Source organism: Astatotilapia calliptera, chromosome 22 (genome assembly GCF_964374335.1).
Source record: "Astatotilapia calliptera chromosome 22, fAstCal68.1, whole genome shotgun sequence".
Lineage (NCBI taxonomy): Eukaryota > Metazoa > Chordata > Actinopteri > Cichliformes > Cichlidae > Astatotilapia > Astatotilapia calliptera.
The window spans coordinates 6,330,794-6,865,218 of record NC_137442.1 but is presented as its reverse complement, the minus strand read 5'-3'; the positions used below and the strand labels follow the sequence as shown (position 1 = coordinate 6,865,218).

The window sequence follows — 534,425 nt, the reverse complement described above, 5'->3', positions numbered from 1 at the left end:
AAACGAGTTGGTTGAATTAAATTCTCCCTCATCAATAACAAGGGGGGGCCCAATCAATACCAGCTTACAATTATATCACCACCAAACCCTCCGCTACTGCTGTAACCACACACACACACACACACACACACACACACACACACACACACACACACACACACACACACACAAGTCACACTGACCCTTATAAACCAAGGTAGCCCTTCTCTGTTCACCGACATTATTTTTAGCTTTCGGCATTTTATCCATATTCAGCATCTCTCTCTCTTAATGCCTCTCATTCTCTGTCTATGTCTCTCTCCTTGTTCTCTCGTAGCCTGACTAAGTAATCAATGCTGACAGGTTGTCAATAGGCCAGTCCGGGCCCTGCCAATAACCGTCCTACATATCCATTATTCCTCTTAGGCTGCGGAGGACAAACAGAAAAAAGTACAACACAAAGCTGTCGATACGCCACCTTGATACGATCGTTGAGACAGATCAATGCTCTTGCTTACAGCTCATCAGCTCGTCTCGACCTCGAGCGCACTGGAAATCACAGTTAGCGTGAAACTCAGTTTGTGAATACACATTTTCTCTCACTCGAAGCGTTTCCGTGGTCTTATCTCTATAGGCTGTTTTTTTCCCCCCCCATGTATATTCTTCTTTATTTCACGCATAATTTCATTTTGACTTTGAGGATATTTTCCCTCCTGTGAATCTGCCGGTGTTCATATTTCACACATGTTCTGCATCGTGTTTCATCCCAAACTGGTTGTAATGGATTTAAGATGTAAACCCAAGACCAGACTGAAGTAAAGGATGGAGCGAGGGGTGGGGAAGGGGCCGCAGTATCGACTTTGTGCTGTCATTCTTTATCAGGTTCCCAGACGATCCTGTATTCCACACACACAAACACACACAGGCACATTTTCTAACGTGCTGTTGTACACATAGAACAAACATATCCATATGCAAACTCACCATAACATGCAACAAAGCACACAACGGATATTCACATAAATGGAAACACACTGTAACGTGCACAAAATGCACACAGACACACACACACCTCTGGTTCTTGTGCTCAAACAGCTTAGCTTAGCACAAATGCAGCATCAAGGCTTGAGGTAATGCCAATGACATGGATGGAGCTTTCGGGCCCTTGCAGCCTGCAATGTGTGTGTGTGTGTGTGTGTGTGTGTGTGTGTGTGTGTGTGTGTGTGTGTGTGTGTGTGTGGTGTTTATGGGTGTCTACGTGTGCCTGTTGGAGAAGCGGGGAGGGGGGTTGATAGCCTTAAACACTGAGAGGATCAGACCCAGCTCTCGTGGACACCATCGAATACGATCAAGAGGAAAAAGGGTGTGTGTGTACATAAATGATAACAAGACTTGCTTTAAAAAAAAAGAAGAAGACAAAACTAAAAATAAGCAGTGAAAGGTGTTTAAACACAATCCTTCAAAGCATCGTACTGCTGAAATAACATCCTACGCAACATCCGCTGTTATGATGCATTTTTAAAGCTAAATATTTTCAAAATTCCAGTAAAAACGCAAGCCGCACAAATTCACAAAAAGTCGTTTTACAATTTTGTATTTCTCGTGGCCTCACAAAAACACCCACACTCCACAGGTTTCCTCCGAGATGTGCATTTTATTCGCACAAACCTGATAATCCTTTTTCTTGTACTACATAAACACCATTGACTAAACTTGAATCCCCTTTCTCTGCGCCTTTTTACTCGCAGTTATTCTCTACATGCCTCGGTCTCTCTCTCTTCCACACACACACACGTTCAGTCATACACAGATACACAGACATGTTCATGCTCGGCCTGTGCGGTGTTCATGGAGAGAAAGAGAGACAGACACCGAGAGTGTGTGGATGTGTGTGGGTAGATTTAGAAGTGGGGATCAATGAGAAATGTAGAAATCAATGCACTTAGCAGTGGGAAATCAATGGGGCCTAATCGGGATGCCAATGGCACAAGTCAAAACAATTAAGAAGGAAGAAAAATGTTTAACAACCCCTCAGCCCCGCCCCACCCCGATGCTTACACAGAGGCTGAGGAGAGATGGAGGGAGCGGAGGGAAGAGAGAAGAAGAAAGGGCTGAAGCAATACAAGGGATGTTGAGAATGTCAAGAGGAGGATCACAGCGATGTTTGGATGTGCTCGTGGATCAACAGAATTAAATGTGTTTACCTTGTGAACTGCGGGGAAAAGTTGCAGGTTTGATTTTACATCGCTTCATCTTTCAGCTCACTTTAAAGCCTTTTCTGCTTACAATGAAGATCAACGAGGCGAAAAAGAACCAAAATAAAGACATAATTAGAAGAATTTTGTCTTATTTTTAATTATGGAAAAAAAAACATTCAGCTAAGTGTACCAACAGGAATTAAATCTTTTGTTTTTATTCAGGAGAATCGAGCCATCATCAATCTGTTTGTAACAAACTGTGGTGGGAGCAGCTAAGCAACATAACCCAGACGCTGTTCTCGTCAGGCATTTACGGCTCTTTCAGGAGGATATTTGGATATCTCAGGACCAGATGGGAGAATGCATCTCATTCATAAATTAACCCAAACTCACGAATGAGACCGTAATATACTTTGAAGAGGAACTCACTTTCCTGTTCTGCAGAAGTTCATCATGTACAAAATAAGAGACATTTAAATAGTTGGAGAACATTTTTCTCTGATATTTCCTGTACCTGCCCGGTTATTGAAGTCACTGCAATGAGCAAAACACTAAACCTCCTTATTAAGCCTTTCAAAAATGCAACTGTGGGCTCTTTTACAAAAGCTACTGTCAGTCGAGCTACAATTAAACCTGGATAAGGAGAGGCGAACCCTTATCAAAAACAGGAGGTGCTGCCAGGTATAGTTTGTTATTGTGTAGTTGACAGTACTCCACCTTCGGTCCCTAAATGCCAGCTTTCATGACCAGGGTTCAATCCACTAAAAGCACAGTTTTCACTTGCAATGCACTGCCCTCTTAACATCCGGCTGTGCTAGCTGTGGACAGAGTGTTGCACCGTGTCGCTTCACAGAGCTGAGCCTAATGCGGCCCAATGGATGCAAAACCATCCATCTCGTGCTATTTTGTGTGAACCTTTCCAAGTCCGTGATGTAGGAAAAGCCCTGTTTGCTGAGCCTCTGTCTGTGCCAGGAAATGTTTAAATGTTGAAGGAGGCCCATTTAGAAAAGTCCATGTCTGTCTATTATTGAGCTGAGGTGTATCTGCTGATGATATTACCACAAATTAAATAGAAAAATGAACAAATTAAAGTTTCACTTTAACCTTACTCCTTGTGCACGGTCCTTCCAACCACAGCACCTGCATTACTTTTTAAACTGGGAATTGGCTGAATGGCAACACGCTAATGAAAATGTAGGAGGTTCAAGGTCATAATTTGTTTAAACCAGGACACAATTTCTCTAGTTTTCTGTGGTTTTACACCACCACATTATATTGATACTCAAATCAAACAATTAACCTATGATTGAAGTGCAGGCGTTCAGCTTTATTCATCAGGTTTTCCACAAATTTGGCACCAAATGTTTAGGAACTGCAGCCATTTTTATACATAGCTTCCTATTTTTAGAGGCTCAAATTTAAGTGAACAAACTCACATGATTTCAAATGTAAACACTGTTTCACGCCACAGTCTACTGTAACATTCATGATTTTAAATGGATTACAACCATCTTCTCTGTAAAAACGTAACCCGACAAAAGCTTTACAGTCACTTTTCAAGTCTTTGAGACGTGAAAGATTTTGGGAGAAGTATCACTTGAATGCACAGATACAGATGAAAGGATGTGAAAGTATTGGCAAACACAGAGCAGGTAGAGAGGGGTGAGATGACTCCTACAACTTGTGAAGTCTATCAATAAAAAAATATTTCAGTCTTCACAAAAAATAAATAAAAAAAATTGATTGATGGAGATGATACCACAACATGACACAAATACACCCAGTAGCACACTGAAAAAGAGAGCAAAAGAGTGTGGATAGGTGGAAGAACCAGAGCCACAGAGAGACTCTATCTGAAGGCATGGTAAGGCTGCATGCTGTAGGACTGCAGCTGCATTGGTTTGGCGTGCACGGTATGTGGAGGTGGTAGTGGGGTTGATCTGGGGCCAATCAATAACGGCAGGCTCTCTTACGACCCCCGAGTTCCTCCTGGCTTGGCTGGCAGGCTGGAAATCAATGGGCCGGGCCAATAACTCAGGATGGTGTGTGGATTAGTGAACTGTCAACTAATCAGAGAGTTACTGAATCTGACACCACAGCTATTAACCTATCGATATGACACTTGGCACTGACACACACTCGCACACATGGAGATATATGTATTGATGAACACGCAGAGAAACACGTATGTGAATGCCCGAAGGTGGCTTGCACGCGTCTGTACACCAGCACATACGTGGAACACACTATCATACGCATTTTCTTGTAGATTTACAGTAAACAACATGTACGCTCATGGATTCTGGGACACTGCGAGTGCTCATGTGTGTGTTCTTAGCGGTTACTTTGCTGCACAAATAAACATGAATGAAGATGTATTAGCCTTTGCCTATAGCACCCCTCTAAAGCTTTACATCATGCAACAGGCAATAAATATTTTACAAGAAGCAATGTTGCTATAACACATATAAATGCTTATCAATAATACTAGTGTAAACAATTCATCATGCAGGCATCCATATGGACATATGTAATAAATAAATAAAGGACAGTATAATTATTTTTCCTTAGTTTCTCTTGAAATAGTAAGAAAGTTTTCTCTGACAGTTTATAACTGTTAACAGATATTTTAGGCTTTCATTATTTTCTACCACACACAGTGTCAAAGACAGTTTTTTCTACTCTTGGATAGAAACAGTAGAAAAAACTCTGAATATCCTAATATGGTCACCCGAGGAACCCAAACTCAGTAATATAAGTCTAGGAACAGCGGTACCAGCACATGCTATTCTACCATTGTGTCTATGAGGAGCAGCCAATCAGAAGAAAGTTGGCTTTAAAACATAAACAAAAACTCTGGAAATGATCATGCAAGGCCCCATTTAAGCACTTACATTGCACAAAAGTGCCAAAAAAGGGGGACAGCAATAAAGTGTTATCAAAAAATCTCTAAAAAGAAGCGATTACTTTTATCCATTTTGACTTAAATGTGCTAAATGCACATTTTCAAACTTTAAACAGCGTGTCATCACCCTGAACCATCTGAATCAAAAGCTATTTTTTTCAAAGTAATGGGCACTTAAATTTTAAAATATATGACTGAATGCAAACTTTTACATAAAAAAAAAAAAAAACGTAGGTCTTCACAGGTGCTCAGTGTATGCACATTTAGACGAGTCCATATGTCCATACATAGTTAAACTCATCCCAAACTTTTGCGAGCAGGTCTGGAGTCACTGTTGTTGTTGTGCTACCTACAGACAACCACATGAAGCTCACAAATCCCCTCTTTCTAACAGTATATGTTTCAATCATTACCGGTGAGAACATCTGGATTTTAAGCACTAACTGGATTTTGATACAACCAATATTTTTAAACTTGAAATAGTAATATTTACAATTCAAAAACTCTGCAGCTTCCAGAAAGTTCATCTTAAGAGACGTCTGCTGGCTCTAGAAGCAAATAAAAATAAACCAAATAAAATTAACTTCTAAGGTAATAACAAAATATATCCATCTACCTCTAAATTGGACCCTTTTTTGCTTTCAGAATGACCTTAACTATTCCTGACACGAATTCAACAAAGTGCTACAAACATTCTTCTGAGATTCTGCTCCATGCTGACATGATAGCATCACACAGCTGCTGCAGATTTAAAGAACACATTCATGGTGCGAATCTCCAATTCCACCAAATCCCAAAGGTGCTCTCTTACATTGAGATCTGGTGTCTATGGAGGCCATTTAAGAACAGCAAACTCACTGTCGTGTTCATGAAAATATGGGGTTATCCTGGCAGGTTATGCTGCTAGAAACAGCCATCAGAAGATGGGTAGATACACTGGGTACACTGCGGTCATAAAGAGATGAACATGGACTGCAACAATACTGAGGTGTTTAAATGATAATTACAGTTGGTACTAAGGGGTGAGGGGACCAAAGTATCCCAATAAAATATCTCTTATATCATTAAACCACCAGCAGCCTGAACTGTTGATACGAGGCTGGATGGATTGATGCTATGCTAAATTCTAACCCTACTGTCTGAATGCTGCAGCAGAAATCAAGACCCATTAGACCCATCCTGTTCTTTGCTGACACGGCAGCCAGTGTGGCTTTCTGCTTCTGTACTCCATCTGCGTCATCGTTTAATGTGGTGTGCATTCAGAGATGCTTTTGTGCATACCTTGGTTGTAACAAAATGAAAAAGTGTGTTACTGTTGCCTTCCTATGTGCTCTGACCTCTAACACCAACAAGGCATTTCCCCCCCAGAGACCTAATGCTCACTGGATATTTTCTCTTTTTCAGACTGCAAGCCATAAAGATGGCCATGTGGACATATCCCAGTAGATCATCAGCTTCTGAAATACTCGGAGCAGCCCATCTGGCACCCTAACGCCCAGGACAGGTCACTGATCTATCGCAGGGTAACAAGGACGGACAAATAACCATTCACACTCACAGTCACACCTATGGGCAAATTAGAATCACCAGTTTACCTATCCACCGAATCACTTAATTCATAAAAAGAAAATAAATCAAATACAACTGATCTCTTTTTCAGGAACTCTCTTGGAACATACATATAAAATACACACAATAAAAATCCTACAGTCATGGTTAATTTAAGGCTAATTTAAAAACAGCCATCATTCAGTTTTATTACATGTACTGTGTGGGCGCTGAGGCTTTGACCCTTGACCTCCAGGGAAGTGACGCTATGAATGTTGCTGAACCAGAAATTTGACACATGTGTTACATCCACTGCACCTCTGGATATCTCTTTGGCGTGTCTAAGGTCTGCTTCCTGCATACTAAATTGTTTATTAAGATCAATTTACCCCAACCTGCAGGAAAAAAAATTCTCAGAAAGTGTCCCTGTGTGTGGGTCCTTTTAAAGACCTCTTTCAACTTACACTTCCACAGACCAAAGACCTAAATCCTAAAAACCTCTGTCAGTGTATAAAGGTGAGTAATCTCCATTATTCAAGTAAAAATAACAGGAAAAAACAGGGTAAGCTGGCTTTGCTGAGGGAGAACTCTCCTTTTATCCACAATTTTTATCCAAATTCCTCTGTGCATCTTTTAATATGCACACTCTGATCTTTTCATATTCTCATGTCCCTCTCGTGTGGAAGTAAAGGCTTATTTTGTGTCAAGGGTGCTGGTTCATTTTACATTATTCCCTTCTTTTCTTCCGCCCTTTCTTACTTTTTTGTGGAAAGGGGGGAGCAAAAGGAGATTATTTTGGGGGGTAATTCCATTGAAATCGCTCTGAAATAACTTGACTTGGCATGTGCCTATACAAGGCTCCACAAAAGGCTCCGGGAACACTATTCAGTAATGGGCTAAAGCAAGAGAAGAACCAGGACAAAAAGCCTGTGTGTGTGTGTGTGTGTGTGTGTGTGTGTGTGTGTGTGTGTGTGTGTGTGTGTGTGTGTGTGTGTGTGTTACAAGAGCAGCTGAAATGAGGGAGAAGAGAGAGAACAAAATCACCTGAGAAAAAAATAAGACAGCTTGCAAGAGGGAAAAAGTGCTGAACAGAAAGAAGAAGAGGCAACAGCAGTTTTAATATCCTTGAAAATTATTTGATAAATGTAAAAATTTAAATCCCAAATTAATATTAAAAATTGTCCAGGTTACACATTAGATTAATTATAATAGGGTTCTGGTTTAATTTAAGGGTTTTAGTTTCTGCGTAAAGACCCTGCTCCAGTTAAACCATATATTGAGCAATTTTTCATGTTTAAGCATGGCAAGTGTATTTCCCAGGAGATCTGGATAAAACCGAGAAAACAAAACAGACGCAATAACCACACAAGTAACAAGGAGGGGGGAAAAAGCAAGAAATGAACAAAAAAAAGAAAAAAAGGAGTGGTTGAAGGGCTCCGAAATCAGAGGATTGGTTGGGGGCAGGCTGGAACCGCACTGCTGTCTAACGATAAGAGCCGCAGAAAGAAAGAGAGAGCGAGTCTGGGGCTAAAAGAAAGAGGAATAGAGGCAGGTTACAGCATTACAGCCACCAAGAGAAAGGCAAGGGCGGAGGTGGATGAGGAGGGGGCACGGGGAGGGGTGAGAGTGGGCCTCCCACACACTCCGGATTAGGAAACATATGCAGTGGAGTAGCGAGGGATTAAAGGGTGAATGAGAGCTGGAAGAAGGGAAAGAATGCTTTTTGGGGAGGAAAGGAGGGGTGAAGGGGAGGGATGGAAACACAAGTGCTCGGCCAGGCGTATTTCCACCCTGCTTTTATCCTACATCCCCTCGTCTACCACCCCCCCTCCGCCTCCTCCCACCTACTCACCTTCATCTTTGAACCTCTGGGATGACGAGATTGGTGTGCAAGAACTTGGAGAGAGACATGGAAGGAGGCAGCTTACTGGCACCATCCTTTGGGTGTAGTTATTCTCTGCAAATACCATGAGCACTTTAGATGTCATTAATTTATAAAAACTTTATTCCATTTATTAATCTCAAAAGATTAATAAAAAGGTCCAAACACTTGATCAAGAGATCTGCCGTTCTTTTTGCATTTAAGATTTCAAGTTTAGAAACACACTTGAAAAGCACATTTCCTCAAAATTATTTTGGTTTCCCAGTTTTGGGCATTTCGGCTGTAGAGAGATGTGGGCCCGCTCTTGATTATAATGGACCTAGATGACACTCACTTTGTGCTGTTCAAATCATCGAAAAACGCATTTGAAAATCTCAGAGTCCCCTAACCAGGTAACTCAAAGAAAAAAAAAATCCACAAATCTTATTGCGAGAGGAGTTTCATGCTGGAATTATTACTTTTTCTACTGAACTACACCCACCCAGGCAGAGTGGAAATAGGTAACATTACAGCTGTGCTGAGGGGGGTGCAATACACGTTTAGATGCTGCCACAATGTCATGAACACAAGCCTCTCGCGGTGCGTATTCACACTTCCTCCAGTGCAGTGACACAGTGAGCAGGTGCACAAAAAACTGCCCAAAAGGGTGTTGGATTACTTTGAGTAACCAGGTCATCGTTTCAGGAAGGGGACACCTATCCTCAGTTTTTTTACGGTGTATTTTTTGGTACTTTGAGTACCACATGGAAGATGCCATGAAGCCCCACTACACTGAAGAGAAAGCATTCGACTCTGCAGCCAGCATCTTCAAAACAGCGCAGCTCGAACCTATACAGTGTAGATGGATAAGTAACACTACGTAACTATTAACTAAAATATGTATTATTGTGGGGTGAACTTTCCCTCCGCAGACTGTTTTCCTACCATATTAAATATTTGATTTTTGTAGAAAATAACACAAAAACATGTTAAAAAATGTATGCACCAGACTCAAGGTAAATAAGGATAAATTATTTACATTACTCTTACTATAGTGACATATTCAATCTGTTTGTGCAGCATGTTAGAAGAAACATGATGTAAAATGGACACAGCGCACTTCTAAAAGAAAGATAAGTTTTAAATTTACTTTTAGAGATGACTAAAACGTAAATTCTAGGAATTTATTGACATCTCTGTAAATTTGACCATGTACTCGACTATGTGCAACTTGCTGCAAGTGCAGTATCTACAAGCCTGTGTGTGCTGTATTTGTGTGTGTGTGTGTTCATTTGGGGGGGGGGGGGGGGGGGGTCACATGAGTCAAGGTCAGGTGATAATTTGCCAGAAAGCTGCAGTGAGATGCGGGGATGGAGGGACGGTGGAGCAGAAGGACAGGAGGAGAAAGTAAAAGAAAAATGAAATGATGGTGAAGGAAGAGGAAAAGCTGCAGCTGCAACTATCCACCAATCTGTCATTGTTTTTCTTTAACCAGCTTCCCTCTACTTGTCCTTTGCTTTGTCTCTAATTTGTCATCCTTTCTCAGTTCATCTACTTCTTGTCTCAATATCACGCCTCTCGGCTCCGAATGAGAAAATCCAAGTTTAAGATGCGGACAGGATTTCGTACTCGGACACAAACTAACACGAAATAACATTTTTCTCATCTTCAAATCACAAATATCTTCAAATTTGTTAACCTCTCATCCACGGCCATCTGCGACAATCACACACAGACGCAGACACACTTCAATTTTTATGTTCACCATTTGGCAATAATTCACATGTTTCTCTCCTTATCGTCCACCCTCCCTTTCTACTCTCACACTTACACCCATACACACACAGACACACACACTCCTGATCCAGGGAGGTCAACCTTTGGTGGATGAGGTCAGGTGTCTGGGATGAAGTTGACCTTTGACCTTCAGGGTGCAATCGCCTGCTTCCATCCTAACCAGCTGGACAAAGAGCCAGCCATATAATTCTGTTATGTGTGTGTGTGTGTAGTGCTGTATGCTGTATCTATATTTTTTCTATGTGATTGGATTATTTGTCTGCGCTTTAATGCTTCCTCTCATGTTTCCGTGCATCCATTACTGAAGAATTGGATTTACCTCCTGAGTTTCAAGCGACCGGGGTCTCACCGGTTGTTACCGTCGCTGAATAACAAAACAATATTGATCGGGTCGGGGTCGTCCATTGACGAAGCCCGACTGAAGCGTTTTCCACAAACACTCATCACTTCCTGTCTTCGTCCCTATTTGGGGTTAATATCTCATTAACGGCTATTATCTCCACGCCAGTCGCCAAGGAAACAGGCATCAGGACAGGAGCTGACATTTCCCCGCAGGATCACACAGGCAGCGACCAGATTATTGGAAATCAATCCGAGGGAGTTACTGTTTCCCTGACCTCCCATGCTTCAGTTGCAGTATTTATTGAGGAACACTGATCAAATGACGACTATTATGAGGTTCACACAGATGTCAATAAACACAATGATGAGAGTCAATATGCAATGACTGTGATGATGGCTGAGGTTCATAAATCAGACATTACCCAGAATACTGTGTGACATCAGGAGAAAGCAGCTTGTTATCTGGATTTTAGATTTAACTGTTTACTTCAAGCTGATTGCAAGAATTTCTCATACAGTATAAGAGACACAAATATTTATTGATGTTATCAGTCAATATGAAATTAATTAATTTTAAACCTTCCACAGAGATGACAGGGAAACCAGAGGGTGGAAGAAGAGGGGGCGTCTGTATGTGAGGGGCTTTTCTTTCTTATCAGTCACTGGGCAGTCCTGATCCTTATTTTCCACGGAGCAATGAGGAAATATTATTTAACAGCCTGCAGTCACAGCTCAGCGACACTTCACTGCCACCATATTTTCATACTTTCTCAGTTCCTTCACAAATATTTCACGTGTTTATCTGCATTTAACCATCAGTAGACCTACATTATGTACAATACAGTCACAATATGAAATTCCTCATAGGGACATTAGACAATTTGCTTTTTCTTTTTTTTTTGGAGCATGCCTTCTTAATAATTTGACTTATTTGATAATTGTTGTGTTTAAACCTGCTACTGGCATGGTTCAGTATGGCTGGAACCACCATGTTTTTCACAAGTGAACATAAAAATACGATTTGGCTTTTAAAAAAGCTTTAAAAGGCCTCGTGAAGCCTTAACATCAGGCTATTAGCCACAATAAAACCGGGACTATTTCAAGTGCCGTGAGGCTAAAGGAAGGATTTAGCCTGCACCAATAAACCACCTAATTATGCCAAGTCTTCTCCTCACACCGAGTGTGTTTGGGCAGGTAGGTAACAGAGAGACTGACACTAATGTTTTGGTGTAAACTTTAAAATTTCGGGGAAATTTTCCAGTAAATTTACCTGATAAACAGGTGGCTGGAAAGCTAAGGGCTAATTTAAATATCAATGCGCAGAATACTCACCTGTGTGTCCGCGACGCTGTTCCTACAGGCGGAGGGATATCTTCTAAGCGTTGCAACTCCACGTCTCCCAGTTCGTTTGTATACCTCTTCATAATTTACTGTATTTTCTAAAGGAAAAACAGTCGCTTAAACCTCCACGTGACACTTGTCTATATTTTAAAACGAGCCGGCTCCTCTGGTGCTGGCAGCGGCTGATGAGCTGCAGTAACGGTGGAGTGGCTAGCTGACCTTTGACCCGGGGGTCAGAGCGGCTGCGGCTCTGGGGCCCGCAGTGACAGACGCTCCCTGCAAATTGATGAAAAAGGCAATAGCTTTTATAATAAAAATAAAGAACCGCCAGCACCACATAATCACATAATGGCTCCTGCGCCCTTATTGATGTTTTAAACAGGTTTCCTGTAAGTAAGAGTTTATCAAGAGTCTCTCAGGATGTCTTGGATTTCCAGATTTGTCTGCACAATTTATGCAAACAGCTGTTTTACGATTCAAGCGCGGTTACTTTTTTTTTCTTCCATAAATAAAATCTATAAACACCAAATAAATAATATTCTTTTTCTCCAGTTTGTCAATATAGCCCAATTAAGGCCTTCACTTATCAGGAACCAGACAACCGAATGTCGAGTTTAAATGTTTATTTCGATATTATTCTTTATTAAAAAAATAAAAATAATAGTAAATGTTCAGAATTTGGAGTGGGAATTATAAAGGTTGTGTTTGGTGCCAGGGGGATGTGTGGCCCTCCAGATATAAAATTGTTATTATTCATCAATTTAAATGAAAGTGTCGCAGTGTAGATGGAAAATCGATCGATGACAAATGGACATTAAAAAAGTCTGGGCGATTTCAAAGAGGATTAAAAACAACAATCAGATCAGTTACTATATATCTTTAACTTTGTTTGCAAAGCCATATCCAAATGCATAATATTTGAATACATTTCAATTAAGCAAAGAAAAAATGACGATCATAAAATGAGACACGCCTGTCTGGTTGTTTTGTAGAACGACATTTGATTTATTTTTAAAATCATTTAGTCAAGATTTTAATTTCGTTTTCTTACACTTATCTGCTTTAAATAAAAAATTATTTATTCTAAAAATATTTCTCTAATTTAGACTTTTTGTTTTTCAGTGAGAAATATTTAACCTCGCTTCCGTTCTTCCGGTGAACCTGGCAGGCCATTTACATCCAATGCATAAAACAGACTTTAGCGAAATCTAAGGAAATAAGTGCAGACTAAATAAATATTGTGTGCAGCATTAATATCCTGGATTTATCGTCACAGATTATGGCCTTCTTCTCTTTTTCTGTTGAGTGAAGCTTATTTGCATATAAGCAAATACTTCGGAATTTTGCGCACAAGATTGAGCGTCTTCTTTTCGTTTCAACTCGACAAAGTAGCGCACAAATTGCCCCAAACAAACATAATAGCTATTTTAAATTTCCATTTTTAGGTAAATTTGAATAAAAATAGGCCTTTTTTAAAAAAAGAAAACGAAATGGTTGAACGTCATTTTTTGTTTAATATATCAAAAGACAGCAACACGTGCAATAATTACACTAAAAGTGCAGCTTCTGTTTTCCATCAGGTCACAATCACATTTGTCACATTTATTGTTAAAAAGAGACTCCAGCAGATATTCAATAATCAGCTGTCTGTGTTGGAAACATCAAATTAAAAATGTGACTGTGTGATAACCCAGTTATGCCGTTTTTGTAGGTTATTATATTTACTTTTTATTAAAAATATACCTTAAGTGATCTGGGTGTGGGTAAAATACGAATAAGTTAAAGTGGGGCTTTAAAAAAGTTTTATATCACATTATATCTGAGGTAACTACTCATACAATCAAGTAGCAACTGATATAATAATTTGGATTTGGACTGAAATTAATTTTGAGGCATAGTTTAAAAATATGTTTTTTTGGGGAAAAGTTTTTTGGTGAAGTGTGTGTGCAGACGTGCAAACGTGCATGGCGATGAAATAATTACAGCCTGGGCAATATATTGATCGGCGTTTGTGGCTGTATTAGCGGGACCAGCGTTGCATGCAGCGCGCGTCCTCGTGCAAGGGTTTTAAATGCAGCAGATTTTTGGGAGTGTGCGTATGTGTTTGGGTGGGTGGGTGGGTGGGTGGGGGGGGACGGGACGTGTGTGTTTACAATGCGACTCGAGATCAGGGTGAAAATCCCACTGACCTCTGTGTGTGTGTGTGTGTGTGTGTGTGTGTGTGTGTGTGTGTGTGTGTGTGTGTGTGTGTGTGTGTGTGTGTGTGTGTGTCACACCCCTGACCGATAGGATTTCCATTAATTTATCTGCAGCCTCGGAGTTTTTAGAGGAAAGCCAAACGCGTGTCAGGGAGTCTGTCAGGATGAGCCAGAGGAGAGTGAGGAGGGAGAAAACGGGCTTTTGTTTGGTGTCAATTGCTGCCACGTGTGGGCACGTGTGCGTGGGTGTGTTTGAAAGAGATAGAGAAAGAAAAGTCTGGATCATAAAACACACTGATATGGGAGCTCATAGCCTATAGAAAACACACCATAAAGCGCTTCCTCTTTATTCTAGAGCCACCAAAGAAAGGGGACGTCAGTTTCCTCTTCTTGTGACCCTTCTCGTGTCTCTGGCCTGGTGGGGTGTTTGCTCTCAGAGCACCCTCCCCCTCTTTTTAATTGATTTACCGTAATTAACTCAGTGTGTTTATCGATTTCCCGAACACAGCCTCGAGATGGTCAACCTCATTATTTCCACGTTAACCCCGAATAATCCCGAATAAATACTCAGCGCATTCAATAACAATTAGACTCAGGCAGCACTAAATAATCCAGTTTCCTCTGGGTGACCCGTTTACCTTTCAGGCCGGGTGCTGAGACGAGGACAGAATACTTTACTCTGGAGCTGTAAGTTGGTAGAATCGAGAACCACCTTCAAAAAAATTCTTTCCTTTTGAAAGATCAACAGAGTGAAAAATGTTGGAAAAAGAAAAACCAGAAAATGCGTTCTGACATCACCTGAAGCCTCGAGGTGACCCGCACCTGCTTATACTGCAATGTCCTTCTCCTTTACCATTTGAGCAATTAACCAGATTTAATCCCGTTTCACAGCAGCTCAGCCAATTAAAAGGCATGCGGTGCACATCAGTCACTTTGACTCTGGGCAGTGTGTGAAATGTCTAGCTGTAACATCCCTCTGTCAGGTTCAGTGGCTTTGTAAGAGGGGAGGAGGAGGAGGTCAAACTAGCCTGCGGGTAGCAGTTCAACCGGCACTCAGCATCGACTTCTGCCTCCCTCCACCTCCTTAATGTTTCATCCTATAACCAGCAGATATATATTTTATGGATAATGTTGAAGGCTTCACCATCATGCCATCATTTTCTTTATACATTGGAAGTATTAAGTTCTACGTCTGGAAGCAAAGTGACTGAATATGAGCATGCGCTTTTTCATGCATGTTTGCAGGACTTGCTCTTTAAATATATTAAAATTAAAGCAACCTCAGAAATCAAGTGTTATATGTCCTACAGATTGTATTTATGTGTGTCTCATATATTAATTAAATATATTGAGTTAAAAATCAGCATTTACTGGGAAATGTTGCTTCAGGTGAATAAACATATAAACAGTGTATTTCATTTATAAGTTTGATTATAAGACTTCAGTTATTTTACATATTGTTTTGGCCAGTGGTGTCAGAAGAAAAAAGAAAAAAGTGGAGAATGAAACGGTCTAAATTGGAGGCACGTGGATAGTGAACAGTGAATACCAATTCTGTGTAAAACATTTTTAAGAACAGACAAAGCAGCATTAAACAGAAAACATAAGGTCTTGGGGGGGCAGAAAGAGAAAGGAGGCAAAAACTTGACAAAAACAGTACAAAACAGAGCAGGACAGAAGAGAAAAGAGTGTAAGTGAAGAGGAGATAATAGAGTAGAATAGAAGGGGCTGGGAAGGACAGGAAACAGAAAGAGAGTTGGGGAGGGAAGGAGGGAGGTGGGTGATGGTGTTGGTCACAGGGGGTTAAAAGAAGGAGGCGTCTAAAGCTTGTGAATTAAACGCTGTGAGGCCCAGTGTCCTCGGCACGTGCACCAGGCCTCGAGAATAAAAAGAGCTCTGGCCCATCTGGCTTTTCTGGGAGGCGAAGAAAGGGGAAAGAGGGAGAGGCCGAGAGACATAGAAAGAAAGCAGGTAAGAGAGAGAGAATGATAGAGATAGAGAAGGGGCTTCTGCGCTGCTCAATACACAGGATAGTGTGTTAATAGTTTTAAGTCACTAATGGCATAAATGTTAAACGCAATGAGATGTCAGGTGCTTTGAAGTTAAAGGGTTGATGTTGGTGTCAGAGGCGAGCAGGTGAGGAAAACAAGAGAGCAAATGGGCGTCGAGGAGAGCAAAAATGTTCAGAAAGAAAAGAAAAAAACATATAAGAGTAAAAAAAATTGAGTAAAAGATTTCTATTTGTGGAAACCATTCAGGCATATTTTTACTGTGGTGTCAAACTAAGTGTGTGTGTATTCAGAAACTGTCGATAAGACATACTCACCTTTAATCCATACGTGTCCTTCAGAGGGTTTTTCTATAACTTCACAGTCTCTCTCTCTGTCTCTCTCTCTCTCTGACACACACACACACACCAACCAACACACACATCCTGTACCTCTCCTTCACTCAGCATCTTAGCTGTTTCCATGGCGACTGGAGTTGAGACTGCAACCAGCAAAGGGTGGGGCGGGGGGCACGTGCGTTTTTATGTGTGCTCTTGAGTGTGTGTTTGTGTGTGTGTGTACAGCAGCAGCAGGTGATGAGGCTCAGCTCATGGCAGACAGTGCTTCAGCATCTGGGAAAGTGATTTCTCTCCCATCTAATAAAAGTTATATTAAGGTCATAGAGAAAGAAAAAGAAACACACATTGTAACCATCATTAAAGCAGAAAACAGACCTCACAGCTGGAAAAAAAAGAAATAAAGAAATGACCTGGACAGAAGGTAGAGGCAAAGTCAGCAAAGGTGAAACAAGCTACTTTCCCCCTCTCATCCTGCTTTTCCAACACTCAAGGCAAATCCTAAATTTTACTCATTTTAATTGAAACTATTTAAGATACAAAATAAACATGTCCTGTAAATGTTAAGTTGTGCACTGACTCAATGAAATTATGAAAGAAGTCATCCAAAGGCCCCTGACAAAGTTTTGTGATATGGGGCATTATAAATGAAACCGACTTGAGTAGAAGGATCATACATGGGCAAATGTTACAGTTCAGCCTGCGATGTCCTAAAAAGAAAACAACAAAACACCAAAAATCAACAACAGGCAGAATCAAGCTGAGGAATCTCAAGCCAGGTCACTACAGTGAGTCTGTGCTGCTGTTTAATGCACTGTTCACCACTGACCTATACAGCAAACTGCTGCATGCTGGGGTGTTTCCTAATTTAAGTGTTGACTTGTTATACTAATAATACTTTCACTGTAATCACGTTCATGATTCAGTGTGGCCCTATAAGTCACTGTGGCCCTCCCCCTTGTACACATTCTGTGAAGGGGACCCTGTGTAAATATGTCCCAATTTCTTTGTGGTGGAATTATTTTGAGAGAATGTTGTAATTCTTAGTGGGTCTTGTACTTTTCTTAAATAATTCCTGGGTGGTTTTAATGCGTTTGCAAGATCCAGCAGCTCAGTAGGAAGTGAAGTGAGAGGAGTAACGTGAGGCAGAGGGCCACAGCTGCAGAGCTACGTTACAGCCCTGACCCCTCTGCCATCAGGGTTCACCCAACGCTGAAAAGGCCTTTATCACTGCAGACGTTTAACCTAACAGCTAGAAAAATAGAACTGTTACTAATAATATTAACAGTGTCCTTTAGATTGTGCAACAAGAAATTCAGCCACCACTAATTTACTCTTAATAGCTCCACTTACGGTGTTATTTAAAATATCATTGTAAAATAGGCCCAAGTGCAACAAACACTTTCTGCCGGTGACCTTGGGGAACACAGCACGAGAGCAGCCAAGCAGTGTTTAAATTAAATCGTAATGATCTGTGAATACAGCGATAATTAACAAGGGTACAGTGATGGAAATAAGGACGCACAAACCAGTTCATATTCTCATGCAGTAGTAACCAGTGTCACAAGTTTATTTATGTCGCTTAAGACAAATGAACTAAAGAATATTTACACATTCATCCTGCTAACATCAAGGCTAGTGCTCGTTTTCATTAGACAGCAGCAATTAAAATCCAGCAAATTATATCTAAGGTGGATCAATGTACACTGAAAATGTGACTAAATAAAGAAACATTTTGCAGACTCGATGCTTGGAGGCTTGTCAGCATCTTTTGGGGCTGAGGGTTAAGTACCTGAGGGTTAAGTACCTTAACCCTCAGCCTAGACCTCAACGCAGTCAAAATATGTGATTTTTGGCTTTTGAAATTTCTTCTACCAAGTCCTGGAAGTCAGGAGTCACATAAAATAATTTTCATTATCAATATAAAATACATCAAAACTATTTTTCCCCAGCATGTATGTTTTTGGTTAAAATTCGGGAACTGTCTGTTGTAACACAAGAAATTTCCAAAACTGCAAGTCTGCATAAAGATTACTTAAGTCACATCAAATGTGAGACCATTTCTGCCTTCTGCCCCGAGGCCATCAAAGTTTCAAAACGTTCACTCTCTCCTCCCACTACCCTTTCACTGGGCAGAAACTTCCCGTCATGAGCGCTTCGACACCAACAAGGAAGTATTGTTCGAGAAAACTTAACAAAACACGAAACTTCAACAAGTCTCAACAGAAACTTCACAGAAACAAACAAACAAAAAACTGCGTTAAAAGATCTAGAGTCGAAAATAATCGGACCACATGGAGGACGCGGAGATCTTAGTCAGGGAGGAAGGAGCTCCAAGGTTCGCCCAGCTTTGCAACCTGAGGTCTGTAAACACGTTTATGCGGGTTGTCTGTCGGTTCGTTTGAAGAGATTTGTTTAGAGCTACTTGGTGAGCTTACCTCCAGATAAACTGTGGCTCCACATAATCACTGGCTTTTGACAAAAACGCAACATTTTCTTAAAAACTTTTGGAAATTGTTTCATGTGCAGTCCTTCAAAATTAAAAGCACCACGACCAATAATAATACGAATACTCAGAATCAGAATACTTTATTAATCCCGAAGGAAATTATAGGTTACAGCAGGCAGCACGCTAATGGCGCATGCGCACTTACAAAGGAACGTATGACCAAACTTAAACAACACTAATACTACTACTACTATACTACTAATAATAATCAGATTGCGCTGATTGTGTTCAAAAATCAGTGGTGAAAGCTGATTGTTTTTTTTCCATCTACCTGTAGGCCGTTGTTTAGACGGCTGGAGGGCTTCGAGCGCCACCGTGTGCTCAGATGGCTGAACTGCTGCCCTCCTCCACCTGACTTCAGAGTTCCCAACGCCGCCAGATCGCCTGACGACTCATTCAACTGGTTCTTGCGGATCTTCTTCCTTCTCGTACTCAGCTTGAGTTTAATAAAGTAAATTGATTTTGTAACTATTCACTAGGGCAGGGAGACACGAGGGCCTCACAAAAAACCCCAAAACAACAACAACAACAGAAAAACAAACAAACAAACAAACATATATTTTCCAAAATTATTTGGAGGGTAGACTAAAATGAAAGGAAATTATGAAAGAAACAGATACACATCCTCCAGATCAGTGATCAGTCAGTCTGACATATTATAAATGAATCAACTAGTTATTTTGTGACATATTTGCAGAACTGAACAATAGTTGATCAAATTGATACACATTCTTTGGAACTACTCTCATCAGTTAAGTCACTGATCATTCAGTTTGCTTATTTTAATCTACAGTAAAGTATAATTTCACAGAATAAATCACTCACAGAGGGAAACTTAATTTGCAGGATGTAGTCAATCTTGAATTATGATGTGTTATACTTACCTGTACTTGCCTATATTTACCTACTAAGTGTATCTGATTTCTTTCTGCCTTCTGCCCTAAACAGGATATTATATGAATATTCCATGATACATAACCTGTTTTATCTGCTTTACTGGAGTGGAGTCACGGTGCCAGTGATGCTCGGTGAGTAATGGTTAAACCTGGATTCATATTCATTCCTTGCCTCGAAGTTTTCTTACATGCACACATGGCAAACATCAGCAGTGGCGCTGAAATGTGCTGGAAATCAGTCACACATGTAGTCGTCCAAGCTGCACGGGGACTGTTTGATAACCCTGCAGTGGTAGTGCAGGGTATGGGAGGAGAAGGGGCTGAGGGTCCGCAGTGCTGAGAGATTGGCTTTGCACGGACGCCTTGTGACTTTAAGATCCTATTTGGTCCACTGGCTTAAAATCTAAAAAAAGGAAATCTCACTACTAAGGTGCTTTTGACCAGATAAGTCAAGCTGGATCTGAATTTGTATTCTGAACCACAGCTTGGCAACATTGTCACTCGAGCATCCGTCGTTGTATTTAACTGACTTTAGGGCCGAGAAGTGGCACGCACACAGCTTGGACACAGTATCATAAAACCAGGTGTATGATCTTATCAAATGCAAGATTTCAAAAATGAATTCAGCCTTCTGTTCTTGTTGAAAATCTGAGACGACTAGTGTGACGTTTGTTGTTCTGTGCCACCATTCTGCATAATATGTTTATATAAAAATTATGAAGTGCAGCTTGAAAATTTCCTCAATAATTATGGAAAAATGTAGGAATTTATTTAGGAATGAATTCCAAAGTTTTTTGTTTTAATGCAGAGGTTTTGTATTTGATTTCATGGCTCTGTATGGACACAGTTTGGCTCAGTTTTACGTTTGCTGGCGTGCTGATGTCTGATTCTGTCTTTTTGTGTACACTGTAGTTGCTGTGGCTCCTTGCATCGTGAAAAATAAAATGAAGAAGACAGAATTCACGCCGCCGAGGAAGGAGGAAGTGAAAACAATCTCTGGTCTCATCCAGCAGGTGTAATTAAAGACTGAGTAACTCTAAACACGAGGCTCGCTAGGTCATGAAAACAGGACTAGAGCGGGTTAATATGTGACAGTGCTAAAAGCTGTCGCACTTCTTCTTTTAGGGAATGGCAGAAACATAAACTCAAAACTGATAACAGCTTGGAATGTGCACTTCCAGATTCACAGGGTAGGAACATGAGCTGTTAAAAAATAAAAAATCCACCCAAAATAATTGTCTAACCTTTTTTAATATAATGGATTTAAGGAGAATTGTTAAAGTGTTAAACTTGAATGAAATGAAGATGATGCATGCATAAGAAAAAAAAACTTTGAACAACACCAGATAAAAAGTGCAAAGATAACAATTAAATAACTCTCCAAACGTGGTGATTAAATTCCCTCTGCAGCAGCATTTTAACGTGAGCCAAAGGAGCCGTGAACGTACGAGGAGAAACGTGATGAAAATAAAAATCTCACGTCAGGCCTGTATTTCTGTTTTATTGAGAAATTTCGATTTTTAATGTAAAGCTGCTTATGTTGTTCTTAATGTACGCTGAGCCACATCAGCTATATCAGTTTAAACAACATATGTGTGTTGGCTGATTTATGGGTGTGCTGTTACACTAAAAAAAAAAGGTGTGTGTGGGGGTTATTTTAATCTAGATTCACACTCCTGCTGGACTGAGCCAATCTTTTTCATTTAAGTTGATTTTTCTAAAAAAAATAAAGTGCACCTGAACCGAGCCGATGTGCTACAGCTTCATATATTGTTGCGGCGACAAAACAAGCGCGCGCGGGCCGAGGAAGAAGACAGACACCGATGGAGGGGGAGAGAAAGAGACAGCGACCGCATACAACACCATTCATTATTAACACACCCAATATAGCTGGACTGGACACCTCCGTCTCCCCCTCCCTTCCTATTAACACAAACACACATACATACAACCGCAGAACGTGAGCCCTCCAGGACCCACACCCTGACCCTGCGACCTAGGCGCCATGGCAACCCTCTGACCCATCCCTCTGTTGCTGTGGTAACAACCTTGGAGCATGTCTGACCATTGCCTCCCCTCCACCCCAAAACATCCAACACACACACATATATACTCGCACACACGCTCTCCCTATAGCCCTACAGCCGCCCCCTCCTCCTGCTCCACGCCGAGCCGAGGCAAACCGATCGATATTCTATCACACAGAACAGTGGAGCGAGAGAGAGGAGGCCACGGGCCAGCCAGATTACTGGGAGGAGGGAGAGGGACGGGGGGAGGATGGAGGGGTTAGTGGTTGACAAAAAGAGAGCCCTGTGTGTATGTGTGTCAGAGTCAGAGGAAACGAAAAAGGGTTTTAGGGAAGGTAGGAGATGTGTGTATTGGGGACGTGTGCAAAAAGGGATTTTAGCGTGTGGGTGTAATCGGGTAGGAGATTGAGAGATGGTGTGTGCGTGTGTGGTTTGGAAGAAAGAGGTAGAGAGAGAGAGTGTGTGTGTGTGCGCGTGTGTTGGGTTGAGAGAATAAGTGGGTAGAAGATTGAGAGAGGGTGTGTGTGTATGCCAGAGGAAAGGCGTTTCAGTGTGGCTGTTATGGGGGATAAGAAAGGGATGTGTGTGTGTGTGTGTGTGTCGTAATGAGTGGAGCTGCACTGCTATAAGGCATCTCCTCTCTTTTATATTCTAACAGATGTTTGTTAGTGTATTCCTGGTTGTGTGTGTGTCTGTATGAATAGAATACTTTCATTCAAGTGTCACACACCTGAGGGTGCTCAGCCCTCATGGGTTTCTAAGACTTTACTCACATAAAGAGGCAGGAGGAGATAAAGAGAAAGCAAACACAACGCACAATATCCATACCCATGTTTTAAATTTTACTACATGGCACTTTTATATTTGAGTATTTTACAAAATCTGAGCTGAAGTCAAATGCCGTGTGTGGAAAGAATTAATCGCCGTGCATCTGTTATCGGTTTAATATGAATATTTGAAAATGGGTGGTGCAGCGTTTGGCATTGTTGCCACACAGCAAGACGGTTTGGCTCCAAAACCTCCTGGTCAGCTTGGTGTTCTGGTGTCTCTGTGTGTTTTTCATCCACAGTGGTGAATCTAGACTGGCTGTAGGCGTGAATGTCAGAGTGTATGGCCATCTATCTCTCTCTGGTCACCTGTCCAGGGTGCTTCATGCCTTTTGCTCTTTGTCACCTTGGAGAGGGTCCAGCCTCCCTAAAACCTAAAGTTAGATAAACCATTAAAAAACGGGTGGATATCTGTGCGTTGTGTTGCATTGGTATATATTCAAGAGAGCAAACTAACCAGCTAGAATGTAGCCTTTAGGAATATTGGGCTACTTTGTACATCAGTAGGAGAATGATTCACCAGCCCAGTACTCACACATTTCCAGGATGCCAAATATCATCATCTTGTTTCAGTACAGATGTTATAAATGTCCATCGGATGGTATCACAGACGGTTTTGACTGATGACATGTTGGTTTTTTCCATCACTTTTCTAGACATAACTATATTTGCATTAAAACATGAGGTGCTAAGTTATCAGCTAACCCTAACAATCTGGTTAATAATCTGATCTCCATAACAATATCAACTGATTAGTGTCAACTGCTAGAAAAACAAAAATAAATAATACTTACCAAAACTGAAGCACAAGCATCTTAGATGCTCTGAATCACACAATAGGCAATAATTCTGTTTTTTTAGATGCTAAAAAATGTCCAAAAAACACTGATAGCACAAATATGGTGACGAGGTTCAGTTCAGTGACTCAAGTTAGGGGAACTTATGCCTAGCCGACACAGAGTGGTTCCAGCTTACTGAATGGTGAGACTGTTAATGCCCCTAACTCGAGTATTATTTATACGTTTAAAAAAATATCGCTGTTTTTGGGTTTTTTTATGGCTGTAAAGTTGGGCTTTTTAACATGGAAGTATAGGGACCGGTGCTTTTGGAGTGAGCCTCAAGTGGCCACTACAGGAACTGCAGTTTTTGGACCTGACATACTGGCTTCATTTTCTGTGCTGGAAGTTTCTGTTTGGCTACAGAACCCCCCTGTTGCAAGGTTAAATTACAAAAAAAGGGGCATCTGAAATGATGGATGAGTATGCACTGTGTCGCAAAGATATCTACTGAAGTTAGCATGCTATGCAGCTAGCACCAACCCCTACCCTTGTGTGTAGAACAGTTCCATTTCTAAGAAACTAACTACCGCTGTTTTGTCAAAGCTGCTTGAGTCACACAGATACATGCAAGGCATCTTTCCTTTTTTGCTCCATGACAACTATGCAATTGGTATTACACCCTCACCTACACAGCTCTCCACAGGACAGAGATGGGACTGACACTTTTCTGGATTTATAAGAGTTTGGAAACTCAGGAAGAATTTTGAGCAAAGGCTTGAGTACAGTAATGATCATGATAGAGACACTTCAGATCAAAGATGGGATTTTTATTTCTTCACTGTATATATAATCTTTTTTCATTATCTACACCGGGTAACTTTAAAGGTTTGCAGAGCTGGCAGTGAAACGTGATGCAGTGTACAGTATTGATTTGATCAGTCCTTTATTGCAAAACAGGAAACTTTATGTCAGTATTATCTAGGATGAAGACCAGCTGCTTAGCAGAGACAAAACTTATTACATGTTAATATCACTCATATGTCGGTGATAAATCATAAAAATTGTATCATTTCAAGGAGTAAACAGGTGATAAACTGTAGCTAGAGAGCATCAGGGCTATAACGTATCAGGTTGGATGAAAATCCTCAGAGGAAGAAGCAGAAAACAAACTAACAAAAGAGGTGACCTATATCCTTGGGTTACAAGAGGGTGTGTGTCAAGTGGGCAGGAGCACTCATTTGCTCTGTGAGCCTTGTAATAATATTCATGAAACACGAACACCATTGCACTCAGTCACTGTGTGTGTGTGTGTGTGTGTACAGACACAGATATATATACACACACACATAAGAGACTCATCTGTTCACAAGTACACAAGCAGCATAACACGCAGTCAGAAGCTGTTTTCTGTGCTCTCTAAATAACCACTGCTGCAATCAGTGTACAAATCAACCTATTTCAATGGGACAGACGAAGAAAGGCTCATTAAAGAGGTAGATGACGACCAAACCTTTAACCTAAACAGTGTGGTTATTTAAAAAAAATTATAATAAAGTGTAAATAAGTGCAAATAAAAAACCAAAAAGGATGTTCAAGTGTTCATTACTTAAAGGTGTTTATTCCTGAGTAAGAATTAACAACCTGATTGTTTTTCGTAGTTATCCTTGTTATATAAATGAACATATTAAGAATCTCCTGCATTACAATATTTAGATTCTCAGTGAAAGGTAAAACTAGTGTGTGCCATTATTTGGCATTTCCCTGCTAACAGCTGATTTTCCTGCTACTCAGCCCCAAGCTAAATTAAATTACTGCCAGATTAGACATTGCTAAGCTCCTGGTATTATGCATATTAAACGTTTTGACTTGTGGTTCTGTTGAGTTTTACTGCAAAGATTTCTTTAGGTCTTCATTCCTGTAGCAGCATGTCTTTGTGGAAGGTATTCCTTCAGCTGAGATATCTGAAGGATATTATAAAATTAGCCTCTACAAAAGCTAAAACTTCCAGGGTCAGCATTTTAGCGCTGCGTGTGCTTCTGTTAACGTTTGATACTTATTTTTAACTCACTGCAGCACCAAATTAGTTCAACTTTAATTCCTATCTTTTCCAAATATTGTGTCATGGTAGTATTTTTTCAAGAATTGTGTTGATAGATTTAGTTAATTTAGAAGGTTTTAAAGTATTTTTAAACCCAGGACTTAGCTTTTAATCCTACTTAATTGAAGACCACATTAATTTATTTATACATTTATGTATATATATATTTGACCTTTTAGCTGTTATTGGATAGAGAAAGTGTAGATAGACAGGAAAGTGGGGAAGACATGCAGCAAAGGGCCATGATTCAGAACTACTGGGCCTACTGCTCTCTGGCCATAAGGCATATGGTCGACTGCTCACCCACTGAGGTGACCTGGGGATAATATTTTAAGGAACAGCAATCTTAAACTGGGTCTCTGGGTCATGCACCTACAATTTTGATGTCAGAAATAACCAGTAATTTTATAGAAGTTTACAACTGGCTAACATTTTCACTTATTTAAACAGTTCTGTGTATATTAAAAACAAGACGATATTAGGAAAATAATTTGTTTATGCAACAGATACTATCAGCAGTATATTACATCTAACTTCCATTCGCCAGTTCTGACATCTTTTGTTAGTTTTAATGTTACTTAAACAGGCAATATTAAACCACTGACACATAATAACATTACCTCATTGCAGTGAGTAAAGCTGTTATGTTGAAAGCTGGAGTAATGTCCAGCATTTGGATATAAGCTATCATACCTTTTTTCTGCTTTAATAATATGATGATGTGACTGTTAGATGATCGGGTCAGTGCTTCTCCAAAGTAGGACGCATTGTAGGGTGTTTTCAATGTGCAACAGTAGTACCCACCAAGTTATCCAAGGAAGTGCAACAGGTGAGCTGAAGACAGGGTCACGTGTCGCCTCGCTGGCTGTCCTTTGTGGTCTGAAGTGTTTGCAAACACTGCTGAAAAAGCTTCAGACCGACTACAAGAAGAGGCTGTCTGAACACAGCGCAGCTTCGTGTGTGCAGTGAACAACCAAACATACAGCTAGTATGATATTTGCATTAAAATTTAAACGTTCTTAACAGACTGAATTATCAGGAATGTTGTGGCTGCTAGGATATAACCAAGTTATCAGATTACTGCAATGCTATGTAAAATCATCCATGTATTTATCACTTTAGCTGATGAATATGAAACATACTTGTTGAATCTGTAAATAGCACTTTGAAGCATTTAAAAGAAAGATTCAATTAGTTTCTCTTATGGAGCTTTTTGGTCATCTAACACAATCTTCATCGCCCATGTTGAGCCAATATGACAGCAAGTCATTCTCACCACTGGCAGCTGTCTTGAAATGTCTCTGTTATCAAAATTATTTTTAATTTCAGCAGCCACGTGGACATAAAACCTTTCTTGACTATGAAGTTTCTTCAGCTCCTTCAGTCCTGCATTCTTCATTGTCTACAAACTGCATTCATAACATTTTTCCCAAATTCTGTGCACTAAACAGCATGCAGTATACAGATATGCAATTTCCCATGAGCCAGTGAGAAGCTAAAGTTCAAACAGATTACTTGACACTCCCGCCAAAAGTAAGTTGGTCACAGCATTTATTTCCATTTTCTGACAAGACTCCACACAAAAACAAAGTCGAGGCCAAGCTGAAAAAAGAGAGATCCTTCGGTTTTATTTCATTTCCTTTTTTTTTGCTGCTGTTTCGCAGTGTAAGGTACAGTGCCTTATTCCAGAATTCCACTGATTTAAGAATGAAACTTGAGAGAAATCTCTTTTTCCGAGGACACAGAAAGATTGTAATTTTTTTTCAACGGGGGTAGGGCTGGGAGGTTGTAGGTCGGTCACGGGTGGGAGAATAAGAGGAGGCAGGCGGTGAAAGTGGGTGGAAGTTTACAAGGACGGAGGGTTTGCACGGTGTTCACAAACAGACAGACAAACAGGGACAGATAGACAGGCAGGAGGGGGGTGAGATTGGTGGTGGAGGGCACACGTGTTAAAGGAAAAGATGAAGATGAGATGAAGAGGGAGAGAAAGTGTGCTTTGTCATGTCTGAATGAAAACAAGCAGCTCTCAGACTCACTCCGAACTTTAAAAAAAACAAAAACACGTAAAACTTTTACGAACAACTTTGTTTTGTTTAAAAAAAAAAAAAAAAAAAAAAAAAAACACACCCAGCTGTCTATTAGAAAACAACAATAACACAAACAGAAAACAACACTGGGAAGGGAGGATGGACAGGGGAGTCGGAGGAAGTGAACTTTTTTCCACCCTGCTGTGGGCGTGAGTGAGACAGTGGGTTGGTTTTATGGTGACACCGATTCTTTATTGATAGGAAAGGAGGCGAGGAGGAGAAAGAGAGAACGGCAGTGAAAGACTGGCAGTGAGTAAATAGAAATAGAGAGAGAAAAAAAGGCAAGGAAAGTCGCGGTAGGCGAATGGCAGGAAATGGCAGTGATTACTGAGCTGGATCTGGGCAGCTTTTCTCTGGCAGGGAAAATAAATAAATAAATAAATACAAATAAAAATAAAAAACTAAACAAAAATGATGCCACCCACCCGCTCAAATTGCCAGGTCGTAGTCTAGACCGGAGCTGCCGTTTTGTTGTGCTGCTTGGCCCGAGAGATTGCAGTGGAGCAGTCAGATTTTCTGCTTTATTCTCAAGATGTTTTCTTTATTTGGTTCCACACAGCGATGTAATTTGAGTACATGTACGAAGAGTTGCTGTAGCTAACAGTGTAGTAAGCATCGGCACAAACAGTGTTACTGGCAGACTACTGCCGTGTAGGCTTTGGATACAAAAAAGGGGGACAGAGGGACCGAAAGGACAGAGAAGATTTACAAATGCACCCTCTTCCCCATCCTCTCCTCCTCTGTCATTGGTCCTCTTGTCGTCTTGGCATTTTGATTTTTTGTTTCTTTAGGAAATGAAGATGGAGGAACAAAGATGAGGAGTAAACATTTTTTTCTTGTACATTTCGAGTATGCCGAGAGGAGAGATGGATGGAGGCAAGGAAGGAGGAAAGAGAAAGTCAGAGGGAGATAGAGAAGAAGGGATGAATTCAGGGAAAAATGGGACAAGAAGTAAATGATGCTTTGATAATTTAATAGTATGTCTCTTTTTCCACCCAGCCTGCATGGAGACAAAGAGGGAAAGAAGCACAAGAAAGAGAGAAATGTTAACCGTCAATGGACTGAAGGAAAATATTTTATAGATACACCTCTAGTTTATCAAGTTATATTACTGTTCACAACCCACACTATGCCTCCTCCGTTTCTCCTATAAAATATATCACCACTTTCCAGTTCACTGACACCACCCTACCCCTAAACAAGTAAATATATATGGTTGTGTGCGAGCTCACCTCCGGGGTTTCGGCGCAGGATGAGTTTTCGGATCTCATCGTAAACAAAGATGAGGAAACTGTATGGGAACGCACAGAACCACCAACTGGGCCTGTGAGGGAACGAGTGGGAACAAAGGACAGAGTGAGAATATTTGAATGAATAGGGTGTCATGGCAGGACGGGACAAAAGAGACAGTGGTAAATTTAAGTCCGCTGAGATTCAGGACAAAGAAACTGTTTTCGCAATTCCTTACCTGAAAATATACATTTTATGGACTGAACATCCATAGTTACTATGATGATGTTTTGTTCTGCTGTTTGATGATTCTCTTTATTAATTAAATGCCACTTACTTGAGTGGGTACATCCGTAGTGCCAAGTCCATACCAGGGCAGTAGGACAGGAAAGCAGCCAGAGCCGTTTCCTCAAACAGGCCAAAGATCAAAATCTTATTCCTGAAAGAAAACAAATGCAAAACAAGAGAGGCTATTACAACACTCACATGTATGGATAAAAAAAAAATGCAAAAACAGATGCGAAGAGCCAAAAAACACACAAGTAGATGAAGAGTCACCAAGCAAAGAAGTATCCCGTTACTCAAAAATCTCGGACATTCGTCAGTGATGCTCTTCAGAAAACAGATCACTACACTGTCTGTTTTCTGAACAGTTGGCAGCCGTTTTTTTGCTGGCATCAACCTACTTCTGAATAAAAAAAAAAAGCTTCAAGGGCAACTCCCTGCAGGCCGACAGTTATAGTAACATTATATTAGTTTGTGTGCCTGACCTACAAATGCTGCCTGCAGAACACAGCATCATGGGCAGAGGACACACAGCTTAAGACCAAACAAGATGGACGGAAGAAAAAGAGCAACATATGTGACAGCGCACATGGGTAAATGTGGTTATCTAGTGACACCTAGTGGATGCTATGGGGAAAATAAATACAAAAACCAAATCAAATCTTATTGATGAATCATGGTCGTGATCCATTCATCCATTCTCTCATGTTCAGTATCAATTTTCTGTTTTTCCAAAACAACAACCAGAAAGCAATCAAACAAGAAACTGATGCCTTTTCTTTAGATACGAGACCTGTATACTTCTGAAAGTACTCAGATTGTTGTGTTCTCCAAGTACTAATACAGCAATGCAGAACTGATCCATCAAAAATAAGTACTATGCCTAGATATATTTACTTTGTAGACTGTATATTGTAATGGTGTCTACTGAGCTACAGTTTTCCTACATGTTTCCCTTTAAAATAAACCTAAAATTGGTTCAGCATGGCTGCCTTTGCAATAGATGTCTGTCGTCACTGTGTTTTGTCATTTCATTCATACAAACTGACTGTAAGAAGAAGGTAGAATTGCATACCTTACAAAATTCAACACACAATCAAAAAGTTCACTATTAATATCTAATGTGGTTTATCAGAATTGCTTAGGTTTTTAAAGCCTGAGATCAATTCGATTATTTTTGCCCACCATTTTTAAAAGGAATTGTTTTTATCGTACGCTCTCTTCAATAACCTGTACTTACCTCATGCCCTGCTGGAACACAGAGTTACGCCTGGTCTTGCAGATGATCACATCTGCCCACTGCACCACCACAATACTGACAAAGAAGGCTGTGTGGCAAGTAAACTCCACAATCTTACGTTGTTCATAGGTCTGCACAGGAAATGAGAAAGAGAATATCTCCTGTCTGCTTTCTACAATAGATTTGTTTATAAATAGCTTTTATTACATCAGTATTAAATTAAGACTTACATTAATCATTCAAAGATTATGGCACAAAAACAAAAGGTTTGTTTGAATGTCACAAATTCAAGTCACTCAGTGGCTCCACTACATAAGTGAACATATCTGAAACAAGAGACACTGACATTATAACATTTCACTCATACCCATTGCTGTCCATAGCTGTCCTCCAGGTCATTGTTGGAGCGATCGTCCCAGTTGAGTCGAATGCCGACAAGCAGAGATGGCAGGAAACCATTTTCAGCCATGATGACAAAATAGGCAAAGAAGCCCCCAAGAGCCTGGATCATACCTACAGAGACAAACAGAGAGTCCCTTAATCAAATGATACATTTTATTTGACACAGTAAAATCCTGTAGACTCGACATGGTCAGTAAAGACTGATTTTCCATCTGTCGTTTTAGACAGATGGAAAAGAACAGTGATATTTAAATTAAATGAGCACTAATAGATATTTACTAAAGGATATTTTGATTTGTTGCCTGTTGAGTGCAGTGGACTCATCCTCATCAGACTGTTAATACCTTTATGTTGACAGTTTCTAAGACACTTACCTGCTGTAGAGTGCAAACCATTTCCATGTAGCTGCCTGAACACTGTTTACACTAAATGCCACAAACTGTAAAGAATAAATGTACCTACCAATCTGTCCATAGGCAATACTGATGAGTCTCTCATTGACCAGTTTGTCCCTCAGTGGGTTCCTGGGCTGTCGCTTCATGATGTCGCTCTCTGCTGCTTCATAAGCAAGAGAGATGGCTGGTACCTGGAAGAGGGGAAAGGAAAAAGAGACACTTCTGTCTTATTTGAGATACTCCTTGGTAACTTTACTTATATATTCTTGATGTGTGTTTTTATAACGTTTATGAAAATTTGGTCTTTCTGTATCTAGGGTTTGGTATTAATACATTCTGTTCTTTGAGAGGGTGGAAAATGTGAGAGCTGCTTCTTATAAATAGTGGTTCAACACTGCCACCTAGTGTTCTCTAAAGGTCCCATTTAAAATGACCTTGAATTCCACCTCTGTTCCATGTTTAATATTTTACTCTTCACAGCGATGCTGATCATAAGGGACCACACTGAATAGCTGTTCTCGTGGCTGCTATAATAAATAAAAGGCATTAATCAGGTATGCATCTGACATGAGCGCATGCAGTTAACAGCTTCAAGTGTCCAGCATGGTTTTACTGGTTTACTGTGTGTACGTTAAAATGTTTTGAGTGATGAATGCACTGAGACAATCTGTTCAGAAAGGTTATTTCACACAGTGCTTTCTTATTTTATAGCCTGAACAGCACGTCTCGTCTTTGAGTCTTTGTCCTGAGATTTTTTCTCACCATGTCAGTTCCCAGGTCGATGCAGAGGATTGTGATGGTACCCAGAGGCAGGGGGATGTTGACCAAGATGAAAAAGAGGAAGGGGGTGATTTCTGGGATGTTGCTGGTCAGAGTGTACGCAATAGATTTCTTCAGGTTGTCAAAGATCAGACGTCCTGGAAAGACAAAGGTGGTGTATAAATACAACAAACAAAATGCCACATGCTCGAACAAAGCTTGAGTGAACTGTGCTTTGCCCATCTAAGTAGTTGTTGAACTTCTTTTCATGAAAATCACTACAGTCCTTTAACCATTACACTGGTCCTTGAGGAGCTGCAGTTTTCTCGTGCAGGGCCGGTGGTGACAATGAGAAATAAAAAGTGACTAGAAGATGTTGAAACAGGAAGCAAAGTTTTCTCCAAAATCTCTCACTTTTAAAGCTGTTGCAACATCGGCCTCTCTCCTGTGTTGATATAAAACTGAAATTGCAGTAAAGACAAAACTGTTTGTACACTTGTGTCTCCAATATGAATCTCAGTCCACTAGTCCTGCTGTGAGCATCAAATATTGAGAGGTGCACAACAGGCAGAAATGATGACTGCGTGTGCTAGCAGTTGTGGCGTCACTTTTGCTGAGTTCCTGTTGCAAACATGACAACCGCGAACAAATAGGATACTTTTTTAAAACTCAGCTGAACCTTTTCCTACACCTTTTATGTCTGTTTTGTCATTTGTAGCCCTGATTCCTCGCCACACTCCACCTTTCCACCTTTTGTTTTTCCCTCACCTTCTTCCACTCCAGTGACGATGGAGGCAAAGTTGTCATCTAACAGGATCATATCTGCAGCTTGTTTGGATACGTCTGAGCCAGAGATTCCCATGGCAACACCAATGTCAGCCTTCTTCAGGGCAGGAGAGTCATTCACGCCATCACCGGTCACAGCCACGATAGCACCCTGACAGAGGAAGAGGCCACATAAACTCACTTTACAGCCCCAGAGATAAAAACTAATTACACTTTTGTTTATCTCTGTTCACCTGTAAATCAGTGGCGGTGCAGTAACCGTACCTGTCTCTGGCAACCTTCAACAATGATGAGCTTCTGCTGTGGGGAGGTTCTGGCAAAGACAATCTCTGTGTGATTCCTCAAAATGTCATCCATCTGGTCCTGTGTGAGGTCTTTTAGATCCGTACCATGGATGACACAGGCCTTTGCATCCCTGCATTCCAAAAAGAAAGAAATATAATTATAAATACATATATATATGTATATTTTTTTCTTTTCTTCAGTATCATGTATTATGGCTCAAAACAGCTTTAGCAGTGATGATGCAGCCACAGGAGTAAATGTTACCTGGGGTTCACTTGGCTGACAGGAATGTTGAGGCGTGCAGCAATGTCTTCCACTGTCTCGTTTCCCTCAGAGATGATACCCACACCCTTAGCAATGGCCTTGGCTGTGATTGGGTGGTCACCAGTCACCATAATAACCTAAAGGAAGAAAAGAAGAAATAAGATTAGAAGATCATAAACAGAAGACACATATTTTTAGAGAATGAGAGACAAATAACAGACTGTCAGAACAGAAAGGTGTCCACCTTGATGCCAGCTGAGCGGCATTTGCCCACAGCATCAGGCACGGCAGCGCGGGGAGGGTCAATCATGGACATGAGGCCAACGAAGCAAAGGTTGTCAGTTTGGAAGTTGACGTCATCGGTGTCGAAGGCAAAACCTTTTGGGTACTTGTCCTCAGGCAGAAACAGGTGGCAGAACCCTGAAGGAAGAGGGATGTTAAATTCTCACACAATTAATTTATTTTATTTAGTACAGTTTGAGCACAGAGAGCAAGAAAAGTCAAAATTGTATTTCACTAATTGTTTTCCATGGCATTTGAAATAATTAGTTTTCCGATCATCCTTACCCAGCACTCTCTCTCCCAGCCCTCCCAATTCCAGATAGGCATTCTGGAAAGCCTCCTTCATCTCATCGTCCATCGGCTGCTCCTTGCCCTGCACCATGATGGTGGAGCAGCGGTCAAGGATCCTCTCTGGGGCTCCCTTCATCACCAGCAGGTAATGCTTGTCATTTTCCTCCTCAGTTTCATGAATTGAGAGCTGATGGGAATGGATTGAACTATTAGTATGAATAAATATTTGGTATGCAGTTCTTTGCATGTTTAAGCCGGTTTACTACAAATTGCCTGATTCAGCTCATGTTAAAATGAACTGGGAATGTGTGTAATTGCTTATTATATTTTCTTTCTGCACAAACAAGTACTTGGTACTCACCTGGTACTTGTTAGTGGAGTTGAACGGGATCTCTGCAACTTTCTTATTCTTGTCCCTCATGGCCTTGACGGCGCCACAGGACAGTTCGATACACTTCAGTAGAGCTGACTCTGAGGCGTCACCGGCTACGTCTCGTTTCAGAATGGGCAAAGACTCCTGACCTGCTTTGAACACAGCGCGGTTGCACAGGGCAGCAATGCGAGCCAGAGACACCCATGTTGTTGAGCTCTTGTCGAAGGAGGAGCCTACAAGAAGCAAAAAAGAAGTCATTGAACCTCATCCAAGCATCCAGCTGCTGATACAGCGAAGGGTTACGGTTAAATCTTGCCATTTTATCTTTAGCTTTACTTCAGTGCTTTGTTTCCATGCATTATGTGGCATGTAAATAGACATTACTTAGAACAGAATGTAGTTCCAGTCTCACATTTTGCTTTTAGCAATGAAACAGCTAATCTGTTTGTTGCACTTTTTCAAAGCACAAAAACAGATTAAAAACTACTGAATACAAGGTGTGATTAAAATGTTCAGACATGTCCAAGTTCAGGTTCACCATTTTAAGAGTTTCTAAGATTCAGTATGAACTGCAGATGGTGCTCAATCAGCTTACAAAACGGTAGTACAAGCATGGCAGGAGCACTGGAGGCAGTGTATCTGCACACGGTGACTGGTTTGCTATATTTAAGGGAAGCTTTTTTGTTTGCGCCCTTTAAAATCCACACATTTCACAATCCTGTTTATTTGCACTTTACTTAATATATACTGCATGGAGGCACACATTTAATGCTTACTAAATAAAAAGAGAACAAAATCTCACCAGACTGATCCTCAGTCGTGTCAGCTTCATGAATCTGATTGTCAAACCACATGTGGGCCACGGTCATCCTGTTCTGGGTCAGGGTGCCTGTCTTATCAGAGCAGATGGTGGAGGTGGAGCCCAGAGTTTCCACAGCCTCCAAGTTCTTTACCAGACAGTTCTTGCGAGCCATTCGCTTGGCAGTCAGTGTCAGACACACCTGGAGGAGAGTGATGAAGCAGGAGACAAAAACAAGGAGGAAATGGGAGTGGCAGAGGAAAGGCATCAAAGGCAAAGAGAGAGGGAGAGAAAGAAAGAAAACAAGTGGGAAAGAGTTGTTGATGATCGTCACAAACAAATGGATAAAATCAATGAGAAAGAGAGAGAAAAATACAATTAGTATCTATGTTGTAAACTAAAAGAACAGATGAGCATCTCCAGACACTTAACTAATTTCTGCCAACAACCTGAAACACATAACCCCAACTAGGAACTTACAACCACCCAGATGCCTGGAAACGTTCATTCTGCTCACCAACATAGCACTCTATACATAACAATGCAGTAAGAACAGAAAAGTCCTTTCAGGATATAAAAACACAGCCCAACAAGCAGTGCAGAGAGAACATGAAGCATGAAAGAGCGATGCTGTGAAGCAGAGCAGCAGTGCATTATGGTACCATGCCAAGTATGGCAAGACCAGTGGGTCAAACTAGCCAAGGCCAAGCACAGGAGGCCTAAATTCAGTTCATGGTGCTGAGAAACATTTGCCTAATGTCATTACATTAGCTAGTCCTTGTCATTGCAGACAGCACCGCCACTGGCCTGGAAAAGAGAGAGACACACGAAAAGGAAGATGGAGAGAGAGACACACAAACGCATATGGGACTGCCTTTAATAGAAAGAGAGAGGAAGTGGGAGATGAAAGGACAAATACACAGAGGCGACACAACATTTCACCACAGAAACAAACTGAGAATGTTAAAGCACGAAATATAACAATCACAATATCAAACCACACAGAGAGCACACAAGCAAACAGACATGATCAGACCACACACAACACAACACCAGCCAAAAACCACAGAAACAACACAAAATAAAACAGAAACTAATGTAAATAACACACATTCAGATGTGGGTTAAACCGCTAACAGCCCAAGGAGTGTGATTGGTGACACCACCTTTAGTCTGTTACCTTCTCTCTGTGAGAAAATCGATATTAGAGTGACTTACTAACACACTAAAAATGAGAAATGTTACTATTTTTAATACCAGTGAGTGTTGGTATAAAATTTTTGAAAAAACAGGTTTCATGATACAAAAAGTTTTCAAAGATTCATCTAATTTCTTTGTATTTTATATTATGTGAAGCTACAGTTTGACCCAAGTCTGGACAAATCAATGTCAGACACACATACTACCAATCCTAACATTTCAGCCTTATTGACAAATTTAAAAAAACAAAAAAACAAAAAACAAAAACCTGAACCACACCTAAGGATCTTGGACACACACAGACACTCCATATTGCACCATCCACTACTTTCACATCTCTCTGCCAACTCACAGTGACTGTGGCCAGCAGTCCCTCGGGCACATTAGCCACAATGATACCAATGAGGAAGATTACAGCCTCTAGCCAGGAGTAACCCAGGATGATTGAGAGGATGAAGAAGGTCACGCCAAGGAAAACAGCCACGCCTGTGATGATGTGGATGAAGTGCTCAATCTCCTTGGCAATGGGTGTCTGAGGATAAAAAAAGAAGATGTTTAATTGACTGCAAAGAGATTTAATTTCTGATAAGGAGACACAACTAAGACAATATATAGGCTTTAAATAATATTACAAGAGTTTTAGTGAATGAGTGTATAGTTACATGGTTTTAGTTTCTTGCTGTAATGGATGTGAGCAGTTATTATATATAATATATTTACCTTCCCAGTCTCCAGACCTGAGGTGAGGGTGGCAATGCGTCCCATCACTGTGCGATCACCAGTACACACAACAATACCACGTGCAGTTCCTGGAAAAACAGAGGGAACGGTTTTAAAATATATGCACTTCAACACTGGCTGCAGGGGAAAAAATAGAGAATGAAAAAATAAATAAATAGAGTGTGATAATATAGATGAACAAGCGGACAGAGTGATGATGATTGGAGACGTAGTGAAGAATGTAATGTGTCCACCAGAGGGCACCACATCTTACTATTTTCCAATTAATACACTGTGAGATTCATAATGCGTTTTGCTGCAATGCTGATAATACAATGGCTACAACAGGATCCACTAGAAAGGAACTGGTACAAGGTTAAATAGGATCACATTTCTAGATCTACTTTTGATGACCAGAGAAGTCACTCATTCCATATCTAACTCACTGTCACCGTGGGAAAATGAAGAAATGCAATGAAATCCTGGGTCATATCTTGTTAAAATAACACAACACAACCCCCGCCAAAACCAACAACAGGTACAATATTATGTATGTTTCTGTTATCAAACTGTTCTCCCACTAGGAGCTCAGTCTGAGTGGAATTTTTTTTCTCCTCCTCTTACCTCATGTTATGTATTTTCGTTGTTTTTTTCCTATCAGCCTACCTTTCTGACATGTCTCCCCAATGTGATGTTTGTGTAAAGTTGGTCAGAAGGTTCCTTTGTAAGTGCGCATGCGCCATTAGCGTGCTGCCTGCTGTGACCCTAATTTCCTTCGGGATTAATAAAGTATTCTGATTCTGATGTACATTATCATATTAGAATAAAGGTGTATTTGACTGTTGGAAAATGGTGATGATGATAATGGTGATAAACTTACCCTCAACACAGTTGGTAGAGAAGAAGGCAATGTTTCGGGTTTCCAGGGGGTTGTCATGGGTACAGTCAGGTGACCTGGTCTGGGGCTCTGATTCACCAGTCAGGGATGAGTTGTCCACCTGGACAGAGCAGGATTGACAAAAAAACAAAACAAAACAAAGTCAAAGAAAAAGAGAAAGACAAGAGAGAAACTTGTTGAGGGCTACATACAAATCCAGAGAGAGAGATACAGACACAGATTTTCCAGCAGAATCCATACAGGAAGCGTTTCACTTGCCACAAATGTTTATGTTGCTGATGGTTTGCTCTTACTGGACATTCCAGAGTCCAGTTGCCTAGGTAACCCTCTAATGCACTTACCACCATGTCAATAAACAGTGTATTGCACTGTTAATGGTGGTACTCTAATTGGTTTCCTTGATTTTGAGAAAAGTTTCACTTGGGACCCACTTATGCTTTTCAGTGATTATTTTTCTTGCTATTGCTTGAAGTTGCCGAATGCCATTGACTTTCTGAGGTCTCCTTTATCCACACTGTTGTGAATCGCTTGCCCTGTGGATCTGTCTCTAGATCCTTGATTTCTACTATTTCTGAATGTCTGTCATCATGAATCTGTCTGTGCCTGTAGCTCACCTTGCAGCCATGTGAGGAGATGATGCGGAGGTCGGCAGGGATCCGGTCTCCTCCTTTCACCTCCACCAGATCTCCTGCAACCACCTGCTCAGCGTTGATCTGCATCTTTTCTCCCTCGCGGATCACCAAGGCTTGCTGGATCGCAGAGTGACAAAGAAAGACGGAAACATGCTATTTGGAGGATCACTTCATATAATACGTAACCACAGAACTTGACAAGCGATACACTCATTAATTTTCAGCACCCTTTGGTCTTTGAATTCTAAATGTTTAGTCACTCCACAAACTGCAGCATAATTTATTTCAAACCTCCTTCAAGCAAATTCATTTGGAAAACTGGATTTCATCAAGCAATACATTTTGTGAAATCCCCTTCTGGCACAACAATCACCACAAAAACATCCCGGCATGATGACTAGGAAGTCTCTGGTACCTGAGGGACCATGTTCTTAAATGATTCCATGATCTTGGAGCTCTTAGCTTCCTGGAAGTAAGAGAAGCAGCCGGTGATGATGACAACAGCTGACAGCACGATACCCAGATACAACTGTAGAGAAAGACAGAAAGGGGAAAAAAGGTGTCAGACTGTCATATTTATAAAGAAAATAACCAAAAGACTCAACTCTTATCTAAAACTTGATTACATGAGAGGAAAGGAAGGGAAAAAAAAGACAGACTAGCAGAGATACAAAGTCAGACGCTAACTTCGTGTCAATAAATGCTGGACTTCAGAGGCATGTAAGAGATAAAGACCAAAGCTTTTTCAGGAACTCAAGGCTTCTGTAAAGTCTGAAATCTAGAAATAACATAAATCATCTTTCATTTAAGTCTCGTATCCTGGAGCTGACAGCAGCACGTGGTTTGATTTGGACTCAATGAACTGAACGCTGTCCATCTGTTTGCAGTGTACTTTATTAGTGGTTTTATGACTATGTTGGTTTGCTGTCATATGTTTTACCATCTTAAGCTCTAAATCTGAATCTTGTCTTTCATATCTTGCGTTCAGCATCTGACAGTGTGTGAAAATACAGTTTGTTGACACACTCTTGGCCACTCGTAACTCATGACTCAAAACTGGTGATGTTTCACCCCGAGACCTCCCTGTGCTCTGAACAAAGCATGTTGTCCTTTAATGCTGTGTGTGTCAGAGTCATTTAGCCTCAGTCCTTTGCTCTACTCAGTGCTCTGACCTGGCATGAAACAGTGCTGACCTGTAAATGCCCTACTCTTACCCTGCAATTACCAATGCCAGGAGTCATATGCTCCCTGTGGCGAGTCCAGAGTGGATACAGACAAGACGGTGTCTGTCACTCCAGAGATGGGTCAGCTGACATGGTTTCTACAAGCAGCTGACACATATTTTATCATAGGGATGAGATGCAGCCTCATCCCTAAAGAGTAGTGAGTCAGCAAATTGCTTTGTAAAGTGATATGCTACAGGACAGAGCACACACACACTACAAACAATGTGTTCATCCTTATTTTGTGTATAACTTCTCATAGGTGCTGATGTTTGTATTTTAAGCAACAAACCCTGCCTACTTAAAATGAATGAGGATTAATAATCTATTCTATCATCTATCCACCCATCCTGGGAAACCACTTACATTATCCCCAGCAGGTTCATCCTCTGTGGCAGCCTGGATGGCATAGGCCAGGAAGCAGAGGATGGCACCAATCCACAGCAAGATGGAGAAGCCACCGAACAGCTGACGACAGAACTTCACCCATTCTGGGGTGGTAGGGGGTGGAGTCAAAGCGTTGGGGCCATCCCTGGCCAGATACTCTGCAGCCCTGGCATTGGTCAAACCCTAGAAATTATAAAAGCAATGGACAGAAAACGATGGAATGATGCGATGTGAGTGGAAGAAAAATAGAATAGAGGTGAAAAAACAGGAAAGGAAAAAAAGGTAGTACAGTAGGTATGGCCTATTTATGTATAACATCCATTTGCACTTTAAAAAGTCTTCATAAGCGGTGCAACATACACCAACTTGTACGCCAGACAGAAATATCAAAAAGTGCAAAAGTGTAATTTTGATTTGAAATAAAGTACTTACTTGAACGATATCGGTGTTGTACTTCCGGCAAACCTCCTCAACAGACATTTTGTGTTCAGTCTACAAAGAATAAAGATTTATCATGAAATCAATCAAAACCTCAGTCACAATGTATTTATTTATTTTGATAACACTACAAATTAACTTCAAGAAGCAAATAAACGCAAATCACCACTTACACGAAGCAGTCACTGAGTTTTAAATATTGGAGATTTCTGGTTGCCAGCATAAAATTTCATCAATGTTTTCAGTATTTTACAAATGTTTCAAATAATTGTAAATAAGATTAGAGACTGATAACATTTATTTATGATTTTATTATCTGAACATCTGATGCAGTTTTGTATCACTGGGATTTCCTGTGGGTTTGGCTTCCTACCTCACACAAAAGAATATCCTTCCACAGGAGGATTAAATTGCTCTGGCATGTTATGTCAAACCACACTGTAACATTACTATGCACCAGCTGCTACGGAACACCTCATCTCTGCCATCTCCTTTTTAACCAGGGAGATTAGATTACAGTTGGATCACAGCTCTTTGAATGCTGGACACAGGCCAGGAAGCTTAACAAACTTCTCAGTACTCAGCTGGGATTTCAAGGTTTTTGTTTACTCTGTCTATGAAGAAGCCTACTCATACTTTGTATGTGTCTTTCTGCATTTTCATTTCTCAAACCTCAGTAAGAGTTCCATTTTATACATCAGCACCTGGCCAAAACCTGCAGGCAAAAGCAGTGGGCTAAGATGAAGTGGTTTTAAAAAGGGTACATACTATGGGAACTTCCTTCTTCAGGTCATCGAGATCCTTGCCTCCCTTCTTCTTGGGCGACTCCTTCTCATCCTTGTCCTGCGTGGTAGCCACGCGGTAGCTGTCCGACCGTCCATACTGTAACGCAGAAAGAAAACATGTACATCATTGTTTAATTTATCAATGCAGCACAGGAATCTTTAAATACAACAAACAACTTCACAACAAAAAAAATCCAAATAACAACACTGCTTTATTGAGCCATCAAGGGAGAAAGAAAAAGATTTGACTGCCAGAGTTGTAGCTGTTATAATCTATAGTTTTTACCTGTAATCACAAAATAACACAACAATGACTACAGAGAACTGTTTGGCTGGACCATAAACGTGTTAATAAACTTTGTGGCTTGTGTGATTCCGTCTCTACCTCTTCCATATTAAGCCCCAGACAAAACATTAAGGTTGAGATCTAAACTTGGCTATAATCCCCTGGTGTGTCAAGACTTCCTGATTAAATCTGGCATCATTAGAGAACAGGCTTGAATCAAGAGCTCCTCTTAAACTGCTGTTTACACAAGTCTCTATTTAGGCTTCTGCTGTTTAAACTGTTGTTGTGGCTGAGAGGAGGATCAAGGGAAATTAATATGTCATAAGACAGAAACAACAAAATCTGAAGCCGTTTCCTAATGTGCAAATTATTGCACATAATGTGTGTATGCTACATTTATTTAGATGAATGCACCAGCAAGGTCTCACAATTTTTTTCCATTGTGCATTCATTTTCTAAATTATGTCGTTCTATTATAAACACTCTCATCCATCTTATTTGTCAGAAATCTATGGATTTTCTTGTTAGATCTAATTACTCCTTTGTCTTTTGCACACAGTCCTACATGTAAATTTGTCCATATTGAAAAAGAAATAAAATAATCTGCAATACAAAGATACCAGAGTTGACTATTTTTGCCAGTGGTACATTCCTAGCCAGTCACTATTTATGCTGTGGTTACTTGCCAAATGAAACGCATCACCAGAGAACATCAGTGCATGTCTCACTGGTAAACCGAGGCTAAGCTTACAGTAGAAGCTGTGACACTAGATTTACAACACTTGATTTGCATGACACGTTCATGATTTACAAGTTATGATTTACAAAGCCACGCCACGTGATTTACATTTCAGGCACAGTGTTATATAAATGCTTTACTGTAAAAGTAAAGAGACCAAACAGCAAAAAAAAAATATTTCCCACTGTTTTTAAACATAATTAGATAAAGTTTGCTGTATGAAAAGACAGGTGCTTTTTTCCATTTTTATTTTCTTGCTTGATCCTCTGCTGTAATAGTCAAGGCAGTCTTTACATATACTTTATACATACAAACTTATTTCTCAGAGACAAAATTATAAGTGACTTATTCAGGTCTGCTGCTGTGCTGCTTCTTTCACTGGCAGAGGTTAATCAAAAGTTAATCACTTAACTTTTATGTGTTATTAGGGTGACATTGATACAACCTAATGCTTAGTATCATTAGGAACAAATGTGAGAGGTACACTGAGGCAATTTATGACATATTGATTTGGTTCATGAAGCTGGGTCAATAAAGTGATGCATTTATAAAAACATGGAAAGGAAATCTCTTTCCCTGATTGTGAACATTAAACAGTCTAATCAGATCTATGAAGTTTAAATCTAAATTTAAAATATAGTTTGGGTATAAAGTCAGTCCACATTTCCTGAAAGGGTTTTGACCCTGAAAAACGTGTGACTATTTTGTGTGCAACACTACACAGATGTTTGCTACCATCCAAATGTGACAATGTACTCTGTGAACAGCCACACACTGGCAATCAGATTCTGTTTAACCTTGCATGATAAGATGAGAGAAGTGACTTATTTTGGGAAAGCTCTCATGTGGATTAGTCTGGGCCGAGAGGTTTCACACTGATTTGATGGTTGCTTCATACTGTTTACCATCTGTTTTTTCCTAACTGCAATGAAAGCTGATAGGGTGATGGCTTGTTGACAGCCAATGACATTTTGCTTTGCACATCTGCCTATGTGCAGTCTTAGAGTTTGTGCATATGCCAAATAGTTCCATGTCAAAATTGCATCAGCATCTTTTACTGTGGAGAAAACCCTGTCTAAATGCTACTTTACACAACAAAGTGGTGTATTAGGATAGGTGCTACAATATAACTTGCAAATAGCTCTTATCCAGCCTAGTAGTACTCCTGTTCAATGTGGTGCAACAGACAAAAAGTTATGGCTGGACGTTTGGTTCTATTCTCTCTTTACGTTCATTTGGAATGAATGACTTTTAAAACAATAAAACTTATTGACTACCTCACATATTAACTTGTGTGTTTATAATTCAAATGTGTTAGTGACTGCACATCATGATACTGGCAAATAAACAACTGTTTAGCCACTCTATAGAGACAATACATCACTGCTGACCTTTTTATTGCGTGACAGGCAATGAATTACTTTAAAAAAAAAAACAGGAAGTAATATTAAAACTGGAAATTTTAAAATGTATATATGTGTGCAGTAGTGATTTAATCAGTGCACGTGTTTATTTTCTGCTTAGCTACAAGTTTGTGGTTTCTGTGTGTGCACATAGATTTCTATTTGTCTGTGTGTATGAGAGTATCTATTTTTTTGCCATCTGTCAGGAGGTGAAGTGTTCCCTGGACACTGATCCAGCAGGCCATCAGATTACGGCTGTTTACTACACTAACAGATTAACCCAGTGAACAACAATAATCCCTTTTCATCACTCTCTCTCTCTTTACTATCTTCCCAATACTACTCTCTCATTCATCCTTACTCATTCGCTTTGTTACAACACTGAAATGTCTGAAGAAAAGAAAACACTGATTTAAAAACTTGCACATATAGAGTCATCAGCTAAAATATATATCATTAAATGGCTCATAAAGTTTGGCACCAAATATAAGATTTTAGAAAGCAGAAGTTATACCTCTCAAACAATCTTTGCTGTTGGAGAATCGTGTAAATTTTATAGATTTCTTCGCAGAAATCTTTGCGTGGCACGTCTTTCTTATCAAGTCTCTGGCAAAAATGCAGTGAATATGTTTAAATGTGAGAATTACCACTGACTGAAACAATGAAGGAAAATGATACTGCTATCCTTTTTTCTATCTTTACTGTACATTAAAAATGCCAAATTGTTAATTAAATATCAATAGTGTTAGGCAAAAACTTGCCAATGTAAGTCTGATTCTTTATCTTGATTATGCTTTTCTTTACTGTGTGGTAAAAAGTTGCGTTTTTCAGTATAATAACAGTCTAAGGACTGCACGAGATTCAGGTTTACAAAAGCACCACTGCCATGATTTAGCACTGCTAAAATTAAATGGCAGACTCATGTCTTTTAAAACGTTTAAATACTTTAGCCTGACTGTTTAACTCTGAGAAACTTCTACACAGAGATTTTGCAACGTTTCTAATATGAATAAGTATGACACACACATCACTAAACTTTTAAAAAATGTTTGTGCTTTGTGCCTCAATATAAATTTAACCAAATGAAGGGTTTTCACCAGCTTTCAACTGTGGGTCAGATTACTGTGATGATGGTTATTCATGATCACATAAGATGAAAAGTACGTCAGAAAACTTCACAGTGTACACTGATAAAAAGATTTCTGTGAATAGACACTGCTCTCATATAAAAAACCATCTGTACTACACAGTCGGACAGAAATCAGGCAATCAGTAATGCATCCACACTTTCTGTCTCAGAGTTAAGTCAGTTTGTTCTCCTTCAGTACAAGTAGGATTCAGAAATCCTGCAGGTGAGCACTGCACTTGCTGCTCTAACGTTGGCCTGTGCATATTCATTCCCAGTCATGTTTTTCCTAACATTTACTCAGCTGGAGGAGACATACTTGATGACTTTTTAAAGATTTTCAAAAGATTCACAAAATGCAAAACAACAATAGACTTATTGAACAGTGTCAAAAGACAACAAAGAACACCTAATTACCAGTCAATGTGACATTTAAAGGTATTCCTGAACCAAACTAGAGCCAGGATAGGTTCTTAAATTCCCAAAAAAGGTGTCAACCTTTTGAGAAAGTATTTTCTATATACTCACAATTTTAAACAGGAAAACCTGATTTACTTCACATTTCATAAGTCAAAGTGTTGGGATGGATGAAATTGGAGAGAGACAGCAGTGCCACAGTAAGCAACACGAATAGAAAAAAAACGCCTGGTGCTGGTGCTTTACTGTGACATTTGGGTACCGAGGACATAAGCATATAAACTATAACAACTGGAAACCCTACAAAAGAAACCCTGACATCCAACTGTGAAAATACTGTGAAAAAGGAAGAAAACCACAGAAGACCACACATGAACTCACTGCGTCACATTAGGGTAATTTAGAGCTGGTACAAGTCCTATTATAAGCAATAAGTAGAATATGCACCAAACAACAGTCGATTTCTCTCAGCACCACCTGTCAAACTGATCTAGTTCAATTCTACTTCATATTGATGATTTTATCTTTCTCTGCTAAAATACACACTTCCTAGTCTCTGTCTAGTTACAGGCGGTAAAACCTGAGGAGGTCTGAGCAGCAGATGTTGTAAGCTGAGGTAGGGGACAGATTGTACATGCTGAACATTTGTAGTCTGCTCAATCTGTTGGTGTATGGCCCCTGGCTCATGACACCACAGCAAGGAAAGGCGCTGGATAAGCAACTTCTTAATCTGCTCAAATCACTGCTTGCTCAAATCTCAGACAGACAGGGACATTTATGGAGGCATCCTAATTAAAATAATGTAAGGAGAATTAAAACAAAACAACAACACTAAGATTCTGATACAACAAATCAAAGTCAGCAACCTGGTGGGCAACCATCAAATGAGATATATACAAATCTTCAAATGTCACCAAATGTCTAAACTTTTATTTTTGGGTTACTATGACAACTAACATATAACACTGCCACATCTTTGCAGGACAAATATTTTTTTGTTTATTTACTGCCAGTAATTATCAGAATCATTATCAACTGAACTTCAGGCCAGATGTGAAGCAATTTTTACATGATGCAATTAGATTCAAAATTTATGCAAAGACAAAATACTTGTACAGCTGCTGTTATTGTGTATATATTTATTTATATTTAGATTTCTTCATACATTCTTATATAGTTCTATATTGTGTATTGTGTATTTTGTTGTACAGTTATTTTATTTTCAACTTTAATTTATATATTTATCTTTATCTTATTCTTCCCAGTTAAATTTACCCTTCATTCTAATTTGTGTTGTACAGTTATTTCATTTTTAACCTTAATTTATATTTTATTCCTTCCTAGTTAAATTTACCCTTTTTAATTTTTCATATTTATTTCCTATCTTATTCATAGCCTTTTCCTTTTTTGTTTTCTTTAGGTCACGAGCAGTTGTCCAAGCATTTCACTACATATCGTACTGTGTATGACTGTGTACGTGACAAATAAAATTTGAATTTGAATTTGAAACTTTAGGCCAGGTGATGTGAACAGAGGCAAATGAATGTATGCTAAACCAGCGGTCCCCAACCTTTTTTGCGCCACGGACCGGTTTATGCCCGACAATATTTTCATGGACCGGCCTTTAAGCTGTCGCGGATAAATACAACAAAATAAAACTAGTACCGGTACCGAAAAAAAGAAAATTTATTCATAACACACGTGAAAAGACCCAGGAAAACCGAGTAAACGATAAAAACGATAACAAAATAACACTGAAAATCGATAAAAACCCTGAAAACTAGACATTTCACACCTGAGCCTCAACTCTCGCAGCCCGGTACCAAACAACTCACGGACCGGTACCGGTCCGAGGCCCGGGGGTTGGGGACCGCTGTGCTAAACTATAACATTTTACTGAAAAGCTTTGCGTTTTAAGTCTGTCAGCTGATATCGTCCTACAGACTTGAGCTTATATAACTAAAGCCAAGCTTATAATCAACATTTGGTGTCAATAAGACATGTTTTATCTCATCAAAATCATGTCTTATTGGCATCATTTAACCTGTTTTTATAGAGGCTGAACAAAAAAAAAGCAGGGAGCAAGCAAATTATGCTGCTGTTACCCAAGCCTAGCTACTGATTCTATTTTGGAAATACATCAACTATAATGATTGGTAATGATTTATGGTTTGCAAAATGGCCCACAAACACTCATAAAGCAGCCTCTATACTGGGGATATCAAACCCACTTTAGTTAAAAGGCCACATATAGCCCAATTAAATTCCAAGCGGGCTAGACTACAGACTGAAATTGTAACCAATAAAAGTTCAAATTCAATGATACATCCATTTTTAAAACGGATGAACAGCCTGAGCCATCTTCAATGATGTCTTACCATGTGCATTACACATTATATGAAATACGAAACCATTAAATGTTCACATGTACAGTTTTTGGAATGAGACATCTGACTGTAAATGTAAAGAAATTAAAGATTTTGCTGCAATTTCACACTTTGCAAAGCAAGACTGGGACATGACCTTGGCAACAAAAAAAAAAACAAAACAAAAAAAAACAACCCACCAGCTGGCACTAAATTGTCTAGTATTTAACCATGTTCAGTATGTAGTATTTAGCCTATTTTCAGCTAAATCTGAAGATGCTCCAGTGAACAGAACATCATAGTCTCAGCTCAGATTTTTGAATGAAGGATGCTGCTGCTGGTGTACTGCATTCACTGGAGTTCAGTAGCTCTGATGGGGACACAGTGGCTCAACATAACCACATACACAAAGAAATGGATTATCACACAGATCAGTGGACTGACCGACCTGGAAAACACAGATGAACTGCCTGTCACTCACACACACCGACTAAGAGGGCACTGCCCCCCTTCACCCTCTCCTCCCACTTTGTTTACATTCTCCTCCCTCCAGGCTGTCCATCTGTCTCTGTGCTGTCTACTACTCTTATCTGCTCATTCGAGCAAAGATTTAATCAAAAGGAGACAGTTTGAACCATTACCATGATGCAGGCTATGTAATGATAATGTCTTAGAATATGTATTTACAGTGATGAACATCGAACACTGAGTAAAGCCATTGTGATTTGGTCAAAGGCACAGTTTAGACTTGGTTATCACTGGCCGTACATTCCTAATAACACAAAGTGCATTTTGCAGCATTCTCCACCATTAGGCTGTGTGCCACCCCCTGCAGTGCATTAGATCTATGAGTATGACAGAAAACAGCAGTTGCTGAAAGGCTCAGAGTGATGGCATCAACTTTTCAGTGGGTAATGTGAGGTTTCCTGTGACTGATAGGAGGGTGTAGGTGCAACTAAAATGTTTTAATAATGTAATGTTTAATGTGATGGTATGTTATGTAACAATACTGCTCTGCATGCAGTGTGTCTGTATGGTAGTGCAGGAATGCATTGAGTGGTTCACCTTCATTATCCTCCTTAATTTCAGACTAATTTCTAACTCAGACCAGAGACGTCATACAGATAGTTAGTGATGTCAAGGTAACATCACTCCACATTCCAGGAGGTTTATGTTACACTGACCAGAGAGCACAAACTGTGATATCGGAAAACCCTGATCACTGATTTGCTGGAGTGTGGATCAATGCTATTTGCACGCTCACACACACAGATGGAAACTAGTTAGACACAGGAAGCTACAACTAAGTATTAATGAAATGAAATGTAGATAGACTGGAACAATTACACAACATGACCATGAGAACAGACTATGTTGTAACTGCTATTACATATATAATAACAAACTGTGGCAGCACCGACTATTTGTACTAAAGAACAGAAAAAAAAGAATTACACACAATTTTATAAAATTCGTCGTCTGCTACTGGGACAATATATTTAATTAAAAAAAATAAAAAATAAATCACACTTATCATCTATGCACAGTTATTGTCAGGCGTTTAGGTAGGAATTGGCATGCGGGGATACCAAGGTTTGGTATAGCGACACAAAATAATTTATTTCATGAGGTCCAGTAGATTTTTATTTGTGTAACCTGTGCAACTATTTGTGGATTTAGCCAAAAATAATCAGCAAAACATCAAGCATAGATACAGTATCTCATTTAAAGACTTTAAAATGAATTTTTAGTCTGAAATTTTATGTCAGACTTAAATTTCAAGTTTATAACATGTCAATTGCTATGCTTACCTTTGAAAATAATCTCTCATTTTCCTATCCTATCCTTTTTTCGTCTTTTTCCATTTATCAGAGTGGCACATTAATGTTTTATTCTTTCCTGAGGAAATACATCAGCTGTACTTTTAGGTCACAGAAGTATTTTGTGAAAACTGTGCAGAATGTATTGAAGATGTAAAAAGTCCACAGGATGTTTATCATTAGTGAGCAGGTATTTTCATGCTGTCACTAAGCAAGCACATGAAAATGAAACTAATTTGATAGTAATATGCACTAAGATGCTTATAAGATTGAATCATTCATTAACTGGAGGTCATTCATGATCATTCATTAACTGGAGGTCCTGGAATGATGTTCCAGATCATTCCAGCCCACTTTTTAACCCCCAATTATGAAGTTACCTGTGACTAATATCGGGCCTTTAACCCCACAACTTAAAGCCTTGGCTCAGTATATGGTTTATAGCTAAAACTATACTCTGCAGCCATTAAACCCATAGATGTTTTTGTTTTTTTGTGGTTCTACAGTAAAGTCCAATACACCTCTGGACATCAGAATGGCTCAAGCTGCTTTATTTTGGTTTAGCTTGGTCGCAAATTTAATAATGAGAACGTATTTAAAATTCAGTATCTTAATCTTACCCAGAACCTTCTTGTTGTGAGGGGAGAATGCTAAACACTGCATCACTGTGTCACCACCCATTTTACATCATCATCTATGACACATTACAAATTGGCTTCTACAATCAGACCATGCGAAAAGTCTGGCCAAAACCTTAATAATAATAATAATAACACTTTAGTCTGAATAAGTGACTTGAATTGAGTAATTCACTTTAGCACGATGAGCTCAGGACTGACTGTCATCATGTTAATGAATGTTTAAGACACGAGACTGATAGCAATGACTAAAACAACAGTTTGACATATTTTTATAGGTTATAGAGCGAGACAACACTTAATGCTTTCATCTGCTATTTTTTGACATGAGTGTTTCAACCACGAATGACTGTACACTAACATTAACTGGTGTACGAGAATATGAGCTCACTCAGTTAGCTTCAGTGCAGCCACTACAGTGAAGAGGTCTGACAGTGTCGAGAGCTTCATCTGTATGAATTACACATCGTCAGTGAGAGCGTGTTTATTCATGAGAGCTGCCTGCCTCACACATGCTTACACTCACACAGCCACACCATTCTCCACTGTGATTGGCTCTTCTCCTGAAGCTTCCGCACCAAGTGCATTATGGGATATGAGCAGATGCTTTCAGCCTTGTACATTTTTCTTCTCTTTCTGAATCTCAGCATTTATTTCTCCATTTTTTCTGCTGGGGCTCCATCATTGTTCCCTCCTCTGTGTCATCGCTGCACAGGAGCAGCATCCCACCAGCTCTTTTTACATTTCTGCCTCCTCCATCTTTTTCAGTGTTCACCCTTCTCAAGGTGACTCACCACACAGCCGTCTCTTTCTCACCCTCTCTCTCTACCTCCATCAGCTAGTGTCAGTCACAGTATCTTGGTCACTCTACCAATTACAAGGACCTCCGTGCGAAGCCTGTGGCTGCTGACCTCCATCCTTTCACACCACCAATCCAATTGCTGCCTTCTGCAGCATCCATCTCTATCGATTGATTGGCCTGGATCAAATGACCCTGTAGTTGCCTTGTCAACTAAGCCTCCCTCTGGTGTTTCCCACCCCCACCACAGTGCATTTCACTCAAATCCGCTTTATCTATCTGTCCAGTCTTCAGGCAAACCACAGCTTGAAAATGGGAATTTCCACTCCCCCCACATGCACTGACACACCCTCCTCCTCAGCTCCTCTTCCTCCTCCTCCTCTCTTTCACGCAGTGGTCAAAGATGTGTATGGTTTCCCCCTTCGGCAATCTAGTGGAAAGCATTACAACCATTTGTATTTCCACAACTCAGCCTCCACTCTCATCCCATCCAAACTGGGATGTAGAACAGAAGAGAAAGCGACTACATTGCACAGGGAGGGAAAGGCACTAAAGAAGAGCAGCTACAGTTTTCTAACATACATGTTAACCAGATTTTATCAACTCAATATATTTATGTATATATTAAAAAAAAAACCCCACTAAGATGCAAAATAGGGTTTTTCCTGTTGTAAAATGAGCCTTGGGTACATGACTATGCAAAGAAATACAAATCATTACTTAAGCACAGACTCTGTGTTTCCTTACTGAACAGAAGTCAGTGTTTTTTCCTGTCATCTCGGGCCATTTGATAAAGCAAAATGTTTTATTCTTTAATTATAAGCACTTACAAGCTGCTTTTATTACAATAAAAGTGACAATAAAAGTGATTTGATTTGATTTGAATATGGTGGCTTTGATTAGAGCATCATTTTTTGTATGCAGGAGAAACTCAGTATTTAGTGAAAGTAACTTTGGAAGATTAAAAAAACTGTAATAAAAATACAGGCTGTAATACTACATTAATGAATATGGACACTGAGTCATTATAGTAATTAACCCGTTATAATCAAAGTAATAATATATGACTGAAGCTGTGACATCGAAATGTTGTTGCTGGAACAGGATGTATTATGAACTGACAGATCACTGACGTTTTATGAGTCTAATGGGGTAAAACAGGTAGATTTAAGCCCATTTTCCTTTGAGTTCTAAGCAGTTGATATTTTTGTGTGTGGGATGTGAAAAATTGGGGGTGGGGGTCGACCACTGCTGAGGAACCATTTTGACGCATTTGCCTCCGTGCCCATTTGGTACCCAGACCTAAGATGCCTCCACATCCACCGAGCCCGTATCCTCAATGACAGCAGCACGACGCATCGTCGCATTATGTAATGTTTGAATGAAAACGCAGCAAATGGCGGGTGGGGAAATTTTAGGGGGGGGGGGGGGGGGGGGGGTCGTAGCCTTTATGGTTCAGAGTCCCAGACACCACCCTCTCTGTGCATCTGGACGTTTAACATTATGACTTTCAAATTATCAAATGAATTCAGGACATCGTGATCGCTCTTTTTCTTTTAATAATAACTGAGGAGACGCACATTTGCGCTGAGAGTTACCGCAGTCAGACTTGGAGGGATGAGATGATATTCCGCAGTCCGGACTGCGGGTTTACCGGCAAAAGGTTACACGTATCCCACGCGTATTATTCACGAAAGATTTCATTTCGGACCGGGCGTATCCGTGTCGTTACGCTGTCTGAATAATTGTGCATTTTGGATTTGTGAATTTCCTCAATCGTCTGCAGCAGGTCCAACGCCAGATGTGCGGTCCGTGTAATCCCGTTTTTTGGAACCGGCGCATGAAGCAGCACATTTTTCTGTCACTTCATCACCAATTCTTGCTAAAACCAGAGAGAGAAGATACTTATTTCTACACTGGGCCTGCTTGGGGTCATCGTTAGATTACTGAAAGCATTACAGCACCATTCTGGGAGAAAGCTCCTATGACATCTTTAAAAATCGGGATTAATCTCAGTGCGTTTGCAGTGCAGGGTCAGTGAGCTAAACGCCCCTTTTGTCTGCTGAATGATTAAACATGAAGGCGTGACAGCACTTTTCACCCACTGGGGAAAATGAATCAGATTTCGCAGGTCAAGCAGCAACACTAAGGGGCTTGTCGTATGGTTGGGAGCTGCACATATGCTACTTGAACTCAAACACTAAATGGCCAACGTTACTGTGGCGGGTTTCCACCCTGCACCGGCTCCGTCGCACCGGCTGGAGTCTGGATGTGGCGGACTGACTCACAAATCTGGCGCATGATCCGAAGGAAAAAGAAGACCTGGTGTGCAGGCAACAGGAATCACCTCCATTACCCATTAATTACAAGTGCGCTGATTTGGTGTGGTAAATGGCGTCAGTGACAGGCACATAATGGGCGATCGCATCCATTTGGGAGACTGAAAAATTAACGTAGCACAGCCAAAATAACTCTAACCACTTGATTAGGCAAGTCATACATATCCCAGCACGTTCAATGTCATTGTAACATCATGCATGTGCCTCCATGTACAGTTAACCCTTACGTCGATGGCCACAGACCGTTAACATTACTAACTCACACTTTAGCCGACATATATATAATTTATAGCATGTTAGCTAAGAAAGACGCAAGAAATTCGTCTCTTACCCCCATTTTGGCGCTTTCAGTCGGCTCTCCTCAGACGAGTTGCTTTTTTAGGCTCGATTCAACCAGAAAAACTGGCTCTATAAGGCGAGGAGACAGGGAAGAGGACAGAAGAAAAAATGCCCCTTCGGCTGATTACGTTAGCTATTGTTCAAACGACAAAAAAAATCAATTAAGTAGCTATCATAATACCCTAAAATATTATTTCTTATGAGGAACGGGACTAAGGTTACCCTGACAAAGCGACGGCTCATAAAACACTTAATCAAATCTTCATCCCGTTCAGATGAACATCAAAAAGATGTGTTCTGTTGAGTAAAATGTTAAATTAAACGCAGCCGCTGGTGATACTTCACCAGCCGTGTCCCTGCGAGGCTCAACTGATGCCGGGGGAAAGAAGAGCCGGGCGGCAGGCTTCTTCTTCGGATGCTGTCTCCCTCCGCGGCTGTGAGCAGGCTGCCGTGGCACCCAGGGTTCCCCAGTTATCACTCCGCGAATGAACAGATAGGTCCTAAGCAAAGTGGGGCTGAGTTCAGACTGTGATTGAAAAAGTATCTGTACTTGTCACCAGACATTCCGCACAATTAGAAGTAAAATAGAGGAAAAGATATTTTCAAATAATCTATGTAAAATACAATAGACAAGTTGGATGAGTGATATAAGACAAACAAACAAATAAATGCGAAATCATTTCAGTTTGTTCTGAATACTGTTATTGGAATGTCTGGAATAAAAAAAAATGTTAGGTAAATTTGACCTAATTTGATATTGGAATAACGTTTTGTCTTAATTTGCAGTAATATGGTAAAAATACAAACACTTATCTTCTTTATTTTCGCTGTATTATTTAAAATTCCTGCTACATTTACAGTGCCCTGAAACAATATTTCCTGATTTTCTTTTTCCTTTTGCATATTTATCACATTTTTCAGATCATCAAGATCATCAGTATCATTTTGATATTAGACAAAGATAAGTAGAGTAAATGCAATTAGTTTTTAAACAATGATTTCATTTTTTAATGGAAAACAGCTGTCCCAATGTCCTATGTAAAAACGTTAAATCATGAACTAATTGTGATTAACCACATTGTTTTGGAAAACTGACTTCAGTTTAACTACTCACACCCTGCCAGTAAGCTGAAATGAGAAATCAATTAAGTAAAAACTTGTCTGAAAAGTGAAGTATAGCCTACTTCACTTCAATGTAGGATCCGTCTAAAATGAATAAAACTTGGAAGAGTGGTGAGCCTTTAAGGAATGGCCAGACTACTAAAATTACTCCAAGATCACATCAAAATCCAAGAGGTCACAAAAACACTCAGAACAACATCTAAAGAACTACAGGCGTCACCTGTCTCAGTTAAAGTCATTGTTCATGGGCAAAACTGCCACTCATGGGAGAGTTCAGAGGAGAAAAACACAGCTGACCAAAAAGAGCAGAAAACCATGTCGCAAATGTACCAAAAACATCTTGGTGAGCCCAAAGGCCCAAAGACTTTTGGGAAAATGTTCTGTGGACTGATGACAAAATTTGAACTTTTTGGAAGGTTTGTGTCCCGTTACATCTGCAGTAAATCAAACACAACATTTTATAAAAAGAAAATCCTACCAGCAATTAAACATGGTGGTGATAGTGCAGGGATGGGCAACTCCAGGCCTCGAGGGCCGGTGTCCTGCAGGGTTTAGATCTCACCTTGGGTCAGCACACCTGAATCAAATGATTAGTTCATTACCAGGCCTCTGGAGAACTACAAGACATGTTGAGGAGGTCATTTAGCCACTTGAATCAGCTGTGTTGGATCAAGGACACATCTAAAACCTGCAGGACATCAGCCCTTGAGGCCTGGAGTTGCGCACCCCTGTGATAGTGTGATGTTGTGGGGCTAATGCAAAACACACCAGCAAGTCCACCTCTCAAAGTCTAAAAAAGAAAAAAAAAAGGTCCTGGATGGCTGAATTAGAATAATTCTGCAAACAACAGTGGGCCAAAATTCCTCCACAGTGATGGAGTTATCGCAAATACTTTATTGCAGTTCTTGCTGCCAAGGGTGGCGCTATCGGTTATCAGTTATTATGTTTCCATGGTTCTAGGGTGGATTGGATAATTCTTTCCCTTCGTAAATTCAATCATCTTTTAAAAAATTGCTTTTGCATTTACTCAGGTTATCTTTGTCTAATATTAAAATTAGCTTGACAAGGAAAATGTAAGCGTGATAAATATGACCCCTTCAAGAAGGGGGCCAAATATTCATTCACACCACTTATATTTATAAGTGCTTTTCACAGACAAGACTCACGAAAAGCCAGTCAATCAATCAATACTTTACACTTATTCCTTTTATACAATTAATGCAATGCAAAGTTTTGTACACATTAAAAGCAGAAAATAAACAAAAATACAAACACATGCATACCTTTCACCAAACCCTCCCGTCACACCTCCGTCCCGACACCCAAACGAGCCCACTAATGTTGTCTGCACTGTACTAGGAAAACAAAAAAAATCGTATAATACCAATCATAATCATATTGCATCAATTTAGTCATAAAGATATCATTTTAATCACCTGTGGCATAGAAAACCTTTTTAAAAATTTTGTTTTGTTTTGTTGCTGGCTGGCATCAGCTGTTCAGCGTGCAGCTGTTCTGCTGTTGTGAAAAAGACGGATCCGTCATGGACAAAGTGAACATCTGCATCATCAGTATCGTCAGGGGAAAGGCCAGACACATACAGAGTATTCTCCAAACGCAGAATCTAGCCTGCATCATAATGAAGCAGATGTGAGCAGCAGTGCGCTGCACAAAACATGATATTGTTGTAAGAACAACAATAACAAAACGACAATTCATAGAAGCAAGGAAGAAAAATAAGAAAAATGGAGAAAGCAAAGAGAAGACGAGAATCATGGCACACAGTGTAAGCAGCACATTATGAAAACAGACACCACAAGGAAACAACATGTTATCAATGGTGGGCAGAGTACATGCTTTATTTCTGTATGCACCACCTGCTGTGGCAGATTAGAAAATTATATCACTGTTTTTAGAACCTTGGAGCAAGAGGCTATGAATACTGTGCAGCTGCTATATGCACAAACACGCATGTGCACATCCTGGCTGAGGCGATGCAATCGCACACAGTAAGCAATCGAATGAAAGGAAAAACATATGTTGCATAACACATGTATAAACGTGATTATGCATCTGCGTGCGTATGTGTGTGAATGTCACTGCATGGGCATGTATGCGTTGCTATGTAAATCTCTGTCTGCAGGCTCTGTGCATTACTGCGGCCAGATGTGATCAATACGCTCCTCTATCATAGGTCAAGTGTGGCCTGGTTTGTACCCTGCTTTGTCATCAGTAATTCGTGACAGCGGGAGCGGGTAAAGATAAAGTTCTCAGTGCAAGCACGCTGTAACAACCTTTAAACAACAAGTAAAAAAAATAACAACTGTACATTTATTTTAGCCACAGTTCATGGCATATGATATTTTAGCTTTACATAACAAGACCAAGGAAGCATTTCTTTTTAGTTCTTCTCATAATAACAAGTTAAATCTTGCTAATACAGAAAAAATACAGCAGGACTGTAAAAGCCCCTCATAATGTATAAGAAAGGCAAAAACCATCAGAAAAATAACCATTGTCCTACAAGAAGACACATTACAAACACTGACTAACAGGGTGTGATGTGTACATGTTTCTTGTGAAGGCATCAATCATCTGCTGGTAATTTAAATTGGCATTTGGTCCCTTAAACTCTGAAAACCCCTGGCTTAGACTATGCAGCAGCCATAGTACTTAATAATTTGTGTCTGGCATATGGGATGAAGTATGTAAATATATTCATAGACTGAGCTGTGCCAATCTATGCAGCTGCAAATAAACAAATAACAGCTGCTTTAATTTGAGGTCCTTCCCAATGCTTGAGCTCTTCCAACCTATATTTAAGGGCGAGGAAAGGCCCCCGTCAGAGGATGCCAATTTCTGTTTCTTGTATCTGCAGTCTTCTTTTTCAGTAACTATCCACAGCTACCAGCTACAGATGAGGATGGGAACAGATCAATTAGGAGAATCCACAGTGGTGCTAACACTCCGGGGTACTTGAACTCCTCTGCTTGAGACAACTGCTAATACCCAAGTCAGAAAGGGCAATTAATCACTTATTTCACTTGCAAATTTGTTTCTCCAAATGAAATTACTGCTGTGGACGAACACAACAGTTCCAGATTTTGGAGATTAATTTGGCAAACAGCCAAACAGAATTTTGGGCTCAGATTTCAGGTCTTTTCTGACTTCATATTACGGTTTTTTATATCAGCTGAAGTGAACAACATATTATTGCATTACAAAGCATCAACTTGGCTCTTGTTTTAAACTAGTTGTTCACTTTTTTTTACAATCTGAACTCTTTCTAAGCACGACAGACCAACCCATTCAGAAAACAACTTAACTGTGTGGAGACATCAGTGGTGTTGGAGTTTTTTTTTTTTTTTGAGTTGGCACTTCTATTTGGGGACTTTTTGCTATGAGGCTCAAAGGAATCATTTTGGTGCACAGTGACCTCACTGTCTTATGTTTGGCGCCTTTTGTTCTGCCTCTGCCAAAAGCCTCAAGTCAGCCTGGCTGTTCAGTGTTATCCCTTATCTGGGGCCAAGCTACACCAAGCCAACTTTATTTATAATGCACTTTAAAAAACAGCTAGCACTGACCAAAGTGCTATACATAAAATGACAAAAAAATATGGAGCAACGCATAAAGAAAGCTCCCGGTGGAAGGATAAACTTCAGAATGGAATGAGCACTCCTGCAGTAACGTGTGCTCATCTTTCTTTTTATTGATCTAGAACATTTCCATAACAGATTTATCTCTTCATTTATACTTTACATTTCCAAAAGGGTTATTTCTGCTTGAGGAAAACCTGGTCTCACCAGTTTTTCCATTAGAGTTGGAAGTGATGGATGGTTTCTTTGACCACAAGGCTTTGTTATTGAAATGACCCACTGCAAAGTCATGAATCTTTCTTCTCCACAAGACAAAAGATCAATTCTTTTCACTGACCATTACCCATCTCCCCCTTTCTTCTTCTTTCTTTCTGTCTTTATTTCTTTCGTACAGTCTGGATATTCTGTGCAACTCCCAGGTGCACAGCAGAGTTTAAGCAGCATGCAGCTGAAAATAACCAGAGAAAAAGAGCATCTGAAATGCTCACTGCATCGTTTCATAAAGGTTAGACAACAAAGAGTGTATTTTAAGGTCTAAGAGAAAAGCTGAGATGCCAGGCAGAGCGAAAAGAACAGAAGAAAAACATTTCAGAGACCTGGTAACCATAGCAACAACTGCCAGGTACAGTGGCTTCCTAATCATCTAGCTGATGCAAAACAAAATCAGGGAAATTGGATGAGATGAAGGAAAGGACAGAGATGAAAGCAGATGCAGTGGAAAACAAGTGTATGGTAAAAAAAAACACCCTGTAATTTGTTTTTGTTTTTTAATTATCTGTAAAAGAACAAACTAAGCAAATAGGTGTAAAATGTAGATCCTGTGGTGAAAAAAGCTTTGTCACTGTTATTACTGCAGACAAATGGGAGCTAGTTTTCTCTCATAATCACAAAGCGGATGACAGCAGGAGACAACTGCTGTCACATACACACACACACACACACACACACACACACACACACACACACACACACACACACACACACACACACACACACACACACACACACACACACACACACACACAGCTGAAGGACCTAGAACAATTTCTTTACCCGAACCTTCGATTTGCTTTGCTTGTGAAAGAAATGAGAAAGTTCTAATTTTGTATCGTTTTGAGTAGATAACATACTAGATAAGTTGGGAATGCCTTTTAGTCACAGCTGCTTTTCCACATACAAGAAGAACCAAAATCATTTTCCAGAGACTGAGAAATATCATAAAACAGGTAGAAACGAGGTGCAAAAAACTCAATAGTAAAATCATGAATCTCTTGAGGAAAAAAGTGAAAATTCTGATCTTTGAAAATGTGAGTAGTGTCTTTGGGCTGTACATGTAATGTGACTTATCCTGACCTGGTGAGGCAAGATGGAAAAATCAAGGGATCATTAAATACACTAGGATCAATCCTCTGGGAATCATGACTATTTATAGGCTACTAATTGCCAATTCATCCGTTTGCAGCTGGAAAATTTCAGTTTGGACTAGAATGGTTCACTGATCAAAGCTGCTATTAATAGAATCTGTTATATACTAACAGCATTTACTATTTACAAACTATATTTTTATATTCACTTAAGAGCTTTCACATCTGGGGGCTTCTGAAAAGAAGTCCTTGAAGCCACTCTGTGAACAGCTGCAGGGTTAAGTGCCTTGCTCAGGGGAACTCTGTGCTATTCATTCATTCAGTGGAGGTTGTTACTCTCTCATTTCCTTTGCCAAGACATTCCCAGCTTCTCTGAGGATTCAGGTCAGCAGCTTTAACCTTTAGCTCAGAGACTCTGTAAATGCCACAGTATCTGTCCTGCTTATTCCCTTACTAAAGCTGGTGCTGGATCACCTCTCACCAATTTTAGCTTATTATTGAAATAGTAATTAAAGGAAAACCAAACCTCTTTATCGAGCATTTCAAACAAAATACAGAACAAAATAAAAGGGATATAAACAATATTCACAAGCTCTAATTATCAAAGTACATAATTAAATACATATAATAAATATACATACTGTGCATTGTGGGTGTGTCTTTATCCATAGTACCTTACAATTCCTATTACATATAAAAAAATTCCCATTTAAATTCATAAATAAAAGAAAAAACATGTTATTTGCATACAGTACAGAATAAAAAAAAACCCAATACCAAAGTATTGATATGTTTCTCTCAAGTGTATGTGTGTGTAAATGTATCCACGTGTGTGAGTCAGTACCTGGAAATGGGCAGGATGCCATGCTTGCTCTGATGAACATTATCACTGCCTCACTAAGCACAGACATACCCTGCAGATATAAACAGAAACATACAGAGAAAAATGCACCCAAGTACATGCTTCTGAGAGGCCAATGAGTGGACACACAGCCATACTAAGATGACAGGTGTTTACAGCATGGTTCAGCTGTAATGATGGCACAGTCCAAGAGATACAGGTAATTGCAGGATCCACACACACAAAGATACACACTCAATTGTGTGTTGTGTAATGTCCTGACAACTTAGAACAAGGGGCTCTTCTGGGCCCCTTAGGCCTGAAGTGGATGGTGAGTGTCATAAAATTAAGGTAAAAAAAAGGGGAAATTAAAGTGGACAAAATCTCATCCTCATGATGGGCATGTTTTGAAATTATAGAAAACACCCGAAGGTAGCGAGAAACTCTTATAAGCAGCTATACAACAATATGCATACCTGGAAACAGACATGAGTGAGTCGTTCAGCTGGAACCAGAGAAAAGAGGATTTGAAACATATATTAGAAAATAGATGTAGTATCTTCCAAACACTGTATCTAAATGCCATAAAGGTTACTGATGTCAGTCACTGTGGTATATAATGGCAAATATCCTGCCCAGCTCAAGGTTCAGCACTCTGGACAGCGCTCATCACACATCTGCCTCAAGGAACTATTCTGTAAGTCTCTATCTAAATAGACAACTCGGTGGAAGAGGATTGTGGAGGTTGTTTGAGAATGAACAGTCAATATGTATGATAATTTATGAGCACATAACCCAGAGACATTTACAGCAACTATGACTGTGCGTTCTAATTAATTGGCCTCTTTCTCTCCACTTCAATTCCTTTCTGCCTTTCTTCTTTTCCTCTGTTGCACCTAATCTGCCTCCAGCTGTTTGATCTCGCTCTTCACTGTCTTCCCACGACTTGCAACCTCCCTCTGCCTCTCTTTGCCTTCTCCTGTCATCCTGTTGTTTCAGAACAACGACAGTAGCAGCTGACTGACTTTGTTTGAACAATTAGAGATATAAATACCCTCTATCTGCCTTTCTGTCTCCATCATTTCCCATCATGGGCCCCTTTGGAGTGATATGGTAGTTTCATTTATCTCTCCAGAGGTCACATTATCAGCAGAGTCACCAGCCCATTTCTTCTCCAATACCAGTGACACATACACTGTATGAAGGAGACGAGCTCTCAAGGACAATATTCTTTTTAGAGTTGGATAACTTTTTAAAGGTGTTAGAGCTTAGAATGTATACATAATATTTATCATTGGACATTATACAGCAAGATGTAATTTTGACCATTTTCTGATGTCTCTATTTCTCTTACCTTAGCCAAGAAGAATGTGCTGGGACTTCATCTAATGTCAGCTTTTTAGGCACCTGGTTGGTTGATTTTTTTTGCAATCTCCCATATTTCGCCTTAAAACTCCCTCAAACATTCCCCTCCCTTTTCTTTTTGGAATTGCTGCACTGCCAAATGAATATTTCATCAACATATGGAAGTTCTTGTTTGTGGTTTTGTATGTGTGGACGTGTATATCCGTGTGTGAGCACCACTGGCTAAGCATCCTTCTCCCCCACCTACGCTTAGTGCACTTTCTGCTCCAGTCAGTTTTCTGATCTTTTTATAGAAACACTGGGAAAGATACTGCAACGATCTGGATTTACAACAGGAATGCTTTTTCTTGTAAAGACAAATGGCAAATGCATAAAGGAAGTGCTGGTTGTTATGGTCTCCTCTTTCCTCTATCTTTTCTTCCTTGTTTCCTGTCCCTCCTCTCTATTTGTATAAGTATGCCCTTTGTGTTTGAGTTCTGCTGATTTCTGCCTGGGCATGTCTATCTATTACAGTTTAAAGCCCAGGTGAAGTGTTCCATCTATTCAGATTCAGATAACTTTATCAATCCCACAGAAGGGCAGTTTATTTTCAGCTGACCCACAAAACCTACTCACACAACTTACAGTCTTTAAACAATAATCACAAATACTTTTGCATAAATGTAAGAAACAAAACCAAAGACGTAAAATAACATGGGCATGTTAATATTCACATGATCATCAGTCAAGTGACCTAATAACTAAAGATTTTAAATATCTATTTGTTCTACATCAGTGTACAAGGTAGTTTAGAGCAACTTTCTGAACAAAACATGGTCATGATGGTTAACAATGTATTCTTCACTACCCGATGTTCCGAGATTGAACACAGATCTCTGTCTGATCCAATGACTTCTAACCTTAGATAAAGCACTATTGCCAAATCATACATGCCACTATGATTGGTAGTCACTTGGCGATTTAAAAAAACATACATAGGGGATCACTTGTGATTTTGATTCTTTAGCATTTGCACTTACCTGGCCTCTTTTCCTGCTCTCAGGAATCACTTGCTGGTGTACCAGCCAGCTTGTCTGTCCTGAACACCTGCCTGCCGACTCTCTGAAACAAGTCTTCCTCCTTGCTACTGATGCATTGCTTTTGTAGTCATTAAAGGCTATAAAGCAGCGGTCCCCAACCCCCGGGCCTCGGACCGGTACCGGTCCGTGAGTCGTTTGGTACCGGGCCGTGAGAGTTGAGGCTCAGGTGTGAAATGTATAGTTTTCAGGGTTTTCATCGGTTTTCAGCGTTATTTTGTTATCGTTTTTATCGTTTACTCGGTTTTCCTGGGTCTTTTCATGTGTGTTATGAATAAATCTTTTTTTTTGGTACGGGTACTAGTTTTATTTTGTTGTATTTATCCGCGACACCTTAAAGGCCGGTCCATGAAAATATTGTCGGGCATAAACCGGTCCGTGGCGCAAAAAAGGTTGGAGACAGCTGCTATAAAGTACTTAATGTACATTTAAAAAAAAAAAATTATCAGTTAGATAACCCAAAATTAGCTTCTATATCTGGACTTTTCTTTTTATTGGCCATTTGTTGGCAGTGGATTCATAACTTTCTTTAGTGAGTATTCATGATTCTTCTCAGGTCAAAAAGAGCCTTTTTGTGCTTCTCCGAATAGATTTTGTAATGTTCTTGTCACTCTTTGGTCTGAAGAATGAGACAACCATTAGTCTCCAAAAAAGCTGGCAGGTATAATTTCAACCTCGCCCTTTCAGGTGTTGTGTGCTGAAAGCAAAGTCTGCAATCTATTACAGCTGTTCCATGTTTCCCCCTCCTTTAGTACTAACACAGACACTGACATGGTGCGAGAAATAAATAAACATTCATATGAAGAATATCTGATACAATTTTAAATTCACTTTTTCAGCTGCTCTGCATTCAAACATGGAACTTGTCAGCCCTCACGGTTTAGACACCAGAGTCTTCCTGGTTTCAGACAGCGTGTGGCTGCAGAGTTATATGTTAATGTGTTGTAACTATAAATACGCAGTGAGTCTAAAACAATCAATAACTACTGAAGGGCAGGAAATTACTCTGACCTTAATTGTTTGGAGGTGCAACAAAAGTTAACTGTCTGCTCTAAAAGCTATTTTAACTGTTCATAATTAATATTTCAGGAGGAGGAAAAAGAGCATTTTGGGAAAATCCGTGACTGTGAGGCAGGAGCGGTCAAATGCAGTCACGCCTCCCCCAGCTGGTGCCTTTACTGTGGTAAAGATGGCTGCTGTCGAGGTGAAAAGCCCCACTATGCTGCTGTCTCTTTAAGGCCCGGCTCTGCTGCAAAAACCAATCACAAGCCAGAAAATGTGGTTAGACTGTCCTTGTCAACGACCTTGATAAGAAGCGGAACGAAGGAATGGAAGATGTGTGAGAGCAGATGTGAATGAATGAAAGAGAAAGATTGAGACGAAGGTTTATAAATGAGGATGAGTCGCTCATTGTTATTCTTTTATTTTCCCTCATATATACTCTCTTTCTCCATCCCTCTCCGACGTCACTCTATCACACTCACATATACGCACAGTGCTCCCTTCAATCCTCTCTCCTGTCAGCCCTGCAGAGTGTTGCATAATTCCCAGCGTGGGGGAGGGAGGACAGGACGGATGGAGGGAGGGAGGGATGGAGGTGAGGAAGGGCGAGAGAGGCAGCAGGGAGAATGACTCACGATGCAACATGCACCACAACGCCACACTCAGCTCAACTATTGAAATCATCCAGTGTCACAGAGTTTATCACAATCAGGGAGCAATTTTCCACTTATCCTTGCATTGCTTATTGTCTTTTGGATGAATGTTCTTTGCAGGTTTTCAGTGCGGCAACAATTCACATTGACTAATTAAGCTTTGTTCTCAGCTCAGCAAGTGATGCTTGAATTTTAATGTGTTGCATGCCTGCTTCGTTAGAAATCCAATAAGGAGTGAAAGATTGTTTCTCAGCAGAGCCATAACACGGATCATGAATAAGAGATGAGACGTCTGATGTCACGTGGTGTGAAAACAGATTATTCTCACTTTAGAAATATTACACAAAAGGTGACTTATTGTATGTGTTGCAGCTATTATTCAAGAAAGTGTAAATGTTTAATATGCAGCTACAATTTTAGACAAGAAATATGTGCGTTGGCTCCAAGTGTCCACTGAGAACAAGGATGTGAAAAATAGATTTTTCAGGAATAAGTACTAGTGTATTTCTAATAATAACAGAAGTGGTAAAAAGATAAAAAATAAAAGGGAAGAAATGGTAAATTCAAGCAAATAACTGAACTAGTACCTTGAACGTCTGAACCATCAGGCTTTGGAAAGGACCAGAGGGTATTTTATCATCAAGGACTTTGTGTTCGTCTACACTATGCATGCAGAAAAGTTAAGATGTGACATAAACTTGTAATTTTACATTAAAAGAAAATGATGTTGTTTTATGTAACAATTTTACTAGTCCAGTCCTCTTGGCATGTGGCCTATAAACTACACTAGTACAGGGAGTGCAGAATTATTAGGCAAATGAGTATTTTGTCCACATCATCGTCTTCATGCATGTTGTCTTACTCCAAGCTGTATAGGCTGGAAAGCCTACTACCAATTAAGCATATTAGGTGATGTGCATCTCTGTAATGAGAAGGGGTGTGGTCTAATGACATCAACACCCTATATCAGGTGTGCATAATTATTAGGCAACGTCCTTTCCTTTGGCAAAATGGGTCAAAAGAAGGACTTGACAGGCTCAGAAAAGTCAAAAATAGTGAGATATCTTGCAGAGGGATGCAGCAGTCTCAAAATTGCAAAGCTTCTGAAGCGTGATCATTGAACAATCAAGCGTTTCATTCAAAATAGTCAACAGGGTCGCAAGAAGCGTGTGGAAAAACCAAGGCGCAAAATAACTGCCCATGAACTGAGAAAAGTCAAGCGTGCAGCTGCCAAGATGCCACTTGCCACCAGTTTGGCCATATTTCAGAGCTGCAACATCACTGGAGTGCCCAAAAGCACAAGGTGTGCAATACTCAGAGACATGGCCAAGGTAAGAAAGGCTGAAAGACGACCACCACTGAACAAGACACACAAGCTGAAACGTCAAGACTGGGCCAAGAAATATCTCAAGACTGGTTTTTCTAAGGTTTTATGGACTGATGAAATGAGAGTGAGTCTTGATGGGCCAGATGGATAGGCCCGTGGCTGGATTGGTAAAGGGCAGAGAGCTCCAGTCCGACTCAGACGCTAGCAAGGTGGAGGTGGAGTACTGGTTTGGGCTGGTATCATCAAAGATGAGCTTGTGGGGCCTTTTCGGGTTGAGGATGGAGTCAAGCTCAACTCCCAGTCCTACTGCCAGTTTCTGGAAGACACCTTCTTCAAGCAGTGGTACAGGAAGAAGTCTGCATCCTTCAAGAAAAACATGATTTTCATGCAGGACAATGCTCCATCACACGCGTCCAAGTACTCCAGTGTGGCTGGCAAGAAAGGGTATAAAAGAAGAAAAACTAATGACATGGCCTCCTTGTTCACCTGATCTGAACCCCATCGAGAACCTGTGGTCCATCATCAAATGTGAGATTTACAAGGAGGGAAAACAGTACACCTCTCTGAACAGTGTCTGGGAGGCTGTGGTTGCTGCTGCACGCAATGTTGATGGTGAACAGATCAAAACACTGACAGAATCCATGGATGGCAGGCTTTTGAGTGTCCTTGCAAAGAAAGGTGGCTATATTGGTCGCTGATTTGTTTTTGTTTTGTTTTTGAATGTCAGAAATGTATATTTGTGAATGTGGAGATGTTATATTGGTTTCACTGGTAAAAATAAATAATTGAAATGGGTATATATTTGTTTTTTGTTAAGTTGCCTAATAATTATGCACAGTAATAGTCACCTGCACACACAGATATCCCCCTAAAATAGCTAAAACTAAAAACAAACTAAAAACTACTTCCAAAAACATTCAGCTTTGATATTAATGAGTTTTTTGGGTTCATTGAGAACATGGTTGTTGTTCAATAATAAAATTATTCCTCAAAAATACAACTTGCCTAATAATTCTGCACTCCCTATATTATTAGCCTTGTATCATATGGACTGTAGCTTTTGCAACTGCACTTTTGCAGAGAAGTAACATACTGTCAGTCACAGCTGAGCTCTCAAAAGGGATCCACTGTAAAAGTCTTGCGGTTTTTACCACAAGGAGAAAAAAAGTCCTCCCTCATAATTGAATTATAAACAGATTTACTTGTGTTTGGTTTCTCTGGGTTTCATTTTTTTCCTTTTTTTTACTACTACAGTACATAAATCTCTTCTGTTTCTCCTCATCTTCTATGATGCTGCTCTTTCATTACACCTCTAAAACAAATGCCATCTCTGTCTCCCTGGGAATCACACATACTGACATCGACACCCACACACGGATATTCAGAGGTGTCAGGATGACCTTGCAGAGGAAATCACTGGTCATTTATCATGTTATGGCTCCAGTGGTGCATGGAGCAGGAGATTTGATAAGACCTTGAGATAAATTTGGTCAATTTATGTCTGCAAGGCCACTTGGGGATCGGAGAGGGTGGCAGACATTAAGCTAGTTATAGCCCACTGTGTGTTACATAAGAGGTTTATGAGCATTTTTCTATAGAGTGCTGCCATTTGATATTTTACAACATCACATAAAACAAGATTTTACTTTTGCTGACCTGAAAAATAAAGGTTTTCCATCAGTGTGTTGAGAAAACCCTCTGGACTGTGAAAGGCATAGGCTACATTTTGAATCATGACCAACTGTCAGGTACAGATAATAAGAAATCGAAAATAACAGCTTTTGTTTAGGCCGGTGGATTTAAAGATGTTTGTGTATAAATGTGTTCAGTGAATATGAAAGTCAAGCCATTTAAAGGACAGAATTTCTATGCACTGAAGCTCAGCAATATTAGTGTAACACATGCAATGGCATGAGTAATGTATTCCTCTGAGAGCATTAAAAACGTACGTTTGGTCCTGCAGTAGTTGTTTATCACCTGACGACAGCATGCTATGTATTATTGAATATCAGAGGGTACTGAGTTCAATGCTTTTGAAAAGAAACTAGCAGGTTTAGGGTTAGGGAGTTAGGGAAGGGTTAGTAATGAAGTATTTTTGGGCCGGCTGCTGAAAATGCTTCGCTATCTTCCAGTGGGCACGTGCCAGAAGAATCAAGTGCAAAACCACATCTTGAATAAATCATCTCCTCAAAGATTGCATCCACCTGTCAGTCTGCACTCTTCCTGTGCAGGCTGATAAACACCAACGCCTCTCACTCACTGGCCTTTCCTCCAAAGTAATGAGGAGAAGCAGCTCTGGGACGAGCCCTGAAATGTCTTCGCATTTGTCTTGTGTGACATGTTTGGGGAAACAAAAACAAAAAAAGCCGCCAGTGGACACAATAATAACTTAAAGTTAAATGCATCACGGTGTAACAGCATCTCAAATTATTGATGGCATATGAGCACTCTCTCACAGCAGACAGTATGTGAGCCCTTTTCTGCACGTTCGAATTTGAAGGACAATTAATGGAAATCAGCCATCGTTAGTTATTTTCTACACCAACTATTTGTTGGTGTTTTTTTGCATGCTGAAATGTTGGACTGCATCAAACTGTACAGGTGTTACTCCATACATATGCATGTACAGCTCATTTTTAGAGTCTTAATGAAGGTGACAAAAAGACAGATGAGAGACCGCAAGACGGACCACAGGAAAAACAAGCTGTGATGCTGTTGCTTTTGAAACCGACTGCTATTTTGGCTTTAAAGTACATTTTCAAAGTACAAACGAGTGCAGTGACTCAGTGAAAAGCTTCACGAATCAGCCTAGAATGAGCCCAGCTGTGAAACAACAGTCACGACAAACATTTGTCACCACAAACCTGCAAAGAAAAACAGCAACCTTCAGTCCTCATTAAGGGGCCGTATCAGAACTTATTCACATTTCAGTCAATTTGTTTCAAACATGCGGGCTGTAGCTCCTCTAAACTCACTAACTGTTACAACTCTCCATTGCTCATTTTGTTCAAACATTTTCACACTGGCACAAACTCAAAAAACTGCTAGGTTCAAAATCAGAAATCCAGAAGTCACATAATTTGGGAGGAACTTCATCCCAGCTTAAGTGACATAAGGAGTCTAGAAAGATCGTATCAAACAGCACACAGCAACATGTAACAACATGCCTTTTTCTGCTGTATATATAACCCGTACATAAAAGATGGATGTAAACACCTGGACGTCACCTATGGTTTCTTAAGTCCTGTTTTGAAGCCTTGACTTGAGAATTTTTGCCACTCATTCTGACCATAGACTGTACATAAATGATGGACATTACCCAGTGGTTTGCAAAATCCTGCTTGTCAACATCATAAGAGATTGTCATTCAAAAGGCAGGCCTGACCTAAAGCTTTATCATGTTTCTGGACACTAATGAGGATTTTAATATACAAAACAAACATGTCGTATTTATTGACCATACACTTATTTACTTTTATCTTTTAATCTTTGCATTGGCTTCAGTTTTAAGATCCAGACGCTAAATCTTTCATCTACAGTGCATTTATCAGACTGATAACTCAAGGTTGAATTCATGAGACAGACAAGTTCTCTACTTTTAAGATTAGGCTTAAAATTTCTCTTTTTGAAAAAGTTTATGGATCAGGTGACCCTGAACTCTTCCTTAGTTACACCGGAGTAGGCCTTGAGTGCCGGGGGCTTCCCATGATGCACTGAGTGTTTCATCTTCACTCAACTCTTTTCACTCTATGTGTGTTTATACATCACTCTGCATTAAATAATAAGTTATTATTCATCTCTGGCTCTCTTCTATAGTTTATCTGTTATGCTTATCTCCCTCCTCTCACCCCCCATCTGGTCGCAGTAGATCTGCCCCTCCCTGAGCCTGGTTCTGCCAGAGGATTCTTTTTGTTAGGGAGTTCTTCCTTCCCACAGTCACCAAGGATTTAGTAATAGGTCATCTGATTGCTAGGACTTTTTTTCACTATTATTGCAGGGTCTTTACTTTACAATATACACTTATCAGCCATAACCTTTATTTTGTGTAATTTTAAAAAGTATCTCACATTTATATTATTTAATGAGGAAGAAGCACAATTATCTGAACTATGTTATGTGCACTTTTGGCCCTCGTGTTTTCCTGCCGTCATCTTTCAGTCAATCTTTTTCTGTGTATCTGTTTCCATCCTGTTTTTTTTTTTTACACATCTATTAGTTACTCTCTTCTGCTGTCTCCTCACATCTTTTACTCCACCTACTACCCTGTCATCCTGTCATCTTGCAGATCCCATCCATCCATTACACATGCAGCTGTGGCTACACTGTGATGGGCACTCCATTTTAACACCAGCTCCCAAACAGCACCGTCTAAAATGGTTCCCCTGCGCAGGACTCGTGGGATGTGGAAGCTGCAGGGTGATTTAACTCACTATGACAGGAACGTTAATGGGAAAATCTATGATTTAGTGTTTTAGGGTTTGTGTTTTAGAAGCTTTGTTGGCAGGCAGGAAATCTGTGTCGCTGTGTGATTTACAGTTGGAGGATTACAGCATGACTAGTATGTTAATGAGAAGCACTTTAACATGCAAATATTTACATATTTTATGTAAATGTAAAGAGGTGCTTTTGTTTTTAGATGATTGCTGTTATCTAAAGTGATTTATCTGTACTGACCGAATCGTATTTTACAACTAGTTCTTCTGAATTCTCACTCCCACAATTGTCATACATCCTTGTCATCTTATCTTACACCCTTCTCCTTACTGCATCTATGAATGAATCAGCCAAGAAGAGTGAGTGAGTGAAATGTAGATAGAAGAGAGAGTGAGGGAGAGAAGGGGAAATGGCAAGTTTAATTTTAGACACGACACGTAATTCCCCCTCTTTTGCATGGCTTCTATAAATAAACTCCGCTCACTCCCCCCGCTCAACCCCCCACTTGCCCACGCAATCATTGTTTGATGGACAAAAAGGGAGGGTGGGGGTGTTGCTTAGCAACTGTATCCTGACTTGGCAAGTCATGTGACTGGGAAATGACTGGCACCGTATGTGGTAGTAGCACAATTGTGCCTCAGAGCAGGACACATGCATAGTGACACACAGACACACACACATACACTTAAACATGGAGACATAAAAGTAAAGGATTAGAAATATACACAGTAAGATCTTCTCTCTCATTCAGCCAGGCTCAGTTTACAGAGTGAATTGATGTCGTTAACCATTAATGCATTGATGGCATTGTCACAATAGTACCTTAACTGTACATGTTGATTATATATTGAACTGAATATGTTGATAAATCAGTCAGATTGAGCAGTGACACATGACTGACAGAGAAACGTCTGCGACCGCCTGATGCTTCCAGATTGGTTTAACTGCAATGTTATGTAACAGGGAGTCTCAAGGCTTTTAGGAGGAGGGATAATGGGTGTGTGGCTCCTTTAATGGACCACTAAGAGAACTGAATGTACTGTACATGAGCCTATTAGCACAACACTTTGCCTAAAACAACATTATAGTGAAATTGATGTGATGAGCGCCATTACAAATGGGGAGAAAGGGGGAATGTCCATTTTCCTAATGAATCACTGGCATCAGGACTTGTAGCGTCACAGTGATGTAAAGCATTGCTGTCAGAGTCAGGATTTTTACCCACTGACTGTTGATGGCAATTAAGATGTTTGTTTCTTTACAGGAGTATTTTTTTACCTAACACCTTTAAACTGAGATAATTACATTAGAAAATTAGAAAAATGTGGCAGATAATATGTGCTTTACAGTTTGAATTTAATTTAATTTTTTTAAAAACAGGCTGCATTTACGAAGAGTGTAATTTTTCCACATTTCATGAGTCCTGAAAAAATATTCAGTCTCAGCAGAGCCTCTAGGAGTGCAATGACCTGACTGTGGACTGTATATGAGACATGAATATGGCTACTCAGGTATTTAATGAGGCCATAAGAGGAATTGCAGCTTTGCAGCTCCCATGTTGGCTTAATTTTTTAGAGCTTGTCACATGTTATATGCTGATGGTGCTAGTTGCTTTATCACCTCAGTGGGCTACATTACTGTTGATGTCTCTTTCCTGTGTAAAAGTTTTAGCATCATTGCACTGTGTAAATGTCACTTAGTGGATCACTTCAGAGTGAAGCTTCAAAGTGCTATTTATATATGCTACCCTAGAGAAACGTCAGGGGATTTTTGGACTTTTGCACTACCCACAAGGGTTGGCTAAGTCATATTTATCATGTTTGATATAAAACAAATTAAACGTTTTCTGGTATTACTTGCATTTTGAAAACAACATTGTGGCGGAGGTGTGGTCCTGGGCGCGGCTGCAGGGGAGGAGTGGTGCAGTGGGCTCAACGGGGCGGTGCTGGAGATGCCGGTGAGAACAGCTGATGGCGATTTGGACTGATAATGGTTTCCTTCCCTTTCTATAGTGAGACGGAGAGGAGCGGAGGGAGAGGGAAATCAGCTGGGACTGACAGCTGTCAGACTGTTTTCAGTCATAACCTGGGAAAACTGTAAATAAATGTGGAACCTGGTGATAAAGACCTGTGTGTGTGTGTGTACCTGTGTATAGTTCATTTCACAAACATCTTGCTTTACATGTATGTGTTCTGGTTGTAATGAATGATCGGTCCAGTTAGAAGTCACAGTTGTTTTGGCAATTTGTACTGGCACACTGACTAAGTGCTGATTCACTGTTTGCATTTTAAATCCTTTTAACAAGGCACTTTCAGGGAAGTCTGGAGGCTGTTTAAATATATGCAAGTAAGAGAGCTGCAGCACTGTGCCTCTAAATCACAAACATGAATTATAAATCAGCTACAGTGATTTCAAATTCATGCATAGGTTATGTATTCACTGTTTTTAGAACTTCTTGCTGAATCTGTAGTATCTGTCTCCGCTACAGTAAAAAACTGCTGGAAGTGAAAAAACTCTAATAAAGCATGAACCATGTATGCCGAATGAATGCGGACCCCCCAGCCGAGCAGCCCGATCTTTAACAGGTAACAAAGGTAGTGATGAGCTGTCAGGCCTGCAGCAATGTAGCCTCGTTTAGGATAAGGACTCCTTGTGTGTAGAACCGTAGCCTTATGTTTGTTAAATGGCAATTATGTGACAGTGCTTTCAGGTCAGTTTAATGGAGTGTAGTTAACAGTTTACTTTCTCTGCTGAGCAATTAAATGTAATGCTTTTTTTGAGTAATGACCCTAACATTGCATAGAAGTACTTAGATCTTATCACAGATAAATGCTTACTGTGTTGTAGGTGGAATTATTGAGCTTTAAGTGGAGATCGCAGCTGTGTGGGTAGAATAAGAACTTACTTCAGGTTCAGGCACCTTCTTCAGAGACCAGCATAACTGTTGGTAGGAAATGGGAACCAAACAGTTAACTCGTGTGTGCTTGAATTACTTTACATTGACATCCCTGCCAAACCACCCGGCCAACAGTGATAAATACTTTTTCATGGAAGAACATTCTCAAACTGCCAAAGCATGATTGTAGTACGACATAAAAATGATAACACAAATGGTGGGTAAGCACTGCAATTCTTCTTTTATTACTGGGTTTATAAAAATCACTTCAGAGAAGGTAAATGCACAAAATTAACAGTTTGAAAATTATATCTCCCTTTACCGTGTACAGTCAAAATGACATTTTCAGTTCGCCACAGGATGTTAGATTCTTTAAAAATCAACTGCGGTCATTTTGGAACAAAAAATAAAAAGATACTTTTAAATGTACATGCTTTGCACAAGTAAAGTTGCACTGTACAAATTGAGTTTAGTATCAAACCATGGGTCATTGGTTGCTACATGTCCCATAATCCTTTGCAGAAGGCCTCCCCATTACTTGATCAGCGTCCTGGCAGATTGGCTGGGATTCAATGAGCCTGGCAAGAATAAGATCTGAGCAGCTCTAATGTGCACAATCCATTTTGTTAGCTGGCAGGTGGTGTAACTGTTTCCCACTAGTCCTGCATAATTGCTGAAAAGTAAATTTATTTTCAATTCAAACTGAATTAACTAAGCTGATTACTTCTATAAACAACTGGAAAATTGCCTCTCCTCAACTCTGAGATGCCGATGTTCTCAGACCAACCAGGAAGTGTTCACACCTCCCCGAATATTCACCTTGACAACCCACAACTCCCCCCTGCACACCCTCCTCCTCTGCCCTTCTCATTGGATGAGAGACTGTGCCAAAGCATACTCTGATTGGTTGCCAGGACCAAGCCTGTTGCTGGGCTGTTTCCATGGAGATCACTATCGCCTCTTCCCCTCGCCTCATCCAGACAGAGAGAGAGCGAGGGAACGATGGCGACAAATGATGACAATGAAAAGAGAGTAATTAGATTTGGGAATAAGGGTGAGACAGAGATGGAAGGGTCTGTCTGTGTGTCAGTGAAGCAGTAAGGAGAAAAATTTGTTAAAAATGAGTGGAGGTGGACATATATGTTGAGGAATTCTGTATAATTTCTTGTATCATGATGTTTCTTTTTGCAGACATGCAGTCAACATTTTGACAGCAGCTGCAGGCATGTCCTCATACGCCATGTACCTTTATCCTGGACCTTCCCTCCCATTTCTGCTTGTTCTACTCTCTAAGGCAAATTAAGAGCATCCAAAGAATCAGACCTATAAGAAAACAAGATTGTAATACTCTCTGAAATCATGCCAGCATACTCACTATAGAGGTGAATTCAATGGTATACTCACACAGATTAATACGAATCTAATGTGCTATTATTAGATAACAGAAGAGCCAAGTCCAAATATCAATTTGCCTGAACATAAAAACGTCTGAATATAGAAAATTAGTGCCCTGAGTACATCTGAGAGAGATGTTAGTGAATTAGTGCTTACAATGAAACTGTGACGAATTATAACAGCAAGCTTTCAGTCTATTGAACAGCATCATCATGTGGCGTAATTACACATCAGCATCTTTCATTTTTACCAGTATGTTCTCCTTCAGAGCTCTTTTGCTGTAGCTAATCTCACTGAATCCCTAATGGCGTCTAGTCGATTCATCTGAACCCACGGCACAGCACAGCCTGAAGAAACCAGCAGCTTTTTTTGGCGATCCAAAAACAATATCAGATCCAGTGATGTAGCCCAGCTGACATGTCTGCTTAGAGATATTTGAAGCATTAAAAAAAAAAAGAGAAAAAAAGAGAAGATGTGTGAATACATGACCAGAAGGCAGGAGGCAGTGATAGATGTTACAGTACGGGAAGGTGAGGGGGCTGACAAAGAAAAGGAACTGTGCATATTTAATTAGCTGCAGAATAACAGCACTGCACAGTTTAAGCCCCACAAAGACACGCACTCAGTTTTTATAATTTACAGCTGAGTTCTGATTTATGGGCTTGAAATATTGCACATGTTGCATATGAATGCTATAGATGAGATTCCTCTCTAATGTTGGATGAAACTGTTTTCCCACAGCAGAGAATATTTGTATTAGTTTGTCTGGTAGCCTGCAGTGCAGACATTCATCAGATCTGCCAGATTCTGTTTGTTAGAATAAAGGTGTAAACCAGGCTGGTGAGACATCCGTCAGCTCTCCTGCAGAGCCTTGATCACAGGGATCATGTTGGTGAAGAGAGCACTGCTTATTCTTTTTTTCTTAGTGTCAGAATTTGTTATAGAAGCAAACTGAAGCGATACTAGTGGAAATTCAAGACTAATGTTTACAAAAAAATACAACTGGTATTCTAATCCACTTCCAGTTAAGAGAAAAAAAAAGTAACACTTGGCCTGAGTTTGGGGCAAATTAATATGCATAAGGAAAGGAAATAGTCGGGGTATTCGAGGATACCACGCTGACAACATGTGTGGTTAAACTCTGGGTCATTGTAAGCTGCATTTTTCCAGCAGGCAGATTTTGTATGTGTGTTTGAAATACCAAAGCTATTATGCTAGCAAGCAAAACTGAGACTGGGATTTAAAGGCAAATCAATCTTGGGTTTTAAATATGAATGAATAATAATCCACTTGCCATATTTGCCGTCTGCCAAATTCTCATGTGATATTGCAAGCAGTTACTTATTGATCCTGCAATTAAGGGGCAACATTAGTATTCATTTCACTACCATTTCTCATGACATGAGGAGTTTAAGTCTATATCTTAAGTCCAATATTTGCTCTGCTAGCTTCACTCCTGAGGGAAATATCTGGCTTTTTAGATATTAAACGCTTCACTCACAGCTATAAGGCAATTTGTATGTGCAGAGCAGGTAGATCAAGTTTTATTTTATAAAACAGCTGCATGATTTCATTGAAGCAATACTGATGAGAATGGTTGGAATGTAAAGTGCAGTTAAAGGTGCAGATCTGGAAATCTAAAGAATTAACTGAAAGTGTCGAGGTTGTGGAAGATCTGGACGCAAAATGCAGACTTGGAAGGACAGATTTAATAAACAAAAACAAACCTTTATTATGTGAGCTGGCATAGCCACATAGCTGAAGGCCACAAGGTTAAAAAAAACGATCAAAAGCTGGTAATACATGAAGTAAACTGAGGGCTTAAATACACACAAGGTGATCAGGGAAAGAGACACAGCTGGGAAAACAAGGCACAGGTGAACAGAATCAAGTAACGAGTCAGAGGGAAGGAAAACTGAACACACGGGAAACTTAGGCTACGTTCACACTGCAGGTGAAAGCGCATCAAATCCGATTTTTTTGACCCTATGCGACCCATATCCGATCATGGTATGACAGTGTGAACGACACATTACGATATTTCCAAATCCGATCTGGGTCACTTTCGTATGTGGTACTGAATCCGATACATATCCGATGTTTTAGAAAGCGACTGCTGTTTGAACAGTCAGGTCGCATTAAACCTGTCTTTTACGTCACTGACACAAGACAGACGCCAATTATCAGCTCCCGAGAAGACATCGTGAACGCTTCCTGGCCATCCCGTGTAGATGTCAGTGAAACTGTTGGGAAGACAACGTTGGAGAAACGTGAACATTTTATTTGTACTGTATAATCTGCAGATTCTGACAGAAATCTGCAACTATCCTTTGAAGCACCGCTCCTCTAAAACAGCAATAAGGATAATTATTAGGTTATTCACATTATTATGTAAATAACAAAATAACTTAAAGCAAAAATTGGGAAACGTAAAGTCCGAAGTCTTTATATTAAGGGCCATCAGTCAAACAATATTGTTTGCTCTAGGTCTAAACAGAGCGCGTTGTGTGGAAACATCACAGAAACACAGACTAGGCTTGAGGAAACTAGGAGGACAGGAAAACCTTAATAACTAACAAGATCAGAATGAAAGCATAATGTATGCAAATGTAATATCAAAACGAGGTACAGAACCCAGGACAGCAAGACTTTAAATGCACCTTAGAAGCCATGTTGTTCATTTTTAAACAATATACAAACATTTATCGTTATCATATTCAGCTGCTAGTCCAGTTTTATTTGTTTTTGTTTTAGCTGTTTGGGTGGCTAAAGGTCAGGAGGTGCAGCAGGTCATCTACTAATTGGAACGTTGGTGGCTCGATCTCTGGCTGCTCCCGTCTGCATGCCAAATATACAAGATGATAACCCCAAGTTGCTCACACATCAGAGTGTGACTGTTAGACAGAAAGCACTTAAGCAAAGAAAATAGTGCTTGGGTGAATGAGGCATGTTGTACAAACCGCTTTGAGTGCTCAGGTAGATTAGAAAAGCGCTATCCAAGAACCAGTCCATTTGCCAAATAAATAAAAACAGAGAGGCTGAGTGTTATAGGTCCTTACTTGTACAGAAACAGATGTCTTGTTAATTTTTTTCAAATCACTGTAGGCCTCATAGTATCTGACAAGTATACAAAAAGAAACTGTTTAAGATGAGTTCATGGTCCTGCTTTTGATTTAAAGGTATGTTTGGATGGGTAAAGGTGAGGCTTTCAAACATTAAACACATATCGTACCAGCGATTAAGCATGGCGGGAGTAGCATCACACTCAAATATCCAGGCAGAATTTTGCCAGATGGTCAAAATCCATCAGGTGCAAAACCAGCAGACTAAAGAACAGCTTCTTCCCGTGGGCTGTCAGAACTCTTAATGCAAACTAAGAGTGTGTAAAGACTTCCCCAACACATCCACCCTGACACTGCTGTTGATCATCTATGTGCAATATCTCAGTCTTTCCATGTTCTGTGCAATATTTTTGGCTCATGTGCAATTATTTTGGTCCCAGTCTGTTTCAATGTTTCCTACACATACACCATGTATATAGTTCCACTCACATATGTATACACTGTTTTTTATTTTATTCTATTTATTTAATTATTTATTTATTTTCCGCCTTCGTTGTATATTGGTTTCTCTTCTTCTTACTTTAGCACCTTTGTGGTTCAGCTACCCAATTTTACTGTGCAAGAAACTGCACAATGACAATAAAAAGCTCCAAGTCTCTAAGTCTAAGTCTAAAAGCATCGGGTCAAGATGTAACTAGCTAGGGAACATTTAATAGATATTAGTGAGGATGTCTGTATATATGCGAGCCTATGTATAATTTTAACCCTGCATGGATTTCAGAAAATCCCAAATACATTCAAACTACACTGAAGCCTAAAGTATACGTGACATTTATGCCCACAATGAGTGTATTTAAACTTCTGACCTCAACTGTAACTCCAGTTCTGTGAGTATGTCTGTGGTCTTCTTAGAAGCTTGCTGGTGGTCATGGCTGCTCCAGTACACCAACTCTGTCGCTTGTATGAATACACAGTTCTCAAGTGAATGTCATTTGGTTTGAGTCTAACAAGCTATTTATCCATCAAGCACTTATCTGCACAATCTCATACGTCAAGCTTCTTTTTGCACAATGCTCAGTCTTTTGCACAACCCAGTGTCACTGATGCACTTTTCTATCGCACTGTTGTGTCTGTATCGTTCTGTTCTGTTTGGTTTGTTTTTTTTTAGCTATTTTTGCACACTTGCACTTTATGTAGTCCTTTGTTGATTACCTGTTATATGTTATATGTAGCACCGTGGTCTTAGAGGTACATTGTCTCCCTTCATTGTGTACTCTACCACTGCAAATGGTTGAAATGACAATAAAGCCACTTGACTAGACTTGACTTTATCTACTGGAACTTACCTGAAACTGAGTCTTAATGGAAATATATCTGGAGAAAAACAAGGGTCAACATATTGTTTTTGTCGGCTCATGTCTAGATACAGTTTTTATATTTTATTTCTTGTAGTGCAGACTGCTGCTTTAAATTCTTTGATTAAATAGCATGATAATTAAAGGGCATTTTTAAAGGCCAGCCAGAGACACTTAGTATGCATCAGCAAGCATAAGAGCATAAATTCCCAAATGTGCCATATGCTTGCAACAATATGAGTTTAATGGGTTGCATAATGTCTTGCATCATGAGGTGGGGACATCACTTTGCTGCTCTGCAGAAAGATGTTGGGAAGGAAATTTCCTTTTATAGCCCAGGTTAGATTGCTCTCTGTAATGTTGAGACTCTAGCGGTGAATAGTTAATACAGACTGCTAGTATCTGTCAAATGATAGCAGGGACAAAAGCAAGGAGATGGAGAATCCCCCTATTCTTCCTGTTTATCTGTCTGTGACCTTCAACCATAACTGAAGGGGCATTTGTATTTGGTGGGGTGTGAATGAGCTCTCCCCATTTCTTCCTGACCTTTATCCTCCCTCTCCTCTATCTCTCTGCAACACACTCTCTCTCCTTCTGTCTCCTTTTTCACAATTCCTCCTTTCTTCATCTCTCTTATGGCATCCACTCTGTAGCTAACTGCTCTCTCTGCTGGAGGACTGCTGAAACAGCATCTTGGACCTCTAAAATGAAGAGATAGTTCGCCCCCAAATCAAATATACATTGCATGGTTTGCAGAGTTTTGAAAATATCAAGTTTAGACTTTCCATGTTTTTAGAAAATTCTCATTCCTAGGTTGCCATTTGCTGCTTTTTTGTTGAATCTGCAGTGTCTTCCTGTCGGCCACAAGGTGACCTTTGCATCAGTGTGTGACCTGTCATAACTTCTTAATTACAGGAGATATCTATTTGGGTCTTTTCCCGTGTGTTATGAATGATTTTTTTTTTGAGTACCAGTACTGGTTTTATATGTTGTATTTATCCGCGACACCTTAAAGGCCGGTCCATGAAAATATTGTCGGACATAAACCGGCCCATGGCACAAAAAAGGTTGGGGACCGCTGCTTTGTAGCATAAATGAACACTAGTGAATGTAGCTTAACGCTGTGAAATGTTGAAACAAAGCCAGTGTTCAAATGTTCTATACAATAGTTTGGACATATCATATTGATCAAAGAACATTTGGGGCTGTATATGTGCTCCAAAATTTTGCAATTTAGCTTCATACAAAAGGGCCTCAATCCCAGAGAATCGTTGCAGCTTCAGGCTTCATTGCCTGTTTAGCATAGACCCCTTTTCTTTTTGGCATAATATGAAACGTCCATTTAAAAAATTGAACGTGCCTTTTACTCACTTTGCTAAACTTTGAAAGGGAACATCCAAATGCCGCGGCAATTGAGTTTAACGCAGGGTTCCCAACTCAATCAAACCATCCATCTCCATTTTCACCACCATCCATTTTTCCTGTACCTACATAATTATGAGAGCTGGAATGTGCTGGAAACAAGAAGGTGACCTAAAAGGTGACGGATTTCAACTCACTCCTACAATTTTCATTGCATTAATGCAACTTTTCTATGGCTACATTAAATATACTTATTACAGACATTCACCTGTCTTACAAACACGGAAGTCAGAAAATGTAAACAATAAAAGCGAAACTTAGATTTAGATTCTAGATTTTCATAATTATACCTGACACCATAACATATGCAAACATGCTAAATTTACCTTGTGTCACACTAATAGGATTAATTTCATAACTTCAGGCCAGACATGAGTAAGTTTTTTTTAAAATAGTAAATAATATGTTCAACTATTCTGATACAATGATTTGTTAATGCTGAGGGAGGATGGCTGTTATCCAGCTGCAATTCATTTCATTTTCCGCTTCAACTTTTAAAAGGCATTTTTTGATTAAATGATGAAGATCTTTCCCGGCTTCCCAAACCAGATTTAAAATGAAAGCAACTCACAGTGTGTGTGTGTGTGCGCGTGTATGTGTGTGTCATCTCTCACCCAATGTTGTTACTAAGAAACTGCCTGCATACATTAGTTGTAATCTAAATTACTTTTTCACAATATGATTACTTCATTCAAGGCTGGATTAACTAATATAAATGTTCTTCTAACCTTGACATAGATTGCGAATTATTCCCCCCCGCCACCAACTCCTTGCTCAAGAGAGTCATTAAAGCAACTGTTTCAGGCAGAAAATCTAATTCATGAAATATACAGTCATTTTCCCCTCTCATTTAAATACAGCTGACTGATTGGTTTACAGCTGAGTAAAGGCTCAAGCAAGCAGACAGAATGTGAATTACTGTCGCCATGTTAATGATTCAAACTTTGAGCTATGGAGAAGAAGCAAAGGGAGCAATTAACCCAGTGAAATTAGCATCAAGAGACTGCAATGGCTCTTCGGTGGCAGAAATGACTGTGTAGAAAGACCTCCGCGATGAGAAACTTCCAAGTGTGCAAATGTGTGTAGGCCTGTTGTTGTTGTTTGCTCTAAAACGAATGCTAAATGCAGTAGACAGAAAATTAATTTATAGATGAAATTACAGTTTAATTGCAGGATATTATGGCATAATTATAAGCTGTCAATTATTTTACTAAATGATTTTCAGGAAACCTAATGAAAGCGATTCACAGAGAATATCTGACGGAACGTCATAATTAATGTTTCACAAGAATGTCGCTATGAAAAATCAACAGCTGGGCCTCTAAAGTTAATATAGTCTAAACTTGGGCAACTTTTTAAAAAACTGTACCTCATGACACATTTGTTAAAAGTATTTCTAAGTTACAAATTGTCTCTCTAACCTAATAAATGTTGTTAATGCACTGTTATACAGATTATATATGATTTTAGGACTATCTTGTTGTCCTATTAGAACACAGAAAGATGAAATTTGGAGTCAAGAGAGTTACAATTGAGGGAAGCGGCTGTACTACTATGTGACTATGCATTCACTGCAAATGCTATCAGTACACTGGTGGCCATCATCCCATACAGTCCCATACATGTCTGCTGTAGGCGGCTTACCCACAAAACAGCAGGTAGTAAAATGTTTTGTTATTGCTTAATTTAGTGGGAGTGATTTTGGCATAATGAAAGCTACAGTTGTCTTTTTTGTTGTCCCCCATCAGGAGGCTGAAGAGGTAGTAGAGCTGTAACAGAATCAACTATGAACCCTGAGACATGAATCTTTTGTTTTGACATACATTTTACTTGCTGCTTACTTTATTTTCATGCACAGCTTAGTTTTGTTAAGCTAAAAAAACTCCTTGCTCCTTGTTTGGAGAACAAAATCACATGATTAGGATTAGGAAAAGAAAGAAAGAGAAAAAAATAGGTCACCTGCACTTCATGTAGCTTGTACATGTCAAAGTATCCTTCTGCAAGAAACTGAACCCTGAGTTACTCCCGATGCATCCATGTGAGTGTGAGATAAAGCACAGAGGAATACTTGACTGCCTTATCAATATCGGTACAAGTGCTGCATCAATATGTGTCTGAATGGGTGAATAAGACTTGTAGGAAAAAAAAATACAGCAAGTCAGAGTCAACAAGTAAGATAAAAGAAAACACAAAATCCAGGTTATGAATAGCATCTGCATTCTCTAGGAGACATGCTATAGCAGCCATCCCCAACCCCCGGGCCATGGACCGGTACCGGGCCGCGAGAGTTGAGGCTCGGGTGTGAAATTTATGGTTGCCAGGGTTTTTATTGTTATTTTTTTATGGGTTCCATCATTAACTCGGTTTCCCCGGGTCTTTTCCCGTGTGTTATGAATAATTCTTTTTTTTTTTGGTACTGGTGCTGGTTTTATTTTGTTATATTTATCCGCGACACCTTAAAGGCTGGTCTGTGAAAATATTGTCTAACAAAAACCGGTCCGTGGCACCACTGTGCTAGAGAATAACTTTTTATCTAACTTGCTGTCTAACAGAAATTACTGCCCTGCCTCGAAGCTACAACAGTGGCTCTCAAACGATGTGCAGAGCCAAACTGGAGGAAAGTCCGGATGTGCACTGGGATTTTATGTAAACCTTACCAAACTGACAATACACCAACCAGCTAAAGACAACAAGAAATTAATACAGCAAAAACTACCTGTCTTATTGAACGGGACATCAACAGCGCTATGTATGAGTACTTGGTAGAAGCTGGTGAATGCTAACATTGTGCTGAGCTATCTAAAAAGGCATTTGGAGACCAAATAATCCTTCTGAACAGTCAGTCTACTACAGTGCTGAATGTGAACCAGAGACAGAAAGATTGTTTGTTGGACTGAGAGCAAAACTGTTGCTAGTGTCATGCTAGGTGCTTTCATTCAACAGTACAATCAAAAGAAAACTGGGCAATCGCACAGAGAGTATTTTCTACAAGTATGAATACAGGTGTGCCTCTTGTTCTTTGAGCAAAATATTTGAAAACCATAACTCTACCGACAGCTCTGCCAGCATCTGTGTGACTAGTAACAACTACTAACTACTGATCAATCGGGTGTTGACATCCAGATCTCACGGCATATAAAAGTCAGGGATCACCAGAGTTACTAGGAGTCATTTTTGAGTGCCATGAATGTCAGTTCTCGACAGCTGATCAAATAATAATATTAGATCTCAGCTGACTGCAGTTGACAACCACGCTGCTAATTTAGCTAAATCTCATGTTTGTGAAGCACAGCATTATCAATGCATGAACTGGCGCTGGAGGAATGAGCCTGCAATTTTAATACTACACATGTATTTCACAGCTTGTTCTTTAATTAAATCTCCCAAGGAAGTGAAGTATATTATAATGAATGCCTGGAAGGTGGGTGCAACCATTGAATAGCTACATCACCTCCACTTGGAATTTTTCCACATTAGTTTTTCACACAAAATCAAACTCCAGTGTTATAGGTCCTTTAATTTTGTGCAGGTCTAACCCATTTTCAGTGGCAAAAACATAATATAATATTTTATGTATATTGTATAAGAACCTGCTGAAACTAACAATAACTTTTCTGTCATTTAAAAACAATCTCTGCATAGACAGGCTCTCCTGTGTTAGGTTTCAGATATGTCATCAGAGCTTGACGCACCTAAATCTGATCTGTGACATTTTACTCCAGTCATTTTTAATTGCAACCCTTTGAATTCTATTGCTCTTGACAGTTTTATTCATGTTTTCATTTCCCCATTTCACCTTTTGTTATTGTTATTGTTCCCATTGTTTGTACATTATGAGACCTGAGTGTAATATTAACTTTAAACAAATTTGATTCGACAGCATAATTAGATATGAAGTGCCTCAGGCTGGGGACTGCTCTACGCTGCAGTTCCTCAACTTAGACACAAGGGGGCAGTGTTACCACAGATGGCTGTTGAGAGGAATGAAGGGCGGTTACACACTTCTGCACACACTCACAGTCAAGCACACACACATGCTTGCGCGCCAGCACATACACAGTAAATAATGTCTATTGTATGTGGGACTGTAATGGTGCCTGACAGCGTGTCGGTCTTGTTCTCCTTTCTTTACTCAAATTGCTCCCGCAGAAGATGAAAAAAGCCAGAACCAGAGGTGTTTGTCAATTCTGCAATATGGGATGATTATATGTGGGTGTTTGGAGATCCATGGAATAGTTTCTGTAATGTGAATAAGTGTGCTTTATGTGTATGGGTGACTGCTGTGGGTAGATGGAGTACATGTTTGTATGTTAAACATGAGAGTGCATGAACAAGGATGTGTAGAGGTGGGCAGAAGGTGCATTTTGCGGTTTTTATCCGAGAGTCTAAATGTCAGCATGGCGCCTTTTCTCATTTGTGTGTGTGTGTGTGTGTGTGTGTTGTGGCATCTAAAACAGGTTCCTGTGCCTTAACTGTTTCACATTGTTCCTGCTGAGACATACAGAACTAATCTACCTGGATTTGTCAGAGAGGAAAAAGAACAGCAGCCGCGGAGTTCACGATTATCATGTACACACATGCACATGCAATTTAAAATGCTTGGCACCCACTGAATTAAATTATAATTTACAAGAGCCTCTTTGTTTGGGTTGTCTGAATTCAATTTGAGTTTAACTGTTTTCCTGATTCTTACATACGTGCAGGCGCACGCAGACACAGACACTACAGAACAGTTGTTCTGTGTCAAATAGCTGTAATTAGATGAGGTTCAAAGAAAAGGAAAACAAATACACCTGAGATGAGCACGGATGTCGGTACATGCCAGATGTAATCCTGGTTGTGTTGTGAAATGGAAATTTAAAAAGCACAAAGACAGGCGCTGGCTGCTTTCCCCCTATAAAATAGACCAAACCAAGAAATCCCAGTAAAGTCCACCATCCATCATTGATGTTACCTGGTAAATCATGATGAGGTGGTGTAAAGGCAGGAAGAGACAGCTATGGGGAGGACTTTTAAACTTTCAGATAAAGACGGCGTCCCCTTCCGCCTGGAGACTTCTCTGATGCAGCCTGCGGCGATAGCATCTCTGCTGAGGAGCGGCTGTTGTGCAGACAGCAGGATTTTCTTCCTCGTTCACCTCCTCAGTACTGAGAAAGACAAAATGTCAGACAGCAAGAGGGAATGTTGCAGCTGATATAATTTCTAATTCGGTTATGAGGACTGTGAGGACAGAGCTTGGAAAATAAACAGCTTTTTACAAATCCAACGAACTGTCGAGGCTTTTAAGACTTGCCATTGTCGTTATAGCTGCATCCTCCTTGAAGTTCACCACAGGTGGAGACTGGAACTCATGAACAACATCAACTAATCTTCTGAACAGTATATTTTTTTTAATAATGATAGAGTGTGGCAGCAAACCACAAAGGAACAGTCGATTCTTTCATGACTGTAATCTCAGTCAAGCGTATTTATAATAAGCGACTTTAGGGGTCGCTACAGCGGATCATCTACCTTCATCTCACTCTATCCCTGCTCCTCTGTCACACCAACCCTCTGCATGTCCTCCTTCACTACACTCATGAACTTCATCCATCATCTACACCAGCAGTCAAGCTCTATAGTCTTGCTAACGACCTACTAATTTTATTCAGGTGTGCTGCAACAGGGACACATGGAAACATTTCAGGACAGCGGCCCTCGAGGACTACAGTTCGAGACCCCTGGTCTACACTATCCCTCCTGCAGATCTTTCCAAACCATCTCTAACTTTATCTCCAAACTGTTCAACCTGAGCTTTTCTCCTTTCTAATCACGTCCCTCCTGCTCACTCCCAGTGAAAATCTTTACCTCTTCAGCTCTGCCTTCTCGTTTTTTAGTCAGTGCCATAATCTCCGAACTATACATCATAGCAGCTCTCACTACCATCCCCTTCACTCTTGTTCTTATCCTTCTGTCAAATCACACCTACAAATCATACCTTATACTCGTCTCCACCGACTTCATGCTGCCTGCACTCTCTTCTTCACCTCTCTTATACACTGCCTGTTGCTTTGGGTGGTTGACCACAGGTACTTAAACCTTCACCAGCTTCACTCTTTGCATTTTCACCTTTCCACTTGTTGCCCTCTCAGTCACTCTTTCTTTCTTACTTCTACTGACTTTCATTCCTCTTCTTCTTCCGCTGGTGCGGTTGGTCCATGTTGGTCAGGACTAAAGAAAATACTGGATGGATTCTCATCAAATTTGTAAAAAGAATTACGATTAACAGATAAATTATCAGAAATTCCAACATCTGACTTTCTGTCTCTGTCATCTGATCAAATTTGTATTTGGTATTTTATTCGGCTGTACACTTCTGTTTGATAATAAGTTAAAAAAGGAAACTAAAAGCAAATCATAATAATCTAATCTAAAAGTTACACATGGATGCCTTGGGTAATATCATAAGAGAACATTGTTTATGTTTTCATTTGTGTGCAGATCACACCCAGTTGTATTCCTCTATGAAGCCAGATGACACAAATCGATCAGTTAGACATAAAAGCCTGGATGACTTGTAACTTTCTCCTTTTAAAATCAGATGAATTTAGAAGTTATTGTACTTGGCCTTAAAGAAATCTCAGAAATGGTGTCTAACCAGATATTTATGCTGGTTGGCATTACTTTGGCCTCTGTGAGAAATCTTATTTTTGATTACATTATGTTGAATAAATGTGTCGGACTGTGTTCTGTCAGTATTGCTAAAATATGAAACATCCTGTCTCAGAGTGATGCTGAAAAACCAGGACTCACATTTGTTACATCTAGACTGTACTACTGTAATTATTTATTATCAGGTGGTTCTCAGTAATGGTGTTTAAACCAGACAAACTCCATTATTAAGACCGATAAATTACTGGAAATCCTGTCAGAGCCATGTTTGAATTCTATGAACACCAGAGAATTAAAAGTACCCACAGGATTCTCCGAGATCCTTCACACATCTTACACTCTGCGTTTGATTGGCTCCCATCAAGACGTAGACTACGCTGTCCAGGATGTAAGGCCTGCCGTGCCTCAGCATCTTAACTCTGACCCTTTTCTGCCCAATATTCTGCTCTTTCTTGTCCCCTTTTATCACAGTTAGTGTGAATGGTGATTGGTCATTGTAGATCTTATTTATATTGATGCTTTGTGTTTATGCATGTTTGATATTCTGTCTGTGTCTTATGTGGTGCTCTCTGTGCTTCTTGGGCATAAATAAAGTGATTTGAATTGAATTCTAAAAGCTTCCTGCAAAGGGACCTTTGGTTGACCCAAAATGCTGAAGTGCAAATAAGTAACAGGGGTGATTATAACCAGTCACAGCTGATAGCTGCCGTTCACTGAGCCTGGTTCTGCTAGAGGTCACTTCCTGTTAAAATGTGGGTCTTCTTTACTACCATTACCAAGTGCTGCTCAAAGCAGCTCGTCTGATTGTTGCAATACTGAAGGCTCTTTGCCTTATCATAGGCAGCAGTTGTTGTGAGTTGGAACTATATAAATAAAACTGAATTACATTGACTGGTGTACCTAACTAATAATGATGTCCATAGACTTGTTATTGCTGTTTATAGATAATAAGCATTACAGATTTGAGTGCTACGATGGTTATGGAAGTAACAATACAGCCTTCATCTAACAAATTATTTTTTTTTAAACTACATGACAGAGAAAAACATTAGCACCACTGTGCCAAAACCTTTCGAATAAAATGTACTCTTCTGGTTTTGACCTCTGCACTCTGCAGATTTTCATTCATTCAATCCTGTGTTGCTTATATAATGCCATCTCCCTGCAACAGCCATCTCCAGGCACTTTATAATGCAAGATAAGAACCACATCTTTGCATTTTTAGAGAGAGAACCCCAACAATCAGACAATCCCTTGTTGTCTGTGTGGTACTGTAATGGTACTTGACAGCGCGACGTTCCTCCTTCTTTTCTTACTCATATTGCTCCTGCAGAAGATGTAAAAGCTTCTTAGTATGCAGATCTTGGCTCACAGCCTCACAGGGCTGCTAGCACTGGTGTAGACCTAAGCACTTTTTCACATTACAGATTAGATTAGATTTGTGTGCTGCTGTTGACATGCAAACCAACAACAAAAGGGCTCGCGGCAAATGTTGCTTTTCCACATTTCATGACAAAGAATAGCACTCGCTTACCAAAACCTTTCAAAGAATGTTTGGGTTTCTCCGGCTTTCCTTACTGCAGTCTACAGATTTAAGTCGATTTTGTATTATTTCTACAATGGCAGTTCATATCAACAGTCACCTCAAGGCATGCTTTATTTGGAGGAAAAGGCCCTACGCTATGAACAAGCATCTGGTGACAGTGAGAAGGAAAAACGTCCTTTCAACAGGAAGACAAGCCAGGAAAAAAAGGGCAGCCATCTGCTGTGATCGATTGGGGGTTAAGAAATAACAGTGGAACACGATGCCTGGGTAGACTGACAGCATTTTGCGCTTAAAGTTTTAGGTCATTTTTTTAAACATAGTTATTCCTGAGCTGAGTAACATGAATACCACAGAACATATTTTCAACAGCAGCTTTTTGATATGTGAGCTTGTAAAAACATTCCTTTTAGAAACATTTCAAAAATGACTTTTAAAATGTCAGACCATCATAACAACTGGTTTTCTTACAGCCCATACTTGTGGTGTTCAAAATGCTGCTGAACAAAAAGTCTCTTTCAGGCAAAATTATTTTCAAGCACATACCACAAGTCATTCCCTCTTTGATTCTCCAATGATGCTGCTTGTTTAAAGTGTCCAGTAATAACAATCTCATGCGTTCCTCCTCACAGCTATACTATTACATTCCTTCTATTTAGACCTCAATCACGATGGCTGTCTATCATCCTAAGCACAGTAATTAATCTCCCACTGATATTAAGTATTTATTTTATATAGCGCTCTGTAATTTACCAAATCAAACACGAAGCTTCTGTTGCCTTATTATTTTTCCTGTGGATTCCTGGGAGAATAACTGTCACCATATTATCCTGAATCTGTACCTGTTCACCACGATAAGGCAAAATAAAACAGGCTTTTTCAATCACTTCTGGAGTGCCGTAGATTCTCATTTTCTCTGGTGCCATTTTTCTCGGCGGGACTTTGACACAACAGGGGGCCCTTTCTTCCTCCTACTCCATGCCATTTTTCTCTCTCATCACATCTCTCCCTCTCGCTATTGACTACCTCATTGATTCACAGTCCCTTTGTCTATCTGACTCTCTTAATCTCTTTGAGTCTACCTCTCTACCTGCTTACACTAATCCCTCTATCTTGCAATTTCGTTACTTTCCCATTCTCACGTCTCGACTCTGAATCACAGACCTTTTCTCTCTCTTCATCTCAGCAATCATTTCTCTTCCTCCACCTTTTTCTTAAATCTACTCCTCACTCACGGTATTGGGAAACTCAGCAGTAAGTGGTTTCATTACTGTGAATAATTGCAGGCTGAAGTTGCTTGCTATAGAACACAGACTGCATTTAGCACAAGCGGATCTAGCATAAAAATAAGCCTAATTGAAGTTTAATCAAAATTATAAACCGAAATGAATTAAAGGACAGCAAATCTATTGAGGCGCTTATCACATTATTTTAAGACAACTCGCATTATTTAGAAAAATCACATTAGTGGCAACAATCTTTCAAATCGGACATAAAAATGTAAATCTGAAGGTTTCTCTTAATTGTCATTCATAGCAGGAAGACAAAACTCCAGACTATCAAATCTCAAAATATGCAAGCGCCACACAATTTAGCTGTGTAGAACTGAATGCAACACGTCTTTGTTTAGCGATCATTAACGCCTTAATTTGTTAGATAAGATGTGGCTGCATACAACATGAAATAAAGACTTCAATGGAAATCTAATGTTAGTTAATGAGCTTATGAAGGGAAGGATTGCTGCTTTTATATTCATGAAATAAGCCTGATGTAATCAAAAAGAATGAAAGAAATAAGACTCTAGGAAAAGACTGGTAAATTCTGAGATTAGCCAGATGATTAGCTGCTGTACAAATGTGTACTTTAACACACACTTCTCCTCCTAGCATCACACACATAAAACACAGTGGGATGGCACAAGGACAATGGATCACAAGACGCCTCCAGGTTGCTTAGGCCACCTTCCCAATAACTCCTCCCATTCTCCTTGTCTCACTTTAAAGCCACCAAAGGTACCAACCTTTCTCTGGTGTTCCCCCCAGTGCTACTTACATACCTGTCCAAGAGTTAACATTTTAAAAAAAGACCTATTTTCACTTACTTTTTGTCATGTCTCATGGTTTTTTGTCAAGTTCAGAGTTCACTGGGTTGGGAATGGTTTCTGATATCATCATCCTTAGATGGGGTAGAAAATGGAGCGCGTTTAAGGTGTCCAGAGCTGTAAAAAGACCCAACAATTTCTTAACCCTAGCAAATAGATTTTTCACAAGGTGGTGAAAATAAAAATCAAGTGACAAAAACAAAGTAAATTAAAAAAAAGAGTACAAGATGAGACGTGCCTTGAAAATAAAAACACTGGTACTTGTACTGAAAAGAAAACTGAAATGCAGACCCCAGACTAAGTGTGAGCGCTCCCATATGAGCTGTAGTCGTTAAACCAAAGGCCAAGTATATGAAGGTAAATAAACAAATCAAACAAAAAAATGACACTGAAAACAAACTGAAGTGTAATTACATTTGCACAAGGCAAAACTAAGCGAGTGACTAATTACTGAAGCTAAAGATACAAAGATTGAGAAAGATTTGATGCACTGAACAAAGGGATGCAGATTATTCTACATGGGGAGAGCATAAATCAGGGAAGCCACAAAATGTTGGTGGAGCGACACACCAGTGAAACCAGTCTCTTTCTTTGGTTGTTCAGAACTCCAATACAGATGGGGAAACTATTGGAAGAAGCAGATATAAATGGATACCAGACAGTGCTTCATTTACACCTTCACATTTTCATAGATTATAATCTAACTGCTATTGGAAGAAATGTGTCAGTTCCTAACAACAGAGAGTAAGCTCACATGAGCCGTGAACCTGCTGTGCCGTTTTGTCTACACAGCCTCAGACTACGAAATCAAATAAGGCTGATGTACCTGCCTTAAACTTCCTGTTGCTCCCCAGTATAACATCCAGTCTAATTTATCAGGACACAGACAAATTGTGAAGATGCATCATCCATCAAAGGTTTGTCAGAATCAAACTTCAGATGCCAGAGATGTCAGCTTTGACTGATTTCCTGATTTCACTGGATGGGAAACGTAAATCAAGTCAATGGCAAGCCTCTCTACAGTAGCTCTGGCCTCGCGGTTTCATCATCCATGCTCTTAAAAATTTATTACGACCGTCCATCACATGACAGCATGCGTCTCGGTCTGATTTGAACGAAACAACATCTGATGCCTGACCCTCTCCTCGTTCACTTTATATCTTTGTCAAAAGCAGAGCCCAGCAGGGACCAGGATGAACTTAAGATACGGTTAATTAGCTACAAAAGTGAACAAATGCTCGCTGACAATGAATGTGTCTCATCTCATTTGATCTGACAGGGCACAGCGGAAGCCACACTATAAGCTTAAAATAAAGTGCAGACCTGCTGCCAGGGAACAGGAATATAGGATCTTATGAACAGAGGAGAATAAGAGTTAAAGAGCCATATTTTACATCCTGTGTTAGTTTACTTGATGATGGAGCTGCAGGACACGATTACTTACAGCTTATCAGTTTTCCGTAAATAAAAGTCCTTCCAATAGACAGAGCACCCTGCAGATTTAATAAATATCTTTCTGTTTATGACTTTTAAGTTGGTGCAGAGCTCACAGCGGCTTCAGATCAGCTCCACTCAATGACAACTGTTAATAAAAAAGTGAAATACAAACACTGACATAAATTGTTGGAAAGTGAGCACTGAAATACAGATTGTTACTATATTACAATACATCAGGTCTAGTAACAATAAGCAGTTGTTATTGATGATTCATTTTGTGTTAAAAGTCTAATGTTTTGATCCGTTTTTTTAAAGGCATAAATACTTAAACAGGATTTTTCTAATCCTAAATCACTTTTTACTACTCGCCCCATTCACACACAATAATGCAGGGCTTTATTCTTTGCCTTTAAACACTATTGCCTGTGATGCACACACTCACACACCGATGGATGCCTCAAGGTGTACTTTGAGGTTCGATATCTTGCCTAAGGACACTGTGATGTGCAAATGTTTGATGCTTACTTTTAACAGACATTGCAGCAGATTTTCACCTTGGTTAGAGTTAATTGTTAAATTGGACATATTACAGTTTGTTTTCTCTCATATATACATTTTTAAAGTAGTGAAAGCTGCTGTTAAACATAACCAGGGATTCAAACAATAAGATTGGTGTATGTACAGCTAATCCCCAAACTTCAGTTCTTCTGCTTGATGTTATCAGTGAGCAGTGTTGGTCAAGTTACTTGAAAAAAGTAATCAGTAACTAATTACCGATTACTTCCCCAAAAAAGTAATCCTGTTACTTTTCTGATTACTTATTTTCAAAAGTAATTAATTACTTAGTTACTTTTTTAAAACACGATTTACAACCTGAATAGGTGATAAAGCGATAGATCTTTCAGCCCAATTCTACTTTTTCTACAATCCATCATACAAAATGTAATCAAATGGAAAAGTCCCTTTTTAAAACTTGTTTTATTAGTTTTAATCTTTTAACTTTATGCATCAAGCAAAAATGTAATTATATGCAACATTCTCTGACTGGAAGAAATTAGTTTAACATTTAAACTTATTTTCTACACATTCCAGCACATAAAATATGTATATATATATTTTGTGTTTACACTCACTCTTTCAAATAGATGCAAGTAAAACACAGCAGAAAATAAATAACATCAAAGACTAGCGGTCCTTTTACTCTATTTTCACCTGTAAAGCAGGAGTGGGGTAGGCGGAGGTTTGCCCTGGTGCAGGTGTGCCGAAGCGGTCAGTTGAAGAATCCGCGAGTTTCTCTGTGAGTTTCCCATTACGTCGTAGCTACTCGGTGCTTGCTCGGAAGTTTAGGGGTTTTTTTCGCTGTAAAAATAAGTTTTCTTCCCACGCACGATGGACGCTAATGTTTTTGTCACTTTTTATGGAATCAAACTCAAAGTAAGGTCAGTACTTCCACGCTTTAAACGCTGCATGCTCATACTCTCTCCCGCACTCATATATGATCCATTGTTGATCTGCACACAGCTGTTGTCACAAACGTCGCACTCGCTTACGTCACTGTCATGAGACATTCTTGCAAAAAAATCACGGTTTTAGTAACGCAGTAACGCAGCGTTCCTACGGGAAAGTAACGGTAATCTAATTACCGTTTTTGCAATAGTAATCACTTACTTTACTCGTTACCTGAAAAAAGTAATCAGTTTACAGTACTGTTTACTGCCCATCTCTGTCAGTGAGACGGGATATCATCTTCCATATGGTCAATTCAGATGCACAGTTGTCCCATGAGCACAGAAATCCACTTTCAGTCTAAAATTACTCTTTATGATTGACACTTAATCAGAAGAACATTTGCTTCAAGTGAGAATTAAAACAGGAGAAGCTACAACTTCCTGTTTAGCTTCTCCAAACAGAAGATGAACTGAGGTGTGCTTTAAGGTGCAGCATGAGACACCTAAGGATTATTTGTGATTATTGTTCTACGCTTCTGCAAGAACAGAAATAATACAAATATGGAGCTGGAAATAAATAAGTGTAATAAGTGTTCTTTTGGAGTGCCAATACTTTTATAAGGAAAGGTTGCAGAAGAGAGTTTACCCAGATATAACTACAAAAATCATTTAAAAGTCGATGTTTTCTTTCCAAAATAGATCGCTTTTTATTTGAACCTAATCTTCCACATCTTCTTTTAAACAAGGTGGTTTCAAACTAGTTTTCAAGGCAAACAGAACAACACAGTGAACAAGGAATCAATAAAAACATTTCAAGAAGGATAATAATAAAAAAAAAGATGCCAAAAATCTGTGAACTCCAACTGGAATGCACGTTTCTATTTTGAGAGGAGTTTGCTGTTAATTCCATTTGAAAGGTTGCAAGGCTTCAAACCGGATAGTATGATATGTTGTATGAAATATGTTGTTATAAAGGTGTTATCTCTTTTGCGACAAACAAGATGTTATTGTTCACCTTGTACAGGGTCCTGGTTGGTTTCCTAGCAACACCAATTTGACGTGTAAAGAGGAAAGACCTTGCCGGATTTTTGTTGACTGAAGCTTCATCGCTCGTCACCTGTAACAACTGGTTGCTGGTTTATCCTCCTGAGACCCAGGGAAAAAAAGTATTTTGATGTAGCCACTAACTACAAGTAAGGCTTGTAGTTAGTGGCTACTTTGAGTTTTTGTTTCCCAGCAAAGGCGTCTGTAACCAGTTATGGGTGGCTAGGCTACACCAACTAATTGGAGGCACTGAAGTAAACGTCTCCACTGCCCTTTTTTTTAAGAGAGACTAGTTTGTGCTTCAGGTTTGGGCAGAGAAATTCTAATATATTTTATTTTGTTACTTAGGGTTGGGTAGCTTTTTAGACACCACACCAGCTACCAGGGTCATATCATACCATTTGCATTATACAATATTAAATAGTAATCTTTCACTACCATTGGTAATGGCTACATACAAAGGTTTCAGATGTACGATTGCTGTGTTCCACTGCGTCCTGCGTTTTTAGTGGGTCACAAGGATACAACACTACAGATTAAATGCTTTACAGTTTTTGTACCATTTACGTTCACAGCCGCCATTTTTCCAGTTGGAAATCCAACTTGAAGTATTCCAGTCTGGGAAATTCTGACTTCCCTTCAGCTGGACTGCAGCTAGTGTAAAAGGAAGTGCTAAATTAAAACATCAAACAAAACAGTGAAAAGAGCCCCATTTCTCTGCCAACTTATCTAACTACCTAATTAATTACCTGAAGAAGATGTCAATGAAGCTGTTGATGCCTCATTAAAAGTTTTATCATCATGGGTTCAACTTCTTGTACACTGACAACAGGCGTGCTAACGTTAATTGCTCGTCCTTTGTTGAGGTTGGCTTTCAGGCTTTCAAGTAGGTACACTCTTCAGCTTTTAGACATATTTTGCATTTGACCAGTCGCTTCCTCAGCTTAGATGTGTTATCATGGCTACCACAAATGTTGCAGAGAGAATTACATCACATTTTGAAAAGTAAAGCCACACATGATACTGCTTGCTGCCTGCCACAACCAATACAGCCATGTGCATTTGTTTTTTAGCGTGTTGCAGGAGTGACGTCACACATTCAGGGTCTCTTTCTTCCTCTAAATTTGAAAACAAGCCTAGATGTTATAAGTCAGTATGCTAAAAGTTTACATTAGTACAGTAATTAGCAGATGTGTATCTCAAGTTGCAACTTTAGCATTTGTTAGCCAAACTTGCTAGTAATAGCTGGTAACTTTAACCTGTCATCCACATATGATCCCCTTTGACTTAGCCAAAATGCTAACATTTGTGAGGTTTCAAAACTCCTGGTGATGTCATGATGATTGTCACTGCCACCTTTTAATAAACTGAATACAAGAATATAAAATAATTGCTAACAATCATTAGCAAAAGTTGTCTTTTCACAAGTAAATTTTGCAAAATGACAAATTCGAAGCTCAAACATTGCCAGATGTTCGACAAACATTACCTGAAGATATTAATCACAATCTTTGGGCTCGCCACATCTTTAACCGTTCAGATTAATTCTGGCTCCTGGGAAGATGTTAGAGGTAATAATGACACAGGCTTCTTGTCTTTTGGGTTTACATTTTATTTGACAAGACAATGAGTTGTAAAACATGTACAATAGGATTCCCAAAAAGCATACAAAATGATAATTGATCTGTGATACACAAAATAAAAGAAAGAAAACCCAATAAACACTCACATAAGATGATTTGATCTCCAGTGTTTTTGTTGTTTTTTCTGTTTTAGCACTGTCACTATCAATGTCAAATACATCCCGTGTTTGTGTATTTCCCAGTTTCGTCATCTGTTCTACTGTCAGAGAAGAAATGTGAGAATTGAAAAGCTAAAAATAACATAAAGAAGGCACGTCTGGCTCCGTGATAAAAAGCTGTGATGACAATGAATGAACGAGAGATCGGAGAAGAAAAACAAAACAAAGAGGGTGGATGAGAGACTGAATACAGACTGAACAATATTACCACTGGCATTCACAGCTTGTGTTTCTGGAGCTGAACTAATAACAGAGGAAGTGGGGAGACTGAGCAAAGCACCTGGGCCAAAAGGCAACACTGCACCTCTCACAGAGGGAGGAAGCCGGAGCCTTTATCTGACAGATAATCCATGTAAAATCACTGCACTTACCTCCGATAACCATCTTGTAACTGTGGACCCATGCTGTTTGGCAGCCTGTAGTGTAAACCGAATTATGTTTTTGCAGTTTGCATTTTATGAGTCAGCTTCATATCTATTCCTGGAAATGGCAACAATCTAATTCCAGATACCTCACAATGAAGCAACTCTATTAAACGCAAGGCTCTGGGAAAAACCGAATGATCCTTAAATGAGACGGCAGAGTCGAAACTCAGAACTGAATGGTTTGCTGAGTCATTGGTCTCTGATATAATGGGTCCCAATGATTGTCTTTTCCCTCTTGCTCAATCTCTCAAGAACAGCCTCCTGGCTAACGCATTAAACACAATAAATCCACAGGAAACTAAATATTCATTCATTTTGTGAAAATAATTTAGCAACAAAAAAGCAAAACCATTACACTGACTTCCCTTTATGACAGTTTTGTTCTGTGTCGGGGCTATAAAATACATCATATACGATTGTCTGACACTGCACCATATAAGCGAGTCAAAAGGCCGTATACTTGTTAATGTGGGGCGACTCTTCTTATAAAATATGGAAATAGGCCCATGCAGCATGCAGACATTTCCTCTAATGAGAATAAACATCTTAGTGGGACAAAGTAGGTATGCAACAAAAACTTTTAACACTATTTGCTGCTTTAGAAGTCCTCTTTTATCCTCCATCTGGCCGGATTTAGCTATACATTAGCTAGCAAATCAGCTAATTTCAGCTAATTGTCGCATTATGAAAACTGTAAACATAATTTGGAAAACACGCATGCCTCTTTTGGGGACAAATGATAATGTAGCAGCATAAAGTGGGACTATTATAATGACTAAGCATAGTGCATATGAAGAAAACAAATGATTGTCATACTGTATGTCGGCAAAACAAATATCATCTGGCGTCTACTGTGCAGAGTGAAAGCTGTGATCAGAATTTTTCTACTTTGTTGTTTTAATTTCCCATAAGTCTTCCAGTTTTTCCTTAATCTTATGTTATTATTCTATCAATCTACGTTCACCATGCACCACTGTATCCCTGTCTCTCTCTTTTGTTTCCATCTATGTCTACGTGACACCTCCATTAACTTTTATACCTGCTGACAAATCTGCAGTTTATCAGCCGCCCGCCTTTCTCTGCCCTCTGACAGTAAACACGATGGCTCTGAAAGATTTGTGCGGCTCAAAGTCTGAAGCAAGAACCCAAGATTAAGAAAAAAAAGTTGGCGTATTTTTGTGTGAGCTGGGCTCAGTGGCCGTAAGAGACGATGATTCCATGCTGACTGCATTTTAAGATTAGTGCTCGAGACTAAAACAGGCAGCTCGCGGAGCCGTCGTGAGACGGAAAAAAAAGGAAAAAATAAAAACAAAAAAATATCCCGCTCTCTCAACTTAAATTGGACTCGTGGTGTGCATGAGTATGACAGATGCATTTAGACAGAAATGAAAAACAGCTTTCTTTTCTGACATTCAGAAATGTTTTTACAAATGAAGATTATTCCGCAAACAGCCTTGGGAAAATGTTTCAACAAGCCACCGATCATGCCATGCAGAGTAATATGAACACGGAGTAAAATCCACATCATTTTTTTATATACTCAAAAACATTTTAGTATTAAGTGACAACCTTGATGCACCCGTGAAAAGCAAAATAGTAATATACACTTTGTTTTGTCTTTTTTTAGTCGCTCGTTTGACATTTAACAAACTTCCATCCCCTGTACAGAGGCACTGATGACACTTACACTTGTTTATTTTTTCATGTGTACACATTTCACCAACAATATATTATTCATCAATATTATCAATACTATTTACACTGTCCATGATTTGGTACCATCATCTGACATCTGTAAAGACCAATTCTTGATTCAGCCTGAAGGCAAAGTTGTCGCTCGCCTTTTTTTTCGCGTTTTTTTTCCCTTTCAAGTCGACTCTTGGATAAAATGCAGACTGCATATTTTCGACATGTGCGAAATGATCTGCATATATCGGATTTTGTGACCATTCTAATCTGTTAAAATGGCTGTAATGGCAGTATCCTTCTAATATATGCCGAGCATTTACACATTTTGTAATACATTCCTTATGATGTTTTCCTCAACTCTGTGTGATTTGTTAGAGGACTGAAAGCAAAAATTGGTGGAGGCTTTTTGTTTGTGTGTGTGCACTCCTGCGTGTGTGCTTTTCTTTAGTCTCCTTCACTCCCCAGCCCACACTCTTACCGACTCTTGCAATTAACAAGAACAAATATGAATCGTGGACTTTAAATGATGTGATGTTGCCAGGTTACAGAGCTTGAAAACGATGTCACTTCCCCTTCGTTAGCGCTAACGAGCAGCCCCGTCGCTCTGACAGTTGCAGGGACAGATGAGGCTCTTTGACAACATAATAAAGTGGAATGTTTCTCTATTGGACCGTAATCTGGGCAAGGATGAGTTGGGGGGTTTTTTACAGTTATTTTGGGACTTGACAAATAACTGAAATGTGTTTTCAAATGTCTTGAGCGATTAATGAAGCTGCCTGGAGAGCCAGATGATCAGGCTTTGGACTTCCTGGGGTTGAATTCAGCCTCGTCTAAACTCAAGCAGCGGCAAAAGAGGAGTGCTTTGAAAGGACTTCAGATGTGGTTGTTTTACTTCCCCTGTAGTACTCGGCTCCCTGGTGTTTCATCTTGACTTAGAGGGGAACTTACTTTCCACAGATGTGAACTGAAGAGCTCAGGACTGGCAGCCTCACATACAACAAGAATTTTTTGACCGTGTGGTCATCGCACGAGATGTTGCATATTGCGTCTGATAGCAAATCAAACAATTTGCTAACACTACACAGAAGTAGGGCACTGTGTAGTCCAGTTCACGTGCATTACACAAGCTCTTGACCATCTAATTAACTTTTTTAATTATTGTAAATTGTGATTTCACTGGCTCTCTGGTTTTCTAATATCATGGATTACTATGTGCGTGTGTCTGTCATGATGCTTTGTATTGTAGCTCTAGGTTGTCTGAAAGCTAATGGCAAGATGTTCCAGTTGGCTCCAGTTGGCAGAGGTTAAAAAATAAAATTAATAAATAAAAAGCTGTTTTTACTTTAACTGACCGAATTCTTTGTCTCAAGTACCATTACGACAGATTAAAAAAAAAAACTATTTATATTAAGTGAGAAAATATTTAAACCCATAACACCCACTAAATAAGAAAGGTAAATAAAAATAAATTGAAAACATTCATCATGTGTGGACTAAAACTTTTTAAACATTTGTAAATGTTTACAAGAAAAATGGCGGAAACGTGTGCTTGCCTTTACTTTTCATGCTAAATAACGTGACCTGGAATTTGCCCATATGCCTGTGACGTGGTGTTCCGGTTGCCAAAACTAGACGTACATGGCAGGAGAAACAAAGCTTTCGCCACGAGAAATGTTGGCAGCCGGCACCTCGTGATTAGAAGAATCCAAATCATTGCTATGGTGACCGTCTGCTGCATGATCTTTGCGCTCTTTGTCGTATTTGACTGGAGGGGCTCTGCCGTTCAGGGCTCCGGTGGTCTCATCGTCCAGGTTCTGCAAAGTGGACACATAAACAGGCTTACTATCCCATACTTTATCAGTTACTATTATAATTGTTATAAGGTGATATTATGTAAAGAGTGGATTCAGAAAAGCATTCAGCTTTTGCACACTTTACTGTATTGTAAATTTTGTTTTTTTACCACAGCTTGCTCTGGGCAGTACTGTACCTACTTTTAAAACATAATTTAAGTCTATAGTGCAGTAAAAATCAATTATAAGGTTTTTTGTCAACTTTAATCCAATAAGCCACATTTTCTTGTTAACATCACCCCAATCTGAAATCCTACAAAGCTTTATCAGAATTCATTCAAAATTTTTGAGCTATCGAGTTTGCAGACAGAAAAGAAAGCAGCCTCCTTAGTGGAGGTAATAATCTGTGACATCAAAGAATTCAGACCCTCACTGTCGTCTAATGCAAACTGCGCTCAGGTGAAATGATGTTTGTTTAAGAGTGTTGCTACATAGCTAAACAACAACTGTTAAAATGGTAAAAGATGAAAAGCTGTCCTGTCAGGTTTTGTCTATGAAGGTTCTCAATCATCCAGGTCATCGAAGTCTAAGGAGCTTGGAAAGAAAAGTGTCTGGACTTCTTTGAGTTGCTTGAAGACGTTTCACCTCTCATCCGAGAAGCTTCTTCAGTTCTAAGGTCAAATGGTGAAGAGTCCCAGATTTAAACCCTGTGGGAGTGTCCCCCCAAGAGGGACAAAGGACCCCCTAATGATCCTCTACCAAAGTCCTTTCAGATTGTTAGCAGGACATCAAGAAAACTTTTTAGAATTATTTCTAATGTGCAATAAAGACAACTTTTTACGTGCAACTTTGCAATCAAACTCAGCATAAAGTGACATCTATTTAAAGGCTGAACTGACCAGATTTACCCCCCAAAACACCATCGTGGACGTCCGGCACTTGGTGGGATCCTGAAGGCTGTAATTAGTGTTTGTTGTAATTAATTTTTGCTGTAATTAATCCTTAAAAACCTGATTGGATTCCACATGCGGTAAATAGAATTGAATGGATATAGTTTAGGTACAATTCTTGAATGTGAAATCGCACAAGTAAAGTTGCAAAAACCAACATGTGAGGAAGTATTCACAGACGAACGTGTTGGTGTAGAGCTGTTACTGTGCTATCAGTGATCCCAAAGTTGCATCCACTGATGTCATTGGCTGTGGCCATGCTAAAAAAATGTACAACGTTTCCCTGCCTCCCATAAAGATGTTAATGGAACTGGCCCCGTCTTTTAAAATAGAAAACACTATGTAACCTTTGGCTCCGCAATTGCTCTGCAGATGCAGGAGAACATGCTGGAAAGCAGTTCATTAATTAGGCCTTAGAGGTGGAACAGCTAGACAGAAGCCACTCTGGACTAAAAGGCACATGGCGGCCTCCTCAGAGTTTGCCAAATGGCATTTAATGCACTCTGAAAGCATCTGATGAGGCAAATATTGAACTTTTTGGGCAGAAATAGAGGGTTGAAGAGAGAAGGATGAATGGAGCCAAACACAGAAAAGTCCTTGAAGAAAACATTTTAAAGCGTGCGCTTGTCCTGAGACTGGGGTGATTTTTCACCCCAACAATCACGCCAGTACCTTGTAAGTTTTGCTACACATGTGAATCTCTAACTTTCATTAAGTGGCCCAAATTTAACCCCTCCTGCCCCCAAACTGTGGAAGGACTGAAGATGTTTAACATCTGCTTTCATTCAGTCTGGAAATGGATCCGCCACGATGAACCGCCTAAATCCATGTGTGCAAGCATCTACAGTTACAGGAAAACTCAAAGCTTCTGCCAAAGGGGCTTCTACACTGAATTAAAGGTATGAGTACTTTACATAAATGCATGTTTTTACTTGATTATTATTATATTAAGCGTAGACTAAAGGGTAAAAGCACAATTTTTATCCATTTAAAATTAAACCTACAGTCCAGTAAAGTGCGCAGAAAGCAAAGAGGTCTCAATACTTTTGGAATTAACTGTATGTGATTGTCAATAATATATGTAAATCAGTTGACCTGAAGACTACAGAATGTCTCTTAAGTAATTATCACAACTCATTTACATACCAGAGGGATTATGGAATAACACAGGAAGTTGTGAAGACTTTCATTTTTACATTTAATTAGAATACCATTTTATGAAGTTCAAGTAATTATTCACAGCTTAATATTAATAACAGTTGATTGATTGGTACAAAGTGAAAACACCATGAGCTCCCCACAACAGTGTGTAGCTGTCCAAACAGATATGGAGCCCCTGTGGCTGAAGTGTGGCTCATGTGTCAGTGAGCAAAACATGCTTTTGTATCTGCGAGCGTGTTTGTGTGCGTGTGTGTGTGTGTGCATATTTATGTGTGTTATAGTTACAGTGACAGGCTCTCTCCCTGTGGGCTCGTAGTAAACCTCTCCTGGGCTGAGAGGCGCCGTCTCTGTGGCTGTGGGAGGCTCTGATGGCTTGTTGAGCTGCATGTACAGAAACCACATCAACACACAGGGAAGAGAGCAAAGTGGAAACAGTGCAATAAAATAGGATCTTAGAGTGAGAATATGTAACCTGTGAGAGAATAACACACTCTTACACGTGTGTGTATTTGATGTACACACACGCACAATGATTCATAGTGGTTTCATTTACAAGCATGAAAAGATGTTTTCAGCACACGACCTTTGCCGTTTTGTTACTACGGCCAATAATCAGAATTTTCACAGAAATAAGTTAAAATTGAAAAAAATAATTGGGTTCCACATGTCAGTAATTCAATTGTCGAGAGAGCTTTCGCTTGATTTTAACATAACATTATTTTGAATAATGAAAGGGGCAGGGAAGGAAAATTCAGGAGGCTTAACCTAAAATTTTGGAGCTTACCTTTTTTAAAGGCAATCACTGCAATCAAGCCTTTCTTGTATTTTTTTCTCTCGGTAACTTGTAATGGGGTTACACTTTGAAGTCCAGTTTAACTTTGCTTGACCAAACTTCACGTCTTCCAGTTTTCATGCATGCTTTGTTCTTTGTGCTTTGCCAGTTTCACCGCTTTCCATACATGCTAAATCAACCTAGTGCATCGAAATACTGCTGTTGTCTCAGAAACGGCTGGCTTCAGAGAAACATGCACAATATATCCTTTGATGTTGATTCTTGAGTGACACATACGTCCACATAAGAAGAAAGCATGACTGGTTCAGTTGGTTTTAGCTCACTGTTTGGTTACATTTAGTCACCAAAACTCCTCGTTTTGTTTAGGAAACTATCATAGATTGAGGTTAAAATGTACTAACTGTCCGTAAATAATAGTGTTTTAAGGCACTGTAAACAAGCGTTCACATGTGATGAATTTGAAGTGAGATCGGCTTCAGTTTTGCCACGACTAGTGTATTGTCGTGCATTAACGCCAAAGAACAACTTGCGTACATCTTCAAGACATCAGCAACTTTCAAGCAAGAGCAGTTACACTGCTTTAAAATAGGGACTCATAAAACTTCAGAAAGATTCAGGGTTTCCTTCATGTCCATCCTTTGGTGCTTTAAGAAGTACATTTTGGGACATTAGCTTGTTGGACAATCAATGAACTGTGATTTAGGCAGCCTCAGATGCTTTTTCAACAAATACTCGTCTTTTTTATGATTTCTCTCTGCCTTGCACAGACTGAAGCACCCCTGCGACCGGCACAGCAAAGCAACCTTCTAACATGAGTAAGCCTCTTCCATATTTCATAGGGAGGATTTCCTTTGATCTTTCTTTGAAAATTTTCTTTTGTGGACATGAAGCTGATGCGACTTACCAAAAAGCTCTAATTTTGTTTTTTTTTCTGTCCAAAGAATATTCTCCCAGAAGCAATGTGGCCTGTCAGCATGCATTTGAACAAACAGCTGAGCTTTTTTTATCTTTCTCTTTCAAAAGTGGGGTCTTGTTCCATGGAGCCCATTTTCATTCAGAAAGCCATGGGAGGTGTGTCTGCACTGTTGTACCTTTATCCTGGAGGTTATCGTGTATCTGTTTTGAAGTCTCCCTTGGTTCTTTTTACACCAGCTGAACAGTACTTGTAGTCAAGCTGTGGTAGGTTAGGGAGGGTTACCATGATATCATGAACCCGAAACTCAGAGAAGATTATTTGGCTACTACGTCATGGTGTCTTTACCTTACTTTTGTCTTTATTTTTTCATTCTGTTGTTATCTCCTCAGAAACCTCAGCTGACTACTTTATGTTTCATTTGAAAAACTTAGTGACGGATTGTAAAAACATCTGTAATATTAATGTAGGACGAAAGTCTGCCTGAATTATCACCGCAGTCTACTTAGTTATCTCCATGGCTGAGCCATTTCAGATGATTTTTATAGAAAATGCATGCTGCTCTTTTTAGTCGGCTGCATTGTTCTATAACAAACCAAATGCATGTGAATGGAACAAAAGGGCTATTGACTGAAAAACTGAACATCGTCTGAGGTGTAAATGTGTCGGCACGTTGACCGTACTGGGCTTATCCTACTGACTGCTGGCGACCATAACCCTACAGTCATGTGAAAAAGAATTTTCACAGGACTTTGTGCGGCCCTGTGAACAACACCCACATGTTTCTATAGCAATTAAGAGGGTAAATAACAGCTAAGTGAGGTTTTGGCAGCTTGCTGGTCTGGACCATTCAGGTGTGTGTTAACAAAATGCCACAATATTCTCGGGATTGGATGGCCCAGCAGATAAAAATCTGAATGTTAGACGATGCAGTGCTCAAAGTAATTGCAAAACATCTCAGAGCTACATCTTAATCTATTTGATTTTTGACTTTATGTCAGTACAATTAAAAAAGACTGAACAAGTATGGCTTTTTTTCCAAAGGGTTGCTAGGAGAAAGCCTCTTCTCTCTATATAGAACACGACAGGACAGCTTAGGTTTGCAAAGTTTATCTAAACAAACCACAAGATTTTTTGAGCAATGTTGTTTGGACAGAAGAGGCTAAGTAGAGATGTTTAGGCATAATGGGTAGTGCCACACAGCGTTTAAGCTCATGCACCTTTTACCAGCTATACCAAGTGTGAAGCACGATGATGAAGGGGTGATGATTTGGGATTGTTTTGCAGCCAGATGAACGTGCAGTGTTTGAATTGACCATGAACTGCTCTGTATGTAAGTATACACAGTATACAGAGTCAAATGTGAGGCCACCTGTCCTATTGCTAATTGCAACCCTACGCAACATGCATTTTTAGTTTCTATTAGATTGTTCTCAGATGTCTTAGCAATCAGGGAACAAATAAAAAACAATCTTTAAAACCAACTCATATCAAAAACTGGATGACTTAGAGGGTTAACAGGCAAGTGTCCTCACCTAATGGCTCAAGTCTACTTGTGTTTCTGCACAACTTAATTTGATGTTTGGAAAGTGATGAAACTTGAGCTGATGAAGGCCAGTTTTTAGGTGCAGCCATGATATCCAGATTATGATTGAAAGACATCCAGTTCAAGACCTCAATAATTTCATTTGCTGGTAATTTGTTATGAATCTAAATGAATGAAAAGGCCAATAAAATTCAATTTCTATTCCTTTCTTTGCTTTTCACGTGGGAAGTTTAGCTCTCTGCTGCCCATGCTAGCTCACATATGATCCTAGCACTATGAAACTTGCTCACAGTTTTTGCATTCAGATGCTTAAAGAGCACTCCACTTTTAAAAGAGATCTAAGATTATTACAGCGATTCAGCTGTTGTTTTAAAGCCTTATCAGTTGTTTTTATTGATTATAATAACGTCAAAGTAACTGCTGTAATCTAGATTGTGATTAGACTGTGGAGAAGGCAAACGAACTTAACAACTTCTTCAACAGGTTTGACCAGCCCACAACCCCCCCACCCTCACCTTCACTACAGAGTCCAATCCCCACTCTTCTACCTCCCTCGCTTCCCCCCCTTCCTGACACCATGACACCCCCCTCCTCCAATCCCTCTCTCAGCAGCAAGACATCTCCCCCCCTCCCCTCCTCCCAAACATCTCCCAGTGTCACAGTGGATCAGGTCAGGAGACAACTGAGGAAGCTTCGCCCCAGAAAGGCAGCAGGCCCAGACAAGGTGTGTCCTAGGATGCTAAAGGCGTGTGCTGCTGAACTTGGGGAGCCGCTACAACGAGTCTTCAACCTCAGTCTGCGACTGGGGAGAGTGCCCGCCCTATGGAAGACATCCTGCATCGTCCCGGTCCCCAAAAAGAACCGGCCCAATGAGCTGAATGACTTCCGACCGGTGGCACTGACGTCACATCTTATGAAGACTCTAGAGCGGCTCTTCCTCAACCTCCTCCGACCACAGGTACAACATGCCCAGGACCCACTACAGTTTGCATACAAGGCGGGTGTCGGAGTGGAGGATGCCATCCTGTACCTCCTACACAGAGCCCACTCACACCTGGATGGGGGAAAAGGCACGGTCAGGATCCTGTTTCTTGACTTTTCCAGTGCCTTTAATACCATCCGGCCCTGTATGCTTCAAGAAAAACTGAACAGGATGGAGGTGGACCCCTGCCTGGTGGCTTGGATCTCCGACTACCACAGTACGTCAGGCTGAAGGACATCACGTCTGACACAGTGGTCAGCAGCACAGGAGCACCACAGGGAACTGTGCTGTCCCCTCTTCTCTTCACCCTGTACACCTCTGACTTCTGCTACAACTCTGAATTATGCCACATTCAGAAGTTTGCAGACGACACAGCCATCATGGGGTGTATCTGGGATGATCAGGAAGAGGAGTACAGAAGTCTGGTGAGGAACTTTGTCGCATGGAGTCACACAAACCACCTGCAACTCAACACCTCAAAGACTAAGGAACTGGTTGTGGACTTCGGGAGGTCTAGAGCAGGTCCACTGCCGGTTCAGATAGAGGGGGAGGGGGAGGAGGTGGAGGTGGTCAACAAGTACAAGTACCTCGGGCTGTGGGTGGACAATAAACTGGACTGGTCATGCAACACAGAGCACCTGTATAAAAAAGCCCAAAGCCGACTGTACTTCCTCAGGAGGCTGAGGTCTTTTAACATCTGCAGGAAGCTCCTGAGGATGTTTTACCAGTCGGTGGTTGCTGGAGTACTTTTCTATGCTGTGGTGTGCTGGGGGAGCAGCACAGCAAAGAAGGACTCATCCAGGCTGGAGAAACTGATCAGGAAGGCTAGCTCTGTGGTCGGCATGAAGCTGGACACTCTGGTGACAGTGGCAGAGAAAAGGACATTAAAGAAACTGATGGACATTATGGACAATGCCAGGCATCCTCTGCACACGGCCATTAACAACCAGAAGAGTCTGTTCAGTGACAGGTTGCTTCTCCCAAAGACAAGAACTAACAGACTTAAAAACTCCTTTGTCCCACACGCCATCAAACTGTTTAACTCCTCTCTGGAGGGGAGAGGGAGGGGAAACAGGAGGACAAAGGAGGGGGGAACAACTAAGCTGTAGTGCCTCTTCACCTCACTGTGCAATACCTTTTGTGCAATACTTTTGTAAATAGTCAACGGTGCAATAGACTCAATACTTGAAATGTGCAATTCACTTGTATTTTTATTTTTATTCCTATTTATTCTATTTATCCCCTTCGTATATTTTATTTATATTGTCTCTGTATTTATATATGTGTGTGTGTATAACTCTGTAACTTCTGTCGGTGCTGTGCTTTTTTGGAAATCGAATTTCCCAGAGGAACCCACCCGAGGGATTAATAAAGTTCTATCTAATCTAATCTAATCTAGACCACTAAATATTGCACTGACAAGTTTGGCGTATTTTATTTGCAAAAGGAAATGAAGGTCTGTTCAAAAAATGACTGATGCTGTTGAGAACATTTATCACATTTTATAGCAAAATTCTACTAAAATGGAGCTTTCACCACTTTCCTGTTTAATTAGGCATTACAAAACTCCCTGAAGTTTTTTCTTCCAAAGGAAGCTGACTTCTTACGTTCTCTATAAACACCCAGCGGTAGCAGTCTTGTCCCAAGATTTCAATTACAGGACACTGGCGAGCACAGGGTTATCATAATTGATAGGAATGCTGGTTCTAACTATAAAAAGTTAAAAGTTTGAATACATTTATCTTTATTTAACAAGATAACAGATGTGGCTCCCTCAAAATTTGCATTTGCACGATCATACGGCTGGAATATTCAATCATTAGGCATCAAAAGAACACCATCTAAGATATGTAAAAAAAACTCCCACTGATAGCAACTTTGAAAGAAAAATGTTAAAAGAAAAGCCTTGCGACTTGGCCGAGACTTGCCCTCAAAGAGTTATGCATAAATATAGAGCTACAGAGATAATGCTGTCATTTGGTCATGTTCTACAGTCGGCGCTTTGTAGAAAATCCTGTAAATGCCTAATAAACCTCCACTGTTGAACCCTGTGAACCTTCCTTTCAGCCAAGGCATTTATAGCCTTTTAGACATCTTTTATACAATCTAATCAACATAAAATTATAGAGTTTTAGTCACATTACATAACGTGGCTCAAGCGTATCAAAATGTGAGTGATGGAGTAAAGTAACAGACATGGCGAGGAGAGGAGTGCTCTAATGGACCTCTTTACGAAAATCCAAGCTAATTATTTCGGCACACGTAAGCCAACTCGGATCTCCGATCAATAGCCATTAGCCCCATCATGAGTGTCCAAATGGACTGTGTGTGTATTTGTGTGTGTGAGTGGAATATAATTGTGGTGACAATAAGGATTGATCTGAAACCGCGCCGACCACTCACCATTTCTGTTGAGCTGCCTGCCTTCACTGGGGGAGGGGGCTTGTGCTTGGGTGGGCCCCTGATTGGACAAAAGACAAAGTGGTAATGTGGTATTGATCTCTGTTTCGTTAAGACAGATTTCTTTGTATTCAACGGAGAAACAACTTGGGCCACTGAGAGATCACAGAAATATAAAGTCATTTAATCTAGATTCTTTTCTTACAAAATTCAGCACTATGAGGGAAAAAAAACCCCAAACATTTTGAGTTAAAGAAAAACAAGCACTGATGGTTAAGAAATCAACTTTAGAAAGCGTTTTTAAAAATGCGTGCTACCGTAGATGGACTTGGAGAACCCGTCAACACGTAGGATTTGAAAATAAGATCCACAGCTTCATTTAAGAAACCTTTAAAAGCCTCTACGAAACCACAGACACAGTAAAGCCTCTCCTAACAAGTCAAAAATAACAACAATAACCTTATCACCCAGCAGAAATAATGCAGTACCAGCATTCATTCACGTGGAGTTGTGTTTCTGGGCTCCAATATTCACCCTAGTTTCATCCAAGCATCATGCTTAGAGCTGAAAAATGAAGCCAATGCTAAACTGCCAAAAACTGAAGTTTTTGGAGTGGCCACTTGAAGCTGGTTACAAAAGAGCATCTACCACCATAGCCTGTGATGTTAAAATGTCTAATTTTACTACAGAAATAAACATGTGGACCTGTGTGGCTAACAAACAAAAAAAGGTTTTGGTCTCTTTACCTAATTTCCTTTTATAACTTATCTTTTCTTTCTGGCTGTGGCTGCTTTGACTGACAAATGCCAGCAGCTCTCGGGCTTGGGTAATAACATGAGTCATAGTACTCGACCTCTTGACCATGTTTTTGGTGCTTTTTGAGCCTTTTTAATAGCAAATTATGCTATTTGATATGCAGTCCAAAACATTTGTTCTTCAGGTTTGAAGAGTGAAATTATAGCATTACTAAGTAATAACTACAGGTATCCGTGTCTGTACATAGCAACCATAGTACAATCAACCAATATAGATGCTAATCACAGATGGTAGCCTTAGGCCTCCATCACACCAGCCTAGAGGCCAGTTTGTTGGTCACAATAGAAAAACATGTTCCCCAACTGGTTGCAGAGACCTCTGGCTGCTTGGGAAAATGCTTTCTGTGACCATGTTGGTGAGTAATTGTAGAGAAAGAGGTGTGCAGTACTGGACTGAAAATCTTCGTGTGATCACTTTGGCTGTGAGCCGGTTGCTGTGGTCACCAGAGACAACAATTTGTCTGCAAACAGCCAAACTACTCACCAAGTGTTAGAGAAACTGTGAAAAATGTGATGCAAAGCCAAAATGGAGACTGCTCACCTTGTTGCTCCTTTTGAAAGCTGCTGCTGACACCGGTAAGACACAACTTTTATTTTTATTTTTTAGTAACCCGGTCTGTCTGGCAGCTTTGACAAGCAGAACCATGGTCTGAGTGCATCGTTGTACCAAACACATCTGAGGAGAGGAGATCTATGAACTTTATAGGCTTCTCTTGTTCACCTGTTTTTTATTTATTTTTAATTATTTTATATATGTGGAGTGTAAGAATGCAGAGCTGTCAGGCGTAAGAAAAGAGAAGAGAAAAGAGAAAGAATAAGAAAAAAGAGAAAAATAGGGAATAAACATAACAATAAAGGACCAAGTACAAATAAAACATGACAGGTCATCAGTTGCTGCATTCGTAACAAAACACAATCAAGACAAACCAACTGACAGAGAAATAACAACAAAAACAAACAAAGTGTGTGTGCATTTGTCATGAAAGTACTTGATAAAGAGGATTAGACGCCGCAACACGGCCCCTGGGAGCCAGAACCAGACAGAGGAAGGCCCAGGAGACCCGGGCCGTCCGCAGCCCACCAAGAGCACTGAAGAGGCTGCACGTCACAATAATAACTGCATGCCCAGCGAAGCAGAAGGAAGACAGATCCCCCATGGCCGCAGGGCAAGAGCTCCAAAGGAGCAATGAGCTCCTTGGGAGCAATGGGCAGCTGACCATCCACCAGACACGAGCCAAGGACCGGGCCCAGAGGCCTTGTGCCCCAGGATCCTGATAACAGCCCAACACCCCCCAGAGACCCCCACCACAACAAGGCCTGAGCCACCCTGAAACACAACCTCCAAGGAAGCAGGTCAGTGAACACGCCAGATCATCTGACCATGTGCACCGAACCACCAACTACTGACATCCACAAAGAGGCAGTAACGATCAAATGGGAGCAGTAAGAGGAGCAACCCTCCGCCATGTCCCACAGGGGTTAAGGCGCAACAAGTCCCAAACTCAGGCCCAGTCATACACACACATACCTCCGCCCCAACAGATGTGTAAGAAGACGCACTAGCTACCCCCAGAGGTGATATGTGTGGTGAATAGAGCGGACAGATGTGACATGAACATCTGACTGCTGGGCAACAGCGCACATCCACACCTCCTCCCCAAAACTCTTGATTTCTGAGGAGCAGATAAAACTAAGGGGCAGTTAGCCGTGAAGAGGTGAGTGGGGCCCTCTACTCCCTTGCGGCACAGGGAGGAGAGGGCGGGGCGGCGGGGGATTCTCTGGCTGGCTGGAGCAGCATCTAATAACCAACTCGCAAAATAAAACAAAATAAAAACAAAACAACAAACACAAAAACACCAGACATTATGATACAGACTTATAATTTGCACCGATGGTTTTTCGAAATTCTATACGTGAAAAGTGAGCGCGAGAGCCCTCGGTGCGCCTGCTCGCTGCTGAAGTCAAAGTAAACTTTATTGTCATCTCCGCTACATACAGTCCAGTTTATAGAGAGACGAGACGATGAGACTCCAGTTACAGCAGTGCAAGTAAACAAACAATAAATATAAGAAGAGTAAGAAAATAAATATATGCTTTAGGACTCGGGGTAAAGGGATCAATAACAATTAAAAATTTATAATTTACAGTTTGATGATTTAAAGTCTCACACACAACCCGTCGAAAGGGGAGGGGGGCGGCTGCTTCCAAGTAGAGCACATTTCATTCATAATGTTGTAAATTATGTATTCATGATTTGAATCCTGGGTTGTGTGAAATCCCAGAAATACACCCTAGACAAAGTGAATCTGTGAACTAAGGTGTAGGTCTGTTAGGTTATGTTGTGGTGATCCTCGGGTTGGGGAATGGGTGTTCATACTGGAGTGCAAAATTAAAACCAATGGAAGATGGACAAGAAAAGTTCAAAGCCATCAGGTCCTCAGTTTAGAAAAAAGGGAAAAGAAGAGGAGGAGAAACGAGTAAAAGATACAGGAAGGAAATTATGTGCGTTACAGTTGCTCCAAGAAGAAATGGTAAAAATAGTAACAGTAACAGACTAAACTCCAAACAATACATTATGTTACAGATTTTAATATTAATTAGTCATTGTCAGTTGTTGATTTGTCCTGTTCTCATTGTATGACGAATTATGATGGCTGTTTGGTAGCCGTTTGCATACTATGCACACTCTCTCTCTCTTCATATGTGTGTGTGTGTGTTTCTCTGGTGAATTTTGACAACAGTTTTATGTTAATGTACAATCCATAATATGATTTGTGTGTGTGTGTGTGTGTGTGTGTGTGTGTGTGTGTGTGTGGGGGGGGGGGGGGGGGGGGGCGCCAGAGGGAGTGTTAGCCCGGAGCGCCAAACAGGCTAGGACCGCCACTGGACAGAGGTTCTTTTCCTATCCTTAATCAGAATTATTAATCACTCAGTAGATGTTTACTCTGACCCTGACTCTGCAAGCATTATTTATGGTTAATCATTTATGCTTAGTAATCACCATAAATTCCATCTTTTTTGTTGCATCAGTTTACTGGAAGTAGCTGCACGGCATCAGCAAGGCATCTCCAACGAAATCTAATTAACCCCTGACTCAGCAAACAGGCGGTAAACAATAGCTGCATGTTTGTTAATTTACTGGAGGCCTCTACAAGAAGCCTCAGATTGGAAAACCCCTCCTTCAAACTGGAGTTTAATAAATCTCCATTTACAGCTGAAGCCCAGGAGGGGAACTGCAGGAGCTGAAATGGGAGCTCAGAGCAGAACATTTTGGGAATAAAATCTCCCAGCAGCCTCATGCTATAAACTTCAGGTCAGGATTTATCACAGAGCTTCCTCTGGTGGGTTCCCTCATGACATGTAACAAGTCTTAATGAGCCTTAGTCCTCGAGGGGGGATTAGTTTTGCTCAGGAGGTTAAATAAACGATTAAGTAGATACAGGATTGCTAATGAAGACTTACTCTGCGTCCTCCTGCCGGTTGCGGATGAAGAAGATGGTGCCGATGATGACTATGCAGATGAAGATGAGAGCACCGAGGATCGCTCCTATTACGGCACCTGTTGATGGACCTTGGATGAGTTGCCGTTCCTCTTCTTGCAGGGGACACAGAGAAGAGACGCGAATGAAAAACAGAGAGAAAAGAGGGAGAAGATTATCAGCAGTTCATTTAAATTTCATGGGGCTGCTACTGGCACTTTAATGTTGCTCACTTGCAAAAATTTGTTCTTTTATGTGTTTTTTCCTTTTTTTGCAGAAGCAAGAAGATAGAATGAAAGAAGATAATTTGTAGCTGTGAGAAACATAAAACTGAAACTGAGGAAAACATGTTAAACAAACAGCAAACACGCAGACGCAAAAATGGCACGTGAGTAAAATGAGCCATCACAAGAAGCTGTACACGACTAAGAAAATCAAAGCCAACTTTCTATTCGGTGTCAGCAATGTATGCACCAATAAAAGGTGACACGGAAACACAGATACAAAGAAGGAGAGACATAAAGAATTCATAGAAATTCTAGTAAATGAAAGCACTTCTAAGGTCTCTGTTATACGCCAACACTCATGAATGCTGTAAATCTTCAGCTGAGCCTCATGCTGACCTCGACATTTCCCTTCAATTAAGAGCCTGTTTATGATTTCCAGAGGGCAGTGAGGCATCTGAATTGACTGTAAAAGCCTCTCATTACCGTTCGCTCTTATTTAAAAGAAAAAAAAAAACGAGAGAGAGGGAGAAGAACAGGCTGACAGCAGCTGCAAACGGCACACAATATCCAGCAAGGATCGTTCTGCTCAACTGCTGACTATCACAGGGAGTTTGGCAGAAACAACAAAAGGGAGGGTTGAGCTGTTTTTCACAGGTTTTTGTTCTCCCCTTATGAAGACCTATTTCATCAGTAACACTGAAGTAAACACACACTACTGCATTTGATAAGGGGATGATAAAAGGATAATAGCCCACACAATTTCCACTCGTTTAGCATTATGTTTAGCTGATGTTTGAGTGTTTATCTAAAAAAATATATAAATAAAAAAAACAACCTTTGTTGCTGCTGCAGCAAGAAAAAACGGCGCTGTAAATACAGCACACAGAACTGCTTGACTCTTCTCTTTAATCGTAGCTTTTGAGACTGAAAACATATTTGCAACAATCACACAAATGTGTTTCCTGGGTTTAAAGCCATTAGCCTCGAGTACATTGATGCAAATGATAAGGCAAAAACAACATCAATACGACACTTTTCAATGAAAAAACAAAAAATGGAACACAATAATAGATATTTTTTGATCATTCATTAAGGTGATTATTCTATTAAAATGGCTGTAGAGGTTTCAGAGGCATGAAATAATTGTAAAAATAAAAAGGTAAAGATAAACTATATTATTGCTAATTATATAAGCAAACCCCTTAATTGTAAGTTGTTCATATGATCAACCAGTGTTTGATTTTACCCATGAATAAAATAAGGATCCATTTGCTCTTCCTGGCCAGCAGGTGGCACTCTGTTCCAACCTTATAGATATATAGATAAATAGATAGATATGGCAAGTATTTTATATTAATTGGATAAATCCAGGCCTGTGTGTGTGTTTGTGTGTGTCTTCACAGTTACCATGTCTGCCATATTGGTCACAGACAGAAGAGGTAGCAAGTCTAAGTTATGCATGATCACATACACAGTCTGAGGGAAAAGGCGAGGAATAGAATGAGAAGGGGAAAGAGGGGTAAACATGAAGAAGAAATAAAGCTAGATGGGAGATGTGGGAAGGAATGAGGAAAATGAGGGGAGGCAGATGGAGGGAGGGGGAGGAGAGGGTAACACCAGCCTTTCCTCATTGCTCGAACTGTAAAACCACACAAACATAAATGCAACTTCCTCTTTTCTCTTTGCATGCTCGTTTGATGTGTTCCACGGTGTTATCAGAGTTTACACTGCGGATGTTTGCCATTGATTTTTTTTTTGTGGTCAATAACAGACTGCTTTTCAATAAACAATGAGTCACGGTGGCGCACAACAGAAGCTGCGTGGAAAATATGGAAGTGGTGGGTGGGGGAATGGGCTTATTTTATTTTTTTTCCCACCCGGGAGAGGCACAGAAACCTGATTGGTCAGAGATGGAGGATGTGAAACAGAGTACAGCCCTGGAGGGAAGGGAAGATGGATGGAAGAGGAAAGCAGTTTGTTTCTAGCAGGGCAGATGCAAAACTGGTCTTAATAATCTCTCAGGAAATCCACTTCTGAACAGGCAAAAAGCATCAGGCAATATCCTCGTCAAACCCACCTGTTGTTCTGACTGCAGGCGGAGCAGAGATGTTGAATTGCACATTGCCACAGTAAACTTGTGTCTATCCACCTGCCTTTATGTGCAACTTCAATAGAGGCAGATAAACTGAATGCAATTTCTTCTAGTTTCTTTGAGCAGCTGAATATTCAACAAAGTTTTCACGTTTAACTCTTGAAAATGTCACTGACGAGGGCAATATTCTATTTTTAGATAAATAGGGTAATAACAGGACCAATCGCTAACCGTTCTTTTCATTTTTGACAGCCGTCCATCTTTACATGGCCACAAGAGAGGCCCTGAAGTAAAGGGTCCCAAAAATAAAAGGTCAGGAAATGCCAGGCAGTATGTGTGGACACAAGAGAGAAATTAATTTACATAAGTATGGAAAGAGATAGAAAACCAGAGCTCTTATCAATTTGCAAGCCATGACTATGAGAGCACAGGGTCAGAATATGAAGAGCAGAGCAAACTATGACAGCTCAATTATGGATGTTTGATTTTGCATTCTGCGTTTGGGATTTTATCTGGTTGTTTGGTTAGATTTAAAGCAACTAGAATATTAAATTGGCTCATGCCAGCTGGTTTTAAAAAAATATATAGTCGTCTGGAAAACTTGGAAGCGAGCTATTTGCCAGCTTGGTGCTATTAAAAAGGTCGGGTTTTGCAGGATAGTGCTTTACTTTCACGTTAAACTGCCTTGCTGAGTTTTTTTTTTGCATGTTTGTCACAGTTACATATTCCAGATTTTAACCTTAGAGAAAGAGCAACCTGAGAACATACATAATGCAGTTTTCAAATGATGATTCCATCCATCCATCCATCTTCTTCCTCCAGCTTGTCTGGGGGAACACCAAGGTGTTCCCAGGCCAGCCGAGAGATATAATTTCTCCAGCATGTCCTGTGTCTGCCTTGAGGCCTCTTCCTTCGTATTAAGGGGGAAAAGCTATTCAAATCTACCCCTGTTGGCAGCACGAACAAGCTCTTGGGATAACTTTCAATAAGTCTTTGACATTGTTGGAATTTTAACTCTTTTTTTTTTTTGCAGAACTGATTTAATTAAGGCAGACTGGAAGGTTTTTGAGCGTGAACAGTGTGTTCAAGGCCTTGCCAAAGCATTTCAATCAGATTTTATTTTGGACATTTGACTTGGTCAAAACCAAACCTCCAAAACTTTCATTTGGTTTTTGCTTTTTAGCTTTCAGAGTTGGACCTGCTGCTGTATTTCGGATCATTGCTTTGCTGCATATCCGAAATGTGATTTAGCTTTAGGGCATGAACTGATGTTCAGACCATCACGCTAACACTTGTTGACTGTTGCTGTGTTAGTTTTGTGCCAAATGTAACAAGACTCAAACCTTCCAAAGTTAAACTTTTGTCTTATCAGTCCAAAGAATATTTTCCCAAAAGTATCGGGGATCATCAAGATGACGAGTCTTTGTGTTTTTTTTGGTCAGCAGTTGTTTTCTCCTTGGAACGCTCCTATGATTGCAATTTTTGTCCAGCCTCTTATGTTATTATAGTTCTTATTGTTGTATCACGATCTCTGACCATAACTGAAACAAGTGAGGCCTGCGGTTCGATGTTGTTCTTAGTTCTTTTGTTTCCCCCTGTATGAGTTGTCATTGCGCTCTGTGAATCATTTTGGTAGGCCAGCCACTCCAGCTTCTCCATTTTCCATTTTCTAGCTGCAGTCCCCAAACCTTAGAAATACCCTATATATAACCCTTTCCAAAATCTTTCACTTCTACATCCAAGACAGGTCACCAGTCTATCAAAGGGTTATCACAGAGAGGCAGACAACCTTCTCACAGTCACATTTATTGCCAATTTAGGATCACCAGTGTACCTAATAGCATTACTTTGGACTGTAGGAGGAAGCTCTGGGAGTGCCTGGAGAGAACCAATGCAGGCAGAGGGAAAATCCACAAACTCAACAAGGAGAGCCAACAGCCGGCCAGTGGATTCAAACCCAGGACCTTCTTGCCTCATTCCCACTGTGTTGCAGTGGTTCCTGGACATCATAGGGAATGCTTTTTCTCAAAATTTGCACCATATATGGATGGAAACATGCCTTAACATAACAATATACATTTATTTCCAGCTCCTAGTTCAAGCCGAAAGTTCAACATAAACAGAAAAAAACAGAACCAAAAAGTTTTAAAATCACTTATTTATGACCCGCAGGGCCAAGTCCATTTGATTCTGTTTATTTACTTCAACTTTTTAAATCCCCACATGGATGTTTCACCTGTGGTGAGTCAACACAAATTCTGCTCTATTTCTTTGGTTCAAACAAACCGTAGAAAACCTCTCCTTTCACGTTCACTCACCTCATCCATTACATTCAATGTTTATCTAACAGAGCGGCCGATTTCCTCATCAGCGCTGCTATTGGAGTTGTAGAATATTTATCTGAATTATCAAACATTTATACTCTTAAATCAATAGCCTAGGCTTCGCACTGTAGGAACACTTTTTAAATGTAAAAAACGAGTGGGTGAGAATTCACTGGTGTGCACAAGCGCACCACAGCAGACCTTCACTCCTTTAGCTCCGTCTATTTCTGTCCGTTTTTCACTCCATCGCCTGGCAGCTGAGCACCCCAAATCTGCAGATATAATGCTATTATCTAAGTGACACTCAAGTGGTGAGAAATTGCTACTGTATCACATGGAGTTTAAATGAAACTGAAATAACAATCCCTGTGTAAAGTGCTCCATTTCTCTCCCATGCGAAAGGCTCCAGTGTGTGGGCTGTATTAGCCAACAGAGAAACACATTGCGCCCAAGGCCCGCTCTTAACTCTCTCTGATACACAACATGAATAAAAAAAATAAAAATTTAACAAAAAAAACAGCACACAGCAAAACAAGTGCTCAACTAAAAGTCTGCTTATAATGTTCAGGAATTCCAGGTCAGCATCAACAGTCGATAACATCAGCGATGGCATTATGTTTAAACCATGTGCTTTGGTTAATCAGCAGTCCTGAGGGATTTATGACAGCTGTGGTACCTCAAAGGCTTACCCTTTACTGTTATGTTAACGTATATACAGCATAGTAACTGTAACCTTTTTGAGCCTCAACTGTAGCATTTTGGCTTTTGCAGTCTTGATTTCTTGACACCAGACATTACACATCTGACTGACAGCCCAAGGACACTGCCAGCTGATACACTGGGGACGTGTCAGTCACAAGGAAGCCCCCCCATGAAGCATACCCTCCTTCATCTTCTTCATCATGCTGCATGGGAGTCTGAATGGGACCCTGAGCTAGAAAATTAGCATCACTTTGTATATTCAAAAAGTCTTTAGATTATTATTGATGTAACTGATCAAGCGAGCAGTAGTAGTTGCTGGCAGGTTTAAGAAAGAAAGCGGGTTTAACACACGTTAGCATCGGCGTCACTTGTCTCAATAAAAGGCTATATGCCTTTTCTTATATACAGTCCATGGGCTCTGCAGACTTTGTTGACTGTGAGCGAAAGACAGCGTTCAAAATGTGTGTGAAGCAACACACACCAGCAGTAAAGCCTATTTTTTTGTAATTTCAAGTCAAACAATGTCTGTCTTGCAGAAGTCGCACAGATTCACAGTCCTGTAGAAAATGGGGAGTTGTAACAATAACCAGTGAAATGATGTTATACTCAGAACTGAAGGCTGGTGCTGCTGTTCACTCATCCATAAAAGGCCATTTCAAGAAGTGAACGCTAAACTCACAGTTGATTGAATAGCTGCCTCACACTTTTTAAAGCTGTGTTAACCAAATGTTTTGAGAAAAATTGCTCAAGACCTCCGAGAACTTTAAAAGAAACAGGTTTTTCTACAAACTGCCGCGGCTGCATGCCTGAAATGTAACATGACGCGATGCAGCGTGACAGGATATGAACGACTGTTACAGATTCAGCAGCTGAAGTTTGTTGCACAGCTTTGTTTTTGCACACCAGCACGAAACAATTCGCGCACTTCCTTTCATTCTGCCTGCCTCTCTCCCCGAACGCCACGCTCACGTACAGTTAGTCAATTTATAAATAGCGGCTTCAGTGTCGGAGGAAAGGTGGGAAGCAGGAGGGGAGTCGAGAAAAGAATACGAAGATCTGAGAGTCGGCGGGAACAAAAGAGGAGCGACGGGAGAGGAAAACAGAGGAAGGAACAGAAGGAAGGAAGGAAAACAGAGAGCAGAATGAAAGTGGGGCGGGGATGGAGGAGAGAAAACTCAGCAGTGCTGGAGTTCAAGCAGGAGGGCGATGGAGAGATGTGTAGCAGTGAAACGATGGAGGGAAGAGGAGGGGTAAAGGGTGATAGGAGTGTTAGCGGCCTCTGGAAAAGAGGAGGTTTTAAAGGTCTAAACACTCCCGAGGGAGGCCGTGAGTGACACTGGAAAAACAACTGCCGCTCATAGTTCCTCTCCCCTTTCACCTCCTCTCTGTATCTTCTCATTCTTTCCGATGCCATGTTTTAACGACTTTTTCTCTTTTAACACTTATCGTCCTTCAGTCCTTCATCAGATTACTGCACTGTGCTTCTTTATGCCTCCAATTAAGCCACACTCACTCACTTTGTTTCCTTCTGTTTCACAGCCTCTCCGTCGCTTTATATCTCAGTCTGTTGCTCACTTGCTCTCTGCTGGAGTGCCAACATGAAGAAATGCCTGTGTTTCTTTATCCTTCCTTTAGAAAAACACCTATTTTTCCCAAGGCTCCCCACTCCCACCATCACCAACAACAACTCTGACTCACAAAAAGCGACATTAGTGCGCCCTCTTGTATTTACCAGCTCTGAAAAGACAAACTGACTCACAGTCACACACACACGCATGCACACACGGACAGGATAAACATAAATCTATAAATATGGCATGCTGCATACGGCCACCAAGCACTAAAAAGACTTCTAAAATTATAAGTGTAGAGAAATTACTGCAATCAGCAAGCAATTATGATGAATAAAAACGAAATGATTATAATCTTAGAACCTAAAAATGTCTTTCCTTTTTGCTAGGCACTTCAGAAAAGAGGTCCAAGAGATGGTGAGTGAGGGAGAGAGAGAGCGGGGAAGAGAAAGGAAAAGGTGAGTGGGAGAGAAAGAAGCAGAACGAGAGAAAGAGCTCTGCGAAGATCAGCATAATTAAATGGTGTGTTGCACATTAAAGCGGATTTTATGTATAACTGCAGCTGTTTTACATTGAGAAACCTCTCCTCTGGCACACCTCCCCCTGCAGCGAGTGTAGTATCAGAGGTTAAACATGCAATTATTGTTGACTTCAAATCCACAGACACAGCCAATTGATTAGAAAAGGCAAACAGTATTTTCATGTTTTGGGAGTAGTCTGTCTATATATGCAACTGAATACAGGTGGATTCATTCGTTGTTGCTCCAAAACACACTATGTGCTTAAAATAAAGGTGACACAGCCTGCCAATTATGAATTACTCTATCAACGTTTCTGGTACTTGTAAATTAAAATCACTTCACTACTCTAATGTTAGCGTTAGATGATTATTTGGTATGTTAACGTTTCATTTTGATTACCCTGATGCTAAATTGATGTCACGGTGGTTAGCAAGAAGGTCCTGAGTTCAAGTCCAGGGTCTTTCTGTGTGGAATTTGCATGTTCTCCCCGTGTTTGCGTGGGTTCTCCGGCTTCGTCCAACAGTCCAAAGACATGCACTGAGTGGGGTTAGGTTAACTGGAAACACTAACACTAAACTAAAACCATAGGTGTGAATGCGGGAGTAAATGTGAGTGCGAATGGTTGTCTTTGTTAGCCTGTCCAGGGTGTACCCTGCCTCTCGTCCTAAGACAGCCGGGATAGGCTCCAGCCCCCCGCGACCCTGAAAAGGATAAGCAGAAGCGAATGGATGGATGATGCTAAATCAAGCAAAGTTTTCTACCTGTGTTTGTACAAAAGATCCTACCTAATTTTAACCCACTTAGATAATAAATTAAATATATGGTTTCATTTTTTTTTAAGTAATAGAAGAAATGGATTTCAGTTGAAATTAGACTAAAACAAATAAAGAGCAAATAAAACACACTGGTAAGCCAGCAGCCTTGGCAGTGAAAGTAAACAAATCTTTCCATATTCATATTAATTTAATTTGATATCAATATCAAAAGGAGCTGCTGGAAATGGACAAGAGCGTCACATGTGGTTCTGGAGCAGCAGGTTCAAGACCCTCGGCCTGCATATATAGTCCTCCACATAGCCACCGTGGTGTCATCCCATCTGTCCAGAGGTAAAGTTTTAGCCACTGAGTACAGTCGCCTCCTACTGGCGACTGTCCTCAGAATACATAGGCTGATTGTTCAAACTGTAAAGTTACCACTTTTCTTCCTTTTATGTCACCAGATTTTCTAAGCTAAATGAGCACCATTTTCATCACTCTTTTGATTTAAGCTGAGTGTTTGCTGGAGATTTGGGCTTGAAGTGAATATTAGAAATACTAACGCAGGAGTTTTTCAAATCATTACATTTTTTTTATTGAGCAAAAATGTGTTTTTTGGTTGAATTATTCAAAGAACTGGAGCTTTATCATGGTAATGATGTGAACAAGCGTGTGCTTTATTTGAAGATATTTGCACTAATTACTTGAGGATTTCTATGAGACAAACCAGCCTAAAAAGAAGTGCTGCTGCTCAGGCTACAGTGGGGCTGCTTTCTTCTGCTCCTAAGATTCTGTAATTCAAATTCAGGTGCCTGTTTTATCTCTGATATGTTGAAAACAAATGCATACAGTTCTGAAAGGCTGATAGTTGCACTGATAATGTTTCAGGGTCCTTTTTTGTTGGAGTTCTCCCTGAGGAGGAAACCAGGAAAAAGCTAGAGGTTGAGAGATTGTATTGAGTGCAGCTGTGGTACGAGAGAGTTTTATAGCTGAAATTGTTTTAATGATGTAAAACATCAATTTTAAATGTCAGGTTTTTGGAATCAGCCTTTCCCAAAGCTAGCAAAGCTCCAATACAGACAAACTCTTCTTGGCTGCTTGAAGATATTTGTGTGTGCGAGGTGGCTGCACTGTAATTGCTGGAGAAAACAAAAGAAAATGAGGACAACGGAAGGATGAGGATCAGAAATTATTTGCCAATTGAGGACACATCAGATGATGACTTGGCTGATAAGAACAAGTGGGACAACGGAAGAATCATAAATAATTTCAAGGCAGCTCCATCACTGTGCACTCAGTGTAATTAGCCTTCTGAGACTAGATGAGAGCCGTCCAACCCACGGCTTCTCTCTTACAGTACGGCAGCTTCGGCAGCCTGCAGAGAAACAAAGCACACACGCAGAAACACACATGCGCACCTACACGTTTCTCTAATAGGGAAGCAGATCTGATGGGATCTTTAAAATCCCATTGCATATTGAAGCTCATACAAACGCACTATAGCACGCAGACAAGCGCAAGCGCAGCATGACCTTTTTGAATAAATCTGCCTATCAGTGCTCTGTGTTTGTGAGACAGATATCTTTGGATATGCAACACTTCACAACCTTATCTGAAGCCAGAGATCCCCTTTCATTTTCTGACAGCTCTGTGTGTGAGCTTTTTCTGTCCTTTCTCCCCATATGTCTCCCCGCACTTAACAGATTAAAGAACACACACATATGCACACACGCACACCCAGACACGTTCGACGCATTCTGTTGCTCGCAACCCCAAATAACATCGAGGGTAGAGGAGAGCGGGGGTAGCGTGTGGTGGGGGGTAGGGGGAGCGAAATGGCATTGCTCTCCAAATGATCCAGAGCAAATGAGTTTATCTCAGAGACAGACAGCCCCAAACCATTCAGGATCAAACTAGGTCACACTCAGAGAGAGAGGGAGAAATCGGCTGGAGGAAGAAAGGGGGAGAAAACGCAAATGAAGAGGGAGAAACAGATGTGAAGTAGGAGAGAAAAGGAGTGAAACGTTTACTGACTTGCCTCCTTGGTACCTCTGCCTCTTCTCCTTTCTTTGTGTAAACACACTGAAGCTGACATTTCAAGTTGTCCCCTCTCTTAAAAGAGATGTCACCTACCTAGTCAAATTACATCAAACCACTTGGAGGAGGGGGTGGGGGGGCTGGGGGGGAGGCGTGCAAAGGAAGGTGCATCAAAGGAGATTTTTCAGAGGGACCAAGAACTGAGGACATGCTCAGTATGGAGTGGAAAATCGGCTGTTTAAACCAACAACAGAGTGAATTGTTTCTTTGTGGAGGCACTTCAGAGGTGCAGTGGAATTGGGCCACAGTAGGGTGAACAGTACGCTATCAGAACTTTGTTATTCCCAGTACAAGTACAACAAAGTCACAAAGCGTTTCATGTGATGCAACTTACAACACTCTATCGTGGGTAAGGCCTGGGGCACAAATGAGTCGGAGGGTCCCTTCATCCTCACTGCATACAGTAAAATACACAGGGCAGGGGCCCCAGAGAGCTACCAGTCAGCTGGCTTGGGTTGGTCCCTATAGCTGTGTTTCAGATTTGGGATAGCTAGCATTCAGATGAAGGTCGGGTTCAGTGATATTTAAGTGTATTCTGTTTACTCTTACATTGTAACAAGTATGCATTACTTTTATTAAGCTATTGCATTTCAATTACTTAGTTATTTAGTAACTTTTGTTAACTAGTTTTGGAATGGAAACCCTGATCAAATGGACTTTGCTGAAAAGACGGGACATTATCTGTATATTTTCATGTATATTTAAAATACAACAAAAAAGCAGAAGAGCATACGCTGCAAGCTGTGACGAATGTTCACACAAAGGCAGGTAACACTGTGGAGATTTTTTTACCATCGGAAGCAGTGCCAGCATTTAAAGTGTGAGACTTTACACGTTCTCCCATACTGCACTTTTTACAAAGAAGAAGAAGATGAAGATACACAGTGATATCATGAATGCAACAATCCACTTTATTTTAAAAGACACGACGCCATTAAGCAAAGTGTCAGATTAAAGTAACTGACCCTCGTTACCAGCTCACATACAGTGTAATGACAGGATTTGAGGTCAAGTCACACCATATATGAGTGTCACTGTCCACTTCATTGAGACATGACTGTGATTAGAGGCAGTTTTTGAGATTATATATAAACAGTATAAAATTAAAAACAATTATAATAATTTTCTATAGTACTTTTAGCATATTCTTCTTGTCTTCTGACAGAGAATAAATATTGTTTAATATATTATATTATTATACTTGAGACAAGTAATGATATGGTATAATATCATGATATATATTGACATCAACAAATATGAAAAATTATATTACAAGGGAAGAGCTGGATGGATGGATACTGTGAGAATTGTTTATCCTATATTGCGCAGCCTTAGCTGCAAAACATGAGTGATGACGCCAGCTGAAGTGAACGATGACGGTGCAGCTCTGAAAATACAAGCTTTTTAGTTTGGTGGCCACTCAGTGAATATTTTACTAGTTATTATTAAGGTTGTTGCTGGTTATGTGGTGGAGGAGATAACAAAATGACTGAACCCAAGCAATTTGGGCCCAACGAACTTTAGCCAGTCACTTGTAATTGAGTGATTATTAATGTATCAATAGATAAATAATAAAAAATCTGAGGCTGCTTTTATGTATTTATTATTTATGTATGAATTCCCTGCATGCATTTTAGTGTATTATTACAAAGAACTTGATTAATAATGGCTAAAAAGCCATGTATTTGAATAAAGAGGGTTCAATGACTGACCTTGTAAGATTATGTATTCTGTCCAATGCACTGTAATATTTTTTTAATGTTTTTTTCATGATCCTGTGTTTTAAGCAGGTTGGGAGTGAGAGTGTTAAACACTGAAAGAGCACCAGCAGGTTCTGTTCATAATACCAAATCTTATCTAAGCAAGTTTTAATAGATTTTTAGGAGAGAGTTGGGAAATATTGATAGAAGCAAGAGCACAAAGGCAAAAAAGTACAAAGCTTCATGCCATTAAAGAAATGAGAATTAGGGCTGATTTTCAATCTTGGCTGTTGAAAAGATGCATTGCTATTAATATCAGCCGACTCGCACAGGTATTGAACGATTCATCCATACGAGAGGGTTTAAATGTGTTAAAGGCTTATTATCTTCACTGCTGGATTAAATCTGTGTGTATTTCTACAAATTGTGCCCACTTTTTCTTCATTGCAACGCACAATATTACCCCCTTTGGTACTTATGGTGCCCCAGGCTGACAGAGGCGATCGCTGAATTTTCCGTACCAACTTTTTTACTATTTTACCCTCGTGTGTCCCAAGGATGTTTGTCTTTGTTTGCTTTGAGAGCTCAGACATGGTCCGAAGCTTTTTCCATTTTGTGTGTCCAAAGCCCATTTTAGAGAATGTGTGTAAAAAATTGGTATTAACTAGGCAATAAAAAAAGTCAGACACATTTGAACCATGTATTGTTTAATCACCTGTTTTTGTTTTCCTTTCCAGAAGCACTTTTTAAACTTTCCCAACTTGCTGCAGAGGTCTTAGTTTTGTGTCAAACACCTTATTTCTACTTATGTAAACCAAACAAACTCTTGGTACAAGAAATGATCAGTTCTTTCTGATCATGTGTGTTATGAAAATGTGCTTTTTTCCCCCTGAGAAAAGTCCCTAACACTTGAAAAACAAACAGGTCTACACACGTTCTTTCATATATTTAGAATCTGAACTTCTTCACGAACCATTCGTAGTTTGAAGTTGCTGTCAAAGCTAACCTGCTCAGTTTGGTTCAGTCCAGATGAACAGGTTGCTTTTGTTCCATTTTAGCGCTTGCAGTGAAAGCTGTCAATAAAACATGGCACGGCTCCAAATAACTGGGCCAACGTTTGTGAAGAGCTGGGTCATGGTCTTACACCAAGATAGCTCTGGCATGGCGATTTGTAGCATGAAAACAAAGCGCACAAACCATGGGATTTTGTGTGATGCGGGATAGATTGAAGTAAAAATGTCAACACTTGATGTCAACGTGAGGCGGTGTGTTTGGGAATTTGTGTGTAGCTGTCCTCTCAGACGAAAGGCCAACTACTAAATCAATAAAAAGCCGCTCTGAATAATCAACTTTATTCAAAGATAAAGCACTTCTATCCTCACAGGAGTTGTCTCTTCCAGGATGACAGTCCCCTGGTTCATAGAGCAGGAAGGGTAATGAGCATTATAATAATGGGAATCATATGCTTTGACTTTCACAGTCACCTATGGGAGGTAGCAGACTGATGTGTTAGACAGAGCGCTTCACCATCATCATCTAAACACCTAATTAAGTCACATCATTTAAAGAATGGTGTAACAACCCTCTAGCAGACTTCTGGAGTCTTGGAAAATCAATGGACTGAAGCTGTTCTGGCAGCATGTGCTGGCTCAATATCTTACCAAGTCACTTTATGTTGATTTTGCCTTTAATTTATTCCCCTTGTGTATGCATCAATTTAAAACCTTTTTATCATCCCTCCTGCCAGCTGAATGTAAAGTTATCACTGACAATTAAAAATACAGGTATGCACAAACTTTGTTAGTAGTTGTAGCACGCATTTTTTTATGCCCTGAAACAAACAAACGCAAAGCAAGTGTGCGTGAGCCATAAAGCACTAATGTGGCATAAAGGAAACTGTTTAAAATGACAAGATTACTTCAAATTATTTTAACTACTGTAATCTCAGGGACCCAGACCATTTTTCATTCTGCGCGCTAAGCTGATAATTAAGAGATCATAGCAGTGTTACACTATAGCTGACATTTGGCTGCCATGCCAACTGCGCACTCATCCACTCTTCTTCAGCTTTTTACCCTGGCAGGAGTGAGAAGGAACTCCAGGAGTGAATTTGGCACTTAATACCAGCTGCCTGAGCAGTACAGTTTAGAGGTTAAGCTAGTGGGGTAATACCTGCTCAAAAATGGAAGAATGCAAAAGTGGGTTGTAATATTTGAAGGACTTGGGGTGCGTTCAATTTCAGCCTTGGCAGAAACTTGAAATGACCTCAAGTGTGGAAGAGAGACCAGTTATATCAAGCACTCCCTGGGTTATTTCAAGCTTTTTGAATATATTCAAGTGCTATTTTGCCCAGGTCTAGAGCCAAGGGAGCACTTTTAATATTCAGCCTACTTTCTGTTCACTCACTCCTGCAGACACACACACACACACACACACACACACACACACACACACACACACACACACACACACACACACACACACCACATGTCACTTCAAGCCACTTCAAACACACTTCACGCTACAACTTCAAGTCCCACAGGCCCAAATTGGGGTCATTTCTCCTGACAGCCAATCATGACACCCCCAAGTATGAAGATGTGACTGTGTGTGTGTGTGTGTGTGCTCAAGCTTGTTTGTGCGTGCTTGACCTCCTGTTACTTAGACTCATGTTTATTTACGCTTGTGTGTGTGCGTGTGTGTGTGTGTGTGTGTGTGTGTGTGTGTGTGTGTGTGTGTGTGTGTGTGTGTGAGGAAGAGAAAGTGAGATCCAATCACTGACAATCAATCATCCATCATTCAAACAAATTTGGACACCTGAGTGGCCCCATAACGTCATGGCAACAGCAGCTGTCTGTTACCAGGTAACTGTAGCTAACCAGTGAGCTTGGGGTTTACGCTGAAACAGAGGCACTGTGGGAGAAGCACAGGTCAAGAGAGGTGCGTATGCAGCCACACATCAAAGGGTGGAAAGGTCAAACGTGTCGACAGGTGGCGTGTGACGATCTGAAAATTCAAACGTGCGCCGTGGAAGCACACAAACACACATTTCGGGCATTCTGCTCTTGCTCTAACAAACAAAACACAGATCTGTGCAGAGGCACAGGCACAAAAAGGTGAAAGCACATTATAAAGTACACACAATACACTGGATAAACTTGAGAGCAGTTAAAATAGTAAAACTGCAGCCACACATAGCTGTGCTGATACAGTTAATATAGTGTCCGACTACATGCCTAGATACTGACATAACTACACTCAAACAGATCCACACCCACTCTGACTAATCTCCTCACCCTTTTACTGTAGATGGTCTGTCGCATTCAGAGCGTCAAGGGACCGGGTATTACAATAATGGCTCCAGTATGTGTGTGTGTGTGTGTAACTATCGGACTAAATCTGTTATTTTTGGATAAATTACTTTTTCTTAATAAATGTGAACAGATTAAGAGACACACTCTTAATGCTCTCAGAAGCAGGAATAGGGATTCATATATTCTGATGGATCCAGGGATGCATTTCATTCATAAGGTGAAGGGATCTTTCAGCCATGATGGAGGAGTCTTGTAGTGCTTTTCCGACTATTGTGATTGTTGGCCATGGACACATCTATTTTGAAAGCCAGGTTCAAGTTCAAGTCCTGCTCAGCTGAATGTGTTGTTTAGTGTCCTAAGCTCGGAGCTTAAATGCTTCCTTAACAACTATTGTTCCCGTTCCAAATCAACTACTATTGTTTGGGGTAAACGGGGGATAAAACATGATGAGTTAACAAACCAAACCAAACTTTGTTTTTTTTAACTCTAGGCCTGGTTAATTAAGGTCAATGTGAGGTCACTGGGCTTGCTAATCATTCACGAGCATGCACGAAACCTGGCAAGCTTAGATAGTCCATAGGAAACTGTTTTGTTAAGCACTGGAATAACAATGTCAGTCAAAGCCAACAAATATATTTAAATAAAAGACATGTTGTATTGTAGCAGTAGAAGAAGATATATCATTATTGTTATTTCAGGCTTCTTATAGTGCAACTCAGCTGCAAAGAGTTAGGTTGAGGCACTGCAGGAGGAGCGGTAAAATCCTGAAATTAGTTAGTCTTAAAGTCACTGTGTTTTATGGACAGGTCTCAACATAATCTATCGATTAAATGCCTGGATTAAGTTTTCTTGTAACTAACAAGTTTAGATATTTTCCTGTTGTCTTAGTTAAGTGTAAAACTTAAATAAATACTACACAAGTGTGCTAAGATGTGACTGAAGCCTTGTTCACAAAGGCTAAGAAACTGGTAAATATTTCTCAAGCAACCACCAGTTGCTAGGAAGATATTGCCTGACCAGTTGTAAAGTGGCTGCTGTTTGTCGGCAGGTTAAATGGGTTGCAAAGAGGATGCTGTGCCAAAAACCTCCACACTTGCACGACATTCACAATTTCACTACTATTTGGTGAGTATTTGCAGAAAAGTTGGGGTCTTCCATGCAGACTATCAGCTAATGCTGCAGTCTACTGGAAACCAAAGCAAATGCATGGAGGTTTTCATGGTGCTATTTGGGAATTCACATATTTCGCCCTTGCTGTGGGAGTGTGGTGTCACTACCAGGTCTCTAGGCTGTGTGGCTGAGGGCATATAAGTAAGACTACATAAGCAGTTGTTGGGGACGAAAAAGGTGCTTAGTGGTGATGTTGCTGAATGCTAGCATTTTATTTTTTGGTGAGTGCAGTTACGCTTCAAGATCATCTTGCTGAACTAAATATGCTTCATATCCACACTAACCCAAAAGCTTGTTGAAAGTCTTATTAGCTTTGTGCTGAGCAAACCAGGGTAAAGCTGAAGTCCAGGTTGGCTCTGCAGATAAACACCATCCCTGCTACTTTATGCAGCCTTGACTTGGAAGGATCCAAGCAGCTTAACATCATATCCTGAATATGATCAAAAGCAGGAGAGCGGTGCATATATGAACACTCACTGATGAAAATCTCCATATGCTTGCATTAAAAATTTACACATATATGGTAATTAAAATCTACTTTTAAACTGACACAGATACAGTCAAATTAAGTATTGATTAGAGTTTTCTTTCTGATCCGATATCAGTGGGACACTCTTCAATTGCCTTGAAAAACATCATAATATATTGATGTGTTTTATACTTTTGCATGTCCTATTCACTTATGTAATAATGAAAGGCCTGCAGCTGTAAATTGATGTGTGATTTCAACCATATAAATACAGAATGCCACATGAAAGTCATTGCAGAATATTATAAAAAGGTGGTTGCAGCTGCTTCTATCCGATCTAAAGTAAACTCGATCCCAAACACAAAACATTAATAAAGAATAAAAAAACTACTACTTCCTGAAGGCTGTGCTGACAGTTTAGGTTAATTTCCCTTCCCACCTTTCTCTGCTAAATGAGCGTTAATATGTGTGCGGAAAAGGAAGAGCATGTTTGTTTGCCACAGGAGCACTGGGAAGGTCTCTGTTTGTCTAGCGTGCACTTGAGTGCATTTTTCAGCTTTCTGTCCTTGTAAATGAATATGTTTGAATGATGGTTCACACCTCCGTCTGTGTGTAAACCTTTGTCTGTGTTTGTCTAGTTTTTTGTGGCCTCTTTGTCTCCCTGAGTAAAGTCTGTGTGTTTTTCTGTGTCTGTCAGCGTTTAAATATATGTGTGTGTGTGTGTGTGTGTGTGTGTGTGTGTGTGTGTCTGTGTGTGTATTAGCTCCACTCACTGTGACACTGTTCTCTGCTAGCGGGGAACCGTATGCTTCCTGCCATCCACTGCCACACCGAATCATTCACACACGCACTCCCAAACACTCACACACATAGACAAAAACACGCATAAACCCCAAGGCCCTCATGGCCTCGCTGTCCTTGGAACCCTATCGGTCATCTGTCCCCTCACTGCTGACCTACACACACACACACACACACACACACACACATACACAAAACAAATCCACGCATGCATACAACAGCAAAGTGAATGAACTCATAGCCACAACCCCAAAATAGCGCACATCATAATATCACACATACACAAAACTGCACACAAAGGGCACAGGGATAACCAGAAATAACATAAAAAAGCACAGAAAGAACACAAACATCACAAAACTGCACACAGCATTTCACATTAAAGCCCTACAGTATAAGCTTTGGCCTGCTGTAAGCCTCCATATTATAATTAATACTAATAATTAATGCTAATAAGCATTATACCTTTAATGTAGAGGATATCAGTGTGAGATACAAACACCTACATTAAGCCGTTTAGGAGCAATATGCAAAGTGAGGGCAGTAAATGATACTGCAGAGGGAAATGTACTGTTTTCATTAAATATTTAATAATAAATTATTAACTATACCTAAACTGAGCTTCATGGCCTTTGGATTGTTTTTCCCTTATAATGACTCATAATAGTCATATGGACAAATTACCAGCTTACATTTTTATTTTAGATATAAAATTTTTTTTGATAGGTATGAGTGTTAATGCCCTATAATAATAACCTTTAAAACAAAGTGAAACATCTTGACAAAAGTCACAAGCTGGGCCCCCCCAAAAATCATTAGGTTACCATAACAACAGCACCTCCGTTTACCAGTCAACGCCACTGGTGAAACAGACCTGCTGTAATCAGAAAATTTTACAGCAGGGGCAGAATGACTATGTGATTATTTAATAAGCTTCATTGTGGTTTCTCTTCCTCTTTCAGGACAGGAAACATTTAATCAGGCTCTCAGGGCTACTTTTACAAAGTCTTATGTAACCATTACCTGTTCCTTAGGAGTTTAACTAAGCGTTTCCTCTTTAGACACACTCACTTCCCAAAGATCCCAAGAGCAACTTTTAGTAGGAAATCAAACCTGAGAAGAGAAGCTTGGTGCCTCTGGTGGCAGCAGGTGACCTGTTTGATAAATGAACTTAAGTACAGTTATGTGGCAAAGGATTAATCACCATCAACGATGAGTTATTATTGGCTTGTTAGAGTTAGGATTAGGGTTGTACCCAGAGATGTAAGAGTACTTTTAGTATAAAAAGTTATTAAATGCAGAACACAAGATTGTACTCATTTACTACTACATTTACCAACACAAAAGCTCAATCTAATATCCAATAAGGACAACCTGAACTAAAGCAAACTCAGGAACAATCTGAGAAAGAGGAAAGGATGGATGAGGACTGATTCTTATATAGCACTTTTCTACTCTCCGGGAGCACTTAAAGTGCTTTACACAACATGCCACATTCACCCAATCACACAAGCACTACTTTCTATGCTTTTAAGTGCTCACTAACTGACATTCACACTCATTCATACTCCAATGGACACATCGGAGAGCAACTTAGGGTTAGTATTTTGCCAAGGATAATTGGCATGCAGACTGGGGGAGCCAGGGATCGAACCACTAACCTTCCAATCAGTATGACCTGCTCGACCTCCTGAGCTACAGCCACAAAAGAGTACTATATAGTTCGGTGACCACGCAAATACGCTCCGATACTGTATGATTACAGCACCAACAGTTTTAAAGAACCAAACCACTGCTCTTGTGACTACAACTGTTTTTCTTTTGAAAAAGCAAAGTCTGATTTATGACCAAGAGTTAACCAGAGTTGTTGTATTTAAATAAACAATATCCAGAGAATTTGAATTTGTCTTGTAACCTCTTGTATAAGGCAATATATGTAATATAACTTCTGTTTTCTTTTACTTAAACATTTTGATTTTACACTCCGCTGCATTTTTCTGACAGCTCTTGTTAATGACTTCTTTCCAAATTAAGATATACACGGAAAACAATTTACAAAGTGTCTCACAGAGGCTGCGTTACAACGTGATGTACCAGTCTTTGGTACTTCAATGCATAATAACAATACTGCTCTCTGAAAGGACTGTATAATGAATATGTTTACTTTTCTATAGCTGAAGGACACTTTGCTGATAACAGTTTATATTTAAGTCTCACTTTGAATGCAGGACTTGTTGTTCTTCAGGGGAATGTATGAACATTTCCTCTGCAGATGTAAAGTGAAGTTGTCACAGCCTCATATCAGCACCCCCCCCCCCAGTGTATTACTGCTTCGATAAAATGTGCTGTACCAGTAATGTGGGTATCTTAGAATACAAAACTCACCAGGTGCCTCCGCTGACAGTGAAGATAAGTTAAAAAAAACATCCCATAGGTTGTTTGTACATGACAGCTATGGAGGTCTTTACACCCTAAACTCCCACAATCTTGAGAGCTGCTTTAGTGTGTGTATGTCTGGAAGTGATTAGTTGCAGTGCCAACAGCTAGGAATGAAACTTTTAACCTCAGACAATATCCTCCGTTGACTTAACATCCTGGGTGAAGACCGACACACTCAAAAACGCACACCGCAGGGCTAACAGCTGATTTTTCTTCACTGGCTTTTGGCACCAAAGCAGCTGTTTTCTCATTCTGTACACTTCCCACAAACTCATCCATCATCCCGTGCCACCTTTAAAGACTCCTCATCTTAAGTCTTTTTCTTCTTTCACACTCTTCCTGACATCATTCCCTCCTTTTATCCCTCCCCTCCTCCTCCTCCTCCTCTCTAGCCTTCCTTCTATTTAAAGTAAAATCTTTCTTGTTTTCCCTTTTTCTTCCTCCTTCCACAATCCTTTGTTCTATCTTATCTCCATCCTGTAACTACCTTCTTAAATCTTCCCTTGCATAAATTCTTCTCAAAGCTCTGTCCCATCCACTAAAGTATTACCCATCAACAGCCGTGTCAGGAACATTTTTGTTTTTGATAACAAATTATGTGTTGAAGAGTGATTGCAACACATTTCTGTGATAAACAGCCTGGGCCCTGTTGTGCTGATGAACAGCTCAGCATCAGCTGAAAATTGGCTTCGGACATCATTAAAATGTCATCAGTAACATATCCTTTCATCACTGTGTCTTAGAAATGCATCTACCTGCTGCCTTTCTATCCCATCTAGTGTGTTTTTATGACTCTTTCCTGTTTTATAGCCAAGCTCATTTATTTGTTTTTCTGTTCTGATAAAAGCATGAAATATGTCCAACATTAGCTGACATTAAGGAACAATAACAACACGAATGTCGCTAATCTTTTTGAAAGCGTTCCAGTTTCAGGTGGAAGTGATTTTAAATTTATGTTTTGCCCAACATTTGCATGTTATCTGGCTGGAAGCATCTCTCCTTCCTTGAAGAAGATCCAACTCCACTGAGAAGAAGTATAGAGACATGAAGAAGAAAGCAGAAAGTGATTACTAAAACAGGGATCAAGAGACAAGAGAGGGGCAGAGAAGCCTTTACGCCTCAATACTTGAAAGTAAGAAAAGTATTAAGTGCGAGCTGTGAAGGAAGGAAGCAAAGAGGAGGGGGAATAGAAAGCAGATAAAAACAAGTGAGGGTGAGAGAGAGAGACAAAATGAAAGAAAAGAGAGAAGCAGAGGGAGATGAACTCTTCCCTGAAAGCTCTTAAGCTCTTGTTGTGTACTGTGATGAGCGATAGTGTTTGCAGGGTTAACAGCCCAAAGCTCTAAGACGGAGGGAAAACACTACACAAACCACACTACTACACAAACATAAAGGCAGAAATACGAGGGTATAGGGATTGCATGCACACACACAAACACACGTACACACAAAAACACACACAGGAGAACGATGAGGGCATCAGACAAGGCCAGGACCCCGGAGGATACAACTGAAGACCGTCTAATAGGGAAAGTGTTGTCTAAAAATGGAGAGAAAGCGAAGGAACAAGGATGCCGAGAGACCTGAGAGTTACAGGAGGGAGAACGGGTGGCCAAGAAATGGAAGGTTAGGTGAAAACTAACACATGAACAGCCTCCTCAGGCTCACTACAGCAAAAGTGGGTTTTATTTCAGTCAGCTCGCCTCAGTTCCTCAACCGAGGAACGCCAGAGGTGCAGAGAGCAGCTGCAAGACCCCCCCCATAAAGACTGAGCTGGGGTCGAGGTGGATTGCAAAGCGGCTTTTACACATACAGCAACTGTATGCGTTGTTAAAACAACTTCAATAGCAGGTCACATATTAAATTTGCTAATTTGAAAGGGTGTCACCTGAGCCACAGGGCGATGGGGGCAAAGGCGCCTGCTGATCTTGACCATGTGGCCGCCTGAAACGATGTGTTGCACAATTTGTAATCAGAACGTGATTACAGCACGTGTAATTATCACCCAACTCTGACGTCCACACAGGCACTCCAGAACTTTAGAGCTAGGCCCTTTTATTTCAGTCTCATCACTTCATCAGCATCGTTTCAGCGAGCAGCAGGCAGCTGCTTTCAGTGATAAACAACTGCACATCGCCAAAGCACCAAACGGCAGACAATCACGACAAATAAGCAGGCAGATATGTTCCCCACAGGACACAGCAGAAACAATAAACAAGCTAAAAAAATAATATGTGAATATTGGATTTTAATTTGTTGGGTGCTATAGTATATCTAATGACTTGCTCTATGTTTAAACACTAGCTGGATGCAGTAAATATCTTACAAAATCTAGAACTTCTCCAAAAAAATGAAGATTAAATGTTTTTATTTGCAAAACTGAAAGCATTAAAACTTTAAATGTGATTTAGCACTCTCATGCTTGACTTGGGGTGAGAATGGGGTGTGAGTACAAGTACTGAAGTTTGATCATATACTTCTGTAGTGAAACTCAACTCCATTTAGTTGTATTTATATAGAGCCACAACAACAAATGTCACCTTAAGGACCTTTACAGTGTAAGGAAAACACCCTACAACAAAACAGAGAAAACCCCAACAATCAAAACCGTACCCTGAGTAAGCACTTAGCAATAGTGGGAAGGAAAAACTCCCTTTTAACAAAAAGAAACCTTCAACAGAACCAGGCTCAGGGTGAAGCAGCCATTTGTCGTGTCCAGTTTGGGATGAGGGGAGGAAGATGGGACACAAGTAATGTGTAATATTTCAACATGTAGAGTAGGTTGATGGAGTCAATAGGAGCTAAATGTGCTAAATGCCATAGACTGTACATAAAAGATGGATGTGGACACCGCGATATTCCCCATTAATTTGTCCATTTTGAAAGTAGCCATCTTAACCTGATTGTAAAAACTGAGGGACACCACATATACATATGGAAGCTACTTGTCGACCTTCTTGACATTAATATGAACTGTAAGTCTGAAAATAAGATTCATGAGGTATTTATTACCCAACCTGCACAATAATCTGTAGTGTTGTTAGCTATTTGCCCTTTTCATGCTGATAAATGGCCTTACATGGGGGATTTCCCAGTGCTAAAATATGACAAAAAAGAGGTTAAAAACGAAGTGTGTGTGTGTACCTGTTTAGATGTCTTTGTGGGGACCAAAAATTGGAATGTTACTATACTTGTGGGGACCAACAGTCACTTATGAGGACATTTGTGCCTGTCCTCATGAGTTTGAAAGCATTTTTGAGACTAAAAATGTGGTTTTAGTATCAGGGTTACAATTAGGTTATGGTTAGGTTTAGGCTAAGGTTTAAGGTTAGGGTCAGAGGCTAGGGAAAGCATTATGTCAATTAGATGTCCTCACTAAGATATTAAAATGAGAATGTGTGTGTGTGTTTGTGTGTTTAAATAGTGGAAATGAAAGAGAAAACCTTCATTTACCATTAAACAATAGCTTCAGGAAGCATCGGACATGCTGAGAGCCACATCTAATAAACATGAAAATAGACAAGGAAATTGATTTGAGGGAATTGTATATTCTCAGTGAACTGGGGGTGCATTTATGGCCAGAATGAAAAACACACTGATGCAAATCCAAAATCAATCCTGAGACTGAAAAAGCTGGCCGGGAAGATTTGGGCAAAAAGCCCAAAATAACCTAGTAGAAGCGGGAAGAACGAGATCAGCTGCTGGTTTGTCTCCAAAATATGTTTACTCTTACAAGGAATTTAACTTGGTGGTTTACCTCCTTCTAGATTTCCACTCTTTTGAAATCAATACAAAATTACAGCCCGCAGTAGGATCCTAAAAAAAAAAAGAACTAACAGGAAGCTTTCAAAGAGAAGGTGGAGAAAATTAATAATACTAAAGGCAATAGAAAAAGTCGTTCAACTGATTAAAACAAGTGCCAAATATACTGTCTCTCAACAAAGTGAATTGAGAAATACAATAGAATCAATATTTTTGCTCAATTCCTACTAGCTATTACTTGGATTCTTTTTTCGGTAGTTTATTTGATTTCCTGCATTGATTCTCCTTCACGTGAGAGAGTGCATCTGTCTGTTTGACACTAAACTCTACTGTTCTGAAGCATGACAACCTCCCTGCAGTAATGCAGCCACCCACCAGCCGTAGCTAAACACTGACCTTGAAAAGATGTTATTCCAGTCAACAACTGGATCAACGTTCATGTTTTAAATACGGCTTATAGTACAGATGTGCCCTGAAATGTAAATTTTTGAATACACGAGAACACAGAGGTGTGAAAGTCTGTAAATGCTGTAAGCTGTTTGGGAGGTTCAGAAGGTGGCTTAAACAGGCTTTTCCATAAAGGCTCAGGTGTCTATTTGCCACAAGGGACCGGTACAGTGTCCCATAACAATGCTTGATGCAGACCAATCAGTCTGTCATTTCCTGCTCCCTTGCTCTTCACCCATGAAGAAGACTGTGACATGCTTAAACCCCTCTGCCTGGGGCCTGACTCCTCCATGACCCAAAGTGGGCATCCACCCTTTTCCGTCTGATAACCATTGTCTCAAACTTGGAGGTGCGGCCGCTTCACACTTGGCTGCTAATCACTCTACTGCAAGCTGGAGGTCACAGCCTGATGAGGCCAAAAGAACCACATCATCTGTGAAGAGAGGAGGGCACCAAAGCGGAAACCGTCCACCGCTTCACTACACCTAGAAAATCTGTCCATAAAATTCTGAACAGAATAGGTGACAAAGGGCAGCTCTGGCTATGATCACACTAAAGGCTATAAAATATCACATTAATACCAGTAGCTCTCTTCCAAGATCAGTTTCTTTACAGTGTCTATCTGGCTTTACCTTCCTGGAAAGATGAACAGCTTACATCAACTAGCCATCTATGTTAGATGCTATGGTAATTATACTAAGGGTCAGCCATGCTTACTATCAAAAGAACAATTTTTGAGCAATTATTACCTGCTAATTATAAATTACTCTATCAATATTTACAAGCAGGTGTAAAACGCAGGCAGTTCTTTGTTCTCAACCCATGTTTGTGCAAAGGAAATACATTCAAATAAGCCTAAAGTACTTGTAATACATTAATGACACTGTCCAATAGTTAAAAAATAATAATAAATGGAAAAATAGACTAGTTTTAGCACGGATTTTAAGATTTCTCAGTTCCTACTGAGACCTGCTATGATGTATGCTTTGGAGACAGTAGCACAGCTGGAAGTGGCAGAGCTGAAGATGTTAGGATTTAAAGAGTGAGGGACCAGGATGGACAGGATTAGAAATTAGTACATCAGAGGGACAGCTCAAGTTGAACAATTTAGAAACAAAGTTAGAGGGGAAAGGCTGTAATGGTTTGGACATGTGCAGAGGAGGGATGGAGGAAGGCGGAGCGGCCAGGTAGAAGGGAAAGAGGAAAAGTCCACACAGATGATTCATGGATGTCGTAAAGGAGGACATGCAGGATTGGTGTGACAACAGAGAATGGTAGAAGATAGGGTGAGATGGAGGCGACCTTAAAGGGAGCAGCTGAAAGAAGGAGAAGAAGGAGGAGGAGCTGAGGTGAAGTTGCACAATGTGCTCAGTTTTATGCACATTTACATATCGCAAATAGCAAAGCTATGAATGGAAAAACTAATCCAAGATATGCAAATACACACCTAGATCCAGCTTACATGTGAACAGAGAACCACACAACTGTCAGGCACAAAAGAATTGTTTTTAAAATAGAAACTCAACAAAGGATAGTTACACTAATAACTTCCCTGGGGAAAAAGCACACACACATTCACATGCACGCAGTCACATACTAAGGTATTGATAACACCCAAACACAAACCCAATCCCTGGATAATCAACATGTTTCTGAGGAGGGATAACCAAGAAGCCACTAATGAATACCCGAAGAAAAAGAAATTTAACGGTTGGTGGGAGCCAGCAAAAAAAAAAAAAAAAAAGCAAATAAATAAATAAATTTGCTGGGACTCCAGAAAAAGGATCTTTGTGTAATTGAGATTAAAAATGCTCCATTTTCCCAATTGATGACCATGTAATTATCACATTACGACGTATTAGTAATGGCTTCGTTTGGTCACGGAACATTTCGTCCACATGGGAAATAATTTCCATTGTTAATTACAGCGAAAAGGGGGCAAAAGCAAAAGCCAGAGACAGAGCACTGAATCTCTGCACTCACAGGATATATTAGGACAAATGCACTCCAGTGTGGTGAGGCCATCCCCGTGCTGTTGTACCTGACCTTTTCTTTCAATCTCTCATGCTTCAGGAGCCACTTTACCAAAGGGTGCAACATTGATTTGGAGCTCTGCTGTGGTTTTAAATATTGAATTACATGTACAATGTTGAGCTCAAAGACATTTTTTAATATAACTTATTTCACAATGCAAAATACTTTTGGACTACCTTGTCCTAGAAATTTCATAAAGTTGTCGCAGTGTTATTATCTTCTTTTCTGCAACACAAAATGAGTTTGATCGAAGCAATTTGCACAAACTTTATTGTTACTCACTGTCACAAAATAAATGAAGGACTTGCAAACACGATCACTGTATCTTTGCAAATAATTTACAGATCGTTTTAGTCTTTCTGTGTATTAAGTGATAAGACAAGCAAAATCGATTTTAAAGTTTGTATATGAAATGTCTATTTCTAAACACACTTTAGGCCACCTCTTGGAAAATAACACCTGAAAGCCTTCACAACACTGGCATACTGTGTGTAGTACTGAATTGTGAAGATGGATTGCTTGACTGTTTGTCATCAGAATACTCAGTGTGAACAGAATTTACCATGGGTACTACATTAGCCATGGCAATACATTGGAGTAGAGTACATACTGTACTGCCAGACTGCAGGTTTCTACAATTACATACACATGCATTCTCTCTGCACCCAAACAGCTTACTCTGCCTATTCATTAGGGTTGGGCGATATGTAAAAATGTTCCAACTGACAATCGTCAGTCCAATAATGGACAATGGGTGATACATTCCCACATGTGCAGACTTTTTGATGGGCTGAGCAATGTAATCATGCACAGAGTGATTTGCGTATTTACAACAGAGAAGAAGTCCAAACATGGACGCACTAATTTCTCCCCAAAAATTAGGGCTGTCAGTGTTAGCATGCTAACATCATGATTAACACGATTAAAATTTTTAACATGCTCCACCCATCTGGAGCGCAGAATGGACAAACTGCCCGAAATGCGTTTACAGAGACATTTCAGGGATTTTGACTCAGTCTGCGCTCCAGATGGGTTAATTGTTAATCGCGTTAGTTGATGACGGCGTGTTAATGCTGACAGCACTAAAAAAATATAAAGTTCCCAATTTGGGATTTCTTTGGCTTTAAACCAATAGAAAGAGACCTAAGGATGTAATCAAAGCAGCGTGCCGCTTGTGCAGACGTATAGTGCGAGCAAAGTACTCAAACATGACTAACTTGCATGAACATCTATGTGTCCACCATCCGGCTGAGCCCATATGGAAAAGAAATAGTAAAAACTTTGATGATTTACTCATGAAAGTGTCCACTTTCTCATTACTTTCATATATTGTTTTAGTAAGTATCCAAAACATACAAGTTTCATTTATATAATTTTTCAAGGGATCTTATGTCTGTTTTCACTCTTGTATGCTTGTCATACAAGTTTCACACAAGACAGATACAAACTTTATAAGATTTATATATATCTTTTCCATATGGGAGTATGCTAGGCTATCACCAGCTTCTGCAGCTCCATCAACAAGCATTTGGGCGCACTCTGAGGAGGGTGCATTTGCTCGCAGATGAAAGAGGGTGCTGTTAAAACAGCACTACTATTATTGCAATTTTTCTGTTGACTGCTTCTATTAGCTTCATCATTATTAGCAAACATATTCATTGGAAAACAAAAACATAAATCCCCCTTGTGAAAATGATCGCCGATGAGCTCAGACTATTGTCGATGGTCGATATATTCGTCCAATCGCCAAACCCTACTATTCATCCATTTCCTTAAATGCTTATCAAAGTAGAATCCATCAGAGAATCAACCAACCACTCAGTAAAGGAACAATTTAGCTTAACATACAGCTGTGGTGAGAAGTTTACATGCACTCATGGCCACGTCCACAGCTTTGTCTGTAACTGTAAATCTCTATGGTTGTGAAAATTGTGAAAAAAGGAAGAAAAATGCAAACTAGAAACAAACACACAGAAAGACATGTGCCAACCAGAGCTGCACTGCTGCGCGCCAGTAGCTTAAAGGTAAAGAACAGGTTGATTTTTTTTGAAGGGCCAACACAACAGTGACTATTTTACACCAGTACGTTTTTACAAACTTTACAATAATTAGAAATAACAGCTAATCAGTGGTTACCACTGAATTTGGTTTAGGCATGTTTTTCTGCATGTTGTTTTACGATCATTGGCAGAGTATTGCCACTAAGGAGAGCAGCTCACCATCTATTCCAGTTTTATGACAAATCAAATTATTTCACAGAAACCTTTACTACATTATCTAGAATGTGCAACCTCAGACAGGCGATGCAGCATCATTCACTTTCTTGCCTTTCTGCCTTTTTGGGCAAACCAAAGTGCTTTTCTCTCCATAACTAATAGCCCAGTGTTTGACATTTAAGAATGAGCATTTATTGCATACTGTCCTTGCTCATTGTTCCATTTCAAGAGGAAATACATCACATTAAGGTGGTAATATGGGACCTTTAAAAGAAAGCAAAGTTGGTGTTAATTTAAGAGACAGAGTGTGAACCTTCATGCATTATACACTCATCCATCATCCCCCCTAGGACTTCTTACAGCAGCATGGAAATGTCAGGCCATTTCCTGCTCTGCCACTGAATGTAAACACTGTAAACATAGTATCACTGGAAAAATAAGGAAATAAAGGACATACAGGAAAAAAGACCTCTCAGGACAGAAAAATGTAGAGATGGCTGTTTTTAGGCGATGGGAAACAAAAATCGGTTCTTCTTCTACTGCAGGTTTTTTTCCCTCATTTTCTCTCTCTGCAACACAACCCTATCACATTTATCTCCTCTGTAGCTTTCTATTTTTCTCTTCCTCTCTTTTTATCATGCAGGGGACACAAGCTCCTTGGTAATGTCTGCATTCTCTTACTTCTGTTTTTCATATTACTCTCTGCATCAATGTCCCTGCTAAAATGCCAGAAGTGGTGCTTACCAACAAGCTTCATTATATCTGAATGAAAATCAGCACAGGGGTGCTAAACATGCTTTACACACACACACGCACACACACTCACGCACGCACGCACGCACGCACGCATGCACGCACGCACGCACGCACGCACGCGCACACACACACACACACACATCGTGGCTCAAGAGTTGGGAGTTCGCCTTGTAATCGGAAGGTTGCCGGTTCGAGCCCCGGCTTGGACAGTCTCGGTTGTTGTGTCCTTGGGCAAGACACTTCACCCGTTGCCTACTGGTGGTGGTCAGAGGGCCCGGTGGCGCCAGTGTCCGGCAGCCTCGCCTCTGTCAGTGCGCCCCAGGGTGGCTGTGGCTACAATGTAGCTTGCCATCACCAGTGTGTGAATGTGTGCGTGAATGGGTGGATGACTGGATATGTAAAGCGCTTTGGGGTCCTTAGGGACTAGTAAAGCGCTATATAAATACAGTCCATTTACACATACACACACACACACACACGTTATTGTGTGTTTGAAAAAAGAAACTGTAGCAGTTCATTAGTCCCACTCAGACCACATTAGAAGGCGTATCACTCATGAAGCAGGAACATACTGTATGCAGTCTATGAAAGGAAACAAGGAATATATTCACTGTAAATAAACAGATTACATTTGACACCATAACTATTATATATTTAGTTTTTAAATGTCTTTTATTCAGGTATATTTACTGTTTGCTTGCATGTTTTGGAATAAAGTTGCCATTGATTGTCGTGTTTCTGTTAAAAACGTGTACATTGAAAGTGACGCAATCACTGTTTTGTTATACTGACTTTAGTTTTGTGGATGTGCGATGTGGTTTCTGGTATCTGTGTGGCTGAAACATGTGTAAAGGTTTAGCTTTGACAGGCCACCTAAGACACCTGTGGGGATTAGTTTGTCACAGAATGAACAAGCCAAGTACTGAAGCATGCTGTTATAAAAAGTGACCGAGGTGCATTACAACTGTTTAACATGTAGCAAAAGTCCACATATCCAATATATGGTAGACAAAGCTAAAGCCGGAAAATTCCTATTGCAGCATAAAAATTAATTATAGTCCAAAATTTTAAATTTAGCTTGAAAAAAAAAAGAAACAAGATAACTATTACCAAATAACAGTTGTCTAGACTTGTATTTGCAGTTAGTTGAGTTATTTAGATGGTGTTAAAGCAAAAAAACAAACAAAACCCAAGTACTTTTTAAAATGTTTTTGCTGAGGGGTATTGTAAACTGCTCCCTGGAGTGACAACAGTAGTCTTTCCAATTTCTTTTTAATGTGCTATGATTTTAATAATGTTTTTTATACTCTGGAAGCAGATGTTCTGGGTATCTGTCTTTAAGCAGTACTAGAGGGACTCTAGATGGTTTGTCTATGGGGTGGAAGTGCTTCTCACTTCGGCTTTGTACAACATTTAAAATAAAGATGTTAGGAGTCTGTCGCTTCTGTCTCTACTTCCTACTCTGTTTTTCCTACCGTTATCATTTAAACTATGCAGTTTGAAACACAATAGCTGTGTAAATCTTGCAGAGTAAAATGCATGATACCAGTGGCTGCAAGTGGCTTACTGCTGTGGTTTGTGTGGTTATGATATTATACAGTGGAAAACAACAGGCTCAGGAGCAAAGAATTTGATGTCACCCAGAGGTTTTTGCTGCTGTAGAATAGAGATCGGGGATGTGCAGTTTATGTTTACTTAGAGAAAAAAGTGCTAATGATTGCACAGAAGTGGCAACCCTGAACTCAGCTTGGAATACAACATGAACATATAATACAGCATCTGAACAGAGAGCTTAAAGAGAAGATTCAAAGAGGCATTGAAAGAGTGGAAGCACAAAAAGCAATAAATACAAAATGGAAACCTAGCACAGAAGCATATACTGCACATCCTGCAGCACCACATTACGACATAATACGAGTGGAACCACAGGGAAGGCAAGACAAATGAAGAACTGGACTCTCTCCCAAAATGTACTGCCAAGATTTCTCTAAAGCTTTTTAACACCCATGAGAAGCTCTTTTTACTTGCTTAGGTAACATCACAGAAGGCGGTTCGACACAGCGAAAGGAGAGCAGGTCCTGCCTCGAGCCCTTGGCAGCTCAAATCTCATGTTGCAGGAGGCAGACAGTAATTAGCTCTTCAACTTCAGAAGACAAACACTTAGCTAGCCAGACAGCCTCGGCCTGCTTAAAGGACTGGAAAAGAGTGGTGCCTTGACATGACTGAAATATATTCAGACTCAGACAATTGGCACACATGCAAACACCTGCATACAAGCGTGCACACCACAAATGACACACGTCGACCCAATGGAAAAAGAAGCTTTGGTAATGTGTCGGTAGTTTATGTCCGCTCTCTAAATGGAGCTACCAGCTTGTTTGATGTTTCTTTGACCATTTGCATTCATGCAAAGTTGTTACTAATGAAGGATTAGACGAGCTCTTATCAGCCCAGTGCCACAGTGTACGTGTGCGTATCATCAAGGCCTGTATGATGTTAATAAGGGGTAATGATACGGATAGTAACTGTTGTGGTGACTAACTTAGCATGAAGGGAGGCATCTTCTCTAAAGTATACCCCCCCCCCCCTTCCCACCACATGCACACACACCAAAACAGAGATACTCCCTCCAGCACCACAGCACAGTCACACTGTAAAATCATGTGTTTAACACCACTGCGCACCATTGATCAAGAGATTTTGAACAAAAAGATAATCCAACTGAATCTTCTGGCTGCTCCGTAAAAGTCTCGATTTGGATCTGTGTTTTTAATGGTCGATAAAAGAGGAATAACAAGCCAAATGTCGAGCCAGCTACAAAATAGTGAGTCGGTGCTTATAAAAATTGACATAAAAAATAAAATGTGTTCACTTTTATCAAAGTTCTTCAATCTTATCATTCCCCCGTGCACTTATTTGGGCAGTTATTTTCAAGTATTATCTCAATAAACTGAACTTTCAGTGGTCGGCCGGACATAAAAAAATGATTTCATAAGAATCTGCAAGTCTAATCAAATTTTACCCCAAAACAGGGTTTTTAAAAGCCACCATCTGTTACAGAATTCTCCCAAAGATTTCAGTTCACAATTCTTTGAATGCCTTCTCGGTCTTTGTGCATATTTATTCAAAATTGAGGAGAAACAGACACTTTGTAGATTCTGCACCACATTAACAATCAATTCGGTTTCAGCGCTCACATGAAATTATGCACATGCACAATATTTCCAAAAGATTCTCTGTTAAGAACTGCATTCACTATATTTCTTATAGCCTCTAAAGCAGTTTATTTTACATAAACCAAAAATGTGAAGCATAAGTTTTGAACTACTCAATAACGCAATCACTTTCAAAGCAATGCTTAAGCATGCTAGCACATAATGTAATGCTAACATGGTGTAATCGTGAGGTTGATCTGATATCCTCGTGTTGGTGTTGTTCCCAGATCATCATACTAAATGTTGTTCCAGGATCAACATTGCAAGTGACCAATCAGAATGTTGTGACGTCATACTTTTGCGACTTCGGGAAAAACCGGCGTAAAACAAAAAACTGTACTTAAGCTGCGTGAAACCACCTCTGTCCGCCGATCAACAGACCCTGACCCTAACCCTAACCCTAACCCTTTAATAAACAGTAAGCAGAATTGATATTGTCCTTGCAACATTGGAATTTCATAAATGCACGAATGGCTTGGCGCGCAAAGGAATAACGTCACAACAATGTGATTGGTCACTTGCAATGTTGAACCTGGAACAACATTTTCATGATGGTCTGGGAACAACACCAACACGAGGATATCAGATCATCCTAATCGTGAAGGGTTATAAAAAAGAGTAAACTTAGAGACCCATAATACAGTGATACATAATATTAAAGCTAATATTAAAGCTAAGCTCTGCTACTGCAAACCTAGAACTTCCCAGAGATGCAAGAAATAACAATATTAATGGGCAACTGCAGACTACAAGAGAAAATTTACATTTTGGCAGTATGGAAGTATGAAAAATATTCCCAGATCTCCTCACACTTCTTATACAAAGTGAAACAGGGGAACATAAACAGGATACTGCGGCTCATTCACTTATGTGTCTGGAAATGTGCTTACCTTGCTTATAGAATGAGGACGAATACAAAACCACAGCTGGATTAATGAAACATTTGCACTGACTGTTTTCTTCTCAGTACTGTGCATATATAAGTCAATCAGAAACATTTTAAACTGATATGCCAGCAAGGTATTTGCAATCAGCATACTGCCACATCCCCATTTTTCTGCATAAGGAAATTGGTTCACCACAGTGACACACAGTAACTGCAACACTAACTCTGTGCCTTCAGAATTTGTATTTTTGTTTTTGTTAAAAGTTTGCACCTAAGTCTGGGCAATCACGGGACGTCTCCTGAATCCTTAATGATGAGTTTTGATGATGGTTTGACATCTATTTGTATAGTTTACAGGTTATTCTAAGGGTATCCCTAAGAAGCTGATCCCCCACACTAACTTCTGATCCATACTGTTACGGCCCTAGCAGGGCCTCTCTCCTCCTGAAGGTGCCTGTGTGGGCGTGTCACACTACCTCTTCTGCCTGAGGTGCCACCTTTCTCTTTTACACAGCTGACTGACGTCAATAATTAAGGAGATTTAAGCCCAGGGAAAGGTGAGCTCTGGGCCAGAGTGCCAGTGGTGTGGTTACAGCTTGTGAGCTGAGTGGTTGTTGTGTTTGCAGCTAGTGAGCTGTATTTTTTGGTGGTTTTCAGCTAGTGAGCTGTGTGCGTTTTTGGTGATTTTCAGCTAGTGAGCTGCTCTTTCTTTTTGACTTACGTTTTACTTTATTGACCAACGCCCGAGTTTTGTTTGTTTCTTAAATGGTGATAGCGGCTTGTCCGTCTCTTTTAGTTAGTATAAATTTAAACTTTAATAGAACTCTTTAATTTAACCCTTTTGTCTCCTTGACTCCTTTTTCTGAACCGGTCCCTTTTGTTACTTCCCCCCCACCCTGCCTAGACCACTCAGGGGAACGTAACAATACCCAATCACTTTGTTCTGGAAGCAACCCTAGAAAGACTCCAAGAGAGAAAGAGTCAAGTACAAATTTTGAATTCCTGCATGGTCAAAGGTCAAGGTCAAATTTATTTGACCTTTATTTATAAAAATAAAAGAACAATCAGAGAATTAAAACATCAACTAAGACTATAAAATAAGACCAAAATGCTTGGGTCACAATGTGTTAAAAGCCAGGGCATAAAAATATGTCTTTAGAAGCGATTTAAATTGATCAAGTGTTTGTGCAGATCTAATATTTAGGGCAAGACTGTTCCAAAGTCTGGGAGCTGCCACAGAGACGGCTCTATTGTCTCTCGCCGTGAGATTTGAGTTTAGTCTGAGGGAGGGATAGCAACAATTTTGAACTGGACCTCATTGTTTTTTCTGAAGCATAAACAGAAAGGAGCTCAGACAGGTAAGAAGAGGCTTGGGCATTGTGTGACTTAAAAACAAAAAGTAAAAGTCTGAATTGGATCCTGTAGGAGACAGGAAGCCAAGGCAGAGAAGCTAAAACTGGGGTTATATGCTCTCTCCGTTTGGTGCTGGTAAGCAGACGAGCAGCTCGATTTTGGACCATCTGAAGACGATAAATGGAGGCCTGGTCGAGACCAAAATATAATGAGTTGCAGTAGTTTTACCAGGACTTCCTGGAACTGAAAAAGATCATTTCAAACCAGTGCATATGACTAATTCAATTTTGCAACATTTATATTTTTTTCAGTGGGGGTACTCTCAATGTATTCCAGTTACTACTAAAGGAATTACCTTTTTATATTGACACAGCACTGCTCACAGCACACATCTCTGAAAACATGTTTCCAGTATGTTTAATAAAAAAAAGAAAATATTTTAAAATTGATTGGTAGGTTGTTATGTGACCATGCTTCACAGTGAGCCCACAGTGAAATAAATAACATAACAGGGATTTACAACTGCAACCTTAATGATGCCGTATTACACCAGTTAGAGCTGCTAAGTATAACATTTTAACATCAATAAATCATTGCCACTTCCACTGAGACATTAGTGCTATTGCAATGCACAAACAAGACCTCCACTGACAAGATCAGCAACCTCATTGACTGCGTTTTCCCAACCATATGTTGCCAATAGCAAAGAGGTATATAGGAAATGTGGCTCCAATTTTCAGGAGCACACACACTGATAAGACAGAAGTGCCCAATTTTCTCTGTCAGGGTCTTTTATGTTTACAATAATTATATCAACAGCTCACAGCTCATTTGACAATGATGTATGGCTGTTTCCAGAGCAGCCTTTATCACCTTTAATGCGAAATGAACCGCAGCTGGATCAAACCAATACCAATATGCCAGAGTCACTGCTTGCCTGATCTGCATGTTTAATAATGTATTTGCATTGACAAGCGACCGGTTTGTTTACACATGCAATGAACAAAACAAAGCAGAAGGTAAACATACTCTGAGCCCAAATGTAGAGGTGATAATGATAAAAATACAACCAGAAATCTAAGCAGAAGCATCTACAGGTTCATCTGTATGAAGACCAGCAGGTCTGCATTAGTGGAGAGGTTCAGCTGACACAGAAGGGGACAGGCGCACACTGCATCTTCCTCATGCTAATCAGGGGGCTTATTAACGTAATAAAAGGATGGTGTCAATTGCACTAATGTATGCTGACTTATCCTCTGGTCACCTTGTCACCTTGCTGACAGAAGCCGTCCACGAAGGTTAGCAGTGTGTGTGTGTGAATATCTATGAGTGTCAAAGAGAGAAGGAGACACACAGAGAGAAAGCAAAGGGAAAAAAAATCAACTACAAGGTTACTTAGGTGGCACAATGGTGCCGTCGTTAGCACCATCACTTCACAGCAACAAGGTTCTGAGTTCAAACCTGCAGGCCAGCTGGGGCCTCTCTGTGTGGTGCTTGTGTGTTTCCCCGTGTCTGTGTGGGTTCTCTCCAGGTACTCTGGCTTCCTCCCAAAGTCATGCATGTTAGGTTAATTGGTGACTCTAAACTGGTCATAGGTGTGAATGATCGTCTGGTTTGTTATGCTAACCCAGTAGACTGGTGACCGGTTCAGGGTGCATTATTGCTTTTGCTCTGTGACAGCTAGGATAGGCCAGCCACCCCAGAAATACTGAAATGTATAAGTGGTTAAAGAACTGCCGGGATTGTTTTTTATGTGGTAGAAAAAGTTAGAGAGATTGAGAGTGATAAAGAGCTAATGCACTACAGAGGACTCGGCTGTTTTCCTTTAAGTCCTGTGACATTTACTTTCCAGCTGGTGTTTGTGTGCAGCTGTTGGGGCAAATGTAGCTGTGTGTATTTATGTGTGTGTATATGTGAGTTCAGGTTAGTATGCAGGTGTGTGGGCACAAGTTTCACTGCACTACCTTTAGGGTGAAAGCTGTTCAAACTGCCAGCTTGCATAGGCTGTAATCACAACTCTGAATCTGCGTGAAAACAGGCAACGTATATACTGTCATTCATACTTATGTGCACTTATGTGTAGCTTTATGAACAGTGAAGAAAAACAGCCGATATGCATAGGCTGATTATTCAAACAAATAAATTAATGAGAAGAAATCCAGAGTGCTGCATTGACAAGCCCCCAAGAGTTGGCTGTTTTCTGGAAAGCCTGTCAAACTGTCTTCACCTGTGGTCTCTGTAGGCGCGGGGTGCGATAACACAAAATGACATGCACAGAGAAACAGGAGGGTACACAGCAGACAAGCAGAGACAAAACAGAGAATCCTTGGAAAATCAACAATATAAAATGCAGTGAAAACGTGTACTGTGCAGGTACACACTTGTCAGCTAGGAGCACGGAAGTTTGAGACTGCAAGAGAAAGGTATAGCAAAGCAGGTATGAGATCTCTGCCTCTTTAATGCACACACACACACACATCTATGTTAGCTGGTATGCTGAAGCTGATCTCACACACACACACAAACACACACACAAACACACACACACAGGCGCACAGACAGAAAGACAGATGGGGACCTCAGGCTTCACAGGGAGCAGCTGCATTTCAAGCAGGTACCGCTGCCAATGGCCATAGCACAAAACAACAACAAAAAAACAACAAAGTGAAACAAAACAAAATCAAAACACAAGTTAAAGTGTCACACGGAAACATCACCCATCACTTTCCATGTTTCTTTTGCAGGATAATGTTTTCTTCCCCCGTCAGACCATACAGCGCCCGAGGTGCACCACATACCACATTCCCACCACACAAACATATGGTATACGCATATAAACCCATCCACAACGGTGCACTCGCAATTACTTCAGGTACACAAATACAACCATCTGTCATAGTTACCCTCATGTCGACAACAGGCAGTTTTGTTTTCCTGCCGGCAAAATGTTTGATTCATGAGAAGAGATCTTTCAGATCCTCTCCTGAATTTTTAAACCTTTTACTTGTAGCACTTTGACATCAATAAATCATTACAACACTAATATTTGTATAATTACTGTAAAACAACTATATTGCCACTGAAGAGATCAGCAGTCTGTCTGCCAACACAGGTTTTGTTTGTATTCCTTTTGAAGAATATGATGAATGCATTTTTTCCTTTTCCTGGCGTTTACTGTCGTTTGACCATCACATTAACTTTTTCTATTTGGGGAAGAGCGTTGGCCATAAAGAAAAAGCTGGAGAACCAAAATGTTTCATTTATGTGTAGAGTGCATTATTTACTCATGACAGTTTCACATTTTTCTCATGCAGGAATTATGTATGAATCAAATAAATGAAGCTGTATGAGAAAAATGTAAAGGAGACGTCTTAGTGCGACAAATATAAATCTCACAGGACTGATATCTAAAACATACATTTTCCCCACTGGATGGAATAAGAAGGTATTCTCTGCTTGTCTTACTGCTTAGAGCAACTACACGATGAAGCTCCTCCTTCTCCTGTTCACGTAATCAAAGATCCTGAGTTAAAACAGTTCATGAATTAGTCCAAAAACTAGTTTCACAGCTAATTCAATATGGGATTATGTTGTAAACTATGGTCTGCTCCAGAATAATATATATGATGAAGCAGAATATATTTTAGTTAAGTTGCTACTTGTTGTTTTTCAGTTTTTTGCTCATGAAGGCCAAAAACGACCCAAAGTGAGACATAACAGTGGCTACATCCATCTTATAAATACAGTCTCACCTTGGGCAGAAAAGCAGCAGGCAGGGTGGGAAAGGTAGTTTTTAATGTCCTCAAAGAGAAAATGCACTAGGATACATACAACATAAAAACTTCCAGTAGTTCTACACTTAATTGGCTTTTGTTTCTCCTTTTTTTCACAGGCTATAAATCCTAATGGAGCCGCATGAAACTTTCAGATGCTTCAGATGCAAAAAAATAATCACTTGTTTGATTGCCATCAAAGTTTAAGATAATAATGTCAAACCTCTGAATGCTAGTGACTCTGGAGATTGCTTCCAGAGTCACTAGTATTCAGTCCAATAGAGCACCTTTGGGATGTGATAGATTTGTAGATTTGCATCATAAATGTGCAGCTGACAAATCTCCAGTAACTATTTGCTGCTATCATGTCAGTATGGCCTAAAATCTCTGAGGAATGTTTCCAGCACCTAGCTGACTCAATGCCATGAATGATTAAAGCAGTTCTAAAGGCAAAAGGGATCCCGACCAAGTAGAAAGTGCCTAATAAAGTGTCCAGTGAGTGTATAATTTAGCTTTAAAGAAGCTTTGAAGAGAGCCCGGCCAGCTCCTTCCCCACGTTTTAGGTCTTTAGGCTAGCTGCTATGTAGAACCTTAGAGCTGTGACAGTGTTATCAATGTTCTTCTTTAACAGTCTGCAAAAAGACCAATAAATCACATCTGCCAGAGTACATTCATCTAATCTGATGCATCGTAATAACATTGTTACCGATGACCCAACCTGTGCTTCATTTTTCATTTATCCTCTCAGTGATTCAAAGAGAAGCTTCACCCAGCATGCATTAGTCAGAAGGTGAGGGACTACGTTGAAAAGGCTGTCATTCAATAAAAGAACATTTGGTACTTGATTTGCAGCTTAATGACAAATAAAATCTGTCAGGTGAGTTTCATGCATCTCTGACATGAACTGCACTTCTGTCCGACAGTGCTGTGATTTTTTTTTTTAAAGTTACCTACAAACGGCCTGCTTAGTGCCGCGCCATGCGCCGCATTTAAATTCAACACGAGTTTTCAGCCCGACAGATGGTTGGTGTGTTATGTGTGCAGCATATGAACTGTTGATTGCAACATTTGCATGGATTATTTGACTTCCCATTCTGCCAGGAAAAATGTTGTTTTTTTTTCAAGACACAATCTGCTGCATTCTAGTTCTACTTGGCAGTAAAAGTAATAATAAAAAAATATCCAAATTCCACTTTGTTTGTTTCTGCTGTTTGTTTGGTTTTTTAAAATTATTATAGAAATAGACAATAGATAGACCAAGACAGCTCCAATTCCAAAGTTACATTATTAATTTGTACTTTCATTTATTTTAATTGGCTGCTCAGTTTAGTTACAATCTAGTTTTCAAGAGTGGCTTTTAATTTGTTGTTGAATCTGCCTGTCTGTCTATGCATGCATGCATATACATCAGTGGAGACCAACACACTATTAGATAGCTGGTCATAATATAATCCTTTATCAGTGTGCTTAGTGAACACCTCAGGCAGCAGAAACCCGAGAAAAAGGAGGAGCAAGATGAAAAACCATCATGGAAGGACAGGCCCCTGCATGGTATGTACCACCGGCAGATATAGAGGAGGTTGACATCCAGAAATCCTATGAGTGGCTGGACAAAGCTGGACTGAAAGACAACACAGAGGCACTAATCATGGCAGCACAGGAACAAGCTCTCAGTACGAGATCCATAGAGGCTGGGGTCTATCACACCAGGCACGACCCCAGGTGCAGGCTGTATAAAGATGCCCCTGAGACAATCCAGCATATAACAGCAGGGTGCAAGATGCTAGCAGGCAGGGCATACATGGAACACCGTAATCAAGTGACTGGCGTAGTATACAGAAACATCTGTGCCGAGTATGGACTAGAAGTCCAGAGGTCAATATGGGAAATGCCTCCTAGGGTGGTGGAGAATGACCGAGCTAAGATCCTGTGGGACTTGCAGATACAGGCAGACAAAGATGATGGCTAACCAACAGGACGTGGTATTGGTGGACAAGCAGAGGAAGACAGCTGTAGCGATAGATGTAGCCATACCGAGTGATATAAACATCAGGATCAAGGAACACGAGAACTTGGAGAAATACCAAAGACTGACTGAAGAACTCAAGAAGCTCTCAGTGCAATGACCCCCAAGCTAGGCTGAGTTGTGGTTTCACTTTGCAATAATATCACGTACAGTTGATTGTGCAGGAATTTCAGAAACTGACTTGTTGCTAGGATTCAGTGAAATCTTTAGAACGACCCATTCAATCCCAAGTGATAGTAAGAGCAGAGAGCATGGGTATGTTCTTGATTTTTATTATATATTTGTGGCAATGGGACTGAAAACACCTGAATTCAATATTTCTGTTCATATAACGTATTCAAGGCCTGTCATGTAGACATCTGAGTCGCTCCCAGTAACTCTGTAACAAACACGCTGGATTTGTTGAGCTTCTCTGAAGACCATGTAAACCCCTGTTTGTGCGTGTACATGTGCAAATACATGTGGCTGTATTCTGGACTACTTTAATTCTTTGTCCAAAGAGAGAAAATAGAGATTTTTGTATATTTTATATAAATATTTTTACATTTTTTATCTTTAGTTTTTATTTCAGAAAACTAAATAATTTTTTATAGTTTACATTTGATCATAGAATCCATTCAGCATAGCTCACACAGACACATGCTGCTTTCTGCCTCAATTACATCTGAAGCAATTTCTCTCAATTCATTGTGAGAGGTTGAGGTCGCCAGAAAACAAAGCTTTCAGCAAGAGGAAAAACACTGAAAACTACATGTGTGTTTTTAGAGGAATGGGTCTCTGTGTCACAAATGTGCTCTGTGCAAGTATGTGGGTGTTATTTCATTTGTATGTGCGTATTTCTGTGTGTGGTTGGATTTTTGTTCTTTGCTTGTGTGATCCCAGTTTAAAGGACTCAAAAAAGCTCAGAAGTTTAATACCTTGATGGTACAAAGTGTCAAATGCCCACAAAGGAGGGGAAGATATTGAGTGGGAGGCGAATGTGTGTATTTGCTGACAAAGCCTAGTAGTATAAGTTGTTGCAGAGGGAGGGCTGAAGGATGAAGGCAGGACGAGGAGGAGTGCGAGGCGGAGAGGTGGGGCAGGTGAAAGCATCCGACATCAAACAGAGAGGATTTCAGTCTCCCTGTGGCCCTGCCTACTGAACAGCTTACTATGGCTGAAATTCAAGGATATGTTCTATTTAGCTATTGAGCAGCAACACCCAAGGGTCCCCTATTTCTGTGTGTGTGCCTGTGTGTGTGCATGGTCATCTGGTGTGTTGGTAAGGGTAATGTGGAAGCAGCAAAGGTTAAAGTTGAATAGCAGAAAATATATATCTGGAGATTTGGTAATCTTTCAAAGTTGTATATGGACTATAACAGTTTCAGTTTTGGATTTATAGTCAGAGGTGGGGGGATCTGGAGTGGGTGGTGTGGGGGTTAGTAAAGGAGCAGCAATGAGGTTGGAAAGGAGAAGAGGAAAAGACAAAGTAAGAAGAAGAAGAAAGGAGAAATTCAGGAGAAGGAACAGTGAAGTTAGAGTAGATAAGAGATAAAAGAAGGAGGAAGAATAAAGAAGGAGAGGGGCGGTGAAAGGACGAGAGGATGAGGGAGTTGGTGGAGGAAACGAGGTGATGAACCAGGAGTTGATGAGAGAAGTGCAGATGAAAGAGGCAAAGCTGAAAAAAAGAACAGAGAGGATGAGAGGAGAAGGAGATGAAATGAATAGTAATTGGGGCTTTAACACCGCCAAGGATCGGTTTCCCATACCCACTCTGGCTGCACATACTAACAACCCACACAGTCCAAGCCCCGTAAAGTGGATAAATGCTTCCGCCAAACAGTAAAATTTTTAAGGGGCACAAACGTGTAAAGATACGCGATAAGAAGCTGCAGCGCCCAAACCCATATCTTGTTCGTCTTTGTCACGTTATGCAGATAAAACGACACCACGCCGTGACCGCGGGCTGCAGTGACGTCTCTGTGGATGACAGATGCCCTCTCCTGCAGCTTCCTTTCTAGGCCAGTGTCTTTCAGTGTGTTCAAATCCTGCTGCCTCACAGTCTCTCAGCACACCTGTTTCCCATTTTTATCACCTCAGACAGAGAGACAAAATGTTGAACATCCCACACATTTTTTAATGTCAGTATTGAGTCGAAGGCGACAATATTTTCCTTTTTGACAAAGGGGTTAAAAAGATACCAACATAACAGACTTGATCGTTTATCCTTCCGTCTATTTATCCATCTTCTGCTACTCTAAAGCTTGGTCACCACGGCAGCAGCTAAACAGGGTTATCCAGATGTCCTGTTCTTATTCTCTCTGACAGATCCAGAGGCGGTAGCTGCAGACCAGATCTCGGGAGCTGGACTTGCTTGGGAAGGACCCATCCTTATTAGCGTCTAAAGCAGCGGTCTCCAACCCCGCGCCACGGTCGTTTGGTACCGGACCGCAAGAGTTGAGTCTTGGGTGTGAAATTTATGGTTTTTAGGGATTTTATCCTTAACTTTCCCTGGGTCTTTCCCATGTTGAAGTTGGTTGTCTTATTTTGAAAGAAATATTTACGCGTTACCGTAGCAACCAGAGAGCATTAAGGGGCAGAGAGGAGGATGTTACTCTCAGTGTTGTCGGCGCATTTCAGGAGGACACTGCTAATAAAGTTACACAATTACACAGTGAATTTGCATTTATTATTATATTTACAAAATACCACAGTTTGTGTCTCGGTCATATCATTTTATTTTGTTGTATTTATCCGCAACACCTTAAAGGCCGGACTGTGAAAATATTGTCCGACATTATAAAAAAGTTAGGGGACCGCTGGTCTAAAACACCTCAGCTGGCTCCTTGAACTTGAGCTCTTCACCCTATCGCGAAGGTAAAACAGCCATTCTATGGAGCCAACTCATTTTTGTTATTTGTAACTGCTACCTCAATCTTTTTGTCATTACCAAAAGCTTATAACTATAAGTAAGGGCTTAAACGTAGATCCGTTAGTACATCAAAAGCTTTGTCTCCATCTGAGTTCTCTCTTTAGTGCAAAGGTCTGGAAAAACATCCACATTATGACCACTCCTGAGTAAAATGCCAGAACTCTCCCCAGCTGTAAGAAAGCGATCCATTTTTTGGCAGATGTCTTTATTGTTAGTAAAATAAGATGTGAGGACGAGGCCTGTTATTTTCCATTTACAAGGACACCTGCTAACATACATTTTACGTATATTAAAGACATAAAATGTTTTAACAGCTGTCATTTTAACTGTCCCCAGCACTTAGTAGCTGCTAGTTTAATGTCTGTGCAGTGTTGAAATGAAGCTCCAAAACCAGTTATATCCTATGAATCATGTCTGTGGTGAATACTCTTTCTTATATGGATAGAAATTATTCAGAGTTCACAGCATACTGAAGGTTTATGCTTCTTTTGTCTTTTGGTCCCCCTGCAGTTGATACACATATTTCTTAAGACTCTAGAGAGAGATCTGTGCAGATGTGGAATTGATGTTGCAGGAAGAATGGAGGCTCAGCAGCACTGGCGTGTCTCCCTTCTTGTTTCCTCACTATGTACCCTGTCTGCACATCAGCAGGAGCTTGATAAATGAATGATGCTGTATGGATAGTCAAACTGCTGCCAGACTTATATTCAGGAATAACTGAAAAAGGAATGTAAATCTGTGCCAGGAATTCCAGATAAATTTTAGGATTTTGGGATTCATGTGCCAAAATAATGGACCTTTGTTATTCCCCAGAATCTCTATGACCCACAGCTCACTGTAAAGTATCACCTCGTGCACCCTCAGATGTCAAAGGGAGCTGAACTGCCTTTGTACTCCCCATCTTTACACCTCCATATGGCTTTTCCTCCTTCGTCCTCCTCTTCTCCTTCATGTTCTCCTGCTCTTTGCCATTCTCATCGTCCTCACCATCTGCCTCGTATACTGTATATATGTGAATTTATGTCGCTGGCTGTTATTGTTTCTACATTTCACATGTAATGCAATGTCAGCATGAATTTGCCATGTGTTTGTGCCCTCAGGCAAGTGCACATGTCACAGCACCACTAATGAAATTGGTGTTTTGTCCTCGTTCTGCTCATTTCTCTTTTTCCACTCATGGAAATAACATTAAATGAAGGGCAAAGCACACTTGACATGGACTTCACTGGGAGGAAAAGTTACTGGAAATAGTTGCGGATTAACAGCCACAATAAAAAACAAAACAAAAAATATGCCTCTGGTTTTTGTTGCCTAATAGAATTATACATTTCATAGGCAGTCTTGGTCGACTGTATTATTCATGGGTGGGGAAAGGGGAGAGGCACAAAGAGCAAGAAATATGAGAGAAGGGGGGAAAAAAAGAAAGAAAGAAAGAACTAACACTGCTGAGTTACAAAGCTACACCCTTGCTGATTATGGCGCTCCTGCTCTAAATCAATCACACACATGCTTTGAAATACAAACCTGAGTAAACATGATCTGCTCTCCGTTGGATAGATCCACCCAACACATAAATATACAGAACACACAGGTGCATTCAGCGGCATAGAGTTAAAAAAAATAATAAATAAACACATTTAATTTGAATTAACTCACATCAACACCTTAGATGGATATTCAGCTGCAGCTGACTTTTAGTCCACAGCCGTAACTGGAGAGTGAGTTGTGTGCACATGAATGAATGTTACAATACTGATAAGAAGTGCTTACACACAGATCCACATCAACAACCTTGGCTCCAGTCAGGGCTGACACAGAGAGATTTGCTACACAGCTGCTTCATTCACACATACTGTACATTGCATGCACTACACACCTATAAGAGACACGCACTCGTAAGTTAGACAATAGACTCTGACAAGGAGAGCCAAGCAGCAAGGTGAAAACACCGAACCAGTGACTTAAACATAAAATGATGTAAATAATAAATAAACATATGCAACGATTTCTCTTAATACTGCTGCTTATGCTAAAAATCCCTTTGTCAAACCAGAGATGCACACAGCCTGCACACAAACACATGCACACACTTCAGATTGAAATAAATAACACTGGGCACCAATAGTAATAATCTCAGTATCGCTATGAGTGAGAGGCCCGGGCAGAATGCCAGTGACCTAAAGGTAAAGCCAGAGTGAGACAAGATAGAGACTGACAGAAACACACACAGACACCCTCACACACACACATAAACACAAAAAGGTCAATGGTGTAATTCTTTGCTGACAGACTGAGTGCAACTGTTCTGTTTGCTGTAGACAGAGGCAAGCTGACCACTTGTAATTTGTAGTGACCTTTACAGTGCTGGCTAACTCAATGAAAAGCCTGTAGGGTGGCATCTGCTCTCACTAATATGTCTGCGTGTTTGAGTTGAACATATGTGTTCTCAACAGTTTACAAGCAACAAACAATAAAGATTTCATAAAGTTGCAGAAGTTTCTGGAAACAAAAAGACTAGCAACACTCACTGACATGAGTCACGTGTTGGTTTGTTTTCTGGTATTGATTGATTGAGCGATGCCTCGGTGCGAGGTTTTATTTCCACTATTGTCAACTATGACTGGAAGTGTGTTCTCTCATATAGCAAGGCATTATGGGTGAAGGTCTTAATTTTTGATGCTTTTTAGGTTTTTGGTCTTTGAGTGACCTTTTGATCTGTTCCATAACTGTATCGGTATAAGCTGAATATGACGTCAGGTAAGACATGAATACAAACAGTAATGCAAATGATGAATCAACTGATATTTATATAGTGCTTTTCTAGGCTTTCTGACCGCTGAAAGTCAAACCTAAAAATTCACAAAGTACTCTGCACTTTAAATGTTTTACCCATCACACACACTCACACACTATACATCGGAATAAAGGATACTTTGACGCGCAGAAGGAACAAGCCAGTCTCTTACGCAAGTTCGTGTCATTCTAAGTAAATTACAAGTCAAAATGCAAAGTATTGTTCTTTTTCTCACTGAAACAAAGAACAGTAAATGTCAATTATTATTAATTATACTTACGATTTTTTTTTTTAAATTACTGCCACGAGAACCTACACACTAATAAAAAAACTGAACAGTTGCTTCCACTTCTACTTTCTGGCGTATATCTTAAATAGCTACCACTAACAACGGTCATGTAGATGTAGTTTTGTAACATTAGCTTCAAGTTGTGAAAAGGAGTAGTTTAAACAAAACTGCAGTGTGTTTTTAACCATAACTGAGTGGTTATCTTTAAAGAAACAGAGAATGTAAGGAAGTGAAAAACATGTCAAAGGTGAAATTAAACTCATGTGCTGAGGTTTGACAGTCACATTGGCTGCTTGTGCTGGAAACATGATGACCATTATATACTTTTGCTTAACAAGGTGGACCACTAATAACTATATTAAAGTGAAACCAAGTCAGCCCTGTGATCCAGTTGCTTGTAGAATGACCTTTAGCAGCAGTAATTTTCTCCATGACTCTATCAGCCTCTGGTATTGCTGTTTGTTTATGCACAGCTCTTTAAAGATCCCACAACAGCAGCATTTCAGTTTGGGGTCTGACCTTTGGCTGGACAATTATGGTACCTTGATTATTTTCTTTTTCAGCCATTCTGTGGTAGTTTTGCTCATTACTTTGATACATGAAAGGCTGTCACACAAACATGAATCTTGAATACCTCGGTACACAGAGGAGTTCATGGTCAACACATTGACTTTGGTCTTGTCTGTCCAAAGGACATTTTTCCACATGTCTTGTGGTTTGGTCAGATGCGACTTTACAAACCTAAGACATACTACCACTTTCTTTTAGACACACTTTCTCTTGGAAACCCTTCCAAACAAATGTAGTCATGAAGTACATTTAGCATGCTAACTGAGGTCTGCAGAGTCTGACATGGAGGTCATGGATGTTTTACAATTCCTTTGAGTGTTGCATGGTTTGACCTTGGGGTGAATTTGCCGGGACTTCCTCTCCTGGGACTATTGTAGCATTGTGCCAACACACGTCTGAATGCTTCAGACCATCAAACTACCAAAACATCTGCTCACAGAGGTGCTCACTGTCGCTGATAATCAGGTGCTTTTTAAAAAAAAATACCTGGCTGTTACTTATCCTCTAAACTTTTGTTTAGAGGATTAAGCTGACTTTTTAACGACAGGGGAAGGAGACCACCTACGGACTATATGTATGAGACTAATAACATTTAATAACAGTCATCTTATGGGTGATATAAATGTCCAAAAACCATAATTCAGATTTAAAAAATGAGTGAACATATGACCCGAATGATCCTCTGACACTGATGACAAGGAACCAGGGACACAGGAGACTGATGTCACGTCACATTTGACACACTTCAGGTGGCACACATAGCACGAACTGTACTAGCATGCATCATAGAAACAGAATATATAGCAAAGGACAAGCACGTGCCACTCTGAGTAGAAACATTTCTTCTTTCCCAGCGAGATGATGAATGTTGGAGCTTGAAAGTGGGACACTGAGACATCCCGAGGAGAAGATCCTGCAGGTGTGCGGGCTTTCACAGGTAAAATGGATGAGGGCATAGCGACACCTGAGCCTCCCAGCACCAGCATCACTTAAATAAGACAGAAGGGTTGAAATACAAAGAACAGAACACCAACTGGATAAACACGAGTGCGGTTTAGAAGTCAAACATATACATCAGGAGAAAAAAGAACGAGAGTCAATGTTGCCAAGAGACTAAAATTAAATATCGATCATTAGACTTAAAAGATGGCTGGAGATTAAATGATGAACGTTTTCATCAAACTAAATCAAGTACAGCACTTTATTTTTTCCCTTTTCTCTTACTTTAGCTGATTGTCAATTAATCCCTCATAACAACGAGAGAGTTTTTCCATTTATTTTGCCCTTCTGCTTTTAGAAACTTTTTAATTTTGTTTGTTTGTTCATTGATTGAATTCAGTTTCTGTCAAATTTCAGTAGTGAAATTCAATTCTTTTTCCTTTCCATTTGGCTTTTTCTTTTTGTCAGCGAGATGGCTTCATAAGTCAGAATTATTTCCAATTTTATCCCCATCTTTCATGTATTAAGTGTTTTGTTTTCTTATCAGTCCCTACAGCCGCAGATATCTCTGAAGCTATGGCTCCTGCCCACATGTTATCGTGTCTTTGAGTAAGATCTCAAATTGATCCTGACGTGTTTGTGTGTGAGAGGGAGAATGAACTTTTTCCTGGACAAAAGCATTTGTCAATAAATAATAATGATTTTTTTTTAGTACAAATTATGATAGAAACACTTTCACAGCTTGGCTTGAAGAAAGACAGATATTTCCCCATGTTGTGGTTCCTTTGGGTCATGAAGGAAGCACATATAATCTTTACAGCGCGAAACAGAAAACAATCAGACCTGGCACTCTTCCAGCTCGGCCCAGCAAAAAGCATCATACTGCTGTGAGCTCATTAGTAAAATAAAAAGCATCTGATTGACTAAGTGCCAGTGTGGAAATGAACATTCAAATTGAGCATCTCCTCATCTCACAAAAACATCTGATTGGGCTTGAGGTCATTGGTCAAGTTTTTAGCCGTCTGCCAGGGCTTGGCTCCGAGGCGGCCCGTGCAACTTAACTGTGATTGGCATATGCCTCTATGTGGCTTTCCCATTTAAGCCAAAAAAAAAAAGATCTGTTTTGCAAAGTAGAGCAAACAGAAACTGAAAAAACACACACACACAAAGACTCGGCGCCTTGAAAGCGGCCAGCGTGATTTATATTCATACCATCAATCGCTTTTTAAACGGGGTCAGCTCCTTTCAAATGCTCTCTGTCACTCCCCAATGAAAAGGGGTTTACATGACTCATGCTTTTAAAAACATAACCTATTGAGTGTTTCCTCCTCAATTTGCCAATAACTAATAGCAGGAGACAAATTCTTTTTTAAAAATTGTCTCCTTCAGAAATTAGAAATCACTGCAAAAGCTTTTACTTTTTTATCATTTAAGACTTTCTTCTGGTATGAAGGTTTCCAGAGAAACATAACATTGGTGCTAAAATTAAGTTTTGACTTCTACAGAATCTGTCAGTATTTTACTGTCACACATATTGATTTTGGTAAAAGTGGCTGGAAGGAAATAAAAATAATAATAAATGCCTGGTTTCTGTTTTGCTATTAGCTTCACATTGCTAAAAACTATTATTTTACTACAAACACAAATAAATGAGTAATAGTAAGACAACATGAGTGTACATCTCCCAAAAGACGTACTCGCCGACTTGGCAGTTAAATGGAAAAGAGAAACTGTTAATCAATAAGTTACATAGCCCCATAACCCCCATAACCATAGATACTAATCTGCATCCTGTAACTACTGATAACATCTTGCAGTAATATCAACGATGTCTCCAATAAAGTTCTCATCCTGCTATCCTAGAAAAATGTAATATGCGGGTAAAACTGGAAAATCAGAAGTGTAGAGGCCGTTATTTTGAGTTAAGTGCAAATAAGAAAACTAAAGAAAACAACAAAGGAAATGAAAAGCCTTTGCGTCCAATAATCATCCCACAATAGGATCAAACAGTCTTCACAGCAAAATTTATTTTTGCTCGAATTTTACTGTTGTGTTGTTAAACATTAAAGATTACTACGCTGCCACAAACTCTGCCTGCACTTTTTAAAAGAACATTTGCAGCTAACTTATTTGCTCAATTAGGAGATATTGTCATGGTCCTGGGTCGGTGACCCAGCGCTTTTAGTTATCATTTTCTAGTTTATGATGATGATGATTATTATTGTTTGAGTTCTGTGTGTTATATTTTCGATCTGCCTCTGAGTCTGCATCTGAATCTGTCTGTTTAGTTCAATGTCTTGTCTGGTTCCATGTATCTGAGTTTCCTGTTTTATTGTGAAGGTCCGCGTCGTATGTGAGTGTGATCAGTTTACGTTTCCCCTGTCCCGTCAGCCCAGATTCCTCCCAGCTGTGTTGCCCTCCTGTCCCTCATCCCCTGATTACTGGTGTGTGTATTTAAGCCCTGTGTGTTCTCCTGCCTGTTGCCGGTTCGTCTGTGTTCCTCCGTGTCAGTCTGTGTAACTCTGTGTCAGTCTGTTACCCTGTTACCCTGTTACCCTGTTACCCTGTTACCCTGTTACCCTGTTACCCTGTTACCCTGTGTTCCACGGAGTCCTGTTCCTCGTCTGCGTCTCTCTGCTATTCATCATCCGTTGTCATATGCTCCCAGGTCTGTTATTTTAGTTCTCCCAGTTTAGGTGTCTTTAGTTGTTTGTTATGCCCCACTGTTTGTTTGCCACTACACCTCTGTAAATAAAACCACCGGTATCTCATCCACTGCCTGCATCTTGAGTCCTCCTTCTAAATCCACACGGCTCGCCTCGGCAGCCGTGACAGATATCTCCTTTTCTTTATGCTGTTTGCTGGGTACTCTTTTTTCCCTGCAAGTAGTAAAGACAAGTTATAAACAGTTTGACGTTTTATTTTTTGTAAAAAGTTATTATCTGACGCAGATTAGTTGTGTATGAACAGAATTATTAAGAAACTACCAAAAGCACAAAGCACTCAAACTGTAAGTATGTGGACTCTGACTGTAAACATATGGCAATGTGATTTTAGTCAGTGTCTCTGTGGGTGTATATGTGTGTGTGTGTGTGTGTGTGTGTGTGTATGTAAATGTGTCTTCAATCTAGACACAGAGGTAATTTCTGCCTCTGAATTAAACCAAATCCAATCAAATAAACTGAAACCTTGATTTAAATGGAAAGCACTACAGCCTATTACGTAGCACAGTGGAGGACAGTCTCGCTATATCAACCCTGAATTGCATTAAAGTTCTCACTCACCCTCTCTCTCCCCTCATCGATTCTATATCTCTCAGTCTCTCTCCGTCTCAAGGTCACTCTCCGACTGACAGACTCGGCAGAGAGAGACATTTCCTGTGACAAAAATAGTTTTTTTGCAAAGTCCAGAATGCAGCTTAGAAATGTGATAACGCATTTCAAACACTACGTATCAATACACAGTACACACGCCCTTCATGCAATGTAACACACTCGCATTTATGTATGCAACACTTTTCTAGCCTTACTGACTGCGCTGGCCGCACATTGAGCAACTAGTGAGAAAACTTTAACCGAAACTGGGCTTTTACTTTACAGTCAAGTCCCAACTGTCTCTCTGTGGTGTCTACTTTGATGGCAGAGCTGGATTATGGTGATGTTATTTATTTCCCAGTACATAAAATATATATATGCTGCATAATGTCTGGAGATTTACTGCAAACCTTAAAGCTCTTACCCAAAAGGGTAAGTAGTGTGCTCTGTCCTTTTGTAGATTTACCTGCTGGAACATTAATATTTACTAGTGTATGCACATGCTACAGTATTCTTTGGGTCTATTTGAGCTGTTGGTAAACACACACACACACACACACACACACACACACACACACACACACACACACACACACACACACACACATTACACAGTGGTAATCGGAGCACTAGGTGCAATGACTCCCAAGCTAAGCGAGTGACTCCAGCAGACCCCAGTAACAACATCGGATATCTCTGTCCAGAAGAGTGCAGTCCTGGGAACAGCTAAGATACTGCGCAGGACCCTCAAGCTCCCAGGCCTCTGGTAGAGGACCCGAGCTTGAAGGACAGACTACCCACAAGAGGGGAATTTTTATATCTATCTATCTATCTATCTATCTATCTATCTATCTATAATAACAAATATGGAACTGATTAGTCAAATACTCTACTATAAAGGTAGTATTGTGGACATAAAGATTTTGTAGATGTTAATTTTGTCGTATTAAAATGGTATAATGTTGCAATAAGGAATTATCGGCGTACAAACAGTAAAAAGAGGTAATTTCAGTCTGTAGAGTTTGCAATTCATCATGATGACATCATAACATCTGATAAGGATATTAAGGGGGTTACATGGAGCTGTGTAATAGGAGAAGTTGACAGACCGAGAACGAATACACAGACACACAGAGGTTTTGTGTGTTATTTTAAGATTTAAATGTTAACATTTTACTTACCAACTTATATTCATGATTTTTCATGAATATAAGTATGACACCGAAGTTGTCTCATTCCTTCTTCTGGTCTGAAGGTGAGGAGCAGGGGTCACTGAATGGGCTTCAGGTGATTTTAGGTGACCTGGAGGAAGTTACCTCAGGTTGTAAATGTTTTCCCTGTTCATAAATTTTAGTAATTTTATTTTTCCATTTGTTCTTTATTACTTGCACATTGGGAAACTTATTTTGTGTAATTTTGCTTTGTGTATTTGTGCGCATTACTGTGCAACCACTGTTGACTGTACAGCTGCTTGTCTCGGCTGGGAAACTCTTGCGAAAATAGATTTTGTATTCTCAAGAGTAATAATACCCTTAAATATAATATCCTTAAACAAATGAAGGTTAAATAAATAAAATAAAGTAAACACACTTAAAGTGACTGACACAGAATACAGAATGTACTGGGATTACGATATGCTACGAAAACTTTGGTGGCACTATACACTGTTGAGGTTGTGAGGGTGACAATATAATAAAGGAGTTTTATTACAATGTGGGGCTGGGCGTGGTATGGTATGTGTGTGCATGCAAGTGCGTGTGTGTAATAGAGATCCAACAGGTGGGTAATTGTCCTGACGAGACAGAAAGTCCCATTAGCCCTCTGTCAAAAAGAAAAGTAGCTCCCTCCACGCTGGTTGCTGATATAGATCTGTGTGTGTGTGTGCGTGTGTGTGTGTGTCAGAGTTAGCAAGCAAGTGAAAGAGAGGCAGACAGAGAGAAACAAGAAAAGAGAGCAAGGTAATATTAAAGTGAGTAAGGCAGGGAGGCGACTTTAAAGTCGAAAGTGAGAGAAAGTGGAAGACATAAAGGGCAGAGAGGGAGGGGGGAGGGAGGCAAAGTCAGAATGAACAAACAGGACATGAAAGACAGATGTTTGATCATCTCAAACTAGATCACATTACTGTAGCTCCTAATGGACGATGTCTATCACACACACACTCACAAAGCACACACACGCTCGCCAGTGTCTCTTTAAATAAATATGGATACAAGGACACACGCAAAGTGATATAATGTGCAAGTTTTTCTAATGGTAATAAATGTGGCCCACTGTACGCACCCACAGTCATATACATTTCCACAGCAGCATCTTACAGGTTGTTCCCTAATGGAAGCCGATCCTCTCAAACATACATCTCTCTGCCTCTCTAACACGCATGCTGGATACAAACACACACCATCACACCATCACTGAGCCTATTTTTCTTTTCTCTAATGGAGCCGAACCCCTGAGAATGACAACCAGCCCGCTACGCATCAGTGGCCATTCCCCACAAGGCAATGCGTCAGGGCCGTGGGGCCAGCCGCCCGCCCACTCCCTCCGCCTTTCACCCCACATCCGTCAAATGCAGGTACACACTGCTCCGTGTTTCTCCACTGTCCCTCTTTATCTCTCTTTCCTGTATATGTATCCTTTGTGTCCCTCTTCCTCTCAGTCCCTTTCTGCAGGGAATAAAGTCAAATTTAAGACTTTTTTTTTAAGACATTGTTAAAGCCATCCAGCCAGGTAAGAAAGTACATTTTCTACCAGAGGACATTTTTTTACCATCTCAACCTGATTTTAACAGAATTCGTTCTCCTCTGTGGGGATTTTTGTTAACCTATGAATTAAATGACTTGTATATTGGCAAGAAAACCGTTTATTTGTGTTCTGTCACTGACATTTGTCTCGTTTTAAATCACCATATATCATGACATAAACAAAGTTACATCCCTGCGCTCTAGGCTCCGAACAGAGTGCACTCTCTCCTCAGAAACCATTTCATTTTCACACTCTGAGCACACTGGATGGAATCTTCAGGTCATAAATTATTGTGAATCATCTATGGTGGCCCACAGGGGAAAGTGACTGCATTCAGGAGAAAAGGGCAGAATGTAAAAAAGGATGTGCCGGCATTTCTGTTCCTCTTGTTTTCACCCTCCAAAGGCAACGTGTGAAATTCCAAGAGTGGGCTTTTTCTCAAGCCTTGTTAACCCCTTGACCCCGATTAAATTTGGTACCAATTTAGGAGCCGAACAATAAAGAACAATTACCAGATTCAAAACAGCTTGATGATATCTGAACAGGGCCAAATTAAAGTCTTGAAACTTTATATGGGAAGCTAAAGAAAACATTGGAGATATGAAATCTAAACGTGGTTCTAAGAGAAAATAAGCTAAACATAAAAAGCATACTATATAAGACAAAGTATCAGGAACAACCAGTAAAAGTATTATGAAACCTAATGCGATAAAACCAAAATGTAACTTTAAAATTAGAAGATACCTTTTAAAGAAACCTTGCAGGCAGTGGTGCTGTGATGCAATAAGCCGGATTAGTGTGTCTGCTTTTCCTGACCTTACTAAGCGGTTATCGGCCATGCAGTAAATGAATAAATACATCACAAAACCTTCTGTCCTCATATGAAATTCAAAAATATTTCACTGACTTGTATACATTAAAAGGAGCACTGGTTTTGGCTTGTGATCTGTAAATCTGCAGACTGATACATCCTTACTTACTGCTTCACGTGCTAGATCAGTATTTTTGCAGTGCAAACACTGAATACACAAACACCTTGTTTGTCACTGCTCTCTAAAGTAACTCACCTTTTAATTGTGTGATTGGCTCCCTTAGACGTCAGTGGTGCAGTGTGGTTAGCATCTCCCTTGCAACCACTAGTCGCTAGGGAAAAATGTGTATTCACATACAAGTGGTTACTGGAAGCTGCAGCCAGTCACTAGTTGAGGTTGTAAGGAATGTGCTATCACATTGGTTGGTAGCAGGTTCCCGTGGTCAGCCATAGTATAGTAGACACAGACTTGTTTGAAAACACAGCCAATGACTCGCTGAGAGGTAGTGAAACTATGAGTGGTGCAGTTCAAAGTGGAAATGGAGACCATTCGGCTTCTAAATAGAAGCTGTGCTTTGTGAAACACTGATTGCAGTATTAAGACAATAAGGCACAGCTTTTACTTTGAAGGTGAAGACTGCACAGATGACTGAAGCCTTACTGATAGGACAACTTTCTGATTGGAAAAGGAAGGAAGGAAGGAAACAGTACAAAGATTGGCTCCCTGTGTTTCGTGTAACCCAGTGCATTGCCATTTACTGTAAAAAGACATGCTGGGCAACAAAGCTACTGGTGAATTCTAACTTGTTATTTGAACAGTGCAGTTCTGCTGTTTACTTCATAATTGTCATGACCATATATATATATATATATAATAACCTTCCAGAGCTGCAACTCAAAATAATGTAAAATAATGCACAGCACTAACAGGAAGTGACAAAAAAAGCCCAGAGTCTCATAAAGAAATTGTCAAAATGTGCTATATTTTATCACTTTACAGCTTTACCTGCAGCACAAAACCTCCACTTACAAAGCCCCTTGAGTTTCTTTAAGGGCTGTTTTGAGCCTGAACATGCTTTAAGAGGAAGGCAAAGTGATAACAACCTCACAAATACTTACACAGCAGCACTCATTCAGCCTTTTCAGCTAAATCTACACAATGTAACCAAGTTGCTTTTGGACTTTTTGGATTTTTAAAAATACAAAGACTCAAATTTAATCCTTTCATTTACACCTATTTGTCCATTTGATATAATCACTGTGTGTGCCTTTTATTAATTATCTGTACTTTTTTCCAAGCTCATTTTCTGCCCATCTTCCTCTTTTATCACCTTCTTTACTTTCTCTCACTGTCTCCAAAATCCCTTTCAGCTATTTTCCCAAGTATTCCACCTCCCCCCCACAGGTTGCCACATTTTTTTTCTTTCCTCGCCTCGCTGTCTCTCATAGTCATTTCCACTTGTCAGGCTAAAGGGAGCAGACAAATGGATGGACAGATGAATACCCAGATCTGCAGAGGGGCAAAAAGAATGATGGAGTGATGAAATAAAGGAGTGACAGTGCGTGACATCGTTCAGCTGAGCCCAGTTCAGGGCCTGGGAGGGAGTGTATGCAGCGCTGTAGTCAGAGAGGAAGGAAAATACAGGCAATAAAGAGAAAAATGAGACTGACGTACTGGAGAAGGATGGATCGTAAAGCCCATATATACTGTATGATACTTACTAGTGACAGGTAATAATTCATGAGACATTCTAATGTAAATTTATGGTTTTTTATATTGTTTTTTGTGGTTGCCACTACATAAAACACAATTGTGATTCATCCATTTGTCATGAAAGCTCTCATATGCTCTTCTTTAAACACCCACTAAGCTGGAGTGGCCCAATCGGTGAAAAATATTTTCTCTGACTCAGAAAAAAAAAACAATTTAAAATGAAATATATTATAAAAAGAACCACACAGCTGATCATTCATTAAGCCCCTTACCCTTATTTACTGTTTCCACACCTGTCAGGCTTTCAGCATTTGCACAGCAAATGTGCACTTTAGAGTGAAAATGGTGGCACTGGCCCCTGGCCATTAAACAAAGGTAGATAAAAGCATGACAATTTCGAGCTGGCACCTACGAATGCTGGTGGCTAAACTGAAAACTGTTACTGGCAGATTTGACCAGCTGATAACTGCAACCTGCAGCAAAATCACTGCAGATTCACTCTGTGGCCGTTTTATCCGTTTCAGTGAATCAAGCATCAGGTTAAGAGTTTACTCAAGTTGAACCGTGTTTATTTTAGTTTATCAGAATACTTTATTAATCCCGAAGGAAATTAGGGCATTATGGTGCCCAGAGCAACTGGTTTTCATCTCTTTCAAGTGTCTTTCTAATGAATCTTGTAATTTTAGGTTTACATTCAGCTTAACCAGACACCGCCACAAAAGTGAGCAGATTTACTGCCTAAATCTGTGTAGGCCACATGTGAAGATCAGCTCACAACACTGGCAGATTAGGTTATTCCGATGCCAGCCTGTGTGAGATGATGACTCAGCTGACACCCACATTTGTACCCAAACCTCATGAAGAGCATATTTAAGCTGCTTTAACCAGCCTACATTTGATGATTCTCTGCAAGCTGCGTTGCAACCCACCTCCGCACAGCTCCTCCTTTTTATGATGTCCCCGACTTAATTAATGCATCTCTATTGACACCAATACCCGATCTGTTATGTAACAGCCATCTTGCTGCTACTCTTACAAATACAAATCACTGCTATGAGCTTTCTACTATAGCAGCCATGACTCATTTGTGATTGACAGTCATGTTAGTGTGCTTATGTAAAAAAGCCATACTGAGTACTGCATTTACTACATGCTGTTAATCCCCAATTCCTTTGCTTTCCTTTTTCCAAGGCCTTAAGAGGGCTGTTTAATGTGGTTTTTATCTTCTATTACTGTATGTCAGTAGCTGCTTATTGACGTACAATAGGCATCTAATAAAGAAATACAACTTTTATTCTGTTAAGAGAAAGTCCAAAAATTGATAAAGAAAAAGGTAAATGGAATTAAAACTGTATTACAGTCAAACTTCCAAGGACACAGGATACAATTCAATCTGAGGTACTGACTAGAAGCTTCTTTTCAGTTCCATTCACAATATGCTGCTTCTAACATTAGAATTTATGTGTGGATTAAAATTACCCCGTACCGAGACCAGAAATCCCTTATGCTATGGTAATCCCATAATTACTGGATTTAAAAACAGAGGTAGCTTTAAAACTGCAGCTTTCTAGATAAATATGTCTGTACTTCCTTTTTCTGATATAAGAATGAATGCAATGCGTGCTAGTCTCATGGGAGGTGGTCCACATCTGACACAACACGATCAAAACCTTGAAAAAAGAAATGCATTCATAATTTATCATGTAAGGCACCCTGAAATTTTCTAATAATAACACCCAGGAGTACGGTATTCACTGGGATTACAGGTGGCAGACTGACACCAAAATGCACATAATCACAATAAATAACATCCTTCAGGGGATTATAACGGTCTGAAAGCTTCTTGTTTCTCGCTCTCTCATTCTCTCTCCCAAAAAATGCACATAAACAAGAACAAAAGACGAGATGAAACAAGGTAACCGCACATGTGAGACTACAGTGCAGTCAGCACAGTGACACAATTTCTGTCTTGTTTTGCATCGGATATACCGTTTACGCTCACCAATGCATGCAACTTAATGCATTTTTACATAAAGACGTGGAGAACAAAGGCAATTTAAACCACTTTGAATGTGGCATGGTTGTTGTTTCTACACAGGCTGGTCTGAGCATTTGAGAAACCGCTGATCTACTGGGATTTTCCCCTACAACAATTTCTAGTGTTTACAGAGAATAGTCAGAACAAGAGAAAATATCCAGTGAGTGTCGGTTGTCTGGGTGAAAATCATAGGATGATAAGAAGGCAACACTCACTCAAAAAACCACCAAGTCCTGCAGAAGAGCATCCCTGAATGCACAACATGCTGAACCTGCAGCGAATGGTCTCCAGCAGAACACAAGAAACTGGTGTTGACTGACATTTATTTTTTGCAACAAAAGTAATGCATTCTTCTCGATTCTACTCTATGGATCCGAAACATGCACGGTGCTCAAAGCGGACCTCAACAAACTCGAAGTTTTCCAGATGCGTTGCTTTCGGCAGATATTACAAGTATCACTTTGAGACAGCCTTTGAAATGAGGACATCTGACGGAGATGCGACAACCAAGCATCGATCGAGGAGAAAATTCGAAAACACAGATTGCGATGGTTTGGCCATGTGTGCCGACTACCACACCAACTCCTCTGGCGTAAATGACCCACCCAGTGGAGAATCCAACGAATGGCACTGAAGAAAACATGGCTGAAACAAGTCGAAGATGACATCAGAGATCGCAGAATAAATCTTGACGAGGTCAGGACAATCGCCAACGATCGCAATGCATGGAAACGAGTTGGGAAGGAAATTTGACAGCGTATGGGCTTAGGAGTTGATCCAGGCCTTACGCCAGCTAGGGATTAAAGAAGGGAAAGAAGAAGAACTGTTAACAAAAGATGTTTGGTGAATGAACTGAATCAGCTCTGGTTTGCGGGTTTCACCCAGGAGACCTCTCGTGTGTTACATTTTGTTTGAAATCATTTTTACACGACTTTTCTTGCTGTTTTTTAATGTTTAGGAACCAATAATTACTTTGGTTTGGGAAAAATGTGTGTTTTGTCCTGCTGCAAAGACTGTTCGAAGGCTAAACTGACCAAGTCTGGAAAATATTACTGCCAAGTTCACTTAAGATTAAGCTGAAGATATTCAACTTACATTCAGAGATTCTATTCAAAATTCAGAGATTCTATTCAAATCTAATATGCTACAGTTAAGAGACTAAATCAGTGAGAGATAATATACCCAAACACACTGCACTCTGCAGCGTAATGCTAAATAGTTTGCTCTTGTCACAGGTTTCACAGTTAGTCAAGAGTGGAGGAAAAAAAAGAACACATGCATGCACAAACACACACACACACACAGACACACACACACCTACACACACACACACACACACACACACACACACACACACAGAGTGAATCACTGTTCATTAAAATTCATGTGCATTGACAAAGTTTTAAACAGCGCCACAGTTTACTGATACAGCTGGAGGTAGCTGGTGTAAACCACACAGCCTGCAAGGGGTTTGGTTTTTGCTACGACTCAATGTCTAAAAGAAACCGTAGAAATAAACTCAGAGCTTATTTTTGACGGCGTTTTACTTGATTGTCAAGATAATATGAATCTATACGGCCTAAAGTAACCATGTAGCTCCAGCCACCCAAGCGTGTAGCGTTTTCCCAGTTTAAACCTTTCTGTTTTTAATCTTCTGCACCACACTGACACGTTTCATACCTGCAGTATTGTTTATCTCACAGTTCAAATCCTATTCATCTCAACAAAACCTTTTAAATTAATCTATAATGAAAAGAGCTTTTAGACCTCTGTGAGTATCTCTGCTTTGATAACAGTCATGCCACAGAGGCTAAAAGAATTAGTCTCCAGCAAACAACAAGTCCTGATGCTAAACAATCATATCGGCCATTTGCTTCTATAATTGGAAATTATCTGTGTAAGCCTACAGGAAATGACACATATGCAGGAGTTTTTACACACACAGAATTCAACCAAGTAACTACAGTTTGAATCTAACGAGTCACAAGTGTTAATAAATGCTTTTAGTTACTTTACGATTTTCTTTTCTTTTTGTGTTGTTTGCTAAAAAGCTACCGTGCTCATCAATATATTTGTATCAAGTGAAGATTTTACAGATTAGCATCTTCACTACGAGCTAACATGTGCAGGAGTAAGTATGACAAACAGGCCACGGATTGTTAGTTTAGATGTTTTCATAGGACTTCCTGACAAAATAAATATTAAAAAACACAGTTGTGTTTTTTAGATGCCAAGATTTTTTTTTTACTTTGCCTGATAGTGGAATAGAAAAATAAAAATTATTGAAAAAAAAGATAAATAAATAAACATTTTTAATTGTGCAGCACTTAATAGGAAAGCTAGATTACTCACCAGGTCTGTTAGAAGAAAAAGCAGAAAGTAAATATTTCAAGAGTACAAATGATTTTTTCTTAATTCAAAAGGAAAATCTGAAAATTTAAATTTAAATTCATATTAAAGGACAACGCAGGTATTCGGTCTGTTCAAAGAGTAACTTCACATCCGCCTCTGTGTGATTATCCGAAAATCCATCTGTTTAGGTGCCAGACACTAGTATGTATGACATTAGTGCAGAAAAATGAGTCCGGTAAAATAGACAGGTCCAAGTGTGAAATGAGAAGATAAGCTGCCGTAGTAGCACATTCTTCCCGGCGTGCAGAGATGAGCCGATAAAGGCTCAAAGAAATGGATGGATGGGTGGAGGTGTGAATGGACACATGGGCGGATGGATGGATGCACAGGAAATGAAACTTATAATCTGAGTGAAGACGTCTCCAGGTCTGACACAAGCAGATATATAATCTAGTGTGCCAGGTGGAGATGGATGAACGGAGACAGAGAGGGTGAGACTGCAGACAATATAAAGGAAGACATGACTGCATCCCTGAAGCCAAGATTTTTTAAAATGAAAAAGTGTGTACTTGTGCCAAGGAGTACAAGAAACAGAGTGCAGCTGTGTGTGCGGAGGGGAATGTAGATGCTTTTTACTCCAGGTGTACTCCAAGCGTATTAGTCTGAGCCTGTGTCTGCATGTACAGCCATCCAGGTTAAACTGACAGCTGCAGACTGATGAAAAGAAGATGGTGTTGGAAGTCTGACGTAAGGAAACGAGGGGAGGGGAGAAGGATGTGAAAGACGTGGTATGAGAGAGTCAAGACGAGGAGAAAAATATATTCTTAGTCAATCTTTTTCTCTGTTTTCCTTCCTCATGCACTTACGCACTATGACTTTTTCTTTTCTCTCAGCAAAGCCGATAAAAGGGACTAAGTAAACAAACCAGAAGGGGTTTGGTTGCATTGAAGTGGTTTTAAATATCACATGAGTGTCAAAGACGGACTATCGATTTCTTACAAACGCATCCACACCAATGTATTCTTTCAGTTGCTGCTCAGTCAGTGACCAAAAATCACATTCAATATAACCACAAAAACATGTGCAGAAGCAGATCTATTTTATTAACTATTGACACATACCATCTTCTGAATGGACCCTTTCATTCACTGCATGCTTCAAACTAAATCTATCACTCCCACTGCCATCTTGTCACTAAAACGTTGATTTTAGTGTAATTTTCCAAACTAAAAAAGACTAAAAAACCTAAATACTATGTCACAGGACCCTCAGCCTCTGTGGGTTTGCTTCTTTTATATAGCATTTTCATTTTTCATATATAAACAAACAAACCAACCCAGAAAAAGAAAACAGGAATCAACAAAAACAAATAGAAAAGAGATATTCCCAATTTCCTGCCTGGCAAACCGAATTTTGAAAATACACACAAGTGAAAAAAGTTTTTCATTGATTCTGAAAACAAAACAAAGAACATTCTGCATTGTCCACAAACAACAAAGAGCCCTTCTGATTGACTCTCTGCCAGACACAAAGCTTTCACGAGGTTCGAAAGGTCCCCAAAACTTTTAAATATTCTTTTTCGTTTTCTAGTCGAAGATTTGACACCATGTATCCAATCCGACATCACACATTTACTCTGTCAACATTAGGACTTTATCTTAATCAAAAGCAAAATAGAATAAATTGTTTCCATTTGGTTAAATCGAGGCACTTAAAGGACCTGGTTAGGTGCTGGTTACGCTCTTTCATACAATAAACACACATAAAAAGAAAAACTTCTCCCATTTGCAACAATCTTCTCCAACTCTTTCACGGTTACCATGGTTACGCATCCTCGGTGGTGATAGTTATGAGCATCACACCAGCTGAGCACTTTTGTCTGCTGTCTTGTTCCATCTATTTCAGACTCTGAGGAGCTCCTGCTGAACTCTATCAAACTTACCTGCTCATTAAAAATATCCTCACCTGCTGTGTGTCTGTGATGAATTAGGAGCAATAGAGGATTGTTAAACTGCAGTACTCTCCCAAAATCCCGAACCACGCTTCATTATCTTCAACAAGGAGCTTTTGGTAGTGTTTGCTATTATTTGTGTGGGTCATTCTTTCTGTGTGTAAACATGATAGAGTGGAGTTGTGTTAACAATCCCTTAAATTTGGCTTACACCATCCAAACCCACCATGGTCAACTCAACTGATTTATTGGTCAAAAACTGACAAAAAGCCTGATATAGAGCTATAGATGAGCTATGTTTCTTACTGCAATTCTTTGTATTTATAACATATAGGCATATAAATTATTACATATTTGGGGATTTTAAATGTCATGCTATCTCCTGTCTGGATGAGGTGACCCCAAATCCTTTCTTAGTGATGCTGTAATAGGTGTAGGCTGCTGGGGGATTCCCATGATGCATGGAGCATTTCTTCGTCAGTCACCTTTCTCACTCACTATGAGTTTAAACACCTCTCTGCACCGAATCATGCTTGTTATTAATCTCTGGCTCTCTTCCTAGAAGCTTGTGTTTCTTTATGTTTTGCCTTTCAGGAGTGAGAGCTTCTGTCAATTTTGTCTAAACAGTCTTTGGACAATGGCTGCTTTTTTAATCAAAGATATACAAGAATAAACAACTTGGCAAAGAATCACTATTAAAATGTATCTTTAGGCACTTTAGCCACTTTTTAATTAGTACCTACTCGGCTCGATCGCCATGGTTCACTATGGTTTTCAGGGTTTTCCATTAGATCATAGTACCTGGTACCAGGTAAAGTTACTAAAATAGTACCAGCTCAGCCGGGGTTCCAAGGGATCCGAGCAGGTACTAAAATGATGTAAGTCACACTGCATGCCACCGATTGGCTGGTCAGTGGCATCACTTGATGAGTCATGAGAGTGTGTCGTTCACAAAAATCAAAACTGCCATTTTGGAAATGAGTACAAAAAAACAATGCTGAGGTCGCCAAGTCTGATGAAAAGCCACAGACTGAGCGGCAGGTATATATTCGCCTCGACGTCCAATTTGTACCCCATACAAAGTATATCACGGTATACTCAGCTGCGTTGCTATGACGACAACCACGATACTCGATTGTAAACGAAAACCAGTAAGTCAACCCGAGTAGGCACTAATGGAAAAGGAGCTTTTGCTTCTAGCAGTCTGTTGCAAAAATATGCAGTTTCTTCCCATTTCTTTAGCTGAATATACAAAAAATTGTCACAAAATAGCAGGCGTAAAATAGTATTTCTGCACCAATAAATTCCTAAAGAGTTGTGCAGTGTATCCTTCAAACATTTAAGATAATAAAAACAAGTCTCATTCTGAAGGATGGGGAGATGCCACTCTGCCACACTGGTACACTACCTATCTCATGTAGGCTGCACTACTATTAACTACCACCAGGTGGTTTCTATAAATGAGTACAGTTTCCCCAGACCAGGGAGGGGTGGGCAACTCCAGGCCTCGAGGGCCGGTGTCCTGCAGGTTTTAGATGTGTCCTTGATCCAACACAGCTGATTTAAATGGCTAAATGATCTCCTAACATGTCTTGAAGTTCTCCAGAGGCCTGGTAATGAACTAATCATTTGATTCAGGTGTGTTGACCCAGAGTGAGATCTAAACCCTGCAGGACACCAGCACTCGAGGCCTGGCGTTGCCTACCCCTGCCCCAGACAGTGCTCAAAACACTAAGCGAAATACAACTTACTTAAGAAAATACTGAAAAAGCTACCACCAACTTGGAACATGAGACAGAATTTGTTGAAAATTTCAATATTTTACCAAAAAATAAATAAATAAATGAAAGAATTCTGTTCCAAATCTATTTATTTCCAGTGAGCTTGGTGAAGCACAATCTCCACAGGCAGCCATTAAGATCCAGTAAATCTCCTACTGCTAGCTTTTTTACTAAATCAATGATGATCAATCGAGACGTTCAGCTCTCTGTGAGATTCTCAGCTTTGATTACAGTTGCACACGACACAATATGTAGGCAGAATCAATAAATAAGAACAAACCCTGTTTTTCTTCCTGTTCATTTCAAATGTAGTCAACATTAAGAGTATTTGTCCACTGTGCAGATCGATATTTCTGCAGTATTTATGAGATTAGTCAGATTGTTGAAGGCTCAGTGGTAGGCCCACTGCAGCTGCAGTGAAGTAAAAGCTGGCTCTATGAAGTCAGTTTAAAGAGGCGCGCACACCAACTCGATTTTGCGAGCAGAAAATGTTCATCAGTCAGCGTGAAAGTGCTTATCACCTCTTAATGCTGCTCTCATTGCCAGCGCTGCAAAAAACCTCTTTGGCATACAAGCCACTGGAGTAACAATGGAGTGACTGGTGAATGGAAACCAGTAAGGGCAACTTTTTAGGGAAGTACTTATTCCTTCGCACTGCCTACTGATGCTGGTGTCATTGCATCAGCTAGCTTCATTTTTCAAGGGAGTACTTTAGAACTATATAATGACCATCTGGATCAAAGAGGGATTTGACAAAGAAAAGAAGAAAGAATTTTCCGTGGAGCACAAACTGATATTTCATTCAAAACACTGAAATTCATCTCAGTAAAGAACAAAGAAGTCACAGAGATTAAAACACATAATGATCTTTGTCTTTCTATCTCCGTTCCCTTACACAAACAGCCGTTCCTTCCGCCCCCTCCTTCCCTTCACTCCACACTTTTAAGAGAAACATATTTACTCTAAAAGAATATCCCATTATTACTTCCCCCATTGTTTGTTTTGGTATAATGATGCACTTTTATGTCTTTAATGACTAAATCTCACAGTTCCTTGCTGCGTTTAACTCATTTAATAGCATCTCAAAAACTGTTAACCTTGAAATATCTGATGTTAGCAGAGGCTGCGCCATATCCGGACTCTAAATCGGTGTTCGGTGAGAGTATTTGATCCACATTTCACTTTCTTTTCCTGTCACTTTAAAGGTCAGCCCAAAAGCCATACATTTATGAATGTCCATTGATATCTTTCCCACATAAGCAACACCCTGATTTTGAATTCAGTGTTGATTTACTTAAAAAGTCATTACGCTGTCTTTCGGCCTGTCGACCTCGAGGAAGCTGATCACACACCCGTGATCCTGCCTCACTGTGGTACAGCAACAAGTATAAAACACAAGTAGAGCCAGCCTTCTTCTCTGAAATCTCAGTATGTAGAGCTTAAAACTGCTAATACTTCATCAACTTTTTGTTTAATCTTTGATTTAAACTTTGTTTTCACCCATTGTTTGTTAGATTTAGGCACCAAAACTATTTTTGGACGATTAGGGATAAAATACATCACCTTTTACAGTGGACTTTGTAAAACGATGTGCAATAACATGTGTCCAAGTATGTATGTGACAAGTCTGGAGAGGGTCCGCGATGCTCTCTCATGCACTCACTGTCACTCTCCTCTTCCTCTACTGAAGTCTCATGAACCTAATGTCAAACTGGCAGTTCAAACAGCCCTGTACCGCCATCCTGGCTGCAAGTGAAGAAGACAGACTCATGGAGGACTGAACTCACTGCTTCTGCTTTCAAGTTCAGTCAGCAAGAAATACACTTCAGGCTAAATGAGAGAAATGTGAGCTGCCGTGAATGTTGAAACAAGAGCTTCATATGTAACTGTAAAGTACTTTAAATGAACTTGCTTGAATTGTATGAATTCTTGACAGTGAATGGATGTTTCGTATTAAACAGAAAAGCATCTGAAAATAGAAACTAGTCACTTAAACAGCTTGTGAGACAAAGGAGGGCTTGAGTAATAGTGTCAGCGGTAAGTCATGCGAAATTGGCGTAAACCAAACAGCAACACTTGAAACCGGACCCAATCCCAGGTCTCTGATGTTAAAGCTCCTGGCTCTTAATGTCTTAGTGCTTCTCAATCTGCCCCCTGGGCACTATCGTCACTACAAATAGAAAAAAACCTACTTCGAAACGTAAATTCTAATGATTCTCTGTGGGAGAAAGAGTTGAAAAACGCCTCCTATAAATATACCTGCGTGTGCAGCTCAAGCAAAAATCCATGAATTTTGCAATGACGGATGTAACTTTACAGAAAGACACAGATACAGTAAAATGCTCCATACAAAAACAAGCAAACACGCAAACACAATACACACACACACACACCCCCACAGAGAACCATCCTCTAGTCCGCCCACGCTCTCCGCGGATCGCACTATTCATTTCATCTTTGATTCCCTTTGCGGACATGATGAGTTGGAAACATGAAAGGAATCCAGTGAACTGAGAAGAGACTCGTTCTATCGCTCGGTCTTCCTTTCTGCCCTTCTGTCCCTCTTTCCTCACTCTGTTCATGTTTGTTTTTTCATGCTTTCAATACTGCGTTTTCTCTCACATGCTTACGTCCACTCTTGCTCCCTGTGCAACAGTGATTATCTAATTTTCACCTTTGTATCTCTATCATCCCCTCTCTTTTCCTTACATCTCTACACACATAATCTTCCCTTCACTTGTGTTCATCTTTTTCTCCTCATCGCTGTGTTTTATCGCTCTCTCTTCTCCTCTCTTGCTTTCTCATTTTCTCCACCCCTTCCCTTGGGGATCTGGCAGATACTGGATGCTGCCACTTGGGAATGACGAGGGCGGCGAAGCGGTGGATTAAACACTGAACGATCCACAGAAATGCCTTGAGCCAAAGCACATGCTCACGCACACATACTTTCCCGCAACACACACCCTTGCGTCACAGTTGCTTCTGTCTCCAAGATCTATTCTTAGAAACAAGACTATCCTCTTTCCCCTCCTACGTTCCTTCCACTCACCTACACAGCGCATAGAGCCGACATCCTAAAAGAACTACCCATAAACCCTTGTCAACATCTGACCCACCCTCTTCACCCTCCTCGCTCCTTCTCTGCCTCTGTTCTCTTCATCAGTCTTCTCTGCTCTTGTTAGAAAACTTCATTAAGGAGGTCCAATTAAGGCTGGCCAGATTGGTGGTTGCCGTGGCAACGATGCTGCTCATATTATGGTCTGGTCACAAGAGACGAGCAAGATGGTAGCAGCCAAGCAGGAAAAATAAAAAAGAGAAAAGGAGAGACTATAATGTGTTTTTACCAAATTATTATCATAAATCGAATAATTATGTTCTAAGGGATTATATATATATCACATATTAGAGTGAAATTGGAGATCAATATAACACAAACATTAAACATCTGATTTTAGACAGAGATTTTAGACATTTTTGAAGTGCATGAACACAACACATTTATATTTTAACATTCTCTTAGATAATTAAAACAAATGCAAATGAATGCTTTATGCTCTGTGGCTTTCATCAGAGGCTCGTAGGTTTTAGCCAAATGACTGGCATGGACTTCTGGAGGGCACCATTACACTGCAGGCCAACACTGGACTACAGTAAGGGCCTGTCATCTTTGCATGTTTCAAATCACATATATGTAGATCACCTCTTAAAAGAATAAAAACTATAAGGTGCACTTAAAATCCTTTAATTTTTTCAAAAGTCAACAGTTCGCCTTATGTATGAATTCTGGTTGAGTTTACTGACCTTGAATTGATTTTATGTGGTACACAGCGCTCAAAAACTCTGTCAAAAAATGTTTTAGTACGACTTTTGTAAGCTACGAAGCCACACCGCTTGATGGATTGTCCGAGCATTACTATAACTGTCAGGAGCCTCGCAGACTAATCCAGGTGAAAAACTCCGTCCGCTTCAGGTTTTACAGTCAAACAAACACTGCGGCATCACTGAGAGTTAAAAACTGTTTACATTCTTTCATCTTTCATAAAATGATCAGCGTTGCTTCTTTACCAGGTGTAACAATTAAGTTTATCATCCAGGCATCCATGAAAACAGAATTTATTAAATTTAACGGAGTTAGAAGTTAGCAGGAAGTTAGCTCGCTAGTTTCCACCTAAACATGATACGCCATGTTCTGACTGAGACATTTCTGAAAAAATTTAAACGTAAAGCTCTGCTATCACTTCCAACATAAATGAAGACAGAAAACTAAACAGCAGTGACTTTTGTAGGGTTACTGAAGTTGGACTAGCTGGTACATAATGATGTGCTACATGATCGCTATGTTAGCTTAACATAAACACAGTGAAGCTGGAGGAGGAATGCTAACTTTTTTCCACTCAATAAAAGTTAACGTGAGGGTTGGCAGGATGCTGTAAACGGACCAAACTTCAGTCAGGAGAACAACTGAGATAATCCATCCACAATATGAGGTTAGTCATTAATATACTGCAACAACATGGGAATAGAGCAGCTGCGAGAGAATTCAACATTAATGAATCAATGGTACGGAAGTGGAGGAAGCAAGAAGAATGAGTTGAGTAAAGTTTGACTTATCTGACTGTTTTGTTTCGCTTAATGCACCTTATAATCCGGTGCACCTTATGGTCTGAAAAATACGGTATGTGAACAAGTGTCCAAAAAGACAGACAGAGCTCTGCTTTAGTGACAATTATACATTATCCTGTGGTGAATCAGTCCACTTACAGTGCCATCACGAGCCATACAGAAATATACGCACTTCTAGGTGTTCTTGGTCTGGAAGATTCAGTAATGTTGCCACCTGGGAAGTGAAGGGCATGAAATTCCTTACTGTAAAAATAAAGGTCAGGGCTAATTAGCCAACTTCACACAGCTACCCAGTGTAGATCTGTGGGTCATTTCAGGTAGTTTCAGGGTCACTGTAATGAGTGGTTAGGAGGGACAGGGCAGTAATATTTCAGTTAGATTAACACAATCAGTTATGACATAAATCTAATATGAACTTATTCCGGTATCACTTTAAATGAACCACCATTCACAACCTGAGGTGCTGTGGGGAAGGATGGATCGGTGTAATTTGGCCACTGTGCTTATATAACAGGGGAGAAGTGCACAGCTCTACTCTGCCGCTTTGCTGGCAGATGTGAAAGAACAGTAATTTTTAGTGCATCTAATATAGCAGCTATCGGCGTTTCGGTAAAACAAAGCTGGTAAAAATAATTGGCAGGCAGTAGAAGAAAGCCTTGACTTAAACTGTGAAGGTGCAGATAAATGTTTCAGGGATTGGTTGTTCTCATTAGACTACATGAGGCAAACATGACACCCTCCTTTCTGCTGCATCACAACAAGAAGATTCAAAAACTGTTTTGACTTTATTGATGCTTTAAATGTAACTTTTTGTTAATTCTGATTGTAATGTGCTAAATAACATGTGGCTGCATGTTATTTAGGTTTTCATTAAATAATTAAATGAATTGATGCAATTTGTTGATTTAGTTGCATCAAGACAAGTATTGCTTATTTTAAGATCATTTATTTGAACTTCCTTACTATGCATTTTAATGAGTTAATGTTTTATGAATGATTGATCAGGATTAACTGTAAAAATGCAGATATCTCTTTACTTTTTGATTTTACTGCTTGCATAAGAAGCACAAAGATCTGGCTGTTGAACTGCTGGTTCACACGTCTAAGCTAATAGCCCAGAATTTCCTGTAAACATCCATACTCTTCCCTCCAGTATACATCACCTGTATTTATTTCACATCTTTGCTCCATCTGAGAAGGCTGAATGTGGCACTCAGGCCGCAGGGAAGCAGAGCTGTAAGCAGCGGGAGAGGAAACTAAAATAGCCGCCATAAAGCTGTAAGAGCTAATTTAAGCCAAGCAGCGGTGCCTGAACAAATGGAGACTCTCGTATCTCTATAAGAGAGAGAATGAATTTAAGGATCACATAATTTTTTAAAAGACTCATAATGATTTTGAGGTGCATGAGGGATAGAATTAAAAAAAGAGGACTGACAAATAGGAAATTGAGTTTTTTCCCCCTCCCTTAAATAAATGGGTGGATTAAAATACGCTTGAATTAAACAGCTTTATTGAGGTCTATTACCTGCGTATTCAGGTATTCTACACATGAAATGCCACAAGCTTTCATCACTCTGCATGACTTTCCAAGAGCCTGCGAGTGTTAAAAGTACAGCTCTGACAGTTTCTGCTGTTCTCCCTGGAGCTTCTGCCCAGAACTCTGAAATTGAACACCCCCCCCCAAACTAACTGAAACTGTAAGTTTTTGTTGTATTTCTTTGCGCTTGTGTTTTTTAGAATCTCTATCTTAAAGGCTACCCTCACTTTAAACCAATTTTCTGCTGTTTGGCTATCCCATGAAGCAGGAGTTCTGAACAGCAGGTGGCTCTGTGGTCACAGATAGGGTTGCATGTATGTTAGACCGCTCTGCATTGAATCATACTTGTTTTTAATCACTGGCTCTCTTCCACCGCATATCTTTTATCCTGTCTTCCTTCTCTCACCCTAACCAGTCGCGGCAGATGGCCGCCCCTCCCTGAGCCTGGTTCTGTTGGAAGTTTCTTCCTCTTAAAAGGGAGTTTTTCCTTCCCACTGTTACCAAAGTGCTTGCTCATAGGGGGTCATTTGATTGTTGGGTTTTTCTCTGTATGTATTATTGTCTACCTTACAATATAAAGCGCCTTAAGGCAACTGTTGTTGTGATTTGGCGCTATATAAATAAAATTGAATTGAACATGTGTGAGCTGATCACATTAAGGATATCTGATTAACATGGGTTAAAAAAGTAAGAAAAAAATGTCTGAAATGGTGAATATATAGAAGTCTGAAACCTGACGTTTTAGTTCACACGGATTACTTCATCATGGAATGACCTCATTATTTGGACATGTCTAACATGGACATCCACGCTCTGCTTTCCACCAGACAAGGCACAAAACTGCTTGGGGACCCCAAGCAGGAAAGTGGGGGACCCTGAGAGCTGAAAAACTTTAAACTACAGCAGTGGGAATATGCAAAGTTTGCAATGACATTTGAAGAGACCTGACCTACCTAATCGGACTCCACCTGACTATTCCAGTGACAACAACAAAAGCCACTGGGTGAAAATAAAAGCATGAAAAAAGAACAAAGAGGAAGAGGAGAGAAAGGAGCAAGGCCAAGGTGAGTAGACAGATAATAATGATTCAAAATAAGCTTAAAAAAATAAATGTTCAGTGTTAGAGAGAGGCACTTGACTAACTTCATTATCATTACATTGTTTCTTTAATTTACTTTGATGTTTAACATGAGTAAACTTAGCTAGCAGAGCAGTGCCCAGCTCCTTGTGTGTGTAGCTAGCAGGCTAAAAGAATATGCAAGCTAGCAGTTACAGTATTAGCACTTCAAAACCAGCCAGCTCAGTCTTGGGCATTATTGGTTTCTAGAACATTGATTTATCTTTCGTTGTATGGGACTGCATATGTGCACTTTAATGAGTAAACTGTTTGAGAGAGAATACTGTAACAAGCATGTTTCATAAAGTAGCTGCACCAACATAAACAAGGATTTTTTGCAACAGTAAGTCATGACACTAGCAGAATGCAAGAATAACAATATGGAAAATAGGCTGCTTTAAACATCTGAAAGTGATGTTTTGAGGCCGTAACCAAATGTATTCAGTGCTGGAGTTAGATGGATCTAACTGCCTTCTAATACTGGTTAAATTAAATTAAAATAAATAAATAAAAGTCAAAAATGAAAGTACAATAGAAGTGCAAATATATTTTTCTTGGCAGGGAGGCAAACGGTTGCATATATTTTCCAGCCGTCTTGTTTTCTGGGCAATGGGATATTCTTTCCTGTCTCTTTATCCAACTTTATGATCACAAAACATATTATATTGTTGTTTTGATCCAAATATAATCTATAGCAATACAGCAAATACATCCAGATATGTTGTATATAGCAAAAGATTTATTAAACATTCACAGCCTGAATGAGTTTGAATCTCGATGAAAAATCAACTTTTCAATAACCCAAGCCTCACATTTAATTACTTTTCTAATATTAGACTGTTAGTCATCTCAAATATTACATTATTCCATATATTTGTCATTTATCAAAACCTCCCATCCAAATCTTTGAAATGCACAAACATGTAAACAGAAATCCACACACACAAATGTTGACATTTGGGATGGATGTTTAGAGTTTGCTCACTGCTGACCTCCTGTTGAACAGAATGGAAATCAACAAGCAGAAGATGATTGTGTACCTTGAAGGCATGTTTGTCAACCTCTGCTCACCCATCATATTGGCACGAAGACTGTAGATAAATTCTCTGGGATTCTGAAAATGTAATTCTGTTAAAATAAAGGAAAAATCCAGCTTAAAATACTTTTTTTTTCTACTTGAATCTGAAAATCATAACTCTTATCTTTAGTTTATGTGGCTACACTATGTGTTAAACATTAATACAGGTATTACCATCCACAGCTTCAATGTTTAAAGAGTTTAAGTCATAGAGGTTGAACTGCATCATCCTCTTTGATAGTTGTTATCACACGCTGATGCCTTGAATACACTGAGTGCCTTGAACAAATTATATCTAACAGCATATCTGAAAGATGGATTTTTTTCTTTAAAAAAACAGTGATTGCATTTTGTAGTTATTTCAATTAAGCTTTTTTTTTATGTCAGCCCTCCGCTTGCCTGAAGCAGCAAAGGAGCAACACAATTTGGAAACTTCAGCTAATCCAGCAACATGCTGATCCGTGCGTGGCTCAATCTGCCCTCCCACTGTGCGCTTCAATTTATTTGCCTTTATCAGCACCCACCCGATACTGCTACACAGAGACGCACACTGCACATGGCAAAGGAATACAGCTTTTGTAAACCATTATTTACTTATAAATATATACTATGTGCCATTAATATTAAGATATTTCACAGTACCAGTATACAATGTACTGGTATTTTCTTTTTCTTTTTTTTTTTTTAAAGTTTATCTGTTACACAACTGATGACTTTTGATGACCTTTTCCAAATGGGGAAAACTTTTAATGATATTCAAGTTCATATTCATTAGAGTAAATGAGTTACCTTAATATCCCCAGCTTATTTGGGGCGCACTATCAAATGAAGACAATACCCTGTGGTCACACAAACCAATTAAATATCAAAATGGAATTTCATATTTTAGACCTCTATCCATCCTGATGACCCATCCCTGCATCTATAAAGATCCTCATTTTAAACTGGGGAAGGAGCAAAAAGCGTGTCCTGTTTGTGTTATTCAGAAATACACAAATAACAAAATAGCATGAAATTAGACATTTTTTGCTTGTTTCTTTATCCTCACATCTTCCTGTTATAAGGGAGTTTTTTCCTTTCCCTTGTCGCTCATTGCTTGTTCATAGGGTATCATCACATTGCTGCTATAATATTGTAGCATCTTTAATTTACCATATTAACTGCCTAGAGGTGACTGCTGTTTTGAGTTAGCACCATATAATTTAAAGTAATTTGAATATCCACATGCTTAACTGAAACAACCCTTTTCTCCATGTCCAGTTAATGTCACCTTTACTCCTGTGCACAATGAACGTGTTACAAACACAATCTGGCAAAACTAAATTATTTAGTCGCTGTCTTATTATTAAGGCATTGTAAATGACATAATTCTCTTAAACCTGAGGGGTGTGATTTACAGTAACTGCTTTCTATCAGCTTGCAATCTTGTGTTTGGTTTTTGGGTTGAGGGGCAATGATTAGGTTTATATTTGGATTTCGGATTGTGCCTTTGGCTGACATGTTATTATAAACACAGCCGCGTACGCCGTGTATATTTGTGGGATTAAAAATTATGTCTACTCGGAGGGGCAGATTACTGCTCAATCATTAGTTTTTGCACTGTGAAAGGAGACACGACAGCGTTTCCTGAGGCGGCTGTCACAAACTTTTTTAACTTTGAACTTTTCACCATTCCCCTGGTGATCCAAAACTGCTCACGTTACACTTTGTTACTTCCCTCACTCCCACAGGTGCTACATTTGCACCATATCAGGTTATTAAGATACTGTTTGTCACTTAACACAGTTTTAACTACGGTAAAATTCACTAAAGATTACACTAATTCCATTAAAAGCTAGTTTCCACCACTGCTTCTATCCATTTGTGCTCCCACTGAAACATATGCCAACATTTCCACACAAACATCCGCCATACTCAGACTCCAACTCATGCACAAATTGCCGTCCCCTGACTGTAATCCGGTATAGCTTAACGGTGAGTTATAGCCTATTATTCTCCTGCTATACAACAAGCTTCAGACTATGGAGGTGGGAGATAGTGCTCCTCAGGCGCTTAGCACTTACACAAAGCTACCTTGTGTATGAGAGGCAGCCACAGAAGACCTGGGCTGCTTATCAGTATATATACCGGGCCACAAATGGATGAGGGCTATATGCGTGCATGTATGTGTGTGTGGAGGAGGTGTGTGTGTGTCCGTGAGAGCATCCATCCCAGAGGTGTCAGCGTTATCTCCCGAGGCCAGAAAGAAAGAGCGAAAGACAAGGTAAGTGCAAGACAGAGATGGATGGAGAGAGGGGGTGAGAAGGAGAGCGAGGAGGGGGAGAGACATAGAGAGAAATAAGGAAGAAGGAGAGAGAGATGGAGATGGAGAGAGAGTAAGTGCTGTCAGTGATGTGCAGGAAAGCGTGTAAGACATGGTCAGTGTGTCAGTGGCCGAACTCTCCGACACTTAAATGTGACAAACACACACACATACAAAGTTCAGGAATCGGTTGATGCTCACCGTTACACGCCACCGTTACACGCCACCTTCCCTGCTAGTCGCCACATAGTGAGTCATGTGAGAGCCAATCAGTGGAAAACAACGCTAAACTCTGGATTATTGCAATGAACTCACATTCTTAACCCACCAGTGCGTATGTGGGTGAGAGTTACTCAAGTTCAGCTTTTTAGACGAACCTTTACTGAAACTCCTTAACAAACCTACAACGAGGTCCTTGATTCGCTGTATAGACTCGCCTACAGTGGATAAACTGAAGCAAACAATGTTTTCATACAAGAATAAAAAACCCTTTATCACGTAATTTTATTAAATTCTGAACAGTTACTGCCTCTATGAATACATACTGACAAAGATTCAGGATTCTCCAACAAACAGTCAGCATTTAAAAGATAAAATGTATTAAAAAAACTAATTTAATGAAAAAATTTAAATCCAATCATTAACAACTTACAAAAAAGTCAGTTTTTGTATGTGTGTGTATATATATATATATATATATATATATATATATATATATACATATATATATATATATATATATATATACATATATATATATATATATATATATATATATATATATATATATATATATACACAACTTCCCTGGAAACTACAGCATGAGCTTTACTGAAGACTGTATGTGTAGATAAATGTGTCTCTCCTTTTGCTTCTAATATCTGTTCTCCGTTTATGTCATGGTTATTTTTTGTTGTTGCTTAAATTCTACTCTACTGCCTCCTATTATATTTTGAAATCTGTTGTTTTCGCAGATAGTTTTACTTCTTGTCTCTGTTATGTTTTTTTCTTCTTTTCCCCTCCTCAGCCAATCACTCACCTTGCAGTTAAACTCTGTGTTTCCAGTTCTTATTGCGGTCAAGCTTCCCAGTCACTCCCTGGTGTTTTCACATTGCAGGTTAATTTTCTCGGCCTGTTTCTTGGATTTTTTCAAGGCAGTACTTTTGTATTTATTGTAATCTTGTGATTTGCTTGTTGTGTGGATTTGTTTCCCCTGCTGACTTATTACATACACATGGCCTATAGTGTGTTATTAAAGTTTTGGGACTTTGGACTTGGACTAGCTTGTCTGCAGGGACTTAAAAGTTGATTCTTTTTGAGACAGTTTGTATTTTTGTATTATAAACTGTCTATTATGTTGTTCCTTGCATTTCATTTTTTTAGTGAATCGAAAGGCCAATTTCAGCACTGTTAATGGGAAAGTTCTTAATTATTCTAAAACACTAATGGCCCAATTACATCAAGTTAATGAGTGTGTGGCACTTTGATTCTTCTTTAATATGTCAGACTTCCGCTCTCCAACAATCAATCAAAGCTTTATTCGTCACATGCAGGTGACGACCCCGACCCCCGACCTTACACATATAGCACAAACATTACATGGGGATACAGGTCGGAGATTGGTAGAATCAGAGAAAAAAACATTGAAATGTACACTACAATGGGGAAAGTACAAGAGGAAAAAAAGAGACCCCTACTCATGCTATGCTTCCATGGTAGGACAGCATGAGAACAGGAAACCAGCGCGGCACACAGACCCGCCGTGTTCCCTGTTTATTTGAGCTGAGTTAATAATGGAGTTGAGGATCTTATTTATTTTTTGTAAATATTGTTTGGGTTACAAAATGGTGAATAAATCACTTGCTACACTGGACAGCAACAGTCTCCTGCACTTCTTTGGCCGCTTAAGTCAAGTCCTACCACAATCATGATTTCACAGCATTAACACCGCAGGTTAAAACGTCAAGCTTAACCAGTGATTTTAAACATGACACCAAGCTGTTCTTTAGAAGTGTGCTTATATGATGAGAACGGATTGAAACTATGGTCATTATTGCCATGAACTCCGATGCAATCCAGGAAACACAGGAGGACACTTTGTGCATATCTGTGAGACGCCAACAGCTGTGACAAAACAGCAAAAAATGTAAACCTCTGGAGATGAAGAAGGGCTGGAAACTGCAACATGAAAGTCAAAGTGAACACTTTTTACAAGTGGGAAAAATATTTATTGGAATTTATGGTAACTGCAATATGACCTGAGTGGACAGATGACGACAGAAATTAATGAAACTCATTGTGTGTTGAGAAAAAATAGATATATAAAGGTTTATGGCAAGTTTTTTGTATATTCCAGTATATAACAAGAACAGAGACACTCTCGAGTGAGGCCAGTTTACACCATTACTTAAACTCTTGAGATTTGAGTTATGATAAATAAAACATAACATAATATTCAATAGCAGTCAAAAGACTAAAATGATTTAAGAATATATTCAGTATTAATATGTAGTAAGTGTTGCCAATACAAGTAGCTTTTCCTGGCAAGTTCCACTATCTTTGGAAAACATCCTTTCTGGTTTTAGCACCAATGGTTTGAGGCAGCTGAATATTTCACTGCCCACATCAGGACACACACAAATTGCCCACACACACACACACACACACACACACACACACACACACACACACACACACACACACACACACACACACACACACACACACACACACACACACACGGCGCTTTGCAGTAGGCTTGAGCAGACACCTGCTCCCTTGTCTGGACTTGTTGTGAGCAGGTGAGGAAAATCTCAACTGCTGTGACAAGCTAAACACAACAACACCATTCCTCTGGGAGAGAGAAGAAAAGCAAAAGAGAAAAGGATGGACGGAGGGAGGCAGGAAAAAAAAAGGTGCCAGCTGGGATGCAGGTGGGTCCAGATTCTGTGTATTCTGCCTGATAATGATGGTAGAAGGACTGAAACAATGAGAGAAGACAGAAAAAACAAAGGAGGTGGGCAAAAGGAGGGAGGCAGGGAAAGAGAGACTGGGGGAAGAAGAGAAAATTTCTGGAGGGAAAACCGGGTTAGAAGTTAGCAGGTAAAACCGGGAGGGAATAAAGAGATTGACACGGAGTCGAGTCCATCTGTGTCAGTCTCTGCAGCCCAAACTGACCTCATGATCGGCTGACTGACACAAATCCCTTCCTGATTACTGCGCGACTGACTGACTGGCTGCCTGGTTGTAGAAATCACTGTGTTACTAATCATATGACTGACATCTGATCAGATGACCAAGTCTTACCTCTAGTCTTTTCAAAATGCAGAATTATTTGGTCAACCTCTTCATTCCACTTAATGGGATCTTAAAACTACATATGGACCATGTTTAGTGGTTTCCAAAATTAAATTTCATTGTGTAATTGCTTTCTCCCATGTGAATTACTAAGTAGTTTGATTGCATATGCCAAAAAACAGATCCTGGCCTCACAAGTGGAGATCACATGGTCAGAGAAAAAACAAATGTGGGTCTCTCACTGAAATGGAAAAGTGAAATAATGGATGGATGGATGAGTCTATCGCTATTAATCCTAATGGGAAAAATTAGTTAACAGAATTCAGGAATTAGGCTGAATTGTAAGTAGGTTAGAGGACATGCGGTAACAGTAACAGATTGAGTCATTTTTCACTAAATTACAGTTTCTTTTTCAAGGTAAATGTTCTAAATATGCATTCAAAATCTCACTCTGGCCCGTTTCCCTCAAGGGACACTCACTCACCTTGCCTGTCACCAGCTCTGGAAATGCTGCCTGCTTCAGTGAGGCGGCTGTTTGACTTTGACAGGCTTTATTATTAGTTTACTGACACTCCTTATGTTCTGTCTGTACTAACTGTGAAGTCCTGTTATAGTTTACCCTGCTTTCCACGTCAGCTGTGATGTTCCTTGTAATGCATCATCCCCAATTAACCGAGTCAAATTCTGTTTGCACCTATTGTAGCTGGCGTATTAAGACCCATCAGTTCCAATTGTCTTTTGGAAAGAGCAAAGCTGAAACCGCTTGCATCCGACACCTTCCCTCTGATCCCCTTTTCAAAAGCAAGCTAATAGATCAAACTTTTATACAGTACATGTTCAAAGTGTTTAAAAGTCCAAGTTAGAGGAAGTGCTCTGGCAGACAGCCGGACCACCTGCTTCACTGATCAGCTAGCTGACCACTACAGTGGAAGTTAGTGTCCAAACTCCCCAGCTTCATTATTCCTGCATTTATTCCACCCATTCATCCATTTTCTTAATGCTTATCCAATTCAGGATTGCAAAGAGGACTGGAGCCTATCCCACCTATCATTGTACTCTCGACAGGTCACTGTTCCATCACAGGGCAACTATTCACTCCTACGGCCAATTTAGTATCACCGACATGCATTTCTGTGGACTACAGGAGTACCAGAGAGGACACATGTAGGCAGAGAGAGAATATGGAAATTGCACACAGAAAGGCCCCGGTCGGGGGCTGGTGGATTTGAAGCGAGGACGATCTTGCTGTGAGGTGATGGTGCTAACCACTGCACCACTGTGCTGAAACCCCTGCACTTACACTCTTACTGTGAACTGTAAATGCTATATCTCATCGCAACAAAACAGTGCAACTTCTATCTAAGTTGCCAGATTTAGCAAGTTAATTTTAACTTACTTATTGTATATGTATGTGCTCAAAGATCGGCCAGACTGTATAGAGATTTTGACACTGAGAAATTAAAACACTGTAAGTAAAGTGAATAAAGTAATTTCCTGCAATGATTCCTGCAGATATTTCAGTGTTTCCTGTAGACATCCTGACAGCTAAAATAATAATAAAGGGCAACTTTACCAAAACGTCAAGATATTCTGATCTTCTGCAGTATCGTCCAACCTGCATTAAAGTTCAGTGCCACATACTTGTTCTTTTAATTATCAATGTTTGGTTCCCATTTTTCTGGAGATTCTTTGCATCTTTTGCACACTCTCATTATAGGCCAAGTTTTGCACTCCAATTAAGTGATACAATCTGAAGGTGTGAAGCAACGGGGCTCAAGGTCACAGGGTTAGCCATCTTTGCTGCAACCCAGCATCTGTTGACCATTTCAATACCAGGTCACAAGACAAATATGCCAAATATGCCCCCAACGAGAAATACTTAAAGTCAGTCCACTGATCTGTGATGCCCTTTTAGTTTTAACCTTCCTTTCTAAAATGGTCTATTCTCCGAGCTGCAGAACTTTAATTGCTCCCATCACACATCATCTTCTTTGCTGCTAATATCCAAAACAAAACAGCCCGACCTCTAAACCAGCTCTTCATTTCCGCACCAATTCATTTTTCAGTATTGTGCGTTTTGCTATTGTCACCTCATGCGGAGTGACAAACATGTAGTTCAGTGTTGATGAAGAGTGTTTCATTAACGATTTATGACTAATTCTAAGTGTTAACAAGGTGGAATGTGAAGAACTTGTTCGTTCACTTACAACGTGATTGAAAATGACAAGTGAAAACCTGCCTGATTGAAGTTCCCATTTCAAAGAGTTATATTTCCACTCTACATTAGCCTGATTTTCCTCCTAAACTTTTCCTCCTTCTACCATTTACTGTGGAACTAATGAACATTTTATACGTTTGGCTTTTGATGAGTCCTGGCTGTCGTATGACATCATTTCAATAACTAGCTAGCTGATGGGATGTTTAAGAGGACTTGAGGGAACTGAAAGGAGATGAAGGTGGTATGCATATACACACATAAAGATAGCCTGAGGCCATATGCACTCTGGTCCACTGAGTCTGAGCCAATGTAGGTATCACGAGAATGTCAGTAAGATAAAGAAGCAGATCAAAGAGACGGCTGAAATCATATCAGCAGAACGGAGACTGACAGAAACAGACTGACAGTCTGTCAGTCTGTTTCATAGGTCAGATCCTGTCATTATACATGAAAGTGAAACAGGCTCATAAAAAGTTAAGGTCAGTCTAAAGCGAGATGTTTTACAAAAGTCTACATTAAAACAAAGAAATGTCGACACAATGTTAACAAAATGTTTACACTAATGTAAAATTCATCTCCAACTCCACGATGTGTGCAATTATTTCCTGACAGCATTAGCTATGTAAAGTGGTCTGAGAAAACACTGTGGAAAGGACTCAGGGTGTGGGGATGGGGTAGGGGTTACCTGTGTACCCAAGGAAGACAGCTAAAGTGCGTTTTACATGACATAAGCTTTTTACATGACAGTCTAAATGAAAAATAGGGTGAGATGCGCCTCATCTTTTAAAGTGCCATGAAAGTCGTTTCTGCTGCGGTTTGATGTGGCCGAGGTGCCCGTCTGAGCTGCCTGTGCCAAAAACAAATTGCTGCCATTGCAGCTTGATGAGGAGGAAGGGCGAGGCGGCAGTTATCACACCTTTTCATTACTCAACGTTTCTGACAGCTTATCTACCCCACGTTAAAAAAAAATCCATCCCTTCAAAAGGCTTTACAGGCTGAGTCAGGCGGCTTTAACACTGACAAAAAGAGGAGAGAGGGAAAACAGGGAGAGATAGGGACATGAATGCAGCAGGAATTGCGACAGAAAGAACTCAGTTAACTTCCTGTTGTCTAAAAGTACAAGCTTATATGTTTGAATTTATCAGAACCCTTCAAAGATTAAAACTCTGCAGGGAAATTATTTCAAATCTGGAAGAATTCTCAAGATTAATCAGCTACAAGAAAGGTCCTTGCACTGAACGCTATGACATGAATGCTTTTCAAAACAAAATCAGATTCCAGTGCAGAGGTCTCTGCAGATTCTAAGCACCCATCTAGAAAAAGATGAGCCTAACTCCAGCCAATCAAACCAGTGTAAATGTACTTACACTTATACACCTAAAGGGAGATTGACTAAAATGTTGACATTACAACAAGTTTTGAGCATGAAGAAAAGTGATAAAAGAAAGAAGAATAGGTTCTTTTCACATTAGATCATGTCACGGACACATTAGCATCTTTTTCAATGCTTCATGCTTTAGGTTTCTGCTGTTTCCGTCAGAGTAATTGTGGCAAAATGCAACAAAATCACCAAAGAGTTGCAATTTACCTTCATAACTGCTTTTTAACATGCATGATATTGGGTTATCATCAGAAAACAGCGAAAAGAAACGTGCAATGTTGGGTAAATAAAGTGTATTAATTAGTCTCCCATGATGCATTTTCTTTGAAAATCAAAACACAACGATCTACTCGATAGTAAGTGTTACTATGTTATTAATTAATAATTATAATTAGTGTTCTTATTCCAATTTGATCCTACTTTGCATGATTTGCTCTGAGAGTCACAAAGACTTGAGCCATAATGATTTTAAAATCAAAGTTTTAAAATTCTGCCCTACATCATTACATCCTATGTTTGAGTAAAGATTTGCACTGTGGCAAATTATCAAAAAACTTTGCAATAGTTGAAGTTCTTAGTTTTTATGATTATGACTTCTTCTTCACTTGTGCTTGGACACGTCATGCTCAGGCCAATGCATCACTAAAGTACCTTCCAGTTTTATAGTGCAGTTGTATTTCTGCTCCTATAACTTGCAAAGAGAGCTTGAAGAATTCCAACTCATCAGCACAAACTGCAGGTGCATCTAATATAAAAAGAGAAAACCTGAGAGAGAGTAAGTCAGAGACAGTGAGTCTCCATTTACACAATAGAAAAGATTATCTATTGCTGGTCCTACTTATTTTTGATGTGGATAAAGAAAACGTATCCTATTGCAACATAGCTGGGCACAAAGTACCCACTGCTATCCAAAAAAAGTAAAAACAGAGCTGTCAGACTTGTCCCCTGTAGGTGATCGCACCTCAGCAGGTCACCCGGGTGTTCACATTGGTGGGAAAATGTCCTCGGGGGTGAGGAAACATCAGCAGGGCTGATAAAAACCATCATCACCAAGTCATCACCTTCACTGCTAAGTAGAAAGGCAGAGATGACAAGGCCTCCAGAGGTGCAGGAAAAGTAAGTCCAGGCTGTCCAGGAACACCTGCCAAATGTGTAGCTTCTCAAATAGTGTTCAAGACGTGTTTACTTCAGCTGCAGGTTCTGCTTCTCTTTGTGACAGACCATCATTAGAGACCTGCTTTAGATTCTAATTTAACCCATTTTGTTATATGTATACATTGAAATTTCAATGTATTTCAATACAAGATCATTCTATTTGCCCATCCTATCTGAAAGAATCCATGAAAGCATTCCTGAGATGCCATTAAAGAGTGTTGCAGTCAAAATGGGAAAAAAGCGTTCCGAGCACGGTGGGGCGAGGGAGAGTCACACGTGTCTATACACCAGGAGAAAATCTTATCTTGGGCCATTTTTAAACTTCACATTGACTTGCTGTTTGATTAGGGTTAGACTCAAAAAATGTCCCGAAGATGACAACACCAGTGTGCATTTTACTCTGCATTTAATTATTTACATAAACGCTTCATTTTCACCGTGTAATTGTTCTGTTTTGTGCTTTTTGCGGCTTTCACCTCATGGAGGATGTAGTTTGGTATTTATAAAGTGTGATTCATTAACTATTAATACCTAATTGAGGGTGTTATCAAGGTGGGATGAAGGAAACAGATTGCTACAAAACAACTTAATTAAAGATGACAAGTGGAAACATGAAATTAAAGTTTACATTTTATGTTTGATATGTATATATATTTAGATCTACACGTGGCCTTTAATAAGGTGTGAGGTGATGATTTGGAAATCAAAACTGACTGAAAATGACAAGTGAAAACTTGTGATGTTAAAATTGAGCAGGTTATTTTCTCCATTAAGAACAAATGAACATTTTCTATATCTGGCTTTTAAAATGCTGGAGTTCACTTAACTTTAAAGTGGAACCATAACACTGACAGCTTGCACAAAGAACATACGGGGCTGAAATCCTGAAAGTATGGAGAGCTATAGACTTATTTTAGCTGCACAAATCAGAAAACCTTTCATGAATATGAAGAGGAGTCAGATATTAATCAAGCACATTTAACCACTAAAACAAATATTTCTGTAATACAAGTAAACCACTGCAATTTAGCATCTCGATGAAAAAAATTATGGTTCACAATTTTTTCTGCTTTCTGTAAATTTGAAATTTCATGAATAACAACAATAATTATATTGTGGCATGAAAGATATAATTTTGATTAAATAACTTGTGCAGACTGGTGGAGATTAAGCATAAAAATATTTTTTAAAAAATCATTTAGTAATTACCAGTACTGTTAATTTAGGGCAGCTGTGGCATACAGCTTAAACTGTGTGGTGGCCTAATACACTTTCAGAGCAATGTATATACCTCAGTATAGACTATATAGTATGGGCTTGATCTGTGGTTGTTGATCAATGGTCATGACCATTTGCATATTAATAATCAAGGAACTGGCCTCACAGCCCAATGCTCATTCAGTGGTGCTAGTTTCAGTCATAGGGCAAATGTACTGTTTATAAGGTTGGGGAAACCTGCAGTCAGCTGAGACTGAAGAAGTCACTTGGATGAGTGACGAAACATTTCTCCCCCTGTCTTGATGCATTCTCAATCATGCAGGTAAGTAAATCTCCAAAAGTTCATTCTGTTCATCTGGACGTAGCGTTTTCAGTGGGAAAATGTTATGTCAGATGAACAGAATCAACCTTTGGAGTACCTCAGTATACCACATTTAATTCTTTTTTTTGCCTTTAAAGAAATAAATTAATCAGGAATAATAGAAGCTATATGATAGAAACTAACAAAGACATGCCGAAGCTTAATTTCGTGTTTCATGCCATGTTCACGGCATGTGGGAGGAGAGGAACAGATGGGACGTATTCCCAAGTTAATGATCTATACATGTCACAGGATAATCAGAATGCTGAGGACTGAAATGCTTGTGTGAAAATTGAAAATATGGTGCATTGAAGCTATTAATTAAACTAAATAAAGTTGACATTAGGCATTTATGTTTGTTTAGTTTTCAGGCGTTTCTATGTGACAAATATATCTTAGCCTTACTGTACATGAAGATGAACTTTTGCTTGCTCTCTTTTTTTAATGCTTTCTTTGTTATTATGCAGATTTGCTAGCCACTACTGTGAACATGATCCTCTTCTTTCCAGAGAAGCAGTCTACTGTGAACATCTACAGGAAGGTGTTACAGCTTAACAACAAGATGAAGATGAAGTTCAAATTAAAAAGAAAACAACAATGGTGGTGTTGCGATATATAATTACGAAACGATAAATTACACCCAGTTCATGAATATATGATGGGGACGCTTCCCTTAGTTTTTCCCCTTCATTTCCAACATTCGCTCATTCATACAGACATGGGAGCCGTCTGCTTTTTGATCCACCTCTCTTTTTAAATTCTCGCTTTTATGCAAGTGTAAAAAAAAAACTCTCTCTGAGGACAGGCTGCAAACAAGAATATACTGAAACTGCCAAACAACACAGAGAAAGGAAAGGTGGCAAGGTGATCCAATCAAGAAAATCCACAGATCTGGCCCGTAATAACGTATTAACATTTCTTTATGAAAGATACCAAACGCCTACATCTCACCTCTTCATAATCTCTGGATCTGTGAAATTCCTGAAATGAGCATGTTTACTCGAGGGGGAGAGCAGATAGAGGCCAACATGTAAGTGTGGAGTGTGCTCGTGTAAAACCCTTACGGTGAATTAGGCAGTTCAGCCTGAAGGCAAAGATACATGGCAGAGAACCCCACACTTTTTTCTTCCACAGCAGTGAGTGGGTTCAAAGCAGAAAACATTTCACCAAATCCAATTTTTTTTTTTCACTCGACCTTGCTGAATCTCTCTGCATTCAGTCATCGGCATCTCCATCGCTGCAGCTCAATCACACGTGATCAGTTTTAGATGAAGGTATACACAAATAGACTGTCTATATGGAACGTTCACACACACGAGAATAACCAGGATTTAGTGCACAAACACACACACACACACACACACACACACACACACACACCTTTAAATTAGCAAACCTAGCTAAATGTAAAGGCACCTGTAAAATGCCCTTGCATCTATATAAAGCTGTCCACTGTCATTTCAACTTCAGTATCTCCATGAGAAATGATTCAGAGTGGATGTGCATGCAGTTGAATGAAATGAGCAGAAACATTAAATTTACCCTTCAGTGAAACACTCAGGGGCTGGTTGTTTTTAAAAAAGGCTCTCGTGGGTCTAGTTATTTCTCATGTGGATTCCTCCTTTGTTTGTTTTCTCCTATGATGTAATTGGCCTTTTATTGTGTGAGCTGAAGTAAAGTGAAACTGACAGTAGTGCGGTTCTGCAGAGAGATTGGACCTGTTAGATGCTGCAAACCTCCTGTAACATTTTCCTCGACTGATGCCTCCGCTGTCTGATAAAGACGGGACATCTACAGTTTATATTATTCAGGTAGGAGGGAGGAATTGTTTATTTAAATTTTATTTGTGTTGCCTGTTATTGAAGGATTTAGAAAGTTAAAATAAGACTAAAACTAACTACTAAAACTAAAATGCAGTGAAACTTTTACAATTAGCAGTAGTGCTGTTAAATTAAATTAATTAATTAATCCTTAGTTTAGACGTGTGTACACATATGCACTGAGTTAAAATATAGAAATGTGCATTTGCACAGCATTATAGTCAAGCTCAAAATAACTAAAACACCTACATACAATATGAGTGACAGCTGAAAATTAAAAGCACTTTGCATAGTGCTTTTTTTTTTTTTTTTTAGAGGTAATACACATTCCTTACTTATTCCTTAAAAATAAGTGACCTAAGTATGAGACATGATTTTGTTGGAAAGCCCCCAAAAGCAACACTGAGGCAACTGTTGTTGTGATTTGGTGCTATGTAAATCAAATGGAATTTAAGAGATATAAAATAGCTCAGTGATTGCTTTTATAAATTGTGCTACAAAAACCAAACAAAATTGTGAAAATTGGTTCTAAAATATCAATGATAGGAGAAGTTGGACTGGTTTTAATAAAACTTAATTTCCTTTTTTTGAAGGGAGTGGTTACAGCTCAGTATCCTTTGTAAATGTGCGCTGACCTAATGCAAACCCCAATTTTTTGTAACATGAAACAACTTTTTGCACCTAAAACCAAAGAAATGTTAGCAACAGTAATAAAACCAATGTGTTCGTATAAATGAACAATTTCTAAAAATGTGACTTTATGAAATAGTTTGAGTTATGGATTGTGTGTGGTAACACAAGGTTGCAGGGGGCTATCCTAGCTGTTATGAGGCAGGAGGCAAGGTACACCCTGTAGGGTCACAGGTCACCACTCTGTGGAAATTACTATGAAAAAAATCTATAGAGGCACTCGAAGAGGTTGCAGAATTCACGCAGAAAGGCCCCTGGATTTCAATTTGCCAAGTGGATTTAAACCCTGGACCGTGTTCCTGTGAGGTCACAGTGCTTCTAACCACTGGATCACTGTGCCACCTGTTAGTGGTATCATTCAGGGGATAAAGTGGAATTTGGCTAGAGGGGGAACCTTAATATCATGCGTCTTTGTGAGTCAAGATGACCAGAATCAGTTCCAGCATTTCCTTTTTTTGGACTAGCCTCATTATCAGATTTGTGCTGCTGCTGTGGCTCTGAGATGGATTTAGCCAACTGTACTCCACAATGTATTAGCAGATGTTATCATACTAATATGATGGTTTGCCAATCCTCAGTTATAGTGTAAAAGTACAGTCTGGCAAATGAAAACCTCACTGACTTAAAATTTCTATGTGCAGCCTACATTAGCCTGCGTTTGGGTTCTCTTTCCACAGTTTCCTAACACTTTTTTCTGTTTTTCTCAAATTTCCTTCTTTCTCGTTGACAGTGAGGTTTTATAAATGTTTTTAATGGGATTTAAAGTTTGACATGACCTCACAGTTAGCTGCAGAAATACGCCTTCATTTCCTATTTGGTTTTCTATGGATTTTGTCTAACAACCCACAGAGATCCATTGTTCTAAATTGGCCTTTGGGGTGGATGTGAGCGTGCATAGTTGTTATTTCTCTGTTTTTAGCTTTATGACATGTGACCTGTCCTGGGGCACCCCCCAGGACAGGTCACATGTCAACCTCTGATTGTTTTTAAACTGTGCAGCTTCAACTTCAACCAGAGAACTCGGAGGTAATTTGAGGATGTAGTTTTCAAGCACTATTTTGATTCCAGAGCAGAGCAGAAATTGAGTTTTGAAGTGACAAATCTGCTGCTGCAGACAATTTTAACATTCCTATTTACCTGTTCACCAATTCAGGCTCACATGGGAACACAATGTTTCTCTCTATTTTTTTTTTTTTGTTTTCAAAGTCAACAAACAGCAAAGGGTTCATTCACAGCTAGACAACAAAACTAAGTGAGAACAAGGTACGTTAAACCTTACGTACTGTTTGGACCAAATATTGACCTGTCATTTTTTTTTACCCGGAAGTTTGCTGACTTCCCCTAAAGTGACCCAAAATACACACAAATTGAAATACTTTAAAGTTTGTGCATCGTTTTGTACAGGTGCTACACTGTCACAGAACTGCCTGTCCTCCTACCACATATGCCCAGGCTCCCACAGAGACACCTGCACCTGCTGGTCTTTGAAGGATATAGTAGAAGGAAACAGAAAATGAGGAATGATCATCTATGATGCACAAAAGGAATAGAGGTCATACACAGATCACATGGTGTCTTGAGATAGAGGGCTTTGGCAAGACACAAGCTCTGAAACAGGGCGGCACAGTGGCGGTTAGCGGTGTTGCCTCACAGCAAAGAGGATCCTGGTTCATATCTCAGCAGGAGCATTTCAGTGTGTCATCCATATGTTCTCTCCTCCAGCTATTCCAGCATCCACTCAGTGACATACAGGTTGGTTAACTAGTGATTCTAAATTGGCTGTGGATGTGAGGTACATAAAGTGCTCTATGAATGTATGGTTAAACTGCAGCTTGTAATTAAAAACCCTGTATGTGCTCAGTAAGAGCAGAAAAACATAATATATATGTGAGTAAATTAGATTACGTTTGCACCTACAGGCACCTGCATGAAATAAAACAATCTGAAAAGAAACAAATGGTCAAATCCATGTTTTCTGACTGAAATTAACAGAGATCATAAGAGGAGTTGGGAGGGGGTGAGCTGCCATTTAAGTGACTGCATGAAACAAGTGCACGTCCCACACATGCAAGCTGTCCTACCGCTGTTCTGAATGCACAGACTAATTTGCAATAAGCGCTGTTTTTCACGTTTTATGCTTTTAATTACATTTTATTTCATGCTGAATTAATATTGATAATTAGAGATGATAGTTTTTCTTATGATTTACTGTGACGACACGTTTAATGGTTGTGTTGGTTATTCATGGATATATAAATAATCCAAAGAATTTCAGAATGTTTGCATCATTTTCAACTGAATATATTTAAAACATTATACAGGACATGATGTTGTATAAGAGTACATCATTTACATAAAAACATACACTTTAACCTGCTCTCTGAAACATTATATGGATTAATCATCCATTTTTAATGCCATACATACTGCATTCAAATTGCATTTTTGAGTAAAGCAGTAATGTAAAACACATTTGTCATCTTTTTCACACCATGCCTGGTGTGTAAGGGCCTTTACTTTCAGGAAAAGTAACAAGTAATATGTAATACATTACTTTTCATGATTAATAGTCACAACACTGGTCATTACAAATAGAAAATGACTCGAATCATTACACTAGAGTACCTAACAAAGATAATAGAGTTTATTTTATTGCTGTTGCAGAGATATTCTCATTAACCTTGTTTTTTTGCTAATATTAAATCATATTTCACTTTGTGTTTTTGTGTGTGTGTCTCAGATGTCATATCTAGTGATACAAAAAGTAAAATTAGTTGTTGTCTTAGTGCCTGTAGGGATGCTACCATTTTTTTAAGAGGAAAACTCCAGCTGGAGTGTTGTCATGGTAATAAAGTCTTATTTTATCACAACAAACAACAGTTACAGCAGTTAATTAGGAGGCTTACCAGCACTCATTGAATTGCAGTTAACCATCCAGATAACCTTCCTCCTCTACATTTTGATAAAGGCAGGCTTTTAGGGTGAAGACTTAATAATGAGGAGCACGGCAGACTTTAGAGCAAACTCTGATGTAGTAACATCACTTACATTAGACGCACAATGAGTGTTTCAGTTCAGCTTGGGGCATCAGTAAAACATGCAGGCTTAAGAATATATACAACATATCATATATCGTATATATAGATGGATACAGATAAGTAGATCATAGAGCAAATACAAAAGTCTAAAAGGTGAAGCCAGTGTCTTTTCTGTTTGCAAAGAAACCTTAAATGTATAGAAATCTATCGGGCAATTACCTTTCAGTTGACTTGCTAGTATCAACTGCTTAATTACATTTTTTTTTGAAGAGCATATATATATATATATATTTTTTTTTTTCAAATTATGGTCATCCTTAGAATCAAAAAGGAGAATAAAGCAGGGCATGTTTAGGATGGACTTATTATTATTATACTTGTAATTATTATTATGGCCTTATGACTGAGAGGTTGCTCCTGTATGAGGCTCTCCTGTCCCTCAGTTTCTCAGTCAAATTCAGCTCTTGGACCTCACATCCCCCCCAAAACCCAAGATGGCTGCCAAATGAGCACCAGTTTGCTTCGTTTGTAGAGAACACAGCTTTCTGCCAGGAGACTGGGTCGCATGCAGTCATTAGTTTTAGAAATACTTGGAAATCACTTACCATTACAGATTCTGATGTAATTGCCCAGTGTGTTTAAATTGCTAAACTCAGATGTTATGGTTTTTCAGACTTAGCTCTTAGTTTGATGAAAGGTTATCTTTCTGGCAGATCACAGTGAGTGTTTTTATTGTCGAGTTGCACGTTACCAAATGGGTCAAAACGAACAATCGGGTATCGAACATTACCAAAACTAAATGTATCGGATTGGATAGCAGGATTGTGCTGACTAATCTAAACCCATCTATAGATGGGATCTCACTTAAGGAGGTTTACAAAATTAAATTATTATATGTTAACTTGAATAATTCTTTATCATGGTCTGATCATTGATATTATTCTTGGTAGAGGTTATTGCTGTCTCAAATAAATCCTCTGTTTATGTTCCCACCTCTGTTCTAGCGGATGCTGCCTGCTCACTTTTTCCATTAGGATTGCAGTATCACATGATAAGCCAAACTCAGTGGGTAAAGAAGAGCACAAATACCACTTTGATCCAGAGTTTACGGGGATGCCTGAGTAGTTATGGTTGATAAGCCATGATTGGGCAGTTGTTGTTTAGCCATGGTCAATTTGTTTCCTAGACAGCAAAACACAAGAGTATTGACTGATGCTGACATTGAACTATTTTGTCTTGTGTTCTTCATTGGTATGCACAGCAGAGAAGAAGAGTGGAAAGGAAATTTGTGCAGTTTACCTAGGCCTAAAATAGAAAACAAAATGACAGTTTGACAGTTTAGAACGGCAAATAAATATAATGCTGGAGATACCATGTGCATTTTTCTTGCAAATTCTTGCAAGCTACTCGGACAGTGTGAAACAAAATCCACACTACGGTTTGAACCACAGAAAATCAACCGGAGCACCACAGCCCTCCGCATTCATGTGAGAATAAATAACAGCTGCTTTCAAACCAAAGCGACAGGATCATTAAACAGTGTGCTCTGCGTGATGGAATCTAATTAATCTTCAACTTTAACTTCATTTCTGTAATATATCTATATCTATCTATAGATAGATAGATATATACAGTAGACACACACACAGATGTATATGCAAGAAATCCACTTGATTTATTTTCTCATGTAAAAAGAGAAAGTCAGCTGCCTTGGAATATCCACCTACATACATCAGATGGTAAATGGTAAATGGCCTGTATTTGTATAGCGCTTTTCTAGTCCCTAAGGACCCCAAAGCGCTTTACACAACCTGTCATCCACCCATTCACACACTGGTGATGGCAAGCTACATTGTAGCCACAGCCACCCTGGGGCGCACTGACAGAGGCGAGGCTGCCGGACACTGGCGCCACCGGGCCCTCTGACCACCACCAGTAGGCAACGGGTGGAGTGTCTTGCCCAAGGACACAACGACCAAGACTGTCCAAGCCGGGGCTCGAACCGGCAACCTTCCGATTACAAGGCGAACTCCCAACTCTTGAGCCACAATCGCCCCGTCAGTTATGCTCTCCTTTGTCATCCCCTTTTCTCTGCTTCATTGCTCATTAATTCTGATAAAACACTCATATTATAGTCACTTTGAGCTTAATTACTCACTGACATTACTTAACTCTTATTTTTTTCCCTGAGTTTTCTTTTTGTGTGATACTGATCATTTTATGCAAAGTGAAAAGGATGTCATGGTGGGCTGAAAACAGAGTTCAGTGAAGAGAATCCTGAAAGCCGTGACAGATTGATGAATGGAAACAGTAATGCCCACTGTTTGAAAAGCTGTCTACAATTTCATGAAATTGACGTGTGTTCTTTACAAGTTAATGCATATATTCAGAGAAGAACACACAAGGTGAAAGAAAGTGGCATCCATGAGGACAGCTATTAAATGTGTGTGAGGCAAGTCATTTAAATGTTCTCTGTTTTTATGTATAATAAAAGATCGGCTTGGCAGAGAGCAAGAAGGACTGTTTACGAGCGCTGACACACGCACAACAAAATATGTCAAGATAACAGCTTTAGGAATTAAAATTGAAGTGGAGATGTGTTGAAATAATTTTCTAAACTGCAAGCAGCACTGAGGATTTCAACATCCCTCTGGTGTTTGTCAAGTGTGTATACTTTTGGGAAAAGAACCAACAGCTTTCATATGTCAAAGCCACAGATGCATCAAAATCACAACAGAAACAACATCAGCTAAATAATTAAAAAGCTGAAGGGGAAAAAAAATCCAGACAGTGCTAAAATAAAATTGAGTCTGAAGGGATGATCATAGGACACATTTGGCTACAGGAACAGTTAGGAAAGAGAGGGATTAGGATTAGAAATTCCTGGATTTTACTGATGGATCAAAGGTGTGTGTACAAAAAGGTAAGCTTTGAATGAGGAACGCTCATTATTCAATTCATTTCTTCTCATGGCTTTTCAGAGAGTTGCTATAGCTAAACAGAGTCAGTGCACACTGTTCAGAGAAAAACTGCAATTTATGGTAAAAAATATGCAAATCCTTTAGCTTAGGACTCGGAAGATCAGCCTTTTATGGTTCATGGTCAGTTTTTCAACTTATGGAGGACATCACCTTTGAAATAAAGCATGAAGGAGAGATGCAAAATCAACGCACACAGTCTATTTGATAATCAGGACGACAATAAAGGTTTCAAATATATGCTCACTCGTGCTTCCTCGCCACTACTTTTTAATTATTTTCAGATGCTGTACTACTTTTCAGATTTACATGAATCAGCTTATAGTCAGTGCACTTCTCAAAAACCTTCTTGTTTCTGAACATTTGGGTTGGGGCCCTCTGCTCCACTATCTCCACTAAAGTGGCGCTTTGTAAAATGTGTTTCTGGCCTCCTCCCTGACAACAGCTTGAAAAAAAGGACATGTCCTCATCAATCACAATAAACATGACTTCAGCAGCATTAAACTTAGTTTTGGACTCTTCCTCCACATTTTTCCACCCACTAGTTGGGTCATTCCAAACTGCTTAGGTAAAGAAATGCTCCATCCCTCCATCCATCCATCCATGCATCCATTATATGGTTGGGGCAGAGCGACAGCACACCAGACACACATAAATTAACACCTAATTTAGTATCCACATCTAAAGAATTGTTTTTCATCTAAATTCCTGAGGTGAATTTTAAGATGTGTTTCGGGCATTAAACAGTTATGATTAAAAAATAACCCACAAAAGCAGAAAAGTAAATTAGGAGTATTTGTCTCACCCACATAGTGGCATTTTCCTGCTAATTATGTGCTTTTACTTTTCTCTTGTTTTTATATATGCAATAATATAATGCTTTTACATGAGTGGATTGACTGACCTATTCAAAAATGAAGAAAGTTACAGCTCCTTGTACCAGTGAGTATGAATCACAAAGTCAATGCAAAATCTCCTGTTTTTGCAGGGCTTCTTCTTTCTTTTTCTTAAACAATATTGATAATGTTCCACCGAAAACTCTGGCATTTAAAAAACAATATATACTAGTCATCCGACAGGTTCCAGAAATTGCAGATATGCCTGGCTCCTTCCTGACCATCAGCTTTCTGCCTTTATCTCACTTGCATGTTTGCATGGTTTTGTGCTCATTCTCAGCTGTTTCCTCTGTTGGAGCATGGTACGAAGGATTTAGAATATTTTGCAGATGGGATTAAGAATGTGGATGTTCTTCTTGTTATTGTGCAAGAAAATGATGTCACGGGTGGTTGACAAGTACAGAAAGAAAGTTTCAAGAGCAACAGAGAGAAAATAACTCTTTAATAAATACAATTTACACAAAGTTAACATGTCTCCATCGCTGCCAACACATCTGAGCTGAATGAAAATAATGTAGATGTGACAGACAAATGTTGCTGATTGCAAAATAAGCCTTTGTAGAACAAATACAGCCGTGAACACAGTATGTGACTGAAAAATTAAACACAATTGCTTTTCAATCTTATGTCTGGGCCAACAATGGATGATACAATATAGCATATTTGCTATAAATTGTGAAACCATAAAACATGAAATCCTGGTTGTGAGTATCTGACTTCAAAGGTAATGTTTCTTTTCTTCAAGTTCCTCAAGGGGAAATACAAATGACAAAAGAACATTAAAGGATAAACCCAATTTCAAATGAAGGTCAACCCGCCATTGTTCCGAGGACACAACAGAACAGATACACTCCTGGAAGTGTGATCTCCGTACTGCAGGTCTGTCTGTGTCTTCTGCCTTCATTTTGATCTAAATCTCTGTCATTCCTTCCCTAAAGCGACTCCGCCGTTTCCCACCATGCATCAAATCCCCTGGTGTCTTATTTTAAAACCCAATTTCCTATTGTTTACCGTCGCATCAGTGCCACTCACACCATCAAAGTCTGTACTATAAACTCAGAACCAATTTCTTTTTAAATCCGTCCCACTGTAATAATGCTAGAATTTAAAAATAATGTGACTAGGGCAAAGCGGAAAGATTTGAAATGAAAAAAATAGCAGAAGAAGAAAAAGGAAAACAATGAAATCTCACGCCCCTGCAGAAAGCACAATGATTGATGGATACAGAAAGCCCTCCTGCAGCTCTACAGGAGATGACAGCGATGGTGAAGGTTGCTGTGGTACAGTACGGTGTAAAAATGCGTATCAATGTTGAACAGAGTGTACTTAAGCCTTCTGTTGCTCACAGAGGTATTTTAATTATAAACTTATGTCAGTTACCCACCGAACTCAACTGTTGCATTGATACGATTATAATTAACAAAATCCAAAGCTATCATCCAAGTCCCCTGTAGATGGATTGATTGTGCATCATATTCTTTCTCAGGTTACACAGAGTTATTAATTAGAAGAAGTCAATGAAAGTTCCCAGAGGCACAAATCAGTTTGAAGTTTTTGTTGTTTAGAGCTACTGACACTCCTGATCATCGATCCCTGGGTCTGGAGTTTTTTAGCATAACTTCTTTGTTTTAGTCCTTTCACCCATAAAGATGCCAGATAATGAACTTTTGGTTGTTACAAGGGTAGCTGCATACACCAATACCACCCTCATTAACTTCTGATGCAGACCCTGTCACGGCGGGGTATACAGGTGTGTTTGAGAATGATGGACCCAAATGCAGACAGACTGGAGACCAGAGCAGTTAGAACAAAAAGCGAGCCTTTAATTGTGGCTAATGAAAAATGACAAAACAAAAGGTGAGGCAAGGACTAAATCCAAAACATCAAAATTAGAACGAAAAACTGAAAAACATAAACTAAGAGCTAAGAACTAGGAGCTATGAACTATGAACTAAGAACTATGAGACGTGAGAGAGAATTGTGGCGTGGGATAAAGAGACGACCTGACAATGAACAAAGCAAGACAGAGGAAGACACACAAGACTCTTTCAAAATAAACCAGGAAACACTGAGAAAATAACAATAATCAAAGAATAAAACTAAAACTCATAAAACACTCAGTGGGTAAATCCCAGTACCATGACCGATCCAGTCATTGTCTTCTACAAGCAAAAATATGACATAAACTGCTCAGTTCAGCAGGCTATAGCAACCTTTCAAGGCATTAAACGTTAGTTATTTGTTATTCAATGCAAGATGTAAAAAAATGCAAAAAAAAAAAAAAAAAAAAAAAAAAAAGAAACTTCTACGTGTCAGAAATCTGTTTGACAGACCATAATGAGACTTCAAAACAACTTAAGGAGGAAGGTAATAAATACATGTTGTTAAGGATGTGATTTTTTCCCCCCTTTTGATTAATATTTCCTACTAAATAGATTTAGAATGTTGAATAATTAGTGGCTGTTTGCAGTTTGAAGTGTCCTGCCAAAAGGACACTCTTGTTTGTATCAGAAATGAGACATTCTTAGTACATTTGTTTACTTAACAGCTGAGGTTTGCTAACTTACCCAATGCAAATATTAGCTAATGATGTTGTCGTGTATCAGGAAGTAATTCAGCGACTCTTTACTTCTATGCATATTGTTCACTATGAATTAAGATTCAATCATATATGCATGAACAGAGAGAAAGAGAGAGAGACTTGGATTGCTTTGTGCAGATTATTGGCTTACATTACTTTTCTTGAATATAGTGGCAATAAATGCCATGCACGGTGGTGCTCAAAAAATATGTTTCTACCAAACTAACTGAATAACTGGTTGCATCAACCATGTGAATCTCGTTCTTGTGACAGCACGACAGGATGAAAAAAATTTATGCTGTCCCCCATCCCCTGAGCCGTACCGGCTGCACATTTCTTTGTGTTCAGTCAAAAGAAAACAGTTACGACATGAAAGATTTGTAGATTTCTCTGAGTAATAATTCCTGGAAAAATTGTTCCATCAGGTTGAAGAGAAGACAAACATTTCCAACACTGGGCAGCTGACACCAAAACAATCTAGACGGATTAATGGCACAAACAGAAACAATTTATCTATATTTAATTTTGGACGTAAACAACCCAAACTGCCAAGTTTCAGTAGATGATATGCTTAACCTCTACGAGGGAAATCAGATGTTTTCTATAACTATATTGTAAATCTAATCAAAACATACAAATGCTAAACAGAATAAATATAATGGACCATGTTTTTCTGGTACAACTGAGGCAGAGTGAAAAGCTAGAAATGAAAACAACCTGCTGAGCAGAGTGAAAGGATTACAGTTATTACGTGTTGGAAGTGGAAACAGGTGCACTCACGCATAGTGGAACACGAAGCATGTTCGCAGGACTTCATAAAGACAGTATTTGAAAGCACTGCTATTTAAGCCTGATTGGTCATGTTCTGTTCCACCACAAATGAGGTGCCTTCTACTTTAAATTCAAATCTAATTTTTTTTCCAGGTATGATGTATTTTTTGCAGGTAAGTAAGCAAACACAGTGAACAGCATCAAGCTGATTTGTTTTGATTTCATGTTATTATTAGAAATGACAGTTAATACCGGCGATGATAGCTTTATCATCCTCGTCTCGCATTCATAAATCTTGGATGACAGCTGATTGACATGCCTTGCCATCACTACCTCTATGGGAAGAACAACCATGTTTATCCAATTTCTCTACAGCTGACCTCTTCCTCTCTATTTTAGTGTCAGGCAGATTGAAGCTGTCTCAAAATTACAGGTTAATAACTGTGTAATATGACTGAAAACACCAGACGAGGAAAGCGGAAAAACAGAAAATTAGATTGTGATATACCTCCCTGTAACTGCATTGTTCACAACAAATGAAACTGGTAAGTCTATATTATATGTTGTTTTTTTTTTTTTTTATCTACACTGCTCAAAAAAAATGAAGGGAACACTTAAACAACACAACGTAACTCCAAGTCAATCACACTTCTGTGAATTCAAACTGTGCACTTAGGAAGCAACACTGATTGACAATAAATTTCACAGGCTGTTGTGCAAATGGAATAGACAACAGGTGGAAATTACAGGCAATTGGCAAGACATCCCTAATAAAGGAGTGATTCTGCAGATGGTGACCACAGACCACTTCTCGGTAGCATAGTTGTAGCATTAGACGGAGTCTACAACCCACACAAGTGGCTCAGGTAGTGCAGCTCATCCAGGATGGCACATCAATGCGAGCTGTGGCGAGAAGTTTTGCTGTGTCTGTCAGCGTAGTATCCAGAGCAGGGAGGCACTAGCAGGAGACAGGCCAGTTCATCAGGAGACGTGGAGGAGACCATAGGAGGGCAACAAACCAGCCGCAGGACCACTACCTCCGTCTTTGTGCAAGGAGGAACAGGAGGAGCACTGCCAGAGCCGTGCAAAATGACCACCAGCAGGCCACAAATGTGCATGTGTCTGCTCAAACGGTCAGAAACAGACTCCATGAGGGTGGCATGAGGGCCCGATGTCCGCAGGTGGTGGTTGTGCTTACAGCCCAACATCGTGCAGGATGTTTGGCATTTGCCAGAGAACACCAAGATTGACAACTTCGCCCTGTGCTCTATACAGATGTAAGCAGGTTCACACTGAGCACATGTGACAGACGTGGCAGAGTCTGGAGATGCTGTGGAGAACGTTCTGCTGCCTGCAACATCCTCCAGTTTGGCAGCAGGTCAGTAATGGTGTGGGGTGGCATTTCTTTGGGGGGGCCACACAGCCTTCCATGTGTGCATCAGAGGTAGCCTGACTGCCGTTAGGTACCGAGATGAGATCCTCAGACCCCTTGTGAGACCGTATGCTGATGCAGTTGGCCCTGGGTTCCTCCTAATGCAAGACAATGCTGGACCTCATGTGGCTGGAGTGTGTCAGCAGTTCCTGCAAGATGAAGGCATTGATGCTATCGACTGGCCCGCCCGCTCCCCAAACCTGAATCCAATTGAGCACATCTGGGACATCATGTTTCGCTCCATCCACCAACATTGCACCACACATTGTCCAGGAGTTGGTGGATGCTTTAGTCCAGGTCTGGGAGGAGATCCCTCAGGAGACCATCCGCCACCTCATCAGGAGCATGCCCAGGTGTTGTAGGGAGGTCATACAGGCACGTGGAGGCCACACACACTACTGAGCCTCATTTTCACTTGTTTTTAGGACATTACATCAAAGTTGGATCAGTGTTTTTTTCCACTTTAATTTTTGGAGTGTGACTCCAAATCCAGACCTCAATGGGTTGCTAAATTTGATTTCCATTGATAATTCTTGTGTGATTTTGTTGTCAGCACATCCAACTATGTAAAGAACAAAGTATTTAATAATACTATTTAATTCGTTCAGACCTGGGATGTCTTATTTTTGTGCTCCCTTTATTTTTTTGAGCAGCATATATATCTAATACACACGACTAGCTTGCGTTATCATAGAAAGCAACACTTCCTGACTTTCAAAATAGACCAGTGGTCAGCATGCTCAGTAAATATGAGCCGTTTTGTTTTTTTCCTGATAACATCTTGCGAGAGATAGCAGCTGTCCGACAGCTTCCTTGGAATAATCAAAAAGGAAGTTTAAACCCCTGCAGACAGAGACCAGAGCCTCCTTTTATCTGCAGAACAGATGGAGAGAAGGAACTAGTTAGGAAAAGTAAAAGAAGAAGAAAGGGAGCGAGAGCTCAGGAGTCTTGTTCTTGTTAACGTGAGAGGAGAGGTGTGTAGGGTGGGATAAAAGATAAGTTCTAGTTGGAGTGTTTGAAAGAGACCGACAGAAAGAGGTATGAAAGAATGAATAATGAGGGAGACGGCAGAAAGAGGTGGCTTGATAGATACGAGCGCAGAAGATGCAGGAGAAACATCTTTAATGCAGATTGCAATGCAGAGCTTGGCTTTGAGGTGTGAGTCTGTGTGATGATAAGGAGAATGTGTGGATACACAACACCCTTAGACCTGAAGTCAATGCACCTTCAACACAAATTCACACATATTTTTGCAAAGCTAAAAACAAAAACGGATCTACTGTTCAGTCCATTTTGTAGGCCAATGTCAGAGGGTTTAAAAAGAGAAAATACTGATCACTTTCAACGTTGCATTTTTTCCAAGACGTTTTACAGAAAAGTGCTTTCAGGATTCTTTCTATAAAAATCATGAATGTTGTTATATATGTATGGGGCTGTGGCTCAATGGATGAAATGTGTCTTCTATATACGAATACTAATCTATAGGCCGGTAACTTCATTGCGGGCTCCTCTAGTCTACATGCTGAAGTGTCCTTGGGCAAGATACTGAATTCCAAGTAGCCCCCGTTTGTGTGAGCGTGCGAATGTTCGAAAAGGTGCTCAGGCATAGAATAAAAGTGCTGTATGAATGTGTATGTGATTGGGTGGGCTTGTCGTAAAAAGTGTTTTGAGTGCTCAATTAGAGTAGAAAAGTGCTACATAAGTACCAATCCATTTTTTTACAAAAATAAATAAATATTCATTTTGTCCATCTAGTGGCCGGACTGCAGAAGTCAAGAGTATTATCAAAGTCCTTGGGATTGGCTATCAAGGCAGCACAAACAGACAGCTACTTTCATGGCAATGTAACAAGTACTTGTGATGATACATCACATGTCAGGAGTGGTCAGGATACATAGGGCTATATGCCAGTGTTGGTAATTCAGTAATTTCAGGTTATCTCAATATGGCAAAAGTGGAGCAAAATTACCCATGAAAAGCTTTTATTGTATGAACATAACATGCAATATGTCCATATAAATGACCTTAATGATAGGGTCATTGGACGATATCAGAAGCTATATCCCACCCCTGCTTTTTCTGGTGTGGTACACTTAAAACTCAAAGCTATACTTGTCCATATGCAAAGATTTACCTCGGTATTCTGAAACTCGTCATAGGGGTGGGTTGAAATTTTGTCATATGGGATATTTGGCTGGTGAAAACACGTTATTGTCATGGTCCCGGGACTTCTACCCGGTGTTTTGTGTTTTCCTGTATTTTTGTTTTAGGTCCACTTTTTATTCTAAAGGTTGCTAGGTTATTCTGTTTAGATGCCGTTTATTAGATTTCCCCTCGTGTCTTTACCTCCTGTGTCTCCCTCCGTGTATCTGTGAATTCTCATGCCTTGTTTCCCCTCCTTGTGTTTTATTCCATGACTTGCCCAGCCCATCAGGTCTGCGCTCTCCCCGTGTTCTCTCTACCCCTCCTGTCTGCGTCTCTGTGTACTTCCTGTTTTGCTTTGATAGTCTCCCATCAGTGTACGTCACGTTGTGTTTGCTCCTGTCCTGTCTCGTTACAATTATTAGTATCAGCTGTGTTCCCCGTGTGCTCAGACTTCCCTCGTTATCCTTCTGTGTATTTATGTCCGCGTCTCCCTCAGTTCTGCGTTGCGTCCTCCCTCTTGGCTGTGCTTCCTCGTGTGCCTCCCCGTGTAATTAGTTTAGTAATTTTAGTAATTTGCGTTTAGGTCCAATTCCTGTCTGCACACAGCTAGTTCATGACAGTTATAGTATATATCCGGGTCTAATTTTTACCTATATTGAGATAGCAGGCTCATCTTCTAACTGTGATTTTTCTTAAAGCACAAAAAGCTTTATTTGAATGGTTTTAGCCATTGTACTATGTCAATACCAATTTATCAGTAGGGAGGTTTTCTGTAGTGAGGCACATCATGTTTCAAGAGAGCTAAAAACTCCCCCACCACCAAAAACTCTCTCACTCTCCCTTCCACAAACATTTTTGGATGACTCATAACTTCAGAATAATGCATTTTTCTTGCCTGTCAGCAATCATTTTGTCAAAGCAGGAATCCTAATTTCTTTTAATGCTTTTCATCTCAAGCAGCACTAAATAACAGTGAATTAAGCTCACAAAGATACATTGGTCCTGCATCCTTACTAACAGCTGATAATTTAGCTTACATTAAAGTGTTTGCTTTTTCTGTATTTTTCTTAAGGTTAAGGTGTTGTTTTTCAGGTTTTTTGTTTTGTTTTTCACAGAGAGAAACAATCGTATTTGCCTCAACGACAATCCGAACAGTAATGAGTGCAGGGTTAAAGGCACTGCAGTAGTGCAGGGATTCTTGATAACAGGAATATAAATAACAATAACCTCAAAAAGGAGAGAAAAGGGACTGTTTTTTGCCAGCAGATAGGAAAATATGCGCGAGAGTCAGAAAGCACAACACAAGGTGTTTTTACTGAGATAGGTTTAAACCTATTCTAGATGGGAGTGAGTCACCCTTCCTGACTGCAGTGGGAGATTCATAGAGCCCAGAGGAGGAAACAACTCCTGGTTGGACAGAAGGTCTGAAGTGATGAACATCTGTTAATATGCGTGGGTTTATGCTCCTAGTTTCACCAGTTGTTCTTAAAGTCAAGACTTATCGCAGTTGTAAAAGTTAAAAGTTACAACACAGTTTGACTCAAACACACAGCTATAATAATGTTAGATGGTCCATTACTCTATATGGGAAGATATTGCTGCCCATACAACAAAAAGTTTTTCGAGTTTCATTATAAAGAGAAATTGTTCTTTTAATGAAATCTTTCTGAGGTTAGCCGGGAGAAATCATATAACATGACTGATCTCAATCTGGAGCTAGTCTGCTGACTTATTCTCAAGGGCAACGGCCAGTGTTTCAGGGCTCCTGGTCTAACCAGTGGATATCTGGGCCGAGTCTTGGTGTTTCCCACGTGTTTTTAATGCAGATAATTTAAACGAAACACAATAAAATGCTCTTCTTCTTTCAGCTTCTCCCTCCCTTTCAGTCACTGCAGAGGATCATCTGCCTCCATCTCACCCTATTCCTAATATGTCCTCCTTCATATATGAATCTTCTGTTTGATCATCCTCATCAACTCCTGCCCCACAGCGCCATATTCAACATCCATTGTCCAGCATATCCACTATCCCTCCTCAGCACATATCCAAACCATCTCAGCCTCGCCTTTGTAACTCTGAATCCAAAAGCTCAGGCTGAGCTGTCCTTCTGATCTACTAATTTCTAATCTTGTCTATTGTCGTCACTCCCAGTGAAAATCTCTGCCCCCTCCTGCTCAGCCGCTTTTTATTAATGCCACCGTCTCCAAGCCATACGTCATAGCAGGTCTCACTGCCATCTTGTAAACCTTCCCTTTCAGTCTTGCTGCTGTCCTTTTATTACACATCACTCCTGATACTCATTTCCATCTGCTCCACCCTCCCTGCACCCTCTTCTTCACCTGTCTTGTGCACCATCCATTGGATGGTTGACCCCTTAAAAATTGAATTGCTTACCTGCATATAACATAGGCCCGGTAAAATGTGATTGTTGAGTACTACATTAGGCTACCAGCAGGGAAAAAGAAACCAGAAACCTTCTGGTACCTCAAATCTGTTCTTCTCCCTACAGATTCTGCTTACACATAAGCAGATGTCATGTTTTTTTTTTGTTTGTTTGTCTTTTATAAGATTTAGGCATCTAAAAAGCAGGAATTCAAAATCAGAGACTGAGGTTTGGATTTTTAGTCTTGAAAGTAATTAGGATTTCCTGACAAAAACACGTTGGTTAAAGACATTTCAGTGTTATTAAGAGCAATGTTCATAACAGAACTGATCAGAATGTTTGAGAAACTCATGATTTGGGGGAATTAAAGTGAAAAAATAGCACTGGATTCAACACCATGGATTTTTAACACCATTTTACCATCATGTGGCCTGCTTCTTTAGAAATCATTATTAGTTGTTTTGCAAGAAGCTCAGAGTGTGTCTGAAGGTTCACCTTCCTGTGTCTGCAGAGACTTGCTCATGTGTGCAAATTAAAACTATATGAGATGATAACTAACATAATGAATTCAGGGAATAGGTCTTATACTGTGTATTATTCCTTTGAGAACCTTCACAAGGACACATTTCTGTACATTTATTGTACTTGTCAAACAAAGTGCTGCATGTTTTAATTGTGATTATTCAGTCAGCCCTGCAACAGCAACAATTACACCATGAGTCAATCTGCTTGAGTATACAAAGATCTTGAGTGCTGAATTTACTGAGTTGTAGTAAATAAACATTAAATTGTTAAAACTACATAGCGCTTCAAAATAACAGAAGTGTACATGGATATTCAACACTAAGGCTCACTGTGTATATTATTATAATACAATATAAAATAATTCTATAGTCTATATTTTTATATTTTATATTCGTCTAAGTCTATATAAAATATTTAGATGAAAGTTATTTATCTAAATGTTATTTTTCAATTGATTTAGTTTATTGGTTGACTGATCTGTCTTATCTGCCTCAGCCTCGTAGCTCAAGTAATTCCAATTAAAATATTTAAATATAACTAATTAAATAAATACATAAGTAAAAATGTAGTCATCAATCATTTTCCAAAAATATGAATTAAATGATGAATATTAATTGATAACATGTGATACTCATGGTCTGTACAGCATTGGTAGAGTACAAAACAAGTGACCCAACAAAGAACACACTCCATGTACACACACACACACACACACACACACACACACACACACACACACACACACACACACACACACACACACACACACGTAAGATGTGGAAAGTATTAACATCTTTGTGGGGAACAAAAATTGGAGCTTTGCTATACTGGAGGGGACCGACAGCCCTTGTGGGGACCAAAATCCCAGACCCCACGAGTTTGAATTTTTATTTTTGAGCCTCAAAATGTGGTTTTAGTGTCAGGGTTACAATTAGGTTAGGGTTAGGCATTCATTTTTGACGGTTAGGGTAAATGGATAGGGAAAGGATTATGTCAATGAGATGTCCCCAAGGATATAAATACACACACGCGTGTGTGTATTTATATCCCGATCATTCACCAAAAGGTTATCTCGTATTGATTGGAGATTGAAAGTGACATTGAGAAGTAGATGGATTCCTGTCTATTCCTTATCTGTTTACTGTCTCCTCCCTGCCATGCCAAAGACAGAATGGATTGGCATCTGCAGTTCTTTAGATCTTCGAGACTTTGCTGTCAGTTTAGAAAGCAGCACAGAGGGGAATTTAAGATGAGTTACTGTGTCAATTACTGGCTTTTTTAAATGGGAAAACACATCTATCGACACTACATAATGTTGAGAACATAACTGCATCTTTATTGAGTCTCCAAAATAAGACGCTGTCAGACTAATTTTCACAGTAGAAAAACAATGTGGCGAGAGCGAAACATAAGCATATCTTTATACATCATACATTTATCTACTGCAATGAAACTGACATGTAATATATGATGATGATCAGTGTGGGATTTAGAAATTATTCAATCATTTTCACGCTTTTTCCTTGTGCCATATGATAAAGCCAATTGGGACCGTTTCTTTTGTCCATCTCTCTCTTTTTCTCTCTCTCTGCAGCCGGACAAAAGCAAGTCCTAGAAGATAATTGAAAGAGTTTTCAATTAATAAATGCGTCACTGATTTGCACTTGCAGCCCTCATCGGTGTCCCATGGTTACACAGTCTGCCTCTCTCCAAAATCCATTGTTTCAAATTGCACTTTTCATTTCACCGCCAGCTGTTTCATTCTCTACAGGTCCTTCCTGTATTCTGCTCGGCTGCTTAGTCAAGAGAAAAGAAGTGAAAAAAATCACAAAAAGGAAATGAAGAAATAAAAAGGAAAAAATGATCCACATTAAGCATAATGGCTACCATTTTACATTTCATCAAGTCGACTCCTGGTGGTTACTGTGAGAGAATAACTGTCCTATTTTTCTCATTTCTTCTCTATTTTTCTTTTCTCGTTGGCTAAACCAAGAAAATGAGAGCTTTTTTTGACTTAATGCTGTGAAGGTCAAATGTGCACATGCACATCTTGACTGCAGTCGATCAGTTTCTGATTATGGAGCTAAAACTGCAAAAAAGCAGGAACTAAATAAATAAATTATGACATAAATAAATGAATATGCCATGAAAGCACTAAGAATAATAAAACATGTAGGCCTTAATTACCTTGCAACATAAGTTTTGTTAAATCTGACAAGTCCCGTTGTGACCCCGGCATTGATCAACCTGTAAGTGAAACTGTATGAAACACCTTGACTACTTTTTTGAATGACAGTCTATTTAATGGCAGAAGAAATTCTTAAAGAAACATGAAAAGAAAATATTGAAATGGCCCAGGTTTGGAGAAATAAATGGGAAAATGATGGGGAACCGTGTTAAAATGCTCTGGTCATTGGGATTGGTCATTAGTTTAGTAGATAGGAGTTTCTGGTTAGGTTTTTGCATTATTCCAGGGTTTGAAGATGTTTCTGTTTCTTGTTCTTATGAATTATTGAGTAGAATTCTGGTTTTTGTTTGGATTTTATTTGTTATTCTAGCCTCCCCAGCCTCTCCCTATCTGTTTTCTGCCTTACTGTCCGTTATCATGGCTAGGTTAGTCTCCAGTGTCACTTATTGTTTACGTCCAGCTTCACTTTCAAGGTTAAATTTCATTGTTTTCTTGCATTCGTTTTACTTGCTTCCCCTTTGTTGTGTCTCTCTCTTTGTAACATTGCCCTTCGTCATTCCCCCTTATTTAATTAATTCAATTTCAGTTCCTGTTTTACTGTGAAGATTAGTTTCCTGTGGTATCTTATTGGAGCTTTACTTCCTGTGTTTTCCCCACTTTGTGGCACAGATTGCAGATTCATCTTTTTTTTTTTTAATAACAAACATGTTTTATGTGAATGCTGTTTTCCTCAATACCAAAGCAAATTTAAAAAAGCATAAAAATAAATGTTTGTTTTCATGCTATAGTCTGTGTGCTCATGCATTCTACTTTGTTTTTTTGTTTTTGTTTTTTTTTTTTAAATCCAATTAACTTTTAAAACTGTATTTCCAGCTGCTGTGCTGTTTGGCAATTATCTTTGGGTTTCAGTATTGATGCATAGATTAGCAGATTTTTATGAGTCACACAGTTCTTGTGGGACTAACATGTACTGTGCCAACTGATGCAATATTTTATACTATGTGAAAGTGAAAAACTTGGTAGAAACATTTCCTTTTTTTCCCACTTCCATTATATTCTGCAAAGGTCGTACTTGGGCCAAGACTTTGGCCTCTTACCATTGACTGCAAAAGAAAACGTCTGGTTTACCTGAGATCCTTACATACTTTGTCTACACTGGATACAATTCAGATACAGAAAAGCATTTGTGCACACGGGCCTGATTCAGTCAATCACACTCTACCCCTCATGGTACGGCTCCTTTCCTGTGGATTTCTAGAAATATACTCTCAGGTATAAGGTGGGACGATTTGTCTTGATGGAAGACTTTCATATAAACCACTTTTTTTTTTTAATAACTGTGACACAAAGCTAACGCGTATCACCAACAGTACAAGCAGTGAAATTCAAATATACACCACAGGCCTATCACTTATATTACCTTCAGAGGCTTTCTCTCATCTATTTATGCAATCTATGTTCAGCTTAAAGTTGACATGCACTGACCTTTAAAGTTGCACTGATAAATACAGAACCTGCTATCCATTATGTTGTTAATATTCCAGAAACCATCTGTGTGACTGCACCCACCACAAAGCTAGATACAGTACCTTGCACTCCATCTCGTTTTAACTCTGGGTGAAATGCCAGCATCCACTGACACGCTTGCAAATTACATTTCAAGCTGCAGTCTGTGGCTGGTTTACAGCACCTGATACTGCTGGCAGTGCGTTCAAGTTAGGTTTGCATTGTATTCACTCCATAGTAAACATAAAACATCTTGAGGAGATGGCGCTTGGTGCAGACTGAAGCTTTATAGAGCCAGAATTTAATCACGGATAGAGGCTGCAAACTCGAAGAGCAGTGCTTTACCAGCCGCACGACATCTGCTGTTATAACTCAATATTTAATATTGTCACATCTCAAATGATTTTTTTTATCACATTATTTTATTGAGAAACAGTTTGTCACCTAGAGAGAGCCTGCATCATCTTGTAACAGAAATGTATAAATAACATTTTTACAGTATAAGTGAGCTGAGAAGTCTCTAGAAAAGAGCCTGTTTAGTGTAATTTAACTCAGCTTACAGTAATATGGCGTTAAATACAGGTAAATATAAGGTCGCCGAGAGAAGTTCCTTTCTTTTATCAGTGACTGCCAAAATGACTGATAACATTGTTCTATATAAAAGGACGTGTTTCTGAAATGTTCACGATTTAGTCATTGAGTCACTATAAGTACAACCTATAAATGAAAATCAAAGGAGCAAAATCATCTTAGCAGAGAGAAAAGGCCTTAAAGCAATTGTTGTAACACTGTAAGTTATTAAAACACTAATTAAAGACTCATTTAAAAACTGTAAAAACTCTACACAGAAAAAGCACATGAACGAACATCATCAGACTTCAGATTATAGCAGCATGTTTAACAATAACAATTACAGATTTAGGGATTAATATGAAAAGAGTTTTCAGCAGATTTCATCAGGTTTTGCCAGTTTCTGAAATCATGGTTAGTAAATAATTTAACATTTTGCAAATTGGAGTCGAAATGAAGTAACTAATAATGAAATCGTGAGATTTTGTACAACTTTGAAATTTTTCCTACTAGGTCAAAAACGTGGTAAACAAATTAAATCTCAACAGAAATTATTTAATCACTTTGAATCTTAGCTGTAAAGTGACCATTTCTGTGTGTCTGCAGCATTTCCAGTTGACTGGTTTCTATACATAAATCTCTCGTTGGGTTGCTTCACTCCAGTCTGTGTAAAAGTCCCAAATGAGTACCCCATGTGTTCTCTCTTTATCCTGAGGTCAGGGTAAAATTAGAAGAAAAGCAAGCAAACAAACAAACTTTTAAATATGCTGCTTTATATTTTTTTCTTGAAATATTCTGCAGAATGACCTGTAATTGCGAGAGTAGGTTATTACGAGGGCATTTAAGTCAATTTTAAAGGATGGCAAAATTAGTTTTATTGGTTAGTGTTTTTGCTCCCAAATTAAAATGGAAATGAAATTTTGCTTGAATATAAGAGCTGTAAATCCTGTTTCCTCCCATCTGTACTGTAGTGTGACAGTAATATTTATTATATTATATATAATGTTGTTATACTCATACCAACTGTGCCTACTTTACCAAATCGCTCTTGAAAACAGACTTAAAATACCAGTGAGATGGTTACCTGGTATAGTAACAGACCTAAAAAAAAGGTTAAAAACTTAAACATAAAGAACCAAAAAACTATGATGCAAAACATTTGCATCTATGCAGAACTTTAAAATTAAAATCTTCGGTTTTTGACCACAGATAAAGTTTGGCTCAAAACAGAATAACACACACACACACACACGGACCCACACAAACACTTTTCTGTTCAACTTTAGTTATTTAAAGCCATCTGAACAAGTAAGATAAAGTGAAAACAAATTGTAATCTATCTGCTGCAGTGACATCAAGCTTTTTTTAAACAGTTTATTGTGCTAATTTGTGTATATGTAGTTTTCTTTCCTCCGGTTTTCTGTCTCTTCGCTCTCTAATTTATGTTGCATGAAATAACTGGAGGTGTGATGAACAGATACAAACATGATATATATGTGTGCATGAAATTATGCTAATTGCTGCTGCTGCATCACGTCAGCAGTAACTCTGAGGTGAAAAATACATAGAGTGAAAACACATCTGCAGATTATGCTCACAATAAAACCCACTCTGCTGTCAAGTTCATTCTTTGAAGAAAAGCAAATAAAATAAAAAGTTTGTGGTGTCATTCTCAGCCTACACACAGATGCGCACACACACACACACACACACACACACGCACGCACACACACACACACACACGCACACACAATTACTCAGCTGTCAAATTTGCTTCCTGCAGTAAGGAAGTGAGCTTGCTTCCTTATACAAAACATCCTTGCACCTTTGCCGCATAACTACATACAGTCCACATATACACACACCAACACATACTAAGGCACTAATTAATGCACACAGTCTAAACCACAAAGCACTCTAATGCAAACACTTCTAATTTTGCAGTGAAACACAGCGTAGTAAGTTTTAGTTCTCCTCCTTAACTGTCTCGCTAATCAACACTTGGAACTTCCACCAGTTTCATTTGCACATTGATGCAAACACACAGCAGCCATGAAACCACACTGTAAGTGAAACTTACAGCAGGTTGACTGCAGTCAGCCATTTGTCACAGTGAAACTCCAAGTCATAGAATCGAAAGTGCAAACCAGTGATTATCACTTGAGACCAACTGGTTCACTGTCTGAGCTGGAGAGTTCTCAGATCACATTTATTAATTAATATATATATAATATGAAAGTGGCTAACTGCACACAAGAAAGTTGATTTCTTGGAGATAAGAAGAGACAGCTAACTTGGAGTGGATTTCACTCTTGGCATTGACTGTTGTTGACTTTCTGTGAGATGGAGAGTTCTCAGATCTCTCGGTTCACACTCATTGATGAAAATATATGTTACACTGTTAAAAGTGTGAACGTGGCTGGAGTGGGAATCCGTTATCTGCCCGGCAGTCTCCCTATTTTCCGGGCCAAACTACACTTATCTTCAGATTTAAGGTTGATCCTTACTACAAATCTGAAAGTTTTAATTTTTTCTGAACAGTTGCAATACATAAGACTGGAACTGAGACAGCTAACTTGGCATTGATTTTTTAATTATTTTCTTGTATAAAACCAAAAATGTGGGTTGTAGCTTCAAACAAACCTTTTGACGAGGTCATAATGGTTTAGTCCGATCTTTTCAGGTAAATTAATAAGCACTGACATTTGTTTTCATGAGAAAATAAGACCACTACTATATTTTTTCTTTACTAACTCTGTGGATTTCCAACTTGTTTCCAAAAATTCATTCAGAGTTTGTTGAGGGAACCGATAAAAATGTAGGATTTCTTCAGGAATGTGACCTTTTGTTTTCGTAGACAGCTAATAACAAAAAATGCTCAGTACTGGAAGTAAATAGACTTTTGCACTGAAGATCCAGCAGCCCTGGAACCCTCAAACTTGCAGAGTTGGCCAGTCGCTCCAAAAACCTAAATTTCATGATTTTATAACTTTGCAGAGGGACATGAAGTCTACACAAATAAAGGCTGATATACACCAATAAGCCCTACTCTGAAAACCTGACGTAGATGTAACACTGTCTGCGAAGCTGGATTTAAGAAATCAGAGCTCGAATTCGAAGTTTGAAACACATGTTTAGTGCCATCTTCTGTCAGCACTGACCATGGTGTCACATGGCTGGTTGGGACTGTCCACTTTCAATCTCTGCCTCTTTTGCAGGAAGTGGCTCCTCATGTTAAGTTAGCTGCACTCACAGGGGAAAATCCAGCTGTTAGCCATAATGTTTGGGTTTGTAAAGCACTTTATAAAAAAAGAACAGGGTGGAAGACAGCCTGCTTGAGCCAGGTGACAGTTTGTTCACCAGACTGGCACAATCAACTGATATGATCAGCACTATTTAATGCAATAAAATAATCTTAATCTTCCCAGGGACATGCAGACAGTTTACAACATAACAGCCCGCTACATGCACAAATATAACTATGTTTCTTTCCGAAGCACATCTGCAGGGAAAGTAGGTTGATGTGTGTGGAGGTGGGGAAAAAAGGTGAGGATGCTGATGGATGTTAGGAATTCCAATCATCTTCAGTAAGAAATTGTTATATTTTGGTGTGATAGGCATGTAGTAAACTGTTTGGTCATGTTGGGAAAAAAGAGAATATCTTATTGCATAAAATATAAGGATGCAGAAAACATGTGCTGAACAGTGACAAAGACACCTTGGTTGCAGGTTATCGGAGTGCTAAGAAATGCATATTAGTAGCAATTCAGGAGTTTGTCCAAAATGAGATAAATTTGTCATTTCATGTCATTTCCTCAGAAACACTTATTCTTTTATTTTAAATAAGACCAAGAAAGTTGTGGCAAAATGATGACAGCCCTGTGCGGTTAATACAAGAAAAATAATTACGGTGCTCTGTTATCAAAGTCGAAATGAAATCAGCAAGTTTTATTTCCTGTGTTTATGATTTAAGAACATATAAAAAAAGAAATTTGCCAGGATAATGTTTCCAAGTTCCCCATTTTCCATTTGTGAAACGTGTAAAAAAAAGGGTTCCCAAATGAAAAAAAACCCCAATATACTATTTATTGTTTTTTGCCCAACAAACATGGTTTTTTTCTCATCCGGGAAAAGATTGGGGGAAGAAAAGCTTTATTTGTTTGATGCAAAAAACTAATTAAATATGATATACATTTTGGCCACAGGGCAATAAAGTGCACTGTGTTTAAAGTGCTTTCAGGCAAAAAAGATTTCATGTCTTTTGTTTTAATGACTTTTAATTTCTTAATAAACTCTTAAATGCAATGCACAAACACTATATGTTTTGTGTTATTTACCTTTGCAGTGATGTCTTTCTTGTTGCTAAAAGTGAGTTTGGTTTATGTAGAGAGAGTTTTTTCCCCTGCATGTTTTGTGACACTGACTACGGAGTTAACTAATGTAAATTGTTCTCTGAATCACTACAGATGGTAATTAACTTTAGTGACTCGCATTTGTGTGACTAATCTTTAGATTCTGTTGATTTAAACTGTGTCCAGTGGTTTGCAGTTGCTTTTGTGGAAGAAGACGTCATTATTGACGTCACGCTCTTAATTAGTTTCAGATCAATAATGCTGAGCTGAAAGAAAGCCGAAACAATAAAATGCTTTTACTCCAAATTGAGGTAGTGATGCACCTTAGCCTCTTGTGGCCTTAAATAGGAATTGAAAAAAGGAACATGTTTTTCATCCATTTGTTGTCACATAAAGAAGATTACTGGAAAATGGCCCAGCTTGACACATGACAAATAATAAAGGAGCTAAAACCCTGGTAAATGTGTTTCTTTTGACGGTAGAAAGAGAGAGAGAGAAAACATGGCTATTTTTTTCCACTCACTTCTGACTTCTGTGCCGCAGTTTAGAGGGACTGGTCTCAAGCAGAGAGATACTCTGACTAATTGTAAAAGCCTTGCACTTTCAGCTGGGGTGTTTTGATGTCGAATTCAGTCACATGTGCAGCATCAAGCACATCTCCGATGGTGTTTGCGAATGAACCCCTCGATCATTATAAATAAACCCTTAATATTTCCTTCAGTTTTTTTATTCTGTCAAAGAGGCAAAAGAATTCTTTGACAGGCTTCATATTAAATCTGTTAAGGGTCAAGCTTTTCCTTCATGCCCTGTGGTCTTTCACTCCCAAAGAAGCAGGGAAGATGCAAGCCGGGCTGCCGTCCAACACAACAAGCCTTTTCACTGTACATATATATTGTGTGTGTGTATATATATATATATATATAAAATACAAGTTTATAAGAGCTGTAGTCTTCTATTCAATGAAAAGGAAAAAATACTCTACTCCAAGTAAAGGGAAAAAAGAAATCTCACCCATGGGGAGCGATAACTTCACTGGCTTCCATGTAGTTCTATTTGTTAAAGGAATTAAAAATGTCACTGAAATGTGTTGCATGCACTTTAAATGGGATTAATGAGAATTCTGTTAAAAACATGTTGTTCAGAAAAGATTACATTTTAAGGGTTTCGTTGTCTCAAACAATAACATGGCAACAAATAAAAGATCAATCATCCTTTAAGAATATAGAACTGTTTTCTATATGATGTGTATGCTGTCAATAATAAGTAAACAAGTTAAGGTTCTGGCGTCAGGTTTCAAAACCTGTAAAACTTATTTGGCTCTGTGCAGTCAGATGTGAGGAGAAGCTCACATGTTTCTGCTCCTGTAATGAAAACTCCAGTGAAATAATTTCAAACCTGTTATAAGCGAAAACAAATCTATACTCATGACTCCGTGCTGATCCTTGGGCAGCTAGAAGTACACAGACTGACTCACTTTTGGGGTATATTTTATTTAGTGCCATATTTTATATAGAAAATCAAATCTAAAAGGCTTATTTATGAGATTTCAGCCAATATTAAGGAATCTTAAGGCAAGTAACAACTTTACTACTAAAACATTTATATATCCTTCCAGTCACACCTTTGGAAAACACGATCAAATTAAGTTCTGACTAAATTATTTTACCCCCTCCAAAACATCACTTCTTGAGAGCTAATATTCTGAAAGTCAACTTCTGCAATATCTGATCAAATCCGTTTGTTTACTGTGAGTGAAGCATTGCAGGTGTTCAGAATCAACTTTTCTGCTCTGCTTGCTTCTTTTCCAGCAATGACTCTGTGATCCCATTTAAAACGTAAATCACAATTAACAGCAGCACACCTTTTTATCGCCTTCATATCTAGAGGCCAAGCACTCTCAGTGCAAGAGTCCAATTGTATCTGCTCCATTTATTACTGTTATTTCAGTGCTTTCCCTGTTCCTGGCTTGATATGGAAACATCTTTGCTGTAGAATCTTCTGCCTTATCAGCACCTATTGAACTGGTGAGAAGCACTTTGTTATGTAGTTGTTCACAAAATCACCTGTAACACCACTGGTTATTGAGACCAACCGATGAGCTGAAGGAACATTTTTAAACTTAAAGTTCAAACAGGGAGTTTGCTTTGATTTCACCTCTTTTGTTCTTATCTGTTTGATCTTCAAATCAGGAAACACACATTTAAAACTACATATGCTGCATTAAAGTGCTCTATACTGTATATTAGGTTCAAGGCTTCTCATTTCTCAGTGTCTCTGATCACTTCTTTATGTTGTGATTGTAGGTCTAGCGCACTTCCTGAAGCATTTCCTGCCAAACTGCATTAGAGTTTAAAAAAATGCTTCCCAACAGTGAATTGGGATTCTATCATGAATGAGAGGCAGAGATCCATCAAATAGATCTCTTATAAAGATATACCAGCTTCTTCTGGATGAGTCCCAGTATATGTTTGGGGCAGTCACTTGGGGAAAAAAAAGTATTTTATTAAAACGTAATAATCTAAAAAATAACCCATAGCATAAATAATTTGTAATCATAGTTTTAACCAGGATGTGTCATTGACCAGTTGATCCAAAACCCCATTATGAAACCAAGAAAAAAATTGCGAAACCAACTACAATCTAAAACAGAGTGAAACCCACTAAAATAAAACCATGACCCTGACCAAGCAATCCTGACCTACCTTAAATCTTCCTGGTCATGATGCCTAAAATTTCAAGGTGCTTGAAATATTCCTCAGATTTTTGTCTACATTAGCATGATAGTATAAAGCAGCTGCTGCAGATTTTCACATCCATGCCACGTCCAAATGTGCACTATTGGATTGAGATCTGATGACTTTGGAGGCTATTTGAGTTACAGTGAACTCATTGTAATGCACAAGAAACCAATTTGAGATGATTTGAGCGTTGCAATATGGTATGTTATCCTGCTGGATTTAGCCATCAAAAGATGAACACTTTGTGGCCATAAAGGGACAGAAATGGTCAGCAACAATTCTAAGGTAGACTGTTGTGTTTAAGCAATATTCATTTGGTACTCAGGGGTAAAATATAAACCCAAAAAAATATTCCCCACCATTACACCACAATCAGCAGCCTGAATTGCTGATATATGTCAGGCTGGATCCTTGCTTTCAAGATGTTTGTGCCAAATTCTGACCCTACTGTCTGAATGTTGAAGCAGAAATCCATTCGACTTACCAGACCTGGCAAAGTTGTCCATCTTCTATTGTGAAATTTCCATCAAGGGTTAACATGTTGTGCATTAAGATGAGTTTTTCTGCATGGCTTGGTTGTAACAAGTAGTCATGTACTTCAGTTTTTGTTGCTTTCCTTATAGCTCAAAGCAGTCTGGCCATTCTCCTCTGACATCAGCCGGGCTGTTTACTGGGTAGTTCGCCTTTTTTTGGACCATTCCCTGCAAACTCTAGAGACGGTTGTGTGTGAAAATACCACTAGATAAGCAGTTTCCAAAATATGCAGACCTGTGTATTTGGAACCAACAACTTTGCCTTGTTGAAAGCAATTTAAATGCTGAGCATGTTGGCGTGCCCACAGTAAAGTTAAAGCATTCATCTTTATTTTTCATTAGATCGTTTTCAAGCTAAATATTTGTAGAAATATATTGGGTTGGCAAACCACAACCACATAGTGATTTCACCATTAGAGAATGCATCTCTGCAGACAGATGGAGAAAAGCTGTAACCAGCAGATCATGAAATCTTAAACTGCCAATAGGATGCTGAAATCCAGAATGTAAAATCTGATACCATTACCAGCTCTCTTGTTTTACACAAGTGCGTCATTCTCAGTTGGAGCACATTTTGGGTTTTGAGGATGTTTTGGTTAAACGCTTCTCATTTGTGCAGTTGCCAAATCACAGTGCTTGGAGCCTTTAAAAGCACGATACTGAGTCATTCGAAGATCTGAGAGATTCATCCCTTAGCATCAATTTTGCATTTAGGATTAATGAGAAATCCAAAGATATATTTAGGTTCACAAGGAGTTAAAGGCTGCTTTACATCAAAAACTAGCAAAGTGATGTCAGCGCTTTGGGCATGATGTTTTTTGGTTGGCACAACATAAAATCAGAACTGTTTTCCACACAAGTTGAAACATCAGAGAGGCTTTTGATTCAAAGCAAAGCAAAGAGATTATAAGGGTCATTCGGGCAGGGAGAAATAAAAGCTTGAATATTTTTCACCGAAAAGATGAATGATTAAAAATGGCTTTATTAGGGCAATGGATAAAAAGCTTACAGAGTTCTCTTTGTCTGAACATCAATGTAAAGGTCACCATCAAAGAAAAGGTTTAGCAGTTGATACATTGCCATGTTCATTCTAAATCAAGTGAAAGAGTTGGCTCTCTTGCAACACAAGGGTCTATTTTGATCCAGTTCATTAAAGAAACGCTCCCTGAATCTTTAGTGTATTGAGATTTCTTTCTTTTCTTTTTTTTGTTGAAAATCATTGAATAGAAGATAACTCTTTACCCTGATGAGAAGAAGGAATGCAGAGCAGTACTTAAGCTGAAGAGCTTTGTGAAGCCATGATGTCTTGAGGAGAGACAAGGACAAAAAAACATTTGTCCACTGTCAAGGAAACTTGACAGTTAAAGTACTAGTTCTGCTATTAACTCTGATGAGACAAGAAAACAGACAAGAAAAAAGGCCAAAACCATTTTTAACTGTGGAAAGTAAGTGTGTAACTCAGGAGTGTAGCTGAACAACTCCTGTTTTTAACATTTTTCAGATCACTGGTTTGGTTTAATGGCTTGCAAATGTACTCTTTTGATTCTCCCAATATTTTCAACAAAAACATTAGCAAACAGGAATGTTAGGAAATGAATAAGCAGTGAAAAAAAAGCTTTACCAATGAAGCCAAATGTTTAAAATTAATCTGCAGCAGATGATGTGCAGAAGAACATGTGCAAAGATATCTTATACAGCAGCGATTCTGAATTGGAGTTATTTTTGCTGAGGTCAAGAGGTGCCCAAAATATTGTGGAAAAGTTCAGCAAACTCTAAACAATGTATCTAAATATATGTGTGTTTGAGATTGTGTTGAGTCGAGTCACTTTCAAAACTAGTTGGAGACCACAAAAAACAACATGGATACAAAAGGAAAAATGCAGAGTTTCTTGAATGAGCACTTCAACTCATCTTGCGGGGCTGTGTGTGTGAAAAAATGAGAGAAATACGTGAAGTGATTCATCTCAATCTATTGAAGATTTCCCGCATGCAAAAACACAAGTGAAAAGCTTTCATTTGAAATGAATAGCCATTCATATGAGTGCACATCTCCAGAACCTGAAATAACCTGGATGAAAAAAAAAGCCATGACGAATTACATCCCTAAGTATAGCACAGAACACTGCAAGAGCAGCACTGTGGGAGAAGAGGAAGGTATCCGGAGAAGCAGGAAAGCAGGACAGTGCTGCGTTAAGTAAATTGGTTACAGAGCACAATGAGATCTCCTCTAACCAGTGTTGGGAGGAAGAAACTTTATCCACATCTGCTGAAGTCTCAGCTGGCCCGGCAGAGGCTCGGCTTTAACTGGATTAACAAGAAAAGCCAAGCTCAATAACTAATAGGCCTCTTCTTCTTCTCGCTTTACTCTCTTCCCCTCTATCCCCTTCCCTCTCCTTCTCTTTCTGTCTTGCCGTCTTCCTCTTCCTTTAAACCAAAGCAGAGAAAGATAATGCAGAACACTTTTATGCCTTCTACTGAATTAAACATGCCAGGAACAGCTTGTACTGGGTGCTAAAGCAGAAGCAAAGAGAGATGGAATATGAAAAAGGAGAATATATACAATTCCGCCCCTGCACAAGGGTCTCTGGAGGACTGCTGAACATTTCTTTACAATTAAAAAGATCTGTCGCAGATAGACTGCGCTGAAGAAAGCTAAACAGGACAGGCTTTTTTCACTAATTGGCCGGGTTGAAAAGGACTGTCAGTTGTTGTTGGGTGGAAGCCGCCAATCGCCAAGTGGAGAGGTGGCATAGTACTCAGAAAGACTCCTTAGAGACTTCCTACGCACCTCAAGCTTTCATTGTCAGAGCTGTAAATTCCATCTTGCCAATCTCTTATTCCTTTCACACACATTGCCATCTTTGTGCTGCAGCCAACCAATTGGGCTCCACAACCAACAAATCTGCCCATCTCTAACTCCAGGCTTGATGGTGAATAAATGACAGTGTTTCAAATGTTTCTGGTCTCAGGTGGTTTACAAAAAAAACCTGGAGATGTCTTCTCATCCTCTCTGCAGGAGCTGAGGTTTCAGTTGCTGTTCTGTCTCGTCTTTTCTGACTCTCAGTTTCTCTGATCTGAGAAGAAAAAGTCCTCCTTTCTCTCTCCTCACTCCAGGCCTATTTGGCATTCCCCAGGCGGAGCATTGAGCTACCACCCTCATTCTCGATCCTCCCCTCCCTTCGTTCCAGTCTCTTTCCCTCCGACAGAGCCAAGTGACCTGTTACAGTGTGCTTTGCTTAGCTTGTGTGCCGCACACACAGCAGCAAGGACGAGACTTTACAGGGGTTGCATTCAGGACCACAACCTCCCAGAGCACGCACCATGTGAGTCAGGGTGGCAAACAAAAGCTCAGAAGAGGACATTTGTAACAAGCATGGCCCCATTTCCAACTCACCGGACAGGCCAAGAGTAGTCCGATTCACTTAATATAAAAAAGTCATATTAGCATATTTTTAAATCATATACAGTAAATCTGAAAACAGAATTTCTTCTTGTTAAGTTTCTATAAGCAGATGTTCTTGAGGGACGCTACAAAACTTTTTGCATCCTGTATAAAATTTTGATGTGTTTCTGGATGATGGAAAAGCACCTAGTACTGGAAGGTGCGAAATCAAACAGAATGCATTATTAGAACTGACATTTTTGGAGGTTGTCTGACTTGAACTGCGATTGCAAATCTTCCAGGTGAAAATGCAATGGTCTTTTCTCATTTCTTCATTTTGTTCCTGTTCGCCTGCCTTTTTTCCCCCTGCCTGTGTATTGTGCAGGTTCCAGAAATGAATCTTAAGAAGTGAGAAGGCTTACAGGAGAAGATGCCAGATAAGATGCACGGGTGTATCTTTTGTGAAAGTCTTTTTAACTGTGATGTATAAAAACATGTGCAACATGGAGCTGGAAAACACAAACCATGTTTCTTTTGTTTTTGTAAGTTGTCTTATTTAACTGATATAAACCTTTAAAATGAAGCTAGTTTGTCCAGTTTCAATATATGCCAAATGCCTCAACTCGTCTCTCCTCTGGTCTCTTCCTTGTCTTCTTTGCTTGCATCTAAGGTGGCTAAGGTATGAAGAGAGGAGTTGAGGAAAGTAATTAAGCATGTTACCTAAGGATGTAATCTTGCCTCTTCCTGCAAGCTTAGGTTTGGTTAATAAGTCTGCACAAAAAGTGATTACTGTATAATTAAATGTCTTTCTAATGCACAATGTCCCTTGATCAGTAACAGTTTACAAAAGTGTCATTTTAGTCACATTTTCCTCACTTCTTTGCATGCACATGCAGTTAGAATCAAAACTGTTAGAATATGTTTAAATAAAAGGTCTAAATCCAGAGGTCTGTGGATTGAAAGCCATTATCCAGATACAAATCCCACATTAATGCCAGCTTTAAATGGGGCATTGTGCTGCATGGCAAGCAAAAGTATTACATGCTGTGTAAGCAGATGTAACAATGTGCAGAAGTATGAACTTAAAGGACACTGTTGTAACACATAGAGCGTACTGCTCCTTAAAATCGCAAAACCTGTGGGTCCTGTGGCCCGTCTGTTAAAGAGGCTAAATATCCAGAGCAGGTGCACTGCACTACATTGTGCTGTGAAATGTGCTGAGTTCTAAGAAAACCCTAAAAGAGTTGTGAGAGTCTGATATTTATAGTCTAATAAGACAGCTCTGCTTAATTAATTACCAGTTTTTCCACAGGGAATTATCTCAGAAAGATTTTCTTTTATTGAAAATGGGTTGTGCAAAAATAAAAGTTATGAATGATGATGAGTTTTCTCACTAAGGGTGCATCCATGGTACAAGACTCCGGGACTAATTAGGCGCAAAGTTGTGATCACAGTCAACTGTTTAAAATTATGGCGCTGTGAGAACCCCTAAGAGAAAAGATGCGTCGAGGCATGCATTGGCCAAATTGAGGGTAAATATGCTGGAGGGGGATGAAAGCGAGTGCCTCCAAAAAAGTTTCATTTTCAGGGTGAAAATCATTAACACATTATACAGTAAAAAAGGAGGAGGAGGGGCTTATTTTCACTTGGAAAATACAGAAATGCATTAAAAAAATATCTCTAAGTACTGAATAAGATACATTAGACGATACAGTGTATCTGAAGCATGACAATCAGAAAATGACTTTTTCATATTTTGGAGTTCCAGAGTTTAAAAGTAAGGACCTTGGAGCATGCATGCACCCGACGGAGTAGAAAATACACTTAAATACTTAAACCCAAACTTCTCTCCAGGGATACAATAAACAAGTCCTACTACATGTAGTACATGTGACAACCAAAAGAACACCATGGCTGCTTCTGAGATTAATTGGCAACTTGTCAAAACACACTGTGAGGCTTCATGAAATGTCTGCACTGAAATGCTTTGTAACATAGCAGATAGGACTGTCTCAATTACAGAACAACAGATTGCACAGCGCATAATGTTCAACAACAATCAACAACAAGGGACCTGCTCAGGACTTGGGTGGGAGTAGAGCTGATACAGTCTTCTTAAAAACACACGCACACACACACACACACCAAAAAAAATCAATAAGGTTTTGACTTTTAAATATCTCTGCTTTCATTTCACAAACAAGTCCATGTTCAGATCTACAACCCACAGATATTCCATGTTGGGCAATAATGTCTTCGTTATTCATGACAAAATACTCTTACAAAGCACTTAGACATAAAAAATAATCATAATGAAATACGATAGATTTACAATGTAAATTTGAAAAATAACTTTCTATAAACGGTCTCCGCTCTAAATGTACTGACTGCTCCGTGATTAACTATAATCACATTCCTTAAAGATTCCCTTTTTTCATAAATATTTCTAAAATACTCTATAGTGTAAATGACTGTTAATACCAAACTGTTTTTCATTTCTGGATTTACTGACTGTACTCTCAGCTGCAAAACAAACACCACCCGAATCAAACACAGCACATCTATAGTAATCCAGTGCGTGTTTGTGATGTAGCATAGGGAGCTTGAAAAGCAGAAGATGTGCTCAGTTCAGCTGCTGAAGCATCTAGGCACCACTCCTCTATTACGCTTTAACTGTGTCCTTGTTGGCTGTCGTTGCATCTCAAAAGACGTCTGTCTGAGCTGTAAGATTTCCCTGCCCAGATCTTCCAATTGTGCCATCGCAAGCAGTTTGGCATAATAAAGACAAGTGATTCAAGACTTAATTTAAAAAAACACACACATACACACAAAAGACCATTTGGATGTCTAACAATAAAAATATGAGCAGGAAAAACCTTTGAATCAATAAGGCAAAAATGTTCCAACAATATATGAGCTCAGTGTCAGTTTCCAATTCTTGTTATGTCTTAACAAATGTGTTGGAAAAAATCCATTCTACCAACAGTTCAGAGAAGTACCTTAATAAAACAAAGTCAAACAAAAATCATGAAAATATGTAACCTTTTCCAATGCATATTTGCACGTTCAAGAAATTCGCCGGCACTATTATCTTCCGGAAAAGTGAAACGTCTGCGCCCCGTCAACAGATGGGTCACTTATTTTAACCAGACATGTACCACTACCTGTACTTCTGCAGTGGACAAGAAACAAAGGCTTGAGAGTTTAGGATTTAATTTTGAATGTTTTCACATCCTCTCTTGAAATATATCTTGGACTGTGTCTTTCTGTCCAATCAGAGCTCCGAACACGGAATAATCCGCTACATGGCGTAAGAACATTCGGCGGGACATGGAAAATGAATACATGAAATACAGCAGCCCCCAACAAAGCCGGTGAATATTTTGCCTCATTGAATGCGACCCAGATAGGAATATAAATACAAGTTATCCCCTTCTCCCTGCACACAGTCATTGCGGCAGTCTAAGCCGCCCATTATGTAAATAAAGAAAGCCCAGAATGAGAGGGAGAGATGTAATGTGTGTGGGACAGAGTGAAAGGACAATATACAAATCGCTTAGAATTCATGTGGAACAGAACGAGATGGCGTGGATAGAAAAGGGGGGAAATAAAGATGGCGATAACACGGAGAAAACTAAACTGGAAAGGGAAAAAGTTGAGTCGGAAACAAATAATCTTTTTTAAATTCATTAAATGAGTCATTACCGATCCAATGTGGAACTGTGTGAAACCCCCGAGTGTGTCGGTGCATCTTTTCCTTAGCGAGATCAACACCATTACACAACAGTAACAACAACAACTAGAACAACAACAACAACAATAACAACAACTGTGCTATCGTGAAACGGCGCCCAATATATAGATGATGCACATCATTAACACCACAGCCAGCCACACATTAGCACATACTGTTAAGTCTGTTATGTTACTCAGTTTGGTGGCTCTCGCTTCAGCGGCACCCATCAGGAAACCATGTGGTGTCGCGGGGTGCAGCGGGAACCCGGAGTCACAGTAAGCCCAAACAAAGTCGTCTCTGGGATTAACAGAAACAAGTTTGGCCTTTTCAAGTTTCGAAATGCCTCGAGTGAAGTCAGAAGAGCTGGCATCTCCATCGCGTCAGCAAGATCCACAGAAGCCTTTCGGACAGTTTAACACAGAGTTCAACGTGATGACGATTTTTATTTTCTTTTGAAGCAGAAAGGCGAGTTTTGGATAGTGGTGATTTTTTCTTAAGTGATTATGGTGCTTCAGATTTTGCTGATTACATTTTCTGGTAAGGTATAAAATACAAACAGTTTAGTCACTCAGCACATAATCACACAGCAAAGCTGAAGAAACAAGAACGTAGCAATAAGCAGCATTGTGTTACTGTAGCTTTTTTTGCTCTTGGCAGTATTTTTTTATTCCCGTGACACTGAATCCAATCTTCTCCATGGCACAGTTAAACACAGTCACATATTCAGCCACAGTGCACTATTTCCACTGCAAGTCTTCCTTTATCAGCCTAACAACAACCTTTTATTATTTTTCGCTAAATCCACCTTTTATCAAAGTATACGGTCACTGTCAGGCTGAGAGGATATAACTGATGGCAGATCTTTAATCAGGTTGAATGATAAGCAGGCAGGTGTCTAGCTAATGGAGGTGATGCTGATTTGTTTAGAGATGAAAGGGGCTGGCTCGGATGCACCACTTCCTCCACTACATCTCCTTTCCTTATCTTCAGCCTTTGCCGTTTCCATCCGTCCCCTTCTTCCTCAGACGTAAATGGCAGTCCGGGAAATAACAGAGCCGTCTCTCTGAGACTCCATGTCGTCGTCCAGGTACACATCCATTTCTTCGCCAGCGTGGCCTCGGTGGACGTGATAGGCTGGAGGCAGAATGTTTCCGCCTCCGCCCGCTCCTCCAAATCTGTCGTATCGCTCCTCTTCTTCCTCCATGCTGTCATCGAGGTCAAACTTCCTCCTCTCAGCTTCATCCATCTCACTGCTAAGAAGGATGTCATGGGCAGTAGGAGCGTTGCCGGTTGAGGCGTGGTGGAGATGATGATGGTGGTAGTCGTTGGCCTTTTCTGTTAGAGTTCCTGTGGCATCGCAGCCCTCCCGATACGTGTAGATGGGCCCGTTGTTGTTTGTGCCAGTCCCATTCTTGCTGCTGTTGTTACCGGAGTTGCTGAAGAGCAGACGGGCTTTGTTGCCATAGTCTCCGCCATTGCTTCCACCGCTGCCTGTTGCAATGGAGTCCCCACTGCTGGGGTACCCGCGCCTCTGCTGCCGGCGGCTGCGGGTCAGGAGGACGGCAATGAGCGCAACAACCAATAGCAGAGCCAGAAGGGAGCCGATCACTGCGCCTGCCACTACACCGGCACTGGATGGATCCTCCAAGGCTTCTGCAGAGGGGATGAAGGGGTTGGAAGGAGGGATGGAAAAATGGGTGGAGGAAAAGAAAAATGAAGGAAATGACGGCTGTTTTGGAGGAGGTATTGACAGTTCTTCTCTTATTGTGAGTGTGCTGTAGTGATAGGAGTAGTGTCTTCTTCTACGTGTGTTACAATCCTCTTACAAGTGTGTGGTAATGTTCTTCTCAGTGTAATCCCTTGGTGAGGGTGCAGTCAGTCATTGCTGGGATCAGGCTGAATGGCACTCATTCATTCTCTCCCAGAGGCTTGTTGTGCTGCATTTTTCAGACATTTTGCTCTATATGCATTTCAGTCCAGCTGCTGGCACTTCAGTTTTTGCTGCCCTTCCCCCCTTTGCCAGCTGGGGCAAAGCCTTTACTACTGAGATGATCCTTGGTTCTATACTTCATGTTGGTGTGAGCCAGGTTTGCCTCTCCACACGTTTCAGTTGAAGATTGAAACAAAAATGAGAGAAGGATTTAGAAAAAAAGCGGTTTATTTCGAGTATTGTGCCGACTTTGCCGCAGGTTAGAGGTTTAGAGCCAGCAGAGTCACACAGACAGACACACAGAGACAGATACACAGGACAGACAGGCAGAGGAGTTACTTGGAAAGGGTTAAATAAGAGCACAGTCATTACTGTTAAGTGCCACAATGCTTAATCCCTTCTATATTTACCCTCTCTTTCTTTCCTACTCTCAATTAAAACCCCTCCTTATTCCTTTCCTTCCTGCTTATCATCCCATCCTCTGCTTGAACCGCGTCCTTCGTCTGCCTCCCTTATTGGTCAGCTAGTCAAACCACAGGGAGAGCGATCGCCCGCTGTCAACCCAGGACCAAATCCAGATCTCACTGATCAGCAGCACACGAAGGTAAAAGGTTCACACTGTGGAGCAAGACTCCTACCAGGACATGTTTAAAAGGATTCTATGTAGGAGTATGAGAGAGAGAAAAATGGGTAGGATTTGTACGGAAAGATTCACGCTGGGCTAAAAAGTGGAGAGAGAGAAAGTCTCAAACCAGGAAAGGAGAAGTGTTGAGTATTAGTGCAAAACTGCACAAGGCCAGCTAATATGATTCTCTTTTCTTTTATAATTTCTTGTCTGCGAATCACATTCAGATATTTCTTTGGGGTGCAGCAAGGGCAGCGAAACGTGGAACAGCAGGGGAATCTGAGCCCCTTCCTGTTTTATGCAAATAACAGCAATGTACTGCCAGCACTCCTGGCAAACACAGCAGTGAATGCCAATCAAACAATCTGAGGTTGGCTGAAATGATCATTGTGTGGGGTTACATGCCAGGGCAGCGCCACTGAGGCAGTGACGTTCTTTTTTCTTTCAGTGAAATCACATTGGACATCAAATAATGATGTGTATGGAGCTAGCGAGCAGGAGTTCTGCTAACAAAACCAGTGGGGGGATGTCACTATAAGTGAGCCTGGATAGAGAGCCTGTGATTCATACAAATTGTTCATTCTGATGGTGTAGGAGAAAAAAGAGTGGAGATAAAAGCAGAGAGGAATTGAGCAAGAGGAGAGAAAAAGGACTAGGAAGAGTGTTTGGGAGAGAGACAGAGAAGAGCAGACAAGAGGGGAAGGGAGATAAAAGGAGAGGTCTCAGTTTGATTTCAAACACACTTGCTCTGGTCTCACATGGGGATGCATTAGGGTTATGCCAGGGTGAGACAGACGGGTTGGGCGAATGAGGCGGGGCTCTAGGGACAGGATATGATGTCTAAATTAGGGGACAGTGTCTGGTAATATCCAATTGAAGTGACAGAAGGCATTAAGGATGATGAATCCAACTTTCCCTGTCCTAGTTTCCTCTCTCTTTGCAAACTTACAGATTGGCATGGAAACACAACATGTGGGCCAAAGTGTTATTTATATTTATTGTGCCATTTATATTTTAAGCATTAGTGGCATTTATCAAGTGCCTGAGTGAGAGACAGCTGAATAATGGCCTTTTGTGGAAGGTCTTTGGTGGCTGCCGTCCTTCTGTTAATCAAGTGCTTAAAAATCTATTATTCTGTATAGGCTATAAAGAACAATGCTCCTACAAAGGCCCATTAGAGCTGGCATGTTCATTTTTCATTAAGTCTGAGGTCACATGCAGGAGCAGCGTGATTATCTTTCCAATTTTCTCTCGAAGTCCATAGCTAAGGGGTGGTGGCTGATATTTAAATAGCAATGATCTCGCGGATGGGAACTTTGTTGCTTGTTTGACAGCCGGATGCCAGTCGTCTTGTTCTTTTTTGCCCTTTTCAGACAGGATATGTAAAACTGCTGGCTTCATCAATCTGTTAAAGCGGTGACATTCTGTCATTCGGACATAAATCATGTTGATGTTTTGCACTTCATTCAGCACTTGTACTCGCTATTAAGCGTTGTCAGCAGCGACTCTGGTAAAGTGTAGCCACACTTTTGAATGTTTAATTCTCTTGAAAGCTGTCACTTGAGCCTGTGCATGTGTGCGCTGAAGAGATGAGTTGCCCTGATCCTTGTATGCAAGACAGAGATCGCTCTTCTTGATTTGGAACTGGGAAAATGCATCACAATGCACGTGACCATGCCTTAATTTTATTTGGTGAGATAATGTGCTATTATTTGCTTGTTGTGCTTGTTAGTGGCATTCTCCAGTAAAATAAGCAATTCCCTAGTCACAGTGTTTGTTCAGACGTGTGTAAATGTAGAGAGCGATATGTAAATTTTACTATGTGGGGCTGCTTTTACAGAAAATGAACAGCTCATTAAGACATGAAGCCAACACACATAATTTTGCTGTCAGATTAATGAAAAGGACTAAATGTCTGAAAGGTCATTTTGAGTAGGGTAACAGGTTCAACTTAATGAACACACTTAAAACCAGCTGTCGGTGAACCACGGGGAATTTTTGGCAGGGAAAGCCAAGCAACATTTCTTTTTTTAGAGGTTAATATATAATTATATATTATACATTTTACAATTTTTTATATATTCTTTTGTAAATTTCTCTGTGGCTTTCTCAAATGCACATTGTAAAACAAAAGCATAAACTTATGCTCACTGCACGAGTGTTTTACCAAAAAAAAAATCATAGCATTAAATCAAAGCAATGAAAAAACAGGGTTTGTTTGACTTAAAAATGGGATGGACTGTGTTAAAAAACCTTGTAGGAGATGATTAATCTTCAGACAGAACCAAAGGGCGGCCCACAGACCTGTATGAAAATCACCATGCAGGTTTTTAAACTCCCATTTTCAAGCTGTGAGTTTGTCATTTTGGCCTTTGCCGTCTTGGTTGTTGTCACATGATGAGCAAGCAGTGGATCACTCACTGACTAACCAAGGAAATGATCATCAGATAAGATAAGATAAGTGTTTGGGATGACAAAGTAATAAGGAATGTGTTTAGTGATAGAGGAAGTGAAGTGGGAAGCACAGAGATCCCTTTAGACATATTTTGGACCTCTGGTTGCAGCTGCGGTGAATCTGACTTCATGTTAGCTTAGTTAGACATGAAGATCCCTACCACACATGAGTCCTGAAATTACTATGAGGTGGAGAGGAAACGACCAGATGATTAATGTGACTGGATCTCGACACAATACTGTACGTTTTTCTTCAAAAAGTCATGTTTTGATTCCTCGATGGACAAGTTTTATACATGGACTTTTTAACTTACTATCAGATTTAACTTTTTGTTGCTATAACATAGCACATTTATGCTGGACAGAGCATGGTAAATTGGTAGAAGTGACAGGTGAATCACTAGGATAAGTACATTTGATTTCATAAAGACACCAGGATAGTGAATGGCTTATAAAAATGGTAGAAGTGTATTTATCTTTAATGTTCATTTATCAGATTTAGTGTTTCTCCAGGCACTGTCTGAAATCATTTTGCATGATCTGAAACACTAATGGATCCCATCAGCTCTGACAAAAAACGTGCCAGATGTATGATCAACATGACTGTCAAATTCTTGTCAACTGCCTTATGAGATGCTTTAGTAAACACTTCTCTGCAAGCATATTTCCTCCCAAAAAAGTGGAAAATAGCAAAGACCGTTAGCTAGAAAATAGGCCATGCTTGTCATCCTTATTTCTCATCAACAGAGGCAGCCTGCCTGCATTAAGAAGCACAGTGATAAATGTCATAGAGAGAGGCAGGGGGGCTTATATCAGTCTCTGTATTAGTGTCATGTACATGGAGGAGATTAAGGAAGGGGGAGAGTAAAGGAAAGAGAGAGAGAAAACCATGAAAACTACCCATTGCTACTCAGTTACACTCACTGCAGTAGGGATAATCTAAATGAGAAGATTTAGGATGTGAGGAGGCAAGGTGGAAAGAGTTAGAAGGGCTGAGCGAGAGAGACAAACAGAGGGAGGGGGGGAAATGGTGTAAGGCGTATGAAAGTAGTAGAAACTTAATAACCTTTCATGAATCTCCTTCACCACACCTCTCCTTCCTTTCTCCTTGTTTTGATTCTCAGAACTGAAGGCTCCACTCATACAGCACGAGCCAGAGGCCATCACTGTTGAAGCTCCACAGCAAGGAGTGATTCTAATTAAAAGCAGCTTTTGGTCAAGGACATGTAAAAGCGCATCCATGAATATACCCCAAAAACCCTAACAGCCTCCCAAAAAAGGCAAAACAAAAGTGAGCAAAACCATTGTCAGTGACAGAGCATCTGTCTGACATTTAGTTTTTTCCACTAAGTGATTCCTGCTGAATTGTGGGAAATGTTGATGCAAGTTGATGAAGAATTTGAAGAAATTCACATATGACTAAATTCAGATTACAAAAAGTCAAATGGGTACCCAGATTAGGACCACATACAGAAGTACCAGCTTTTTATTTTTCTGAATTCTTTAAACAATCAAACAGAGTTCCTCTGCTCTCATAGAGTTGCTCACACTTTCTGATGATCTTTTAATCATGTGCATTTGATTAGCAGCACTTGGTTGCTATCAGGAATCAGTAAGGGTGTATTTAGTTTTTGCAGAGATCTACGGTGGCCCTGAGAGGCCAAACGGACTGCAACTTAAGAAAACACCAGCAATAAGAAAAACACTCCAAAAGCACACAAAAAACAAAAAGCACAAGGGAAGTGTTTCTGGGGAGACAATAACCCGGCGGACCGGTTGCAGGAACCAAAATATGCTAGGTAAGTGTGTTTTAATCTCATGATTCATATAATACTGATGACGGTTTTTCTGGCTAATAGTCAGGCTAACACACTTACCTCTCATCTTTTCTTTCCTCACAAAACCGATAGATCCTCCACTTCTTTCAAGTGTCTCCCAGCGCAATTCTTAGCATATTTTGGTTCCTGCAACTGGTCCGTTGGTGCTTTTGGAAATCTGTTTTTTCCTGTTTCTGTTTTCCTTCTTCCTATTTCCATTTTCGTTTTTCCTGTTTCCGTTGTGTTTTGTGTGCTTTTGCAGCATTTTTCTTATTGCTGGTGTTTTCTTAAGTTGCAGTCCGTTTTGGCCTTTCAGGGCCACCGTAGAGATCCTTTGAAAAACTAAATCTTTTACATGACTGCAGTAATTCTTTTATCTGTAGACCAGTATATGTCTAGAAAATGTAACTCCTACCCAAGTGATATAAACTTTAGATGGTTGAGAAGGTCCAAAAATGCAAGTAATTGCAATGTTAAGGGAAAGTTCACCAGCTCTCCGGAGCTCAGCTGGAGCATTTTCTGCAAGACTGCTTCCAAGTTTATCAGAGATAATGCAGAATATATAAAGTGCCTGCTGAATAAATAAGGCGATCTTTAACCTTTGTTAAACAAATCTTGGCAAAAAAAATGTAAATGACTTCAAACAACCCAATAAACTGTAGTTAGTGGTTTATAAGGTTACGCTGAAGGCCTGCATAAAACATGGAAACATCACTCTGCTACTAAGTGAAAAGTGGTAAGTGTTCTACACTTTTATAGGGCCTCTTAGCCTTAGCTTAGTACTGCAAAACACTTTTCAGTGTCTTTCTCTCTGACCCATTCACACACCATCACGCCCATTAACCGTCGGCTTTCCCGGAGCAATTTGAATGCAGTCAGATAAGATGAAGGATCTACCAAATGACCATCTTTAGCAACAAAAAGGCCTCTGTGTTTACCCACGATATCCTCTTTTTAAAAACATTTTTTAAACTTTTACTTGAATAGCTGAATGTTAAAAAAGGCAGTATCAACGTAGAAGATGGAAGGTGGAAGAAACTGTCCACTCAGAGGAAAATGTTCAAGAATGCAGAGAACTCCACGCTGGATCCAAAACCTCAGAGCCCTCTTCCTGTGGGGCAACAGTGCTAATCACTGAGTGGGTATCGCCAGTCTGGTTGTCACTTTATTTTTCCAAATTAAAACACATCCCAAAGGCAAACATCAGGAAGCTCCACTTTATAATAAGTTAATGAAAACCTTCTTGTGCTTTAAACACACTTAACCTTTGGTTTATTTTTATTCCCAGAAGAAATTGTAAACACGAGTTTTAGTCAGTTTCTAAACCAAGTCACCGATAAATTATTTTAATTGAAACTAGGTGACCTTCAAACCGTGTTTTGTTGTGCTTTATGAAATTAGTCATGAACAAACAACCCACGGTTTACTTGTGATTTACTCATGTATAAGCAGTCTGGGAGGCACAAGCTCACAATCATGGCAGAAGTGAGCGGAGGTGGAAGAGGTGAGGGAGACGCTAAATGTTATCATGCTTGGATAATGAGGCCCAGAGGCAGCACGGACTGGAAATCACAGACGTACTGTAGGAAGAGATTTTTAATGTAACCTTTACCACTGACGCAGCAAGCTGAAGGTAAACACTGCTGACTAGGACAAAGGGAAACTTTTAAAGATTGCTCCTGGGATTTGATTGTAAAATTTGGGCAAGTCGACTGGTTAAAATTAAGCATGATTAAAGAGACACACAAGGGTCTGCATGAAGGACTTTTATCAACAATGGCATCTAGCTGACTCTCATCAGCAGTTACTCATGGATGGCAACGCAAACCAACTGAGTTCTTATGAATACGATTACGGCAAACTATACATAGGTGTTTATGTAGCACATACGCAAACCTGATTTACGAGGTTTTTACACTTTAATTGGAAGGCTTGTATAAGTTTACACAGGTAAAACATAGCCAAGTATTTTTTATCTCTCTTATTGTCTGCTTTATACAAACAATCATATAAACATGCACATATAGTGCCCATAAACACACACTACAGCACAATACATATATATACATATATATACATATATATATACATATATATATATATATATATATACATATATATACATATATATATATATATACATATATATACATATATACATATATATACATATATATACATATATATATATATATATATACATATATACATATATATATATATATATATACATATATATATATATATATATATATATACACACACACATATATATATACACATACACCCAGCACGCCCCTGCGGGCGGTTTATCCTTCAAGCTCGGGTCCTCTACCAGAGGCCTGGGAGCTTGAGGGTCCTGCGCAGTATCTTAGCTGTTCCCAGGACTGCGCTCTTCTGGACAGAGATCTGGAAGTATATATATATATGTATATATACATATATATATATATATATATGTATATATACATATATATATATATATATATATACATATATATATATATATATATGTATATATATACATATATATATATATATATATGTGTATATATATATACATATATATATATACATATACATATATATATATATATATATATATATATATACATATATATATATATATATATGTGTGTATATATATATATATATATATATATATATATATATATATATAATATTCTGTAACTCTGAAACTTCTGTCGGTGCTGTGCTTTTTGGAAATCGAATTTCCCAGAGGAACCCACCCGAGGGATTAATAAAGTTCTATCTATCTATCTATCTATCTATCTATCTATCTATCTATCTATCTATCTATCTATCTATCTATCTATCTATCTATCTAATGACCTAGTTTATGCAAACGGCATCTGACTCGTCACGCTTCTGGTCATTTCCTTAAGCATTTCGGTATCACTGTAATTACTTTGTCTCATAATTATCCATTTATTCTGGGGTGCTCTTGTGTTACTTCCTGAAAAACCATCACCTTCGAGAAAAAACTTCATCTGACAGTGCGGATTTGAATTTCTCTAGCTGCAACCGCTTCAAACAACCTTTCTTTTCTGAATGAATCAGTGAAGGACTTGACTGATTTCGCACACCACGCTTCAAATTCAGACTCACAACAGACATTTTTTTTTTCAAACTGGAGTTTTGTTTTGCAGTGCATCCCTGTGATATATTAAAATCTACTGATGTATAGTGCTAATTCACAGCAACAGTCATTTCGAAAACGCTTTATAGTGTAAGGTAAAGATCCCAAAATGAAAGAGAGAACACCAACAATCAGACGACCCTTTATGAGACCACCAGCGTATCCAGGCTCAAGGAGGGGCAGCCATCTGTTGTGACTGGTTCGGGGTGAGGGGAGAGAGGGGAGAAAAGAGGAGTACAGAGAGATCAAGGGCAAAACACAAACTGTGGGAGAGAGGTGAGGGAGAAAGGATTGCTCCCTAAGCAGCCTGAGCCTACAGAAGCATACCTAAGGGATAGTTCAGGGTCACCTGATCCAGCCCTAACTATAAGCTTTATCACAAGGGAAAGTGCAGAGGGTGTCCGTCTCCTGAATCCAAATCGAGAGTTGGTTTCACACGACAGGAGACTGATAGCTGAAAGCTCTGCTTCCCATTGTACTTCTGGAAATTAGGAACCACAAATAAGCCTACAGTCTAAGAGAAGCAACCTATCTGGATACTATAACACTATGAGGTCTTTTTGATATTATAGTGTCTGATCATTCAGGACTCTACACGAGGAGAAGAATTTTAAATTCAATTACTGAATTATTAGTATTTTACAGGGAGCCAATAGCCAAGAGAAGATAATATAATGAAATATAATTTCGCTTTGCTGTCTAGTCATCTCAGCTAATGCTCAGAAGTGAGAGTGCTATAAAAAAATCCCTTAAATTTCAAACTATTCTCTTTAATATTATCTGATTTGTATGGAGCACAAATTGTGTCAGGAATAAATTAGAGTTTAACCTGGGTCCACGAAGAGTAGTTTGTGCACTAGAATTAATAACACATTCAGAAAATAATAAGTGGTTCCCTGAAGTTAGTAATTGTAGCGTGTAATAATTAACTGAACATTAAATTCAAACACTTTAAACTGCGTTTAAGTGTCTTTGCAGGCCACACATTATTATTTATTAACTAAAGCTCTTAGGGTTTCTCCTTAAGTTACTGGAGTCATCACAACAACCTCCAACTTAATTAGTACTGTTACAGTGACTGCGTAATAATCTCAAAGCATACTTTTACTTTTGCAGACAAAGCTAAAAGGTACACAAGTTTAATGTTACACAATTCTTTATAGTTTAAAAGGACAATCCTTTAGTGTCTCACTGGGAAATACATGACATTAAGAAAGTACACAGCAAAATCTCCAGTGTTAAATTAACACTGGAGAGTGTCTATATGGGTCCACACCTCTGAGTGTTAAATTAACACTTTTGACAGTGTTATATGTTTAAAAGTAACCTAGTCAGTTTTGAAGATTAACAATGGCTAACACTGAGCAGTGCTGATTTTCTAACACTGGAAAATAACTCAAAATGTTAGAAATATTCCAGTGTTAGAAAATCAGCACTGCTCAGTGTTAGCCATTGTTAATCTTCAAAACTGACTAGGTTACTTTTAAACATATAACACTGTCAAAAGTGTTAATTTAACACTCAGAGGTGTGGACCCATATAGACACTCTCCAGTGTTAATTTAACACTGGAGATTTTGCTGTGTAGTAGTGCCATGTTTAATGGGGCTTTGAGTTCGCTTTTATGTCACAGTTTGTGCGCCAATCATTGAAGTTTAATGAAAAACATCCAGGTTGTCTTTTATCGTCCACCCACTGTACACAAACACACCGATACATCCAAACACCATCAGTCACACACATACACATATGTATACTCTGTCAGCGATTAATGCTCTTCATTTCTGTCCCAATCACTCATACATAGAGACAGTAGCACACACATACACATTCACAAATGCACAACCCCCACCAGCAGCTATTAGCAATGAGATACTAAAAGCCTTCAGTGTGTTTCTGTGTCATATCTTGAACTCAGCTGCAGTGGTTGCACACCACACTACACCACACACGCACACACAGACTTTGCTTAATTACCATTGATGACACAGACTTGCACAGATGCAGACGCACATAACGACACAGAGCTACACTATCTATTCAATTACCCTCATATTATTCCCGAGCTTCACGCATACACACACAGACAGGTCCTGTACGCACACATGCCTGTGTGCGCACATATTTCTTTTGCCCTGCAACCAAAGTCTTACACAAATCCAACTACCGGTGTTTCCATGACGATCTCAATCATTTTCTCATGCAACCCCTTGATGCTGTAGTGAGGGAGGAAATTTCCTTCCTAAATCATCTTCGATTCTGTCTCTTCATCATGGATTCTAGCTGGTGCTTTTCATCTCTGCCTCTCTCTCTCCCCTCACTTTTCATCAGCGAGGAAATAATCAGAGATTGGGCAAAGACAAGAAAAAAAAACCAACTTGTAAACTACAAAAAAAGAGACATAGGAAGGGGTCGGCGAGGGGAGAGGAGAGGCAGTGCTTTTTTAAAGTATGTGGTTTTTGGCTTTTTTCTTGGCCCATTGAGCCTCACTGTGCTCTCTCTCCTCAGACTCTCAGGATTTCAAATGGATGCTTTCTGACACAGAGCAAACAGATAACATGAAAACGAAAAAGCACAAACAGATGGGAGGGAGAGAGTGGAAAAGGCAGGGAGGGGGGGGGGGGGGGTGTAGGTAGCGGGTGTCGATAAATGACCACTTGGACAGATAATAGATAGAAGGATGGGTATAAGTGGAAATAAATGGGCGAAGTTAATTATTTCTTTCACCTTGAAAATTGTATTGCATTTCTTTTTCTACAGAACCACATTTAAACTTGCATGCATGAACACACACACATCAGTGCAACCCATTCCTACACAAAGACACGCACACGCATTCAGTCTAATTACATTTTTCCCCATTCTGCGGCCCCCTGCAGGGGTTATGAACTTCACGAGGTTTCCCAAGTACCTCCCCACTTTCCTGTTCGAGCTCAATGCTTATTTAGCATCCAGCTGCTGCGCACACAGTCTCTCGTACAAACACTCAATAACTGGCTCACTTACACACGAAAGCACACACATTTCCCCCACTCCTGGCTCCATTCACCTTAATAACCACCCTTAGCCTGAAGTTGAAGTGCACAAAAATTACACCCTGTACACACCCGTTTGGTGAAAGCGTGTGTTCCTGCGAAACACACAAGCATGTATGAACACAACAAAAGCGCCTCAACGTTTTACAAACGCTAACATTTGCGCACATATACACACACCAAGCTCTGACACAACACCACAGGAATGTAAAGCCTCCGAGGGGATAAACTCCAGCCAGCAATTTTACTGAGCACAGATTAACTGTACAGTTGTAAAATGCAGTCATAAAAACACATTGTAAGGGAACAGCATGGAGGTAACAGGACTGGATATTGATTTCGAGTACATGTACATCCACTAACACCATTTGGGTGAGTTGAGTTGAACACCTGTGGTGCATGTTGCAGTGCCAAAAACTGAGGCCATTAGCAGTTTTAGCTGTGCATCGAAAAAGGCTCTAACATGTTATTTCACTACAACTGGACCCGGACAACACGCAGCACAGTGAAGCATCCTTAACGAATCTGAAGAACTTCAGTCTCTAAAAATGAAGGTCAGTTCAAGCTTTTCAACAGTGTCAATTCAGTTTGAAACATCCATGGGTTAAATCTGCTTAAGAACTGGGTTCTTAACCAAAACGTTCATTCTATCTTTCTAGTGTACTTGTAATATAATCTACAAGGCCGTGCTGCACAATGAAAGCTCAACATTCAACTGGTTACTTTCAACTGGTTTTCATTTGCCAAGCTTGATGTTCAGACTGCACTTCATGTGGATTCATCAGGAAATAATACACATTTATAATATGCATTTTACATCTGGTTTAGGTGTCATCTGACAAAAAGGCCGGGATAACCCACTGAGATCCCCCCCTCCCCACACACACATCCTAAGATGTAATGGAAATGTCTTCTCAGGCAGCACATCTTAACATTTTCTACCTTCTCTTGCATGACTATACAGGGTTGTGTGACATCCTCAAGCAGTAGATAATTAGGTATGCCTTAGAAATATGTGTCTCCTGTATGATGAGTGCTTTGACCTTAGAGGTGTCAAGAGCCTCCGGATCACTGCATGCCTTGTAAGATGTCATGTTCACTGTAACTGTCTCTACAATTAGCCTTTAAATCTTAGGTAAAAGACTGCAGTGAAATCGTGTGTGCATTGTAAGTCTGATTTAATCAAACCCAGATTGCTGCTTGCAAAATGAGCACTTACTACCCACTGGGCCAGCAGGGTGGTCTGTGATTACAGAGACAACCCTGTAATATAAAGACAGGCAGTTTGATTCTTGAGTTCTGCCTAAGGACGTGATCGCACCTCCGGTTTGTTTGCTTTGTTACATTTTTTTATACTGTTCATTTATTTTCTTGCTCCCTGATTACAAGAAAACCACAGCTTGTAAATAAAAGTCACAACACTCTCAACAAGCTCATTTACCGGACACTTCTCGGTAGTTCACATGCTGTCATGTTAGAGAATTGCTGGGAAAGAAAGGAAAGATTTCACTGCCTCTACCATTTGTGTTTATAGCCCTCACTGAGAGGACACATGAAGCAACAACTGAGTATTGGTCAGGGCTGCAGCTTCCCAGGGGTTCAATTTGTTAACACTCAGCTTTACAGAGATGAGAAACTGCTTGCTATTAGGTATCAAAATAAATGTACTACAACCCTGGAATTTTGGATGAAGTGCTGCAGTTGGAACATACTTTTAACAAACTGAACCACATGGTCTTGCAGCATGGCAGTGAGTCTTATTTTCAGTGGTTTTTTGTTGGAGCTTTAATGACACTGTTTTCACTTATATGCCAAAAGCATACAAAAAGCGGTTTTAGTTAAATGCTCCACCCATGTGTGGTGTGAATGCATTTATTTGTCAAGAATCACATCACCTCTCCGACTATGAAAATTCTGCATATTATGTAAATGAAAGACAGCTATGAGTGGGATGTTTTAGTTCTTTTTTTTTATTGATTATGGAGTCCGCCTAAAACTTTGGACACGAAGAGATGATAAAAAAATGTCTTTGTCTGCCAGCCGTGTCCACATGAAGAAGCGTTTAATGCAAATCTGCGGTGATCCATCATCCAAGTGTGGTGCTTACTCACTGCTTGTGTGCGTAAGTCTTTTTCAGTTACACGCATACAGTACGTACACACTCGCTCTCCACACACTCGTACCCAGAGCTGTCAACATGAGTGGGTTCAGTAGTTTAATGAACATTATTGATGGCGAGGCTACAGCACTGCTGGCATAATTAGTGTGATGTCTCACACCTACATGTCTGTAGCTTCATTAATTCATCGCACAGCCTGGCTAATAGACACGGACACATGCACAAAGACGCACACACATGTGAGCACCGGCAGTCTCATGTGTCATAATCCAAAACCCCGGTAAGTCCTCTTACCTCTACACCCTGCCTGTGCTGCATTATGTATTGAACTTGCACTGCTGCCACTCTGTGCGTATGCCATTTGGATACTGTATCCGTGTGTGCGTGTGCGCCAGCGTTGTGCACTGTCACATATATTTTTAGCCTCATTCTGCTTGGCTGAATGCAGGGAGCTGATTGCATCCAGACCTTGGCTGCTGATACTGATCAACAAAACCAGCTGAGTGAAAAACAGCCATCAGCCTCCCTCTTCCCTCTCTCTCTCTCAATCCCTCTCACCCACTCGCACTCAATTCATCTCCCTCTCCAAGTCACCCACCACTCCTCCACTGCTCCCTCCCTCTTAAATGGGGCGATTTGTGGTTGGGTGACTCATTTCTAAGCAAATCTGGACCACGGAAGAGAGGAGAGTGAAAGACAAGGGTGAGTGAGGGAGGAGGCGGGGGGGGGGGGGGGGGGGGGGTGTTTAAAGGGGCCCAAGAGAGCAGAGAGAAATAGCAAAGGTGAACGAGGGGAAAGGAAACCAGTGTGTGCTTGCATACTTTTGCTCAGTTCAGATAGATCCAGCTCTCCCTGTCCACCTCTGTCCATGAATATGATCAGGGGCACTAAACTTAAATGTACACACCAAGACAGCAATATTATCCTGCACTGCAGACCTGATTAACGACTATGGTATATCTCGTTGTGAGAGCAGACATCAAGATATATTCATGGATGTTCAATGCTTTAAGAAATACAATTGTTAAAATGTCACAGCGCCCAAGGTACAACTCTACTATGGCTGCCATTTTTGTGGCTATTATTTTGCTACAATTGATCATGAATACAATCAGACAGGTAGCAAGCTATGCAGGAGGATGAAGAATCAATTTTTGATGCTGAGTACTAAGATCTGGCCTGATGACCATTGTCCGTATGCAGCACTTACTGAGCTTTTTCAATCCTCTCCTGCCCTCTTCATTTTCTCTGGTCAGTTTTCCCTTCATTTCCTCTTTCCTGCTTTCATTTACCTGCCTAGAGGTCTATATGCAAATCGTCTAACCTTACACCCCTCCTTCTCTCGCTCCCTGTTAACCTCCCACACCTTCTCCCTCTCTCTGCATTGATCAGTTCATAGTGGATTAGCTTCAGTTTGTGATAGCCGTCTGACCCAGCCTGGCCTTGAACAAGCCCTGCTAGCTAATTGAAAGACAGTGAGCTGGTCTGCAGGATTAGACACTACCCAGTCTGTCTGGCTCATTATTACAAACACACAAAAATAAACACACACATACACACGAGGAGAGCGAGATGGGCGGTTTATTGAGCTTTTTGGATGCGTCATGCCAGAAGGGAATAGCCCACAGTTGCAACGCTGAGAGAAATGAGAAAAGTGACTAAGCCCTCAACACAAATTGGATCTTCTGCAAGTATTTGTGTGTCTGTGCATGCTTGTGTTTGTCTCGATGGAGTTTGTTAGTGTGTGTATGTGCATGCGCTCTATCTGCTTATGTAAGTGTCTGTGCACGTGTGTGTATTCTTGTGACTATCGGCACCTGTGTGCAGGAATGAACTGCATTAAAAAATGAAAAAATAAAAATAAAAAAAAACAAAGCTAAGAGAGTGGCTGAGTTGTGGCCCAGGGTCTTTAACATTGAAATAGAAAGCAGCCGCAGAAGCACAGAGGTAATCATGAACTGCTCCCTCACCAAGCTTCAGTTGCAGGTAACATCTGACCCTGAGTCCAGTGAAGAATGAGCCTGTGCAACAGCAAATGTGCATATAACAAAATAAAACAAAATAAACGTGTGTGCCGAAGCAGATACGAAACATAAGTACACTGTGGGCTTGTGCATTTAAATCGCAGGATGGTGATTTGTACCACAAAAATCCACAGCGGTGTATATAGAGCACACAGGCTATGGGTGATATTCATGATGTGCTGTATACATTATTTGAAATGTATTTAGTCAACTATTACATGTAATTTTGCCTGGAGCCAGACAGCTGAAGAAGTTTGGATTTGGACGCGAGATTCAGAAACCCACAAACACTGAAAAGCGAGACACGAAGAAATGGGATAAAAGCCCAGGGGAGGTGGATACAGTGCATCATGAGCATGTGTAAGCGTGTGCTCGTTTGTGCATTCAAGGGTCACCCACATGCTGCCTCTCCCTGATTGAAACCAGCAGTGCCTGGCTTGGCTCAGCTCTCTCAATGAGCTCACCCTTCTCTTTTGACTGCTGTAGTAAAAGGGAAAGTCTTGACTGCATCAACCCACGCGGGCCCCAAGCGTGAAATATTCAGGTAAAAAAACGAATACCCCATTTTAAAATATTTAAACCACATACCACACAACACTCAACCCCTTCGGCCCCTCGGCTTCTTTTCCAACTCTGACTCATATCAATAATGTACCCGTTTCGATCAGATGGATCTATTTCAAAGTCGAGATGGAGATTAGCTGATTGGAATTCAATTAAGAGAAGGTTCTTGACTGGAATTTAACCACAAGTGGCTCCTTTAAAGAACAACATTAACATTTCAGCTAGCCAAGTCCACACACTGGTCACTTCAAAGCTAAGAATGAAATACTGTAATCCTGAGAAAGTCTCGTCGACATATCACACGCTTCAAAACTGGCCAACAGGGTCATGTAATATCAATTAAGTAGAATTTTAAAAAATGGGAAAAAAACTTTTAAACAACACAGTGGGAAAGCTTTTTTATCTGCAACAAATGTTAAAGAGTTACATCACAGGAGCACAGAAATGGAAGAATAATTCCAGACAATTTTAAACAGTTTTTCTTATTCACAACTCGACGCTTGCTTAATCTCAGCTGGCGGTGGCTTTCGTCTGACTCCTGCCTGTTCCAGGGAACAAAACACAAACACCACCTGTAGGAAGCGATGCTGCTGCGTCTGTGAAAAGAACCGCCAAAAAACCTCCGTTGTTGAAAAATGTGGCATCTCAGTTTTATTCTTTGTCACTGTCTTGAAGGACAAAAAACAGGACCGCAGACAGCTAAGAGTGTAACACAAAATTCTTGGCTTGCTTCCCAGAAAATAATCTAGCAGTGAGACTTGGAATAACAACACTTTTTAGTCTGTGGCACCAGCATCCTCTCAGTTTCTGTGTTTTCACCTTTTGAACCCTATTTTGGTTCATTTTCAGTTAATCAAAGGCCTAATCCCTCTGTTAATTCTGCTAATTTGTTCCTGTACCACACAGCCACTCTCACAAATTTACAGCCATTATGCTCCATGTTAGTATTTTAAGCTAATTACAGGCCTAATCCTAATTAGGTGTCATTTTTGTACCTACAACACAGAACAAGAATTTTCCTAAATATCACTCTACCCACTTTTGTTAATTATAGTTTTACTGAATGGTAAACTCTTTGGACCAGAGACCTTGTTTTAAATGCTTTTTTGCTACATTTCCCATGTAATATACTAGAGTTTCATTTCTGATGTTCTGCCTGTAATTCAGCATTGGAGTTTACATGGATATGTTTGACATTTTAGTTCTAACCAGTGTCTACAGACACACTGAGGGAGTGGAGATGCAGTACCTTGGAAAGGCCATGCAGCTGCTGGCACATGCTCACAGGCTGATGTTGGGACTAAACTTTTGACCTTTTGGTTAAAATCCCTCATGTCTCTACCTACCCTCCTGCTTCAAAAACACATCTATTATCATTCCAATGCTGTTGTCTTGCACTACATAGAGAGGAACAAGAGGCACTGTGCTATACTTACATTATGTTAAATGAATTACAGACACAGAGAGTTATTACGCTGCAATGAGATCTTAATGCTTGATTCTTGGCCTCCACTCTGCTCTAACTTGGATGGTGCATCTCCACTTTTCATAGTAGTAGAGTAAGTTTTTTTACTTTAATGAAATTATACCAAACCTTTGCATTTAAAGAGCACACTGCCTCCAAAGAATAATAATAAACATTTTAATTGCCAGCATGTCAGAAAGTCTACTCCCACACAGTTGTATAAACATCCTACTGAGCAAGAGCAGCCTCTGCATTGCATTGGAGAGGCGTAATTAGTCTCCACATTATATATACACATATAATATTCGATAACTGCAAGAGACAGAGCAGATAATTGCTCACTTATGTGTTGTGATTTACTTGCTTGCTCACAATTTTCCCCTTTTCTGTTTCTTCTGTTATGACTGTCACTTTATGTAGAGCTCAAAATACAAAATGCTTTTTAGCCACACTACGTTAAAGTTTATTAGTTGCTTTGGCACCAACTGATTATATATTAAACTGAATGTAAGGTCTGTTATGCAGCATTTACTACAGGCTGCTGTCGAATACTCTGTGCTTCAGTTTTACTTGGCATTCTTCACAATACTCAGGGATGCTAAACCTGTGTTGCCAGGGGCCATTTTCTAAGCATTACAGCAGGTCAGGGGCCGGTTAATGAACAAAGAAAAATATTTTAGTGAAAATTCAGTGAAAATAAGGGTTAGTCCTCAATGACTGAATCTAAATAAATTAAATGCATTTCCCTTATCTTATGAAATTCATAAAAAATTGCCAAACTATATTAGTTTGACACAAGAACTGACACTAAACCTAAGAGGCAAATACCTTATTTCACTCTGTTTAATAGCTGCTACTGCATGTCATTGGGAATGGCTTTGGTTACAGCTGAACATTAACTGGAAACTTAGTGACAGGGATGGGAATCGAGAACCAATTGTTAATCTCTACTTGCACTTGCGCTAAAATCAGCTGATTTCAGTTAATGTGCCAGAGGATGAAAATAATATCACAGTGTAAAGCGTGGATATGGACATATGGACATTTTCTTGGTGTTGTACTGTAGCCTATAGGTTTATATTGTTATAACTGGTAATTATGAGATGATGTGTTTTGGTCATTTTACATAGAAACACTAAAGCAATCTAATGTCTAATGTCTTTGATATACTGCTTAGCGATGGTGGTGACTCTCAAAGCGGAGCCAGAGAGAATCGATAAGGAATAAAATTGATATGTGATATTGATGATGGAATTGGAATCATTAAATTCTGATCATTCCCATCCCTACTTAGTGAGGCAGAAAATGGTCAAGTTGTCAAAGTGAAACTTGATTGGCCCCCAGAGAACAAATGGAGTATAACTGTGTTATAATATAATTTTTTAAAAAACATTAGAAGAATGCTGTTAGCCCAACATCTTTCTGAAAAAGTTAAAACGACAAATTACACCAATACGTTTCATGGGATAGCCTCCTTTGAGTCCTAAGGTCATTGTGGCTCTACAAAAGTCTGCCATTGAGCGCCGAAACTCTACGAACAGGAGATACGACGATTTTACACCAGTGTTCAATTATTACAAACTTCACAGTAACCTTTTCCACTGATCGCCTTGGGTCAGTCACACAAAAAGCTCTAGTCATAGACAACAAATATGTAGCAGTGGAAATTCACAGTTTCACAGTCTCTGTTTCTTGGAGGCCCCACACTGGTGGTGGTAATCTGTTGTCTGGAAGGTCATCCTGCTCTGAGACAGAGAAACAGACTAAAGTTACAGCTGTCGGGTGCCCAGTGATACAGAGGTGAGATATAAACCTCCCCCCAACTCAAATCTCTCTATGTGAAAGACTTCTCACCCCTGTCCTAGGCGTATGTGTGTGTTTGTGTATTCCCTCCAGGTATGTGTGTGATAAGCCATAGCCTGAAGGCCTTCTCCTCAGCTCTTATCTCCCTGACAGACGTTACCCTTGCATGGCTGCGGCCCCAGCAGTCACTCTGAGGGCGCGAAAGCAGGGTTCTCTCTCAGCTTTCTGGAAGTTTTTATCAGATCTTTTTGGCTTTGTTTCTGATTGTCCAGGAAAATAACACACACACACACACACACACACACACACACACACACACACACACACACACACACACACACACACACACACACACACACACACACACACACACACACACATATATATTTTTGGGAAATTGAGCTCAACTGTAAAATGATTTCAGAGTGGAAATGACGCTCATCTAGATTAAATGACTCCCCGTGTTACTGCCAAGATTCATCTGAGGTGTTAGAAAAACACAAGTGATAGGAGATCAGTAATTACCAAGTCTGAAAGTCACAGTGAAATCCTAAATGAATTTTCACATCATGGACATTAATTATACTTGATTACGTCGAGGATATGAACAAACTGCGTTTTGTTGTTGTATTTAAACCTTTTATCCATCTTGCTTTTATTTAAAAATCAAACAATTTTACAACTTCGCTTGAGCAAAACTAAATTTGTTCATACATCACAATGACTCTCAGCTGTCGAACGACCTGGCAGAAAAGATCAGTCACTTTTAAAGACTTTCTGTTTCTGTTCTGCTTTTTCTTGCTGCCTTGTAAAATGTTTTTATTTTATTTAAAGCACTTTAGGACAAGTGCAATCTTCTCGTTAATGCTTCTCTAACATCATACTTTTTGTTCTCGGTGAAAAAAACAAATGATGTAGAATGTGTTATTATTTTAGGCACATCTTGCTTTGGGAGACACATTTCTTAATAGTCACACGCAGACATACCACGCCGTCTTGCAGTGGAGCTCTGACAGCTCTGTTTGTTTTTTTTCTTGCAATTTTGACAGAACCAGTGATAAATCACAGCTGTATGTTTTGAAGCAGACAGGCCAGTCACAGACAGGTCGTGATAATAATAAGGTAAAAACAAAGAAACTGCAAGGTGCACAAATTTCCACAAACTACTTGGAGAAGAAACAACGCCAAGCTAAATCATCCAATAGGGAAATCTCTCTGAAGCTTCAAGACTAAATAAAGCAAGCAAAGGATTTTCTTACAAAATAGTATATGTATTTAATCACTGAATACTGCCACACGTCCCCATCTCAGTCACTCAGTTTTCCAGCTTTGTAAAGCAGTAGGCAATTATCTAGTCCAAGCACAAACCACAACTGAACTTTTCATCCACACCTCCCACAGCTACAAGATGTTCTCTAGGAAGGAGTGTTGTTCTTTTCAACGCTATAGTTTTATACCCTCGGGTGCAAATTAAGTGAAACTGAATCAGCTTAATCGAGGCATGAAGATTAGATAAGATCTTACTAGAAGTCTAAACAGGCGGTCTTTCTCTGTCTGTTACTGCAGCAAGACATCAGCTATACAGGAGGCCCCAAAGAGCTGGAAGGACAGTTTAAGGGTTTAAGTCTTTACTTACTTTACCAAAGCCTGAGATGCATAGTGTATCACATACTACAGAGATGCTCCTCTGTACAGTTACGAGAGCCTCAGATACATGTGGCACTAAAGACAGAGGCTAAAGGTTGGGCATTAACCTTCCACTTTTCTCTCTTCTGAAATAGTTAAATAATTAATCAACAGACTGATCAGCAACAAATTATTGGCAACTTCGATAGTCAGGTCATCTGATGAGGTTTATTTCACTGTGCCTGCCTCGTCTTATTATTCAGTGCGCTGATTGCGTTTGGCACAAATGATCGCTCAGGCACCTTTTTAGTGGAGGCATCCCATAATGATGTTCTGAGGGCATTTAAAATCAGAACAAAGAGGCTGTTGTAGGTCAGCAACAATGGACTAGGCTTCCCTCAAATGAGGTTTGTTGCCAACTAATGATTGTTCTGAAAATCCTGTGGAGGTTGTTCCATTTTGCTGCAATCAGCAACATGACCTGTAGCTCTATGTCATATTTAAAAAAAACAACAATGGTGATAAAACATACCAAAGATTGGTTGCCATATCAACAATGGTTTCACCAGATAAACATGATTAATACGGACTTTCTGCAGAAGATCAGCTAGAAAATCTCTAATCCAATGAGAGAGTCCTGGAGTTACCCCCAAATTTATTAGCTGCTGGAACAAAATGTGTGTCCTCATTGTTAAAAAGGCTGAAGAGCCACAAATAAAGTCCTTGTCTGAGCATCTTCCTTTCTTCGTGTTTCCTGTTATCTTTGTGAATGATGATGATGATAATGAAGGGAATAAAACCAAGCTATCTGAAGTCTCGCTGGCCACTGAGACTCATGGAAAAGAAAATGTTCAGTATTTTTTTCTTCATTTTCTATTTAACACTACATTTTTACAGGGAGAACAGCACAGTAATTTTGCAGTGCAATGCATCACAGCATTTAAGGCACTAATTTCCAAGGTTGAATAGAAGGGCCTTTAAATCATTATAAAAAGATGTACGACTTTTTTCCAGGCTGCTGTTGAGATTAATGCAAAATTTGTACAGTACTCATCTTTAATATAAAACACTTCATTACAACAATTCCTTTGCTTAACCTGTACCTAATCTTTGAATGTGTGATTCAAACCTATGTGTGATTCATTTAGCTTGTACAGAGGTTAACCCAGGCTTTATGTCATAGAGAGTTGGTGCCAGCATTTTCCCCTATGGCCAGATCGTCTGATTACTTTATGCACAGAGCGCCACGGTCCAATTTGTCTGTGTGTGCATGTGTAAAACATTGTTGTGTATGTGATGTGTCTGCACAGTGAGTATGTATCTTTCCAGTGGACGGCTATCTCACTTGCTGCAGGCGATCCAGGAAATGCTTCTCCACTGGTCCACTCAGATGTGACTGTGTGTATAAATGTGTATAAGGGTGTGAATATGAGGGTGTGTGTGTGTGTGTGTGTTGAACAGCAACAACCGCCCCCAGCCCACTGCCAGCTGGACTCCCCCATGAAAGGACTTTTTTGTATGGGGGGGTGTGGGAGGTGGAGTGATGGGCTGAGGGATAGAGGACAGAGGGGGTCACAGCCTCCTGCCAGCTCACTCTTTCAGACTGGACCAGAAGCCATCAGAGTCCTAGGAGGACTTTCCTGCCACTCTCCTCCTGCTGTTACCTCCGTCTGTACCTCCCCATCACAGCGTCCTCGCCCCAAACACTTGCCTCTATCTCGGTTTCGAGCCCTTCTGCAATCATGCTGTCTTTATTCTACTGCCCACCCCAACTCATACCCTCGCCCCCAAGCCAATTTTTTTTTTTTTTTCCTGCCAATACCGTCTCCCACTCTCCTCTCTGGGCACGGTGCACTGGGCAGATCCAGCTGGCGCAGTGGCAACCAAGCAAGCCATGCATAGCTGGCATCATGTGCATGTTGACGGATGGGATGCAGGGTGGGGCTGGAGTGTGCGTGTTTAGTTGTGTGTATCAGTCTCTGCGGATATTGGGCGGGGGGATGCTCTACACACTTGACTCTCATCAGCGAAAAACAAAAATCTCGAGCTGTATGACAGTAACATTTATTCCTGAGAGCTTAAGATGGATGAGAGGGAAATGGGCCAGGAGAGTGTGTGCTGTGTGTGGGTGTCCGTGTTTATTACGGCTCTCAAAATGCCTCCAAGTGGTTCAAGCTCTTCTTTCAACTCGTCTTGACCCCCCTTCTTTCCTTCCTTTCTCCAACCCCTTTCCCTTTGCCTCACTTCCCTTTCCCCATCACTGTGGTCTTTCTTATACAGTCCATCCAGACTGCATTTAAAACATGAACCTATCCTATCGAGGCTCATATAGTAGCATCCTATCAGCGAGAGGTCCCTTTCACATTTCACAAGGGACTATAGTATACGAAATTACAAAAAATAGCATCATTTCGGAATAAGTAAGGCACCAAGCTAACTATCGAGAGCTGAGTTCTTAAAGTGAGAGGTAGTTTAATGTCACAATCAGAAGAAATGCAGGTTTAAATCACTTCAAAATTTCCTTCACTTTCCCAGAATCAAGTCGATCTTTTATATACAGCCAATTCTACCACAATACAGCTCATCTCCATCCTTCTCCAAGCAACAGAGGCTGTGGGACATCACGACACGTGACGGCTGCTTGACGGCAGCAGAAAAGCGAGACAGCATGATACTTTCATCTACCATTTAGCAGAACAGAGAAAAGATGTTAACAGTTCTCAGCGGGGAAATTAGCAGGGCGTTATGAGCCCGTGTACACAGAGTGCCTGGGATATTAACTGTTACATTATGGGAAGCTGGGGTCTTCCATGCCAAACGGTTTACAACTCATGCTGAGAGACTGGAACTGGCTTCTGCCACAAGTGGCAAGTGGTGAATTTGTAATAATAGAGCACAAGCTGCAGAACAACAATCAGTATCGCTCTGATTTAATAATTTAAAATACATGATGCCTAATAAATTCAACAACAGTCAGTAAAACCTCTACTATAGAAGTGCTGTAGAAGTTCTTTAAATATAGCTATAGCTTGGAGTCACAATGTGAAGTATCTGTATAGCACAGTTTAGCTATATCACAACATACCAAACCACAATTTAATTCATTACGGCTCCAGCCTCCACAGCATTCGATAACTGCGCTGACCTTTGATACGGCCAACCTCGTTGGTGAAAGGGTTACTTGTAATGGTCTCCTTCCTCGACTAAACCTGTAGCCTGAGCTGAACTAATTGGCTCAATAAATGCATGTTGATACGGGTCACTAGAGAGAAATCACAATTTAATGCCAAAAATGTCTCAGCGCAAGGTGTAATTGTTGAATGATTGGACGAGTTTTACCGTGAAGCTGTATAAAATGAAAGGAAAAAAGGAACACCGAGGTTTGTGTTTTTCATAAATACCGGCGGTATAAAAAGGAACACCACTCCAACATATAATTAAGGTGAATATCACACTGTTGCATGATTTCCCTCCTGAAAACCACGAGTTGCACATAAAAATGAAAGCACCGGAAGTTAAATCGCTTGATTCAAACCATATCAGACTGACAGTATCATGTTTTGCTCATAGCATGATTAATTAGCTCACTAGAGTCAGTGGTTCAACTCTCGGTGTGTGCTTTCATTAGCCACTCACATGTCGGTGAATCGGTCATTGAGCCGAATGTTTGATGATGATTTTTACAAAGGTGAATCAAATGATCCATTCCTGTTGTAATTCACTACCAGTGGCAGACTGGCCATCTGGAGTGCTGTGACTTTTCCCGGTAGGGTTCTTTTCGAATTGGGCCAATGCAAAAGAACAGAAATTGAAATATTCACTGGGCCGTGGATCTGATGACAGACCTGGTGGAGTGAAGAAGACTCATTACAGTTCATGATTCACCTGCTTTCACCACAAATAAGAGCTTATTTGATGTCATTTACAATGCCAATATTCATAAATGCCACAGTGTCTTGAAGGGGCAAAGATTTAATCATAAATTACTTTTATATTTATATAAAGTATTATAAGCATAGAAAGATCACTGAACATGCTCATGCCTGATGGTGTGTTGTTGAGTTTTACTTCAGTTGTTTAATTCCTCACAAGCAGTCACGTTGCAGAAAAGGGATGAGAACTAAGCAGTCAAACAAAAAGATTCTATAAGTAAACGTTGCAAAAATGAGAGATTAAGTCGCTTTGTTACTTTATATCATCTAGCTGTTTTGCTGCTGTGGAAAAGAAGCAAACCCTGAAACACCAAGGACACATTTAACCATCTCAAAGTCTGGGCTTAAAACTGTCAGTTCACAACCAGGTGCTGGATGATCTGGCTCCATTTTCTAATTCAATAAATAAAATGTATTAAATAAGTTCCACCTTTGTTAAATGCCTTATACACTTACATAATTTAATCAAAGCTTTCAGAAGTAAACAGAAGTAAACACTCTTCCCCAGATAAGCTGTGGCAGTTTTATCATTTATTTGCTTTATCAGATAAATGTTATTGTTGATAACAGGTCTTCCTCTGTATCATTCTGTCACACTGTAGAAGCTAGATAGGTAGAAAACCTCCAGCAGACGTTAAGGCTTTAGTTTTGGTTTATCAGTGACTGTGATTGCAATTCTAATTCAGTCCTTAATTTAGGTGCTTTAACCTTGATTGGACAGCCGAAGTCATTTATGGGGTTTTGATGAGATGGTCTAACTCAGAAGCGCAGGACATTTTTTCCTTTCATGGCCAGCTCCTATTGATTATAGGCCAGCAGTTGTAAAGAACGACATTGAAATGAAATGCATTTCAAAGATTTATGTCTGATGCCTGAAAATTCTTGAGCTGATATGTTGGACCTGTGTGGAAACAATGGAATGCGCATTACCAAAAAAAGGGAATTTTCCACGGTGTTTAAGGACACTTTGGCTGTTCTCTGTCAAATTCTATCAACACATTGTTGAGTTTTACTTCAGTTGTATAATTCATCACAAGCAGTCACGTTGCAGAAAAGGGAGGAGAACTAAGCAGTCAAACAAAAAGCCTTTTTCTTCTGAGAGCTGGACTCAAATTCTATAAGTAAGCATTCCAAAAATGAGAGATTAAGTCGCTTTGTTACTTTATATCATCTAGCTGTTTTGCTGCTGTCGAAAACAGGCAAACCCTGAAACACCAAGGACACATTTAACCATCACAAAGTCTGGGCTTGATGTCAGTTACTTAGAAAGATGAAACATTTGCCTGTCCTCAAAGAGTTTAAAGTGTGTGCGGATAGCGTGAAGGTTTTACTTGTGTCTGTAAAGGATTTTAGAGCGTTAACTCTTATTTTATGTGTATTATGTGTGTGTGTGTGTGCTAGTAGGGGAAAGTATACCCTCCGTGATACTTTGAGTCAGTCTCAATGCTATGCTTCGAGCAAGAACAGTAGCAGCTTAGCCACTTCTGAACCTCCCACACTCCCAGCGCACCGTCTGGCTACAAAGAATCTTTTTTCTCAGAGGAAACAATTCCAATCTCCTTCTCCGATTTCCCACGGATTTTCTAAATGTAGTTTTCACACTCTCTTTTGGCAAGAGTGTATGATTTTTGTTCTTTATGTTTTCTCTTCCTTTGTTGTAAAGCTCCACATGGTGATTATGCTAACAAATTCTTCTAAAAAAAAATGTGGAAGGAAGAAAGAAAAACATTTTGACCAGTCAAGCAGTCAGTGTGGAGTGCACTGTAGAAACACACACACACACACACACACAGTGATTAAAATGACACTAACAAGATTTGAGGCCTGCCCGCTGACGTGCAATGAGGCATTTCAACATCCAGACTTGTTCCTGGGTTTGTGTTTGCGTGCTTGTGAGTTTAGAGGTGTGTGCATGTGTGTAGGATTCGTATATTGAAGCATCAGAAGGCGGGGGGGTAGAAGAAGAAACTGTGACCGGAAGTCGTGGCAACAGTGACCAAATCATCTCACTGGTAAATGTCAAAAGTCAAGACCCAGCAGAAAGATCAAGACTGCATGCAGACACCACCATTATACTGTTACCAGAAGGAGAAATTCAAAGGTGAAAGAGGAAAGAAAATGTGAACGACTCAGTTCCCTTGTTTAGTAAGTGTTAGTCAAAAAAAATGCAATGAAAGGAAAAGGTAAGAAAAAACTAAACAAAAAAAGAAAAACAAGAAGAAAACCAAACCTGGGCAAACTGGCTCACACCAACTTGAACCCCTTGAAAGAATCTGGGAATCGTCCAACAATCCCAGCACCGCTGCATCCACTGCAGGGCCAAAACTCTTGTAGAAGGGCCTATCATACACCACAATTCACTTTGAATTTGCATCCAGCAGAGCTACAGATTCCCGCTGCAGTGTAGCCGTGCAAAGTTCAGTTTCAAGAGAGTGCTTTCGATCGGAGGTTATAAACACCGGCCCTTGTCTTGCATTTTGGCCCTGCTGTGGGGAAAGGGTCAATCAAAGGCCTCCACTGTGCCTCGCTAAAATTTGGCCAGTGAGGAGGAAAACATTTAAAAAAAACAATCCGATGTGAAGACTGAGAGAGATCAGCATCCCTGCAGCTCTCAGATCAGCTCTGATCCCAGAATGTGTGCATGGGTGAGAGAGAAATGTATGTTTCTGTGCATGCGTGTCTGCAAGTGTATCCATCCACCAGAAGAGGCGTATGAGACTATATGTGCATGCATATGTGCACTGGGACAATGTGGAATATTGTCAGGGAACTAGCATGGCTCACAGTGTGTGTGTGTGTATGTGAGTGTATGTGTGTGCAAGCAGTGATCACATGCTGTTTGCTGTATTCCTGCTGGGTGTGATGGAGTATTGTGTTGGGTCACCAGTGTGTATTCATCATATTGACTGGTAAATATACATGGATTTCCATTTCATTTGTGCAAACGTCCACACATATACAAGGCGTGTGTGCTTGTTTGTGTGTGTGTTGTCACTGTGTTAATAGACTCACCAATGACAACAGTGGTGATTTGGTTCCTGCTGGACCCGAGCCGATTCTTGACCTCACAGATGAAGGTGGTGTTGACAGCATCATCCACCTTCCTCACTGTCAGCTTGTTGCCCTCCACCACCACTGTTTCTGGCAAAGGACCAGAAGCCCTGTTGATGGGGAAAAGATGAGAAGGAAGGCGAAGCAGGGAGGACATAAAAGTGAGGTCGTGAGTACAGGTTTTTGGTGAGATCACAAAGGATCAGAGCAGAGAGGAATGGAAAAAAGTAATGAAGAAGTAAAGCAGGAGAAGTAAGTCATTGTGTAAATCAGGGATAACAAGAAAAGACGAGACGAGACGGTGGGGACGAAAAGGAAGCAGTGACGAGGTCATATATTTGGAGAAATTGGATAAATAAGATGAGGGGGAAAATTGAAAAGACAAAATCATGAAAGAAAGAAGGAGAATAAAGAAAAAAAACAGAAAAAATGGGAAAAGACAGAAAATGTGGTTTGAGGAACATGGTTTGTTGCTGCAATATTCAAAGATGGCAGTAATGTGTGAAAAATCATGCGAACAGCCATTCTGTTTCCCTGCTCAATATTCATAAAGAGAAAGCAAGCCATCTGTCCATCAGAACGACTTTTTTTTCTTCTTTTAAAAAACACAAATGCATTTGAATGTCTACTTAAAAAAAATATTTTGCCAAAGCATGGCAAAGAAACATCCTCTGCCAAGGCCAGTGCCCCAGTTTTGTGATTTTAATGAAAAAGTTCCAGATCTGTACGTAATTTAGTGGGTTTTTCCTTTGCCCATATTCTTCCTCTCGGAGAAGTTTCTGTGTAATGTTGCTGATAAACAACCAGGCAAACAGGCCTTCAAAAAACCCCACCTGTCTCATACACCTGGCTCACCATTTGCCCTTAACTACCATTACAGCGAAAAAGAAGATTGTCAGGCACATTTCTGCAGGGATTACAACTAAAACCCAATTTACAAGAAGGTTAGGAGTAAAATGTAAATAAAAGCAGAAGGCAATAAGACAAAAAGCATCCCAGATATCCTGATGGATTAAGTGTGACCCTTACGCAGTCCAGGTGATTGTTGTGGGCTCGGGGTTGGCGTTAGCCAGGCAGACCAGCGTGGCATCAGAACGGCCAACGTACCAGTTGTGGTCGTATCCCTCAATGGACACAGAGGGTAGATCTGAAACACAGAAAAGAGTCACAATAACTTTGAATTTAATCATTTAAATTACAGAAAAATGTTGGAAAATAGCAACAGCTCTAAAGTTTTGCATCAGTTTCATGAACTCAAACAAACAAAAACCAAGTTCAGATTTAATCCTCATGTATCCAGAGGGCATTAAAAAAAAAAAAAAACAAGGTAATCTTAGCACAAAGAAGGCTGTGTGTGTGTGGAAATTTCAAAAAAGCCTTCCTTGTGGCTTTCTTTCCCTTCAGGTTTGAAAAAGAAAAGCAAGTGAGAGGACTATAGGTGTGAGGAGAGGACAGTGTGTCAATGAGAGTAAGAAGAAGCAGGACAGGATGGTAAGTGTGTGGTGTGATGTGTGTGTTCCTCCTAGAGTGCGCTGACCTATAAAAGCTGATCTGAGTTACACAGTAGACAGGAGACATGATCCTTCACACCATCACTAAACTAACACAAACACAGCGAGGAATCACGCTGTGTGAGCATGCCTGCTGCAGGTCTCCTATCTCTGCGAGCACCAATTTTAAGTACAAGGACATGTTTTCCACTCCTCACTAAAGGCTACTTCTACTTGAAATTTACTTTGAATTAAGTTTAAGTTGGGATTTCAAACAGATGAATGAGTGTCCCCTCAAAAGAACTACATGTGCATGACATGCACACACACATAAAGTACACACAAACAGGGCACGATGGAAAAAGTTCCTCGACTCCATAAAAAGCATAAACCTTGTTTGATGAAATTTGACCTCTATTTCCTGAACTGAATAAGCAGAGAAAACACTGATGGATGGGTGGATCCCCTTCAATGGACTGCTCCTGCTTATTTAGGTTGTTGCCTGAGAGTTTTCTTGCGACCACTTGCACACACCCATCAGCTGAAAGTATCCCATGCAACAAAGGCAACCCCTAAACCTGAATTTCATTTCAGCCAGAGGATTAAGTAACAGGTAGCCAAACCTGGGAAGTAAAGTCAGTGAAAAGTGACAATTGCTATTTGAACCCAACACTTTTTTTTTTATCAGCAGTAATCTTCAAAACTTTATGCAGACATAATAAATGCTATGATAAAAATCACAGACGGTTGCAAGTGATCAGTACAGGACTTCCACAGATATACATATCTGGAGGTGTTTTTGCTTTTTATTTAAGAAAATGCATCTTGTAGATACTAAATCTGGGCACGTGCATACAGTACATACTGAGATGTACACTTCTTGAAAGGTAGTTAAGATAATTTAAAAGCTTGACTTGCAGCCATATCACTGTGAATGTCACAGAACAGTCAGGGGTCTTGTCCTCGTAAGACAAGTGCATGTAAGAACAACAATTCTCTCAACAACATTTGACATGCACGCTTTGATTGTGTGTGGATGCCACCTAAAATTTAGAGATTACAAAACCAAGCCGAAAGAAGACAATCTGTTCCATCTTTGCAGTAACCGGCAGCAAGGTCACACCATTGAGACGATGGTGGCGGCATCCCTAAATCTCTTGAAAGCCACGCTGAACCTGTGTAATATTTTAATCCCATGCAAATTAGAATGGAATTTAATGGATTCATTTAAAGCAATGTGTGTGTGTGTGTGTGTGTGTGTGTGTGTGTGTGTGTGTGTGTGTGTGTGTGTGTGTGTGTGTGTGTGTGTGTGTGTGTGTGTGTGTGTGTGTTTATTTGTGTGCAAAATGTGTGTTTGTGATTTTTTTTCTATGCACCCGAGGGCCAAAAGACCTAAAAGGACAAATTAAAGAAAATTCTTTGGGGGCATTTTCTTCATCTTACTTCTTAAGCGCTCTCTGTACAGTTTGGGTTTACTGCAGATTGAACATTCTGAGTTTCCATACGCATCTGCTTCATCTGTCCTCATATTGCATGTAATTAAAGATTTCTAAGTGCATGCATTTGTCATAATCTGCTGATAAATTAACAACTAAGGAGAACCAGCAATGAACGCAGAGCCCATTAAGGATGCTACAATTAATAGTGCACAAAATCCTGCAGTTTTATAGCTAATCAGCAAAGGATTACACTCCAAAACAGGATATAAGCAACAGGCTGCTGGGTGCATTAGTTGCTAACCAAGGATCTTGTGGTACAGTTAGACATACCGAATAAACCAACCTTGGCTGAGTTTGCTTTTGGCTGGTTTTAAGCTCATTACCTCAGTTATTCAGCAAAGAGTTCCAGCAGTGGACTGCAACATGATATACCACTGTAATTTAATCAATTCCAAGTACACAAATACTGTCAGCGAAAACTTGTCCTTGTTAGATCATGATGTGCATTCACGAGGCAGTTCGCAGTCTTTCTGCGTTCATTTGCACCACTATCCCAAACGTGTTGTCACATATTCTGCAGGTTTGCTATACTATTTCGACAATGGCAATGTCGGCAATTTGTTTATTTTCTCTAGAAAATTACTGTTTAGTCAATTTTATTTCAATTGCAATTTTTCCCCTTGTTGTTCCCACCAGTGGGGCCCTGCCGTGAATTCAAGTAACACTGCATTACAGAAACAGTATATAATGCCTCTCAGTTAGTGGTAAAGCACTTGCAAGTGACTGTGAAAGTTAAGGGCTCCAGGTTCTTTGAAAAGCACTGATCTGCGTCTGAAATTGCATGCACTTTCAAGTTATTTAAAACTTTAGTTGGTCTTGTGATCATTGAAATAAAGTACCCCGTTAGGGAACACAATTCTAAGTGCTTTGTTCAAGAGTGTATATATGTGTGTGTCTTCCTTACACTCCACAGATAGCTTGATGGGGTAAACCCAAGGCTGCTTCTGTGTCTTCTGGTTGACTCTGCAGATCACTTCCCTGCCGTTGTCTGCCGGTGTAGGGACCAGCCGATACTCGCTGCGTACCGTCACCGTGCCGTCTGGCCCGCTCGTGGTGCTGGTCGAATGATTGCCTCCCACTGGCACCAACCACTCGATCGTGGCTGCTGGTTTGGCGTCCGCTGCCTCACACCGGGCTACCACCACCGACTTGGTGCCAGCTTGGACAGTCACACCATTGGCCGAATTCTTGGGCTTGGCTGGGGGGATGATAGATAAGAAAGACAAGGGGGGGGAGTTAAGTAGGAGAGTCCAAGACAGAAGGCACGGAGGGGGAAACAGAGAGAAAAGAAAAGTGGCAGTGCAGGGAGAAAGATAAAAGAAGGGCGGTGAATGGAAAGGGACATCAAACAAGAGGCCCAGGGAGAGAAGAAGAGGGAGGAGGGCAGGGAAAGCATAAGAGGAGGAGGTGGTTCAGTTTGTTGTGCATATATACTGTGGCGGCATCCTACTGTGGCTGTAATGAAATACCGAGAGAAGCAGGAGGCCCTCTGGTGTGACTCTGGGCCAGTCCACTTCATAGGGACAGAAAGAGGAAACACACATAGATCCGTAAAACCGCATACACCAGCCAATGCAAGTGTTATAAAGAATCATAATGTTTATACCATGATATGATATGAAAATGGTCAATTTTATTTGGATAAAACAATCAGTTTTGAGTTACTGTCACCAAAAATTGCTTTGCTGGTAATTCCCAATTGAATTGAAGCCAAAATCATACTAGTAGTTTCAACAGCAAAATGCACGAAATTGCTTTCCATCTTTGTAACGTTAGGTTTGTCAAACTGTATAGAACTTCTAGAAAGTGCCAATTTTCCATGAAAACGTCCTCCCCTTCTTAGAACAAACTGCTACACTATCAATCTATCAGCAAATATCACCGAATTCCATTATTTTGTGATGTCAAGTCTTGAAATTTCCTTGTTTTGTTACACCCACTCACCTCAAACATGCATCATTTTGCACTGCACAATATGATTTCATAAATTCCCCCCAAACGCCTTTAAATCTGTTTTATGTGTCTGTAGGCTATGCAGAGAGACAGTAATGGACATGCTGAAATTGAAAGATTTTTCATATCAAGAAAAAGTGAGGCAGTTACCAAAAACAGCGTATCGCCTCCTGATTCACTGAGGCTTCTGTTTTGTCTGTCCTCGTCGGTGGATTTCTTTTCATTAAATGGCTCAAGAAAGAAGTCCTTCACTCTAAGGACAGACAAAATCTTTATCTCTGCTGCAAACTCCACTGCTCTAAATTTTAAAAAGTGCCATTTGGTGCCTTAATGTTATAAACAACCAAATATCCATGAGAATAAAATTACAAGGTACTATTAACTTGCAAAACAAACTTTAGCCTTTCCAACAGTGGTAAATTCTTTCCATTAATACTTAATTTTAATTTTTTTTAATGCACCCATTAAAGGTGTTAATTTCAGAACCTGGTAAGACCAGCACTTAAAATAATAATGAAGTTGTATAAATTCACATCACACTTTGATTTGTTCACAGGTATAAAGTCCAGCACAATGTTTCACATTAAATTCAGCTCCTATGACATGTATGTAATGACAGCGAGCAGTCTGACGGCGCTGACCTTAAAAAGAAAATACATAGTAAGTCTATTTTTTCTATTTTTTCCCCACTTTATTTCATGTTCTTTCTCAAAGTTTAAACTTTGGGTGTAAAGTAAGAATCTAGAATGCACAGCATCAGTAGTTGAACAGTTAGATATTTTTCCTCCTTTTCTGCCTCTTTACAAACTAGTTTGAAATGTAATCATGGTTATTACATTAAACTAGCTGTGAATAAATATGCCTTCAATGAAGATGTCAGTTTTATTAGTTTCTAGTCCACCAGAATCCTCTGAGGTTTTAACCAGAAACTGTCATTATCACTGACAAGGGAACATGTCCACTTAAATCATGGAGAGCATTCTGGACATGCTGTGCTCCATGTAAATACCAGATTGGCTGTCACTTCCTAACTATCCTGTGCACATTTGCGGTGCTGGAGCATAACCAGCAGATTCTGGCAAACCCACTACCTTTGTCTCTGTTTTTGCTTTTGTTAACCTCATTTTTTTTCTTTAATTCTGCTCAATGCCTCACTTACATATGGATAGACAACACTGCTTCAGTCAAAATGGCTACTGTCAATCAACTTGTTCACGACGAGTGTTACATTTAAAATAGCAGCCAAAGAAATGTCTAGTGGGCTACTGTCCAAGTACTCATGAAACCTAGCAGTGTGGGTAGTGTGTAACTGTGAGGAGGATTGCATCTAATGTGCATTTCTTTCAATTTTGAAATAAATCCCCTCAAATTAAAGCATTTTATGTAGCATCCAGAATCTTAAATGGAATTTGGTGAACCACCAGTCTTGAAGAACAAAAACAGATTTGTTTGCAGGTTAAACTATAGAATAAAAATATGTATCTGGAATCATTTATGGACAAATGCTTCCACTAGCAGCTGAACACAGAAGCATTGTTGTTTCCATTTACTTACTCTTGGTTACAAGGTACAGTATCTGCTGGCTATGCTTGCAGTGCCCACTTCAACCTCAAGGACCACATATTTTGGAAAAAATGAATGAACTCACTTTCTTTAAACGAGCCTGTCAATCACTGCTAATTAGACATCATTATCTTGCTGCTGCCTCTGGGCATTTCCAAGATTTTTTAAATGGGTGCCAAAAGGGGAGACCATGAACATGCTCATGTGCAGCCTTGTGTGTCATTACAGATTTATTATGTGAAAAGTTCTGTTGCACGAGAGTTTAAACATAATTCTGTGTTGGATAATTGTTTTGCAAAGTGTTTAGACTTTTAACTTAATTAAAACTTAAGTACTTAAGCAGCTTAATAATGCACAGTATAATTCATATATATTTAAACTATCCAAAATAAATGTAGTCAATATGCAGAATGACACTTTCCAGATTCATGTACATAATATTCTTGTCTCATAATATGGATTTTTTGATCTGTATATCTGTTATGTTGCAGTTGTTGATGATTTTAATTACCTACATATATTAAGGGAGTTCATCTGCAAAAAAATCTAAAGTGCAATAATTGCATCCGAAATAAAACAGAGTAAAAGCTGAAAGCAGGGTAACATAAAAATATTTAACTCAATGACAAGTACATTAAACCTCAGTAAAGGACATGAGTAACTGAACTGTTGCATTCCTTCTGGTCCTATCCAGGCTCTCATAACGATGGTGGGGATTCTCAGATTAACTCCAGTCCAGTGGCTTTGTTGAGGGCCACCGAGGGAAGCCAATTAGATTTGGTCAGGGGGCACTGGGGGAATGGGGGAACACTCCCTGCCTCTCTTTTGGACTGCCTTTGTGTCGTAAGGCCTGCATCACCTCTTTGACGAGAACACGGTTGTGTGCCGTTATAACTTTCTTTCTCCTCTACATTTCTGTTCTAGCTGCTCACTGATGATTGACTGAGGCCAGCTCTGTCTGTCTATCATCCTTAGCATCTAATCCAGTTTCACCTCCCTCCTTATGTTCCAGCCCTTAAAGTCAGTCATAACAACATAATTACACATCAAGGCTCCATGCTACTATGCAGATTGGTACTTGTTTCAAGCGTAGATAGCTCAATTATCTGGAGTTTTTTTTATGGTAGACAGACAGACACTCATTTAGATTCTTCTTCTTATATTTCTCTACTCTTATTAATAATAATAATAATAATAATAATAATAATAATGGACTGGATTTATATAGCGCTTTTCAAGGCACCCAAAGCGCTTTACAATGCCACTATTCATTCACTCTCGCATTCACACACTATTATGACACTTTGTAGTCTTAATCATCATACAGATGAGTCTGTTAGCTTTGACAGGTTTATTTTAATTGACTTCAAATTTAATAACAAGAAAATCTAACGTAAGCCAAAATTAGCATCACATATTACATACTTGCACATTTTTTTCTGAAACCTGAAAATCATATAGAAGAAGAAACAAAAGGAAGGGAAAACGAGCAGAGATAAAGTGAGACAAGAGAGGTGAGGGAGAAACTGGAGGAAACAGAAGCCAACAGAGGAAAGAGACAGAAAGAGACTGACCGGGCAGAGAGTAAAGCAGGATGGCAGAAAGGGGTTCGGATTGATCTAGCAGTTTAGACGAGTCAGGAGTATCCGTCCCTGATGTGTTTCGTGACACTGCATTCAATTGAGCCTGTTGCTACTCCTCACATCAGTCTGAGGCGAGTACAGAGCAATTAGAAGGCAAGCGGGAAGCCATGCTAACAGAGTTAACAAACGCTGCAGCTCCAACACCCATCCTTATCACAGACCTCCGAACACGTCACCACCCCCCGGCGGTAATATCAAAAGGCTGAATGTCGGAAATTGACAGGGAGAAAGGAAAAATGCATTAAAATAATGTTTCCAAACACAGTTAACTGCATGAGGTGTTTGGTTTATAAAACCAAGCACTTAGAAAGAAATGTGTTCAAAAGGTGAACGCATCATACTCCCCACATGCTTCATTTTAAGTGTTCCAATTGCATTTTAATTCGTGTTTTGACCAAAGACTTTGGTAATCATAACAAAAGCATTGCAGTTAAAAACTTTTCTAAACTCTCCCAAAGCAGCAAATTTATTTGCCCTCTAGAAACAATTAGATTTCAGAGCAACACATTTTCAGAAGAGACCATTTTCTCGCCTTCCTTTATATAAAGATTTGTTGTGAAGCCGTCACTGTACCGATAGAGATTCTCATCACTGTTCGGCAGGGATGACACCTACCCTAACTTGAACCCATGACTTCTCTAAGATTGTCTCTTCACAGAAGAAGGCCTCTCACTGGAAGGTTGCCAGACTGAATCATAAACACGATGGGGCTATCTGCCAAACGCAAAGATTTGAGAGTGTGAAGCCAACTGTTGCTGAATTAAGGTGGCATTCGGGTAAGACAGCTGACATCTGTCATAGTGGCAGAGCTTGTGTTGAAACCAACCAAGCACCAGAAAGCAAATTAGTGAAGCCAAGTACTGACCTATATTACTGCTTATATTTGGAGATTGAAGATTCCACCATAGAAACATACGTATGGAACCATAACAGTTTGATTATGAGAGTAATATTCAAATTGTGTAGATCAGATTAGAAGTGGTTTTATGTACATAGTTTATACTTCATACATCTTTGAAACCACGATGGTTATGGAACCTGTCCTAATCTAATTCTCTAAAAACTTTCAGAAGTTCACATATGAAAATTACTATATCCAATCTTCATATTTTACAACAGCAGACAGCACTATGTACCTAATGTGTCAGTCACACCACAGTAAAAGCAGGACAACATCCTCTATAAGAGTAGGAAAAACAGGTGGTTGCCACATGACTGTATTGGTGATTCTTTACATTTGGCAACTGGTTGCCAATAGTTGTGGTGACCAACTCAACTAAACCTCAACCTCTGGGTGACCATTTTCAACCATAAGGCGACTGTCAGTTACCTGACAGGAGGTAACCTGCCTCCAAACAGTGACTCTCGGTAAAGTTTTGCAAAAAACCGCTGTCTAATTTATGAATGCATGAGAGATTGCCAGCACACTGCAATCAATCGGAGTCAGTGACTGAGTGCAACTTGTCTGTGATGCAACTCTTTGCAATCGGACAGTCTACTCAGCTGGCTGGCAACTTGCTGGATTCTGGTTATTTTTCAAAATAAAAGCAAGCTTGCTGAATATATAGCATTTTGCAGTTAAATAAAACACTTACCGCAACTACCACGTTATTCATAGAGGAATGTCTGAGCTTATGTTTCAGATCTACGAGGTTCTGGATGAACTCCAAATTTTAAGCAGTAAATGTGATTTTGTGCATCAGAAATTTCCGCTGATTTATCAAAGACACAACAGAACGCATATAATTGCCATGTTTGAAGCAACTATTTCAAAGGCAATGAGATGGTAATATCATTGCACATTGTTACAACAACTTTGGTTGTGCTGCAGTCTTTAGTGTGACTGTAGCATGTAGCTTGAGACTCCACACCGCGTTCGCTAGTTGATCTGACCACTTTTATGCATGTGACGCTTAACTGCAGCTTTTTAGCCTTTTAACCACTTCCAATGGAGATTTTTAATATAAGCTACTATAACAAAATAACACAGAAACAGAGCCAGGAGAACATATTGAGCAGCACTGCCTGGTGGTATCCAAGTTTCCTCTGTGTCTCCTTCTTTAAAAACAGATTTATTCAGTGCCGTGCCCTGATGAAGGGCAGACAAGTGATGTAATTTTTTATTTTCTACTCTGCTGCATAAATTAGCCGGAAATCAATAAAGGCTTCTGGAACTTGTTAAATTTTTGGAATTCATGTCTCATCGGCTGCCCAGGTTTGTAAACACCTTGCCTTGCCACACTGCTGCTGAATATTTCCAGTCAGTGTTGGGGAAAAAATTCTGTTAAGTTCTCTACCTCAGCTCAACTTTAACAATACATGAATATTCAAGCAACACAAGAATAATTTAACCTCCAATTATTCTGCTGTTTGTGATGTTTTGACAACTCATTATTGGCTGTTCTAAATGTTGACAAAATGCATTAATTTAAGCATGAGACTAATTTAGCTAATTTAAGCTTGAGAGCACTGGCTAAGTGCCATGAATGAAACAAATAAATAAATAATTTCCAGAGTCGGTATTGTTATGCAAACAGTGAAAGCAGAAAACAGCTAATTTTGACTTCTAAGCTCAGCTCACTTTTGCCTCTGAAAGCAAAATCTAAAAGCACCTTGAGGCATCACATTTCAAGACTGTGTTCGACTGCATTTAACAGCATTTTGACTGATTCATTGTTTCTCCTCGAGGCCAATTGTAAACTCAGCAGCATTTCTCCCTTTTATTTTACCCTCCCATGTCAGGTAACAACTCAGAAATAGGAGAATGGATACTGTTCCATTTCATACAATTTGTTGCTACATTGCAATATTTGTTATGGTGTATGCTGACTGACAAACTTGGCATTCAGAAGCTGCCTGTGTGCTTGTTTTATATGGGCTATATTATATAAACACATCAAAATTTCAGTTTAATTAACAGATTCTGGAAAAAAACAAATACATAAATACACTGAACATGAAATGAGCACTGTCCCTGTAGCCCAAACAGACTAAACTCTCTCTTTAACCTTTATTCATCCAGCAAAGGTTTGCTTTACTTTGTCTTTTCACCTGGGAGCTGCCCAACACTGCTGCTGGCCACCACGCAGCTGCGTGGATCTATTGAGGTCATAATACTCTACAAAAGGATGCCTGAGACAAACAAAGCTGAGGGTGACCAGGCTAATTTAGTCATTTTCTTAGTATCACTTGAAATAATAAGTCAAATACTCATTTTTGAATAAAAAAAACAAAAACTTCAGCTGAAGAAGTGCCTCACAGACATCTGATTTGCAGAGTTAAAGTAGAATAAAGCTGCAATAAATTTACAAATGAAATTGTAGCGACTGCTGGAGTTATTAAGGGCACTGTGTTTGATATTTAAAAACCAAATTGTTACATTACGAGTAATTAAGAAAATATTTTTTATGTTTCTATAGCCATTGTTTGAAAGTTAGTTAAAGAATATTTTATTCCCGAGCAGAAAAACGTGGCTTATTCAGTGTGCCAGCTCGTATTTGTGCAGTTAGTTTAATTTTAGTGATTTGTTTAATTTGTTTATGTTTTTAGTTACCCAATAAATAAAATTACAGTTTTCAGTTTTATACATGTGTTTGACAGATTTCTAAAATATCTGTGTTTTCTTATTGTTTCTAATTATGACAGTTGGTCTAATAAGTACGTTGTTAGATTATTTCGATTTTCTTATTTAAGAAAATCTTAGTTAAAATTAGTTAGATGTGCAGTAACTACATATCTGTTTTTTTAATTAGGTCTTGCTCTATTAATATCTATATGAATATAGATATGAGTCTCTGCTCCTGGCTCTTTCTCAACTCAGCTCTCTGTTTCTTACCAGCAACTTGAAAAGGTGTTAAACAATGTAGCACTACACCTAAGTCAGAAAATGCCATGCTGCATTGGAGTAATTTGGCTATATTTGTTCAAACTAAAAAAGGTTCTGAAGAGAAAATTCATACAGGGCAGCGTAGAAGTCAGAGTATTAGACTGGAAGTATTTTATCTGCAACATTTAATAAATTATAGAAATAGATAACAAGTCTTTACAGGATTTCTGCCAGAAAACTTAAGACCAATCGATGTGAACAAACCCAGAGGACATGTACTGTGTGGCACAAACAAATACATTGGTGGTTTTATTGCTACTCTCTCTTGCTGCGAGGAGAGAAAGAAAGACGCCGAGGGAATGGTTGATGTCATTAACAAAGAATGATGAGTGGTTACCACAAAAACAAAGGAAAAGGCGGCTATGAGCTGAACAGTTAAAACTGTAGCAAGTCATGATATTTCTCTCTTTTTTATAATTCCACCAACTTTTTCAAATGTTTTTAAACAAATAGCTAACTAAGACACTGGGCTAAGCTAACTAGGATTGCTTGCATTAGCAAGTATCATAAAAACAGATAATTAAACTGGCAGGACTTTGGGCCCATTACTTGATTATATTATTAAACAGCTAATAACATGTAGATATCGTTAGCGAAAGCATGTTTCCAGTCACCAGCTCTGCCAAAAACCCAAAGCCCACAGGCAGGTTTGGTTCCTTAGGTGAGAGTATAATGCTGTGGCTGTCACAATACTTGTTTTTCAAAACAGTGATATGTAACTTAGCATATTAAAAGAAACATCGCTTTAATTAAAGATCCAAAGGAAATCAACAAAAAGTTATGTTTGCTAAACAATATTCAGTATTATAATTGAACGCCCTCATTTTGCAGCTCACAACTTACAGACTTTGCATTTATTTAACACTGAAAATACAAAAATAAATGATATACCCAAGATCACCTAGTAGTAACTTAGCAGTACCACATTTCAATACACACAGCACTAAAATACAGTATGCACCAGCACCATGGAACAAGGAGTTTTTCAACAGATGGTATGGCCCCCACAGAAATCTGATCTCCACATCATCCATCCAGTCAATCTGGGATTACATGAAATAACAGAAGCAATTAAGTGAGCCTAAACTCACAGAAGCACTGGGGCAAGTTCTCCAAGATGTTTTGGAACAGAGTACCTGCCAAGTGCTTAAAATAAACAGAAAGTAAACTGTTGCTACAAATAAACCTTAAAAGGCATGGGTGGTTACATCATATATTATCATTGGATTTACGACTCTTGCAACTAAAGTCAACTCAAATCACTCCGATTTTACTGCTTATTTATTGCATTCGTGCAGTGTGGTGTACATGTTATGTTGACATTTTCTAGAGATTTCTAGTCTTCAGGTACTAAGTTAAGAAAAACTTAGCTAGATCCATTCATTCAGGTCACCGCTTAATCATTGCTGGCTGTTGAAAATCTGTAACTTCTGCCAATTTCACTCCATTGCTCATGGATTCAGGCCAGTGGCCCTCCAGTCTCTGGTCCATTGTTTTAACCTTTGGACCGAAACTCCCTCCTCAAAGTTTCACAGACTACTACATTTGCGTCTCACCTGCAATTGTATTTCTGTCCTACTGGCTATACTACATCTGATAAGATGCAGTATAACTGTCTACCATCCATTTCATATGGTCCCCATCCAGGACAATATGATATAATTCACTGCCAATTGAGTGATTCTTTATTCACACCACAATAAGTGGTAATAAGATTGGCTGGCTATGCCACTGCATCCAATAAGTTATAATACAATTGGCTGTCAGGATTATGTATTCACACTTAAATAAGTTGTGATATAATTGGAGTGCTGGTGGTTCTATATCAAATAAAATGTAATATGATTGGCTGGCAGTAGCTGCGGATTCAATAAGATCTAATCTGATTGGCTCATATGGATTCTATATATCCCATAAGGTAAAATATGACAGTTTTCCAGGGACTTTGAGGCACTTTGTTTTCCAAGTGCATTTTACATGGACTCTGTCCCAGAGAGCCTGGCACGCCACAGCTCCAGACAAAAGGCGAGTCAGTGAGCTTTCCAGCAGGTATTTCCCAGTCTAGCTCTGCTTTGCGCCAGCAGAAGCAGTAGTTTAGGAGGATTAGCCCACATCCATCTGCAAGTAAGCCAGAATATCTTTCCATGTTTTCTCTGCAAGACAGCCAAGTTCTGTATCTCCTCTGTTTTCTGTGAGGGAAGGTTCCAGGACGGATTTTGTATTGTTTTGCAAAGGTTTTCTCATAAAACAACTGAGTAAAATGCATAAACACATGAAAGGCAGTGTAAAACCATGAACCATTATAGCTGCTGCTTCTATAATGAGGTAGTGTAATGCAGTTTATTGTACAGTCGCCTTTTACAGCGCCTTGCATAAAGTCTGTGTGCTGTTTTAATGTTGCAGATCAGGGGCCAGCATTTGAAGCCTACACTGTGTCGCCACTCCAGTTCAGTTTCAAGAAACTCTTTGAAACAGGACTGCTAAGCACAACTAAAACTCACACTTTGCGCAAAAGAAAAGCACTCAAGATATGCTGTAGCTTAAAAGGATCAACGAGTGATGGGCAAATTTACCAGACAGACGTTTTAGTTAGTAAATGTAATGTTTCAGTTCAAAGTCTGTCATCTTAGCTCATTCCCTTTTCCTGCTCCCATTATGACAGCAGTGCTAAATGTATGAGATCTTTATTGTACAAGCACTGATGTAGGCCATATTTTTATGGCACTACAAAACAATCAAGGGAACTGTTGTAATTCACATTCAGGCATGAAGCCTCCTCAGTGCCGTTAACTGAAAGAGAAAGACAGCAGCATCTGATTCCTTTGTAAGCGGAGTGCAAATGGGAGGACATGTGGGTGGATGAATAACACCAGCTGTCTACGATTACAAACAGGATGTGTCCCCTGTTAGAAGCAACTAAACTTCCACTCACTTTCAGAAATCAAGACGCTGAGGTAACGCGAGCATTCCTTCAGGTTTCACATTCTTGGCTCTAAGTGGTTGCGCAGGTGGTGCAAAGCAAACCTTTTTTGGGGGATATCTTGGCAAAATAACACGATTAAAGGTGTGTTTTATTAGCGGTTTTCTGCTTCTGCTTTTTGTCCACCCATGAATGTGCAGACAAATATAACTAACTTACTTTGATATGAGGAAAAGTAAAGAATGTGATGATTCTCACAGAAGCTGTGGATTTACACAAATTCTGCTGATTTCAAGGCTGATTAAACGTTGAGCTGCAGTGGACACTGACATTATGAAGTGCTGTGAAGAGAGTTAAAGTCACGCTGATCTAAAAACTATGGTAATCACACATGCATATGCATAGGCCATATTTGACTGTCAGAACAAGGGCCATGTTTTAACATGCACCGTGACAATAGGGTTAGTACCTTAACTATGTCAACGAGGGATGTGTCATCATCGCTGCTGCAACTCGTACCGCTGATCTAAGTCTGTCCTCTGAATCTGAATCTCCATTTCCCTGTAAAATCTCATGCTAACCAAAGACAGTTTTTTGTTTTGTTTTTTTAATTTTCCTTTTCCATTCATCTGATCCAAACACGAAGTGGGATGCAGCGCTGACATCTTTATCTATCTTCATTCAGTGCACTGTAGAGGCTCACGATGTGATCTGAATGTAACATGTACAAGTTATAATTAAAGTCAAAGACAGTGATTATTATGCAGCCCTATCAGCCACTTTTACTTACATAAGTAAATAACAGTCTGATTTCTGAAATACAAGGTTTCTGATATTATGTTAATCATTGTCTTCGAATAATCACAATAAGGACTCAATAAATAACTAAATGTATTATTTTGCCAAACACAACATTGAACAATTAAACTGCTTTTTGCATTTTCAATGGTGTTAAGAGTTTGATAGCAGAGGATGCTGATGTTGTGTTTATGCACAGAATCAGAGTCTGTTGATAAGTTATCAGGGCAGAGCATGTTTTGAACTTGTTTCATGCTGAAATACTAATCGTCCAGACAAAGTTGAGTAAGCAAGCCAACAAAAGCACCAAGCAACAAAAGCAACAGCTGAACATCTCATGTCCACACACAGCCCCATAACAAACACAAACAGCTGTACAGAGCAGACCCTTTGCAGGATTTCTCTGCTGTATCTGCTCTCAGCATCTGCGTCACCATCACAAAGTTCCTTTTGCATACACTCTGTAACACTTTGTAATTTTTCTTGCTCACAAGCAAAGTTCTAAACCAGTTGGACTGGATTCTAAACCAGTTAAGATGTTTCACAAGGGACATGCAGACTTTCTGCTTCAATTTGAGGCGCTGATAAGGAGAATTGCATGAAGTGCTAAGAGTAGTGAAATTAAATAAATTTTTTATACAAAGGCTGCCATTTTCAGAGACTCAAAAGTAATTGGATAAACTAAGGTGATTCAAAAGATAATAATACTTTCAACAGAAACCTTTTAGTGCTTTACCATCAGTTTGAAAGCATGCGGTTTTTGCTATCTCTCTGATCGAGGTTTTGCAGCTTACACTGACATCTCTTAAGACCTAATGTTGTAGATTCCAGTGAAAAAATACCAAATACAAGTTCAAAGCTTGAAATAAACTCCAGATCTTTTCTCTGTTCAGTTCCTACCTGGCCATGAACCTGCTTATCAGTTACTCTGAATACCTGAGTATCAGGGAAAAATATATAAAAATTGCTTTAATTCCTATACAATGGTTGAATGCCTTGAATTAAAGCTGAAAGTGTGCAATGTCATTTTCATTGTTTGATTTAATAGCCAGTGTGACGGTGTAGACACAGAGGCAAAATTACATAAAGCTGTATCATTGTTAAACTACTTAAAAATATAGCATATGTACAAGAAAAAATTCAGTATAAAAGTGAACAAAAAAACTGACTTATTATGAACTAAACTGTGATTTTCAACGAGAAATTAAAAAAGAACTATACTCTCAGCATATGTCTCTAAATGCCCCGAGGTAGGAACAGTGATCTTGGCAGAGCATATCAACCCCGCCACAGTCCCATATCGCGCACAGCTTTGGCACATATGCCTCCATATTAGAAAGTTTACACAAGAAGAGACTGAAACTGGCTAATTACAGCTTAACAATCATGTAATAATAACATTACACATGTTTTAAGTAATGAACTTTGCATTAACAATCAAAAATCAAAGTAATCTTGTCCATTTCTTGAGAAAAGTCCAGATCATCAGAAGTATGAATATAAAAATCAACTACTTGTTTTCTCAATTTACGTAACAAAATAACAACATATCAGCAATGCTTCAAACTTACTACAAAACTTTGTTTAAATAAATACAAGCACAACATGAAAAGTACTGCACATACTCAAGTCTCAAACTGAGCCTTAGAATAAACAACTCATTTATTGGATCTTGCAGACTTCGTACTGATCAACTCTCATCAACCACTTCTCAGAAATTAACAGTGTTTGTACACATAAAGGCCATTATCTGTAGAGCCACAGAATCTTTTTTGGCGGTCACTCTTGTTTTTCAGTCCATGTGTAACCAGCATCTACCCCTGAGAATACTCGTCAGCTGCTTTAAACTGCTTCTTCTTAGACTCTGGATCCAGTGGGAACTTGTTTTTTTCAGAAAGCTGTGATAAGCAGATGGCTGGGAAGGCACTTGTCAAGGCTGATGTAGCAGAACATCTTTTGAAAGCTTGTTTTATGCGCAGCTCTCCTTTGCAGAAAAGTGTAAATAGTGCTGACCTTAATGCGCTTTAACCCTTCGTATTTAGCTGTGTCTGAAACGTATAAATGCCTGCAGCTTTTATCAGAGGGAGAAAACGATTTTATGCAATCTTGTGTGGACACTTACAAAGCATGATGAGGGTGGTTGTCCCTTGTTCATTTCCAGTAGGATAGGTGGCGTACTCGCAGGTATAGCGACCGGCATCGGACATTCTCAGGTTAGAAATCCTGATGGATGGGTTCTCCAGACTGTTGTGAAGGAACACAACGCGGTCCTTGAAGGCCACATTAGGGAAACTCTGTCCATACACCGGGTGGTACACAGCAATGTTGTCCCTGTGCCCGTCAGAGGGTTCCCATATCCAGGACACCTGATAAGAATCAAGAATTTATAAACGGCAGCGGTTACAGTTTGCCCGATTATTCTTTTCATTGCTTTTATTTTTATGGTACACAACTATAGCTCATTAAAGAAGATAAATTCGTGCAGCAGACTAACTTTTGACTCACATCATCCTAACAAGGTTCTTAAGCAGTCAGCAGCTCTTTCAATCATCTAATGAGGAGGTCTTTAAATACTGACACTGGAGGGCTGTAACCAGGAGATTAATAATGTTGCCACGGATTAACGTATGCCGTAGTGTTCTACATGTGCAGTAAATTGTCCCCATTATAGTTAGCCAAATTGAATACTAGAAGTTCCTTTTGTTCCTACAGTAACTGATTACTTTGAAGCTGGGATACCAGTAATCATTTTTAAAGAATCGTCTTTTGTGTTATTTTAATAGAATTTATTGCACTTAATTAGATTCACACCGAATCTAAAATTATGTTCATCGGGTCTTTGGCAGACTAACAAAAGTCTATTATAAACTGTAGCATTTTGGGTTTTAAGAGTTTTAAAACAGCCTCACTGAGCTGTGTTTGCAGCCACAGGTCCAACTGTTGACCATGTCGGTAAGTAGTGAAAAAAAATCAGCAGTTCAGACAACAATTACCAACTTCCTGTTGTTCGGCGTCTTCCCTTAATACACTGACAGTTTGTTTGTAAACCAGAAGGCATGCATGAATATTTATGGATGCCAACATTTTTGACATTTCTCTGAATACATATTGCAAACTGCTGTCCCTGTAACATGAAATCATTTGGCTTATAGCAGCAAAACGTTGAGTACAATTAAAGTTGTCTGAGTGAGAAGCCGAGAATCTGCTGCAAGATTAAATTAAATGTCTGTTAGACTTGCAGGCGCTCGCTCAAAGACCCCGCTGCTTTTTTTAAACAAACAATTTTTTTTAAAAAAGGATCATCTTAGAGATTTCTAATATGCGAAAGATATCGATATCTGGCCTGTGAGAGACACTTCCACGAGGGAGAACGCTGTGATGGTAAACCAAATTGATTTTATTTTTCTCTGCAATTTTCAAAGTGACAGCCAATAACAAACTGCTCGCTAAAGTGGTACACCAGGGAGCAAAGGGAATAAAGTTCATCAATACACATTTAGCAAACATCTATTAAATGTATGACATGTAGGATGGAAGGAAGAGAGCAAGCAGAGGAGGTTGAAGGTTGTGAAAAGGATGATGGATTGTAACCCAGATGTCATTGCAAATTAGAGGATGATTCTCTGCTGATTGAAGAGAAAATATCACAGAGGGCAATTTAGCCCGTCTGCATTTTTAGATTTTACTTGTGAACAAATTACCTATTGATTTCATACACAACTCAGACAGATCACACAGAATCAAATTGAACTCGTAAACAGCTCGTAGCACTTTGCTTATTCTGCTCGGCGTTGAAAATGACATCTGAACCGTTCAGGTGGCGTCAGATACGAGCTCAACTGGGACTTGATGAGATAAATTGACATCCAAATAGTCAGCTGAGCTAATTTTACGCCGTGTGTCCTCGAGCAGTTCTCTTCTGTAGACCAAGTTGGAATTAAACGAGCTAAAATTACGACAGAAAAAAAGCAAAGAGCTAACACCGCCCAGTAAACGTAAGTTACTTATCGCTGATTAGTTAAAGTCCCACATCATGCTTCTGATTGTTGCTGACAAACTGCAGGAGTTTGTTGCAGGGAAGTAACTGCATAATAGAAAGAGACAGCATTGTTCGAGCTGAGATTGCTGGTAATTTATTTACAATCTCATGCTGAGTAGACACAGTGGTCGAGGATGTGTTCAAAGATAGACTGCTAGCAGGGAAAACAGACACTGTTAACTTTCCATCAGCTCCAAAGTATCAGTTTTAACATGTTGAATCTTTTTCAGCTCACATGTATGTCAGTAACCTTGCCTGTTTTCTGTGGAGTGGCAAACTGGCGGCTTAGTGTTTGTTGGAACTTGAATAGCTGCTTCCATCTTTCTGAGATGGATGCAAACTGCCAAAATATCATTTAAAAATGTACATTTCTAGTTTAAATGTGAATTCTAATTGGAAAAAAACTTACATATGTGGTGAATTAATTGTTTCTACATGAGGATCATTTCATTTTTGAAAGGCTGAAAGTAACGGTGCTCTTTGTTGCCAACTGCATCCAATAATAAAACCTCTAAAAGCCTAATCAGCAGACCAACTCCACACAGAGTTTGGCTTATGTGTGCATCTATGTATGCATTTGTTTTTATCAGTAACAGTGTCTATAAATGTTGTTACATTTAAGTGAAATCTACACAGCTCATTTGCAGACCTTGTCCCAAGTTTGGTTTAAACTAACGGCACAAAACAAACAGTAAAGTAGAACCAGTAATAGAAACAACAATGACTAAAAGAATATAGATTTTAAAAAAACCTGTTTGTGTCTGTGTGCGTCAGATCAGGAACTAGGTAACATTTGAATTTCTCTCTTAAGCTCCAACCTTTCATTCTCGACACAACAACAACTATTTTTGTGTTTACAAATAAGAGCAACGCAGTGAGTGTCTTTAACAAGAGAGTTTCTAAAAATGTGCACCGTTTTCTTATTTCAAGTACAGAAAATCCCAGTCTGTGCTCTGCAATGCTATGCCAAACATTTTTGAAAGGTTAATTTTTGGGGAATTTTGTGCCTTTGTTGGAGGGATAGTGTGTCAGACAAGGTGATGGGGAGAAAAAGAGGCGGGGATGACATCTAGAAATCATTATGCCTTTAATAAATGGGCCAATCAGCCATCGATGAGGTCTGAATTGACTGCCTAGTGCATAGACGCTGTGAGGTCTTTCCCCTTTCTGGCAACCATAATCTCACAGGCCTTCATGCGGGAGCCAAACATCAGCTCCCTCATCAAGAAAGCACAGCAGAGGAAGTACTTCCTGCAGCAGAAACTCAACCAGCTGAGTTCATTGATGGTGTACTTCTGCTCCTCCATCACCATCTGGTACGCTGCTGCCACTGCCAAGGACAAAGGCTGACTGCAGCGTGTCATCAGTTTTGGTGAGAAGGTGATTGGCTGCAATCTGCCTTCTCTACAAGACCTGTATGCCTGCAGGACACCGAGTCGAGCATGAAAGATTGTTGCTGACCCCTCGCACCCCACATATAAACTTTTGGAGTCACTCCCCTCTGGCAGGAGGCTGAGGTCCATTATTGTGGTCCATGAGGAATATAAACCTCATAGCACAAGAATGGTTTCTTCATATCTGCAGCTGGAAAACTTGACAAAGCTTTGATCCCCTCCTCTCTGTCGCGTTGATGATTTTTATTTGTTCAATTAGCAAACCATTACTCAGGCTGCTGAAAATGTACATATTCGACTACTGCGGACTTTTATATTATATATTCTGATTCTGTGTCAACAAAGCTTCAAGCAGCTAAAACAAGATGATGTTTCACATGTTTAGCTTTCAGCGGTTTGTGCAGGGCTTTGTTACAACACTGATTACAGTTTGTTTGCAAGTACCACAACAGAACAACAGCAGCTTTAGTGGATGTATAAGTAGCAGGCTCACTGTACATCTTCATTCCTGCACTTGTTTTTATTTCTCCATGTCTGCCAAGCATAAAATCATATGGAGATGGATGGAAGCCTTATCAATTTATTCATGCTTTACAACATGCACGCAGCAATAAATAATAAGACATCTTAGGATGTACAGTGGGATCCAAAACATTCTTCTATTTTGCATTAGTTCCCAATTTATCTCAAGAATATTCATGCCAAATGATAAAACCAGCTTTGAGTGAATCTCTACAAAATTTACATAAATTTTAGATTATATCTGTATTTGCTTTGCCCCCCTTTTGACAGCAGTTCTCGAGCCGCATCGGCTCCACAGTTTTATGCAAAATCTGATAACCCACATTATCTCAGCATGATCTGACGTTCGTTCGAATGGTTCTCATGGTGTCAGGAATGTTTGGCTCTCTCAGTCTTCAAATGAGATTAAAAAGATTCAGTGGAGCTGAGGACTCCTTGGTCTTTGGTCTTAAGTGCTTGCGAACCTTTGATGTGTGTTTGGGTCATTATTCTGCTGCAGTGTGAATCCATTTCCAAGATGTGAGGATGGAGTATCGAGAAGTGCAACTTCTTCTCGGTAAGAGCGCTTTGTATCCGGAGCAAGTGCCCGATCACAGCACTTCACAGCAAATCACCAGTAACACCAGGTGGGAGCTTGGTCTCTGCATCCAAGCGATCCAGCTGCTTGACAGCACGGATATCATTAATCAACATGAAACCTAACTTTTAAATCACAGCGTGTCGCGTTTAGGGACATTTTGTGTGTCAGGGCATTTCCAGCTTTTCACATCTCGTTTCATGTCACGCTGTCAACATCACAAAAATGTTCGGTTCCCTTACCGCCACTGATTCTCTAAATGATACCAAAATTATACTGTGGCAGTGTTGTACACAGTAAGGCGCTGGTTTTCAGTCGCAAGGTAGCAGTAGTGGGATTCCCAACCCAGATCCACCTGTATAATGTCGTTTCAACCCTTTATTCCCACCACCTTGTTGCACTCACACTGCACTATCGCTCTTTTTTCCTCTTCGCCTCCTCACAACCCTCTCTTTTTGCCATAAATCTAAGACTTGGATATGTCAGTACAAATGTTTTTCTTTCTCATCATCCTCTTTGAAATGCTGTTATGGCTTTGGCCTTGTTTCCTCTCCTGAGATGTGGTTTAGATATTGCCTCTCATCCTCTGAGACCACTGCTAGACAGCCTTAAGCTCAAGAAGCCCCTTCCTCTTTAAAAGGTTGTTTAGAATAACAATTTGACATCAGATGCCATGTGGCAATTACCCTTACTTATGTTCTCTTAGAAACTATTTCCTCCTTTTATCGTCTCTCTTGTTTTGCCACCTGAGTCTTCCTACCGGAGACAGTCTAGATAACTTTTTGTATCTATTTATTTTTAAACTGTTCAGTTTCTTGGAAACTTTTACCATGAGTTTCCTTATTGGCATGTCTTTATGTTACCGGTCGAATGAACAGATCATGGAGGAGAGACTGGCCATTTGACCCCTAAATAAGCGTGTCCATTAGGCTACAGTGCACGCCTTACTTTTAAGCTCTGAATCTCAGCACTTCTGGAATTATTAACAATGTTGTCTTTCATCTGCTAACCTGTGTGAGCTTGGTCAGACCGCCTCCATCGTTAAATTGGCAGCTGAGCTCAACAGACTCTGTGGGATACGCCTCCAGCTCCTCCGCAACTTGCACTTTTGGAGCCCCAATTTCTGAAAGCAGAAGAAAGAGAAAGGAGAAGAGAGATTATGCAATCATTCATATCATCATATTTCTTTGTAATAAATTTAAAAGAGGAAGTTGAACAAACAGGGACTAAAAGAGGTAAGAATCTGAGAGGAAAGCATTTTCAGTGGGCTTTTAATTAAATGCACTTGCTGTGACTGATATTTTCCCCTCCCACGTTTTGTTTGCCATGATTGTGAAGGATCAACCTCCTTCATTCATTATAGATAATTTAGAGAACTATACTCAAAACAGAGCGAGAAAGAGGATTAAACGAACAGGAGACCATGAGAGAAAAGAGACAAGCTCCTTAAAGAGAAAGAAATAAAAATTCAGAATCATTAGTCTTTGGTAAAAAAGCCTCAGGCAGAGGCTTCCTTCACCTGGGTCCTCCTCATTACAGTAAAGCTTGTCTACCAGGAGACATCGCTAGGGGGCGAGCCTCTAGGAACACGGTTGGTTACTTTGCCTTTCATCTGTTTGCAATTCAAAGGAAGGCACCTGTAACTTTTCCTTTCAAGCTGAAGTGAAAAGTGTTGAGGGAGCAGAGAAGGTCAACAAGGCCAGCACAGGTTTAATGAAAACAAGCCGGGAGAGCCGCCCTCTGCGATCAAACTTAAACAGAGATCAAACACATATGCTAACAGCCAAGCAATGCCTCAACACTGTGTGCCACCTGTTGACCCGCAGGCTGTGTCAGAACACAGAGTTTAAACTGGACAAGAGGAATTAGTTTTTTAACATTCATCCGTCATTCTGTAATTGACTGACTCAGCTCTATGCAGCTGCCAGACCTTTCAAACCTATACTTTATCCCTTTTTATCAATTTGTAACAAAATGTCACTGTGCTGCTGTGATACGCTATTTTCTTGCCAACAAGAATTGGTGTTCCTACCCATGTATCAGGTTTCTTTGTTCAAATACTCTCCACAGGAGAGCCGGACGTCAACTGAATTTCAGATTGATCTGCCAAACAGAACTGATGTTGCAGAAAATGCATTTCAGGCTTGCAACAGAAGTGCAGGAAACCCTGAGCTAGACACATTCTGCAAAACAGCAGGTTTAAAAAAGTGCTCCTCAGAACATTGCTTTAAACTGCATGTAGGCTCTTTGTTGTGTTGTTTTCCCCCTAGTGAGAAAATATTCACTTGCTGTATAAATTTCTTAAAATTGAAGGACTTTAATGAACTTGTAATTCTTGTAGCCAACAGAGGGAGAAAGACAGAAAATGGCTCAACCAGAATAAGAAAGAAAAATGAAAAGACAAAGGATCAGAGAACTTGTAATCCTTTCTTAATACAATCTGGGCCAAATCCAGCAGCTCAAAGTGTTTGGCAACATCCATAAACAATCATATGAGACTGGGAGTGACATTTTAAGCGTGTCCAAATGTTCATGCTTTGCAGTCAAAATGTTGTTTTTCACAGTGAGCCATCAAACACTCATTTGGAGTAACTTAATGAAGCTTTTCTCTTTCTTTTTCTTGTTTTTTACTTGACCTGCTGCTTTCACTCATTCAAGCTCCAGATCCCCTGCTGACCCGGGATCAAATCCTACCAAGGCCTTTCTTGTCTACCTCCCCTTAGTCTCTGCCCTCTCAGCCAGCTTCTGTGCCTGTAAAGATAAAATTCTTGTGGGGAGCCGGCCTCTTACTCTCACCACAAGAAAAAGGGGATAAGCACTCACTAACCGCTAGCTATAACCGCTAGCTAGCCTCGGGTGTGTTTGGAAAAAGCCTCTTAGTGTGTGAGGGATTGATTAGGACAATATGTTACATTCTGCACCATGGAGGTGAATGAGCTGGCCGGGATTTAGCCCGAAAATCAGCTGTAAAACGCAGTCACACTAACAAAAGAAGTGTGAAGGTTGTGTGCTGCAGGAGGTCTTGGGTTGTTTTGGATTTACAGCATGCGCGCATCCGCGTGTCCAACCATGTGTGCGGGAGTGGATTTTGTGTGTGAAGTCATATGCATGCTTTACAGCGCAGGACTGATGTGTGCATGTGTGATCGTTGTACGTCAGAGTGTGCGCATAAATCACAGCATCTCACTGTAATGTGAGTGCAGATAAGACTGACTGAGTCACTGAAGCACACTTTTTACCCCAAGGGAGACAACGGGCTGTCAAACCATTTATCCATTCCTACTGTGGGTCCAACACACTCACACACACAGACACACACACATATAGACATGCAAATAAAATAAATTAAGTTTTTACACAACCCGACAACAACGAAAACAGCAGAGTTTGAATCTGTTTTCCCCATTTGCTTCTCTTTCGATGTCATTTTTGTTCACATTTGCTTTTTTCTTTTCTCATAAACAAAAACGCGGATTAATTTCACTTAATTAAACACATCAACACACAACTCCCACTATTCATAAAGAAACCAAAATGCAGAAATACACAGACACACCAGATGGTCTCACCAAAGCCATGAACCACATAAATGTTTGGGTTATTCATAGTGGTCAATGAAATCTCTTCTGTGACGCACGGGGAAAAATATAATAAACAGAAACAGGGAGAAAAGAGAGGAAGAGGGGATGATGGTGAAGGAAAATGAGGTGTATTGAGGTTAAAAGAGCTAAACAGTGAAAGAAAACGATGTCAGGAAGAATATGAAAGGAGCTTTGAGAAGGATGGTAGAAACATTTATTTAGGGGAATAAATATTACGGAATAAACGAGGAAAAGCGACTAAAGGAATGTCTGAAGCTGAGAGAGGTGGAGGAGTAGACTGGAGGAGGAAATAAAGAAAACCGGAGAGAGGGGAAGTTTTAAAAATGGTCAAAAAGCGACACGAGGAGAAAAAGCTAAATCCTTGAAAAGTAAAATAAGGGAGCAGAGAGCATGAGATGACACCACAGATGATTCATTTCCTCAGAGTCAGATGGAGACCGAACCTACTGGCTCCCTGAGATGAGACGAGTGAGAGGGTGAGAAAGTTTTCATTCTGACTGTACATACAGACCAGCGTGATCTCAGCTGCAGCAAAGTTGCTGCTTGTTTTGAGGTTAACCATCCAAGCTGATACTTGTTTGCTGCAGTGTATAGGCTACGTTTTAAACACTGACATTTAGTTTGTCAGAGTGTGCAAATATAATACATCGTGTGGAAAAATATCATCTAAGCTACAGAAGACTTGCATGAAAAAAAAAATGAAAGCTCACAAAAGTTGTTGTCAAACATGAAATCAGTCTCAAAAGATTTAAAAAAAAAGTGGGTAAATTATGTTAAGAAAACACTAAATACTGGTTCTATCAGTTCTATCAGCATGATTATGGTATCTCTGGAAATGTAGTGATAGCAAAAGAAACCGAGACGTGACTATCAAACACTAGGTGAGAGTGAAAGGTAAAAAATAGTTCCACAGCAGCTTCCTGGTTCATGGTAAGTAGTAAGGTAGACAACACTGTGATATGTACTGAGAGTGCAGAGAGGTGGAGATGTGCTCTGGAGTGAAGAGGAATGAAAGTCAGCAGAAGCAAGACAGAATAGGGGAGATGGGTAACAGCGACCTGTGGTCAACCATCATAAGCAAACGGACGGCACACAGGAGAGGACGGCAGAGGCAGGGGGGGAGTGGGTGGACATTAGTGTCAGGGGTGGGACAGCAGCAAGGATAGCAGAAAGAGAGGAAGGGGAGGTTTCCAAAATGAGGCCTGCTATGATATGTGGTTTGGAAACACTGGCACTAAAAAAAGAGAGGAGGTGGAGCTGGAGGTGGCCCAGTTGAAGATGTTAAGCTATTTGTGAGTCTGTTTGTTTGAGCACGTTTGCATGAATGGCTTGGAGACAAAGTTAGAGAGGCGAGGCTGAGATGGCTTGGACATGTGCAGAGAAGTGTCTAACAAGTCTCAGCGGATACACTGGACAAAGAATGTTGAATATGCAGCTGAAAGACAAGAGGAGAAGGGAAAGACCTCAGAGGTTTATGGAGACAGTGAAGGAATACATGCAGAAAGCTGGGGTGATAAAGGCGGAGGCGGATGATCTAATGTTTTAACTCCTAAAGGAAGAAACCCAAATGAAAAAGAAGAAGAAAAAGTAATAAAAAGGTGTAATTGCATACTTGGATATTGGGTGAAGGCTTTAACTCCCCAAAAAAGAAGAAAAAAAGTCAAAATTCTACTTGAGTTGTTTTCTGTTATTTGCTTTTAGTAGTTCTGGTGCATAGAGACATTGCAATCAGTAACTGCCTTTATTGAATAGTTGTAATTAACATGTTGAATGCAAGTACTGCAGATGGGAAATGTGGGGAATGAGAGCAGGGGAGTGCCATGCAGCAAATGTCAGGCCCATCGGGACATGAAGTAGGTTCTCAGCTGCCGAGGGCGTTTTAGGCCATGCCACACTCACCCCAACTTCTAGGCCACTGCATCTCCAACAGTCTTTAAATCTTTAAAGATGCAGATGGGTGAGGTTCAAAAGACCTCAGCTAATAGCCAAGAAAGAGAAGTTTTGATTTTTAAAAAAAAATCAAATAGAATTTTTATTAAATAAAAGCAATCTGAAAAGATCAGGAGCCTGCTCTTCTATCGCCTAAAACTGGGGAAAGCTCTCAATGAACAGTCCAAGTATGTATATATTTTATTTTTCTTCAGCTTTATTGAAACATAAACTTTAAAGGTTGCTAAAGTAAGTTGCTTACAGAAAACACTCAGCCCTGTGAAATCAAGTGTCATCATTGCTTATGCCTAATTGTATTGTTTTCTGGAAGCATAACGTACAAATGTTTGTCCCGCTATCAAGGAAATTGGTGTCAGTGCACCACAATAATTCTTATCTTTTTAATCCTCTCCAGCTTGCAACCCCAGTGATCCCACAGTTTGTAGCTTATTCCTACTGGAAGTCACTGTGGATTGGAGCAACAGCTAAACACAAACAGAAAGTCAAAAAGGGAAGGTGTAGGTGAACAGCCACATTCTGCGTCTCTCTCAAAGCACCAGGGAGATGAATCACAGTTAATTGACATTTAGAGGCTTGTGGCATTTGCCTGTTTATGTGGAGATTCCCCATGTAGACAGGCATGCAGGAAGAACGTGAGGAATATGCTGATGGGGTGCTCAGTCATCCACATTAACATCCAAATCACATGCTTATAGAAGGCAATGAACCACAGCTGTTTTGTTTTGGAGTTTTCTGTCAGCCTGTCATGATGTCAGCTATGTCAGCTTTTATCTGGTTGATTGCCAGCAGCTGTCAGCTGATAAAAGTGAAAGAATGGATGCATTTGAAAAGCTCAGGCTTCTGCATGGAGAATGACTTTAAACATATCAGCGGTACATTATGAATCCATAGCTGTATTTTTCCCTTTGTGACTAAATCACAAATTGTTGGCAGCAGGGGATATATTTATGGCTGACCAAGGTAACAATCAGTAGAGGTTATTTTCCTCCCAAGCTGTACCATTTGCTGTAATTTTGCAGAAAATCCAGATTACTACTTTTACCAAGCAAAAACCTTGAGGGATGAAAAATGAAGCAAATGCCAAAAAGTGCATTTTCATTCATGGCTGCTTCTAAAGGAGGTAAATCCCTATAGAAGCAGCTTTACAGACGAAATAATCACATTGACACCTTTGTGTAAAAGGACAGCTTTGGTCCCAGGAGCCAATTTAACCCTTTATACCAAGAAGGCTTTAAAATTATTTTTAGGTCACGGCTCCTTAGACTGAGAGGCTGATGGTGATTGAGGCAGATATAGCCTCTAGCTGTTTGTTACGTTTCACCTAATTCGAGTCACTTTGCATTTTTAAAGGAATTATGTGTCTAATAATGTGGCTCACTGTGTGATTAATAATAGTAGCAGCACGTGCTTCAGTTTTGTGAGAGAAATGCTAGTATTTTATGTTTCTTTATATGTTACTTGGCACTAATTAACAGGTGTCCATGTGTCGTGTGTGGAATCAGTCTATGGATGGAACCTGCAAACTAATCTTAGCATTAGCTGATAACAACACTTAACCCTCTCCTCCTGATACCAAGAAATCAACACGGTGGTGTCCAAAATGCTACAGTTTATATTTAAACTTTGAGTTTGAAAACCAGTGGGTGGTGTTAAAGTAGCTACATCCATCTTTTATTTACAGCAGGGGTGTCCAACACCACAAGGGCCGGTGTCCTGCAGGTTTTAGATGTGTCCTTGATCCAACACAGCTGATTCAAATGGCTAAATTACCTCCTCAACATGTCTTGAAGTTCTCCAGAGGCCTGGTAATGAACTAATCGTTTGATTCAGGTGTGCTGACCCAGGGTGATATCTTAAACCTGCAGGACACCGACCCTCAAGGCCTGGAGTTGCCCAACCCTGATTTTCAGTGTATGATTTACAAATGTTTTTTGTGTCCCCCTGCTTATTTCTCACTGTTATAGTTTAAAACAACTGAGTATTTTCACTTTCAGTTCTCTTATTAGTGTTTTATACTCTGTTTTCATTTTTTATGGCCTGTTTCTCTGCGATCAAAGGACTAAGAAGAAAGGCCTCTAGCCAAACTGAATAAAACTGACTAGAAGTACCTTTCACTTTTTCATAGACTCCATACTTCAAACTTTAGCTGAAGACTTCTTTCCCCCACTGAGTAGTTCAGAAACAAAAGTAGCACTTTACCGAACAAGGCACTAATTTATAGACTTCCGTCCATAACAGGTCTGGAGTCTTGAAATAAGTATTCTTCTACATCGCTGATTCATATAATATAAAATTGCCTGTTTCGTTTCTGTTTCTTTTCTGTGCTCATTCACGAGCCAAACAACATCTGTCTTGGCAGAGCCCCCAGGTACGTGGTGTTAAATGCGCGATCACTTCGCTTAATCATATCTCTATCCTCCAGCTTTTGTCACTCGGGTATGAATGTAGGTGGAGGTGCAACATACCTTCTTTGTCGAGAGACAGCTGTCGAAAGCGTTGAGTGATCAAGCATAAACTGAGCTGTAGGCTGCCAATATCGTCACAAATATACTGTAACTGTGCTGCTAACGAGAGATGGAAAATGAAAGATTCATGCAATGAAGGTTTAATCACAGTTTCCTCACTCAGCATTGCTCATGGCATTATTGGAATTTTATATAAGAGCTTCGGTTACAATGGAAAATACATTTTTAGACGAAGGAGGAGTAAGAGGCGAACGATGGAGAGGAAGGCAGCAGTGACAAGGTGAGCCAGTACACCTATGTGAGACACCAAAGATGGGCTTTAGACTAATGAAGGTGAGTTTAGTTATAAATCTGAGGCCATGGTCCTCATCTTGAAAAAGGTGGAGTGCCCACTCTGGGTCAGGGACGAGTTCCTGCCCTTGTGGAGGAGTTTAAGTATCACAGCGTATTGTTTAAGATGTCGGGAAAAGGGAGCAGGAGATCGAGAGACGGATTGGTGGGGTGGCCGCAGTGATGCGATGCTGTACCAGTCTGTTGTGGTGAAGACATTATTTCCCGGTCGATCTACGCCCCTACCCTCAACAATGGTCACAAGCTCTGGGTAGTGACGGAAAGAATGAGATCGCGGATACAAGCAGCGGAAATGAGCTTCCTCCAAAGGGTGGCTGGCCTCTCCCTTAGAGCTAGGGTGAGAAGTTCGGGCGTTCGGGAGGGGCTCAGAGTAGAGCCGCTGCTCCTCCACGTCGAAAGGAGCCAGTTGAGGCAGTTCGGGCATCTGACAAGGATGCCTCCTGGGTGAGGTGTTCTGGGCATGTCCCATGGGGAGAAGGCCCCGGGTTAGACCCAGGACACGCTGGAGAGATTAGATCTCTCGGCTGGCCTGGGAGCACCTGGGTGTTCTGGACTGGTTTGAGCTTCTCTGCTTGGGCTGCTGCCCCCGCGACCCGGCCCCGGATAAGTGGAAGAAAATGGATGGATAAGTTATAATCCTTCATGTAAGTGGTCGTGTAATTGGCTGATAACAGGGTTGGGGTCTTGAAAGCATCACATTATTATTGCTTATATTTAGTCGCAGAGTCTGAAGTTAGAACAGGACAACAGTAGGGCTGCCACAAACGATTATTTTGATAGTCGACTAGTCACAGATTATTTTTGCGATTAGTCGACTAATCAGATCATGCATCCATTGGAGTACAGCTTATTGCACCAGCATGCATCTGCTCTTATATAACTATCATTAGCTTACAGCTTTAAGTGTTTACGGTATGTGCTAACTAAAAATAAAGACAAGATGATAGTTTATTAAATTTTAATGAAATTTTCAGATTGTTTCGGTGAAGTTTAATAAACTCCTTGCTATCTAAAATATAACGGACACCGGAGTATATTCTCGAGCATCTCACACTTCTGATAATCAGTTGTCGTCTTGACGTTTATTCAGCTGTATAAAAACTATAACTTTAATCTCAGCCAAACCGATTTACTCAGGAACAAATAAAATACTAAAAAAAAGCCAAACAATAACATTTTTAAGTTATTTAAGTGACTTATATATATTTAACCTGAGTAGTGAAAGACGGCAGTGGGTTTGAAAACGATTTGCCGGGAGTCCGGTGTTCTCACGGGCTCTAGTGAGCCTTGCCCCCGGCTAGCTATCGAGCTAGTGGGTAACAGACGTCTCCGAAAAGCGCTTTTGAAAATATGTGGTGTCTTGATAAACTGAGCAGATATTTGAGGTTTACACAGCTACATTCTCGCCTGAAAATATGTTAAACGTTTATTTTGTGACCCAGAAAGAATAATACGAGTAATATTAAAACTAACTAGCTGCTGCCATTGTTGTAAACTGAGCTGGGCTGCGCTATGAATTCTGGGACACAGCTTCTTCTTCTTCTTCTTCTTCTGGGTTTAACGGCAGCTGGCATCCTTGTACATGCAGTGCTGCCATCTTCTGTTTCAGTCCGTTATTACACTCTTAAATCCTACTACTTATTCCTTCGTCTTTTGTGATCTTACAAACCTTCAAACGATGCGTCAACTATTAAATCAGTCGTCGACGATTTTGATAGTTGACGTAATCGTGACTAGTCGACCAATCGTGGCAGCCCTAGACAACAGTGTGTGATATCAGTCATTTTGATCCACTGTATAGCACGTCAGCAGCCATTAAAATCTCCTCATGACTTTCATGAATGAAAAAAATACAATTCATCAAAGGTCATGTGAATTAGAAGAGAAGAGGAAGGCGTTGGAGTTGAGTGACTGTCTCATCCACCACTAACTGGGGACTTGAATTACCGGTAATTGGTATTTGACAGCTCATAATCATAGCTATCTTTTCAGTAGCAGAGCACTGATCAACAACACGGCAGAGGGAAGCGAAAAGGGAGATTACTTGTCACAAGGACAGCTTTAGTTCCACACAAACAGTTACTGTATCAGCTCACACTCGACAGCTTCTGCTACATTTTAACAAATGTCACCTAAATACCAAGGCTGTATACATTCTCATTCTTTCCATAGATGTTTGGTTTTCAATTTCGAAAATGTTGGTATTTGTTTTATAAAAAGGTGAACTGATATGGTCTGTAGACGGCGGTTTTTCTGTCTGGCAGCATTTATTTCTGTACAATTCCTATGAATCTTAGCCTTGACAACATTCAAAGTCCTCAAAGCAAAAGCTTGCCATCATTACTTCTCACTCACAGACGAATCAAAGTTGAGAAAAAGCCGATTCGAATCTGACAAATCAGATATTTATCATTAACGCTGAAAAAACTCCTTATGTAACCACAACAAGCACCATCCACTACACTTCAGTTTATATCACTGTTGCCAACAAATGATGTGACTACAGAGCAGACCATGTAGTGATTTTCATTCTGCATGAAACCAAATTTTCTAAGGATCATTAACGGTTCAGGTCCTTTCATTTAAAACAGACAAAAATAGTCAACATGCAACTGTTAAAAAACAAAATGCGCTATAGAAAAGGGCAAAAAAGTTTTGCAAGTTGTTGTCTCTCTGCACATCACTGACCCCTAATTACCTCGAGCTTGCAGGGGAAGCACCTAGTCTTTGGTTAATTAGATTTAGTTCTTGCAGCACATGTGATGAAAGTGCACAAGGTTGTTTACAGGAATTGAAATAGCAAATTAGCTATGCTTGTGACAGCTGGAATCACCCCGAACAATCTCTGTAAATGTGCAACTGTTGGTTTGATGATGAATGCTCTGTGTGATTAGTTCCCTGGTGTGATTTCAAACTCATTTTTCTCAGACTGCATCTGCAGGTGGAAAGAAGTCTAGAAATGTAACGGTGAAATGATAACGGCCACCAGGCACACTCAGGCAAGCGATAATTCAGGTCTCTGAATAGCGTCCATGAATACTGTGACAACTCAATTGTCTTAACAGTAAGCAGTTTATTGAAATGGAGGAATAATACTGCTTCAAGTCAATCTTTTATGTCAAAATAGAAAATTAAGTTGCGGCGCATCGCTACAAAGCGAAACGCGATTGGTTCTCAGTGAAGGAGAGGTAATTTTATGTGAGAGAAATAAAGGATTTGCAAAAATCTGTGAAGTTACCAGCAAAAATGTTCCAATTTTGAATGATAATCCTTAATTTTCAATAGGTTAAAGAACTGTAATTTCAATTATTTTTGGCATTAATTGTCAGGCATGCGAGGTGATAGACTGAGTCACAAAGGCAGAAAAAAAATACTTTCAGTTTAACATTAATGGGTAGCTGACAGCTGAAATAATTGGCATGTTTACACTGTGGGTGGCTTTTCAGTGTTACTGTGCTGTCAACTGACAACCTATTAACTCCAGTTATAGCGATTTTTTTTCTTTTCTTTTCTTTTTTTCTCTTTTTCTTTTTTAACTGGAACTGAAGGGCTGCATAATCCTCTGTGGGCTGAGAAAATGATATGGCCTATGGGCTTATGAAACACTTTCAAAATCCTCTGGCACTTATTTCCAAAAACGCCCAGTGGACAATCTTATAAGGACTGTACTGGTTTTCATTTCTGAAAGTTGGTATTTTACAAAGGCACCATATTCATTCACCTGTATCTTTAAAGAAGCGTTAAAGCAGTTTTACAGCTGTGGTGTCTCTGTGCATGTCTCACGATGAGAACTGACTCACCAGTAATTGGTATTTGATACTAAATGAGTGCTGCATATAGTCATCTTTAATCAGGTTTGAAGGCCTTTTGATGATAAATGTAGCAGGGATTTTCCATTCTCTCTGACACCCTTACACCGTCGAGAGCTTGATAAGGTTCATGATACTCCACACAAAAGCCATTGTTACAATAATGAATAGGTGGCAGATATGCAATTTAGTTACACAGTATAATTTGTAGGGCACCTTAGTGTAGATAGCTTATCTCCCAACTGCTCAGGTATTTCATGCATGCAAATCTACAACAGAAAAAGGTAAAACGGAGACATGACATTACAAAGGAGCAGTCCCTGTTATTTGCATGTGCTGAATGTTTAAAGATGGCAAAAAGATGGATCTCTACACAAGAGTACTCGAGAGGCAACAAGAGGTTGCATTGCTGTTTTCTTGGCGTAATTTCTCAAAATGCAACCTTGAGAGTCTTGCAATACAGAGGGAAAAAAGTCTAAAGGGTTCATTTACAGTTATTTTCCTGTAGATTAATGAGCACTGTACTTGTCAAATACATGAAAATAATTCAATGGAATCTGATCATTCAGGGGTGATCTCTCTAGATAAATAGATCGATAGATCGATCGATCGATCGATCCATAGATATGTGTGTGTGTGTGTGTGTGTGTCCCTGTTAGGTGTGACATCAAAACAGGCACGGACAATTTCATCCCACTCTGAGTGTTTTAGTCCTAAAGCTGACAACATAGCAGTCGGTTTTGGACTGAAAATATGTTGGTTTAAGCCCAGGGACTGTTTTCACAAAGGAGGATTCCCAAGTTAACTGTATATCTTTGATGAGCAAAACCCGGAACACCCTTCAAAGCCAGAACATAGTCTGAAGTAAAAAAGAAGAGCTGTTCTGGGTGTTACATGGTGTCCAGATAACCCCCTAATCCCGCCTTGTGAGAAAGGCCCCAGGAAAGGCTGAAAATGTCTGGGTAAAGTGAACGAGAGTGGTTCTTTCTTCCTCAACAAATACTGGGGAAAGCACCCTTGAGCAAGGTATTTACCCCTTAAAGCTGTTCAGGGTGTTGTACTGTCTTTGTGAACGCAGAAGCAGGTGATGCTTAAAGAAAACATTCAAGTTCACACAGTTGGATTAGACTTTCTTAATGATCTGCTGGGAATAATGTTGATGAACCCTTGAAAGGGTTTACTTCCTCCATCGAGTAAATGTTCCTCCTAAGTTGAAGTTGAATACTTTTATTTATTTTACACACTCCTCTTAAATTCCTCTAGCAATTTGTTTTTTTTTATTGCCTGGTTTCTACAGCTCCAGCTGTTCCAGCATTCTTATCCCATCTACCTCAGCAAAGCTAATAATACCAACAACTAAAGAAAAGCGCTGCCCTCTTTCTTTTTTAGTTATAAAAATCAACCTTTCAGTTTCCTTTAAGATGTCTTACCCAGTAGCAGGAAAAATATTGCATTTTAACCAATCCGAATGGAGATGGTGTCATTACTCTACTGTGATCACATTGTGCAATAATCACAGATGTGAATAATGATAAGCAAAGCAAAAAATGTTGCCTTTTGCCCATATAAAGATCAAAGTTCAGCTCTTGATGTGTGCATAGGTTCTCCCAGGTGTTGTTCCAGCATAATGCACCCAGAGAGAAGCCGGAGTGTGTAATCTAGCGAACAAAGCCTCTTCACTGCAGGTTATGTTTACGCATTAAAAAAAGAACACCGACAGCAATGCCGAGGTAAAGAACAGAAGGTTCAATATTTTAGGTCTCTGTTTTCAAAAGCCCACCTTTGCTGCTCCAGCCCTGAGGTCCTCCTCTACAACATAAACAAAGCCGTGTACGTTTGAAAAGCAATGACAGGACAGGAGAACAACATATTCAGGAGAAAACAAATGTAGCAACTGCACAGAGAATTCACTATATTTGCTTTTTTTCCTGTTTTGTTTTTGATTTTTGGGGAAAAGGTTGGAGATGGGAGAAAGCCGAGCATGATTCTGTCCATGCTGCACCAAATGATACACGTCTGTCATAATATCACAAAACAAAGAATCCAAAGCGCTGATGTCAATAGCTTTTGTTCCATTCTCCTTTTTCAAGAGCAGTGCATTTCTTTTCATGCCCCTGCCTTGTTGATCAAGGCTCTGTGGCTCTCCCCACAGTTCCATTGAAGAGTTTGCCTCCTCTATCTGATATTTCCACTGCTCAATACACTTGCAATCTGCTTGCGAAGATCAAAGGCCAGCGAGGAATTCATCAAAAGGAATTATTCAAAAAAAGAAAGAGGAGAAGAGGCTTGAGATATAAGAGATGTAGCTGTGAACAAATTAGATGGTTATCCAATATTGGAAGAAAAGACAAGCAAAAGGCAAAAGAACACAATAAGGCTAATATTAGGAAATACTATGAAAGTCCTGAGCAGAACTTGGTAACACTTGGTATTATTGGATCAGGTAAAGGACTATCACACAGAACAAAAATTTTAAAAATACTTGAATTGAATTTCTGACAGAAGCCCTCTGATAGGCTGCTGACCTGCCACAGGGCAGTGCGTTCTCTTTGTGGTTTCTTTTTGCACTTTAATGCAGGTTGATTAAAATAACACCTGTCCTCTTAAATCTGGAGCAGACCGTCACTGGAAACTTCAATTAAATAAAGAGCCTTTGGTCAACAACCCTTTTTACAGTCAGACCCATTGTCCCTCGTCGCCTTCACCTCATCTAATTTTCATTTACTAATCTGGGTTTTATTGAAAAATCAAAATAACATATCAAGGAAGCCCGGCATTGAAAAAACAACCTCGAATAAATGAAATTTCTCGGTCTAATGAGTAATCTCTGTAAATAATTGTGTAATGAGCAAAATAACAGCGAGATCTAAAGTAGAGTAACCGTTTTTACTATCTTGGAGTAGCGCCGTTAGACTTGTGGTTGGGAAATGAGTGAGAATTGATGAGATGGGTAAGTTGTTTTTACAGATTAGTCGACTAACTCATTCAGTGTGAGTAAAGGGGCTGGCATGCAAGCCTGCTAATTTTAATTCTCAGTTTTTGACAGGCTGCTCCTGGCACAAGAATCCTCGCATTTATCCACCAGCAATCGCTTGGACACATTTCCTGGTCCCCATTTTTGTTTAGCCCGCTATTGCCCAGCGCTTGCTGTGAGAATGCCGTCCAGGAATGCCAGTCTCGCCGCTATCATCCAGCACTACAATCAGGTGTGTTTAGCAGCCCTGTTAAAAGCCCATTAGCGACTGCTTACATGCAAGTGCCTCCACTCCTGCTGTATGACCGGCTTTTTAACTGTTGTCTGGCACAGTAAAAGGCTTCATTACACAAAAGGAACTGACTCATTGATGCGTGTGCCTGTGTGAGTGTGTGTGCATGACACCTGCCAGTCTCAATTTCACCCATATTCTCAAAGAGCCGTGACCCTGTCAGAAACAGTTTAATGTTACCTTGTTATCTCAATTGTGCATATTTCAGGGAGAATAATTAAAAGCCTCCTCCATACCGTGAGAGTCCACGTGTCAATCTGGCCTGTGTCTAAAACTAAGTGACTTTAAAGTCATTTATCTCAGCCTTTTCAGCTTGAAAACAGACAGAAATAATCCATGCGACTTCCTACTGGAGCCATAAATATGCATCGCGGTTTGCAGCAGAGCAAGTTTAATTATCAATTATAGAAGGAAGCCAGGAAATTACAAACATTTTACATTTTACAAGGAAAAAAAACATACGATGCAGACTTAGTGATCACGTTTCACTGCTTACATCCGTTTTTAATTGCTAATTTTTCTAAAAATCAGCTTGTGACTCATCACTCCTGGGTTGGCTCAGGCTGTGAATCACTGAGATAGACGGGTGGATTCCAACAATGGGGGTGGATTTGGCTCATTTCATTTCAAAGCGACACAAGTCCATTTTAACAAGCACTCTACAGTAAAACACTAAGAAGAGAGCATTGTGGCCAGTGAAGCACTGAGCCCTAATTACTGATATTTTCTGCCAGAATGAGAAGCAAGTGGCAAATAACCAGATTACAAAGCCGAACACAAATTAATAAGGGAGGATCAGGGGACCAATACAAACATTAACACTTTAGTTTCTGACAGCGACAGATCTGCTGCGCGAGGGGAAATCAGCCCCAGAATCCCATGACCTTCTCATGTAATGTATATCATTACAAATCATGGTTGTAATACAGAGACGAGCGAGTATTTCATCCAGAACATTAACATTTTTATCCTATTTGGGTTTGCAAACTATGATAAACACAATAAACATCACTGTTGATTCTGGGTAAACAGTGCAACAAATTAAAAGCACTTTTAATCAAAATTCGCTTTTCTATGAGCAACACATTAAAAGATGAGCCCTCACAGGCAGGAATCCTGTTGAGCTCGAAGGCACACAGATCACTGATAAAGCAGGCAATTCTGGTGAATACAGCACATTTCCCCACAGGCCCACCTCCTCACATGAATCCTCATTACCCACTTAGTCAGTTGTCATAACACTCAAACACAAGGCATTCAATTCACAGGCTTCAGGGAAGAGCCTCCCTCGCTCCGAAGCTGCGCACAAGCACTGAAACAATTATCTGACAGGTACGATCAGCTAATGCATTTATTGCACTTATAATCAACGTCTGTCTCATCGGAGAAAGAACATTAAGATCAGTGGCCAACAGATGAGAAGCAAATACAGTTTTGTGTTTTTTAAAGTTCACCACCTGAATGAAATTATATTATTAATTAAAAATTATGGATTTGAACAGGCAGCTCTTCCTTTTTTCTCAACAACACGTCACTGACTCCCTTTATGGAAGGATTGTTTGTGCTTGGGCCAAGAGGTTGCAGTTAGTTCAGACTTGTTTGTAACGTCAGCAGAAGATTGGTACAAATCACTGTGGAAGCAGAACTAAAAGTATAAAAAAGTTTGTTTTGAGGTTTTTACACATATGGGCGAAACTAAATTATAATAATAACAGTAATTTTCATGGGACATCAAAGTGCTCTGTGTATACAATTCATCTTTGCTTGACTTTGCTAAAACCACAGAGGTCTGTAGTGTATTATTAAAATGATTACTGTTGCTAACAGCAGCTGCTGAAGTAGATGCCGATTCATTTGAAAATATGATCAGTGACCGGTCACGCTTCAACAGGCTCTGTCTGTGTGCAGGTTAACAATCGCTGTGAAGATCAAAAGAAAGATGGCATCTGCTGAAATTCAGTTCACAAACCATCAGCTGCTGCTTAGTGATCATTTAGTTTTAATAACTTTTTTGTATTCATGAACAATGACTGACACATTGTTTATGAATACAGAACAGGTCACCTTGTACAGGATGTATACTGGCTATACAGGAAGCACCGACTATAGAGTAGAGAGATCCCTGATCCATGCCAAATGTACCAAATCATGTTACGGACTCTGTATAACTGAGGTAGGCAACTCCAGGCCTCGAGCGCCGGTTTCCTGCAGGTTTAAGATATCACCCGGGGGTCAACTGATTAGTTCATTACCAGGCCTCTGGAGAACTTCAAGACATGTTGAGCAGGTAATTTAGCCATTTGAATCAGCTGTGTTGGATCAAGGACACATCTAAAACCTGCAGGACACTGGCCCTCGAGGCCTGGAGTTGCCCACCCCTGCTCTATACGCTAAACCATACCATAGATTTGGCGGAATTAGGTCATCAAGTTACTAAAATCTTGCTTATTTGTACAAGTGTAGTTGTCCAGTCCATTGCATGACAATGAAAAAGTAATTATAGCAAGGTCAACAATAAGATAGAAATGATATGGGCCAACAAAAATAATATTGTAACTACTGGCTGTGTTTTCTGTTCTTACTTTGTTGTTAGTGATTCAAATGCCAAATGGCTAACTTTCCTTTGCCAAAGTTCTGTTTCCGTTTTCAAAGTCGAGCACTGCTCCAATTTGACCATGGGAAAAAAATCTGATGTTTTTTGTTGATTGCTTGGATTAAATTCTTACATTTCTGTGCCAGTCCTAACATGAACTGGGTTGCGTTTGATTCATAGCCAGTTGATTCCTAGAATTTCATGATTATGTTTACCACCAGGGCAGAACAGATCACTTATTATTCAACCGTTAATCGCCTCCATCTTTTTCAGAATTTGCAGCCAGATGCATGCAAATGTAAGCAATACAAGTAAGTTGAGTTCTAACATATTTATGACAAAGAACAGGAAATCTGCTTGGTAAACTAAATGTCTTTTTATGAGTTTAACTGTAGTGCAAATGAACAAAACAAAACCAGTATTTCTTGTGATGGTAACTTGTTGATGTAATTTTCCACAGGCTAATACAGCTGCATCAGACACTCTTGGGAAACATTATCTGACCTCAAATAACCAGAAGGAAAGGCAGAAGCTTTTGCACAGGGAGCAAAAGGCAACAGTGCAGAACAAAACAACAAAAACACAGTGAACAGGACCGTTGCATGCACAACACGACAAAAAGCAATAGAAGATACAAATCGGGAAAGTACAGACGCCAGATATAGAAAAGCTAAACAGTCTAACAGAGCAACTTGATAATGCGAAGTGGGTGGGGGAGATTGGAATGAAGAGAAATGAGGGGGAAAAAATGGATGTAAGCTCGAGGTGAAGGGGACAAAACAGAGTGTACGAGCACATTTTAGTCTGAAATTACACAGGACGCAATTTCTCCCCGCTCCCTGCCACAATTCAATTCATACCCAGGATTCCCATTTGTCTCTCGCTCTCCCCGCAACAATCAAATTCATATCCTAGAACGTCTCCCTCTCCTTCTGCCTCGCTCTTGGTGCAGTGATGACAGCTCTACCATATTAAGAATGTGAGAACTGCTGTGACTGGGCATCTGCAGGTGGGATGTGTGTGAGTGTGACCTCTCTGAATCTATTATCTCTGCAGGTATCCAAATCACATCCAACAGTCCTGCAGGCTGACCAGTCACTGCCAACACAGGCTGCTCCCTGTGCGTGTGTGTGTGTGCACACATGTGTGGGTGTGTCTTTGATCTCTGGCTGTCCTTGCCGTGCCCCCCATCTCTCTCTCTCTCTCTGGTGTAAACTCACATATACCAAACACAGGGCAGCCTGTCTTGGCAGTTGGCAGTAACACACATGGACATACACACGCATGCAGTGAGAGCCCCCAGCTGTTTTCCGTCTTTCTCCTGTCGAACTGACAGACACTAAGCAGACTGATCTCCTCAACTCGAGCCGTCAGCCTCTTCTCCTCCCTCTTGCCCTCTGACTGACTCCCTCCCCCTTTCTCCCAACTTCCTACTTTATCTGGCTTTCTTGTCATCCGCTGACCCGCTGCTCCTGCTTCGTGTCTTTCTCCCCATATTCTCACTCCATTTTTCTCCGTTCTTCCCCTCCCTTCTCAAAATCCATGTTTCTTTCTCCCAACTCTTTTCTTCCTATTCCTCCTCAGACATTGTCTCATGTATTGTTTTTCCTCAGTTACTGTTATCCTAGTAAACATCATAGTTTACTCAAGGCATGTAAACCCATTCGTTCTTAATACAGTAATAACTGTTAGAAAGTTTTGATTTCCAGGCATTTGGCCATAAATTAATGCAAATTTATGCGGCTGTAAAATTTAATTATTAAACTTGAAGCTATAGAGCAACAATTGTAGTGGATGGCAATCCAACAGCCAATCAGATGTTTCTCTTTTTAAAAAAAATATCCTTGTGGAATCAGAGGAAATGTCAGGAGAATGGAAAGTCATTGGAATTCATGACTCAGGAACATCCAAACAAATCAGTTTAGTGTCTTTTATCTTGCGCATTTAATTGTTTTTGTACCCTATTTAATAATGTGCATCTCTATCCAGGGACTGCAAATGGAAATGAGCTGGCAGATAAATCTGGTACAATGCTTTTGTTCATAGCTCCTGACAAACTGAGAGTAAAACTAAAAACTAACTAAACTAAGTAACTGATGAGATATTTCAAGGAAAAACTTGTGGCATCACCAAAGTCCCAGATCCCAAAGCCAAGGATTCATCATTTTGAAGGTCATGACTGTCTGAACACAGATATTCTCAGATATTCAAGCTGGTAGGAGCAAGTTTTTATTTTTTTCTTTCAAATTTTAGTCCGTCTAAGGTTACCAGAAAATTCAAGGTTGATTTAACAAAAATGATCCTGTGTTAAGAACCAGCAACCCCGAGAAATTGCACTTTGAATTATATACTCACAGCGTGCGGTAAAGTTCAAACCCCTGCTAGAAAGTTTCTGAACCAATTTGAAAGGCATTCAGAATCAAGGTACATGTATATATAAAAGCACAGAATCTCGACATTTTCAGCAACAAGAAACTTATAATGAACAAAAAAAGAGAGAAAAGAAAGAAATCACAAAACATTTTTCTTCTGTTCTTGGTCAAATCCCCACATTCTGCTCTAATACTGCACTTACTCAAGCCTTGCACTCTCCTCCTTCAATTGCACTACGCATTGTGCCACTTATTATCTGTCTGCTGGCCTCTTGACTCCCACAATATGTCGCCACATTCTGCTTTCAGTTTGAATGTCTTATCAGCCTCAGGGTAGACGAGCTAAACTGCTATAGTGGGCGGTGAGGCTGCAGCCTCATTTATGTTTTCCTTGGAAATGAGACTCCATGTAGAAATGTTTTATTTCACAACTGTTACAATAAATGCACTTGCTGATATTGCAGTGAACGTGGGAAAGGGGGGATATTATTTTGTACGTCTATTTGGGACACATTTTGTAAAAGAGTCAGTTCACCACAGAGATTTTTGCTTCCAAACAGTCTAGTGGCACGAAATTGTGATGCCCATATCACTAAAAAAACATTAGTTAAAAGGTATGATGTCTATTTCAGCACCTCAGGATTTTTTCATAGTCCTGGTAACTTTGCAGCTGGGTACTACCTTCTGTTTTTTCTGTAGCCAGACTTCAAAAACTGGGTTCATCAGTATGTTTCACAGTCACTTTTAACTTCATTTATGGGACAAATACTGTGGCATAGGTACTGATGCCAAAGTATTTGGCATTACTGAATTACTGAATTTCCCGGAGGAACCCACCCGAGGGATTAATAAAGTTTCATCTAATCTAATCTATCTATCGCTAAAGGTCCAAGTATTGGTAAAAGCTGTTAATGTTAGTTTTGAAATGAATAAAGCACAGGGAAATCAGTGGATAGATTCATTAAACATCTACTTTACTTATAATTGATCATATTTTTCACTTGTTGAAGCAAAATATTAAAATCTTTGCAAGAATTTGAAAGCAGCCAGACTGAAAATAGAGGTTGAAAAAGGTTTGCAAGAAAATAAGAAAATATGAAATACAAGTCAACAACAGGTAACATATTACCAGCCCCTGAACAGCTATTGCATCACTACAGATTTCATATTAGTTTGGGAATGCAAACAGAAATGGCTTGGAAGGTGTGTAGTTCACAGGGGACGTTACCACTGGTGACTTACCCCGAGGTTGCCCCAAGAACAGTTTGGTCTGATACTGGTGAGTGACTTAATGGTGGAAAGTTCCTGCAGCAAGATTTGACAGTATGTTGGATAGCCTGTACAGTGGATACCCAGAGTATCATAAATAATATATAAATAAACGGATTATTAGATTATTTTTGGAGAGACACATTTATGTCCAAGCTGTCAGAGCTTGAAGGAAGTCAAATATTCATTTTTGAGACAAATTATTATACTCAGAAAGTTTCAAACAAAACATGCAATCGAACTAAAGAAAGTCACTGTCTGTCATTTACCCTCACCTTCCCTTTGGCTCTCTTTTTCACTCCTCTCCTGTACACTTCCTTGTTATTTTTCCCCCACTCTTATTCTTTGTTGTCCACCTCCTCGCCCACATTATCTCAAGGTCATCCTTCTGCTCTCCTCCTCTCCAAGATGCCGTTGGACCTTTCCCTTTCTCACATTCTCTCTTTCATCTCCATTATTTTGGGTGTTCCTCTTTCTCTTATCCTCCATGCCACTTTTCTCAGCTTTCATCTGCTCCTAGCCTTGAGTCGGCTGTCTTCAGATCCACTGGCCTGCTGCATTGCTGACTTCCATCAAAGCTCTGCCCCTTGTATCTCCTCTCCTTTTTGAAAGTTTCTCAAAAGAACAATCACCCACACAATCTCATGTCACAGAGTGCGAGTACAATGATAGTTAGATCCTTCAATAAGATACTTGTCTAAAAAGCCTGAGGGTTGTGACCCATGTGTCCTATAAATTCCACTGAGTGCTGTAAAATCCTGCTATCCTTATTAAATTGCAGCCCCATTCAAAAATGCATTTCCTTTCTTGTAACACTGCCGTTTGCAGATTCTCTGTGTTAGTCTTCCACTTATTCAAACGAACAGTATGGAACTTTTTTAAGACATGCAGCTCTTCCAACACAGCTTAACATCAAAACACATGATAGAATACAGCAGTTCTGGCTTATTAAGGACGCTGTGGCAAATTTGGCACATGCCTTACTTAAAGACACAAAGAAATAAATGATTTAAGTCAAAAATGCCTGAAGCCTTTCCCCCATAAAGATGAGCTTTGACAACTTTCCCCTACCCTTAATGAAAAAGATTCTGACACCTCAGTATACATGAATAAAGACGTGGTTTGATGACCATTAGAATAATTTCAATTTTTTCCAAGGATAGCTGCATAGGCATAGACGACCCTCACAAAACTCTGATGCACACCCACTCACTTTATTCTATAGCAAGGCCTGAAATATGACAGAACCCGCTCAGTTCAGGAAAGAGCTTCGATGGTTACTCCTAGCAGGCTTTCAAAGGGTAAAGAGTTAAGCTGCTGATTCTCCTCTTTGCTTTGCTTTAGTTTTAGTTTTTCTGCTACAGTTTGATTTTATTTAACTAAACACTAAAAGCTTTCCATGGGTTCAGGCAACTTTAGTACTATATCAGATTTAGAGAGGCAATCCTAGTTTGTCTTTTAATGAATGTTTAACATTATGAAAGGGTGCATTTTTGCAACTTTTTCCACCTGCAACAAACTTCTCTCACATTACCTTGGTTGTCATGGTTACACGGTTCTTGATTGCCATGGTTACAAATTGCATGACAGTGACAAACCAGCAGAGCATTTTTCATCTTGGTCTTATGATTTCTATTCCAGATATTGGGAGGCTCTTGTTGACTGCACTGCATGTTGAAAATTGGCACCAAAGAGCTACGGGTCCCAGCGTGTTACAACGTGACGCCTAAAAGGTCCAGACCAAGCACCAGATCTGACAGCTTGGAAGTGAGGACAAGTTGCATAAGCAGAAAATAACCAGGCAGCCTTTTCTTTTCCTATATTTACAGTTGATGCTACATTTATGGATGAATATCCTGCAGAATACTGTACATGCAGTGTGCGAGCAAAGACAAACTTACTTAATCTTGCCATTGAAAACTTGATCACTTACTGGCAGCAGAATTTGCAGTCCAGCAATGTTAACTGTTTGACTTGAAGAATTTTTACTAGTAAATTCACACTGAGCAGCTGAGGCAGAGCAGCCCAAATGCTCACAATGGCCATTAATTAAGGCTTCAACAACTATATTTATCTTTTTAATTCATCAGAGATGGAAGCGTGGGGGAAGCAGAGAAAACATCTTCATAATCATTCCTTATTAGTAGTTATTTTACGTGCCTTTGTTTAAGAGTTCAAGCACAAATATGACAGATTCAGGATGTGTTAAGCAACAAATGGCTTCCCCAAGATGTGAACCGGGGTCACTGAAGCTCATGGTCAGCTCTTTAACATCTGGACCATTAATCCACAGTGCGTTTTGATTCACCACTGCACAGTTTTCTTGTTTTTTCTTTTTTGTGTCAATCCTTCTTGAGCAGAAAAAGCCTCATAATGTGCAAACATTGGGTCCTTTAAAGGGAATGTATTTTTAAAACATGTGCTGTTTGAATTGCAAATAGCTATGATTAAACAGACTTTAAAAAGAACAATCTATTTATTGTGTAAAAAGAAGCCACTTTGTTAGCATACAAATTGTATTCAACACATTTTATTTACTTTTATCTTAAAAAAAAAAAATCAAGAGAGGAAACTTGATTTTCTCAGCTCCTAAACATGTATGTTTGTCAGGATATCACAGGTTTTATACTGAGTATTTCAGTTATTCAGCATGTTTTAGCTTGTTAACAAGGGGTTTGGAAAACGATCAACAATAATTTAAAGAGACTTGATTTGCAAGTAATGTAATGAGATAAATCATTTAAAAAATAAACAGTAGCCTTGTAAGTAATCTTGCTTCATATCACAGTCTTACTTATATATAGTTGGATTTTTAGAGACAGATATTTAGACTTATATATTTATAACACGCTTGTCTTTTCTCCATCACTCACGGCTCTTTCACCATGTCATTCTTTCTTACAATCTGTCACTGTTAGCTTTTTAACTATTTCTGTCTCACTCTCAGTCAGTCTTTTATTTGCAACTGTCGCTCTCATTTTTCCCCTCTGTCACTCCATTTTCATGCCAGTATTTTTTTAATCCGTCTGTCCCTAAGTCTCTGTGAATCCTTTCACTCCACAGCTATCACTTTCTTTCCTCTTAGTCGCTCTTCTTTTTGGAGTTTCTCTGTCTTCTCCTCCCTCAGTTTTATGTCTTTCATTCCTTTTTATTGTTTATGGTGTCATTCTTTTTTCTCCCTCCATGTCACTCCTAGTTGCTTTTGCACTGTTTGGTCCCATCTCCCTCTTCCCCCCTATTTTTTTTTTTTTTATCTCTACCTTTATGCCACTTCATTCTCATCATTGGTCTCCTTTGAGGCCAACACTGCTTGTATGTCTGTGTGTGTGTCTGTGTGTCTATGCGTGCATGCAACTGGTTGTGAGCCTAAGCTATATAAAAGCAGCATACTGAGAAAATTAAAAAGAGATTTAACGGTTTTTGTGTGACAGATGGAAAATGAAGTGCATGCTGATGCGTAAAAACAAATTCAAAGTATTATATTTGTGCTCGTGTGTGTGTCATTGACAAAGACTAGCAGCAAGAGCAGGAAAGAAATTGTGTGATTGAGAGAGAAAGAGGAAATAACATCAATGCGGGGATTTGAGCATGACAGAGAGTAAAGTACAGCCAATGCATGCATGAGCGCAGACGCGACTGCACAAATTGGTTTGACATGTGTACTTGCATGTAGGTTACAGCAGTGTGTGTGTACGCTCGTATTTCTCACGTCGGGGGACATACATTTGTTTATGAAGTCAGCGGCTCCCAGCAGCTTAAATAATTCAGAGATTAAAGGTTAGGATTAGGTTCAGGTTAGAGGTGGGAATTCAGCAAGTAGTCATTATAATCCCGAGAAGTAATAATATCTCAGCTCTGCATGCTGTTACCTAATTGTGAGTAGAGAGATGTGCTCAAAGCAGGCTTGAGGGATGTCTTTGCAGAGTGCAGCTCCTCAGCAAGAGCCTCTTCAGAAATGTATGCTGGGATAAGCAAGTACAATAATCTGTCTTGCTTGTGCTTTTTAAACCCATGTCGAATGTAGTTTTTTGCACCACACTTCAAATTACCAAATGAAAGCAGACACTGAAATAATGACTGAGTTTCAAATAAATAATTGGCATAAAAATAAACAAAAACAAACTCCGTTGGTAAACGAGAGAGTTATAATGCCTCGAGCACGATGGAGCATGAATGATTGGAGTACAATGTGGACATCGGCATCATTAAGCAGTACATACAAGTACTTTTGCTTTTCCAGAACGTTATGAATCGTGTGAAACGTGTGGCCTCTCACTTGCACTTGTAGCGCCTAACACAGCACAGGGAAAAACAACACACTGCTCCCACTTGGGAGCAAACTGAAGTGAAACTGGAAGAAAATAGTTGCTCAATACGATTCATCAAATCAGTTTCAAAAAATTTCATTTCATGTTTTTTAGTTAGTTTAACTTTAGAGGTTGAAGGCAGTTTGGGTGTGCCAGCCTGCTATGCCACTGGCCAAGGTTTTGATCTATAGTTGAACATCATATCCACTGATCCACATCCACTGAAATCAATCCAAAACTGAAAGCCTAGTTTTACGTCATCGGACCATATTTTCTGTTCTGCATGTGTTACTATCATTTCATTTATTTCCTTAGCCCAGTCGTGAGGTGAACACACACCATTCTGAGAACCAGGGGCTGCTTTCTGGTAATTGTTAATGTTATCTGGCTCTGTCTAGTCACCATCATTATGTGATTCACCAGCATCAGATATGTGAAGGTAAAACTTAGAGCTCAGAGCTCTTGAAACCCTCGAATGCTCATCCCTCCTAAATGTTGAACCTGCAATCTTCATTTGTACTTTGAGGAGAAGCACTTCCGCTTTGTTGTTGTCGACAATGTAACATTGGAGGTTAAGCACTCTTCGCATCTGTGATTTGTTGTGTTTGTTGTTTCTTTAGAGCAGCCTGCTGTGGATAGAAATTATATCACATGCCGTGAGAGTAAATGGCAGTTGCTGATTGTGAAACCAGATTATATTAATTGTGATTACCTCAAAACTCTCTGCAACGTTCAGTACCAGCGTACCACTAACACCTACCACATATTCACTTACTCATGGAGCTCAGGGTTATATGAAAATGTTAATCAAAGCTGATTTAAAGAGACTAAATTATCCATGCGGTGTGAATGTACACTGCAGTAAGTTTATCTATGCAAAATAAACACCTCCCCATGTAAAAATGTAAGCTTGGATCTGGCTGCAGATAAAACTCTTCTACTCTTTACATGTGTAGTTTATTCATGTTAGCCTGGTGTAGGTGCTGGCTTGATGGTGGTGGCTCTTTCTGTCTACATCTCTCAGTGTCACCTCCTAAATAAGTGCAGTCCATTAACTATGTAGCGTCTCCCACTGACTTCTAAATGTCTGAACAAAATGCAAAATGCAAAAACAAGTAGATAGCTCACTGTCACTGCCTTATTCAGACGGATTTTAATGTCTGATCTGGCTATGTCCATATTCTGTAGATGTGTAATCACCAAAATAGCTTGAAAATGCAACTTCGGTTGAGATGCTGAGTGTAATAATAGCACTGGATCTTTAAAACTCCTCAAATGAGCGCAGCAATATTCACAGCTTTGATATAAAAGTGAGCACATCAAAGCTTGGAGAGCAGGTTGCACACAATCTGTCCACACTTAACAAGTAAATCATAGCATTCCTTTAAAGTTCTCCACAAAATCAAGAATTAACATGTTTGAAGCATGTGAAAAATTATCCAACCAAGAAGGAAGGATTCCCGCCACTTCCACATCTAGTTACCTCCACATTCAACTTGTCACATCTCCCAGAGTGCTAAACATAACGCTAATTAGCTTCTACAGCAAAGCCCTGAGAACTCAAAGGAAAAGCCAACGAGATCACTTCCCTGCACATGCTGATTTTTCTTTTCTTTGCAGTAAATAGCTGACAGCGTGTTGAATTTTCTGTGTTTGCTTGTTTAAGGAGACCTCAGGCACATTATGCACATTAATCCCCCACTGACATTATAAAAGCATTATCGTAAATCTTCAGGTTCATTATGAATGGTTAATCTGTACCCAAGTGATCAATTACTACCTATCTAAATGTAAAAAAAAGTTTTCCATGTATCCATCTTTACAAGAAGCTTCAAAGGAAAGCTAGTCGCTGAAAATATAACTAACTAGTGATCCGTTCACTGTATCATGTTGACTCACTAAAGGTGGAGTGCTAATAAGCCTTTTCCCCCTCACTTAGCAGCAACACCTCTGTGAAATCCTACAAATGCAGCCAATTAAAATTCATAGCAAGGCAGGTTGTGTGGTCCTGCAGGATGTAAACACATTCCTGCACAAATTTCTTTGTTGTGTCTGAGAGCTGTCAAACTGTGATGCAGAATCCATCAGCACACTCTACACTAACAAAAAAGGCCGACCTTAAGGCGACAACACAGGAAGGAAGGTACCAGAACTGTTATTAGCACTATAAATCAGCTCTTTAAACAAATTAACCTGAAAAATAGTATAGATGTACATAGTGAGTGGGTGGCTGTCTCTCAGAAGTGAGAGCGGGTCATCTACTAACCAGAAGGTCAGTGATTCAGTCCCATTCTGTGTGTCAAAGTATCCTTGGATAAAGACACTGATCCCAGTCACATAGGCCTGCAGACTGGTTAGCAACCCAGTGACGATAGTTCAATGGGGAAAAAAATTTCTATTCCCTGATTGGTTGGTCAGTTTTTGCTGAAAGTTGCTGGCAGTTGCCAAGTGAAATTCGTCACAAAGGCGGTATATGGTGCACCACTGTAAACTTTCTTGCGGCTGCTTTGGTCGCTAACACGGTTGCCACAGTTGGCTATAGTTTGCATTGAAAATGCCAAATTGTCTGTAAATGCTCACCAACTCCTTGCAGAGTGGGAGCGATACTGTGATTAAATAAATGAATTAACAAATGCAAATTGAGACTAGTTTCAAAGTAAAATTTACACTTTCTGAAATGTAAGTCAATTCAGTGTTTTTATTTTCCATCTGTAGCACCAAGCCATGACAACAATCACCTAATTGAAGGTAAAGACCCTTCAATAAAAGAGAGAAAACCTTAAGCATTTGGTGACAGTGGGAAGGAAAAACTCCTTTTTAACAGGAAAAAAAACCTCCAGCAGAACCAGGTTCAGGGAGGGTGAGCTATCTGCTGCAACCAGATGGGGGTGAGAGGAGAGGGACAGGAAGGGAGACACATTGTGGAAGAGAGACAGAGTTTACAATAACTTATAATTAAATGCACAGTGTTGTATAAACACAGTGAGTGAAGAAGAAAAAGGTTTCTCTACTGCTCAGTGATAGTTTGCAGACAAGTTAGTGTCTTAAATGCAAACTACACAAATCTGTTTGCACATTTTTCCCCAGCAATGAGAAGTTTCCAGGGGGTTGTTGACCAGTCACTAGGCCTGTGTGACTGAGGCCTAAGGCCAGCATGAGCTCGTCACTCATAGCTTCTTGAATGATCCACAATTAGCAAAATGCTTTATACAGTAACCTAAAATGGATATTTTGCTGTTTGAATCATCACTGACAATTCTCATCAAAAGTGATGCTTTCCTGTTTGGCAGCTTATGAAAACTTAATTCTGGGTTCTTTAACCAGCTGGTTGTGCCTCATACAGCAGCTCTAAGGCTGCTTTTGCCAGTAGAGGGAATAAACAAGGAGGTACCATTACCAGCTCAAAGAAGAGCCGCAAATTGTTTACCCTACAGTGTGGGCACGGTCGAATTGCATTCTGTGTCTATAAATCGCCACAATTCCTGCACACAGATGATTTGCATTCAACTTACAAGGCCAGCTCCAGCATTAACATGTAACTAAGTGCTCTCACCCACAATTAAATGCATAAATAAATAAAAACATTTAAAACATTTTGGCAGCCATAAACAACATCCATCTGCCTGAGTGAGCTCTGTCAAACCCACTAAGGTCTTCTCAGCACAGCTCTGCTATTTCTATGATGGATGCAGCGCCTTTCATTGAGATGAACTGTATGTAGCCATTGGCCTCCAGCACAGGAACTCACACACACTCCCACTCTTCTGCCATAGTAAGTAAAGAGACAAGTATACACAACCTACACATAGACACATTCGCACACATTAGCATTAATAAGCAATGCTACACCTACACTCACTTAAACTCTGCAGTGACCAATAAAACTGAATTAAGCTCCATGTCTCCAGTCCTGCAGAGATGCAAAATAAAATAGATAGCCTTGTTTCAAAAGTGAACGTATGTTCATAATAATACACATGTTTTTTTGATACTCAAATAGACAAATGAAGATTGCACCTCATTTACTAGGCAGTGCAGACAGACCCTTATAAAACATGCATGCCATGTTTTCCTCAGCTATCTACCTCCACATACACACTCAAAACAGTCCGAACACAACAGCAGAAAGTACCGATTTGTGCTCGACCAGCATGCTCCATCATTCTTGGACAGGCAATCATTATATCACACTTCATATGGAAGCAGGGTAGCCAAAACATATGCATGGGCTAATGTACAATCACATCTGATATAAGGGGTAGCGTGCGCCCCAAAACGTGTGGTTCACACGGACACGCAGGTTAATAATTCAAAGCCCTGGTTAAGAGGGGAGCGTTCCTTCCTTATTAAATTATTGACAAGCAACATCTAGACTCTGCTGCAGACTTGAGGGAAGGCCGGCAGCGAGGGAAGAAAGGAGACCAAGAGGAAGGAGGAGCAGGACGAGAAACATATGGGTGGGAGAGGAGAGAGGGAAAATGGCTGTGGAAGAAGGGAATGCAGAAATAAACATGGGAGAGAGTTAAACAAGAGACAATGGCTGCATGATATCACAGAAAAGCAGGAGAACACAAGTGCACTCTAAATAAATCCTGAAAGCCTTTAAATTGGAATTTAAATAGAAGTGAGAGAGACGGAGTGAGAGAGATGGAGTGAGGTAAAAGCTGCAGCAGCTCTATACTGTATTTATGCTTTATTTACCAGCCTGCCTGCCTCTTTGTTGCCAAGGGCTGCAGAGCTGTTGGTTCACACAGTATTCATTTCAGAGCAATTACAGCTTGTCGCTGCCCCACTCCCTTGTCTGGAAGTAATGGATGGCAGCCTGTCACTTTACCTGCATATCTGTCCATCTGTCGCTGAAGTGCATGGAATTTAAAAAATAAATTAAATAAATAAATATTTTTTCTCTTGGTAAATTAAGGTAAATCCTTTCAATAAGGAACATAAAATATTTTGCATTAGAACTACATTAAAATTAGGACTTCTGTGCATAAACATGCCACATGAATACATTCAGTGTTGTATGCTGTCAATATTAACCAGCAGCATATTTGCCCTTTATTAATGAGAGACAGACTGGACATTGCATTCTTGCCCTTATAGCTTTTATATCTGGATAAAACCTTTGAGATGTAACATGTCATTTTCAATGGGCTTCAATTGATAATAACTTTTGAGTATTGCAGAAGTCATTGTCCACATTTATTACTCACACTCAGAATAGAACACATACCTGAGTTACAAGGGCTTGATTTAGTTATTTGGACCCTATTAAGACTTGCAGTTTTGCTTTTTATAAATTTATATCGATCCATCCATTCATCCATTTCTTTCCCGCTTATCCAATTTAGGCTTATGAGATTAACAGGTGGAAACAGACAACCATTTGCACTCACATTCACACCTTTGGGCAATTTAGAATGGCCAGTTATCCTAACCCGACTAACTGAGTGTCTTTGGACTGTGGGAGAGTAACGCTATCTCCACAGAGAAGGGTCTTGATGAGATAGTGGATTCAAACCCAGGACCTTCTTGTACCACTGAATAAACACCATGCTGCCCACATGGTGTTTATTCAGACTGGCTATTCATTTGGTACTACCTAACTTTCCAAACACTGATATAGATGCAAAAAAAAAAAAAAAAAAAAAGGTTGTAGTTTTCTTCATGCAACCAAAACTGGCAAATTTGAACTTAAAGACTGCAAAATGCAAACATCTTTTTCAAGATTTGTCTTTTTTAATCAGTCATCTCATTTTTGTTTTTTTACATTGAGAGCACAGTGGATATTTTAAAACTCCTAACATTTATGTTTCTTCACCTCTCTTTGAAAAGCTGAGTTTTCCAGCAGCACCGACATTAACAGATTATTTTAACAAGTCAGCAGAGTTTCATCATGCCTTTCACGGATAGCCAGCAGGCACACATACCGCCTTCGAGAGCCTAGAAAGTGCTGTTGCACTGGTGTTATTGATCTGTCAACCTCACAGGCTGCCTGTGAAGCTATTAAGCTGATCTGTGGTACGGTCATTCAGTAGCATTGGATTATCTGTGCATTTGTCCAGTCGTTCCTGGTGCCCCTACTCCACACTGACCCTGCTGTAGTAATTCTGCAGTTTGTGCATGTACGTTCTCCCCAGAAAGCTTTCACTCAGAGCTCGCTGCTGTTTACATCAAAGCCAGGAAAAATTTGTCCAAAGTGATGACTTACAGTTTAGGGCCCATTACTGCTTAAGGACTTTGAATGTTTTCTACTGCACCGTGCTGGAGTTCTGCATTTCTGGGTGGTTTCCATTTTGCTTTTGGCTTCACTCAGTCAGAAGGAATTGCTGTTGACACTACTCAATACACTTAAAAGGGGATAGGAGGCAGTCTGACTGCTAGGCTGTCAAACTATTTCTCCAAAATGAATGCTATATTTTTTTCTCACCATAACATAATCTCTTTAAATAAACTTAGTCTGATTTGTCCTGATGGGTTGTTAAAAATTTCATTTTTAAAGCGTCTCATGAAAACTGACTTAATACAAACAAAGCAGAAATTCAGTTTTCAGTGTACATTTAAAAAAAACATTTGTGCGTGAAGAAAATTCACTTTTTTTTACTCGGGTAAAAATATTTACTCTTTATGGTTTAAATATTTCACTTAACAGACAGTGGTTCAGATTACTCAGCTTATGTCTGTTTAGAAAATTAAGGAAATAGTTCCATTAAAATGCTGTAATAGACTCCACCAATCTGGCACATGGCAAAACAGACATCTGCACATCTGCTGTCTGAAAAACAAAAAACAACACTAAAGAGAAATCAAGAAAGCACTTATCCTTAATTAAAGATACATTTACTTGGTTTTGAAACAAATTGTCGGAATTAAAGGTATTCAGCAACTTGTGTCCTTCAAAATGTAAAAGTATATGCTCGTCAACAGGCTGTCACTTTTAATAGGCTGCCCAGCAAAACAATGATTTCATATGTTCTTGCAATAAATGCATAGGAGAACATGGAGGCAGATGATGAGAAAGATGTGCAAGGAACAGAAATGATTCTGTAGAGATTTATTATGTTGAAAAAACCCAAAGAAGAAGGAAGAAGGGGAGAGGAAAAAGTCAGAAATGGCAGAGGGAGACAGTGTTTTTTATTTTCTTTATTCCCATGTGTAAGCAGAAGTAGCAGCCACACCACTGCAATTACAGTCCAGCACCCATAAAAGGCTTCCATGGTGGTGAACATGACAACACATACCAAGAGAAACATTCCCTCACAAAAACATCCAGCACATAGAGCTGCAAGGACACATCAAGGAAAACTGAGATTCCCATGTTGCTTCGCAAGTTTTCTTTTATACATCAATAAAGACAAGTTTTTATTTTTTTAATCTGGCCTTCATTTCTAGACTAGTTGTAGCAAATCTTCAGATATTTTTTTGGAAAAATCTCAGAAGGACTTGATGATGCATTCATACTAAAGCTAATGTGTTACCCTGACAAAACTTCTTGTCCTATAAGCCTGGATATTTTCTAACCTTATTTGCCTTTAGAGACAGAGCGCCTCTGAAGACCACGACACTGTGATGTGTGTCCTGTATATCAACTTAATTGCAAACCCCACGATTCCCCACTGAGCTGCGCAAATCACAACCCATAATTACATGCCCACAGTAAGTCAGATCACCAAATCCCTGCATGGATTTCAAAACATTTAGGATAGGCATGAAAGCCTGTGTTTCCACTAATCCTATGTTCTTACACCCACCGCGGGAGGTTTAGAGCACTGTGTGTATGTACTGTGGACCACTTCAGAGGACAAGATGCACAGAGACCAGGGCAGAGGGCCAGACTACACAACATAATAATAATCCATCCAAAAACTCATTTTCCCACAGTCCCCTCTGGCAGGACATTACTTTTGTGAATGACTTGTTTGTGTACCATGTAGTCTGAATTTTATGTGACTATGAGTTTGTGTGTTTGAGAGAGTGGTTGGCGATCCTTACGAGTAGTCTATCTTGTACTGTATGTATGTACATTTGTACTGTGTGTGTTTCATTACTGGCTTGCTCGTTCAGGCAGGGCTGACATGTGCCAAAGCTGGAGGAGGAAGTGGAGGTATAGGGCAGACAGAGAGGACAGGTGAGAGAGAGACACGCAGAGAGAGAGAGGTAGACAGACAGAGAGGTGTAAATCTTATGTGCAGAGGATTAATGTTGTGGTCTTAGTAAAGGCTATTTTCCTTTTCCCGAATCAGGAGGTTAATCGCATTATCTGTGAAAGAGATGGGTAATAGCTCACAACGGTACCTGTGAAAAACAGGACAATGAGAAATACAACATTAGAGCTGGGGGGCAGGGCTTAAAGGAGACTGAAGAGCAGAAAACAGAGTAACAATAAGAAGTATGTGGGGTTGGATCTTTAATGTAAAAGGGGGGGGGGGATAATCCTCCCTGACAAGCACAGGGCAAAAAGGGAAGAGAGAGTGACTGAAAAAGTAAGCTTTCATGTCTTCAGGCTCTGCTTGCGAGTACTTTCCATTAGTGTATGCATAGGTTTGACCTGTAGGTTTGAACATGTTAAAATTCTGTGCTTTGCTGGAGCATTAGTAAATGGACTCAAAACAAAGTCTGTCCCAACACACAGTGGTTAGACAGTTAGCACGCACAGTCAGAAGGAAGACACTGCAGGAAGGAGTGAAGCAATCACAGAAATTAGGTCAACTTCACAGGGTTTTTGTGTTGTCAATCAAAGCATTTAGGGCATATTAGAAGATTTTGCTGTAATTAATCCCTTAGGACAAACAATATAATTTTCCAGTTATACCATGGCATTACCAGGAGTTTGGAAATCACAGCTAATTTCTAGATCACACAGAAAGGAAATCTTTAATATTTACAGCCTCACACCCTTCGGGAAAAGCTCAGATAAGCTGAGTGAGCAGGTGAAGACCTCTAACTTTGTATTCCTCACTACAGTTTTTCACCCTGAGATCATCTGTCAGTCAGGCAGTGTGGAGTGGCAATATGGGAACCTTTAGCTTCTCATTTAGAAAGCACTTACTTTCCATTACAAAGGGAATGATATATGGCTCTAATGTGGGGTTTTTACAAGTAAAGGTTTCTGCGGTGGAGTTTTTGTCTCAAAAGAAATACCAGCAAACAATCGACAGCAAGATGAAGGAGGAAAGAGTTTACTGAGATTCATACATATTCCTAAATAATAAATAACATACATGACGATGCCAGAAACTGTGGCTAGTTTTAAATTTGTCTACCAGAGGGCTGTGCCCAAATATAAGGCAGAACAGCCTCTGCATTTCTGTTCCCTCTTGCAGAAACTCACGTTATTACAGGTGCTTCATCTTGTGATTTTGGCTTGCATTAAAGTAACCATTACCCATCTACTCATTTCCATATGCACGGTGTCCTAATATTCCATTTTTGATTAGTATGTCGCTTCCTGGCCGACACCTGGTTGATATGTATATGTGCTGTGGTTTGATCAGCACATAAAAGTTGTCTTTCTGCTCACGCAGCTGCAAATGTTTCAGCTGTGATCAAGCACATCTCTGTCCACCTTTAGATGAGAGAAGTTCAGTGCCTACCGCATATATTTACATGCGGATTTGCACTTCTTTGTGCCTCCTGATTACAATCTATCCATCCAGGATTTGTGTTAATCTAACATGCAAAAAAAAAAAAAAAAAATCACTGATAGAAAAAGAGATAAAAGGCAGCAGGAGGATGGTGGAATAACAGAAGAAAAGAACGCAGGTAGAACAGCAAAGGAGAGACTGATTTAATTTTCTCGAGCACCTCTTTACTTTTTCTCCCCCAATATCTACTTTAAACACAGTTTGACAAGGTGTGGTGTGGCACTGTGTCATTATGACTATAGCCTGATACTGGTCCTCGGGGATTCACAGTGTAATTAGCTAGTGTGGCGTCTGAGACGTTATCACACTGATCTGCATTTGAGACACCGAGGGAAGGGTTGAAAGGGCCGGGCTTCTTGCTTCAATTACCTGCTCTGCCGCAGCCGGGAACACAGTCCGCTGAAAGAAATGACATTATCGTCTCCAAAGTAGTATTATTTCAATTTCTTTATGTCAATTCCATCTTTAATCTGTTTGAAGCCCTTTTTTTTCGTAATTATTAGACAGAGCTGAAAGAGTGATGGATGGATAGCAGGAGGGAGGCAGGGTGTGTACCCTAAGTACCAAAAGCATGGATGAGAGAACATTGGAAATCCATCAGTGCATAAAGCAGATGGAAGCTCAAGTGCATTCTAATATCGTCTGCAAGCAAATGAAAGCCATGTCAAACTTCACTGTGACTTGTGGTGGTTAATGCTGCCATGCTTACATGCAAACATTAGTACCTTGCACAGCAGGACTCGAAGCTACCGCACAATCGACCACTTTCAGTCATAATTTAAACAAATGTGATACAGTTCATGTCTGGGTTTTGATTTAAATTGATGGATGGACGCAAACACTGGATTTCAGTGTTTATAGTTGGTGATGAACCTGAAGTTGTTGCCTTGACACCAACAACTCTTCCCTTTTCCTTTGTTCAAGGAGTTTTCTTAAACAATTCTTATTAGTGTGCGTTTTCTTTTTGCTGAGAGTAGTTTAATAGGATTATTTCTATACTTTGTTATCATTTTTACATCCGTTCTTTGAGCTGCACTCAAACAAAGTCTCTTCTCTCCAAAGCTCAGCAGCATTAACAGCACGTCAGCTGGGCCGGGTGGGATTCGGTCTTGGTATCAGGGCTGTTGCTCCCCTCCTACACCGAGTTTAAAAAGCCAGCTCTGTCTGTGTGCAGGTGACATGTGTTGCACTGTGATGTGTTCAGTACTGTGGAAATCCAAAGCTACCAGCTTGTCATTTTTATGACATCCATGTTTGTTTACTATTTGCTTTCCTGGTTGGATTTTCTGACAACGCACGGCAGCTCATGTCTTCACTGCTGTCTCATAGCAGATTAGAAGAAGCACCAAACTGAGCCACACCAAAGCCCCTTTTTTGCCTCTCTTAGCCATCACAGGCCACAATATCTTTTCAAGCCCAAGTATGAGGTATTTGTTTCAACCTGTAACTTGGCATCAGTGAACTGCACACACACTGTGCTCGTGTCTGCTAATCCAGTCATTCCTGATGGGAAAGCGAACAAAACCCAAAAGACAGACAAAATATTTCACTTTGACGAGCTCAACTTTCTGCATTTCTGTGGATAGAAATGTTTTCCCGGAAGCAACCGTGCTTGACACCAGAATGTAATTTAGGAAGAAAAAATGGTTCTCTTATGTTGCTGCGTCATTTTTCAGTGGACCGAATAGATAGCTGGCCTGCATGGTTCTTTAAGACTTCCTTGAACAGAGCACCCTGGTGAATTTAGATCACACAGTATGAGAAAAATGTCAGCTTGTAGCATGAATAACTCTACTCGGTGCCTCCATTTAGTCCTACATTAGAGGAAGAAATATGTAAAGCAGCGTCTGGCTTGTTGCGTGTAGTGATATACAATTAAGTTACAAAAGAAATGCAATTTTCATTCATGAATATATTAATGTTTATTACAAATTTCATTGCAAAACCATTGATGAGAAGCTGTCTCTCATTGGGTAGACTGTGTTCATGTTTTAAAACACCATCAGACCAACCCCGATAGGCCACATGGCAACGTCATAAGACAAAAGGCTGTTTTTGATTCAATAGAGATGCACCACAAATGAATCAGTAAGTATCAGTATCCGTAAAATATCATTTCAGCTGATAGACTTTTTGTTCGTTTGTTTCTTTAGAGCAGGGAACCAAAGAAACTATCTAAACATTGATAGTTTTTAAATATTTTATTATTTTATGACAATTTTTCAACCTTCAGCCTTCAGAAAGGGGATGCAAACACTGACTAGCTTAGTTTAGCATTCACAAATGTTAACACATATGTTGATTATCTGATATTTAACAGGCTCAAGAAATGATTTACCACCCAAACACATTTCTGAGTTTGGACAGAGATGAAGCATGAAAAGGAACTTTGAATGTATCCTCTTATAAAAAGACCTTAGTAAGACTTAATCAGGTCAAGCAGAAATGGACTGTGTGGTAGATGTAAGACGTGCAGAGTGCAGCACAACAATGAAAGAGCGAAGGCATTTCTAAAAAGGGTTTGACCTCTAATCTGACCTCACATACAGCAGATGTTTTTCATCACTGCTGCTGAGTTTATATTAAAGTGAAACTGGGGGGAAAAAACTCCTCTGCAGATTATATAATATCGTCTTTCTGTCTTTTAAAACACAAGGGACCAAGGTTGCAGACACTCTGTGTACATTACGTATGTGCCGTGTAGGTGGAAACAAACTGTGTCTGTTTGTGTATTTGTATCTGTTTGTGTCCAACATGTACGTTTGTGTGCATATGTGAGTATGTGGGAGGATGACTCAGACAGCAGGTGAATCACTCCAGGCTGACATACAGTTACACACACAGGCAGCAGGGTGTCAAGGCTGGCCTGCAGAGAAGATAGCACATAACTCCTCCACCTGATTTAGTCCAGTTAACCCTCCACTGACACACTCACACACAGGCATAAATGTACCCTCCCATACAAACAATTGTAGTTATCTCTTCTTCACAAGCTTATAAGGAAAAAAAACATTGTGTGTATAAAAGCTGCAGCAAACCTGAAGGTTGGCACCCTACAGGTCTCACCTGGAAATTAAACTTTACCTGCTGTTGCAGAGTTATGGAGGACTTGGATGAACTATGATGTGAGTGTGTGTGTGTGTGTAAGAGAGAGAGAGAGCAAGTGAGAGTGACTTATGCAGATTATAGGTCATCCATGTGTTAGTGTGTCTGTATGTGTGCCCTGACTTTGCTCAAATGCCATAAAAGGTCAGCTGTAGCCCAGGCCCAAGTTTGTGCTCGGACAGGAAACCATGACATGCATACAGTTTGCACACACACACACACACACACACGCATGTAGAACTGCAAGCACACACAGTGCATTATTACACATACATGCCCTACACAGACATTGATATGCCAGAGGTGTTCAATAGCAGTGACGTCACGTTGTCACCTGAGTAACAAGGAGACAGCACTTGTTCTTTCTGACACCCCGATAAACCGAGGCATGATGCAAAAGCAAGTAAACGGGGCTCGTGTTCGGTTTTAAAATACCAATTAACATCATCTGACCTTAAGAAAAAACTGCTCTGCATCTTATTTGGAAAGAGGAATATCAGGGGAATAAAGGCTACTGAGAAGTTGGGCTTGAATGTGAAAAAAAACAAAAAAAACATGCACCACAGTCAGCGATACAGACTTGGGTTCAGGATGTCATCTTGATTTCCGAAATCATTCTTCTGCTCTATTAAATGGTAAGAAATTGTGTCTTTCATGTGAAAATGATGTCCTTGCTGCTCACATGTTAGGCAGAGATGAGAGGGAAAAGGAAGTCTGCACAACACTTGCAGTCACTGACTTAATTGTGTTCTCTCCTGAAAACACAAATAGAGGTTCATGCACACTCACTGTATCACCCCTCTATCTGACAATCCATTGTAAGTGAAGGACCAAGAACTAGTTCCTCATTGGCCTCCCACCCACTGTTATTTATATTTGTTGGGGCATTTGTGTAGCAGTGAGCACGGTCTTTGTTCCCTTTGCCAGCCAGTGCTCTGCTATCAAAAATAAATGTACCACTTGATCCAAAAATCTTTTTCCTGAACCCATCATCCTCAAAAATGCAGTTAAATCTATCTGAGGAGGTTCTGTTCAACAAGGCTAAAAAAGTAAATGCAAAACTGGATTTTTAGAAAACCACGATCCTCTGTTTGACCTAAAACAAGCACACGCACACACACAAGAGTTGAGGTTTTCACTACGCATAAATGATGTGTTCCTATTTCATCTAAAGTGTAAATTTTGAGGGGCATTGCTGATGTAAACAAACCAATTACAGCCTCAAATGTACATGAACACTAAGTCTTTAGTTTCTCCGTCATAAGCATTCAATTCTGAAAGGCCCCAAGGGCTCCTTCAATCACTTAGAGTGCATAAAATGTCTTCAACCAAATAAATCAGAGCATAGCTGCCAGTGGGGCGACAGCATTTCAACTAGCAGGCGCCGTCGTACAATTACAGCGTAGACGTTTAACGTGCAGACCTTGCCCGGAAGAATAATGCAACAGCGCTGAATGAGAGCGAGATGGGGAGACAAATACTCAAGGGTGTGGTCACGGCAGACCAATTCAGGCCGGGATGAGAAGGCGATGTTAAAATTATGCATGAAGGTAAGAGATTAAAAGGAGATTAAGGTGTGTACCGCTTTGTTTTAGATATAAAATATTCATGTTAAGCATAAATGATTGAGCGACGAGCCACAAGACTTCGCATTAACCCTCATCTGTATTCATCTTCTTTGTCCAAGGATAAGAACAGGGGAGAGGGATGAGAGCAGGAAGGACAAAGGGGTGAGGGTCAAACTTAAACTCCTCATTTTGCATCTCACTCTCACTCCGACATGTGGAGTATCCTGTCAATGAGCCTCATTTGAAACTCATTTGAGATCGTTTGGAAAACTTCTCTGACCAGAAGAGTGTTGAGCAGATGAAAAGTGAGATAGTTACGTGAGTCATAATAAAAATGCTTTGCATGAAAATGTAATGAATGAGTCTTGAAATGGAAACTGAATTAGAGTTAGCGAGCAGAAAAGTCACAGTACAAAACCTCTGTGATGACTATCAGCAGGCTGGTTTATCAACAAGTGCTCCATTTGACTTTCATTAAGAGAATTTCTGCAGTTCAACATCCTCAGCTGCCCCCATTCTTGCTTTTATCAACCGCCAGAAATACATTTTTACTTTTAATCTTCCTTATCAGATAATTGCGCAGGTTCCATAAATTCATTTAATCTGTAACTGTTGCCTCTGGAGCGCCGCTTGAAAACGATGCTAGGTGTGGGTTTATACAATTCATTGTTTCCGTAACAACGCTGATTGAAAAGAATGAAATTTAATGCAATCAATGCCCTCGAGAAATCAGAAGGCACAAATTCTGAATTTTAAATGCGCTGAGAGCTGGGTTGAGGTACAGGAGAGGATCATTTGGGTGAGCAAAGGAGGCAAAGAGGGGTGAGCGGAGAATGCTAAATATTGATGGTGATGTTATTCATAAAGAGCTTTTAACAGAAAAGGTTTATCACAAAGTGCTTTAGAAACTAAGAGTGGACATGAATATTTAATGACAAATGAAACATAAGAGACAAAAAATAATCATGAGAGAAGGAAGATATGAGCAGAGTGCCCTACTGATTAGCGATACTTATCGTTCAGTCTGCGCACTGTGACGACAAACTGCTTTACACCAAAATCAGACACATGAGCAAACATCTCTCAAAGAGCAGGAGTGGGAGTTTACAGCTGGGAGTCCAAAGTGTGTTGCAAGGCAGCGATGTGTAATGTGAAGCAAACTCTTGGGACAAACGCACACACAAAAACACGCGTACAGACACATCTAGTCGCACTTATTAAATGTGCACCCACACATATAGGGACAAATCAGAGAGGAATCACGGCCAACCTGAGCCTACAGGCTTATCTACACCATGTGTCAATAAGTAACACACACACACTCACACACGCTCACTCAGATTTCCCGGCTGGTGAAATCAAGCTGGCTTTGTGACTATAAGTCCTGAAAATTAGATAGCTTGCCGCCATTTTTGCCCTATTGAGGGATGACAGAAAAACACACACGTGTGTGCGCACGCATACACACAAATTATACAGACGCCTCAATGTTCTCTTACTATTGTCCCTGCCTTGCCACTCTCCTGGCATGTGCTACTGCAGACTTGATTGCATTCATATGGCTATATGCGTGCGCCTGTGCGTGTGTGGCCTGATCCTCCGGATTTCCAGAATCACCCTTGCAATCTGTTGCATGGATGGATGGATGGAGGGAGGAAGGGAGGGAGGAAGGGAGGGATGGAAAACATACCACAGGAAAAACTAATTACAGAACAGAAGGTCCTTGGGCTAAGGCATACACACACACACACACACACACACACACACACACACACACAACACCTATGTTTCTTTCTGTCTCACAGGCAGACACTCACACGGCACTGTTGCTACACATATTCAGTGAAGGATGGGTTATCCCTGTCCTCTGCAACCTTTACCACCATAAAAATAACCACTGTGTGATTGGACAATAATCCCAATGCAGTCACCTCCACTGTCGTAAAAGGTGAAACACAACTGGACACTTCAGAAAAGCCAAGGATACTCTTTTTTCTTTTTTTTGGACAGCAAGGGCTACTGAACCGGAATATATTCTATCCTGCACACACATACGCGGACTCAGGCGTCCACGATAAAAGCACACATTTGTCTGTGTATGCTAGAACTATCCAGTAAATCTAATTTGACCTTATCTTTTTACTGCAGAGATGTTTTCCGCCCCAAACACTTCCTGGAGGCTTTTTCTGTGAGCACCAGCTGCATCAAAGAGACAGAACATTGGTGGCGAATAAACAATAAATGAGACACCGTGACACTCCTTGAGAATTTACATCTCGACTGTATTCATCATCGGCCAGACATGATCAGTGAAGTCACAGGATGCTTCTAGGCTGTACAACAATATGAAATAAGACGCCTATTGTTCCATGTTTGTCAAATATGACATTTTTTGTTCTGTGCAGGCCTGTAAACTGTCGCCAGATCTGTAAAAGGCGATGGTTTAATCAGGAAACAAATTGTGACGATGGGCCTCAGTCTTTATAGTCTTAATAGGCGCAAGTACACACACTGATGATGCATCCCTGTGCTTGAGTAAACGCAACAAATTCACCCCACCCATCCTCAAATTTCCAGATAATAAAAATTAGCGCAATTAAGAATAGATGGTGAAGAGCAGCCTGGAATGTATTAGGAACATCTAAGTGATGTTTGTTCACTGATAATAACTAAAAACCAAATACGTGATACATGAAGGTTTTAGGGTGTTACTTAAAATGGTCTTGTTTTTCTGTCTTCAGGCAAAACAGGAATTAAATTGACAGAAATCACAAATTATAGTGAGGCGAGTTCACTGCTTTCAGAAGCAGATGCGTGCAACACACACTTAACAGTTTTCTGCCCATAAATTATGATTTTACAGGCAAATTATTTAATTTTATGCACAAAGGGAGAGTGCACGATGGAAATTAAAAGTGCTTTATAGTTTGAGAAACTGTGGCGAATTGTTGGTGATTAATTTTCTTTCAGTGAATTTGCGATTTATCGACTCCTCTGAGAATTCACCGGTGTGGTGGTTGTCAGATGTTTGTTGCATTTTAGACATTTGTCTATAATGTGTGAGAATCTCAACAGGATTGTGTTTTCTATCTGTGTTTAATGCATGTCACTGCTTCTGGAGAAGCCGGGGTGTGTCTAGATTGCAGACTGAGCTGCAGGGATGTGACCCTGCTATACCTAAATGTTCCCAGAGAAAGCTGGTGAACAACAGACACCTCCACATTGCATCAGTAGCCTATTTTCTAAAGCTGCAAGGTGTATTTTAATGTCCTGCGATACAGACATGAAAGGATTGGAATCTATTTTCACTTAATACTCCACCTTTAGCAGTAGTCCTGGGAAATCAGGTTTTTAATCCCTCCTGGTTGTGTGTGGCTTAGAGTCCCACAAAGTCAAGATCTAATCTGGAGTTGTCTGTCTGTTTGCTTTGTAGCTTTCACAACAAGTGTAACTTCAGCCTTGTGTCACCAATACTATCGCCTGTTTCCAGCTGTGCCGCAGACAGTTGTACAGGCAGAGGTGTGCAGTTTGATTTGACGCTATAAAAACATCTTCATTAGTATGATGTTTGACAGTTTATCCTCATAAAACTCTTGGTAGCCAGTAAATAATAAAACGAGTCGACGGTCACGTCAGACAAAAACGATCTGTTCAGGCAATAAAACAGTAAAACTGAGGTTTCGGCTTGATAAAGTAAAAAGGTCAAATGTGTTTGCTTTTAACATAAACAAAATAACTGAAAATCAATCGATAAATGTATGCATCCCTCCTTTGTTTCTGTGCAAGCCTCCTCCTTTTCAGGCACATTTTGCATTTTTCTATGCCATCTCCGCTGAATGCTGGATTCTGATTTTGCAGGGTTGGAGCTTTTCTGTGTCCTGTTGAGGACACATAATGTGCTGGGCTTTGTTTTTCTCTGCTTTCTGTTCTCTCTGCCCAGCACCTCCTCTAGCCCCCATCTCCATCTGCCTAATCCTAGCCTATCAAATGTACACCTTGCAGAGGAATGCGTCACCCTCCAATCATGACAATATGCTCCCAATCTGCCTGTTGTGGGCACGCACGTCTGTGTATATGCAAACACTTTAGCACCCAGGTGCATCGTTGAGGCGTCTGAGCGTGTGATCACATGCAAGGTTTTGTATCGCATTTTTCCAGCACGTCTTCAGTACCGCGTGAACACTCGATCCATCCTTTGTGCATGCAACTTTTGTGAAGCATGTTGGAAGATGGGACACCGTTCAATCACAGCATCATTGTGCTGATCTGCCGGGCGACAGCACGTCCTTCCAAGGGATTTAACCGAACCAGACAATCAAACAAACCCCATTCATTCTGTTTCATTCTGGCATCTCTGTCTTTGCTCTGACCTTCTTTTTTCTGTTTTTTTTTTACCTTCTTTTGTATCTCACTGGGTACATCAAAGATTGGAAGCCTACACTGCCCATAATTGGAATCACGGTACAAACATCCACAGTTAAGGTCAGAAAAAATACAGTAAGTGAACCCATAGGTTAATAACATTTAGAAAAGCTAATTGCAGTCAAGAGTTTGCAATGTTCAACTCTAATCAATGACAAGATTGAAGACAGAAGTCCGAGCTTTTCTGACTGGCAAAACACAGGCACATATTGACTTTTCTAGTCACAGTTTCCATCTGCTTATGGAATCCATGCCCTCTGAAAACAAAAGAACTTTTATTTGGATCAAAACTAAAAGAAACAAAAAATCTAGTAAGATCAGTCACCTTCAATACTGCACAGATGTGAGCTGCATTCAGTTGCAAAACTGTGCATGTCTCTAGTGTGTGTTTGTAAACAGGCCAGCTCACTAGAAGATAGCCTTAGCAGTAATTACATGTGAATAATAACATTTTATATCACCACTGTGATATCTAATGTGCATTAAAATAAAGATCTTTGTCCAGGGTGTCTGAGAAAAAGCCCTCTCAGACACTGTGACACAGGAGCAGCTCTGCAGCACCGTGCAGCACACATACAGATACAGTTTAGTGAAAAGTGAAGATAACTAGAAATTCAAAGAGTGCTCATGTTCAGGTTGTATGCATCAGTACATCTTCTGGCCATCTCTGTTTTGGGAATAGCTGAATGATGGTATTAAAAACATTGACCTAAAAGTGACCTTGGTCAAAATTACATCAAATGACTTACATCAAAACACTCATATAGTTATGCTACAAAGCCATGTCTGTAATTAGATGAACCCTGTTCAGAGAATTTAGACATTTCTCAATTGACAGTTAGAAAAGCTGTATATACATTTAAATGCACGAGTATTATGTGTGCATGATCAAGAAGGTGAAAATAAAAGAAACCGCTAAAGGCTGCAATGGAGTGAATGAAACTCTTTCATTAGTATATCAAATGAAAACTATGGTGCATGACCAAAATGAGCAATGAAAAGGAAAATGCATACCTACAAAATATAAGCCATAGTGATTACTTGTGCTGCTTTGAATCCAATGGACCTGGACAACTTGCTATCATCAGGTGGAGATTATTTCCTGGGGTTATCTTGTGGAACGGCATCAGTATAATCTGGATAATACTGCAGGAAAATGACCCCAATCGTCAAAGTAAACCTGTTATCTAAAACTATTCAAACTCCATCTTTTGCAAAAGAGAGTTGAAATGCAGATACTGCAACTTTCTAACATTACTTGTGTTTTTCGGCAGTTCAGTAAAGAATAAGTATCCAAAATCCTTCACATGCTTAAGAGCATTGTGTTTGATGCTTGTCTTTATTTGTCACTGATGAAGATCTGATTATCACTTATTGCAGAAAAACACATCACTCCAAAGTGCACAGCATTTCTTATTCTCTGTCTTCTCGTGTGGCTCTTAGTCCATCTGCCAGTTCATCAGCCAGTCATTCACTCAGTAAGTTAGTCTGCTTCCCCGCCAGAATGTTCATTATTTCATTTCTTCCTCTTTCTCCCTCATGATGTGGCCGCCTCTCCCTCCAATCCATCTATAATGCTTCCAATTTCACACTTTCACTGTCGGAACATGCACTTAATTACATCGCGGGCAAGTTTACACACTTCCACAAACACACACAAAACATGACCGGCATAGAAAATTTCAGCACTCGCCAATCAAACTGACTCCCTGAGGTACGTGGTCTGACATTAGTATGCAGGACGTGAACTCAAATTCCACAGGGCAGGATTTCCCGAATGTAAAACGTATGTTACACATAGTTCTGGTCACCAAGGCAACAGCAAGGGTGTCACAGCAACAAAACAGGCAGCTGTAGAGAGTAACAGCTGTTCATTTGCAGCCACATCTGGCAATATCTCCTCTCAGTCCACGTACACACATGCCAACAGCCGAGGAAGGGTCTCCGGAGAAAAAGAGGCATGTTGGTGTGTGTGTGTCTGTGTCAGTGTTAGTGCGCATATAATAAAGTACTGGGCAAGAGTCATAGGAGTGTCTTCTCACCTTCCCGGACAACCTACGCGTGGTGCATCAATTTCATTTTCAGAAATATGACTCCCATTTTATTGTTTTACCCTCCTCTCGCCCCAGATGAAAAGTATAATTATGTAAAACATCCATTTACACACTTGGTTGGCGGCAAGCTGCAGAAAGCCGGAGAGCGATGAGGCATGTTTTCATTCGGGGAGCAGCAGCTGAGAGATAAGTGTGTCTGAGCAAACCAAGTCTAGTCAAACACTGTGTGTGAGGACCTGCTGTTGGACTTAAGCACAAGAATCAATAGTCCACAGCTGCAAGGTGCACTTCAATACAACACAACATTCCATAATATCTCAGGGGTGGGAAGAACACCTGCTCTCTAAACAGGTTTCTCTTATATAATGGATCTGCATATTTCCAGTGACCCCATTTTTCTCCACACACTCATTTCTTATCTTTACTACGATTTAAGTTTGTTGATTCTGGTGCTTTTTTATTTTTTCCCTCCAGAATTTCTCCCTTTATGGAATTTTTTAAAATTAAGTTTCTACCTCATTTGCCGTTTCTCATTTTGTAGTGTTGTCATCCATAGGTGTCATTTATTATGCTCAAATGAAACAGCTTTCATTTCGCTCTCTTATCATCTCGTTCGGTTTACTCAGCCAAATCTTACTTACTTTTATTCTATTGTTTCACATTCCAGTGTATTGTTTCATTACATCTCCGTTTTCCTCTAATGTGTGTTGCCTGTTTTAAAGTTATGTTTATCGACATTAAAACCTCTGAGGCTTGCATAGTTATTTGTGTTTTCCAGCAGCTGTTTTTCCTGTGATATAGCTCTTAACAGACACGACATTAAGTCGAACGCAGAGTGAGGGGAGGAGCTACAGCGGAGTTGCTTGCAGATGTGCAGCAACTGTTGTTAGGTTAAAGCAGCTTAAACAAAGTGCCTTATGAGATACTTGCCAATTGTATGATTAGAAGCGCATTGGCTGAGTCATCAGCTCATGTGGGCTGCCACTGAGCTCAGCTGATATCAATGCAGGATTAGCTTAAGCTTGACTTTTTGGCCTGCCTGAACTACTGCAGTACTTGGTTTCTGTATTTTCCACTTCTCTGACATATTCGGTTAGGTCCTCTCTTATGAATAATTTTTCACTTTCTCTTAAGTTTGCTGTTCTCTTACAGTACATGTATTCATTCTTTTCTTAATTTATCTTCAATTTCTTCATCTGGACATTTTCTTTCTCAACAAATGTAATCTTCTCTCCATTGTCATCACATATCCTCACATCCTTTTTTTATTTTTTACACTCAATTTCCATTTTCATATCCGTGATGCTCTTATAGCTCTTTGTTCTTTCATTTTTCTCATATCTATTTCTCATCCTCTTATAGCATCTCCCTCATCATCTCTTGTGGGTTTCTGTCATTCCATCACTTCAGAGTCCTGCTACTTTCTTCTTTCTCATCATCTGCCACTTCCCATCTCCATCTTCCACAATATTATCCTCTCCTCTCCCATCTTCTCTGTTAACCAAGTCGTCTCCTGCCGCTGCAGCCTCTCATCTTTTTCTGTCTTTCATCTCCCCTTTCTTCTCTGCAATACATCACTCTACTCCTCGAAAACAAAAGCAAAGAAATGTTTGCGAGCATCGCTGTCCATTTCTATCATACTCCTCTTCCTTTAAGATTTCTCAAAAGAGATATTTTAAAAGAAAATAAGACGTCAACTTATTTTCAACAACCTACACTTAAAACAAAATGAAAAAGTGCTAAAAAAGTTCTTGAGCTGATCAGATTATTACACTGTTAAAACGTGCACGCACTCTATTGAGTGGTAACGGTAATGGAAACTGCTGTTTGACAGCATCTAACAATATTGTTATTGTTAGATTGACTCAATAAATGCAACACTGTTGTTAGCCATTTTTAATAACTGTTTATATAACATGATAGATTGTGGAGGCGGCGCATAACATCAGCTTAAAGTGTCAAACACCGTTATCTGAACACATGCTAAGCAGCTAACCGCGAAGCCCTCATACACACACGAAAGAAACATGGTGGTTTGTGTAAACTGGAAAACTTCCAAAGGTCACAGAGCCTGAAATGATACCAAGCCAATCCACTCACTCACTCACTCAGAGTGAAGAACTGTGGAGATCTAAAAGGCTCGGGGCTTATTTAAAGGCTTAAAGACATGCCTTATACACTCAATTCATTTTGTGACATCTGCCCTCTTTTTGGAAAAAGCTCCATGTCAGTCTAAAAGAAAGAAAACATCTACCAAAAGCAGTCTGACAGTATGACAGTGCATAAACAGAAAAAAAACAGTATTTGATGATGTTTTATTTCACTTCTTGCTCATGGATAAATGACAAAAACACACACACAATGTGAACCAGATCATAAAATCTAAAGGCAGCATTTTCATTGTTTATCTTGAACGTTGATGATAAGCATTTCTTTTTGGTGTCATCCCCTCCAAAGCAAAGGGAAAGCAAGCACTCTCTTCTTTTAGCAGCAATCAAAAGACACAGAGGGAGCAAAATCCATCATAGAAAAGGGAAAGATAGCAATTTCTGTACTAACAACAGCCTCAATAGACCAGACTATAATCGTGGAAGAAACTGTGATGTGTTTGGAGTGATGGAAACAAGTCTTTTTACTATTTGATTCCTTTAAAAAAAAAAAAAAAAGACTGCTATTAAGCTACCTGCATGTCTCCGTTCTGGCACACTCTCAAATGTAATTCTGGTGTAGAGGCTCAATAATTAAAGTACAAGAGGTAGGCTGAAGGTAAGAGGGTACAAATAAATCCCCTGTACTCGATCATTACGGCTTTATGAAACATAAGAGCCTAAACCATTTTCAGGGTGAAATCTCTTACAGAGTGCGCATCACAATAATACTGAAGCTGGCTTGAAATATGAGAGAAGGAGCTAACTTACTGGAACCACATCACAACCTACACTTGGCTGGTGTGGTGTTTTCTGCAGGCAGGTTGTGGTTTGAGTCAAAGGAAAAACCTGATTAACATTTCAACAGCTTCTTCCTTTACTCTGAAAGCTGAAATCTGCGGTCAGTGGTCCTAATGTTAAAGCGAGGAAGAGGCTGACAGGAATGATGATGGGAAACGTGTTTGTGGCCACAAGTGTAGAGACCAGTTGTGGTTTCTTTAAAATAAACATTATTATCATTTCCTTTTATTAACATTCTCTCAGCATTGTAACATGCACAATAAATGAGCTTGTCACTTGCTTTAACAATAATAAATTTGCTAGCATCCATGCATACCACTGAAGGTCAGGACTTCCCTAAGGCATCAGAAGAAAAAAATGTGAGGAGTAGAAAGCGGAAAGAAATATTGTTGCAACAAGAAGTATGTCATTGTGCTCCTAAGAAAAAAGAAAAGAGATAAAGTACTCAACCAAAGCAAAAAAGAATACAATTAATATGTTCATAACTGGCTACTTTATGAAGATGCTGTCAGAAGTTTGCATACACTCATCATGATTTGATAACTTTTAATGATTTCTTTAAACTGTTGTTTTTTCCATGGTGAAATGATTGTACAGCATACATTTTAATACCATTTAAAAAAAAAAAAAAAAAACAAGAATCGGGCACAAAAGACTTATTTTGGATTTTCCCTAATCAGTGCAGCTCAAAAGTATATATACAGATTCAAACACATGCATGCGGCCCATTAATGTTTGGTTAAATATCCTTGAGCTGGTTGCACTTTGACCAGATGCTTTTGGGAGCCATTAACAAGCTTCTGGCATAATTCTGGCTGGATATTTAACGACTCCTCTTTGCAGAATTGGTAGACTTTATTTAAATGTATTGGTTTGCTGGTAGGGACCCAGCTTTTAAGGATAGTCCACAAATTCTCAATAGGGTAGAGGTCAGGACTTTGGAAAGTCCATTCCATAATCTTCATGTTAGCAGTTTTATCCATTCCACAACCAATTTTGATGCATGTTTGGAATCATTGTCCTGTTGAAACACCAGTTATGTCCAAGTTTCAACTGGCTACTGTAGCTGTTGAAACTTGGACACAACTGAGTGTTTCAACAGGACAATGATCCTTGTTGGAGTTAAAGAATTTGTAGTCAGTCATAATCACTAACTAGAAGTCATTGGGCCTTGGCTTTGTCAAGTTAAAATACATTGTAGAACATTGAGAACTGCTCATTAAACGGTTCAACCGAGTGGATTTGAGCTGGTATGTAGAGAATATTAGTTTAAAAAAAAATCATAAAATCCAAAAATTACCATGACATTTATGCTCATGATGAATGTATGCAAACTACTGACCACAGAAATGATGAATGTGACAGTTCAATGAGTCCCAAACCTGAGTTCTTCAGCTGGATGTTTTTATAGCTCTTATACTATTGACTGTATGCATGATTTACATGTTTGAGATTGAAACAATGTGTTTTTCACATTTTCAAAAGAACAAGGAAGTCCACGTCTTCTTCCTGTTGATCTAACAACACAGATTAGTGAGATTTTCTTCTGCTAAGCTTTCCACAGCATTTTTAACTGCTCTGTATCACACAGTTTTTGCTACAGGACTCTTATACTTCAGCATCCTCAGAGTACTAACGGAATACCCTAAACAATACCCTCTATTTGATTATCGGCAAAAACAAAAAAGAGTGCAGATTACCGTGCAAATACCATCTGTGGCACATTCACAAGAGCCCACGAGAGGGGAAACAGTAGAAAAACATACAAGAAATCAAGTTTGAAATAGAGAGAAAAAGTGAAATAATGTGAGAGACCCCATGCAAATTCAAGAATGTTTACTTATTTATTACTTATTTATCTTATTTATATCATATCATATTTTTATCTAATCAAATTTTAAGATGTTGAGTGAATTTTTCATCCCATTGAACACAATGACAGACCCTGTGTTAACTTACACATGGCAAAAACAGAAAAACTGAAACTGATAGAGTGATGGGCTATAAATGTGTGTATCTCAACCTTGTACACACACACAAATTAGCCCTGACCTACTTTGTTCAAAGTGTGTATATGTGTGTGGGTGCACATACACATAAACTGCAAGTCTGGCACTATTTTAAAGCTGCTACTGCTTAGCCAAACTCTTCGCCCCCCCTCCCTAATTCCTGTCACATCAGCCAAAACTAACTGGGCAGCTGTGGTGTGAGATTCTGTCAGGACGTGTGTGTCTGTGTGTGTGTGTGCCCGGCATCACCCCCTGTCCTCCTAAAACAACTGAGGTCATCCATCCTGGCCACACACCCACATACACAGAATCTAGACATTATTACACTGCTACACACTCTAAGCAATATTATTCATTTGGAAATGTAAAACAGATTTGGAACGTCACCATAAGGTTGAGGACTATACACCAGCCAACTAACAGGTCATGGCTGACCTAATAGTTCTCCACATGTCTGTACTGCTCCTATAACAATGGAATAATTTACCTACGTTACCGGATTCAGATCTGGAGAGCAGGATGGCCATTGAAGTCCATATAATTCCACGTGAAATAGAGGTTTGTGGCATGGTCATTTATTAGGCTGGAAAAGTTTATTAGATATTTGATATGTTGTGGCCATAAAGCAATGCTAACAGAAAGGCTACAACACTCAATCAATGATTGATTTGTATCAAAGGGGCCTGAATTATGAACATGCTACCTCTGTGCCTCAGCAGAAATTGAGAACAGACCGGGGTACATTTTTCCAGCCTTCAACTGTCCAGCGTTGGTGAGCCTGTGCCCGATACAGCTTCAGATTTCTGTTCTTGGCTGAAAGAAGGGGAACATGACGTAGTCTTATGATATTGTAGCCAATCTGCCTCAAGGCTGGACGTGATATGAATTCTGAGATATTTTTCTGTTCGCAGACGTACAGCGTGGTAATCTGAGTTACTACCAGTTTTTCATTTTTCTCATGTTTCTAGCCATATTCCCAGAGTGTGCATTTCTTCTCGGTTCTTATGTTTGCCTGCATTTCACTGTTGCCACATGAGCGGCTGATTGAATAAAACCAAGAAAAAGGAGGTGTGCAGTTGCTCCGCACTTGGTGAGTTTATATGCACATTTGATTTGACTCAGTGTCGATCTCAGAGACTTTGGTCGATTGGAGAATAACTGGGGCTTCTGCCAATCCATTTCTATGGTATAGGATTAGGGATCTGTACAGTTACAGCTTCATTCTTATCAAGCTTATGAATATTTTGGTTAAAGCCATCAGTGCATTTGTTGATAAGGAACCATAGAGTTAGATAAAGTGTTAGATAGTCCATTCGTTTTCAAGGAACAACAAATATGTAAGTCTGCTGGAGGTCTCAACAGTTCACACAGACTCCTCATCATCATCATCAACCAAAGTCGCGAACACGAACACAGAGAGACATTCAGAAGACCAAAATCTGAATTCTATACATTTTAGACATGTATAAATACTTCTTTAGCATCAATATCAACTCAGACAATCACATGGCAGTAGTTCAGTGCATCTAGGAGCGCAGACATGGTCAAAATGTCCAAACTGAGAATCAGAATGGTGATTCAAGGTGATTTAAATGTCTTTGAACGTGGCATGGTTTTTGGTGAAAGACAAGCTGATCTGAACATTTCACAAACTGCTGATATACTAGGCTTTTTCCAAACAACTATCTCTAGGGCTTGTAGAGAATGGAGTTAAATAGAGAAAACATCCAGTGAGCCACAGATCTCTTGGTGAAAATGTCTTGTCGATGCCAGAGGTCAGAGGAGAACAGCCAGAGTCTTCAACTCATGTCAGCCAAGAACAGGAAACCGAGGCTATAGTTTGCACTGGCTCACCATAACTGGACAATAAAGAGATTGGAAAAATGTTGCATGGTCTGAGGAGTCTCGATTTTTGGCTGTGACATTCAGTTGGCAGGGTCAGATTCTGGAGTAAAGCACATGAAAGCAGGCTCCATAATGCCAGTTCAGGGTGGTGTTGGGGATATTTTCTTGGCACACATTGATCCCCTTAATACTAACACAGCATCAAAACCACAGCCTGCATGAGTATTATTGCTGACTATCTTCACTGTTTTATGACTCCAGAGTACCATCTTCTGATGGCTGCTTCAAGCAAGATAACGCTCCTTGTCACAAATCATCTCAAACTGATTTGTTCATTGTACTCAAATGGTCTCCACAGTCACCAGATCTCAATCCAATAGTCAACTTTTGGGATGTGGTACAATGGAAGATTCGCACCAACAAATCTGCAGTAATTGTGTGATGTCATGGTGTCAATATGGACTAAAATCTCTGAGGATCGTTTCCAGCACCTTGTTAAATCTGTGAATTAAGACTGAAGGACTGTTCTGAAGGCAAAAGAGAGTCCGGCCCAGTACTAGAAAGATATACCTGATAAATGCGAGGGCCTTTCCCAGTACAAAAAGTGAAATGTGCCAATTACTGCTCTCTTTAAATCCTGCTATTGCCTCTTGCACAAGCAGAAAGTTAGCTTATGCTAAGCTAAGTTAGCTGATGCTAAGAGTTAGCTGGAAAATAATTCACAGTTTTGCTGCTGAAAACACATCTCCGAATAAGTTTGAGTTTAGGACAAAGCAAGCATGGGCTGTCTTTGTTTAACATGCCTGAAATTTTACAGTGAATGACATAAATAGCTGCAGGCAGAGTTTCCCCAGAATTATCTGATGTAATGCTCCTCACACCCTTTGAGCTCTCTGCCATGTTGCTCACACAGTTTGGCTTTGCAGCTGAATAGGAGAGAGGCACTTCCCCTGTGATCACACTCTGGGAAGTGTTGAGTTTTGGTTTATATTTTTGCTGTTGAGCACATTCTGCAGTGTCCTGGACAATGAACAGCTCCCAGGCCACATCTGGCTGGAGGACACATCTTATCTGCTGAACAAGGTCGAAACAAATCAAAATCAAAATTAGTCCATGTGTGTCCTTTATAGACAGAATGCCAGAAAAAAGGCTTTATAAACTATGAAGTACCTGCTCGTGTTGAAATAAATGATGACTTATTTTGAAAGCATAAAGCAGAATCAGTGGTTGCCAGGTTGACAGTGAAAATAGGACACTTCACATGAAAATTAATTTTTGCAACGTTTTCTCTTTAACAAAAATGTGCCGCTTCTTTATGTCTTTCTCTCGCTCTGTGAAAGTGGCTTTATTAAATAGCTCAAATTAACCAAAAACAGAATTGTTTTCACTTTCTGTTATATGCAGCAATTCATTTTTGCTGAAAATTAAATTAACCATGTGATTGATATTTTTAAATTTCATTAAGAGGAGAGCAGTGTGTAGCATTGCTGAAAGATGGTAAACATGCAAACAGGGCTCATCGCACAGCTGCATCCGCATCAGGGAAGTCGAATTACTGCCCTTATTCAATGATAGAAAAATCACAGAATTCACTTTTTGACAGCTTCATGTAAAAGCTTCTCTGTTGAGCTTCTTTCTCACCACTGCTGGAGACAAACATGGAAAATGCACACCCTGCATGGGACGTTTTCCAAGATGAATTGAAGACTTTAAAAGCGTCAGAATGTAACATGCTTTTGGATCTTATTTCCTCTTACTTGTGATATGGCCGGGCTCCGAGCGATGTGCAACTTGAACTTATTGATCGTCAATTTGATACACTGCTGCCGGAGTGCATTAGATCTGAATCTCTGCTGAAATTCTATTAATATTCTCTGAGTGTAAAGCCATCCACAGTTAAGAAACACACTCAGGGAGTCTGATGTGTTTCAGTTAGATTCAGTTTCAGTTTCAGTTTATAAGAGAAGACAGCTTCAGTGAAAAAGAAAAAAAAACAGGACATGAACATGCGGCAGTGTTGTACATGGACACTTTAGTAACCATATCTGACTCCAATGTACTTGAGGCTTCATTTATAGTGGAATTCATACTGTAAATAAGAGGCGTTTCCTTACTTGTGTAGAGTCATTTGTTTTAGGTAATGGTGTGCACTTTTCTGGGCACATTTGCACGAAGCAGTCTGCACTTTAGCAAAACATTTAGAAAGATGCTTACAAATGAGAACTTATAAATATTTACAGATTATTTATTAAGAATTTGTGTCATTCTGTCTTCCAGGCACTTGAGCAGCTACTGAGTGGACAGATGATGTAAGATGAAGAGACATTACTAACCACAAATGTAACTGATTATTATGGAGTAAAGAGAAGGGTTTGGTTTTCTTTACTGCTGGTAGATGCCACAGATTTGCCATGTTAGGCTTGTAAAATTAAGGTTTGATAAAGAAAAATAATAAAACTTTGTGTTCACTAAATCCTGAACTAAATCTCTGCCTGCACTAACTGGAACCTTGCCTCTCAATGTTAATTCATCACACTTACTGTAAAGCAAAAATTTACAGGTAATCTTAGGTATTGTCTTAATTTGAATACTAAAATAATTCATTGTACCCGTGTGTGGTTGGTAAAAGTGCGTTTGTTTAAACACAAAGTGCACCATAATTAGCTTGTGACTACACTGGATCTAGCCGCATTATTGAGGCTGACGTTTTTGCCACGAAATGTCAGGATATTTGGACTTGTGCCACTTTAATTATGATTGTTCTTTTTTAGCCAAACCTCAAGTGTAGCTCTTGGGATGGCAAGTCCTGTGTCACTCTGGCACTTTGGTGCAATATCTCAGCTGCAGCTGACTGTGATGCTCATCTTGACGTTTTCTGGCTTTTAGTGAAAGAGTTTTCTAATTACTAGATGTACTCCCATTACTTTTTATAAAGCATCCACGATGTCCTAATGAGTCAACTCCTGAAGACTTTGGCACTATGATGACCTCTGCTCTAGAACCAACAGGTCTGATGAAATAGAATTAGGATAATCTTAGTCTGCAATGTGGATTAGTCCCATTACCCCATACAACACACACACACACACACACACACACACACACACACACACACACACACACACACACACACACACACACACACACACACACACACAAATAGCTCCTGTGTGAATTCCTATATGGCTAGCTGTAACTTTGTAACCTTTTTTGTTTTGTTTTTAACATCTTAAAGATTGAGCTGGTTCAAGAACATGTTACAAGAGCTTTGGGCTTCCTCCTGTCACTGGACGTCATGGATGGGAATTTGAACATAAGGTACCGATTAAGGCTCCAGTATATGGCACTGTATTGCTCAGTGACATCAACATGATAATGCATTACCTCTTCTTAAAACAAAAAATATTTTTGTTTCCCTGCCGCGTGTGCAGTCATTTTTCCATGCACACAATCTGAATAGTCAGAGTTTTGGGGCTACACATGAACGTCTGAGCAGGTGGCCTCACGCATTGCATAAAGCTGCCTTGTTGTTTATGCATTTGCTGCTAATTAAGAGTTTTATTATGCCTATCTCTATTTAGAGATACTGTTTAGCATTAGCATTTCAGCATAAGTGAGAAAACAGTCCATTATTTGATCTCAAATATTTTTCTCCATTTGTATAATTTTTTCTATTATTAAAAACGCACTTATTGAATCAGCTGAAATAGGAGTGAAATCAATCTCAGACCTGTGAAACCCACTCTGGCTGACTTCATCAGAGACCTCCCTAAACAATACAATCACAATATTGTATCACAATGTTTGGGCCAACAAACAATAATGCCATATATTTTCTTTTTCAACAGGTTCAGCAACTCAATATCACCCACTTTATTCCACATTTCATTTGATTATATCAGGAGAGTGAAGAGCCGAAGCGAAATCTCTCAGCACAGAAATCAATTATGCATATAAAGAAAACAAACTCATCTTCCATGGCTCATAATCCAACTTTTCAGACATCTGAGTGCACTTTAAGGGGCTCTCGTATATGAGGGATCACGTCTGAATCTTACGGATTAAGCCATCATGTGAGCTGTTGCCAGACTTAGTTGAAGCCTGGAAGAATCCATTAACCTGAAACGACATGTACACCTGGAGGAGATATCGAATGAAAAACAAAAATTGATGCAAAAAAACGTATCAAAATCCATTTCCTGCGTACCAGAGTCCAACGACTGATTCTAGGCCATCATAAACCAACATCGACTGCAATACAGTCAAGCATGTTTGAACTTTCTGTACTCGTGCAAACTGTGAGGCACAACTGGGGCTTTGTGGAGCCAGGTAGGAGCTGGCAAGCTGACAGGATAATGACTACTATTACTAAATGACTGCAGACAAGAAAGTGAAACCTATTTAGGCTATATTATTGAAATTGAAGCCATTAGCTATCATCAGGCTCCTTTTGGGTGCAGAAATAGCCACAATCTCAAGGATGCCCATACACCTGTACTTCTGAAATATTTAGAGATGCGTATAAAAGAACAATTACAGTGCAGATATCGAGATCTAATAATGTTGTGGAATGAGAACTGACATGCCACGTTCCGTGTGCCCTTTCTCTAAGACATTATTGGAGAATTTTGTCATCATTTTTTCCTTTCTTTCCTGCATCTATTCAGTATTTCAGAGACACAATGAGACACATTCCTATTATGCGGAGGGAATCTCTGGTATCATTTACAAACATCTCTTTTGTTTCTAAATCATTTTTCTTTTCTTTCTAAGTTGTTGATCTCAACTCTTGTTGAGTCTTTTGTGACTTCTCGTTTATGTTTTCTCCTCCTGCCATGTGATACCTTTGTATCAGCACTGCTGTCATTTATGGTTTTCTCTTCTCTCGCAATAGCTCTGTTTTTCCCCTCTCACCACCCGCAACCACCAGCCCCTCGCTCATTAACAACATTACATATCTAACCTCCCTACCCAAGTCACTGCTTTTCCATTCTCTTCCCATAAGGCAGACATTCCTTCCAATAGTAAGACACGGATTCATTTCATTTCACTTCGTTCCCTTTTGCTAATCTCTCAGCTTTGCTTTCTCCATCTTTCTCATTCACCTATTCTCATTTTTCTCTCTTAATTTCAGCCACAGCAACTTTCATAAAGTTACCAAGAAAAGGATTTTGGTTGTGTTTGAGTTCTGCTGTTTGGCATACAGTATCTGGGGGAAAGAATTAAGCAAAGGGTTAGATTGAAATCCATGTGGATACCCTCTTAAATCAATTTAAACCCAGCTCTGCGAATTTTTAAGTAAATTAAGAGATGTAACTGATATATGAACCATATTCATTAGCGATTCTTAAACTGACTCCAGGCAGAAGTTAAAATTAGATGAGTTGAATATTAAATGTTTAGCAGGATTTAACGTTTCACTCCTAATTTTTCAATTTGCTTTCTTGAAAAATTGAGGGTCCCAAATCAGATTTACAAAACTGATTAGCTCAATTGTTCTGCTCAGAAATTAGTTTGATAGCGAATGTGTCTTAAAGGTGAAAAAAAAAGACTTTTTAAACCTTTTGAAAATATTGTAGTTTGTTACAGGGTAGTCGTTCTTTCTTAATTAATATTTTGCCTTAAGCTAAACAACAGTCTATGCTGCTATGGCACTTTAGTTAACTTAGAACGGGAATTATTTTTTATAATTTTATCGACCTGTACCCATTTTTTGCTTTAAATCTCTTAAAAATCAGCCACACATGGCAGCAACTTAATGCATTTATTCATATAAACACAGTCAAAATGATCCGTTGAAGCTCAAAATGAGCATCAGAATGGAGAAGAAAGGTGAAGGCACTGCAACTGGTGTCAGATGCACTGGCTTGAGTATTTTAGTAAGTGATCTACTGGGTAATCTTTTCCCACACAACTATCTCTAGGGTTTACATAGATAGGTAATCACTCGTTACAACTAAGGTATGGAGAAGAGCATCTCTCTCTAATAAACTAGGTTCTCACTCCTGTCAGCTAAGAACTGTTGGACAGCAGAAGATCAGTTTCTGCTGGGACTTTACGGGTCAGAGTTGGTGTAAACAAGCAAGGATTTATTCTGCCTTGTATCAATAATCGTTGGTGGTTATGCATTCTCCTGTTACATGGTTGGGATAACGTGTCATGTCTCCAACCTCAAATCATCTCAAAATGTTTTGGGTTTTTTTCCACTGTCATCAGATCTTAATCCAATAGAGAACTTTGTTATGTGGTCAAATAAGAAATTTAAATCATAGTTGTGCAGCTGACAAATCTGCAGCAACTGACTGATCAAAATCTCTGAAGAATATTTCACACACCTTCCTGAATCTATACTGTGAAGTATCAAAGTAGCTCTGAAGGCAAAAGTGGGTTTAACCCAATACTAAAGAGGCCATGAGTGTATGTAGGTGAGTGTACTGTTGTTTGTCTTGGCTACCGTATCCACAATGTGTAAGTTTACATAGGATTTGATAAGAGCTCAGTTGGGATGAGCTGCACATTCATTTATCAGCACTCTGTACTGAGACAGTAATAAAGCCTGAATGTCATGAGTAGACCCGTATCCAAACCAAACTAGCGTTATCATGAATCCTAAATGTTTCTGAATTCCAGGCATTAGAAATAACCAAGATGTCCAAGAGTCCATAACATCTCTATTATATTATATATTGCTTTTCATTTAATTTACACATTTGGTCTGCTATTAAATAGCTAATTCAAATGTGTGGCCTATGATGAATAATGAAATAGTATTTCATTACAAGAATGATATAACATAGGGGGCTGCATGCTGTTTCGTGGAGGATTAGCTGACAAGGTGAAAAGGACAGTCATTTTTCATTTCATTGAGACTTCGGCGCGTTCTGTGCCTCTTTTCCTCCTTCTGTCACTTCATGTCTCCCTCATCTCATCTCTTCAGGCCACACAAATTCCCTCCTTGCTCCACATCCTTACAGTTTTCCACACTGGCCCCAAATGTCTTCTTTTCCTCCCTCTAACTCAGCGACAGCACGTCTCTTCGTTAACACTGAACTCGCCCTTCAGTTGCTGTAACCTTCAGCCAGGTGGCTTTGGTACTCTCTGACTCGCTTGGCTGTCGGGTTTATTTAGATTCTTCCATTTCTTTTCCTACTGCTTACAATATTTCCTGGTTTTAGTTTCAATAATATATCTCCTTGTTTCATATATGAAGTTCCGTTTACAGTTTGGTGCTGAAATGACTGAGGTACAGTACTTCACACTGGCAACATAAGAAGGAGCAACAATAACGAGTTCCTTACATGGTCTGATGTTTGTGCATCATAGTCAAAACAAACTCGATCTGGCACATTTGAGTTTTTAATATCAATATGTCATATTACTTAATATTAATTACATAACAACTAAAAACAACAATCAAAGCCACCTCCAAAACATTTGCCACATCCACGAATCTGTATGAGATTGCCCAGTTAACAGTAATCTGTATTGCTAAAGCACAAAACTGACTGAATGATGTATCTAACTGACATCAGCTATAAAAATGTGGGAACATAAAACCTGAATCTAAGAAAGAAGAAATGGGCGGTGAAGCTAAATGACACAAGATCGCCGTCAAAGACTGAAAGCCGCTTCAAAGCTGATACTCGTATCAGAGACAAATCTCTGCTTTGAAGATCAAGTGAAAGTTGTACAGATGAAACCTTCCTATGCCTGGCTGACCTTGTAAAAGTGATTTATGCTTTTATGTTTCCTTGTTTAGCTTGTAATTTTCTTTGCATCTCAATGTCAGATCCATCTATCTCGTCTGCAGTGACCCCTCAGTGATGCACAAAGACTTTAAACCAAATGTAATTGAGACGTTCATATTTGTCCTCATAGTCGCTTTAGTATTCTGATAACTCGCATGCTGAAGCGATCTTTTGAAAAACAGGAAGAAAAAAAACGAAAATGCTTGTTTGTTTACAGCTGGTTTTCACCTTGAGTGGTGCAGTAGTGATGTTCCTTGTACTGACACACAGAGTGTCAGAGAGAATTACAGGGTAAATGGATGGGCATTTAAACTGTCCATGGCTCCTGTCCTGTGTCCTGCAAACAGTAACCTTTTCTAGATACTACTCATCACCTTCAGCCACACATTTAGCAGGTGCCTACTGGAGAGAGCTCAACAATCAGGAAGCTCTCAACTGTTTCTAAAGGCTGAAAGCCAAGGCCACATATTACTGACAAAGCTGCCAGTTGGGTTCAAGCTTCTTCACTGCAGCCTTTTTGTATTGTAGTAATACAGATGGGAGATGCTCACATTGACTCTGCAAACTGATGAAGATTACATTTCTATTTAGAAGCTCGAGTAATTTAACATTTGAATAAATTATGCAGATTCTCTTCTTATTTTAAGGGTTTTCTGCAACTGCATCTGGCCTCCTCGAGCCTGACCCGCCGGCATAAATAGCTTCTTTGAACTTTTCATATTAGATTATCTGTTACACAAGAAATGATAAAAAATAACTTGCAGCCTAAAATCCACCCCTTGGGAGCTACACTGTCACTGAGCTTTACATGCAGAGATTTTGAAATAAACGACAGCAGCGTACCAACAACGAGATTTCGATTTCTTTTTTTCATCAAAGTCCAAGCTCTGTTGTCTTTTAAATTCTGCCCAACTACCCTCATTTAATTTTATTTATTCTTCTGCCAAAAATAAATTTGAATTATAAACCCAAGCCACAAACAGAAACGGCAACATGTGTTGAGGGCATGTTTGTTTGCAGTGTTGAGGGGTGAGTTTAACATGAGCGGTGTCTCTTGGTGCATCTGTGAGAATTGTTCCACTTTGATGTTTAAACTTTCCATGTTTCTGGAAATGTTCAGAAAATTAAACAAGAATTATTGGCTTGTGTTTTAATGCTGCATTTAGTCAATGCACCGAATGAGAAGCAAGTGTTCTTGCTTGTCATGCATTCATTTTTTACCCTATTAAAGATTTGCTTGTTAGAGCTGAATTCTTACCCAACAAATGTATTTTGTGAGGTCACCATGACCTTGGCCTTTGGCCACCAGCTTATTATCACTCCCTCCTGGAGTCCAGGTAGACATTTGTGCTTAATTTGAAGAAAATTCTCTTGAAAAATTCTTGGGATGTTGAGTTCACGAAAATAGGACAGACAGACGAGCCAAAATCACAATACCTCTGGCTATGATTGTCTCTGACACTGAGGCATAAAAACATCCTAATTATGTTCTGTTTCAGTTCAGTTTTCATGTCTTTTGTTGAATTTAGTTCTGTTTCAGTTCAGTTTTTTACCTGTACCCAATGAGAACAACAAGCTTGAGAAAAGCAGAAATGCTGTAATGAAAACGTATCACTGAACCAGGCTGAACTCTCCATGACAACCGCCCCCCCACCCCTACCACCACCATCCATAAACGAAATCAATACAATCTGAATATATCAACTAATTATAGTTTAACAAACAATAGTTTTTAGCCGTAAAGGCAGTGGTGTTTAATTTTAGCTTAAAAATGTCATGATTACTGCGCGCATTTTCACCACACAGGAAATAAATAATAAATAAAAACACTCACACCTCATTAGAATAAGCACCTGGATGTCATTATCACAGCAGAAACCAAATGACAGGCCTCTTTAAACAGTTCCAGCATCCGCCAGCCATGATCAAAATCATCATCACTGCCTACACAGAGCATGTGTGTCTGCATATGTGTGCGTTCCTTAACCTTTCGCTTAGTGTGACACTCTAAATACAGATTCCACATCAGTGACAGCAGGTCCCCAAAGAGCTCAGGAAGCGCTTAGCGACATGGGAAAACAGACAGAGCGCAAGTGTGTGTGTGTGTGTGTGTGTGTGTGTGTGTGTGTGTGTGTGTGTCACTGAGAAACAGAGATCTCTTTTCCAGCCCAGGCATCTTGTTCTGATTGCTAATTAGCTATTTGTCAACAGTCATTCGTGTGTGCTCTCCCATCTACATCAGCACAGTTTGCAAGATGGACACAAATATGCAAAAAAGCCCTGGAGGGGTTGTAAACATATAGTAGTGTTTATGGACTGTCTGTACATATGTATGTTACTGCTTCATTTATTTGTATGCACATGTTTTTGATCACTGCGTTCAGGTGACAGCTGCAAAATGTCACGTCCACCCTCCCTAACTGAACTACAATCAAAACAATAAGTTATTTTTGACAAATATATAATAAAATAATATGTCTGTCTCCTAAGAATTTTTCTTGGGGACCATAGAGCTGCACCCCACTGTTTCCAATGGACTGCACCTGCTGACTGTAGTCCTTCCTCTGCTCTGCAATATCAGTGAACTCAATGTAGCAGCACTCGAGCTGGTTCTACACCTGCGGCAGACTCTAGTTAGACTTGCCCTCCAGCTTCCAGCGTATCTCTGAAGCAGAAGACAGACTACCAGCCCCAACAGCAGAGTTAAAGTCGACTCACTGGAGAAGCAGCTAAATGTTATAAGTAAATTCATAACAGTCATGTAGCCAGCAAGCCAGCCTTTAGGTAAACATAAGAGCTGAAGGGAACTGAAAATATGACTGAGCAGACAGCCAACTATTAAATCAATACTAGATGGCTGTCTGCTCTCAAACAAAGGAAAAAATAAAGTAAGAAATACTGCAAAATGAGACACCACCTATACATTGGCAGCTGTGAATATACTTGGGCGACTCGCCGAATTAGCATTCATTGTTTAAATTATGAACAAATGAACACACTACAGAAAGAAACAGCAAAACAATGAACACACACACACACACACACGTGATTCCATCACTTCAGAGGAAATTAGATTGAGTTCCCCAAAAATCTAAAATTGACCTCAATTCCAAGTGTTCATGTTAAACTGTAATAATTATCACACAGGGCCTTTTCCATTGTCTTTCCCAAAAGGACAGCAAGCCCCACAATGTGCTGTATTAACAGAATTCCGTCTTACCAACAGGTGAAATATAAGAAACACACACACACACACGACAAACCTCCAGTTGGCACATACAGCGCGTCTAATGAGGTGCGGTATAGTCACCAGGCTTAATAGAACAGTCACAGTGTGTTATTCCTCCAGTGTCTGAGGTCTGTCTGAGCTGCCTCACTCACTGAACACTTTGCGCTGCTTTCGACTGCAGGGTGTCAAACCACCCAGCAGACAATGCAGACGTGCTGATGCATTTTCACTGCAGCTGCATACGCTTCACTGATTTCAAAACACAGGGATTCCCAGCTGTTATGTCATAATTATTATACTTAACCAGTATTTTTTAATGCAAAAGAGACAGATGGATGGAAGACTTTGGAAATCCTTTAAATTAAATTTAAAAATTTCCTTCTTGGATGTCAGAAATACTTGTTTACAGCCATACTACACAGTATAAATCTCTCATTGCATCTATAAATAAAATCTTTGCTTCTTTGGGGAAGTTAGAAATGCAACCTGTTTTTTTGTTATTTGTTTTTGTTAATAAAGACTCTTAGGACTGTCGCCAAGATTACTCTATAACATTTTCTACTTTGTGACTCCTATCGTTAATGCCATTACAATAAGGTCAGGGAAAGATCATGAAAGTGACCTTCATTGTTGAGAAGAAATCAACAGAGGCTGTTGATAACAGATGTAAAACAAACAAGTATCCAGCTTGACCTTTTCTCTAAAAGGTGTAACCAAGAGAAAATTATATTTGACTAATGCTTTCAAGAATGGAGGGTAAAGCTTATAATGCCATTAGATGCAATTAGATTCACTCATACAAGTTTATTGGCATCACCCAGAGTTTGAGGGTATTCAACCTCTGGATGACCTGTTGGTCACCGTTTGCGGTCAGTCCCTGACACCTTTCATCTTCCCAGCCATAAGGTTGCAAACTGAATTTTACTCTAGAGTGACTCAGCCACTTACCAACACATAAAGTTTTTCTAATCTCTGCAACCTTCACATGTACCCCTTCTGCAGATGTTCAATAAAGACAAATGCACCTGGTGCGCCTTTGGCCCCCATTTAAAATTACTGATGTGGTTTCCCCGTAACCTCAATTTTAGCACATCTTTACTTTTTATTTCATTCCACCATAAAGATTTAAACTTGAAATGTCACAGGGTGTAGGTCTCAGTAATATTAAGCCAAAGGGGTCAGGTCTCAAGAGGAGGCCCAAGTTGTAATGCAGTGAGTCAAGTCTGGTGGAGTCACTGTCTGAAAGCAAATCAATACCAGTGAAATGTTGCTTCTAAATTATGAACAGTAAAATGCTTTTTAAAATGACTCGTCCTTTTCAAAAGAACTGAATAAATGAAGGGCATCGGGGATAATGTTGCCTATTTGGAACAGCTTGAAATGGAATAAAACATTCAAATTGAAATTATATTTCAATTTGAATCATCATCTGAATTTATAATGACCTGAAATTTATTAGTCAGTGTTTATTAAAAATGACCAATTTCTATTTTTCCATCTCAAGCAGAAGTGAAATAGCACATTGAAAGCAAGGTAACTGTAACTATTGCACCATTTATACATATATAAATTACTTGACTGATTCTTCCTGCATTATTTTCTAAAGATACATTTGTATTGAATAAAAAATAAAAGTTCGCTAAATAAAAATTAGCATTTTAATTCCTCTGGTTTTGTTACTCTATAGACAACTTATGCTCTCTCCTTCACTAGGTCTGTTATTTGTACACCGCTGTAACTGTTTGTCTAATTACAAAATTTAGTAAAGTGATCTTGAAAAATGCAAATTACATTTACACAAATTTACAAAGTCATCTATCAGTCATATGCTGCACCACTGATTTGTAATATTGAGTGCATTCCAGAGGACTTCTTGTAATGACAGCTTAAGGAGACTTCTGCTCTCCTGAGCAAATGTCTGCATCGCCCCTAAACATGAATTTCAAATGACTAAACATGTTTAAACACCATTCTTTGATCTTGTAGATCTAAAAACAGCATTAATAATGTATAATGTAAGAAGCAATTTGTTGCCATTGTAACCATTTAAATAAATGAATTAAATAAAAAGACGCACAGTTTCCAGGTGACCAGAAGACATTTTTCTATCCTTATGTGGTGTAAAATTGTGAAACAGTTTGATTGTGGAATTACAACAATGTCCAAACTTAGTCTCAGTTTACAAACAAACATAAAGAGATTAATTTGGCTAGGAATAGTTCCCCAAACTTTAGAGGGATGTTAATTACAGGGTGTAGCATTTCATGTCAAAACGTAGTTTGCTGTTTTGTTTTGTGATGTTCGTACTGTTTTATGTGTGTGGACTTGTCTATAGTTATTCATGTATATTGTCTGATTATATACTGATAAACACTGATTTTTAAATTATTAGTTAGTATTTCTCCTTTTCAAGCATGAATTGTGATATGTAGAGTTATTCATGGCAACTCCATATTTTTCTTTTCACTTTTTTTCCCCGTTTACAGTGATTTTCTGTTTCTTTTTATATATTTTCATGTTCAAAATAAAACAGTCATTTAATAAAATAGTAAATTACCCAGTAGAGAACTGGCAACACAAGACAAAAACACAGAGCAAAAACAAAGCTAATCTGAGGAAGACATGACCGTCCCAGTCACACCCATCACAAAAACAAATGCAAACACTGATTTATGTTGTCAAAACATTCTTGTAAATTGACACATTTGTTTCTTTTTACCGCATAACATTAAAATTCAATTTCAGTTCTTCTGGCTTCTGGTCATACTTGGTGATGGAAATAATTTTTTTTACATTTTACATTTTTATAGCTTTAGGTGGAATCAAGCTAGAGTATAATCAATAACAATATAAAAGTTTGTGATTTGTATAAGCTGCTAAAACATTGCAAACATTTAATTTAATATCTATATTCTTCTATTTTTTGAGGTCGCACTTTGCCAGAAGCTGCAAGTATTAAAAATGGATGCACCCTGTCTTCACCATATGTCATAAGTTTAAACATTCAAATATGTCCCTTCCTTCAATTCAGAGCATATAACTGCAGTTCAGTTTCAACCTCTTAGAAAATGTGAAGCTGAAAAAAAATAACAGATTTAAGCCATTGCATGTATAAATATGAAAGTAGAGAAACGAATGGGCTCTGGTAAGGAAGGGAAAAATCTTCAGTTTTAGAGAAAGTAAGAGAGAGAGGAGTCAATATTTTTGCCATTTTTAAGTATTAACATACCTCCCTCTATCTTCAGCTATAAGTAGATGCCATAAGTATATATCCATGCCTAGACTTTGTAATAAAATCTTCAGTTTTCAAATCTTCAGTTAGCAAGGTTAGCAGCATAGTTACATTAGCATTAGCAGCTAATGCTAGCAGAGCTTTAGCGCACGCAGAGAGATCCAACCAGTGGCCATAACCACTGCACCACAACGCCACCCAATAGTTAGACTGTAGTAGTTAAACAAGAGCAGCACAAACATGTGGTTCAAGTTGCCACTCTTACAGCTTAGAAGTGGCTTCTTCTCTTCTAGAGGCCAAACATGAAAATGCTTTCTAAACCCTTCAATGTTAATTCACACTAATTTGGTAAGAACACTTAGCTATAAACAGCCAACACATGCATTTGACTGCAGAATGAGAGCCTGTGCGACTAACTAATAGAAAATCAAATGTCCTTGCTACTACAGTGCTCAGTAAAGTTATTAGACCACCAAAAATTAGTGATATTGTTGTTGATTAGGAAAATACACTGAATTCATGTTTTTATACCCAAATTTGAGCCACCACACTAGATTTCAAGTAGTCAGAAATTAATCAAGTATAACATTTAACTGCAAAATGAATGTTATACTTGTTAGTTAGCAGTTAGTTGGCCAACTGTTAGTTGAACAACAAGTATAACATTCAACTACTTATAACATGAGTTTTTAGATCTCTTGCTAATTTGCTTTATGTTAGCGTATGTGTTTATGTGAGTTCCAGAGAATCTGGAATTTCATCTGGGATCAATAAAGTATCTATTTATCTATCTATGGAAAACTTTTTTGTGTGTTAAGGAATGCAGCTAAACGACTGTAATTTTATCAAAATTATATTGTCCATTTGTGTTTTTTCTGCTTTTGTATAAAACAGAAACATTTAAACTTCATAGATGACAACATTTATTACATTATTGCATCAGAAAATAACTTTGATTAAAGAGTTTGGATACTTTTTGTCCTTTTTGCCTGCAGAAGACAAAAACATGGGCAAAGTGTTGCATTTGTGCTTTAATTATCAAACATGCGGCTGTCGGTGAGAACAATGAGGGAAAAAAGGCAAAAGAAGGCAAATACAGAGTTTTCCTTAAACTGCACAACTACAGTTTATGATGTGGCGATGCTACTACAATGAAAAAGTATGAGATTTAAAGTGTCCAAAAAAAACACAAAACAGCAACAATCCTCATTTTCAAATTTTCTAAAATTAGGAACCAATGAATATTTACAATATCATATATTACAGAACAGTTTAATAAAGATTGGCTTTGCCTTGACATTGTAAATCAGCTTTAGGAAAGAAAAGTGGATGACCATTTTCTCGATAATGAATAAGCCATGAATCCAAAAATAAAAACACAAAATAAACTGTAAGCGAGACATTCGGATTTTATCATTTGTGATCTGGGTTTCTGAGCGCCTGAAGGTAGAAAATTGTTCCGAGGCACTGGTTTAGTGCTATCTTTAAGCCCTGCAGCCACCTCACAAACAGTTTGAACAGCGTCAGACGGACATTGCATGCAAAACATTCAGAGGCGTATAACGTTCATGGTGTGTGCCCTTGGTTTACTGGAATCAGGAGAGGTAGAGATAATCAGACATTGCTTTTACAAATGGACACTTTTGAGTGAAGCTTTGAAATATTAATGGGGTGATGAGGCCGCTTGAGGCAGCCTTTAATCCATGCCAATGCAAATGCACCCCAAGGTCACTAACATAACATTGCAGCAGCCTCTGGCCAGGACAGATTGACTAGGAAAAAGCCTGTGAAATGGGGGTCTTTCATACTCTGGTAGAATACAGCACACTGTATAATACAATGGCCTCGAGCCCACGGAGAGGCTCAGGAGGAATTAGCTGGAGCCTGGGCCACATCAAAGTGTGTGAAGCACAATGTGTGTTTTTCTAAACCTCAACCCGACTGACCTGCTATTTTCTTTGGCAATAGGATTCACAAAATAACCACAGGAATGTTGTTACGAGGACAAGAGTGATAATGAGTGAGGGCCGGGTGTTTAGGGACTTCTCTTTACAGTGCTCTGCCTTAATTTACCTCATTATTTTTCGAAGTATGGTCCTCACGGCTAAGCATGCTTTAAGAGGATGAAGTTATGACAAATTTTAACTTTAGCCAAAAGAGCCCTGCACTTCAAATGACTTTTCAACAGTTGCATAGCAACAGCAGCACCTACGTTTTGTGTTTCTGTTTAGGTGATGCCAGTTATGACCAGAGAGGACCGCTGGACACAAGAGCTCCTCTGTGCTAATAATTAAGCTTTGGCTGGTCCTGCAATGAAGCCCAGACAATTAGTGCGTCTGAAATGTTTTAGTACGACTAGACTGGAGATGATTACTGGCAACAAAGTTTGAACCCATGCACTGAAAAACTTTCGGAGGGGGGAAAAAAAAGGTTAGGAAGTATGCATGTGTTCTAACAGTGCACCTCCTGCAATCTACGGTAACTGCGGTTTCTCTCTGTGAAAAAATAAAACACTATAATTATACTGTGATGTTAGTGTTCTCAACAAAATCTCCATAAACTGTCACATAAAACTGTCAAAGCACCGTCCCTGTACCCTGAATTCAGATTTGTCATTTTGACAAAATACTATCTCTTGATGTGATTACGCTCCTCCTGGCAGCACACAGTTACAGCATGGCACTGCTGCTGTATTAAACACTGACTGCTGGCCAATGTGATTAATGGCTGCAGGAGATTTCATCTCGGTGGACCATTGCTAGTTAAACCACAACACAGACCACACAATTGCTATATAAACACAAAACATTAAAATAACATCACAACACTAATAAATTCAACTTTAACATTTATATTCCCACCAGTCTTGACGTTTGCCAGAAAAGTATAGTATAGATTATCCCTTCACAGGCATCAGCTTTTACAATATTCATGCATATTCATTTACTACAGAATTTGGAGAGCACTTCCCAGACTTCCCCTGAAAGTACAAATCCACTTCAGGACCTTGTAACTGAGCGGTGTCATCCCTGCAGTCTCCAAACAGCGAAATGCACACTTCACACAAACACCAGAGAGTCTTTCCATCACATCTGCTGCAGAATCAAAAGTGACAATCAAATCTCAAAGAGGGTTTTATGTCCACACAGAGGCGGATATGTGCTACTAAAATAGTGCTCAAACAGATGAAAATCTGCAGAGGCAAGCTCCGTACTTTCTGATAAAAAAGGGGGAAAAAAATAGATCACTCGTCAGGATTTTCCAATTTCTGGGGTTTTTCTCATTCAACTGTGCAGTGATACTGTATTGTTCCAGCAGTAGTCCGAGAACATTTTCACTCTGGGTCCAGATCTGTCGCTATTCTGCTCCCAGTTAGCAGCAGGTAGTGTCATGATAAAAGCACTAATTGTACACAGTGGACCTCCATTATTCTCTACAGTTTTTGTCCCTGCAAAATGAGGTTTCTATCCCTTCCCCTTCTATGAACGAATGAGTGCAAGCCCTGCACAGCGCTGTGCAGCTAATACCTGCAATAATCTTTTTAACTCTTTGTGGCCAGCCTCACAGGGAGAGTGCTTACTGCTCCTAGCAAAAAATGACACGACAGAATCATTTGCCTTCATCAGCTTTAGACAGCAGATCCACCTCTCTGCCAATCAGCCAAATCATTTTTCCCCTTCTGTCTTCATTTGATGAACTCAACCTTCTCCTCTTCAAACTCTCTCTTTTCATAACTGGCACCTTTTCTTCAACTGCCATGCTGTCTCTCCTTATGCTTTCACTGTTTGAGTCTACGGCATCCCAATTAGTGGAAATGGGAAGCTATTCTCTGTCGTGGCCCCAATTTGGGATTTAGACTGATAAGCAAAATGCTTCCTTACATAAAAACCTTGCCTGGTGCAGTGTTAATGAATTACTCTCCAACCTTTGTGTTTCATTAAACATACTCACACGGGATAATGAAATTGCAAGCGCCCCAGAAGCCATACAACTGTGTAAGGTTATGATTTTACTTCCTTTACTACTAATTCTCTATAGAAAGGTCTGCAGACTAATAACTTAACAGTACAATCTCCTTACGGTCTGAGATTATGCTCTGCTCCAGTAGCTGGATCTGAAGTTTTCAGGGTTTTTACTGCAGAGAGAAATATTTGGCATATTTCCAGAGAGGTTTTAACCAGACCAACAGGAAAATCATCAGCATTATAAAAAGCAAGTTTTCAGTGGCTTATCTTAAGTTAGATTTCATTTGCTTATGTATAATAAACTTTCTTTTTTAAGTCAACAGAAATAAAAAAAGATGGTCCGCAGTGATACGGAAAAAATGACTTTTTATCAAAATCAGACTCAAGTCTTCTTTGATATGATGATAACAAAATGTCACACCACAGTAGAAAATGATAAATGACCTTTGACTGAATACGTACTTCAGGATATTAACTTGGGAAGAGATGCAATTTTACACCAAGCAGTCTCAGAGGAATCACTCCTCAAGTTTTTGTCAGGCACAGTCTCCAATACCTATATTAAAGTGATGAATGGGTTAACATGGGCCATAACGATCAAACGTTTATATTTAATCAGATCTGATAACTACACAGTGAAACATCAACACCATGTTTTACTAGAATCTTGTTTTTCTCTCCCGCTATTTTCAATCCAAAAGTAAAACTGGAACAAACAAAAAAAACAGATAAATTTGCTTTTCTGTTTGTCATTTCACTCGTTTGTGTTTTCCTTTAATTCGGTTTCTTTTCCAGAAAGATACCAAGTGGGCTACAGTCTCCTCTTTTTGGGAGACTAGAAAGATTTTGGCTGAACAAAAACATCTCTAACTTCCTAAGAAGCATACCACTGACATTGCTGGCTAATGTGTTTCTTGCTACAAGGTTAACAGAAAGAGGGAGTCCACAGATAAATTTGCAAAATGTCACCATGAAGACTGGAAACCCGCTGATCCGTTGGGCCTGCTAACTATTGAAGCTCACAGCTTAAAAGTGACTGGGTTTATGTTGGTGAGGTCATGTGCTGAACAATTTGTTGACTGAAAAAAGCCGAGCAATCCAATTATAGTCATCCTTGTATGCATGTAGAAAGCAGTCAGTGACACATTTGGATACAGCTGATTGTATTTTGGGGGGTAATTGACAATGGCATCAATCTTCTTAAATCCTGGGTAGTTAATAAGCATTTATTCCAAAAAAGTTTCATTATTTAACTCCTTTTTTAATAATCTAAATTAGAGGAATTAAATATCTTGCCATCAGTACATGAACAGCAGGCATCCACTTTGTAAAGCTTAGCAGTGCCGCTGCTTGCTGGACATCAAGATGAAACTGCTACCAATCCTCTTTCAGCAAGCAGGAAGGGATATTGACAGAAACTCAATTTATAGCCCCTTAAGACTATTTTCACTCCTCTTATCCTCTTATTTGTTTTAGTCTCACCCTCATCCTCTCGCTTGACCTTCGCTTGTATTTTTTCTCATTCACTCCTCTTCTTCGTCTCCCTCTTCCTTGTCTTTTCTCCTCTCTGAATAAATAAATGCAAAGATGGGCAGAGGAAGAAAGAGAGGGAAGAAGAAACTAGGACACTCCAACCTGGATGCATCGTCCAAAGCAATTTGCTCAGATGGAGAGTGAGGCACAGAGGAGGAGGAAAACAAGGAGCTTAAGAGCATCTCTACTAAAGAGGGGATGGCTTAGAGAAAACAAGCAAAATGGACTGACAAGCTGAGCCACTGAGAGGGATGGAAAGAGAGCAAGCAAAGTGAGAGAAGGACAGAGTGCTGGTAAAATGACAAAATGGACAGAGCAAGGTGGGAGAGGGAGAGGCAAGGGTAGAAAATTGGACCACCAAGTGACAGAGAGAGAGAGAGGCCGCGACCACAACCCCCAATTTAGCTCTTTACTGAAAAACTAAATGGTTGCTTAACAGAGAAAAACACTGAAAGCTGAAAATAGTTTGTTTTGTCATCTTTCCTTTTCTGTGTGCCTTTGCATTTCAACCTGAACACATTAAGTCGCTAGGATGCAGAAAATTAATTCAGTTTTTTTTAATAATTTCTGTAAATGACTTAAACACAAAGAAAGTAAGAACAAACAGCAAATAGCTGCAGGTTCCAGCTTCTCGATTGTGCTTTTCTTTTCTTTGTAAATTGAATTCCTTTCTCTGGGACTGTTGTCCGGACAAAACAAACAATATGAAGAAGTGACCCGGGGCTTCCTGATACCGTGAAGTCATTTTCAGCATTTTTAACAATTTAAGAGACTTAAGAGTTTAACCGGCAATTAAAAATAATAATAACAATAAAGAGGTTAATCTATAATGAGAATAATCATCATCTACAAGCTTCATTTCAAACACAAAACATTCCAGTGAGATGGCAAATATCAGCGAGGATTCAAACCTAAGATTCATGATTATTAAAGCAACATGAGACGACTAATACCACAGAAAATATGTTTTAAGATCTCATTTTAGGTCATTATGACACGAACGGGCCCATCCGCACACTGAACCTCATCCAATCACAGCTTAAAGTCTTTAGCAAGTTAACAAAGAGGAGGCGGCTCGGGCAGACTTCTGGGATCAGCAGTGTCAGCATATACTTGTTAAACGAGGCAAGAGAGGAGAAAAAGTTCTGACCTGCTGCAGCCTCTCCACCGGGGCTTTGGGAAGGTGCCACTGAAGCAAAATTGGTTGTCTTGGCTATTAAACACTAGACTAGATAACAAAATAAATTGTCAGTCCCAAAGCTCATTTTCATTCCTCACACCTCATATCAGGCCGTTACTGAGCCGACATTACACAGTGTGATACCGGAATGACAGAACTCCAGAAATACTGATATAAACTTTACCAAAACTCGTGCAATGAAACATTTTTAATGTCTTTTTGCATGTATAGTCGAAACTGATGGAAACAAATGTGAAAACAAGAGTTAGTGAATAAGAGGAGCAGAGGTCTGGTCTGGAAACATAAACAAACATTATAGAGCATGTTGGAAAATGCTCTTAAGTAGCTTTCAACCTAATAAACTGTGTGCTTACAGTGGCGCCTTAGCAGACTCAAGGTCATGAGCAATTTATTAACAATGCAGTGCTCAGCACTACTATTATTATTTTAAAGTGACACACATACTTAAGGAAGAGACAGCTGGTGCAGAACTTGCCCACAGAACCTGTCATTTCAATCACACACTTTTTTCATCGTTTATGTAAACAGCCATGATGCAACGCACTCTGGTAATGTGTCGCATTTTGAGCGACAGGACGATGATTTTCTCAAACCTCATTTTTGTAAACTAGGCTGGTTTATGCAAATTAGGTTGTCCTGCGTGACTCAGAAACATCTGCAGAAAGTTTGCAAACGAGCCACTCTGTTGATTTTAGTTTGAAATGCTGGAGTAGACAACACACAAGAGGCCTTCGTCCAACAGACTGAGTGAGTGCATGCATGGAAGAAGCTGTGAGACCCCCAGCTGGTCGCAGCACAATTCTGCCAGAGGTTCCTTCCTGTTAAAAGGGAGTTTCTTTCCCACTGTTTGGTGGGAAACATAAAACACTTTGAGGTGACTGTTGTTGTGATTCGTCACTATGTAAATAAAATTCTATTTAATTGAATTGAGTTAAACTGAATAGAGGAGGAAGAGCACCTAACAGGCATCTTTTGCAGTTACTCAACTGATAAGAAACCAATGAGACTATCTAGAAAAGACAGTGGAGGTAACGTTCGACCTGAAAAATGAAACGAATGTTTAAGTGTCTTCACCGGCCAGTAGGAGGAAACTTCTCCGCTTGCAAAGAGACTCTCAGTTGTATAAAAGTTATAGGAAAACAGCCTTCAGGTCCCTTACTCTGTGACCTCAGTAAACTCTTCCCTGATGAGTTCTTGGCTCGTTGTAAATCATTGTCACCATGTCACACCTTTGTCACACTTTGCAAACCAAATAAGTGCCACCATGTTGGCCTTTTCCATCTTTTATATACAGTCTATGACAGTGGTACAAGTTTTTTTTTGTTTTTTTTAAAAGACACCGTGGAGACGGACCATAAAAGACTAACGGAGAGCTTTGAAAAGAAAAGTAGTATCCTCTAACAAAGTGGAAGGAGTAAAAAGTCATTGAACATCCCTTAGTCACTCACAGATAATGTGATGAACTTGGAAGGCCAGGGTGGATAATAAGGAGCACCAGCCTGAGCTACTTGGTGTCAAAATGTCAATTTGTTTAAACATGGATATGCAGTGAGAACCCCACTGGCCAATCACACTGACTGTGTAAGGTACTTTATTAGCCAGAGTTTCTGCGAGATCCATCAGGAATGTGACACAGGCAAATTTACAATAGAAGTCTGAAATGTAGCCCACTGACAATGAAATGTGGGGTGGGAGGAATAAAGATCAACTGCAGAATAGGCTGCATAAGGAGCGAAAGGAGAAGGAGCTGGACAGGAAGATGAAATTGAGGTAGGTATTGAAAAGGGGAGACAAAGAGAATGATAAAAAAAAAAAGATGAACCGAGGCTGGAATGGACTAGGGGAGAGGGGATGGAGATTAGATGGAAGAGGAGATTGAAAATAGGGGAATAAGTGAAAAACTGATGAACTTGGGAGGCAGCGGTGGGTCAAGAGCACGTGAGAAGAGGAAACTGAAGTGGGAATTGAGGAGGAAGAAGGCAGAAATGAACTTGGGAGGAGAGAGACAATGAGCAGAATAGAAGAGGAGATAAATGAAAACACACACAGGAGAGTGCCAAAGAAGGAAGGAGAGGGAAAAGGGAAAAAAGAGAACAGTGACGTGAACAGAAAGAGGAGGATGGGGGGGTTGCTCCTCAGAGATAGACCATTAATAATCCATGGAGCCTTAAGTACTCCTATTGAGGGAGAAAATCGCTCCTGTGAGCCTTGAAAGCAGCCAACACGCTCATCCTCCCTCCTCTCACTTCCTCTTTTCCCCCCTTCATTCCCTCAACTGCTTTTAAATATGGTGTCTTTTGTTTGCTGTGTCTTTGTGGCACAAGTTGTTATTGAGTTGTTCTTTTGCTTCGAATGTGACAGTAAATCTCTCTCTTATGGCCCCTACACACTGCGCGATAACAGCAATCTCGCTGGTTCATTGCATTCCACGCTGAGCGAAATGGCTCTAATAAAATCGCAGTTCCAATCTGTGACAGAATGCACCATATCAATATCCTGGCATGTTGTATGATAAATACATGATTTTACACCAAAAAACGCACACACATTCATAAATCATCAACTTGTATTACATGTTTTGTACTCAACAAAGCTTTCTCCACGCCTCATCCTCATTGTGTGAGTCTCAATGCAATTTTTTTCTCTGTATTTATGGCAAGATGTATGCATCATTCAGTGTCATTAGATCCTGCATTAAAGCGTCTGTTGAAAGCTGAAAGCTCCATTATGATCGTCCTCAGCAGACCTAGATTTTTCCAGTATTCTGAGCTTTTTAAAAGACTTTTTTTCTTGACCTTCAAAATTGCTGTTGGTAAAACAACATGAGAAACAACAGTTTCGGCAGTTGTTTGTCCTTTTAGTTTGTGAGCTGAAGAGCTAACCACAGTGTGAAAATCTGTCGTTTCACCCTTTTCTCTAGATTTTGGACTTCCTACACTAACTCGTTTCTCTTCTCTTCTCACAGTGATTGTCTTTGTCCATTAATGCCCTTTATGCTGCTCTGCTTCAATGCAGAGAAAGAGAGAGTCTGAGAGGTGAAAAGGAGAAGCAAAGAGTAAAGAATGACTGGAAAAGGAAAATAACAATGGAAGCAGAGTAAGATAAATGAGTGGGGCAAACTCGAAAATAGAGGAAAAAGTATTGTGAAAGAAAGTGAATCAGAGGACAGATGCAGGCTTGTGAAATGTTGCAAAAAATAAAATGCACTATACAGTATATACCTGTCATAGAACCTAATATAAGGCATGTTTCTGACCTTTACCTGTGTTATATTTACACGTGACATTAGCATGTCTGCAGCTTTTCCACAGAATAATGTGTTTTTCAATGTTACCATGTTTTTTTTTTTCCAAAAAGGTAAAGTTGTTATTTTGTAACATAAGAGTGCCTCAGAGGAAGAAGCTCCAACCACAGAGGCTGACATTTCAACAGTAAAACTATGTGAGGATTAAAAAGCCACAGCGCAGCCTAACTTTGATTGACAGGTGGCATGTCGGTACAGTGATAATATGAGATGGAACACTGAGCACACATGATAATATCAAGCATTCAACTTCATTGTGTAACAAATGCATTTCCACAGGAAACTTATTTATTATGGGTTTTTTTGGTTTTGTTTCATAGTTTGATTTTTTCCACATGAAGGCCACCATATAAAGTCAGGCAGGGAGAATGGAGGAAATATTCACGTAAAGCTCTTTGACTGGGTACCATAATGAATTAATGAAATCATTGCGTGGTAAGCCAGAAGCAGACAGAGGCCTAGGCAGTAGAGAAACAGAAAGACAGACAGCTAAAGATGAGAAAATTAATGAGCAAGATGACACGGAAGGGGCAAAGATGAGAGGCCAAATGAGAATGAGGCAGAAAAAGGTAGCGAGAGAAAAAGAGATGGAGAAGCCTGAAAATGAAAGGAAAGCGAAAAAGGAAGCACAAGGGCCCGGGAGGAAGGCAGGGGACAGAGAGACAGAAAGATAAAACACATGGGATGGGTAATTAATGAGGGACAAGAAAGGGAGGGGAAAAATGGGGAGAATCTGAATGAAGCAGATTAACAGAGATGGATGAAAAACACGGGAATCAATGAAACAAAAAGAGACTAAATAAGGGCTCTAAAGAGTAAGAAATAATAGGGGAAAAGCCAGTAAACAGGGTCAAAAGGCAGAAACGGCCCACAAGACAGTAAGAAATAGATGGAGACGGATAAAAAGAGAAAGTGGATGTGACAGGCAAAAGAAAAAAGGGGAAAAAAGTGGCATATAGAATGAGGAGGAACAGAGTCGGGGGCCTAAGTCAGCCAGGCGTTCCCCGAGGCAATGCCATTGTCTGTATGTGCTTGCGTGAGTGTGTGTGCAGCGACTTTACAGTCAGGAAAGTGCATTTGCTGTGACACTGAAAGTAGTCTGTGGGCTCGTGCACAGCTACCCTTCCTCTCTTCGGTTTATTCCATCCCTCGCCCAGAAATCCTTCAACATTTTAATGATTGTAAACGTGTTTAGGCAGACTCCGCATGCTAAAATGGCATCTGAAAAGTAGATTTTATTTACATCAAACAGCAGCATCTTCACTGTATTTGAGTATTTTCATCATGTATTCAAATTCCTTTACCTTTGTGATAAAGACATTTTTTTTTACCAACGCAGCTGTGCTTCAGAATTCCTTTAAACCGTCTGGAGCAATGCAGCAATGGTAGACTCACATACTTGGTACAGGCTCTTGTTTACATGTAGCAGAGTAGCATCACAACTGAAGAGGAAAGCAGTTTCATAAGTTTGAACACGATCCTTTATTTGTCGATTTTTATCGTCAAACTAATTATACGCCTATCTATAAATGAAAACAGCCAAGTGTTTATTTTTCACCCACTAAAAAATAAATATCGCTTCAACACCACATTTCTACACTGTCAACATGAACTCAAAGATGTGGATCATAAATAGTTTACTTACTGACAGAGTAGTTTTAGCTGTTAAGGCTGTTTAAGGCTACCACAAGTCAAGTCTTGAGCCCTTGAGGACATGTTCAAAATCAGTTTTTTTCAGCAAATACATTCAAAGCTGTAGAAAATTCTATTTTCTTTCAAAGCTGGTAATAGTGCTGTTTTACATAAAAGTCAAACCCAGTGTATCCAACAAATGAAGTTAACAGTTTGCTCAGATCATAAAACATGCTACACAGGAGGTTGAGACACAGGGATTGATGAATCTGAGATGCCAAGCACTGCACTCCGTTCCACTGCTATGGGACTTCACAATAGAAGAAAGACTATCTTTCATCTCAACAATAACAAGGAATACATATGGCGTTTTTGTTGCCAAGTGATTTATCTGAGCTCGCAGACATGTTTGTGTTCGTCTGGTGTCGCCTCTTGCCACGCGGTGCTGCCTTGAATTCTTGTTAAAGTAGATTTTTACACCAAAACTTTGCTTCACCAAAGCGCCTGAAGCAAATCATCGAGTATGTATTTTTTTTATTCATGGATAATGTTAGCATAAACTCGGTCTTATGGCAAAATGTTAAATGTAGAACTTAGCTCTTTCTAGGCAAGCTTTGCCATTTTCTTGTTTATTAAGCGTATTATTTAGCTAAAAACATGAGTCAAACTCACCACATTCAAGTCAGGGTAAGAGCTGCATATCCGTGATTAACCCCTGACAGGAAACAGGGGTAACCTAGACAACTGCCAAGACAAAACTAAGCAATTATTATGCACCACATTTTCCTCCCTGGTGATAGCTTTCAGAGCTGCTTTTGTCTCAGATGTCAAATGCAGACTTTACTTCTCAAACACACATGAATTTGATATCGCTGTCCTAAAGACTGGTGACAAAATGAAAAGAAAAGAAAACCCAAACCTCCGACCTTTACAGGGAGTGGATCTGGAAAAATGATTTGGCTCCGCACATCAGTGCAAAGTTGTTCTGAGTGACCACCTTTATCGTGTGAGGAAACATCTGTATCCCTGTGGGAAGGGTCTTTTCCAAAATGAAAGGTTCCCATACATAGGGGATGAATGATCACTCAATGGTTTGAGAAAGGAGACAATGATGCAAATTATGTGCCGCAGCCACTGCAATCTCCTGATCTCAACCTAGTTAAACATCTATAGGAGATTTGTGGTCAACATATCGGACAGTGCTACCCTGCACCATCACCAAAACACCAAATAAGGAAAACATTTATAGAAAAATGACGTTTCAAAAACTTGGAGAATCACGTGCTGTTCTGGTGGATCACGGTAGCCCAGCACAATACTAACTTTAAATTATCATACGTCTTCTGTGTTTCCCACATTTGGAATACATATGCTCCCAAACTGCATGAATCGCTGCCATTTGTAGTAATCCTTCTCATACTGCATCAGTTTTCCTCCAAGTTGTTTCTCGGCAGCTTTGCGACACACGCGAACTGGAATTTGACCAACTTTGAAGGGGCTTATGGTGTATTTGGTCTCAAACTCCTACAAATTACAGTCTTTAATGTGTTCTTGGTCACCATTCAGACTGTTGATATAGTCAGACATCTGAATTGAAACTATAGCTTCAGCTAGCCCGAGCCTTGTGGTAACTGCTTGCATATTGTATAGTGTGTTCTCAGTTTGAACCAACAGAGTTAGTAAACTGTAAAGCAGCATCTTCACTATGGGCTCAGAAATGACTGCAACACTGTTGCATGGTCAGACCCAGTAATTAGACTATTATGAGAATAATTAACAGGAAATCACTTTTCTGCTTCATCCACAGTGAAACAATGAAAAACAATGTAGCAAAGGAAGATTTACAGACAACAGGAACTCCTTTTATTGTGTCTGTGTGCTGAAATAAAATGCATCATCACTCTACATTGGTTTCATTTCTTACCAATAAAGACATAAATGTCAAGTTAGATGAATTTCTCAACCTAAGATATCTTAAAGTACATCCAATAAGATGCTGAATGCCACATTAGCACCTTGCTGTACTGATTCAGCCTTGCACGGGAAACATCTCAAACCCTGCTCGTGTGTTTTTCCACTCACTTAGCATCACAGTTCCATGTGTGCGGTGAGAATTACAATCCCGAAACACTGAAAGAGTTTATGAGTTTATGCCAATGCTTGTAATTCTATTGTTACCATGGCCTGCACATTGTGGCGCACACCATGTCCTGAGGTCTCCTGCAATCCTGCCTTTCTTCTCCCCCTCAGTTGCTTCCCCCGCTCCTCGTTTCCCCCTGCAGCTTCCAGAAAAGAACAACAAAGCTGGCATGTGTTGCTGCCAAGCTCCCATTTAGCCATGACAAACACAGCTCACCAAAATGCACAGCTAGGGATGCAGGAATACTGAGAGGCAGAGAGAGAACTGCCTTTATATCTCCCCAGTTTCCTCTGTAAAGGTCTGGAGACTGAGGTCCTCGCTGGATCTCTTCACCCGCCTCCTCATATCACTCCCCTCTATCGTCTCTAAAACATGCACCAATGCTCTCCATGCACAGCTGCAATGTGCAGTCTAATGATAAACCAGGCAAGCAAGGACAAACAGGCTGCACACGCACGCACACACAAAAACTCGCACACAATCATTACTACATATCTGTTTGTCGTTACATGCTGTTTTCATTCTGCAAGCCGCTGCTCTCTCCTCTCCTCCTCCCATCTATCCCTCTCTTATTCCATCCTCACTTCCTCCCTTTTTCGTTTTATCTGCTCTAACTGAGCTGCCTGTATTTGCCTTTCCTGGGTTTTGTCCACCACACTAGCTGAGGGGTTTCTCAAATGTGCGCTGAGTTGACTCATAAGCAAGACTGAAGTCCTGGTTAAGCTCTCAGCACGCTGGCCTATCCATAGGTTTGAATGCAGGCCACAAACTGAAGCAGGTGTCAGCAGTTTTCACTTTGCATGTCTTTTTGCTATTTTCTTTGTCTGACAAAGCTAAAGCATTTGTGCATTTAAAAAAATAATAAAACAAAACAGCTCATTTCCATGTGCCCTGTAAGCTCTGAATGCTTCTGTATAAAGAAATTACTATCAGCTACTACCCCCTGTGCCTACATACTCTCTTTAATCCACTTCACGCACATGTCTGACCTAGTTTTGACCTGCCTTGACCCCTATTTGCTTGATATTGTCATCTCCCTGTTTTAAATCTTCCAGAGCAACTCAGAAAAGCAAACCCACACCTCCCATAAATCCTCTCTGAAAAGGTCCAAATGTCAATGAAGTGCTACTTGAAAGTGCATAAAGGGTCGCCCACACTGAATTTCTCAACTAAATAGCGACAGAAAGAGAGGTCCATCACAGCCCACGAGTGACCTTGCTGATCAAGCGCATGCTATGTCGCACCTGTTTAGGTGAAGCCAGCGGAAAAGCAGCAGAGAACGACACTACAGTGAGGAATAAAGTGCGCAGAGTCGGATGGCATTTTTACACAAAGTAACACACAAGACCTCTCAGCTCAGACAATTCTTTTGATATAGTGTACCACCACAGCCCCCCTACGCACACTTCTTGGCGCTTGATGGGTTCATCTATCATTCGTTAAAATAGTGAAAAATGCCATTGTGGATCAGCCTGAGGTGCCATATGTGCAGCCAGGTAATATTTTTCAACCACAAGTTGATAAGACTTTGGTTAAAACGGCTATTTGCAATCTACAGACTGCCACCAAGTCTGGAATGAAAGGAAACTCTTATTATTGAAATAATGAATACATAGAATGCAGATACCCAGTAGCACTGTTGGGTTCTGCAAAGAGATTGTAATGTCAGGATCTGTCTGGTCTTGTTGAAACACATGCTGCATTCTTCAAAAAACCCAGTGGGAAGGTCACATTTTTTCATGTGTGATTCCTTCATCGTGTGTCATTATCATCTGCCAGTAAATGCCATTGTAAGCTTTATGATCACACAGGAACTATATATGGAGCTGATGGTGAAACAGTAGTGGCTGTGCACGGAGGGCAATAAAAAAGGTAATAAAGGGATCAAATTTAGCCTAATAAGTTTGAACATCATAAAAATATTGACCTTAAACTTGTTGAGAATGAACATTATTTAAGAAATTATATGACTATAGGTTAACAAATTTATTAGGTACTGTCCAACGAAACGTTTATGTAAAGGTTTATCCACCAGCATGCACAAGCTCTTTAAACAAAATTATATTTTTAATGCTAAAATATAATTATTGTTGTTATTGATGAATTCTCCAATTTTACCGTTTAACAAAAAAGCTGTAAAAAAAAAAAAAGCACTATTTTTTGATTAAGATGCCAAATTACAGTAAGTTGTTTGGGTTCCTGAACAGAAAAATTCATTTTGGTGATAAATGCTGTACTTGATTCATTTGCCCAATCAAATGAAAACATGGATTCAGTTTATTATTATTTGTCCGATAAATTACATTAATTTTAGTTCAAAACAACTTTTCAACAGTTTTCTAAAATATTTGTTTGTCTTAATGGCAGCTGGTTTAATAAATGTGTTGAGCATTCTATTTAGTGATGTTGTAGCCACAATTTTCCAAATTGCGATTGTTTTATTTATTTAATAAAAACAAATTGCATGCTTTTTGAAATTTTGGCAACATGAATGCACAAAAACTACATCAGATACCTCAATGAAATGCCGAAGCAGCGTACTAAAAAGCCATGGTAATTTGATGGTAGCTGTGATGGTTAAATGTTAATCATTAAGTACATTCTAATCAAATTAGTAGTCAATAATTAAGTGTGAATTTACAGTCTTCAGGACATTTTTAATGGGGGGGAAATGGTGAAGTAAAAAAAGTATGTTGGCATTTCTTAACAGGAAAAAAAAAAGGAGAATAAATGGATGAAAGACTAAAATCTGCCCATGAATCGTTAAATACCAGCTATTGTTCAATCGCCTTGGAGCTCAATTGTTTCCTAGTTAGTATATTCTGATGTGCCACTGGTTCCACTACAAAGAGAAAGGTTATGACTAACAGTCATGTTTGTCCTTCATTATGGCAGGAAAAACAAAACAAAAAAAAACACTGCGCCCTGCACAGATTCCAGAGTGTTTATAAAAAGCTGGAGGAAAATGTCAGGAAACCTAGAGGGTATTCTGTCTCAAAAATGCAAAGCAAAAACAATCCGCTTGAAGTAACAGAAGACTCCTTACTCACATGAAGCGGAGGAAAGAAAGAGAAGGACACAAGGCACTTTACTCGTGACTATCCCACTGGCAAAGCTTTGCTGTTATTGCCTTGCTTATTTTCATTCATTACCACGGCACTTTAAATATCATACATGGCTCTTCCCATCCCCATCTCTCCCTGCCCTTACCATTATCTTGTGATTTCTTTTTTCCTGTTGAGTTTTATTTTCTGCTCTCTAGTAAATAAAGAAAGTAGCTCAGCTTTCTGTCCAAGAGGACCAACAGTAGAGTAAAGCTTATCTCAACAAAGAAGCATAACATCCCTGTTATTAGATGTCGCCACATCTCCACCAACAACAGCAGCACACAAGATGCAGGGCTGGGAGCCAACTGTGTGTGAGGTACACTACCTTCTTAAGCAAGTCTCCTATTGACAGCTCTGTGCAGAAATGTCCCTCACAGTAAAGTGAGACAACACTGTTTATCTGTCATCGTGTGCGTCTAACAATAATCATTCACACAGTCTTTTTCTCATTTGAGCTTTTTTGTCCACCTGCTCTCTCTTTACTGCAGGTCCTCTTTCACTCTGTGACTCTCCTGCTCTTTACCTGTGCACACTCTAGTCTTTCTGCTCCCAATCTCCTCGTTTCTTCTACCCCTTTCCTATCGGTACCTCCATCTTTGTTTTCTTGCTGAATTTCTATCCACATTTAGCAGGGTTCTCCATCAGTTTCTTCTGTTTTCTGTTCATCCCGCACCACCTTTTTATTTCCCTATTACTCCTCTCTCTTATCGTAGCATATGATAAATGGCTCTTCTGTGACCTGTCACAACCTCCCAGCTGGTGTGTGTGTGCCAAGTTGTGTTACGTGCCTCTACTGTATGTGGTTGTGTGCTTTTCTAAAGCAGATAAATACACAGATGTGTGTGTATACACAGATTAGTATGTCTGTGTCTGGTCATGTGTGTTTGTCAGAAGCCACACTGGCCTCATCGACCTGCATGACCCTCGACTATCTCAACCGGCGCCAACACTGGCTCGAGGCTACAATTAAATATCCACCCTAGAGGGCAGTTGTCTGGCAGAAAACAAACGCACCTGTGATGGCCGGGGCTCTGCGGAGGAATGACATATGCGCCCACCTGTCAGATGAGTCTGGCAAGGTTTGATAGCCCGGGCAGAGTTGCTCCACTGCCCGTCCATTATGTCCTGATCCGCCTTATAGTTCTTAGCGAGTGTAAGTGCTGGCTTCTCTTCCACGGTTCAACTGGCAGGAGATTTGCTCAGATGAGAAGTAAATTGATGTCTCAATTATTTACCGTGAATTATTTATCTGTAATTACTCCACAAAGGATTTGCCGTGCATCTTTGCCCATTTTCAGCCAAGCTTTCTTATTCAATCTAACATCCACTTCACACCTGGATGCTGCCCACTGCGACCACAGCTTCCTTCTACCCAGCTGCAGAGAGTTGAGTGCTTTGCTCTAAGGTAATTTGATGGTAATTGGTGAGGGCATGCTTTTGTCAAACTGCCAGTGCCTTTTTAAACTTTCAAGTCAATTAGATGCAGCCAAGAGGTGGCTGGAAAGACTTAGCTTTAGTCATATTCTGAGCTCAGTGCCACTTAATGTAAAGAAAAGCACTCTGCAGATTTGACAAGTTTAACTTTTTCATAACATAAAGGAACTCTGCTGCAGTATCTACAGGCAGCTGACATCCATCCATTTTCAGGATGGTAGATGTCTCGAGCTTGTCCCAGACTTTGGCCGAGAGACAGGCTACGCACTGGAGAGGGTACAGTCTATAACAGGTGCCACTCACATATTCAAACTAAAAGGGAATGGGTAGAAAATGGATGGTTGTCAGCAGCACGGCTGCTACTCTATGATTTTGCATCAATTTACCACGAATATTAACCATTTTTGTGGTTTTTCATTATAAGGCAAACTCAAGGGTCAAGCTGAGGACAATCTGTGAGCACATCGCCCTCTTTGATCTTAGCTACTACTAAGGTAACAATGTACACTCACTAACTTTAATAGGTACACCTTTTCAACTACTTGTTAACACAGCTATCTAATAAGCCAATTACATGGTATTTGAGATGGCAGAGGCTCACCAAAAATGAAAAAATAGAGGATTGGAAAAACATTTTCAGGTCTGCAAAGTCTTGATTTCTGCTGCATTCGGATGATAGAGTCAGAATTTGGTGTAAACAACATGAAAGCATAGATCCATCCTACCTTGTATCAGCAGCTTAGGCTGCTGCTGATGATGTAACAGACACTTTGGGTCTCTGTTGAGCATCCTCCCACACTAAGGGTGGACAATATAGCCTCAAAGCTATTTCCCAACATTTCAAGGGAATCTGAGATAATGATATTCGTGACAATACAGGAAAAAACCTGAAGGTTTTATCAGTGATCGCAGCTTGCAGTTTGCAGGCAGCAGCCTGCATGCAGTTTGTTATTGCATGAAAAAAATAAGGGCATTTTCCATCCTTCCTTTCCAATGAGTTACTGTCACTGATGACAGGCTACCTAATACAAAGTGTGAATCTACAGCTACAAGATGCCAGCAGCATCAGCATTATACTGCAATAGTAGTGACAGAGCATAAGCCCAGTGTAAGCATAAAAGTAGCCTAGATAGTGTTTTTCCTGGAAATTTTAAATATAACACAACTGCTTATAGGGCTGCTCAATTAATCGAATTTTAATCACGATTACGATCTGGGCTTTCAACGATCATTAAAAATGACTGAGCCGATTATTAGCCCCCCCCTCCCTCATTTATCCGCAACACCTTAAAGACCGGTCCGTGAAAATATTGTCGGGCATAAACCATCCGTGGCGCAAAAAAGGTTGGAGACCGCTGATTAAGAGGACCCGAGGGAAGCTCGGAAAGCTAAGCAGAAGTTATTTGGAGAGGAGAGTGACTGCCATTGGTTGAAAAGAGAGGTAAAAAAAACTTCAGTGGTGTTGCACACTATTTTATATTATTTTTTAAAGTCATTATTCAATACATTGTTATTGTTAACCCTTTAAAGCCGGTCAGAGCAGCACGCTCTGTTTTGTGTAACTATTTTTAAATCCCTGTAGAACATGAACCGTGTAAGCTAGCGCAATAATTTGTTTTGCATATGAAACTTACATCTGATGCCATCAGCTTGTCCTCGGTCACGGTTTCCTTCCACATAAAGCTTTGCAAAAATTGCATAAAAAGCGCTTGCAGGAACAAAAACATAATATTCCAGAAACACGCTTTGCCGATCCGATCAGCTGTTCGTAACACTTGGCACATTGAAACAGACGTCACCGCTAACTATCCGCCATTTCCTGCCCGAAACCGGAAGTGATGTCATTTTGCGGAAAATGTAGTTTTTTTTTACTTGTAGGCCTTAAAAGCCTATACTGGTCATGTTTGACTTTTCTGAATAGTTTCTGGGATGCTTGGAACTCGAATTGCACTGCTGGAAATAGTTTATTTTGATGCACCTGCTGTTTTCTTTGCAAATTTGCATCATAGGATTGTTTTTGTTTTTCCTGCAGTATATAAAAATTGCTGTATCTCCAAAATAAAACTATGAAGACACTCAAAATAAACTTTTTTGTATTTAAAGTTTTGAGGGATAAACCTCTTACATTTCTCCAAGTAGAAATATATGTTAAAAAACAAAAACAATTTTCAATTTTTTTGTAGTTTATTGCACTTTTTTGCAATTAATGTAGTTACTATGGACTTAATGCATACATATTATTAAAATATGGGCTATAACAGTTGTATAGCAACTTGAAATGCTCCCACAAATGGCACTACAACATGTAAAAAAATAATATAAGCTCTGGCGGACTTGGTTCTATGGTAGGTCTTAAAGGGTTAAATAAATATCGTCAAATAATCGCGATCTCAATTTCAGTGAAAATAATCGTGATTATCATTTTTGCCATAATCGAGCAGCCCTAACTGCTTAACACTTTAACAAAAATGTAACTTAACCTTCTGCCTCCTCTGGAGCAGAATGATACAGTGGAACCGCGGCTTATGAAGACCCCATTTAACGAAAAATTCAAGTTACAAAGGCACTTAACGGCAATATTTCTGCCCATGGTACGGCAAAATGCCCGCATAACGAAAATGCCCGTACATTAATTAACGTAAATGTAAATTTTAGTTTTAGCGTGTCTTCAGCCATTATCGCCTCACTCAAAAGGCGATGGAAAAAGGTGCTTCGACTTACGAAAATTTTGACTTACGAAAGACTTTGTTTAGATTTTTTTTTTTTAACCTGACTGCTTTGCTGGGGGTCTGTTTGCTGCATGTCTTCCCATGTAGATTATTCAGTGCAGTGACTTGCAGAAAAATCTTTCTGAAACCCATTTACCATTTTTTAATTTCGTAAGTTGGGGTTCCACTGTATTGGCACATAATACAAATATTTTACACTTTGGATGCTGTATCTTCAGTCAAGGTCTTTAACCAGATGCTGCCTTTCCACCATGTAACTGCATCAGTAATTTCCACCCACCATTTAGTCTTCCTGTTATAAGGAGTGTAACTAGCGAGTGCCCCACCCATGCTCAGTTGAGTCATTTGTTTACTTTTGGGTCACACATCACCAGCTTCTCCAGTCTCCTCCATGGCTTCCTGGTCTGTGTACTCTGTGTTTTTTGTCTCAAGTGGTGAAACAAGTTTATAGTTTGCACCTATAGCTGGAACAGTTTTCTGGCACATTTTCTAACTGACTGTGTTTCACTGGAAGTTGTTTGAGTAAGTTCCTTTTTACTGACACTTCATCAGAGGCTGACATGCAGCTCCTCCTCTCAGACATGCCTGGGCTTGTTTCGCTGTAGGAAAATAAATGCACGGTATTGCTATATCAGTAATATCACAATATGAAACTTTTATATCACATAAAAAATGTTTTATTTAATTTGTCACAGTACTGCGAACAGTACCATCCCCTTATGACCACAGTGTGTATCTTCATTTGGTTTCATCCAACATGTCACAAAGATTAATTCATCTCAAACCGGTTACAATGATGTAATAACAATAAATATATATGTAACTATATTGTAACTACTACTGTGAAAGGATACAACTCTCCAGTTATTTGGGTGAAGTGACCTTTTGCAAACAATGCACTTGTTTTGGAGTCCATTCAGTGCTGGAGACAAACTGCCTATTGTTTAAGAGCTGCAGTATGGAAACAACATGTTTGTCACATGATCTGTTAATGGTATAAAAACTAAACAAAACTGTTTTCTCAAGTACTCGCATACTTGTGGGTACTTGAGCTAATGTCAGAATTGCCGCAGCCTTAAACAGCTCTATAAAATCTGAATGATTCTTTTGTTCTTTTGTTTTTACTGCGCTTCAGAAAGTGGATCATGTACGAAACAACTATCAATTCTGCAGGTACAGACTCACTTTTTATGTGTTATTACCACATAATTATACTATCACACTGCGGCAGGGCTTGCAGGTGTGAATGTGTTAAATGTGTTTTTAGCCACAGTGAAAAACCACCCATGTTCAATCAAGCTTTTCAGAATAAATAAAAGGTCAAAATGTATTTTATATGATAATTTGTCCATTTAAAAACCCTGATACTTAATTACCACAGCACCTTCAGAGCAGTTGCAATTTGCTCTTCTAGGTGGCAGCTTTTTAAATTTCACTCCTGCTCTTGTATGGACAAACAAGCCTTTGTGTGACATTTCCAAGCACCGCGTAATTAGTTTTATTGTGATATTTTGGCTTGTAAAAGTATGCCGCTGCATTCAACGTAATGAGAATCGGTGCCTTAACACACAACCTTCAGCGCACTTAGTGCACTGCCGGCCCTGTCTCGCTTCTATGGAAATCAATTGAGCATGGCCTGATACTATTTAGAAAAGCAGATGGCATGTCTAAATGCTAAGCAGGAACTAATTTGTTCATTTCATACCAACAATGTCAACAGCGCATTACCCATTATGTCATTCATATTCGCACAGTCAGTGAACTACGCCTGCAGTGTACAGTATGAAACCAACCAAAGGTTAGGAATGGGAAATTACATCGGTATTAGGAATAAAGACAGTGTCAGATTTGTGTGACTGAACCATAACTTTAGTCTTTATACCTCCTCTTACCCACATTCAAGAGTACAAATAGGATGGGAAGCTCCTTACCACCAACTGGTGATTGCACTGAAACTTCCTTTTGCTGTTGGAAACAGGTGACCACCAGCCAAGTGGTAGGAGGCAAACTGTTTCAAAGCAACAGCAGTCCGACTTGGAGCGACTTCAGGTTTTGCAGTCTAAAACTGTATATGAACACAGACAGATTGTCAACATGTTGCAATCAATCTCAGTCAATCTGTGCAGATGAGCGCAACTCGTATACAATGCACCCCTTTGCAACTGGGAATTCGAGTCAATTGGTTGCCATCTGGTTGGGCTCTGTTCCTATATAAAAGCAAGGCTGCTGATAACCTATGTAATTTTGCAGTTGTATCACCATCCTGCAGCACCTAGATCATTATTTGTGGAGGACTTTCTGAAATTCTGTGAGGTTCTGGCCAGAAACTGGATGCATGAAGTTAATGTCACTTACTGTACATATAGATCGTAACAGATCTGGAACAAAGATTTAATTATAAAATGCTAGATCACAGCACGGTGGCATGGTGGTTAGCACTGTTGCCGCACAGCAAGGACCTGAGTTCAATTCCAACATCAGGCCGGGGTCTTTCTGTGTGGAGTTTGCATGTTCTCCCCGTGTTTGCGTGGGTTCTCTCCGGGTACTCCGGCTTCCTCCCACCGTCCAAAGACATGCAGCTTGTGGGGATAGGTTAATTGGATAACCCAAATTGTCACTAGGTGTGAATGTGTGAATGAATGTGAGTGTGAATGGTTGTTTGTCCCTGTGTGTTAGCCCTGCGACAGACTGGCGACCTGTCCAGGGTGTACCCCGCCTCTCGCCCCATGACAGCTGGGATAGGCTCCAGCGCCCCCCGCGACCCTGAAAAGGATAAGCGGAAGTGAATGGATGGATGGATGGATGCTAGATCACTAATAGACTGATTGTCTTATTGCAATTTAATCACCATCTTGATGAATCAAATTCACTTTGAAGATAGTAACGACTGCGAGTGGTTGCAGACCTGGTCTCCGATTTTCAATCAAACATTTCAAAGGCAACAAGATCACAGTAATTTTGAATATTTCACCTGATGTGACTATGAATGAAACATCATAAAGACTGCCGATGCCTTGGTGGTTAAAGTAGCAGAAATATGACCACTTCCACTAAACATTAACTTAGTTATTTGCATTTCAAACGACGTCTGGTCTTTGAACTTTAGGAAGAATTTTTAATATTGAGTTTTCAGATGATTTGGTATGCTTGACATTTGCGCTACTTGTTTGTTTAATCTGAGTAGGTTTGATGATGACAATGCTTGACATACAGCGTTTTGCAGCTCAGAATGAAAACCAGCCACCCTGGCAAGAGCACTGTCACATCCAGAAGCTTTCTGAGCCAGTGGAGCTAGATGCAAACCTCTGAACAAGTTAATTTCACCACAACTGCTCCATTGCAGCTGCTTAAATGAAAACAGACCTGAAGATTACCAAACGTCATCAAAATGTAGCCGTTGATGGCAAAGATGGTGCTGACGATGATCAAAAACGTCTCCACTATTTGTGGCGTCAAACTGTGTTTTTAAGCTCTCTGGTCTTTGCAAATTTTACTTTGAACCTGTTTACCAGTCAAACCCATTTACTGGGCAAACCATTAAGAAAACCAATCTTTATAGCACTTCATAACAAAACAGATATTAACACCAGCAGAAACTTTTGGTGTGCTCGTGCTTGGCATTGATAAGGCCAAGAAAGTGATGATAACCATGAAGCCTGATAAAAAGCCACAACTGTGAACTCAGCAGAAAGAGGTGAATATAGTTTCTAAAAAACTTCAGCAGAGTCATTTTTCCCTACAGTGAAACCTTTAGAAAATGGATTATAAAATGAGTCTGAAACAGTTCACAGTATAGTTCACAGTATAACTTTCCACATTTCAAAAATGGGTTTCAGAAAGATTTTTCTGCAAGTCACTGCACTGAATAATCTACATGGGAAGACATGCAGCAAACAGACCCCCAGCAAAGCAGTCAGGTTAAAAAAAAAAATCTAAACAAAAATAACATATCCCAGAAAAGAAAGAACTGGTTTTCACTCAGGGCCTTAACACCCAAACCAGACCGATATTCAAGTCACATGTGTAAAACTGTATTTTAATTAAGTGGAAATACTTGTCTGATTAGAGGCAAAAGCAAACATTGTTATATTGGCCTTCATACAGCTTCAATCCTTCTTTCCTGTCTCCAGCTGAACTATGGCTTGTTCCAATGTAAGCATTTACTCAAACGCATCTCTCTTTTACATCCAATTTTGGCAAAGCATTTAAATTTAGAACAAACAAGACTCGCTCTCATTCCCCAGATGAGACGTGAAATGTTCTGACCTGAACTCCTATAGCACTCAAATTACCTCAAAAGAGTTTGCGAAAGATTAAATAACTTTGATGCATATCAGCAGTGTTGACTATGGCTATGCAGACAGGCTTATTGTTGCAATTTAAAGTCTGCTCCCCTGGTGTTAAAGGAGTGACTCAAAACACTAACGAATGGCGGCGTGAGGCCAGAGTAAGCAGAACTTCCCATTTGGCAGAATCGCTGATCAAAAACACAGAACTTGTTCTTCTTTGCAAAACAGCTGCTCAGCAGACATGATCAAGAACAGTGATATAAGATGCACACGCTGCTGGTGTTTCAGCTGGAGAATCAAAACCATAAATGGCTCTCACTGAAAATTAAATCAACACATGATAATTGAATTAACATAAGAATTTCCTGTAAAACCTGTGTTCCTGCAGATATGTGTTCACAGAAGGGGTAATTTCCATTTTATAATCGACATTAGCTAATGCAATGAAAGCATTTGAGAGGACGTATAGTCTTTTGTTAGAAGGGATATTCATGCAGTATATTCAGAGGTATATACCTCTATACCGTTGAATAATACGCCCTTGGTGCAGAACTGCTAATCTTCTGTTCCTAGATAAACATTTTTCGCTCAGTGTTAATTAGGCACCACTCCAGGTAATGAATAGGGGAGACAAAGGAGTAGAATAGCAGAGAAAGTGCTGTTAACTGTGATCAAGTGTTAAATTCTGTAATTTGACTCCAAGTTTGCCTCCTAATGACAAAAATTGCACGTGATCTATTCTGTGTTTGTGCACGTGGCCACAAACTTAAAAGGATACAGCTGTTAGCACAAATGCTGTGTTATGGTTTGTATATTCACAGTAAAAGAAAAGGTTAATCACCATGTTGAAAATGGTCTTAAATGGTGACAAGGAAAACACACACACAAATACATGTGGTGCTTGACAGTGCGGTTTGTGACTAAGCTGCTGCTGCTTTGCTTATAAATCATCATACAACACTGTAATTAGTACACGCTGCGTTGCGTCTGATTGATAGCAGACAGGAATGCAATCACTCAGCTGCAACACACACAATGCATATAGATTCATATACAGATAGAAGGGAAGAAAGCACGTAATCTGTGCTCCTTTATTTCTATCCGAGAGGCGTTTTATCAATAACGTGTGCGCAAGTGTGCTTATGCGTGTGTAGTTGCACCACTGCAAGTCCTGAGGTGTTGTCTTCTAATTGAAATCTAAGAAAACAAACAGAACGAGCGGCTGCTAAACAGACAGGCCCCATTAAAACAAATGGGAAGTTCTGCTCATCTATTCAACACATTGTGATTGGCATGACAACGACCTGGCAAGTAGACGCACACGTAGCTGTTGTAACCGTGCTGGTGACGCACAAATATATATAATTAAAAACAAAAAGACCAAACACACAAACACACAGCAGGTTATTGATCACAGCCAGGGCTGGGCTAGAAAGAGATGAGGTCAGGAAAGATACATTATCTTAATGTACTCATGTCCCTTAGTGGTGCACATGGCAAGCACACATGCGCACACATGCACACACGCACACACAGACACATGCAAACACACATGGATTAGAGGTAGTGCTATGCAATTACACACTCATATATATTCCAGATATTCATGCTGTAAAGAATTTGCAGCATTTTAATCGTTGAATATGTTTATTTATTTACGTGACAAAAATGGATTTGAAAAGAAAAATTACAAATATTACAAATAAATTGAGCTTTCAAAAATGACATTTCCAACATTAATGTACTCTAATTTGTTCCTGCTCTGACTGACTTTGGAACTCAATCAGCTTTCTCCCCATTTTCTCATTGCTCTCAGTTCCTGGAACCATTTTCTGAGCAGATGACATCAATAGAGGCCCTTTCTTAGCACGTATGCACGCACACACACGCGCACACGACTTTACAATCTGTCAAGGGATGCAAACCTAGAGAGATGAGATTAAACCAATATATTACTTAAAAGAAAAAACATTTCCTTGCAATGGGCTAAATGAAACATGTGATATCAATATGTGTATGTTAAACATGAAGCCATGTCCAACAGTGGATTAGATTAGCTCAGCATGAATGAAAACTAAAAGTCGGGTTAAACGGCTAAAGAAACCTACCTTCCAGCACTTCTAAATCTCACTAAGTAACAGAGGCTGTAGTCAACCAAAGAGTCTTGGTCGCGATTGATCACAGGGGGGCGAAAACTACTGCACGTCATCTCTAGATTAATTAAAACAGCTATAGTGCACTGAGTGAACTCTACATGCAGCCTTATTAACCCAAATGAATTATAAATAAACATGAAAAGCTGGTATTGGCAGCATAATAAATCATTTTAATCTTGTTAGTTCATACTGAAATAAAAAAAAAAAAAAAGAGAAAAACAGCAGGCTTAGGGCTGTCCAGCGTGCACCTGTCCAAATACACAGAACTATATCTGGTGATCCCAGCACAAGAGCCACTAAGGAACGACGCAAGGGGAGCAACGAGCAACAAACGCTTCGGTGATTTTATTTTTTTCTGTTCTGATGAGAGAGAAGGATTCACACAGGTTGGTCTGCTGCACCTCCTGCTACTGGGAGACAATCTGCCGTTTTTAAATAATTATTGTACCAAACATATTTAAATATGCCAGTGTTTACATTTTTGCTGTAGACATCAGCTTTAAACACAAGTTTTCATTAAAAGCCAACCAAATTTCAATGATACACCAGTTCCTGCATAGACTCCATTAGATGTTGGATGGCTGGAAACTTTCTTCAACTAAATGAGGAGAAGACTGAAGTTCTTGTTTGTGCTCCTAAAAATTTTGTACCTAGTGTTATGGAAAACTTGGGTCCACTTGCTACATTTGCAAAACCGTCTATCAGGAGCCTTGGTGTTAGTATTGACTCAGCTCTGACTTTGGATGCCCATGTAAAATCTTTGGTTCGCTCCTGTTTTTATCACTTGAGAAACATTGCTAAGCTGAGTCCCATTGTATCGCGCTCCGAATTAGAAATTGTCATTCATGCATTTGTTTCATCTCGTCTGGACTATTGTAATTCTTTGTTTACTTGTTTATGTAAAGCCTCTTTGGAGCATCTGCAAGTTGTTCAGAACGCTGCTGCAAAGCTTCTGACCAAGTCCTCCAAGTTTTCCCATGTCTGCTGATTCAGCTGCACTGGCTCCCCGTTAAATTCAGAATCCAGTTTAAGGTTTTGACCTTGACTTTCAGGGCTCTGCATGGACAAGCACCAACATATATAAGTGAACTATTACATCCATACATTCCCAGCAGGTCCCTGAGGTCATGTGACCAGGGCTTGCTTGCTGTCCAACACATGAGGCTGAAAACAAAAGGCGACAAAGCTTTTGGAAGTGTGGCCCCCAGATTGCGGAACTCTCTCCCTTTGAGCCTGAGATCTGATCTCAGCTAGATTCATTAGACACTCATTTCCAAACTCAAGCACACATAGCATTAAAAACAATCACACTCTTAAAATAAAGACCAGGCTTTGCAAACCTGAGGCACATAATCCCACACATGAGTGCACATCAGCAGAGCAAAATATCCCAGACTGAGAGAATCTCTCTTGGGGGAATAAAAGGAGAAGACAGATTGCAAAAATCCTAAATTAGGAATGAGAAAATCTACAGGTGCATTAGCTAGGTGCTGACATGTCTGCTCCCTCCCAGCTGGCATCAAGTTGAGGAGGAAAGAGACGCCGGTGCAGGGGCTGGTGGGAGGGGGTATAGCTTGTCAGTGTGATAGATTATACGTCGGCCCATGTGACAGACTGTTGGGAGAAACAGCAGCAGGAGATTCGCCGGGGAACTGCATCTCATCCTAGATTCAACAATAATATTTACATAGCTAGCCTGAAATGAGGGCATCACAGGCCTGACAGGATGGTAAATCGAACTAAATTGAATGCGTGAGCAAAAAAAGACGGAGAGAAAAAGAGAGCAAGAGTGAGAAAGAATGAGAACGAGGGGACGAAACAGATTGTCATGCAATTGTCCTGTGCATGACTATTTGTGTGTAAATTTATGATTAGGTGTCTGATTTTCTGTGTTTATGTGCATGTTCCCATTTGAGTTAGTCTGAGTGCTGTTATGTTTTCATGTGGATGTGGTGTTAACCGTCAGCCGCTGTCTGCTTGCCATCTTGTCTCAAGTTTTACTCTTTGAAACCAACTATTTTTCATGCTTGTTTTGCATGTTGACGTGTATCTCTTTGTGCATGTGTGGAGCAGCTAGCAGCTCTTTGATTGAGAAGAAAGAAGAGGAATTGATGGAGGAGCAGATTTACAAAGTGCACAACAGTAAGAGAAGAACAGAGATGAAATCAGAGACTTCAGGGGGAATGAGAGTGAGTGAACAGGAAGTTAATCAAGCTAAAAGAGAAGGGTGGGGGGGGGGGTTCAAGCTGAGAGATGGGGAAAAATGAAATAGAGGCAGATAAACAGGAGAATAGCAGAAGTAAAGTGAATGTGGTTAAAGTCCGTGAGATGTAAATCGACAGCTTATGATGTTCTCTAATGAAACGCATCACATTATGCACCTCAGAAAACACTAGAACGTGTCAAAAAAATCATGCAAGGCACTTACAGATTTATAGAAACCGACTTCCAATAACAAAAATAAATGCACAAATACATGCAGCTCTAACACTCACCAAAGATGATAACATTTTAACATTCAGATGCCCAACTTTCACTGAACACACCGTAATAAATAGAAGAGGACACTCTACGCTTTTCCAACTTAGACAAAGCTCTTAGACTTTGAGTCACTAACTTACATCCCAGCAATTTCATTCTCAGTTGATATGCCTTCCTGCCCTCACTTATAGTCATGAGCTTGGGATGGTAACCAAAAGAATGAGATTGCAGATATAAGCGGCGGAAATGAGCTTCCTCTCAAGGGTGGCTGGGCTCAGCCTTGGAGACAGGGAGAGGGGCTGACTTAGAGGGGAGCCGCTAATCCTATACATTGAAAAGAGCCAGTTCATGTGCTTCAGGTATCTGACCAGGATGCCTCCTGGGTGCCTTCTAGGTTAGATGTCTGGGCATGTCCCACTGGGAGGAAGCCCTAGGGCAGACAAAGACACGCCTGAGAGATTTGGCTCTGGAAAGCTTTGGTATCACGGGACCAGGGAAATCCAATTTTTTCCACAAATGTACAAAAAGTGGATGGATAAACGAATGGATGGACGGACGGATAAACCTGAACCTGAAATATTAATAATTTTAATAAAAAACTAATTAACATCAAATTAATTAAAATCTATACTTAAAACAAGCTAAGAAACCAGGCGACTTCACTTCTCTACAAACGTTTTCAGAATCTGTTGGCAATTGACAAGATATTTGGTACTGGAAGCTTTCTGGTGTTCCTTTGGCGTCCACTCGTAGTACACATTTTATTGGCAAACCATGTTTAAGTAGCTTTGGCTGCATACAGGTAAACACAGTATGTGGAGAGCAAACGATGGACTACATTTGCCAAAAATCTCAAACCCATCAGATATGATTGAGTTTTAATTTAGGTTTTTAAGTGCTTTTTTTTATTCAGTTGCACATGTAAATGATGACAGGTGGATGAAGTCAACTGAGCCATAAAACATTCTGTTTTCCCTCCAGACATTCACTCAAAAATAGCTGCTGGTTTCTGTTACTTTGGCCAATTCTGTGTAATGATGAACCCAAACATGAATCTAAATTGTGCAGAATGCCGTCTTCATCCATTTACAGTTTATCTCAACAGATTTGATCAGGAATATGATTCTCACCACTCTTAATGCAGTTCTCAAAACAGTTTCTCTTAACACAGACTCACCTGTGCCAAAGGCACTAAAATGATCAAAGCCTTTTCCACATGTCAAAACATACAAAGTCATTCAATCCTTTCAACGCTGTGACCAATGAATAAAAACCTTCCATAACTTTTAAGACTTAGACACCTTTTAAACTTTTTAAAAAAAACTTACTTTGAAAAGAGTACTGCAGTAGAATATAGAAATAATGCTGTGTAAAGAGAGTTCAGACACAAGAATGAAAACTTGGAGCATAACTACTGTACAGTATAGTCACACCATGAATATGTACAGTATATGCACGTGTGAAATTAGTGATGTCATGGCATCCATCTCTGACTGACACAGAGAGAGTATGTGTTTCTGTAATGTTTAATTACAGAAGCACATACTCTCTCTTCTTCTGAGCATAGGTTTAGTGTTCGCTTTCAGGTGAAGGGAAATTTCCCTTTCACCGCTCTCAGTGTTTGACTGGCCTTGGTCTTTCATACATATTTGAAAGAAGAGTTCAAACTGATTTGATTGAAAACGCTAACACAATGCTGGACAGCATTACGGTAAGTGAGAGCTCTGCGGTTCTGACTGGCAAAAGTACAAACTGTTTTGGTGAGTTGTGAGGTTTAGATTAAAAGTACATCGACACAATGACAAAACATCTCTAGTCGGGTAATAGCAGTGGATACAAAGAGAATCTGAAATGCTAATGTTCATTACTGATTTGATAACTGCTTTAAGAATAAAGAGAAAAACATTCGTCATGTGAAAATTGCATCAAGGTGATCAAGAAAAACTGTAATATACAGAAAAATGTGTCCTTTATTGGATAAAAGTAACCATTTTACAAGCTGAAGCCTCTCAGATGTGAAGATTTGCTGCTTTTTAGTCTTTTACATCACTGTTAATTCAAAATAGCCTGTTAATTGAACGCCAATAGCCCAAGAATACTTCATCATGAGCTCTTCAACACGACATATTAAATTCATTATTCAGCGTCATTTCTGTAACAGAATTAGATCTGCCTTAAACAGACTCCATGGTGTAGGAAACTTGAGCCCAGAGGTCAAAAAACCATCAGACAAAAGAGGGGTATGTGTAATTTGTAATCTACCATCATTACAGATTGAAATACAATTACCTATGAAATGATAGTATGAAAATATGCATGCTGCCATGCCTTCTTTTATAAAGGAATTTCAGTCATTTTAATTCAAAAGCTTAAAAATTAGATAGTTCCTTTCAGTACCAATATGTGCTCTTAACGACTAGAGAGCAAGGCTGGAGATTAACCAGAAAACACAAAAGCATTAAGGGTCAAGCTAAAACCTGAAGTTTAAAAAAAAGAGAAAAAAAAAAGAGGGGGAGTGGCTGACAAAACAGCAGCAAAAAGCCGCAGAGAGACACCAAGAACCAGAGATAAATGGAGGCTGAAGTGGCATCGGGAAGAGGAATGAGAAGAGACAGGGGTGTGAGGTAAGAGGTGAAGGGTCTCAGCTACAGACAGCCACTAAAATAAACATGACCCAACCTGCACTACACTGCAGGAATAAGGTCAGCTGGAGATGGAGTAAGTTCACAGAAAAAAGGTGAAAAGAAAACAGGATACAAAACAGAGAGCGGAGTAAGAAATATAGAAGAGAGAGGCAGATCCATAACAGAGATCGGGTTAACCTTGTTGACCCTTTAAGGTCTGAGATGATGCGAATAGGAAGCAAGACGGAAAAGAAAGGAAGTTTAAAGGTGATGGAGGAAAGAGAAAAAAAATAAACCACGTGCAGGAAAGCGAGAGGCTGATGTCTTCATTCGTACCAAAATATACAAATATAAAGAGTTCCTTTGCTCTGTAAATGTGTACAGAAAAGGCATCTCGTCAAGAAAAGAACAATCAGCCCAGTTACTCTGCTCGATCTCATCAGCTCGATCTCATCATCCCTCCCTATAACAGGCTTACGTCTTTAAATGCAGCCGACCAGCCCAAATAATTGCTTTTGATTAAATGTTTTTACCTTTCGGCAGAACACAATAGGCCTGTAAGTGAAATGACTGTTGTTCACAACATCAACACTTTTTGATATAAAAACGTTATCTGCTAAACTGGAGCTTACGGTATCGGGATACCGAGGGGCCAAAGAAGATGATGACGACAGAGCAAAAACGGCAAAAGGAAAAACAAGCAGACCGGGCAGAGAAGACCACAAAAGGAAAAAACAGACAATGGAAGTAAGAAAAATACACGTGAAAAAAAAAACAAGAGAAGCAGAGTGACAAAGTGAGGTAGACTGAGACAGTAAAACATAGAGGGAAGCAACAGAAGAAAAAAAAGAGGACAGGCCAAGAAAACCAGAGGCACAAAAGACAAGAAAGGGCACATTGCCAATTTAGCTTTCACCAGTAATCATTCCCGCTAAGCCTTTCTTACAGCAGAGCAGGAGATACATTCGCCCTCCATTTCTTTTCCCCTCATTTTTTCCTTCCTTTCTTTTCTCAGTCTGGGTAATTCTTGCCATGTTTCACAGCCAGTTGCCACCCCCCACCCCCTCCCTTCAAACCCACCAATAAGATGCCACAGTTATATCTGCTGCTGTGGGGAATATCACGGGCAACACAGATCAATGACAGCTAAATCCTAACAGAGTAACAAGTGTGTGGATGTCTTTGTCTATACAGCGGCTGGCAAACTCCACGATAGAACTACAAGTTTTACTAATCGGAGCAAAAAAATATGAAATATGAGTCCAAGATTAAAATTACTGACAGGTGAAGTGGATTCTTTGGTTTAAGGTTGTTGTTCTGGCCTTTAAATTCCCCAGACTTCAATCCAATCGAACATGTGTGGGATATGAAAGAAAAACAAGTCCAATCCATGGCTCGGAACTCAAAATAAACATCTGCTCATAATGTCTAGGCGCGGGATACCTTCAAAGATCTTCTGAACGACGTGCCGTAGAAGGTCAGAGTGGTTTCAGCAGAACAAACAGGACCCACCACAGTCTGCATTTAAAAGACGACGAGGTCTGGACTAATGCATCCACTGACCGTCATGTGATAATACAACCTGTCAATCAAAAGATGGTCAGCCCCTAATTCTCACTTTGCTCTTTTTGTGTATTTTACCATAAATTGGATCATAATAGCAAAAATATCCTGTGGTTTGCTGAATAAGACTTGAATCTTGGCCACGGGAACACTAAGCTAATTAGAATTAGGAATTCACTGAGGGATTAAAAACAAGTGAGTAGTGTGTTTGTTCTCCTTGGTTTAGGTTTCCCCTTCTCTTATTGACTTCTATACAGCTGGATTTCTTTTACAACCAATAGAAGGTTTAGGCCACTTCTGTTTGCAATATCCATCTTTTATACACAGTCCGTGCGATATACACAATATTACACTTTTCTGTAAGTTTAATTTTATGGATGACAAAGCTTTTTGTTTAAAATTATGCCTCAATGAGTTCCCATCCAAACCTTTCCTTTAAAGTGTTGTTTTGACATATTGAAGAAGTTGGTATTTCATTCACTCTTTAAGGCTGCTTCAGTCAATTTTCACTGGCAATCGATCAAAAGACTGTGAATGTGAAAGGAGCTGAACGACTGTCGAGCTCACGTACTCTAAAGTGTCTCAGAACTGCGACTCTGCAGTCTTTTAGTATCATTCGGATCTTGGTTTCATTTTAACTATCAGACGTCTTGTTTTGGTATTCTTCTGGCAGAAGGAAAAAAACAAAGAATGACTGTGATATGCTTCATTAAACATTGAGCACTTAAAAGGGGGACAAAGTAAATGGCTGGTTGTTGCATTTAGCGGCTGCGGAGGTTGACACATTCTCTTTAATAGCTGATAAGTGCAAAAACAAAGCTAGAAGGAAAGCATCAGTAATTCTTAGCTGGCCAGAAGCTTTGGTCAGTTGACGGACGCGGTTTGTCAACAAGACTCAGTTAAACTTGACACAAATGGAGATCCCTGGAAGTCTCTGAACAAAAGAGTAAATGTTTGTTGATGCCAGCCTGGGATGAAGGGAAAGACAAAGTTTCTTTTGATTTTTACTGCAAAATTGACTTATTTGTTACGGACGATTTAGGCAAGTAACTGAAAACATTTAGAAGGAAAATGGAAGTGGAAAATAAGATGGAAAATTCAAGTGTGGGGGCAGTAAGGAAAGCTGGTATGATGAATTGATTAAATGGAAGATTGAAGAAGTGGAGTCAGGAAAGGAAAGGAGATGAGAGGACATGGATGGCAGGATGTGAGGAGAAACGGAGTGACAGGAGGAGAACAGAGAATGATTGGCAAACCGAGGAAGAGAATACTGCTAAGAGGAGAGTGGGGGTGATGAATGGCAAATAAAAAGAGAGAAGCGCAATGATGGGGAGGAAAGGTGAGAGGAAAGGAGAAGAATAACAAAGAGAAGGAGGGGGAAAGAAATGCATGCCAAGTAGGAGAAGAGAAGAGACAAACAGAAGGGTGAAGATTAAAGATGAGGAAATATCATGAGAAAAAAGTGGGAGTGACATAACGCAGATGAAGGTGACGGATGGCATAACCGGAGAAAAAACGCAAAGATGACTCAACAGGAAAAAAGGAGGAAATGAAATGACAAAATGACAAGGGGAGGAGAAGGTGAGCTGCAGAGGAGAAGAGGGATAGCTTTATGAGGAGAGAAAAGGAGAAGGGAGTAATTACACTAAACTAGCCTGCAGCCTGACAGTAATTTGCGTTGTGCACTGTTGCCCATTTATGGAAATGGAATGTGTGAATGCAGCTACTGTGGTAAAACGCATTGATCTAAGATCAGACTGCTGCTGTTGGCAGACAAAAACACCCGCACAAATACACACAAGCTTGGCCTGCAGTGTCTGAGAACAAACTCTGTGCACAAAGACACATAGAGGCTAACCTGTGGTCAAATCAAGGACAGACAGGCTGACAAAAGCAAATGAGCTCACACGGTGAAATCAAGGGCAGAGACAAATGCGCTGAGGTATCGGATGAGTTACCTCTGGGGCAAAATGAAAAACTTCTCATTCTGGTTTTTAAAAAATTCATTAAACAGATATAAAAGTGGGATCAGAAAGCCACATTAGCGTTATAGGATGCTAATGTGGAACTTTTACAGCACCATCCAACTGATCTAGATGTTATCATTAGAAGGTGGATTCAAGGTGCTGACTCTAAGCGGACATCCTCTTACCCTCCAATTTGCTGTGACTGCACATACTTGTCCAAAACAAAAAAAACAAAAACAAAAACACCAAAAGGGCACAAAATGTGCATGCTTCTGCAACTGTCACTGTGCACTTCCACACTGGAATAGCATCTAAAGTAGTCAGAGCCTTAGATATCAAACAGGATGTGGTTGTAAAAAAGGGCTGATATACTTAGAGATTAAAGCATTATTTACTTAAAGCTATTCTATGAAAAGCTTGTATGTTCACAGGTAAGTTTACCAATCTAACTTATTCTGTGCCTTTGTGCATCCTCTTAGATCATACGCTCTCCAAATACAATTTATTATAGCTTTGTTTTTGTTTTAAATCAACTATCATCTGATTGGCTGCCCCTCATAATTAACCGGTTAACAGCCAGATCTGTGTGCCTAAGATCACCATGTTAGGAAAAATCCTTGTCTGCGACATCATAAAGATCAAAGAGTAGAAAAAAGAAGCATTTACAGCAGGAGTCAGCAATAGGGATGGGTACCGGTATCGGTTCTGACATAAACGGTAGTAACCAGACCGAAAAGCAGCGCACATTTCAGTGCTTTATTTCATTGCCTTTTTTTTTCCCTGAGCTGTGATACACTTTGGATTCTAGCCAATCATTTTACCTTTCCAAGGATAGTAGGCGGGCCCAGGTACGTACATTCTTTTAGAGCAGAGCTACAGATTAAAAATGCCCAAGGCGAAGCGGTCAAAAGTCTGGCTGTACTTCACAGCAAAAGATGCAAACTCAGCAGCCTGCAACAAGTCCTTTAAGGTGATACTGTGCAAAGGAGGTAACAGCTCGAATCTGATGAAACACCTGGCGATGCATAGCGTTTTTTTAAAAGCAGAGAAATGCACCGCATTTGATAGCTTGCTGTAAGACCTCACACCGAGCACATCTACTGCGGGTGTGGTAAATCTCCATTAGCAAGTTAGCACGGATAGCCCCGTGCATGGGGCTGGACGGTGCTTATCATTTTCCAGAAAAAAAAGAGACTGCTAAAAATAAAAACATAAGAGGTTTTTGGACAAAGTTTGTGTTCTCCATTCTTTAAGCACCGGTTTGAGCACCGGCACCGTTTCAAAAGTACCAATTCGGCACCGGTATCGGATGAAACCTAAACGATACCCATCCCTAGTCAGCAACCCTGGGCAGTCGTGCCACAGCTGGCACACGAGGGGTTAACTGATGGCATGACACACAGTGAATTAATCTGAGAAGGTGCATTAAAAAAAAAAAATGGCTGGGCCACCGGTGCACATCGCAAATTAGCTCGCATAGACACATTAGCTGCTTCACTTCTTAATGACGATATCTTAGCTAACAACCCCAACTACCAGATTCAACTTGTAATTGGCTAAAAATCACTTAGCCTACTGGTGAGAGGGACGTTGTTAGCTGACAGTTTTTTCAAGCGATGTTGAAATTGCCATATTACGACACTTTAAATGCTTCAGGAGCTTTCCTCTCAGCACAGCATCAGCACTGCGGAAATACACAAATACAATACTGCACTTTGCCAACATCTGGGAGCAAATATAGTTCTGTAAAGTTGTTCTATGTAGTGTGTAACTGTTGATATAGAGTGTTATTAAATTTATTCCTAATGCAATGGTTGATATGGCACATTGACTTCTGAGGAAATTTTAGATGGCACTCATCATCAGAAAGGTTGCCGACCCCTGATTTACAGCAATCTGAAGGCTAAGCTTTTGAATCACAGGGAATATTGACTGATACTCAGCTACAGTTACAAAATATAAAAAGTATAGGCCTTCTCCATAAACAATTTCAAATAAATATTTCCTCTATTTTTATTTTCCTACTCAAAGAAAACAAAAACAAAACCTTACAGTCTTTACCCACATCAACACCTGTACAACCACACCTGACCTGCAAAAGCAAAAGGACATAAACCCAAATATGAAACTGTGCTCCAAACAGGAAGTATTTCACATCTCAGGAGGTGAACAGATTACCTCCTGCTGGCAGAGCCACAGATGACCCACTTTCACATGCTACAGTAGTCAAGGATATCATCCAATGTCACGATCAAACTAAGTTATTGTACATATATATGTGCATGTGTGGATGCGGGTTTGTATACATGCCTGTATCCAAGTTCCCTCCATCTCTGTGTGCATTTTGGAGACAGACTTGATTAATCATGCTTCTTATTAATCAAAACTGACTCGAAGCTCAAGCTTTAATCTCACTGCTGGTGCGAGCTTTTTAATAACACACAATCATTCATTGGATTAGGTACCAGCTGCTGTCTGTGCCATTCTTGTTTAATTCTTCCTCTTTGTCCCGCCTCGTTCCAAATATGGCACCAGGCTAATTAACTCTGAATGCGAATGCCATTCTGAGCGTCACATCTTCTTGATATCCACGACCCGTTCGCTGTCGCTCGAAGGCGTATGTCGCAGCACCTTCGCCTTTCTTGTGAAAATGATTAAGCTTTAAATTATCAAGATCTATTTAAATTCTGTGATGACAGCTGTGTTTGTCTTGCGATTGGCTGAACATGTCTGTAAAGGACAGTCTGTAAATATTTCTAATGCTGGAAAAAAAATTGAAACCATCTATGCACAGCCTTTTTTAAGATACAATCTGTGAAGACAAGTGTAAGAATTTATGGTATCATTTAAGCAAGTGTTTATTAAGGTCTGCACAGTAGTGTGTCTACACTTGTATGGCTTACACTGGTGATAACGGGATGATTAAAGCTCGTAATTAATCCATCTGTGGTTGTATATCAGAAAATGGCACCCTTTCTTATTCTGTGTATGTGTTTGTTACGCCGTGCAGATGATACTAGGGGTGGGTGAGTCGACATCTGTGTGACAGTAATTCTTTCACTGGCAGTAGTCGTGCCATTAAACTAACAAGCCAGCACAACAGACGAAAAGGAATCCATGACATTCACTCTGACTTTTCCCCAAAACAAAAAGCTACGGCTGCGCAGCTCCAATATTTGTTTTTAGAGATCATTTTCTTTCACTGGATATTATGGTATGGTCAGCATCCAACTGAGAAGTTCACAGTTGACTAGTCCATACCATAGAAATCACAGAATGACTCAGATGAAGCATTTTGAACTAGTCCATCTGGGTATCCAGTTGTTTCTTCAGGCACAGTACCAGTATTAATAACTTTGTAGGATGACTACAAACAGGCGCATGCAGGGTTTTTGCACTGTCACCTCTTATGTTCGAAACCACTGGCCAGCTGTTGCCCCCATGCCTGCATGGGTTCTCTCCTGGTACTTTAACAGTCTCCAAAGACGTGCATGTTGGGTTAATTGCTGATTCTAAAATTACTGTAGGTGTGAATATGAGCATGATTGGTTGTCTGTGATAGATTAGTGACCTATCCAGAGCATGCATCACCTTTCACCCTTTGAGAGCTGGAATTTGCTCCAGTTTTAATGCACATGTGTGTGTATCAGTGGACAAATGGTATTCAGCTGTCTTACTGCTTCTACTCGTGACTTACGCAAGTACATGGGATGCTTTAGTCAGTACTTGGCGCTTTCTCTCTCAATCCATCATCCACACATCTGCACAGACATAAAAAGATGATTCCCAGCATGCGTGCAAACACGTATAACAAAATACACGCAGACACAGAGGCACACACACACGCACATCCTGCCAACGCCCACACTTCACTGCCAGCAGAGAGAAAAGAGACAGGAGTTGAGAGAGATGACATGGGAAAAGACTTTAAAAAACAGCTTTTATCTGTTTTTTGCAAGAAGAGACTGCGACTGGATAGCTGTCAGGGGGACGCCATTGAGTGGTTCCACCAGACTGAGAGCGAGTATGTGTGTATCTGTGCCTGTAATTACTTCATGTATGTGGCATTGAATCTGTGTGCTGAACGGCGTGGGGACCATTGTCGTGTCTGTGCACAAGCAGTTATGCATGCAATGCTGCACGTGAAAGAGTATTCACATGTATGACGGCCTTCTATCAGCCAGTCTAAACGCACCAGCAGCCACACTCTCAGAATAAAACATGACAGCGACAGTGAAAGAGAGCAAGAATAAGGCGAGGATGAGAGGACAGTGTGGGGGAAGGTTAGGACCCTCACTCTCCTCTTCGACGTGTTGCAGTCCTCCTGTCCTCGCTCACTCCCTGTCATTTCAGAAAGAAAGGAGCCAGCAAACTGACACTCAACAGACAGTGTGAGAGTTGTCACAGCGTACTAACCTCAAGATCCCAGAAATTTATTATTTTTTTAAAAAGGAACCAAGAATAGAATCAACAGGATGACGGGTCAGACAGACCTGTCAAGTCAAACACAGAGTCAACCCAGAGCCCTAAGTAATAGTGAGCAAATGGCTATCCCTCTGCGCCAACTGGCTGCATCCGGACTCACGCTCATACTGTGTTAATTGGCATTTAACCCCTCGTGGCCGTTGCCCATTTGGTTCTAACAAGCAATTACATCTGACGTACTATCATCTGAAACCATATGAGATCTTATGGAGCAATTACAAGCTTGATGGCACCTTCTGTGCAACCACGGCAAAGAAAATCAGCTGGAAAGTTAACCAATGTACTTTCATTTACAAGCAAATTTGATTTCATCACGACACCGTTTCATTGACGGACAACTCTATTCTCTGCGGTGTTAATAATGTTTAGTATGCGAAAGGTTTGCATGGCTGCCCATAAAAGTCTGTTTAGTTTTATAACACCAATCGCTGTGTAAGAGAATTTCTTTCTCTTACACATGTTGTGATGAACACAACATATGCTTTACTGTGGTACTATGTATTTAAGTAAAACAGACACACAATGTTTATCATTATATCCACTGTCCTTGGAAGGCTGATCCCACTGTGACGATTATGGAGTAGAATCTCGTGCGCAGTCTCATGTATGCCAGGCCTCCCCATCGCCTGATGGGAACATGCCAGGACTGCCAACCAACTCTCAAATCTGCAAATGATACAACAGGAAAATTTAAAGGACCAAACTTTTTATTAAGTCTGCTTCATGCCAGTTTGAAATTAGATTCAGGTAGAGATATTGGATAATATACCAATACCGGCATATCACAGAGGTTGTAGACGCTTAAAACTTATGAGAGATAATAAACATCCTTCATTTGCTGCAAAAAGCAGAGGATTCACAAAGCTAAGAAAAAAAGTGCTGTCTAGTAAAAAACAAAAAAAACAAAAAAGAAGAAGAAGTCAAAGCCAACAAGTAAACACAGATGCTGTGAAATTTCATTTTGAACTTTTTGCCTCCTGCATTAAAAATGCAGAAGGCAGACATTAACTCAAATGCCAGAATTAGGTGCTTTAGGTACTCAGGAGAGTCTGGGGGGGAAAAAACGGTATTAAAAAAAACAAAAACAAAAAAAACAATGATTCCTTTGATTCTGCAATCTTAAGCCTCTGCACAGTCTCTGACTGGATGTTGTGATAAAAAAATTAATAGAAAATACTGCAGATACCAGCAACTTCTGGTTGAAATTCCATCTGATAGAGATCAGAACAAATAACTTCCTCGCCATTATGTGCCGAGACATCCTCAGAGTTTGAGTCTTGGTCATCTTCTGCTCATTCTCTACTTGGAACCAGCATCATCCATCAACATGGTCTTTTCCACTGCTATACCAGTGACACGTAGCTCTACATTACCACTAAATCCATCGTCCATGAAACTCAATCCACTTTCACCAACAGCCTCACCAAAATGAAATCATGGACTCACTTTGTGAAAGTGAACTAGGATAAAATCCTACGCAATACTTACTTTAAAACCCTTCAGTAAGCAGGCTCTCCACTCTGTCTGCTGCTCCACAAAATCCCCAACCTGGAGTAAATCTTGACTTTTGGGGGTGTTTTTAAGGATTTGTATCAACATTCTTCTTATCTGTGAGGGATTTTTGTGCATCTTGAATATCATACTATATGGTGTGGAGATAAAGAGGTAGCCTGTATCAGTCACTTTTATATCAACAACAATATAACTGAGCTTATTATGTAACTTAAATAAGGAGTTATCATGGGACATCTGTAAATGAGACCTTATATAATCTATTTGTAAATTAGACTTCGATGCACCATCATGGCTTAAACCAAAGATTTAAACCATGCAGAGTAGAGGCTGATTAGCTCAAAGCAGGCGGGCGAGAAGATGATTAGTCGAGTGTAATGTTTGACAGCGTGGGAAAGCCAAAGATTCAAGGAAGCAGGCAGATGAGTCCTTACAGATCTCCCTGATTGAACACATAAACCTAATATACGAGTGACCTGCAATTTAGTAATTTGTTTTTAATGGTGTAATCCTCCAAAGAAGACTTTTATAGAGATGTGCCATAATTCCTTTTACTCATTAATAAATTACTTTGGCTGTCGACTGATTTTGTTTAAGCTTTTAGCGAGCGCTGTCATCCCGGTCCTTGTTCTGTCTTCTGTTCCTGTTGGCCGGTTTTATGCCACTGATGACTGTAAGGAACGAATGATGATCCAAACCCTCTCATTAGCACACGGCCCTTTACACTCCCTTTCATATTGAAAAACGCCTGATTCAATTCCAACCGTATTTAACTTTCAGTTCAGGCACGGTCACTTTGTACATTAACAGTCAGAAACCTAGAAGCTTATAGCTTAGACACCCACAGAGAAATGGCATGCTGCGAAGAGGAGAGGACACACATGAAAGAGCAGCACACATCTCATTAGCACACTTTTCTCTCCGTCCAGCTAACTGGGCAGTCGGCAGTCTACCACCCATCAGGCCGCTTGCATGGTGGGAAACGAGAACAGCTGAAGCATTTCGCTTCCATCCTCAGATGCACCCCTGGGGATTAAGAAATCATCCTCACATTTCGAAAAGCCCACTACCTGGAAATAGACTCTGGGATGAGGGGGTGGAGAGGTCAGAAACCCAGGCACACAAGTCATTTCTATTTTCCAATCCAAGCTCCTTAGTTAATGGAGTTTTTTGAGGTAAGCACAAACACCATGGCAGGGAGGAGGAGAGTCGCTGGCTCAGTGAAATTCACTTTCTCGAATATGAAAGGAGAGACCATCTCAAAAAATTACATGCTGTGGCGATGGCTAAAACTGTACTTATAAAACAGCAATACAACTTTCCAAACTGTTTTTATAACTTTAAGCAGTAACAGTATCAATGCTTTAGTCGCTCCTTTGTCACCTTGACACCTATTGTTGGCTTTAGTTGACAGTAATTAGAAATTAAAGTTACAGTTTTACAAAACCTCATCAAATTCATGTACAGCTCCTGTCAGTAAGCTCACAACAAAAAGTCAATTTCTGATTCTGATTTTTCAAAGGTTACACTTTGTTTATCCCTACATTGTTAAAGTATTTAGCCACAGGCTTTCACACAATGCTGAGCCCCACTTAATTTTACTTCGTTTCTTTCAGATTCTCTTTTTATAACGAACATTTTACTAATAAAGCTAAAATGTTGGGAGTTCTTCTTTCAGGTATCTTTAGCGCTAACTACCTTTTCTCAAATATATTGCTAACCTGGAGTATTATTTAGGGTTTTAAATTATTTGAAAATGTCATATTTTTGGGAAACAACGTGGTTCATATCTCAACTTAAATTTATACAAAAAATACAAACTCAGAATTTAGATTCAAAGAGTTATTCCCCCCAGAATAACACTAAGATCTTCATTTGTGACAGCTGGCTAATCCACTCTGATGTGCAGTTACTAAATAAAATAAGATGCAGAGGTTAAGAACTGCCCGCCATGGACTGCAGGGCCTATTGTGGTTGCAATTATTTCTTATTTAAAATGACCCTATGCAGGTTTTGACCATCTATTAGTGTTGCTAAGACTGCTAGCTAGCAACAATGCATACAAATACAGAAGAACATAAAATGTTTTAATAAACATGGCACTGTATTTTTTAAGTACAGCAGGTAAATATGTGTATGCCAGCATTTTTAAATAAAGGTGTTGTTTTTATTCAATTTTTCAATTTTAAGACTTTTGGCAGACTTGAGGTAAAATATCACAACCTGGTTTAAGGGCGCGCACCGCTTCTCAGTCAGTGCATTACTTTAAATGTGCTGCATTCCCCACAGCATCAAACAGCATAAGCGTATTAGAAAATGGATGGTAGGATATTCCAATTTCAATGTGGCAGGCAGATTAGCAGATTATTGCCATAATTGCCTGGCTCACAATAGCACATTATTCATTTTTGCTAGTCAGCTATACTATCCTTCATTGTCCCCAACCTTATTTAAAACCATTTATCAACCATAGCTTCAGATTTACACTGCTCAGTTTAAGCTCTTTAGTTATTGTTCTTTTTCTATAATGAGCATGCATCTGCACTAATAAATGCATTGAAAATGAACCAGGCTTCTTAAAATAGGAGAAAACATTCAGGGAATGAGAGTCTCCTAATTTAAATCAGAACCTTCTGTGCTTTTTTAAAAAAATGTGAAAACCTGTGAAACATAAATGTTTTCTCCCATGGAAGCAGTTCATGTGTGACTAGAGTGTACAAGTCTTTTGAGCCACAGTGAAGCGCTTTATGTCATTAATGAGTTTTGGGTTTTGACAATTGCAGTATTATTTAAGTCCATGTGCTATGATCCATTTCCAATATATATTAGGAGATGAGAAAAGAACGATCTCAGGGGTAGAGGAAGAAAAGATGGTTAAAGATGTGTGTGCATGCCTCTGTGTGTCACATTGACTCACATCCTCACCCATCACATAGTCCACAGTGGCTGTATCAGTGCAGCTAACAGAGGGCCTTTGTCACAAGCGCACGCACACACACACAGAGAGAAATAGCAGACATGCACTTGCACGCTATCATAGCAATGTTCTCTTTGTTACCACTTTATCCAAAGAATTGCAACTAAGTGCTTGGCCAAAAATCTGCAAACTTAAAACTTCAGTAAATCTAACCTGAACCCTCGAACAGAATCTTATTCTAAATTTCAAGTAGGCAAAAATAGCCCAAATTTTCAAAAACAGGCTTCACTCTCAGGTTACAAAAGTTATACAGATCCTAAGAGAAAATCTTAAAAGTACACTCACAGTCTCTCTCTCTCACAGACACACACACACACAGACATTTGTGCAGAGCCATCTGACCACCACGTATATCCTGAGCCCCATGATGCCGACAAGGACACAGTGGTTACAAGGGTGACAGATGTTCAGCAGAAGCTATTTACAAGCACTAGCCTCACTAATCTGTTTTGCACTTTCATTTGGTCTAATTAAGCAGGACTTGGACAGAATCCTCTCTTAGATAAAAGAAAGAAAGACAGAAAGACAGAAAGAAATAGCCAAACATACTTTAAACTGACTAACTGACAGGTAAGTGTAAGCATCAAAAGCAGCAGGGAGGAGAAATAATGAAATGAGCTATGAGAAGAAAGCCCACAGGGCTTGTAGAAAAGCACCGGGCAATATCGAGTCATTTGACAATAATATATCATTAAAGAAGGAAAACCCTCCTTTTGAATAAACCCGGTAATTCTATCATGCAAAAGAAAACCTTTATTGGCGGCCACCAAAAGACCGGATGTCTGCTTCTGTCTGGAATACTGATTAGTTTAATGTCAAAAGAACATCAACCTTTTTCTGTGCAAAAAGAGAAAAACTCAGTTTTGGATTCACGGGAGAAATTCAGCTCAGTGAATTGTGTATTTAAAGAGTTGACCCTCAGATTTAGATCTGAGATAGGAAAGTCAAGAATTAGTTTGCTCTAGGCGGGGAGTGGGATGGAGAAGAAACTGAGAAACTAAGAAAGGCAAAACATTGTTCTGCAGCTGTCAAACTAAAACTTTCCACCAACATCTGACTTGGGGAGGTGCAGAAGCATAGATGCAGGAGCACGTAATGAGACTGGGAAGCAACCCCAAGGAAAAGACAAGGAATGAGGAAGCCTGATTCCACATCGGGATATACTGTTTGGATGTGAGATGAAGCAGTTATTTTTGGGTCACGTGGACAGAATTCAGTATACATATAGAAATATCATATTGTGGCTTTATACAGTCCTCAGATTACAACATTTTTATCATATACATAATATTTAGAGTTGTGCTAATAGACATGGGAAGGTATCGACTATGCCACCTGAGGATAACGGACCCATCATCTGTACTTTTGCTAGACTTCACTACTTGAATGCTACATTCCTATAGCACTCCTATAATCATACCGTTTTTTAGATTAAAATCAACACAACAGATCTTATTACATGCGTGCTGCCCCGTCAAAACACAGAGCCAAATTTACCCAAACGTAATTTCCAACAGCTCGGTCAAACACTCAGCTTAGTCTTAGCAGTAGCTAATGTAGCCTTGAGCCCCTCGCCACAAGAGCAGATGAGGCGAGAGTTACAGAGCTTTAGCGGGCTCCCTTAATTCCATCCATACAGATTTTAAACTTCAGACACCAAACACACACACACATCTTTCACAGTTTCCACTTAAGCCACAAAAGGCTCTATTGAACCCTTTCTACAACTCTTGCTATAAAAAGACTATATATAGAAATGCACTTGGAGGCATCAAGCTATGCAGGTATTTCAATCTCTGGATGACATCTTAACATTAAAGAAAAGCCTTAAAATGTTTTAAAGTGTGCTGTGAGGATAAAGGCATGCACGAAGGTAACAGAAGTAATGCACTATAGGAAGACAACTATTAACTTTCTTAAAGGGTACACTTATATGCAGGCGGATGTTTCTATTGTTTTTCTAGGTTACTGTTTGCACATTCAAGCATCCGTTTGCTTATCGTTCTGCACATTCAGTGACCTCTCCTAGCAAAGAGAATATTTCAATGTCTCTCACTGAAGCCTGACAGGAAACCAAGTCCTGTTGTTAATATAAATGTAGACTGTTTCCTGTCAGGTGACTGACAGCCACATAAGGCATGACAGTCTCTGCCAGGAAATAATCCCTGAAATATATGCAGCCTGACAAACTTAATTGTCATATCCATGGCTTCTTTTGCATGCAACTGCTTTGTCTGCCAGGACAGCCAATTCATTTGCAGCCAGGTTTGAAATAACCACAGGCTATATATTGAAAAATGACCTAAAAATGATCTAATTACATATGGCATGCATTGCAGAATGATCGGGGGGAAACATACACTAGAAAGAGAAGGTAGTAAATGGGCTGTAACTCTAAATGACACTGGTATTCTCTTTTAATGTGCATGTGACTTGAATACAAATGGGCTGTTTAAACAGTAGTCACTTGTGAACATGGAAAGGGGAAGAGATGTTAGCTTGTATTATGCAAATAAGAAACAACACTGTCAGAGCAGACGCAGCTGATCAGGATGGCTCCCATCGACAGACGTGCACATGCATGTGCGTGCATCGGGGATGCATTTGGTTCAGGCAGTGATATTGAAGATGTTAACAGAGGTGAGAGACGAGCCAGAGTGTTAGAGGTGCACAAATCCTTGTCTTCAGCCCAGTTTCATTTTAACATTTCATCAGTACAAACAGATCTCCCACCACCATCACCGACCCACCCTTTCTATCTCTTTATCTCTCTCTCTTTTGCTCATTTGCTCACTCTCTACTGGCTGGTTAGCCACTGACATCTAGAACTTGTTGCTAGAACAGTCTCCAGGCTGAAAAGCCAAGATAAAACCGCTTTTTATAATCTTCCAAATCAAATCGATTACTTTAGTGAGATGTTAGCGTTCTTCATTCCCCTAAGACACAGATTTTCCTTTCCATGCTTTTTTTCACCAAATGTCAGGAAATTCCAGGAGTTGTAAAACTCTTGAAGTTCAACAGTGAGTTCAACAGTTTTAGGAGGTCAAACAGAAGGCCAACATTATGCCACACTGAATGAAGAACTGAAAATGAATATTTGCTATTACAAATAAGAGAAAAAAAAGAAGAGGATCCAGGAACAACACCGAAATGCCCTGCCCTTTCTAGAGCTTGCACTTGAACTATAACAGGAAATGAACTTCTTTTTTTATATATATATATCATACTGGTTTGCAGGAATAAAAATCCACAACAGTGAAGTAGGTTTCAATTTCGATTCAATCAACTAGAAGAATGGACATGACCAATTCTGAAACTGGCAGACACGAAAAGATTGATAGTAGGTGATGTTATGTTCAATGTCTTTTTTTAGCAAATAAATTTCACTCTGTTATTTGAGATAAAAAGCAATCTGTGATCAAGGCCAAAGACTGCATTAAGGCTGAAGCCATTTCATTTTCTCACTTGCGCTGAGAAAGAAGTCTTTCTGCTATGATATAAGATTCCTCTCTTTCACTTAATAAGAAAATATACTGTATTTTTACACCAATATACCACAGTATTAGAACCACGGAGAGGTGATGGGGATAACATTGATCGTCTTGTTATAATCCAGTGTTCAGCAGGGAAACAAATGGTCCTGGCATTGATCTGGATGCTACTTGGATGCAGGCAAATGAAACTATAGCAAAAGCACTCCAATAGCAGGCCACATCACTATATAACTATGTATCCCACCAAACCACAAAAACTGTGTAGGAAGCACCACCAAGAGCCCAAAGCACTGAGACGGTCTCCGGCCTCCCCAGATCCCATTTCAGTCCAGTACCCCCAGAATCCTTTGAGGCTACAGCGTGTCCTTGACCATGTCTCATAAAACCTTATGGATCTCTAATAATATGGTAAAAAGGATTTATTTAGTGGTCAAATAAAAAGAAGTATATCTAAAACCATGCATTTCATTGCTTAAATAAATGGTATCATGTGACCTGTTGACAGAGTGGTAAAAGGTAATGGAAGAGAAATAGACCCTTTTTTCCAGTTACTGCAATCTGGTTTAAGAAGGTAATTTTTTATTTTATGAGGATCGTAAATGTCAGATGATTCAGTTACTCCTGTTTTAAAATGTATTCTGATGTTTTGTTCATTAAAGACATGGACACTTTAATCATCTTGCACATTGTCCAGAATGGCTCTTTTCACCAACGATTAGCAATGTGCCAGTAGTGATTTAGTGACTGCCAACATGGTCCAATTTTGGAAAGCAAGACCGCTGCCTTAAATTTCTCAATTGGAAAAAGTCATTGCAGGAGCTCCATAATGATGTAAGTGAAGCAAACAATGTTACTGTAATTATTAATCGCCCACATGGGTACAACTGCAAATGTCACAAAGTCACGCCGCAGCCTGACCGGTCGCTGCACTCGCACACAAATGGTAAAAAGCAATTTCCATTTTGTCACCAGCAGGCTATATCTGGAGAGGTGAATAAACAGGAGGAAAGGAAGGACGCAGGTCGGTGTGGTCTGTGTAACGGGAATGCTGAGGACAGACTAGGACACAGAACAGGGACGCTTGTCTAAACACTTTCACACTTTTGAATTTCCCCTCTAGCTCCCTCCCTCCCTTTCTAAACAATGAGGCCTAGAAGAACTGAAAGCAGAAGAGTGGATTGAGAGAGGAAGAGTAGAGTTGGGGTGGGGGGTTGTCCTGGCACCCTTTTTAATTCCACCAAAGCTGTTCCAACAAAAGGGCCCCCGCTTGGGAGCCGCCACGGAGCAGCAGCCAGCCAGGCCGACTGAAAATAGGGTAGTGAGCAAAAGAATGAGTGTGAAAGAGAGGGAGCGAGAATAAGACAGGGAGGAAGAATGCCTGAATAAAAGAATGGGAAAATGAAAACTGAGCAGGGTATGAAAGGCCATTTTTTTACTCTGCATGCAGGTAAAAGTCAAACTAGCAAAGGAGGCCACACTGATCGTGTGAGTATGTATGCAAGAGACTTTGTGTGTGCATTTTTACGTCATCTGCAAAGGCATTTGTGATGCTGTGAAACCTGACTGGACCCTGTAAGAATAAACCGTGCTCCGACCATCCTTGGATCAGCTCCATTGTGATTCATGGCCCTCTTCCTGTTGCTACGCTCTGTAATCCCTCTTCCCACTGACACCTGTTTGCTGTAGAATCACAAAGGAATGCCAAGGTGTTAGCCATGATACGCTTTATGTCTAGAAATGTGATCTGGAATTTGCTTAGTAACCCGTTTCCTCAGAGGTGGAAAAAAAAGAAGAAAAAAGAAAAAGGAAAATTGCTGACCAAGTGCAGACACATGCTTGCTGGCTCTTTGGCACCCACGGTGATGAAGTAAAACCTGCTTCCTGTAGTAAGCTGGGCGGATTGAGCTTCTTACATCAACCCAAACTCCGAACTATTCCCACTAATTATAACTGCACATAGGGCTGCTCGATTATGGCAAAAATGATAATCACGATTATTTTCATTGAAATTGAGATCTCGATTATTTGACGATATTTATTTAACCCTTACGACCTACTATAGAACCAAGTCCGCCAGAGCTTTTTTTTTTTTTTTTTTTTACATGTTGTAGTGCCATTTGTGGGAGCATTTCAAGTTGCTATACAACTGTTATAGCCCATATTTTAATAATATGTATGCATTAAGTCCATAGTAACTACATTAATTGCAAAAAAGTGCAATAAACTACAAAAAAATTGAAAATCGTTTTTGTTTTTTAACATACATTTCTACTTGGAGAAATTTAAGAGGCTTATCCCTCAAAACTTTAAATACAAAAAAGTTGCAAAAATAGTTTACAACAACAGGAAATTTATTTTGAGTGTCTTCATAGTTTTATTTTGGAGATACAGCAATTTTTATATACTGCAGGAAAAACAAAAACAATCCTATGATGCAAATTTGCGAAGAAAACAGCAGGTGCATCAAAATAAACTATTTCCAGCAGTGCAATTCGAGTTCCAAGCATCCCAGAAACTATTCAGAAAAGTCAAACATGACCAGTATAGGCTTTTAAGGCCTACAAGTTTAAAAAAAACCTACATTTTTCCGCGAAAATGACATCACTTCCGGTTTCGGGCAGGAAATGGCGGACATGTGATAGTTAGCGGTGACGTCTGTTCCAATGTGCGAAGTGTTACAAACAGCTGATCAGATCGGCAAAGCGTGTTTCTGGAATATTATGTTTTTGTTCCTGCAAGCGCTTTTTATGCAATTTATGTGGAAGGAAACCGTGACCGAGGACAAGCTGATGGCATCAGATGTAAGTTTCATATGCAAAACAAATTATTGCGCTAGCTTACACGGTTCATGTTCTACAGGGATTTAAAAATAGTTACACAAAACGGAGCGTGCTGCTCTGACCGGCTTTAAAGGGTTAACAATAACAATGTATTGAATAATGACTTTAAAAAATAATATAAAATAGTGTGCAACACCACTGAAGTTTTTTTTTTACCTCTCTTTTCAACCAATGGCAGTCACTCTCCTCTCCAAATAACTTCTGCTTAGCTTTCCGAGCTTCCCTCGGGTCCTCTTAATCAGCGGTCTCCAACCTTTTTTGCGCCACGGACCGGTTTATGCCCGACAATATTTTCACGGACCGGCCTTTAAGGTGTCGCGGATAAATGAGGGAGGGGCTAATAATCGGCTCAGTCATTTTTAATGATCGTTGAAAGCCCAGATCGTAATCGTGATTAAAATTTGATTAATTGAGCAGCCCTAACTGCACACCTTCTTTTTTAGGACATGCAAAGACACACACACAATACAGGCTTGTGATATTGTCTCAGACACAAAAGCTGTATCCATGGCAACAAGTTTAAAATTTCTGAGAGTGACCTACCAAGCCAAAGTCTACCCCTGGCTGTAAGAGCTGCACTAGAGATTTTTGAAACTACTTCTTTGATGGCACAAACACAAGCCAAACGTATTATGCAAGATCCCGCAATACAAACTCAATAGTTCATCATTCACTGGCCCACAAAGAGTCGTGGGAAGTCATTAAGATTTTAATCTTTGATCAATAACAAAACCTAGAGCCAAAAATTAAGAGTCCAACTTTACCAGAAATACAAACAAACAAATCACAGTGTGATGCAACTCGAACCAATTAAGAAGTGAAAAGCTGCAATTAAAAGGAAAAGTTTTTTTATAAGCAATAAGACTTCATTTTATGCTGGGTGATAATCATCGCCGCATGTATCGATTCTGACACAGACAAAAACAAAGTCGTGCAAACACAAACAGCAGTCCATATTACTAAACAGCGTGTGTAGTGTGCAAATCTTTCACAAGCTCTCAACGGGCATCAGCGATCTGCTCCTGATGATTTTCACCCTCAGCAGGAAGAGCCTTTGGCATTTGAGTCTTGAGCCTTTTAACTGCAGGTCCCAATGTGAGAGCAGCCTGTATTGTGGCGGGTGTCAGATTAAACTTGACTTAAGCTGTTTTCACAGACAAACTCAGGACAGCGTTTCTCTTTCTCACATTTAGCAGACAACAGGACACACTCTCAACAGCTGTAAATAGTCTAGTCCTGGCAAGAGTGCTGGCTAGGTAAAACATGCAAGAGGCAGGATGCAAAGTCCACCAGCTTTCTGTAAAATCTCCAGGAAAATACCGACTCAGTTCTCGATCAAATATCACACAGGCTTAGTAAAAAGAAGCTGACAGGCTAAAGATGTCAAATTATGTTTGAAATGTTTTGGACCCCAACGCATGTGTGAAAATAAGTTTACTGTATGGCTTTGCAACTGATTTTTCTTACGTTTCAGTAGTTTTGATTACCGAGTCTGTAGTCATGCCCTGGATAATAATGGCTTCTTTAGCAGCCATTGGCTCTTCAGCAAATAAGACATTTAAATATGGCAGCGGCTGATGCTAAACCATTGTGTCACATCAATCACTCAATGCGTGATTGTGTGACGAAGAGTTGGAAGACTGAAAACAGTGCAGTTGCTTTTTGATTTCTCTTTTTCCCGTGACAAATGGGGAAATAAATAACAACGACATTTAAAAACCATTCGCATTGCACATCTGCTAAATTGTCATTTTTAAACATCGGCATCAGCCTAGACTTTCCCGCCTGGTGCGTCCTTAACTATTCTGTTCAGCAAGGTCATTAGTGTTATGAATATGAAGGTTTTTAACAGTTAAGGGGGAAATATCACATGCTAAAAACACATCATTAAGCCCTTCCGAGTAGGAACTTGCAGAGCATCCAGCTGCTTTGCACGGTCGTTGACATTTTAACCCAGCAACGATACCTATGATCAACTCTCATGGCAACAATGACAACCACTGCCTCAAACCTCTCCACAAACACACAGAGCATCAGTTCTCCCCAGATACACTTCTTGACATTTTGTCTGTCTGACATCATCGACCACAGTGGGGCTGGGACCTTTGCGCTACAGACCACTTTTTAAAGCTAACAGAGGCTCCAGGGTCAGGTTGCTACATAGTATTCAACCAGGATTTATGCAAAGAAGCAAAATATGTTTTTTAAACTGAGAAAATTGCTGGAATATTTTATACAAACTGCCCTTTGCTTTCGAAAAAATTTGGATTTTTTTAAAGCCTCTAGGCTTATTCCAGTTATTAATAAATGAAAATATCCTGCATGGAGAAAAATTAAAATAACTGTGCGCCTATCCCAAAGGCCAAGAGCGCACAATCGGCTGTAATGTGCAGCTCACAGATGAACGTCTTGAACTCTTGCTTTTTTCAATTTTATGTTGTTTCTGAATTTTAATTACAGCACTAAAACTGGCTGCGCGTCCCTCTACCCTTTGCCGTTTATCCAGAGTCGGACTGCAGCGGTTGCATGCAAAGCGAGGTTGTCCAGCTGTCGCTGTCTACAGCTTCAATTTTTAGCTCCTCCTGGGGGATCCAGAGCCATTCCCAGGCCAGATGAGATGCTCTATATAGTGTCTCTAGTGCATATCAGGATGTTTAAAAATTACAGAGCTACATCTAAAATGTTGTTTTTTTGTTTTTTTTAAATGAAGGCGTGACGATGTAAAAAGAAATGCAGATGTATGTTTTGGGTTTTGCCCTTTAAGGCAAGAAGGTAGGTCAACATGAACGTTTAAGACTTTTTCATCCCTGAGATCCTCTGCAGTGATTCCCACATGGAGTAAAGCCATCACAGATGGATACTGGAGCTTGTGTAGCACTGGCTACACAAATATGCAAACAACAACATAGCGCAATGCAAAGCTAAAGATGAGTCATTAATAAGAGCTCTCGATAATCAGGCTGTGCTGCTCTGAGGGCGATAATCATCGTCCGCCTGCTCTCCAAGTGATAAGCTAATCAGCCCTCCGTCTCTGCAGAGCCGTCGAGGGGACTCATCATCATTGACATTTCAGCACAGGATCGGGCCTATTGAGACACGAAGGGGAGGGGGTGGTTACCTGAAGAGACTTAATTATCATTGCTGCACAATGATATCCTCTTAACTCTATTTTGCCTTTTTTATGAAGGTTAACATTCCTCTTTCAATATTACAGTCAAGGTTTCACGGCTGCCGTTGACCCCTTTTGCAAAGTGCTTGTTAATTTTCCACATAATTACGCAATTGCATTTGCCATGTAAACATACAACGATCATCTATGCACACAACTCGCTTTCGAATTGTTTCCTCATATGCCAGGGCAATCTTGGAAAAATCAAGCCTCTGTCAGCAGCTCGCTTTCTAAGCAGCTGCAGCGTGAGTGTAGATGTTCTTCCTCAGACGAGACAGTTGTGTTGTTGCATGTTAAAATGAATTCATAACCTGTGGGGATACTGTCATGACAATCTGACAGCTTTTTAACAATACAGACCCAATGTAGCAGAGTCTCAGCTGAATATCTGTCATCCTCTCTCCAACCTGTGTTAGAGAGCTTACAGCATGGGGTCTAAAGCAGAACGCTCTCCTTCACTGGGGTTTTCTCGTTCTTACATTGCTCCAAAAACGCAGGAAGAGAAAGGATGTCATTACACAGCTAGTTCTAATCGAGATTAAATCTTCCTCCTGCCTTGTAAACTCGGCGCCAATAACAGTTCACGCCATCACCGGTTATGCAACAGATGCTACAGCGAAATGCAAAGAAGGATTCTGTGGCTCCCCGGCTCGAAATAACTTGCCCTCCCGTTTGCTTTGATCTCACAGGCATGTCTCCAAGGTGCGTCAAGGCACGTCAAGGCACAAGATGACATATCTTCCAGCTCCATAATGACCCATCTTCTTTTTCCTCAGTGAAAATTTTGGAGAGCTCTGACAGATGATATTAGTTATACCCAGGTGCAAACAACAGGCTGACAGATTCATGCTGACAGAGCAGGCTAACGCCGATCACTATAGCCCGACTACCTGCTGTTATAAATATTGGAGCTGGTTCCAGTGGGGGGAAAAAACTTTCAAAGTAGTTTCTGTTGGGGATTACAGCATATTTGTAAATTCTTGTGGTTCTTCTTGTCTGAATAATCTGAAACACTGGTTTACAACTGTGAAAATTCCCATAAACAGCCGCTGAAGTCGGTAAAGACTTTGGAAAGTCCCAAGAAAGTACACGAGTGTGCACATTAAAGTAAATATTTAGTTGAATCTAAGGTACTTTTGAGAAACCGTGCATATTCATGTGACACATAGCATTGTTTGTTTCACTAATGTTTAATCTGTAACATGGTAAAAGGACATAACTGAGAGTTCCAGTGTGCAGACTGACTTTGACTAGTTAGAAAAGCCATTCAAGTGCAACAGTGCTGATAACAAGTCAGGTACGTCAATATGCCATCTAAACAGCAATAAACTACAACACCTAATCTGTGTTGTTTTAACATCTCAACTTAAAATCACAAATACAACAAAATCAGAGTAAAGACATTCCAGTACAGGGAAACAGAATCATGAAAAAACCTCATAAATGCAGCGATAACCTTGTCTTTTAGTGACCTTTCCCGTACGCGATTACTGTTATTTCTATCCATCAAAGGTGCGTTTTATAGTGACAGCAAAGTGTTTCTGTTATTCATGAGCAGGTTTATTTATACCTGCTTTTATTTTATGGAAAACGTTGTCACCGTTTCCTTAATAATCCCATTATGTCTCTGCGCCACTCAACAACTTCACAGGGACGTTATTTTTGGCACATGTTTATTCGCTGAGTGTCAAAGGTGCTTTTTAGTTTAAAGATGAAATCCATCAAACAAGCTGCTCTTTGTGGCTCACTGTGCTGCATCCGGGACTTCGCGTACAATCATTGTAAATCCTCCTATACCCAAACACAGGATATTGCTCTAACTTATTTCTTATAGGTTTTATAAAACACTCACACAGTGTCTTGCATTGTGCTTACATCACTTAACAGTAAGTTCACAGCACCATTCGGCTGATACTTGCTGATACCATCAGTCAATATTGGCCACAGTTACATGCATCACTGCACAGAGGTAGATATATAGAAAGTGGAGTTAAAGTTTTTGTGACCCCTATCTCACTTTATTCAACTCTGAGTGTTTTACATGTGTTTTATTTGGGTTTAAGATGTCTAATTTGAAAAAAGAAAAGCACTGAATTAATTTTTTCAGATATTTTACTCTAAATGTTCTGGTATTGGTCTCTTAATTGACTACAGGGTGCCTTTTATCATAATATTAACATTTACGTCATTTTATCTTCTTAAATTTGTATGCACTGCGTGTTCGCAAGGCTGCTTCTTCTGCCATGATTCTGGAGTTCGTGTATTTTTCATACAGTTCGTGTAGTCGATATTCATGCAGCCCTCTTGACAAGGTATTTATTCCTGAAGGGCCACCTCAAGAGCAGGGGCCGAGCCATTCTCATCCCCCGCAGAGAACGCGTTTCCCCATCAACACCCTGTTGCTCCACACGACGAGGACCAATTTTTGCCATTACTGTAATGATTAGTAAACGGACCGGCAGTTGTGATAGCGCCCCATTTCACGGCCACGCTTCCCGACAGGTAAACACAGATTTCAGGTCAGCCGTGCTGTAAGGGTTTGTAGCGGCTCAGGGAGGATTAGGTTTCCTGAACAGTCACCTGCCGACGAAAGCGGCGAGGAATTAGGACAAACACCGCAAACCAGGAGAGCCACACCTCGCGTCGTGGCTTACCGAAACTCAACACACACACATGCACACACAGATCTGATGTAGAGCTCGGACAATAAACTTTTACAATAGGTCTCGGCGCTCTGAGCAGCAGCCAGAGAGGACGCGGAGACGTGACACCGTCAAACATCCAGCACTCCGGGAACGCGGGCTGCCCTGCTGGAAAAGTGCCGGGGGTTGCTACATTCAGAGAACAAGAGGCTACAGGAGGCGAAGAACTGACGGGACTTCCATTGTAAGAAACACAGCTGGGCTCGTTCACACTTACCTCGGGCTGCAAGCAGGACCGCTACTGCCACCAGCCAAGCGTTTCTCATCGGATACACCGGGCAGCGCGCTGCGTAATCTCTCGCCATTCTTATACACAGGAGATAAGGTGGACGTAATATCCACAACAGCGCCGTGTGTTTCAGCCGGGCTCCAAATTATTCCTTCTCCGATCAGCCAAGAAACTTCGAGCTCAGTTCAGACCGCCTGCGCTGAAAGCAGCCAAGTTACAGCTTCTCTCTCCTCCTGCCGCTCTGAGCGCGCCTCTCCTCAGTCTGGACCGTGATTAGTTTCTCTGTCCTTTGCTTTAATTCTGTTAATGACAGGAAGAGTCAGAGCCCTCCCCACGTGGACCGGCCGCAGTGCGCAGGCAGCCGGTGGCTGTGTTTTTGTGCCGGTGCGTCTTGTACAAGGCGAGCGGAGCGAAATGGAAACAAAGTGTGGACGGAGTGTGTGTGAGAGTGCTGGAGCTCCGTGTGTCTGATGCGGAGAGCTGAGTGGGGGAATATCAAAGTGATGTCAGCAGAGCGTCACCAAGAGGACTTCAGCCGCAATACTGAACCCTCACAGCCACAGACGCACAATCCGAGCGCGGTGCAGTTTAAAAGGTTAGAAATACAGAAGGGACGCATCTGCATACCTGTACTGCGAGCTCCGGGTGTGTTCTGCTGTCACCTGCCGCTTGTTTGTGTATATGTGCGCGCGCACGTGTGCGTGCGTGTGTTGGAGCAGATTTTCACTGTTGGAGATGGAGCATCGTCGTGATACAGAGTAACGACATAGAATCTTTTAAGCAGTTAAGTATTTTAATTTCATGCTTATAATATTTTTTTTATTTGTTTCTGTTTCACTTTTCAGCGAAGATTCCGTACTTTCCCCGGAGCTGCCGCTTATTCACACGGTTACTGGTTATTTCCGGATTTCCCACATATGACTATATAAACTAGTGTTGGGGAACTACTTATAATCCAATCTCACCTTTTTATTTAGGGCAAGCAAAAACAAGTAGCCTTTCATACTCTACAAGCAGAGTCCTTAAATTGAAGTCCCCAGGCTTCTGGGTAATATTTTCTGCAACCCTTAATCGTGTGGAGGTGACATTACTGTACATTTATTTCATCCACAGTTCTTGTTATTTTCTGAACAAATGTCCTACAAACTGTGAGAGTTTTAGGTCTGCGTTTCCCCAACTCTCTGTAACATACTTCATTCACTCAACCATCAGAAGTTTGAGCTCTCGTGCACTCAAGGTAAATCTTTGATAGCAAATTTCCCTTTATGGAAGAGACCATCTATAACATTTAATTGTTGCTTTTTGGATTATATTAATAATTACATGATCTATGATAATAGCTTTTGTTATACTAATTTTAACAGACCACCTCTATTGCCACATTTTCTACTACAGATTAATCACAGTTTGTTCATCATGTAGAAACAAATGAAATGATGAAAATGTTTGCAATGAAAGCAGTGTCTTCACATTGGTTACTCTGTCTGACCAGCAGCCAAGAAATCATCAAAGTAATTTATTAAAATCACCGAGAAGCTTTGTCAGCAAATGGTAACTGAAGCTGGTTATCATGGATCAAAGTCATTATTGACTTCTGCCCTTCGATTTAGTGATAAATCATCTGACTATGTGAGTGAGGAATATAGTAAACAGTAGACATCACCGAGGGGGGTTTAGTGTGCCTGCTATGAATCAATAAAGGTTATATTGTTCACATCAGATGTGATGTCTCCGTGGACTTCACATAATGCTTATTGTAATGGTTTTCTAGCCAAAGTTTTCTAAGAACTGAGTGGAAGCAGGTGCTCAGCTCACAGGGGAAGCCTTGTTGAAGGCATTCCAAAGAGAGACAAACCCTTCTGTAGTTGGAATAGTCATCCTTCTACAACTACACAAGGTGACCCCCCCCCCCCCCCCCCCAGAAAAAAAAATGTAAACAGATATTGATATGTTAAAATAATAATACTAATGCAGCACAAATCCAATATTCCAGAAGATTAAAGAGAATGTGAAATGTATATAAGTGTGATATCCCATCATTATGGCTCAAAAGAAGACAAAAATATTAAAAGAAACATCTCAAGGAAACATCAAAGAGATTATGAGCTACTATTAATGCAAATGCAAACCATCAAATGGAGAAAACTAAACTTTCAAATCCAGATTTCAATTTATAGAATCCAGATTTTTGCTGTTTTATTTTCTCAGGTGTATTTTTAATGATATCTGATGTTAAACATATTCATTTAGCTTCTTTTTTGGTTGTCGTAGTGTAAGTAAGTCCCAAAGTACTGCACAGCAACAATTTGACTTCTAGAAAAGCTTTGGAGACAACTCAAAGCTCCATCGTCTGCATAAACATTCAGATTTCCACTTTATATGATGTATTTTGTTTCTTTGTCCAAAAGAACTACAAAAGAAATTGCACACATAAATTCAGGTTTGCAACACACGCGAAAAAGTCGTAAGGGATTGCAGTGGTGGGGGTTAAGTCTCTCTAGATGGATGCCGTCATTTACTTTGTTGTCCCTTCCACAGAAACAGTGATGCTGCGGGGTTTTTTAAAGACAGAAATGGTTCTCCTCCACACACAGAGGACGTTTGCCTGTCTGTTTAAGACGATAAGGACCATCTTTGAAATCCACTGCAGTGCTTTTTAAAGTTTCTGCTGAAATAAGTTGTACCAGCAGATTGACTGAGAAAGTTACTCTGTTCACAGCAACACACTGTAGAGGCGAAGCTCAATTAACTGTGTGATTGAGTCATAACTCCAAAATACTGCAGTGGGAAATATTTCTAATGCTGTTTGTGTTTTATAGTGATTTAAAATAAAACACTATCCAATATAAAATCTTTAGTTTATGCCAGTGAATAATACAGGTGACTGTTTATTCACACATTGGATGGCTAGATGGAATAATGGTAACATCAATTCAGTCGTTTCACAAACAGACAGTTCGACTAAATTATTTAAAAGTTGTAAATAAACTTGTAAATAAAAGTCTACCTCTTGGATTTGCAACCCTAGCACGTTGAAAGTGATTCATGTGGCACCCAGACAGGACATGCTGAAAGTTTTGCAGGTAATGTGAGAACTGGTTTTCTGTAAAACGCACAAGTGGGGTAGGTTAGTAATCAGATTTGCCTTTGATGTCTTTGTGTTTGTCTGATCCCTTAAGTGTACTTTTAAAATGCTGTTCAAATATCAGGTAACATTTGTACGTACCCACCAAATCAGTGTTTTTCATATGACGTAAATGAAAGCAGCTACCTCTAAATAATCAGGGTTTTGATTTACAAGAGGTAAATCAGAGTTCACAATTATGAAATAGTAGTTAAATAGTTAACTAGTTTAAAAACAGGGACCAGATCTGTTAACACTGGCAGTCAGTTACCCAGAGTCTCCCTGCAGGTGACCGGTGAAAGTGGCTGAAGGTGTTGCATGCTCCTGTTTTAGGGTCACTGAGCAGTGCTTATGTTGTAGTTGTAGGTGTGGTGACCAAAAACTATGTTCATGTAATCAGGCTGTATGTGTTTTATCATAACTAATTACCTGTTCACCCACATAATTAGAATCTGGACTTACAGCAGACAGTCTTTCTTAGAATGAGTCTCACAGTCTGACAGAAAATAAAAGGGAAACAGATTTAACGAGGATGTACTTATCGCTTTTAAAATATTTATTTGGTAAATGGTTTTTGCTCAGCAAGTCACATTTGGAAAGCATTTTTTGGAAGGTCACCCAGGAGTCAAACCTCCAGCCTCACAAATAACGGTCATCCAGCTCCATCTGAGCTGCAGCTGCCTTCTAGTGCAACACCAAACAAATAAAATAAGACATTTTTTTTTTTATACTCTAAACACTGAGAGTCTTGCCTGTGGTGAAAACGTATTTAAAGGCTTAAATAAAACATTGAGTAAGTTATGCTTTGCCTCCCCATACTGATATCAATATGATGAAAGATCTTGTTTTGCAGCTTACAGTAACAATGATGCCGTCGTGCTCCCACACCATCTGCAGTATCACAACAATCCCACTTATTCCAAAACCAGCAATCACTGTCACAGTGAAAACAACTCTTCATCACCCAGTCACAGCACCCACCTGTCTTTTCCAGCTGCAGTGTTACAGTGTAATGCACTCTCTGCTTGAGCACCATGATTTTTGCTTCAAGAAAACCAAATAACCACCTCTTTTATAGTGGAAAATGAATATAGGTCTCCCTGTACCTTCACTATTCAAAACATTTTACTGAAAAATAGCATGCACAACTGCCCTCTGAGAAGCTCACCTCCCTGCATACCTCTAAAACCATCCCCACTAAGCTCCCACCATTTTGCTGGGTGGCGTACCCAGCCGCCCACCTCTCCATTATCAACTCATTAGCGGGCTGCAAACTGGCCCACCCTCCATTTTGGCTCCAGCCTCAATCAGCCCATTAATCACAGCAGAGCAGGGAAACCTTCTGTCCTCTGAAGACTCGCAATGTATTCTGCTGGCCCCTGCTGTGTGTGTGTGTGTGTCTGTGTGTGTGTATGGTCCTGCTGCAGCATACAAATGATCCAGCTATATCCTGCCATCTGTTGACTGCTAAAAGTAATGCTTCTACACTGACATACACAAAGTTCATGATGTTTTCTGTCTGTCTTTTCATCTTTATCTAAACACATAATTACGTGATCCAAGGTTTATCTCAGCAAAAGAACAGATGGAATATAGCACGCAATCACTGCAAGTCTTCATAATTAAATAACAAAGTGGTTGTTGTTAGTCCAAATTCAGCTCCTGAGAGTGTTTGCACGAACTATCAATGTGGTTGAAGAATTCATCATTTTGAGCCAACTACCTTTTACAAAAGGGCATGGAAAGATTGTCTTTATATTATTCTGCTTGAACTTTCAAAGTACTAAAAATATGTTACACTACAACTGGACCCAAGTCCTTAATATAGAATGACATTATTGTAGGCAGGTACAGACTAAAAAAGTCAGTGAACTTAAAGTGAAAGTCACATGTAGGGTGTGGAATAGTCCATTATCTTTTTTTGAAGGAAAACTGTGATCCAGACAGAGCAATGATGGATGGATGGATGGCAATATTTTACAGTACAGTACTGCTGGTGGGTGTTTCTCTGAAACCCAAAATCAACTTTAATGTTTTTGAAAACAAAGCCCACCCCCTTGGCCACAGTAATCCCCTACAGCTCAATCCTCCTGCAGCTCATGAAACATGAGAAAAAGCCCAAAGTATTGCCTCATCCCCCAAACTCTCTAAACGCCAGTATGACTCAGCATCCATGAGATGCACCATAAAAAAGCCCAGTGCACCCAAAGTAGCTGCCAGTACCCAGATATCTGGAATCACAGCATACCCACACCAAGCCACAGTCATACTAGGGAATGCAGTGGTTGGAGACCATGGCAAGGCCAAAACTATTCCAAACATGTGCCATAAACTTACAATCTAGATGCCTTTAAAAGTGTTGCTTCCAAGACAGAAACCAGGTCTGTGCCCACTCCAAGCTAGTTTTCAGCTTCAGAGCATCTTTGGTGTATGGAGGTGGAAATAAAACTGCATTAAGCATAAATTGTGTTTTTAATTGCAATTGAATGGGGTCAGCTTGACAATTAAATAGAATCTGTTTTTAATAATGCAGCAATTAACTGTGATCACTCTATGAATATTGTTTACATACATAGAAATGTACAATAAATAGAAATTTACATGCACTACTAGCATACAGAGTCCAGCTCCAAACATGTAACAATTCAGAAATTCCTCTGGATATCATTGCTGCAGAATGCTGATAAATTAACTTGTTTTATATAAAACCAAACTACAACCAGTTGGCAACCAGTTGAGTCAAGCTCTCTATTGCAAAGAGATGCATCACAGACCAGTTGCACTAACTGGTGCAGATGTCTCCTTTCCAGTTGGGACATTGTAGTTCAGCTTTTAAAACCAGTACTTAAGATTTACTACAGCTGTGTGCTAATATTATTATTATAGATGCTCAACCTTGAGAAAAAAAAAACATTTTTTATATTCAAAACCATCACGTGGCTGACAGATAATCTCTTTTGGCAACAAAATGCAAAAAGGCCACATAAATGCAATTTGGGGGGAATTTGTGTGACATAAATAATGAGTAAGCCCTGGCTCCAGGCCTGTGTGGCCCTGTGGAGAAAGCAGAGTAAATTAATTCCCCCTGCTATAACGATGTCGTAAACAAAATCAGAACAACTTTATGTCAACTCATATGCCAAGTGCGGTACGTGGATTTATCTCAGGCACGTTGATGCAAAGATTCATTCTTTACTTGTTACTCAAACATACCGTAATTACTGTTACATAAACAAAGAGTGCACTGGCAAAGTTAGTAAAAACAGTATTTTCAAGAGCAGAGAAAACTAAAAACATGCTTTACTAGATCCATTCAGTCTCCCAGGAGCTTGTGTTAAACCAGAGGTTCACTGCATGGGGTTCAAGATTGCTACTCTCAATGGGCTGTGAATCAAATCAGAGGCCACAAAATGATTAGCAGAAAAGAGAAGGAAAAAAACATTTCTGCAACTCACAACAATATTTTCTCCTGAACTTTCTTGTCTTGTCTCATGTTTTTCTATTTCTTTTCTGAAATAGTTTGCAGTTTAGCCTCTGGAGGCTTAAAAATGTATTAAAATGAAACAATCATCGAAGACAATTTCACTTTTTTGAACTACTCCCAATTCAAACAGTGAGGTCAAAAGTGCATTCTGTACTTTTAAATATGTGCTCAGAAGTCAAAACAGTCGGGAGCCAATGGTTTAAAGATTACAAAAATGGGCGTCTGACTGGGAATATCACTAGAGGCAACACAGTCCCTCTCTTCTCCATCATAGATTGTGCTGATAAGCTTTGAACAGAGCGTTTGAACCCCCTCATGATATTGTACTGAGGCACTCAACTCATGTCAGGCTGCAGATGCACTGCAGATCTGGGAATGTTTAAGTGTCTGTTCTTTAAGAAACACTTAAAAGAAACAGATCTGTCGGCCGTCCTCTGGCTGCAGACGTTTTGGTTTACTAAGCTGCTTCCTTCCCGTCACACACAAACCAATCATCTCTTCATCCACCGCTCTATATTCATGCTTTTGCCTCGTATAAAGATTAATAAAGATCAATCATCTCGTCTCTCTTCCTGCCATCACCTCTGCCACATCCATCCCTCCAATGCTCCATCTATCCATTCTTTGATCTCTCTCTTTTGCCTTTCCACCCCTCCCTCTGTCATTCTAGGGACCAATATAAATCAAAACCTACTTCAGTGACAGCTGGCCAGCCCGGACACCTACTGTGTTATTTACTTTAGCATGCCTCTGATCCACTGTTTGATCTAAGTGAACTTGCGTTAACTCTCACAAAGTCAACTTTACATATTCACATATCAGCACAGAACACTTAAGAGCTAACACACAAATGCACATGCGCGCGCACACACACAATCTATTTAGTTGCATTAAAGGAACTGGGAGCAGTTTTCTCCCTTATTATTTTCACCACAACCAGCCCATGAATTTTATATGCACAGTCCCATTGCTCTTGTATCTTCACCTCATTCTTGAAGCTATAAGCCAACAAGGACTTGCACACACAGGCACTCGCGCATCCATGCGTGCCTGTGCTCACACACAGCTGGTGGTTTTTATTTGTGTGGTTATAGATTGGTATGTTTTCGTAGTGGAAGAGAAGGTGATGGGGGAGGGGACAGATGGATATGAGCATGGTACTCTGAAGAGGCAAGGAAGGGGAGCTGCCGCTGGGTAGATAATCCTTCAGTCTCTAAACACAGTGGAACAGAGGGTTAGAGGTGCCTGTCAGTCACTGCATGGAGTCCCCACTGAGGTAACCCAGGTTTGTTGAGGGAGGGGTTTGTTACATGAGGAGGGTCAGTGGAAACCAATACACTCTGAGAGGGGACTTCTAGGACAAACAGATTATCCCTAAATGAAAATTCATCCAATAACACTGCAGTGATGGAGCTGTTTGAAGGGCGAGAGCAAAGACATGAAAATGCAGAAGGTTAGGGTTTATGTTACAACAAAGTAGATGCACGAGCTAACCAGAGGCCCAGGGGAGATAACCAGAAGACCTCAGTGCTCAATGGTACCGCAGAATTTCTAACCCTAACTGGAAGCTGGAAAAGATTTAAACGAAGGATTTTATTGCTAAATTCTCAAATGTATGGTTGAGGATGAAGTGAGTCGATGGAGATGAAGTGAACAGGCTGAGATGGATGAAGAAATCAGAGCCAGGGTAGAAGAGCTGGCAGGCAGACAGATGGGCCACTGATGGCTAGGCACATGAGCTTTGCAGTAGTAGAGAAAGAGAAGGATAGCTTGTTTCCTTCCACAGTTCATCATCTTTAATAACTAACAACTCGTAAATATTTTAGGGAACAAGTATTGTAGAGTCGTATCCATGGTTTCTATATTCTAGCTGCGTGGGAACTGAGGTACCAGTGCAAGTACTTCTTGACTTATGGTTCCTCGAGTAAGCTTTCTCTCTCCTCCAGATGGCTTTTTAAAGAAATAAGACATCCTTAAAGGTACACTGAGATGAATTTCCGGGTAACAGGCTGGAGGACAAAAGGGAGAGGAGACGAGGAGGCACAAAACAGAGAAATAAGGCAAAGCCCAGGGAGGTCATAGCACAGACAGAAAAAATAAACAGGAAACAAAAAGAGAAGGAGACCACAAAAGAACAAGGGGTGATGGAAGAAAATGGTAGAAACAGATATGAAACACATGACACCTAATAATGTCTGTGTTTGTATAGGTGTGTGTGGGTGTGTGTGAGTGTGTAATGTCCCAACCTCCAGATTAAAGTAGAATCTCTAAATATTTAATGTTAATGACAACACAAGGACAAAATGTGTGTCGAACACTTGCAGAACAGCTGGGACTCCTATCAGCCTCAGTATGTCTGCCCTTAACGATATGTGAGTATTTTCTTATTCAAAAGTTGTTTCATTTCAGAGAATTTATATTTGGCAGCATGTCACTGTACTGGGACCCCCTTTCCTTCTCTACACATATATGGAAGATGGAAGGTGCCAAAAGGAGCAGAAACCACAAACAGGCATGAACGTAAGAAACGAAGAAGATGGGGCAGAGGGGATTTTTCAGCAGCAGCTATATGCAGGCAGTATGCAAGCTGCCAAATAACATGCCCCATTTGTATACCATTAAGATGCAGCTGAACCATCAACTAATGTCAGTGTCATCATCAGCAGACGATCTGTCAGGATTGCTGCCTGTGTCTGACTCGATGGCATGCAAAAACTAACGCTATGCTCAATTAGTGTTTAGCATTTTGCTCAAAACACTGCAGAGCTTTTTAAAATTGCATTGTTATTATACAAAATCCAAATTTAAGTAGATTGTGTCTATACGCACTGAAATTGGTCTGTTAATATGTTAATAAGTTGGGTTGTTGGTGAAACCTCCACCCACCCCACTTTTTAAAAAAATCTTTTCAGTGATAGCTTCAAGTCCACCCATGCCCACTATTCATATCCCTGCAGCCCATTTGAAATGCAAGTTAATTTACACAGAGCCCTTCTGCAAAAAACCAAAACACAGCGTGAGTTTGGCCCTCTAATTGCATCTCAGCTGTTTTCCAAATGAGCCATCTTTTTACAGTTCCAAAACACAGGCCAAACATATACATCACAGCTCTACAAACAGCTTGTACTCTATGTTCCCAATGTTTGTAGCCAAGTTGGAGTTCAGAAATGCACACAGACTTGCTGACATCCACCAGAGAAACATGGAGAAATTTGATGGACATTTCTGTATTTTTTTGGAAGCAAGGAAAGAACGCAGTGCCAACTCTGATAGCTTGGCAGCAGGACATGGAGCTATGCAGGCTTACAACTGTGCCTTCAGTCATCCTGCAAACATTAGGGGTTGTTTTAACTAAGGCACAAGGTGGGATACTTTGTTTTCATTTTGAGGAAACCTGTTCTTATATGTCCAGATAGGAGACCATGGTGCATTTGCATATGGCAGATGATGTAGATCAAATGCAAAACTCTATGTAAGAGATTTTTCTGTGCCAAGGTTTTGTGGTAGTTCTGTGGCTTTTCTTTTTCAGGGAGCTGAAGAGAGAGAGAGCTCTTTCCTGATTTAATGCTGCCTTCCAGTCATGCTGGTAAGCCCCTCATCAAGGCTCCTGAAGTGGTAAATATGACGTGCCATGCATTCAAGTGCACTTAGTCAGAAGGACAGCTTCTCAAGTAGCATTAGTAAACTGGAAGTCTTTTCTCAACAGAAGCAGGGCGACATCCATGCCCAAAAGCATGACAAGTGATGAGTTAAGTGAAATTTTATCATAGCAATATTTAAGGGAAATTACACATAGCAACCAAGAAATATATAATATATATTTAAATAGTCATCCCTGTGCTTTTGTGAATATTTGCTAGTTTTCTGAATTTATCTACAGATTTTCTGTTTTTCTCAGATGCATAAATAGTTGAATATTCCATTAACCATGTGCTCAAGCTTCCTCTTCATAAGCGTGATTTGCACAAGGATAAGCTACAAGAACTGAATCAGTTATCTCACGATCACAAGTCAGAATGCAAATTAAAATAGAAATTAATTGGGAGTGGGGGTGGTTGAAGTCGTGGGGGGGGGGGGGGGGTGTTCAAATCAGTTGAATGGCTTTGTATGTAAACCTTTATTCATAGCACTGTTTTAAATCTACACCATAGCCTGACATACATCTCCCTCGAGCTGTATATGCCGGGGTGATGCAGTTACTTGTGATCAGTCAACTTAGTACTAATGAAGCTTGTAATATATTACAGAGCTTCTGTGAAGCCTTTAATTGTATTTGGACAGTGACAAGGAAATGAAATAGCCAATATTCTGCTTTCTTACTGTGTATCTACTGTTTTGGTTGTGTGTTAGGCCAAAGCAAACATAGCAGAACTATTAATCGGGCTTAACTTTGGACAGAAGTATGGGCACATGGTTTGCAGTAATGCTGACCCTGTGCCACGTTTGCCAAACTACATTCCACCTTATGGTTGCAAGCTGTGCAAAGTGAGAACAAGATCATAGATGCAAGCGAAGGTAAACAGGCTTCCACCCAAAAGTGTCTGTGCTCAGTGTTAGAGATGGGGTGAGGAATTTAGTTATTTGGGAGTGGCTCAGAGAGCTGCTGTTGCTCTACTCTGAAAAGGAAACAGTTGAGGCAGTTTGGGAATCTGACCAGGATGCCTGCTGTCATTTTGTAGGTGTTTCAAACATGGTGAACTGGGAGGAGACCCTGAGGCAGACTCAGAATATGTGAGAAAGATTATATCTTTTAGCTGGCTATGAGTCCCTCTAAAAAAGCTGAATGTATGATGTTATCACCTGGGAAAATCAATTAAAAAAATATATTAGCTTTTGGCCCTGCGACAGACTGGCGACCTCTCCAGGGTGTACCCCGCCTCTCGCCCTATGACAGCTGGGATAGGCTCCACCGCCCCCCGCGACCCTGAAAAGGATAAGCGGAAGCGAATGGATGGATGGATGGATATTAGCTTTTAGTTCTTTTCAGCAATGATGCCAAAAAGATATATATTTAAAAACTGACTACATAGCTTTTTATGCTTTTTTTGGACAGAAAATTAATTTTCACGTTAAAGTTTGATTACATCTTGTAAATTAAACTTAAATTTGTTATGCAGTTACATGATATATTACAATTGTTTACTGACAGAGTTTGAGTGATAGTTTACATTATCCACAAGCTTGTATACAACCACTCATACAATAATAGCTGAATACCTTCTTGCAGAGGTGACAACCTTCTGAATGATCAGGAAATAGAGAGAAAATTGGAGAAAAAGAAGATCCCGATGTGGAAACTCCACTATGTGGAAAGAAACTGAGTTAGGCTTTGTGCAAAGAGAAAAGCTTTGTGGGTGTTTTGTGCAAAAGTCAGAGAGAGGTGTCTCACTTTTAAAACTTTAAAAAAAAGTTTCTTGAGAAATAGCCAAGTGCTACAATCCCTGTAGGATTTTGTTTATTAAAAGCTGCACCTCCGCGGCGGTTGGTTGAGCACAAACTTTTTAGTCACTTGGGGAATATGTGCTGCACAGTGAAATTCAACACCAGGCACCAGTGAGAGAATATGCAATACTGAAGGGTCCTGAGACAAACAAGTAGCAGCATTTATAAGTCTGTGGGCTTTTATAAAATCTTATCAACTGGGTTTAATGCTATTTCCAAACCAAACTTAAAAGATACTTTGTAAAGTTCTCAGTCACAAGTTATAGCTGATGTGTTCAGACTAAACAGAATGGAAACTGTTGCTGCATCAGTACAACTCAGCCTAGGGTGAAGTGGAGGGCCAGGCTTATGGTGGCACAGCATCTCACCCGGTGGTACAGGGGTTAAAAGGAAATTCATTCTGAAATTATGTTTTACTTCTGCCTTGGGTTAGGGTCAAGCTACTTAGATTAGGGTGAATGTGTGCAGCTCGCATGTGTGATGGTGGTGATGTGGATGTCTGAGGGTGGAGGGAGAGGAGGGAGTCCTTCAGAGACCGAATGAGTGAGCAAAACACCAGAAACAAGTGATTACCTTCCTCTAGGCTCTGTTGTAAAATGTCACCCTTCTGAGAAATGGGTTCGTGCTGGCTGACCTGTAAACTCTGACATCATATACTATTCTGGTGTTTGGACAATGTTTATTTTTTTTCTTAAAAATCAAAGTTATGTACTGCTTACTCTATTTACCTTCACAGTTTCTAAACTGCTGTGTATTTTTTTTTTTAAAAAAGGTCCAACCCTGCTCCTAAACTATGTATAGTATGTTCACTAAAAAAGTAAAAGTGTTACCAGACAAAACGTCAGCAATTTTACATTTTCATAATCTAATTTAAATGCTTAAGAATCAAAAAATGAGCACTAGATATCTCTTTTTGTAAAGAGTCATAAAACTTTAAGAAACAAAAGCCTGTTCATAAACATCCAAATCAATTCCAAGTTAAAAAAGAGACAGTAGAAATATGGCTCCTGGGACATTGTGGGTTCTACAATGAGAATTTTTTTTCTTTATTTCTTTATTTTGTTTTGTTTTCAAAGAAAAACTAAACTTCCCTAATGTACAGCTTTATAAGCACAAGTTTCTGTCCCTAAAGTCTGCTCAACTCTTAAGGTCAAAGATGGGGTTAAACAAAAAGCAAAAGTTTGTAGGGTAACATTGCTGCCTGAAAGTTTGTGAACCTTTTAAAAGTACAAGAAGTAGACAGAAAAAAAATCAATTAAAGGCATTAGACAAAGTTATTATATCTTATATTGTTATCATACCACTGTATGCACATAATCCCAATTGGTATTATTGGTTATGAAGGTTAGCCCTTGCTTTTCAGCTCTGCACCCATATTGTAATAAATCCCTCTCTGTGTTTGCAGTCTTGCCACCACCGAGGTGCAAAATTAGGTATAATATGTCTCCCTGTCATCCTGAGCCATTATATCTCATTTAATCTCATGTGTAAAAAGTAAGAGCCTAACAGTCAAAAACACTTCACTTCACATTTGTAGTTTAAACATTTAGTCAACAATGATTTAATGATGATGAAAGCCCTGAAATTTGGAAGAAAAACAAAGAGACTTCTGTGGAAAAATGTTAATGGTTTGTGAAGTGATCCAGTATTTTTTTCTGATTGTCAAGACTTAGGAGAACAATTTTCAACGGCCAAATTAGGGTTTGAGGTAAACAACTGAAGCTACACCAAAACCAAAGTCCGCGTTGAAAGACACATAAGGGAGGGTTTCTTATGGATACATTGTAGTAAACTAAAACTTTTTATATTTAGATAAATAAACTCACATGTGTGTAGAAAAGTTAAACCAGGCATAGTTCAAACATGATGAGTGTTACATGGAACAATGGGAAGAAAAGAATTGGCCAAAGTAGCAGGTTCCATCCCAAATCATGTATATTCTGGTAAGATAATGTCATTAAAAAATGCTGCATGTGCAAGTAGATTTAGACTCTTTTGTGGTATTAGTTACCAAAGCCTTAGCAAAAGATCCTTTAAGACCTTTAGGTGACAGAATTGCCCTCCACCTCGCTGACTTGTTGCTACGGCACATAACCCAAAATGGAACTGCATGTTCAGCCAGCCTCTAACAGCACTGCTGGTGTAGTGGTATCATGCAGTTTATGTGTCCTACTACTTTAGACAAACAGTATAAAGTAAACTATGATTTCTAAGACTGAATGCATGCAATGTCATGCAAAATGCATCACATCCTCAGAAAATCTCATGTTATTGTCTAAGTACCATCCATGTCTGATAGAGTGACCAGGTTTCTTTGATTCACATTTTCACTCTCCTCCTGCATTAGTGCTGATGTAGAGCTTTTGTCTGACTGGCTGCTCCAGCTGTTCAGGAGAATACTGCAGATTTATAAAAGGTAATAGACCAGTAACACTCTTCTTTGGCACTAGTTGCCAAGGCCTTGGGAAAAGATCATTTAGGACCTTCATTTGACAGAATTGCCCTCCACCTCGCTGACTTGTTTCTACAGCACATAACCCGAAAGGCTAACCCAGGACCGCACTGTTAGTGTAGTGATATCATACAAGCTTTCCGTTCTTGTGACCTGTGTTTAATTTCCAGGCAGTGCAAAGACTGTTATGCCACCTCTAATTTAGACTAACATCCTGAAGTAAACTATGATTTCTAAGACTAAATCATGTCAAGTGCGTCACATCCTCAGAAAGTCTCGTGTTGATGTCCAAGTACAGTACATGACCAGGTTACTTTGCTTCACGTTTTCGCTCTCCTCCTCCTGCATCGGTGCTGATGTAGAGTTTTTGTCTGACTGGCTGCTTCAATTGTTCAGGAGAATACTGCAGTGGCTACTTGAGCCGTAATAGCAAATATAAGTGGATGTGGGTATATGAAGATGTTACCAGCCGTGTGCAGTGACCATTGTATGCTGAGACCTTTAGCTGATTGGTGCACTGTTAGTGTAGTGGTATCATATAAGATTCTCAAGCAGTGTTCTATATCTCACCTCTAGCCCTTCTCTGCAGCTCGTGTCTTTAATAATTCTATCCTAACTGATCATCTAGCGAGATAATGTCACAGAAATAAAAACTGTAAGTAGATTTATAAAAGGAAAAAGACAAGACTCTGCTGTGGCACTAGTTACCAAGGCCTGAGCAAAAGATGCTTTAAGACCTTTAGGTAACAGAAAAATGCAACTACATATGTGGCCAGCTTGCAACAGCACTGCTAGTGTAGTGGTATCATGCAAGACTCCCATTCTTGTGACCTGGGTTCAATTCCCAGGCAGTGCACATAAATCTTATGTGTCCTCTACTTCAGACTTACATCATAAAGTAAACTATGAGTTCTAAGACTGCTCAGTGGGCCATGCCAAATGCATCACATAGCAACAGGACGTTTGGGTTGCTAAATTAGCTGTCTCTAAAGTTAAAGAAAGTTCACCATTGATCAGTCTTCAACTTTAAAGAGACCATCTTACACCTCTTTGACGGTAGCCATTCTGCAACTCTCTGTGAATGGTACTCATGGCCATTGATCAATGGTCATGACAGTTTGCATATTAATGATCATGAAATTGACCTCACGACCCATTATTAGTCAGTGTTGCGATTTTAACTCATTATGCAAGCATACTATTTATAACCTGGGATACATGCAGGCAGCTGAGACTGAATGAGACACTTGGATGAGTGTTGAAACGTTTGTCCCTGAAAATGCAACATCCAGATGATCAGAATCAACCTTCTGGGATTATGGGAGTTCTTATAGTTTAAAAAAAACAAAAAACTAAAGGAGTATCTTGGATAAGAGGTGAAACGTCTTAAAAAACTCAAAGAAGTCCAATTTCCTTCTTTCAAGCTTAAGACTGTTAGTGAATGCATCCAAAAATCCCATTATTGTGACCTGGGTTTTATTCCCAAAACTTCAGAAATCTTTAGACCTTTGTCTACTACTACTGCATATACTTGTGCGTCAGTCTGCATTGCTAGTGTAATGATATCATACAAGACTCCCATTCCTGTGACCTGGGTTTAATTCCCTGGCAGTGCTTTAAGTTACATTTTACGCTTCTTCAAATGCATTTAAGAGTTCAGCATACACAGCTGCTATGCATCTGTAAAGTCAAAGGTTATTAATGTGGCTGAGACACTATTCTCTAGACTTTATGCCTCACATCCTCACAAAGGTGGTACAAGGCAACACGGCCTTGGCAGCAGATGTCTTAAGACCTTTAGGTTGCAAAATGGCCTCCATCAGTCAGACTTTTTTTTCCAGCACATACTACAATCACTTGGCCAGACTGAGAACAGAGAATTTGGAGGCTACAATCACCTGGGAAATGTTGGTCTCCTCTAAAAGGTGTAGTCCCTTTCTAAAAGAAGGCTAGAAATGCATTTGCTTGGGGTGCGCTGCAGAAGCATTTAGCTGGGTGCCACATGTCAAAGTAACATTCACATGAATGTTTGGAGCCAAGGTTTCCAAGCAAAAAATTGCAGAGAGCTTTATGCTGCATAATACTGCAACATACTGTCTTTACCAGACTATCTTGTTACCTGGTCTATGGTCCAATATAGACACAAAAGTCCCATTCGAATGACCTGTGCTCAATTCCAAGGCAGGCAGTAAGTGATGCCTTTAGTTCCTGATTTCCTCATGTGGTGTTTAAGAGTCCACCACTATCCTTCAAACAGATCAGCTGCTCTGTATGTGTATAATAAAAAAGTGATTCATGGGAGTGAGCCACTGATCCATAGACCATATCTGATGCATGCCAAATGCCCAACGTCCTCAGAAAGTCACTGTTCAGTGTCTAAGTACAAGTCTCTTTTAGATTTCTTTGGTTCTGGATTTGATGACGTCTCCTATAGCACCCCTTATTTAGATAGTCCAAGCACATGCCATCCAAGACTTTACTATATATGTTGACTTTAGTGGTGTTTGAGCTCCCTTTTAGTAGTGGTTACCACTTTCACGAAATTATATGCACCTGCTGTGGACCTGGAAAAATAAAATGTCACATATGCTAAATGGTTAATGATTCATCACAACAGCCAGTCATGCAGCACTGCTGGTGTAGTGGCATCATACAAGATTCCCATTCTTGTGACCTGGGTTCAATTCCCAGGCAGTGCAGAAAGTGGTTTGCTTATTTCATGTGTCTGGGTTCTGCAGGAGATGATATGTCTTTTAGTGAGATACTGAACTCTAAAAGTGTCCCAGATGAATCACTGGAACCCGCTTTACGTGCATAAAAAGCATTACACAGACTTGGAGTTGATGTCAAACAATCCTGACCTGTCAAAGAATCAACTCCACGAGTCATCTGAAAGTGTTTTGTGTAGGTTCTTTAGGTCTTATTGGTTGCATTGTGTGCCTTCATTGTTTTTCTAGTGTACTGATGCTTTGGCGCCAACACCCTGAAATTGTCTTAACTCTGGATTGTGGCAGGGAGCATTAGTCTGTTGAAAAAAGAACATACTGCTGCCATGACGGGATGTAAACTGTCTGCAGCAGTGTTTAGGTTGGTGATATGCGCCAAAATAACATTCACATAAGTGCCAGAGTCTACGGTTTCCCAGCAAAACACCATGGACAGCACTGTACCGCCTTCTTCCTCCCACAGTGCCATCTCTCACTGTCCAACTTCAAGAACTTGTTGTTCACTCGCTGTCTCATACATCCCATCCTTGACAGTTGCTATTGTTACATCTCTGTTGCTCACTTCACCTTTCAGTGGTTTCTGTGTTGTAGTTCACTGGTGTAGAACTGGATGAAGTAATTAGAATAAAAATCGGACAGTGTTATCAGAGTTGAAATAATTTGGTAACGTATAACAAGCTGCTGTAAAAATAGCAAAACCTCACTGACACAACTAAGCAGTTCAATTGAGCTGAAAAGCAACGCGTGATTTTTCCATTCCCAGAAAAGGTTACTGTCCTCTGTGACGAACCGATGATTAAACTGCGGTGAACACATAATTTCTCAGTTAAAGTCTTGTTTTCTGGACTCAATATGCGATCACCAATGAAAAAGGTTATGAATCATCCATTTCTGCCCTCTCGTAATTGTTTCTGTAACCTCTTATTTCTGCACTTCTGCAAATTCCATCCCCTTTTCCTGTTTTGCTTTAAAGAACACCCAGTTAAACAGCTCTATGCCAAACCAACACAACCAATATTACCAGACCAACATCTGCCGTCTCAAAGCCCAGCCTTTGGTTTTGATTAAAGTCACACATATTTGCACAATGTGTTTTGGCATGAGCACAGAGGGCCCCCAGTTTCAACCCTGTTGTCTCTTCTTTAGGCTGCAGCTTCAGTCACTCTCTAAGCTCCGGGTTGTCCTTTGGAGGTAAGGCACGACCTACCATGAATTTAAACCGCTCCCTGCTCTTTCTTCTCAGCTTAAACTGCAGTGGCTCCTCACTCTGAGAGGTGACTATAGACGTTTTTGCAAACTAAGAAAAAAGGTTGTCACCATCACAGCGCTAACGCTAGCACTAACAGAAAAATCCTTCAAAGATCTGGCATCTTGAGTTTGAAAACCTTAAGGCCCTACTGGTTTAAGTGAGTCTCAGGCTAGACTCGGGAATACTAAAGCTTTTTTAATATTATGTTTTTCAGTAATGCCTCAGGCCAACCTTTTAAAGGGTGTGGCAGTGTTATGCCCAATGCATTATTTACTTTGCAACTTGGTATCTCATATGTGACCTGGAACACTTTCAGCAGCTGACAGTGGATTACTGGCACCTACTGGAAGTCATTTTAAAAAAAAAACCTGTAACCCACCCACCCACACACTCGCTCGGTCACTTACTTTTCCTTCATTTTACTTTCTAGACTGTTTTCCAAGTTGCACTTTGTGACTCCACTGCAGTTGCATCTCCCCAAGCATACAATCTGATGGCAAACAGATGTTGATTCAGCAGCTGTTTAAATACAGCGACACAATTAAAGCTACGATAACGTGTGAAGGCTGAGTTGTTACCTACTCTGTGTTGTGGCAGGAAAGAAACATCTTCCTTGCGAGAGAGTTCACAAGGGAGCTTAAAACCTCCCCGATATTCTGGTTTTGAAGGCGTGTGGGAAAAGATTTCATTTGGCTTTCATGTTTTTTAAGCCTGCTCATCAGTCAACCATAAAAAATATTTGTTTAATATTCTGCTCATCTCACAGTGCTCAAATTTAAAAACCAGAGCAGTGGGAAACAACAATAGAAAATACAGGAAACATGACTAGTGATGGAATTGCTTACATACATATATGTGTGTGTGTGTGTGTGTGTGTGTGTGTGTGTGTGTGTGTGTGTGTGTGTGTGTGTGTGTGTAAAACTAGCCATAGTGCATGTTTATCACAGCTGTCAGATTAACACAAAAAAAATTAAAAGCATTAGAAAATCTCAAATGGGCTTGTTCCTAATACAAATTAAAATTTCATGCATGATGCACCACCTTTGTCCTGCAATTAAATCATTTATTATTATTTAAAAAAACAGTTGTCCAAGTTATTCAAACTTCAGGTTAAAAGAAACGTGCGCCACACATAGAACAAAACAGTGTTTCAACAGTAAAAAGTTGAATAAAGTTTTACCAGGATCAAAGAACAGTTTTCCCAGAGGTTTGCAGGATGCAGGCCAGAAAGGGAACAATCCAGTCAGTCTGAACTACACCCCCCAAATCTATCCCTCAGTCAGCATCTACCCAGGATGAAAGGCTTGCCTCGTGTCTCTAATCTAAGCTTCCTCATCTCTTTCTCTTTCTGTGACGCTGAAATCAATCTCAGTACGTCACACTGAAGGATTTACCAGTGTCTAAAATTAATCTGGAGGACAAAAGCAGGAGGAGAGAAGAGAGAGAAGGATTGAGGAGTTTTTTAGCTTCAGTTAAAGGGGAATATTCCCTTCTACTCTTCACCCTTTTGTGTGTGTGTGATTAAAAAAGAGAACCTTGTTACCTCTGAGATCATAAAATACAGCAGTAATAACTCTTTATGATCCAGCTGTGCCAAATGTCATATTTAACTGACACCACTTTAAAGTGGCAGCTCTCTGGAATTTTGAGATTGTCCTCCTTGAATAAAATGATAACTTGTTGTGCATCTCTAACGGTAGGAACTAAGAGGCAAGGCAAAGAGGCGAGGATAAGAATCGAGGATGTACAAAGTGATAAATGAGAAATGGGCCTTAGGATGGCACGGCAGGATAAAAACATTAATGTTATCCCCCCTCAGCTGCTCTGTAAGATTAGCTCGCTGCTCTGCAGACCTCTGATAAGTTTTACTGCTGGTCATTTTGTATGATATGCTTCATTGAGAAGAATCAAAAACATGTCAGTGATATTGTGTCTGTGAAGGTTCTCCGTCATCCAGGTCATCGTAGTCAAAGGAGCTTGCAAAGAAAAGCGTCTGGACTACTTTAAGTTGCTTGAAGACGTTTCACCTCTCATCCGAGAAGCTTCTTCAGTTCTAAGGTCAAATGGCGGCGAGTCCCAGATTTATACCCAGTGGGAGTGTCCCCCCAAAGAGGGACAAAAGGTCAGTGATATTGGTTTCTCACCTGATTTTAATGTTATTGCAGACAATGAAGGTAAAGTCGTTAACCTGTTAGATCATGTGTAAGTAAGAGCTCTGCCCCTATGTTTCCCTGTCTGCTCGTCTCTCTGTCTACGAGTCTATGTCTGAGTGATTCTCATGTCCCAGTTGTAGTGACTTCCTCCTTTGTTTTGACAACTGATCTTCCTTGTTTCCTTGTTGTTTTGCTTTCTTTGTCTCTCCATCTCTGCTATTTTTTTAACTCTTCTCACATGTGTCTCGTCTTGTCTTTGTTTACTCTCCAGTTGCTTCCTCCTCTTCCCCTGAGTTTTTCCTTGAGCTTTAGTTTCCTCTGTTGTGTTCCTGCTTTCTGGCTGCACTTAGTCTTTGGACTATATTTTGGACTCAGCCCGCTCTTCCTCAGCAGCGCCCTTTGTTGTTTACACCCACTAGCAAGTTCATTAAAGAACCTGTTTTTTTGCAACCTCCCTCCTTGCCTCTGTGTTGTCTTGCATTTGGATCCTCGCTTTGAACTGACAGTAAACGATAATGGGTTATGATCCAGGTTTCCAGGCCATGCGAGACAAAACATTTCCTGAATACAGACCAATGGGTGATGTCAAAGCTCGCTACATTAATCTTTATATACAGTGGCACTGAAACGCATTTCATTTTGGTGAAATTTACCCAAAGCCATCACATTTCTTCCCATTAAAATGTCACAAGACAAACCCCTTCTGCAGCCTTCTGCCCCTGCAGTGGTTGCCATGCCTCCCCACTCTGATGCAGGGTCATGTGAGAGACCGGGAAGTCAGATTGATTAAACAAGCTGCCGGGATAATGTGATCATGTATCAGTCAGCCCACACGTTTAGCTCCATAATTCTTTCTCCATGGCAGCCTGTCTCCTCTCCAGCTTTGGCCTTTTGAAGTTTCACAAATCCACCCCCTCCTCCTCACCAAGCCTTCTCCTCTTCCTCCTCCTCCTCTTCCATTCCTCCATTCATCCTCCTCCATCATCTTCACCCTGTGTGTCCCTCTGTCCATCGTGGCTTCCAGCTCCCCTTCACCCTTAATAACTACTCTCACCCTGTCTATCCTGACCTCCAGCATTCCTGCGGCCTCGATGACTCCCCACACCTCCTCCATCCACCCCCCTCTTGCTGCTTCTTCCCATCATTAGGCATTTTAACCCAATCCCTTCTCCTCCTCTATTAGTTGGCTCTGTAGCTGTTGCTTTGCTAATGGCACTCCAAGGGAGCACGGCGATAATACTGTTGGCTTTAATTAAAGACATTAAAGGCCTGGAAAGTCACAGAGCCCCCGGGATGATATGTTCTGTTCTCACACCTCCCGAAATACTTCTCTCTTCTCTTCTCCATCACTTTTTTCTTCTCTTTCCTTTGCTATTGCTCATTTGATTCTTTTATTTTTGCGCTGAATCTCGAGCTCCCTCATTTCCCCTACAGCTACTATCTCTTCCTTCCTGTTTCAGTTTCTTTTGCTGTTCATTCATTTTACTTTCCCTTCTTCCCAGTATCCCTTTGCTTCTCTTCCATTAAGTCCTTTTTTCCTCGCCATCTTTACCTTTTCATGTCTTTCTTCCCGTGACTACCTGCAGCACGCTCTTGGCACACAGCTCGTAGATGGCTTCATTAGTGTTGATGCTTAGGACGTTGTTTACCGGTAATTAGTGTTTTCCTTGTGAGTTTGGTTCACATCACAAGACTGTTGTCGATTTTCAAGAAACCAGTACGGCTCCATGGTCTTGTCAGAAGGCGAGCACTGATACCTTAAATTTAAAAACAGAGCACAGGTACTGCGTGACTTCTGTAGATTTTGTTTGTTTGTGCATGTCTTCGTGTTTGGATTACCTGGATTTACTAATGCATTTATAATCCAAACCAAATAGCTTCAAGTTAGTTCTCCCAAAGCTCTCAAATATAGTGCTGAAAATAAAAAACTACTCAGGACCTCAGACTGGATTAAAGTATCTCCACAAATTCACCATCTCAGCTGGTTAAATTTCATTTCCAGAGTGCCTGCTAGCTTTAGTGCATGCTATTCATACAATACATGGAGCAGCATTGTGTGCTTTAATGCTACCTCCTTCAAATTTCTGCGTGCGTGTGCTTGTATTAATAGAAGACGTGGACATTCAGCTACAAACTAATAGCAACTGTATCTCACACACACATAGAGCCACGTGCACACATCCACATGCACACACCCCTTTATAGGGAAAGTTGTGCACTTCAAGGCATTGATTAGTCTGGCTGTTGGTGCTTCCCTGCATCTCCATTTAGCCATTATTGGAGGCACATCTGCTCTCTATGAGCCGAGTCCTGTTTATATCCCCATCATACACAATGCAAATACACACACACAAACACACAGGGACATACAACACCTTGGCAGATCTGGAAACAGGCGCGAATGCAAGTACACACACAGACAATCCCAGAAGCGAACTCATGCATGTCAACATCTACATGGACGCACATGCATTTGCATACACACACACCTCAAGGAGAATCACAATGGGAGCGAGGCACTTTCCGATCATCTCACATCAGCTCAACACCCCCCCATAAATAGAAAAACTGGCTCAGCACCGCAGGGAAGAAAACAACATTTGGAGAACAGATTAAAGTGGGGGTTTCTGAGCGTGGAGGTGAGCACATGAGCACATGTGTGGCGTTGTTTTATATATTGTGTATTACATTGCGTAAGGACATTCTAGTGAGGCTCATGGGTCATATGAGGATGAAACTTTTTCTTTCCTCAATGCACTTTACATTTTGTGTCGGCCTGCAAACGCATGTCTGGATGTGTTAAACTACTTGTATCAGTGTTATCTTGTGTGTGTGTGTGTGTGTGTGTGTGTGTGTGTGTGTGTGTGTGTGTGTGTGTGTGTGTGTGTGTGTGTGTGTGTGTGTGTGTGTGTGAGAGAGAGACAGAGAGAGAGGGAATGAGTGAGTGTCTTGGAATAAGGAAGACTGAGTCACCCTCTGGCTTGCCATCTTTATCCCTGGCACCCCTTTCTCTGTTTAGCCCTGCAGCAGTGACGATGAGAAGTCCTCTCAATTCAATCAAACAACATGAAGGGAAAACCAAAGAAAAAAGAAAAAAAACACACAGAAAACAATTAACTTTGACAGAGAAAGGAGCAATGAGGGGAGCCTTGGAGTTTAGGTGGAATTGGAGAAGGGATCAAGGGAGTAAATAAAGAAAGGTTAAAAGAGGGATATAAAAGAGATGGAAAGAAAGTAAGCACACTTAGAAATATGTTCAGTGGTTTAAGCCAAATGCTCAGAAAGCAAATTTAATATATTCTGAGTACCGTCACATGGTCACACACCACTTTGCTATATTTGGAGCCATAAAGGTGCTCATGGGAAAAGGTAAAAAATACAGAAGTCGTTACAATTATTTGCATGCAAACACAAATGTTCCTCAGAGCTACATTTTGCAATGAACACCTGCAACTCTGTAAATGGTCTTCTGAGTAACAAACCCTCTAATCCTCTTTCCATAATTATCTTTACACAGAATGTGTGATAGAGTTAACGGGGTTTGCAATTTGCCAGGACACTCCTTGAACATAACATAACACAACTAAAAATTGGCCGGGGCTTTGAAGCATCAGTTCAACAGCAGACTAGTATTTGTTCACTCGCATAACCGCATGTGCTGCACTGGTAGTTAACTGAAAACACAAGGGGACCAGTAGGGTGTACTGACACGCTTGTTTCCCCCGCCATAGTGCTTTCTGAATGTTGTGCATTGCTGCGCACAAAGAGGAAATAAAGACCAGGTTCACGCAACATAATGACTTTACATGCTCATCACTATAGAGGCAGTCCACACAGCAACAATGTTGTATTATGGCAAAAAGCGGGCCCAAAGAGCAGACTCGGACAACGGCAGAAAGGTTTGTACTGTTTGCGGTGAAAGAATGAATTGTTAATGGGTTCAGACAGTTGGTGGACAAATTCAGAGACACTTTGGACTGGTACACGGAAGCTCTGTTAGACAGAAGACAAGCGATTACCTGGAACCCAAGAGGATGATGAGAATAATGAGAGTGAACCAGAGGTCTTGGTTGCATTGGAAGTGAGGGGAGGCTCAGAGGGAGTGTGAAGGTAGCTGGCGAGTATCAGACAGGTGGCGGAAGAAAGCGCTTGAAGAGCGGGCAGGCAGGTGAGCGGCTAAGTACTTTCTTTGACAGACTACATGGGGCTGGTGAGTAGTTCTGGGAGTTTCTGGAGGCAACAAGTGAACAGGTTTCCAGGTAAGGTGTGTGAGGAGGTTCAGAACTGTTAACATAGCTGCAACAACAATATGGGAAAGAACAGTTGGAACCTCCAGCCTGACACAGTCCACACATATTATTTCCAGATAAAAGGTGGGAGTGGGAAGGACTGCTCAAATGGGGGAACTCCATCCAAGGCAAGAGCAAGGAGCCAACTGAGCATTTCCACCCGAGGCTTCAAAACACAGAAACAAAAAAATGATAAAAAGCAGATCATCAGACAATCAACTGCTCCACAGGAGAAGCATCTAAGAAGGCAGGCTAAAGTAAACAGAGCAGAGTTTTAAACAAACAAGAATCTTTTAAAAAGTTATTTTCAAACTCTGTAAACAAGAGTTTAACAGCTCTGAACTTGACACACCACTTCAGATGTCCAGTGAAAGTTATTCGGTTATTTCAGTGCAATGCTTTGAATTTCATTTAATGTTTTTTTTTTTACTTCTTCCAAGAAGGTTGTGGTAGGTCTTTGGTAGTGTTTGCGTGTTTTAAATTAATTCCAATAAAACTGTGTAGGGGTGTAGAGTGGGGTCATGTTGACGGTCCATTGAAACTTGGCTTACATCTACCAAAGTCTTCAAGGTCAGGTAAATAATTTATTGGTTTAAAACGGAAAAAAATGCTTCTACCTCCAAACTATGATTACAAGTGTGTTGTGTATAGTTAACACATAACGTATTGTGTAAAGATTTCAAATGTGTCACATTTGGTCAGTAGATTGATATGAAGGTCATAATTGTGGTATCTAGAGCTGTGTTTCATACAAGAATAGAAATACTATTTTACTATTACTCTTGTAACTTAGAAACTAGGATTCTTACAAGTCTTTTTTTTAATTAACAACATATAGGTACATGAAATATGTTGTTATTAACTCAGACAGATCCATATTTTCATCTCTCCACAGGAATACTTTCTCACGAGCTCCAGGTTTCCTGCGCAGAGACAAACTGAAAGTAAGTCGAGGTCACAGAGTCAAACATGCAGATTTCAGAAGCAACAATTCCACCAACTGTTTCCAGTCTAACAATCAGACAGCTGATCACAAAATTACTCACAGGTGAGTTAATCATCCCAGGTGCATGGAGCTGAAAGGTGGGGAAGCAGCAGAAAGACCCATCCCTGGAGCACAAGGCATGGTTACCTCACACGCACATATATACAACACACATTGTTGACTGTACACCAATCCATCCAACCAACGTCATTGTCAGGTATGACGGGGGTAACAGAAGTAGAGAATTTGTCCTGTTGGTGTTTGTTTTAACCGTATCAGATGATTTTCACGATTTGACTACTCTCAGCTTCTGCTAAATTGTTGATTTAACTAAAGAACTCGTCATGGACTTGAGGAGGCACAGAGTGGTCCACTCCCCTTTCATTTTAAATGGAGAACAGGTGGAATCTGTCTCCACCTTCAGGTTTCTGGGCACCTACATTTCCATGGATCTCACCTGGATCCACAACACCATAAAGAAGTCCTGAGGAGGAAGAACCTGGACCAGAAGCTGCTGCTGGCTTTCTATCGGTCCTCAGTGGAGAGTGTGCTCTCCTACTGCCTGGGTGTTTGCTACGCAGGGACCACAACCGAGAACTGAAAGGTTGCACAGAGGGTAATTAACACCACCTTTATAAAAAAATAAATCACTGGCTGCCCTCTGCCACCCCTGGAAGCCATCACCAAATCCTCCTGTCTCAGGAAAACCAGGGCGGTCACAGGTGATCCCTTGCACCCTGGCTGCCTGTTTGACCCGCTGCCCTCTGGTGAGTGCCTCAGGTCAGTCAGGTCCCACACCTCCAGACTCACAAACACCTTCTTCCCCTGGGCCATTCGCACTGTTAACAAACACTACCCCCCACCTCACCAATCTGAGCCATGGTCTTAGTAACCTTCATCGCTCAGGCCACTCACACACAGACTCTTTCAGACCAAGTCTTTTATACATTGAAGCACTTTGCAACCTGTTCTCAAATGTGTGCCTCCCTCCTGTTTTGTATATATTCATCTTGAATGAATATATTTTTCCTTTTTCTTATTTATTCCTGCTGTCTTACTATTTATGTTTTATTCTGCCACAGTTGGCATGGAGCACCCATTATGTGCATACATGTGCAATGAAAATAAAGGACTATTCAATTCTATTCTACAACAGAAAAAGAGAAAATGAGTGAGTCGGCCAGGAGAACCTTGACAGTGTATTCAAATGGGTTTCAACAGGGCAAATAACAAAAGCCTGCAATTTGCACCTATTTCTATTGCACTACAATTTTCTTATAGTACAATTAAAAAGAACAAACAAACATACAGAAAATACAGCACTATTCACACTGAAAGTAAGTCCTACACAGAGCGTGAGCTGCCTCGGCGGGTCTGTGCTCTCAGAGTGCTACGTGTTGGTTTCTGGTTTTGACTGATTTTAAAAGAGCTCTTACGTGTACTGCTGTTTTATTATTTTAACAAGTCTACTTAATGCAAACAGCAACAAATTTATGAATGCTAGAGTGAACTGCTGAATCCCACATGAAAAAAAATTCAGATTCTAATTATTATTAGTTTCTGTCTGATCTTTGCTCACAGTCACTCTTTACACTAGCTTACACAAAGCGCAAACAGGCCTATTCATTTATATCCTCTGTATTGGACATTTGTTTTTGGTCTTTATCTTTTGACTTATTTGAGCTGCCCTAAGTCCTGATGTACTAAATAGAGGACATCCTGGGCTTTCCATTGATATCTCATGTGTTCGGCGGCCTCTTTTAGTTCAATGGGAAGATTCTTTTTTCCATTTCTCAGGAGGTTAAATAATATGAATGCAGTGTTGCTGATTAGTGTAAGTTAACAGAATTTGGGGTGAATTTAAAAAAAAAAGACACAATCTGCCTGTTTAAAGCAAAATAGAGTCAAAGCTGCATTGAGCTATATCAAATAAAATCAAAGCAACCTTATCATTCATAATCTGATCTCGAATCTGCACGAATTGCTGCACAGCCAGACAATAATTTAGACACACCAGAAATCCATCCAACCAAGAGCAGAATCTAAGCTGACTGAAAATGAGCCTAAATTGAAATTTCACTGAGTGAACCAACTCAGAGTTAATATCTGACTATGCTCTTATATCTTTTCCACAGACTCAGTGCTGGTGCTCGGCCCAAGACTGGAATCAGTGACATCAGAGATTCTGAGAGTTTGCCATTGTCAGGACAGGCCTGGTTTTGGGCCAGCTCATCTTTCACCCCCACCCACAGGCAGAGTTTGTTGGATAACTGTGCGTCAGCTGTCATACATGTTCACCATCATCTAACTTATTTGCAGTATACATGGACCAGCTCATCCTTTCACTTCCTACCTGACTGTTATCCCTTATTTAGTGTGAAATCCCTTGCACATTGTAAGCTGAAGCCTCCGCAGCATTCATTCTGCTGGTTTCATTGTGGTTCTTTGTGTTTATAAAGATAAAATGGGAGGCAGAGCCTTCAGCCATCAGGCCTCTCTCATTTGGAGCCAGCTCCCAGTTTGAATTCAAGATGCAGAGATCTTCTCTACTTTTAAAATTAGAGCCAAGACTTTTTGAAGGCACTTTGTGATAAATGTTATATTTAAGGCTGGATCATATGGTCCTGAGCCATCCCTTTATTATGCTGATACTGGCCGAGAATTCTGCATCACAATGTAATACTCTTATTTGTTGGCATCTTAAGCAGGACAATTGGAGGACGAACTGGCAGAAAGGCAAGGATCCCAGGGAGCAGAGGGAGATTCGGCAAACAGCGAGCAGGCAGCTTTCAGGTAAGTCTGTTCTTATTTTATTGGTGCAGCATCCAGCTGGAGGGTCTGCGTTAGAAAATGCGAAGTGACCATTAAACTTAGAATTGCAAACACAGAGGAAACACACAGGTTTCTGGTAGACAACTGGAGAACAAAGAAGGGTTACAGGATGAAAAATAAAAGAAGTATAAGACACAACAGGCTTAATTACCACCGTCGTGGTGACTAGCAGAGAGTAGCAGCACAAGCCAGTAATACCATGAGCTGGGAGAAAGACTGTTATCTTTTCCCCCTGCTTTCTCTTTTCTCTTTCCCCTCATCAGCTGTAACAGATGGCTGCCTCACCCTGAGCCTGTTTATGCTCCAGGTTTCTTCCTATTAAAAGGGAGTTTTTCCTTCCCACGGTTGTGAAGGCTCACAGAGAGCTGTTTGGGTTTTAGGGCCTTTAGCAGGGGTGTCCAACTCCAGTCCTTGAGGGCTACTGTCCTGCAGCTTCTAGATGCATTCTTGTTCCGACACACCTGAATCAAATGAATGGCTTGTTACCAGGCCTTTGCCAAACTTGATGGCATGCTGGAGAGGTAATCCAATCATCTGATTCAGCTGTGTTGGAGTAGGAATGCATTTAAAAGCTGCAGGACAGTAGCTCTCAAGGACTGGAGTTGGACACGCCTGCCTTACAGTATAAAGCACCTCAAGGCAACTGTTGTTGTAATTTTAGCGCTGTGTAAATTAACGTAAATTAAACTGAATCCTGCAAAAAAAGCTCCTCCAACTCCTCCCTGGACACTGAGCACACCTGAGCTGGTCAACACAAAAGGCTTTAACAGAACCGTTTTTATTTTCCTGGCATGTCTGCCCACCCTACACCACTTCTGTATTCTCCAAGCATCCAGCCCCCACCCCACCACCTGCTACCAAAACAGAAACAAAAGAGCATTCGAATCACTAATTGAAACTCCAGCTCCGATCCAGCAGCCACAGCTTGATCTACAGATAATTCCCTGTCGTCACATTGGCCAAGCACTAACTTCTTCTGGCCTAAAACCCTCTCACCTGCAATCACTTACCTGCTCCAAGCCTTCGCCCTATTGAATTTCTGTGATAGTTCATTAAACCTTTTAAAACTGATTATTGATGTCTCGCTTCTGCTTTTGAGCCTAAAAATACGTTGGTTAATGAGCTGCTGCAAGAAATTAATGACTTTGAGCCTATACAGATTCTAACTAACCTACACTTAGAAACACTACATGAGGAAAAAATGACTTAATTTAGGCCTTTCATTTTCTACGTATATATCTCACAATACAATTAATTTGATTATATTAACACATGCAATGCTCATCTGTAGGAGTGTGTAGCCTTTTTTTTTATAGCCACAGTTTACAGATGTGTGATTGTGCCTTGGCTGCGAAGCTTTCTTGAGAACCATAAACAAAGAAATGATATCAGTTAAATAGATAAATGAAAATAGTGTATGTACAGCCATCTTCATGGAGTTTTAGACCATCTGAGTCACCAAATATTGTAAAAGGTAAAACTTCTCGGCTGGCTCTAATTTTTTCACACCCACTCAGGTCCTGTTTGAGGGTTATGAACGCTAGAAAGTTAGAAGCAGGCTTATATTAAAGTTATGATAAGGGTCTGACAGTTAGTTGTGATGGTTAAACTTGGCTTGTGAATGCATCAGTGTCAATGAATGTCCTCACAAAAACAGAAAGACAAACATGCCTATATACTCCAGCTTTTGGTGCAGCAGCAACATAATTTCCGAGCTGAGATATTCTGAGTTTTATCTACCCTAAAGACTGATACAGCCATTCTACAGCACTAGCTGTATGAGTCTTGTAAGGGAAATGTCAGACGTCTGAAACACCGGATGATGTTAAGGGCAGAATCTCATTCTCTGTGAAGTCAGGGTACGATGGACAGAATTTTCTGGCACATTTGCCAGAGAAAGTCCCTAATATATGTGTTCCGGAATAAATCAGAATTTCAGGGTCTGAAGGTAAAAAGACCAAATCAGCTGAGCTCATGCAGTAATACTAATGCTGTCCTGAGAGGGATTAAGAGAAAAATAATGCAGGAGAGAGAAGCAACAGTGGACACGAACAAGCTGAAGGTGGGTAAAGTGAACATGAGAGGCAGCATGACATATTCATAATAACATATTTTTGAATGTAGCTAGTAGTTTAGTAGGAGAAATGTGTATTTCATCAGTCTTTTACATTGATGCCACCTGTCAGCATATGCACGCAGAGCTTTTTATCCACAGCAAATTGCCATTCAGGTGTGTCCCAGTCAATCCAAGAACAGGAGTTATTAACGTCTATGAATACCGCACGTCAGGAAGACCATTTCAAAACTCACCTCTGCAAGACAGCTTAATTGTTTCCAATTATCAAAACATGTTGGCACAGGTGTCGGTTCTCAAAAGAAGTGTGCAGAATTGTAAGTGCTGTATCCAAACACGCACAAAAATCTGTCTCAGCAGCACTGATGCAGAGCTATCGTAACAATTTACATAATTCATAGACACAGTGCCGAAATAACAGGACCTCACTCGCAATGCAAAGAAATATGATCACTGCTACAGAAAATTTAACCGAGGAACTCAAAGGGAAGCAAGAGTTCAGTTCAGGCGGTGTCTTCCTTTTCGCTTTTAAAAGTTACAGCCGACTTATAATACAAAGAGACTCTTTAGGCGGTGTTACTGTGGCACCTCAGTTTCTGCTCCTTCATCTCTGAGCACTCGGCTGCCTCCTGACATGACCTAAGAGGAATATACAGTATAACAAGAGTGCTCGTGGAGTTCAGCTGCCATTTGTTGTCTCATTAGTCTGCTTTTTGTGCTTCTCTGTCTCCCAGCTAGTGCGTTACTTTGGCACAACCATAAACAGACTCTCCCTCTCATCAACATCATCATCGAGCTCCAAGAGCCGCCATACAAGCCTTAATGATTTGTAGCTCTTTGTTTCTTCATAAAAGTTTTCGCGAGCAGACAGACTTTAACGTCACCGGGGAGGGGACGGGGTGTTTATTTAGTTCATTATCAATGACCGATAACATTACCAAGCTGACATTTCTATCTCTAAAAGTCTCTGTCAGTGCCTAGACTAGAGGAGTCACTGAGGATTTGCTTCATTAAAAACATAATTTAGAGGGAATAGAGACTCATTCCCACCCACACTCCCAAGTGGCAGATTGTAGTGATAACAGGACAAGATAAAGCAAGACTAAACAATGACTAGACAGAAATTATTGTTATATATTACACCTCCACACATAGGTTTTTGCATAAAATCATCTGTGCAGAAAAGCAACAAAGCTTAAAATCATTCAGTAATGTTTGTTTTTGAAAAGATGGCAAAAGACGGGATGTAAACAATCCTGATGTCACGCTAATCTCAGAGTTCTCACAAAGTGGAAGTTGAGATAGTACAGCCATGTCTCCAATTCCTCAGGCTTCATCTTGCAAGGTACAGTTCCAGGAATCCACGGATAAGGAAGACAACATCCCAAAATGAACAGCAAGCAACAGGAAAGCCACTTTTTCACTGGAGAAATGACGACTTCAAAAGGGGTGAAGAAACAAGTGGTTGCTTGTGCAGTAGTGGTCTACTGTACACAAAGCAGTCCAGTTACTCAAGATTACATCTTCACTTCAGAAGGAAGACCGAAAACTCTATGGGGCTTTAAACGTGGGTTAAAGTTCAAATCATGATGCAGTTCCTCTCAAATTTTAACATTGAAGGGGATGAAAAACATGACCGATCACATCAGATAAATATATTTATAAGGAAATGCTGTTAAAAGGCCAAATTATTCATGCTTTGTTTTGCTGATGGTTTCTAATTTTTGCTCAGCCCTGCAACATTTTAATGGAGACATGAGAGTAAGCCGGTTTTTCCGTTATATAAGATCTTACAGAGTATGTAAAGTGCTTGAGTGCTGTAAAGAGCACTATAGAAGCCAAGTAAAATGTATTACTCTTGCCGTTCTTTTCCTTTATGCTGTGGATTTGATTCAAGCCTCGATTAAGTTGATCTGAAGATGTTTCTACTAAGCACCTCCCCGCCATTACCAGCTTTTATGATGAGCATTGATTCTGAGGCATGGTGCTTCCTCTATGCTTACTGTAACAGTTTCAAAGGATGGTTAACGGCTTACAGTATCTGCACTCCACCAATACCGCACTCTGCCGCCCATAATTACCAATCTTTCAAGTAAGCAGATCTGCACTGTGCCTCATAATCAGTTCTGCACTGTAAAGATCCACGATAATATAAACTTGTGGCTGGCGATGCGACGGAGAAATTGCACAGGAGCCGGGGTATTGATTTCATTCATCTCCGCTGGTGCTGGGACTTGTAAACAGGTGTCTGCTGATTCTGTTATGGCGTTGTCGCACGCTTTGCAGGTAATGCACTGGAAGAATAACGTGAGGAGACACATCAAGGTCACCTTCCCTTTCAGCAGTTACCACAGAGGTGCATCTTAACTGCCTCGCTGTCCCCGCGGCCAGCTGTGCAGCGCTGGTTGCAGTGGCCAGGTGTGAATGAATGTGAAGTGGCTGTGTGAGTGTGTACCAGACCGTGGCTGATAGAAAACATGTGCACCTCAAAAAACTTTCCCTGGTGAGTAGCATGGTAAAAGAGCATTTTAAACATCAATAGATCACTGTCAGGGTAATTACAAACACTTGGTGTAATTACCATTAGCAGATGAGACCACAGAGGAGACAACTGTCTGCAACTCACACGTGCAGAGGTGTTGATGATGCTGGTCTTTTTAAAAAAGCTGCAGAGGGTTCACAACTGATATTTAGATATAATTGCAGCTAATTTTCATAACCAATTCATGTATCTATTTTTTTTTCATTTACTGGTATTTGAAAAAGGGGGTGAAAAAAGGGCTATAACAATTTCCCAGAGTAATAAATTTCTATTTTTTGTCCAAAACCCAGCCCCGTTTAATTCATGAGAAATAAAAGCAGGAAACTCTGAAACCGCAGTATAGAAGTAGCAAATGTCATGCACCCGCTAAGTGTGTAGTTGATCAAAAGGAAGCAAATCATCTAATTGTGTCAGAGCTGGTTCTTGAAAGCAGACAAGCAGAATAAATGTGTTTTTGCTCATATCAGGAAGAATATACGACGTTTATGATCCTTTCACTTTAAAAACAAACGTGACTCCCTGTGAAAACAGGAATGCTCATCAGTCTGCCAGTCTTGTCCATTTAATTACATCTGAATGTTTATTAAACTTGCATGACAACTGAAATTAATGATGTCATGTTACCAGCCTGAAATATTTATGCACTTTATCTTTAATCATTATTTAATTGATCTTCTCTATTAGTTGTAATTTATGCACATATGCTCCATCGTGCTGCTATTCATCTTGTTATCTTGTTGTGATGCTGGCTGCAGATATCCAGAGATGTCCTTTTAGTACCCGACTCGTGTATTCTTCTCTCTGCCCTCGGTGTTTCCTCATATTCATATAAATAAGTTCTACACTGCAGCAGTTGAGAACGATAGCAGACCACAGGCACACAATCATGTACAGTAGTATATAAGCCAGTATCCATAATTAATATTCCCTGAAGAAAGTAGTGCAGCAGCACTCTTCATATTCAAGTCGAGACGTGATAAAGACAAGTGTGGAGAAAGTGCGAGAAAACAAAAGCACTGATTACACTTTCCCTGTCAACAACTGTGAAACACAAACAGGTCTTATATTTTAATTATCTTTCATTTGATACTGCAGCGTCTCAAGCAGAGGCCGGTCTAATTAAAAAAGAATTTTTATCCAAGTTTATGGGGTTTCTTTTCTTAAACACACTCAGCAATAGGTTTACAGCCTGTCATAATAAGACCAAATAAAATGCGAGTGTGAATAAAAATCGGATCCAGATATCATGAGCAGACACAGAGCAGTGTGCAGCAGGTTGTTATAGTACAGTAATTATGCAGACACTATAAAAGCAGAAGACTGGTGCAATATGTGATGGTGCATCTTCTGTGCTAAATGGGTTAAAAGTCACATTTTGTTGATATGAAAACTTATATTAACCTTATATTTCAATAATATGAAAGGTTACTTACATAAAAACACAGAATTTTCAGGGACATCATTTGGTGCATTCATGCCTGCACATCAATACACCAGAAATGCTATTCAAAAACATCATGTCTTAGAAAGAGATTGTGAATCTATGTGCTTCTTTACTTTTTATAAACAATATATATTCCACTTTTATTTATTGCCCTTCAATAGATGCTTTGGCAATTAGGATTTTGTAGCAAATATTTTAAAATCAGGCAGTGGTCTTACCATTTTACATGCAAATGGACCATTTAGACCATTTATAAATGCAAATGGTCTAAAAGAAAGTGTGTTCAGTGTCTTAAGAATAAAATGAAACCATATTTTGAAACACTGAAAGGACTACAGTCATTTAAAATGCCATAACACGTGCTATATCATATCGATTCCTCTTCCTGTCACTTTAATGTTACTAGTCTAGTCTATTTTTCATCTTTTTGTACTCTTTATTAGCATTCAGCAAAAGAAGTGTTGGGAAACAATATAATATTATAAAACAGAGCCTAAATAAATAGGATTTATCTGCTGTCTGCAGCAACTGAGGACTCTGCCGACAAAAACAGATGAGAACGTTTAGCATGAATACTTGATGATTCAGAGCCTGTGCTCTAGGTAAAGTGAGCAGATGTGTATCTTTTTTGATGGGAATACAAATTATGCGCAAAGCATTAAGTGCCATGTTTTTTCTGTTTCAGCATTTATAATGACTTGAAACTTGGCAAACACGTGCTTGTTTTGGTATAATATAATTTAATAATCACCACTTCTTCCCATTAAAAGCCAACATTAAATACACGTGGAGACTGAGCTCATGCTTGTATTAAGGTGTCCCCGGGGAACCTGTGATGTGAAAAGCAATGACCTAAGTTAAAAAGACAAGAAATTTATACTTTAGAGGCCCAAGGAGATCACAGTGAGCCAGAATGGAGAAAAAATTTCACAAGTTTAAGCATCAATACATCCACTCATGGTTTTCAGCAGTCTTTTGAGATGAAAGCGTTATTGGGAAGAAAAATATGTTGAAGTAATACTCCCTCTTTTGAGACAAACAGTGGTTCCCTGTGGATTTGAAAGGTGCCTTTAAAAGGTTCTAGCTTTCTCCTTCGCTGGAGGAGGTGGCTACGGTCATCTTGTATTCATAGTGGGTACAATGAATTCCAACGGGGCCCCGGGTTCACAGCAAAAAAGCATCAAAATAGAACAGAAACTTCTGGAAAAAAGTGACTTTTTTATTTGTACTTTTTGCGCTTATAGATCAGAGTGACTCCCTGGTTCATTTTTGGAATAAAGACCTTTGGCAAATGCTACTAACCTGTATTTGGCTGTCATGAAAAATCTCTCCCTGGAAGCAAAACGCGGGACTCTACCCTTTAGAAAATCCTGCATATTTTCCTTCGTACTACTTTACATCCCCTTAAATTAACTTTTCTTTCCCAGTACACAATTTCTCTTTTCTGTACATGCATTTTGCATTACCTCACATTAAGCTTTATTCTCCCTCATTCATATGAATAATTGGTGTGTTGGACTTGTTCGGTTAAATCAGATACTACAGTCAGGATGGATAATGTGGAAGCACACGCTGCACTGCTGCTGTTCTGCCTGGCTCTAATGGCTGAGGTTGTAATATGGTGATTGCTTGGACATTGGCTGCATTTGTGGTTGAATCCCGGGTGCTATTAGTATGTCTGTGCAGTATCGAACATTAGCAAGGCGGCAACACTAAGCCACCCAGGATTTGAATCTGCGGTGCTTTTAATCAGATGTGTTACCAGCACACTGCAGAAGTCAGGAGAGTACAGCAATAAATTTACAAGTAACTCAATACAACATTCAGTCCACACAGCCAAGTTAATCTACTGCACACATACACATACTACGTGCATGCAGTTAGCCATTTGGCACATCTAAGCTAATGTATCATAGCCATAATCATAACAACCAAAACAAAACCAATGCTACAGCCATATCATCAGCTGCAGCACGTCGACCCATGGATATAGTTATAATCACAGCTACCGCCTGTCTCGATCAGCCTCGGGAGCAGCTGATGCAGGAGCCGGATGAACTAGCTCCTCTAGTAATCTTTGTAACTGCTGCAGCACAGACTTGTGTATGAGCAGCCACAGCTGAGGCTAGAGCCTGACAGCCAGCATTAAGGCTATAAAACAGCTGATAATGCAACACTCTTTGTAGAAGATTGTGTTACAGTCGTTCTTCCTGCATTCATAAACAACTCAGGCTGTCAACACATAATGTCTCTAGTCCTGTCGGTGGATGTAAGATGACTTCTTCAAGCATAATATTCAGGAGAAAAACTGTATCATATCAAGGGCAATACAATGGTTATCTCCAAAATGTACAAAATGCACCAGTGAATGCAGAAAGCTTTCCCAATCAATGGAACGAGTAGGAGCTGGGGAGCTAACAAAAAAGCCATTCAAAAAAGTATCCGTTTCCAATAAAGTCTCGCCTTGTCTTCAGTTTCAAGAGGTTCTGTGCATGCATTCAATAACAATGTAATTAACTGCTGTTTCTGGACTGTGCCTGTAATGCAGCTACATCACAGAGTTACTCAAATGACCAGGTTTCAAACATATTAAAAGGATAATTAGACCACAGACAAAATGCATTTGACAGGGAGCAGAAATGCTGGCAGCAGCATAAGTGCCGCCAATTAACAAGCACTTTTCCCATGTTTCACAGTTCTCACTCTCCATCTCACCTCAAGAAGCATACTTTTTCCTTGTGACTTTATCACACACCTTATGATCAGAGCTAACAGCAAGTCGATTTATAGCTACTGTGAATCCAACTTAACATGAATCTTTTCTGGATCGCACCTACAGAAGTGAAATGACCTATCAAAAAGTGCTATACCACCATGTTCCACACAATAATGAAATCTCATCTGACTCTAACAAATCAGTTAATAAGGAGAAGCTACATAGTATTAGAGTATGACTTTATAGTAACAGAAGTTGTACTAACTTCACAAGATGAACGCTTGAATTTCACTCAAATAAAAGGAAATATGATTGTCTGTGAAAGGCTCAGTCCTCAAATCTCATACTTTCGTCTCTGCACACTAACATTGACACCTGCAGTCATCGGTGCAACTAACTCCTGAAGTTGTCAGATGGTGCCAGTTCATCGGGTTCCTCTTAGATAGGAATGAGTCTGCCTACAGGAGGCAAACTGACAGTCTGGTGACCTTGTGTATGGACTTATGCCTGAAGCTCACTCCAGTGGAGATAACTGTAGACTTCAAGATGAAACCCTCCCCACAAGATCCCAGGTACCTGCATGACTGCCGAGTTGAATCTATGAAGTCTTCGCGTTTCCTGGGAAGCGTCGTCTCCCAAACAACAACATCAACTCCCTCATCAAAAAAAGCACAGCAGAGGATGTGCTTCCTGCAGCAGCTGAAGAAATTCAACCTGCTGAAGTTAATGATGGTACATTTCTACTCCTCCATCACTGTATCTATCCTCACCTCCTCCATCACAATCTAATCTGCTGTCACCGCTGCCTATACCACCACCAACACCTCACGCCCCCACCTGCGTGTCAGTAATATAAGGTATTGGATACATGCAGGTGGAATAGCAGCTAACTGTGGTTCTATTCTATGCATAATGACTGTAATGAGCAAATATTTAAACAATTTTAGCATCACAACAAGTTCAACTGTGACTCCCTAAATGGCCACTTGAAGGTGTCTTGATGCATGCTCAATCACCCAGATAAGAAAATCCCAGGAAGTTGATTCTATTCATCTGGATGTAGAAATTTCAGAGGAAGAAACCTTTTCTCACTCATCCAAGTGACTTCTTCAGACTCAGCTGCCTGCAGGTTTTCCTAACCTTGTTTATAAGCTTGAATTGGGTTTCTATGGACTACTTCCCACTTATTTAACAACTGAATATGGGCTAAATATTTATAACTCGCCAAGTTGGATTTTGCTTGCTCGAAGTCTAGATGGATGTCTCTGAATGACAAGAGTGTTGACACAGGGAGGTGTAACCAGCAGCTGTCTGTAAAGCCAAATGTCCATTAATTCACCAAATTGGACCTCTTGACTGTGTCAGTGACTTCTGAAGCGTTTTTAAGGGAATTATCTGACCAATAATCCAGAATACTGTGTGATGCAGCCCACTTGGTGCTCGTTGCATCAGTACAGATTATGGATTCATGCTGCTAACCAAGCTTAAGAAGTCTGCTAGCAGATAACTTAGAACCAGATTTGTTGATTACTGTAACTTCCCAAAAACAACATGGTGGTAACCAAAATGCTAACGCTGAGGCTTCAGTGTCACCACAACTAACATCATTATTTGAATCATTTTAATCATCATATGATTAGATTATTTACATTATTTCCTATTATTTTATCTTTAATAACAAAACTTTGACGAACAGATGCATGTATTCATCCTCCTGTCACGTCTCTCTATTTAAAAAGCATTTTGTTTCTTGTAGTTATTTGCAGGCTGCTTCAACTTGGATTAAAGATTTGGCGTCTCATCCCACAGACTATAATGAAGGAAAGCAAGTTCAGTAATTCATGTGATCGGATTTCATTATCACATAATGATTTGTTATCATCCTTGGAACTGACGTGGGAGTAACAGCGGAACATATTTGTCTTCTATTGACACTGCGCGCACGCACACACACACACACACACACACGCACACACACACACACACGCACACACACACACGCACACACACGCACAAACTGACAAAAAAAAAGAAGAGGAGATGAAGAGAAAATGAGCTCTTGATTGTCAGCACACTTTCATGTATACTTGGAAACACAAGCAAACTCTTCCACACTGCTATATGCAAAGCCACTGAGAGGTAAAAATAGCCTTTGTAACAGTATTAGAGCACATGGCCAATTAACTGGTTTTGTGTTTAGAGGCTTGCAGCACTCCTGAGGCTACACAATCCACCAGTGAGAATACGGAGCTAAAACAGACATCTGCTTTTGTTTTAAATGCTGAAAGGAGATAAAGGAGAAATTTCTTCTCAGATACTAAAAACTCTTATGTAGAGAATAATCAATCTGGAACACCGCACTGCAGTCCGGGAGATTTTTAGTGTTGTAATGTTTTTTTTCTCTTTTCGGTCTATCTGCTCGCCAACAGCCTGCCTAATTCACTGCTGCTTGTACCTACATTTGCCCAGAAAGCCATCTGACAACACCCTGAGGACAGACAAGAACCTTTTTTATTTAGCTATGGATTTTTCTTGTTCACAAAGAGAGCAATAAAGGTAGCCTGAGAAAACAGAAGTCTTTTTCTAATACCTTCACCTATGGTCTTTGTGCATCACTTTTCATGAGATTACTTACATGTTTCTCATTTGTGAAAAAACAAAGTCTAAAAGCAGATTTTTCCTGCTTTTGCTACCATGGCTCCAGTTTTTAAATGCAATGACCTGCTCTGCTGTAGACACGTCGCTTAAATCTCTAAAGAAAAGCAGAAAAAGAAAAGATCCTTTGTCTGAATGATAACAAGGCAAACAGTAAAACCTTTCACTGAGAGGAAATTTAGAAGAAAAGGTGTAGGATCGGAGAGCTTTTTAGACCTATTTATTATAGTGAACTCATTAGTGGTCTTTTCTGTAAAAGAAGCCAGGACATGCTGTGAAGAGAGAGCTTTATGAATGTGAAGCCATGGGAACAGTGACCCATCGCTGAGGACGCCTGTCTGGATCTAAAATATCACGTGTACCAAGAAAAGTGAGCACTGGTGAGGCACTAAAGAGGTTTAACCTGCTGTGCTTGTTCTTTAAAGAAGTGCGACCTTTAAATGGAGAATCACCTATCATTTTTTCACAAGAAAGAATCTTGATCAATCAATGAATTTGTGAAGGAAAGGTGTAATAAAAAACTACCTGTTTTTGAGAAACCTCTGTTGCAGTTGGAAGCAAAAAGGAAAACATGCAGTTTCCAATCAGGACTGTTGGAAGCTGAAAGAAATGGACCATCCATCCATCCATCCATCCAGGGGAACCCATCCCAGCTGCCATGGATCGGGAAGCAGGATACATCCTGGATAGATCAGCTTTCTTTCAAAGGGTTAATACACAGAGACAATCATTTATACTCACATACGGTTAATTTAGAATTGGAAGCTAATCTAACATCCATGTCTCTGGACTATGAGAGGAATCCAGAAAGCCATCTGACAACCCCCTGAGGGGAGAGGACCCAATCAAAGGGAACCCTGAAATCTCCCAGGACTTTCTTCCTGTAAGGCAACAGTGCGCTCCACCATGCCACCGCTTTTCAGGGAATTCAAATCGAATCTCTTTTTTTTACCTGTTCTCTCGAGAGAAATGCACCATTATTTTTCTTGGGTCTGTCTAATTCAGGCTGCAGCGTCCCTGCTCAGGGTTAATGTGGTGGTTTGTTCCCTGTTCACTCTTAGGATTTTGTGTTTTTACACTTCAAAGCTGCTTGCGTTTAACACTTGAACTTGTTTGATTGGATTTATTTGCATGGGGACAAAGAATTTAATGTTTCTCATAATTCTATTATAGTCTATGCCAAGAAGATGTTATTGTCCAAAACAAAGCCTTCAGTGCGGCCAACCTTAAGAAGACCGGAGTAAAAATTCATCAGGTTCTGTGTGCATTCATCCTCCTCAGGTGCTTGTTCCAGCTCTAGCACAGACCTACATAAAAGCATAAAGAGGAACATTAATTATTTTATGTAAATCTGTACCTCAGAAAAGCTCCCTATTTAAAGTGTACATGTGACACATGAACTGTTACAAAGCTTCATGCCAGTTTTTAATATCCATGCGGGGCAGCGCTCTGATTAATTAGAAATTCAAAAACTGTCATTTTATAGGCGGCATTTAAAAGCACGCATAGAGCGCCTGTATTTCTGAGGCTCTGTCATATTTGCATGAGAAAACAATTTTGAATTGTTCGGCTGCTCCACGGGAGTTTGTAGCTGTAAATAAACATTTGGTTAACATAAACAAGGTGCAGGGTTTTGACAAGCTACAACTCCAATCAAGTGCAATTTAAACAATCTAAATCTGAGTGGTGACCAACAATTGTGTGATTACAGTTAGTCATGAGTGACTTTACAAGAAAAACAAAGCTAATTGTAAATGTGTTTACACTGCCTGGGGTGCATCTATTTAGATCAGAGGTCTCGAACTCCAGTCCTCGAGGGCCGGTGCCCTGCAACTTTTCCATGTCTCCCTGATGCAACACACCTGGATATAATTAGTAGGTCATTACCAAGACTGCATGCTGAAGTGGCAACCCCTAACCCTACTCAAGTGAGTTTAAGTAAAGTAATGTACTTCTAAAAGGACTTTTATTGCACCATGTTCATTCACTCATGAGCTGCTATAACATGAATCAAAACTCAGTCACGTTCTATAGTCTTGCTAACGACCTACTAATTTTGTTCAGGTGTGTTGCAACAGGGACACATGGAAAAGTTGCAGGACACCGGCCCTTGAGGACTGGAGTTTGAGACCCCTGATTTAGATGTTAGTGCTTTGCTTTATTTTCACCACACCATTACTGTCACCATCCTGGGTCGTGTGACCCAGTTTTTAATTTGTCTTATATTTTGATGGTTTATGGTTTATGTTTAAGTTCAGCTCATTCTATTTTGCCATGCTGCAGTGTTAGTTCATTGTTTTTTGGATCCCTTTTGTGCCATTGCCCCCTGTGTTTAAGTCTCCCTCGCCCTTCATGTGTTTGTGATGTCTCCAGTTCCCTTTTTCCTCCGTGTGTATTTTTAGCGTGCGTGCTCCTCGTCAGTTTGTTATGTTAAGTCCGCGTGTCCTGGTCTGTCATGTGTTCCGTGTCTGCATGAACTACGTCGTCAATCATGTGTTGTCATGTCTGCATCCCATTATGTTTCCTGTTTTACTTTGAAGAGGTCTGGTGTTCCATGTTCAGTGTTTAGTTTCACTTCCTCTGTGCTGTCATTATGTTCCTTTGTGTCAGCTGTGTTCCTCATGTGTTTCCACTTCCCTCATTGCCGTTCTGTGTATTTAAGTCCTCTGTCTTCCTTTCTGCAGTGTCAGGTTGTCTGTTTCCAGGATTTTCTAAGCTCAAGGTTTTCGTTGTCGCTTGTGTTTAGCATTTAGTTTAGCTCTAGTTAAGTTTGCGTCGTTGTGCATCTGCCTTTTGTTTTGTACCTTTTCCGAGCCACAAACAGCTCGCCTTTTGTTAAATGATATATATTATTGTTAAATTATAGTTTCGTTCCAAGCGTCTGCATTTGGGTCCTCCTCCTCCTTCTGCACAGGCTGCCAGTGCAAACCGTGACATTATCGGCATCGGAGTTGCACATGTTGGCCTTTTTTGTGTCAGCTAAACTCAAACCAATATAACTAGTGAAAAAGAAAACTGCTAGCAGGGTTACAGCTGTAACACAGGAAAAAGTCAATTGCAGCTTCATATTTCTTTCATGTATAAAGCTCTTTGGATGAATACAGATAAGTGAAACGCCTACTTTGGTATAAGAAAGAGTAATGCAACAGACTGAGCGCTCTTTATGTGCTATCAGGTTTTCCTTTTCTTGAAGTTTATGGAAATTGGCTTATTAGAATTTATGATACTTCATATGGCACAGAAGATGATGGACCACACTCAGTATATTGGCATGAAAATGCTCTTACCCTGTACAAAAAATGAACTCGCACACAAAATCACCGTCAGATTCATGACACGTTCTTACCGCTATGGGTGTCATAGTGAGTCAAACTCATTTCAAACCCACTGGCTTGCGCTCACTGCCTGAAATCTTCATACTATCAGGTAGCAAGTTTATCATAAGGTGAACTGGAGAAAACGGTAGCAATGTTATAAAATATGAGCCTGCACCACTAAGCTAAAAAAAAATAAGGAAAAGTATGCTTGAAGAAACTTAAATAATAGTGTCAGAGAAGGAAAGGGCACAGCTTTCCAAAGTGTTTAAATGGGATATATGACATTGACGAAAACAGCTGGAGGACAAGGAGCATGAGATGAGAAATTCACAGGAATAAAGCTGCAAAGTATGAAACATGTAATGTGATCACAACACATCCACCATGTGACATGCAGCACATACATGGAACATGTGATAGCGTAAGCAGCATATATAAATGGAAGAAAAGGGTTGCAGACTGCAGGTCACTGGTGTCATTGATAACGATTTTTTTGGAGAAGCCAGAAGTTTTTGGGTCAAAACAAAGTTTCTGTCTCCCAGTCACAAAGATGAATAGATCACTGTTTTCAAACTCCAGATAAAACTGACCACTGGTGCTATTGTTATTATTCTGTTTTCAAGTTGTCACTGAAAGAAAAAGTAGAAAACTGTCTTTCCTACACTGTCACGGGAAAGTCAATTGAGCTGCATGAGGACAGTTTGCTCTGATATCATGGTGAGAACTGCTGATTGTTTGGTTTACCACCTGCGGTCTGAAGCCTGAAGAAGATTGCCATATACCTGCTGTGAAGCGCTGCTGAGTGAGTGATGGCTCAGTGCATGTGTGTGCATCAGAAAAGATGTGAGGAAGTCAAGCTACGTGGATGAGTATGCAAGAAAAAAAAGGTGTTTAAGGATTAAAGGGTTAAAGTGCATGTGAGGAATATTCAGTTTAGCTCTAAAAGCTGCGAGTGTGTGTGTGTGTGTGTGTGTGCTGGGAAACTGTTTATTTTATTTTATTTATTTCTTTTGGTGTGTTTTTAATTTGTGTAGGTGTGTGCGTACAAGCTTTTACAGTTGTGTGGGTGAGCAGCAGAAATCTTTCATCACAGTCAGGTGGGCGAGAAGGAGATAGAAAGCCTTCAAAAAAGGACAAAAACAATAACAGCGCAATCTTTGTAGTTTATGGGTCTGAAATTGAATTTGTGCATCAACCCTGTTCACCTGCCATGTCACAGTGGGTCATGTCATTTCAGCTCTGCCGGTGTTTTAATCTCCAAACCTGTGGCGAACTCAAACTAACCCCTCTCACCGGCTGACCCCAGAATGGCTGAAACGAAGCCATTAAACTGTCTCGTCCAATTACAGAGCCACTTAATCTGACACGCACAGCCATATTCAGCCCCACAAAGTCATTCGGTGATGTATTAGCACACTGTGATTCTCCCTTACCAGAAGCTATCATAAAACTTTAATGTCCTTCCAAACCCCCCACCTCGGTTAACCATCATGTAAAGTAGGAAGACAAAGCCAGCGTGACCCTGGGCGTTCCCGTGTTCCTGTGAGCCACTGTACAGCTGGACTATTTTATACAGGACACTGAACGTATACATGTGCGCCGTTTGCATTTTTTTTCCCTCTCTATCAAATGTTCTTGTTCTCTTTCTTTGCTCTTGGCTTCTAAATCAAGTCTGAGCTGATGTCTGTCTCGGCTCCGTTCAAGTTGCTTCAATTCAATTTACTTTAGTTTCATACAATATAGCTTGATTGAAGCTGAAATCCACTGAAATATTCCTAATATGATTCTGGTTGTTCCTTGAACCACCAAAGAGAAGAGGAAAAAGAAAACTTTGTGTTGTGTGTTTTTCCATTAATTTGATCAACTAAAATCACTCTACAGCAAAGCAGTCGGAATATTTTTAAGGCTGTTGTCACAGTCGCATTTCATTATACATAAATGACATACTGGGAGTCTTGCAGTATTTTATAGTAGACAGTAAACATAAGTTTGTAAAGTCTGTAAACAACAGTAATTTCAAAAGTGAAGTCGGTACTCATGCATTCTTTCTAAATGCCAATAGGGGGCCCCCATCTGAGTACACAAAGAAGTTTAGTTGTATACAAGCCTTTGCAAAGGCACCTTTTCCCTTATCATGTGACCACTGTAAACAGTTATGGTCTTAATTAGTAGTCTCAAGTTTTACTGAATACGATATTAAGCTAACTTTGTAAACTGCGTTCCCCAGAACGGTCAAAGGATGTAAAATGATGGTGTGTTTTAAGGTGGAACTACCATGTGATTGACGTGTTGCTACAGTGTGAGCATCCTGTGTCTCAGGTCCTCAGTCAGATCCTGCAGAATCTGTAGCTGACGGTTTTATTTCACTCATCGATGGCTAATGTCACTGTGGCTACTTCCACCTTTTATATAGTCTGACACAAACCCTTTTAAAAACGTGGCAGAGCTAATGTGTCATACATCATTTATGTGTATATGAGTGCAGAAGACACAGGCAAGTGTTAGGCCACCCTGAGGGCACAGAGCCGTAAAAGGTGAGCAGGGTCGTATGTACACGAGTGGTACAGGGTGGCACTGCTACCCTTAAATATGAACCAGACCAGGGGTGTATATTTGCCCAGATAAGTTGGTCTATTTCACAAACCTGTAATCTACTGGGATATTCCACGCAAACCATCTCTAATGTTTAAAGAGAATGGTCCAAAAAAGAGAAAACATACAGTAAGTAGTAGTTCTCTGGGCAAAAATGCCTTGTTCATGCCAGAGGCCAGAGGAGAATGGAACAGCTTCAAGCTGGAGGCCATAGCATCTCAAATAACCATTCATTACAACCAAGGTATGCAGAAAAGCATCTATGAAAGCACAACAAATCAAGCTTTTAAGATGATATGGTACAAAAGCAGAAGACAACACCAGCTGCAACTCCTCCCATCTGAGAGTAGGAAGCTGAGGCTACAGTTCACACGGGCCAAAAAAAGTATCTTGTCTCAATTTCTGTGATGCGGGGACGGTAACGTCAGAATTTGGCATAAACCATGAAGCCATAAAGCATAAAGCATCAATCTATCCTTCACTGCATCAGCGGCTCAGGCTGTTGGTGGTGTAATGGTGTGGGGAGATGTTGTTGGCACAGACTTCAGTCCCTTAGCACAACTGAGCATCGTTTAAATGCTACAGCCTACCTGAGTATTGTTGCTATGTTCATCCCTTTATGATTGTTGTGTACCCATCTCCTACTTCCAGGGGGATAATTATACTTTGTTATTATAGATCAATCTAACTAAGAGAAAACACAGTCATTATAATTATCTACACCTACAGCACTGATGAGAGTGATGTACTAATTACTGAATCAATAATTATGATCCAACAGTACGTATATATGAATCTGAAGATGATAAGCAGGATGTTTAAATGAAGCATTATTACTGATTTCTATTTTTACACTGCTGTGTATTTTTTAGGATCTAAATACTTCTTCCACAAAACCTTTTTAAATTAGTGCAATGTTACGTTTTAAACATCGATTTTTCTGGAACTGCTCAAAATGTGAAAGAGAACTAAGTTTGAGTGGCTATGATTCACAAGAAGAAAAGAAAACGCACAGAGTCAAACAAAGATATGTAAGATTCAGACAATAAAACATGAAGATGGGCAGATTTAGTAAGCAAACATGTCAGTCAAAACAAAAAGAAAAGAAGAAAAATCTTGTCTGTGCCTGTGTTAGTCTAGAAGGAGCCTCTTGTGTTTCGTGTTTGGGTTTTTTACTTACACGAGGCACATCTGATCCAGTAATATCATTTCAAACCACTATATATTCATTTTGTTTTGTTCTTGAAAATGTAATTATTTATACATGGATACATGATTTGATGATGCATCGTTTGTTTTTCCCTCCCAAAGGGAACACATAAGAGAGTTTAAATAAACTGCCACGCTTCGTAAACGCCTCGTTTTCGTTACGCTTAATATAGAAAAGACAGATGATGATATGAAAAAAACCTATTTAGCAAAGGGAGAAAAACCCTTAAGGAAATACCTGATCACACATGAAAAGTGCTTGACTTCAGTTTTTACTCAAAATGATCTCACTTACTGTACTCTTAAAAGCCGATTTACAGACTGAAGCGTGTCTGAAAGGAGGCTTTATGTCTCGCACACGCATAACAATTTTTATGTCCCCACATTTCTGTCTCCATCTTCATATTTTTCGCTCTTCCTTGTTCTGTTCGTTTAAATTGAGCCTCTCTGTCTTTTCCGTCTCATTTTCTCAATTTCATCGACTCTCCTCTCTTTTTATCCCTCTCGCTCTTTACTCTCCAATGGCAGGCTGTCCCCTACAAACTTCCTCTGAGTAAATGGGAATTTGAATCCATTCAATTAACCCATCAGCCCGCTCTGTTTTTCTCCCCGTCTTCTGTCTTCCTTTCTTTCTTCTTCTCTCTGCTTGACTTCTTCCACGAGAATATTATTGAGCTATCACTGCATAAAAAGTTAGCCCAACCGTACAATACTATCATAATAGTCATATCAATCAGACACTGCTGCTCACCTACCATTGAATTGCTTTGACAGTAATTGATGCCTTACTTCACACGCACAAAAGCTTTCGGGGAACAGCACAGCCTTTGTTTGCCGCAAGTGCCCCATTAGAGGGAACTTAAACTTCCCACGTGAATTGTTGAAAACAGACCAAATTTGAGGAAAACAACCAAGTATTGTTGAAAGGTCCCTATTTCATCTGCATGAGTGATCTCCAAGTGCCAGCTCACTTGATTGTTCGTTGGCATAAAATTGCGCTGCCGGTGCTTCTCTCCTCCGTGCTTCTCTTCTGCTTTAATGTGATGCTGGAGGATAAGGGACAGCAGACTGCAGAGTGTCCACTAACTGGAAAGGACTTGATCACGCTCCTGTCTGGTTTGTTTATTTAAAAATAGCTGCACCTGCCTTTTATCCCTGCCTCGTGCTCTGTTTGCGTGGCTTTTATCTGTCTTACGTGATCCCTGGGGGCATAGGGATGTTTCAGGTATATTGTTCCATCACAGTGGATAAAGTAGATTTGAGTGCCATTTATTGTTATATATCTACAGAACCAATTTTTTTTTCTCCCAGGAATGTGATGGCCCTCAACAAAGATGTTATCATCTGACTTTATTTTGAAAGACTGTGGATCTTTATCGACTCACCGGGTTTGCAAGATTGATTTCAGCATTTGTTGCGACTGCCTCCAGTGCTGAAAGTGTCAGCAAAATGGCTCAAATGTGAGGAGGATGCTGAGATCTCGTCCAAGATAAACAGGCAGCTAATCTGAACTGATCATCTTTGTCTAGCAAAAATGTTAGCGTCTGCCTTCGAATACTTGTGTGGTTATTGCTCCTGTGGAAAATACCACTCACCTGGAGGAAATATTGATGATCATACTTATCAAATATGGATAGGTATTATAGGAAGGTTTATATTTACTGTGCAAACAATACAAAGTATGGCCGAGGTGCACTGAAACTTAGTGAGAACGCTCAGGTGGTTGAGACTGAGTGGAGCCTATTTTAAGTGCACACCTAGACACGAACAGATTGTGCAAGTATAACGATGAAATCTGCGGTATGCATATATTACTTGAGAATGACAGTGTGCTTTGTCTGGGTTTTTTTTTTGTTTTCTTTGTCAAAATTTCTGCAGATGGAGTCGGTTCACCAACTGTATGCGGGCTGCATAATAAAGGATATACAGCTGGAGACAACAGCTAAAAATCTTTGTGGCAAATCTGTATACCAGCCACGCCCCATCAGGTTACAGACCCCTGAGTGTAAACGTCTGGTTAAACCTGACCAGCTTGTTCTCATGTTCAGGCTTTATTTCCTTTCTACAAAAATTGTGTTGTTAAAATTCATATAATAAAGTTGGTTTGTTGGACCTATCTTACATGAATTGGCGCACAGAAGAGTTTTAAATAGCAGCAAAAAGTAATCATCACAAAGTTGCCTGATCTGTCAAATGAATCTATTTTTACAAGGATATCACTATATCTAATGTAACTGTTACACACAAGGATACGCAAACAGATGGCTGTTGTTATCTCTTTTCTGTCTCTCAGACTCGGTGGGTGTTGGACTCTGCTGTCACCGTCATCCGTTCATAGTTTTTGGACAGAATGTCTCAGCTTAGCCACGTTGGTTGAGGGTCTCCACTTCGCTGGCCTCAGGATTTCATCCTTGCTTTTTGCAGATGATGTGGTGTTGACCTTCTTAAGTGTCAAGAAAGAGAATTAGTACCTCCAAGTCTGAGACCATAGTTCTCAGCCAATAGGGGGGAGTGCCCACTTCAAGTCAAGGACCAGTTACTGTCCTGAGTGGAGTTCAAGTATATCAGGGTCTTGTTCACTAGCGACAGGAGAGAGAAAAGCAAGATGAAATCCCACCGTCTGCTTACACCATTAACATATCCTTTTTCTTTCTCAGCCTTGTGATAAGTTCAAGGTTTGGACACAAAGTTGCAATCACGGTATTGAAGCCTCCCGGGACAAAAAGGCACAATGGTAACACTACAGGTCTTCCAAACATCAGTTGGGGGTTCCTGTGCTGCTGACCTCGGAGTATTTGCAAAAGATCTGGAACTGATATCATACCACCTTGGAGTTTACCTGGATTAACAAGCTCTGTGTCAGCTGTTAAGGAACCAGGGCACCCTGGTAAGAAGCTACATCTGCATCCTCCTCTTCTTCAAAACGGTCCACCATTAAACTTAAGGCTGAAGAAATAAAAACCAATGAGCTCTAAAAAAAACAAACAAATCAAATAGTAACCAATTTTAGGTGAAAACAATAAGATCCAAGATTCCAAGTTCATGAATTTCATTTCTCTCAGCATTATTGCTGCTCTAAAAAAGTAGCAACCCCCTGTAATGAAATTAAAAGAGCACAGTGCTGTAGTGGTTAGCATTGTTTCCTCACAGTAAAAAAGTCCAAGGTTTAAGCTTTTCTGTGTGTTTGCACGTTCCCTGTGTCTCTATGGACTCTCTCTGGGTACTTCCTTCATGCATGGGTTAAGTTAATTAGTAAATCTAAAATTTCTAATTGAATATCTCTTTCTTTCCTGTTTGCTCTCTGTGTTAACTGTGTAACAGACTGGTGGCCTGTCCCGGGTGTACCCTGCCTCTCGTCCCATGACAGCTGGGATAGGCACCAGCCTCCCGTGCATTCACAAATTGGATAAACTTATTTGTTGTCTAGTAATTGCTAAGAGTTAGGAAAACAATTCCGAAAAGCCAAAAAACAAATTTAAGAAATATTCTCAATGCACAGGATTAGATTCCTTCATCTGATGATGACATACACCTCACATGATTAGTTTTAGAAGAATTCACATCTCTTTTTATGGTGAAAAGTAACAAAACTAGCAAAATTAATCAGATTTCTATAAAAACTGACTTGCTGCAGAAGCAAATCCTGATTCAAATCGCTTTTTATGCTAAATATCTGTCTGCCTTGGCTGATAGAAAACATTTAATGCGCTCCAAGCTGATGCCGCTACAAGAAGATTGTGCAGAAACAAAAGTTCTCTATCTCAATCCTCCTAAAGAGTACAATTTGGAGATGCATTGTGGGTAGCTCTGTGCATACTAAATGCATATTGTCTCTCCCCAAGATGAGTTATTCCTGAGTTTGCGGCTCTAAACCACTTTACTGCAAACATTCTGCAGGAACTCATTCTGCTGCAGACTGACAGATAATTGCCACAGAGACTCGTGTGTCCCCACAGCTATCAGGCTGCACTTTAACAGGCCCGAAACAGACACCGTTAACCAACCAGAGCAGGGTACACTGGACACAAACTAGGATTGTTCTATTATGTTAAACCACTTTTTCTCTGCCTCTGTCTCTCTATCTAGCGATCTCAATAAAATAATAACATTTCATTACAAAATAACCTGTGGGTTGAGCCGAGCATCACAGATTGAGCATATCAGAGGAAGGACTTGCCCTTTAAATTATTAATTCTTTTTAACACATTTAGCCTTGGGTTTCTTTGTCTTACTAATTTGCTCCTGTCCCTCTGCAGTGGAAAGCCATGTTTCTGCCTCTCAGGAAAGTAGTTTTAAAAATCTGAGCCTGTAGTGAAAGACTCTCGGGATGTACCGAGCTGAACTGCTAAATCTCTTGAGGATCTGCTTCTGCCGGAGCCCTCCCTAGGATCAGCATACTGATGTAAAAAGTCGGTCTCATCCATACTGACACACTTTTTTTACTCATTTTTTAGGTGTTTTTGCATCTGTTTGATAGTGAAAGTAGCAAAATGTCAGGAAGAAAGGGAAATAAGAGGGACAATAAGTAAAGGTCACGAGCTGAAATTTGGCCGCGAGGATTTTCTAGCATTTCCTTCCGAAATGAAATTAACATTTTATGATTTAAGCCAGAAAATCACTTCCTCCTAATCATTTATTGCTTTTCTTTAAATTTACAATGTGTCAGTGATAATTATTGAAACTATTAATTCTTATTTGTTTTGTATCCACACTCTAATTTTAAGTTTCCCTTTATGTGAATGCTTATTAATGAGAATAAATGAGAAATACTTTATCTCATATTTAGGAAATTATTTTGTTGCAGAGGCTCAAGCAATACTGAAATAATCACAGATCACAACAATCACAGAGCCAGCCTTCCGGATCAGTTAATTGAGTACGTTAGTGCCAAAAAACCACAGCTAATTTCACCACACTCATGACAACTGGCTGATAGATAATCTTCCATTTACTGCATATATTGAAGAACTCCTGTTTCCTTAGGAAATAGAGCCTACTCATCTACTTCTTGTGTACAGCCTCTGTGTTGGTCAGCTCAGCCTGAGTTGATGTGGATGTCCAGGTACTTGCACTACCCAACCACATCACATCCTGTCCCACGATAGACATGGGCCATGTAGGTCTTCTTTCTTCTGAACTGGATCTCTCTCATCTTTCTCACATACAGAAGCAGCTGACCTTCCCAGACTGCTTCACTGGTGTAGCAGCTGGGTAGGTAAGTTTCTGTGCATAGGTAGCTAGCCAGTTAGCTAGTTAGCTAGGTAGGTAGATAGATAGATAGATAGATAGATAGATAGATAGATAGATAGATAGATAGATAGATAGATAGATAGATAGATAGATAGATAGATAGATAGCATAAGTTTAGAAGTCTAATGGCTTGGGAAAGAAGGGGCACAATTTAACTGTTGTTCTTTAAATGCTGCTAAGCCTCTTGCTAAGAGGCAGTGAGAACAGTAAAACAGTAAGCAGTGGGGTCTCTGAGCATGTTACAAGCCCTAGTCAGGAAGTGTTTTTGTGTAATGTCCCAAACTTTCTCTGTTATTATGAGAAATATCAAATCGATCTCAGATATTTCTGAACATTAAATCAAACTGTTTTTGAATATGCGTCTTTAATAGTAACCAGTTATCATTTACACTGTCACCATTTTTTCAGCTATTGAGAGGATTAATTGTAGGACACATGGGACTGCAAGAGATAAACAAGTTATATCATCCAGTTTTAGCAAAATAAAGCTAATTTTCAGTTAATCCAAACATGCCTTATTCATCTAGTCTGAAGTCAAGTGCAGATGGTTGTGGCTCACGTACTGGGATGCATAATTTTGTGTTTTTTCCGTTCTAGCTATCAGTGCTTAAACAAACAGTACTGTTGTGTTTACTGGAAACAGTTGTGGTTCTCACTGCCGGTAATTGGAAATTAATTACATCTTTTGCAACACAGTGTTTTCCTCAGTGTTTTACTGCACTGTGAATAAGCAAGAGACTGTGTGTGATATCCCTCAGAGATCTCTCCAAGCTTAAACTTGGTGTGGTATTAAACTGTCGTTTTATCAGATTTGGAGCCTGAAAATGTGAATTGGGGGGACAGCATGGAGTCTGATCCAGGACTTGACCGCAGCTGTCAGTCAAGGCAAACCCAGATGCAGATCATAGGATCTAAGGCAGGAAGTAGAGGCAAAGGAATAATTTATTAGAAACTAGCAATGGATTTGGTAGAATGAATTATAGAGTCTCTTTAAGTCCTGGAGTGAGCTGAGGTAGGGAAGCGTGGAGCCAGCAACGAGGCTTGGAGCAGGCAGTTTGTGGCCGAGGCTGATGTTGAGACGGGGGAGCTGAGATTAGACGGGCCAGAGAATGAGCGAAGGCATACATTAGCTGAGGAGAATCCAGAGTGCAGGAAGTGTGCGAGTCTGGAGCAGAAAAGAAACAATAGCTCGAGTCAGGCTGGAAAAAAACTGCCAGAAAAGAGGGATGAGGATTAGCAAACAGTTTACCAAGCAAGCGAGAATGGCCTGACTGTGACTAACTGGGAAGCCGAGTCAACAATCTTGTGACATGGTAGAGTTGAAGACTGGTATTTATGGTATATAACAGTGCAGAAGATTGGCAGCCACACACACACACGCAGAAGCACAGAGATATACAGGGAAAGAGTTACTTTCTAGGAGGCAGCAAAAGTGAAGGGTGTGACACTTAAACCAGCTAAAATTTCAATATCTCAATAATAAATTTTAATATAATATCATACACATATATAATTAAATTATACTATTAGGATTCAAACCAGACACCAATTAAAAGGAGTGAAATTACAGCCCTTGAGACGATAAATTATTTTGGTTAAAACTTAATCACTTCCAGACAGCTTGGATGTTTTGTCAACTCGTCTGTACAGCTGGAGTCATTTGGAGCCTGTGCAGTTATTAAGTTGATAAACACTGACGCCTACAAATTACTTTTTTATAATAGTAAATGTAAGGAAGCATAATTGCTTTATTGATTACACTCAGTGACTAAGCTGTTTGAAAGTAGGAGGCTCTATCTTTTATGCACAATCCACCGTTTAGGTTTAAGCATCGAGAACACTTTGCTAAAGGATGGTGAAAAACTGAAGCGTGGGTTAAATGTTTACGTGCCTCCACTTTTTTCTTTTCTTTGTCCATCGTTAACCAAGAACCGAGTGGCAAACCATTAGCATAAACAAGGTTAATTGCCTTTGGTGGATTTTCTTTTTTTTTTTTGCAAGGGCACTTGTCTTGTTGTTCATTAAAGACTTTCCTCGTTATGTAAAATATTTCCAGCAGCAATACATTCCTCTTCAAACATGTAATTGTTGCAAATTTGCTGTAAATATATATAATCTTATCTGAACAGGAGACAATTTTGAAACTTAGTTCCTGCTTTCAAGTGCATCACATGTTCTTTAATTTATCTTAACTTAAAAGTGAAGATGATAACTATTTAAACAGTTTATAAAACCAGGAGATTATGTACAATAAATTTATAAATATTTTTTGCAAAGACAAAAGTTCTATTAAGATCCTTGCAAGGCACTTTGGAAAAAATGCAGTTTTTGTACTAGAAGTGATAAAAGCAGGAATTAAAAGGTGTCATTCCAAAAGAAGTTTACTAAAAATACCAGAGGTGTTTTTCTTATTGCAGTACTGAGATATCAGAAGTATCAGAAGTTAAATTAAAACATTTCACAGTTTCTAAGACACATCTCTTGAAACCTTTCACCTTTTTTCTCAACACTGTAAGCACAAAAATCCAATTTTTAAACTGCAGTCTGTAAACTCTGACTTGGCAAAACTTTGCAAACACATCAAAACATTTTTATCTGAACCCAAAACCTACACCATAGCATCAGGTCACGCACACACAGCCAGTCAAAATACAAACACTACCGAGCACATGTTACGCAATGCAACAATAAGTTAAAAGCAATGTTCACAACATGCAACCAAAGTCTTGACAGTTTCCGCTAGGGCTGAACGATTATGGAAAATAATCTAATTGCGATTTTTTGCCCCAATATTGCGATTGCGATGCGATATGCGATTATTTTTTAAGGTCTTTGTCTTCTGTATTATTAAACAAAGACAAGCAATACATCATATAGTATGGCCAATACTATATTACATTAATTTTAAACTGTTCTTTCCTGGAAGACAGACCTCTGTTATGATGACATGAGGTGATGCATGAATTGATGACTGACATTTTTATTTAACTTCTTCAATCACAACAGTATATTTGAACATACACAATAGTTTATTTTTAGCTTACAAACATCTGAGCATAAAGTGCTGACAAGGAACCCTGGTGTAAACATTAAAATGAAAGTCAGTACAATGTGCAGATTGCAGAAATATACATTAAAAAAATCAGTGGCTTTACCACACTCAGTTTTTCGACATCTGTGAACTACTAGACAGTCATTCAATTAAAAAATAATATTAAATAAATAAAACTAATAAATAAAAAATACACACATCTTACTGATCTCTGCAGTCAGTAACATTACACATAAAGTGCAAACATAATAGCAATTGTATAAACACACACACAAACACGCCTTTAAAGTTTAAAGGCGTGAAATTGGACGGTCTAGCCTTCTGAATCAGAAGGCTAGTTCTGATTAGCGTCACCGCTGTCTCGGTGGAGTTTAATAAACTCGGCCGTCTGCTTCTTGCTATCTAAAATATAACCAGACACTGGCGTAAATTCTCGACTGTCTCATACTTCTGTTTAATAAGTTTTCTGTTTGACGTTTAGTCAGCTGTGTGAAAACCAAGGAGGAACCCACCCGGGGGATTAATAAAGTTTTATTTTATCTAATCTAATAACTTTAATCTCAGCCAAACCGATTTACTCACGAACAAACAAAACACTGAAAAAAGCCCAACAATAACATTTTTAGGTTGTCTAAGTGACGTATATATTACGTTTAACCCGAGCAGCGAAACTCCGCGGTGATCTGAAAATGATGTGCCGCGAGTTGTGCCGTTCTCGGCCGCATCAGTAACCCTCGAGCTCCCGGCTAGCTGTCGAGCTGGTGGGTAGCAGACGCCTCTGAAAACGTCGAAGCACTTTTGCAAATATGGGATATCTTGATAAACCGAGCAGATATTTGATGTTTACACAACTACTTTCTCGCCTGAAAATATGTTAAAAGTTTATTTTGTGACCCAGAAAGATTAGTATGAGTAATTTTAAAACTTAGTAGCGGCCGCCATTGCTGGAAACTGGAGTTTGGCTGGGCCGCGCTATGAATTCTGGGATATGGTAGTAATTTGGACAGCCTTATAATCGCAGTATAATCGCAGCCTTTGCGGTTAGAAAATTGCACTTGATCATGTCGCGATATTATCGCAAATGCGATATATCGTTCAGCCCTATTTTCCGCTGGCCATTGTGCATTTCTATAAAAGTTACACAGAAAAACAGTGGGTACCTCCATGTTTGACTTGGCAGATTTTTTACCCCTGATATCCTTCCTGATGCAACTTCAAGGATCAAACTCAGATCTTCTGCTTTTTTTTGGCAGCTACACCAAACCTCTACGCTTAAAGTTACAAAGCATGGAGTACAAAATGAAAGTAGGGCCCTAAACGTCTTTTATTTACAACATGATGTGCAGAAGTGTCACTAGAACAATTCAAAATCATGTGAACTGAACTGTTTACTTTGGGCTTTCCTGAGTAACGTGTGTATGTTTTGTATTTGCTGTGTCTGTATAACACCGCTATACCTTTATCAAACTACAGATTACTTGTGAAAGTAGGAGATTTCAACTCTTTTTTTAATTCATCCAACATAATTATAGTATGAATCAAGTAAACACAATGTGGGGAAAAACTTTCATGAGTAAATCGTAGCCTGGGACACACTCGAGTCTCATGTTGCACATTCCTCTGATTTATCTCATATGGGTTGTTGCTCCATAAACAAACATGGTAAACATGGTCTAACACAGTTAAATTTACTGGATTTTGTGTTCCCCCATCTTTCTTCTTCGTGTCTCTCATTGTTTCCATCCGTTGTTGATTTTGTCCTCCAACTCACCCCTGCAAAATTGAGTTTCATCACATCTGTTACAAGTGTGAACAATTTTGTGTAATCACGTTTAACTTCTGCCTCATGTGAATAACTGTGCAAAAATGTGTTTTAGTGAGTAACCATGTGTTTGGAGTTTTTCGAAAAGATTAAATGAGCTCTGCAAACTGTGTCTAACTGAGTGTAAACTGTTTAAGGTTTCCTCAAACAAGTGATTTATTCAATAAATCATCTTGGGAGCAGTCAGAGAACAGCAAATCTGAAAAAGTGTAAGACACAAAGAGCTGGCAGCTGTGAAGTAGGATTTGGGCTTCAGGGTTAATCCTGGTACATAACCTGCTCCAGAACACGTTATGTTCCAGGTTACACATCAGCAGTTCGGTCAACGTCCCCAACATCACTCTGATGTTGCAGAGGTCAAAAGTTTTTATGAGTGTCTCTGTCTTCTCCTGCAGATTCTTAAATGTGACTTTATTTCACTAAAGTTGCATAAAAGGGAGAATTTTTGCAAGATATACTTTGTGGCTTTAAATGTTTTGATGTAGTGTTTTCCAGTCTGGACGGACCAAAGTGTTTAAAGCATGCACACAAACACACACATATTCATACGCCACTTTAATTCAATACTTGTATACACTCATACTGCTGCTTTCGGTCTGTGGTCCATTTAAATTGTTCCTATTTTTCTGAAATTATAGTTTTATCCTCCTTCATACGATCAGCTTCTCTGCTGTCAGCAGACTTATCCATATTTGTGATTGTTCAGGTGCAGCCATCCTCACCTCTTTCATGTGAATGTGCTCATAGCTACGCTGATAAAGCTTGGGTTAATAACCAGCTTAGCCCCTTAGCCCGGTTTCCACTGTTGAGGTGAATAAACCCACCCATTGATAACAAAGATACCTGGGTTTGTTTCTTCATTTTATAAAACCAGGGTGCAGCAGGGCTTTGTTTAGGAAAGTCTAGATTCAACCTCAGTGTGAGTCCAAGCAGGAAGTTTAGGGTTTTCCAGATGAATCAGTGGGCTTAGATGAGTGGTTGTTGATTACTGGTCATGACAATTTGCATATTAATGATCAACGAACTGACCTCACAGCCCATTGGTCATTCAGTGGGCTAGTTTCAGTCATTGTACATTGTAAAATGTACAGTTTATAAGGTTGGAGAAACCTGCAGTCAGCTGAGACTGAAGTCATTTGGATGAGAGACGAAACTTTTCTCCCACTGAGAATGCTACGTCCAAATGAACAGGAGCTGGTTGACAGTGGGCAGGTAGGATTTGTCAACAGGGAGTTGACAGGCTTAACAAAGAGCTGTAAGCCTGACATGCTGTTATCTCGAGCAAATGAAGACAGGATGAGCAAAGTCAAAGAAGCAAACAGCTAAGAAGCACTAGAGAACTAAATATGGAGCCAAAACATCTCATCAAACTTGCTGTTTGACAAAAATAAAAAAATCAGTGTGAGAGCGGATGGATGAGCCGGTGTACATTTACAGACGAGCTTGATTAGCTGATGAGTGTCAGGTGTGCATTTGAATCTGTTGAGAAGCAGTGGGGCTCCACACAAACAGGGAACTCACATACAGACACCCTAACAGAGAGAGGCAACGGAGGTTTTTAGGACAAACTAGAGGCTCTGCGCTGGATGTACAGGAATCACGACAACTTGGCATCAAGCATGGTGACTTTCTTGTAGCCCAACAGTAGTCAGTGGAGAGAATGAGCCTAATACCCTCTTATTGCACAAAAATGACAAGTAGAACCCATCTGTTCAGCTTTCTGTTCCCCAAAACAAAAAAATTTATAAAGTCACACGTCACAGTGGGAAAAAAAGCAAATTTAGAACTTCCCACAGATCAAAACTGTTGGACTGTATAAATTTAATTGGTAGGAAATGTGATACGTGACCCATTTTCCCTTTACTGATTAATGAGTAACGACTATATTTAGTATGCCGAGAAAAAAAAACACAGATTCCCCCCCCCCTTAGGTGGGAACACAAAATCCACTGTAGAAAATGTCAAGCATGCTGCTGTGACAAAATCACTGACGACTAATCTGATTTTTGTTTTTTTAAACAGAGAAAATGCATTCACAAAACAAAGCAAAGCTACCTGCTGATGTTTGGAACATGCAAACTATACATAACTTTGGTTTGGCATTACAAAGTAATATCGTTTAACTGTGCATCCTTCTCAAATCTATAGGAAACAAAGTAAAAAGTTTTGTGGCACTGCTGCATTTTAACCTTTGGCTATTCAGCACTGGAATTATTTCTCAGTCATTAGTCAAAAAGGAATTACCCATTTTTTCACACTTGCTGCTGTGTGGGAGGTTGCGGTAAAAATATGTCTGCGTGGGTGCTTGAGCTGAAGGCAGTTGGACTTCTTTTAGGTTCATGAAGATGTTTCACCTCATCCAGAAGGCTTCTTCAGTTCTAAATGCTGATGGCGAGTCTCAGGTATTTAACCGCAGATGGTTCTGACCCACCACGACATGCTCATGAGCTGGTTCGTTGTGTGATCGTGTCGGTTGAAATATGCAAAAAGCACCTTGGGCTAGGATCTTGAGCTTGGGTGGTTTACAATTTGTGTTGTAGCCCATCACCTCTGTTCAGTGATGGTTACATGAATGGCCTCCTTAACTCTTCTATTTCCTCTGCAAAATGTGAACATTTGTAGCCTGAAAACAGTTTGCTGTCTCTTTTAAGTGGAAATATACAGCTGAGGCTTGTCCTGGAGAGCTGGCCCTCCTATAAGTAGTTATTTGGTCTCCTCTGAAAGGTCAGAGCAATTCTTACTGCATTGCACAGGTACAAGATGTTGTTCAGCTTGTGCTTCGGTGTTTAGGGTCAAATCGGTTTTTGTGTGAGGGCGATGTTGGATCTGAAGTTCATGGAGATGCCACACTTGGATAAAACTCAGTCAATCCTGCCACTTACAGGACACTGGGTTCCTCTGTGGTTGATGTTCTTTTCTGCATCTCTGCTGGTGGTAGGGGCCAAAATACAAGACCGAGTGGTGACCAAACACAGGTGAGACTAATGAGGGTGGGACAGGTGATCACAGTGAAGCGGAAAGAGCTGAAAAGCAAGAACAAGACACATGAGAAACCAAACTAAACAAATCAAAATGGGAAATTAGGCAAATAATTACCACAGAGACAGCAGAAGAAATAATGTACGGGAAACTAGAGACATCACAAAACCAATAATTATAACCATAACACAGCAATGATATGTTAAAAGCACAAGGACTTCTAGATCCCATGATCTCATGTTCAGGAAAATGTATGATTTAAATCATAAAGACTTATTATGAAAAAAAGTTTCAAAGCACTTTCATAGCAGAAAATTAAAAGAAATGTAATTCTGTGAAATTAAGTTTAACTATAAATACAGCTATGAGAAAGCAAATGTGCTTCATATATCAACATAGACTGCTCAACTAAGGGAACAACTGATCCTCCATATATTGGAGATTATGTATCGGAATTTCAGGAGCAGGACCACGCCTCCAAACACGCTCCTTCCAGTTGTCATCTACATAGCTTCCCCCAGTTCTGCAAGATGTTCATTCTCATTTACGTGCCCCACCCTCCCTCCCTCCTTGTTCTCAATTCTTTAACTTTTTCATTTCTATTTAGAGTATGGGGATCTGCCAGGCCCGGGAGCCATCGCCAATCCCCTTCGTGGCCTTCCCCAAACCGCAGCTCAATTTATGTCAAAGCATTCACTTTTACCTACTAAAACACTGTCAAATCTTAAATGAGGACGTGGGCCAGGCTAGTGAAATATAAAGCCAGTTAAACTTCAGGGATATCAGTGTTTCTAATGGAAGCATAAACCACTGTGTGTTTGTTTCACCTGCACAGGTGCTGTCAGCACAGCTGCCACTAAAGGATGTCTGACTGTCACACTAGCCTCACGGAGTTTGTTTCTAACAGTTAGAAACTTGAACTTAAGCTATCTACGTGAGTTCATTTAGTAGGACATAGTCCTCCTGCTGCTTTTTCTCACACAACGGAGCAGACGCTGGTACTTGTCCGGCTCTCCTCCTGTAACACACATGTCCTGGTATCTCCTCCGGATGTGCCTCCCTGGGAGACCAGTATCTGAATGGGTTGCAGATACTGTTTCATGTCACCAGCAGAAACAAGGATAATAGCAGAAAGCAAAACCAAGGAAAAATCTCTCCCTTTTCAGGGTTTGTCTTGTTGCTTCTCCACTATTATTGTGATTTGGAATGATATAACATAAATGGAATTGATTAAATTGACAATCCCTCGTGAATAGTGGCAAAACTCTGTTGTGTCTGATATATTTTCATTGCACTGGTGCTGCAGAGTGGACATCAGTGGGTTAAATCACAACAATTTGGTGGATATAATTTGCAGGACGTGGTGAATATCTCTCTCCATCTTTGACTATTAAAAATACATGACTGAGTTGCACTTTTCAAGCGTGCAAAACAGCCTTTAAAACCAAATTTTAAAAACTGAGATATCTGCTGCGATTGGTTCTCATTCCTCTCTCCGCACAGTCTGTGTCCGTGTATATAGCGATACATAAGACCATGTAGCACAAGATGAAAGACCAATTAATTCAGAACTTTTAGGAGACCCTGTCATAGCTCGGGGGCCCCTTAAATGGTAACCCACTTTCAGACCACTTATGGAGCCGGCTGTGCCAACGCGAAGTCAAAGCAAAATGATTAATGATGTTATTAAACAGTTTAGAGAGGTTGTGTGTTCTTCTAGCTGGAGCCAATTGAGAGCGATTTGTGAGGTGATACAATGTAGTGGAATGAAGTGAACCATGTGTTCGCGAATGTGGGTGGAAAAGTGTCGAAGTAAAATGGTTGTTGCTTTGCGAATGTGTGTGCACAGACACGCGAGTGCGTGAGCCGACGTTCCCGACTGTCTCCGCTGAGGGAAGCGTACGTGCGGGGAAAGTTGAGGAAGGTATATGCATGAGTGTGTGTCAGGGGGTGGATAGGTGTGTGTGTTAGAAACAGAGAAAGGCACATGCAAAGGTCAAACTGGGGACAGGTGGAAATAAGCCAGTAAGCTAGAATCTCATTTCCTGTCACTTGAAAGGGAGAAAGAGTGAGAGATGGAGGGGAGAAGGGGGAGGGGGGAGCGAAAAAGAGAGAAAGAAGAATGTCATCGATCGAATTTGGCATAAAGGAAGCGGGAAGCAGAATAGAAGAGGTGAGCAAAAAGGCACAGTGAAAGTGAGACAATATCGAAATGTTAGGGGGGAGAGAGGAGAGGAGAGGAGAGGAGAGGAGAGGAGAGGAGAGGAGAGGAGAGGAGAGGAGAGGAGAGGAGAGGAGAGGAGAGGAGAGGAGAGGAGAGGAGAGGAGAGGGAAAATCTGCAAAATAAAAGGAAGAGAGGATGCAAACAAGGAAGACAGAAAGGCAGATGACAGGAGGAGACAAAAGAAGAGGAAAAGAGAGAGAAAACAATGAGAGTGAGGGGGTAATGAGAGAAGAGGGAGATTTGAGATAAAAGAGGAAGTGAGGTGATAAAAAGAGAGGAATGTAAAGGAAAGGAGAGGAGCGAAAGAAAACATCAGCAGGAGAGGAATGGGGAAGAGACCAGATGAAAGGAAAGAAGAGGGGAGACATGGAGAGAGAAGGTGAAAGGAAACAACAATATGAAAAGGGGTGGCAGGAGATGAAAGCGGAGGAGGAAAAAATAAAGTAAAAAGGGAAGAGGAGAGTGGTGACTTTGTAGAGACAATGAGAGGAGAGAAAGCAGGAGATGAAAGAAGAGAAGAGAGCAAAATGTGAAAGTGAGAGGCTATTGGGACAAATCGACAGCTGCTCCTGAGATCCTGTTAGGGCTCAGTCTGGAGAAAGACTGCTTGTAACACACACACACACACACACACACATTTAACTACACAGCGCAGACATTCAGCACCAGTGCACACACAAATACGCCTCATTGCTTTTCAACTGGCTGCATACTATAGGCATAAATGGGAAACTCACACACAGTCACACGTTTCACACAGAGATGCTGCAGGCATGCACACACACACACTAGCATGATGCAGGCAAGCCTTCAGCTTTGCAGCATCCAAAAGGACACACTGCATCATCATCATCATCAGACTCAGGAGGACGCACACACACAAATCAGCTCCGATATAAACCAAATGAAAACACGCAGGCGAGCTAAAGCGGCTCCAGCAGCGTCTGTTTAGCATCATCTGAATGAAGAGACAATGGCAGTAAGTTGAACTCTGTGATCCATTAAAACCATTTAGATACAACCTTCACCCACCTCCCTCCCTCCCAACACCTCCCACTGGTCACTCCACCCACACTCACAAACGTTCAAAATGCCATCAGTTGCACTCTCTGAGAGGAATAATGAAAACTATGATTTCCATTCTGGGTGTAATGTGCAGGGAGTGGCTCCACACATTGTTTCTCTGTGTTCGTCCTCTGCTGCCTGCTTTAACGCTCCTCTGTGGGTGTCCGCTGGAGCGCGCCAGGACAGCACTGCCCCCTGCTGGTCTGCAAGGAAACGACAATGAAAATCTAAGAAGAAGAGGCTGCCTTGGAGTTGCACCAGTTTGGTATTTGTTAGCTGGTCTGGCTGTTTTTTTATGAAGCTCACTTTTAAAAAATTCAAACGCCTGGAGCTTTTCACTGATTTTACACACTGAAGCTGGTTTTGCTCTGCCACTCAAATCGAGACAGTAGCTGTAGGCTATAATATGAAAAATCATAAAGATGATGCCATCAGAGTAGTTTGCTTTTTGACTGAAAGCCTGCATGCAAAACTGAAGGTGTGGTGTTTGAACGAAGCAGTGTTTTAAACGACTGCTGCGAGATGCTTTGCTTATAAGCAGAAAGGATTATATTTTATCTCTGCTGCATTTGAGAGCTTCAAAGGGGCTTCTGTGATGTTTTTTCCACATCCATACAGTTGGCGTACTCAGACGAGGCATTAAAAAAAGCCTCTCAAAGATTCCCCATACAAAACAAAATCAGTGAAGTACCTCTTAAGCTCTGTACCTATATGATAACTTCCCTCTTTATTCATTGCTCTCACATCTCTTCTGTATAAATAAAATCTGCAACATTCTGGCATTTCTTTGGATTCAGTACATCTATATTGTAAAAGTAAGTGTATGTGTAGCCAGTTTTATATATTCTGAGACTAATCAGAGTTACAAAAAATCTTTAGACTAATGTACTTCGTGTCCATTTTTGCATTAATGTTGCAAATGTAAATGTTTATTAAAATCCAAAACATTCTCATCCCACAGCATCAAAAACCACCACTCTGATTGTCTTCAAATTACACACATGATTTGCTTCAGCATGACTGTTTTCACACCTGGCCAGAAATAACTTGTGGCTTTAGAAAACTGGGGGTGTCAGACGTTAGTCAAGTCAGCCAATCAACATTGTCGCTTTCACTCGCTGGTTAGAATTAGGAAGCAAAAACCAAAAAAGTTTAAGAAAAGATCAGAGTTTAGGCTAAAACACAGTCTGAATTGAAGTATAGATGTTAGTTGCACTTTGAAAAACAATGCTTACTCACTGCTTTTTAGTGTGAAACAGTGGGGTCTTTTACAAGCACACAGGATGTTTTGAGAGTGAGACACCCATCTCATTATTGTCTGAACCTGGAGTGCTTACACGCTGATGCCAAGGGACACCTTCATAATTTAGAAACACCGGTGACTTTGAAAAGCAGCAGTTTCTGACTCTTGGCGAACAAAAAAAGGCTGAAAACTTTTACATTTTCAGCACTTTTCTTTCATGGATTTGATTTGAATCCAGTAGAAATGGAGCAATCTACCTGCACTACAAGTCAGAGTGACACTGCACTATCAGTGTAGGAGCAGAATCTCACAATGCCAGCATTACATTCAACCCAAAGCCCAGGAGTGCTGGCTTGTTTCTGCTGCGCTCTGATGACCGAGAGAGGGGAAATGACCGTGTGAGTGAGCATGAAAAACTGCTGGAAAACTGCTGGAAGAGGAATATGGACTTTACAGTTTCTGCTTCTGCTTTCATCTCAACGTGACCTCTCCTTTTTGCCAGCTTCAAAACACAATGGGAGCGCACTCGCTTATTACTGATTTGGATCCAGCGCACACACATGCGCCTCCACTCCCTCTACCACAGTTTCAAATGAGCAGATCAGCTGTGCGCCCTCTGCCTCGCGCCATGCATCATCGAGGCAAAGAAGGTGTCGGCGCTTATTAAAGGATGGAAGGCTGACTGATTTCCTGCAACTCTTCAATTTCCAATAAATAAGAAGGAATGGAGAGAAAGACAGGGAGAGAGAGGGAAAATGTTGCTATGGAAACAGTTCAGACAAATGTAATTGTCTCCCTCCATCTTTGCAGGTCAAGGCAGTGGACATTTCAGCTCTATAATCTTTCCATCGCCTCTCCATCTGCCCACTGGCCTATGAGCACATAATAGGGTTTTTGGAGTCGTGAGCTACAAATAAGCTGAGTGATGCATAAGGTGATTTCATAATGTGTGCGTGTGCATGTGTGCGTGCTCTATTACTGCCTCTTTGCATGGTGACATTAGAAGAAACCTTTCACTTCCGTTAAACAGGAAAACTTTCATTTTTATTTTCATCATCCACTTATCACAATCTTAAAGATACTGAAGGACATTTTATTAGAAATGACCCCATTAGCTGACTCAGTTTTTGCATTACATCATTGCATGTCCTTGTTAATGTCTCTTATTAGCTTCAAATATAGATGAGGTCATTATTTTCAGTTCTATTTGAAAATCAGCGCGTGGTTTCTTTTGTAAAATGATGGATTATGTGAATTCAAGTTGGCACCATATGATGGCTCTTTACAGAGCAATAGTCAAACTCTCAAACCAGCAGGTGTTTTTGATAACTCAGACAGAAACTGCGGTCTTAGAAGAGCTTTATAACTGACAAACAACACAGACTAATGGTGAAACAACAGACTTTAAGTGTTCCTAAAGTCAGCTTGTGCAGCAAATCCAATTAGTTTGAGGTTAACGAGTGAAGAGTCAACACCTGGAATGAGAAGAGATTACAAAAAGCTTTGTGACCAATGAAAAATGCAAACAAATCTGAGCAGCCTCTCCTGCAGCCGTACCGGAGAAGAGGACATAACTAATCTTTCATGTCCTTGTTACGTGGATTGTCACAACAAAACACCAGCAGGCGGGTGTGACAGCTCATTTTGCTCAAAAGTATCCTGGTTCCTGATGTGTTGACTGATACGGGGAAACAACACGCAGTTTATGTTTAAGGCTCACCACTGTTCCACACAAAGTCATGTAAAATGGAAAAGATGTCTCTGGCTCCAAAGCTGTAACTGCATACCGTTTCTCACGACTTTCTGCGCTGTGTGTGTCCTTGTGACAGTTTGCAGTGGAGTTTTGCAGCTACACTGATTGATGCGTTTGTTTACAAGCTACTGAGGTCGCTCTGCTGAGTCCATCTTTGTGTGAATGGTGAGGCTGAACTTTGGGAGTAGTCTATTGAAGTGGATCACGCAGTATATTGAAAGGCTGTTTACATATATTGATGATTTACATTTATTTCAACTCCCCCAAGCAAATTTAGACTCACTGAGCTCTTTTAGTAGGAACATCAAACCGTGCAGGGCCTCCCACTGCTTTCAAAGCTGCCGCACCTCTTTGTGGCATCTGTGAATTCATTTTGTGTGACCCACTGGAGAATGATCCAATTTCTCCCATCCCCCCAGAGGTGTTCTAATGGATTCTGATCTGGAGACTGACGAGGCCATTGAACTTTCCTGTGTGACATGGCGCATCATTATGCTGAAAGCATCCTTCAGGAGATGGGACCGGAGCCATAAAGGGATGCACCTGGTCAGCAGCAATCCTCAGAATTGGCTGTGGGTTTAAAATGATGATTTATTGGTCTCAACGGGCACAAAGCATGCCAGGAAAACCTTCCCCACATCATTACACCGCCAGTCTGGACTGTTGACACGAGACAGGTTGGATCCGTGGATTAATGCTGTTGAAGCAAACATTCATCAGGCTTGGCTTTATTTCCAGACTTCCACTGTGAGTGTTTGGTGTGAGTGTAGCCACTGCAGCCCCACACTCTGCTCTTAGCTGACTGGATGGATAAACTTGTGACAAAACAATTCTGCAATAATGCACGATTATATCTGTGTCACTCCGGCTGCAATAATGCACGATTATATCTGTGTCACTCCGGCTGCAATAATGCACGATTATATCTGTGTCACTCCGGCTGCAATAATGCACGATTATATCTGTGTCACTCCGGCTGCACAACTGGCTGACTGCATAATCATGCAGTCATGTATAGCAGGTGTGCATTTGTTTCTCTACTGTTTGATGAGGATTCATATGGAGATAGTTTACTTCAATTTCAGGAGTCGGACCACAGCTTATAACCTCTGCTTGTGATTGTATTATTTATGAATGCCCTTCCTGCCCTACATGCCAGTTTGTTGTCGTTTCCATGCCCCAGCTTCCCCCCTCCTTTCTCGGTTTATCGGCCCGTCTCGGTGGCACCAAGAGGATCTGCCTGACCCGGAAACCACCGTCGATCCTCAGTAAGGACTTCCCCAAACCACAGTCTTGGTCCTACATGCTTGAGGTTGTGGTGATTGCCACTCACTGACTCTTAGAGGGATTTTATATGTTGAACTCCTCCTTAAACATGTTTCTGTAGGATACCACAAAAGGGGACATGTGGAAGGTTACGCTTTGAGGGGACATTTTTCTGTCTGCTATGGTTTGGGTTCACTTCTTCCTTCAAAGACATGTAATGGCCAACTCTTTCCAGCTGGAAGCATTTTTTTTCTATTATGGCAATGTCTCTATATGCACACTGAATATATGGAAATGCTGTTAATCACAAAATCCTCACAAAAGGGGGAAAAAAATCAACATTCACCACCTCAATTTAAATAAGCCTCCAATCCCATTTCCACTGGATTGGAGGTCTGGCTTCAGCGATGCTACTAAATGACCAGGTTTTTGCTTCAGTGGATTTTCTTCCTTCCCTGAGTGGTTCAAGGAGGATGATACATTATTTTCATGCACAGATTGGCCGCCACAGAGTCCAGAATTTAACTCCAGTGAGGAGCTTTGCGATGTGCTGGGGAAGGCTTTGGACAGCGGTCTGACTCGTCCACCATCAATAGAAGACCTTGGTGAAAAATTAATGCAACTCTGGACAGAAATAAAACTTGTGATATTGCATAAAGTTGTCGAAACGATACCATGGCGAATCCTCAAGGCTAAAGGCTGACCGGTGAAATATTTTTTGGAGAGTCGGTGTGGGTCATGGCCATTGTAGAATCAATGTGTTACACCTTGGGTGTCAAACATAAGGCCCTGAGGCCAGAATCAGCCAGGCAAAGACTCTGAACTGGCCAACTGAAAATTTTTGGAAAATGTGAAAGAGGACGTAGATTTTGAAGGTTTTTAATTTCAAATAAATTAAGTAAATTAACCAGAACAGAAAAGCCCGGGCAATGAGCTATCAGGACTTTTTCTGTAATTTTACACATTTATCATGTAGAAAATCTGAGACATTGTGTTAAAATTGCACTTTTTTTTTTATATATTCAGAAAATTGGGAGTTAAATGTTTACTTAAAGGCATTTACACAGACAGAGAGGGGAGTGTTGTCTGTACGTGGCCTGCGAGGTAAAATGAGTTTGGCATTCCACCACCATCAAGTGTGAGGGAATATTCTTTGGGGAAAAAGGTTCACGACCCATCCAGTGGACAATCACCGATACAGAGCACTGATAATACATGTTGACCCAACACTTCACACTGGTCTGTCCTTTAGCTCATCCTTGGTCTTTAGGAGTAAATGGATCCCCAGCCTCCCCAGATTCACCAATAACCTTACAGCGGGAGGAAGCCTGAGGACCTGGAGGCTGAAATCCAGAGCCAACTTCCTGTGATGGTGCCAAACACTCTGGATCCTTGTGCTGTACATCACAAATATTTAAATACCCGTGTGTATGTTTGCCCACGTTTCACGTTCATCTCATCTGAGCCACCAAACCGGCGTCACTGTAAGCAGTAATTCTGCGAATAAATGTAACTTCATGCATGGGTAGCTCAGATAAGACCCCCTCCATTATGAAGCAAAGCAACAAAAAAAATTAAAATATGTGAGATAATGGGCTTCAATTATGAGGATGTTTCCTTTGTGTGTTGAATCGCACTCTATTATTGTTTCAGAGGAAACAACAACAATGAAAATAATAACCACATATTTCACATCTCTGCTTGAGATCAGAAGTTTTTCCTTTTTCCTTCTAACAACACAAAAGACCGGAGGAAAACAAAATGTAAATTCCTAATATCAATGTTTCATCAGTCACGACTTGAGCCGGATGCATAAGAATTTATAATAAACCAAATGTGTTTCAGATCACAGCCTCTTTCTTCCCAAAAGAAAGGGGAACGATTTCTGTGGGAACATGAAAAAAGTCGAGCCTGTTAGGATAAAACAGACAATGCAAACAGGATTTTGTGAATTTTCTTTATTTCTTTCCAGCTAACTTTGATGTCAACGGCATCTCAGAGAATAATGACGAATGGTTTAACTCTGTAGACCGACAGAAAACAAATAAAGTCAAACCGTTTCCGTATTTTAATGTGATCATTAAAGTGAAGGCAGGGTAAAAGCGTAAAACAGGGCTATGAAGCTCTCATACGAACCAGTTTGTGTAATGCAAAACAATGCTTTTGATTGAGTACATCTGCACTCGCTGCTAATGGAGCTTCACCTCAAGAGTCCCGTCCAGAATTAACTCAATTTAAAGAAAAGGGGGGAAAAGCCAGCGCCTGATTGTGCTGCAGTTTTAGCAGATGGCACGAAGGAAACACTGAGCACAATGAGGCGACCACAGCGGCGTAATGATCAGAAAGTCTGCCTGCTACAAACTTCATTTAATCTGCGAAAGGCGATACGAGCGACGTGTTTATCTGCGAAGCACCACAAATGGAAAAAATAAAGGACTGATTCTGATGTGTTTAGCATACGCGAGGCTAATTTATTAAACAGCCACTTATGCGGCTCCCTCGTGGCTTCGATGATGTTTGCTTCCTGGCCACAGAGAAGAAACCGAGGAAGTTTTATTTTCACATTAAACATGTATGAAGGCGATTGTTGTTGTTGAAGAGACGCTAACAAAAAAAAAAAGAATAATGTTGGAAGTAAACACTGAATATTTAAAGAACTCATATCCTCGGTGGCAAAGAGCTGAGCTCCTAATTGTACTTGATGTTATCTCCTATTCCCTTTTTATTCTGCTTGTCTAAAAAGGATTCCCAAATCAGTCAAATCAAGAATTCATCTTTCATCCTTTAGTTTTTTCTTATAAACGTCACTCAGAAACTGAATCAGAGCATTTTGCTGCGGATCTGAAAGATGCGATGAATCCGAGCAGGTTTAAGCACCTCTCCTCTGGCCTGTAGCGTCAGTTATTGATGGCTCACAGCACCAAAATACGCCAACGTCCCTTTACAGCTCCTTCAAACAAATCCACACTCTGTGCTGTGAGCAGCTTGATACGGGAACTATTTTCTTTCTATAGAAATACATCCGCTGACCATGACTGTACAAAAAATATGCACAACAAAAGGCTCGTCCTTGAGATGGCTCAACGGGATGTAAATATTAGAGGTAACCCCGTGTTGTGGTCCGTAATGACAGTCAGCCACATGCTTGGATGCAGTTCAGCAGGAGAAAAGATGTTCTACATGAAACGGCTCGTGACAACGTCTGTGGATTTTTCCCAGAGTAACTGGTTTATGATTTCACGCGGAGTTTTTCGGATTGAATTTTCGCTGCAGTGAGAACTGCGAGGCAAAGGCCATCTAGGCCCGTTATATTAAAGAGAAGGCACTCGTCTCTAAAGCTGCTTCACCGTGAAAACATGCGCAGTAACAGCCGTAAAAAGCACTGCAAGTCAAAGGAAACAGATTTTCCTAAAAATAAACCTAAAAGTGCAATTTTTGCACAAAATTTGCAACAAACTTACATCAGGAAGGTTTCGCTGTAAAGGCAGCAATGAGTTACATTAGTTACAGTACAACAGCACATCCGTCATACATTAGAGTAAATTTTAACATCTATGAGGGGAATTGTGTCTGCTTCATTTTCACCTTTTCCATGAGCTGCTTTCAAAGAAGAAGAGAAAGATTAAAAGTGTCTTCAGTCGACACTTTCATCGTTGCCACATTTTGAGTCTCTATTTATGTCATTTAAAACTTACAGTCTGTGTCACGCTGCCCGTTTTAACTTCTCAGCAATTAAAACATTTCACGCCCTCACTGACGGCTCATTTTAAAACAGTTGTAACTGCGAGGGTCACACAAGCATCCTTTTAAAGACACCTCTAACTGTCTGGTGAGCCACATGAAAGCGGAAAAACAGGTGCAAGCCAAGGTGCCGTTATCAGAGCAGCACGACGCCGAACAGGTGGAGACGACACACGTGTAAGAGAAGCCATGAAGGCGTAAACAGACGTTTAAATATCGAGAGAGAGAGAAAACTGCAAACAAACTCAATTTAAGACCCCAGAAAGCAAAACTGCCTGAAGATCTGCAGAGAAAGAACAAACCTTTTATTTTTAAGACTGTTAAACAAAAACCTTGCATTTCACACAAGGTCATATTGTTAATCTGTGTATAACTAATATTGTATTATTGCAGCAGCGTGAAAAAACCTCAGGTCTTTCAGAAACTCATTTTATTGTGATATGTTGTTGAACATTAAAACGGACAAAAATACTCAAACTACTAAAAACAGTTTGCGCACATTAAGATGCTTGGATTTCTTTTTTAACTAATCCACTGAATTGAGAATGAAGTGATAAATCAGTGCACAGATTTTTTTAATATATACACACACAAATATATTTTTCCCTCAACCATCTGCTGGATTTCTGACAATTAGCAAAGCAGCAAGAGAGGCTGTGTCAGCGTCCAAGCACCAGTGAAACTGACTAAATCCAGGTTAAGTGAACTGCAAGCAATCAATGTTGCACTCCACATCAACCTTTATCGACTTTAGCATGTAATATATATATATTTCTGTATTTTTATCATCCTGTTTTTGATGTTATTGCTCAAAAAAATGAAATTTTCCCAGTTTAAGCTCGCTGCAGCGCTCCCATTTGTGATACAATAAAAGGGGGGAAAAAAACACATACAACACCAGCACAGACTTTTCATTACAACACTATCATATCGCATGTGAACAGAGATGGAGCCATTATAAAGACTGTAAGAGTGGAGCAGATTTGAGTGGGAAAAAGAGGACGTTTCCACTCCAGATGAGCCAGAACATGTAGAAATTTGGAATTAAATAAAAAGCAAGGTGCTTGAGAAAGATTTTGGCGTTCCACACTTTGATTTCATACTCACACGCAGCACCGAAGTGAAGATGTCTGCTGTTCAGAGACAGTTCAGTCAGGTCCAGCACTTTTCACTCAGGACTGAAGCACCCATTTTGGCCACAGAGTTCAGTAGTGTGAAGAGTCTTTTGAAAGTGGAAGCAGAGCTGAATAGATGACCCTAAAAATCATCTGTGACATCAAAACTCATCCCACCAGTCAGAGGCGACGAGATCATTTTTACGAGTCTGTTTTTTCCTGTTACATCAGCGGATTATACGACATGACATCTGACTGGTAATGAGTCCTGCCTTCAGCAGCAGCCACACTGCCAGCCTGCACTCAGTCACAAACACATCCCAGAAACCAGCAGCTGCTGCTACAGAAGTGCCTTCAAACATTTGATTAGCATCCCAGGAGCACTTCTCATCAGCAGCGTCAACACGAGTCTGCTGACACATTTCTTGGCATTTCACGTCGAATGATTACAGATCTACTCCTACACAGCAGCTACCACTCAAGAAAGCCGCACTCAAATCTCCAATGAAGTCTGATTACCTAGCAACATTGTTTTTAATGGCTTTGAAATTGTGAAGGTGGCAGCGGAACAAGATTTAGGACGTTAAAGAGCTTTTTATAGAGTCCAGCAATGGCCTGAATTTTCCTGAATGCAATTTGCTCCCTGGACAGCCACGCTGGAGATGTGCTCAAACATTGTGTTTTCCTGCTCTGATTGCGCCTCTCCAGGCAGTCAAAGCCATAATGAAATCCAAACTGAGACATTTCATTAGAGTTTTGCCTCCTCCTCCAAAAGCCTAAGCTCTGAGGCTGAGTGGGCTTCAGGTTCGTGGAGTAACTCTGTTACTGTCGGGTCACAAATGCTCAAACTTTGTAAAATCAGGATGTAAAAAATATCAAAGGAAATTCTTTTCTTGAATTAACAGCCGTGTTTGAGGCGAGAGAAAAGCGCCGCGTGCTCGTGCAGAGCAGCTCAGCGGTCATTAGATGAAGTCGCAGCCTGTCTTCAAAGGCAAAAATCTTAATTTCCACTTTATGACTGAAGGAAAAGAAGCGTTTAAGGAGGGGAAAGTGTCAGCTTTAAAGTTCAAAGTGAGGCTTTTGATTTCATTTAATCATCCAGAATTTGGCTTCCCTGCCGTCAGCGACAGCCGCAGTGGAAGTCAGCGTTGGGGTCCATCAGGAGTTTCTTGCGGTCGACGTGCAGACAGTCTATGTGGTACCAGGCGTCGCACACGTCACACTGGATCCACTGCACCGTGTCCTGCTGGGGCAGCCGGCACCGCGGCGCCGCGCACGGCTCCACCGTGCCAACCATCACGTCGTCCTCTTCCTCGTCGTCTTCGTCCTCGTCCGAGGAGGAAGAGGAGGAGCCGGAGGAGGAGGAGGCCGAGGAGGTAGAGGATGAAGACGAGGAGGACGGAGAGGGCAAGGAAGGCCGTGGGGGGAGGGGGTGTTTCCTGGGGCGGCCGCGTCGCTTACTTCAAGGAAGGAAAACATAAACAGGAAGAAATGAGAAGGCTTGGAGGTGACATCACAAAAAAAAAGGAGGAACAAATACATTTGTTTTTTTTAAACTGTTGCCACTCCATGCCTCACAGAGGAGCTTCAGGCCTTGTTTAATATGAAGCTCCAACATTGTACAGTTTGTATATATGACAGAAAATCATACAGGGCTGTGCTTTGTAGAGAATTTTTAGAAAAACCTTCCAAACTCACCCTGTTGGATGATGAAATCGGTTGAACTGCACGCTAACTCTCTCGTCTGCGCGGATCCTCACCGACGGCGAGGCCAGGTTGTAGTTCTCCCCTCCCACCACCAATGGGGAGAATACGGGGGAGCTGTTGGCTCTCCGCCTCCCTCTCGCTGCGGTCGGGGAGCAATGGGCAGGCTTCTGCTGGCGGAAGGCCGCGATGTTTCCGTGCACCACCGTCTTGACTCTGTTCACCTTCTCCGCCTCTTGTTTGCTTGTGAAGGATGCCTGGAAGAGGTGCTCGTTGAGTCTGCTGTTTGTCATGGCTCCGTGGAAGCTGCCGATGGTCCTGATACCGACGGGGAAGGGCTTGGCCTCCAGCGGCCTGCGGATGTCGCTGTGAGTTTTGGGCTGCAGCTGAGGAGGAGGCGGCGAGCTGAAACCTTCAGATTCAGACTTGTAGAGCCTCCGCCTCTTCTTCCCCCGTGCTCTCTGTCCATCCTCCACAACTCCTGCCAAAACTAAGATCAACGGAAAGAGAGCAAGGTAATGTAAGTGGAGACAGAAGCTAATCACACCACTAATTTGTTCTTTTCCCTCCTTTTTTTGCAAGTAAAATCCTTGAAAAGAAAGCAGTAACTTCATAAACTAATATTAAGTCTTTTTAAAAGCTGCCAAAAACAATTTCATGGTAAAAATCTGCAGCTTCATGTCAAAAAGCTCCAGAGAGTAGTCAGTGTCATTCTGCAGCACGCCGCTGTGCTTTACCTCCTCGACTTCTGGGCTCGTCAGAGCTGTCGTCCTCCAGCAGCACCGTGTGAGCCGACTTCCTCCTGCTCCTGGAGGTCTGCGGGAGGGCCTTCGTCTGAGGCAGTGAAGCTGCAGAGGTGAATGATGGAGGAGTGGAGTGTGGGAGCAGGGAGGAAAAGCCCACGGCAAGAGGCGGCGAGGTCGAGGTGCCGGGGTCAGAGACGGTTCCCTCGTGGCTGTGGCTCCTCTTGAAGGTCCAGGCGCTGCCCTTCATCTTGCTCAGGCTGCCGATGGAGTTGAGGATGACCGTGGCTCTGTTGATGGACAGCTTCGAAAGGTCCAGGTTGGCAGCTACCTTGCGGTCCAAGCTGGTCCTAATCCTGTTCTGCAAGTCGGACGAGAAGGTTCCCGCCTAGGAAACCAGATATAAATATTTCATTTAAACCTTCACGAAGCGTAGGCCAAATGTCAATATCCAGAGGTGCGAGTCTAATTTGTCTGGCTGATGCATTTCTTTCCAGAAAAGTCATGGCACCTTTGAGATAATAAATCTGCTTCTGCCTCTTGCTGCAAATCAACTCCATGCATCAGCACTTTTTTAATTGAAGTAGAAAAGTACGATTGCACATGATTTAATCTTCAAATTTCATTTAGTGAGAGTATGCCTCCATGTCTTCATAGATAAAATGCTTTGGGGATTTTCTGTGGGCTTGTTATTGTTTACCAGACATTGTGGTACATTTTTATTGGCATTCTGAATACAAATAGTGCCCAGCACCACCTAATGAACGATGGCTGCACACACTTTGACACAGGAGTGGGATGAAAATTACAGGGTAGAGTCGACATCAACATTTTCATTACTGTCAACATATTACAGGAAAAAAAAGAAGGTAGAAGAAGGCATGTTAGTCCTTTCATTAGTTTCTGTATCGACTCACCTGTCTGTGGCACTCAGACCAAAGACAACAATTTAAAAACCACTGACATCTTTCATCTTTGTAAGAAATCCCATCTTAAGCTGTCACTGTAATTTCTAACAAATCCTTCAAACAGAAACACATAAAGTGCATTTGTTGAAAGACATTTGGTTTCCTAGTGAGTATTTAGAGCAGCAGGGCTGTGAGGGACCAAATCAAGAAGCTATAATAACAGTCTCTGACAAGCATCTAAAATTAATGTCCTTATCGCAACTGGGGAATATTCGTTTTCTTCCCCCATATACAGCCGCTACATTAACGCTGCTCCTTTGGTAGCCTACATCATGGGTCACGTGATCTTTTGCCTTGGGGGACGTTAGCCTGCAAGCAAAGAAGGCTGCTGGTGCTACAGAATCTGACTCTTACGTGCATTAAGAAAACGAGACTCAGATGTAACTTTCAGGAATATTTGTTGTATTTTTAGCATAAAGGAGAATCAGAGCAAGCACACAAGCTTACAGATCCATGGGCACCACAATTCTGAGGCCGTCATTCTACCGTTAATGTTACTGCAAACTATTCATTCAGAAATCCTCTAACATTTGCAGACATTAGCAAACATAGTACAGAGGCTGGAAAAAGACTTTGAGCCCACTACCCGAATCTATCCGCCCATTTTCTTTAAAGCTTTTCCAGTTCAGGGTTGCAGAGGAGCTGGAGCCCGTCTGTCACAGAGTATCAGGACGGCACACTCTGGACTGGCTGCCACACGACTATACACACCTACAGCTGATTTACAAGCACCCGTTAATCTAATGCAGGAGTGAATTGTTAACAGTGGCTCTGTAGGCTAGAGATTTACTCAACAGAACAATTTAACTTTTTAAGAAAGGTTTAAAATGACTGAAATAGACACAAAATATCTGTAAACTCACTGTTTAACCTCGCCTGTTGAACTTGGCTTGAGTTTTTAAATTTTCATACTTTTAGACTTGTCGATTAGTAAGTTTCTCCCTCCTGTATAATCAATGCAGACTGCTAAAAATAATATTGAGGAATGTCTGAACTGTGTAATGTTGACATATGGACATTAGCAGTGTCACATGGTGCATTTACTCATGCAGCAGACAGAACATGTCCAGATTTATCCTTTGACCCCAGACTTGGTGAGAAACACGAACCTTCGATATCTTTATTTTTTAAGAAAAGTGTCACCATGAGTCTGGCTTCATACTGAATGTAAATAGTTGATTCCAAACCACGGACTTACTTTTGGAAGCGTGATTGCATCGAAGTCCAGCGGGCGAACTTTAACCTTCTGGAAGAGGAAGTAGAACTCCGGGTTCCCTGGATCAGTCTGGCCTCCGAAGATCAGCGTGTCGCCGTCCGAGAGCTCCCACTGTATGCCCGGCTGGAGGCGGACTTCATTGACCCATGTGCCTAGAAACACAAGACCAAGAAGATTTGAAGAAATGTTAAACTACACACTGCCGGGCACAGATCAGCCCTCAAAATAAAACGTTTTAGAGGTTTCTAGGAGGTCACACTGACATGTAAAGTAGTGGGAAACTCTCTGAAGACACAAACGAGCAACAGTTTTACAACTGAAGGCCGACGTTACCGGAGGCTAGATATTCACAGAGCTTTTTAATATATGAATCTGACAGGGGCAAAAAAAAAGAATAAATCATGAGAGCAGAGCCCTGAAATAAAGTCATTCGGTGACTGTGTGTTTACAGCTTCCAGAATCTAGGAGAAATGTAAAACAGTCTGCGAGATGGACCCAGAACTGAGGAGCTGGAAGGCTACAAGGCAATCACACGGCCATGACAGCACAGCACAAAATGAGAAATGCGGGGCGAATACTAAAATGTAACTTTAATAGCAAAAATGAAAAATGTGGGAAACAGACTGTGAAATTACTTGAAAAATTAGGCAGTAAGGGTGCAGTTTAGATTCTGAGCCTGTCGGACAGCGACTGAATGAAGACGCAACGCTCACTCTTAATCTCCCCCTTCCTCACTCCGTGCATCTTCCTGTCTACTTCAGACTGCACTGACGACTCTCAGCAACCTGAGGTTCAGACTCTATCTTGTGTCCTGAATTACTCATGAATTTTTTTGTTTGGTTCTTCTGTTTGTACATTTGCTTTTATTTGTTCTCCTGAAAGTTGAGTTTACTGGTCCATTTCACACTCTCAGCTGTGAACGACCCGTTGAGACCGAATGAAATGGACCTCCTCGGTGCGACTGCTTTTCAAAGCCGGCGTGTGAACGCGTAACATGTTAATTGTCTTCATTCACAGCAGAATGCACCTGGCGGCAGGTATTGTTAAGTTTCAAACCAAATGTCTTAAACTCCTGTTTTTGTGGTGCCTTTTTTGCACAATTTTGTATCCATCAGGCTGTCCTATTATTTCTAACTGAGGCTGAAGCTGATGGCTCTTTTCTTTCCTGCAGGCTCTGAATGGGCTTTTTGGGGTCCTGCAGCAAACACAGTCGGTCCATTTTCAGTGACAGATGATGCTTCTGCATTACGGCATCTGACAGAAATCTATGCATCTATCTGTTCGTGTCAGCCCCGACTGTTCGGATACGCAATAGTTAAAGCTTTTATTTTACCGGGCTATAAGAATCAGCCAGGATTTTATAAACTTTTTTTCTTTTTATTTGCATGACCAACAGCTGTAATCAAACCAAATGTGATTTGTAAGTAGAAAAAGATGTGGAACGGAGACATGTTTGGCATGTTTGCTTGTAAACTGACATCACTGATTAATCCATTTATGAAACGCCTGACATTTAATTTATTTTCCGTCTGAAAACTGAACAATTAATCAAATATTTTCTGTCAGCTCTATTCTTAAGCGTAACATTTCTTTTATACGGTGAGCCTGCGGCCCGTTCAGCTGCACAGAGCAGCCGCGCGCATTCTCGCATTGACACCGGTCGGCATCATCTGATAACGCCGCCACAGATATTCATAGACTCTGACATTTTAATAACAAAGGTAATCTTTTGATCAGATATATATCCTGTTAATAATATAGAATCACGTGTTGCGACCTCACTGGATGGTGTGAAGCAATGCATACACACATTCAGTGGCCACTTTATTAGGTACACCTCGTTAATACCAGTAATTGCCTTCTTTTTGGTTCAAATTCAACAAGGTGCTGAAACATTAATCAGACATATTGGTCAATGTTGACAGGACAGCTTCACACAGCTGCTGCGCATCACTGTGAATTTCCAGTTCCACCACATCCTGAAGGTGAGCTGGTGATTGTGGAGGCCATTCAAGTAAAGTGAACTCATTGTCATGTTCAAGAAACCAGTTTGAGCTTTGTGACACGGTGCATTACTCTGCTGGAAGCAGCCATCAAATGATGGGCACACTGCTGTCATAAAGGAATAGACATGTTCAGCAACAACACTGAGGTAAGCTGTAGTGTTTAATGAAGGCTCGGTGGGTACTAAGGAGCCCAAAGTGTACAGAGAAAATATCCTTTACACCGTTAGATCTCCACCAGCAGCCTCAACGACTGATACGAGCCAGGATAGAGTCATCCTTTCCCTTTCTAGTCTCTTCTGTAGTGCAGTTCTGAGGATACAGCCCATTGGATCTGTGTCCTCAGTTTCCTGTTTATAGTGGCGTCCCAGGTGGTGCGGTCTTCTGCTGCTGCGGCCCATCTGCTTTGATATGTTATGCATTCAGAGATGCTCTTCTGCAGACACTGCTAGTAACAAACGGTTATTTAAGCTACTGTTTCCTTTGTATGAAGCAGTCTGGTGTCCTCTGATGTCCAACATCATCAAAGTCACTTAAACCAGCGGTCCCCAACCTTTTTTTGCGCCACGCACCGGTTTATGCCCGAAAACATTTTCATGGACCGGCCTTTAAGGTGTCGCGGATAAATACAACAAAATAAAACTAGTACCGGTACCGAAAAAAAGAAAATTTATTCATAACACACGTGAAAAGACCTAGGAAAACGGTAAACGATAAAAACCGATAACAAAATAACCCTGAAAACCATACGTTTCACACCTGAGCCTCAACTCTCGCGACCTGGTACCAAACGACTCACGGACCGGTACCGGTCCGAGGCCCGGGGGTTGGGGACCGCTGACTTAAATCACCTTTCACCCGAAGCTCAGCTTGAACTTCAGCAGATCAACTTGATCACATGTATGTGACTAAATAAATTGCTGCCGTGTGATTGGCTCGTTAGATATTTGAGTTGACAACCAGAAGCTTGACAAATTTATCATATTTATCACTACCCAGTGTCAGGTTTATACCACAGTATTGGTAATTACCAAAATCACTCCATGTTTCTGTACTGGTCAGTTCATCATTTCAATGCTAAAACATCATTGTTGTTACTGTTATCCATGAATTTTCAAATATACTGCTTTACAAAAAAGTAACACGCATCATTATTTTTTTAGTTAAGATGTCAAATTCCAAACTATTTAATTGCATTCCTGAGCAGATACATTTGTTTCAGTGGTTGAATTTTATGCTTGTTTGATTTCTGACTTCTCAGAGAGATTCTGTGTTTTGGCTCGAATTTTGCTACAAAAACACGACTTCAGTTAGAAATTTCTCTCTCCTGTTCAAAAACAGTAAAGTGTCTAAAATGCAGAGAACGTGCCGAACAGGAAAGAGGCTGTATTAAACCACTTTGTGATGCAGGCCGGCCTTTGAAACAAATGGGGTAAAAAGTGTTCTTGCAGTGTGGTCAAGTATGCCTCGGAGTTGATTGCCGGGAGCCGTACTTACAAAAATACGTCAAGGAAGAAGAAAACGAAAGCTGGCTGAAGAGAATGTCAGGCTAAAAGTCAGTGCTAGAAGGAAGAAGACCAGACAGAAGGATGCTCATTTACCTCTGACCTTTACAGGTAATTGCTTCTAGATCATATTCTGAGCAGACGACTGAACAAACGATGCTTAAAGAGAGCAGCTGCTAAGAAGAAATCCAGAAACTCCTCCAAACGCTGGACTGCTCTGAGGTTCTGGAAGAAAGCACTCTGGATGAAAGAGTCCAAGCCTGTGCTCTTTAATCAACACCTATAACAGGTGTTGAAACATACACTCACAGGTCAGGTGTCTTACACTGCGCACCTCAAAGCTGATACACGTTATGCTTTGTTTAAGATGTAAAGAGGAACTTTCCCCTATATTAAATGCATATTTTATCTTCTGCTGGTTTGCTGTAGAGATGCTGCTTTCACTTGAATTTAACTGAACCAGATGGCAACTTGTCTTGCAGTACCAAAAGTGGAGCCAAGTCTCTTCCCAGAATGCACAGTTACCCCAAAAAGAAATAAATACATCTGCAAAAATCGTGAGCTTGTTTTAAATCATTTCATATTAGGACAATTTGCTTTCTAAAAACGACAACAACAAACCATGGCACCAACATTACAGCACAGCTGAGGGGCAACCCCGTCAGTGTTTACATCCTGTCACGTTGTCATTAGCAGGAGCCCCTCGTCACGGCTAAATGCCCATTTACTTCCTTCAGAATGATACGCTAGCAGGTGTAACAGAGTAGTAAACAGTTCCTACACGAAACTGCTCACAACAAGGTTTGTGGATGTTTTTGAGGAACCAGGTGAGGATTTGTGTAAGAAGGACACGGCTCCTGATTTGTTTTTTTTTATCAAATTTTTTGGTGTTTTGAAACCAAACAGTGGGACTGCCATTTAGATCAGTTACAGCACAGAAATAAGCAGCATCTTTAAAACAGATGGAATTGCAGCACTGCAGAGGAGAAATACATGCATTCAAATTTATAATTACAAATAAAACCTGTACACAATCCATTTGAAGCTAACGTCATGCTTCGTGCTCACACTTGCATGGATGGTAAAATCAGGGTCAAAGATCAGGAACAACTGAGTTTAATTAATTCCTTATCACCAACACGCTTTAATTTGAGTTTGATTGTTTGTTTGTTTTTAAACAAATCAAACTAAAATGCTTCTCGGTGGGCTGAAAAATTCTGTAACTGTAACGGTTCCGATAAAATAAAAGTTCTGGGGGCAGCGATAAGAAAAGTTTTTGAAGTTGAGGTTCCAGAGATGCTCTTTGTTCGTGATGCACGCGAGTCTTTACCTGCACGCCTACAGCTGTGTTCAGGAGCGTAATGGCTCACTTCGTTTTGATAATTCGGTCGGTAAATAAGAAGAAGAATGTTTTCACTGCTCGAGTGCACAACAGAGCTTTAGGGGAGGGTTAATTAAGATTTCTGTTTCAGTTTAGTTTCATTTTTTTTAGTTTGATTTTTATATTTCCAGAGAAGATGCGACACATTTTGAAGGCTGCTGAGTGAGAGTCCTGCAGACGTGCTGAAGCCTCATTGATAACTTTGAATAAATTGTCAAAGTTTCAAACTAAAGGACATTTTTTACTGTATTCTTAGAATTTTTTGAGGACTGTTTTTCATGTCAGTTCACTGAAATGTGTTTTCACACTCATTTCAACCTGACTTTAATAAAATACTTCTTCCGTTCTCAGTAGAAGTGGTGTTATTCCTGTAAACAGGTGTGTTTTTACCTCATTCTCTTCCACAATGACTGAGGGAGGGTGTGAAAGTGTGAGAATCTCAGGTTGACTGTGATGCTGTGTGTGATTCAGCCCTCGTGTCTCACCATGGCTGCTCCTGTCCTTAATGTGGACCCTCCATCCTTCCTCCTCTTGAGCTTCGACTCCTTCGCCCGTCTCCCTCTCGGCTTCGAGCTCAGCGTGGATGCGGGACACCGACGGCGAGTCCAGTGTGACGTCGCACAGCTCCGCCGCTCGACCCAGGCGGAACACCGAGTGGTTCTGCGCCGGCCTGAAGGTGTACAGGTCCCGCGCAGATTCGCCTGCCGACGACCCGATCCGAAGCAGCTGGAAGCACGGCTGCACCCCAGCCAGCATGGCTGAAGCCTGCGATTGTCTGCCACCACGAAACCCCCCCCAACCTGCCCCACCCAGAGGCCACCCCTGATCTGTGACAGGCCCTGAGTTAGAGCAAGTTACGATCCATTTTTGAACAAACCTGTGCTAGTGAAGAAGAGCTAAAATGAAGCCATTTGCGTTCGACCCAAGAGCACTGACAGCTACCAGCGATCTATACTTGATGATAAAATATTCCTGACATGCACCAGAAAGCAGCGAGTGTGAAAGTTACAGACAGGTGCAGCCGCTTTGAGCAACAGGTGTTTGCATTAGTATGGAAAGCTGATGTCTTCTTGTGTCCTCCTGTGCATACATGAATAAGTAATGAGGATATAGAGTAGCATATAAGCCGGTGAAGTGTGGAAATGAGCTCCCACACTCTGTTATGAGGCCCAGTTTAAACAGACTAAATCCCCCGTGGAGTGGAGGCTAGAAGACGGTGGGCCCAAGAATAAAGAGCTGCTGTGATGCGGACCGAGCCCACGCTAATGTACCGCAAATATTAAACCCCGGAAAAGTAAACCTGGTGGTAACAGGTGTGACTTTTAGCTGGAAAACTAATATTTTTCAGGTTTGAGCAGCTGTCAGCAGAGGCCTGATCTCTGTGCGTGTGCGTTTGTGTGTGTGGAGGAGATTAAAATCCCAGGCTCGCTGACATCAATTGACATGAGCCGACTCACATGTGGGAAGCCTGACAGGGTGCACCAGCTGGGGACTGTCTAATCTGAAAGAAAACAAGAGAAAAGTCACTCAGATGTAAGGTGCTTTTTCTTAATTGCTCCACTTCGTGTCTGAAGGAGGAAAAAAAACAGCTGAGAAATACAACTTATCTGACACTTAGAGAGGACAGAAAAGCTTAAAACCCCTTTTGTCACATCACACGGTGCAGCAGGTGAAGTAAGAGGATATCACACTTGTGTTAACTGTACAGCAGAGCAGAAAAACCCTGTCAGCTGCACTTTTTTAAGAGGTGGCTGCATCGTGCATCAGTTGCCTGCAGACTCCTTGACAATCACGGGATCAGCACACAAAGCAAAGCACACAAACCGAAACAAATTCACACAAAAAACTCGCTTTTTCAAATAAAAACTCAATATATTCTCGTTTAAATGCGCATATTTGACGAAGCCCTGATTGCCTGGCGTTAAAATGAGGTTTAAGATAAGCAGTGGTTGCCGATCAGAAGCAGGCTGAAGCTAGCTGACGTTAGTTCCTTGTAGGTGGAGTGAAAGTCAAAGCAGCCACTTACAACAATGACAAAGCTGCGCACCGACTTCATGTCTTTAAATCCTCAGATCCACGCAGATTGACTCACTCCACGGCTCAGCGGGGGCGTTTCACCCATAAAACACCGGCTTAACTTTATTTTTCTGCGGTATTCTGTCGCCGCTGTTTGCCGGACTTCGGTGGGTCTTCTCGCCGTCTTTCCTCCCAGGAGGAAGTCCTTTGAAATTTGGCGCGCCACTCCGGGAGCTTCCTTGTGCGAGAAGCGACGTCACGTCCTGCCCCGCCCCGATTGGCTGCGGGCCAGGGCGCCTTCAGCGGGAGCAGGAGCGGCCCGGCCGGAGGAGGAGGCCCGACGCAAGTGTCACAGCTGGGCTAGCCACTTTACTCAAGCTCAGCAGGCCAAACTGCCGCACAGTGAGCAGTAAAAGTAGTTTACAGAAGTTTAACAGACAAATAAGGGTTAAACTCAAACACAGGGCAAACAACAAAGCAACATATTTAAAAGCAGCTTAAACTGTTCTCACAAAGAGCTGTGAACAGGACCTGAAGTTAAGAAAAAGCGAGGAAAATACTGTTAGAGCGGTAGATGCTGGTGCTGTGCAGCACTACAAAGTTTGGTATAGATCTGATTACTAAATATAAGTAAAGCTGTATAATAACTGAGCGCTGTAGCAATATACTGTGTATGCCTGTACAGGCAATAATATAAACTTAATAAGTTTAGTTATATAGCGCCAGATCGCTACAGCGGTCACCTCAGGGTGCTTTATTGCAAGGTGAAGACCCAACAAGAACAGAGAAAACTCCAATAATTAAACAATTCCCTTCAAGCAAGCACTTGATGACAGTGGCAAAGAAAAACTCCTATTTAACAGGATGAACCAGGATCAGGGAGGGGCAGCCGTCTGCTTCGACCATTTGGGGGTGATGGCAGAAAGACAGGATAAAAAACACACACTGTGGAAGAGGGCCAGAGGTTATTAATAAGAGCAGTGTCATAATTAATGAGACGATTCATTGTCAATTTGCAAATTCTGAACACATTTTAATAACCACACTATGATTTTGACATTTTCTTGTATTTTGAAACAGGGTTCTGTAAAAACCTGAAATGGAAATGTGTTTGTCTCTAAAGCACTTATGGACTCAGCTTATGTGCACTTTATAGCATGAATGAGATGAAGCACTTTATACATTATATCTCATTCACCCATATACATGCACACTAATACAAGCACTTTTTCTACGTTTAAACTCTATATTTAACATCCACAATCCAATAAGCACAACTCAGGGTTCAGTATCCTACCCAAAGATACTTTGGCATGCAGACTGGAGCAGCCGGCAATTAAACCACCAACCTTCCTGTTAGTGGATGACCCGCTCTGAGCCACAGCCATCCCAGCGGATGACAACGGCCTGCCAGAACTGCCCTGCCGACGAATCCAGTTCAGCCCGCTGGCTTTGCAAAGTGTGAAAATTGAATTGAAGTTCAAAATTACTCTAATTTTCTAATAAAATGAACTGCTATTCCCATGTGGTGGAGCTTCCATGTGCCTGCTACACAGGAGTGGAAGCGCATAGAAAGTTAAAAGTATTTCCAGAGCTAGACAACTTATTTAAATGATAAAAATATAAAATAGTAATACTTCATTCCAAAAACTCCACATGTGCAGGTGTTGTGGTTTTCCACTGCTATAAACTATAATGTAATAGATTCAATCAATGTGGTAAAACTGATGCATTTTCTTAAAATTGTGCTTATTTATCTTCTTTATTCTCATTTGTTTTATAAATGGGTCTCTTTGTAAATGAGAAGAACAACTGAAAAAGAAAGTATTCCTCATGTTGTCGAGTAGTCTTTAAGATATTCTAGAAAAATCTGTGTTCATTTAGGCCTTTGTTTGGTGGTCTGATCAAATTGGAATTATAAACTGAGTCTAGAGGGCTTTTCAATACAGCAGAACTGAGTTTATCCAACCGAGTGGTTTCCTCAAAGTTGCAGCACACTTATTCATGCTGTAAACACCCAGTAGCTCTATGCAGAATAACTAAGTTTAAGTATAGACAGCATAAAAGTGAAAAACGGTGGTAGCGCAGTGCAGCGTTGCCTGACAGCAAGAAGGTTTCTGGTTTCACCCTCAGGCTGTCGGGATGTTGATGCGTGGAGTTTGCATGTTTTCCCAGTGCCTGCATGTGGGTCTCAATCTGGGATTCGATGGACAGAAGTCTGTGAAACAAACTAAACCCACAAAAACTGCAGTAAATTCTCCAAGATGCTTCAAACACCTTTTGTGCCAAGTCCTCAGAAAAACTTACACAAGCCTTCTGAAATGATTTTATTTACACTCACACATCATAAAGTCTGATTTAAGATGAGAAAAGAGACACAAAAGAGTCTTCAGGTCAACTCACAGTCATGGCTAAACGCTATTATTCTGCACAAACACAAACATCAAGGGGAAGGAACAACAAGTGAGACATTGTCGAATGCAGGATGTCAAAGTAGCAGCAGGCACATTAATAGTCCTCATTTGTATTTGTGTTGTTTTTATGTGATTCTGTTAATGGGAATTTTGTTAATTTGATGCAGCAGGAGGAGCGAGTCAGAGGGAGCATTTATTCTCATTTAACTGTTTATTATTAGTGCCTGTTTAGAGGGAACCCATACAGTGATTATATTTATAAGGAAATATGTTTCCTGTTGGTGTGTTTTTGCCTTTTATCATTATCTATGATTCGGGATAATGTTTCTTAAAAGTCTGCACTACAACCTCTAAAGCACTGAGATAATATTATGCAAAAGGACTTAAGCGGCACCGATGTCTACAGGCAAGCACTGCACAATCAACTGGAGTGCTTTCATCACTACTTCCTATTACTTCTGGGTATATTTAGGTGAACTTAAAGAATTCAAAATGTGCTCTGTGCTTTCTCGGGAAAGTAGTTACCTTCTTTTACAGATTAAAACCATTTATATATAATGTGGCTTTCCTGATATGTTTTGGAAATGCGTGCTAATCCTTTATTGAAGTTCAAATGAAAAATACTTGAGTTGAATGAAGGAAATGGAAAGAGTACCTAAAAAAGCAGCGAGACAAAAATATAAATCTCGTGATTCGCTCTGGGTTGAAAATTCATTTAATTGGAATTATTCATTCATTACAGAAAAAAAGAGGAGCTTTACAAAAGTATGTGCCATTATGCCAAAAGGTCTCAAAGGTAATACAAATAAGCACATGTTGTTGTTCCTTCAAGCAAACCAGGCTTGTTTATGGCAGTACACTGAAGTATTGTTAGAGTCAATGACTACATGTGAGACCTGAAAGACCTGATTTGTTTTTCAAATTAAAGCAAGATGTTCATCAGAAAAGAAAAAACAGAGGAAAGCAATCGGACCAGAATTCCTGGTATCATTCAAACAGGTACAATCATGTCTCCTTGAATCGTTCTGTCTCACTTCCTGTGACCTAGACTCACAATATTAACACAGATTTCTATGTTTCAGTGTTTTTTCTTCACAAAATTAGTCAGAACTCAGCACAACCTGCATATTTCTCACATTTTCCTCCAAAATGCAGGCTAAAAAAGTTAACCTGCTTAAAGACTGTTTTGCATCAGACATTAGAGGCTTGCCATTCAATTACTTTCTCCGTTTAACCCCACTGCTCAGCATAAAGAGAGACACTTCACTTTCAAATCAGCTGATAAAAAACAGTCACCTTCTAGCTTTTAGTGTAAAGTCCACGGAGACAAAAGATCACGGGGCGATCAAACTGAAAGAGAAAGTGAAACGATCCCAGCACGCTAAAAAAAAACAACTTCAAACACAGTCCTAAATAAAACATTAGAGATGTGTTTTTGCAGAAAAAGCTACGGTAATATCGACAATGACAATACTTCTGATGGGCTAAAACAACAAGGAGGATCCAGTTAAGCTTCAAGAACCACCCTGACTACCTGATCCTTTTAAGCCAAGGAGATAAACACACAGGTAGACTTAATAAACAGACCGGGCATGATGAAAGGTGCACCCAGTGTCAGTGTAATATCCAGTCACATAAACTAAACATCTGTAATACAAATTTTAATGCCACTTAGAGTCAGATCATGCATTTCAGATTTGAAATAGACATCAACTTGACAATTAAGAATTTCAGTCTATGCACATTCAGCTGTGTGTTAAAGTAGAACACCAGATCAAAGGCAATCTCATTTTAATGCATGCCATTTTATTTTTGTCAAAAACAAAAATGAAAAAGTTAAATATGATAAAAACACATTTCAAGACTACATCAAAGAAAGGCAAAATTCTTCAATGTTTCACACGTTTATCATTTATTTCATACTGGGTGTTAATAAATGCAACAAACATCCACTTCTGAAGGAAAATCTATTTTATGAACATATGGCAGAAAAGTACATGTGAAAAAGCACTGATATTCATCCTCAACTCACACTCGCAGCTGAATCCCTGCAGTGAAAGGTGACTTTGTTTTGTAAGGTTAAGGAGGATCATGGGAAACAACAGCCACGAGTTCACAGTGAACTCTGGTGGCCGGCTGTACAGAAAAGTGCAGTTCACATTATTATTATCAATATTAGGTCACGTCTGCTGTCCCACAAGCAATCTACTGGTCGGCATGCTGCAGTTACACTAACTCTTAGGTATACTCGGACAGCGGGTATAGGCTATAATATCAGAGTAAGGAGAAATACTAAGCACAGATAGACTAGTTTTTTGGTGCTCAATGTGATGCTATAAAAAGCCCAGACAATGAAAGTCATTCATTCAAAGGAGGTGAGTTTTTAAGCATATCCACTTCTCTCCTCTGAGATCAAGTACATTTATTTCAAAGTAAAGACATTTATTATATGATTTTTTTCATACGTACATTTATTAACCTTTTCTTACATGAAAAACATCCGCAGGTGCTGGGAGGCTCGCGATAGGTCAGAAGTTTGACTACAAAACAGATTTCAAGCAGAAAATGGTACACCGCATTTCTGAATAATTCACAATGCTGCTCAGAGCCAAAGTGCTGCCGAACCGGGATCAGTTTGTCCAAAAGATTACCGGCAACATTAGCGTGGTAAAATATTGCACTCAGAGTGACGGAGTGATAAGTGCTTTCCAATTAGTTTCTCCAATTATCCGTCATGAATCAGAGATGAGACTAAATTCAATCACAAAAGCCACTGATTTGAACTGGAGTGAATTAAATTTAATTGATGTGAGAGTCAGAAGCTGCAGTGAACAGTAGTGTGGATATTTCGTGCGAGAGCGTATTTCTGTTATGATCAGAGGTATTAGCGCACTGCCACACTGCAGACATCATTTCGTGTTTTTTTTTATTACATTCTTTGGATTTACAGAGAATAGTAGATTAAAAGGAGAGCGAATCTACCAGAACTGAAAGAACATTTTATTAAATCTCCCCCTACCCACACACGGATCAACACTTCTGTTCTGAGAGGCTTTGTGAATAGCAGCTCAGATGTGTAATGAAAGAGAAAACATCAGACTGAGGATGAATGACAGCAAGTGAAATCCTTTCATAAAGCCTATGTCAGCCGTGATTGCCTGAACCTAAAGTTTTATTATTCCAGCAGGCACAGGCTGCTATCCAAAGGAGGGCGGTGTCCTTTCACCCTGCCAAGCACAAAGTGCCCTCCAAAAGAGGCTTTACGATGCATGTTCGATCTGAAACCTTTCATCTTTATGAAGTAAAACGCATTTGAGAAAGTATGCTGCTCTCAAAATTGAAGTACACAAAATAAAACGTCAACCAGGATCTGAAATATCTGCACGTAAATGTTAAATCTTCCTGATGAATGCATCTCAGATATTCTGATGTGATAACTTCATAACAGCTCAGACCGAACAGTAAGCATAGCAGGCAGATATTTGTCTTGAGCAGTATCTGGGGCTCCACAAAGGACTCCATATATCTGCTGAATATCTTGTCAGCCTGTGCAGCAGATATACCCCGCTGTGGTTAAATGGAGCTTTTTTTAAAAATTCGACTTAGCATACAGCAACATTTTGAATAATATGCTAATTATGTTTCTTGTGCCACAGTAAAACTGCAACACGTCTGGCAGCACGACAAGAACAGCATCCTAGTTAAGATGCATCGTTTCCATCTAGCTGCTAGCTTTGCAGATGCCAGATAAATGGCTTAAGCTGTCTCTAAGGAAGGTTAGCCTGTAAATTAACAGGCTGAATTATCTGAATCTTGGTGGTTACGTGCAGCATGATCACAAGAGGAACGTGTATCTGATGCTTTAAAGTTGATAAGCCCTGGCCTTGGTACAGGATGCACTTCATGTTACCTTATCACAAACCTTCAGACACTCTGTAACTTAGAAAAAAATCCCAACTCTGCTACTAGTTAATAATTATATAAAACATGCAAGCAAACGATGCATCAGAAATCATTCACAATTTTATGTCTCTCTCTCTCCATATATATGAATATAGTGAATTGTGTATATATAGTGAATATATATGCTACGTCTAAGTGTCTGGTATCCTTTTTCCCTATCGTGCACTTAAAATATACCACAATGCTCTACTAAATAGTGTAAGTACAACTACTACAAAAGATGCCATCGCACGCTGTGCTGAAAGGTAAAATGTTCTGTTTATGACACTGAGAAAATCAGCATTAATACTCAAAATACTGCCAGTTTATTAAGCTGATGCTGTTATGTTTTAACTCTGTGACAGCAGCAGAGAGTCACCTGACTGATATTAGAAGGTTTGATCACAGACAGCTGTCTACACAGAACTTCCTTTACAGGCATCAGCTTATAACGAATGAGTGAATGATTTCAGGCACGACCAGAATCACCTGGGACTTTCCTGGAGTTACAAATCTGGGCAAGAAACCAAAGAAGCGTGCGCGTATTTATGAGAAACAGATGCGTTTCTTTACATATCATCAATTTATTATCCTGTAACTATATCCTACTGGCCTGCATTTGGTTGGATTTCTGGAACTTTATGTGAATCCGACATTCCTGCCCCGGTCTCGGAGGCAGTGCGAGGTTAAATCAACAGCGCTCTTGATGCTTTGCACCCCAGAGGCGGCAGAGTCTCTGCTGACATCAGCTTTGATGAAAGGACTTCACAGATCACGACCGAGGCCCAAACACACAAACATGGCATGAGCTACGAGTCTTCCCAGCTAAAGGCATAGTTTTCTGCTTACTGTCGATGTGTGGTTAAAGGATAAATGCAGCGTTTTAATAGTATAAAATCTTGCATAAGCCTTGCAGTAAGAAATATGTTAGTATTTTCACACTATACACATGCAGATCACATATCTGTATATTTACAACTGTGAAAAAAGGATACCTAAGTGAACATGATCATGTTAGGATGTGCTACACCTGATTCCTCTTTCCTGTGGGTGATAGTAATGTGTAAGTGCTATAATACTAATATTGCTTTAGAATTAATTGAAACTCCACTGACCATCAATTTGCTCACCTAACAAGAGTTTTGGAAGCCCCTCAGTTTACACATGAGCAAAAGCACATCCATAGAAAACAGCCATATAAAATCATTCAGTCACATTAATGTAGGGCACACAAGTCATTGTAAACACATGACACTGAAATACGCAACTCAAACTAAGTTTTCCTGAATAAGAAGGGAACGAGCTAATAAAAAGTCTATGTGTTTGCTAATCACCTTACTGTATTTACAATAGCTGCTTCTTATCTTTTACCCTTTTTAAATACAGTATGGACCCTTTTTAACATTTAAAAAGGGATTACTTGTTAAATTTTGTGCTTTTCTTTGCCAGGCATCGATTATCTGCACCTGTCTGACCGCTATTAGTCACCCTGGGAGGTTTGGATCGTAAATCTCTCTTTTCCAGTTGACATTGATTCGGTTACAGCATGAGGTAGCCGTACTGCTAACAGCTGTCAATGGCAGCCATAATAGTGATATCGAAATGTGGACTCGATGATGAAGATAAGCGTGGTTCGGGTGTGATTCAGAGGGTGGAGCGTGTGCCTGATGTTTCCGTGACACAACCCTGGTGGTATCACGGACTGTCAGGCCCTGCGGAGGACAGGACATGCCTGGACGCCGTTTCGTCAGCGCCGTGAGATGCCTCGTACTGCGGTGTAAATCAGCTTCCAGTGACCTGGATTAGCCCACGAGCTCCTTTCACAGCGAGGAAGGGGAACCAATTAGTCAGAAGCAGTTGTTAGGATGGAGAGAGCTTAATCTAATTGACTCTGTTCATGCTTCTTTTAAAAAACTTTTTATCTGCCGTCACTTATTCCATTTCTCACCTGTAGCGTCTGTGTGTGTTCTCCCACAAAATGTTTTGATTGCTCTTAAGTGACCGCTAATTTACCAAACCTCCTCATGTGAAAAGAAGCCCCTTCAAAAGAAGAAGAAAAAGCTGATTTTATTCAAGGATGTAATTTAAAAGAGATTTGACTACATCTCCAGCCCATTCTGTGGCCTCTTTTTAAAATCACACTTTTTAAGCTCAAATCTGCAGCACGATTTCACAATTCGAATGCCCTTGAATGGATGAAAGGTGGCCGTGCAGCACTTAAACTTAAATATTGCTCTTACTTCAGTGATTGAACAGATTTTGAGCGATGCCTTTGTAACATTGTAACATTGTAACAGCTAAGTCAACAACACTGGACTATCATATAGTGAATTATGTGATAAGTTGGGATTCATAAAGCATAAGCAACAAGTTTAACTCTTAATTTGTGATTTGTATCTTCTCCTCTTTTTAATTTCCTGTTTTTAATGGGTTGAATTGACTCATTCCTCCATACGAAGCACTGAGTGTCTAATAATGTTGTTTCGGTTTACACGAACCACCCCCTCCACACACACACACATTTACACTTCTCACGACTTATTCAGTCTCCTTCTGTTGAGGCTGCGGGCTGCATCGTTATCGCAGACTGATCCAAACTGTGCCTTTCCACTCACTTCATTTTGGCAAACAACCGGGCTACAATAATTGGAGCACCGTGAGATGGATTGGGGCTGAGATGAAAATAGGGGGCTTTAAATCATGCAAGTCATTTATCTGTTCGCCGAATAGAACACTGTTCCATCTCTGTCGTCTCTTTTATCACCGCTCCTCACTCGACGGTGTCCGTGAATTGGTCCGTCTGCAAAGAGACCGAGAATCCAATTACGTTCTCAGGAGCCGTTCCAAAAGCCCCAGACGTGTTGAACGCTAGTCTCTGGATTTTATTTTCCTCTGACAGGGCTTGTGACAACTCCCTTGGGTGGGTAAAACAGATGAGGACAGTTTCTGCAGTTAGTTGTTTTTCCCCTCTTTTTTTTAGCTTTTATCATTAGTGCGAGTGAGATGAAGTGGACGTTTAGGCGGTTTTCTCCAGATGATGCCTTGAATTTGGCAGATTTGACACACTGGATATAAGAGAAAGGGAAACAGCCATCTAGTAGTAGGGTACTCAATCTAATCTAGCTTGTTTCACTTTGCAGGTTTTTGAGAAATAATACCTCGAGTAGATTTTTCTCTGGGTAAATGACTGCTGGAACAAGCACTTTTGTCAGAGATGTGGAGGCGCTCTCCGACATGCTTGTACTGTTAATAATAGAGAGGCTGCGTGTGGGTGGGCTGAAATGCAATCATCACTGTGTTTGTCTGATGCAGTGAGAGCAGACAAAAGTGCTGTCAGAGGCAACGCATTGAGATTCGCCATTGGAAAGGGAGACGCTCTCTGCTGTTATTGTCATTAGTAGGCTTGGTCCTAGAAAATAATGTCTGATTCCTTGACGCGCGCTGGCTCTACCTGTCAAACTGTCACACTGCTGTCGCCTTTTTTTGACCAGTTTTCACAGGAATCATAATCATTTGATCCCCTTCAGCCGTTTCCCTAAAAGTGATGAATGTTTTTTACCCTTTTCGTGTCATCACAGCTTCTTTTGTGACCCTATGCTTCTTTAGCAGGCATGCAGTCTACTCTAATGTCAGCAATGTCCTGTAGATCTGAACTATGATAGCTACTCTAATGTTTAATTTAAATGCATGCATTTTCCAGATGCACGGAGCTGCTTTTGATACAGCTTTAAATTTTGCATTGTGCGTTTTGAGCATCTGCTGCTTTAGTTATTTTCTTCTAGGCTAGACTAGACATCTGGATCCAGGCTTTAACGTTTGTCTGTGATGTTGCTTCAAATGCAGTGACGAAGGACTTGATGGTGTGAGATATGATAAGTTCCTGCCAGACGACTGTGGATATGTTGGGAGAGGTGAGCTTAAAAAAAAATACACCCTGGTACTTCCTCTCAGGTGCTCTGGGCCGTTTCCTCCTTCTGCTCACCTTCTCCACTCTCAGCTCCTCCCTCCGACTTGGCCGTATCTGACTCAGCAGTGCCTCTGGAGGCGGTTCCCGGCGATGCAGCACCACGGAGGCTTCCATCAGGGGTCGCAGCTGCGAGCGAGTGAGGATTAGAGATGGGGCTCAAGGCAGAGTCAGGGGTTTGGCTAGCGCTGAGGTCGCCATCAGGGACCACAGTGGCCTCCAAGCCCTCGGAGTGCGATCCTTCAGAGATGGCTGGAGGGGAAGCGGCATTCAGCAGGGGCTTGTGGGAAGCGTAGGTCATCGCAGCATCTGTGTCGCTGTCCAGTGGGAGGCCAGAGCTGGTGAACTCGACTCCGGAGTCACTCATCTCCAAAAAGTTATCTGAGTTGAGAGTGTGGTAGCGGCCTGGTTTGGACACCTCGAGGCCCTGCATAAAAAGAGGCAGAAGAAGATGAAAGGCAAGATAAATATACAATTCAGAAGAGTTAGGATGCAAAGTAAGATGAAAGGAAAGATAAAGGAGGAAAAGAAGAGTAAAAGAGGAGAAAGTAGGACCCAACAAAAGATGAAAGTAAGACAAAGTAAAGTTGAAAAAAACAACAACTAGAAAGTAGAGAGGCGATAAAGCAAAAGAAAGCCAGGTAGAAGGGTAAAGAGGAAAATATTATACAGGGACAGAGGGCTGAGATGAAAAGACAAAAGAAGCAGGAGTCGAAGCGAGTACAAAACAGATACCCCCAACAGGGCGTAGGAGACGAAGGAAGGAGGTGATATAGGATCGAAGAACGGAAGAAAAACAAGTGGTTAAAATTTAGGTCAGAGGAAAAAAGTGAATAATTTATGTACATTTCTCCAACCGTATTTATAGACTTACCTCACCATCTCCTGCAGCCATCCCTACTCTTATGTTACATGGACACAAACAAAGAGGTGCAGCAAAATGATAAAGAAAACACCCGAATAGATCAAATCAGAGTTATACTAAATGTTTGGCCTGTAAGATGTGGGCTACACCTGCTTTCAGTGTTAAATGTAGAAATCACATTTTCATTGTTGTTGTTCCTGAGATTCAAAGCTCTCTGTTGTCACATGCATGTTGATGTAAGACAACAAAACTCAATTTAACATTAACTGTAAGACATGTTTGTAACAACAGACTCAATTTAATTTAAATTTTATCCAGATGCTGCTGCGTTGATTTTTGAAACAACAAATTTAGAAAAGAACTGTAGTTTTATTGTGATATTCCACGTTGGAGAGCAAGAATTCCTGCGGGAGCTTGAATCAACCGTTTTAAAGGACTCCCTGAACCTTGACCACTTCACTTTCTTTACTCCTTTATTGCAGTTATAAACTTGAGTCTAATTTGTTCCACTGCCGAGTGCAGCGTGTAAGGTCGATTGCATTTTAATTACTCTTGGCACTGAGGTGACATTTTATAGCAGGTAGTTTCTGAGCAATCTCAAACACAAAGATGGGCAATGATGTTTCTGTCTTTAAATCTTTTTTAATCTTTTTTTAATTAATATATTACTTTGAGCGCAAACTTTTCCAAAAGTACACCAGGTGTTGGACATTATTAAGCTTCAGATTGTTCTCATAATCAAGATCAAGACTTCAGTCTCAGACGATATTGCTCTAATCGTTCTTGTATCTACAGCTCTTATCACTAACAATTATGTAACCTATACAAGCTGATGGTGAAACTCTTCTTCTGTTGACCTATTAGCCTGATTTTCACGCCAGGACCAAACAACATCGCACAAAGATAAGAAGCTGGAGCCCAAAAATGCTTATTCATCTGGCTACACACCAGTATTCTTATTATCCTTTATTAGCTGAACAAAAATGCATCTAGTTTTAGGTTTACACTAGTCAAAAAAGCAACATGAGTTTTATATCATGAATATTTGAATATGTTCTCCGTCTTTGTTTTAATCCATTTCTCAGCATATAATTTTAAACCCTTACATAACACAAACTTGAGTAGTTGTTGGTTCCTGTTGATTTTAGTCAATGGCAGGGCCGTAATTTGTTTACCGAGTACAAATACGCTCACTTCAACTCCTTAGAAAAGGTTCAGTTTACTACATTATTATGCCAGTGGTCTCAAAAATACAAATAATCAGTGTGTGCACAACACTGTGATCAGTGTCATCATGCTGCAAATGACAAAGCTGCTCCAGGCCAGTTTATTTGCATGCCAGATGCCGGCGTGCAGGTCTGAACTGTTGCTGCAGCCTTACATGACCCTGAGAGCACCACGTCTGAACTTGGTGAAAATGTGACGAGACAAAGATCAGCTGCTCCAACCTGTACCTCTCTGCCAGCCATACAGCTGCATCCCAGGAAAATCTGGAAACACTGTCAGAGCAGAAAAGGCCCGAGATACTCAGGGTCGATGTAATCATCACTGGCAGCCACAACCAATGACCACTGCACAGCTGCAGGCTATACCCAGGAATGCAGAGCAATTCCTTAGCAGCTAATCCTTACACTTGTGCACTGCACAGATGGCTGACTGCTTGCTTCACATCCACAGACCATCATGTTAAATGTCTCATATATATATTTTTTATAGTGTTGGTCTATAAAATCTAATATAGCTCAAACTTTGAATACGAAAGTTAAAAAGTTAACACGCCACAAAGTTCTCCAGCTGGTCGTGGGGATTGTACAGTTTTATGAGCACGTAAGAACCATGAGAGTGAATAAAGCTCAGCTGTGCAACAAACTTGCCCATTGAAAGCCAAGATGTGAATCATCTTTCTCTTCATCTGTCTTTCAGATTATGTGTTACTATGTTGATGCATGGTTATTAAAATATCTATGAATTTGCAGCTAAAAAACCAAGTTTGAAGCTGTGATCTTTTAATTTCTGCTATGTTTTATTTATCATTTTAACATGTTTTTGCATTTTAATGGCTTTTTGTTTCCACCACTGACCTTGATGGTGACCTCTGTGCTCTCCATGGGTTTATCACACATCGACTGTGTCAGCGATTCCTCGGTGAACCTGCTGTAAGCCTCACGAACCACCTGCAGACACACACACAGAAAGAAACATACAAACATGCAGGATGCATGTAAAAATCGACCCTCAACAGCAGCTGTTTACACATCGTTTCATCATACATGTTTTACGTTACTACAGGACAATGACACACATACACAGGCTACATTTAACTGCACAGAAAGCTCCTAAACAGATTAAAAAGGATCCTTGTGTGACATGACAGAGAGCACTTCTTTGTCTTCATGTCAGGGATGGAGGTTGAGAGGAAACAGAGCCCAGGGGGGAGTTACAATATTTCACAAGTGCCTATTCACTTCAACTGCAGGGAAGACAGCATGGGGGCAGATTGAAGATACAGTAGATGGACTCAAGGTGCACTCTGAAAGTTTTAAAAAGGACAAGAAAGAGCCAGATGGATGTGCTAAAAAAGAAGGTAAAGCAAGAAAAATCGGGATGAGTGGAGATGTGTACAAGAAAAGTGTGAAGGCGTAAACAGGAGAGGTCTGTGCATTTTAAATAAACTGTCCATTAGTCAGCACAGTGGAGGGATAAGGACACAGACAGGGAACGGTGTGGATTACAGTCGGCATTAAGCAAACGACTGACTTTGTGCTTAGAGAGAGAATCCTGCTGAGGAGGCTGTGCAGATAAAAAAGATTAACTTCAAGATCCTTTATTAATTAAATAAAATCATACTTGATTAAAACTTGGTTGGCATCCACTTCAAGGTAGTCTTTCTGGTAAAGCTGGTACTCTTTTGCTTATTTTTTCAGCTCCCACAGGAACACCTGTTCTGATCACTTCAACTTGTGGTTTTATAGTGTGCACCGTATCTCTTCTAATAAAATCTGGGAGACGGATGCAAAGCTGCAAAAAGCCAAATCTGCCAAGAGCAATGGGCGGGCTAAACATGGAGGACTAAACATTTCCACCTTTTTATTGCGCTGTGTGTCAGCAATGACGTGACGTGGCACAGTGTGACTCGAGGAATTCATGGTTCATCGAAACAGTTTAGAAATGTATGAGAACATGACCTTCAAGAGTATAAAGAAATTTTATTGCTTTAAAAGTTACTGTTATGGTTGGACTCGCAGAACTTTTTTATCATGCATGGAAATTTACTGTTGTTTGTTCTGTGGTGTTTGAAGGGTAAATGATTGAAGGAGCACACTGCTTGTCTCCAGTTTACAAAATTTAAAAAAAAATTCCTTTAAAATATCCGCTAAACATAAAAAGGATGAAAACTTTGACTTTTTTTTAACTTTTTTTGAATAAATGCAGCTGATATGTTAGCAAGAAGTTCCATATCTGATGTCTTTTTACCAGCGAGGGAAGCAAAGAAGTAGTACAAATAGAGGGGGAGGAGGGGGCTGGAAAGATAAACATGGTATTTGACAGACAGCAAGCAGGAGTAAGATAAACGTCAGTAAATGTGACAGAAGAGACTTAAAGTGGAAGAAATAATCAGCAGATAGTGAAGATGTAGAGAGGAGAGCAGGACCGTGAGATGGATGTAATAAAATGCAAAGGATGAGACAAGCGGTCAGGTGAGGTGATGAGTCAGGCGTGATTGATCTGAGCTTCATGTCGGTCTCTTGGGTTAAGTCTCGAAAGGTTGCTGACATCCTCTCACGCACGTCTGAGATCTAACAGCTACAAGAAAATCCATAACAGCGAGGCCGCCTGCTGTCATCTCAACCTCGGCTGTCAACACGCAAACACACATCAAGCTCACACACAACACCACAGCTTTAACACACATTAGAGATTAACACAAATGTACAGTACATCACTGGTGATCACAAACAAAACGTTAGGACTCACAAACATACACTCAGAAAAAGTAACCGCACAGAGACAAATACAGTGAGGGCTGGAAGGCTCTGCTGCTTTAACATTTCTCCCACAATCATCAGTAATCATGAAAAATTGAAATAATCACAGGTCAGGATGTGTTTTATTGGTAAATATTTGTTAGAAAAGGTGCAGGGAAATAAATGCAGGACGGCCAGGAGAGCACATCAGGGGAGAGGGGCTGAGATAAAGACTAAAGGGAGGGCACGACTATATAAGTACAGAGATAAGATACAGGTGAAGATAAATACGCTGAAACTTTGAAATAATATTCTAAACTTGAATGAACGAGGCAGAGGGAAACCCAGAAGGCTTGAAGACACAGACAAAACTGAGGGAAAGGAAAGAGCAGGGAAATACCGATAACATCATCAAGTCATAAACCACAAACACAACAACACAATCACAAAAATCAAAAACGTCAAACACAAGGAAAGCAAAGAAATCCAAACTCAAAAGCAACTCAAATTTTTAACGTCCTGATTAAAACTGAAGCAACAGCAGCTGATATTTATTTAACAGTAGTGAGCTGTAACAGTGACTGTAGTGTAAATGTAGTTAAAATAAACAGAGTGAGAAGAATCACCCTTTGATGGAAACTTAATTAAGGCTAAATTAAGGATGTTTTTTTATTTTGAAAAGCATCCATGACGCGGTATTTTTAGCCATCTTTGGTGAGCAACTTCAGAGCTTTTGTCCAAGCAGCTGACAGATTTTTTTAATTAACACTTTAAGAAGTGATATTGCTCCATAGCGCCTTAAATCTGTAAAGTCTCAAATGACTTTTTGCAGCTTTAAGTTGTAACTGTGAACAGCGTCGAAACTATTTCTTGTTTTTTGAATTGGAGGGAAACGGGTTTCCCCAATTTGGATGAAAAAAGTGTCCAACATATTCTAGTTGAAATTACATATTGCTTCATAAAGAGAGTGAGTTTTTGTAATATGTAGCATATTTTTTAGAAAACCTATGTTCTTGTAATGCATAACTTTACTGTTTTAAGCCTAAATTGAGACTTGAAACAGTTTTACATGAGAACATTTCTTGGAAGGATTGTTAGATGTTAGATAATAAATCATAATTGAATGTTCCACATAATTTGTTTCTTGGAAAATGGAGGGTTCAGGCCAGCAGCCTGCTATTTATCTGTTAAAACCAGGGGAGAGTTAATCCCTTTAGGAGCTTGGCTTCGAGGCATAGCCTGAACTTATAAAGAGGAGTAAGACTGTAGAAAGACCGAGAATCACAGCTGTGGTTTTTTGTGTGAAATCCTGTTACAATCACATTTCCTGTGCATGTAAAATATGTGATAAAGGAAAAGTCTTGACCTGATTCACGCTTGTAAGATTTCTTTCTTTCTTTCTAAGGAGGAATTCCCCCGACAGGATCCAGAACACAGCATTTAACCATTTTTAAACTTGTTATACATAAATAAATGAGCAGAATGTTACACAATAAAACAATGTTTTTTAATAAGACTTTAAATCAGATCACTTTACAAACCTGATAGATTACCCAATAAGCACACAAACACATGCTTAACTTGATTTACCTGTGACCTGGAAAATTACAGACTTTTTCACTGTATTGCAGTTTTGTGTCTCTTTGAAAACACTTTCTAATTTACAGCTTGTCACATCCTGATACAGGAATCCATTTTTTATTGAACTTTTAACCAGGGCAAATATGATTGTTGAGATTTTTCCGATGCACAGGGAATTATAAGAAAAAAACTGCATCAGGAGAGAGGCAGGAGACAGCACCAAGGCAGGGTCTCCAGAAGGAGTTGAGGGGATAGAAAGAACTCTTTCATTTAACCTTTTCTGTCACTTTTTGGTTTGATTTATGTGTTAGAGCTACTGGGTTACCTTTATGAGCAGCCTCCATTTTCACTACGTAAAAATATAAATATTGGGCGATCGTGGTTCGAGAGTTGGGAGTTCGCCTTTTAATCGGAAGTTTGCCGGTTCGAGCCCCGGCTTGGACATTGTGTCCTTGGGCAAGACGCTTCACCCGTTGCCTACTGGTGGTGGTCAGAGGGCCCGGTGGCGCCAGTGTCCGCCAGCCTCGCCTCTGTCAGTGCGCCTCAGGGCAGCTGTGGCTACAATGTAGCTTGCGATCAACAGTGTGTGAATGGGTGGATGACTGGATGTGTAAAGCGCTTTGGGGTCCTTGGGGACTAGTAAAGCGCTATACAAATACAGGCCATTTACCATAAAGTTTAAAAAAAAAACTTCTGTGACAGCTGGGATCAGCTCCAGCCGCCCACAGACCAGAGCAGTTAAGAAAATGTATGTATAAGACCGAGCTCTATTAGTAAGAAGTGTTATGGATTATTTAATATTTTATAATGAAAAACAAAAGTCAAAGCCAAATTATAACAACAGTTTAATGTGAAAATAAGAAACTTACTTGTGAATAATGTACGGTAAGCAACTGGAAGAATAACGACCGGGCATCAAGTGATAGACTAATTTTTCATGACTGGTGTCATTAAGGAGTAAATGTAAAAGCAGCAAATAAATGGGGGGTGTCTCACATCATGTCACATTTTAATTTATTACTTTGCATCACTCGAGAAAAATGAACACATAACACTGAATGCAGATAAAGACGCACACATTAAAAGGAAACAACTGACACACACACACACACACACTTTCTGGGCTGTTTGGCTGCACAGGTAAAATTCTCTACACAACAACAAACAAACAAAATACACATACAATGCACACAACTCTTCAACACTGCCTTTCTGTTAGCGACTAAAACACACAAACAGCACGTACACCCACAAATATTACACTGCATATTTACCTTGTGATTCACGCCACACTATAAAACACCACCGAAGAAGAAGAAACGTGTGCACGCTTAGCTGGCTGGGTTTTACACTAGCAGTGAAGCTTCAGTATGAGCAGTTATCATAACCACACTGTTTATGAGTAACTGCAGTGCTCTGAGGTTTTACCAGCAGTGGGGAAGAGAAGAAGCGGAGGGAAGGAGCGGGAATATTTCACTGATGCTGGAACCAAAGCGCCACACGTGATATCAGCGTGACTTTCTCAAAGTTAGAAATTCCCAGCTGAAGTTACGCCAATATTGAGGAGGTTAAAGCCATCTCAACAGGTCATTCAATCACTATACTGAAGTTTAAAGATCCCCTCCAGACATGTGTGCAGACTCTGTTTAAAAGAATGATTCGAGTCCGAGTTTTTCCCTTAAAAAAAGGTTAATTAGCCTCCTGGAAATGCCTAAAATGACATAGTCGCCCTCCGTCTTAATGGGAAATCCTGAATTTATGAATACGCAAATGTCTTCCGCTTCAAAATTGTAATACTTTTGGCCTATAAGGTGTCTCCTATACACCACTGAAGGGTTATTTTCAATATATGTGCAAATCAAACCTCAAGTTTCCACATCATGCTAGTGAAAGTCATCTATTGAACCACAGCTAACTTCTAGTGTAGCATCATCATTCCTGCTTGAACACCTTAAAGTTATATTTCCAGACAAACTTTGAACACTGGAGGCAGAGCCACTAGTGAAAATAAAATTTCTGAGTGGAGGGAAACTTTAAAAAAATCAAAGTTTTTTTTTGTTAAAGCAAGTAAAGCTGTTTCTGTTGTTCCCAAACTCAGATGGAGCCAAGCAGAAACAGCCCTCCTCTTCATCAACTGAGATTATTACTTGTTTTAAAAAACTTGAGACTTAATAATGGATTAAATGACTTGTTAAAATGGGCATTTCTGGTGTTTGCACCCCGACCTGGCTCAAAACTGTGACTGAAATCCTGCAAGACAATTCCTAAAGTTGACTGAGCTGTGAAACCTGAATATGATATAACATCTAAACTGATTTTCTTAATTCAAATCTCAGTTTTTGAAAGTAAAAACAGAGGAACTGCCTAATTTTGTAGGACCACTGTGGAATATTGCATTCTTTACCCCATTAATGTAGAGCAATCAAACTCCATCCACATAATAACCTTATAAAGTGAATTAAAAAGGATGCAGCTCAGTCACATGACTACTGAAAGTCTGCAAGGATCACAGAAACAGTTTGTTCCAAGTCGTAGAGCCAGATCCACTTACGGTAATTTATCGACTTTTTGTCAAATTAGGTCTTCGATCAACCTCTGCTTGTTCATTAGGATTGATAGCAGTTTCTCTCGTGTCCAGGATTTATCGAGTGTGCCAGTGCTCAATATCTTTAATGGCTTCATACAATCTCAAACACACTGAACACATCGTTTTTGAAACTGTCACCAATGGTCGGGTCGCACAAAAGCCAGTTGATCAAGGAACTTATTTGCCACAAAAGCAACACATCTGTTCAGACACCAAAACGAAGAAGGGGGAGCAGCAGTAAAAGAGGCCAGAACGCAATTCTCTCACCAAGAAGAGGCTCCGTGTGAGGCTCCTTAAAGTAAGAGGGAGAAAACGCAACGCACATGCATCAGCGTTAGCCGGGCCAAGAAATCAGAGACATCCAGCTGAGAGCATGAAGGCCTCTATTCACGCTCATACTTTCAATTCACTAAACACTCATGAAGCTGAAGCAAGATAAACAACATTAATGCACCATAACAGTTTTCAATCTAACATCTTAAATATTTAAAAAAACACAGAGAGCATAAAAACCAGTGCGTGCATTTATGTTTCTGTGATGACTGGAAGATACCTCATATTTTTATTTTTGTCACATTGTCATTGGTTAGTAAAGCTAAAATGTATTTGTGGATTGGGGATCGTGCAGTAAATGCAAAAAAACCCCGCCTACATGGGCTAAAGACATGTCACCTAATCTACAAATAAAAAAAGTAACTGAAATGTGAAGCAGCGCTAAGATTAAGCCATAAAACATTTAGATTTTTGATGAGAATCCAGCTTAAAATGCAAAATCCGAAACATTAATTATCCATCCATCGTGACACAACTGTGAATTTAGCCTTTCCATTAAGTAATTAATGTGACATATTGTTATTGTAAACATTTGGTATCCTCTAATAGGATCTGCAGGGCCATCAGTCTCTGTGGCTGTAGCTGGTTTGTTTACAATGAGTGAGCCATCTGCCTGCAGCAGGTTTTTAATTGGTCCAATCGGTGTAAAGGATCATTTAATGGGGATTCTGGGCAGCAAAGTGTTAACGCTCTACTAGTTTTAATGACCTCACAGTCAGCTTTTAGTTAAAACAGTGAAAAACTGTTATTTTCTGTCTAAATTAGTTTGAAGCTGAACGATTATCCCTGCCAACTATTTTTAATTACATCAAAAGACTGAATTCTTATTTCTTCATTTATCAGGCAGACTGATTTAAGCATTCACTGCCTTTTCTATTAAATGCTCATAAAATTGATCTGAACATTTTCCTCAAACAGTTTGGTTGCTCATATCGAACCGGCGTCCCCTCGGCACAGCGATCAATTTCTGAGCGTGATGTTTAGGTGCTTTCTATAGGGGAGTCATCTGTTTAGTGTGTAATGGGGTTTTAATGGGAATCCATAAATTCACTTGGTTAACAAACCGCCTCCTGGGGACGCCGGGTGAGCAGCCGGGGTTAACTGTCAACTCTTCTAAATCATCCAATCCGTCAGTTGATCAGCCGGTAATGAGCAGGTGAATCAAAGAAAGCGAGGATTTTAAAGAGCTGATTGGAAAACAGTCACCAGTTTGTTTTTGTCTCTGCAGGCTCAGCATAATTAAAATATATTTTATTCAAAATTGACATTTCAAGAATGAGAAACAAAATAATAACCACAGCTCAAAAAGGCTTTGTGTTATAACTACTTTTTAAAAACAACACAGACTCTCTAAAGGCTGATTAACGGCACTAAATTACTATAAATCATGAACAAATCAACTGAAAATCAAGTTTTTTTACCTGGTGGGTTCTAAACAATTTCTGCTCCAATTAAGAGACATTTATTATGGATTTGTCTTTTTTTTTTAATTATTAAAATGAAACTAATCATGAGTATCCTGCACAGTGCAGTCTCTAAAAAAATACCACAGCCCAGAGGCATAAAACTCTGTGCAGACTCACAAATAAAACTGTGTGAATGCCCACAGCAGAAAAGCATATTTATAAAGGCATCTGTGCTCTTTTACATTCTTAGTCATTATGAAATGTTATGCACATGCACAAGCCTCATTTTGGTTCTGGTCTTTAGCAATAAATTCATCATTAACATATAAAAGTCACTCTTTGCACCTCGAGCTATTAATGAAGCAATTAAAAAATCATTTGAAGAAGAAGAGGTGGAGAAAAGGAGATGTGGATTCACTGGTCTCACTTCTGCAACTGTGCAGTTCAGAGCAAAGGACTCTGGCAGAGGTCGGTAAGTATGTAAGCTACAGCTGTGTGTAGTACCCAGAATTCATCAGTGAATAAGAATAAGAATCGTATGATAACAAGAAATGGAAGTAAAAATCACAGTTTTGCAGTATCAGGCTTGACTTGCTACTTGCTCCAAAATCATGTGTATACATGGTCCGATGTCTTTATGTATGTCTTAATTTATCAAAACTAGTTTTTGTGTGTATGTGTATTTATGTTTATAAAAAAGGTGTGCATGTTTTTTTCTATGTTATTTAAATTCGGGGTCCTTTTGTCTGTGTCAGCATCCCTGGATATCAGTTTTGGGAATGTTCCTTTGTAGTTCAATTCCACTGAGTCGTCCTCAGCAACGGTGATCTGTTTAATTTGGGTGTGAACATGTTTGCCTGGTGCAGCACTGGAGGGGAGGAAGCTGACCAGCTGACCATCTTCACTCCCACAGCAGGAGCAGGACCGTCTGCCTCTCCCTCCCATCACAGACATCACTGTCCTGCTGCTCACTTTCTTTTACACCACCAAGAGAAATAAAGAACTTAAGATGGGGGTTACCTGTCTGAAAGCCTCGCCGTCACTCTTGCCAGCCTGCTGAGCAATAAGCGTCAACTTCTTGTTCTTCTCGTTCCTCTTATGTACTTTATAGATGCAGGACAGCAGGCACGCCAGCAGCATGAGGGCAACCAGGCCCAGCAGCGCGAGGATGGCCAGAGTCAGGGGAGGCAGCTTATAAGCTGAGCGAGACAGACGAGGACGGGTAAGGAAAAAACAACCATGGCGAGTAATAATGAGTCTTCTGTGACAACAGGAATGATGCTTCAAAACCCTGAAAGAACAGATATCAGCTTTCATCTCTGCCTCCTTTAAATCTCATCATTTTCTGCTGTTAACACGTCAGTCATCCGTGTACATGTGCCGGCAACATCGCCCACATAAAACTGATAAGAAATAAATAAGCATTTAACATCGTGAACTATAATACAGAAAAACACAATTGCAGAGCCATGATAAATATCATGCGTTTTCTCCTCAGGAGGAAGTAAACGATCAGATGTGGGGATTTAAGGTGCTCTTATCCACTTGCATTTATTATATTTATAAATATTACTCACAAATGTTAAACTGGAAGTATTAAAGTAAAATGTCACTAATTTATTTATTATTCATTGGTTTCTGCTCTTCTGACTCCCTTTGTATTACACTTTATATAAAAATAGAAATACATCGAGGGCACGCAGGCACATAAATGTCAGCAGCCTGCAGTGTTGTACATCCTTCAGCATGTTATTGCTTAAATTATTAATATTTATGACTACACTGTGACACAGAAAGACCAGCTTCAGTGTCTGCTCTTTAAAAAAGGGAAAATCAGAAATGAATGTATAACAGCTGTATGTAGCCTCTGGACCTGAAATGCTAAGCTGCAAAAAATGCAGAAAAAAATGCTTTTTTCATTTCCAGCAGGGGGCGACTCCTCTGGCTGAGGAAACTATCTCACAGCTCAGTTCATCTATGACTCAGCAAACACTTTCCTAATGAGTTTTTGATTTGAAATGCTAGCTTCAAGTCTTATTTAATACAACACGAGGTTCTTTTGTAATCTACGGTCCCATTAGCTGCAAAAAAGCTGGAAATGATTTCAGGCATCATTTGTCCTTCATTTATCAGTCAGAGGCACTTTCCTCTCTCTGTATTGATTCTGATGCTCCAACTTCTCAGCGTGAGTTTGAATACGATAAAAGTTTGATGGTAAGCCCGGTGCTCTGTCTCTCTTTGCTTCCAGCCTTTGTTCATGTAGTTCATGTTGTATTACACTGACTTGCAAACATGCTAGCAGCCCTCTCTGTGTCTTTATTTGCATTTTTACAATACAAAAATTATGCTAATTAGTTTATTATGCTTGTTAGCCAACAGCAATACAGAGCATGTTGTTCATTTAAATGTGTTTTTTCACTTACGGGCTACATCTATGTAGACAGCAGCTACAAGATGCCCAGCCAGGTCTGTCACACTGAAGACACCCGAGTCAGACACTTGGACCTTCTTCAAGGTGAGATGTGAACCCTCCACGTTCACCCTGCCCTCCAGCAGCGGGTCCATCGGCGTCACCACAACCCCCTCGTCCACGATGGCTCGGCCCCGACTGTCTGATTTGGGCTTGAAGACGACGTTGACGCTGGAGTAGGGCAGGTGGAGCTGCATGTTGAAGTTGTCTCCATAGGCGAGGTGCTTGAAATACAGGTGATCTGTGGCAGACCAAAAAACACACATAGTTCTGTGTGTGTGCTCAGAGAAATTTAAACTTGATTTAACCTGTTGGAAGACTAATTTTTCTAAATGCAGCAAATATAAAACTTAAATCTGATGCTGCTCACCACAATAGCATAAACACAGGATATAAATGTGTCACCACAAACGTAATCATATGATTCTAAGCCAGCCTGCATTAGTGGGGGTCTGTGGATGCCCTGCTGTCCTAAACCAAGACAAGGGGTCAGCAAAATAGTTGTCTTTAAAACAGACCATTTTGCTGCACTGGTGAAAATTACATGTAAACATGTGGAAATGTTTAATAATAATAAAACAGGGATGTTTTCCCAGATTATCTTTAGGCCAGTGAGACCCAGGGTTGTATGTCTTTTGGACTTTTTAAAATCTTATTAAACAATATTCAGTTCAATTAAATTCAATTTTATTTATACAGCACCAAATCACAACAACAGTCGCCTCAAGGCGCTGTACCTATTACAGTAAGGCAGACCTTACAGTAATACGTACAGAGAAAAAAACAACGATGACCCCCTACGAGCAAGCACTTTGGCGACAGCGGGAAGGAAAAACTCCCTTTTAATAGGAAGAAACCTCCGGTAGAACCAGGCTCAGGGAGGGGCGTGGCCATCTGCTGCATGGGATGAGAGAAGGAAGACAGGATAAAAGACATGCAGTGGCAGAGAGCCAGAGATTAATATCTGTTTGGTTTTCTGTTTGAGTCTTTATGTCTTACATTATCTTTTTGTTTCTTACGTTTAGTTACAGTTACTGCTCGTACAAAAGTATTAGTTTCCTCGGGTTCTTCTTTTGTTGACTTCTCATTTTGAGTTTACTGTTGTGTCTTCAGTTTCCCAGTTTAGTTCCTTTCTGTTTTAGTTTGTTAGTTGTGTTTTAAATTTAGTTTTACTTCACTTGTGTCGTTCTCCTGATTACTTTCACCTGTGCTTTGAGGCTCAGCTGTGTCTAACTCCCTGATTAACCCTCAGTGTCTGTGTTTATATAGCCCCAGTTTCCCTTCGTCCTTTGTATCAGCAACTGTTAATTTTCCCTCTTAGGTTCCTGCAATTGAGTGTGTTGAACATCTGTTTTGCATTTTGAGCCTCATTTATGAACTATGACATTCCTCCAAATAAAAAAATTTGTTTTCACTTTATTATTTTGTGTCTGTGAGTCCTGCGTTTCAGTTCTCTTTCACACCCCCGACAAACAGCAGTGGGCAGGAAGGACCCCACTCTGACTTGGTGGAGCACGGAGAAACTATTGAGTATGAAGCAACATATCAATCATTCATTCAATGAGTCTGCTGCACTGAGGCTGGACTGAAACATGGGATGAACTGATTAGAGGTTAATGAGTTTGGTTAATGAAATTTGGTGGACATTCATCCTCCCAATGAGATAAATTACTCATGACATTGAAACACAAAACCACACAGTTATGAAAAAGAACATCTATATTACTCATAATAAAGTCTCCCACGAGGCTTAGCCATATATTGTTATAATACTAGTTAATTAAAATGGTACATAACTACATTATCTGCATGAAAGTATGCAAATGTTGGCATTTAGCTCAAAGACCAGCCTCACAGAAGCTCTCGTGTTGCTGTAGAAACTCAGCGGTGTTTTAATTTCAGTGATATTTATCAGTCTTCAGTTGTAATATTTTGGCTCTGTAACCTTCACCAAAGTAAATGTGTTTTTGATTGAGCTCAGAATCCCTATAGGTGGGTTTAACCTTTTTTAATATATTTAATAAAGACTTTGACCTTTTCTGAGATTAAGGATTTTAAGACAGTGGCACTCAGCCAACATGACCATTTAGCGAAAATCTAGGAAAACCTGAAAAGCACAAAAAGCAAATCACTTATTAAAAACTATGGAGGCTTTAATAAATGACGGGCACATCGAGCTACTCAGCTACTTAACCTCTAGAGACCCTTTTTCTGGTTCCAGGACATATTTATTAAGAGAAAATTGGAGACTGCCAATCACAACACAATAACTGAGGAGGCCATCTGTTACTACTGTGACTGCAGTAAACACAGGATTGAGTGCTTTTTATTTCCTCAGGAACATATCAGAAGAGCTGAAGTTAAGACTTGATTAAAAGCAGGTTCAGTAATACCAGCTGAATGATTGTCTCGTGGCTTTTTTGTCACTTTTGATTAGGTAGAAAAATATTGCAAAAACTTTATAATCTCTATTTCAAATCACACTCTGAACTAACAATATTTAAAATTAGCCTTACTGTGCATCAACAGTTTTTTTCTTGCATAGAGCCCAAGGTTACTTATTTTTACCTGACACTTTATTTTATTGACTAAATTGGATTTTTTTCTCCTCAGGCAAAATTTTATAAGTGTAGCCTTAGGCTTGTGTGGTTAAGAACTACACACACAAACCCCAGTTGGGGGCAGAGTCACTGCAGGTGGGCCAAGCAGAAAAAATAATACATGAAGTGTAAATACGTTCGGGGAAAATAAACAAGAGCTGTGGTAGAATTTAAGTAAAATACAAAGAAAAGAGCTACTGACTGACAGGAAGTCAGAGGCACAAAGCATCTGCACGCACACAGAATGACTCACTTTAACACCGAGTGATCGATTAAAGCCGACAGGATGCTGTAAAGCTCAGATCTTCACTTACCTCTGACATTCAGGCAGGTCCGAATCTTGACTTTGCCCTCGCTGTCTTTTACTGTAAAGCTGCCTTCATCTGTCATCCTGACTGAGTGCAGCACCACACGCTTCTCCGACACGCTGAGGCGTTTCATGTATTCTTCTGCCAACACACCCGTCTGGTCGTACAGCACCACAGGTGGAGGCTCGGTTGTGTACTGCGTCTCTGACTGATTAAGTTGAGACGGACTGGGCCTAAAAATTGTGAAAAATCAGAATAATACAGAACAGATAAAGTAACACAGTGACTGCGATTAAGGATGTTTCCAGAGATGTTAACCGCCCTGTTTCTTCTTCTCTTTATTAATTCATTTCTGGCTTATTTCAACACGCAATAGATGTAACACAGAAGGAGCTGGAGAGCAGCCTCTGTATGTGTTTTATTGTTATTCCTTTGTGTGTTTCTAGTCGTCCCCTCTCTCTGTCATGTGTGTCTTTCTGGTTTATTTTTGGTAACTGTTTTTCTTTGTATGTCTTCTGTGCTTTTACTTAATGTTTCCCTGGATGTTCCCACCTGTTTCCTAATGTGTGATCAGTCCTCTGTGTATACAGCCCTTTGGCCTTTGTCACCCACCCATCTGTTATCTCTAGATTTCTGCTTTGTGTTCCCTTTTTCTAGATTTTATGGCTTTTGTTTTTAACCATTTCCAGGATCTTCTCATCACACATTCAAAACATTCAAACAATCTGTAAAGAAAATGATTCCAGCTTTGGTACTGATTCACTCTGATGACCATACCTGAACTCCAGGGTGATGGGTCCTTTAATGTTGCTAAGATGGATGTAGTAGGTTTCTCCGTATTTGACAATTTGCTCCAAAGCGCAGTCTGATCATCGACACACAGAACAAACAGTCAAAGATGAGAAATTTGTCATGTTGTTGCGAAAGTCACCTCAGTGTAAATATTAAACTCTCAGGAGAAATCTCAGTGAGCCCAACCCTCTCATGTCCTCCTTCACTACATCCATGAATGCTCGGTGTCATCTTCCTCTTTTCCTCCTGCCTGGCAGCTCCATCTTTACCATCGTCTGTCCAGCATATCTACTATCTGACTTCTGCACGTGTACAAACCATCTCTTGTTTCTCTGACTTTGTCTCCACCTGCTTAACCTGAGCTGTTCCACTGATCTCCATCTGTGCCACCTCCACCTCTGGCTTCTGTCTTTTTGTCAGCTCCAAACAAAACCCAGCAAACACACCACCTCTCGCTATCATCTTCACTCTTGCTGCTATCCTTTAGTCATAATCACTCCTGACACTCGTCTTCACCCTTCACTCCACCCTGTCAGCGCTCTCTTCTCGCCTCTCTTCTGCACTATTGTCAACATGGGTCCTGTATCTTCATGTACGTAAAGCACAGTGTGTATCTTATCAAGCTTATGTCAAGTAAAGTCACTTTTATTTACAAAGCACATTTTTAAAAATGAGATGCCCCAAAGCACTTTTGAGTCATCTAACATGACGTGTTGCGTTTTCTTTTAAGATGGTGACTAATTTGTATTTTCTGGCTTCCTGCAAGTAAAACCTGGTCTTCTTTGTGTGTTTGAGTTGAACAATCTTTGCTGTAAGACAGGTGAAATTTAAAAAATCAAGACCGATCATAGAGGACATTTATAATTTCTTTCACGGTTATACTGCCGGCCTGCACAGAATGTCTCTTTCATATTTCGTATCTCTTGTGTCCAGCATTTTTCCTGTTTCCAAACCACATTTTAAAAAATCTAACTTAAAGCACATGAAGAAGACAGAGGGAGGCTTACCCTTGACGATGAGTTTGAAGTGCCTTTCAGTGTTCGGATTGTTTGTGTCCTTGATGATGTACGTGCCCTCGTTCTGCTCCTGCACGTCTTCCAGCACCAGGTAGCCCAAAGTGTTGGAATAGGAAATGTTGTGATTCACCACTTTCCCCGCTGTGATCAGCGGCATGTCGTAGGACTCGCTGGTCGCAGATTTAAAGATGACCTCGCTGCCATTCCCGCGTGGGACATCGATGTGGACGTCCTCGCCAAAGAAAGCTGTCCTGTGTTCTGTTTTTACTGGTAGAAGCAATCAAGATGTTTTTATTAGATATGTTGAATTACTCTTTTTGTTAGTTTTTAGACTTGGTTTTAACCTGAAAGCACAAACACTCTGTCTTTGTCATGTATATAATATAATAATCCTCAAAGAGCGTTCTCAGGCGTGCATTAACATCCAAACAACCATTTTTACCTTTTGCAGATGCTGGCAGGACTGTGGAAAAACAACAAAAGATTAGTTTAAAATGAGTTTATTTTAATGTGCATCTTTTTTTAGTCTGCTGGATTATACAAAAACCTTTAAATCATTTCCTTTGTTCCAAGTGAAAAACCACACAGCTTCCGCAGAAAGCATTAAAGCATTTGAAATGTAAATGCCGCCAATAATGACAGCTAACAATAGACTGGATGCAAAAACAAAGAGCCAGATTCTTCATTACAGGCGAAATGAAAGGAAATAAGTGGAAATTAACTAGATCACAATGTGTTTTAGCTTCTTTGGTGAGGCTTTCACAGCATCCATGCTAATCACCCAGTTAAAACAAATGTGGTTTTGCAGGAAGTCTGTTTCAACAGTTCATCTATCTAAACTCTCTCCCTGGTGACTGATTATGTTCTTGCTTACCCGTGCAGAACAGGACGCTGAGCACTGCGGCGCCGATTACTTTCATCTTGAACAGTTGATCTGTACACAAAAGAGAAGAGAAACCCACAGACAATACAAAACAAATTAAAAAAGGCTTTTTATAGCAGGATCGTGGCTCCAGGTTTTTAAAAAAAGCAACATTTCCCATATGGTAATTTTATTTGACAAGATATATTTGTTAGCTTCTGTGTTTAATTTAGAAACACCTCGCTAAGGTAGAAGCATGTCAACTTCAATTTTTGTCCTCAAGTTGAGGAGAAGCACCCAACCCTGCCCACCCCTAAATTCTCTACACCGTTGTGCGGCATTGAGGAGCTTTTCGCAAATTAGCTCGTTAAATATCTAAGAGTAGACTTCCGCCAACACTCTTTGGCAAGAAAACCTATAGTGCTGTTGCAAAGTCAAATATATTATTAAGTCAAGTTTTATAGATAAAGTGTCTTCAAGACAAAAACGTGATGTTGTGCTGCGCGAGCTGAACAGCGGCTCCTCGTGTCTCCCGTGGTGCTGGGAGATAATCGGCTTTCCACTCACGACACAGGATCACAAACTGCAACGGAGGACGAGGGGAGGAATCAAGAGGAGAAAAAAGATGAAGAGTAAATGAAGACAAAGTAGGAGATATTTAAATGCAAGAGTGCACAGCCACTACTTTGGGATGATGAGCTGGACAGGAGCCAGCTGGCACGAGGGGACTGACCTTTAGCTGCAACTGCACCGGCTTACACTAAGCAGTAGTAGCATAGTTATTAAGGTGGGATAATTAGATGAAAGATTAAGACAGACACGATGAAACAGCTAGAAACAAAAAGGAGTAGAAAGATTAACAACATAAACTGGTTCATGCAAAAATCGAATGAACATTTAGGGATGTAGAGACGATCAAGACGACTTACTAAAGCTTAAACTGAGAATCAGAATGAAGAAGAACAGTCGGCTCGCTTCAGCATTTTGGATGAACAACATGAAACCACGGTTTCCATCGTGTCTTTTATCTGTGGTTCAGGGTGGTGGTGGGGATTATAGTTTCTTATCAGCCTTATCAGCCTCCCTGAGTATTGTTTCTGACTATGTCCATCTCTTACAAGCACAGTGTACCCATCTACCAGACAGAGAATGCACCATGTCACAAAACTGACATGACACTGTACTTAAATGGCCTCCACAGTTGCCAGATCTCAATCTTTCCCTTTGGGATGTATTGAAATGGGAGGATCACATCATGGATGTGCGGACAACAAATCAGGAGCAACTGTGTGATGCTTTCATGCCAACACAGATCAAAATCTCTGAGGAATCTTTCCAGCACCTTGTTGAATGTTTGCTACAAATAATGCAGGCAGTTGTGAACGTAAAAATGAGTCTAACCTGATACAGTAAGGTGTGACTAATGATGTGGCCACTGAGGTGTATACTCTGATCTCCACATGGACTACTACAAGTATTACTGACCAGTTGAGCAGGCCCCCATTATTGTAAATCAATGCTAAAAAACAGTAGTCAAGTACTCAGAGTAGCTGTCGTTAAAGTAGGCCTGAATGCTCATTTCCAGCACCTTATACTCATTTTTTAAATTCGAGTGGAGTCCAAAAACAAGCAACATCCCTTACATTATTCACAGGTCAAAATAATCCTTTATCATCTTATGCTGGTGTAGCGCCCCATTATATTCACTGTCTAAAACCAGCTGCTTCAGCTTCTTTAATTTTAAGACCAAACTTCATTTAAGCCACTGTTCTTCTAACTAAATGCCCCTCACAGACAAGAGGTAGGTGCTGCACTATGAGCTCCAGCTACACATGCAGTATTCAGGAGAACGTCAAAGAAGCATTACAGGAGTCACTACTTCATGTTCTTCGTGTCTACAGCCGTCTGTGTCCATCTTATACGCACAACCCTGTTATAAAAGCTAGTAATAATCCTGTCGGGGAACACGACGACATGTGGGTGTAAAAGACTGACATACTGTCGAAGTATTAAATTAACTGCAGATTCACATCAAAGACTTGCATTCATCTACAACACAAATCCACTGTCCTAACACTACACCTGCAATCAGGCTGACACTTGGATGACAATAATCAATCCACCTGCTTCCATCCTTGGCATTGTTTCGACAGCGCTGCTCTAATGGGGCGGCTGACACAACCGACTTCAAAACGCCTGCTCAGCAAAACAAAACACACAAACAGGCGTGGGCTAAATATGTCCGCTTTTAATTTGAAACTTACTGAACCTTCCACATAACTCTGAACAACAAAGACGAAATGAACAGGAATGCCAAATACCTGCTGATAATTCAGTTTTTATTCAAATAAAGTGGTTCTTCCTGCTGATTACAGATTTCAGCCTGCAAAAGGTTATTAAATTTAAAGCAGGTTTCAGAGCTCTGCAGCATATTTGGAAGTATAATTTATTTTCCTGCCTGGATCCAGTTCAGGATGGTGGAAAAGAGGGAATCACGGCATCTTCAGACTGAGAGAACAATAAAATGCCACTGCGTTTCTGCCAGCTCCTTCAGATGAGGGATTAGAGTGCTATTTAAAGAAAGAAAAAAAGAGGTGACAGCCCATGCACTTTCCTTCAGCACATCAACACATGTGAGGACATTTCAAAATGACACCCTAGCATTACTGTGGGCAGGAAAACTGTTCCAGAGGCTCTTAGTCCTTTGCAGAAAACACAGTAATCATAGCATATTTTCTAATCGCCGCCCTTTTGAAGCAGGTTTAAATCATCTCACTTTAATCTTCTACAGTGGCATTAGTTCATTGCATATGTGAGTGCTCATGCTGGGCTGCAGCAAAGACATAAATCACAGGTTTGATTCATTGATTGAGAGGAAGCATGCATCTGACGGGAAAATGACAGGCTGCTGCTGATTACATAAATGTACACATCCACTTTAAAAACATGGAATATCTATTCAGTGAAGTGCGGTGGGAGTAGTGGCTGTGCATGAAACAAAACTCACACCTGACACCACCGGTTTGGATTTCTTCAAGTGCAGGTATGATGATGCATTTTCCAGAGTTTCTGGTTTTCTAAACATCTCACTCGCTGCGTCAGAGGAAAGTCATAATAAGCTAAGAGGCCTGTTATACAGATGTAATCGTTGTCCTTTGGCTGAGTCTCTCGTGTCCATTTATAGAGGCTGAGTCTAAATGGGGTCATAGCTCTCATGTCTCCTATTATAACTAAAAGGATCAATCAAACTATACAAGGCATAGCATTTAGTGAAGTGCGTATGACACGTCCAGCAGCCGCCCCGCGGTGAGAGGCTCGGAGGGTACATCTTCCCGGCTGATCTCATCAGTCTGACATCAATCGTGACTGACGGATTTAAGAGCCTTTTCCACCTCATCGCTGCTCTCCCACACAAGACGGAGGGCAGCAGCATCATGCCTCCATCCTCCTCCTGTTTCAGTATCAGCTCTCTCATCTCCCACCTTCAATCTGATTCTGGTTTCCTGTTTGTCTTTCTGTACTTCTTATCTTATCTTTAAACACTTTCCCTTCTTTGTCTTCTCTCTCATTAATTATCCTTCTGATTCCTTTCAAGGTTAGTCTGACTCATAAGCTGTGATGATAGCGCACTAATGTCAAATATCCTCCACCTGTACTGAGACAGCAGTGACGGTTTCTCAATAACATCAGAAGAAGTGAAGGTTTGGGGTACCTCGACTCTCAAAAACTGTGTTGTCGCACGAGTGCAAGCACAGGTGGAAATAAGAGGTGGACACAGTGTTGTCCTCCACACTGCATCATATATAACTATATAATAAAAAGTAATATAATCATATGCACTGAAACCTTTAAATATGAATTTGAGACGATAAATCAACTTCATATGCCTCACAGTGTTCCAGAAACCAGTCTGTGATGCTGAGGGTCCACATGCTCGAACCCCAGTGCCCGCCGACACAAGTGGTGGGTCCACAGGGGGGCTAAACCACGTTATCTTTTTTTGGCTGTGCCCAAACAGGCCCCATCTACACTGACCTGGTCACCAGACACCTCTTACAGGCCTGGCTGTGAGAGAGAGAGCCCCAATTTCCCACTTCCAGCCGAGGTTAACCAACTCAGAGAACGCTGTTCTGTTAGGGTTTTCCATCGCTCTTTGTCTGATTCCTCCCCTGAGACCAATTTGCTATAACCCTACCCCTGATGGCGTCAACCCCCTTTCACTGCTGTAAGGTGGTGATTGGTGGGGTGGGGGGGTGGGGGGGGGGGGGGTTGATCTATGATCTACTATTCTCCAACTCCTTTACTTTGCAAGAAATTAACTTAAGATGCTATAAAAGATAAAAGTAGCTTCCACAGAAGTGCAGAAAAGCCTTAAACCTGAATTACTTTTAATGGCCAGCAGGGGGCGACTCATCTAAACTTCCAAAGAAGGCTTTGTAAAAACAGCTCTCTGTTAGCTTGCTCCACAATCTCAGTAGACATTTTCCTGATGACTTCATAGGCTCTCTCAGTGGTTTCAGGTCATACTGAGTGAAACTTGAAGTTTGGGGTTTTTTTTAAGCTTTGGTCATTATTAGAGGTAAAAGTTGATGTGCACTCCTGACATCCACTTTCAAAACACCAAGATGGGAACAGAGAAAATGCTTAACTGACACTTCCCTTACTAATGAGTGATGGTGGCTGCATGCATGTTTTATACTGACAATGCTGGTAATGCATGTTTATGGAGGTCAGCTGTGATGGTTATAACTCGATGACTTTTCAATTTTCAAGTGCTATTTTTTCCTAGAAGCATTTTCCTATTTCCTACCTGCCACACCTAAGTGGTACCTGGTCCCTTCTGCACCACCTGAAAATGCTGAACATCACTGATGTTCAGAATGCTAATCCAAAGCTTCTCCCTTGTGTCCATTTTCCAGTCAGAGTGATCAGCAGTGGAGCTTCAAATCTAAAGATGCTGCACCTTCAAGATTGGCTCCACTCTGTGGACTTGCATGTACTCTCTTCTGCACCTCCACCCCCATCCCCCCTTTAACCCCTCCTTATACAGCTCACAAAGCCAGAAGCAGCAGCTGGTGCAGCCAAGGGTGTGTCACGACCAACACCAGCATGAATGGGCCGGTCCCAATTTGTCGATGTCCAGATAAAATGGAGGGGAGTAAAGGGACAGAGTGAACATGAATGGAGACTCTCTTTGTTTCATTAATTCACAGATGTCAGAGGAGTAACAGTAAACCATCAATTTATGGTTTAAGTAAAGAGTAATCAAATATTGGCACGTCACTTAGAGGAGATTTGTATCAAAACGAACCCTAATAAGAAGCATTTTTCATAAATATGACGCACAGACCGGTGGCTTGGTTCATGTACTTACCACAAAATAAAAGCAAGGCTTCTCACAGTTCACCACAGCACTTATTCATCCATCCATTTTCTTAATAAAATGTAAATGACTTTTCAGTGACCAATACTTCACCCCTTCAGCGGGAGGCTGTGGTGTGTGCTATAGTGCATTGCATAACGGTTTCTGCCTGGAAAATACCCTGTTTTCAGACGGGTATTTCCCGAACACAGCACACGATAATGCACCACAGCCAGGGGCAGCACGGGATCATACGCTATACAGCATATCGAGCGTTAAACCACTTGGCGATCTGATTATCAGCATGAGTGCAAAGACTCTGCTTTTTCAGTGGCGTCAGCAGAAACACGAATGAATTTACAGAATTAAGCCAAAATTAGGAGAATGGAGGAGGCCACTGTGCGCAGTGGCACCATGCAAACAAACGCAGCGCTTTGATTTCTGCCTGAATGCTGTGGAATTTGCAATTTTCCCGGGAAATTCAGAAAGTTTGCCCCTAATGTAGCGTTAATTGCTTTATTATTGTGTGAAGGAAATCCCTGTAACTGCTGCCGCCGGTGGTTACACGCCCTACATCACCGGTGCGAGCGCTCAACACAAGCAAATAGTCAAAACAGCGAAGAAAAACTGCAGAATTTAACCCACTACCTCCCTGACTGAGCGAAATCACGAGGAAAAAAAGACCAGTCGTTGTAATATGCAATTATAAATGGATGAGGGTAATTACCTTTGTCAAGCCTCAGATCCGAAAATCACTGGACAGGGAGGGGCTCAGGAGTGATGGAAATGTTTTTCCTTCTTTATCTCACCAATCTCGTCCACCCCATCACCCCCCAACTCGACAACTAGAGACTTCAATGAGGCCGATTCGGGAGTGGGCTGAGGACTTTCGGTTGATGTCGGGTTTGTGGACCATTTCATTTCGGCCTTGCTCGGAAAGCTTCGGTAGAAAGCGTCGATTCTGGCTCGGAGCCACAAGAAACCGCTCTGCAGTTTAACCTCAGGCCACCATCACACATGCACGATTTCTCCAGCCTGTTGTTCAAAATTACCATCGAAAACTATTTTATGTTTATGTTTATATTTTTTTGCATTGTCGTTTTTCGTACATTTACATAATTATTATTTTATAGTATTTATTTCTAACAGCATGTGCTCGTCTCTTATTTTTTCAGTTACATTAAAGCGCTTTGTTCCTTTGCAATCAACAAGATTTACATAAAAACACAGACATATTTAACCCATGAAGTGGTAGATAACTACAAATCAAAAATGAAGAAAGCCAATTACAGGAAGTGACAGGCACACCTTTTAAAATCAATAAGTGGCATGTGAATGGTCTCCTGTTAATCACAAGCGCAATGTGATTAACACGCTGCAAAAAAAAAGAAAACCCCTTAAGCTGTATAAAACATGCAGAAGCTTTTGGAGTGTCATTAAAACGCAT

At 40.1% G+C, this 534,425-nt stretch overlaps 5 protein-coding genes, 2 long non-coding RNA genes and 2 other non-coding genes across 13 annotated transcripts; 4 read left to right on the top strand and 5 right to left on the bottom strand.

Moving 5' to 3' along the window:
• The first annotated feature begins 18,612 nt into the window (after nucleotides 1-18,612).
• Nucleotides 18,613-21,664, top strand: LOC145423807 (uncharacterized). The gene is made up of 4 exons (XM_080296662.1): nucleotides 18,613-18,875; nucleotides 19,300-19,473; nucleotides 19,971-20,050; nucleotides 20,831-21,664. Exons 1-4 carry the CDS (start codon nucleotides 18,808-18,810, stop codon nucleotides 20,935-20,937), a joined length of 429 nt encoding a protein of 142 aa, XP_080152788.1. The 5' UTR covers nucleotides 18,613-18,807; the 3' UTR covers nucleotides 20,938-21,664.
• Nucleotides 21,665-27,252: 5,588 nt separating this feature from the next.
• On the bottom strand, nucleotides 27,253-54,064 carry atp1a3a (ATPase Na+/K+ transporting subunit alpha 3a). 2 transcript variants are annotated; one of them, XM_026155734.2, is made up of 24 exons: nucleotides 53,905-54,053; nucleotides 53,675-53,751; nucleotides 41,394-41,507; nucleotides 40,620-40,679; nucleotides 40,167-40,370; nucleotides 38,993-39,106; nucleotides 38,560-38,694; nucleotides 37,928-38,045; nucleotides 37,048-37,136; nucleotides 36,680-36,859; nucleotides 35,131-35,329; nucleotides 34,317-34,561; nucleotides 33,950-34,142; nucleotides 33,627-33,802; nucleotides 33,383-33,519; nucleotides 33,098-33,248; nucleotides 32,816-32,984; nucleotides 32,051-32,205; nucleotides 31,356-31,479; nucleotides 30,859-31,004; nucleotides 30,492-30,622; nucleotides 29,304-29,405; nucleotides 28,969-29,060; nucleotides 27,253-28,736 (listed from the first exon to the last, which is right to left on the bottom strand). In XM_026155734.2, exons 2-24 carry the CDS (start codon nucleotides 53,678-53,680, stop codon nucleotides 28,708-28,710), a joined length of 3,069 nt encoding a protein of 1,022 aa, XP_026011519.1. In that variant the 5' UTR covers nucleotides 53,681-53,751; nucleotides 53,905-54,053; the 3' UTR covers nucleotides 27,253-28,707. The 2 variants fall into 2 exon arrangements, with proteins under 2 accessions (XP_026011519.1, XP_026011518.1); XM_026155733.2 differs by having other exon boundaries at nucleotides 53,675-54,064.
• A 45,381-nt stretch (nucleotides 54,065-99,445) lies between these two features.
• pvrl2l (PVR cell adhesion molecule related 2 like) lies at nucleotides 99,446-414,833 on the bottom strand. Of its 3 annotated transcripts, XM_026155452.2 has the most exons (10): nucleotides 414,168-414,833; nucleotides 289,869-289,981; nucleotides 284,449-284,692; nucleotides 270,468-270,761; nucleotides 267,604-267,721; nucleotides 266,536-266,684; nucleotides 113,547-113,679; nucleotides 109,273-109,330; nucleotides 102,921-103,016; nucleotides 99,446-100,545 (listed from the first exon to the last, which is right to left on the bottom strand). In XM_026155452.2, exons 1-10 carry the CDS (start codon nucleotides 414,253-414,255, stop codon nucleotides 100,360-100,362), a joined length of 1,479 nt encoding a protein of 492 aa, XP_026011237.2. In that variant the 5' UTR covers nucleotides 414,256-414,833; the 3' UTR covers nucleotides 99,446-100,359. The 3 variants fall into 3 exon arrangements, with proteins under 3 accessions (XP_026011237.2, XP_080152766.1, XP_026011235.2); XM_080296640.1 differs by lacking the exon at nucleotides 109,273-109,330 and having other exon boundaries at nucleotides 100,364-100,545; XM_026155450.2 differs by lacking the exons at nucleotides 99,446-100,545; nucleotides 102,921-103,016; nucleotides 109,273-109,330; nucleotides 113,547-113,679 and adding an exon at nucleotides 237,846-238,623.
• A 14,633-nt stretch (nucleotides 414,834-429,466) lies between these two features.
• trnag-ccc (transfer RNA glycine (anticodon CCC)) lies at nucleotides 429,467-429,537 on the top strand. Its single transcript has one exon. It is a non-coding gene; the product is annotated as a tRNA-Gly (tRNA).
• A 1,772-nt stretch (nucleotides 429,538-431,309) lies between these two features.
• On the top strand, nucleotides 431,310-431,380 carry trnag-ccc (transfer RNA glycine (anticodon CCC)). Its single transcript has one exon. It is a non-coding gene; the product is annotated as a tRNA-Gly (tRNA).
• Nucleotides 431,381-441,170: 9,790 nt separating this feature from the next.
• Nucleotides 441,171-446,851, top strand: LOC113015232 (uncharacterized). Of its 2 annotated transcripts, XR_013904637.1 has the most exons (3): nucleotides 441,171-442,355; nucleotides 442,792-442,876; nucleotides 446,320-446,851. It is a non-coding gene; the product is annotated as an uncharacterized LOC113015232 (long non-coding RNA). The 2 variants fall into 2 exon arrangements; XR_013904636.1 differs by lacking the exon at nucleotides 441,171-442,355 and having other exon boundaries at nucleotides 442,377-442,876.
• LOC145423587 (uncharacterized) lies at nucleotides 442,675-443,366 on the bottom strand. Its single transcript, XR_013904638.1, has 2 exons — nucleotides 443,201-443,366; nucleotides 442,675-442,921 (listed from the first exon to the last, which is right to left on the bottom strand). It is a non-coding gene; the product is annotated as an uncharacterized LOC145423587 (long non-coding RNA).
• Nucleotides 446,852-486,144: 39,293 nt separating the features above from the next.
• On the bottom strand, nucleotides 486,145-498,745 carry tcf19l (transcription factor 19 (SC1), like). Its single transcript, XM_026156943.2, has 6 exons — nucleotides 498,522-498,745; nucleotides 496,981-497,996; nucleotides 491,589-491,758; nucleotides 489,417-489,810; nucleotides 488,674-489,169; nucleotides 486,145-488,435 (listed from the first exon to the last, which is right to left on the bottom strand). Exons 2-6 carry the CDS (start codon nucleotides 497,249-497,251, stop codon nucleotides 488,096-488,098), a joined length of 1,671 nt encoding a protein of 556 aa, XP_026012728.1. The 5' UTR covers nucleotides 497,252-497,996; nucleotides 498,522-498,745; the 3' UTR covers nucleotides 486,145-488,095.
• Nucleotides 498,746-501,624: 2,879 nt separating this feature from the next.
• LOC113014093 (uncharacterized) lies at nucleotides 501,625-533,890 on the bottom strand. Its single transcript, XM_026155393.2, has 10 exons — nucleotides 533,706-533,890; nucleotides 527,629-527,688; nucleotides 527,197-527,217; nucleotides 526,746-527,021; nucleotides 525,724-525,811; nucleotides 524,953-525,179; nucleotides 521,992-522,279; nucleotides 520,589-520,767; nucleotides 511,778-511,870; nucleotides 501,625-509,258 (listed from the first exon to the last, which is right to left on the bottom strand). The coding sequence occupies exons 2-10, from the start codon at nucleotides 527,672-527,674 to the stop codon at nucleotides 508,815-508,817; spliced, it is 1,662 nt and encodes a 553-aa protein (XP_026011178.2). The 5' UTR covers nucleotides 527,675-527,688; nucleotides 533,706-533,890; the 3' UTR covers nucleotides 501,625-508,814.
• Between the last annotated feature and the right edge of the window lie 535 nt (nucleotides 533,891-534,425).

What these genes read in the sequence shown, in the direction of transcription:
- LOC145423807 (XM_080296662.1), top strand. Translation starts at nt 18,808, where the DNA reads ATGGAGGACGCGGAGATCTTAGTCAGGGAGGAAGGAGCTCCAAGGTTC. An exon ending in GCCCAGCTTTGCAACCTGAG is followed by an intron (nt 18,876 to 19,299) that starts GTCTGTAAACAC and finishes ATCTACCTGTAG; the next exon opens with GCCGTTGTTTAGACGGCTGG. An exon ending in CACGGTGCCAGTGATGCTCG is followed by an intron (nt 20,051 to 20,830) that starts GTGAGTAATGGT and finishes TGTACACTGTAG; the next exon opens with TTGCTGTGGCTCCTTGCATC.
- atp1a3a (XM_026155733.2), bottom strand. An exon ending in TCTCCTCACATGGCTGCAAG is followed by an intron (nt 38,046 to 38,559) that starts GTGAGCTACAGG and finishes TGCTCTGTCCAG; the next exon opens with GTGGACAACTCATCCCTGAC. An exon ending in ACTCCACTAACAAGTACCAG is followed by an intron (nt 34,143 to 34,316) that starts GTGAGTACCAAG and finishes CATTCCCATCAG; the next exon opens with CTCTCAATTCATGAAACTGA.
- pvrl2l (XM_026155450.2), bottom strand. Translation starts at nt 414,255, where the DNA reads ATGGCGAGAGATTACGCAGCGCGCTGCCCGGTGTATCCGATGAGAAAC. An exon ending in GGTCCTGCTTGCAGCCCGAG is followed by an intron (nt 289,982 to 414,167) that starts GTAAGTGTGAAC and finishes TTCTGCTTTCAG; the next exon opens with AAATTGGGGCTCCAAAAGTG. An exon ending in CATCAAGCTATCTGTGGAGT is followed by an intron (nt 267,722 to 270,467) that starts GTAAGGAAGACA and finishes TCTGTGTTTCAG; the next exon opens with ATCTACCCTCTGTGTCCATT.
- tcf19l (XM_026156943.2), bottom strand. Translation starts at nt 497,251, where the DNA reads ATGCTGGCTGGGGTGCAGCCGTGCTTCCAGCTGCTTCGGATCGGGTCG. An exon ending in ATGCAATCACGCTTCCAAAA is followed by an intron (nt 489,811 to 491,588) that starts GTAAGTCCGTGG and finishes CTGGTTTCCTAG; the next exon opens with GCGGGAACCTTCTCGTCCGA. An exon ending in CGAGCCCAGAAGTCGAGGAG is followed by an intron (nt 489,170 to 489,416) that starts GTAAAGCACAGC and finishes CGTTGATCTTAG; the next exon opens with TTTTGGCAGGAGTTGTGGAG.
- LOC113014093 (XM_026155393.2), bottom strand. Translation starts at nt 527,674, where the DNA reads ATGAAAGTAATCGGCGCCGCAGTGCTCAGCGTCCTGTTCTGCACGG. An exon ending in CCTGCCAGCATCTGCAAAAG is followed by an intron (nt 527,022 to 527,196) that starts GTAAAAATGGTT and finishes TGCTTCTACCAG; the next exon opens with TAAAAACAGAACACAGGACA. An exon ending in CCCATCACCCTGGAGTTCAG is followed by an intron (nt 525,180 to 525,723) that starts GTATGGTCATCA and finishes CACAATTTTTAG; the next exon opens with GCCCAGTCCGTCTCAACTTA.